Genomic DNA, 576,716 nt, shown 5'->3' with positions numbered 1-576,716 from the left:
TTGAAGATGTTTGAACAAAAGAGTGCTATGAGCCAAGTGATTTTTTTTTTCAAGATTCTTCTGGCTGTTCTACAAAGAGCCATCTCTGAGCAGACCAGTGACAAGGCTATTGCATGTTCTACATGAGACAGTGGTGCTTTAGGCTAGTGTAGTAGCAGTGGAGATGGTGGAAAGTGTTCAAATTAGCATGTACATGTTTAATCAATTCTATGATGCTCATTTTTCATATTTTATATCCATGCAATCAAGATGCATTCTACAGGCAATGGCATACCATAGTTTAATTAGCAGCATTTCCTCTTAGTCGTGCTATAATACAGTCATGCATCACTTAACAATGGGGATACATTCTGAGAAATGCATAGGTAGGTGATTTCGTCGTTGTGCAAACATCATAGCATGCACTTACACAAACCTGGATGGTACCGCTTACTCCACACCTAGGCTATATGGTACTCCTCTTATGGGACCGCCATCATATATGTGGTCCAGCATTGACAAAAATGTCATTATGTGGTGCATGACTGTACTGTACTATATATGTAGTATACATAATATATAACTCTATGCTGATATATAATACAAATACTATAATATCTTGTAATATGATACTTTCTCACAATGTCTTCCTGGATTTAATTAAATAGGCTACTTGGAAATTAGAGCCAAGAGGACTGGCTGATGGGGTGATATCAAGTGTGAGAGAAAGGGAGAAGTCAAGGATGATGTTGGTTATTGGACACACTAGTATCTGATGTAAGTACCTTTCATTACTGCTGCTGCTCACCTGTTATTATGTACATGGTTGGGGGCTAGCAATGGACAATTCATTCATTGATTTGACAAATATTTATTGAACTCCACAAAACGTTAGGCACAGAGATATGAAGGTGAATTAGACATAGTCCCTGATTTCACAGAGCTTACAAAATATGAAAGGAGAGACCATGTAAACAGGTAGTTGAACTCAGTGAGAGGGGAGCCATCATTAAAGTGTGTGTATACAATGGAAATGTACAGGGAAGCATAATTAACTCTGCTCCAGGGAACAGAGAAGACTTCACCAAAGAGTGTGGTTCAAGTTCATCCTTAGAGGATAAGAAAAGTTCAGACAGGCAGAAAAGGCAGGGAAGAGCACTGCAGAAAGAGCCCAAGTGTGCAAGATGCACTAAACAGTAGGGCATATTCAAGGAATATGACGTTGCCTAATTTCTCTTTTGGAAACAAAGCTATTTGCTAAGAGTGAGAAAGTTGAAGACTTGAGGCCTTGAGAAGGATGAAATGGCACTTGAAGTAATGAGAGGGAAGGGATTGAGGGCAAGCAAATGTGAAGAAAGTCCCACAGCTCACCATTCCAATATGGTTACAATTAAATTGCTCTTGTTCCAAAACAAAGCAAAGGGGCAAAATTGGCTACATAATCAGTTCACAATTATGACTACAAGCAACCTCAAGATTCTCCCAGGGTAGACTTTTTGGGGAAAAGCAAGGACTTGGAAACCTAGCTTTCTATTGTAGATCTGCCAGTAGCTAGGACATTGTTTGAGCTGATGATAAAGATTGTGGTGTGTAGTGGGCAGCTGCTGGCGTGGCGCCCAAAGATCCTTACGTCCTAGTATTCACTCTCTTGTGTAATTTCCTCCTCTTGTGTGTGGGCGGGACCTAATGACTCCCTTCTAATGAGTAGAACACAGCAAAAGTAGTGGGATGTCACTTGTGAAATTAGATGATAAAAGACTGTAACTTCTGTCTTATTTACACTCTCTCTCTAGTTATTCTCACATGCTTGCTCTGAGGAAGCAAGCTAAAGAGGCACGCATGACCAGGAACTGAGGGTGACCTCCAGCTGACTGCCCGCAAAGAACTGAGGCCCTCAATCCAACAATCCTCTGGGAACTGACATGTCATTAACCACATAAGTGAGCCTGAAAAAGGCTCCTTCCCAGTCAAGCCTTCAGATTAGAATGCACCCTGGCCAACACCTTGACTGAAGCCTTGTGAGAGATCCTAAAGCAGAGGACCCAGGTAAGCTGTGCTTGGATTCCTGACCCACAGAAACAGTAGGGGGAGTGGGGAATAGATGTGTGTTGTTTTAAGCTGCTAAGTTTGAGAGGAATTTGTATTGCAGCAATAAATAATACTCACATGGTATGAAAACTGGCTGACAATACTGGTAGAAGCTGACTGGTGGTTCTGCGGCGTCAAGAGATGGTTTCTTTAATGGAACGTCATAGTTCTCTGTCCTTGTCCTTTTCTGTTGAAAGAGAAGATGAAGGAAGAGGGACAGAGATAAAAGCAACTAATAGTTACCAAGTGCCTACTATCTGTCAGTCACCGTAATAAGTACATAACTTCAACTATCTCATTTATTCTTCTCCAAAACTCTTTGAGATGAGAATTTTCATTCTCCTTTTACAGAAGAGGAAGTTACGATCATAAACAGTTACTATGAGGATTAAATAACAAAAAGTGTATTAAGCACCTGGCACAGTACCTGGCAAATATAAGTGCTAAATTAATTTTCTTCAGTTTCCCTTCCTTCCTTTTACAGAGAACCACAGTCAGGTTGAGAAACAAAGAAATCAGAGGCTTGCACACTATAGCTGCAATCATTGCAGTACCAGAAGAAAGAGCTAGAAGAATGAAAGAGTCAAAATTCAAATTAATCCTGACAGTCAAGAGTACTGGGCCAAAACTACCAAGATGAAATGAAACAGGGTTAATGTAAAGACCTACATTTAGGTTTGAAAAATTAATCTTACTTGATTAATTTAAGCTTAGGAAAAAACTTGACTAGACAGTAACTCATATAAAACAGATCTTGGGTTAACCACAAGCTTAATATGAGCTGAAAGTGATGGATGGATCCTATAAAAATAATTGTCTTGCTCTTGGTCTTCACTAATTCAAGAATAGTGTATCAACAGTGATCCAAGAAGAGAGGTGTCCCGGTGTACTCTGCTCTGGTCAAAGCGCAGCTGGAGAATCACGCCTAGATCTGGGCTCCATGTTTTAAGAAGAAATTGACAAACTAGAGTTCATCCAGCTCTGAGCGACTAGGATGACGAGGCATCTGGACTATGCTACCCAATGCATGATTGAAAGAATGGAGATATCCCCCCAAACACTGATCCAGCCCATCCCCGCTGCTCACTCCACCACCATCTACTCCATTTGCTGAACTCGGAGTGTTCCCTTAGAGTCCCCCATACCCAATTGGGCAGTAGAGTGGGCTCTGAGAATCAGAGGACGGAGCTTCTAGCATCCGCTCTCCACTAACTAGGGTACCACCTTGAACAAGCTCCTGGGCCTCTCTGGACCTCAGTTCCTTGACCTATAAAATGAGGAGGTTGGTCTAAGATCTCGACAGAGTATCTGGGCTGAAAACAGAAATGATTCTGTGCCCAGCAACTGTCCGGTTTCACCGATTAGATAGTTGATAGCACAGTTGCACACTTGGCCCCTGAATCTCATTACAACACAGCCTGCAACTTCTGCATCACCTAGATCAATGTTACCCAAGGGTTTCCATGGAGCCTAATTTTTGTGATATGCTCACTTAATAACAGGTCCTGGAATCAAAGTTTAGGAAGGCTGCCTATCCCACTCTCCTCTTGGAGACTCACGATGCCACCATATTAAGGACCCTGAAAAGTCCCACAACCAAGAAACCAGCATAACTTTGTTCAGATGAACATTTTTAAACTTGCCATAAACCTTTGTGCTAAATGTCTGTCGACAGCCCCACTTTGTCAAGCGATGACTTGGATTAATGATAATCAGTTATTTTATACCCCTACTGAACCTTCCTTTCTTCTTTATGAGCCCCAAAGCATCATCAGTAAAGAATAGTAGCCACCAGACAGCCATATACTTGGGTTATGCATGTTTGCAAAGAAAGTAAGACTTTCAGAATCATCTCATCCACCACCCACAATTCTGGAGCCACAGGGGCATCTTTCCACTTATAATTTCCGCCATGTGCACAAACTAGCGGAGTCAGGTTTCAGAATTCAGCACTATCTGACATACAGATAGTCTCAGGCTATAGGTTATTCTCCGATTATAGGTCTCTAAAAATTAGTCATTTGAGAAGCTATATCAAGAGAGGAGAAATAGATTTTTTTTAACTCTTTCTAAAAATAATTCCTTACATTTTAAAAATTAGCTAGAAGCTTCAGTTATCAATGTGTGTAGTAGTATTTAAGGCCAAAAACAAGAATGATATGTACAGATGAAATAAGATATGAAAAAAAGATTTTTAAATCAGCAATTCGTATGAGTACTGCTCTGTGCCCATTTCAGCATGAAATTAATTGTAAGGGCAAACTCCAGTACATCCTACAGCAATAATCTACACTGTCTTCATAACCTCTAAAGTGACTTAATGAAGGCAAAGTTAAGTCTTGAAAGGTTTCATTACTATTAAAGGAGTAGCCCATTCACGAATCTCTTTCATAATGTTAATGTGGTCTCCCTAGCACATAAAATTTAATTACTGAGAGACATAATAGATTGCCTAGGGGCCCTCCTTGGATGGAAAATTGATAGTACCTCTATGGCTTTTCTCCTGTTGCCTGCCTCCAATCATCCAAACCCTGTTTATCTTTAAATCCATGCTCTAGATTTAACCCTCTCGTGCTTGAAATATTCCGCAGTCTTTCCATGATTGTTTTATGTTCAAACTCCTAGTGCTCCAGAGTGAGTCTAGAAACATAAATTAGACCAGTATGAATGAGGGGACGCAAGTTGGCCAGCCTAAATGAAGAGTGTATGTTGCAGACTGTGGGGGAAAAGTTGGATAGATGGGTAAAGTGGAGGGAAAATAAACGAACCCTAAAAACCAACCAAGTGATTTGGTTTGGTATATGGAATGCAGGAGTCCCCTTATACCAACTATCATCCACTTATTTGGCCATTATTACTTAAACGCAAAGCTCTAGATTCAAGTCTTAACTCTGGCTCTTACTAGACGTATTACTTTGGGCAAGTTACATAATCTTTCGAAGCCTCAATATGCAGTTAGGATTAGGTTTGATGGCAGATTTCGGGGGAAAATTTTAAAATAAATAGCAACACCTGAGGGTAGAAATTTATTTCTCTCTAATATAGGACCTCAGAGATATGCAGTTCAAGGCTAGTGTGGAGGTCTGGCTGACGAAAGTCCTCAGGGACTTAACTCCTTCCATGCTCGATCTCATCCTAGAGTGTGGCCTCATCATCACGGTTGTAAGCAGTATCCACATTCTAGGCAGCAGGATGGAAAAAGGGAGAAGAAGAAAGAGTAAAATGCATACCCCAGCTGTCTCAGGGAAGTTTGCCGTAAGCCCCCACTGACACTTCCGCTTGAAATCTCACTGGACAGAATTCAGTGATATGGCCACATTTTACTGCAAGAGAGAATAGAAAATGTCATCTTTAGGCTGAGCATTCATGTACCAAGTGAAAAATATCTATTGCTATTGAATAACAGGAAAAAAAATATTAGGAGACAATTAGCTGTTTCAATTACACTACAGTTTACCTTAAAACAGAGATAATATCTACTACATGGAATTTATTTGAGGGAGGGGTCAGAATTAAACCAGATCGTATACACAAAGCATCTTACACAATGCTGCATGAATGAGAGTCCCCAGCCTCCTTCTCCTCCGTATGAACAAAAATCAGCTTATCCACCTGTATCGGCTGTCTATCCTGCATCTTCAGACTCACATACAATCATTAACCTTTCCAAGTAGAAAAATTGTTGCAATTTCTCCCTATTTTGACTTGTAGATATCAGCAACAAAACACAAAATACTGCCTACTACACTTCTCAACCTTGCACAACTGTTTACACATTGCAAAGGTGCCCTTTAGAACAATGGATAGTACTAGTGAGGTCCTGAGCCTACACTCTCTTATGGGATGTGAGCACCACAAGGGTTGTGACCTTGTCTGATGCATTCACACCGAAGCCCTGGAAGAGTGCCTAGCACATGGTTGAGATCAATCAGTACTTATTAAAGGAATTGACATCAGAATTGTCAAATATATACTACAAAATAAGAATGTTCGATATTTAAGAGAGAAGATAGACAGGAGGAGGGAGTGAGCGTAATATATTGTTATTGCGAAAAACCTGGGAGCCTTAAATGGCAATATTGTGGTACAGGAGTTTAGAGAAAACTCTCCCAGTAAAGTGCACTAAAAAATGTTGAATACATTTTAAAAAACAAAAAAGAAAAAGTTTTTAAACATATGAATGAGCTAGCAAAAAAGTAATGAAATTCTCTGAAGGCTAGAAAAGATAAGAAAGCTCAAATCCAGATAAGTAAATAGTTGTGAAGCTGGAGATTGCTTTTGGGATATAAGAAGATAAAGCCTGTGATCTTACAGAGTGGGAGGTTGAATTAAAGATATTCACTTTCCAAAGCAGGAACGCATAAAGGTAAACATCCTTTTTTAAGTGGATGACCTAGAAAAAAAGTACCCCACAAAGGGAGTCAATAGGATATATTATTATCTCAATTTTGGCTCTAAGTGAAGAGAAGGAAAGAAAGAGAAAAAGAGAGACACAGAGAGAGAGAGATGGAGAGAGGGAAGGCAGAAGAAAAAAAGAGAAAGAATTCTCCCCAAGAATTCCTAACCACAAATCTACACTTAAGGGAATTTTGAGTCAGAATTCAAACAACCTGTATGACCCAGAAAACTTTTAAGCCAAAAATGGAATTTAAAGTAGTTTCAGATAGGCAGTGTCCCCAGCCACCTAGAAAAACCAAATGCACATCTCACCTGAAGGAATGAATTTTTAAACCAGGCCTCAAGTCTTACAGGCAAAACTCACAATCAAAAATTACTCAAAACAACAGGAAAGAAACCACCACAAGTGAGAGTTGACAGAAACAACAAACCACAGATCGGAAAGGCAAAGACAGCAGACGTTGGAATTATCAAATATGGACTATAAAATAAAAATGTACAATATTTTAAGGGAAAGAAAGAAACTGAAAGATTGATGGAGAATCAAGGACTATCAAAGCTGGCCTCGCAGATTTTCAAAGGAACCAAATAGAACTTCTAGAAATGAAAATAAAATAACTGAAATTAGAAACTTAATGAAAAGTTAAACAGTAGTTTAGACCCAGATGAAGAGAAAATTAGTGACCTGGAAGACATATATCTCAGTTAGAGTTCCTGTTGAAGCCAACTCTGAGAGACAATGATTTGAGTACAGTAGTTTATGTGGGAGGGGAAAAAAACACCAGTAAAGAAGTGAGTAAATCAAAGAAGAAAGGCAAATCAGCCAATTAAGAATATATTATCAAGCTAGTTACAACTGTGAGCAACTGGAGCTTAATACCACTGGAGGTACTCTAAAAGCCAATCTAGAACACATACCTCAGAGTTATCCCACTGGATGGAAAGGGAGCTGGGGTATTCATTCACCCATCAGTCATTGTTCCCATGAAGACGTTAATTGCCAGACACTTCTGACCTACCACATGAGTGGTCAAGGGGGTTCTGAAAACCAGAGCAAAGAAATTCAGATTCTGGCAATTAGAAGCTAGGCAGATATGCACTGACGTGGTAAGACTAAGGGTATATGCATAGATGGAGCACTTACTAACAGCATCTGCTACAGTTGTTTTGGAGAAATTACCCAGAATGCAACATAGAAAGACAAAGAGTTAGAAAATATGAAAAAAAAAAAAAAAGATAGAGTCATGGAAGAGAGAGAATGTGCATATTCCATGATCCTGTGATTCCATTCCAAGGCATTTTATCTAGAGAAATTCTAGCACGTGAACACCAGGAAATGTGTACAAGACTGCATAGAAGCATAGTTCATAATGGCAAGAAAATGAATACACGAGACAAATATCCATCAAGAGTAGGATAGATAAATAAATTGAAGTATAGTCATACAACAGAATTCTACAAAGCAGCAAAAATGAAGAAGTGTTCACATATATCAGTATGGATAAATCTCTCAAAATAGTATTGAACCAAAAAAGTCACAGGAGAATATGTACAGTATGATTTCATTTACATAAAACTCAAAAACAAATAATATATTTTTAATTAATAATAGCCAATTAATACATAATGCTTACTCTGTGCCAGGCAATAATCTGAACACTTTACATTTACATTAAGTCATTTAATCCTTAATAACAATTCTGTGAAGTAAGTACTCTCATTATTCTTAATTTACAGAGGAGGGAACTAAAGCACAGAGAGGGTAAGTGACTTTCCCACAGTCACAGGGTTAACGTAATATGTGTAGTAAAACAAGAAAGAAAAGCAATAAAAATATTAACCCAAAGTCAGGTTATCTATTAACCCAAAGTCAGGTTATCTCTGGAGAGAAGGATATAGCTACAGGGGCTTCAAGGGTTCTAGAAACATTTTCTTTCTTTATGTGTATGAAAGGTACATAAGTACCTTTGAAAGATTCATTTCATCACTATTCTTTAAACAGATGTGTTACATAGTCTCTTTTTGTGTAGATATTTCATAATAAAAATTATTAACAAAGAAACACATTGGCGTGAGCAAAGATTAACAGATGAAGGGAGCTCATCTCAGCAAAAGGGAGTTTATTAGAAAGAGAGAAGCTAAAAAAGAAAGCCCTAACAAAAAGAAGGAAAGAAACTCTCTGAATTTACAGAAATATTGCTATTTACGTCAAAGAAGAGTCCATTTTAGCTGTCTAGTTCAATCACATATTAAAGGCTTACGACTATAAAAGGACCAGCAACAAAAAGCTATAATTAATTGAGAAGAAAGAGAGAGAGAGAGCTGGAAAGAGATGCACCAGAATACTTGTTCACGCTTAGATGGCAGAGCTGTGCATGATTTCTCTCTTAACTTTTTAAGATCACAGACAGACTCTAGAATTAGACAGACATGAGATTGAATTGAGTATCTATAATTCACTGGTTGCGAGACTTAAAATTTTTTACGTAATCTCTCTGAGACTTGATACCCTTCCATGTAAAACGAAGATTATAACATCTCAGTAGTGTATTGTCAGGTTTTAGTGAAATAATATATAAATAGCAGAACACCTGGCTTACAATAAAACAAAAAATGTTGGTATTGTTATTTGTAGTGAACATTGCTCGCCTTTATTTGCCTGCCCCTCATTTCTTTATTTTGGGGCGCCCTCTATTCCTTAGGAGGAATTGAACCACTGTCCTCTTGATAGGAGCCTCTAACCCGAGCCAGGATGATGAGAATCATCCCCGTGCCTTTGGATGGAGTTACAGGGAAAGAGGCACCATCTTGTCTCTGGCATCGCTAGCTCCAAAGATGTAAACCTCCACCTGGCCGACAGCCTAAGCAGTGGCCATCTTTGCAACCACAAAGGTGGAGCTGCCTGGAAATAAAGCTAACGCAAAGGAAAAGCGTTGAGAGAAAGGGAAAGAGAGCACGATAGAAATTGAATCCTGATGACAGCATTGAAACCCCCTGAACTCAGCCACCTGTAGAACCAGATCCGTACTTTGAAATTCTCTGTTAAGTGAACCAATAAATTCCTTGGCTTAAATTAATCCATGTTTCTGTCACTTATAATCCAAAATTAATGCAATCACTTTTCATAAGTTTTGCTCCATTTTTTTTGGGTTTTGTGGGGTTGTTTTTTAGGAGGATGGAGCTGACGACTGCCACCAATCCTCCTCTTCTTGCTGAGGAAGATTGGCCCTGAGCTAAGATCTGTGCCCATCTTCCTCTACTTTATTCATGGGACGCCTACCACAGCATGGCCTGATAAACAGTGTGTAGGTCCACACCCAGGATCCGAACCAGTAAACCCAGGCCATGGAAGCGGAGCACACAAACCTAACTGCTGCGCCACCGGGCCAGCCCCAAATTTTGCTTCATTTTTAAACAGAATCTTTCATTGAATAAAAACTTTTTTTCTTCATTTCTTTATGTTGTTGTCTTGTTTGTTGTTGTTTTTTGTTTTTTCCTTCAGAAAAAATTATTATTCAAAGAATTTGGATCTCTATGACATGCCATCCAACTTTTAGCTTATCACTTTTAATCTTTTATTCCTTGAAGCTATGCTTTTGAACTAACTCTCAAATTGTCCTTACTTTATGAATTCCATTTTCTGTGGCTTCAAGTGTTCTATCTGCTCCCTCCAACCTGATACCCTTTAGCTGTTATATCTAATTTTATTACAATCTTTTCTTGTCTTGGATTTTTTTTTTCTTAAAGATTGGCCCTGAGCTAACAACTATTTCCAATCTTTTTTTTTTCTTTTTCTCCCCAAAGCCCGCCAGTACATAGTTGTATACTCTAATTGTAGGTTCTTCTGGTTGTGCTATGTGGAACGCTGCCTCAGCATGGCTTGATGAGTGGTGCTAGGTCTGCGCCCAGGATCTGAACCAGTGAAACCCTGGGCCACCGAAGCAGAGTTTGCGCACTTAACCACTCAGCCTCAGGGCCGGGCCCCTTGTCTTGGATTTTTCACATATTTTTCCGTAATGGCCTACTGTTGATTCTCAGAGGAAATGTCCCCTTACATATTGTTGAAGAAATGGAACAGATATTTTCTAAAACTATCCTCTATTTCTTATGGTAAATCCATTTAAGATGCAGGCAATTTTCCTGAATCATCAGGACAGAATAGCGTAGTAGTTAAGAGTGTAGAGCTGGAATCATTCTTCCTGGGTTCAAATCTCAGCCCTGTCACTTATTAGCTCTGTGACCTTAGATAAGTTTCTTAAAATCTCTGTGCTGCAGTTTCCCACCTGAAAATTGGGGCAAAAGTAGTACCTGCCTCATAGAGTCACTACACTAACACATGTGAAGTGCTTGGAACCACCACAATACATGGTACGTGCTCAAAAATATTAGTTATTATTATCAGGACAATGGTTAACTTAACTTGTACAGAAAAATGTTATCATACCACGACACCCACCACCCCCTAGATTTTTCTCTCCGTACTCATCTTCTCATGGTCCTGGTATAGAAGGAAAATCAAGATGCAGAGTTTACCCTGGGCCCGGTAACAGACTGATGAGACCCTCTCCTAATATGTGATGAAAAGCTAAGATTGTGTCTCTCCTTGGTTGATACTGAGGTTTAAAAAAATTAAGTTTAATAATTTTTTTAAAATTAGTAAGTTATCTGTTTGGACATCAGAGAAGTATAGACTATGGATAGTATTATTATTGCTTACAATTCTTCCCCAGCACAGATACCAGGAGGATGGGACTCTAGGCAAAGGAGCCCTTGTGTGTTCGCACAATAGAAAAAAAAATACCCTAAAGCTAGCCCAGTTTCCTGCAGTATTAAATAGTACTTTTTACCCAAATTTCTTTCTCTGATCCCAAGAGCACCAGTCTCATCCCACCATGGCTTCAGGTTTGAAGTCTAAGATCTCATGATCTATATTCGTTTTGGATGTGACTCCTCTTTATTTGGAGACTCGTGGACCAAAAACTTATGCTATCTCACTCAGTGCTCCCAATATACAATGGCAAAACGGGGTAAATGCAATTAACATTTTCTTTTGAAAAAATGAAGTATTGTGGGTACATATCAGTCACTGGTCTGAAAAACTTGAACTCCCCTGGTCAAATATTGCCAGGTCTTCCCTATGCTGGGGGTAGGGGATGTCCCTTAATTAGTCCTACTTCTGCTCCCTGGAGTAACTCCTCAGTCACTGTTCTCCATGCCTCTTGGTTTTGCCCTCGGCAATGTCCTTCTTTTTCCCATCATTTCTGTGGACACTTCTGAGGACATTGGAAAATACGCCCCTTTTGATGACTTAGCAAATTTCTCAGCCTGCTCCCTATCTGAAAAGTTGGGATTAGGGGTGAGCATATTTTGAATGTGGACAGTGGGAATAATTGTGACCAAGAGGACACACTGATAGATTCTAAGATCAGCCTCAATTCCTCATCCATCCCTGGATCCACACCCTTTGCCATGTAGTTTGCTTTGGCCAATGAGGATGTTAGTAGGTGAGTCACAGGCAGGACTTGTGCCCTGTGCAGTGGTGACTCTGCCTTCACCAGGAAAGCAACATGCCTGGGCTAGCATGCGGGCCCCAGGAGGAGGATGACAGACATCTGGAGCAGAGCCGTCCCAGCTGCCTAAGCCTGAAACAGTCACAAGCAGACCAGCCTTCATCAGCTGAACCCCGGCTGACCGACAGGCACTTGAGGGCTGATAAATCATTATTGTTCTAAGCCACTGAGTTTGGGGGCGGTTATTATGCAGCAATGGCAAACCAATACATCTAGTAAAAGAAATCATCAACACCCAAGCCAGTCTAACTTTGGGACGGTTAGGTAATGTTATGAACTAAATTTTGTCCCTCAAAATTCATATGCTGAGGCCCTAACCGCAGATGTGACTGTATTTGGAGATAGGGCCTTTAAGGAGGTAATTAAGGTTGAATGAGGTCATAAGGGTGGGGCCCTAATCTGAAAGGACTAGTGTCCTTATAAGATATGGAAAAGAGGGGCCGGCCCTGTGGCTGAGTGGTTAAGTTCGTGTGCTCCGCTGCAGGTGGCCCAGTGTTTTGTCGGTTCGAATCCTGGGTGCGGACATGGCACCACTCATCAAGCCACGCTAGGACCCACAACTAAAAATATACAACTATGTACCAGGGGACTTTGGGGAGAAAAAGGAAAAGAATAAAATCTTAAAAAAAATAATAATAATAATAAGTGGAAGAGACATCAGAGATTGCTCTCTCCCAGTAAGCACCCAGAAGAAAGGCCACGCCAGAACACAGCAAGAAGACATCTACCTGCAAGCCAGGAAGAGAGCCTTCCCCAGGAACCAGCCCCACCAGCCCCTTGGTCTTGGACGTCCAGCCTCCAGAACTGTGAGAAAGTAAATGTCCATTGTTGAAGCCACCCAGTGTGTGATATTTCGTTATGGCAGCCAGAAAAAACCAACACAGGGAGGTTGACCACAACAAAGGGTATGTCAATTGCTCTCAATCTCCTCCATCTGAGGATAGAGGTTGGCATTTTGCTCCTGAGCGCTTCCAATTCTACTAAATTTCTACTGTGTAGGAACAGGGACCAGCTCAGGTCATGCTGGGAGACTCTGGGTGAAAATAGGGGGAACTGGCAAATAGGAGCAGGTAAGAATGTCTTCCACCAGCAACCGGTGGAAAGGGAAAGTTAACTTATTGACTTTTCCAGGGTGGAGCAGATTTTCCGTGTGCAAACTTGGAAATGGAATCTCTTTGTCAGCAAGTTTAGATGGGGCTCCTAATTTGAGGTTGAACTGTTTGTCTGCATTTCTTTTAGTCTATTACACATTGGGGTCCCTAAGTGAATTAAAGTTCAGCTACTTTAGGTAATTACAGTAACTGTCTTTGCCTTAGCCAGAAAGGTCAGGGAGAAGGAGAGGAGCTCTGCCATGTCCCTGATCGCATCTCCTTTTCTATAAAACCATCTTTCTTCTCTTCAATCTCATTTGTTTGATAAACAGCTGCATCAAATTTAATCGAGGGCTGCTCTGCCACAGCTTCTCTTCTGAAAAAGATCCTCTGGGAATTTTCACTCATTAAGAGAGTAGCCAACAAGATGGAAGGAGGTGACTGCTCCCCACCCGTCAGACTTGTGTCAGCCTAGAGATAAGACCAGTAATCAAACAGCGAGTTTGTTAAGTGCATATCATGGGTCAGGCTCTGGGCTAAGAATTTTATACACATCAATCTCTACTGTCTTAGTGAAAGTCCCTCCCTTTCCTGACATCACAATCTCCCTTCTTATCTTTGGGGGCAGAATGTGTCCCCTTGTTTCCAGGTAGGTGATTCTCAGATGGCCCTGGTGTGAGCAAGAGATAGATGTGGAGTGCAGATTGGGAAGCGTGCTGGAAGCTTTGCCCCCTCGTGATCCAGCAGTGTCATACTAATGCTAAGAGCAGGCTAGAAAAGAGGAGGATGGGAGGTGAAATGCTAAAAAAGAAAGAAAAGTAGTATTTTGTGGGCATGCTAGTGAAAGTGTGGATGGGATGAATGATAATATAGACCTAACATAAGGTCTCTCACTTAGTACATAGCTAATAAACATTTATACCCAGTAAATGTTTGTTACACGCACACATGAAGACATTTTAAATTTGTAAAATAAAAAATTTTTCAACATAAGATATCTCCCACTTGCCAGAGTCAGAGCCACTAGAACCCAAAATTTCAGTACCATAGTCCAGAAATCATTTTCACTGAAGGAATTTTTAGGTTTTTTTCATCCCATTAAGCCTGTTTCAGAGTTGTATATTCCTGCCATTGAATCTGACTTTATCGGTTAGAATTTGAAGAAGTTTACTATAATTACCTATGTCTGTTATATACCTATTAAGAGCATCTATTCCACATAAGTTGAATTTAGCCAATTATTTTCTTTCCCCAGAGGACCCTCTGGGATGATTCAAAGATGCCAAGTACTACAATGACATGGTTGTTCTCTTGACTCTTGACTAAAAGTGGGGCAGTCTTAAAGAAGACCATCAGAAGGTGATCACTGTGTTTCATTGATGGCTCAACAAAATTGAGCATCCAGTGGCATACCTTGAGGGGCTGCCACTTACACAAGCCTTTTCCATGGGCTCGGGTCCTGGGCCAGCATTCAGATAGATGCACGAGCTTCTTGCCGAGCGTAGCTAACAATTGGCCAAATTCATCCTGAGCAGCCAGACATTTCTCTGGGTATAGAAATACCCACATCCAGAACTGCTAAGCAAAAATTTAGTATTTATGGAAAACTGTTTACACAAGGGGCTTAATCCCTCCCAGGGCAGCCCAGAAGATGTAATTTTCACAGAATTCTTCTCCTCTGTGCTAGGAAAGCCCTTAGGAACCAGTTGACTAGACAATGCTGGAAGAGAAAAGGGAGAAGACATAGTATGAGATTAAATCCCCTTGAGGAAGGGGCCCGGGTGGCAATGCCCCACTGCAGCATTCTTTGTAATAAGAAACAAACCAAAAAAGAAACAAGAAAATGACGCTTGAACAAATCATGATGCAGCCGTACAAAATAATTGTAAGCAAACGTTCAAATGAACAAGTTTGGTCTATATGCAGTGACATGGAAATATCTCCAAAACATACAATTAAACAAACAAAGAGAAAAAAACCAGCCGAGATGCAGAGAGGTAAATGTTGATCCCATGAGTACTTTTGCCAAGGATAGACATTTACATTTGTGTACTATTTTACCAGTGATGTGATCTTTGCTCACAGTATTTCCTGTTACTCTCTGACCTCCTACCACTTAGGCAGCAGTTAGAACATTCTATCTGTGCTGCCTCAGAGAAGCACTACACGAGAGCAAAGATGTCAATTCCTGGCTTCTGAGTTTTTAAATAGGCTTTTGATACTCCTGGCAGAAATAATAGCTTTGAGGGGTTCAAAATCCAAGGCTTTTGAGTTTTAAGAAGTTGGGCTTTGGAGATGCACGTCATTTTAAGCCACAAGCCATAGTTTTAGAAGAATGTATGCTCAGTCAGATCCTTTTTCTCACTCTCGGACTAAGTGAAGATTTCTTGGACCAGCTGAGGACATTGTGTTAAATGCTGTCAGGTCCCTAAGAAAGGGCCCCGTGCCCAGCCACCACCCTTCCCCACCATGCACCAGCCAGGGAAGGATATGATAGAAATCCCAGAGAAGTTGGGAGATCCACGAGCAGAGAAGACTCAGGTCTTACTTCAGGGAAAGGGGCCCCAGGGGGGTGGAAAGCATGCCAGAGATTCCCCCCGTGGCAAGGAGGCAGAAGAGCAGAGACAGCCGAGTGGGGTGGCCCTGAGAAATGGCAAATTTCCCCTTGTGTAACACCCACTAAAGAATGGGAAGAATCAGATGTTTCCAGAAGCACCGAGAGGGGCCCGGAAGTAACTGCAAAGCCAGGCCTCAGAGGCCTTGAAGCCAGAATGAGAAAGTCTGCCACAGCCATCTCCACAGACCAGTGACTGGACACTGAGCAGGAACTCCAAGATGCCAGGGTGACAGGTGACACTGAGGAACACGTTTCATCCACCCCACATCTTGGCTCCCCACCACCTTCTGTCCACCAAACCCTCAAAGCTTAGTCACAATTCCAGGAAAGGGAAGGGGTAAACCCTGAAATGTCTATGCTTAACTTCATACCTCCCCATGGCAACTTAAAAATAGAATTAATTTCTGTTATAGAAAAAAAATATTAATTCTATTTCCTCCCACTTGGTATAGCCTGAAGTTTGCCACTGCTTATACTCATCTATATGCAGACATATATGTTAAAAATTTCTGAAATGGCTAACAGTAGTTACCGCTACAGAACGGAATTGGAAAAGAGGGTGGAGATTTGCGTTTTTCATTTTTTCCCTCTGTAGGATTAATCTTTCCACCATGTGCAATAACATAAATGCCCCTTTTCGTTGATGGACGTAGTGGGGGTGGGGAATACATTTCTGGAATTTGGAACATTGACTCCTTCAGAGCTCCCAAAGTTGTTGTGGCATCACCTGGGTTAAGATATGTCCCCAGAACTGTCCACTGGCAGTCACAGATTGTTCCCTTCAGATCCCCTAAAGTCAAAACAGGCCTTTCTCTGACCCAGACAGTTTCTCTTGTCCTCCATTCACTCAATTGCTGACCAGTCATTCCCAGGTTGCCATCATTTTTATGACGTCATTCATAATGTCAAAGGATGTCCACAAATTCATAACTGCTCACTGAACTTTACCCCTGCTTCTGCAGTGATGTGCTTGAATAAACTCCAGACACCATGAAACAAACTTTCACATCCTCCATGATGCTCTCATTTGGTTCATGGTGGACCAGCACCATCACTCTCACACTTTTGACAACTATTATGGGTCAAGACAGTTCACCAGGATACAAAATAATTGACACATAGACCACAGTAAACAACGTGCATTGCAAAATGCACTCAGCTCAGGATAGAGTGACAGAGCAGACAATGGCTGAAAATATTTGCATCATGGAGCATTACCGACCATTGACCTAAAATATGAAAGCCAATGTATACAGAGAAGAAAGGAGTCAGAAGAGTTAGCTCTTAATGGCTGAGAGCATATTGTGGAAGAGTGAAACTCGGCACCATGTTTGGGTCAAAATTTGTAAGAAGCTCCCATTATTTCAAACAAGCCCACAGGGAGAAAGCTAGGTTAGAACTGGTGGCTTTCTGCCGAGCAAGAGAATACAGATACTATCTCTAGTGGAAAGTCAACTAACAGAAAGCTGTGAGTTCATTTATGAGAGTGCTGAGTTAATTAACATAGGACTGGGGAGTTCACGTATAGCTTAAGTAAGCAAATTCAATTTTCTATACAAACGAATTATGGCTTAAGTAAATGACTACAGTTTCCTACAGCAAACACATTTTTCAACATTTTGGTTATCATCAGCTTCCCGGTTAAAACATTACTTTTCCAGGAAGTCAAGTAAAAAGGATATAGTTAAAAAAGAGAATGACTTACAAAGCATTTTGCTTCTTCTCCTTGTATGTCAGCAAACGTGAAGGAAGGAATGGCAATCGTGATGACAAGAAACAAAGCAGATAGAGCTCTCAATTGAAACAGGACCTCTGCCCCACCAGGCTTGTGTCTACCAGGGGTCTCTATCTGCTGTGTTCGGTGGTTAACAAGGTGTAAGACAGCCTAACTTTCTCTAGTTTATCTCACTGAGACGTGCAACAGAGCATCCTGCACTTAAATTTTCAAAGGATTTCCCTCATCAAGTTATATTCTATCAAATTTCCCCCAAAATTAGAATTGGTACTCCTAATTTCCCCTAATTTAGTGTAAATTGATTCAAAGATATATTTTTCTGATTTCTTTTGAAGCTTATAATGTTGCTTCCACAATTCAATAACACCCAGAGAATGGAATTTTTTATACAAAAATATACATGCATATTAAATACTGTTTTCTGTAATTGATTACTTTACATACAAACTTACATCTATTTTAGAAAAACGTTCCAGAGATAAATAGCGCTATAACGAATTAGCACTGCGGGGAGCAGCATTAAACTGTTATCCATATATTACTTTTCTAATAAAAAAGAGCACCCGGTAAATGCAAAATAATTTTTTTTCTAAAACCCTAAGGCCATTTGCAACATCTTTATAGACTCATTGACGTTTTCAATAACATTCATGGTTAGCATCTCTTCAACGGCTGTTCATGATTGGTTTCCCATCTCAACTTTAATTTTTTGCTCTCCTGTGCTTGGTTGATGCTGTACAGCAGGGGAAAAGCCACCTTCCAGATGTGACATGGCAGGTCTTCTCTCACCTGTTCCCTCCTGAGGACACCAGGGTAAGGGGCTGAGTTGAGGGGCAGAGGGAAAATGGCTCCCATGGGCCTACACATTCAGGGATTCCAATTACCCAAGACACTAGAGAAATGGTCCCAGGTACCTGAGGACGCTGGGCCCAGAACAAGACCAGTTTGAGCTGCGAAACCAAGGAATGGAAACAGGTGGTTCAGGGAAGGCCTCAGAGTGAGATTTCCCCACCTGTTACTCCCACACATGCCAATCTCCACCAACCACCCAGAAGCGTAAGCTCACAAGCCTCTGTTGTGTGTCCCACAGGCCACCAGCCCTGCTCTCCACAATGGCCAGTTTAAACTAATGCTATTGTCAATGAAAATGGGCAGCAGTGGGTCTCTTTAAGAAACCCTGTAACGTGATCTCTGAGATAACCTCACCACCAGCCTCTGGCAATGAGGCTAAGCTTCTACCTCAAGTCATGCTTCCCCTTCCAGGGTATGACGGGGAAGTGACTGCTCAGCCAAAACCACACTTCCGGCTTCCTCATATGGAGTGCGGTTGAATGTCCAGTCTCCACAAATGTGGAGCATGAGCAGAATTGGTGTGTGCCACTTAGGGCTGAGGTCATTAAAAAGCTAATGTGTCTTCTCCATCCTTTCATTCCCCTTCCACTGGCTTGAGGCAGCCCAGCACGGGGATCTTGGGAGCTATGTGTTAAAGCTGGCAGGGTTTTGATGGAGGAGCCCATGTCCCTTAGTCACTGCCTGCAAGAAAACTGTCTGCTGGCCAGGAACACGTGTTTGGGACCACAGTGAAGAAGAAATAAACTTCTACTGTGTTGGAGTTACTATCCATTTTAGAGTTTGTAATGGTAGCTCACATATCCAAACATCTAAGCATACACGCAAAACCTGCTCCAACGTTTTGGAAAAGGTCTCTCTCAGGCCCCTAACAACTCCCTTACTTTTCAGACAATCCATGGTCTCTAACCATTTCTCTACTCAGTGCTACAGCATGAGAAGTCCCAATTGATCCCCAGATTCTTTTTTTTCCAGCTATATTGAGGTATAATTGACAAAAAATTGTAATATATTTAAAGTGGACAACATGATGATTTGATATATATATACATTGTGAAAGGATTCCCACCACAGAGTTAATTAACACATCTATCGCCTCACAAATTTACCTTTTTTTCTTTGATGAGAACACTTAAGTTCTACCCCTTAGCAAATTTCCATTACACAATACAGTGTTATCAACTATAGTCATCATGTTATAGATTAGATCCTCAGACCTTATTTATCTTATAACTCAAAGTCTATACCCTTTTACCAACCTCTCCTCATTTCCCCCACTGTCCAGCCCCTGCCAACCACCATTTTACTCTGTTTCTATGAGTTTGACTCCCTTATTTTTTTAGATTCCACATGAAATTGATAGCGTGCAACATTCGTCTCTCTCTGTCTGGCTTGTTTCACTTAGTGTAATGCCCTCCAGGTTCATCTATGTTGTTGCAAACGACTGGATTTCCATCTTTTTATGACCAAATAATATTCCATTGTGTATATATACCATATTTCCTTTATCCATTTATCTGTTGACAGATACTAAGGTTGTTTCCGTATCTTGGCTGTTACAAATAATGCTGCAATGAACATAGATACCTTTTCAAGATAACGATTTTGTTTCTTTCGGATATATACTCAGAAGTGAGATTTTTGGATCATTTGGTAGTTTTATTTTTAATTTTTTGAGAAGCCTGCATACAGTTTTCCATAGTGGCTGCACCATTTACATTTTTTACATTTACATTTACATTTACATTCCCACCAGCAGTGCACAAGAGTTCCCTTTGCTCCACATCTTCACCAACACTTGTTATCTCTTGTCGTTATGCTAGCCATTCTTACAGGTGTGTGGTGATATCTCGTTGTGGTTGTGATTTGCGCTTCCCTGATGATTAGCGATGTTGAGCACTTTTTCGTGTACCATTTTTTGTTGGCCATCTGTATATCTTCTTTGGAAAAATGTCTATTCAGATCCTTTGCCCATTTTTAATTGAGTTATTTAGTTTTTTGTTATTGTAGTTCCCCATATATTTTGGATATTAACCCTTTATCTGACATACGGTTTGCAAATATTTTCTCCCATTCTGTAGATTGCCTTTTCCTTTTGTTAGTTATTTCCTTTGCTGTGCAGGAGCTTTTCGGTTTGATGTAGTCCCACTTATTTATTTTTGCTTTTGTTGCTTGTGCTTTTGGTGTCACATTCAAAAAATCATTGCCAAGACCGATGTCAAGGAGCTTATCCTCTATGTTTTTTTCTAGGAGTTTCACAGTTTCCAGTCTGATGTTCAAGTCTTTAATTCATTTTGAGTTGATTTTTGTGTGTAGTGTAAGACAGAGGTCCAGACTTCAAGGAAGATCTCCAGGCCAGTGAGTCTCCAGAGTAGATCTTTGAGTGGATACTATGCATAGCGTGTTCATAAAAGAATAAATTTAGTTTTGTAATATGATTACTTTTGCTGGTGGAATGAATTAGTCTTATGTATGACATCTCAAACATTGACACAATGTGTACTTTCTCATGAATTTTAGTCAAGGGGTTGGAATTTTTTAATACTATTATTATTATTAGTGAGGGGAGGGGAGTAACATGAGGGGGTTCCTTTGACTTTCGCACTGCACACTGGTGAGTTGAAGACCTACTTTCTCCACAGACCACAGAAGTTCACACCCATTAGGTCTGGAAATGATTTAGTCCAGGTTTCTATGACACTGTTTCTTTTCTGAAAGGTCTGTCCAACAAGTTAATACTACAAATAAGTAAATAAATACTACAAAAGAGGGAGAAGAGAAGAAAAGAGGAGGAGGAAAGGAGAGAAGTTAAAAGAGAGGGATTTACTGCACTGTCTTCAGACAAAGAAGTAGTTTAAGAGGCAATGTTACCTAGAGGTTAAGTCAAACAAACCTAGATCGAAACCTGGGCTGCACTTCTTGCTAGCTTGTGCAGGTCCCTGTCACCTTAGGCAGGTGAAAATTTAAGGTCACTTGTCACCTTGTCTCCTTGGACAGTCAAGTCTAAGAACGGAGACTGGAGGCTCCATCTGGCAGGCCTGCTGGATATCCAGCATGCGTGAGTGGGGTTGACCCTCGTGTCTAGTCTAAGTGGACTCTGAACCTTGACCTGCCCTTTGCCCATGACCTTGGCTTCTCTCTCAAGAAGCACTCAAACTTCCTTCCACCTTGGATTCCTGGTCCTAGCTCTGTGCCAACAGCCGAGTGTTCAGATGGGCGGAGCATCGCTGTCCCGGTCTCTGCTGATGCTGACCTGCTCACTCACCCAATCCCGAGTGAACCTTCCACTTGCTCTGCTGCCATCTATCTCTCTAATGACAGCTGTCAGCTGTCAAGGGCTCCCTCTTAACCTGTTCTCCACCTGATGTCCTCTACCCCATCCTACTACTTCCCAGAGCACACAAATGGCCTCTTGCTGCAGCAGTACCATGAATCATCACTAATGGGTCCGAATCAAGTTGATGAAGAAATGTTGGACTTGTGGAGTGAAAAGAGGTCAAATCTGGGTAGAAACTGCTTCCTTTGCCAGTAAACTGTTGAGCAGATGATTTTATTTCTGAAGCTCACCAACCTTGTTGCCTTTCCTCCCACATGGGGAATACACATTTGATCATGTTGGAATATAAAAGAGATCGGTTTTTAAATTGTGATTTGTGGCAGTAAGATGAGAATATTTAAACTAACACTAACCATGGCTCCCTGATCTGAGAACATCCTTTTTGCTCTTTCACAGAAAGGAGATCCTTGAGATGTTAGGCCCTGAAACCTCTTTCTGAGTTCCAGCAGAGCATCTAAGGACTGTGCTTTGCCATGTCGGTCCCCCAGTGCTCAAAGTTATAGATAACCTGAGCCCTACAGTGCTAGCATGCCACTGCCCGTGCAGTCAGCTCACTAACACAGCCCGGAGAGGGCAGGAGCCAGGTCTGCTGGCTTTCAGCAGGTGAAGTGCTCACACAAAAAATGGCGTCTTTGGGCTCCTTCAAATGTAATGAGTGAGTGAAGAATGCATATCTCACGCCTTTCTTTATCTGTAAAGTGAAGACTCCACTATCTGATAAGGTTCATGTGAGGATTAAATGAGCTAATGCATATAAAGCTCTTAGCGTAGTGCCAAATACATGGGAAATGTTGCCATTTTTTTAGTGCAGAGAATATCAAATGGTCTATTGAGAATGTTCAGGCCACAAACTCAAAGTCTATAGAATAACATCACCACCCAGTCCTCTCCCAATTGATGCCTCTCTAATTTGACAGTAGACTTATTTTCCTTTCTTGGCTGACTTTACCTTTATATATTGGCAGCCATCTCCAAGAAACACCCCTCCAGGGCCCAGACCCTCCAAGCCATAGCTACCATGTAATGAGGCTTCTCTCTTTGGCCACCAGCCTGTCCCCTAAACTAGCTAAAGCTCATAGGCGCTAAAATAAACAACACGGTATGAGTTTATTAGAAAGTGATCATGGAGTTGGAGTACAAGTACCGAGTTGAATTGTAAGAGTCTGGTTGATTGGGTGACTCGTATTGGGAGTACTGGTAAGAGATTGTGCACCTGCACCCTGAAGATCCTGGACACTCCCAAGTTAACACTGTAAAAGAAGGGTCTGCTGTGTCATGAGAGGGTCCCTCTCCATCTGTGTCATTGCTGTTGCCTCTGCTGGACCCCAAGGTCTGAATCCTTCCCTTTCCAGAGGAAGCTGGCCCAGCAGTCAGGACCCAACAAAGGCTGAGGGGCAGCACTCAGCCCCTCCCTCTCTGCCATCTGTCCCCAGTCTGGGTGATAAGAGCTGTGACCCTTACCTTCCTGCGGGCTGGGAAGGAGAGTGACGCAAAGGAGTGAAGTCCTTTGAGTCTACGCTCTCTGTGTCAGAGGAAAGAACCTGCTCTGAGAGCCACCCCTGGACTAGGAAGTCAGCTTCTACCTAGAGGCTGACACAGAAAGACGTTCGCTGCTGTACATCCCCGAGAAAAGATGCCCAGAGACAAAGTAGAGTAGATCCGGGCCTGGATTGGCTCTCACGATGACCCTGGCACCTGGAAAGCAAAATGTGGCCTTCCCTCTCTGAGGGTAGATGACTCCTGACTGTGCAGGTGAACCAGAGGTAAGAGCAACCTATGGCTGGGGTTGGAAAACATCTTTCCCGCAGACGTGCGGTGTTTGCAGCTCTTTCAATAAATAGTTTTAAAGTATGACAACTGACAAATTTAAATAATTTACTTTTCTACAGGCTCTATAAAGAATTGTACAAATGCATTTGGATAGGGCACTTTTTTCCCCTCTGGGCACTCTTTATTCTCCGGCAGCTGTTAAGAACAAAGTCTCTGGTTTCACAAATCAGAGCATTCACTTGCAGAACCTGGCCCTAACGCGGAGGCCTGGCTCTCTGGAGCCATCTAACCCAGGGCAACTGGAAAGAAAAGCAGGTCTTCCTGCTGGGGTCTCCATCTATTTTCAATCCCAGAGAACACACAATAGTGTTCGGAGTCCTAAGGACTTCAGCACCTACGAGTTCAGACGCCAGCAACCGCCTCCGTCAGGAGTGCTCATTCCAAAGCCAGTCACTGAATTTCCTCCAGAATCAGTATCAAACCCACTATTTAATATTAGTTTGCAAGAAAGTGGTCAAACTTATATATGAGTCATTTTCCCAAAATGTGCTGGATCACTGTGGGGACTAAGGCATAAAATAGTCATCAGAGCGAGAGTTAGTTCTCTCAGCTGCTTTTTCTCCCTAGCCACAAATCACAGAAATCCAGTTCTCAAGTGCAAGAATTCTGTGGCCCTGACAGCAGCTTTGAGTCAACTGCGAGTTCCTCTTGGGCCTTTTGTTGATCTGTGAATTTCTGGGGAGCTCCGGGAAGAAACAGTAAGAATCCCTCAGTTGACCATTGTCCCTCCACATCCTCTCCCTTCGCAAATGCAAACCACGCCCTCCTGCCCACAAATACTCTCTTCCCAGCCACTGGGAAGAGCCACAGTTTGCATCTTACACACTTGGCCATTTAAGCAGCTAATTCTGAGTAAAAGGTAAAGCTCAGGACAGGGAAAAATGGAGAGCTACCTCACGTTAAAGAAATTATCAGGGGCTGGCCCTGTGGCCAAGTGGTTAAGTTCACGTGCTCTGCTTCAGTGGCCCAGGGTTTCACCATTTTGAGTCCTGGGTGCGGACACGGCACTGCTCATCAAGCCATGCTGAGGCGGCACCCCACATGCCACAACTAGAAGGACTCACAACTGAAAAAATAAATAAATAAACAACTATGTACCAGGGTGCTTTGGGGAGAAAAAGGAAAAATAAAATCTTTGGGGCTGGCCCCATGGCCAAGTGGTTGAGTTCACGCACTCTGCTTCAGCGGCCCAGGGTTTCGCCAGTTCAGATCCTAGGCAGGGACATAGCACCGCTCATCAAGCCATGCTGAGGAGGTATCCTACATGCCACAACTAGAGGGACCCACAACTGTGTACCGGGGGCCTTTGGGGAGAAAAAGAAAAAATAAAATCTTTTTTAAAAAAAATAGAAAGAAATTATCAGCTCTCAACTCAACAAGTGTCTTTCTCTTTGCTTTCAGAAGGAAAGAATCTTCTTCCTCCCCTTCATTCACACACATTCCTTTGAGGTAAAGTCACGCAACCACAGACTGTTTCCACAACCTGAGAGTCTTCCTTCATCCACACGAGACACCGTATTATTCAAATAACACATACACATTCACACACACACAAACACGTAAGCATAAAGGCTTATAAAAAGTTGGCCACTCCAAGAGCTGTGATTTCTGAGGTCCAAGTCATATCAAGAAAACCTCGCTTTGAAGGCCCTGCATCTAAGCTGTCAAAGGCTAAAAAAAAAATAATAAGTTTTGTCAGTGTTGAAACTCAGAATGACATAACTTGCAGAGAGAAAAAAAATGTATATGTTAAGCTCAATGGCATTAATATACCAAATATAATAAATATTTGGGACCCTAAATAACAAAATAACCATAACACGTTTCCATATCGTGTTTCTAAACACGACTTTCTAAACTCGACCTGCATCAGTTTCTTATGGCTGCTGTTTTAAACCACACACTTGGTTGCTCAAAACAACAGAAATTTATTCTCTCACAGTTCTGAAGGCCTGAAGTCCAAAATAAAGGAGTTTGCATGGCTATGCTCCCTCTCAAGGCTCTAAGGAAGACTCCATTCCTTGTCACTTCCGGCTTCTCGTGGCTGTCAATGTTTCTTGGCTTACAGCTGAGTCACTCTAGTCTCCTCCTCTGTCTTCACATGACCTTTGCTTCTGTTTGTGTCTTAAATTTCCCTCTGCCTGTCTCTGATAAGGATACTTGTCTTTGGGTTTAGGGTCCACCTGGATAATCCAGGATGATCTCCTCATCTCAAGATCCTTAATTACATGTGTAAATTCCTTTTTTCCAAATAAGGTAATATTCACAGGTTCCACAGACTAGGATATGGACATATCTTTGAGGGAGATGCCCACCATTCAACCCACTGAATCATGTCTTATTAACATGATTTGCTGTTGTCTTACAGTAGGTAAAAGCAGAAACTTGGCTTACAGACATTGACATTGCCCACAGTGCCCAGAACAAGACACTGCCCATAAGGCCACTCAACTTGTGTTTAGTAAATTGATCTGAAAGTCTAAGATTGGACCAGCAGGAAAACAAAACCACTTCCCACAATACTGCCTAAGACTGCCTCCTCCTTCCTCCCCTTTCTCCAAAAGTTACCTTCGGAGGAGACTCGAGACCCCTGGGGAATGGAAGAGTGGAAGTCCTACTATTACATAATGATAATGAACTCTGTGACAGAGAAATACTCCCAATTATGTTTGACAAGTAAGAAGAACTACCACAACTTACAGATAAGTGATTTTTGAAAATTTGGTATTTAGAGCAATTCCTCCAAATAGGAAAACATCCCTACACCTTGAGAGACCCCCATCAGGAATTTACAAGTTTACATGTTTATAGTCAGAGATGAACTAGATGCAAAGGAGACAGAGCACATGTCCATAGCGAGAGCAAGGCATTTAATAAGGGCCTGCAAGGCAGGGGGGTCGGGGGAAGCTGTGAGAGGTATAACACCAGGAGTCCCTTCAAAGTCAGTCCCCAAGCTGAAGAGATTTATGATCTTAACAGTATCAACTCCAGAAGTTGAAGCCACACCAGAAGACACTGTCTAAGAAGACAGCGACAAGGCAGCCTGGGGAGCAGGGAGTGGACTGTCCTCCCCTAGCAGTGGGAGGGGTGGAAGAGGCCAGTCAACCACAGGCCCCATGAGGGGAGGTGGGAGAGCATCATTGAACAGCAAGGTCTGCAGGGACAAGGCAGCTACAGGGTGACACAGTGTTAGTAGGGACAGCATCCTCAGCCTGACATTAGGAAAAAATTTCCAGAAGCTGACTCCACCCCTCCTATTCACATCGATTTGCCCCTTGTAGCAATGTCAGAATCTTCTGCTTCAGACCAGCTTGCCTCTCCTCTGAATACAGCATGCTCAGTCAGAACTACAAGCCTTCGCTCATGCTACTCCTTCATGCCAGGAATGACATCGCTTCACTAATCCCAGCCCCTTCTTACTTCAGGACCCCAGAGGCTGCCTTCTCCATGGAGGTTTCCATGAGATACCCACCGACACCCATCTCCCCCTGCTCTGAATTCCTTGAGCATTGCTTGTCTGCACCCCACCTCTCTCTCATTTTCTACTGCAGAGCTGAGACTAAGTCTTACATTCCTCTTGTATTCCTGCTCAACTTCTAACAAGGAGCTTTTCCTGGAGCAGGTGTTCAATAAATACTTGTTGAATTAAAGGCACCGTTCTGAAAGTTAAACTGAATCCAGGACTGCTGGTGACTCAAGAGCCAAAAAAAAAGTATAGAAAGTTGGTCTGGGGGATATTTCTGGCAAACTCATCTTTCAAGACTCAGCTCATAGCCACTTGCTTCTATCTTGACTCAGTATCCCCATTATGTAGAATCAAGTATGCCCTTCTTTGTACCCCAATGATCCCTGTGCGTGCTTCTATCATGAATCCCACCTCCTTCCCATTTGACTATACGATCCTTGAGGGCAGGCACCATGTGATTCATGTCTGCATCTCTAACACTTACAGCAATCATTAGGGGCTCAGAATCCAGGCTCACATAGGGTGATATTCCAGCTCTTCCACTTAAGAGCTGTGCGACCTTGGAAAATTTTCATTACTTAATCTCTCTAAGCTGACTTGGTTGATGGGAGGATGATTGAGAATTATCATTCTCAACAATTATTGAGATAATCATAATTACTTGTGTGTGTGTGTGTGTGTGTGAGGAAGATTGGCCCTGAGCTAACATCTGTTGCCACCCCTCCTCTTTTTGCTTGAAGAAGATCATTACTGAGCTAACATCTGTCCTAATCTTCCTCTATTTTGTATGTAGGACACAGCCACAGCATGGCTGAATGAGCAGTGTATAGGTCTATGCCCAGGATCCAAACCCATGAACCCCAGGCCACGGAAGCAGAGCACGTGAACTTAACCACTATGCCACTGGGCCAGCCCCCATAATTACTATTTATTAACACAAGTAGAGCATTTAACTCAGAGCCTGGCATAATTGACTATAGTTAAATAAATGGCTGAAAGTTCATAAAGGCTCATTTTGCACTCTTTTCCTGCCTGTGCTACTGCCTTTTCCAGAAAACTGTTCCAAGAAATGATAGACAGCTGCTAATTCTAAAATTCTCTTTTCCTGCTTTCAGATTCCCAGATCAGATATTCCAAGTTCTAGTGCTCCAAATAAATGGATCCTTGATTACAGAATTTTTCTGGCCTCTCTTTTCCACTGCAACACCTCTGTGATGGACACTGTTTTGTCAGCATCCTCCATGGCATGGACTGGATCACTGCCACAGTCAATGGCACCAGCAGGATGACACTCATTACTTTGCCTCTTACATTAACGTCATTTACACCCATGTCTTACTTCCTTCTCTGATCAAAAAGAGGAGAAAAAATTGCAGTCCATACTAGAGAATATTAAAAGTATAGAAATAAAACTGGGAAATTTCAAATGAAATTTCAATTTTCCTAAGAAATAAATGACTACTACAGTGTGGACTCTTGAAGAATCACTCAAGTCTCTAGAGAAAAAAGAATAACCCAAACCAAGAATGGAAGATACACAAAGACACGTATGATTGTGTTCTACCAATGTGTACAGTCCAGAGTTCAACATACACACTCACACAGAATAAGTTCAATTTTCCAGAAAAAAAAAACAAACAGAATTTCCTATCAAGACATAAAATCAAGCTAATAAATGAGGAAAGTAGTGAATTAATGAGAAGATTCAAAAATAAGTTTTTTAAATAACCAGAATAACTTCTAAAAAAAGAAATTCAAACCACAAAATTGAAAAATAAAGATGAATAAATTAGCATCTAATGATTCATTCAAGGAAATTACATAACTAATATTCTATAAATCCCTGGGTTGTGTATGTGCTAAAGTGTCAATTTCATCACCGTAGACAGGACAGCCAATAATTCAAACTGGAAAGAATCTGCTTTCCATTTCAAATGACCCAACAGAGCTAACCTTGGGTTAGTGCCCCCTTTCCCAATCTGCTCCCAGAGACAATCCATCACTGGTATGTGCTTGCAGACTTCAGGTATCCAGACCACCAACCCCCGGATCTCAGATCTGGCCACCTCAACACAGCTCTCATCACGCCCTCTGCTCCCTGCTCCCGACCCCAGTCAGCTCCTTGAGTGCCCCACAGGCCGCCACTGTGGGTGAACGGAGCTGATGATTATGGTTAACGGGGATGTTTGCCCCTGCAAATGTTGAAAGTCAAGTTTGAATGGGTCTAGTTTTGACCGGTACAAATGTAGGGTCTGATTCCTGCCTTAAGAGGTCATCCTCTTGTGGTAATGACAAATGTCAACATGCTGCAGATGGCATAAGCACAGAGTCGGGTTCTGACTCATTTAACATTTTTATTAGCAGTCCAGGAGAGTGTAAATGGCATGTTAATAGTATCTGCAAATGGCACCGTATGGGACAATGAGCACATAAGAAGGTGATGCGGCAGACAGTCCCAGGAGCTCGAACAAAGGAAGAAAACTGAAAGTCAACTTGGCAAAAAGAGATGAGCTAATAGGCTCAGGAAGGATGAGACAAAGCACAGATAACGGATGGGCTGACTGGCGGGAGCAGATGATGGAAACTCTTGGAGTGAGTCACCGTCCATCATGCTTCTCACCACTCAGAGCCGAAGCTGTCACTGTCAGGCCACTGTGTCTCTCTGAAGCTCGAACCACCGTCTGGAAGAGTATGTGTGCTCTCATAGTAAAAATATCTAGAACGATGAGTTTGGGTGGGCATGAAGACAAGAAACTCTGCGGAATTTGGGAAAGAAGTCACGGCCTTCTGCAAGGTCATGGATAGAGAGCATACATTCTCTCTGCTTCCTTCTGTTGCTTAGACGCCCTTACTCTGCCTTTTTCTCAGTCACAAGGTGAACAGAATCTTAACTCTCACACACAGGTTGGTACAAGCAAAGCATCATTTGGGGTCCACAAATATTCAACCAATGCATAGCGTTAGCCCAGGTTCTCGTCCACCTGGCTCTCAATTTCTCGATTATATGCTATAACCATGAAGGAAAGCCCTCTGGATGAAGAAATCCCCCTCCAGGATTCCCCAGAAGTCTCTTTGCCCTTTATAATCAACCAGAAAACACAGAACTTTCTTCTCTAGAGGTCTATGAGGAAAATACCAACAGCGGTTGCAAAAACTCAGAGAGAGAATGGGGTGGGATGACGTGGGGGACTTGGTGGGAGCCAGAGGCAAAGCAGCTCCCCCTGAACCTGTTTAATCTGAGGGTCTACAGATTTCATTCATAATTTGCTATGAGCAGTTTTTGAAACTCCCTGTTGTCATTGATTTCCTGCCGTTATTCTTCTTTCTGTGTCGACAAGCCCATCCTTAGGCAATTAACTGTTCATTAACACCTTCAAAGAAAATAAGAGGAACGAAACTGAAGAGGAGTGAGGGTAAAATGCTGAGTCTCAACTTGACCTGAGACAGAGAAATGGTTTAGTTGATGTCTTAGGCATTGCCTAAAATAAGAATGCTATAATTCTAACCATAGAATCATCCTCAGAATCAAAGTAAGAAATAATGTTCCCTACTTTTTGCTTTTCTATTTTCTTTCCTTTGTTTCCTAAACGTTTGTGTTATTATATGACCCTTGATACTCAGAATCTCAGGAGACTATCTGTCTTAGAGATAATCCATCCCCTGATTCATAGAAAGGAATGTGAAGAGGATAAATCTTCTCTTACTGAGACTTTGTCTCTGTTTAGAATCATTTTCTATTGGAAACCTGCAGTGTCCTGATTCTCATGGGCAATGGAAGGGGGTGGAGAGATGAGGGGGACACTTTTCTGAGTCACCACAGGGAAGCTGGGGAAGTGGTTACTTCTGGAAAGATACCCAGGCCCACGGTATCTTAGTCATCTCCACTCTGAAATGAGGTAGCAACAGCAGTAACCCTCTAAGAGGAAAACAGAACTTAGCAGGCAGGCAAAGACTCCAGTTTTGAATTAGGAAAAGCCCAGAAATCTCTTAGGTGTCAGATTCGCCCAGTCTATGCCAGGAATGTCTGTGACAGGGACCAGTTCATGAAAATTACAGCTGAAGAAAGTCAGTCTTGTCCGAAGGGAAAACCAGCCTTTGCAAGAAGTAAATAAGGATATTTATGCAAACAAATGGGACAGACTGAACATGTTGGGCCAAGGACAGGTGTCAGGACCTGGGGATATGGAGACACGTGCGCTTAGTTTTGAAGCACTCCTCTTCAAAATAACAATCCTCCCTGACATAGTCACAGGGTTTCTGTTTTCCAGATCAACCCCTGACTCATTCAGATGTTGAAAAGTCATTTCAAACTTAACATGTCCACAATCAGAGTCATGTTCACCATCCCCAAGGCTCCCCATCTCAACAAATGGCAGCCGTGTCATTCCAGTTGCTCAGTTGAAAAACCTTGGAGTCTCTCTCTTGACTTCTCTCTCTTTCTCTTTCTCTCTCTCTATCTCTCTCTCTCTCTCACACACACACACACACACACACTGTCTCTCTCTCTCTCTCTCTCCATCCTACCCACCGGCACATCCTGCTGGCTGACCGTCTAATTTCCCTGACATTTGAATACTCCAGTTTGAACACTTTCACCCCCTCATCACCCCCATGCTGATCCATCTGGTCTCCCTTCTTCACCACTTGCCCTAGTAGAGTCTATTCACTACATGGCAGCCAGGATGATCCTTAAAAACTGAAGTCAGATCATATTCTTTCCCTACTCAAAGACTCGTCAATGTCCTCTCATTCCCCTCAGACTAAAACCCAAAGTCTACCATGGACTGGAAAGACCCAGAAATCTGGCCCCTCTGCTGCCTCTTCTGTCTCATGTCCCACTAAGTTAATCTTCTGCCTCCCACGGCTCCTTGCTGCTCCGAGACCTCAAAGGCACGCGCGCTCCTCAAGGCCTTTGCTCTCCCCCCAGCACTCCTTCACGTCCTCCACTATCTCTGTTTACATGCCAGTCTATTAGAGAGGCCTTCCTTTAACACCCTACATAAAACAGCAAGCAGCCACCCACCGTCCCTATCCACTTTACCAGACTTGATTTTTCTCTGAAGCATTTTCACCACCTAGAGTACCTGATTGTGTCTTTCTTATCTGTCTCCCTGACTATAGAATGTGAGCTTCATCAAGACAAACACTTTATTTCACTGGTGTATCCCCAAGATCCAGAACAATAATTGACATATCATAGAAACCCAACAAATCCTTGATGAGCGAATAATAGCCCCCAGAATTTCTATAGAATTTCCTTGCTATTTTCTTAGGGTTATTTGCTTTCATCCACTAGAAAAGTCCTTTTGAAAAATTTGTACCTTCTCCAGGCTAGTCTAATGAAATAGGTGATCTGTCTACACTGGACTTGAGAGCAGGGAAATTGCCCTGAGAGGCTAGGCATGGTGATAGCAGGGGCTGTGTCAGGCTGAGGTCCTGGAAGGAATGAATGGACTGGGGGTAGGTCCAGAGAGAAAAAGGCAGAAAGAGTGGACTCAGGTCAGCTCAGAGCACTCACTAACCTCTCTTTCCTGTGGGTTTCCTGATAAAGAAAGTTAGACCCAGCAAGAGTAAGTGACTTGCCCAAGGTCACAGAGACATTTATTGGCACAGCTGGAAATACAAATCCCATCTCCTCACTGCGTCTCAGTGTTATTTCCTCCAAAGCACTTTTACGAAGGAAAAAAACTGCTGTTAAAAAAAGTTTTTTAAGCTTCTTTTATTTCTGGGTGTTAATTGATGACTCCATTTCAGCTCTAACGCTTTTATGTTCGACATGTTTTTCAAAGACTTGCATAAAGAAGAAGAAGTCGAGTTTATCTAATTTGCATGTGACACAAATCTGGGGGAAAATTGCTAATATAGTAAATGACAGAACCATGATCAAAAACATATTGATGAGCAAAAGCAATGAGCCAAAACTGACAAGATAAAATTCAGCAGGAGTCCAAAGACTTAAGGACAAAAACATAGGAAGGATGGAAATATGATGTAGCAGTCATGTTTATGCAAACTATGTAGATGCTTCAGGCCACAGCAGAGGTTTAATCAGAGGAACCCAACGGAATATATAAGCCGGGGCCTCAACCCCTGAGATTCCAACTCAGGAGGCCCAGACATCTGTATGCTTCTTAAATGTCATAAGTAATTCAAAAGTAGACCTCAATCTGAGGACCACTAGTCTACAGCAAAATCAGAGTCAGTCACAAAGGTAACATGGCACTCTGAAACATCATCGTGGTCTTGAGCTGCATTAATAGAAATATAGATTCTAAAATAAAGGTGATCATACTTTCTTTTGTAAGTAGATCCAACTACTCATTCATTCATCAAATTTTGATGACGTGCCTATTAAGAGTCAGGCACTGAAAGGCTGGCCCAGTGGCATAGTGGTTAAGTTCGTGCACTCCGCTTCTGCAGCCTGGGGTTTTCAGGTTCAGATCCCAGGTGCAGACCTACACACCACTCATCAGGCCATGCTATGGCAGTGTCCCACATACGAAATAGAGGAAGATTGGCACAGATGTTAGCTCAGGGCCAATCTTCCTCACCAAAAAAAAAAGAGTCAGGCACTAAGTTTACCACAATTAACAGACAGGCATAGCCCTGTGCTCACGGAGCTGACAACTGCATGGGGGAATGTCGTACTTGTGTAACTGGTATCCAGGCCTCACCAACCTATGAGTGCAAATGAGGACAACTTTACAAATATTACTCCAGTCTGGATGTTCCTCATCTCCATATGTTTGCCTCACAAGAAGTCCAGCCCTATTCCTGGGATTCCTCTCCCTAGATATTTCCAACTGTCTCCAGGCGGGTTTATAATTGTCCACAATTCACTCCGGGTTTCTTCTCAGGTCTTGGCAAGAGAATGGGAACTTATACTTAGCCCAAGAAGTCAGACTCTATAACCAATGGCTTCAGGACTAATTGCAAAGGAAATTTCCACCACAGCCAGACTCTTATCCTTGCGGTGCTGTGACTTGTTTTTGAAGGAAACAGAGAACGCTCCCTCCCCTTGCATGGGGTGTCCCACAGCAAAGCTGCCTGAGCCGCTAATTGTTGCCATTCTTGTAATTCACATCCACATACCCAAGACCACCAGCTCCCACACCACCACCTCTGCCCTGTTAGCCTGGCTAGGTCAGGATGGGCTCCCTACCCAGTATTATCTACCCCTCCAAGCCTCTGGACTCAATGCTGAGCATTGCTTGCAGCTCACTTCTTCTTGTCCTTACAGTGAGTTCCTCTCAAGGGTCCCATTTTCCTTGTCTGAGCCAACCCAGTCTATTAGACATGTTTTTATACCCTTGGACCTCAGTGGGAGTCAGAGTCACACGCCCTCTTCCAGGGGACCTCTTTGGCGCCATATGTAAAGAAGCGGCTGCAAATAGTCAGCCTCACATTCCAGCATCAACTCCTCATCTCCGATCCCCTTCTCAGCCAAAGGCCTGTTGAACTCGGAACACTGAAATCAGTTCTGGGCGCCGAATTTTAAAGGGTCATGAACAAGCTCCTTTTTTTCAAAGGAGATTGAACAAGAAGGAATGACAGAAGGAAGGAATCAGTCATGTTAAGCCTGGTCCCTTCTGAATCTGCGATTCTCTGGATAGTGCAAGAAAGCGAGCTTTTGGTGGAGTAGGTTCCAGTAAAGGTGTATAGTCTGGTTAGGCTGAAGCATAGAATTTGGATCTGCAATAGCCGGAAACAAAGTTGAAAAAGATAGTTAGGCCTAAGAAAGCCTAAGACAATGTGTTTGGGGTTGAAAGACCATGAGGAGCTCACAGAGACTTCTGTGCAGAATAGAGATCTGCTCAGAGCTGGCTGGGGTCCCCTGTCAGTGGACTGATTGACAGGTGCATGGCAGAGACTAGAGCCAAAGCAAACTGTTAGGATGCTATCAAAACGGCCCGGGCATCAGACAGGGAGCACCGGAACTAGACACACAATGAGAAGAATAAAAACAAAGGATTTTATGAAAGAGATGTTACAGAAGCAGAATTCCAAGGACTCAGCAACTGAGTGGACTGGGTAAGGAGTCAGACTGGACCTGCTATTTCAAGTCCAGGTCTGTGGGAGCAAGGTGATGTCCTCATTAGAAATTTAAAAATGAGAAAGAGATTTAGGTTGGGGGAGGAAAGTGGTGAGGGACTGAGACAGGTAAATAAAGAATATTTATTCCACTTCAGACATGTGAGTTTGAGGTCCTAGTGGGCACCAGCTGGAAACGTCTAGAAGATGATCAGGAAGTTAGAAGTAATCTCCATTAGGCTGAAGCTGAGAAAAAAGATACTAAATTAAATAAGTGGGTGGTCTTTGTGACCCTGAAGAGACCAACTTTAGGAGAGAGAAGAGGATGGAAGGTGGATGCAAGGAGGTAGTCAGTTACACAAAGGGGAAAAAAAGAGACAAATAAATAACAATATAGCCCTTTTTCAAATTATAAAAATTAACACCAATTAATTGTAAAAAAGAATTTTAAGGACATATAAAAGAGAAAATTTAAAATTCCCATACTCCCCCCCGAGATAAACACTGTTAACATCTCAGAACAGCTCCCTCTAAACATTTGTCCCTGAATATATCACGGCAGTTTGTATTTTTAAATTGGAATCATGCCTTATATGCAGGTTTATTCCTGATTGTTTCACTTAAATTATATGTGGAGAATTTTCCTATGTATTAAATGATTTTTAAATGCTGTTTTTAATTTTTTGAGTAATAGTATAACTTTTGCTTAAACCAAAATATATATAAACAGCTAGGACGGTCAGGGTTATGCCACATCTCTTGCGCTTATAAATCAAGATCCGTCTTTCTTAATGTTGCGAAGATAAAAACGGGAAGTTTGTTCCAGGGTATGGCAGGTGGAGGGAAGAGTGATCTGAGGGGTTTTGTTTGTTTTTAACGTGGGAGAAACTTGAATTTGCTTGAAGAAAAATCCAAGAGAAATTGAGACAGAACACTGAAAGAGGAAGGCTCTGGAGAAGACGTGAGTTCATAGGCAGGTGGTGCTCCTGAGCCACTACCCAGCCCACAGACCGCCACCCCAGGAAGAGCCACGCCCCCCCCACCCCCCCACCCCCCCACCCCCCCGCCACAGTCTCGGTCATAAGACAGGAAGGTGGCCCCTGCCTCAGTCCAGCCCCGCTCCTCGCTCCTCTCGGGGCCTTGATTTCTTGCTCAGGAAGCCAAGTGGCACTTGGGGAGTGATCCTCTCCTTGCTGCCCTCAGGGCTAATTAAATCACGTCTTCCGAGCTCCTCACAGAAAGAAGCTACCTAGCTTCAGAACAAAATATTGTTCTAATTTTTATAGGAGCAAAATAATGGAGGCCCGCGTTGCTTCCTCTCTTTCTGTAGGACGATCAATCTAGGCTCCAAGGGCTCAAGTATACTTTCTTTTCCCTCGTTTTCCTTCCCTCCAGGAGCCTATGGGTCTATTCCTTCTTTGACTTCTTGGCATTCCTTTGGTCCCCTCCAGGTCCAATCCCATCCTAGTCCAAAGTATCAATTAGGATCTCCGAATGCCAAGGCCTGGGGTCAGCTCCCTTGCACTTGAGCCATCCTTGCAGTTTGGGTTGCAGCTCAGATCCCTCCGCAGAGGCCTTGTTTAAGCAAACCCACACCTGGGGTTTTGTTCCATCTCAGCAGAACCTCCATTGAAAACTCTTTCGATATCTTTGTTCTGGAAAGCACCCAAGTAGTGCATTACCAGAAGAAAAGGAATGGGCACACAAGACTCCAAGGAGTAAACATCCCTTTGCGTTTCTGATCGCCTGAGACTATCATACCAGGGAGTAAATGAAGCCGCGTCTATCAGACTAGTGCACTGGTAGGGCTGCCAGTTTCCCTGAGACAACGCTAGGGAAAAATGAATGGGAAGGAGGGCAGAGCTATTCGGTAGCCACGAGCGCCCTCTAGTGTTCAATCGGAGGCTTTAACTCCGCTCACAACTTGACAAGCTGAATAAAAACAATATGTTCTTTTGATAAATTATTCAGAGTTAATTAAAGATTTTTTTAAGGGAACCTTAGGACATTTAACTCACTATCCAACAGCAGTAGTTTCCATGTTTAAACACTGAGCAGAGTTGTCATTCTACATCTAGTAAGCTAACTCCACAAAGTATTTTGACGATAACATTCAGTACTGTCAAAATTGTAGAAAAACTGATAAACTCATCTTTTCATCAAAAATCGGAAAGCAACATGACAATATGTCTAAGCATCAGGAAGTATATTACCTTTTGATCTTGATTCCAGGAAATAATGGAACTGAATTTTTACAATTATATAGACAGGAATGTAGACCACAACTTTATTTGCAACAGCTTTTCACTATTATATTATTCACTCACTTAAAATAATGACTTTAACACCTTATAAGTGGTTTGATGTGAAATGAAAAGAGCGGATCATAAATTGCACGTACAGCACAATTACAAGTCGTAAAATGTGTATGTTGTATGGATGTGGACTGATACTAGACTGGAATATAAAATCTTGAAAACAGTTGTGTTAAAATAGGGAATGATTAATAATCTGTTCTTTTTTGTTCTGCTGTTTGTTTTTAATTTTTAAACTGCTTATTAACAGATATCCAGCTTCAAATAAAATTTTCAGGTCTACAAGTCTCTTCCCCAGTCAAGACTATGCTGTTAGCTAACTCTCAGCGTGTAGCTTGGGGCCAAATGATTATTTCAAGGCTTTTGTTTCTAAGGGCCATGAACCCTATTAATTGGAAATAAAACACAATAAAAAAGAATTACTAAAAACTACATGACCTATGAGGGGAATCACGTGTTATATGAATTATATCAACATCAAGGATGCTGAGGACAATGTTGATAGAAAGAAACTGGAATAAGAATGTTAAGAAAGGGGCCGGCTCAGTGGCCGAGTGGTTAAGTTCACGCGCTCCGCTGCGGCGGCCCAGGGTTCAGATCCTGGGCGCCGACATGGCACCGCTCATCAGGCCACGTTGAGGTGGCGTCCCACATCCCACAACTAGAAGAACCTGCAACTAAGATATACACCTATGTACGGGGCGGGTTGGGGAGATAAAGCAGAAAAAAAAAAAAAAAGATGGGCAACAGTTGTTAGCCCAGGTGCCAATCGTACATTCTCACCTCTTAACAGCAGTTTAATCACTGGTATATCTAAGTAGATCAGAGGTAAATATGAAGAGCTTAATGTTGATGAAATTGTTGATGTTCGTTCTTATTTTATTATAAAGGTCCTATGGTCCAGAATTTTTTATTGCAACTAGCCTTAGCGATTAATAACACTGGGGCCAAGCTGACTTGTGCTTAGTCCTGGCTCACGGCTCAGGAGAAGTTATTGTGATCTCAGCAATTTCCCAGGTGACCCTGAAGTGTTTTCAAAAGCGGGGAATCAGTATCCAAAACAAGGCGATTGTCTAAAATGCCCTTCTGGAAAGCACTGGTAACGGCCAGTTCAGGATTTGTGACAATGATGAAAACTCTAGCCAGGTTTTGGCCTCTCCCTGAAGGTTTGGTTTAAGCCACTGGAATGGTCATAGGACAGATCTGAAATCGCAAGTCATGCTCATGCCCATACAGTCTAAAACTAATGACACAACTATCCAAATATTTCTAGAGCCACAATACAGGAATAGAGAGCCAGCCCAGGGGATGTTTCAGAAATGGCCAAACCATTCAAAGGCAGAGCAAAGAAATGTAAAGTACATCCCTGAAGCAGTCTAGGCTATGGTTCAGGGACAAATAAACCAATATTGGTAAATAATATTAATGTTCTCATAGATGTTTTCCTGGCAGAAAATCATATGCAAATCAATTTAAGAGTAGAAATATAAGGGGAAAATGGAGACTATTCACAGTCAAAGCAAACAAAACACCTTCACAAAGATGAACATATTATAATAAGAAATAAACCCCTGGGGAAATATGAATAGTTCACCTTGTAAGAATATGCATTCTACTTGCCAACGAACACATCACAGTCATTGCAAATACAACATGCAACTGTCACTGCCGAGTGGGTTGAGTCTCTGAGCTGAAGTTCTCTGTAACTTCATAGTGTAAAATCCCATGTGGCTTATCCTTAGGGGAAAATAGAGCTCTCTTTTCTTTTGCTGGAATAAATTCCTCTATTCTACTTCAGAACCAGAGTTCAGAGTTCTAGGCTGTTTCTCCTACCTTCCAATTCCAGCCTCCTCTCTTTGATCTCTTTCCCTCTTCTGACATCCGAGCCTTTAAAAGCAGGGAATCACAGATGAGAGTGTTTCTGGGCAAACTGCAGTTTTATGCAAGGGCCTGGATCTTTTCAAAGTTGTTTTTATGGCCCTTAAATACAGCACCGAATGCTCACTGGGGTCCTAAAGCTTATTTTAAACGGCTTACCTAGAAGGTGGATGGCAATGGGGAGGAGAGGATGGAGAAGCAGGTGGCCCCAAGCTCAAATGTGAGTGTTAATCACAGAGGGAGTGTAGAAGGGAATTTTCTCTGTAGGAAGAGAAAAAGGCATCAAGGTAGCTGGCAGAAATAAACTGGGTTAAATTAGTAAATTTAGAAGAAACTGAACAGAACAGCTAGACCTTGTAGCAAGAGACAGGAGGTGAGGAAAAGGAAAAGATAGAAAGCAAAACTGTGGAATGCTTTGCATCTGTGAACTCAAAAGTCAGAAGAATATTCAACTAAGGCTGAGCCGCACATGCCCACTGCTAACTGACCTGGTGGCTCACCACACTTCTTTTGGCAGTGTCTTTATGGTAAGAAAAAACACATTCCAAAGAAGAACACAGTAATGTAAGTCTAAGCTACACGCTGACTAACTGACTCCCTCTTGTGGGGGGAGGGGAGGTCAAAAGAGGAGTTTGGCAGAATTTGTGCTTTGGACAAAAATGAACATGAAGACTGATCTGTGTACTAAGAGGAGAAGGCGGACTTCTGGGGGCTGTTGACTTGCTGCTCCTCCCACTGATCAATCAGGCAATGAATCATGGAAGTATGCATCCACATCCTCTCCCTGTTCTACACGTCAGCATCACAGCCTAGAAGGAACCATAGACTGGGAAATAGTGAAAGCTTATTCTTCCAGGGTCCTGTGTAACTGGCCTGGGTTAGAAGCCATCTACACAGCTGCTGTTGGATTGCATTCTATTTGTTAGAAGTTACCATGGAATGATCAACAAAGAAACAAACAAATTTTTTTTTCAAAATGCTAGCAGTGGCTTCAACAAACCAGGCAAGCAACCTAGATTTCATAGGTTGCACCAGAGGGACAGGAACCCAGACTCCTTCTTTCTTGTTCCTCCATCAGGTGGAACCTTGATCTCATGGTCAAATACTGTAGCATCTTCCTTCCAGGGAGCAAGACAAAGAAACTTTCTCAAATCTGTTGCACAACATTTCCACTTATATCCCTTTGGCTAGAATTTAGTCACAAGGCCGTATCTAGCTGTGAAGGAAGATGGGAAAACGCAGTGTTTATTCCAAACAGCTATATGCCGAGCTAAAAATTGGGAGTTCTATAGAAGAGAAGGAGTGAGGAACAAATATTGGGGGAAAATTAACAGTCAGTGCCTGCCTCTCCTTGACCTTACCATTATCCAGATGGAACAGGGAGGGGAGAACAGGCAATAAAAGGAGAGCAGCAGATGTGATAACTGCAGAAACATCAGTGCCCAGATGGATGGTTAGAGGTTTGGTCCAGTGACTATTTTAATTTTAATGGCTAATGTGGCCCAAAAGTTCACCTTTTAGAAGAAAGATGTCTCTCAGATGGCCACTGCCACAGCAGCAGGAGAGGGGTGAGGGGTGGGGTAAACAAAAAGAGGACAGCAGGCGGTGCTGGGAACCTGAGAAGACAAGTTTAGGCTTCCAGGAGATGGAGAAGGGAACGTAAGCAGATATCCAAAGCAAACATCATCTCCACATTTCTGCCACCAGGAAACTTCTCCGGGTGTCTTGGGTTGCTGATACCCAGTTCATTTTAAGCTCCACCTCAGGCATCCTTACTCCCAGAAGCTGCACCCAGTGGCCTCACATGTCAGGCCTCATCTTTGAGGCATGCCAACAAATGACATCAATCTGAGAACTGAAGAGCAAGCCCAGCTTGACTCAGGCTGCCATGGCAGGAGACTGAGGGAGAAGTCCTGTGGCCTCAAACAAATGTGCACCACGCAATGTCTTAGTTCTGTTTCCACCATTAATGTGCTGTAATCTCCGAAAAAGTCTCCTGCATTCTCTAGCCTGCATTTTCCTATTTATTTAAGTAGGAATAATATTCCTGCCCTCTGGCCGTGGCTTAGAGTCACGGAAAGAGTAAAATAGATGGTGGTAAAGAACTTGAAGCTCCTTGGAGATTAGATAGATTGATTGATTGATTTATAGATGGACTGATTTATAGATAGATGTATAGATATGACATATAGATATATTATCTATATATTATATTATTATTATATAATAATATTACATATGATATTGTTATTATAGATATATTTATATATAATATAAAATACTCATATATGTTCATGGTTTCAACTAATCTATAACATAAACTAGAGGTTTAATAGAAGATTTGGAGGTGGAAGGGAAAACCACTGCTACCCTCTCCTTGGGCCTTCACCAGCCAAGTGAGGCCTTTGTCACAAGGCTTCCTTAGCAGCTCAAGTTGCAATGCAGGCTTTCCTTAGCTTATGCCGAGCCACCCAGGAATTACCCTGAAATCTTTCTGAAAGAAGTCACAAGCCACTGAAATAAGTGGTCCTGAAAAGTGTATGGATCCAACAGTGCACTTCGTGGATGAGCACAGCCACGGAAGAATTGCAAGGCACTGATTTGTCTCTGGCTGAAAGGACTCTGACGTCTGCCAACTCTTTCCCGGCAAGGTCCGCTTCCCCAGCAGCAGCCACAGCCCAGCCAATTGGAGGTCCTAGAGCGCCCCACGTGGCTTGTCGCACCCATTGTCGGGGTGTGAGATTGTGCGGAGCAATGCAACCCCCGAAGCCAGCCCGCGCCCCAGAGCCAGCTCTCTTCTCTATCACGGGACTTCTTGGGGACCCCATTCCGCTGGTTCCTTCCTTGCCGCTGCCACCAAAGTGCTCCTGCGCGCCCCCATCCCCACCCCCACCTCCACGCTCTGGCCGCCCTACCCCTACCATCATTGCCCCCGAGTTCTCTCTTAGCTTGTCCTGCTGGACTCGTCTCCTTCATCAAGAAGTTAACACAACCTCTAGTTCTCTGCCGTGTGCAGAGGGGAGAGGGGACCACATAACGCTACAATCTTTCAGCAACGCTCTGCATCCAGCAGCCGCTCAGCGAATTTCCCCAGGGCTGAGGGGCCTCGGTGTCACGGCATTTTCCTGCCTCCCTCGCCTCGGCGCCTCCGGGGAGTCTCCAGCTCACCTTTAACCAGCTCCCTCGTGGTGAGACCAAGTCCAGCACACACTGGTCACCTCGCCAGCCACTTGTTGGAGGAGGTCATGGAGAGGACCAGTTGATCCGAGAGTTGGATGGGATAATCAGAGGCTCCTCACCCCACTCCCTCCACCTCCATCTTTGGAATGTACGTTCTGCCCACCGTTCCCACAGCTGGAGCCGCGTTCAAGGACGCAGCCTTGAGAGAGCAACGTGTTGTTGAGACCACAGGAGGTATGTGACTGAACTCTGTTAAGGCCTCTATAGAAACTCAAGATTCTGGCGGGAGGTGCAGAGATTCACTTGTCTGGGGGCCACCTTATGTAAGTGCCCTCGCTTATTAAACCGACCTCTCTTCTGTCTCTCTTTGTCTTCTGTGCAGGGGGATAGTTTCAGATTTCACCAGGGACGTTCCCGAGGTTTCGAACCAACAGGACTGCAAGGCCCCGTTGCCACCATTTCCACTCCTGCCCTCCTTCACACTCACATTCTCCTAGAACTGGGCCCTGATTCACCCTTTAACTGGTGCCACGGCACCTAGGACCCACACTTCCATGCAGAGGAAGAATCCCATACACAAGATGCTTTCCAGGAAAGGAGGGGAAACGTGCAAACGAGTCCAGAAGAGTCAAGCCGGAGCTCTCCCTCCGCTCACCACATCCCTCCTGGGACCAGCAGCTACTCCTCAAAATCCCTGAGCTGTGTCAAACCTTTGGGTTTCAAATTCCAAAGTTTTATTTAAACCTCATAGGTGAATAGCACAAATACATGCTAAACACCAAATAAAAAGAAGTGGGTGGTGTGTCACCTTCCAAAAGAACACATAGTTAGGGTGGCCCAAAAATAGGGAAAGAATAAGTAACATAATGGCTTATAACGGGGTGGAATATCATGGCGTCAGTTGTAAATCAGTGTTTCTTTGGCATGCATCAGAGAACCTGAAAAACATATTAAAACTTTTATTTTGTAGGTCTGGGGTAGGCTTGTGATCTTTTAAGAAAAACCACAGGTGATTTTGATGCTAGGAGGGCCAAGAATATATCACAGAGTACTGAGGGTTTTCATTGCAACAGCCAAACGACAACGAACGCTATTTAAAACTTTTTTATAGTAGCCAGTTCCATTACGACACCGGTCACCACTCTTAGCAAAACCAATTACTCTATTTCAAAAAGAAGCATTAAAGACTGAGAAGTGCCGCTCTGTCTGGAAAGTCTCAAGCACACTCCTTGACTTTAAAACAAATCAAAAGAAACAAACAAACAAATAACCCATTGTCTGCCTCTGTGAACATCAGACCAAAAATACAGTCACCTTTTGAGGAATTGCTAAATTTTGCTGCTGTGGGTTGAACTGGGTATTCGGGGCAGCTGCTTCAGCTGGTACTGTAAAAACTTGAATATGTTCAACTTATTCAGGCCCCAGAACCTGAAAGCCTCAGTAACATCCTCCCCACACCACACCCCAGCCCCCGCCTCCACGTCTTCCCTATGATTTCAATCCTTTACCAGCAGGATCTAGCTCAGCATCACTAGGGAGAAAAACATTCATATAAAAGAAAACCATCATTTATTTTCTGTCTGTAATTTCAGCTCAAAACAGGTTCTCAATAAATGTTTTTTCCTATAATAATGAAAAAAGAATTACTCTAAGTTGCCCAAATTATTCTACTGTAACTAAAAGACTTCTGAAAAGGGAAGGAAAAAAGAGGTGTCTTAGGGGGGTTTATATGTATTTTTCAGTCCACACAAGAGGTAGAGGATTCTCCTGGTTTCTTGTGATCTTGATCAATCTGCTCAGCCTCCAGGGCTGCCAACCTTAGGGCCAGAAATGCTTATTCCCCAGGCCAAACCCGCTGCCCCACACCCACCGCAGCCTCATGTCCTCAGTCACAGACAGCTACGCAGAGCTCTTGCCAATCCCATCTGCTAGGAAGGAGCCGTGCAAATCAAAGATGAAAGAGATTGTGGCCATCATTTCACCCTTTACAAACCTCTTCAGTTTACAGGTAAGGAAACAGATGCCCTGGGGCCAGCCCAGTGGTGTAGTGGTTAAGTTCCCATGCTACACTTTGGCAGCTCCTGGCTCTCAGGGTCAAATCTCAGGTGCGGACCTATGCACTGCTCATTAAGCCACGCTGTGGCAGCATCCCACATGCAAAATGGAGAAAGATTGGCACAGATGTTAGCTCAGCGACAATCTTCGTCACCAAAAAAAAGAGAAAGAAACAGATGCCCAGAGATTCAAGGTCACAGAGCTAATGCCACCTCTCCTGGAAGTCAGATAGAGTCCTTATGCCCCGTGTGGCCAAAATTCACTCACTCGAATTTTCACTCTTTAGGAAAGAAGGTTACAGAAATGAGAGTGGATTTCTCTTGCCCCCTAGCCTGTGTGTTTTGAAATCATCCATGAATCCACTCTGCAGCCTTGTTGTGACAATATTTTTAGCCCTGCTGGGGGCCCAGTAAAACTTGTTCACTAGTGGGAATGGGGCTAAATGACTTCCAGTGAGTGTGAACGACTTCCCCGGGAGACAGAGGGCGCTCGTGGGGTCACTGTCTCCCTCCACGGAGCCCAGAGCCAAAGGGCAAAGGGAAGGCAACCGCCCAAGCGAGGGAGCACATTAGGCTTTGGTGTAAAGTTTCCTTCACACAGGTTGTAAGGAAGGAGGGGTTCACAAAAGCGGGGGCAGGGGGTAAATGCTCCAGCTACACCTCAGAGGTCTAGCAGGGCTGAGTTCGCCTGAGCAGAAGAGCAGCCCAGCATCCCTGGAGCAGCTCTGCGCAGTGGGCGCCGGCAGGGGCCGGACCGGGAGGCTGGGCCGCCCGGGTCTCCAGTGCCCGGGTGTGGGCAGGCGAGGAAGAGGAGGTGCTTTCCGGCTGACTCACCTCCTCTCCTGCAGCTGTTCTCCCCCTCCCACTCTGCCCTGCTCCACTCCCACCCTTTTCCTGGTCTGGGTTCAAACCTTAGCAACCAGCTCCAACAGCTAACAACACTTGCCCACTCAAAACGCTGGCACGCCGTCAAGGAACCGGCACAGCATCTACTGTTTTGACACAGCACCTTCCGTTGAAGCCAGGATGTTGGAGAGAAGGAAAGAGAACACGGCTCAGTGGACTGGCTCCCGGCAACATGGCCGCCTCGGAAGCTGTATTTGCATTTGCTGCCTCAGGCCCCCAGCCCCTGCCCCAGGCGGCCGAGCGCACAGAAACAGGTGGCAAGCGCGCGCTGTGGCAGATGCACCGGGTGCTCACAGCAGATGCGACGTCACTTTCCTTGCAGGCTTCCTGGCACCTTCAGGCCCTTCCTGAGCCAGCGCCTCACAGGAGCTTGCTTCCTGGAGTGGGATCCAGCCCTTTCAGCATAATGGTCCAGGATCTGTCATTCACCCCACGAGAACTAGGGGCCTGCATTTTCTAGATCACAGATGCCTACAGCTCCTGCCAGGTCACAGGGGCACAAAGTACAGGGAGAGGCCCAGATCATGGAGGCCTGGAGGAGGAAGATCATCACCCGGAGTAATGGCAACAGCCAGAAGGAAGTCTCTGGGCCCTCTGAAAAACAGGTCTCCAGATGCAACCGCTTACTTGTCCCACCCTGGACAGGCCAAATGATGCCCCATTTTCACACAGCTCTCTCCATATCCACGGTGGTCTTTGTGGTTGGGAAAAAAAAGATTTTGTGTTGAAATGGCTACTGAACGGTAGATTTCAAATCACTGGAAATTTCTGTATATGATGTCAAGTGCCTACATTCTAATAGGAAAAATAAGGTGAGCAACTATAGGTAATATATGTGAAGCTGGTTCATGCAGCTCCGTGACACTGGGGATATAACAAATGCCTCGCTTCGGGTTTTTTCTAGTCAGATTAAATCTAATGAGACCCGACTTTCCTGAGGTGTCTGGAAGAGTCTCCTGTCTCATTTCAGAGGGTTCTTTCCCCTTCCTATTAGCATAAGAACTCATGGCGTTTATATGATCCAAAAAAAAAGGAGGAGATCCTAATCATCACCCCGAGATGACGTACATGCTTTGCTCCCAGTTCAGGAGGTACGCCGCACGTCTTCAACAGCAGGCACTTTCATTCCCTCCCGTGTGCCAAGTTCACCCATGAGGAGAGTCCCTTAATAAGCAGGACTCAGGCAGCCCAGTAGCCAGGGCCTGTGGATGTCTTTCCACCTCTGAGATAGTGACTTCAAGTGAGCTCGGCTCGTCACTGTTTATGAACCTCGCAATCCTCTTCCTAGTCCTGGGGGACACAGCCATAGCCTCCTCAACCTTCCAATCCTCAGTTCAAATAGCATCTCTGGGCACTCTATGCCCCACAACCCTGTCAGATCTTCCTTATAGTACTGATCACTATCCAAAACCATTGGATCTACTGACGATGTGTTGGTTTTCTGTGTTATTCAGAAGAACATATATTCCGCAAGAGTAGAATCCTTGCCCATCTTATTTGCTGATATATATCCAATGCCTAGAAAAGTGTCCAGAACACATCTATGGAATGAATAACAATATGCCAGGTCCCCGACCTCCTCCTTTTCTTATACTGTCCACCGTTCTTCTGCCACCAACCCCACCCAGAATGGGCCTAAATCTCAAAAATCAGCATAACTCAGGGATGGAAAATGGCAAAGTCTTTCATTCTTTCAAGCTAAGCCCACAACAGAACAAAACTCAAGTTAATTTTTAAATCACTTATTACATATATTCGTACAGATATGTCTTATAGTGTGAGGATTATTTTAAAGGAAGAAAGTTGATTAGAGACTAAGCTGGACCACATCACAAAACTGATCTGAATTCAGTGATTTTCAGAATGATGACTCAGACTTGGCTTAAGGTTGCTTTTGCTTCTGTTTGTTACACAACTAGGCAACAAGCAGTGAAAAGAATACACACAAGAATAAAGATACAGATGAGTAGAATATTCCTGTTGCCTTCTTAATTCCTCACAGGGAAGCCCCCAGAATTTAGTGATTTCATCAGGTCAAGTAGAGTAAGGAGAGGCCAGCCCAGTGGCGTAGGAATTAAGTGTGCACATTCTGCTTCGGTGGCACGGGGTTCACCAGTTTGTCTCCCGGGTGCGGACATGGCACCGTTTGGCACGTCATGCTGTGGTAGGCATCCCACATATAAAGTAGAGGAAGATGGGCATGGATGTTAGCTCAGGGCCAGTCTTCCTCAGCAAAAAAAGAAGAGGATTGGCAGCAGATGTTAGCTCAGGGCTAATCTGCCTCAAAAAACAGAAACGAGGGGCTGGCCCCATGGCCGAGCGGTTAAGTTCTTGCACTCTGCTGCAGGCGGCCCAGTGTTTCATCAGTTCAAATCCTGGGCGTGGACATGGTCCTGCTCATCAAGCCACACTGAGGCAGCATCCCACATGCCACAACTGGAAAGACCCACAGCTAAGAATGTACAACTATGTACTAGGGGGCTTTGGGGAGAAAAAGGAAAAAAATAAAATCTTAAAAAAACAAAAAACAAAAACAAGTAGAGTAAGGAGTCCACGGAGACAGAAGAGCCCAGAATCTCCGTTCATTGACTTGCATAGGAACCTCCTTAACCCCACAGGGAGATTATTGCACAAGCTACATACATCTGCACTCCATTCTAACAGCACCAATGGGCCAGCTGCCGGTGTGGGGAACTAGGCCTGGCCATGACCCACCATCAGGATTACAGTAGAGAGTAGCTTGGTATCATCAAAAAAAAATGTTATTAGGGGCTGGCCCCATGGCCGAGTGTTTAAGTTCGCGTGCTCCACTGCAGGCGGCCCAGTGTTTTGTCAGTTCAAATCCTGGGCGCGGACATGGCACTGCTCATCAAACCACGCTGAGGTGGCACCCCACATGCCACAACTAGAAGGACCCACAACAAAGAATATACAACTATGTATCAGGGGGCTTTGGGGAGAAAAAGGAAAAAATAAAAATAAAAAATAAATAAAAAGATTGACAAAGCTTTAAAAAAAATGTTATTAGATTGTTTCAATCCTGATCTATTGTTTAAACAAGGAGAGTAATGCCCTGTGGAAGACAGAAAGAAGATGCTTTCAAACGTATGAAGTGGTTTTGTTTAAAGACTTGGAGAAGAGTCGAAGTTGACTGTGCAGAGGGGAGTAACACAAAAGCACGCCTGGCTCAAAAGGAGGCTGTGGGCAGGGGTTTACTTCGAGAGACTAGAGCCATCTGGTGGAGAATATTGAAAGCAACCAAGAGTAATAATAAAGTCAGTGAAAATCTGCTAGTGAAATGAAATCTCAGAAGTGGTGACTGGAAGAGACCCTTTATTTTCACATATGATGAAATTGAGACCCAGCAAATTTCAGTGACTTGCCTAAGCTGAAAGAATTAGATATGCATAATTAAATTGGCCACCTTCAGATATGATTTAAGTCCAATATGAACCAAAAAGTGGAGAAACTGGTTTTAACGAGCCTCAATTATCAGGGGCTTTGTACTCCACCCTAAAAGTTTTCAATCTTGCCTCTCTCTTAACCCAGGAATCTATAAAGGATCAATCGTGATCTCTTAGTCAATCTTGATTCTCCACCGGGTTGATCTCTAAGATCACATGGCCAAATTCCCAGCTATTTGTCACAACTTCCCTGCCCAGCCTGAAGGACTCCCAAGAGGGAGAGAAACAGAGGCGGCAGCACGGCTCCTAGAGTTAGGATTGCGTTCTCAACACTACACCTTATCATTAGCGGCAATAATAAAATTCCAGATAAACTTCTCTTCAGTCAAGGAGTAGATGAGACTGTCCTACCTCACCTGCAGAAGAATTATGAATATTTACCTTGTTCTGATTTAGTTTAAGAAGAGGTGTCTTTGGACCTGAAACTTGTAGAATGGATCTGCTGTAGACATGCTTTTGTACACATGTGGGCATAGGTTTGTTCCTAACACAAGTAGGGCATACAGGCTATTATGCAGAGAAATAAACACCACTACTTGTATCTGTATAGATACTCTCTGAAACCCAGTCTTAAAGGTAAACACAACCAAAAGAAAAAGACGAAAGGAAACCAAAACACTCAGGATTCCCACCTACAACCCATGAAATCCACTCAGGCTAGTCTAAGCAGAAAAGGAACTTGCTCAAGGTTGTTAAACAGCGAACAGAGTTACTGGGAGGGATAGAAGGCCAGACACTGAAGCTACATAGGAGGAATAACACTCAACTACGCTCCGGAAGCTGGTGAACTTCCGTTGCCACACTGCTTAGTCCCTATGCCTCTTGAGACTGAACATTAAAAAGCTCCACATTGCTTTCCCCAAGGAACCAGCCATCTGTCACCATGCTAGCCAAAAGACCAATTCCACCATGGAGCAGAATTACTATGCACTCACCAAAATCCATGACAAGACTATATTTCCCAGCCTCCTTAAGTGCTGGGTGTGTCATGTGACGGAGTTCTGGCCAATAGAATGCAGGTAGGAGAGAAGTACATCACTTCCAGGGAGAATCTGTAGAAACCTCCTACAAGTGGTCCTCTCTTGCCTCTTCCTCTGCTTGAGTCCCTGAGAGACCACGTGAAAGGTTGCTGTACCAGGAATTCCCACCTCGGACTTGGATGTGAGTGAGAAATAAATGTATATTATGTTTCAGTGCTGAGAATGTGGGATTTATCTGCTACAGCAGCTACTGTTACCCTAAGGAAACCACTCATGTTGCTCACTTCTAAATTAAGTCTTATATGGACCCATCCAATTGGAAGGATCAAGGTTATATGCTGCACCCTAGCTTCAAGAGAGCTTGGGAATGCAAGTTTTCTGACGTCGTTCTTGTGAAAGCAGGATTCTGAATGTGAACAGTTACCAAGATGTGGAGAGAATACTTAGAGCATTGATAAATGAAATATGATCCCTACAGAAATGAACAAACAGTTCACAGAAAATGAAGCCCAAATGGCCAGTAAACCTATGAAAGGATTGTCAGTTTCACTAGTATTCATGGAAATGCAAATTTATACCCCCAAAAAATAGACCATTTTATAACCGTTGGATTGCACATCTTTAATTACTTATAAATTAATGATGTGGAGAAATGGGCCCTCTCATATCACCTTGGTCAAAGTGTAAAGTATTGCCAACCATCATGGAGAGCAATATTGGACACTATATAAGTTGAAGATGTGTTACATGACAACACATTCAGCAAGTCTGCTTCCAGACCTGTATCTTAGCAATGGAGTGTTTCACACCAACAGATAAATGCTTCAGCTCAGAAGTGACACATATCGTTTTTACTCACAGCCCATTGGCCAGAACTAGTCACATGGCCCTGCCTTACTGCAAGAGGAAAGGAAGAGTATTCCTCCCACATGTCCAGAAGGGGGAAGAAAACTGGAGATCACTTCGTACTAGAAGTCTCTACCATTGACATTTCAAAGAACACCAATGTTGAAGCCTTTCTTGCAGGAATCAGCAAAGAAAGTCTGACTGTGAGACATTCTCACAATGCAGAGACTTGTTGTCATTGAAGGACTGCAAGAACTTTTTTTTTTGAGGAAGACTAGCCCTGAGCTAACATCTTCCGCCAGTCCTCCTCTTTTTGCTGAGGAAGACTGGCCCTGAGCTAACATCTATGCCCACCTTCCTCTACTTTATATGTAGGACGCCTACCACAGCATGGTATGCCAAGCGGTCCGCACCTGGCATCTAAACCGGCGAACCCTGGACCACCAAAGGAGAATGTGCAAATTTAACCACTGCACCACCAGGCCAGCCCCACAAGAACTTTTTATTGAAACAGAACCCATAGTTGATGAAAAGGAAATTTTTGTAGAACTAAATTTAAGAAAGGTGAAAAGTAAATTCCACTGATGAGATCAGAGTGATTCATCCTTTACCCAACTTATAGACTCAGTCTATGATGACATCTTTCCATCTGCCATATCTGAGGGTCCCAAGATTTACATGTAAAACCACTTCTCAAGAACTCTTGATCAACAATAACAGCATCTTGTTTGTTTACTATGGTCCATCCCGAGAAGGCTTCTTGATATCTACATTTTGGAAAGCAGCCAACAGGTAGCAGTGATGAGGGCTATGATGGGTATAGATACAATCATCCAGATAGTCCAAGTTCAGACAGGTCTGCATCATTGCATCCACACAATCTCCTAGACAATTCCAGTAAACAAACAAACAAAAAATCTGCTTCCACCTCTATTACAGTTCAAAGGAAGGTGATGTTTTCATACCAGTACCTTGCTTAACACCTGGCACAAAGACACTTGATGAATGTGTGTTAAATGAATCAATCAATCCATTAATCAATCTGGATAATCATATGCATATCATTCATATATGGTTTGCAAACTAAATTCCATAAACACGCAGCCAGTAAAATCACTACCAGAGCTAAATAGTTGTATATGTACAAGAAATTTTTGTCCAAATGCCAAGGGGAGATGGAGGAGGAAGATGGGAAATATCCCAGCTGGCATGGCTGTATACATCCCACTGCCAAAGAAAGCACAGAGGCAGAAATGGATCTTTATGCCAACTCAGTGAATTCAGACGCTAGGAGATTTCATCCCAACTCTCCTCCTGAATGACTGAGGTGAATCATTTATTCTCTCTGTGTTTCTGTTTTGCCATCTTTAACAAGCAGGGTGAGACAGAGAGGACTGAAGTTCTGATCAGCTCCTCAGGCATGCAGAAAGGAAGAGCTTATCTTGCTGAATAATGCTAGATCCCAGCTTTAAAGGCTCAGATTTTCCTCCCTGATTTGGGAGTTGAGGTAATGATCCATGCAGAAGAGAAATCACAAACTTACCCATGTAAAACACACATACACTCCAAGGTCTAAGAAGTTTAAGTCAAAATCCATCTTGATCTTTGGAGGAAGCAGTCTGAAAAAAATTTTCAAGATTGTAGAAGGATCATAGCCAAGCAGAATTTTGTTGTTAGTTCCACTGAGTCAATTCCAACTCTTAGAGACCCTGTATACAGCAGAGTGGAAGCCTGCCCGGACTTTTTGCGTCATCCTCTCACCTTCCAGCACCCTGTCAGACAATGCTTCACTGCTGTTCATAGGGTTTTCATGGCCAATCTTTTGGAATTAGGTGGCCATGTCCTTCTTCCTAGTCTGTCTTAATCTGGAAGACTCCACTGAAACCTGTCCACAAGGGGTGACCCTGCTGGTATTTGAAATCCCAGTGGCATAGCTTTCAGCATCATGGCAACATGCAGTTGCCACAGTGTGACAACTGACAGATGGGTGGTGTGGTTCCCTGATGGGGAAACAAACCCCGGGCCCCAGTGGTAAGAGCGCTGAATCTTAACCACTAAACCACCAGGGCTGGCTCCAAGCAGACTCCTATCTATTAATGGATATCTGCCCCAGGAGGATGCAGGCAGGACAATAGATGTGGTTACTATGATAAAACAGCAAAGGGAGGATCCCGGAAACATCCTCGCTCAACTCAGATGGCACCGACACAAAATTTGAAGCAATCCCAGTTTCTTTTCAGATGCCTTCTTCTCACTTGTTCTCTTTCTTAATCTAGTTTGCTACTTTGGGTTCCCCTTCTTCTCCTGGCTTCCTCCTAGATTTTATGTCTATTAGAGTTTTCCTTAGTCAAAGAAAAGTCAGCCAAAACCACCCATATTATTATAGTTACCACCTACTGAGTACTTAGTATGTGTCCAACACAGTGCTAGCACTTTGAGTACATCTTTCTTTACATCCCACTCTAAGAGAAGCATTGTTATTCCCTTTGAATAAATGAAGGAACTGAGGTTCAAAGAGCTGAATTAAGTATTAGAGCTCACAGAGCTGGGATGATGCAAAGCCTTATTCCAGCCTTCTCTTTTCAGCATGTCAGTGGCTCTTCCTTCTCATTCATGAGTTGGGAAATTGACTGTTATCCTCAGGTAGCTTTGCACTTTAAAAGAGCATCGCCCCATGTTGGGGGTTTTGTTTTCTCAACTGAGCCCTCGTCTTTTAGTGACATCTACTGAAATATTTCCAGATGAAATAATATGATGCCCAAATAACCTCGAGGGTGGTAAGAGATGAAGCAACATTAGCCAGAGTAGAAAACTATTGACATTGGGGGATTATATTATTTTTAAATATATTGTTTTATAATATATTGGAATTTTTCCAAAATAAAATGCTAAAAGAACAACAGAAGAAAGAAACTGAGTCGAAACTATCAGCACATGAAATTTAAAACAAAATCAGAAAACATCATATTCTGAAAATTAAGCTAACAAACATTAACATAAAATGGGTGATATTAGTTCTCAATGAAATATCCCAATCTTTTGATTGCAAATATATTTCTCCCCTGGTCTATGCAAAGGCATCATATAGACATAACTGAAGTATTTATCACATGTTAATGATGTGCATCTATCATTGGTTGAGTTGTAGTCTGCAAAACATGTAGAAAAGGAGTGAAACATTAAAAATGTGTCCATCTTATTTTCAAGGAATAAAGGTTCCTTCCTAGACGGAGGATCTGTATGATAAAGGAATGGCCAAGCTCTCACAATCCAGTGACAGAAGCCCCCAAATCATCCAAATCCTCGCTCTGGCTTTGCAGATCAAGTAAACATCTGGTACCAGTTTAGTGTCATGAAAGAGGCAATATACCGTAGGATTCAATTACTGAGTGACGTCAGTGAAAATGGTGGCGTAGGGGAATTAAAAGTCCATCTCTCCAAAGAAGCAGTGAATAAAGCGGCAAAATTTGTTAGAAACAAGTTTTTTAGAATGCTGGAATCTAATCAGCTTATAGTAACCAGGGGTCATTTAATCAAGAAAGAACAGCTGAAACTCAGGAAGAGAGCTTTGTGGCATTTTTAACTCACCCTGGCCCCATCCTTCACTCTCCAGCGTGGCAGTGGCCTTGAAGGCAGCAGCCCACATTCCCAGGACAGGCACCTAGTACTGGGGGGAGCAGAGCAGACCTTGTTCTTAAAGACTGTAGTTGTTTGTCTTGACCTGTCTAGTGGTTCCCTGAAGAACTAGCCCACAGGGCTTGCCTTTATTTCAGAACCTTCCCAGGACTAAAGCAGCGACCTGGAGGGGAGACAGTCCAGCAGGCTGGGGCAGGGGTCATTTGTTTAAAAACATTTAAAGGATAAATGTATTCGCTGATGCCACCTGAGGCAAGAGATAAAAGTTGAAATAAATACACAAACAATAGCTTGGGAGGAAAGGCTGAGGTGTGAACTGCTTTGGAGAATAAGGGCTTTGAACAGCTTCCACATAGTCCCAGGAATCTAGCGGTCCATGCACATGCCCGAGCCTGGACACGTGCTCAGAAAAGACCCGAGAAAGCTCTAAGCTCTCACCAAAGACCCGAGAAAGCTCTAAGGTCTCACCTCTGGCTGACGTTCAGGCTCCACACGGGCAGGAAGTGAGGGCTAAAGCAGAGCTGTGAACTACCTGGCTGAGCACTGAAGGACGCCCCAACACACAGATCCCATCTCCGAAGAAGGGGGGACTTTTGCTCTGGTTCCAGGCGTTTAAAGCCATCTCTGTAGAATCACTATTTGACCACTGAAATAATAGAACAACGCGTGAGGAAGAATACAGGCTTATAAAATTAGTTCATAAAAGTCACTCAGCAAACAACAACTACAACAAGCAGCAGCAAAATACCCTGGGTAGTAGGAGAATCTGATTTGCAGAGTTGCCACATTCTAATATTCCAAATGTTCAGTTTTCAATAAAAAATTACAAGACATGAAAAGAAATAGGAAATAAAGCCAATAAACAGGAAATAAGGAAATTAACAGAAACTGTCCCTCAGGAAGCCCAGGCATCGGACTTACTAGACAAAAACTTTATATTAACTATGTTAAATATGCTCAAACAGGCACAGGAAACAATGTAAAGAGAACTAAAGGAAACTGAGAGACTATCTCACTAGACAGAGAATATCAATGAACATCTAGAAATTATAAAAAGAAACCAAATAGAAATTCTGGAGTTAAAAAATAAAATACAATAATGAAATGAAAAATCACCATCATTAGTCATTAGGGAAATGCAACTGAGAACCACAATGAGATACCACTTCACACCTACTGGGATGGCTATAATAAAAAAAAAAAAGGAGAGAGAAATGACAAGTTTTGGCAAGAATGTGAAGACACTGGAACCTTCATACACTGCTAGTGGAAATGTAAAATGGGGTAGCTGCTGTGTACAACATAGTTTTTCAAAAAGCTACACATAGAATTACCATACAACCCAGCAATTCCACTCGTAGGTATATAGCTTTGAGAACTGAAAATGTATGCTGAAGTAAAAAACTGTACAGAAGTGTTCATAATACCATTATTCATAACAGCCAAGAGGTAGAAACAACTCAAAAATCATTAACGAATGAAGAGATAGACAAAATGTGGTGTATCCATACAATGGAATATTATTCAGCCATTAAAAGGTGTGAAGTACTGATACGTGCTACAATTTGGTGAACCCTGAAAACTAATGAAAGAAGTAAGACACGAAGGCCTCGTATTGTATGATTCCATTTATATGAAATGTCCAGAATAGGAAAATCCACAAACAGAAAGCCAATTAGTGGTTGCTGGAGGCTGAGAGAAAGAGAAAAGGGGGAATGACTCTGTAATGGGTATGGAGTTTCTTTTTGGAGTGATGAAAATATTCAGAATTACATAGTGGTGATGGTTGCACAACCTTGTGAATGTACTAAAAGCCACTAAACGGTACACTTTGAAATGGTTAAAATGGTGAATTTATATTATGTGAATTTTACCTGAATTTTTAAAATGTGTGTGTGTGTGTGCAGTATTTCCCCCTTATCTGTAGGGGATACATTCCAAGCCCCCCAGTGGATGCCTCGAACCACGGATAGTACCAAACCCTATATCTACTATGTTTTTTCCTATACATACATAGCTAAGGTAAAGTGTATTTTATAAATTAGGCAGTATAAGAGATTAACAGCAGTAACTAAAGGCAAGATAGAACAATTATAACAATACACTGTATTAAAAGTTACCGTAGATCTTAGCAACCTCAGCATATGATTTTTTTCTTTCCTTGTTAAGTCAAGAACTTTCCCCTTATCACTTAAAGATAGCACTTTACGGCTTCTCTTTGGCATATCCAAATTGCCACCATCACTCCTCTTGAACTCTGTAGCCGTTATTAAGTAAAATAAGGGTGACTTCAACATATGCACTGCGATACCACAACAGTCGATCTGATAACCCAGATGGCTGCAAAGTGACTCACGGGTGGGTAGCTTACACAGTGTGGATAAACCGGACAAAGATATGATTCACTTCCAGGAGTGGGATGGCCCGAGATTTCATCATGCTGCTCAGACCAGCATACAATTTAAAACTTGTGAATTCTTTATTTCTGGAATTTTCCATTTAATATTTTCAACCTTGGTTGACCACAGGTAACTGAAACTGCAGAAAGTGAAACCATGGATAAGGGGAGACTACCGTATACCATAGGATTAAGTTACACAAACTATGGTCAGTCCATAGACTGGATTTGACATCCAGCTCCACCAGCTAGGTGAATGAGAGAAAAAATTTAACCTCTGACTATGGGGATAATAAGGTCTGCCTCGTAGAGTTGTTGTAAGGATTAAATGAACCAATGAAAGTAAAAAATATATCGTGTGCCCACGAACATAGTAAGCTCTCAATGAATAAGGTGAACCATAAATAAATGCAGAGATAATAGACACCTATGTAGTTAGAGAGAGACAGTGAGAGAGAAGAAAGATAAATAGACTCCTACTGGGAAGAATGTGCTAATCAGCCCACAGGAACTTTCCCATCTTGAAACTAAACTAGTAGGAATTTTGTAATTTATCAATCATTCTTCTTTAGATTTGCCTAGCATGACTCAGTCCCCTAAAGGCAAAACACCTGATAAAATGACATAATAAAGTCATTGAATTAAAATGTTGAGAGCCTGTTCACACACACACACACACCCCTGAGAGCCTGGCTGACATCTACTAGTTCATCTCTAAAGCAGCATCAGCAGTGACTGGGGAAAGCTATTTGTTGCAAGGGAAGACAAATCTTGTGAATTTCCACTTCGTGCAATGCGTTCACCAAAATTACAGTTCCACATAACTTTCAGTCTCTTTGCCCATACAAATCTTTCCAAGGCCAACTCACATCTCACTTCAAGCAGCCTCTCCAATCACTCAATCTGAAGATTCCTCCTCTTGCAATGAGCTTCTAAGAAAAAAGAAAGAAAGGAAGGAGGGAAGGAAGGAAAGAAAGAAAGAGAGAAGAGGCAGTAACTCAAAAATCTCAATGGTCTACCACAACCTCTTTCCTTTCACATCACTTTCTCAAATTCCTCCCATCTCAGTACAAGTGTTCTTTGACCTCATCAACATCCCCAGCACATTGACGCGTCTACGTTCATTTTATCCAGCACGTCCTTCCTCATGCAGCTTCGATTCTGGGGTCTAACACTGAATTTGCTCTCTTGCAAATACCTTCAATTCCTTGACCTCCTCCTTTCAAATCAAAACCCTAACTATGCACAGATCCAATATCACCTGCCCCCCGGGCCTCAACCTGAAACATTAGTTGTTGCTGGAGAAAAACACCCTATTAGACAGAACTACCATCAAATTTATAGTGACAAACCTTAAATTTACACTCGACCATACCCTAAATCTTTCTAATTTTCTCTGCTAAGCCCTTCTCCCATTTTCCATTATTTCATATCTCTCTTCTACACTAACGCTCTGACTTCCTCCTTTCCTTTTCCCCTCAGCTGATGATCATTCCTCCCACTTCCTCACAAATGCAGAGCCCAACATGCAAGACCCTCATCCTTCAGCTACCAATTCTCCATCTGCAACTATGTTCTTCTTTTTCCTTCCATTACACAGAGGAAGTGTCTTTCCCTTAATGAAACTTATATTTCTCCATATCTGCTGTAGACTGAATCTTCTTTCCACTCAAGGCCTTACTGTACCCCCAAGGTGTTAATATGGCTATTTCTGAGTGATTATGGTGATCTGGTTGGTGTTTTTTTTTCTTTTGTTTATCTGTATTACAGAAGTTACCATGGCTTACTTATACAATTTTTTGAAAGAAGAATCTAAGAAAAGGTATGCTCCATTGTCATCTAAAAGTTCAGACACGCTTGGAGATGCATTTGCCATTGGAATCAACATTCAGCCACCATTTGGTAATTTTAGGGTAGGACTAGAAACTAAATTCTGCCCACCAAGAAGCTAGATGAGCCAGAGTCTTGGGGAGATCATATTAAGTGCTACAGAATGTAATAACTATGTCTTGATGGGTCGTGTATCTGAAGCCTCTCCCATAGCCGATTTAATTGTCACTAATTTTCTAATTTACCTTAATCATAAGAACGGAGTTGGAGAGGTTACCTAATCACTGATCTCTAAAAGAGAAGTGAATTCAAAAGGAGTCAGACAGCGCTGGAGAGGAGCAGTGTGGGAGGGTTTACCTCCGCTGAGCCACTTTTCTCGTCAGTGAATGGCACAGTCAAATTACAGGGGAAAGTGACAGGAATTCGGCTAAATTCCAACTCCCAGTGTCAGAAGGTTATTCATCAAGCCTACAGCAGTGGCTCTCCTTTGGCAAGGGATGTTCCTTCTAATTATGTATTGCTCCCTGTGGGCCACCCAGCAGGACCTTTATTTTCTCCACAGTTTTAGTCAGCCATCCACTGTTAACGAGAAGATCAGATCTAGAAGTCTGTAAATGCACTCTCCATTCTTTCTCCTAATCACGCAGCAGGCACCTTAGGAGCTCACTAATGAGGTGCCCGCCCAGCTAACTAGCAAGCTGGCCAGCTCCTGTTCTTAATTTACGATCACTTCCAAAGTGGGATTTTTTACTTCAAAAACATAGGCCGGTTCAATACACTGAAATACATAACTTTTCGGCAACTTCCCAGTAAAACTTTATCTAAATTAGGCAAAGTTAAAATTGAGTAACTTAATTATAATAAAATTGAAGAAATGCCCAGCCAATGAGGAATTCAAATGGGCACAAATTCAGTACCTGGGGACTTTACTCTCTATCTCCGGAGACTGAGCCTTCATGTGTCTTTCTATTATCAAAATGTTATCCTTCTGATGTTTCTTCCTTGAACAACTTCAAAATAGGATTCAGACTCTGAAGCAAGTGTTAGATTGAACCTCATGAAACTGCCGATCTTTGATGATTTTTGACCTACAATCGTGGCACTTCCATACAATTCAACATAATGTAAGAGCCTCAGAGGTTTTTTGAAGGGGGTTGAGTTTTTTCAAACATAAAAATAAATAATTATAATAATAATAATTGCAATGGTTAACATATTATTGAGCTCTTTCTATATGCCAAGCCCTATGCTGATACATATACTTGTTCATTTAACCCTTATAACATTTAACACTCTCATTTCACAGATGTGAAAACTGAAGCATAAACTGGTCAGGTCTCTCAGTGTCACAGACTGGCAAAGGCTAGATGCAAACACAGGCTTGTCTGACTGCATGGTTGGTAACCACTGCACTGTACTTCCTGCAAAGTTTCTATTGATGATAAGTGGGGAAATAAAGTTAAAAACTCCCTCTGATTCCACATGCTTTTCTAGCTATTTGAATTTCTGCTTTTTCACTTAGGCCCTATAAAGGATAAAGTCACACATGGGTACTAATAGTGAGCCTACTGTATGCAACAGACTTCTTAAATTCAGGATTTGCAGCTCTTGATAAGCTCAGTTATGCTGTATTGCTTATAATTAAGAATCTACTAAGCTTTTCACCAGGTTAAGAGACTAGAAAATAGAAGACAGAGAGAGAGAGAGAGAGCACAGGCATGTATACAGGTGTGTTTATGCACTATGTGTCTGTGTAAGTGTGTGCTATGTATGTAAATTATGCTGTGATGCTGTGGTGTAGACAAAGACGCTTGATAGATTAACTAGAATACTGAAGATTTCTAGTTTTGTTATAGGGCAGACTCAATATTCTGAAAACATCTCCTACCATTAACACAGAGGAATGCCACTTGAAACATCCTTTTGAATGCATAGCTAAGCTCATAAGAAAGTAATAGAAATTCCCAAACACCAGAAATGCAAAACAAAGCACCATATGAGTGAGCTATTGTGGCAGCTAACCTGGACTGATAGGGTATATTTGCACTTTGACTAATCTAGGGAATTGGGTTTGGTTTGGTTTTGTTGTTTCAAATTTGCAGGCATATAATTATTCAAAGTATTCCTTTATTATTCTTTTAATTTCCATAGGCTATGTAGTGATATCCCCTCTATTCAACCATTTCTAAGCATCAGAATTCGCATTTATTAAATAGGGACGAATCCAGAGAACTGAGTTTTAGTATGCATGTGGTGATAAAGCAAAAAGCTTGGAGACGGTGGCAAATAGAGAGTTGAAACTGGGCCACCCTCTCTCTGTTGCCCCACATGAAGCACAGTAAAGGAATGGACTAGAAAAATCTCTCTCCTCTGCATAAGGAGACGGTATGGAAGCTTATCTCTTTTGGCCTAGATTCTGAGTAGGAAAAAAAAAATGGAGTTTCCTCATTGGAAATTCAATGATGGATCAATGTCACATGAGAGTCCATGAACTCCCAATCCAAAATATCGACACCTAAATAGCTCATAGGATGGTTATATAATGCAGCACCTGACAGAAGAAAACCACACAGGAGGGCCACACATTTACCCCTATTCTCACAAATAAAATCCTGCTAGAGATGAACTCATAATATAAAATCACAAAACTCATTGCTTAATAATCCATCATAAACAAGAGCCAGCAGAGGTACCAAGCACATAACGATAAGTTCAAGTGGAGGGAGATTAGACCCTCAGAACTTCAGATAAATGAACAATTAATCAAATGAGGGCCATAAAATGACTAAAGACATTTCAAAAAGGAATTAAAACAGAAAAGCAGATAAGACTACAGAAAAAACTTCTAGAAATGAAAATGTAGTCACTGAAACTAAAAACCCACTAGTCAAATTAGGCAGCAGATTAGACGTAGCTGAAGAGGGAAATAGATTATAGAACTAAGGAAATTACTCAGACTGCGATAGAGATAAAAGATGGAAAATAGTAAAGAGAGGTTAAGAGACACAGAGGATAGAATGAAAAGATAAACATACACCTAATAGGAATTCCCAAAGAAACACAGAGATATAAGAAAGGTAATATTTAAAGAGACATGCTGAGAATTTTCTAGAATTAATGAAAGACACGAATTATCAGATTCATGAAGCACAAAAAGGACCAAGCAGAAAATATAGAAATAAATCTACACCTCATCACTTTATAGTAAACTGCAAAATACCAAGTCAAAGAAAATACTTTAAACACCAGGAGAAAGAAGAGATTACCTACCAAGGAATGACAAAGAGCAGACTTCTCAACAACAATAGAAACAAAACTATAGAATATCATCAAAGTGAAAAAGAAAATTATTATCACCAAGAACTCTACACAGATGGAGAACTAAGTTATCACTAAAGAGTGAGGGCAAACCAAAGACATTTTAAGGCAAACAAAGAATGAGAGAGTTGACTTCTGCCAAAATTTGACTGAAAGGAATTGTAAAGAATGTAATTTAGGAAGAAAGAAAAGGAACCAGTGGCAAAAAATGGGCAGTGGGGGGCAGCCTGGTGGCGTAGAAGTTAAGTTCACACACTCTCCTCTAGAGGCCTGGGCTTCCCAGGTTTGGATCCCAGGGACAGACCTACACACTGCTCACCAAGCCATGCTGTGGCAGTGTTCCATAAACCACCTGTGCCACTAGTTCTCAGGCCTTCACACTCGGACTACATTACACCCCTGGCTTTCCTGGTCTCCAGGTGATGGATTGTCTTTTCATTTGGTTCCTGGTTTCCTTTGCCTTGCAGAAGCTCTTTAGTCTGATGAAGTCCCACTTCATTTTTCTTTTGTTTCCCTTGCCCAAGTAGACATGGTATTCGAAGAGATGCTGCTAAGACCAATGTCAAAGAGTGTACTGCCTATATTTTCTTCTAGGAGTTTTATGGTTTCATGTCTTACCTTCAAGACTTTAATCCATTTTGAGTTAATTTTTATGTATGGTGAAAGATAATGGTCTACTTTCATTCTTTTTCATGTGGCATTCCAGTTCTCAACACCATTTATTGAAGAGACTTTCCTTTCTCCATTGTATGTTCTTGGCTCCTTTGTCGAAGATTAGGTGTCCATAGATGTGTGGTTTTGTTTTTGGGATTTCAGTTCTGTTCTATCGATCTGTGTATCTGTTCTTATACTGGTACCATGCTGTTTTGATTACTATAGCTTTGTAGTGTATTTTGAAGTCAGAGATTGTGATGCCTCCAGCTTTGTTCTTTTTTCTCAGTACTGCATTAGCTACTTGGGGTCTTTTCTTCCCCCATATGAATTTTAGGAGTCTTTGTTCTATTTCTGTGAAGAATGCCATTGGCATTCTGATCGGGATTGCATTGAATCTGTAGATTGCTTTAGGTAGTATGGACATTTTAACTCTGTTTATTCTTCCAATCCATGTGCATGGAATATCTCTCCATTTATTTATGCCATCATCGATTTCTTTCAATAATGTCTTATGGTTTTCATTGTATAGGTCTTTTATCTCCTTGGTTAAATTTATTCCTAGATATTTTACTCTTTTTGTTGCAATTGTAAATGGGATTGTATTCTTGAGTTCTCTTTCTGTTAGTTCATTATTAGAGTATAGAAATGCAACTTATTTTTGTAAGTTGATTTTGAACCCTGCAACTTTGCTGTAGCTGTTGATTATTTCTAATAGAGTTCTGAAGGATTCTTTAAGACTTTCTATACATGCAGTCACATCATGTGAAAACAGCAAAAGTTTCACTTCTTCCTTGCCAATTTGGATATCTTTTATTTCTTTTTCTTGCCAAATTGCTCTGGCCAAAACCTCCAGTACTATTTTGAATAAGAGTGGTGAGAGTGGACACCCTTGTCTTGTTCCTGTTCTCTGAGGGATGGCTTTCAGTTTTTGCCCATTGAGTATGATGTTAGCTGTGGGTTTGTTGTATGTGGCCTTTATTATGTTGAGGTACTTTCCTCCTACATCCATTTTATTGAGAGTTTTTATCAAAAATGGATGTTGGATCTTGTCAAATACCTTCTCTGCATCTGTTGAGATGATCATGTTGTTTTTATTCCTCATTTTGTTAATGTAGTGTATCATATTGATTGATTTGCAGATGTTGAACCATCCCTGTGTCACTCCTATAAATCACAGTTGATCATGGTATATAATACCTTTAATGTATTGCTGTATTTGGTTTGCCAATATTTTGTTGAGAATTTTTGCATCTATGTTCATCAGCAATAATGGCCTGTAATTTTTCTTCTTTGTGTTGTCCTTGTCTGGCTTTGATATCAGGGTAATCAGCCTTGTAGAATGTGTTAGGTAGTGTTCTGCCTTCTTCAATTTTTCAGAATAGTTTGAGAAGGATAGGTATTAAATCTTCATGAATGTTTGGTAGAATTCTACAGAGAAACCATCTGGTCCTGAACTTTTATTTTGGCTGGGGTGGGGGGGGCATTTGATCACTGTTCCAATATCTTTACTTGTGTTTGGTCTATTCAGATTCTCTATTTCTTCTTGATTCAGTTTTGGGAGGTTGTATGAGTCTAAGAATTTATCAATTTCTTCTGGATTGTCCAATTTGTTGACATATAGTTTTTTTGTAGTATGCTCTTATAATCCTTTGTATTTCTGTGGTATCCATTGTAATTTCTCTTGTTTCACTTCTAATTTTATTTATTTGAGACTTCTCTCTTTTTTCCTTAGTGAGTCTGGCTAAGGGTTTGGCAGTTTTGTTTATCTTATCAAAGAACCAGCTCTTTTTTCATCAATCCTTTCAACTGTTTTTTGTTTGTTTGTTTCAATTTCATTTATTTCCACTCTAATTTTTATTATTTCTCTCCTTCTGCTGATTTGGGCTTTGTTTGTTCTTCTTTTTCTAGTTCTGTTAGGTGTCATTTAAGATTGCTTAATAGAGATTTTTCTTTTTGTTATGGTGGCTCTGTATTGCTATGAATTTCCCCCTTAGGACTGCTTTTGCTGTGTCCCATATGAGTTGGTATGGTGTATTTTCATTCTCATTTGTCTTCAGCATTTTTCAATTTCTCCTTTAATTTCTTCATTGACCAATTGCTTGTTCAGTAGCATATTGCTTAGTCTCCACATACTTGTCACTTTCCCAGCTTTTTTCTTGTAGTTGATTTCTAGTTTCATAGCATTATGGTCAGAATAGATGCTTGATATGATTTCAACCTTCTTAAATTTATTGAAAGTTGACTTGTTTCCCAACATATGGTCTATCTTTGTGAACATTCCATGTGCATTTGAGAAGAATCCGTATTCTACTGTTTTTGGATGGATATATATTCATATATATATATATATATAATATATGGATTATATATATATCCATATTATATATATATATATACACTATATATTTCTATTAAGTCCATCTGGTCTAGTTTTTTGTTTAGATCCACTGTTTCCTTGTTGACTTTCTGTCTGGATTATCTATCCACTGATGTAAGTGGGGTGTTAAGGTCCTCCACTATTATTGTGTTGCTGTTCATTTCTCCTTTTAGGTCTGTTCATAGTTGCTTTATGAACCTTGGTGCTCCTGTGTTATGTGCATATATATTTATAAGTGTTATGTCCTCTTGGTGGAGCGTCCCTTTTATCCTTATTTACTGCCCCTCCTTGTCACTCATTGCCTTTTTGACCATGAGGTCTACTTTGTCTGATAGAAGTATGGTAACACCAGCTTTCGCTTGCCATTTGCTTGCAATACCATCCTCCATCCCTTCACTCTGAGCCTGTTTGTCTTTAGAGCTGAGATGTATGTCCTGGAGGCAACCTATTGTTGGATCTTGTTTTTTAATCCATCCTGCCACTTTATGTCTTTTGATTGGAGAATTCAATCCATTTACTTTAGAGTGATTATTGATATATAAGGGCTTAATGCTGCCATTTCATCACTTGTTTTCTGGTTGTTCCATATTTCCCCTGTTTCTAGTCTCGTGTATTTCTGACTGCCAATTCAGTTTGGTGGTTCTCTATGATGGTTTTCTCAGTTTTCTATTTATCATTTGTCTCTCTGTTCTGATTTTTTGTTTAGTGGTTACTGTGAGGTTTGTATAAAAGATCTCACAGATGAGATAGTCCATTTTCTGATAGCCCCTTATTTCCTGAGTCGAAGCAGATTCCATCCCTTTCCTCTTTCCCATCTAAGTTATTGTTTTCACAACTTATTTCATTTTTTGTTGTTTGTGATTCAAATGAAGTAATTACAGTTATTTTTGTTTTACTTTCCTTTATCTTTAATGTTATAATTAAATGTTTGCTAAGCTGTTCTGATAGAGAGCTGCAATTTTCTGATTTTGTCTGCCTGTTTATCTCCTTGCTCAAGGCTTTGCAAAGGCTTTTTTTTTTTAAGGTATGAGGGACTTCTTGAGCATTTCTTGTAGGGACATTTTGTGGCAATGAACTCCCTCAGCTTTTATTTATCTGGGAATGTTTTTATTTCTCCATCATATCTGGAGGATATTTTCACTGGATAGACTATCCCTGGCTGAAACTTTTTGTCTCTCAGAATTTTGAATATATCATTCTACTCTCTCCTGGCCTGTAAGGTTTCTGCTGAGAAGTTCACTAAAAGCCTGATAGGTGTTCCTTTGTAAGTTATTTTCTTCTGCCTTGCTGCCCCTAATATTTTTTCTGTGTCATTGACTTTTGCCAGTCTTACTAATATATGCCTTGGAGAAGGTCTTTTTGCATTGATGTAATTAGGAGATCTATTGGCTTCATTTACTTGTAATTCCAGTTTTTCCTCATGTTTTGGAAGTTCTCATCTATTATTTCTTTGAACAAGCTCTCTACTCCTTTCTCCCTTACTTCTCCCTCTCGAACACCTATAATCCTTATGTCACTTTTCCTAATTGAGTCAGATATTTCTTGGAAAATTTCTTCATTTCTTTTTAGTCTTAGTTCTCTCTTCTCCTCCTCCATCTGAACAGTTTCTATATTTCTGTCCTCCAAATTATTCTGTCCTCCATAATATCAGCTCTGTTTTTTAAGGATTCCAGATTTTTCTTTATTTCATCCATTGTGTTTTTCTTCTCCAACATTTCTGATTGGGTTTTTTTATAGTTTCAATTTCTTTCATGAAGAATCCTCTGTGTTCATTAATTTTATTCCTGATTTATTGAACTGTCTTTCTGAGTTTTCTTGTAACTCATTGAATTTCTTTATGATAACTATTTTGAATTCTCTGTCATTTAGATTGTATATTTCTATAACTTCAGGACTGATTTCTGGGTACTTGTCATCTTCCTTCTAGTCTGGAGTGTTAACATACCTCTTCATGCTACTTGATGGGTTGGAGTTGTGTTGTCACATAGTGGTAGTATCTGGTCACAGATTCCACCTGCCTCCACTGGGTGTGGGGCAGGAACTGTGTATTCTGAGCTGGCTGTGATTCCTGGCAGCTGTGCCTGTCCTTTGGAAGCTGTGCCAACTGGGGCCTGTCTGCTTTTGCCCACTGGTCACCACTGCATTACACACATAGGCACACAGGTGCTCTGGCAGGGCTCCCCTACTCTGGCCTACTGGCTGAACTAGTGTGCAAGGTAGGAAGGGGAGAGGAGCTCATTATTTCATGTGCAGGATCTTAGGGGAGCTCTCACTCTGCACTTGTTGTCTGCTCTCCTGGGCTGCTCAGCTTGGTGAAGATGCCACTGCAATTGCTTAGTTTCCTCAGTGTGGAGCGTTCCATGGACTGGGAAGCAGCTCTGAGAGCAATGGCATTCCCACAGAAGGTTGCCCTTTCCCCCTTCTCCTCTCAGAGTGACATGTGCAGTCTTATGCCCTAGATCACTGCTGTTCAGTGAAGGAGAGGCAATCCCCTTACCTCCTTCCACTGCCTCCCAAGGGGTCCAGCACCTCCACCTTCAGAAGTATGGCTGCTTGCATCTCTCAGACATCTATTGTGTTGTGTGAATATCCTCTGTTGTTTTATGAATGTTGCTTTCATTGTATCTTAGTGAGGAGAGACTAAAGGAAGAACTCACTCCACCATGATGCTGACATTACTCTCAGGTTTTGGTTTTGGTATTATTTATGGTGAGAAAGATTAGCCACGACCTAATATCTCTTGCCAATCTTCCTCTTTTTGCTTAAGGAAGATTGTCACTGAGCTAACATCTGTGCCAATCTTCCTCTGTTTTATGTGGGACGCCACCACAGCATGGCGTGATGAGCAGTGCTAGGTTCATGCCCAAGATCCGAACTTGCAAACTCCAGGCCAGTGAAGCAGAGTGCACAAATTTAACCACTATGCCGCAAGGCTGGCGCCCCCAGGTATTTTTTAATAGTTAAGATTGGCTCCAGAGTATGCGCAGCCATCATGATCTGCAGACCTGTCAGTATAAGTCTACCTCTTTCTTTTCCTCATGTCAAGGGAGAAAAAAAAAAAAAACCGTTACCTAAGCTTTGAAAATAACAAAGCATTGACTTTGGACATCTGACTTCCTGATCAGACTAGACCAGGGAATCAGCCCTATTCCTGGCCTGAGTCATGGTTTGTGAGTACTGGTGGTGCCTTCTGGATGGCCTCTGCTGTTTCATCTCTCATTTCCTCCCACATCTTCTGTTTTGAGAGCAAATCCTTACCTCAAAGGGAGGCGTGGGGGTAGAGTAAATTAGGGACTCTGAGAAAAGACTGAGGGATTGAAAGAGGATGCCACTCCCACTGCTGGCATCAGTAGTTAACAGTAGTGGCTGGAAGTGGAAAAGGGAGAGGTGTGGCCAGGAGAGTTCACTACTCCATCTTTCCTCCCCCTCTCACTACCTCCTGTGCTACACTCCCAACCCCAGTCATCTAAACTCCCCAAGGCCTACCCTATAATAGTATGAAATGAGAAGAAAGAGAAAGAGTGGTCCCAGGCAGGAAGAGAGGAGGAGTGAGGGAAACAGGAATGGAAAGTGGTAGAGACAGAAGGTCCCATGACTGTGGACCATTCCCAAGAGGCTGTGCATAGTGAGCTGGTCACTGTAGGTAGAGAACTATCAGACAGCCCAAAATTAGCATAGGATAGGGAATACACATGATAATTTTTTCAAAGTACTAATGAACGCTACTTTTAAAAATGGAGATTGTAATTCATACTTTATACTACGCTCATATACTTTTTAAGTGAAGGCAAAAGAGGTGTCCTATTTTTAAACAGCTTGTCCTATTAGAACTCAAAATTTTAGTCAATAGGTGTTTCTGATGCTTTTGAAAAGGCAGTCATTAATTTGAGGAAATCTGGCCATTTAAGATCCTCACTCTTGTTCCAATGGATGCTGTTCTTAATTTGAACACATACATACCCCATATTTTTTATCCTTAAGAAAAAAGTTTTCAATGACTTGTTCGAAATCAAGGTAATCATCAAACATCTCCATTTCTTGACTATTCTTCCCTCTTATGCCCAAGCTTACAGGGTGAAGCTGGAGAGGAAAGCAAGGAGATAAAATGATTTCTTTTTCAAGTTTCACATTGTTATTTCTGGAAGGTAGTGTTGGCATGGAGGCTGACAAGTCCCAAGATCTGCAGGGTGAGTTGGCAAGCTGGAAACCCATGAGAACCAAGGGATAATTCCAGTCTCAAGACTAGCAAGCTCGAGTCCCAAGAAGAGCTGATGTTTCAGTTCAAAGGCAGTCAGGGAGAAGAAATTCTCTCTTATTTGGGGGAAGGTCAGCCTTTTTGTTCTATTCAGGCCTTCAACTGATTGGATGAGATCCATCCACACTAGGGAGAGCAATCTGCTTTACTGACACTACTGATTTACATGTTAATCTCATCAAAAACACCCTCACAGAATAATGTTTGACCAAATACCTGGGTACGCCATAGCCCAGTTAAGCTCACACATAAAATTAACTGTCACAACACTTAAAGATGGAAGCCATCTAAGAGGTTGGTCTTTGTCTGTTTCCCACCAATGCTGGCATCTTCCCTAAAGAAAGTAACAGTAGATCCTTTCATTTCCAAGCTTCACCCCTCCTTCTTTCTCAGTGCCCCACACCTGGACCAGCTAATGAGAAAGTTTGAGCGCCCCTTCCTCCGGCACTGGCAGGAAATTCACATCATGCCAGCTCCCACCCCTGCATGGGAGCTCTCACCTAATCACGATTAAAACCCATTTCAAACCTGCTTGAGAGGCCTGTCCTGCTCCCCAGGAGACCTTATGTAAGTAATAAATCTTTCTGATACCTTCTTGCATATATGAAGTGTCATCAGTGTCAACATCCAAACCAAACTTTGGGTGGGGGTCCATCTGCCTCTGGAAGGACCATAACAGCATATATTTAAAATAAGTGATATTTGTTTACCACTATATTTGTAAATCCAACTGTAAAGATAATCTGGTAAACAATATTATCAATCTGTTTATTGTAATGATGCTTTAGGAGCTCCCAGTTTCAAAAGAAGAATTCGTCTCCCAGTAAGACATCCTACTTGCAAAGACTTTCCTAATTAATATGGTTTTGAATAACCATAGAAAGTAATTTTTTTAACTCATGCCCCCGTCCCTCTCTTGGTAACCAAAGGATATATGGTGGGCTATTGTATGAGGAGAACAAAGCTGGTGTATGGTCAATTGCTTATTCATTCATTCAGTATGTACTTTTTGAATACCTACTATAAGACAAACATTGTCCTGAGCAATGTGGATATAGTATAGATCAATATAAACAAAAATAAGCCCTGTTCTTGTGGGGCTTATATTCTAATAAGAGGAGGCAGGAAAAAATAGTAATAAAGTAAATTATATAATAAGTTAGAAGACAATAAGTGCTATGGGGAAAATGCAACAGAGTTAGGAAGATGCAACAACCTAGGGCAGAAATGGGGAGTTGGAAATTTTAGATAGAGTAGTTTGGTTTCATTATTGTTGATCACAAAATACATTTGGTTTTCCATTTCCAGACCCGTGCTGGGATTGTACTTACCTACCATATTAATGTTAGGCATAGCCATGTGACTTGCTTTGGCCAATGAAAAGCAGAAATGACCTGCATCATTTCTGGACAGAAGCTTTAAGAATAGTTCATGATTCCCCACATGCCCTTCCCTCTGCTGCAGCAAATGCAGAAGAACATGCCAAAAGGAAGCTTCAATCAGCCAGAAGCCCTGGGCAACTGTGATGAGCATAAGCCCCTGCCAACTTGTGCAAGACATTTGGTGTGAGCTACGTGTTGATTAAGCAAGTGAGACTTGGGGATTGTTTGTTACTGCAAATAAGCTAGCCTATCCTAACTGATGCAAGTAGTCAGAGGAGACCTCATTGAGGTCACAGATGATGGAGGATGGAACCTGAGTGACAGTAGTGGAAAAGATGAGACATCATCAGAATCTGGACATATTTTTATGTATAGAAAAGAATTCAGTCCTATATGACTGAAAATGTGAGACGAGTGACAGCAGACCACCTTGGTTCTAATAGTTTGTCAGAGACATCTTGTGTGAAAAATAACTCTGAGTAACCCTTATATCTGGTAACAGTCTGAGAGAAAATAAATAATCTACCTAGTAGGTCTACAATGGTATAAACAACCCACTATTAAAAGTGAAAAAAGAGGGGCCAGCCCTGTGGCCACGTGGTTAACTTCGTGTGCTCCACTTCAGTGGCCTAGGGTTTCACTGGTTTAGATCCTGGGCATGGACCTAGCTCTGCTCATCAAGCCATGCTGAGGCAGCATCCCACACGGCACAACCAGGGGCACTCACAACTAGAATATACAACTATGTACTTGGGGGCTTTGGGGAGAAGAAGAAAGGGAAAAAAAAGAAGACTGGCAACAGATGTTAGCACAGGTGCCAATCCTTAAAAATTAAATTAAATTAAATTAAATTAAAAAAAGAGAGAATGGGCCAGCCCAAGGGCCTAGTGGTTAAGTTCGGCACACTCTGCTTCAGCAGCCTGGGCTCAGTTCCCAGGCGTGGAACTATACCACTTGTCTGTCAGCAGCCATGCTGCGGCAGAGGTTCACATACAAAAAAAAAAAAAGAGGAAGATTAGCAGCAGATGTTAGCTGAAGGCACATCTTCCTCACCAAAAAAAAAAAAAAGAGAGAGAGGAAGAGAGAGATTTCACTGCCTACTAACTTTGTTTAGTGGAGCATTATCGCCCTCTAGTGATGAAAGAAAAAATGAATTTAGAAGAAGCTAGAAAGTGGCAATAAATGCTGCTGAGAAATATACATTTTGAAATATGAGGTTCTCTTTGTGCCTTGAGAGGTTACTTTATAACAATTTTTGATTAGGAGATACCATGAGCCACTTTCTATCAGAGAGAATAAAATCTGGCATTGCTCTTCAAAGTTATCCATAATTTTCAAGAAAGCAAGAATCCTGAAACCTGCCGGTTAAGGTACCATGACTATTGTAGGGATGAGAATTAGGAGCATTTGTAATAATATCAACAACATAGATCTTTTCTTGTCATCCATAAAAGAAAAATGATGAAGGTTAATGAGTATAACTGGGAATTCCTGAGTTTATGTTTTTGGTTTTGGGTTTTTTAGTCAACTGTACAAATGCAGGATGGTGGCAAACTTCCTGACTATAGTTCATACGAAACAGAGGGGCATTTTTTATCATATTCATAAGCTCAATATGAAGTAGTAGAGAGGGATAGCTGCCAAAAATGCTGCAATAATAAAATGTTTGTCTATGTCAAGGAAGGAATAAATCCACTCAACTTTGTACTGGTATAACCAGTATGGTTTATTTAATCAGCCTGAGGAACAAATACAGTTGCATCTCTTATTTTTCCTAATTAAACTTGGCCAGAAACCCAATATTTTAGATTAGCAAGTAAAATACCTCTTGAAGGACCTCTCTTCTTATACCCACTTATTCAAGAATCCCAGGGACATTGTCCAGAGTAGCTTAACATATTCTTAAATGCCTTCTGGAGAGCAATCTGGAGAATCCGATCCATCCCCAGAAGACCAAATTTTCAGCTACCATTGTTGTTGCCACACTCTGAAAATTGGTCTTGATGTATTCTTTTCCACCGTTCTTTTCAGTCCTTATTCGTGTACAGGCCACAGTGGTGCCCTACTTACTCCTAGACTTCCTAGCTTATAGCTCTCTGGTTAGACCTGTATGTTCAGCCATTCTCTCAAAAGCACACTCATTATGCCCTGTTGTGAGATCTGGGGCAATTCCAGTTCCAGACACAGCCACGAGCTAACTCAGATCCAGATTTCCCCTAAGACCTTCTAGAATCTGGTAATAAGCCAGAATCCCCAGTCTAAACTCATCCTGCTCTCCCTCAATAAGAGCTGTCTCTAACCATCCAGGAGGTACTACTCATGAGGCACTCCCGAAAAAGAGGAGTGAAAGACATTGATACATTCTCTTCCAACAGCCACTTTGGTTTCCAAGAAAATTACTTACTTCTTAAGCTACCTTTGATCTTTACGTATTAAAGGGTATTAAAAGAACTGGCCTTCATCAAGCCACTTTTAAAAGTCTTGTTATACACTTCTGTAAGAACAATAGATGCCTACTTACCCTATATTTATTTAATAAGAGCCACAAAGAGAGCCTTCTCAGAACAAAGAAGATCTGCTTAACACTTACTCACTTTACCCACCCATGTGGAACGACGGAAGGCCATGATTAAATGGCAGCTCCTCGTACATCCACATTCGAATTTCAGTCTGTGTGCCACATTTAAGCATGTACCTTATCACGCTAGAAATATATCCTACAAATCTAAACACACATATTACAGATCTAAACTACAATAAAAAGTGACTCTATTGTTTGGGGTCCATCCTGTCTCTTTGTAGAGTGACATAAACACATGTATTAAAGATATCTCTGGATGTTCATTATTGTGTCGTTAAAAAATAGAAAAATTTTGGTACACGTGGCAAATGTTTATCAATAAAGGAATGGGCAGATTAAATATTAAATTAATATGGTGGAATACTATGCAGCTGTTATGAGAATAAAGTAGATCTATTCTTTGTGAAGAAAATTCTGGATATCCTGTATTACTTCTAGAACGATAACCAAAAAACTGTTAAAAGAGGTTAGTTCTAGGTAGAGGGGCCATGTCAGGGGGAGCAGAGGAATAGCTATAGAGTAGGGCAGATACAGACTTCTTTTGCTTTTCTCTTTATATCCTTCTAAACTATTTGAATGTTTTACAAAGAACTTGCATTGCTTCTATTTTTAATTGTGGAATAAGTATATTATGATTATAACAAAATTATTAAAATATGTATAATTGCAAATTAGTTTAACTATAATTTAATTAAATATAACGATTTAAATAATTTAACAATAAATATTCATAATCTTGAATGTTTTAATGTAAGGAGAAAAAATGCACCTTTTCTCCTCTAGTATTATAAGGAAACTAAAAAAGATTGCACTATGGATAAAAAGATAGATATTGTCAAACCTAGAATTATGACCAGGAGGTGGGGGACCTAAATACTAAATCAAGTGAGAAATGATTGCAGATGTTGTGGATGTTCACCTTGGGCAAAAGATAGAGCTATCTTGAAATATGTAAATTAGGGGAATTGCACTTTCAAGTAATTGAGGAGGACTAGATGATTTGGACCAATCCCATCACACAGGGAACCAGCAATACCAAACAAAATATGAAAGACATCTTCCTGAAGGCATCACAGAGCTAACAAAACCATGAAGACTTACTGCTCCTGAGTCCAGGGGAGGACAGAGGCCCCTACAAAATATGTGGGCATAGCTCATTGTTGCACTTCATTCACTATGAAATGAGTTCCTTCATCAGAAATAATGCAACACGGAATACTGTGATACTGAAGAAGGCATTCTAGACGCCCACATATTGTGGTTTTTACAAGAAGCAGTTCAAGTGGGAAAGGCAAATCTAAACCTAGAGTAAATGTCTATTCTAATGACAACAAACCATGATAGAAATGGTCTGATGTCATCAAGATGCCACCAGATGGCTGGCTGGTCCCCCTGAAGAATGGTACCATATTTTTAATATCCAAAGCTCAGTGAACTCTGCTTTTGGAGATTGGGCACTCAGCACTGGCTGTAGCCAGATCAACTTCAGTGAGTAAGAGCCTCTGTTGCTGAGTCCATGCATAACCTTCACCTCCACTACCACAGCCATTTTATTCATGAACCATTTGAGCAAGAATGGGGCTTGCTGAAGAAAGAGGATGAATAATAGCCATAGAAAAGTCATCCTGTAACAGCTTCCACTGCTCAGGTTGCCCTTTTGTGAATATTTACATTGGACAAAAAATTGCATTTTGTTTTTCTGTTCAAAGAGGTCCATCTACCTACTTCTTCCCCAGATCTCTTTGTCACTAGTTTTTTAATTTTATTTGTCCAAGTCTCTGATCATCCAGCCAAACCATAAGCCACTGTCCATGAAAAAGTGTAGATACATATTCCTTGCCATTTATCATTTCAGATAAATTCTACTCACTCAGAGGATTTCTCACCCTTGTGCTTTAGGGTGGTGTCAGCAAACCATGCAGATCCATTTGTAATCCAGGCCTCCTGCCTTGCTGCCCAATGTGGAATGACATCCACTGTGCCTCTGACAATTAAGAGCTACAACTTGTCATTTTAGAAATCTACCATCCCTATTGATACTGGGAAGTCCATTTCCATGAGTGCATCTCCTACTGTTAACTTTAGCCTACAGAAGGCAACGATCACTGCACTTTTTAAAATGCCAATATCCCTTTCACTAGTACATTCCTTATTACTTAGTGAAAGGAAATGCTCCTGAACAATTTCCACAACCAATTGTCTTAGCACAAGTCCTCTAGAAGGCAGAACCCAAGGCAAAGATTAAACTTCTGGGACTTAGAGACGAGCATGGCCAGAGACACAACGGTGAGAAAAAACGAGAAGTGAGATGAGTAAAGATGTGATATGATGCCATGTAATGCATGATGGCACTACTGCTTCACAATGAGCTAAAGAGACACAGCAGGTGACCTGTATGCAGGCATGTTCACTGTGCACACAGGACTTCTCCAAGAGTTGTGAGATGAAGACACACCTTGTAGTAGTTCCTCATAGGAGGGAGAATTTGTTTCCCACTTGTCATTGCACATTCCACTGAGCTAATTCTCTAAACTTCTGAGTTCCATGATCTGGCAGCCATTTAGGAAGCCATATCCCATGCATAGCGATACAATGTTTCATTCAAATCAAAAAATGGAGGAGTGGCCTGGGGTGATGAGACACCGACCAAGTGAAAGAGGAGGACAGTAGAGAAAATCTGAGAAGGTGCACAAGATAGAAATTAATACCGTGGATTTGGAAGTTCTAGGGCTTACAGAAGGAATGCTCCCATCAGGAAACACTATCATGATGAGTTGGAAACCTGAAACTGTCCTCTGACCAGTTTGGGCTACTGAACAAACAGGCAAAGAAAAGGGTCATTGAACTGACTGGGGTAATTCATCCTAATTACCAAGGAAACATTGGGTTGCTGCTACTCAGTGACAAGGGGTCTACACCTCTTAGTACTCCTTCCCAAACAGTCCCTCAGGCCTACGGGTACAACAGCCCTATTGTTTCTTGACCTGTCCTATTATACCAACTCTTGTGGTTTCCCTACATCTCCCCACACCTTTGTAAATAGTCCCTTTATTAAACCCTCAAATTATTCTAACTTGCGGGTGTCATCTATTTTCTGCTAGGATCTTATCTACTATTCTAGGCACTAGAGATATAGCCATGAACAAAATAGAAAAGAAAAAAAGAAATCCCTGCCCTCATAAAGCCAGCAATCAAATGAAGGAAATCAAAACTAAACAAGAAAAAAATAAGATGGGGGACAGTAACTGCCTGGAAAGGGTGACCAACAGAATGGCAAGAAGCCTTAGTGAGGTGAGGTTTGAGCTTGCATGACAGCCTGGACCTGTTGCAGGGCCTTCTCTCGTTCTGGGCCCCAGTCAAAACCAGCAGCTTTCAGGTCAGTAAATGGGCCAGATTAACACATTCAAATCAGGAATTTGTTGCCTCCAAAATCCAAAGGCCCACTAGGCATTGGGCCTCCTTTTTGGTTGTAGGAGGGGCCAGATGCAACAACTTACCCTTCACCTTAGAAGGGATATCTGGACATGCTCCACACCACTGGACCCCTGGAAATTTCACAGAGACTCCTGAATTTTTATCAGATTTACTTCCCACCCTCTGACATATGTCTAGAGTAGTAATTACTTCCTCCTTACCACGTCCAATCAACATAATATCATCAATATCATGGACTAACAGGATGTCTTGTGGAAGGAAAAGGTGCTGAAGGTCCCTGCAGACAAGTTTGACATGGGGCTGGAGAGTCCGTATATGTCAGAGTAGGACAGCAAAAGGGTTTTGCTGGCCTTGCCAGCGGAAAGGAAATTGCTTCTGGTGGTCATTACTAACAGGTGCCGAGGAAAAGCATTTGGCAGATCAAGTGCTGCGTATCAGGTACCAGGAGATGTGCTAATGTACTCAAGCAATGAAACCACATCTGGAACATCAGTTGCAACTGGAGTCACCGCTTGATTAAATTTATGATAATCCACTATTATCCTCCAAGATTCATGTGTTTTCTGCACAGGCCAAATAGGGAGGGAATGGGAATGGGGAGGTGGTGGGAATCACCGGCCCTGCATCCTTCATGTTCTTGACGGTGACACTAATCTCTGCAACCCCCTCGGAAACGTGGTGTTGCTTTGGTTTACTTTCTTTTTTTAACAACAGGAATTTGTCTCACAGTTCTAGAGGCTACAAGGCTGAGGCCAAGGCATCAACAGAGCCACGCTCCCTCTGAAGGTGCTGGACAAGAATCAGTTCCAGGCCTCTCTCCTGGCTTCTGGTGGTTTGCTGGCAATCTTGGGTGTTCCTCGGCTTATGGCAGCGTAACTGCAATCTTCACATGGTGTTCTCCCTGTCTGTGAATCTCTGTGTCCAAATTTCCCCTTTTTATAATGACATGAGTCATTGTGGATTAGGAGCTCACCCTACTCCAGTATAACCTCACCTTAATCTAATTAATTACATCTGCAATGACCCTATTTCCAACTAAGGTCACATTCTGAGGTACTGGGTGTGAGGACTTCAATATATGAAATTTGGGGGGACATAATTCAACTCATAACATGTGTTAAACACATTTTTCTTGGACCTTTCTACGTCCCTCCATTTCACTTCATTTCCTCACTCCCACTGTATTCCTAGCTACCATCATTGATTACTTACAAGTTTTTCCTTCCAATTAGGGTCCCCACACACCCTCTAGGCCTCTTTAATCCAGTGTCCATATTGCAGCCACTGTTGGTTTACCATTTTTGTAGGCAGAGGCAGTTCTAGTAGCTTCCACTTGGTCTTTCTTACCATAACAGCCCTCATTCCACAGGTCAGGGAACCAATGTGGGGATTCTGTCAGTTACTGAATAGGTCCAATTATGCATTCCAGAACTGGGGAAATAATCTCAGAAGGTATTCAGGGACCCAGCAGACTCACTATAAGATGAATCTGAGCTAAAACTCCATTAATCACCTGACCACCATAAGCACCTACTCTGCCTGGTGGACCACAGTAGCATTTCGGGCCTCCTAGAATGAATATCAGTTCAGAGACAGTGTCCAGTAATCCCCAAAATGTCTAATTATTTCCCTTTCCCCAATGCACAGTCTCCCAAGTAAACAGCCATATGTCCCTTGGTGGAAGGGCTGGAGAAAGAATAACAAAATAAAATTTTGGCAGTGTAGCAGGGTTAGACTTCTGTTCACTCGAACTAGAAGTCTTCTACTTAGATCAAGCAACAATTTAGTAGACTGTCCATTTCTTTTCTTTTCTGGGTACACCATAATCAACTAGCCAACAATGTAGGTCTCTGTGAGTCAGGGCTCTCTCATTGCTGCTTTGACACTATTACAGAAACCACATCACGTTGTCTCTGGCAATTCAGTATCACCATATGGGCCCTGCTACCCTGGGATCATATTAACCTCATTGGATTTAGGGATCCCAGTTTGATGGTAGCAGTTCGCATTGCACTTTCTGACCTACAAAGAGCAACCACAGAGCTCAAGGATGCTGGGGCACCCCTCACAAATTTATTTCTCACAGTCAAGGTGAAAGGTGTGTTCTCCGGACTCTCCTAGGGTGGGTGAGTAGGTCTTACATGATAAATCCACTCTAACATTCCAATCTCTTTAAGCCTTTGGATCCCTTCCTCTACAATTTACCGAGGCAGTTGTGGCATCTTGACTTTACTGTAGGCCATCTTTGAGTCCATGTTCGGCTGACAAACCAAACTGTTAGAGCCCTTTCTAATCCCTCAAACTAAAACACTGAATCCAGAATCTCTTGGTGGGTTCATATCAATAAATTTAGCCCGACTCAACTTTATACTCCTTCCACTACCATCCTACACTCCTAAGATCCATTCCCACACATACTCCCCAGATTTCTGTCTGTTTAGACTGGAAAAATCATGAGCTCTTTTGGTGTACAGTGCATTCCTCATGGATCACACTTTGTACCTCACCTTTTGGTGCCTGATGAGACTTGAGTCTAGTTAGAGGTCTAGAAGCAAAGCGGGGTAGTGAGGACAACTCCCAAGGAGAATCACTAATGCCTTGCAAGGAACACTTCTGGAGACCACTACAAGTCTTTCAGGCAAAGGAGGATTAACCTTCTCAGAGAGGGGTGGAAAAGCTGCTTCTACTGGCAAGGAAGATTCAGCAAAATTTAGGATTCAATGTTCCCAGATTTATTGGGAAGACATAAAAAGTTTTCAGGCCATCTATGCGAAGCTTCAGGTGGGAATTGATAGCTCTGAGCTCATCCTTTTCTCTGTCCGCTTTGTCCAGCCCAATTAGGACCAACCAGCCAATCCCATTACACGACTTGTTTGACTAAAACGTTCTAAGGTATTAAATACAGTCATGTGTCACTTAATAGGGATACGTATGTTCTGAGAAATGCGTTGTTAGAAAATTTCATCACTGTGAGAACATCTTAGACTACGCTTACACAAACCTAGATGGTATAGCCTACTACACACCTAGGCTATGTGGCACTAATTTCATGGGACCACCGTTGTATATGCGGTCCTTGACTGAAATGTCATCATGCGGTGCTGACTGTACATGGTTACCCAGAATCTTGCCTTTTACAGGTATTCGACTAGGAGCGTCCAACTTTGATTATTTTGTGTATCTCCATGGCCACATCACACTATGGACTACCAGCGCCCTCTTTACCACTGGAAATAAAGTCATTAGTGCCTTTCAGTTTAATCAGATTAGAGAATATATTACAGATCCAAGAACCAATTCAAAACACTCATCCTTAAGATTCTGTTTCTCTGGAATCACTCTGGTACCAAAATCTCTATCAGTCAGGGGTCAAGCAGACCCTGAATCAGCAGCAGATATATATGGAGGAGCTGCTTACATGATTTATTGGATGCAATTGGCTTACACAATTGTGCAGGCTAGCTAAGCAAGCCCAACATCCATCAGGAGGGACAGGTGCTGACTCTTGAGCTAAAGCTGCCATCCACAGGCAGAATTTCTCCTCCCAGAAATCTTAGCTCTGTTCCCAAGGCCAGTTCAACTGACTGGATCAGGCCCACCTAGATCAGCAAGGATCACCTCCTTTACTTAAAGACAACTGATTGTACATGTTAATCACATCTACAAAAGATCTTTACAGCAACACCTAGAATAGTGTTTGATTGACTAAGGGGACTATAACCTAGCAAAGTTGACGCATAAAACTGACCATTACACCTACTAAATCAGAAACTCTGGGGTAGCACTAAGCATCTGTATTCAAAGCCCTCCAGGATTCTGCTGCTCCTTCAAGTTTGAGAACCACTGGTTTAGAGACCAAATCAATAGGGAGGAACAGACGTCAGGAGTCAACCACAATGTTTTATTACAATTAGCCAGTATCTGTTGTTTACAATTAAAGAATCTTAGGAGTTTCATCACACATATGAGGTTCTTAGTAGCAAACAACAGAAAATGACTCTACCAAATTGGGCAGAAAAGGAATTTATTAACTTATGTATCAAACAGCTCACAGAATTGATGGGAAGTGTGGAAAACCAGGCTTAGAAAGAGGCAGGTTTTCAGCCATTGGCATCCAGGCAGCACACACCCTAGCCAAGACATGTCACAGCAACTGTACAACTGAAATGTTGCCCTAGAAACTACCACCAGACCCTGGCCAATACCTCTGCTAAATCTTTCCCTACTCTGTCACTGCTGGGAATAACCTCTTAACTGTGCCACTCTCTCCGAAGACCTGGAGGAAGCATTTGATTGACAGAATTTAGACACGTGACCATGCCCTAGCTGCAAAGGGCAGGAAGAAGTAATATTTGACTGTTTTCCTTAAGGAGCTCAGAGTAGAAAGAAATACCTACGTTTGAAAGATAATTACAATGCAATGTACCGTGTACAACAGTAAAAGTGTGTGCAATGCGTTAGGGAAGAACAATAGATAAACTTAAGTCATTCTGGGAGAACAGGGGTCAGAATGGAAGAGATCAAGGAGCTTTGGAGAGAAGCATCCATGAAATTACAGAAACATGCCTAACTGGTTAAAATACCAGCAATCCCATCCTAAGATCCAAAAAGTTCTGCTGAACGCTCATGTGAGTAAAACTGAAGAGCTTGTCTTCAGCTCCCTTTCATCTCTCTTCTTTCTCCTTTTTAAGCCTTCTCAACCAGGCACACCAAGCTCCCAGCTGAAGTACCCCACCTTCCCTGGCAGCAATTCCTATCACGGGCCATCAACTGCCTAATGGGACCCAGTTGTACTGTCTTTCATTCTCTGAGTCTTAGATTTTGGAAGTGACAGCCCATAATCTTTCCCATAAATAACAAGGAAGTATAAACATACAACAGATAAAAGAGGAACAGTCCAGTGGGGGTGGGGGGAGGACCTTGAGCTCCACACGCTCAGCTTCCTTCCCTCCAGGTAGCCTCTGAGAGGCATCCAACAACAGCCCTCGGGCTCCTGGGATTAGTAATCTGAGAGCCACCAACACTAGGTTCACTCATTATCTTATAATCCCAGTGACCTGCAATAACGTGTTCAAGTAGAAATCTGAACACAGTGTTTCAGAACAGCAAATTAAATATGCAGATCACTATCACCGGCCCAATCTATGGCAGTTTTTAATTAACAAATTTTTTTACTTTGCTCTCCAAGTAAAACATACTCAATACAAGATTATCAACTCTTGTAGCAAAAATAAACAAATCAAAACCCTAAACAATAAGCAAATGGGGAAAAAGGCAATAAACTGGATTCTCTCTTATTCCATCTCCTTCTACTCAGGAAAATGGGTAAGGATCTACTGCAACATTCCTGAAGAAAATGGTGTCTCCTCCGTAACATAAATTAAAACTTCTACCAAGTTTTACCGATGGAGAAAGAATAGTTCTATTCACAATACCCTTTCAACTACTCCCTAAATCACATTTTAAAGTCTAAACAAGGGTCTGTTTGTTTTTAAATGGTTCCCAAAAGGTAAAAATGAGACTCTCGGGTCACAGAGTTTAACTCATACAGACTGTGCAATCTTTGAGAGCTAGAGATTTTTTTTTTTTTTTAAAGCAACTTTTTTAGCAGAGGCTTCCTTCTACACCACTTTAAATTACTTTTTTGAAAATATTTACCAAGTGACTGGTAGTTAAGGCAAAACTACCATGGGAAATTATTGTTCAGGGAGACAGAACTTCTGCATGAACCCCTTTTCCACTGGGAAAAAGGGTAAAAAAGTAACACCAATTAGTGTCAAGGCTGTTAGAAAGAATGAGAATAAAACCACTTGTTTTTTTTTATGTTTTCTGTCATTTTAATGTAAGATTGAAACAGATTGCTACAACGATACTTGAGATTCCACAGAGAAGTACATGCTTTTGCTATTAAAAGACCTTTGTCAAAGCATCTGAACTTCACCTCTTTCTTAAGAAATGAATAGGGAGGTTTCAAGCATTTTTGTCAGCACAAAATCATTCCCAACAATCTTCCAGATACTGACTTTCTACCTTTTCCTAAAAAAGGTAATTCTCACTTACCAGAACCCCACCACCCACTGAAGGACTCAAAGCTCCTAAGCTCTAAAGTGATCAAAACCCACACATTAGTATAATCAGTAGTTTAAAGCTTGGTTTAAATGTTTGAAGAACAGCAAACACCAAGTAATAAAGACCAAATAGATTATTATTGTTTCTACGAAGTAATGACTCACCAACTAAAACCATCTAAGATTGAAACTTTTTGTACTGAGAACCTATTCGTATAAAGCCTTCATTCTTAATGCTTCTTACAGCATCACAGGTTTTAGACATTAAACAATACACTTTCAGCATTCCACAGGAATCCTCACTTCCAAAAACTGTAATTCACCTCTGCATGTTACACTCACATACTTCTCATGTACCAATTCTAGCCTCAAATAACAGAATACAAAAAGCTATACAAGACAAAACACCACAGGACTTTTGAATATGCCCTTTCCCCAGTTGTTAGTAGGTAGCACTTTTTTTTAAGAGAAAGTGATGAAAAATCAGAAATTTTGCATCCAGTGTTGGACTTGAACTTTTCACTTTCTTATCGTCTTCTAGTACCACCATATCCTAGAATGAGAAAAGTTAAACTTCTATTAGTTTTTTTAAATGCATTAGAATTGCTTATAAAATTACAACAGTAATACATGTTTATTATGAGCAAATGAGTAAGAGAGATAGGAGGAAAGGAGAAAGTGAGCCGCCGGGTGGACCAGGGCTATGCAGGACACAGCGCAACCTCTGCCCACCACAGCCCTCCCAATCACCTAATCATCATCAAGTCCACTACACGCACACATGCTTGCTGTAAATAACCTTTGCTCAGGAAACCAATGGTTTCTTTCTTTTTTTTTTTTAAAGATTTTATTTTTTCCTTTTTCTCCCCAAAGCCCCCGGGTACATAGTTGTAAACTCTTCGTCGTGGGTCCTTCTCGTTGTGGCATGTGGGACGCTGCCTCAGCGTGGTTTGATGAGCAGTGCCATGTCTGCGCCCAGGATTCGAACCAACGAAACACTGGGCCGCCTGCAGCGGAGCGCGCGAACTTAACCACTCGGCCACGGCGCCAGCACCAAACTAATGGTTTCTATGGTGAGGACAATGTGGTACAGGCAATACTCAAAGTCCCAGACAAAACCGCAGAGACCAATGGAGGCTAAGGTTAGTTTTGCTTGTTTTTAAACATGTATACTTATAAAATATGAATGTTGCAATCATGTGGTATATATTCTTCTGTGTCTGGCTTCTTTCTTTATATTTGGTAGATCTGTCCACATTACAGCATACAACTGTTGGTTCATTCTCACTGTTGCACAGTATTCCACTTTGTGACTATCACTCAAAGTACTCATCCATTTTACTGCTGACAGATATGTGGGTTTCTACAGGTGCAGGCTACTATGAATAAGGATGCTATCAGCACTCTTGTACTTATCTTTCAGGGTGCACATGTATGCATTTCTGGTGCTATATACCTGAGAGTGAAACTGCTGGGTCTGGAGTGTGCTTATGTTCAATTTTAGTAGGTAATGCCAAACAGTTTTTCAAAGTGATTGTATCCATTTATACTCACACCAGCACTATGAGAATTCCACTCTCACATTTCAAAGCATATTTAAATAATTTTTTTATCAATTTCAAGAATTAATCATTATTCTATAACTTCCCGCTACTGAAGAAGACAAATGCAATCCACAGCAATCCAGTGCTGCTCACTACCCACTACATCCCAGTCCCTGCTAATAAGCTCAAGGTTTAACTCCAAATAGTTACTTGTTTTTTATAGCTTTACTTTTCACAAAATTTTCTTGTAACAGCAATAAACATTACAGTCAAATTTTTGAAAAGTATTTAAAGTATAGCTCAATACATTCTTTGAGTTTTACTGAATTTAAAAAGTTCAAACTTCACCTAGAAAATTCCGTTTTAGAGCTTACAGGATCCCTAGATATCACAGAATTAAACACATGTGGAAACATGTCCAGGAAAGCTTAAGTTAAAACCTCAGTTAGTGGTAGAAGTGAGTCTAAAACAAATCCCTGTTTGATTTTTAAAGAACAGAAGTGAGAGGAAAGAATAAATCTGAATTACATTTTAATCTCAGTTACTTGTGCAATTAACATTCCTGGTGGGTATACCAAGTAAAACTGTGATGGTTAAATATATAGTTAGTCATCTTAAGTTCCCAAACCATTTCTGTACTTTTTATTGCTCTGTAACAGGAACATCCATATTTTTTTTTCTTTAAAGATTGGCACCTGAGCTAACATCTGTTGCCAATCTTCTTCTTTTGTTTTTCCCTCTTTCTTTTTCTTCTCCCCAAAGCTCCCCACTCCATAGTTGTGTATTCTAGTTGTAGGTCCTTCTGGCTGTGCTATGTGGGACGCCACCTCAGCATGGCCTGATGAGCAGTGCCATGTCCCCACCCAAGATCCAAACCAGGAAAGCCCAGGGCCGCCAAAGTGGAGGGCGCAAATTTAACCACTCGGCCACAGGGAGGCCCCATGAACGTCAACATTTTTGCTCTTACCTGATGCTGTCCTGGTTCTTGTCTCTGAGTTTGAACTTGCTGAATAACCTGGGCCTCTGCGAAGTGGTGAGTAAGCCCGGCTGTTCCACATGCTGGAGGACGAGGAAGGACAGGATGGGTGATACCAGGAGTCTGAAAAGGGGGTTGCTGCTCTATCGAGACATAACAGTGTGTCAGGCATCTTCTCATCACTATGATTTTTAAATACCTTCCTATTTTTAAACCATCAGAAAAAAAATCTTTTGTCAAGTGTGTTTTCCTCAGTGTGCTGGTAGATTAGAATTAACATGAAATACTGTTTCACGTTTCTGTCATTGTTAATGGCACCACTATGAGGGAAGAAAATGAGGGAATAAAGGCTCTTTCTTTCTGAATTCACACACAAATAAAAATCATTTAGATTTTAAGTTTATTAAACTACCATTGACACTGAAGACAATAGAAAATCTGGTCCCAAGCTCTTTCCACTCTTGCTTCTATCATTCTCCCACCAAACCAGACTGCTAACTGTTCCCCAAATGTCGTGTTCTTTCCTGCCTTCTTGCCTTTGACTTTGATGTCAACAGTATGTTCCCAATCCCATATCTATAAGGATGACATATGAAAGAAAATAACACATATAATACTGATCAAAGCACATATCATGTACCTTGCCCATCCCCAGAGAACCTAGTTTAATACGGTAATGTCATCATAATTTACTTTCCTTAACAAAGCCAAATCCAGTCAAACTGTGAGCAAAACAAAGAAGCCTGGAATGAAAAGCTGAAGTGAACAGCAAGTGAGATAAATGCAAAACCTACCTGTTGCTGCCAAACAAATATCCTAATATTCCTCCAGTTCCCAAGCCAGTCCAGAACCCTGGCCCTGAATTGGCATATCCTTGTTGTCCCGTGAAAGCACTGCCAAAACCCGAAGCTGCACCATGCGGTCCTAGAAATAAAAATGATTTATTATGCATCCTCACTCAAACAAAACATAGTCTACAAAACCAAAGATAACATGACATTTCAGGTATTTCATCTGTACTATTTATTAATAATACTCACGCCTCAACTTATAAACAAGTTGTATTCAAAAACTGTATTCATGAAATATTGGTTTATAGCTAAGGACCACCTTTTCCACAGCCATGGAAAGGGAGGGATATATTGCAGGACAGAGGCCAGGGGTTGCTTCCTATAAGGACACATTTGCCCTGCTCAAGATCGGCTACTAGAAGATGACCCCACTTGTCAGAGTTACTTCCTTTCTGCCTTGTGAACATCTCTAAAAGCTCTAGCTGATAGCTGTCCTTGAGTGTCTAATGGAGGAATCCAAGTGGAGGCAGCCAGGTGTTTGTATCAGCTGAGAAGTCAGGTTTTAAAGGGACCAAAAACTATCTTCTGCTCAGAGGCAGTTTTTCTTAAATATGTAATATACATAACAGAAAGCATGCTAACCTTACGTGTACAGCATAACAAATTTGTACATACGTATGCATGCATGTAACCACTACCCGCATCATTAAGACGTTTCTAGCACCCCAGAAGGCTACCTCATGACAATTCCCAATAGACACTCACTCACCCACATCAGAGATAAGCGTTACTCTGAATTCTCTCCCCATACTATAGTTTTACCCATTCCTGAACTTGCTATAAATAGAATCATATAGTAGGTACTCTTTTATGTCTGGTTTATCATTATGTCTGTGAGAGCCAACTCCCACTACTGCACATATCAGCTTTTGCTTTTTTTAGACTGATGTACAGTATTCCATTGTGTGAAAACAATCACAATTTGTCTCAGTCTAACGTTTATGGACATTCTATTTCCAGTTTTTGGCCGTTGTAAATAAAACTGCTATGAACATTCTTGTGCCTGTCTTTTTGTGCATATATGCATGCATTTCTCTGAGGTATGTATTTAGGAATGGAATTGCTGGGTCATGGGCTAGGTGGATGTCTAGTTTTAGTAGATACTGACAGTCTTCCAAAGTATTTTACCATTTTAACTTCTACCAGCAAGTCCCAGGTGACCACATCCTTGCCATCACTTGGTACTCCATTTTTTTGTTGTTGTTGTTGTTCTTCTCCCCAAAGCCCCCCAGCACATAGTTGTATAATCTAATTGTAGGTCCTTCTGGCTCTGCTATGTGGGACGCTGCCCCAGCTGGCTTGATGAGCGGTGCCATGTCCGTGCCCAGGATCCAAACTGGCACAACTCTGGGGCGCCAAAGCAGAGCACACGAACTTAACCACTCAGCCACGGGGCCAGCTCCTACCCTGTCTTTTTAATGTTAGCCATTATGGTGGTTATACGGTGGTTAATAATGAACTCAGTGTGGTTTTAATATGCCTTTTCCTGAAGACTAATGATGCTGAGCACCTTTTCATATTTTTATTGGATACCTGGATATCTTCTTGTATTATAAAATGCCTGTTCAAGGCCTCCACCCATTTTTAAAATTGGGTTGTCTGTCTTTTCTCAGATTTGTGGGAGTTCTTTATATATTCTAGATACATGTCCCTTGTTGGAAATATGCTTTACAAATATCTTCTCCCAGTTTCTGGTTTGCCTTTTCACTCTCTTAAAGTTTTCTTTTGATGACTAGACATTCTTAATGTAATAAAGTCTAATTTATCTATCTTTTCTTTTATGGCTGGTACTTTTTGTGTTCTAAGAAATTTTTGCCTATCTCATGATCATAACAAATATTTTCCTATGTTTCCTTCTGGAAGCTTAATTGTTTTACCTTTTATGTTAAGATCTTTAATACTTAATTAATAAATTTTTGTTTATGGTGTGAGATAGAGTTCAAGGTAAATACTTATTACCAAATCTGATCAAGTTTTTCTGATTAAGATGACTAACAATTGAATGATGCATCCTTAAAACAGTAATCACAATTATCCTTATAGAGAAACAGAACAGAAGAGGTAAAAAAGTTGAAAGTAAACAAAAAAAATCAGAAGACAAATTTGCTTTGGTTTCCCAATGTAACCATTTTCTATTTCAGAAACCAGCAGAGGATTCCCTACCTCACGTCTACCCTGCTTACTGCCATTGCCTGGGGAAACGTACCTGTGAACTCAGACTTAAAGCCCGCGGGAGGGGGTCCTGATGAGCTAGTGAATCTCTGATAAGGATGGGAATACGGCGGATACTCAGAATACGGTGGAGGAGAATCTTGACCATCACTAAGGAACAACTTATAAACTCCAAAGGCAATAGCAAGGAGCACCACGATGGTAATCAATCCACTCATGCCAGAGGAATCTGGGGAGTACAGCTTATTATAATAATTAGAGAAAGAGTTAAAGCCATGGTTTTTTCCAGACTCTCTCAGTTTCTTCAGGCCAAGTTCCGTGTAATCTAAGTTATACTCCAAGCCACAGGAACCTCTCAGTACATACTGGTCTTCAGAGGATTCATAGCCTTCACAGCTCACCACGGTTTTTCCAAATTTGTATGCAATGTCTAAATCGGTCTTACATTCCCACTGCGAAGAAAAGTACAAATAGGTTATTAGAACCAAAAAGATTTTTTTCAGTTAATATATATTATTTGAGCTATATAGCGGTCATAAAAGTGTAAAATGAAGTAAAGGAATGATAAAATTCAGGACAATGAGTAATTCTGTGTTGAGGGGAGGGCAAATCAGAAGCTTCAAAGACACTGGTGATGCTACTGTCCTACTTCTTAAGCTGGGTGATGGGTACACGACTGTTTATTTTATTACTGTTCCTTATTCCTCATTTATACATGTAAGGAATTCTTTTGTACATATTAAGTATTTCATAATTTCTAAATTTTAAGCAAATTTTTTAAATGTCACCTTTTGCCACTGCTCAAGATGCTTTCTTTAAAAATAGAGGGGTTTTTTTTAATGTTAAGGCTCAAAAATCAGCATCACATATGAAGATCTGTTATCTTCATACAGTATCAAAGATAGTATACAACATTCTGATAAAAACTTTCTACACAAATTTTATAAAACCATGGCCTAACTTTCCAAGGTCCTAACTGGCCAGCTCCTTCTTCTTGTCTTAGTCTGGAAGCTCCACTAAAATTTGTCCACCATGGGTGACCCTGCTGGTATCTGAAATAATGGTGGTACAGCTTTCAACATCACAGCAACACACAGCCACCACAGTATGACAAGTGACAGATGGGTGGTGTGGTTCCCTGACCGGGAAACGAACCCAGGCCTCAGGGGTTAGAGTGACAAATCTTAACCACTAGAAAAATGCAAAAAGAATCTGTACTAGCTTCAAAAATTTTTACCTTAAAAAACCCCCAAATTTAGTTTAAATTCTATAATCATATTTTGAGCTGAATGGTAATATGCTTCTTTAACAACATTTAAAGAGACTCAAGCTAAAATAGATTTGATTGGTTCTACTGCCTTTCTGTAAGTTTTTGGACAAATTATCCTCCTCTCTCAAACTCCAGATACACTATTTTTTTATAACAGCTTTATTGAGATATAATTCACATACCACATTCACCCACTTCAATGGTTTTCAGTATATTCACAGAGTTGTGCAGCCATCATCACAATTTTAGGATATTTTCATCACCCCAAAAAGAAATCTCATATCATGAGCATTCATTCTCTATTTCCCCCTAAATCTGCCATCAGTCTCTATGGATTTCCCTATTCTGGACACGTCATATAAATTGGAATCATACAATCTGTGGTCCTATGTGACTGGCTTCTTTCATTTAGCACAATGTTTTCAAGGTTCACACACGTTGCAGCATGTATTAGTACTTCATTCCTTTTTATGGCTGAATAATATTCCATTTTATGGATATACCACATTTTGCTTATTCATTCATCAATAATGCACATTTGGATTGTTTCTACTTTTTGGCTGTTATGAATAACGCTGCTACAAACGTTTATGCTTTTTGTGTGGACATATGTTTTCATTTCTCTGGGGTATACACCCAGGAGTGGAATGACTGGGGCATATGGCAACTCTGTGTTTAACCCTCTGAGGAACTTCCAGACAGTTTTCCAAAGCAGCTGCACCATTTTACACACCTAACAGAAGGGCATGAGTTTCTCCACAACCTCACCAACATTTGTTATTCTCTTGTCTTTTTGAGTATAGCCATCCTATTGGGTGTGAATTGATAATCTTATTGTGGTTTGACTTGTATTTCCCTGATGGCTAATGATGCTGAACATTTTTTCAAGTGTTTATAGGCCATTTGCATATGTTCTTTGGAGGAACGTCTAGACAGATGTTTTGCCCATTTTTAAATTTGGTTATTTGACCTCTTACTAAGTTGTAACAGTTCTTTATATATTCTAGATTTGAACAAGTCCCCTATCAGATATATGATTTGCTAAACTTTTTTTTCATTGCATGGGCTGTCATTTCACTTTCTTGATGGTGTCCTTTGAAGCTCCAAAATTTTTCATTTGGATAATATACAATTTTTTTCTTTTGTTGTTGTTGCTACTCTATTTTATTTTTAAATAATTTTATTTGAAGGAAGGTTGATAAGCTTGCTGATTTAGGTAAATAAAACAAGCTAAATCTCTACTGGTAGTTCAAGTTAATTGTCATTTCCTTAATAGTGTATACTAAAAGTGGCTTCCAATTATTATATTTAAACTCTGGAAATTGGAAGAGGCTCTCTCCTGGTACTGAACATAAGTCAATGTTGATATCCTCTATACTTCTTTGCTCACGCTGTTCTCTTCGCTATCTCTTCAGCTCTAAAAATCTTATCCGTCCTTCCTAACACAGCACATACCTTCTCCTTTAAGCCTCCCCCAATCTCTCCAACTGCACATGACTTTACAGCACTTTGCTGGCGTCTACATTTAACCCGAGTGCTTGTCTTATCTCTCCAACTAGGAAGAGAGTCTGAGGGTTGGGACTCCATCTTATTTTTGTATACTACAAATTTAATATGAACGAATGACTTCACCATTAGTGTCTTTTCCATCAAGACTGTAAAAGTAACTTAAAAGTAAAATGAGAGTGGGACTTTTGCTTTAACCAGATGAGTCTATGATTCAATGAGCAATACTGGGAAAAAATATTGTGAAATAAGTACCATCCAGTAAATATGAACTCTCTGAATTGCACAGCCCATGCATAAAGGTTCTATCAAACAAGAATATCATTCTGATGGAAGGGGAAATAGTCAACACAACATTCTTGCCTAATAACCAGCCATCTCAAATCCTTTTTGAAAGCAGGCAGAATATAAAGGAGAAACATATTAGTAGTGATTTAAACTGAATTTATTTAATAAACTCTATTCCATTTCTAGAGCATATTAAATTTCAAGGAAATGTTCTGCCCTAAGTATAAAATGCCAGGGTCTCAAAGACAATAAATAAAGCCCACTGAAATGCTTTCACTCAGAAGTAACCACCCTCAGTTCTAGAACAATTTCAAAATCAAGTACGGTATTGAAACACAGTACGGATACGTGTACTCACACTACTTACAATCTCTCATTCCTGATCATCTTAACTTTATTTCTTAAGGGTAGGCTGGTATTCTTTGGGGAATGACAGGAAAATGACAACCAGAAGAGATCCTTTACCCCCACCCCCAAGTACATAAAAAATTTTGGAAATTTACTAATGTCTTAGAAGAAATTCATGGTACAAAAATTAAAAAGACTCTTTCTAGGCTTTTAAATCAGTTCATTTCTTTTGGAGGATGTTCTTCCAGAGAATTTATACCGACATATCTTAGGTTAACCTGAGACTTTCTACATGTGCTTCTCAAAAATACTGATTAATGTGCCAATAAACACTTTATTGAATAAAAATTCCATTTAAAATACCATCAACATAATGAATTTTACCTGTACATCATAACCATCCCAGCCTTTGTTCTGACACTGTATGACTTTTGGGGTGTAAGAATCACATCCAGCTGTGCCTCCAACACATCTCAACTGTGGGATTGGATCCAGTCTACGGGAGGTGGTATAGCGGTCATAGTGGAGGGTAAGAGCTTTTATATCCCGTAACAATATTCTGTCTGAAACAGAAAGAACATAAAGGAACAGATAGTAAATACATTGTCAAACACAGAAAGATTCATCCTAATAAAACTCCTGGCATAGCAAATACTTTCAAAAGTGTCTTTCTCGTCTTTTGAGGAGACGAGTAAGAAAGAAAAGATGAAAGAGTTTCCCAAAGCCATCCCAACACTGCCCAGGGCTTCTGCCCAAAATCCAGATGGTCACACCTTTAAAGCTTCCCTTCATTTCAGGCTGGATGCCTCCCAAATTGCTTCTATATCACAAGTTCTATATAACTTTTACAAAATCAAAACAAAAAGTTCATTAACCTGAAAGGTTGTACTACTATATGGCAACAGTAATGGTTAATTAAAAGGGCAAAAAGTATACCTGAATGTTCCTGAAGCACATTTAATGACAAATGTCTGTCAAGAGGTGAATGGATTAATAAAATTTTGGCCTATTTGCACAGTGGAATATTCTACAGCAGTTAAAATGAGTGAACTAGAACTCATGCTTCAGATTAGAAATAGTAAAAACATATTAAGCAAAATGCAAGCTGCAGAATGTTTAGTATGATAGCTTTATATAAACCTGGAAAACCAGCAAAACAGTAACATATTGTTAATGTCTATACATATATGCATATACATATATATATAAAATGATAGTATGAAAACATGCACAGGAATGATTAAACACCAAATTCAGATAAGCACCTCTGAGAAGAGAGGGAGAGAAGAGACTTTAGCTCTCTCTCTAATGGTTTAATTCTTTGGGGAAGGGGGAGGGTGATTTGCTACAAATAGGGTAAAATGTGAAGGTTTAATAAAATAGGGTGGGGAGTGCATGCGAGTTCACTGTGCACTTCTGTATGTTTAAATATTTAAAATATCTCACAATTTTAAAAATTAAAAATGTTTAAACTATTTCACAAATTGAAAATCACATTGACAAAGAGGCTTAAAAATAAGTCAAAACAATGAAATTACGTCTGGCATTCATGTACCTAAATGAACATTAAAGTATTATTGGAAAATCAATAGTCTTCCTACTTATGACCCTTGGGTTATGACTGGCTCTGGACTGGTTCACTCAACATCCATTTCACCCTCAAACTTGTACGCCTTCTTGCAAAGCTACAAGAACCCCCAAACCTCCTGCGGCTACAGTTGCCAAAAGCGATTTCGGTTCTGCCAACCAGAGGGATTCAAGCAAGGTCTGGAGTGCAGCCCTTAAACTTAGATTTAAGTGCTCTGTCCTTTGGCTGGCAAGCACAGTCATGGGGGCTCTGGGTCTCACTGACAGTGTATAGCATCCAACTCCCTATATTCAACCTGTCAAATTAGCCAAATTTGCTGCCTCCCAAATTCCACTAAAACTACAACAAATGGATGGTCTTGGTGATGTGAACGAACAAGATTAGGTAAAATAGAAAAGGAGATGGCAACAATTTTGGAAGGTGAAAGCAGATGGACCAGTGGTCGATGACCAAACCTAAGAAAAAGTCAAATGCCAGACCAGCAGGGGGAAAAACTGAGAACCAGCCTGACATACATAATAGAATCCCTAAAAGGAACAGGAAATGGAAACTCTTGAACTGGAGATACCTAAAATAAGAGTACAAGGTGAAAGCTACTTACAAAGAAGCTACACTCCCATCTCCTCTCCCCAGCTCTATGCTGCTGCACCTGCCCCTTCTGCACCCAGGAAAATGTCTGGAGACTCAAGGGCTCTGCACTGAGGCATACCTGGCACATTAGAGGCCATGGGTATAAAGACATAACAGGAAGCCCAAGTAACTACAGGAAGTGGTATAGTAGTCATAGTGGAGGGTAAGTGCTTTTACATCCTGCAACAATTCTGTCTGAAACAGTAAGAACACAGATGAACAGATAATAACTATCTTATCAAACACAGAAAGATTCATCCTAATAAAACTTTTGGCACAGGAAATACTTTCAAAAGTGTCTGAACGCTGAAATGCTGAAAGCACAGACCTCTTTCCCAGCATGGCTCACAAAATGCCAGCAACCACTCCTCTGCCCTCTGAATGAGAGACTGGAAGTCTATTCTCTTTACAATCTAACCAATAAGAAAAATACACTGACATCAAGACTTCCCTCCAAAAAAGGACCAGCCAAGTAACCCTACAGGCACAAGGTCACCCCACAGTAAAGCTCAAAATCCAAAAGCACCAACCACACATACTGATGGCTTCTAATTGGCTTTTTGGTTCACACCCTTAATCACGAGCAGACAGGCAAGGATTACTAAAAATACGAGGAAAGCCCCCAACACAGAATACAGCAACCAGGACAAAACAAAACAATTTGGAGGAAAGAGAGATTGTACAGGGAGAAGAAAACTTTTAAAAAAAAAAGTTAAAGTTATGATATTCTCAGAGAGATAAAGGAAAACATTATATTCATGAAACAATCATTTTTTTAAAGGAACACTCAGAGAACAAAATAAGAGCTCTTGGAAATTAAAAACAGGGCAGCTGAGATGAAAAACTCAGTAGAAATGTTCAAAGTTAAAGGTAAGAAAATCTAGCAAGTAGAGCAAAAAGACGGAAAGTAGGAGTGGAAAAAACAGAAAATTGCAGGACCAGTTCAGGAAGTCCAAAAATCCAACAGGGGTTCCAGAAAGAAAGAGCAGAGAAATCAGATAAGATAACTCACCGATACAATTCAAAAGTTCCCACAACTGAAGGACATGAGTTGTCATATCGAAAGACTCAATAAAGACCCAGGCCTCAAAAGAGACCCACAGAAAGGCATATCATAAAATCTTAGAACACTGTAGACAAAAACTGCCAGAGGAAAAGGGGAAAAACAGGTCACATACAAAAGATTAAGAATTAGAAAAGCTTCTGCTCTCTCAACAGGATAGAAGAAGAAAATGGAGAAATGTCTTCAAAAACTCTAATGGAAAAACTTTGGCTGGGTATAGAATCCCAGATTGTCACTCAAGCAGGAGGATAGAATTTTCAGGTATCTAAAGGTTTCAAAAGATTTATCTCCCAGGTATCCATTCTCACTAAGATTCTAGAAGCTTTTCACCACTAAGAGAAAACACAAATAAACAAAGAGAAAGACATGAAAATCAGAGAAGTAAAGAAAAAAATAATGGTATACAGAGGGACAAAGGGAATCCCAAGGAGAATGACGAACGAAGGTACCAGGATGACAGCCGTGGACCAGTCAGGGCAACAAGTCCACACAGGATGAGTACATACTGCTCCAAAGACATGAGGGCTGCCAGCAAAAGATCCCCACTGCTACTGTACCATCTCTTTTACACCTGAGGACAGAGTGCCCAGGTGACCCTAGCTTTGGTTTTTATCTGTATTTGGTTTGTTTTCACCTTTAGCTGAGAAAGTTCCTCTTTTTAACTTCACATCCTGCTCCCTTGGGTCAGCTGGGGACACTCATGTCACCCCACAGAAGCATTCTAGCTTTAACCTATTCCTGAGTGCTCAGATAGACCATGGTAAGCACAGAAGCAAAAGACACAGAGCAACCCACTACCTCTGACCATACTTCTGCTAGATGTTCAGCACCTGGACCACAAGAGCCCTCAACAGATGCCCTAATTATGGTGAGCCCCTGTTTCCCATGACTTTCCCCAGCAACTTCCTCAGATAGGCTCTTAAAATCTTAGGAAGCAAGAGACTCTCTTTACACTGCTAGAAAAACAGCTAGTGAGTTTCTCAAAAACTTTTAGAGTGTTACCGCACACATGGGTAGAAAAACTAAAATAAGAAAATTATTCATTCAGAAGTCAGGAAAGTGATCACCTCTGGGAAAAGGAATGTGCTTAGAAAGGAACATAGAGAATTCTTTCTCTTAACTGGGTGGGAGTACACTGGTGTTCACGTCATTATTCTTCTTTAAACTATACATATATGTTTTACTTATGCTTATACTTTATATATGATATGTTTCATGATTTTTTTTTAATCTAAAAGTAATACCTTTTCCTCTTGAAAAGCAAACCCTACTCTTCCTCCAATTTCACCCTTCTGTGATAAAAATTAACAGCCTGGTAAGTACCTATATCTTGCTCACTCTAACAGAGATATATACAGGGTTGATTTTTATTAGTTTATTTTTGTAAAAATTGAATCATACAGTGCACATTACTGTTCATATGGCTTTTTCACTTAACCATATATCATGGACATTCCTTCATATCAGTAGATACAGATCCTATTTATACTTATTTACCAAAAAAGAACTTAATAAATTTGACTAGGCTGAGAGTTACCAGCCACATTGCCTCATCAAAATGCAATAAAATAAGAAACATAATTACATAAAATAATGTAACAAAATATAAAATAATAAAAAGGTGACTGAAAATAACTTAATTGGAAAATAAGAAACATAACGTTTGCAGCAAAAGGATATCAAAACAAATTTAGGGGCTGCCCCTTGGCTGAGCGGTTAAGTTCGCAGGCTCCACTTCAGCGGTCCAGGGTTTCACTGGTTCAGATCCTGGGCGCAAACATGGCACCACTCGTCAGGCCATGCTGAGGTGGCATCCCACATGCCACAACTAGAAGGACCCACAACTAAGATATACAACTATGTACTGGGGGGACTTGGGGAGAAAAAGCAAGGAAAAAAAAAAAAGAATATTGGCAACAGTTGTTAGCTCAGGTGCCAAACATAGGGGAAAAAAAAATTTAGAATTGGGCTTGCAAACTCAAATGCCTTCAAGTGCCACTCAGATATCTAAAATATATGTACAGTCACTGGATGAAGGTGGCTAAGGGCAGGAAGTGGTAGGGCTTGTGCTAAATGGAGAATTCAAATGCCAACTAAAGCCATTCAGGTTTTAAAATTGCAAAGTGATTCGGTCCAATGAAAACATTTCTGTAAACTTCAGGCTCTGATATAAGTTTTTTTAAAAAGCCAAAATCTATAAGGGATAGAGGAATATTTACAGACTAGACATTTTTATTGTTTTTAAGTTGGACATAAATGAGCTAGGTTTTCATGCTAAGAAATCAGAAAAAATAAATCAAAATAAAATAAGAGGGAATAACTAAAGATAAAAATCTTAGAATTTAAAAAAGTGAAAAAACTAAAAAGAAAGATGGTTCTTTGTAAAATAGAAAAGCAGTACCTAAAACTGCTCTGTAGAAAACTACAAACTTTACTTCAATACATAAAATGTGAAAATCATAAATGGAAACTTGCATGATATACATAGATGGGAATACCACATAGCAAATCGCCAATTCTCTCCAAATTAATCTATAAAGTCAATGAAATCCTGATCAAAATACCAACAGAATACTTCTTTGAATCCTGAAAATTGAGTCCAAAACTTAAGTGTGAAAATGTAGAAAAACTGCTGAGACTATTTGAAGAAACCAACAAAGAAAGAAAATTTGGGCTATAGATATCAGAACAGATCATGAAATCTATAGTAACATAAACAGTATAGTATTGGCACAGGATTAGAAAAATTGATCAATGAAACAAGTACCCAGAAACAGAGACTCATGGGTATAGGAAAATTTAGTATATGACTAAAGTGGCGTTTCAATATAGAGAAAGAAGAACCAATCAGTCAAAAAGTAATACTGGGACAAGAGACTATCCATGGGCAGGCAGGGGTAGTTAGATCTCTATCTTATACCATGTACAAAAATTAATCCCTGATGGTTAAAAACATACAACAAATTAAAAATACTGGAATAAAGCACAACGGAATACGTTATGAGCCTCGGATGGGGAAGGTCTGAAAAGCAAAGACTGACCAGCAAGATAATGACCGTGGTTGATCAAATCATGCTCAATCTATGAAAATCCAAGAATCCATAATAACACTCAGCGAACACCAAAACCTCATTTGTCGCTACTTAAAGTGGCTACCCAATTACCTCCTTACTTTGAAAATCGGTAATTAAGGATTAAAAATTAAATATTTATCCTGACTTTCCAGCAGGAACTACAATCTGAAATAGCCTCAGTTGATAAGGGAAATTTCAACTTTACTAAAGAATGCCAGCTAATAAATTTAGAATAAATGACAATTCGAAAAATGATCATTTTAATTTTACAGCCCCTAAAGAAACTGATTCAGACAAGGATTAATTAGTTTTAAATTCATTAAGTGAACGAATATTGGTGTGCTGCCAAGTAACATTACACAGATTGCTTTCTAGTCACAAACCAGAAAAATGAAACTTCACAAGGGAGAGGGAAGACCATTTTAATCCACCAGCCAATCTTGGCATGGCTAATGGTAGAACAAGTTGATATTATAGGCTCTCCTGTGATGTAGTCCCCAAAAGTATTTAATATGAATCTAATCAATCAGATCTAACATCCAGTTTACTAGAAATACAGGCAAGAAAAAAACAAGCTAGACACCATGAGAAAACAGAATATCTAGAAGGTAGGATGTTAAAAGACAGCTGGCCCAATCCCTTCAGCAAAGCAGCAGCATGAAAAAAAGGGATTGTTCTACATTTAAAAAGACTTACAAGATAACACAATCAGATGTGATGCATGGTCCAGGATTGGGTCCTGGTTTCAACAAACTAGCTTAGACACATTAGGGACAACTTTGATATCCAAATATGGAATGGGTAATTAGCTGATATTATGAAATTAGAATTAATTTTGTTAGGTATAATGTTATTTCTACCATGTAGGGAAAACTTCCTTTTTTTAAAAATAAAGGTGAATATTGAAGGATTTAGCAGTGGCCTGTCATGAAGCCCAAAATTTACATTAAAATGTTTCAACTTTTTTTTTTAAGTGTTGAAAGAAAACAAAGAATATCAAAAGATTGATAATTTTCATCAAAATTTAAAATATCTCTCCCAGAATTCCTCTAGTAGTCTGACTAGAATGACTTAGCATCAAGGGGTTCCAGTAAAATTGTCACTAGCCATGGACCCTAACTCACTTCTCTTGTATTGCCTAAACTCTAACCTTTTTCATGTGTTTGACCTAATTCTCTTGTCTTGTTAAAAGGTGCAAATGTTCCTTTCTTTGGGGTTTTAAGCTTAAGTGATTTCAACTATGTTCCAGGAAGAAGCTCTAGGCGACAACCTCTCTAAACCCATCCACTCTGAACCAGGCCAGACCAGTCCAGACGGCAACCACAAGAATGACACCTGTGCAGACAGGCAGAGAGTTATACTAAAGTAACCTGCCCTCATTAAGGTCCTAAACTATCCTCCTCTGGGAGGGGTGAAGCAGCCATTTTTAGATCATACAATGTATGTAAAAGCATGATTTCAAACCACACATGTGCAAGCTTATGCCCACCTCTACATGTGATGATGAAACTTCCCCTTTGAATATTCATTTCCTACCCCAAATAAAGGTCCCTACATCCCCAAGCTCAGAGAGCCATAGATTTGTGAAACTACTCCCTATCATCTCCACTTTCTTTGCCACATGCCACAAATAAAATTTCTGCTCTGTGAGACAACTACTTCTGGTGCAGTTTGATTTAACTCACCAAGAAGAGGCCTGCATTTGGTCCAGTAACAAAAGGAGTATTTGGCTTTTCCAGTATTTACATGGAAACCAAGAAGGTAGAGAATGGCTTCTGAGTAATCATTCAATAGTGTCTGTCTCTCTTAGTGCAAAGAGTAGAAGAAATAACATTGTATTGAGAGTCTCTGGACCTACGAAATTCAAGACAATTTCTCAAAAGACAACACTGTTAGAATTTGATAAAATAGCTTGATATTTTATCAATTTCCAAAAGTCAACAGCTTTTTCTATACCTATAACATCCAATTAGAAATGAAAATGTAAAGCCTATATCAAATTAGTGACTACATACATAAAATATCTAGAAATAAACTTAAGATCAATATATGATATATGTAAAATATATATATAATTATATAAATATATATATTATATATAAATATAATAAGACCTAAATAAATTTAATGCACTTCCAACCAGGAACTCAATTGAGTTTTTTTTTTTGGAACTGGAAAGAAATTATGTTAAAGGTCCTATGAAAAAATTAATGTCTATAAATAGCCAAAAACTTTTTTAAAAAGAATGCATTGCTTTACCAGATAATAAAGCTTACTATAAAATTACTGTAATCAAAATGTTTGGAATTGGAACAGAAAGAGACAAGAGAAATGTGAAACAAAAGAAAGTCTAGAAATAAATCCTGATATATGTGGGAATTCAATATAAGATAAAGTGGGCTTTTTGACTTAGTGTAAAAAGGATAGCTTCTTTAATAAATGACCCTGGCATCACTGACTATACTGCTGGAAGAAATCCACCAAAAGCTATACAAAAACTTCATTCCACATGGGCTGAAGACCTAAAATTTCAAAGAATTATATTAAAATAAAATATGCTATATTAAACCCAAACTACCTCCTCATACATAAAAAACTATGAACAATGAAAATGTTCAATTGTTTACAAAATCAGACTAAATAACAGGAATCACAATAACTTGGATGTATTGTGGCAGGGTTGAGATAGCGCAAAGAACAGTGAAGCAAATTCCTGTCACCAACTTGCTACATGACTTTGGCCAAGTCACCTAATTTATCTGTGTAGAAGTTTCCTCACCTATAAAATTATGCCAATAATGTCAACCTTAAAACTGGTTGTGAAGTTTAGACATGATTTACTAAAATTATCTAGCCGAGTACTTGACACACAATAAGTGATCAAGCACGATAAATATTACTGAGAATGTTTACAGTGCTATATACACATGGGGTATTTTTACCATAACCCTACAGCATCTTTCCTCCCTAGCAGTCCTAAAGGTTGCTGTGTTTTGTGTCCCTCAAAATTCATACGTTGAAGCCCTAATCCCCGATATGATGGTGTTCAGAGGCAAGGCCTTTGAGAGGTGATTACTTTTAGACAAGGTGGTGAGGATAGAGGCCCCATGATGGAATTAGTGGTCTTGAAAGAAGAGGAAGAGACCAGAAGCCTCTCTCTCTGCCACTGAAGACATAATGAGAAGACAGCCATCTGCAAACCAGGAGGGGCCTCAACAGACACCGAATATGCTGGCAGCTTGATCTTGGACTTCCCAGCTTTCAGAATGAGAAATAAATGCTTGTTTAAGCTAGCTAGTCTATGGTGTTTTGTTACAGCAGCCTGAACTAAATCAAGGTCTAAGAACAAAATGCTCACACCCACTAGTTACATCAATCAAGGGACACACAGAGTTCCCTGGAGTCCAGACTCACAAATCGAAATCCACTTGCAGGTCTCAAACTTAAGATGAACAAAATCAAACTCCCCAAACCTGATTTTCCCCAAATCTTCCACGTCTCAGGAAATAGTAACTCTACCCTTCTCGTCACTCAGGTCAAAAACCTTGGAGTCATCTTTGACTTCTCTCCTCCTCTCATCCCTACATCTAATCCACCAGAATATCCCGTGAGTTCCATCAAAATAGGTGAGAAGAGAATCCAACCACTCTCACCAACTCCACTGCTTCTCCTCTGTCCCAAACCAGCACCACTCTTGGAACCCACTGTACAGGCAGTGGCCTCCCAGCTTCCCCACTACCTCCTATAGTCTCAAAATACAAGTCATAGCAGGTCATTTACTCCTCCTTCTGCTTCAGGTTTCTGAGCAAATGTCACCTTAACAGCAAGTTCTTTCCTAACCAATGTTTTGAAAGGCCCTAGTTCTGCCTGCACACTCTGTCCTGCTCACCCTGTTTTATCATCGTCCATACCACTCTTCACAATATGAAATGCTATCTACATGTTTATTTGTTTACTGTCTATTTCTCCTAAACAGATGTAAACTCCTTGGAGGCAGACACTTGCTATACACCCAATACCCAGAAGAGTGACTTAAATATAAGACTAACTCAATAAATTCTGAAAATTCCTAGGTAATCTCTTTAGAACCGGTACTATTTTTTTCCAGACAAATTATTGCTCCTATGTTAGCTAAAGACAAAGTGCATCCAAAGTCAAAAGAAAAGACAAATTAGGGAGTGACTATTACTTTACCAAAGGACTTGCTAAAAGTTAACCCAATAAAACACCTTTATAAAACAGTTCCTCTAGGTAAACTTAAAGTATAATTTATGAAAATTGATTGTGGTTACCCTGCAAAATATTTTGGTGCTTTCTGTTCCAGAACAACAGTCTTATAGTAGGCAGACTAAGAGCTACCAAGAAGCAGTTCACTATTTATTTAAATTTGGTTCCTCTTTTTTTTTTTTTAATTCCCCTGACTCTGTAAACGTCCTTTTTTATTTAAGACTTGTGAGAGTTCAATTAACTAATGTTTCATTCCAGTTTTTAAATTATAATTCTGACCAAAGTCTCCTATTTACATACAACTTTCTAGGAATACATAAGGAAAATGTACATTTAAATCCAACATGGCTTTTTATTTATTAGTAATAAAACATCCACATCAAATGAGTTACTCAAACTCAAGTACCGGCAAACAGCATCTTCTCTCTCATTTCAGTACTTAGGAATAAAACAGAAAATTATAGAAATAAACCTGTTGCTTAGGTTCAAAAACATGGGCATTTCCTATCACCAAATCACAATGCAATATTGGTACACTTTCCACATCTTAACATCTTTACTCCCCAACCAAAAATGTTTTGTTTCAAAGTCAGTTTTTACATAATTCCAATTTAACAGCATGCCATCGTTTACTAAAATGAAACTGTTTGTAGGTGTGTGTGTATATACATATACACATATATATTAGTTACACAGAAATATTACTGATTCTATAAAAGTTCTTTCGACAATTCCAATAACACAGTGATATAAAAGAAACTTTTTCCTAGAAGTCACTTATCATGTACCATCACACACACAAAAAATAAGATGCAAATATGTTCTAAATTCTAGTGTACGGTGAATAAACAAGGGGAAAGCCGGCGTACTGCAATGTACTTCACCGTAATGGTCAGAATAAGAAGCATGAGTTCTGCTCACATAAATAGCACAGTCTGTGATTCTGCTAACCTACCTACAAGGTTTGCAGCCCTGTCCACTGAGTGTGACTCAGAGCCTGCCGGAGCCACGGCCACTGCCAGCCATACCAACAGGCAGCCATGACAACAGTCCGCGACGATGACATCAGACAGTCATAACAACAAAGCAAGACGCGCAGGTGAGTGTCGAGCTTTCCAGTCAAACTCAGGGATGAAGGCTGTAGCCCAAGAAAGGAGAAAGTGGACAAATTCTGGGAGTCCAGAGAAGGGAGAAAGGGGATGTTACGAATACGGAGTCGTCCAGCCCCGCCCACTCCCCAACAGTTCCCCTCGTCCGGAGGACGTCTGGGAGAGCAAAGGGGCCAGGCAGCGCGCAGATGAAGGGAGAAGATGGAAGTAAGGAATTCCGGTAGAAGGGCTCAAGGGGCGGCGAACGGAACGGGTCGCCCGCGGGGCCTCTCAGCGCCGGCTGAAGGCAGCAGGAAGGGGCGAGTGAGGACACCACTCACCAGGGTCGCTCCAGCCCAGGGCAGGGCCTGCGATCAGCAGAAGCAAAAGGAGGCTGAGGCGAGGGCAGGGCCCGGCTGCTTCCGGCCCGCCGGCCGCGGCCATGGCGCTCGGTGTGGACGGCGCGCGGGGCCAGGACCCGAGCTGCGGAAATCCGCGCGCCACCGCGCAGCGACGGCGAGGGCCACGGCAGCGCAGCAGGGAACAGGCGCCGGCAGCTACGGACCCGCAACCGCAGCAAAGCTCCGTGCGCCAGTGTCACGTCACCGCCGCTGCGGCGCGTGGGGGCACGGGAGTGGACGCTGCGGGCCCCGCCCCTGGGGCTCACCGCGACAGTGGGCGGGGCCTGAGGCGGGGCGCCGCCGTTGAAGGCGGGGCCAAGGGCCGGACGCAGAGGCTGTGGGCGGGGCCGAGGGCAGGGTGTTGGTTTGCGGTGTGTGGTCTCAGACCTGCAGCCCTCGGAGAAATTGAAACCATCGGTCGCAACGCGAAATTTAAGTGTAGTCAACTTATGTGTTTCCAAAACCTCAGTAACCTTCCCGCGGGAAGTTACTGTGCCTTATTCAACTTCATGTCTTCAGCATCTAGCATAGCGCCTGGCACGTGATTCGTGTTCTGTTACCGTTTGCTAAATGCAGAGGTTTGGGCGAAAAATAGCATGGAAATATATTGTCAGATTTCAGGAGCTCAGAACCTTTACATACATACTGTATTTCCTTGTAAGCGGAGGCAGTAAGACTACAAAATATCAGGAAAAACTACTACCTAAAGAACCAGGTCAGAGAAAACAGTTCTAAGAGTGCCCAGGCATTATCCTTGAGGTCTGACAGGCGTGAGTTTCTCTCATTCATTCATTCATTCAACAAATAGAGGTTGAATGCCTAATGTGTGCCAGGCACTGTTTCAGGCCCGGAGGATACAGACAAGGTCCCTGTGCTCATGGGGCTTACACTGAAGCAGGATAGGATAAACCACATTAAATAATAAAGTAATAAACAAAGATAATAGGCAGCGATAAAGGCATTGATTAAAATAAAACAGGGTTAGACAATAGAGACCGAGAGGCAACTTCAGGCAGGGCTTTGCTGAGAAAGTGATTTTGAAGCGTGAGACCTGAATAATGAGAAAGAACCAGCCATAAGAGCCTTCATGGCCTGGGGAACAGTAAATGCAAAAGCCCTAGCTCTGTGTTTTGAGGAACAGTCATTCACCAATTCAACCAATACCTTTATACATCGAGCACCTACCAGTACCTAACAGCACCTGCCAGGCACCGTTCTGGAGATACGGCAGTGAATAAAACAAAATTCCAGGGTTGGGAGAAGAAAACAGGCCAGTATAATTGAAGCAATGTAAATTAGGGGAAAATTGGAACAAGAGGAGGCAGAACAGTGGCAGCTTGGAGTAGAACTGAGCAGGATTGGAATAAAGGTAATAGAGAATTTTGTTCTCAACATGCTATGTTTGAGGTGACCATTACGCATCCAGGTAAACAGGTCAAATAGACACTTGGATATACAAGTCTGAATTTCAAAGCTAAGGTAAACTTGGTAATTATGTTATCAAAATGAAGAAAGTATTTAATGCCACAGGAAGTGATACAATGCATAGGGAGACGATTTGATGTGGCAAAGGAGTCCCAGGACCAAACGAAGAGAACACTGTCATTTGAACCTTGAGCAGAAGAAGATCCTAGAAAGAGTCTGAAAAGTAACCTCTTGTGAGGTACAAAAAAAACCAGGAGAGTAGTGGTGTGGTAGTTGAGAGAAAAAGAGAATGGTCAACAGTGTGCACTGTTGTTGAAAGTTTGAATCAAAAAGTGACCTTTGGACTTTGCAATATAAAGGTCACTAATTACCTTAACAAGAGAATTTCTGGCATTTGACATCCCGTCATTTGCTATGTACAGTTCTAGACTGTGGTGAACAAAACATAAAAGGTTGTACTAACTTACATTCTAGTGGGAGAGAAAGCCAACAAATAATATAGTTAAGATCAATAAGTGCTCTCAAGAAGACAACAAGGTAATATGATTTCAAGTGCTATAATAAACAGGATGTCCAGGAAAGGTTCTGAGAAGCTACCATCTGAGCTGAGATCTAAATGATAAGAGGCAGTTTCTTAAAATGTCTCTGAGACCTACCAATAGCAATGTGTCAATCTGATTTGGATCCTTATTCAAACAAACCATAAAATAAGTGACATTTATGGGACAATTGGAAATTTGAACAATGATTCATATATGATGGTATTAAAGCATTATTTTGGGGGTGTGATAAATGTACTATGGCTATGTTATTTCTAAGAATACTTTTAGAAACATACTGAAATATTAAAGATGAAAAATTGTCTTGAATTTTCTTCAAAATAATATGGGAGGTGGAGGGAAGTGGGTGAGAGTATAGACAAAACAACATTGTGTGTTAATTGTTGAGGGTAGCTGATGGTACATGGAAGTTCATTATACTAATATGACTACTTTTTTATATGTTTAACTTCTTCCATAATAAAAAGTTTTTTAAAAACTAAAATCTTCTCTGAGGTTTCTCTGATCTGATCTATAAGAGTTAGTGATTCCAAGCTAACAAAATTGTGGAGAGGATTAAATTAGAGAAATATTTAAAGCACCAGGCATATAGCAGCTGCTCAATAAACCACAGCTCTCTTCCTCTCACCCCATCCCCATCTTTGCGAATTAACTTTGGAGGATGGGAAGCCATCTGGATAAAAAATTTTGAAACTATGAAAAGTAACACTGATTAACTATTATGTAAGAATACTTAGAGAACATTTAAAAGATATAACATTAATCTCTAGGGTTCACTTGGTAAACTGAAGAAAACTGACATTCTACCTTTTTCAGACAATTATTTTCAAGCTTTGGTTTGCATAGGAAAGCTTTAGGGTGCTTATTAAAGTTTCAGATTCCTGGGCTCTGCCCATGAAAGTTCTGATTCAGAAGGTCTGGAGTTGGGACCCAGGAATTTGCATTTTTAAAAAGCATCCCAAAGAATTCTGTATAGGTGGTCTTTGAATTACAGCATTTGGAAACACTGTTTTTAAGGTCTCAAATGACTCCAGACAGCCTCTGTAGACCAAAAATAGTCCTTAGGGTAATGAGTGTTTTCTTCTTTCTAGAAACACTGTGGATCTCATGGACAAGTCAAAGGAGCACAATCTCTTAGGATTCCATGACACTGGAAGCAAAAGACCATAGATCTCTCTAACCCGAAGAACAATCCCAGTTGCCCCTTAATGTCACGAAGGATGCATGTCTGTAATGCCTAATCCATTTGTATTCACAAGAGGAAATTAGAGGACTAGCACTTAACTCAGCCACTGGGGCTTGTGGAAGCCCCAAAAGGCTCCCTAAAATGTAGTCCTTCCCCCAGAAGTCAAGCTACGAGCCTGAGTTGAGAACCTATCACTTTCCACCACCAATACCAACACCACGGATCAGTTATCTCTACTATGTTCCCTCAGCCCTCCCTGCTTTTGAGGATGGAATACTGTGGAACAAATCAAGAAAAAATGTTAGTGGTGACTACTTGGGATGGAATCATTTACTTCTCCAGGAATTCTACCTACTCTTTTCAAGATGGCTGGGAGGAGGAGGCAGATGCCAGCTTCAGTTTAGAGAATGAAGCTCGTGGTTCGCAGACTGTCTCAACAGCATTTCCATAACATGTTCAAGTGCGCCTAGTGTTTTTGCTACCACAATCCTTAAATGGAAACTCTTTCTTCATGTACAGAAGATGGCAGAACTTTCTGCACTAACTTGAATAGAAAAAAATTCTACTCCACAAGATATCTATAGATTTATTTGAGACATGAAGCCTCAAGTGACCTGTTTTTAAAAAAAATTGTAATTCAACTCCAGAAGTAGTGGAGGGAAGCAGGGTGGACAATAACTTTCCCTTCCCAGTGGTTCTCATCTTAACGTATGTTGGGAACATCTCTTCCAACCATTCACAAAACAGAGTTTTATATGCCAGTTTATCTTATTGTGGTGACTCAAAAGATTGAAAAATTCGAATCTTATGTGACCCATCTCTTCTTGAATCTTTTTAAAACCCTTCAAAAGAGTCTCCTTGCTGAGACAGAAAAAAAAGAAAAAATTCCTTATAGTATAGGACCCTCCTGTCCCCACTCCAACCGGGAGCAATTCCATTGGCCTTCTCTCTCCAACAGACCAAGCTCCTGGCTTCCAGAGTTTGCCCCCTGGCTCACCCCCCCAGTACACTATCCCCTCTGGGCTTCCCTTTTCTCTTGTAGTTACACACACCTCTTCATCCCTCCGTTGCCCCTCCCTCGGGAAAATCTTTTCTGATGATCTAAATCAAAGGCTATCATAAGACTGTCGACCCATTTTCCTAGCAATGATCATAGTTGCAATTTTACACCTTTTTGTCTCTCTCTGTCTCTCACTAAACTGCAAGCTCCAAGCTCCGTGAGGACAGAAACCATGCCTAGTTCTGCTCACCTCAGTGCCTAGCCCTGCTTCCCACACATAGTAAATGTTCAATAAATTTGCAGGCTGACTTAAACGCATTTGTACCTCTGCTTTCTCCAGTTTTTTTTTCTAGCCCTGTTACTACTAAAGAAACCCAGCGATTCTCACAGACTCCCAAGAGCTCGGATTTGTACTGAATCCGCCTTTTCCTGGGTCCCGCTGATCCTGTCTCTGTAGGTGGGTTCTCAGAGGAACCCTGATTCTGTGCAAGACACCGAGGAGCCAAGTGCAGACGACCCACCTAGCCTCACTTCTTTAGTCCAAGGCTGGGGAGGAGACAGAAACGGATGCGCTTTAACGAACGCACAGTTATCCGCCAAAGACATCACACCCCGCCTCCCAAAGGACGGCGGCCGCTCGCTCTCCTTTCTCCAAGGATGTGCGAGGTTGCGGGATGCGCGATGGGGCTTCGACATGAGGCTCCGTCGCCCTGAGCGGACCCTGGAGGCGGCCGCCAGCCTGCACGACCCGGAGCCGGGCCGGGGGCGGAAGGCCTCGCAGGGCGGCGGTCGGCCGGAGATCTGAGCACGGAAGGCAGGGGTCAGCCCCGCGCCCCCAAGCCCGGCGCGCCCCCCGCGCCCCCGCGCGATCGCGAGCCGCCGGCGGAAGTGCTGCGTCGCGCACTTCCGGGTGTTGTCTGCCCGCCGCCGCTGCCGCCGCCGCCGCGCGTCTCCGGTCTCCCGGCCGCAGCCGCCTCGGGTCCTGGAGCCAGGAGCGACGTCAGCGCCATGGCCGGCATCAAAGGTGGGCCGGGGGCGCGGGGCGCCGGAGGCCCGGGGGCCGGAACGAGGGGAGGGGCCCGCGGCTCCCCCACGCCGCCTGCCCCGGCCGGGCGCGCGCCGCGGGGTCCCTGCGCCGGCGGGCGACCCCGGACCCGACCCCCGCCGCCGCCCGCGCAGCCCCGGAGCGGAGGTGGGCGCGGCGCGCTCGGGAAGGACGGCGCCTGGGGGACCCCCGCTTTCTGCTGATCTCAGCAGCCTGTACCCCGCCGTCGCCCCCCGTGCCGGGAATGAAGTGGTCCGCGGGCTCTGAGGAGTCCCGCAGCGACTCGGGCCATCGAACTCGTTTTGCAGGAGTTTGCATCCGACAGAGAGTCGGGCGCAGTGTGGTTTGGAGGGGGTGGAGGCCGCCAGGGATGCCAGTTACGGAAAATCAGTGTCATCTCCCACTTGAAGGCACGAGTGCGATCTTCGGGTGCCGAGCCGAGCCGAGTCCCCCAGGAACGCCCTAGAAGGGCTTAGGGACCGTTCTTTCCGAAACCTTGGCCATCACATCCGCTCTCAGGACCGGTGCTCGAAGCTTGACCCGCTCCTAAAACGGATGCATTTTGATTTGTCGTGTTTGTCGCATGGGGGAGATCCTATAAGCGACCCCAAAGTTCTCCTTTTCTCTTCCCTCTCCTCAGTTGCACGTTGAGGCTTTTTCACATTTCAAAGTTTTTATTTAGTTGGGTTTTTTTTAAAAGATAAAATAGCGTTAAAACTTCATGAGAAATTACTCGTTTATTCGTGCATTTTCTTGAGAAAAAAGAATGTTGCATTCTTTCCAATGTTTTGTTAGTTCGATTAGGAGCAAATAAAGCGTTTTCAACTTAAACATCTTGACAACGAATTACATTGATTTCCTGACCTGCGGCTTTGTAGAAGGGGCGAACAGGAAGTGAGAACTTTGATAGCAGTGTTTTTCTGCGTATTTTATTTCCCTCAAGGACAGCTTTTGTTGAGCTGCTTTCCCAGAGTCACATTTTGACTTTAATGTCTGAAAGCGTTTCATTTCCCATGTAAAACGTTGTCATTTGAGCAACTGGCATACTTTCCGATCTTTTTTTGGACTATAGTAGATCTTTTCAAATCCTCGTATGAAAAAACAGTTATGGTAGACTGCTGTGGTTTTTAGGATGTTGCCAGTTTCCCTGTTCTTCCCCGTTTCTTCGGTGTCATTAATGCAGGAGTCACTGTCTTAAACAACTTTGTGATTCTCTTCTCCAAATAGAGGTAAATATTAATCAGGTGAAAGTGTCTCAGATGGACTTGTGCTTCCACTTTTGGTTTCAGGAATTATGATTGTTTACCAGGATATTTTCTTCCTGTTGGCCTGCCTTTATATTAAGGAGAAGTGTTGCTGTAATTGGAGTCCATTACTTATTTCTTGAGCTGTTTGCCTATTACTTTGTTATAGATCGGATTTTTCTGGTAACTCCCAGGTTGGGGAACCGGTCCCTTCTCCTACTCTTAATTTCTTTGTAATCACAGAACCAGCACCCTGTCTCTAGAGAGTTTAGATAATTGGGCTGGTCCATCCCTAGCCGAGAGGCTTTGGGAGTAGAAACCAGACTCATCTAAGTTTTGTCTTCCAAGTGTTGCATCACTCAATTACGGTATAAATTCTGGCCTTTTTGATGTGTCATCCAGGACAACCATTTGTATACAAATGATGAAATTTGTATGTAAATCAGCCTAGTTACTGACTTCATAAGATTGGAGAAACTTTCAAAGAGTACTTTTTGAGCACTGTGTTAACCCCATTGGCTTTTGTCTTAGTATGATTGGGAAGTGAAATGTCACATAAAATTATTTTTTGATACCTGAATTTTAGTTCCTTGATTTTTTTTAACAAATCATCTTTCCTTAACTTTGAAAAGTATACTCAAAGAATTTAGACTTGTTTTTTGATGACAGAAACATAAGTAATTGTTCTCTGTCATGGAACATAGTTACCCTCAGAGAGCATCCAGTCCTAAGTCTGCTTGCCTCTTAGCCAAGATTACTGCAAACTGGCATGCTTTTTGAGATTTTTCGGCCTGATTTGAATTTTTTCCAGTCTCCTCCCTCCTGTCAGAGGGCAGATCTTGCTTATATGCAGTTCTACCTCCTATTTCTCATTTGTTTCAAAATGCGAAACAAGATCCTCAAACTTACAAAACTTTTTGTTACAAGATACAGGCAACAGTGATCATTTCTAGGAAGGGGAAGTTACTTTTCACTTAATTTTGTTCTGGATATATGCATTGCTGTTGAAAATATATATATATATAAATGAGCATAGATGCTTCTTTAAAATAAAAGAGTTTTTTTCCTGCTTTTTCCCCCCCAAATCCCCCCAGTACATAGTTGTATATTTTAATTGTGGGCCCTTCTAGTTGTGGCATGTGGGACACCGCCTCAACATGGCCTAATGAGTGGTGCCATGTCCGCGCCCAGGATCCGAAACAGCAAAACCCTGGGCCACTGAAGCAGAGCATGAGAACTTAACCACTTGGCCACGGGGCTGGCCTCACAAAATAAAAATTTTTTATTCTGCTGAAATTCACACACAATTTTGTCACCAAAATAATGGATAAATAACCTCTGAATAAGAGCCTAAGGGTCTGCTTATAAAGAATGTTAGCTTTAATGTATAGGCTTCATGACATCTATTGTGTCTCTTTAGTGACCTTTGTTTCCTCCAGGATTCTAAGCTATATTCTGGCTTCTGAATAAATAAGGTGTTAACATAGACTATTTATAGTGATGAACTTGGCTGTTTGACAGCTACATTCAAAAAGTGGAGATGGCTTTTACTTCTTCACCACGTCTTAAGACAAGTGTCTTTGGTGTTCAGAGAATGATTTGCATTTTAGATCTAGTCCAGCTCTCATTTTATAGAAGAAAGAACTGCCACTCCGATAACTCATGCAGACAGCTAGGAAGTGGCTGGTAGGTGGTAGGACCCAGTGTCGCCTGACTTTCAGTTCTATGCTGTTTCTTCTCTGCTGCATTAGACACATCTTTATCTTGCTTCCGCTTATCTCCCCTTCTCTTTTGTTTTCCTTTTTGGTTCCTTTCATTCATTCCGCAAATATTTATCACTGAGTGTTAAGAGCTGGGGCATGAGCATCAGCAACAACAAAAAAACTTTTTCCCCCGCTCTGGCGGAGAGAACAATTTAGAAGGAAAGACAAATAGAAATCAATACAAAATTACACCTGTGATAACTGAGCAAAGAGGAGTAGAGTGCAAAGAGGGCTTTTGCCCATGCGTGTCCCTCTGCCTGGCATGCCCCCCCCGTTGGTGGGCCTGTGATTTACTCCCTCATTTCATATGGATCTCTGCTCCTGCGTCACCTCATCAGAGACGCCTTTCCAGGCCACTGGGTCTAGAACAGCACTCCTATCTCCTTACACTGCCTGATTTTTTTCATAGCACTTGACATTTATTTGCTTGCTTTTTTTTTTAAATCATTTTATTCACCTGCTAAAATGTAAGCTTCATGAAAGCAAGAGCTTTTTCATTGTTCTGTCTCCAGCATCAAGAAGAGTGTGTGAGGAGCCAGCCTGGTGGCGTAGTGGTTAAGTTCAGGTGCTTCCAGGGTTTTGCCGATTTGGATCCTGGGCACAGACCTAGCACTGCTCATCAAGCTGTGCTGAGGCGGCGTCCTACATAGCAGAGCTAGAAGGACCTATAACTAGAATATACAACTATGGATGGGGAAGCTTTGGGGAGAAGAAGAAGAAGAAAAAAGGTTGGCAGCAGATGTTAGCTCAGAGCCATTCTTTAAAAAAAAAAGTGTGTGGCACACTTTAGGTGCTCAGTAGATATTTGTTGAGTGAAGAATGAATGAATATAATAGGGAGATTTGGTCTAGTCAGGAGGTTTGGAAAAACTTCACTGAGGAAGAGATGATTGAGCTGGATCTGAGGAAGAGTCGGAGTTAACTTGGAGGGAAGAGGAGAGGAGTGGGACTAGAATGCAAGCTCTCTGAGTTTGCAAGGGCCTTGTCTCATGTACTAACAGACCTCTAGCACCTGTTATGTATTTGGCTCTCAGTAAATATTTCTTGAATGGAATGAATAAATGAAAAGGTGTCTGAGGTAGACGGGACAGCATGTGCAAAGGCCCTGTGGGTGAGGGAGCCTGCTGATTTCCAGGAAAGGATAGGCCAGTGTAACAGGAGTGCAGAAAGCTGGAGGGAGCAGCCTGGTGGGATATGTGTCGGGAGAAGTAAGCAGGGCAGATGATGACACCTGTTATGAACTGAAAAAGCGAATGGTAAACTCAGCATTTTTCCTCACAATTTCCATTGCATTCCATTGTAAACGTAAAATTTCTCGTTTGCTGTAAAAAAAAATTTTTTTTCTTTTTCTCTTTTTTTTTGTAACTGAAAATATAGTGGCATTAAGGACGAAGTAAATGTGTTCAGGCTTGTCATGACCTACGTCAGTGATCTAATGAAAACAAAATCTGCCAGGCTACCATGTCAGTGGTGTCCTTGATTATGACCATTTTAATTCAGAGAAGTGTATCAGTAGTGCTTGGCAGCATTTAACCCCTTTACTGTTAGTTTTGGTTTGTGTATCATAGCTTTTGTCTTGGTAACTTTTAGACCTTCTGCAGCTCTTTTGAATTTTAACATTTCTGTTAAGGTTAGTAGACTGCATCGTTTAGAGAAAAAGGGCAGTTATTCTCTTAGCCACTGCAATTGCAGAAATACAGGTTATATAGAACTCAAAATAAATTGATCATTTAGTTCTTTGCTTAATTCTAGGCCACTGATGAACAATGTGTCTATTCAAGAAAGTTGTTTCTACTCTCTGATATATGTGGAAACACTTTATAAAATATAATGCTTTGTGTAAGTATGTGTGTGTGTAACTTTAGATACTGTATTTCACCTGTAGAAACTTTATTCCACGTATAGAATGTATCTGTTGCTTGTGATAATGCCTTAAAATAGCGCGACGGCAGAAGGGTTTGTACCCATTACCCTGCGCGCTACCTAATGTGTGGGAGGTTAGGGAAGGAAGCCCAGCAGTAGTTTTGCACACTATTTAAACATCTGTAACAAAATAAGTCAATTAAAATGATTATCTGCAGATATCCGGGGACCTTTTTTTCTTAGCAGTTGTGTGCCCCTTGCGAGTGTACGTACAAGAAGCGGGAGCTGATCAGGAGAGGTTTTCGCTAGGATGCAGCTTCTAAAGTCCAGTAAAGCTGACAGTGTGGAGCCCCTCCTCATCCTGCTTTTTCCAAACTGTAATGATCTGTGGAGTAAACAATACGAACGCCTGGAGGAGCATTGATCTTGCAGGCTGGAATGCTCGCTAGAAATGGGACCAGTAACTGGGGAACATGTGGGTGCTAGCAATAGCTCAGGGCTTTGAAAACCAGTACTGCTTTCTTTTACCTTGAGGATGCCACAAAAGACTTATTCTGAGACTAGATAACTTACACTTTTGAAAATAACTCGCTTTGACTACATTGATTTTTTGCATGTTTTCTTTTGTTTTTTGCTTCTAGGATGACAGGTAATGTTCAGACTGCTAATATTAATATTAATTTAAAAATATTAATTTCATCTAATTGGTATTTCTATTTGACTTTTTATTTACTTTGCAGCTCTGATTAGTTTGTCCTTTGGAGGAGCCATTGGGCTGATGTTTTTGATGCTTGGCTGTGCCCTTCCAATATACAAGTATGTAAATTTTTTGTCTTTTTGAGTATTTATGGGTAAAATGTTTCTACTTTTAGATTAAAGCTTTAAAAACGTTAAAAAAATTTTTAATTTTTAAAACTTAATTGTTAAAAAAATTAAAAATTAAAGCTTTTCTGCAGAAGTAATCCTGCAAAAAGTTCTTTTACCAAGGACAAATCTTTTTAAAAGTCTTCACTTAAAATTTGTTTGTAAAGTTTTTAGGACACCAGGTGCGAAAAAGACTTTGGGCTGTTGCTCCTTGCCTACTCCTCAGTCTGTAACGGCAAGATAACACAACAGGAGCCCCGCGCTACTACCCAATTTTGAGCACCTACTGATACAGTTAAATACAAGAAAATTAAAAATATCTTTTCAGCAAAAAATGCCATAAGCAGAGTCAAGAGACAATTGCCTAAGAAAAAAAGTCACGTAAGCAATTCATTTCCTTAGGATAGAAAGAGCTTTTAAAAATTACTAAGATAGGTTAGTAAGAAAAATGTAGACAACTAAATAGAAAAATGAACAACAAATATGAAAAAAGAACTGAAAATTGTTAATAAGCACATGAAAATATACTCATCCTCTCTCAAAATTAAGTGAAATCCATTGATAAAAATGATACGTACAGACAGGCGCTGTGGTGTCTGGGAGGGAGAGTAAGTAGATGTGGTCTTCTTGGAGCCAGTGGGTTTGTAGCTCTCAAAATGTTTATTTCCTTTGAATTAGCCCTTCCACTTCTTAGAATTTCTCATACAAATTTCCTTGTAGTTGTTTGCACAGATATGTGTAGTGGAGGGAGAATATGGATGTTCATGGCAGCCTTGATAAGAATAACCAAAAAAAACTGGAAGCATCCTAAAGTTCTATCATAAGAAAAATGGTTAAGTTATGATACCTCCATCAATGGAAATACTAGGCAGTCTTGAAAAGGATGAGGGAGCTGTAAGTGCTAATATATAAAGATGTTTAAGATACGTTGTTAAACGAAAAAGTGCAGGATTCATTCACATTTTTAAAGTTTGTCTGTATGAAAATATGGAAGGATCCAGAAGAAGCTCAATAGGAGAGTGGGAAAGAGAAGGCAGAGGAGACGTGGGCAGCTCTGTTTTCACTTTCTCTGCTTTTGTATTTTTTGAATTTTTTTCTTAAGCATGTATCCATTTACAATTTTTTTTATTCTCAAAATATTTAGGAAAAGATTTTTAGGAAAAACATAAAGATAAATCTTTGCTTATTATAAGCCTCTAAGTACAAACAAACCTCCAGTATGATGTGTATTTTATTTTATAGCAGTTTTAAAGACCATCTACTTCTTTTTAACTTTTTATCTTGAAATGATTACAGACTCTCAAGAAGTTGCACATGTGGTACAGAGGTCCCCTGGACCCTTCACACAGCTTCCCCCAGTGGTAATATCTTACATAACTGTAGTTCTCAAAACCAGGAAATGACGTTGGCACAATACAATAGCTTGACTATAGGCTAAACGCCATCTATTTTTATTGTGACAAATTCTGTATTCTGACTGAAAATCTTCACTGTTACTTTCAGTTCATTTTCTGCATTTTGGTTTCAGTATTTTGGGAGTTCCTAGTGACTTAAAGAAAGTTTTGGGGTGTTCCAGCTTTATGCTAAAATAGGATATCATACATTAGAAGTAGGAAAGGCATGAATCTTAAATTTTAAAAATTGCCATGTTAATATTCCCATTTTCCATGTGTCTATTTATAACATAAATTGAAAAATATTTTTAATTTTGGGTCTTAATTCCAACTGTTGTAATTTATAGAACATTTTCTTTTAATATGAGAAATATTTAACCATTGTGTCCTAGTTGATTTTAGGAATACTGTGACTCTAAATGTTTCTCTTTTCAGTGTTCAGGTTGTAGCTTACTTTAAAACTGTGCCATGTTTTGTAACTTGCAATATTCCTTTGGTCCGTATTTTATAAAAGCCTACTTTATGTGTAAGAAAATGACAGAGAGAGCAAAAACTACATTATCTTATTTTTCTTTTTCTAGCCAATACTGGCCCCTCTTTGTTCTGTTTTTTTACATCCTTTCACCTATTCCATACTGCATAGCAAGAAGGCTGGTGGATGACACCGACGCTATGAGCAATGCTTGTAAGGAACTTGCCATATTTCTTACCACAGGCATTGTTGTCTCCGCTTTTGGACTCCCTATTGTATTTGCCAGAGCACATCTGGTAAGTGAATACATTCTTCTGACTGTGTGAAACTTTTCTCAGGAAGAATTTTTTGTTAAATGACATGAAGAGATGAGAGACATAGGAACCTAGAGGATAGAGGAGGATAGAGATAAAAATCTTACTTTTGTTGGTGTTGACTGATAAAATTGATATTGGAGAGCATGGCTGGGGTCTGCAGCAGCTGTTGGCTTGCCAACACTTGACTCTCAGAGTGGGGCACATCAGCTCGCCCAGTGCTGAGCAACCACAGGACACAGAAGACCCGAGGAGATCTCGTGTTCTTTTCAGGTGGGGAAGTACGAAGAGGGGAAGGGGCTGGGCTATATATATGCACTCCCCACCCCCCCCACCCCCCCCCACAACTCACTAGTCAGATTCTCTCCTCCATCCCCACGGTGGCAGAGAAGGCAGAGAGGACAGGCTGGCCACCCTTCCACATGGAGCAGGCGATTACTCCCGCTGCCCCTTTAAAAGAATGTACGCAAGTGTGTTTTCATCTCTGATTCTTTAAATTTGATCTGCTCTCTAAATAAAATTTTAGTTTCGCTAAGGAAGAGTCAGAGCAAATTTCTTTATAAACAGAAAATTGCAGAATTTTGTGCTACCGCCTCATAGCCCAGAACTCAGGCTTGCTTTTGAATGATCATCATCATCTATGACTCTGTCTTTCTAAAGGAACCAGAGATAAATAGAAACAGCAAAACAGACATGCCATTGAGTGTTCGGTAGTGCAAAAGTCATTACTACAAGTCTCTTATTTGTTTTAAATCATGGTTGCCATACAGCTAGAACCTTGATTTGCTTTTTGTTTTCTTGTTTTCACATGTGTATTAACTGAGTGTTTATATCTTATTTCCATAGATTGAGTGGGGAGCTTGTGCACTTGTTCTCACAGGAAACACAGTCATCTTTGCAACTATACTGGGCTTTTTCTTGGTCTTTGGAAGCAATGACGACTTCAGCTGGCAGCAGTGGTGAAAGGAGTTACTGAACTGTCGCCAAGTGGACTTGTTGTCATTTGTTGGCCATCCATGCACACCGGAGATGGGCGGTCATGCTGAGTGGTATAGCAAGCCTCCTGGGGGTATTCGAGGTGCTCCCTTCTCACTTTTATTGTAAGCATACTATTTTCACAGAGACTTGCTGAAGGATTAAAAGGATTTTCTCTTTTGAAAAAGCTTGACTGATTTCACACTTATCTATAGTATGCTTTTTGTGGTGTCCTGCTGAATTTAAATATTTATGTGTTTTCCCTGTTCATTTTCTTTTTTTAATCAATATGCAATGTCAAACATTTTTTCAATGTAATAACCATTTGCATTGGTTAGGAATTGGATTTCTGCTGGCTATTACTGGGCTAAAAGACATCTTTTCTCTTAAAATTATTTAACCTCCATTATTACAAAAAGTTATGAAAATAAGTTTTCAGTCAGTCAGGATGACATCACTCTCAATTATATGCAGACTTGCAGGCTGTTGGCACACCTTATAGACTATGTACTCTTTGCAAATCTAGCTGTATCTATACCTCAGAAGGGCCAAGTTCATGCCCACGCCCTCCATAAGGATTGCTGGTTTTGCCTGTAAGCAGGTGTTTTGTGAATTGAAAATTATTTTATGGAATTGCTACAAAGAAGTGCTTTTCTTCTCAGTTGTTAGAAGAATTTATTGTTAAAGGTAAGGATGTAAAAAGATTTTTGAGATACGGTTTTTATTTATGTTTATTATAGTTAAAGTGAGTGAGTTGCATTATGGGGAGAAATGACGTTGAAATTCCATTTTTTTGACGCCTGTTCTATTTATAAGTGAAATTTTGATTCTTCTATCAGCCTTTCATGTTTTACCGTGGGTAAAATGGACATACATGGAACTACTGATAAAGGAAGTTATATGTTTGCATCATATATACCATAAAACCTTTCCCCACTTCCTCCTTTTAACTTATTTTATATGTTGTATATATTAAGTAAAAAAACTTTTCAAATATAGTTTAATAACATTTTAAATTAGAGGTGTTTAACTCACCCGGAAAGTCATTGCTATGGCATACATGCGGAGCGCCCCCTGCCCCACAAGGCCTTGCCATGATTAACAAGCAACTTGTTAGTCTTGCAGATAATTCATGCATTAACAATTTAGGATTTAGACCATGCTAATTGTAGTTTTTATTCTCTAGGGTTATATCATATGTAATTTAAAAATATTTAAGACAAGTTTCCTGTATACCTCTCAACTATTTTGATTTTTTATTTCCTCATGATAGATCTGCTGTCTCTTTTCAAATGGCATTTATTGTGTGTTTAATGCAAAGTAGCCAAATCCAGCTGTATAGCAGCTTCAGACACAAACCTGACCAAAAAATTCCCAGTGACCAGGCATGACCAAAGTGTAGTGGTCATTTGCATCTCACAATTATCAGTACCTTTTTCAGGAGCTAGTTATGAAAATGTTCAAGTTGGTCTGACAGTATTTTGTTAAGGATATTAGGATGTTTGTTCAGTATACTTACGTAAAAATTGTTTTGCCTTCAGACAAAACTGAGTAATCGTGACAACTGTCTTGTTGTTTTATAAAGTTTATTTCTCAAGAACATGGGAACAAAATTTGGGTTTGTTCAGCTTTTTACTAACGATGCCTAAAGGCCACAGGTTTTATTGCTAAACCCAAGTTGTTACTTTTAGCTGTGAGATGGGAGGCAGAGTGAAGTATCTGTCTGTGGCTGTCCCATTTACACGTTAGGCTGAAGTTGGCTTGCAGTGTTACAATGCTGTAGACCTAGAGAGGAAGGGACAGGCACACATGAATTAGCTGGCGATACAGTTGGGAACTCAGTGCCTGTGATCTACTCGATTTTTTTTGCAGGAAGTGCATTCTCTGGTCCTCCCCCATTTTCTGTTCTAGAACATCAGTGCAGTGCACTGCTACTGTTTTATTCACTTGGCCATAGACTCTTTTTCTAACAGCTGCATATTCTTTCTGTATACTAACTGCATTGGCAGCATTGTGTCTTTGACCTTGCACACTAGCTTGACATAGTGCTGTCTCTGATTTCTAGGCTAGTTACTTGAAGTATGAATTTTCCATAGAATATGCACTGATATTGCATTGCCATTCTTCTATGGAAAGAAGACTTTTGATGATGAAACAATAAAGATTTTAAATATCTATTTTAGTTTCTGGGTGTTTTTGAAATGAAAGTGTACTACACACTTAAGTTCCTGAAGTGCACTATCCATTTTAATAATGTGATATAAAGCAAGTATGACATTAGTTATAATGTTAGACTCGCAGAAGTTTCACTTCTAAAATAAAATTGAAACCATAGTAATAAATATTACAGTGAAGCCCTATGATTTTGAGCTATAGTTAAAGGATTATTAATCTGGAGAAGTAGGTTTTACCTAAACTTTTGCGAAAACAGCCATAGACGGTTTTGTTGACATAAAAAGACTACTAATGGTCTAAAGTCAAGGTTGTATTTGTTCTTAAATTTTCAGAACTTTTTTGTGACTGCATCTTTTATTATGTACGTATTACCATTCATTATTAGAACATTTTGCTTTTTGCAAACATTTCAAACATAAAGGTAAACACATTCATCCATGTGGTGCAATGTGAACAGAGAAACGTACTGTTCTCTTTTATCAAACATGAATCTTGTCACAAATTGTCTTAATTATTATCTCATTATATACTTTAAAGATTTCAGGGGGCCGGCCCAGTGGCATGTCGGTTAAGTTTGCACGTTCTGCTTCGGCGGCCCAGGGTTCACCGGTTCGGATCCTGGGTGCGGACATGGCACCGCTCATCAAGTCATGCTGTGGCAGGCGCCCCACATAGAAAAAGTAGAGAAAGATGGGCAGGGATGTTAGCTCAGGGCTAATCTTCCTCCAAAAATGAAAAATAAAAAATTCAGATCATGAGTTCTTCGTGTCTGTGGTAATATGATTTTTTGGACATTGTGAAAATAATCCAGATTTCTACAGTAAACGCTAGAATACTTACATTGAATGTGACTAGATTCTTAAGTCTCAGATAACTTTAAACCAGTTCATCAAATTTAACAAGCAGTCACACAACATTACTATTAAGTGATATGTATGTTTTAGATCTCAGGTTTGCTTTATGGTACATAAAATTGGTAAGAAATTCAAATTCATATTTCTTCCATATAAGCCTGTATTGTCCTTTCTCTCAGTGGAGATTGGGGAGTTCTTATTTTATTGCAGGCCTCCTAATTTTCTGGAATTCCCAGGGACGAGAACATATCTTATAAAATAAGTATACCAGATAACAAGCTTAACTCAAAAAGAGGTAACATTTGTTTTATTTTAACAAAAGTATTAAATGGATCATATATGTTTGTACTTTCTTAGAATATATGAAAACATTATTTTGATTTTTCCATGGTAATTTAGGCTTATCATAAATTGTTCTTCCCCTATTTTAAATGGCCCCAGACCTGTATTTTTCTGGGATTGTGTTTTTGCTGGCTTTTCTTACAACTGTTTGTTCCTACTACTTCTTAACTTCTTTTGTTTCTAATTGTCTAATCTATAGTATATTAGTAAGAATGGAAAGTTGTGAGGGCAAAAATGAGGTAACCAAGCTGGCTGAATCGACTATTAGATAGTTCTGTACACAGTACGTCAGCGGCCTTCATTAGGATGTCTCCCACCTGTTAGACAAATGAAACGCTTTGTGATGAGTAATCTTCCTGCTGAAAGGCTTTTTTAAAAAACTCTTGTTCTTAACTGTGTACCAGATAGTGGGAGGTTGTGAGGGGGAGCACCAGGCAGCAAGTTGTTACTGTGCAGGGCAGCCGCAGAAGCTGTAGAGTTTCGTTTTCTCCACTTTCATGTAGGAGTTATTCTGAGCTTAAGATACTCATCTTAATCTTAATCACACTTTTTCTGATTGCTAAGATCTTCTCTCTCTCTTCACCATTTGTTTTTAACTAAAACAGTCTGAAGATGAAGACAATTTTACAGTTTATTTTTACAAGAAACTTTGCACCATGTATTTTGCTTCCAGTCTCTTAAAGGTTATTTGAATTCATCCCTGGATTTAGGACTATTTACTGTAGTCACAACAATTCAAATATTAATTGTTAAAACTTGTAAATTCCCGTTGGGAAGAATAAAACAGAGAAAATCAAACAGTGTTTCCACAAATGAGAAATTATGACCATAAAACGTTCCTTTTTCAATGATTGTTCTGTTTCTCGTTTGTATTTAGGGGCCGTACTAATAGGGGGAAATCAAGAATGTTTTATTTCAGGAGCCAGTAGAAGGGCTAATACTACGAAAGAGAAACTTTGTTGCAGTTTACAACCACAGAAAACATCAAATAGAATAAAATATTAAAGAATAAACATGAGTATTTCCATATGTGTTTGTAAGAGCATTACTACTTTAATTATCTTGATTTATAGTTTGGCATTTAGTATCAGAAATAATCTTTTTCTCTTGGCAGATCAATTTATTGTTTAATATTATGTAAATAGAACTATGACATAAAAGCCAATGAACTGGCATAGATCTGTGAACCTCCCCAAATTAAGACAGATGTTTTCCTGAAAGCTAGGTACACTTACACAGAACATTTGAGAATTGTTTCTAAAGTGTTCACAATTGAACAACTTCCTAGGATTAAACTAAGATGGATGGATTTTAGTTTATTTTTGTCATAATCTAAATCACCAACTCCCAAAACATAGGTTAGAATCAGCTCTAAAACCTAGTTATGAGTATAGCAGTGAAGAAGAGGATATTAGGCTTGTAGAGGAGGAAGAAATATTCCTCTACTTGCTAGGTTCTCCTGGCTGGTCTAAGAATTAAATTGACATGAGACAGAATAACAGGAGAACATCAAATTTAATAACAAGTTTACATAGGGGAAACCCAGGAAAACTGAGTAACTCACCAAAATGGCTGAAGCCACCACCTTAAATACCATCTTCAGCTAAAGACAAAGGAGGATGTTGGGGGTAGTAGTTTTGGTCTTCAGAGGGGGGAAGGCAATTCACATGGAGATGGAAAAGCAAATTTTTGGTAAATAAATGTTTGCCATACTTTTCAAAGACAATGGGACGTGGGGAGGATTTTGATCAAATGGGCCTTGCTAGGTTCCTCCTTGCCTACCATGCTTAGTTTATATTATACTATAGTTATTTATGATATTAGCTCCTTCCTAGAATAGGCCTTCTATCTTAAATTCTTTTAGGCAATTAGTGGGGGAGGTCAATGTTTCTTTCTGAGTCTTCAAAATAAGCCAAAGAGACACATTTTCAGGTGACAAATTCCAATTCCCCCACATCTCCTAAGGATTAAAGAAAGATGGTTTTAAGCCATACTCCATACTAGAAATGACTTTAAAAATGGCCTAGTGATATTTTCACAGTCCAATTCTTAAAACAGTGTCTTCAAAAAATAAATTATTTAGAAGAAAAAAAAAACTTTCTACACACTGAGGAGTGTCCAACTAATTAGGTAGAAATGGTCTGGTGTTCACACCTCTGTCCTTCACCTTGGCTATGTCACTGAGATGCTTATGCTGAAACTCTTATGTTTGGTTCCAGCTTTTCATCTAGAAAAGTTCTTTGTTCCCATTTGCAGTTATATGCTACACGACAGCATTCTAGATACTTTGGGGAATAGAAAAAACAATGGGAACATGTAGTCCCTCTCTGAACTAGCAATCTAGTAAGATAAGACAGAGACACAAAAATGAATCGAAGCTGATTCCTATACATGCCAAAAGAGAAGTATGGGGGTTCATAGGAGGAGAAGATTTGGGGAGCAGAAGTGAGGTGGAGGGATATACCTCGTTCTGCTCCAGCTGGCGGTCCGCTAGCAGGCAGGGGTGAGTGAGTGTCGGGAGCAGGGCTCTGGTGTTGGTCCTTCAGCTTCCTGACCTTCAGGGAGCAGTTGGGGCAGCAAAAGTGGTAACAGGAGCTTCTTGCTTCTGACACCGTGATCTCTGGATCCCAGAGACAATGGAGATGTGAGAGATGCTGAGATGTAGGGTATATTTTAAAGGAATGACCAAGCAGATTTGCTGATGAACTGTGTGGGAGAAAGAAGAGTTGAGGATGACGACCAAGTTTTTGATTATCCATGTCAGAGGATGGGGGGTGAAGAAGTAGTGAGGGAGAATTGGGAAAAAATAACCAAGGTCTGGACCACATATCCCAACTACTGGTTCTTCATATGTTTGTTACCATCATTTGCCTTGTTTAAAACCGTTACCAGGCAAAACAATACTATTGAGACTTGTGACACTTTATAACCTTGTAACTACTTTATAGATTCCTTGAGGGTTGACATTGTGGCACGCATCTTGGCATAGTGGTTACTCTGTGGCCTCTGGGCTCAGACTGCTGGACTTCTAGCTCTTAGACTAGATGTGTAACCTCAACTGAGTTATTTAACCTCTGTTTCATTTCCACATCTGTCAAATGAGGATAATAGTACCTACTTCACAAGGTAGTTGTAAGGTTTAAATGTGACACGCAGAGGGCTCACAGTGATAGTGTTAAGTGTTAGCTGTTATTACCATGTTTCCTACCAGTTCTCTGTACTGCTAAGCAGTTCTCTTCTCATACAAGTAGATAAATTCTTCAAAACAAGACAAAAAAACATTTTAACAATCAAGTCTCATAAAATATATTGCAGACACGAGTCACTCTGTCAGCCTCAGTGTCTCTTGGAAATGCCATAGCCACCTTGCTCCTGGTCATTCATTGCAGCACTTCAACTTAACCAAGAAGGCCTGCTGATTATCTCATAAACGCTGCCAGAGTGCCATGACTCGCGCTTCCAGAGGACTAAGTATACATGATCCTCCCCACCCGCACTCCTGCAACAAACAAGCTTTTCAGTTATCATGGCTTATCCCATTTTTCAGGATTTCTTAATCACCGGAATCGCACATAATACTTTCAAACAACTGGATGAGACCTCCTGGTCTGTAAGGGCTCCTACCAAACCCTTCAGAGTAATTTGGCTGATAAAAGGTTGGGAGGCCAGGGGTCAGGAGGTGTATGCCCACTGGGGCTGATGCCATGCGTAACTTAGCTCTAGTACTTGGCCCACAGAATCGAGTTCACTTGTCCAGGGCTGCTGCCTACGGGACAGACGTTGCTGGCCCCTTCCTTGCATTTGTAGGGGATAAGCATGATTTAACAAAATGCTATCCTGCTTGGGCCAACAAACAGGCCAGAACAAGGCAGAAAGCAGGGGCGGCCTGGGGGCCACTTCTCAAACAAGAGAAGGAAAACATCAAATCCAGTTCTGGAAACAAAGTCAGAGCCATGAGATTAATCATGAGAGAGGTTAACAAGCAGGTGCCACCAGTCACGTGTCAAACTGAATTTGGGAGGCAAGGGGCAGGGTCTTGGGAGTGACAGAATCAGTAACTGAAGGAAAAGGAAACTAAAGTTGCCAGTTGCTCACCTTGCAGCTGGGGCAAGAGCCAGAAACTGAAAGTTAAGTCCTAACGAAGGAAATGAGGACTAGAAGAAGACACGGTCTCCCTGTGCTCTGCCCTCTGTGGACCCCAGGATCTCCTCTGGGCAGACAGATGGCTCCCTGGTCTACATCTCGGGCTCTGACTTTTTTTCTTAGATTAACTCCCTCAAATCACTTTGTTCTTTATAATGTCCAGCTGAAAGAAACCCTTCCTATAGGATGCAAATAGAAAGGGAAGGAAGTAGACGTCTGGTTTAACCAATGAGAGGAGCAGGAATGGCCCCTGGCCATCAATAGGGAGATCGATCTAAAGACTGAATTGCACTTTAAAAGACTTTATTAACCAACTTCTTTTTTAAATTGAATATCCTATCATAAGAGTTTCCCTAATCGTTAAAAGCACTCACTTAAAAATTATTGAAATGCAACATGTATACAGAAACTTGTGCATGTCTTAAGTGTACAGTTTGAGGGACTTTCATAAACTGAACACATGCATCCACGTAGCCAGCTCCCCAAAAACACCTCTCTAAAAAGCATTCATCTTTAATAGCTCTGTAATAGTCCATCATCATTTGTTTAATTGCTTAATTTGCTTAATAATTCTCCTAATTGAACACTTTTTTCTATAATAATGCAGTGATTATTTAAATTTTCTCCCAACTTAGAACACCACCACCACCCCACTTGCCTCTCTGGGCTGGATTCTAAGGAGCATCATTTCAGAGACATGTTTGTAATGGTTTTAGAGTCATTTAATACCCCCTTGGCTGTGTAGTGTTTCCCCCTTGACTGTCCCCAATCCTGGGAAACCGCATTTGTCCACGCTGTCTCTTCTGGGCTATTGAGAGCACTAAGTGGAAGTACAGAACCGTGCTGGTTAAGGCCATTGCAAATTCATGCCGTCTGCTCATCGAGGCCCTTGCTGCTGGCTATGTTACATTCTGTGTGCTACGATTGGGCTGTTTGTCTTAATGAGCGATATTGGCCTATAACTTTCAAAGTGATCTGTAACTTCTAACTTAGTAGTATCTTTGTCAGGGTTCAAAGGTTAAAAGCTTATTTGCAATTTTATATTTTGAGAAGGATACAAATGATGGGTTTTGGAAGCTTAGTTACTTGTACAACGCTTCCTACGGTGGGATGGTTGTAACCCCAGGGTAAGCAGATAATTTTAAGCAGGACACAAATAAACATTTTTCATATAAACAAGTATATGTTTCTTTTAGTGACTACCAGAATAAAACATAATTAGTACGCCAAAGCAAATTTTCACCAATGCCATTGCTTAGAAAGAGGGTAAGTTTTTAAAAGTAAGTTGAGTTAAAGTTGATTTAAAGAAAAATAGTAATTACATAATAGTCCAGATGGCCCGCAGATGTGGTAGCACTGTGACAGTGCTACTTAATTGACACTGCTTCCCTATAACTTGGAGGTCCCAACATCTTTCTCTTGGTGTATTTTAAATCCTAACAGACAAAGAAACAAAGGGAGTTATTTAGGATATGCCAAGAAAAAGGAAGCAGACCCTTAAAGTTGTACTAAAGCAGTGTTTACTTCTTGTTATTGGTGTTTTCATGTGACATAGTTCATGAGTCAGTTTTTTATTCAACAGTTATATAAGTGGTTATCAAGTCTTAGCCGGATTTTCAGTTTATTAACATATCTCGGAGATAATATGAGCCTTTCCATTTTTAGAGCAAATTTTTCAAATTGTGGATAGGGATGGGCCTCTAGTTCATGTAACAAACCAACATGATAATATGATTTAGGTTTTGTTTTGTTGTCGTTTTTGTCTTGCTAAACTCCCATCCAGGATCAAGGGGACCAAAGGGACACTCAATTTTTGGATGTCCACGTATAAACCATTTGCCATTTGGTTCATAGTATGCTATGTTTTTATGTATCACTGTACTTAAAGTTTGCTTCCACACCTAAATGTAAACCCCAAGGGCAGAAACCAGGTCTTTGTGTTTTTTGGATTCTCAGTACCAGAATAAAGGCTTGTTAAAGTAGATATACAAACTTCTATGGCAAGTCATCAGGTATATACATCCTGGACTTTGAAAACGCTTTTATTATGGAAAAGTTGAAACATACGCATCATCAATGCACTGTCTGGCATTTTCTAAACTCTGTTTCATGGATATATAAGTTGAAGGCCAGGGAAAGATGTCAGTTAAATGTGTGCTTTCTCTTTGCTAATAGCAAAAGCAAAATACAATACACCATGGGAAAGACACTGTTGTAAGAATTACACAGCAGCCAGAGAGAGGAGAGGCTCCTGACCTCCACGGCCAGCATTATGTAGGCAATGATGAGCTGGGTGTGGGCCCAGGTCAGAGTTCTATAGAGCAGCTTCATCGGCCAGGATCTGATAAACAATTTGGCAAAGGTGTGAATCAGGTAGTCAGCTTCCACCATCACAGCCCAGCAGAGGAAACCAAACACCTGTCCTGGATGGAGCCCATGCCACCAGGCAGAGAATGCAAATGTCTGCAACAACGGCCAGACCCTGCTGTGCTGAAATACGAGGCGTCTGAGCCACCGAGCTGTGCTTTGGTTCCACTTTCTCGCAAACAGGGATATCCTGTGGGTTGTTTCCAGTGTCCAAATGTCTGCATCAGGGATGTATCCGTCCTCACCAGGGCTCTGCCCAAACTCAGATCCAAAGCCCGCTGCACACAGGAGGGAGTCATCCAGGATCCAGTGGGAGTAGTAGGTGAGTTTGAAGAGCCCGGCTGTGGACCACATGACATAGATGCACTGGAGTTGCCGGCAGTCGGTCAGTCCTGCTCCTGCTCTCACCACTGCCCTCATGACGACCTTTAGGCACTCTAGTCCCAGAATCTGCAGACCCCTCCAGGTCAGAGCCCTGAAAGGGTGCCTGGGACACAAGTTGCTGGGCCCTTGAACACGGGCCTGAAATCTCTGGAAGGAACACAGAGGGCCTCCTAGGAGAGCAGGAAAAAAAAGCAAGTAGCTGAAATAGGGCAGTGCCTTACACAGATGCTCAGACAAAGAGCTTCTGCTCCTGGTGCCTCCTGATGCTGCTGCCAGTTTCCCTTCACAAATGTCCAGAGAGAGGGATGTGACCCTCTGGGTCAAGAGCATGAGGGAAGAAAGAGCGAGGCAGAACCTGAAAGAGATTTTTTTTTTAAGGTAAAAACATTCCATATTTATTTTATCCCATTCCAGTCCCTCACACATGACCCCACAACAAATGGGTGGCTCTGAACAACTAAGACCAATCTCATGGCCTGCAGCACCCTACAAAGACTCTTGGATTAATTCAGAACCAGAAGCCACTCTGGGCAGGATCAAAAGGCAAATGGGGAAATTAATCATTAGTCAGAGAGGCAAATGAAAGAATGAGGAGGAGTATTGTGGGGAAATACTGATGACGACATTTCTAAGAATGGCTTATAAAGATTAGGATCAAGGACCTTGGAGAAATTTGCCATAGAAGAAACAAAAACTTAGTCATGAAGAGATTATGGGAAGTTGGAGAATGTAAGCATGAACCAGTCCCGGACGAAGATTCTGCAGGCTTTGGGATTTGGCTGAGGAATGGTCAAACTACAGGTTCAAGGTGTGAGCTGAGTCATTAGGATTTTGGGGTGTGTTCTTAACCAATTGCCCGAGCTATTCCTGCTTCACCATCACAGAGGAGAGAAGATCCTGCTGGCAAGATTATTGCGGAGAAAATCAATGAAAATTACAGGGACGCACTCTACAATCAGGAATGCTGTCCTGCGGAGAGAAAACAGCACTGTCCCCAACCGCTGCCGTTCTATCAGTGTATCTGAGGATTTAAGGACGACTGACCTCCTCACTTGACTTAAATCCTAACAGTAAGCAAAGCAGCCTCCGAATGCCACCAACCCCTGTTCACTTACCTTCTGTTATGGGCCGAATGTGTCGTCCCCCGACCCCATTCATATGTCGAAGTCCTAACCTACAGTACCTCAGAAGGTGACTGTATTTGGAGACAGAGTCCAAGGTAATTAAGTTAAAGTGAGGTCTTTAGGCTGGGCCCTCATCAAATATGGCTGGTGTCCTTAGAAGGAGAGGAGATTAAGACTCAGACACATACACAGAGGGAAGACCATTTGAAAGCACAGGGAGAAGATGGTCATCTACAAGCCCAGGGGAGAGGACTCAGAAGAAACAGAACCACCAACGCCTCCATCTTGGACTTCCAGCCTCCAGAGGAAGTGAATTTCTGTTGTTTAAGCCACCAGGTCCACGGTACTTTGTTATGGGACAGCCAGAGCAAACTAATACATCTTCCCGTTTCAGCTCTGGCTCAGCCTTCCTCCCATCGGGCCAGATCCTGTTCAACCTACTCCTCCAGCCCCTATCAGGTCTCGGCTTCCCACTGAAACCCTAATTCACCCAGTCAGTTCTCCCTACCCACCTGCCATCTTGCCTTCTCTTCAGACAAGCAAGCCCTGAAGCCTTTAGGGAAACAGTTAGAATAAAGAACAGGATTCCGGGTGTGGTAGGGATGGCAGAGTGAGTGAACCAATGGCAGGCTAGAATCAGGTGACCCACCTCGACAGGCCACAGCCCCAGTTCTCTGAGGGGCCATGGACCCATGCCAACTGATGACAGAGGGAGCCAGGAACAAGAGGCCTCAAGGCCACAGAGATACCTGTTTCCCCCTAATCTTGGTGATCTCACTGACTATGAAAACACTTCTCTAGACTCTAACTAGCACCTGATTTTTTTTTTCTCCTAGTTTGGGTGACTACCCTTCTTCCGAGGGAACAGCTGAGTCTCAGTGAAAGTAAAACTCTTGCACAGCAGGTGCCATGGGAAGGCAGCAAAGGTTTACAGTAGATTTATACTTTCCCTGTCCCGCTGAAGGCGAGGGAAGGCTGCTGGCTCTGTGTCTGAACCACCCACACTGAGGTGAGCAAACTGCACTGAGTCACATCCAGGCAGGCCTCAGCTGCAGCCCTGGGACTCCTGGTTCACCCCCCTTCTCAGGGACAACACTAATTACAGCCAAGAGCCAGACACTGTGCTACCGTACAGGCAACATATAGTGGTTATTAGTAGTCATATAATTACATTTATAGTCATTATTTCTAACCTAAGAGTCTTGCCAGATAAGTATTGTTATACACACACACACACTTTTTTTCAGAAAAAGAAACTGAGGCTGAGAGAGGTTAAGTGACTTGCTCAAGGGCACACTGCTCACAGGTGGGAGAATTCTGATTCAAACTCAACAGCCAGGTTCCCTCCACGATCACCAAGCAAACCCTGGGTCAACTCAGTCCAACCAAATGAGCTGGCTGCTTTACCTCGTGGAAGGAAGTTCTTGCAGATAATACTCAGTATAGTGCAGACCCAGGTGACACAGCGTCTGCCAGCTCATCTGAAAGCAGAAAGTCTGCCTGTGGACTTCCTGTGGGCTGAGCAAGCAGATCAGAAACACAGCACATATCGCAGGGATGAAGACAAGCACAGCAAAGGGACCCATAGCGGCCAAGGCCAGGGCGCCTCCTCCTGCCAGCAGAAAGAGGTACCTGGAAGAAAAAGACAGCCCGTGAGACTGACTTAGAACAGTGTGACAAATGAGTCACTTCAGATGTCATTATTCTGGATAACCCAACAGAGGTAGTCCCCACGTAACTTAGACTAAAGAAATCATCCCGTTATCACTGCAAAGTCTTCCTTTTGTTGTTCTGAAGGATAGAACCATGGGACAAAGAGCCGGAGTCCATTGTAAATGACGTCCACAGGAGACAAATCTCGATTCCCGCCTTAGTGACCCTGGAAACCGCTCTTTAATGTTGGCCATTCAAATGGGAACAATACGTGCCCCTGCCAATCCTGTGGGTGACAGGTCCAGAAGGCTTCCTAGTAGGGACATCTTAAAAAGCTAGTGGTATGCTGCCTGACTGAAAAGTCACGTGGATCCAGTATTGAGGACCTAGGAGAGCTCTCTAGACATCATTTCATTGAGATGGGTCTCTTTTCCTTTTCACGGGGTTGTACTGCCCTGAACCACTGAAGAGAGTAAGAGAGGGAGAAAGGGGACCCAATGCCTCCTTTTGGTAAGTGTTGGAAAACTCAATTAGAAAATCTTTACATCTGCCCTTAATCTTCTCTATTGCACTCTAGGATTTTATGAGTCAGTGGGGTTTTTTAAGGTTGTAAAATACCCACATCAGTGAACTGGTTTGTGGAGCCCTCCTCCCTCGGAAGCCAGAAGATGCCCTGGGGATCTGCAGAGACCTGGGCAAGTTCACATTATGAGGACTTGGGTCTTCTTTCCACAGCATGTGGAGGTCCGTTTGTTTTTTTAATTGGTGCCAAATTAATAAATCTGAACGAAGAGGTCAGGAAAGATATGAAACAAGGACTCAAGGACAGGAAAATTGAGTCAAAGAGGCCTACGTCCTCTCGACCGTCACAAGGCAGGCATATATCATGGCTCTGTGGCATAGTGACATGAATGTGTTGGCAAGAACTACTTTCTTGGGGAGACTGGTAGGCGCCTCAGTGTGACAATCTATTCCACAGGCTCTGGGACATCCCTGTGCTTCTCTTTGAGCCAGCCACCCCAGTTAACTCTGTGGTCCGAGCCTTCACTTCCCTGCCATGGGAAAATAAGGGGGAACACTTACCCTTAAACAGCAGAAGTGGAAGCCTGAAGTAACCCTCCAGCCAGAGGCAAATGCCCTGGGGATTTGCAAACATTAAAATGTGTATACATGCACAATGTAGGATGCATGATTTATGGATGCTTACAATAGGCATTGTGCTAATAAGCCTTTTCTAAGAAATATCTTTATTTAATTCTTAAAATAGCCCCATGAAATAGGCATTATTATTTCCATTTTACAGATAAACTTGGAGAGTGTTTATTCACATACACAAGGATGCTCAAGACATGAGAGACTCAGGACTCGCCAGGCTGTCTCCAAAGCCAGCAATCTTTTTTTTTTTTTTTAAAGCTCCAGTGCATGGTTGTGTATCCTAGTTGTTAGTTTAGTTCTCTATGTGAACCGTTGCCACAGTATGACAGCTGACAGATGGGTGGTGTGGCGCCAAGACTGGGAAACAAACTCGGGCCGCAGCAGTGAGAGCGCCGAATCTTCACCACTAGACCACCGGGGCTGGCTCCAAAGTCAGCAACCTTAATCCATGGGAATTAACCCTGATTTTTGCACGTTTTGCTTTACTGTTTGTGATTCTTTCTCATTAGGAAACTTTTTTTACAACTGCTTAAACGAAGCTAAAGGCCATCAACCAGTTGTGAACATACAGCAACACACCACAGTTTAACCAAACTCAGCAATCCTAATGGAACATTAGACACAGCTAGATTTTACATAAGAATCCCCAATATATAAAAATCCTAATTTCCAAGATAAGGGAATTATTAGGAAGTAGCCCTTTGGCAATGCATTTTCACATTATGAAAGGATATTCCACAAAACTTTTTTAAAACTAGGGACTGTCCCTAATGTATTGAGTTTATTAGCTATAAAAAAAAAAATCAGTTCAATCAAGTTATCAAATCTGTAGCAACAATAATTTTTGAACCCCAGGCTGAGATATAACTAATCTAACAAAATTTGTTTTGACCTATTTCATTTCTCTGAGAAGTCATACAAAGGCATTTTTAAAAATCCCATTTAGTTATAGATTTAATAGAATTTAATTTTATTGGAAATGATAAAATTCCATGAAATCAGGACTGTTCAAGAACATCCAGGACATATGGTGGTGTATAGATGGATCCATTTGGGGTATTCCTGTACCACCTCAACATTAATTTCTCCCGAGTTTATTTTTATCCTTTTTTCACTTAATGGAAACCTACCAAACTCTGAGTAAGTACAGACGTGATGTCAATTTCCAGTTCCGTTTCACTCTATTAGAGATATTCATGATCCAGCAATCAATAGTCAGCGGCAGTGACAATAACTTAAAAACAACCAGTGTGATTAATATTTAATATTCACATCTGCACTCCAGTCTATGTTTTTCGACTTACAATGGTAGTCATAGATGCAAGAGCAAAATTAGCCATCAAACCTACCTGGCATGAGTGGAAAATGAATCCATAGTGCAAAGGTAATTAAATAGAAGTGCAAAAGGAAAAGCGGCCCCTTGATAAAGTGATACAGGATGGAGAAGGAACAGCTGAAGCCAACCCATCATGAACTGGAACAGAAGACACTGTCCTCTCCAGGGTCTGTAACCAGTGTCTTCCTGCAAGAGAAACCTCAACCAGGCTCCCCTTGATTGTTTTATACGGTTTAGGAAGGTCTGGGTGAGCAAAAGGCAAACACAGCACGGGAGATAAGCAGCATACAAGTTGGCTTTCTGATAAAGGGAACTGCACTATGGAAACCAAAACGCATTTTGGGGTTATATCACTTAACAATGTAGGAAAAACATCGCTTTCAGAAGTTCTGGTTTTGTTTACTTTACCCACCACGTTATTTGCCTCTCCAGTCATCGGACTGTCATATTTTCTTCACTAAGTTAATGAAAAATCTCATTTTCCAGTTGTGGACAGACAAGTCACTGGACTGGGGAGGTGGGACAAGAATGTGGGCATGAGGAAAGGAGGCAGGTTCTCAAAGAGGAAGAAGATTCCCCTCCCAACCACCACTGCCCTCCTTGTGCTATTTCTTTTTCTTTTTTCCATAGTATCTGTCACCACTCCTTGTATGTCTATTCCTCAATTTGTGTATTGCCCATCCCCTGCTATAGTGGGAGCTCTCCAAGAGAGGGAATTTCTGTTTATTGGTGTATCCTCAGCACTTAGAACGGCACTGGGCACATACTATGTACTCATAAACACTTGTTAAAGTTAAAAAGGTTTTGTGGAAGCAAAAGTGTAGAGAGGAAATTGCTTAAAGAGAAATTTTCTTTGGGATGTGGGCAAGAAATACAGGAGACACTGCCCAGAGGCAAGGCAAGATCAACAGGCCATCTCTTGGATAGTAGAGTCCAGCTACTGAGCCCCGCGCATCACGGCGCTGTCCCCGACCAGCTGTTTGTCATCTCCAAAGACACATGCAAGAGCAAGCAGCCTTAACCAAAGAACGGGGAGAGTATAGCTTGATACAAAAGCATCTTAAGGGCAAGGACTACCTCTTAGTGAGAGACAGCTCTGCACAGAAGAGAAAACCTGAAAGAAAGCTTCCTGTTAACTGGGGAACTCAGAGCACATATTGCTTCACCTCTCCGAGACTGAGCTCCTTCATCTTAAACTTAGATACAATAATGCCTGTCTCAACAGAATTGTTACAAAGATTCGATAAAGGATGTAAAAGCATGCAGTATAAAGCTGGTTGGCTGAATGTAGTTGAAGGCAAAACAATTGAATAATAAAAATTATGAGTGTTATTGGGCTACAAGTTTATGATAGATCTGTGCCAAGGACTAGGAATATAAGGATATATAAAGATATATAAGGATATATAAGACATGGCCCGTGCCCTCAAGTAACTCTCAACCTACTAGGGAGATGGAAATGGCAACAAATACTTTCATTAAAGAACTATAAGTGCAGTATATCACGTGTGTACTGTAGCAGATAAGTAAAGAAGTAATCATCCACAGAGATAGGGGATTTTCAAAAAGCAAGAGAAGTGGAGAAGTAGAAATGCTTAAATTGGCTTCAGAAGGATGTTTCCAAACAGATGGATAGCTTATTCTGGGCCACAAATGGCCCAAAGACGTAGACAAACAGTACAACAGTTAACGGGGAGGAGAGGGCTCCCTAAGAAATGAATAAGCTCACGTCATATTACACATATTAAAATACAGCCACATCCCCCATTAACTATAATTGCTAGGTGCAGAAGAATTAAGTTGCAGTTAATTTGTTATGAAAAAAATTTATGCTTTGTGTCATTGAATTAAATATTTATTAATTCCTACTTGTACTTTTCTTTTTGCCTTTTGGAATCAGTTCATTTTATTTTCAGGTCTCAAACATTCTATAGGTCCCTGAAAAGCTTTTGGGCCTTGGCACTATACTCAATATTGATAAAATAGTCCTTCTTATAAGCATGCAGTGATGGTTCATTTTGTGTCAACTCAGGCTAGGCTGCCCAAATGTTTGGTCAAACGTGAGTCTAGATGTTGCTGTGAAGGTTTTCTTTTTTTTTTAGATGAGATTAACATTTAAATCCGTAGACTTTGAGTAAAACAGATTACTATCCAAAATGTAAGTGGGCCTCACCCAATCAGTTGAAGGCCTAAAGAGCAAAGACTGAGGTTTCTCAAAGAGGAAGAAATTCCACCTCAAGACTGTAACACAGAAACCCTGGCTGAGTTTCCAGCCTGCAGACTGTGAACTAGAGACCACAAGACCAACTCTTCCCTGAATTTTAAGCCTGTGGGTCTATTTCTACAAATTTCAGACTTGCCGCCCCCATAACCACATGAACCAACCCCTTAAAATAAATGTGTGTGTATATGCCTATATCAATATCTCCCATAGGTCCTGTTTCTTCGGAGAACCCTAATCCACATGCCATGGAAGTCTTTCGAATTAATTTAGACAGAAAAATTGCTTGAGAATAGATAGGTGTTTACATGCTTGGGGATAGCAGAATGTTCTCAATTCATCCATACATTAATTCAACAACTTTTTTTTTTTTTTAGTATCGACTCCGTGTCAGGTACTGATGTGAGTGCTGAGTAAAGAGTAGGGACAAACTCACCTGGCCTTGCTTTCATGGTACAGTCTTTGGGGAAGATAGTAAAATAATTAAGCACAGCTGGTGCTGGTCGCCACCCTTATCCCAGGAAGGAAACCAGGCAGGAGTATAGCAGGAGGGACCTATTTCTGATGGGTGGTCAGAGAGGGTTTCTCTGAGTGATGGTCAGTTCTTTGTATCAACTTAGCTAGGCCGCAGTCCCCAGTTATTCAATCAAACACCAATCTAGGTGCCGTTGTGAAGGTATTTTGTAGATGTGATTAAAGTCCATAACCAGTTGATTTTAAGGAAAGGAGCTTACCCCAGATAATCTGGGTGGGCCTGATTCAATCAGTTAAAAGGCCTTAAGAGTAGAACAGGAGCTTCCCTGGAGAAAAAATTCTATAAAACAGCAGCTTCATTCCTGCATGAGAGTTCCAGTCTGCCCTACAGGTGTCTTGCCTAGCCAGCCCCCACAATCACGTAAGCCAATTCCTTGCAATAAACCTCACAATATACATCTCTTGGTGGTTCTGTTTCTCTGGTTGAACCCTGACTGAATGATACACTGAGTATGTGAATTTGAGACTTAGAGAGTCAGAAGCGGGGGGGCGGGGCGGACGGCAGGTGGAAGCAGTTTGGGGCGTAGAGTCAGCTTGGCTTCTTGGAGAATGGAAGTGTGATTAGAGAAAGAGGAACAGGAAATTAAAGAAGAGACAAGTAGGCAGGGGCTGGATCTAGCCCAGAGATAGGTTATGAAAAGGAGTTTGGGTTTTAAAAGGAATAGGAAGCAGGGGCTGGCCCCGTGGCTGAGTGGTTAAGTTCGCGCGCTCCACTGCAGGCGGCCCAGTGTTTCGTGGGTTCGAATCCTGGGCGCGGACGTGGCACTGCTCATCAGGCCACGCTGAGGTGGCGTCCCACGTGCCACAACTAGAGTGACCCACAACTAAGAATACACAACTATGTACTGGGGGCTTTGGGGAGATAAGCAAAAAATAAAATCTTAAAAAAAAAAAGGAATAGGAAGTAAAATAACTGGATTTGGTTTTTAAAGGACGATTTTTGCTAGAGGAGAACGGCTTGGATGGGGGGTGAGGGGCAGGGATGGGAGCGTGAATTTAGAGGTCAAGGGTGGAAGGAGCAGACAACAGAGGAGAGATGGCGGCTGGGATTAGATTAGAGAGATGATAGAGTAAATGATGCAAAGTGGAAGAATGAGACTCCAGATGTAGGACCAGCAGAACTTGCCGGTGAACTATGCCTAGGATGACTCGAGTTTCTGGCTTGAGCAACTGGGTGAATGGTGGATTCCTTTACTGAAATGCAGAGAGGGCGAGGGTGTAAATCGAAACCTCTGTTCTGGACTTTGAAGGTTTGATAAGACTTTGAGGCGCCTAAGGGGAGATGTCAAGCAGGCAATCGAATAACCAGGTGTGAAGCTCGGCAAAGAGGACAGAACTACAGATATTAACCTGAGAAAGCCAGCAGATAGAGGGTACTTAATTTATGGGAATGACGCGCTCACCCAAGACGAGATGAGCTCACACTGAATGGGGAAAAGGGCCCAAGGCAAGCAGGAGGAATCCTAGAGACCGAAGAGGCTAAAAACGAACGGTAGGGTATAGTGAGGTCATAATGATGTGCATTGGATTGGACTAAACAGCTGCTTTAAATACGAGTTTCTCGGTCCCTGGACTGCACTAACATGAGCGGGTGGCCATGCACCGCTACCTTGCACAATGCGGCCCACCCGAGTAGAGGACCCCCCGCGAAGCCGCGCCGACCCCCCCCCCCGCCCGCCCTCCAGCCCCGCCCACCCCGGCTCCGCCTGCTGCCAATCCGGCCAGGCTCTCCAATCGCTTGCAGAGATCATCGCTTTACCCAGGCGGTTGTGTCGATCTCCGCTCCAATTGGAGACAGGGGCCAAACCATGGCGGAGAAGACTCAAAAGAGGTGAGTGTGTGGATTGAGAAAAGCCTAGTCTCCACTCTTCGCAGGAGTTGAACGTGTGCCTGGTCGCCAGTGGTGGGGACTGAGATGGTGTCTTATCCTGGGCGTTCGGCCTAGATGGTTCCTAAAGCCCTGACCTGGCGGCCGCTGAGGGAGGAGGCGACGGAGTCGGGGTAGGAAGGCCTGGGAAGGGATGCGGAATCGGTGCCGGGAAGGTTTTTGTTCTTCCAACCCTACGCCGCCTTGCCATCCCTCCCCCGCAACGCGCCTGCGCGGAAGGGGTCTCCGGGCGGGGCTGCGAGGGGAGGCTGGCGTGGCCTCCTTCGCGGTACCCAGAAGGTCCCCTCATCCTTCCGTTCTCCTGCACTTGGTGCGGCGTCCACGGGTGGCCTGTAGCTGCATTCTCTGCCCTGTGCTCCGGGACACCCACTTTAGTACTGGCCACACCCCAGTCCCTTCCTGCCTGTCACGGGCGCCGTGTGTGTAAAGTGATGCACGGTCGCTTGTCAAAAAGGAGTTCGCACCCGGACTAGGACTGTTGGAGCCGTTCTCCCCGGCGTGGACAATCTCTTTAGCAAACGTGTGAGGACAGGGATTGTGGCTTCTTCTCCAGCAGTCTTCATTGCTAGGCACTGTTGGTGGAGAGGAACGGCTTGGATGCGAAAAATGAAGTTAAACTGTTTCCCAAAGCACCCGTGTCGAGCGCCCTCTACTGACTCTTTTTGAAAAAGAAAACCGACAAACATTGTTTCTCGTGCCGTAAGTTAAAATTTAGGGGTTTTCTTCTGTTTAGGCAGGTAACTGTAATCTTTTTTCATAAGCTAAAGAGGAACAGATCTATCATAAATATTACGCACAGTATACAGTAGCGTACAGTAGAGGTGAACGTATGAGTTGTTATTTTAAAATGTCTTCTCCCTGCTGCCTGCGCCCCCTCCACCCCCCCACTCTGAAGTGACGGAGATGTTTGGACCACGTTATAGTTGGTCTAGTGGTGAATTTAATTATTTCTTGCCTCCCGGAGAAGTATGCTGATTGTGACACAGACTGCGTGGGGCCTCTCCCTTAGGCATAAAACTGAAGACAGAGGGGCACTTGTGAATCGCTCCTATCCTCACTTGTCCTTGACAAATTAAATGTTGGATAATGCTCTTTTCATTAAAAAATCATAGAGGGAGGCTGAGGGAGTGGAAAGTTGGAATGGGAAATAAGGTCTAAAACAAAAGGCATTTTATAAAGCCTAATTTATTTGACCGGGGTTTAATAAAATTGCATATTTTAGCGCCATAAATAATATAATTACTACTAAGAAAAATTTTTTACTTAATGAGAACAAGTTCCCTAATGATTATCAGTTTAATGGGGAAGTCATTTGGTGCAGCTCTTCATGTGAGCTCATGGCTAGGGCAGCATTTAGCTAGATTCAGCTGTGTCAAAAGATCAGAGCAGAATATCAAAAAGCATCAATAAATTATTTGGAAATTATTAATTTTTTGAACAATTTGCAGTACAATTCATATCACTTGGGATAAGCAGTTTTATAATATATATAGTTAGAGAATAAGTAGGAATATTTGTGAATTTTAAGTGTCTGCATTGATTTCTATGTTAATATTACCTTGCTGGTTATTAAATATTTTGAATGTACATTCTTTTTCCTCTTTACAAAAATAGTGGCATATTATATACTGTCCATATCTGGCTTTGATTTTTTGACTTAACAATATAGCTTGGAAATCCAAATCTTTTACATAAAGGATTATTCATTCTCTTTTATGACTGTGTATTAGTCCATAGTGTACCATAATTTATTAACCACATCCTACTAATGGATATCTAGCTTGTTTTCAGCTTTTTTGCTATTTAAAAACAGTGCTGGCGTTAAAAGAATCCAGAGCCTCTTTTCTTCTCAAGCATTTTAATAAAGCATCACATAAGATTTTAGCCTAGTAGAAAGTATGCTACCGCAGAAGTTTATAACATATTAAACCTTTCCCTCTTAAAATTTACTTTTCATTTTTCATCAGATTTATTTTAACCTTGTTCTCACTGCAATGTCAGTATAGCTTCTATAATAATATTTTTAAACCTTACCCATGATGTGCTACCTCTTTCTTTCTGTACAGTGTGAAGATTGCTCCTGGAGCAGTTGTTTGTGTAGAAAGTGAAATCAGGGGGGATGTAACTATAGGTAAGAAAATCGTTTGTTAGTGTTGTTTCTCAAGAATTGATGTGATTTAATTTATTTCAGTGCTTTACAATTAACTAGGTATTATCTTTTATGTTTGTATCACTGATGTCCTAATGTTGTTGACAAAACAATATTTCTTTCATGAGTGTTTAATGTTTCTAAAAGAATTTAGTGTGATGGAGTCTATTTTTAAACACTTATATAATGAACTAATGAGGCCATATAATAAAGTCATTCATTTATTTGAGAGACATCTATTGTAGACCTACCATATGCCAGGCACTGTGCATAGCACTCAGCAGTGAACACAGCAGACGTGGAGCTTACATTCTACCAGATAGTTATTAAGAGTGTGGACCATTGAGTCAGACAGACCTGGGTTAGCCTCCTTGCCCTCTACCTGCTGGGTTACCTTGGACATATTGCTTAACCTTACTAACCTCCATTGTCTGCATCTGTGTAATTGTGTGTATCAGGATTAGGTTCAGCTGCATGTGTGGGTGGCTTCAACATGCCACCTGTTTATTCTCTTGTATACAAAAATCTAGGCAGTGCAGGGCTGGTGAGTGGATCGTCCAGGAGCTCCAGCCTTGCAGGCCAGCATGTGATGGCTAGAGCACTAAGAGTGGTCTTAGATAAGAAAGGGGAGCAGTGGAGACAAAAGGGTGCACCTTCCAGTTGAGTCAGCTCCCTTTAAATAGTCTTCCTGAATGTTCCACACAATCCTTTGTGTGTCTGATGCCTTGGGCTTAGTCTCAGGGGCACATCCAGCTGTCAGGAAGGCTGGGAGATATAGTCTGAACTGGGTACCTTGCTGCCCCCAGTAAAATGCAATTCTGTTACAAGGGAAAAAGGAAGAATGGATGTCCGGTGGCAATGAGCAGTTTCTGTCACATGCAAAATAGGAGTGCTTACCTCATAGGTTTTTGAAGGATCAAATAAGAATAGTTGTGAAAGTTATTGCCCAACACCTAAAACATAGTGGGCACTCAATAAACGTTAGCTGATTGCACTGTTAGATCTTATCAGTGTAGCATTGCTAGAGGTGAGGTCCAACATTTAAATCAAATGAACAGCTGAACATGTAGCAACTTGCTTATATGAACGTGATGAAATTCCCCCAAACTCACATTTTCGCCACTAGTTCTTTTACATATGTTTTCCCTGGATATGCTTCCCTTGCAGCTTTATTAACATGAGCCCATCCTTACTAATAGCTGCGTGTTACCAGAGTAGAGCTCTCAGTGAATAAAGCACACTTTCAGAGGGAAAATATGCCTTGTTCCTTTATACTAACAGAATCTTTAATAGAAAAGAAAATTGTACATTTTAGTCAGCCTAAGCCTCCAACCAATTTAGGCAGCATGTCTTGTAAAACCAATGAAGATTGTGCCAGTATTATGGAACATCATTAGGAATTTGCCAGGTTAGATTTATCTAATTATTTTAAATTGGCAGAATTTCAAAGTTTAGAAGGTGACTGTTTCTTTTCAATGCTATCTTAACTCTCTGTAACTCTTAAACCACTTGCAAACTTTTTATGAGGAGAAATTATCATGGTCACATGTTTACCAAAATGCTCTTCTGCATTATTTTTATTCTGGTGTTTTTACGGTTTTCATCATGATTCAAGGAAGAGCATCTAATATTAGCTCACAAGGCATTCTATAATTAGGAGAAAAGTAAGACTAAAATAATGTAGCTAATTATATAAACTTTCCCTTTCATTTCTACTTCCTCCCCATTTTAAACAAAAGTGTACAAGATCTACTATAATAACAGATATATAGATAGTATAGATATCTCTACAGGCATAAGTGTACATACAGGTATATGTTGTGTGTGTATTTCATATTTGAAATAACACCTGTTACTTGCTGAAGCTTTCCTAGAATAGCAGTAAAGGCTTTATCCTATGAAAAGGAAAGGTCAGCCACTGCGTAGGACTGGGGCATGGGGGTATCAGGAGTCAGCACTCACTTTCCTGTTTCTCCCTCTGCCTTTACTCTGTGCTCCTCCCCTTTCTTTACCCTTTTATCCTCCAACCCTCCCTAAATGTTGAAATTATGTAAAGATATACAGTACTTAATTCACTTGCCATATGGTTTTTGACCACTAGCTGATAGTGCACAGCTCTGATAGTTTTTAAAACTAGCCATTTGGGGCTGGCCCAGTGGCACAGTGGTTAAGTGCACACGTTCCACTTCACTGGCTCCAGGGTTCGCCGGTTCAGATCCCAGGTGCAGACCTATGCACCGCTTGTCCAAGCTATGCTGTGGCAGGCATCCCACATATAAAGTAGAGGAAGATGGGCACGGATGTTAGCTCAGGGCCAGTCTTCCTCAGCAAAAAGAGGAAGATTGGCAGCAAATGTTAGCTCAGGGCTAATCTTCCTCAAAAAAATATAAAATAAAATAAAAACTAGCAATTTGAGGGCACCAGCCCTGTGGCCTAGTGGTTAAGTTTGGCACGCTCTGCTTTTGGCAGCCTGAGTTCAGAGCCCTGGCGTGGACCTATACCACTCATCAGTGGCCATGCTGTGGTGGCAACCCACATTCCAAATAGAGGAATACTGGCACAGATGTTAGGTCAGGACTAATCTTCCTCAAGCAAAAAGAGGGAGATTGGCAACAGATGTTAGCTCGGGGCGAATCTTCCTCAGCAAAACAACAAAACAACAAAACTAGCATTTGAAGTTTATCATGGAATGCATCTAAGTTAATGTTTGTTATGTTTATTTTTGACCCAGTTTTTTAAAACAAGAACATTTGCTTGGATACTTTACAGAAACATCTCAATTTTTAAAATTAAGGAAAAGATTCAGAAGTGATATAGTTACCGGTGTTCTGTCTTCCACAATTATTATCTCATTTTCATTTGTGTGTTTCTTATCTTTAATTGTATGTAGAGAAAAGGAAATTTACCAGAATTGGTATTTAGATAGTCCTTTCTATCAAGGTTATATTTGGTATAAAATCTCTCTAATCTTTTTGCTACTATTAATTCACTTTTCTGATGTAATACATCAGATTAGAAAGCTCCGGGGAGATATAATTATAAAGTTAAGTCAAAGCAGAAAGTAGAAATAAGTTATCTGATTAAAATTCACTCTCCTCACCATGGTTTATTTTTCAAATTATGGTTTTTATTGTTTTTGTTTTTGCTCAATTTACCAGAATAGTTAAAGTCTTTTCCTGTTACACTGTGGCTATAGAGACTTGAGCACTTAGTAAGCCCTGTTTTATGGGTTAACTAACTGAAGTGTGGTTTAATTAATGGATTTTTAGGCTGTTATGCCTAACTTTCCATCCCCTACTTGGTTATAATCTTACCAGATTCTTCCATTCTGAAATATTTCAGGAAGAAAGTAATTTTTCCTTTGCTTTGTTTCAGTATAGTAGAAGTTTAAACCCAATCTTGTATTTTCCCTGAAAATTAAGTATTTGGTTTATCAAAGAAACTAGTCCGAAGCTTTGAAGTATTGTCCTTAACCAGAAAACCTATGACTTGAGGCTCTGCTGAAGCCTGACCCCTTTGATTAGAGGCTGCTAGGGAACAGACCTTGGCAAAAATAACAGCTGTCTTCTTAACTATAATTTGGGTAAATAAGGTTTCATAGTATCAAGCCTGTTTTTAATTAGGCTGCCTTGATTCATGGGGGCCGTATGTTATTTCCTGTAAATTTTGTTTTGAAAGCTGAAAAACGTTTCAGAAAGGTCGCTCTAAGCACAGTTCTGTAGTCCTATTCTAGGGTGACAGGTCGGACAGGGCTTGGTGGGGACATCAGAATGTGAAGGCAGAACTCGGCACAATGGATGAGCTTTGTGATGGAAGCACTTTGTCCCACGTACTCTGTCTTTCTCTCCATTAGAGTGTTTAATGTAAATCACAAGCTTCCCTTTTATTGTGGAAATCTTCAATAAGGCAGAACAGTGACTTTGACTTGAGAAATTCATCGAATATAAAGCAGTTCTTACAGGTACTTGAGCTTACAGGTCAAAGGAATTGTTTTAATTTTCAAAAGAGAGCCTGTGGCTTTTTGAACTATTTATTGACATGAAAATGTACACAAAGATTGCTTTCTGTGGCAAAGACAGACAGGAAAAATGTCCTTTACCAAATGAAGGGAATGGAAATTTGATGCAAGGAATGTCTTTCTGGCTATGTTGCGTCAAGGCCAGCCAACCATTTAGAAAAATTAGTCATCAGCCAGCAAGGCAGCTCCAACTCTAGACACATTTATCCAAACAAGGAGATAAGCCAAATAGGGTTTCAGCACATTTGGTAAGAAAATATACAAACTATCCTGCCAGAATGAGCTCCAAGAAGTTCACAGCAGCCTTTTTTAAAAAACTTTCCATGGTGACAGATTTTTATTTTTAAAGCATTTTAACCTCAGGACCCTTAAACTTGGCTTGAACTCAGGCCCATTCTAGGTAAAAGTGCTTCTTGCATGCAGAAAAGCGTGGAACATACTGTGCCCACGTTTCGGTGTGCTGTCGCCACCCGGGCCCTGGAACAGTGCTCGTTGCTGGGCGCTGTGCACTGTGCAGTTCACTCACCTGAGGCAGGACGTTCCTTCAAGTGCACAAACCAGTGTCTTAGCAGTCACATATCCTGAAGCAGGTGTACGCTGACCTCTCTAGTCTTTGCCCAAAAAAGACCTTCCAGAGGTTTGTGGGCACTATTCAGTTTTGTTGCCCACGACGTTTGCTGTCACTTCACCACTCAAAGTTGGTAGTTTCACTTTTGATGTTATTTCAGCCCTGGGACTTGTAGTTTTGCAATGCTGCCACCAGGTGGAGGTGGCGTCTCAAACCCAGGTCTCATATGCCAGTGATAATGCTTTGTATCTCAGGGCAAGGCCCTCAGATTTATCACCAGCTTTCCAGTTATTTGCTAACTAACTTATTAGTAATGATAAATATAGTAATAACAGTAATAAAACACCTGGTTGAAATAGCTCAGGCATTATTTTTAAATATTGTGTAAGAAGACATGGGACTTGGGATTAGTTTAATTTTTTAAAATTTGTGTTTGTGTTTTTTGTATAATTGACATGTCATTTTTGAAAGGGAAAAATGAAAATATGAATTCTTTTCAAAGCTACACTTTAGAGAAACTTGTAAAGAAACACAGGTCCCAGTGGTAGCTTTGTCTCATTAGTCTGTTCCCAGGCAGCTCCTTGCAGGTCTGCGTGTCATCAAACACTACAGCTCGAGGAACAGCAGACGACCCTGTGCCTCTGGCTGCTTATCTAGGGGCGGCAGAGGCTCCATTTCTACCCCAGCTGTGAGCTCTTCCTCCTGTCTAGGATTTTTGATGCTAATATGGAAAATACATTTATTAATCTTTTTTACTATCTTATAATAAGGTGCAGAGTTTTCCCCCTGATTAGAAGGGGATACTACCCTGATACCTGAGTATTACCCTTTTCTTCTGTTTCTCAGACCAGGAGTTACTTTGCTTACCATGGTAAAGTTGGTTGTTAGCTCTTCATGTCAGATTATGATGAACCTCCCATTTTTAAGAAGTGTGGGCCAGACCCTATGATCTCCCTTTCAAACATCATTTCATATAATCCACACTTTTTATAGATGAGAAACCTGAGGCATTTGAGAGAATGAACACAGAGCCTTTAATTGATAGAGGCCAGAGTCTACACTTTCTAGGCAAGGGGTGGGGTGCTAGCTGGGGTTTCAATTACAAAGAACCTAAAATAGATTGTGTCTCTTTATCAGAATATTTTGAAGTAAAATTTAAATATGGTATTGTGCAAACTACAGATGTAAATTGTTCACACAGCTTGATGACCTGTAAGAAATTTCTCATTTCAAGGGAATCCAGTGTTTGTTTCAGCATTGTTTAGCTGTTTTCTCCCTCAAAAGTGGTAACATCTAAATGCCCATTATTAAGGGATTGGTTAAATAAATTATCGTATATTAAGATGATGTGAAATACTGTTCAGCCATTAAAAAGAATAGCTAGCTAGGTCTACTTATGTGGAAAAATCACTGTGATTTACTAGCTAATGTGAAAAAGAAAATTATGGAATAATAAGTACTATTCTTTGGTTTAAAAAAAAAAGTACGTGCTTGTAATCTGTATTTTTTTCTCCTTCAAGTTGAATTTATTTTTTAACTGTCTAATGAAATATATTTTATGTACAGTGATATTTACAGATCTTAAGTGTACAGTATACTTAAGTCTGAAATAATATACCCCGAACTTCTAGGAATAGTTACCTCTGGGGAGTGGGATTAGCATGAGGAGAGAATCTTTCATGTTTTGCTTTGTTTGAATTTTTTATAATGAGCATGTGTTCCTTTTGTAAATGTGTGGGTATGTATTTTTTAACAAAGAAAAAAGGCACAGGTATTCACAATCGTGGTCAACTTGTGAAGCTTCCCGTGGATCCAAGAGTTCCTATCTTCTATCCCGGAGTCTCTTGTCCTAAACAGGAGAATTTGCCTGGGAAATTTTACTTTAGCAGCTGAGGATTTGGGGAGCCAGGAGTGACAGAAATAACAAAGCCATTCTAGTGTTATTTTTTTGCCGGTTTTCTGTACTGTGTGTCCTTTGACGGTGCATCCTGTCTTGGGCCCCGCCCTCTTTATCAGTCCCCAGCTCTTCATTGTTAGGGAAAAAAATCAGCTGAAGTAAGGTTCCTTTCAATTCTCTGGGCACCGGGAGCATCTCCTTATTGAATACATTTGTGAGCGAGTGTGTTAAGTATTCCCAGCTTTCAAGATAAACAAGTGCAAAAAAGCAAAAATAGCATATATTTCTTTTTGTTTCCCTGTAAGATACAGCACTGCATCTTGCCTGTCACAAGCAGATAATGATTATTGAATAAATTAACAATCTGTGCAATTGAATACTGAATTTCATACACAATGCCATCTTCTTGACTTCCTCCCCACCTTCTGTCAACACTTCTGCCCGCCCTCTCTTACTTCAGAGTCAGTTACTTTCCCGTCCCCTTGTTTACCAATAAAAATAGCCTCGGATTGGGGCTGGGTGGGTGGTGTTGGAGAGAGAGGGCAAAATGAGGTTGTTTTCTCATCAGTAGTTTCATTATCACCAAAGTACTAGGCCTTTGGGTAGATAAAAGCCGGGGGGGGCTGTGTTGGCATTCCAGAATCCCCCGTTTGGGCAATGCAGCGCCTCCAGCACCTGATCATGAAGTGGGCAGGGGAGACCCCTTCCTGCTCCCTTCCGTTTGAGATTCGAGCCATTGCCTCCGGTCTCCCTATATCAGAGTCTTAGGACTCCAGTGATCACGCTTAACTCCTTCCACTGCCTCCCTTTAACCTTTTTCTGGTTGAAATCATATCCTAGAGCAGTCAACAGAAGCTCTGCCTCCTCCTGATGGTTAGGCTTGGTGACCAAGTAACAAAGCTAAGGTTAGTTTCCATGTTTTCTGACTCCCATCCCGCCTGTATTTCCTCTTCCTCACTTAATAAAGACTGATCCTGCAGTGCACCTGCATAAGGAGGTGTTATGGGTTCACCAACATAAGAAAGTGCCCACATTTTAAGCAAAGAGAGCCTTACCTTTCTGAGGGAAAGGAAGGAAGGGAATTAATGTTTATTGCCAACTATGTGCCGGAGTACTGTGTCTGCAAACTTATTTCGTAATCCTTACAACCCTGGGAGACTGATATTATCACCACCTCCATTTCACAGCTGAGATAGCAGAGGCTTCAAAATAGAGGCTGAGCCAGGGCTGTCTGGCTCTAGAGCTGTACCGTCTGCTCTCACCTTAGCTTCAAATCTGGCACTAACTGCTGATGATAACAGCCGAGGAGATAAGTTTGTAAAGCACCTAGTGTGGTGCCTGGCGCGTACTTCAGAGAGTGTTCCTCCCAATAGCCCGGCCCCCTCGGTCACCTCCTACCCTCCTCTGGGAAGCATAGCTTCCACCAATAATTTCTTTTCACCATACTTTTAACAGGACCTAGGACAGTGATCCACCCTAAGGCACGAATTATTGCGGAAGCTGGGCCAATAGTGATTGGCGAAGGCAACCTGATAGAAGAACAGGCGCTCATCATAAATGCGTGAGTAAGACTCGTACGGATGCTCTGAACTAAGTACCACAGGCAGTGCTTTTGTTAATTTCAGCTATTTATAGGAACCTTTTACAACTGACATCTGGAAAGCCCACTATTTTAGAACTAGAGATCTTTTTCATTAAGTCACATTAAGGATTAATTACATTAAGGATCTTTTTCAACACAAGTGATTAGGAAATGAGGAAACCAAAGACCAGAGGGGTGACGAGCCTGGTCCAAGGTGGGATAGCTTGTTGGTGGCGGACTCGAATCTCCGACTCTCGGTCCGATAATCGTCCCTTTACGCATCACTACCTCTTCTCTTCCTTGAGCAGACGTTTCCTGAGTCCCTCCGACGTTCAAGGGCCGTGCTGACCACCCTGAAGAGAAGCTTTGGTTGGATTTTTGGTTCTGGCTGAAATGTTATTATTACTCATGCCCCAACACATGTACTTAACTCTGATATATATTTTCATGTGCTTTGTAGGGGTAACACCCAGAATTATATTTGAAAAATTGGGAGCCCTAGGGGCAATTTTTAAACTTTAAAGTTTAAAAAGATAATAAAATATTAGAACATGTACATGATCTTAGTGAACTGGACTGTAATACCTGTGAAATTTTCATAAGCATTTGTAAAGCTTTCTAGATAAGATTTTGGCAGGAAATTCACGTTTATACCTAATTTACAGCAACAATGTATGGAATTTGTAAGAAAGACCTTGGGAAAATATTTACTGTGATAAAGAGATTTGTCTTAATGCTTACTTAGAATTTGGGAGTTTCTTACTATATTAAGCAGTTTCTTTTTAAAATATATTTTGGCACGTTTAGTGTAAGTCAGTTAACAATAGCTGTATTCTGCAGTAACTCAACTGTCAGAGATAAAATACCATTTTAAAATGGTTTCCTCCTCTTAGACCACAAACATTTTATGTTCCAAATGTTTCAACTAACTACCTGACAGCGTAAAATAATTATTTTATGTGAATGTCTGTTTATGTTTCACAGTCTCAATGACTGATTATTAAGAATGGAAAATTTTCAAGTCAAGCATGATTTTGATTCCAATTTAACAAGGTAAAAGTCATAACCGGCATCTTTTTTACTTTGTCCTGCAAAAGGCCCTCTGGGCTTTGGGTTTAAAAAATAAACAAAGGAAGGCTGACTTCTGTACACACCTATGACTTCTTTACATCTCAGTAGTCCTTTTTCAATTCAGAATCAAGGCTTCTCCAGCATAGAGGATAAATAAGTCACTTGGATTAAGAAATTACTTCCATAGTTATATATATATATTTTTTTATTGAGTTATTGATAGGTTACAATCTTGTGAAATTTCAGTTGTACATTAATGTTTGTCAGTCATGTTGTAGGTGCACCACTTCACCCTTTGTGCCCACCCCCCACCCCACCTTTCCCCTGGTATCCACTAAACTGTTCTTAGTCCATAATTTTAAATTCCTCATATGAGTGGAGTCATACACAGATTATCCTTCTATCGTTGGCTTATTTCACTTAACATAATTCTCTCAAGGTCCATCCATGTTATTGCAAATGGAATGATTTTGTTCTGTTTTGCAGCTGAGTAGTATCCCATTGTATATATGTACCACATCTTCTTTATCCATTCGTCTGTTGCTGGACACTTAGGTTGCTTCCACGTCTTGGCTATTGTAAACAGTGCTGCAATAAACATTGGGGTGCATAGGACTTTTGGGATTGCTGACTTCAAGCTCTTTGAATAAATACCCAGTAGTGGGATGGCTGGATCGTATGGTACTTCTATTTTTAATTTTTTGAGGAATCTCCATACTGTTTTCCATAGTGGCTGCACCAGTTTGCATTCCCACCAGCAGTGTATGAGGGTTCCTTTTTCTCCACAACCTCTCCAACATTTGTTGCTATTAGTTTTAGATATTTTTGTCATTCTAACAGGTGTAAGGTGATATCTTAGTGTAGTTTTGATTTGCATTTCCCTGATGATCAGCGATGATGAGCATCTTTTCATGTGCCTATTGGCCATCAGTATATCTTCTTTGGAGAAATGTCTGTTCATGTCTCCAGCCCATTTTTGATCGGGTTGTTTGATGTTTTGTTGTTGAGTTGCGAGAGTTCTTTATATATTAAGGATATTAAGCCTTTGTCAGATATATGACTTGCAAATATTTTTTCCCAGTTAGTGGTTTGTTTTTTTGTTTCAATCCTGTTTTCATTTGCCTTGAAGAAGCTCTTTAATCTGATGAAGTCCCATTTGTTTATTCTGTCTATTGTTTCCCTTCTCTGAGAAGGCATGGTATCCAAAAAGATCCTTTTAATACTGATATCAAGAGTGTACTGCCTACGTTTTCTTCCAGAAGCCTTATAGTTTCAGGTCTCACCTTTAGGTCTTTGATCCATTTTGAGTTTATTTTGGTGAATGGTGAAAAAGAATGGTCTATTTTCATTCTTTTACATGTGGCTTTCCAGTTTTCCCAGCACCATTTGTTGAAAAGACTTTCTTTTCTCCATTGTATGCCCTCAGCTCCTTTGTCAAAGATAAGCTGTCCATAGATGTGTGGTTTTATTTCTGGGCTTTCAATTCTGTTCCATTGATCTGTGCACCTGTTTTTGTACCAGTATCATGCTGTTTTGATTACTGTAGCTTTGTAGTATGTTTTGAAGTCAGGGATTGTGATGCCTCCCGTTTTGTTCTTTTTTCTCGGGATTGCTTTAGAAATTTGGGGTCTTTTGTTGCCCCATATGAATTTTAGGATTCTTTGTTCTAATTCTGTAAAGAATGTCATTGGGATTCTGATTGGGATGGCGTTGAATCTGTAGATTGCTTTAGGTAGAACGGACATTTTAACCATGTTTATTCTTCCAATCCATGTACATGGAATGTCTTTCCATCTCCTTATGTCGTCATCCAATTCTCTCAGAAAGGCCTTGTAATTTTCATTATATAGGTCCTTCACTTCCTTAGTTAAATTTACCCCAAGGTATTTTATTCTTTTTGTTGCGATTGTGAATGGTATTGTATTCTTGAGTTCTTTTTCTGTTGGTTCATTACTGGAGTATAGAAATGCTACTGATTTATGCAAATTGATTTTATACCCTGCAACTTTGCTGTAGTTGTTGATTACTTCTAACAGTTTTCCAATGGATTCTTTGGGGTTTTCTATATTTAAGATCATGTCGTCTGCAAACAGTGAGAGTTTCACTTCTTCCCTCCCTGTTTGGATTCCTTTTATTCCTTTTTCTTGCCTGATTGCTCTGGCCAGGACCTCCAGTACTATGTTAAATAAGAGTGGTGATAGAGGACATCCTTGTCTCGTTCCTGTTTTCAGGGGGATGGCGTTCAGTTTTTGCCCATTGAGTATGATGTTGGCTATGGGTTTGTCATATATGGCCTTTATTATGTTGAGGTAGTTTCCTTCTATGCCCATTTTGTTCAGAGTTTTTATCATAAATGGCTGTTGGATCTTGTCAAATGCCTTCTCTGCATCTATTGAGATGATCATGTGGTTTTTATTCCTCAGTTTGTTGATGTGGTGTATCACGTTGATTGATTTGAAGATGTTGAACCATCCCTGTGTCCCTGGTATGAATCCCACCTGATCATGATGTATGATTCTTTTGATGAATTGCTGAATTCTGGTTGCCAAAATTTTGTTTAGAATTTTTGCATCTATGTTCATCAGTGATATTGGCCTGTAGTTCTCTTTTTTCATGGTGTCCTTGTCAGGTTTTGGTATCAGCGTGATGTTGGCCTCACAGAATGTGTTAGGAAGTGTTCCATCTTCCCTAATTTTTTGGAATAGCTTGAAAAGGATAGGTATTAAATCCTCTCTGAAAGTTTGGTAGAATTCCCCAGGAAAGCCATCTGGTCCTGGGGTTTTATTCTTGGGGATGTTTTTGATTGCTGTTTCAATCTCTTTCCTTGTGATTGGTCTGTTCAAATTGTCTGCCTCTTCTTGAGTGAGCTTTGGGAGATTGTAGGAGTCCAAGAATTTATCCATTTCCTCTAGGTCATCCATTCTGTTGGCATATAGTTTTTTGTAGTATTCTCTTATAATCTGTTGTATTTCTGCAGAGTCTGTTGTTATTTCTCCTCACTCATTTCTGATTATGTTTATTTGAGCTTTCTCCCTTTTTTTCTTTGTAAGTCTGGCTAGTGGTTTGTCAATTTTATTTATCTTCTCAAACCAGCTCTTTGTCTCATTGATCCTTTCTACTGCCTTTTTCATTTCAATAGTATTTATTTCTGCTCTGATTTTTATTATTTCTCTCCTTCTGCTGACTTTGGGCTTCATTTCTTCTTTTTTCTCTAGTTCAGTTAGGTGTGCTTTAAGGTTGCTTATTTGGGATTTTTCTTGTTTGTTAAGATGTGCCTGTATTGCGATGAATTTTCCTCTTAATACAGCTTTTGCTGTATCCCATATGAGTTGGTATGGCATGCTGTCATTTTCATTTGTTTCCAGGTATTTTTTTATTTCTTCTTTAATTTCTTCAATGATCCATTGCTTGTTCAGTAGTGTGTTGTTTAGTCTCCACATCTTTGTGCCTTTCTCAGCTTTTTTCTTGTAATTAATTTCTAGCCTTATAGCACTATGATCTGAGAAGATGCTTGTTATTGTTTCAATTTTTTTAAATTTGTAGAGGCTTGCCTTGTTTCCCAACATATGGTCTATCCTAGAGAATGTTCCATGTGCACTTGAGAAGAATGTGTATTCAGCTCTTTCAGGGTGAAGTGATCTATATATGTCTATTAAGTCCAACTGTTTTAGTTTTTCATTTAGCTCCACTATTTCCTTGTTGATTTTCTGTCTGGATGATCTGTCCATTGATGTGAGTGGGGTGTTGAGGTCCCCTACTATTATTGTGTTGTTTTTAACATCTTCCTTTAGGTCTGTTAATAGTTGCTTTATGAATCTTGGTGCTCCTGTGTTGGGTGCATAGATATTTATAAGCGTTATTTCTTCTTGATGAAGTGTCCCTTTGATCATTATATATTGTCCCTCTGTGTCTCTCTTTACCTGTCTTATTTTGAAATCCACTTGGTCTGATATGAGAATTGCAACACCTGCCTTTTTTTCCTTGCTATTTGCTTGAAGTATTGTCCTCCACCCCTTCACCCTGAGTCTGTGTTTGTCCTTGGGGCTGAGGTGTGTTTCCTGGAGGCAACAAATTGTTGGATCGTGTTCTTTAATCCATTTTGCCACTCTGTGTCTTTTTATTGGAGAGTTCAATCCGTTCACATTGAGAGTGATTATTGATGCATGTGGACTTAGTGCTGTTAATCTGTCGCTCATTATCTTGTTTTCCTGCGTTTCTTTTCCTGTTTGCTTTAGACTACCCATTTAATACTGCATTTTCTTATGCTGGGTTTCTTAGATTTTTCCTTATTTATGATTTGTGACTCTGTTCTGTACTTTATTTTAGTGTCTACCTTGAAGTTTGTATTTAGAATCTTGTGTGTAATATAGTCTATTCTCTGGTGGTCTCTTACTTACTTGACTAATACTGATTTAGACCCTTTGCTCTTCCCCTCCTAAATAATTATTTTCATTTTTTATTCCAACTCGTCTTATTAATTGGTAGTTAGAGTGCTAAGATCGTCCTTGTTTTGGTAGTTTCCTTACCTTTACCCTAATGCTATAATTGAATATTTGCTATCCTGTTCTGGTTCTATCCATCGGTCTCCCTAGTCTGTGGATTGTGTCCCCTTTCTCCCCTTTTTTCTTTTTTCAGGTATGAGAGCCTTCTTGAGGATTTCTTGTAATGGAGGGCTTTTAGTTACAAATTCCCTTAACTTTTGTTTGTCTGGAAAAGATTTAATTTCTCCCTCATATCTGAAGGAAATTCTTGCTGGATAGAGTATTCTAGGCTGAAGATTTTTATCCTTTAAAGCTTTGAATATGTCACTCCATTCTCTCCTAGCTTGTAGGGTTTCTGTAGAGAAATCCGGACAGTCTGATAGAGGCTCCTTTATAGGTTATTCTCTTTTTTTTTCTTACTTCCCTGAGTATTCTTTCCTTATCTTTCCTTTTTGCCAACTTTACTCCTATGTGCCGTGGGGTAGCTCTTTTTACATTGACAAATCTAGGAGATCTAAAACCCTCCTCTACACACATTTCTCCGTTGATCCCTAGATTTGGGACATTCTCTTCAATAATTTCGTTAAGCACACTTTCTGCTCCATTTTCCTTTTCCATATTCTCGGGAATTCCTGTGATCCTTATGTTCTTACTCCTCATTGAATCCATTATCTCTTGGAGATTTTCCTCATTTTTTTAAATTCTTAGTTCTCTTTCTTCCTCTGGCGCCATTCAGCCTGTCTATCTTCGATTATGCTAATTTGCTCCTCTATGTTGTCTACACGGGCATTCAGGGAATCCATATTCTGTTTTATCTGGTCCATTGTGTTTTTCATCTCAAGTAATTCTGTTTGATTCTTCTTTATGATTTCAATCTCTTTTGTGAAGTAACTCCAGAACTCGGCTTGTTTCTCTGTCTTTCTTTCTACCTCATTGAGTTTTTTGATTATAGCTGCTCTGAATTCATTATCACTTAGTTTACCTAATTCCAAGTCCTCAGGACTTAATTCTGTGTTTTTATTGTTTTCCTTCTGGTCTGGGGCTTTTATAAATTGCTGGATGGTAGAGGAGCGGTTTTTTCTCATGGTGGTAGAATTCAGTTGCAGTTACAGCCTGTCGCCACTAGATGGGGGTCGAGAGCGGCGTGTTAGCTCTCTGCCTTGGGGCAAGATGGCTGCGCCCACTGGCTTTGCTGGGCGGAGGGGCTGTTACTCACACGTGCCGGTCTGGGTTCAGATCAGTTCTGTTCTCTGGTCTCCCAAGGCCCTTGATTTATAGGGTCCCCACCGACAGAAGCTTTGCCCCCCCCCCCCCCCCCGTCAGCGGGTCTCCACTGAATCAGCGGCAGGAGTCCTGGATGATCCCCCAGTCGCGCGGCCCCTCCCCCGCTCCTTCCCGACGCGCAGCAGCAATCGCAGACTCTAGGGGACGGAGCGATGTTCTCTCCTACCGTTCCAGCACCTCCAAAGGTGTAAAGCTAGGTTTATGATCTCCGCCTTCTTGGTATTGTAGGTCTCTAAGGAGCTGGCATTATGTTTATTCTCTGAAATTCAGTTCTTCCAATCTTTTGTTGTATTTTGGAGGGGAGAGAATCCCGGGTCAGCTCACCCTGCCATTTTGCTCCACTCTGTTCTCCTCCTCCAGTTTTCTCATAGTTATATATTTTAAGCTTGATGGAAGTAAAATTGAAAGAATGAGCTCAGATTTTAAAACAGGAGGATTGTTTATTGCATTATTGACTTTTTGATGATTTATCTCTTCCTTTTATAGTCATCCTGATAACATCACCCCTGACACTGAAGATCCAGACCCCAAACCTATGATCATTGGCACCAATAATGTGTTTGAAGTTGGCTGTTGTATCCTTTTCAATAATTTACGATAATCATTCCCAGCTATCTTTTACTATCCAGGTCTCCTCCATAGAAGTTGTCATGATTTACCTATCAATTATATTATATAAAATATAAGTATATAAATTACATTTTAGGAGTAGGCCATCCCCAGTTCTTTGAAAAGACTTATTTGCAGTCCATCAAAAAAATTATACTTCTCTTCCGTTGGATAACCGAGTAAGGGAAGTGTGCGTTTCTCAGGTGCCCCTGTGCATGCGTGTGCACACATGTGTACACACACACATATCTTTAGGTACCATCTTGCTCCTGTTGCTACAACTCATTGACAGGTAGCAATGACTGAGTGGCAGTAGACCCAGAAACAGTAATCCTGGCTTCTATCCTGACTTAAGAACCACAGTTCTGTCCATTTGATTCCTGTATAGTTCTAAGTTGACAGTATATTGTCTGATGCAATGAATGGTGGATGGGAGTGAAAATATCTCATTCTTTGTTTTTTTTCCCATAGAGTGCCACCAGTTCTTTTGCTTGGTTTTATACTCTAAAAAGACAGTAAAAGCTTTTCATGGTGTCAGCAAAACATTATTTTATAACAGAAAATACTTGAAAGAAAAAATGTAAATGTCTAATGATAGCAAAATATTTAAATAAATTAAACTACAAGCATAAAAAAGACCATTAGGACCATTAAGCAGTCAATTAAAATTATGTTTTTAAAGGGGACCAACCCGGTGGTGTAGGGGTTAAGTTTGCACACTCCACTTTGGTAGCCTGGGGTTTGCGTGTTTGGATCCTGGGCATGGACCTACACACCACTCATCAAGCCATGCTATGGCAGCATCCCACATACAAAAAATGGAGGAAGATTGGCACAGGTGTTAGCTCAGGGCAAATCTTCCTCACCAAAAAAAAAATATATATATATATATGTTTTTAAAGATTTTAATGGTATGGAATAATGTTTGCCAACTTAAGTGAACCAAATAAAGTGAGCTGCAAAAGTTCATACAGTCTGATTCCCAGTTATGTAAAGGGAATTATATGTATTTATATAAAGAGATCGCAAACCATTAATAAATAGTGTTATCTTTAAATGATTGGGTGATAGGTAGTTTTAATTTTCTTAAAACAGTTGTGAAAATATATTACTGTAGAACTGGGGTATCAGATATTCATTTCTTTAAAAAAACGTAGAAGCCATTTATTTATACTTGGAGATATTTATATGTAAAGATTCAAACTTTACTTTCCGACTGCCATGAGCAAGGGGTTCTGGCCACGCCAAGCTTGCGTGGCCTTTCCCATGCCCCATCCACCGCCCCAGTGCAGGATAAGGACAGAGTAAGTTAGTAGACAAAAAAAAAAAGGTGAACATATTTACAATGTTTACTTAACTCCGGCTTACAGATTCCCAAGCCATGAAAATGGGAGATAATAATGTTATTGAATCAAAAGGTAAGCTATGTTGGGAATTTTATTGTGAAAAGTGATTGCCTCCTTTCTCTTTGTGGTGTCCTGGAAAACAACCTAAGGACAAGCTACGGCAGAGTGGGCTGCTGGGAAGAAAGGTGTGGTTGGAAGGGGACTAAAATAGCTGTGGGACTAATTCTTTGCTTTTAAGGAACCTAACTTAGTAAGGTGTTTTAATACATTAAATTAAAATTTCAGCTGTGTGCATTTAAATCAGAATTGAATTAAACCTAAAGTTCAGGTGAAAGATTTGAAAAATATTTCTACGTACTAGTGTCAATGATAATTTAGTTGATTAATGTTCTTGTAGAATTAAAGAAAATGGATCAGTCTCCCTAGCAGTTTGCTTTCCTTAATTTCAGGACTACTTACGCTAGCTAATCAGAAACAAATGGCGGCTAGTGATGATAAGTGGGGCTAGGCAGAGGGCCATGTAAAGTCACCTCCATGGCCGGGAGGCAGCTCCAAGAGCTCGTCCCACTAAGGTCCAGAAAGAACCTGAGCCATGAGGCTTCTTTAGAATAATGGTTTATCTTTTTGTAAAAAATTATTTTATTGAGGTCATATTAGCTTATAACATTATGTAAATTTAAGGTGTGTGGTTTATCTTTCTTGATTGACATGAAAGAAAATGCTTCTTTTTTTAAATAATAAAATCAAACTTTTTGTTAATCTACTTAATGGCTTTTATTTTCATTGGGATTACCAATTATTATTATTATCATCACTGTCCTCATCATTTTCTATTCATTATATATTTACTATGCATCAAACCTGTGCCCAGCACTTCACATTTACTGTCTCATTTCTTCCTGACAGCAAACTGTGAAGTAGGACAGTCTCTCCATGTTAGAGAGAAACTTTCTTGGGGAATTTACAGTGACTTGCCCAAGGCCACACCACCGGCCAGCAGCAGAGCTCTGTTTTGAATCCATCTGATACTAGTCTGGTGCCTGCCTCTGTGTTGTACTCTTGTGTCACTTAATGACTAATGATAGGGATGCGTTCAGAGAAATTCATTGTTAGGAGATTTCATTGTTGTGCAAACATCAGAGTGTACTTACACAAACCTAGATGGTGTAGCCTACTACACACCTAGGCTACAGCTATTAATCTTATGGGACCACCCTTACATATGTGGTCTGTCATTGACCAGAACATGGTTATGTGGCGCATGACTGCAGAAACTCTGAAGTACTTTCTTTAATTTTTTTCTTAAGGCTAGTTTGCATTTTTATACTTATATCATCTTAGGAAAAAAGTGTTCTAATCATTTGATGTCTTAAATTGCAGTTCTTTCTATGTTTTTACTGCAGCATATGTAGGCAGAAATGTGATATTGACAAGCGGCTGCATCATCGGGGCTTGTTGCAACCTGAATACGTTTGAAGTCATCCCTGAGAACACAGTGATCTATGGTGCAGACTGCCTTCGTCGGGTGCAGACTGAGCGACCACAGGTACGTGCTTAGAACCTCTCTTTAAAAAAATTCTTTCTAGGGCTGCTTATATTCCCAAAATACCACATAATTGTTTTAATGGGGCAGCAAGTTTGCTATTTAAAAAGCAAATGATTAAAATAAAACATCAGAGAAACATCCCTAAAACTAGAATTTATTTGCAGTGGAATTATTTAGTCTTTAAGTTAATATCAAAGATATGTACAAACAGGACAATGACAGATTGATTCTGGGAAAAGAAAATCCGGAGCTGTTATTCCTGGTCTTAGGCGTTTTCGCTGAAGATGCATCACCAATCTTACAAACTGTATTGTCACTCCTAAAGTATCATTTGGCTTGAAAATAAACACAACTTGTGAATATGCAAGTGTGTTTGGATATTTTCCTGACTTAGGAGAAATTATCCCCTCCTGATAACCAAGAATAAGGAAGAGTACATGTTTGGAGTTTCATGTTGGAGTAGGAGATGAATAAGGTAGGGCATTTGGGGCTTCCTTTGGACAGAAGACGTTCTGATGGAAGGTTCCAGCTTCATTGCTTGGCACACTAGCTATATTTCTCTAATTCCCCAGCCTCCTTCCCCTCCCCCAAAGAAAATATTTTTCAAGACATTTATCACTTTGCCTCTGATTCTTAGCCATATTTTATCAGAAATTAAAACTCCAGTTCTTTCTGGGTTATTCTATTTCTGTAATGTTTGGCTTTTGCTATTATTATTATTATAGGCAAGTATTACTTCTATAGACTAAAAAGGAAATAAGAACAAATCCAGTATTTTTTCACTAACTTTCTGCAAACAGCAAAAGTGATTGAAGAGGGAGAAATGAAGCTGGAGTTGGGGCAGGGAGATTAGAATTGAGTGAGCAAGAATATCCGAAGTTTCATACACAATGGTATGCAACACTGTTTTCCAAATTTCACTGGTCATAAGGATCACATAGAGGTCCTTATTAAAAAAAGGATTCCCAAGACTTACTGAATCAGAGTGTCTAGGACAAGGGCCTCAAAATCCATATTCTTCACGAGCACCCCAAGGGAATTTCACAACGAGGGAAGTATGGGCCCAGCCGAACGAAGATGGGATGAGAATCGCAGCTGTGCTGTGAGGCCGTGGAAAGCCGTGCGCTCCGGGTGTCTTACTTCTGTTGTCTGCTGTAATTGGAACTGTGTAACTTTTCAGAAGCCAGGGTGAAATCTACAAAAACAAGGTTGAAAACTGAATCATATATAATTTTCTATATAAAATATATATATATATAATTTAGCTTTTTCTTATTACCAAACTTCATATATGTTCATTGTAAAATTTTTTTTTAAAAAAGGTTAGCTAAAATAAGTCAGTGAAAATCACCTGTAATTCCACAACCTCCTGCTAATCATTTCTACCTGGTACTCTTAACTTTGCTTTCTGCTAGTCATTTCTTAATTGTCTTACTCTTTAGCCCCAGACACTCCAGCTGGACTTCCTGATGAAAATCTTGCCAAACTACCACCACTTAAAGAAGACTATGAAGGGAGGCTCCACTCCAGCTAAGAACTAAGACCAACATGTGATGCCGAGATGACACTGGTCTTTGACCACTGTCTTTTGAAAGGGCCACAGTGTTTCGGCACTCCTAGCAGTTGACAGAATAATGCATGTTGACTTGATTTTGTAAAATTGAGTTCCAGAGGAAAGTAATGGATTTTCATTGTAACTGTCCTCCATAATTTATATAAAATGTATTATTTTCCTATATCCTCTCCCCTTTCCTGATAATTTTCTGATTTCTTTTATTTTCCTTTTGTTATTTAAAATGTTAGCCACAAATTTTAGTTAGAAAAAAGACTCCCTATGATAAGAAAGGGCAAATTGTTGTGTATTTATATTCTAGCATATACTAAACTAAATAAAAATGTTGATGACACTACTTTTAGTGAACATACTTTATCAGTTTTTCTACTTGTATTAACTTCCCCAAAATAGCTCTTTTAATTTTTATTGTGTACTAGCTATATTAAAGCTAATGTGTTTATCTTTTCCTTTTGTGGATTTGTAGCTGTTTAAAATTTCAGGAGAAATTTCAACAGCTATTGAATTAATTTAGGCTTCATTTTGTTTCCAAGAAAAAAAAATTTTTTTCTTTTTCGTAAAACAAAAATAATCAGAGAAAGACGTGTTCAGGAAACTACAAAGTCAAAAAGAGTGATGTCTGATGAAAATGACAAGTAAATGACCATTGAGTGGTATTTCTGGGTTTCTGAGGACAATGAAACTAAAAGAGATTTTGATGTATTTATAAATTTATGAAGTTATTTTGGTATATTACTAATCACTAATTATTGTTATAATTCTATTTAATTATATAATGGGCAAAATATTGAGGATTTTATTGTAATTCCAAGTTTTTTAAGTAATTCAAGTGCATACATTTAATGGAGCATACTTTTCAACTTGTGAATTAATCAATGTTGATTAATACTAAGACATTAAATACTAAAATACTTTCTCTTGAAATTTAATTTTTTTTTTTAAAGATTTTATTTTTTTCCTTTTTCTCCCCAAAGCCCCCCAGTACATAGTTGTATATTCTTCATTGTGGGTCCTTCTAGTTGTGGCATGTGGGACACTGCCTCAGTGTGGTTTGATGAGCAGTGCACTGTCCTGGCCCAGGATTCGAACCAACGAAACACTGGGCTGCCTGCAGTGGAGCGCGCCAACTTAACCACTCGGCCACGGGGCCAGCCCCTTGAAATTTAATTTTTAACTGTGAATAGTAAAAACTACTTTTGAATTTCCGAAACACATCGGTCTTTGTTCCAAATTTGAGTGACTTGATTGTGGTAAGAATACTCATGACTCAAGTTGGCAAGCTGAACTACTACATATAGTGGGTTGAGAAAGGAGAACATCACATAAACGCCCTATTTTTTTTTTTCTTCTTTCTCTCCCCAAAGCCCTCCAGTACATAGTTGTATATTCTAGTTGTAGGTCCTTCTGGTTGTGCTATGCGAGATGCCCCCTCAGCATGGCTTGATAAGCAGTGCCATGTCCACTCCTGGGGTCTGAACCGGTGAAACCCTGGGCCATGGAAGCAGAGCGCATGAACTTAACCACTCGGCCATGGGGCTGGCCCCAAATGCCCTATTTTTGATAACTGCTATTTATTCATTTTTCAACCCCTAATGATCAACTTAGGCTTTTGTTGATCTTGGAAATTTTCTAGATAAGACATCAGAAATTACAAAACTGCCTTTGAAATGCTATGCTAGTTCTAAAATATTATCTCTTGACAAGCTCTGATATGCTAATAAATGTCCCCTGATGGGACCTGTACAGGTGGTGTGAAGACAACAGTGAGATTCCTCCCAAGGACATGGTAATAAGACACCCCCAGGGGTAAAACTAATTCGATCAACATGTGGTGAGGTGAGCCTGAGTGTTTCCCAGATAGGTGATCTCAACTCATTTGAGGAAAGAAAATATGAACAGAAATTTACCAAGGGTTTGGAGAAACAAGCTGTGACCGTGTATATACAGTGTTAGCCACAGAGGGGGGCTGCTGAATCCGAGAGATGTGAGCACTTCAGTGACCAGAAGCGTCCTCTACTTCAAGTAATATCAGTTTATCAAGACTTGCTGTGGCTCAGGAAGAACAGACCTCGAGACTTGCCACTTTGGGCTCTAATTGCAAGCTTCACTGAACCACCTTCTGATTGCTACTATGGCCTCCAAGCTGTCCTTCAGGAAGCGGAACTCTGGAGGAAAGCACCAGAACTCCATTCCACACATGGTATGTTTAGAGAAGCTTTCTGATTTATGCATCAGTCTCATGGAAATTTAGTTTGTGTACTTCTGCCCCCACGTCTGTCAATTTAGTCTATGAATTCTGAAACTTCTGATAAAATGCAGTTTCTGACCCTTCAGGACAAAGAACCAAAGGCCAGACAATTTATTGGAAACTTCACTCTTCTGGGCTTCTCCAGAGCCAGGCTACCAGTGTTCTCCTGGTCATAGTCTCTATCTCACTGAAACGGCTCTCAGGTTTCCTCACAGATATTCTAGGCAGTTGTGCTAAATGGTAGGACAGACCGTGACATGCTTGTGACATAAAATGTAGCAGTTGGGCAGGGAGAAGAAAGAAACCACTTTATCACAGTGGCTTACTGCAGTTTGGCGCTAGCTCTTGGGTCAACAGGATGAATTTTCACCAGGTGAATAGCTCAGGTCTAGAAAGGGTATTTCACACTGTTCTCTTCTTCACTTCATCCATAAACACACACTGTAGTAGCCATCTGTGCTGTGTAGGAAATTACCCCAAAATACAGCAGCTCACAACAGCACACATTTAGTCTCTCAGCGTCGTTTCTGCAGGTCAAACCTAGGAGTGGCTCAGCTTGGGGTTCTGGCCCAGCGCCCCTCGTGAGGTTTCACTCCAGCAGCAGCAAACCTGCAGTCCTCTGGAGCTGAGCGGACGCAGAGGACCCCCTTCCAAGATGGCCGCCCCCACGGCTGTTGGCGGGAGGCCTCGGCTCTGTAGCGCGTGAGCCTCTCCACAGGGCTGCTGAGCATCCTTGGGCCATGGCAGCTGGCTGCCTTCAGCTTCCTTCCAAGTGAGGAAAGACCCAGTCTGTAAAGTTGCACACCGTCACTTCCACTTCATTTTATTTGTTAGAAGCGAGGCACTAAGTCCACTGCACACTCCAGGGCAGGGGATTAGGCTCCACCTTTTGAAGGGAGGAGCATCCGGGAATCCATATTCATATTGTAAAGCCGCCAGCATATACACACACGTCCATTTACACCTGGGTTCTCCCCGGTGCACTGTCAGCTTCTCCTGGGGTCTCCACGCTGTGGGGAAAACGGCTTTAGGAACGATTGCTGTTTATTGATGGGCACGCACGTGACATCACCAACGGCCTTCATCCGAGAACCTCCTGTAAACCCTATCTTCTTATTAACTTACTATTAGTTCTTAGTAAATTGTGAATTACTAATAAGTTACCAGTAAATTACTAATTTACTAATTCTTTACTAATTAACTGTGGTGGTGTTTTTGATGTTTTTACTTTTAAAAGTAGTATCATTTTATTTTAGACAATTTAGGGGGTGGGGAGGAAATACTTCTAATTCCACAGCCCACCTTCAAGTACCACCACTTATTACTTTGGTGGTTAATTCCTAGTGTGCAATCGGACCAATAATGAAGGTGGATGAAGATCTCTTTCAGATACTTTCATCTTAAAGCTTTATAACGCACTGTAGACCTGCTGCTTTATCACAAGAGGGCACCAGGAAACAGATAGTTTCCCCCTGTTGGTTAGCAAATGGGTTGTCTTGGAGAGTTTTATTATCCTTAGTAACCTGACCTCTAGTAAGACTACTTTAGACCTCAGTACTTTATTAAACATAAACTAGGAACAGTTCTTTTCCTGCCTCCTTCAAAGGGAGACGCATTTTAATATTTTAGAGCATTCACCAGGGGTAGACTCAGTGACACTAAACAGCTGAAAGGGGACTCAGGCGCTGCACCCTCCCAAGGGAAGCACCGTGGGTCCCACTAGAGGCCTAGCACAGAAAGCTTTGGTCAGATGTTTCTCAGCATTCCTCTCAAGAGGATTCGGCGCTAACTCCCTGTGAGTTCGAGTGCTAAGTCTCTGAATTTAGATTTTTCGTTTCTTAAACCAATTCAGCTCTCCTATGCTTCAGACCTTTGAACCAGTCTCTGTTCTGTGGAAAATATGCCTGATGCTCAAGGCCAACCCAGTTTTTACAACTACTCAATAGGCTAGTCCCTGCTGGGCTGTTCACTTCTCTAACGGAGCTGTACGCTTTCCAAACGTCAGTAATTTGTTCCCAAACTTGTTTATGCAAATTGTGTTTCATAATTACATAATTTAATTCAGTATTGCCAAAATCAAACAAATATGAGTGTGGAGAGAGTTGTAATCCCTATGAAAATAAGTTGAATGCTTGGGAAAGACCTGATAAAGACAGGTCTTTATCAAGGAAAAAAAATGCTGTGGAATTAGGTGTAGGCAAAACAAATGTGAAAGTTTGGGCGGAGGACAGGGTTGTCAAAATCTAGAAGAATTCTGCCCTCAGTTTGCTCCACAAGTGTCTTGAGTCCTCACTGCACTGAAAATAACTGACAATGCTACTTGCTGTGTTAATGGGTGTCTTATGTGGAGCCAGTAACGTCAGCAGACCCCACTCAAAGAAAAGGCCTTAGACTGATAATCGAAGAAATGATGGATGGATGGACTTGTATATGTTTTAAATTAAAAATAAAGTTTTGAGGATATTTATTATAGTTTTGTGATGCCCTATGTTAACTGGCTTTTCTCTTTAACTAACTAACCACAGATACTGACTACATAGGGGAAGAGAGCTTCCACGGTATAATGCCAGGAGCTGCCAACCGTACACAGATACAGGGAAATGCATTACCCGGCCCTCAGTGCTTGCTAGTGACTTACATACACTTTCAAATAAATAACCTCATTTTTAGAAAGATTACACAGAGTCCCTTATCTCTGAGTTAGATGTGCTTGATTTTTAATATAGCAGATTTTTGTAACTTAATTACCTATAATGTCTCTAAGCCGACCAGCTGAAAGAATGGTTTCAGGTCTTTCAACTTATCCTGTAACTACGCCTAAAATATGTTTCCTTTTTACTTAAGGCTGGCTGGCACAATTGTAGATGTGTGATATATATGGCTTAAATGCTTAGAGCCCAAAAAGGAAGGCTGTGACTTTGTGTTTACCCCCGTAGCTAGGGAACCTCTGCCATCATGCTCAATATATTTTTTAACTGGAAAAAGAATGGCCCGCACCTGATCCCATACATTAGTCTTTACATTTTAACATTGTCATAATGCAATCAGAAAAATTAGAAAGCTCTTTACCGAGTTATAGATAAATTATTAAATTTTGCTTGTGTCAGGTGACAGAAAACCAAGTGCAGCTGAGTTTTGAGTATTGAAATATGGAGGGGGAAGACTCGAGTAAATGACATTTTGCTGAAGTTACCCTCCTCTTTCTGCAGTATGTGAGGCCCCTTCCCTATATGTCAAGCTTTGCGTAAAAGAAGAGTCATGTTAGATCAGGGGCAGGCATGCACCACCTCTTCCTCTGTCTCAGCACATCCTCAAATTTTGTTCAGCTGTCCACTCAGTCCACAGGTGAACTTTGATCAGTCCATGCCAGCGAGTGTTCTCCCTTTCCCTGGTCCACAGGTGTGCCTATAACTTAAATTTGCCTAATACAAGCTACAGGAAGAACTTATCGTTGGGGGAGGAGGTTGTCCTTCTCCCACTGGATGAGAATAGAGGAACATACTGCCTATTTGCTGCTGGCAGCCACCTTACCACCATGAGGGGATGCAGCAGAATGGAAAGATAGAAAAAAATAGGTGCTTTAAGACGTGGTTGAGCTTAACCTTGGAGCCTATCTAACGCTGGACTTGTTAGGTGAGATAATACATTTTCTAATTATCTCAGCAGGTGTGAGCTGGGTTTTCTGTTACTTACAGAAATTTTGTATCCTAACTGGTACAAAATACCTAAATTCCCAAAAAAATTTGCCTCAATTTTTTGGTGCCCTGCTTTGCTGATGTAGTTAGGTTGTGCCTGGTCTGTGGATTGAGCCATCCAGCACTGCCAGCTGCTCATGGACGGCAAGTTGAAGAGGGGCAAGAGTGTAAAGATAAGGAGGCCAGATAAGAAGCTTTGTTAACAGGAGATGATGGTGGCTTTGGGATGTACCAAAAAAGATAATGGACAAGTGGAAAAATTAAGGAGATATTTGGGGGACCGGCCGGGTGGCGCGGCGGTTGGATGCGCACATTCCGCTTCAGCAGCCCAGGGTTCGCCAGTTCAGATCCCAGGTGTGGACATGGCACCACTTGGCAGGTCGTGCTGTGGTAGGCGTCCCACATGTGAGGTGGAGGGAGATGGGCACAGATGTTGGCTCAGGGCTGGTCTTCCTCGGCAAAAGGAGAGGAGGATTGGCGGTGGGCCTTCCTCCAAAAAAAAAAAAAAAAAGCGACATTTGGGAAGTAAAATTGATAAGATTCAGGGATGGACTAAATATTGTGGGGAGGGAGAGACAAGGTGCCAAGCAGGACCCAGGAGTTTCTATTTTATGTAAGTAGATGGATTGTGGTCTACTCACGAAGCTCTAGAGAGCACAGGAAGAGGTCAAGGTTTGATACTGAAGAAAAAGAATCTGGTGTTGAACACATTGAGTTTGAGATGACTTTAGATATCCAATTTAGATGTTTCTATAGCAGCTTGAGACAGAATTTATGCTTTTACAGTGTATAATTCTGTGGTTTTTAATGCAGTCAGAGTTATGCAATCATCACTACTAGTTTTTTTGTTTTTGTTTTTTTACATTTTCATCACTCCAAAAAGAAAACCCATAGCCATTAACAGTAATTCCTCCTTCCTCCTACCCCTGGTAATCACTAATCTACTTTCAGTCTGTATGGATATGCCTATGCTGGACATTTCATATAAATGGAATCACTTAATATGTCTTTTGTGACGCTGTCTTCTTCCAGTTAGCATGATGTTTTCAAGGTTTATTTATGTTGTAGCATGTATCAGTGCTTCCTTCCTTTTTATGGCTGAATAATATTCCATTACATGGATATACTTCATTTTGTTTATCCATTCATCTGTTGGTGAACATTTGGGTTGTTTCCACTTTTTTGCTATTATGAATAATGCCGGTATGAGCATTCATGTACAAGTTTTTTGTGTGAACAAATTTTTATTCTTCTTGGTATATATCTAGGAGTGAAATTGCTGGGTCATATGGTAACTCTATGTTTAACTTTTTGAGGAATTGCCAAACTGTTTTCCAAAATGGTTGCACCATTTTACCTTCCCACCAGCAGTGAATGATGATTCCAATTTTTCCACGTCCTCACTAACACTTGTTAATGTCTGTCTCTTTTACTTAAGCCAATCTAGTGGATGAGAAGGGGCATCTTGTGGTTTTGATTTGCATTTTTCTGATGACTAATGATGTTGAGCATCTTATCACATGCTTATTAGTCATCTGTATATCTTCTTTGGAGAAATGTCTATTTAAATCCTTTACCCATGTTTTATTGGGTTATTTGTCTTTTTATTATTGAGTTATGAGAGTTATTTATATATTTTGGATACAAGACCCTTATCAGAAATGTGATTTGCAATGAATTTCTCCATTTTGGGGGTTGCTTTTTCATTTCATGATGATGTGTGTTATGCGTTGAATTGTGTCCCCTGATATATTGGAGTCCTAACTCCCAGTATCTCAGAATGTGATCTTATTTGTAGATAGGGTCTTTACAGAAGTAATAAAGTTAAAATGAGGTCATTAGTGTGGGCTCTCCTCCAATATGTCTTGTGTCCCTATAAAATGGGGAAATTTGAGCACAGACAGACGTGCATAGAGGGAAGATGATGTAAAGACACATAGGGAGAAGACTTCCTTCCACAAGCTAAGGAAGGAAGCCTGGAACAGGGTCTTTCCTCATGGACTTCAGATGGAATCAACTCAGCTGACACCTTGATTTCAGACGTCTACCCTTCAGAACTGTGAGACAATAATTTTCTGTTGTTTGAGCCACACAGTTTGTGGTACTTTGTTACTTACGGCTGCCCTCGCAAGCTAATACAATATCCTTTGAAACAGAAGTTTTTCATTTTGATGAAGACCAAGGTGTGTACTTTTTTCTTTTGTTGTTTGTTTTTGACGTCATATCTAAGAAACCATTACCTAATCCAAGGTCACAAAGATTTACATTTTCTTTCAAGGATTTTCTTGTTTTAGCCCTTACATTTAGGTCTATGATCCTTTTTGAATTAATTTTTGTATATGGTGTCATGTAGGAGTTCAACTTCGTTCTTTCACATAGAGACACCTAATTGTCCCAGAACCTTTGTTGAAAATATTATTCTCTCCCCCATTGAGTTGTCTTGGCACCCTTGTCAAAATTCAGTTGATCATAGATGTATGAGTTTATTTCTGGACTTTCAATTTTATGTACAATTCAGTCTTCTTTATCCTTAGGCCAGTACCATACTGTCCTAGGTTACTGTAGCTTGTGGTAAATTTTGAAATTGAGAAATATGATTCCTCTAAATTCGTTCCTAACTAGATGTTGATGCAGGCAATAAAATATGTGAGTCTAGAACTCAGGGGGAAAATTTCCTATCCCCAAGCTTGGTTTCTGAGACTTGTCTATTAGCACTAACACCATCTCTGATCCGTGTGTTATAGTGCATTAGTATTCTGGCTTTTTGCTCAATTATAAACTCAATTTCTGTCTCTACCCTGCTATATTAATATAGTTCTACAGCTTGAGAATTCCTATGCTGGTTATAAAGGAACAGGAAAACTTGCTGGAAGAATCTTTACTCAAATCATCTTGGATTTATAAAATACAAGCATGTGAACTATATACAAAAATTAACTCAAAATAGATGAAAGAGAAATAATGTCATGCAAAATGGCAGACTAGGAAGCTGTAGAGGTCAGTCCTTCCACCAAAACAACCATTAAATTGGAAAAATTTATCAGAATCAACTATTTCAGAACTCTGGAATCTGGATGGACATGTATAACGACCAGGGCAGTGCTTGATGAAGGGAGAGCTGCCAGTCTTTGGTGAGAGAGCATATGTGCACATCAGCTACCATGTCCGATTTCTTAGCACTGCTATGCCTATTGGGATAGTAGTCCACATTCTTGGAGCAGGTGACTGGTACCAGGGCAGGCATTAAGGACCTTGGGCTTCAAAACTTTTTGGATTGCACCTTTTGGCTGTGTTGGCAGTTACCTGAGGGACCATGGCAATTGTTTGCCTTGGATCCAGTCTTCTTGGGCTGCAGTGGCTTCACCTGGTGACTTCTATTAGATTTAAAGTGACAAGCCACCTTTTTTCCCCCCCATTTTGGAGCCAAATACTTAAGAAATCTTTGCCAGGTCACTAGCTGACTGCGTAGATTATGGAACAGAGACTTCCATGACCACACACAACTAACTGGAAATACACACTTTGCAAAAATAGTTTGGAACAGTCACTAAATAAGCAGGTGGTTGCAGCCCTCAACAAGCAAAAATCAGCACTCACTGAAGAGGAGAGACTGATTTCCAGAGTTACCACATCATAATACTCAAAACGTCCAGTTCTCAACAAAAAGTTGTAAAGTATACAAAGAAACAGGAAAGTATAGCTCATTCACAGGACAAAAAGATTTGACAGAAACTGTTCCTGAGGAATCCCAGACACTGGACTTACCAGTCAAAGGCATTAACTCTACTGTCTTAAATATCCTCAATGAGCTAAAGGAAACCATAAAAAGAATGAAGGGAATCAGGAGAACAATATATAAACAGATAGTGATAAATAGCAAATAAATAAACAAATAAAAATATAGAAATTATAAAAAGGAACCAAACAGAAGTTCTGAAGCTTTGTTGGTACTGTTTTGGGTTTGTTTTGGTTTTTTTTTTTTTTTTTTTTGCTTTTTGGTGGGGAAGATTGACCCTGAGCTAACATCTGTTGCCAATCTTCCTCTTTTTTATTTTTCTTCCCAAAGTCCCAGTACATAGTTGTATGTCCTAGTTGTGCATCCTTTTAGTTCTGCTATGTGGGATGCCGCCACAGCATGGCTTGATGAGCGGTGTATAGGTCTGCACCAAGGACCCAAACCTGCAAACCCTGGACCACCAAAGTGATGTCCATAAACTTTACCACTATGCAACCATGGCAGTCCCTGAAGGTTTAAATTACAATAACTGGAATGAAAAATTCATTAGAGGGGTTCAATGACAGATTTGAGCAGGCAGAAGAAAGAACTAGCAAACTTGAAGTTAAGGCAATTAAAATTAACCAATCTGAGGAGCAAAAATAAATTAAAAATAAATAAAGAAGAAAGAACCAGGCCTGAGGGACATGAAGCTTTATCAAGCATACCAACAGGGGCCGGCCCTGTGGCTGAGTGGTTAAGTTCACGCGCTCCACTTTCGCGGCCCAGGGTTCACTGGTTCAGATCCTGGGTGCAAACTTAACACACCACTCATCAAGTCATGCTGTGGAGGCACCCCACATGGAAGAAGTAGGAGGACCTACATCTAGGATATACAACTATGTACTAGGGCTTTGGGGAGAAAAAAAAGAGGAAGATTGGCAACAGATGTTAGCTACAAGAGACAAAGAAGGGGACTATATATATATATTTTTTTTTTTTTAAAGATTTTATTTTTCCTTTTCTCCCCAAATACCCCAGTACATAGTTGTATATTTTAGTGTGGGTCCTTCTAGTTGTGGCATGTGGGACACCACCTCAACATGGCCTGATGAGTGGTGCCATGTCCGTGCCCAGGATCAGAACTGGCAAAACCCTGGGCCACCAAAGTGGAGCACGCGAATTTAACCACTCGGCCATGGGGCTGGCCCCAGAAGGGCACTATATATTGATAAAAGGTTCAAGCCACCAAAAAGGACATAACAATTATAGACATATGCATACCTAACAAGAGAGCCCCAAAATATATGAAGCAAAATGACAGTATTGCAGGGAGAAATAGAAAATTCTACAGTACTAGTTGGAGACTTCAATACTCCACTTTCAATAATAGATTAAACAACCAGACAGAAGATCAATAAGGAAACAGGGGAATTGAACAACACTATAAACCAACTAGAACTAACAGACATATACAGAACACTCCACTCAACAACAGCAGTTTCACCTTCCTTCCAAGTGCACATGAAACATTCTCCAGGATAGACCATATGTTAGACCACAAAAAAGTTGTACTACATTTTAGAAGATTGAAATCACAAAGTATCTTTTTTAATCATAAGGGAATAAAACTAGAAATTGATAACAGACGGGAAATTGAACAATTTGCAAATAGATGGAAATTAAACACAATACACTCTTAAACCACCAATGAGTCAAAGAAGAAATCACACAAGGGAAATTAGAAAATACATTGAGACAAATGAAAACAAAAACACAACATACCAAAATGTATGGGATGGATCCAGCAAAAGCAGTGCTAAGAGTAAAATTTATAGCTATAAATGCCTACATTATTAAGAAGGAAAGATGTCAAACTAATAACATAACCTTCTACTTTAAGTAACTAGAAAAAGAAGAACAAAGTAAACCCAAAGCCAGCAAAAGGAAGGAAATTAAAAAGATTAAAGATAAGCCAAGTAGAGAATAGTTAAAATAGTAAAAAGAATCCACAAAACCAAAAGGTGGTTCTTTTCAAAGATTAACAAAATTGACAAATCTTTCACTAGATTGACTGAAAAAAAAAGAGAGCGAGAAGGCGCTGTCCTGGTGGAATTATATGGTGAATAGTAGAGACCGGATTAAAATATGAACAGTCTGACCTTGACAGCTGCTTGGGCCCTTCTATGAGAAATTACAAGGTCAATAGTGGTAAGAGAAGAGTAGCCTACGGAAGACAGTATTCAATTTCAGTGTGAGGTATCCTCAATCCGCCTTAACAGGACATTTATAAAGCTTACAGCACAGGTCATGATTTGCATTCAAAAAGTATCTTAATAATGAAAAAAAGCATTTTAATAAATGATAAAAAAGCATTTTGATAAAATACATATCCCATATTTTAACAGATAATAAAAATTTAATTCATTTAATAATACTAATTGAGCCCTCAGGTAAAGGAACTAAAGTAAATTTACAGAGACACAATGATCTTATCCTTTAGAAAGAAGCTTATGATCTATATGGGAGACATAATCAGAATAACAGGCATATATGTACATATATTAAGACTTAAATCAAAGCATTAATTACCTAAGTACTTATCCTGTGGTCCATGGATTATATGCAAAATGTGTTTTTTTCTGAAGAGTGGGTCCATAAATTCCACAGCTTCTTAAAGAATTCTAACCACTGTCACCCCCAAAAAGCTAAGAGTGACTGCTCTAAAACTTTAAACAGGGAAAAATGACTAATACATTCTTAATGTTTGCTTCCATTTACATTTCTTTCTCAATGTTAATTACTGGTTAAACTATGCATTTTGCTTAGTTACCACTTTTTCTAGTCAAGGCTTTTTGGGTCACAGGATAAAGACACTACTTCAAGCTAGGTTAAGCAAAAAGGCCTTTGTGAAAGGCTCTTGAGGTGGCCAATGGAATCCAAGGGCATCAGGTGTAGGTGGGGCCACAGAAGCCAGCAGCCCACTTCCGTCACTCCACTTCTCTCCTGAATTGTCCACTCCACTGGTCTCTCAGCAAACCAGCAGTCACTGCTCATGCATGCAGGTGACCCAGCACAGTCCCTCACTCCCCAGTTTACACGTCCTCTGTTCACTGACCTGCAGGAATGCTAAATAGCATCTCACCGTCCAATTCAGAACTCTCAGGACTGAGACTCTGCTCATCCCACTGCTAATCCCATCAACTGTAGCCAGGAAGGCAAGGTCCTGTACAGCAAGCATGCTGCCATGGGGTCTGAACAGGGCAAGTCTCAGGAAAGAGGAGCAGAGGCTGAGAGACACTCCATCTGTGTCTCCTGCTCCACTCAACTGAAAATGAATTTGCTTGTCTGTACACCTGAATGTCAGGAAATTTTCATTTATATGACTCTCTAGAATCTGAAAATATTCTCATTGCCTATAGAGATGATAATTAAGACAAAAGATTTTACTTAAACAATGATCTTACTTTTATTTATTTATTTATTTTATTTATTTTATTTATTTATTTTGAGGAAGATTAGCCCTGAGCTAACATCTGCTGCCAATCCTCCTGGGGTTTTTTTTGCTGAGGAAGACTGGCCCTGAGCTGACATCCATGCCCATCTTCCTCTGCTTTATATGTGGGATGCCTACCACACCATGGCTTGCCAAGAAGTGCCATGTTTGCACGTGGGATCCAAACCGGCAAACCCCAGGCCACCAAAGCAGAATGTGCAAACTTAACTGCTGTACCACCGGGCCAGCCCCTGATCTTACTTTTAGATAAAAATCTCCATTAGGTTCATCTAGGTCTTTTATCTTTATTGCAAACCAAGACTTGAGGGATTTGTGTCACTTCCCATATTACAGTTTCAGATCCTGTCTACCATCACCACTACCACCACCACTACTACCACCACCCGCTCACACACATTAGCTAAAAAGACAGATGTGTTCTTGAATATTTAGCTTAAAAGTCACAGCTGATCTATTGATTGACAGCAATCCTCTGAAGAGGTGAATCCCAACCTGTAGTATCCCATACGTATCTTATTCACAAACCCTCTCCCGTTTTCCAAGAGTGCTGTGAGATCTATGCTTTTTTTTTAAAAAATGACTTTAAATGAATATTGCTTTGAGAATTAACTTCGAGTATTTTTCAGTGCCCAGGAAGCTAATAAGTGACCTGGAAACCTCAGTGGAGAATCCTGCTCAAAGGGACACACCCAGGAGACTCACACTTCATCGTCCACTACTCAGAGTGGTGGCTGCAGACACTCCCTTCAGCTTCGATGATTCTATATTAGAGTCCTGTTTGCCATGGACCTCACAAGAGGGTTATACCCAGGTTAATGAGAAATTCTGTGGAAACCGTCCTCAACCTTGGCTGTGCATAGGCACCCGTGCCAGACCTCACAGACCCTGAAAAATTAAAAGCTTCCCAGGTGACACATAATCCCAAGGCTGAAGACTATTGTTACTGCACAAAATTGGGTTCTCTTGCCCAATATGCATAAACCAATTAACTATGGCATCAGCTTTTGGGGGAGAAGTCAGGTTTATTATGAGAGATGAATCTGCAGGGAGACAGGGGGCGTGTGCCATCAGATCTGTCTCCCCAATTCACGATTTGGGGCAAAATCTAAGAGGTTAGGGAGAAGAGGCTGGCACACAGAAACACTGGCAGGACAGGTTTTGAGTGGTAGGCTTCAGGCATTTGTGGTAAGGTTCTAAACATTTATGATGAGGTTCTAAACATTTATGATGAGGTTCTAAACATTTATGGTAAGGTGGGTAAGGAATTCTAACACCAGATCTTCCAGAATGATGGACCTCTCACTTCTGGTAAGAGTCTGACTTTCAAGTTCGGGGTTGTGTCCTGCTCCTTGGATCTGTGGGGAGGAGAATCTTTGGTTCCATGGTCATTTCAGGTCAAAATTTCTTCTGTGCATGCTCTGGCTACGTGACTTCGCAAATTTTCTGAAAGACAATCCTTAATCACTTTGTTGATAAGAGTTGGGGTCTGTTGGAACTGGCTCTAAATGGGCCCATGGGGACACTATTACATTTGATGGAATTTTCAAACAAAATGTGTGGTATAAATTGCAAAATAAGGCTAGTTTTATTGCCAGATTTCAGTTTCATTATAAATATCTCATTCAGTACACAAAATTTGGAAAAAAGAAAAGAAAAAGGATACACATTCACAACCCACCATAAAGAAATAGCCATTCATACCATTTTGTTATATTTTCTACTAATGTTTTTCCTATCCATATTTTTGCATAACTAAAGCCCCAGTGTAAATACACAAAGACGTAACACAGAAGTAAAAATCCTTCCATTGCCTTAAGGCCCATCCCTCCCACCCACTCTTACCCCCGCTAGGTCAAAATAAGAACTCGCCAAAGCACAACATTAAAACACAAAAACAGCAAGTCAGGACTTAACTGGTTTTACCTCAGAGCCTCACCAGATAAGAGCTCTTTTAATAACAAAGCTTCCATTTAGCGACAGTGAACTGCCTTGTCCTTCAGATTCTAAGGACCACTTGCTTTGTTGTGTAGTTTCCTTTAAACCTTGCTTAGAAGGCACCTGGAAATTCGTGAGAGGATCTTTGAGTCAACAACCCTGATTCTTGAGCAATGACCTCACCTGATGTCCCCTCCCCGCCCTCCCAAAGCCTCTCCCAATGGCAGTGTGACTGGGATAGATAAAGGGATCCCAGCCCCAGAAGGAACGTCCACCCAAGTGATAGAGTGAGCTGCCAGCTGGAGGGCGCTTCTCCTGCCCTTGAGTGGAGGTGTTAGTTGTCCCTCTCAGATTTCTGACAGCTCCCTCAAAAACAGCTTGCCAAGGGCAAGAGTCCTCATCTGTGAGCAGCTGTCCTCCTCTCTGGAAGTCTGAATTGTCTGAACAGTTTGTATTTCAATAGGTTATTGTGCATAAGTAGTTTGCACAATTAATGGAGGGCTAATTAGGGAGAAATAGCTTAAAGAAATGATCGCATACATAGTATATTTATATGCACACACATATATAAATTGTTCATAAAGTACAACAATTACATGTATATGAATACACATTATTTATATTGAAAAAGAGTGAGTCAGACTTCATTCTAGAACCCACCCCACATGCCCCGTGTGATCCACGGGCAGGTGTGGAATTGACGAAGCCTTCCTCCAGAAGCCCCACCAGACAATCCTTAGTCACAGGAAAGGCCTTTGTCCCTGCAGAGCCCAAATGGAGGCTTTCCAATTTTGTTTGCATAAAATACCACCGTTTTCCAAAGTAAACATTAGCAGAATAATTTAACAGGAACGGCTGTTGTCTTCCTTCTGGGTAAACCATCCATTCTCTAGAATTTAAGATAAACTAAAGCCTTTACGATCACTCTTTAGAAAATCACTCCAAAATATTTTCATTGATCAGAATGCTGCCTCGTTTCAAAAGAAATTTGAAGTGTGTTAAGATAAAGAGTGTGTATGCATTAAGATTAACAAAGTAGAAATGAAGACAGCAAGCAGAAAATGAGAAGCACTGTGCTAACCCTGAGAACTATTTGGGTTGAAGAGCAGGTATACAGAGCAGTTAGTAGAAAACCTGGAACACAGTAAGGGCTAGTACGTGGTGGCCGATATTATTATCATTATAAACAATATCACATTTCTCTTCTCAAATACCCATGTTATTTCACCACATGAAGTTGCAACTACTTCCATTTTTAAGGCTTTAAAATGATTTTGAATAATTTAAAATAAACAAGCCACCATTGGATTGGAATTTTTCACAGCGGTCCAGCACTGAGCTCTACTAGGCTGTGTGCGAGCCAGTCTTCTTCTCAGGATCATTTGAGCCTTGTGTTTCAGGCAATTAAACAGAATGATCGATACTGAACCTCTTAATCTCAAGCTTGTGTGCCCGATGCACAGCAAGCCAAACACTGAGACACCGGTGCTTGGAGATGGAGAAAGATTTAATTAAATTGGCCAAAATGAGTGGATGGGAGCCTGGGTTTGCTGGAGTCTGTCTCCCCAAGAACAGAAAGCAGCGGGCTTTTATAGAGCTAAGGGGATTAGGAGGAGACGGCTTCAGAGAAACAAAGGGGTCACTCCCCATAAGCCGCTGGGCAATCCGACTTCTGGGCTTCAGTGTTGCTGAGGGCCAGCCGTCTGGTGATCGCAACCTCCCCAAAGGCATTCTCTTTCTTCTGCAAAATAAACTCACATGAGACCCAAGTCACCCCTCAAGTTAAACAAGTAAACAGCAAATTGACAAGATTCATCCATGTCTGTGCCGGGAACAGGGTCAAAAGGCCATCATGTTCTTATGGAATATTCACAGTAACCCTCAGGCACCCGGCTTTGTGATTAAATTAGCAATGTGCTTTTGCCGTTTACTTAGCTCTTTCATCTCTGACTGGAAAATTTGGAGGCAATAAGGTCCCCAATATTTTGGTCTGGAAATCATCTCTCTGATTCCTGGTAGCCATGACAAATAAGAAAAAAGGAGTAAGTTACACTGTTCCCATCACATATAATGGAAAGTTTCAACTGGAAGACTCAGCAAATATTTCTAGTGCAGGTCGGAGAGACTGGAGAATCTAACCAAACAGGATTTTCCTCTTATCCCTCATCTGGATCTGAGATTACGGCTCTCGAGAGCCAACTTTATGGCCATAGGCCCCATTGCAGCCCTTGGGAGTCTCCCAGAAAGGCCACAGGTGGGGGGCCTGGAGGAGTCCCACTGTGTGCAGCAGACAGTGGTTGGCACCAATGGCACAATTGCAGACCTTGGAAAAAACGAACAAGATTACCTCTGGACACAAAGGCCAAGTGTCTCCTTCTATGCTCCTCTTTAGCTCTTCTTTTTCACCTTCTGCCAAATCCTTAGGCAATTCCATTTCTAGATTCACCTGAGATGATACCAGAAGGAAGCTTACAAAATATTACCTCCACTCAGGTCTGCTGGTGCAGTGCATGGTAGGCACTCAATAAATAAGTGACTGAGAACCAGAAAGCATCCAGAACAAAAATGACCTTGATGGTTCAAGTTCAGTTCAGAAAATATTTTTTTAAAGAGGGGAATGAGTTGTCAAAATTGTCATAATGCGACCTCATGGATTTCCCCATTTACGCAGCCTCCTCTTTCGATCTGTTGGATGTTCCCTCAATCTCTATGATTATTCAGTTCTCCTCATTTTATCAGAAACCATCATCAACTATTATTATTTAGCAATTCTGCCTTAATGAGATTGAGAAGACTTGGGGTGAGAGGAGAAACAGCAGATGGAATATATTCTATTTTCTGAATTGATAAGAAGGGGAAGGAGGGAATGTGGACATGATCAATTTCCATCACTAATCAAATAGAAAATGCTAATTTTCTAAAAAGAAAATTTGTAGGTTAAATGCTGGTTTACTTTTCAAAAAAAAATTTTCGTTTAGTCCCAAACCACCAAAATGAATGTAATTTTCTTGGATTTATCTCAAGGCTAATAACTACCTTATCTTGCTTCATTAATGGTTAAGAACCTCTAAAATCTACCTCCCATTCAGTGGAATTTTTATTTAACCAAAGAAATAAGCATTAATCGTTATACTAATTATATTATATACATGTTATATATACTGTAAACATATTAGTTATATTAATTATCTATGTATAGTTACACTGATTATGAAAAGTAGAAAAAGTGAGAGAACAATTTGACTTGTAGAGACTTTATATCATTGTTAAATTCTCCAACCCAGTCCCGTCACATTCCCACATTAAAATCTTCAGAGACAAAACTATATATGTATATTAAAATGTCTATTTGTTTACACAAAGGTAGAATTCTAATAGACATGATTCCACCTGTGATGTGAACATAGGTACATAGACTCTTTGTGGCACTGTTATTACATATCGTTGTTTATTTCTTTGGTTAAGTAGAATTTCCAGCTGACACATGGTAGTTGTTAGAGGTGCTTACCCACGAAGATAGCAGCTGGCTTGCCAGGATTAGAACATGCCATGTGGTTCCTCTGATGGCAAGGAGAGCGCTTTTTTCCTCTAACCACTTAGCATCATGACCTTCATCAATCAGCCCAACACCCAATCTTTCAGCCAAGGAGCAGCGGATTCTTAAGAAGCTTTTTTCTTGTTTTTCTCCTGGAATGTTCCTACCACAAGATCAAAGCCACACTCAGAAATATCTCTGCATGGTATCTATGCTGATATTTTTTTCTCAGCACAAAACAAGAAAGAGTGGCATTGGCCCAGTGGTCCAGAAGCTGTTATCCCAGAGATGAGTGAAGGGAGGTAATAAGATCTTTCTGGCTTTATCTCTGATCCCAGAAGCCTGAGTTCCAAAAGGTCAAGACGGCGGCATCTCTTAGAGCTGTGAATTATGGGCCAGGAGCGAACTAAGCTGGGCCTGGATTGAGAGGAGTTAGTGCACGGGGCACAGCAGTCCAGATGCGACTGCCTCCCTTGCAGTGTGCCCCAGCATGGCTTAGGCCAACACTCCACCTCCTGCCCTCCTGCCTGTCCAGCCCTTTCTCTTTGCTCCCACTGTGCCTGTCTTCCTCTCAGGGGCTTCACCTGGCTTTCCCTACGCCTTAGCCAGCCTGGCCAATCAGCCTCTGCTCTCTCCTTGTCCTCTTCATGCCTCAGTTTCCACTGCTGCCCTCCCCAGCTGCTCTCTAAATGCTGATGTTCCTGGGTTTCTCTCTTGGGCCCTCCTTGGGTGATTTCACCCACGCCCCTGGCTTCAGCTGCCTCCAGGATGCTAAACTATGTACTGGCAGCCCAGATTTCCAACTCGGCTATCTCCTTATATCCAAGCTCCAGCTGCCTTCTAGAGAGCTCCACCTTGATGTCCTTCTAGCACTGCAGTCAATGTGTGCTTTCATTCAACGAGTCTCCCAGAAGTGCCTCGTGTGGGCATCTGGAGTGACAGTCCCACTTTATACAGCAGACAATGGTTGGCACCAATGGCACAATTGCAGACTTTAGAAAAACTAGCAGATTCCCTTTGGGCACAAAGAAAGAATGTCTTTTCGTATGCCTTCCTTCAGCTCTTCTTTTTTGCCTTCTGCCAAATCCTTAAGCAGTTCCATTCTTTGATTCGCCTGAGATAATAGAATGCAGTTTATAAAAGCATTTATACCCTCCTCAGGTATCATGGCACAGGGCATGGTGGGCTCCTATTTTCCAAACTAGCAAATTTCTGTCATACCTTCCTCCTTCCCGCACCGTCAGTACCCAGCTCAGCTCAATGCTACATCCTAAATCTCTCTTGATGTTGTCCCTTTCTCTCCATCCCACTGCCTAGGGCAGGCTTCATCACCTTTATCCTCTAACAACTTCCAGTCTGATTTTCATCACTCCCGTCTCTCTAGGCTGTCTAGTTACCTCCTAAAACACAAATGCATCATGCCAACACACATTTGATGACTTCAGTCGCTTTTAAGTAAAGCCCAACTCCGGCGTCTGGTACACCAGGCCCTTCGAAGTCAGCCTCAGATGACCTTACCAACTGCCTCTCCAGTCACTCCCCGGGAACCCAGGTCTCTATTCCCTCTCAGGTCACCATGCATTGGTCACACGGTCTCCTCAGAATGCCTTTGTCTTTGCCTGTCAAACACCCACTTACCATTTAAAAACCCAGTTCAGACACAAGCCTCCCACCCACCCACCCAGCTCCCTTGGGCAGAGTCCCGCTCTCCCCTGTGCTCCCATGGGCCTGTGGACTTACCTCCTGGAGGACAGGACTGTGCTGTTACTCATCTTACTCAACCACATACCAACCCCACTCCCTAGTGCAATGCATTGACAGGGCAGGTGCTCAAAAATGCCTGTTGGATTTGATTTCACCAGAATAAGAAAGCAGGAATGCCACAGATTCATTTCCTAACAGTCTCATTACATTTTAAGTATCTCCTCTCCCTACAACAGATACTATTGAAATGAGAATCTAATCTGAGGGATGGATATTTATTGAAAGGGCTTCTGGAAGCAAAGAATAAGCTCTTAAGAGAAACTCTCCCGGTGGAAGCCTGTTCCGAAGGTAACAGAAACCTCCCCTTGAGTGGTCAGTCTTCACTTGAACAACCTGGAGTGTGGCGGGGAGGTGGGCGGGGGAGGAGGGAGTAGGAAAATTTGTTCCCATCAAAAGGAAAAAAGAAATGGTGCTGTAAACCCCCCCAGAGTTAGAACCCCTATCCCATAACTTAACCCTCTCATACGTGTCTACGTGCACAATTCGCTTAGGCTGATAGAGAAGTAACTGGACTTAGTAAACTGCAAAGAGCAAATGAAACTGCACGGTGAGCAGACAAGGACGCGAGGAATGGGGAGCAGGGAGTGGGGAGGCCACGCAGGTGCTGTCTCTGCCAACTCTGATGGAGTCTCTTCCCCTCCCCCTGACTTCTTCTTCCCAGTTGTTTAAGGAGAGCCTTTCAGAAGGCTGGGTCATCTGGAAGGCTGGGGAGTTGTTAAAGGAAAAGCTGGCAAGGGGTGGAGAGGAGAGAAGGCTGTGAGGAGGAGATGGAAATGTCATTTGGGTTTGGGGACAGCAGGATGGTGTGGAAGCTTCTCTCTCTCGCTTTCTCCCCTGCTGGAATTCAGGCCCTGATTGACTCTCTCCTGGATTGTTTTCCCTGGTGACTACCTCAGTGACCCATCATCACCTCTGCCTATGATTACTCTGGTCTCCAGGCTGCCACAAGAGTGGTGTCTCGAATGGGCTAATCTAACCATGTCTTTTCCCTGCTTCCCAGGGCCCCGTTCTATTATGGGATTAACTCAAGTGCTTCAGCCAAACAGCATCCACGGGCCTCCCAGTCCTAACCCCTGCCTGCTTCTTCAGACTTCTCTCCTGACCTCCCCACCTCACATCCCAGCTTATGGGTCTCTGCCTGTCATCTGTTGCCTCCGTGCACTTGTTCATGCCCTTCTCTTTGCTTGGAATCTCCTTTCAAGATTTAGGTCAGGCGTCTTGTCTTCAACAAAGATACACACACACACAGATACTCAGACACACTCAGAGACACAGATACACATTGAGACAGACACATGTATAGATACATACATAGACATACACAAAGATAGTCGGACACACGTGTACACACATGCACACACCGTATGACACCACACACCAAGACTGGGCTAAAGCTCCTTCTCTGAGCTCTCATAGCACCTTATCCAGACCTCTGTCACTGAACTGATCAGTTTTTACTGACAAATCTGTCCTTCTATCTCGATAATAAATTGTTCCAGGTCAAAGGCCATGCCCTTTGTCACTTTAAACACCCCACCCTTCCTCACACACTGTCTAATTCATAGTGGGCCATCAATAAAGCTTTGCTAAACTGAACCCAACAATAATTCCAAGGCAGGCCAGAGGGACTGGGAAATGGAATGGCTTCCCCAGTGACCAAATCTAAAATTTATTCTCCCGTCCAAATCTCTGGGCAAGGGCAGATTGCGACCTTCCATGGCAATGACAGTGACAGCATCACCCCGCCATCAAGTCTTATCCTTGCCCCTTAAAACACACAAAAACATCATACTCCTAAAACTTGGTCCTTAGCCATTGAGTTCAAGGCCTTTCTCCGATTTGAGATATTCAGCAGAATAAACTAAGTTGATGCCACTTCTAGGCAGCCAGAAGGAAACAGCAAAGAAATGCTTCGAGCTTCATTCAGCACCTTTTCATCTCCCATTTGTCTCCTAAATTAAAACCCTTCAGAGGCAGAAGCTACGTCTGATTATTCTTTGTGTTTCTCACGGTTCCTAGAAGAACACTGGCAGTAGGAATGGCGAAGTGTTGGAGAAGAAGGTGGGATAGAATGGGACATGGGCCCTTCGAATTTTCCACAGGAAAAAAAACATGTAACCTGGAGATTTAATAAAACCTTCAAAAATATAGACACTACCTATGTAAATTGCAGGAACTCAGCTGGGTTTCTATTTGTTCCAGGCAGTCTACACGCTGGTATAGTCCACTCTCCTGCATCACATCACAGTCACAAGCACAGGCTCTGGGACCAGACAGCTCTGGTCAGAATCCCGATTCTGTCGTGCACCAGCGGTCCACACTGGGGTGGCCTCTTGAGTCTCAGTATCCGCGTCTGGAAAGAGGAGAATAACTCAGACTGCACCGGCAGGGTGTGGAGCTCTCAGCTTGGTGTTGGGCACACAGGTGTGGTCTACCAGCAGTTGCTCTTTATTGTTGTTGTTGTTATGAGGGTCCTCAGTAAATTTGAAGTGAGAGCAGAAGTTCTAAATCAGAGCAGAACACTATTAAAATATTGGTGGATTTTAATGGTCACTATTAAAATATTGACCATTTGGAGAGGTATAATGAGAGAGATTGCATCTGAATGTAAGTGTAGACGAAAAGAAAATTAGTAAAGCAACTTGTTACAACCCAAGACTGGCACATAGGCAGCACCTCTCCTTGGCAAAATAGGGCAGGTGGGGAGGAGGGAAGATGTGTCTGGCCACCAACAGAGGGTCAGCACTCAAACCCCATTTAGGTTCCAGACGGCAGCAAGTTCCCACCTGGAGAGGGGGAAGCAGCCCCAGAAACTCAGGCATCAGGTGATCTCGTCCAGAATTCCAGCTCCTAGGAAGAGAGACAGTGAGAACCACGCAGAAGCCATGTCCTCTGGTGATGAAGCCCTGGGCTTCTCCTGAGGTTCTGGACACCCCTACTCTGCCCACGGGATTGGTAGCCAAGCGCAGCTGGGACCAAGATGGGAAACTGGGGGCCAGCTAGGGGCCCCATTGTGCAACCTAAATGTATACAATTTTTATTTGTCAATCATACATCAACAAAGCTGGGGGGGAAATAAGTAACCAGAGAAAAGAGAACATTGAAAATAAAGGGAACCAGCCCTGATGGCCTAGAGGTTAAAGTTCGGAGTTCTCACTGCTTCAGCGGCCTGGGTTCCTTTCCGGGTTGCAGAACCACAACACCTGTCTATCAGTTGCCACACTGTGGTGGCAACTCATATAGAAGAACTAGAAGGACTTACAAATAGGATATACAACCATGCACTGGGGCTTTGGGGAGGAAAAAAAAGGAATTGTGATTCCTGTATAGTGTCCTTCCCACTACTGCAGCCAAGCATTATCTATTCAGAGGATATCTGCAGCTATTTTTACATCCCGGCCTGCGCTCTGGTGAGCTCCATCCAGGCAACCCTGAGACCACCTCACTCCCCTCTGCCTCCCTCTACCTCTCCCTACCCCAGCCTTTCCATGGTTTGTTTATAGTGTGAGCCACCACGTGCTCCCTTTCCTTAAGCTACTTTGAGTTGAGTTTCCGTCACTTGAAAATAAAGAATACAGACTAACTGTAAATAGAGCTGAGCACTAAGTACAGGGAGCAGAAGCCAAAAGACACAAAGAGAGGCAGCAACCAATCGAGTTGTGGGAATGCTGCGTCTCCAGCACACACACTGTATCTGGCACATAGTAGGTACTCAAGAGGGATTTGGTGATGAAATGGCAGAGAGGCAACCAACGAACCTCTCCCGAGAGCAGAGAGGTGCGTCTGCCGCCAGAGCTGCTCTGGACCCCAGGCTTCCTCCCAGGGCTCTCTGAGTGAGTCCCGGCTGTGTCTGCCCTCAACACCATGAGGCTGGGAGGGGCCGCCCTGACATCCCGTCCTCCTATCTGCCACATGAGTGTTTACAATGAACTTGGCCACGACCTTCTGAGTACTAGAGGTGATCTCAGTGCGTCTGTATTTCTTGCAACCAGAAGTGCCAAATATGATTTGTGTCCTAACAGCTGCAAGATACAGATGGGCATCTGGGTCTTATAAATGAGGTTAAGGCTCAGAGACATCAGGCAACTTGCCCACGGGCACAATGCACCCAGAAGCAGGTAGCACCATCACAGTTTTCATCAAAGCCTTTTCCAAGTGCCACGCTCCTTCCTTGATCTCCTCCACTGAGAATTATTTCTCCTTTCTAGGTTTCCCCTAATCCACCCTTCCTTTCCTGCTGCCCCTTCTTGTCCTCAGGAATGGCTTTGGGCCTGTGAGTGCTTTAGGGAGCAGAAATCTCTCTTGGAGAGAGGAGAAGGCATACAGGTCAGGGACAGGGGACACATCAACCCACAGCATTCCGTGGCTCCCTGGGGCTCTGGTGCTTGCACTGTCAGACCCCCACTTCCCGTGGCCCCTGGATCCATCCGCTTGCTTATCCAGATGCTGTCTCCAAGCCTCCCCCAGCTTGCACACAGATGCTACGTCTCTCACCCCAGTTTGACTTGGTTCATTCCCAGCTTGCGGTTTCAGCACTTGGCCTCTCAGTCAGTCAGGAGTGGCCTATGACATCACCCCAGGCCTTCACCGCGAGGATTCCAAAATCTGTGGGAAGTTCCGGGCTGGTTTCCTCACTGCCTGCTCCCCCTGGTGCTCAGTCCCACCTTGGCAGCTGTTCTGTAGGTCTGAGGCCTGGTCCCCCATTTCTTCTATCTGGTTTAACTGTCTCTGTCTTCCATGCCTCAGTCCAAGTCCCTCCCCAATGACACCAGCCCCATGGTTCCTTCTCCTCCCCAACACCATACCAGGAGTTACCTTTAACCACGCATTGGGCCACTTGACTTAGAATTACTTTTCTATAGTTACATACTCTCCTATTGTTCTCTGATTGTACAATATCTTCCTCTATTGAATCCCTTTAAAGATTAGGGTCTACAAGACTGCAAGATTACATCTTAGAGTTCCTTTATAACCCTTATATATCCTACGACAGAACTTCCTAAGTCTATAGGAAATGCTCAACAACTATCCCTCATAAACATAGTAAATCAAGAATTGGCTGAATGCACATATGAAGGTGGATCTCAACAAACCAGATCTACGGAGGTATAGCTAGTCTATTACCCGGGAAAAACATGTATTTGAGTGCCTGCTATAGTTTAGGAACTGAGCTACTTTGGAAGAGAAAAGAAAACAAAATGAGAATAAGTTACAAGCTCTGCTCCCTAAGCCTCACAGTCTGCTGGGGGAGCAGAACCGCAAATTCACGATTTAGAACAACGCGATAAATGCAACGATTAAAATATCTACAGCATTCTGTAGTGGAAGCAGGGGACAAAGTCACTGTGATGCCTGAGAGAACGTAAGAAGACTCACAGAACGCTTGATTTGGGTCTTGAAGCATGAGTAGAAGTTTGCCCATCAGAACTGAAAGAATGCTTTCCTGGGAGTTGTGGTCATTTACCCTGTTATATGGACACTAACCCATCTGCTCAGCCATTTTAACGCTGGATCAAGAGCTGGGGTGACATACTGGTTCTAGCAGAATACCCTTGTGGGACCAGGGCCCTGAGACTCGCATGTGACCTATAATCTTAGTTTCAATGTAACATCTTCCAAGGCAATTAAAAATAGTTTACCCATAGATTGACATTGAATTCCCTTGTCTGCACCCAATTAAAAAAATAATAATAGCAACTTTATTAGATCTAAAATAAGCCCTGATTAGAAACAGCCTGTTTAAAAATCAATAAACTTTTCTTAATCCCCGCAGTGGAAAAAGAGAGAGGCTCCTCTCTGTCTTCCCTAAAAAGTCAGTATTTATACAAAGCATTACGTCGCAGGCTTCAGAGACGCAGAGGTGCCCTGGCTTCCACCCGGCCGCCCGCGCCCTCTGAATCCCGCATGACTTATTTGGCTATAACTAATCTCAGCTCCAGGCTTGCTTACATTTTTGGGTTACCCTTTCGCCTGGAATGCATCTCAGTGTTCTCATTAGCGCTGTCTTCCCAGCTCCGGCCCGGCCCTGGATCTCCTTTTGTTGCTGTTACTTTCTGTCCTGCCATTAGTAATCTTGACTGCTCTCAGCGCGCAGCCAGGCCTGGTGTGTTCCCCATCAGGCTGACACTTTCTGTTCCCGCGCCAGAGCAAGGCCCAGACTCCTCCCTCCCTCGCCTCTCCCCACAGTCAAGCACCCCTGTGCCCTTCCTGGGTATTTACAGTAGGAGTTTTTTGTTAATTCTTTTTCTAATTATAAAATATGTTTTATGCTTTTTATAGAAGACTACAAAGAAAAATATTGAGAAAATCCTTATAATCCACACTTAGAGTCAAACTATTTTTCTAGCATAATCCTTATTTAAAATATATTTTGCTGTATGTTTCATTAAAAAAGTACTATATCTCTTGATGTGATATGATGAGAATGGCACTTAACTTCTGTGGTCTTTTCCCCAAAAATTCATAACCCTAGTCTAATCATAAGGAAAACATCAGATAAACCCAAATTGAGCGACATTCTACAAAATTTCTGAGCAGAACTCCTCAAAACTATCAAAGTCATCAAGAACAAGGAAAGTCTGAGAAAACATCAGTCTACAGGAACCTAAAGAGATATGATCACTAACGTAATGGGGTATCCTGGATGGGGTCCCGGAACAGGAAGAGGACATTACACGAAAACTAAAAAGCCCATGAGAGGGTATACATTAGTTAAGAATAATGTATTGATATTGATTCATTAGTTGTGACAAATGTAAGACGTTAACAACAGGGGAAACTGGATACCTGAAATATGGGAATTCTCTACATTATCTTTGCAACTTTTCTGTAAATCTAAAACTATGCTCAAATTTAAAGTTTATTTTTAAAAAGTGCTACATGACCATTGGGGAACAAATTCAGACAATATGGAAGTGTGTAAAATAAAAGGCAATAGCCCCCTCCTTCCATCTCCCCATCTCACAGTTGGCACCAGCCTTATTTTTTGGAAATGTTTCCTCTTTATTGCATAGTTTAGCTCATGCTGCAAACGCAATTTCCAGTCGTGGCTTTTTTGTTTAGCGTTGCAACATAAGCTTTTTCCCACGTCCTTAAGAACTTCGTAAAGACAATTTCGTTCATTGCACGGTTTTCTTGCCTAAATTAGTTGTGATCCAGCCCTTATGTTTGTAGAACGTTTGCTTTCACTATCCACGTCTTAGAATGTTTCCTCCTGCAAAGAACTGCTCGTCTGCTTTCTCCAAGCAATAAGGAAGACAGCAAAATCTTCATCTGTGCTCTTCTGGGCCCTCCAGAAAACTTGCTTAGTCAAATGTGTTTCAGCAGAGTTCATAAGTTGAAAGTCGTTCTTTTCCTGATCTCTCCCCCACCTTTATTTCTCATGATGTAGGGATTTATAATCTGTTGGGGATAACCCAGGTGTTGTCATTTTGATAGCTAAAATGTGGAATCTTTGAACCTTGATGTAGTGGATTGAACAGTGTCTCCCCAAAATTCATATCCACCTGGAACCTCAGAATGGGACCTTATTTCAAAACAGGGTCTTTGCAGATGTAATTTGGTAAAATGAGGTCGTACTAGATTAGGGTGGCCCCTAAATCCAATGACCGGGGTCCATGGGAAGACACAGAGACACACAGAGAGAAGAACGCCATGTGAAGACTGAGACAGAGGCTGGAGAGATGTGTCTACAAGCCAAGGAATGCCGAGGGTTGCTGGCAACCACCAGAAGCCAAGAGAGAGGCACAGAACAGATTCTCCTTCAGAGCCCCTAAGACGGAACCAATGCTGCCTACATCTTGATTTTGGACTTGTAGTCTTCAGAATGGTGACGGAATAAATTTCTGTTGTTTCAAGCCACCCAGTTGGTGGTGTCTTGTTCTGGCAGCCCTTGCAAACTAGGCAGAGTAGGCTGTGGCCTCAGGGGGCCTGGGTCTGAACAAAGCTCTGGCGCTTGTGTTGAGAAAGGGGCAATGGCTGCCACTCTGAGGGGCAAAGAGGTATCTAGGGGGTGACCACAGAGATCACAGGTACCAGGCATTGAGCAAAGGTCCCGTCAGAGGGCAAGTGTTTTGTGTCATTTCCCTTCTCTTCAATCCTCCCCACCGGTGGCCATTTCTTTCTGGTCAGAGGGAAAGAAGACCACAAAAATCAGTTCCCCGCCCCCCCCTTTTATCTGCATCCACATTATTTCTAGGAGATTTAAGTTGAGGTTTTCCAGAATATGCCTTTGATATGCAAGGCCTCCAGATTGAAATATGTTGATTTCAGAGCCTTGGCTATGACAAAATAAATTACTTCAGCACTTCATTTCTTTTAAATTATTTATAGTGAATTTCCTTTGAGAACACACGCACGCGCACACAAAAAAACCCTTACCAGTGATTGCTGAATGTGATTTCCAATTTTTCTAAAATGAGCTTATATTAGTTACATAAAGAAAACATTTTTTATAAAATTTCCTTTAAAAGAGTGGTGTTGCATCTGCCCACACAAACTGATTGCAGATGGGGAGATTCTCCTCAGATGAAGGGCTCAAGGTTAGACAGGAAGATGTACGACGTTGGCAATCACTTTCCGATGTGTGAGACCTGGGGACCGCTCAGGTCCAAGGGGTAATTGTCTTTAGGATCTGTGAGGTACCACGAGGGCCTGAGGTGAGTGTGTGGTGAGGGGTGAATTCCTCTTGTGGGGCTGAGGTGGGGGTAGAGTGGGGATGGTGCTAGAGAGCAGAGTCTTGAGGAAGTTTAATGACTTATAGTACAACTATGGGGTCAGAATGGCAAGAGAAAATACTTCTCAGTCTTTCCCTGGGCTGCTGTGGATGATTGAAAACTGAGGCAGGAGGGTGAGGTTTGCGGGCAGAAGGGAGCGCTCCTGTGGTTCACCACAGGAAGGCAGGCCACACCTGCCGACAGGCGCCTTCTTGTCCTCTGAAGTTCTCAGCGTCTTTTTCTGTGTTAGTTATCTATTGCTGCGTAACCTCAAAACCCGGTGGCTTAACACAATGATAAACATTTATTACCTCAGAGTTTCTGTGGATAAGGAATTCGGGAGTGAATTAGCAGGATAATTCTGGCTTGGGATCTCTCCTGAGGTTGCAGTCAAGATGTCAGCCAAGGCTGCAGTCACGTGAGAGATTGACTGAGACTGGAGGATCGGCTCCCAGAAAGGCTCACTCACACATCAGACAACCCGGTGCAGGCTGTTGGCAAGAGGTCTCAGTTCCTTGCCAAGTGGACTCCTCCGCAGGGTTGGCTTCCCCCAAAGCAAGTGATCCAAGAGAGAGCAGGGCAGATACTGTGCTGTTTTTTACGACATAGTCTCAGAAGTCACACATTGCTTCATTTCCACAACATCGTATTGGTTACACAGGTTGGCCCTATTCAGTATGGGAGGAGCTAGAAAACCAGGAGGTAAGGGTCATTGGGCGCCATCTTGGAGGCTGGCTGCCACACTCTACACAGAGCTAAGCCTCCAGTGTAGCTGCATCACTGATTCCATGGCTGACTGAGTGCTCGGAGACAAACTCTGGCGCTAGGGACTTGCAAAACTTGGGCAACAATGTATTCTTTCTGAACCCTCAGAGTGAAGCGTTCAAAATATGCCTGGCCATATTGGGAACCTGGGAAAGATCCTGAGCGTTATCCCCAAGAGGTCAGAAATTCAAGACAAACCTCACTCTACCCTTACTTAACAATTTCCCTCAACACTATTTTAACCATCTTTTCATTTTGACATGAATTTCACGAATCATTAAATGCACAAATCTCTGGTGTACGTTTTCCCAGTTTTGAATAATGCCTCATACCTGCATAACCCAAACCCCTATAGAAATAGAAAAATGTCCCTTCATGATACTTCCCAGTCAATCCACCCACCCAGCACACACACACACACACACACACACACACTCAGACAACCACTCTTCTGATATCTTTCCACCATATCTTTCCACTGGAAAGATATCTTTTACAGTGTAAAACACTGCATCTTTTGTATGTTCTAGAATTTCAAATAAATGCAGTCATACAGCTGTACTCTTTTGTGCCTGGTTTCTTTTTTAGCCAGCATGTTGACTCATTCATGCTGTCATGCGCCAGTCATTTGTTTCCCCTAACGTTATTTTTTACATGAAGAACTACAGATGAACAGAAGGATAGTACAGTGAACCCCCATGGACCCTTGACCTAGATCCACCAGTTGTTAACGTTTTGCCACATTTGCTTTAACTCTCTCAGTTTCTTTTTCTTTCTTTTTACTGAACCCCTTGAAAGTTGCAGATATCAGGACTCTTCATCCCTAAATACTTCAGCATGTGCTCCTAAGAACAAAGACAACCTCCTATATAACCACTTGCCATTATCCCGCCCAAGACATTTGACATTGATACAATATTATCCAATATATAGTCCATATTCAATTTCTCCAATAACGTTCCTTAGCGAAGGGCAGATACACATCTTAGGAAGTGTGGTGGGGTTCGGGAATACAAGGTTAGCTGTCCTGACCTTGGCCCCTTCCGTGCCTCTCTCTCCCCATCACTTCAACATGGCCATCCAGTGTGCCCTCTGCCCTGACTTGGGTAGTCACCCAGCTTTCCTAAACCTGCCCAACTGCTCCTGGGGAGTTTATTTCAGCTCTATTTATAGGAACTTTCCTTTCTTTCCTTTAGTGGCCAATTCCTCCATGTTACACCCCACATGCTCACATGCACTCCTCCCCAGGGGTCATTTGGATGAGCCTCTGTGATGAATAGCAAACAGTTCTTGTCCCTTCCTCGAGGAAATAATATCCCCTCCTCATTTTTTTGTGTTCAGATCTAACTGCTTAAATAAACCTTCCTCTTCTCAGTCCTTCCCCCCAACAAACAGGAGGGAGGTGAGGGATGGGCCCAGGTATGGAGTTCACAGACCAACACTGGGGAGGAAGGCCTGGCCCGTCTGGAGGAGCAGCGTCAGACCCCAGTGAGTCCTGCACACCTGCCTGCCCAGGAACCATCTGGGACTGTGCAAAAGGAGCTAGACATTTACTCTGAAGACTTCATTCCAGCCTTAGTGACTGCCCATGACTGAGAGCCTGGCCTCATGAACAAGTGGCGGTGGCTCCTTCTGCTTCTTGTCTAGTGGTTGGAAGCAAAGAATCAGAAAAGTACCTTTTCAGTGCCCAGAGATGCATGGCTATCAAAACCGATTTCAGCACTTCGGCAGAAAACGCCAGCCTTTCCTGCTGCACCTGCCTGCTACTTGTAACTTAATTCACTGCAGGAAACCGCCCCCCCCCCCCCAAAAAGCTCTGCACAATCCATGTAGTGAAGGCCACCCTCTTGCTTCTGGCAGTCTGAGTGCCTCTACTTTATTTTATTTTTGATCCACATTCATTTATTACCACTTTGTTTACTTTTTATTAAAGTACAATTGACGTACAACATCCTATTAGTTTCAGGTGTACATCAGAAGGATTTGATATTTCTATACATTACGAAATAATCACCATGATAAGTCTATTACCATTTGTCACCACACAAAGTTATTACAATATTATTGACTCTATCCCCATGCTCTACATTACATCCCTGTGACTTATTTATTTTATAGCTGGAAGTTTGTACCTCTTAATCCGCTTCACCTATTTCGCCCACCTCCAGCCCCTCCCCCCTCTGGTAACCACCAGTTTGTTCTCTGTATTTGTGAGTCTGTTTCCGTTTTGTTTGTTGTTTTGTTTCTTAGGTGCCACATATAAGTGAAATCATATGGTATTTGTCTTCCTCTGTCTGACATTTCAATTAGCATAAAACCGTCTAGGTCCATCCGTGTTGTCACAAATGGCAAGATTTCATTTTTTTATGGCTGAGTAATATTTGTATGTGTGTGTGTATGTGTGTGTGTGTATACACACCACATGTTTAACTATTCATCCACCGATAGACACATAAGTTGCTTCCATATCTTGGCTACTGTGAATAAGGCTGCAATGAACATGGGTTGCATGTATCTTTACTTCAGATATTCACATGACTGGGCCTCCAGAAGGCATGATGCCTGGAAGAGGAATGCTGGCGCCTGTGAGACCAACTGTGGGGATGGGGGAGGTCATTAGTTACCAGGAAAGTTCACCAGGTATTTTGAAAGCCAACTCAAAAAATAGTGCTTTTGTCACTTCCAAAGGCTAGGAGAAGAGTTACATGGGAAGGATGACAGAATAGATAGGAATGGGAAGGAGCCCGCCTTGCACTGTTCACCCTCTAAGGCTTAATCAAGCCCCCACCTCCTCCACACACACACCCTTTCCCAAGGGCCCTCGCTCACTTAGTGCTCCCCTTTCTGTCATCCTGGGCACTTCTTATCTGGGTCATTCATCTCATGTTTAGCCATATGTTGTATTAGAGACTTGAGGTGGCTTACAAAAACATAAAATAAAGATAAAAAACTCAGGTATAATATCGGCACAGAGAAAAGCACAATCTTACACAGTTACTAAAAGGGGGCCAGAAATTTTCTCTAAGTCTCCTGGAGGCCAAAGCTAAAGGGCAGAGCCTCCTTGCAGGGGCTGCACAGGGTCCTGAGCTATGATCACACTGGCTTTTAGGAATAGAACCTCTTCTCTCAAAACTGAGAACTGAGAAAAATCTCCCTGGTGGGCCCAGCCAGAGGGCTCCGCTAACCCATCTCATCCGAGAAGACTGCTAATTTTTCATGATAGTGTGGGGTTTTTGTTTTGTTTTGCTTTTTGGTTGTGGTTCCCTTTTTTTTTTTAATCAAAGCCACAAGTTGGCTCAAATAACTTAACATTGCCATGGCAACGAACTCCTTTGGGAGAAACAAGAAAACCATAAGTTGATGCAAATGGACAAGAAAGAATGACAGGGAGAGGGAGAGGATGGGAGAGGCATTTTACAGCTTATCAAGATCAAAGGACAGAAACTTACCTGTAAAAAAAAATAAAAGCTCAAATTCCCACACCAGGAACCATGTCTAAAGTTTGCTGCACCCCCACTACACCACCCATCACAGTGATTGACCCGGAGTAGTTCCTAATTGTTGTTATTTATCAGTGTCGTTAGCACCGCCTACCTGTAACTTACAATAGGTAACAACTGCTTCCTTCATCTCTTGTCCGAGGAGCAATAGCCGGAGAGAGGCTGCAGTGTGTCGATTGGCCGGTAGGTGCCGCCAGCGAACACGATGCCGAGAAGCCTGAGAACGCAAAGTTCTTCCCTACTTTAAAACTTTCCACGGAACCTCAATGTGGGCAGCGGAAAGTCCGAATTCTTAACTACGACATCTCAGGCTCTTCAGAATTGACCCAACTCACTTTTTATGGGCTTCGTTCTTACCAGCTCAGGCACCCGTTCAATCAGCAGCGGTGTATTGAACATTTATTTTTTGTAAGATGCTCCGCAGGGCGCTGGAGATAAAAAGATGACGGAGATGTTGAGATTTCATCCCCCGCTCTGGAGAGCACACTGCCTACTCCGCCTAGGAAAAGGCTAAGCTGCTATTTTAAAGAGACATCTACATACACACACACACGGTGGCTTAAAGAAGATTCAATTTATTTATTTCTCAAGCAAGAAACCAGAGGTGAGTGGTCCAGATTGATGGGGCTGCTCAGCTTCATCGGGTCAGCTGGGGATCTGGCTGCTTCCCATCTTGTCGTGCGTCATCATCCGTTGGATATTGTCCTTGGTTGCATGGTCAAAGCTGGGTCATGATCTCATCCATGCTTCAGGCTGGTAAAGGGAAAGAGAAAGAGAAAAAGTGGAGGGCAAGCAATTTCCCTGTACGCCAGAAACACAGATGGTGCACCTGGCCTTCTGCCTACATTCTAGGGCGTGGACCTAGGTGTGTGGCTGCATCTGTCTGCAAAGAGGCTGGGAAATGCAGTCTTCAGCTGCGTGCCTAGCTAGTAGTCAAAAGTTGCAACTACCAGTCTGGTCAGAAAGCATCTCTTTTTTTCACACAACTTTACTTTTAATTGGTTCATGAAACAATTTTGTGTCTTCTACCACTGCTGTCAATTGTAATCGCACTGGCAGGGTTTAGAAATGCCCGTTCAGAGAAATTTGGGGTGAACAGAATATCCTGTAGTGGTTTACTGTGCACACATCATATTCATGAGATATATTCCTGCCCATTGGAGATGACAAGTGATATCACAATGACAACTGAACTGATAAAATTCCAGTGAAATGAAACTTAGGATCAAGTTTATTTTCTACTTGTGGGGATATGACATTTGAGTTGGCATCTTGAGGCATGAGTATAAACTGGCCAGGTGGGAAAGGAGGAAGAACATTCCAGAATGTGAACAGCATGTGTAGAGGCCTGCAGTCATGGAGGGGGCAGGTTTATTCATACATTCGTTACGGGGAGCAGTTATGTGTATGGGCAGGGAAGGCAGGAGAGTAACTGGAGAAACAGAATGGAATCAGACTGTGCTAAGCTTTATACTCCAAACTAAGGATCTCGGATTTACCCTGCAGAGCCTTGGGTCACCCTCCCACTCCAAGAGCCACACCTGGGTCCCCAAACTTTCTGTCCCTCCATGTGGGTGGGCTCCAGGCAGCCAAGGTGTAGTATTCACCCCACTGTCTCACTCACAGTGAGCTGGCGGCTCCGGAGATAAACACCTGACCAGGACAAGCCAATCAGATCCTCCATCCTAGGAATTTGGAAGTGGGACAGACACCGCCAGTCCCTCCCTAACTGTGGCTGGAACTATGACAAATACACGTGGAAGCTGTGGGGCAGCCCTAAGAGCAGAGTGAATGCAGCATCGGACAAAGCGGGTCCGCAGAGGCTGCAAGGCTGACGCAGGTGTGCAGAGCTGAGCAGGGACAAGGGTCAGTAAGGGCGTTTCTCGGATTTCCGCCCAATGTCCAGCTCCTAGTTCCAGTTCTTTCCTGAGGCTGGCTGCATTCTCCATGACTTGGGTTCTACAATGCCCTCCTTGCAACAACACTTCTCTTTTTTTTCTTAAAATAGCTTGAGTAATAAATCACTTAAGGTATAGGCTAAGCTGCTGTTGCTGCTGCTACAAGAGAGATCCCCAAAAGTAGCTCAAACAAGAAATTTTATTTCTTGGAGGGCAGGCTGCCCAGGGAGGTTGGGGGCTCCGTGGCACTAGACATCCGGGGAACCAGGCTCCTGTCTCGTTCCTCAGCCATCTCCTAGAGTGTTGCCCTTCTCTGCAAGAACAAAGCTGGCTCCCAGCACTAAATCTGCATTCCAGCCACCAGGAGGGAAGAAGATACCAGCAAGGCATGTGCCCAGGATTTTTAAGGGCGAGACTTAGAACTGGCACACTGTGCTTGCATCCACGGGCCTTAGCTGGATAGCCACATGTCCGGCAGAAACTATTCTGTGAAAGGAGGAGAAAACGGACATGGGGGAATAATTGGCTGTCTGCCCCAAGGTAGTTTCTGTAGATTGCACCCAAAGAGCCCCCACCTGAACTCCTCCACGAGGCTCCTCTTGACCGCTTCAGGCCAACCCACGTCTCCCTTTTCTGTACTTGGTTCTCAGGCTGTATCACTGCATGGCATTCACCTGTTTACCTATGCAGAAGAGACTGCTAGTTATCGCCAAATTCTGTTCTTTTTCTTTTCCTTAGTTGTTAAATCCACCTCCCCCAAGTTTTGTGTTTGGCACATGGCTGAATGGAATAAAACTATTATTTGCCAGGCTCCCTTATGGCTGGGTGTGGCCATGTGATTAAGTTCTGGCCAATGAGATGCAAACGATGTGTGACAGCTTCTGAGAAACCTTCATAAAAGACAGCTGGCATGCATCCTTTGTCATTTCTTCCTCTCTCCCACATTCCTGCTGGTTGGAATAACAACATAATGGCTGGAGCTATGGCAGCCATATGAAACCACGAGATGATCTTGGGAATGACAGTGATGCACATAAGAGCAACAAGAAGTCCTGGTTCACAACACTGTGGTGTGCCACACTAGCTCTGGGTTACTACAGATAGGATTTTTGAGATGAAAATAACCATCTACTTTGTTTGAGGCTTCTCTATTACTCCCAGCCAAACCTAATTCTTATCCTGCAACTCTCATCCTGGAAACTTTCCAGTAGGCTGTGAGCCCTGGAGAGCAAGGACTGATGCTTCCTCATCTTTACGCTTCTAGTGGCTTTTCTTCAGACTGTTTTCATGTCTACGAGACAGATTTGACTTTGACCCGAACTGGATCAGTTCCCTTCTACAAATGGTTCCCTAGACCTACCGAGTAACACTGCTAGGCTTTGCTGGACCGCTGACTCGCTCACGCTCACAAGCACAATTTCAAACCCACTCTGCTCTCCTCAGATCCCCTCACTCTCGGCAGGTGAGCTGGCTCTACCCTGCAGAGAAACAGAAGTGGCTGAGACGGCCATCGCCACCTCTTCTTCCCAACACCAAACAAAAGCCTGCCTTCTCCTGTCCTTGTCCTCTTGTTAGGGCAGGGGCACTGTCCCTGCTACCAAGAGCTCTGCCCTCTATTCCTGCCTGAATCTTAGCCAAGAGCCCTCAGTAGGAACATAGAACTGTCCACTTTCCCTTCTTTCTCCTCTTCTCAGCCTTGGCTCCTGGATCCTTCCTATGGATTCCATAACATACATGGGTCATTTCCAATAAGAACAAAACAGAACACACCCTCACCCTTGACGTGTCATCTCCACTCAAATCCCCTTTGCAACCAAACTTCTCCAAAGAGTGGTCTACACCCACTGTCTCCACGGTCTCACCTCCTACTCATTCTTCAACCTGTTCAGCATCATCACCAGAGATGCTCCTGTTGCTAAAGCCAACAGAAGTTTCTCCATCCTCTTCATTCCCGCGGTGGTGAGCCATGTTGACCATTCACTCTGGAGATGCCTACTCCCTTAGCTGCCGTGCACCCTCCTGTCACCCAGCCTCTTCCCCACCCCTCGGCAGACCCTTCCTCTTCCACCCAGCATTTAAAATAATGATTTACCTGAAACTGAAGAAAACCGGAAAACAAGACACAAAATGGTAGTGGTAGGCCCCCACATCTCAATAATCACTCTAAATGTAAATGGATTGAACTCCCCAATCAAAAGACACAGAGTGGCAGGATGGATCAAAGAACAAGATCCAACAATATGCTGCCTCCAGGAAACACACCTCAGCCCCAAAGACAAACACAGACTCAGAGTGAAGAGATGGAGAACAATACTCCAAGCTAATAATGAACAAAAGAAAGCAGGTGTCGCTATACTAATATCAGACAAGGTAGATTTCAAAGCAAAACAGATTAAAAAAAAAAAAATGATTGACCTGAAGGTACCTGAAGGTACGAGATGCACTCTTTCTCACTCTATCCTCTCTCCTACATTATCTTCTTTACAGCCAAGGCTTCTGGCACTCCCTAGAGGTGGACAGCACACACATTTATCTCTTCAGCTCAGATTTTACAGCCAGTTGCCAATCTGACGTGTCCTCCTCTGGCTGCCTGCAAGCCATCACAAACTGAGCCTTCTGAAACACCAAACTCTAGAACTTCCCTCCAAAACCTAGCACCCTAGCCACCAAGTTGCACAGGCCAGAAATGTAGATGTCATTCTTAACACTTCCCTCATCCTCACATCTGGTCTATTCCTAAGGATGATCAATTTTATCTCCAAAATACCTCTTGAATCTGTTTACTTCTCTGCATTTCTAGCACCATGACCCCAATTCAAGCTCTCATCGTCTCTCTCCTGGGCTAGTGTAATGACTTCTTAATGTGTCTGTGTATATCCACTTGGACTCCCCTCTATTTGGTTCTGAACTGTTAAAAGATAAACTGAGTCATACTAAAAATTTTAAGAATTTATTTGAGCAAAAATCAATTCGAATTGGGCAGCACCCAATAATCTAGCAGATAGAAAGGCACTGCGAGGAGCCGTACAAAATGAAAGTCCTTTATAGGCAGAAGGGGGCGGGAACAAGGAGGTCATACTAGGCAAAAAAGCCAGTGGGTTATTGCAAAGTTACTTTCCTTTAGGTGAGGACAGGGGTCTGTCAGCCACTCGATTAGCTAACTAGTGCTGATCGGGTGTTCCTGATTCACTGGTTTAGGATTCCATTTCTGGGAGAGCCAAAACTCTAATTAAGCTAAGTCTCCATTTGATGACATGGGAGTTCGCATAAGCAACTCCATTTGGGGCCTGTTATCTTGTCTTTAACACCACACAGCAGTAAACGTGAGCGTTTTGAACACAGATCAGAGCATAGCACCCTCCAGCTTAAAACCCTTTCATAGCTTCCCACTGCTCCTAGGGCAGAGAAAAGGCAACTTGCAGAAAGGCCCACAGGGGTCTTCACAGTCAGTCCCTCCCTTCTTCTCCAGCATCCTTGCATGCCACGCTCTGTCCCTACACGCCAACCTCCTACTTGCCAAGATTCCCTCCAGGACAGGACACTGGCATGAGTCACACCTCCGGCCTGGAAAGTGCTTCCCACCCCACTCCACCTGGTGAACGTTGACTTGGCTGTTCATGAGTCACTTCCTCAGGAAGGCCTGCCCTGAACCCTTTGGCCAGGTCTGTGCCCATTATTACTCACGTGTGGAGCTCTCCTTCATGTCCCACTTATCACAGGTGCAATCTTCCATTAGTTTGTGTGATTAGTTAATTAATGTCCTGAATTGACAGTTACGTCCCCTATGTGGTTCTTTTCCTCACCAACTAGACTGACCACCAGTGCCCTGAAGACAGGGGGCACAGCTTACACTCAATAAGCTCCTTCAAAGGGTCTAGCCTGTTGCTGGTGTCCAGTTATGATTGGAATCATTAGTAAGTTCTAAGCACCTTCTCACAAAAGTAGTTTACATATGAACAGCACAAATCCTTCATTAATGATACTACACATCCTTAATTTCCCCTGGCTCATACTAAATTTAGGTCGTTTAGGCAGCTGCCTATTAGCCTGTAAGTCACTGGAGTTGCAAACAAGATGCGATTCATCCATCCATCTATGCAATGTATACATGTATTCAATCAACAAATTTTCATTGGTATCAGGCAGAGTGATAGGCAGTGGAGGACGCAGAGATGAATAAAACACAGCAGCTGATGACGTGGCTTCCCTGTACAGTAGTGCAAGTTGTGCACTGCACAAAGGTGCCAGTGAGGAAAGGAGCATATGCTGAAATCCAGTTCATATTTCACTAAGTAAGCCCTATAGAGAATGGCCTACATGTGCCCAGAGGGAGTGCCTTTATCAGTGAACTCAAAGGGGCATTATGAAAGTCTGAGGCCCTGGTTAAGGGCTAGTTGCTTAAGGCTGTGGGAGAAAAGAATGCACTGTGAAATAAGTGCTGTAATTAAGAAAGGCTCTAAGGGCACAGACGAAAGAGTGACACAAACCAATGGAGAGCTGAGCAGGCGCTTGAGGGAATGAGTTCTAAACTGAAATCCTCTGGAATCAAGTGAGTAGGCACTTTCTTCTCTGACTCAGGTGCTCTGTCACAGAGGAAGCCCCAGGGCCACCAGGGAGCACACAAGGAGAGTAGGTAGAGAGGAGGGGGAAGGGGGAGTCATGAACAGAGAAATGGAGGCCCCGAAGCGCATGTCACCATTTTGCTCTGGTTGGGCTCTGCAAATATTTATCCTGCAGACGTGCTGTCTCCCCATCAGAGACACCTAATCGGAGCTGGACAAGTGAACCCACTCGGGCAGGGAGCACCCGGGCCCCAAGTGTAGCGGTGATATGCTGATAAGCCTGGACTGGTAGGATGCCAATCAGCAGCAGCCCCCTTCCAACCTTTCCCACCACCCAACTACAATGGGCCCCCAAGGCAGGGTGTGGGTGAGGCAGTTCCTTTGCAAATTATTGGTAATATTACATATATTCATTCATTGAATAAAATGCCCTCACATACGTTATCCAATGGAGCCGGGAAACAACTCAGTGAGATGTGAACAGACCTCTCTTGACTGAGGTCACGTGCAGGTCGGTTAACTGGCAGAGCTAGGCTGCAAACCCGTCTGCCCGACTTCAAATAACTGCTCTACTTTTTTACCCAGAGAAAGGAAGTAGCAACATCTGCCTTATGAGGGTGGTTGTGAGAGTTAAATGAGGAAATCGACACAAGGTGCCCAGCAGAGCCCACGTGCGTGATACTATGATTACACGCTCAGAGCCCCTTAGTCCCATTCTTCTCCCTGCCACCAAGAGTCACCAAGCCCTAAAAAGTCACAGCACAGAGAATGTCGCCTGATCCTGGGCTGCCGTCAGCCTGTACGTCACTGTCTCTGTGGTCTCATGGCGTCCGCCTGCTGCTTGGGCCTCGAAGATGGCATCCTCTGCCGCCCATATCCTTCTCTTGCTCTTTTCCCAGTGAAAACACAGAGTCAGAATAAGAAACGTGAATGGATAAGAAACGGCATGGAGTAGGGGGAGCTCCAAGAGCATCATCAATGATTACCAAAAAATACTTAACCTTTCCATTTTGATTTGGTGCCTTTCTGGGCACAGGGCCAGAGCGACAGTACCTGAATAAGCAAAGGGTGGGAGACAGAAATGGGAATAAGCAAAGGGTGGGAGGGCATCTCCTGGTACCTCTGACCCACCAGCTATAGGAAGTCCTACTAGACACCACGGTTCTCAGCCTCACCAGATCCAACTCCCCCTTTTTATAATAAATACACTGTTTATTATTATCCTGAAATAAAATTTTAAATCAATATAATTTGCCTTTGACGGGGTACTGACTGGAAAGGGACACAAGGGAGCCCTCTCGGGTATTGGAAATGTTCTGTATATTGATGTGGGTGATGCTTACATGGCTATATTCATATATGAAAATTCATTGAACAGGGGACGTCTCTGTCTTATTTTTTACAACTTTATGTAAATCTACAATTATCTCCAAAACAATTTCAATGAAAAATAAGATCCAGGTAAATTTTATTTTATGTATATTTTACCACAATTAAAAGAAAATGAGGGCCATCGGGGGCTGGCCCCGTGGCCGAGTGGTTAAGTTTGCGCGCTCCGCTGCAGGCGGCCCAGTGTTTCGTTAGTTCGAATCCTGGGCGCGGACATGGCACTGCTCATCAGACCACGCTGAGGCAGCGTCCCACATGCCACAACTAGAAGAACCCACAACGAAGAATACACAACTATGTACCGGGGGGCTTTGGGGATAAAAAGGAAAAAATAAAAAAAAAATCTTAAAAAAAAAAAAAAAAAAAAAAAAAAAAGAAAATGAGGGCCAGCCCCATGGCCAAGTGGTTAAGTTCACACTCTGTTCGGCGGCCCAGGGTTTTGCTGGATTGAATTGTGGGCACAGACATGGCACCACTCATGAGGCCATGCAGAGGCAGCGTCCCACATGCCACAACTAGAAGGACCCACAACTGAAATATATGCAACTATGTACTGGGGGGCTTTGGGGAAAAAGAAGAAAAGTAAAATCTTTGGGGAAAAAAAAGAAAATGAGATGTGTTTCATACCCATCTGATTTGCAGAAATTGAGAAGTTTAATAATGTTCAATTTGGCAAGGATGTGAAGAAAAGAGAAATTCTTTTTTGTTGTTATTTTACTGAGGTCATAATGGTTTATAACACTGTATAATTTCAGGTGTACCTTATTATTTATCAGTTTCTGTATAGCCTGCATTGTGCTCACCACCAATAATCTAATTTTTATCCATCACCATATATATATGCCCTTTTAACCCTTTTGCCCACCCCCAACCCCCTGGTCCCCTCTGGTAACCGCTAATCTGTTCTAAAAGAGAAATTCTTAAACATTGGTAGGAGCACAAATTAGTACCAGGACTGGAGAACAATTCAGCATTACCCAGTAAGATTGCCCTATGAGCCAGCAATTCCAATGCTAATAAGCTATTGAGAAACACTCACACGTGAACAAGAGTATGTGTATGAGACATCCTTTGGAATATTGTTACTAATGGTAGAAAATTGAAAACAAATAAAGTGCTCATGAGTTTTTAATTTTATTTAGAAATTAAAAGCAAGTACCTTGCAAAAGTTGACATGGAATAGGAAGTGTGGATGGAAATGTCGAATTTGATTCCATGGTTTGAGGAACTGTGCAGTGCCCAACAGACACATTCATACCATTAATAAGTAATTTTGGTTAGTTAAGAATAAAATTAAAATATTATTTTTTCTTTAAAAAAGTCGCATTTCCATATTCCTTGCCAAAACTGTAGCAGACAGACAATGTACTGTGTCTTTACACCTTCCTGTCTATTTAGAAACCTCCAGAGAAGCAAGTACATGAGCCTTGGAGTTACCTCTGTGGTGGGATCACTGCTTGGCTAATTATTAACAGTTTTCTCAGAACTCTTGAAGACACTAAGGAAGACACAGCCCTGAGGAGCCAGGAGTGGCTGCTGAAAAATACCAATGCAACACTCAAGACACAGGAAGTTAAGAGGTGATGTGATGGCACAGTGGTGGAACCAGGAAGAGAGTCCATCCATGGGGCAAAGTGGTAGCCATCCCCCAGTAATTCTAGTCTCCTGGTATTCATGCCCTTGTGTGGTCTCCTCCCACAGTGAATCAGAGCTGTCTTTTGTGGCCAGTAGAATATGGTGGAAATGATGGCACGTGGCTTTCAAGGCTAGATCATAAATGGTCTTGCAGGTTCCGCCTTGGTCTCTTGGATCATTTCCTCTGGGGAGATCAATCCACCACGTTGTCAGGACACTCAAGCAGCCTTGTGGAAAGGTCCATACAGAGAGGAACTGGGCGCCCAACCACCAGTCAGCACCCACTTGCTAGCCACATGGACCACATTGAAAGTGAACCTCCTCACCAAATTGTATACATTAATTATGTTCAGTGTTTTGTATACCTATTATGTATACCTATTGTATACCTATTATTCCTAAATAAAGCTGAGAAAAAAGAGAGTGACTCCTCTAGCCCCAGTCAAGCTTGCAAATGACTGCAGTCCCAGTTGTCATCTGACTGCAACCTCATGAGAAACCCTGAGCCAGAACCACCCAGCCAAGCTGCTTCTGAATTTTTGACTAACAGAAACTGAGAAATATTAAATGAGTACCATTGCTTAGAAAAATTCATTGAGCTGTACACTGAAGATTTGTGTACTTTGCCATATGTAAGTAATACCTCAACTAAAAAATTATAAATGTAACAATCAACTTAATACAGAGCAATAATGTAATGCCTTAATTATATTATAAAAGGGAAATAAAAGGAAAAACAATTTATCAAAAGTAGCTTAATATAAAAATTCTTGGCCACTACAACTCCAGAATACCTAACGTAGTTGCAAACTTTCACTTAGAAAAATCATCTCCAGCAACATGATAGTACAAGTGTAGACTGATTCAAGTGTGTTGAACTGGTGACTTGAATACTACAAGCAGAACTGCTTCAGTGACTTGATTCTCCAAAATAGTAAATGTAGCAGACTATGTTCGCCAAAAATGGCCCATTTCTAGTCCCACATGCTTTTCCAGAGCCTAGATACTGTCCTATCAAGTGACAGAATTGATTGCCTCTTTCTTGAAACTGGGTAGGACTCTGTGACTGCCTCAACAAACTGATGCTCCTTGATTTATGACACTAGTTCATAAAAAGTGATATGATGGCAGTCAGCTTTTGGAATGGTGGAGCAAGGACCTCTGAAAATCCACTTCTCTGTAAAAGCAATAAGAACACTGGAAAAAAAATTGTCAAAATCAACTTTGTCACAAGTTTGGAAATTAAACAAAATCTTGCAACAATCCTAGGAGCACTTATTCAAGAAAAACAGCTGAATCTTGATAAGAACAGTGAGCTTTCTGGCATTTTAACTTGCCCTAGTCCCATCCCTTCTTTCCAACTCTGCAAGAGTCTTGAAAACCAAGAGCTTTGTAACTTCTGTAGTTGTGAAAAACAGAAGCCTAACAGCAAGTGGAGGAGGCAGAATGGGTCTGGAGACCTCCTAAAAGCCCCACTCCCAGAGAATTGCCTTTATTTGACTTGTCTGGCAGCTCCCTGGAAATCACCAAGTGCAGGGCTGGTCTTTATCTCCCCAGTGCAGAGCTCACTCAATGTAAACAGCTTTTTTCCAGGGGCATTTGACAAAAACAATCAGCAGCAACTGTTTAATACCACAGCTGCCTAAGATAGTGATAACAGTTGGGGCAAACAAGAGGCTGACCAAAACCTTAAAGGAAAAGCTGTAGAATGAGATGTCCATAGGGAGATTTTAAAAACTCTGACATATTCAAAGGAATCTAGAGGGGCACAGGCATGTGTAGGGCTGTGCACATGCCCAGAAGATATTGGAGGAGGACCTAATCTCTCACTCGGGCTGACCTGAGACACTGTGCAAGCAGGAAATGAAAGCTAAGGCACAGTTGTAAACTGCTGGAGATTGATGGTGAGCCCCAAGATGCACATAGAACCTCTCAGCAAAGGCTGGGAAACATATTGGTTCAGGGGACTTAAGGAAATAACTGTCCAGTAACTACCTGACCACTAAGCTAAGTGGCCACACACAACAAAAAATACAGACTTTACAGAATTAGTCCAGGAAAGTCACTAAACAAACAAATAGCAAAGCAGAAAGAACAACAAAACCAAACCCTGGGGAGGTGGGAATCTGATGTCCAGAGTTGCTGATTGTATTGTTTAAAATGTCCAGCTTTCAGTAAAAAATGATGAGACATGAAAGAAACAGAAACGTATGGCCTATATATAGAGGAAAAAGCAGTAAGTAAAAACTGCCCCTTAGGGGCTGGCCCCGTGGCCGAGTGGTTAAGTTTGCGTGCTCCACTGTAGGCGGCCCAATGTTTCGTTGGTTCGAATCCTGGGCGCGGACATGGCACTGCTCGTCAAACCATGCTGAGGCAGTGTCCCACATGCCACAACTAGAAGGACCCACAACGAAGAATATACAACTATGTACTGGGCAGCTTTCGGGAGAAAAAGGAAAAAATAAAATCTTTAAAAAAAAAACTGCCCCTTAGGATGTCCAGACATTGGACTTACTAGACAAAGATTTTAAATCAGCTATTATCAATACGTTCAAAGAACTAAAGGAGGGGCCTGTCCTCGTGGCTGAGTGGTTAAGTCTGTGTGCTCCACTTCAGCTCCCTGGGGTTTGCTGATTCAGATCCTGGGTGTGGACCTACACACTGCTCATCAAGCCATGCTAGCAGCATCCCACATAGAGTAACTAGGATGACTTACAACTAGGATATACAACCATGCACTGCGGCTTTGAGAAAAAAAAAAAAATGAGGAAGATTGGCAACAGATGTTAGCTCAGGGCCAATCTTCCTCACACACACACACACAAAAGAGCTAAAGGAAACCGTGTCTAAACAACTAATAGGAAGTATGAGAACAATGTCTCACCAAATGGGCAATATCAATTTGAGATATAGAATGTACAAAAAAGAACCAAATAGAAATTCTGAAGTTGAAAGGTATAATAAGTGAAAGAGAAAATTCACTAGGGGCACAACAGCAGATGTGAGCAGGCAGAAGGATCAGCAATTTTGAAGGTTGGTGAACTGAGATAATCCAATCTGAGGAACAGAAAGGAAAAAAATGAAAATGAATGGAAACTCAGAGATCTGTGGGCCACTGTCAAGTATACCAACATACACATAATAAGAGTTCAAAAAAGAAGAAAGGGAGAAAGGGGCTTAAAGAATATTTGAAGACATAATGACCACAAATGTCCCAAATTTGATGAAAAATGTTAATCTATATATCTAAGAACCTCACAAAATTCCAAGTGGGATAAACTCAAAGAGATCAACACCTAGACACATCATAATCCAACTACTGAAAGCTAAAGCCAAAGAGAGAATCTTGAAAGTAGCAAGAGAGAAGCGGCTCGTCACAAGGAATTCTCAATAAGATTAACGGATAATTTCTCATCAGAAACTATGGAGCCCAGAGGACAGTGGAGTGATGTATTCAAAGTGCTGTCATCCAAGGAAAAAAAGACTGTCATCCAAGAATTCTATACTCAGCAAAGCCATCCTTTAAAAGTGAAGGAGAAATGAAGACATTCACAGACTTGAAAATACGTATATTAAAATAAAAGAATCCTTTGTTAGCAAACCTGGCTTACAAGAAATCCTCAAAGACGTTCTTCAAGTTGAAATGAAAGGACACTAAACAGTAACTCCAATCCACACAAAGAAATAAGAACACCAGTAAAGGTACCTATATACCTTTGTGTCCTCTGACCACAATGGAATGAAATTATAAATCAATAGCAGAAGGAAATTTGGAACATTCACAAATCCGTAAAAAAATTAACCAACACACTCCTAAATAACCAATGGATCAAAGAAGGAATCAAAAGAAAAGTAAGAAAATACTTTGAAATGAATGAAAACAAAGACACAATACACCAAAACTTATGTGATGAAGCTAAAGCAGTGTTTAGAGGGAAATATGTAGCTGTAACTGCCTATATTAAAAAAGAGAAAGATCTCTTGTCTGGTTTTGGTATTGGGGTAATGGTAGCCCCATAAAATATTTTTGAAAGAGTTTCTCCTTCTATTTTTTTGGAAGAGTTTGAGATGAATTGGTATTAATTCTTCTTTGAACGTTTGGTAGAATTCACCAGTGAGGTGATCTGATCCTGGACTTCTGTTTCCCTTACTTGAACATTTTACAGAATTACATTTTCTACTTACTATCGTGTTTTTCAGTATATCTCTTTGATTAGCTTTTTTAGTGATTGCTCTATGTATTAGAAATACATATCTGATCACAGTTTTATTATAATGGTATACATAAAAAACAGCTTCAGAAACTATTTTCAAAAACAAAAATTCTGTCTTAAAATATAATAGATATTTAGGACAAATGCAATACTGGATCACATGCTAGAAAGAAACAAGTGTTAATTAGGGCTTATTTGGACAATCTTAGTCCTTTGCCTGTTGTTTCTCTGCTCCGAATCCAGCTGTGAATGCTCTTCTCTATTATGCTGGGTCTGGGGCTCTGCGATGTACCTTTCACAATCTTCTTTGCCTGCTGGCTCTCTGCGAGGCTCTGCCAATAGTGGGCACTATAGGGAGATTGAAAGGTGGTAGGAGAGGAAAAAGAGACTGGCTTCTTTCTGATAATTTGTTGTTCACGTCTACATTGCCCCAACATCACCACTTTGCTTCAGGAACAGCAGTGAGTTACAGCTTTTATCTACTTTGGGTGCTCTTTGAGGACCAGCCTCATCAAACCCCCTCAGAAATATTAATAATATCTGAGTGATGGTTTCCCTCCATGAGCCCCTCCTCCGTTTTTCTAGGTTCTGATAATGCCTAACCCCTTTCCTTTAGATATTCTAGCACTGGAAGCGTTAGTTGCTCCCCACAGCCCTCTAGGTTACTTCTCTTTTAGCCTTCAAACACCTATAACAAATTCTCTATATTAAATCCCCACTGTTGATATACCTCCTGTGATTTCTGTTTTCCTGACTGATAATAATGATGACACGGGAAGGGGAAGGCAGAGAACTAATATACATTGAGCTGCTACTATGTTCCAAGTACATAAATAATTAATAAATATCAATCAATATTTTTATATGTCTATTAATAATAACTATCACTTATCAAAGACCTATTATATAACTTTTTGTGTGGCTACTTCCTTCTCATTTTTTAAGTTTCTGCTTGAATTTCATCTCAGAGAGGTTTTCACTGGTCACCTTATCGAAAGCAGATATTATTCCCTGTTATTCTCTGCCTCACCTCCTAAATTTTGTTCTTAATAGTACACAGAACATTGTGCAATGATTTAACTGATTTTTTTGAACTGTCTTCCCCACTAGAATGTGAGCTCCATGACAGGAAGGCCTATATTGGTCTTGTTCACCACTGTATCCTTAAAGGAAAGGATAGTCCTTGGCTCATAGTAGGCACACATATGTATTTTTAAAATATAAGTATGATATTGTATATAACAAGAAATATATATTTGGTCTTTATCCCTGGTTCCTGGCACAAGAGCTTCTAAAACCCTTGGAATTTGATACGTGTGAGAGGAGTGTCTTTTGTTGTTCATAATAAGCCCCTTTCAACCATGCCTGAGTGAATTTAATGAGGTAACTCTTGATGGGTCCCTAGGTAGCCGCAGGATAGGGGCTGACTGCTGGAGGAACCAATCATGTGATTAGGGAGTTGGGACTTTCAGTTCCAAATCCCAACCTCTGGGAAGATTGAGTTAGTCACCAGTGGCCAAGGGTTTAATCAATTGTGCCTACGTAATGGAGCCTCCATAACATCCCTAAACTACAGGGTTTGGGGAGCTTCTGGGTTGGTGAGCACATCAAGGTGCTGGGAATGTGGCATGTCCAGAGATAGCGTGGAAGCTTTGCCCCCCACCCCACAACCCCTCTGCAATACTTTGCCCTTTGCATCTCCTCTATTTGGCTATTCCTGAGTTGTATCAATAATAAACTGTAAGTCAAACATTTTTCCTGAGTTCTGTGAACAATTCTAGCAAATTATCAAGCCTGAGGAAGGGTTGTGCAACCTCCCCCTGTTACCACACAAAATTGACGTTCCCTTGCCCAATGCACACAAACAATCAATTAATTATGGCACCAGCTTTTTGGGGAGAAGTCAGCTTTATTACGGGAGATCGATCTGCAGGGAGACAAAGGGCGTGTGCCCTCAGATCTGTCTCCCTGATTCAGGATTTGGGGTGAAATTTAAGAGGTTATGAAGAACCAACTGGAACACAGAAACCCTGGTGGGACAAGTTTTGATTGGTGGGCTTCAAGCATGTATGGTAAAGTTTTCAGCATTTATGATAGGGTTCTAAACATTTATGATAAGATGGAGAAAGCATTTTAACACTGGATCTTCCTGAATAAGGGACCGCTCACTTCTCTTCTGACGAGTCCAACTCTCAGGTTCCAGCTGTGTCCCAGTCTTTTCATTCCAGGGGGAGGAGGATCTTTAGTTTCATAGTCACTTCAGGTCAAGATTTCTTCTTCTGCTCATGCTCTGGCTTTGTGACTTTGTGGATTTTCTGAAAAACAATCATTAATCACTTTGTTAATAAGAGATGGGGTCTGTTCAAACTGGCTCTAAATGGGCCTGTGGTTACACCCCTACCCCAACTTTATAGCTGGTTGGTCAGAAGTACAGGAGGCCTGGACTTGTAATTGGCCTCTGAAGTGGGAGCAGTCTTTGGGACTGAGCCCTTAGCCTGTAGGATATGTGTTAACTCCGGGCAGTTAGTGTCAGAATTGAATTAAATTGTAGGACACCCAGTTGGTGTCCAGAGTTTTGGAGAATTGGTTGGTATGAGAAAAAAACTCCCACACATTTTGTATCAGAAGTATTCTCAGTAAAAACAGAATATAGTAGTAGGAATTAATTTATCCATTATGTATTACTGCTCAACAAGCCATCCCAAAACTTAATGGCTTAAAACAAAACCAATTATTATTTCTCATGATTTTGTGGTTTGGCTGGGTGGTTCTTTTGCTGGTCTTGCCTGGGCTCACTCAAGAAGCTGCTTCAGTTGGAGAACTGGCTGGAGCTGGAAGGTCTAAGATGGCCTCACTTGGCGGGGATAGCGAGGAAACTGGAACCTCTCTTTTTACACATGGTAAACTTCTTTACACGGCATCTTGATTCCAACAGGGTAAGTCCCAAGGTGCAAATGCTTATCAAGCCTCTGCTTGTGTCACAGTTATGTCCCCTTAGCCAAGCAAATCACAAGGCCAAGCCTAGAGTCAGTATGGGAGGAGACTATCCAAGGACGTAAATACCATGAATACCAGTGGGCCTGATTCACTGGGAGCCATCAGTGTAACAGTCTGTAATTTTATATACATTATCACTAATCCTGAGAGCAGCCTGCCACATAGTTGTTATTGTCAACCCTTATTGCACATCAGGAATCTAAGGTCTAGAGGGGTCAAGTAACATAGTTTGCCCAAGGTCCACAGCAATTAAGTGATGGGAAATTCTAACTTTTGATTCCAAAGTCTGTGACCTTCCACCATATCACAGGGTCTTCCTGGGATGATGTTGGGTATGAAAAAGGATGCAACTCATGAGAGAACTCCCACCTTTATTTGTCTTCATTTTAATGGGAAGCGCGATAGGCTTTATTTTTGTTTGCGTGTAATGGAGAAAATGAATGAGTCAGAAGACATGGATGGAGGAGATTTGAGAACAGTTCAATCGATGGCCCAAGCATCCCATGCTCCCCATTTTGTTTTATTGATTTTTTTCCCCATAGTTTTAAATGAACAATCTCAAAAGTCCACAGGGAAGAGTCCTACCCCACAGCACAGCCTGCTATCTGCTTGCTTGTTCTACTCTTTTCAGCATTGCTTTCAAGAATTTAATTTTTCTGGGGCCAGCCTGGTAGTGTAGTGGTTAAGTTCGCGTGCTCCACTTCAGTGGTCTGGGGTTCACAAGTTTGGATCCCTGACACTGACCTAGTACTGCTCGTCAAGCCATGCTGTGGCTGCATCCCCCTCCCCCATAAAGTAGAGGCAGATCTTCCCAAAGCAAAAAGAGGAAGATTGGCAACAGTTGTTAGCTCAGGGAGAATCTTCCTCAGCAAAAAAAAATAATGAACTGAGGCTGGCCTGATGGCCCAGTGGTTAAGTTTGCACACTCCACTTCGGCATCCCACATATAAAGTAGAGGAAAATGGACAGAGATGTTAGCTCAGGGCCAATCTTCCTCAAAAAAAAAAAAAACCAACTTACAAAAATTAAATGTAAGTCCGCACACTCAGTGAGGCACCCCCAGCCATTTTTGAACGGTATATTTAAGCAGTGTTGATGGGCTTTTCCACAAAAACAAAAATGACTCTCCAACAGAAAGGAAGGAAGGGCAGATTTTTTATCGACTACTTCTGAAAAGAACACTAAAATTTAAAGTGTAATTTAACATCCATATGAAATATAGAGAGGTAAGAAGGGTATTTAGAACCATTTCTCATTAATTCAATGTTACAGAAATCACAGACAATAGTATAAAATTCATGCCACATGTGCTCATTTAAAAATGGGCAAAAGAGCCAAATAGCCAAAGCAATCCTGAGAAACAAGAACAAAGCTGGTGGCATCGCAATCCCTCACTTCAAAACATATTACAACAAAACAGCATATTACTGGTACAAAGCAGGCACATAGACCAATGGAACAGGATTGAAAGCCCAGAAATAAAACCGCACATATACAGACAGCTAAGCTTCGACAAAGGAGCCAAGAAAATACAACGGAGAAAGGAAATCCTCTTCAATAAATGGTGCTGGGAAAACCGGACGGCCACAAGCGAAAGAATGAAAGTAGATCATTATCTTTCTCCATACACAAAAATAGACTCAAAACGGATCAAAGACTTGAAGGTAAGACCGGCAACCATTAAACTTCTAGAAGAAAATATAGGCATTACACTCTTTGACATCAGCCTTAAAAGGATCTTTACAAACACGATGTCCACTCAGACAAGGGAAACAAAAGAAAAAATAAGCAAGTGAGTCTTCATCAGACTAAAGAGCTTCTTGAAGGCAAAGGAAGCCAAGATCAAAATGAAAAAACAATCCACTAACTGGGAGAAAATACTTGCAAATCATATATAGGATAAGAGGTTAATCTCCATAACATATAAAGAGCTCATACAACTGAACTACAAAAAAATAAACAACCCCATCAAAAAATGAGCACAGGATATGAATAGACATTTTTTCCGAAGAAGATATACAGACGGCCAACGGGCACATGAAAAGATGCTCAATATCACTAATCATCAGGGAGATGCAAATTGAGGCTACACTTAGATATCATCTTACTCTTGTTAGAATGGCTATGATCACCAAGACAAAAAATAATAAACGTTGGAGAGGTTGTGGAGAAAAGGGACCCCTCATACACTGCTGGTGGGAATGTAAACTGGTGCAGCCACTGTGGAAAACAGTATGGAGATTTCTCAAAAAACTTAAAATAGAATTACCATATGACCCAGCTATCCCACCACTGGGTATTTATCCAAAGAACTTAAAATCCACAATACAAAGAGACTTATACACCCCTATGTTCATTGCAGCATTATTCACAATAGCAAAGACGTGGAAGCAACCCAAGTGCCCAACGACTGATGAATAGATAAAGAAGATGTGGTATATCTACACAATGGAATACTACTCAGCCATAAAAAGAGACACAATCATCCCATTCACAATCACATGGATGGTCCTTGAGCGCATCATGTTAAGTGAGATAAGCCAGACAGAGAAAGACAAATACTCTATGACTCCACTCATATGTGGCATATAAACAAACTTATGGACAGAACAATTTAGTGGTTACCAGGGGGAAGCAGGGGGCGGGGGAGGTGGGCACAAGGGGTGCAGGGGCACATTTATATGGTGTTTGACAAATATTAATGTACAACCGAAATTTCACAATGTTATAAACTATTTAAACCATAATAAAAAAATTTTTTTTAAAAAGAGAAGAAAATTCATCTGGTGGTTCTTTTCCTAAAAGAATCAAAATGGTCACAGTGATGCAAACAGTCACAGGTAATTGGAGAGTGCTCTCAAAAACAAAATGGACAGTGCTTTTTCCTTAGTTTCCCCAGTCCTTCAAAGTGGAGCCAATAAGGGCTGCCCACGGCCTGCTGATCACCTGGGCAGGCTGTGGCTGGCAGGAGGCTGCCGGAGCCACACCTAGTTCCAGATTTTCCTGGCCTTCTTCTGGAAAGGTTTGCAGCTTGTGTGGATTTTGTTCCCAGAAAATGCCTGGGCAGGTAGACCAGCAAGCTGGTAAAGGCAGGGCCAAACGGTAATGAATTCTGGAGGTTGGCACAGAGCTCCAGGAAGCTGGCACCACTTTCACATTAGTTCCGGACTGTTTCTTAACCAAAAGGAATGTGTCTATGGCACGATTTATGTCAACAATCAGGAAACTGTGGGACAAGGGCAGATCCTTTTCTTACTGAGACCTGACATACAACGCATTTATTTTATTTTTTTTTATTTTTCCTTCTTCTCCCCAAATCCCCCCAGTACTCAGTTGTATGTTTTAGTTGTGGGTCCTTCTAGTTGTGGCACGTGAGATGCCGCCTCAGTATGGCTTGACAAGTGGTGCTAGGTCCGTGCCCAGGATCCAACCTGGTGAAACCCTGGGCCACTGAAGCGGAGTGTGCAAACCCAACCACTCGGCCACAGGACCAGCCCCCCACATTTAGCTTAAAAGACCCTCTACATGCTTCATATCTACTGAGCAAATGGACAGGTATAATTGACCCTAAGTTACAGAGAGGCAAACCAGGACTTTATGAAGGCAGATGGCAAGACCGGAACTGGAAGTCAGGTCTTCAAATTAACTATCCAGAGAGGCACACAGGGCTCACTGGGGCCCATTACCAGCCTCAGAGGCCAGGTGGGCCTGGAACCACAAGACTGACCAGGGCTTCAGCCCATCACTGGCTCTGTGAACTCCAAGCCTGGGTCCATCCCTCACCTCCCTCCCAGCTGCAGTGAGAGGCTCATCACTGTGTGTTGGCAGTGCCCTTGATACAGGGGTCTGTGGCAGACACGGTATAAATATTTATAATGCCTCATGTTAATAAGACATACACTGAGCATAAGGTGTGGATTTCTGCTCTGAAGATCAAGGAGGCCTTTGATGGGCTGCAGGGCCGCAAGGATCTAGGGGTCCATCTCTACGTGCGGCCACGTCCCTGGGGATGTGCTTCCATGACTCCTGGCTCTTCCTGGCTGCCTCTAAGGTGATTCCCAACCAGGGGTGATTTTATCTCCAGGGCATAGTTGGCAATACCTGGAGATATTTTATTACAGTCACAACTGAGGGGAGGAGGGTGCTCTTGGCATCTAGTGGGTGGAGACTAGGGACGCTGCCACACATCCTACAGCACACAGGACAGCCCCCACAAGTGTCGGTAGTGCTGAGGCTGAGGAGTCGTGCTGTGTGATATCAAGTCTGGGCTTAGGAAGCACTCCCCTGACAGAGCAATTTGCTCAAGACTTCACAGCTGGTAAAATCGAAGCCTGAGATCAGGGATCCAAGGAGGCCAACCGCAGGCCTCACTCATTCTAAGAAAAACCATTGCCTGCTGGCATTGGTATCCTCTCTTTCTTACTCTCAATTTCTTCTCACATAAAATGGGGTCACATGACCCACCAACTAGTATTCTTATAAAGATTAAGTGAACTAAGGCATGTGAAAAAGAAAGATGTGGTCTTCATCTGTAAGGTGAAGGGGATGGAGCGGTTCTCGGACCTTCCAGAGCACAATGGTTAAGAGCATGGCTCCAGGAGCAGACTGACTGCCTGGGTTTGAATCCTATCTCTGCCATGTACCAGTTGTGTGAACTTGGAAAGGTGTTTACAGTAGTTCCCCCGGATCCAAGGTTTTGCTTTCTGTGGTTTCAGTTACCATGGCCCAAAAATATTAAATGGAAAATTCCAGAAATAAGCTATTCATAAGTTTTAAATTTCATGCTGTTCTGAGTAGTGTGATGAAATCTCGGGCTGTCTTGCTCCATCCCACCCGGGACATGAATCATCCCTTTGTCCAGCATATCCACACTGTATACCTACCCGCCTGTTAGTCACTTAGTGGCCATCTCGGTTATCAGATCAACTGTCATGGTGTTGCAGTGCTTGTGTTCAAATAAACCTTATTTTACTCAGTAGAAGCTGTAAAGCACATCCTTTAAGTGAAAATATGAAAGTTCTTGACTTGAAAGAAAAAAATCGTATGCTGACGTTGCTAAGATCTACAGTGAAAACAAATTTACTATCTGTGAAATTGTGAAGAAGGAAAAAGAAATTTGTGCTAGTTTTGCTGTCACCCCTCAAATATGTATGGATAGGAAAAAACACAGTATACACAGAGTTCAGTACTACCCGCGGTTTTAGGCATCCACTGCGTCTTGGAACATATTCCCCGCGGATAAGGGGGGAAGAGCTCTGTCGTCTCTGCCTCAGCTGTAGAGTGAGAATAATAGCTTCTACCTCACACTGTTGTTTAGAACGGTGCTTGGCCCATACGAAGTGCAAAATAAATGTTAGCTACTATCATTGTCGCTGTTGATGCTATCTCTTGCTTCCTACAGTGCTTTCTGACTCTATCTTCAGCAACCCCACCTACGAAGATTTTTGTCAAATTTTACTGTTTGTAATATATGCCGCAGATTCCCTGTGGGTGGGGGTCAGGACTGTTTTGGTCGTCATTGCACATCCACTGCCTAACATGGTGTGATGGACGGAATTGTCCCCCTAAAATTTGTATGTGAAAGCCCTAACCCCGATGTTACTGTGTTTGGACATAGGGCCTTTAGGGAGGTGATTAAGGTTGAAGTCATAAATGAAATCATAAGGGTGGGACCCTGCTCCAATGGGATTGGTACCCTTCTAAGAAGAGGAAGAGACAGTGGGAGACAGAGACAGAGGAAAGGCCACGTGAGGACACAGTGAGAAAGCCAGAAAGAGAGCTCTCACCAGAAACTGACCCTGACGGCTGCTTGATCTTGGACTTCTAGCGTCTGGAACTGTGAGAAAATAAATTTCTGTCATTTGAGCCACCTAGTCTGTGGTGTTTTGTTATAGCAGCCCGAGCAGACTGAGATACATGGAATGCTCAGAAACTTTTGTTGAATAAACCAATGGAAGGATGAATAGCCCCCTGCTCTCGAGAACCATACCACCTAGTAGAGACCTGTCAATGAATACTGGCAACACAGGACTTGTAATTGTGAAAATATTTACTGCTTCATTGAGTATTTACTGATCATTTACTGTGTGCCAGGCACTGTGATGGGGACCGTGGATGAAGCAGTGAACTAAACAGAGTCTCTGCTCTCACATTCTAGAGGGGATCCAGCCAGCAAACAAGCAGATATCGTATCCGATGCTGATACGTGCTAGGGAAAGGAATCAAGCAAAGCAAGAGGGATGGAAAATGGCGGAGGTTATTTTTCATAAAGAATGTCTGCAAAGGACTCCCTGACACAGTGACATGTAAGCAGAGATGTGAAGGAAACCATTCTGATATCTGAGGGAAGAAAATTCCAGGCTCAGGGAACGGCAAAGGCAAAGCCTTGAGAAGGAAACCGACTTGATGTCTTCATACAAAGGAGGCCAATATGGCTAGAGTGGAGATAAGGGGCCTGGGCAGAGGTGGGCTCACCATGAAGCTTCAGGGCCCCTCACTTGCACAGGGCCCCTCCCAGCCCTGAGAGAAGCCTAGCAGTGTACTGACATGGTTGTGTAAAATTTACCCAAATAAGGTATTTCAACTGAAATTGATAAGGACTGCTGTCTCCTTCCACCTCACCATCCCCTCCATGATGCTTCCTCCCGAGTTGGATGATGTTGGACATTTGACATTTGGCATTTTCGGGATCCAGCGAAGGGGAATTGAGTTGAGAGATTTTTAATCTGTTATGATCTGTTTTCTCATTGTAAATAAATATTCATGTTCATACACAATTTTTTGTGCTATTTCTTTAAAAGCCTTCCAAATTATATAAGTTTCAGGCCCCACAAAGCCTGGATCCCCTCCTGGAGGTAAGAGAAGAACGAGGTGAGGACAGGAAGCTAGCCGGCACTCTCCTCTGAGTGAGTTGGAAGCCATTAGAGTGTTTTGAGCAGAGAAGTGACATGACTTATGCATTAAAGGATGGCTCTATCTGCCCTTAAGACTACATCACAGTTGTGAGGGTGTCATGGGACCCCAGGATGCTGTGGCACAGTGAATGCAAACTCTGCATTTGAGTTGAGTCACATGGGGTTTTTTAGAGGATACAAGCAGCCTCACCATTGGATGGGGAGGAAGTTGCCATGGGCACAGGCCAGATAAACAGAGCGAGGAGAAATGAGGGGGGAAGTGAGTTGGGGACAGATCACAACGGGCAGGTGCTGCCCGTGATCCTTTTTGTCATTGACCTTATTGGCTTTTAATAATCAGGCACCATACTGAAGTGGGGAGGAAATGATTTCCACCAGTATTTTCTTACACCCTTCCTTGGCCCACATAGTCTTTAGGAATATAACCATCTTTTTAGTTCTTAGTCACGAGAGAGGAATACTGACGACATCTGGGGGACACCAAGGCAGCACGTTGGCGCTGTAGGGCATTAGCGCTCCCTTGTACTCTAAACTACAATTCCAGTTCCAATGGGCTTGTATGTATAGCCCCTTCTCCCTCGCAGGCGCACTTGTGTGGGGCAAGGAGGGCTTAAGAGATCTCTGTTTCCCCAAAGGCAGGTGAGCTTATTCGGGTGGTGGGGGGGGGGGGGTGTCGGCTCTCTTTCCCAGCATATCCTATCATTGTCCCTTGAATACAGCATCTCAGGCTCTCATGTAAATAGATCCTGGGTGGTCTCACATCCTGGCCCTTCAGACATGCCTGAACATGTCTGCATTCCCAGTGGATACCTCAGTCCGGCTCTCACTCTGGAATCCTCACTATCTGTGTAAATACGTGTACATCATATATAGGGTGTTATGTCCATCCATACAAGTGTTTGTATATATAGATGACGTGCCACAACTCATTAAGCTAAATCTATGGGAACGTGTTTTTGAGTCTATATGCTGGAATTTCTGTCCAAGCCCATGTTCACATGATTGTACTGTGAAAAAGAACGTTACTTCTCTACCTTAGTGTAAACATGAAGAAGGAGCTCATTTCTATGTGATTATAGTCACTCTCATTTTAGATTAATTGGGGAGAAAGGGAATTTCCATTGAGGTTTTGGCCCTCTACTTGAAAACCCATTGTCTGACAGTATTTCCTTTTTTTCCATTGTCTACTTGTGCTTTCTGTTATATTTCAACACAGACATTCAAATATTCATTATTTGGGATTCACATTTGTGAAGAGCTTGATGGTTTATAAAGTGCTTTGGCATATAGCAGTTCACGTAAACATCGCAACAACTTTGGTAAAAGGAATTGTTTCTGTTTAATAGATGGAGTATTTGAAGGTCAGAGCGTTCACACTCTTACCCAAGGGCACACAAACAGTAAACGGCGGCACTGGGACTTGAACCCCACCTTTATGTGCCAAGCCCAACACTCCAGCATGAGACTATTGGTGACTCACTGGGTTTTTGTATGAGAATGTCCACCTCGAGGGTTAATGCTTGTTAACATTAAAAAGTATCTCTCTCATAGAAAGACAGACTGATGTTGTCAGTTGTTTTCACTCTTGCCATCAGACAAATATAATATTATTAGCAGTTCAAGATGTCCATTTTCTAACAGGGCTAGGCAATTTTTCAAAACTGAAATTCCTGTTTTGGATGAGGAAGCATAATAATAAGGAATCAATAAGCAATCAGTTTTTAACCAGTTTTTATCAAGAAAAATAAATCTTCCTATTGGCTTGAGTTAGAGTTCTTTGGGGACAGGTAATAAAGATGAGCCTGGGCCAGCATAAACAGAGTGGAAAACTAAATAGAAACATAGGCTGTCTCAAGGAAGCAAGGGGCAGGAATGCAGCCAGGCTAGCACTAGAAACCAACAGGACTTTTTCCTCTAGCTCTCGTCTTTGCCGCTTTGTGAGCATGTGCTTCATTCTTCTCTTTCTTTCTCAATTCAGGCACGTTTTTCCTGCCTCATGTGACCCTCACAGAGGAATATGGGAATATGGACATCCCAGTGTTTCTAGAGGTTGAGGCACCAGCAGAGGCTGACAAGCAGTTTCCTGGTCCCAGTTCTCAATTTCTAGAAGAGAGAATCTTGGGTCCTCCTTGGGCCAGGTATCTGGTCTAATTAGCAATAGCCAAGGAGAGAGGGTGGTCATATAATATTAACATGGCGCACCTGGGGCAGTTCCCAAAGAATCAGGAATTGTGGGTTTTGCATGTGCCCCCAAAAGTGTTTACCATCACTGAGTAGCAAGAGAATTGTTATAAAGTTCAGACACTCTTAAAAATAAACTTTAATATCATGTGTTTGCTTGTATGTTTAAACTTGGAAACATCTTTAGAGATCACCTAAACCAAACTCCCTTTATTTAAGCCAATGATGGAACTGAGATTTGGAGGGTTAATTGACATAACCAAAGTCACACAGCAAGTTGGTTGAAAAGATGAAATTGGAACACATCACAGATAAGTGTTCCAATTTCCATGGTCTTTGTACTGTACCAAGTTACTCCATGCAATCTAGAAGTATCGTGACTGACTTGGGGTCAAACCAGGTGTCAGGCAATGCTAACTGGAGAAGCAGAACCACAAGGAATGATACAGAATAAGGGATTTACTGTAGAGATTTAACTCAACTGAGAGAGCTGGTAGAATGGTCTCAGTCCAGCTGTTCCTCCTGTGTCTGGTACCTGAAGTCACAGGACTGGTGATACGGAAGGTGAGATGAACCCAAAATGGGAGAGAGGGGGCCAGCTGGACCTGTGTCTGCCTCACACTGGAATCCACATCAGCCCCCTCCCATGTCCAAGTCTCTGACTCTGTCGCCGTGGATGACCTGCTGGAGAAGCTGCTGCTCTGGCTACAGAGCCACACTCGCCCCTGGCCTAGGATTCAGAAGAGCTGAAGAAGAGATCCCACGGGAGCTGGGGCTTTAGCAAGTTTGCTTCCCCACCAATAATGGAGCCATTGGATGCACAAAAACCAATGTGAGCTGGGACAGGGCCTGACCTACTTGGACCTTCCGAGAGTAGAGATGGCTACTGTTCCATTTCCGTATTCCAAATCTTTTGCAAATTCTTCTTGTGGCCAACCCTAACCAGAAACATATAAGAAAGGGAGTGTGGGAAACCTAGTTCACCTCAGGCAAGTTGACATTGCAAAGCTGCCACACCACAATACCGACATCTCTGTGGATGGCTGTGGTGCTCTCTTCCCAGCGTGGGATTGCAGCTACTCCCCCTTCCCTGAGTCCAGCCATCTCTTTCCAACTCACTTATCCCTGCTCATACCAGCACAGTTGCGGCCAGTAGGTTGGCTGTCTAAGCCGATGTCCAACAGGGAAATGAGACGCCCAAAGGAGGGCATCTCACAGGTACGTTCATTGCCTGTGAGTAATGCTGTTGGAGGTAGCCTCTCTTCAGTTGGGTTAACAGAACAGGAGCACCTCCTTCCTTTGGAGGATGGGGAGAGAATCACCACTCGTTATGAACCCTGAACCCCTCCCCAGTCTGCTCTGATAGAATCCATGTTGGGACGGTGATGGAAGCAGAGCCAGTTTTACTACTTCTTGGTACATTCTAGGAGAACGTGTCTGGTTCCAGTTATTGGCAAATTATCTCAGTATTAGCTCATCTTTCCTCAGCTTTTAGCCTTAGCCACAGTTCCAGTCTGGCTGAGAAAGTCCTGCTTAACATCCCATTTCATATTTCTCCCTTGGAGCTTCCCAGACCCCAGAACTCTTACTGTTGGGAACACAAATTATAGATCTTCTGGAGATACATGCTTTTAAGCTGGGAAGGAGATACACAGGAAAATAGATGAGTTCACTGCCCAGAAATGCCCCCGTCTTCTGTCATCACAAAAGCAGTGGACAAACAAGAAGAAATGGGTGTCCAAGGCAGGTACGTGTAAAGAGAAGTAAAGACAGCAATGGAGCAGTTTGAGGCTTTAACTGAAATAACTAGAACCATTTGGTCATCCTGGCTGGTAGAAGCAGAAACAGGACCATAAACAGGCAAAAGGAACAACCATCATTGAGCCCCTACTGTGGGCCATTCATTATCTGCCTTGATCCTCACAGCTACCCCATGATGGAGAAAGTCTTAGTCCCAGTTAAAGGTGAAGAACCTGAAACTCAGAAAGTTTAAGTAGTGTGATGGTTAATTTTGTGTGTCAAGCTCACTGGCGGGTAAAACCGTCTTTCTGGGTGTGTCTGTCAGGGTGTTTTCCCATTAGCCGATAGGGATGAAAGGAATCAGGCTGAGGATGGGCTAAGTACAAAGAAAGGCGCCAGCAGAGCATCTTACAAGGGAAACTTGTGCTATATGCAGAGAAATCAGTCCAGTAAGAAGCCAATGAGTCCTCTATATGTGTTTGGAGCGGGGTGGAATGAACTGAATTAAAAACATCTGCTCCTTTCTTCTGACGAGATTATGGAGGAAGAAAATAGAAAACTTTCTAATTAGATGTTTATAGGAACAACTCATGATTACTCATGGCAGGGGAATGGCTAGCCAAGTGTTATGGAGATATTATGCCTACAGTGGGGATGTCCATGCTCTATTGGACTGGAATCCCAAGTAGGAGAGCAAGTTAGTTTGACACCTCAACCTATTGCAAATCAAAACCAAATGCCCAAAACCAAGAAAATTCTGGAAAAGAAAACATGGCCTAGAGACACCATGAAGGAAATTACTTATACTTTTTAGCAAGACAAAACCTGATTATAATTTTGAATTATAAAAATTAAATCATTGCAGAATGTTTGTAAAATAGAGAAGAAAAAAAATACCTACCATCTTAACACTACCGTATCATTATTTTTGAGCATTATTTTCCCAAGATTTAGTTTTAACCCTACTTTGATCTGGTCGTTACTCTGATTAGAAGTCTTAAGTGGCTTCCTCTTGCCTATAAAGTTCAAATTCCTTAGCCTGGCATTAAAACTCCTTCAAAATCTGATGCCAACATAACCTGTCAATCATACCTTGCACAATTTCCCTAATGAACGCTATGGTCAAGCCATTTTCTTCACTGTCTCTGAAATCCACTTTGATCTGTTCTATATTTGCCTACACCTTCTTGGAACATTCTCCTTCCTAAATTACAACAGTCTTGTAAGGTCCAGTTGGAATCTTGCTTCCTCTGGTCTTTTCCTGGCCAGCCCAGCTCACAATAGTCCATCCTTTTTTGAAAAGCCTTTAGTAAGTATTGTCCTTATAACTGACTGAACAGTAAACCATTGACTACTTTACATCTTTTATTATTGTCCTCAACACTTAGGTAAATCTCTATGGATACAATTTTTTGTGTTTATGTATTGTCTCAATTAGATTACAAGCTCTTCAAAAGGAAGAACTAGATATTACAGCTTAAAAATTGCAACACTCAATAAAGAATTACATGAAGGTAAAACTTGGTAACCCCATCATAAATAAGAATAAAATATTTATGCCATCACAACAGTCAAACAAGTAGCAAACCCCTGCCAGTTTACTGCTAAGTGTGAGATTCTAGACTAGGTGTTGCCTTCCAGAAGGAAACTCCCCCAAACTCGTATTTCTGCCTCTCTAGGATTCTTCCCCACCTCTGCTTTACACACCAGGAGGGGAAATTTCTGATTCATTATGAAACATCGTAGAAGTTGTCATCTCCTCCTTAAAGATCAGCAGCTTCATGGCGCTCCCATTCATCGTTTCTGCTCCCCTGTGGTGAGCACCCCCTGCAGGGGCTTCAGCCTCTAGGCAGCTTCATGCCCTTTCTGCCTTCTGCATCCTGAGATAATAAGCAGAAAGGGTCAAGGTCGCTGGGCACCCAGGCCTGGCCAGGTCTCTCTGTTCTACTATAGGATGGGCCATAAGCTTAAGGCTGTCTGCAGGCAACCTTCTCTGATTCAAGACAGCAGAGTCCCACTGTGTATTCCTGGCCTAAGCCACATTCTCCAATCCATTTCCGTGACGGTGACCCACATTTTGGTGTATGGAGGTCTTGGCCAACCCTGAGTAAGTGATGCTTTGCTTCCCATTGGGCCATTCTTCCCTGCATATAAGGCCCATGGAGGTGGGGGCCACCAGATGGAGGTAGTCCTATGCCATGGCCATAATACAATTAAACTCTGGCAAAATCTCACTTCTAACTCCGAATACTGCCTTTGCTTAACTAATATAGAGTCTTTATAAAGTCTTTGAATAACTTTAATCTTAAATTTATTTATGAGTGAAATAACCTCTGAGTTGTTAAACAGTAATTTAAAATTTTTAGGAAAAATAGCATGGAATTGAATAGAAAACATCTTAGAATATCCTTATTTCATATTTGTGATTCTTCCCTACCCCCAACCCCCATAGGAAAAAAAGGTAAACTGGGTCAATGTTGGTCTAGTGCACAATACAACTTTAGAGACACTGAAAATTTTGCATTATGTTTGGGGACACAAGGCTTTCTGGGCTTGGACAACTTCTTATAAGCAAGAGCACACGGCAGGAGATGGCTCCCCTGGGCCTTTTGCTTTCAGTCTCATGCTGTTTTTGTTATTGTGAGATTCTTGCCCTATGCCTATGGGATTTCTGTATTATTATTGACAAGGCTTAATTCCAATTTTGAAAAATCATCTACAGTTTTCTAAGGCACCCTAAACTTTGCTTAAGTGCAAGCAGACACAGCTTTATGGCCATCGGAACCGAGGAAGTCACCAACAACAGGAGGCTCACAGACAGCTTGAGCTGCTGATGCTGCTGATGAACTTGCCAAGTCCTGCAGCAACGAACAGAATCCTACAGGGGAGAGGTCGCAGAACAGACTGAGGCTGAAGGGGCCGAGGGCCAGGGAAAAGCAGAAGGACGAGCGAAGCCACCAAGCTCGGTCTTCAAAGAGCTGGCAGTCGTATGCTGTGAGCATGAGCTGCCAATGGCAGAGTTTGAGGAAAGAGACCTCAAGCCCTCAAAACTCTTGGAGGTGAACAGAGGGACTGTGAAATTGAGAAGGTGCCAGAAGAAGGAAGGGGGAAGTCACTCCTTTCAGACGCTCTGTCTTGCAAGCAAACACATTCTGGATGCTGTTCACTGGATGATGTAATGATTGTTGTACTTTTTGACTTAAACACATTTTGAGTTATAAACTCCCAGATAGAATGTTTGCTTCACTTAGGAAGAATAACCATTGGCAGAGGCAATCTCTGAGTGGTGGGTTATGGATGTTGTCTTACTTTACCATATTGACCAAACTCTCTACAATGAACTCATGCTACTTTATCATTCTAAAAACTACTAGTTTTTTTAAAAAAAAAGGCTTGTAATTGCTCAAAGGTTTATTTCGACATTATATTTGAGACTAAGTGGAGGGGATGCACAGCCTGGCGAAATGTTGACTTGTAGGACCGAAGAGGAGGAGATACAAAGTCTGTGAAGATGTTAGACTAGAAAGATTATGGTTGGTTGAACCATTGGCCTAATGATGTCATCAAGGAGCCAATTTCTTTCCCTCTCTGTTTTGCCTTCTTCACCTTCAGCTTTATCCAAAGCTGACGTCCCACATTCTGGCAAAAATTGCTGGATTAGTTCCAGGCTTCGTGTCTATTCACTACACCACCTAGAACAGCACTGTCCAGTAGAAATATAATGCAAACCCTATGTGAGGTTTAACATTTTCTTCTAGTCATATTTTTTTTTTTTTTTTTTTTTTTTTTTTTAAAGATTTTATTTTTTCCTTTTTCTCCCCAAAGCCCCCCAGTACATAGTTGTGTATTCTTCATTGTGGGTTCCTCTAGTTGTGGCATGTGGGACGCTGCCTCAGCGTGGTCTGACGAGCAGTGCCATGTCCGCGCCCAGGATTCGAACCAACGAAACACTGGGCCGCCTGCAGCGGAGCGCGCGAACTTAACCACTCGGCCACGGGGCCAGCCCCTCTAGTCATATTTTTAAAAAACAAGAAGAAAAGGGTGAAATTAATTCTAATGATATATTCTATCTAGCCCAATATATGCAAAATATTATCTCAACGTGTAATCATTTAAAAATTAACATATTTTGCATTAATTTTATTTTATGTGGTCTTCAAAATTCAGTGTGTATTTTATACTTACAGAACATCTCAAGCCACAGTACCCACATTGCAAGTGCTCAATAGCCTAATGTGGCTAGTGGCTACTGTATGGGACAGGACACGCCTATAAAAAGAGGGAGAGTCCTATTCTAGCGTTAGCTAGAGTTGATATTCACTCTGATTGGACTGGATTAGGTTATATGCCTATCACTATATCAGTGCTGTATGCCAGGATTAGACTATATGCCTATAACCATATCCCAATGACTATAGCCAGGAGAATGGATTGTGCTAATTGGTTAAAGTTAGGCATGACTGTGGTAGGCAGAATAATGCCCCCCCAAAGATGCCCAGGTCTTAATTCCTGGAATCCATGAACATGTAAGATTACATGGCAAGTGTAAGTAACACGGAATTTTACGTGGAAGTAAAATTACAGATGGAGTTAAGCTTGCTAATGAGTTGATCTTGACATGAGGAGACTATCCTGGTGGGCCCAGTGTAATCACAAGGATCCTTATAAGTGGAAGAGGGAGGCAGAAGGGAGAACCTGAGAGATGGCAGCATGAGCAGATCTCGGCTCTATGCTGCTGGCTTCAGAGATGGAGGAAGAGGGCCGCAGGCCAATGAATGTGGCCTGCCTCCAAAAGCTGCAAAAGGCAAGAAATGGACGCTCCCTTAGAGGCTCGAGAAGAAACACAGCCCTGCCAACACCTTGACTTTAGCCCAGCGAGACCTGTGTTGGACTTCTGATCTCCAGAAACATAAGACAATAACTGTGTATTGTTTTAAGCCACTAAGTTTGTGATAATTTGTTACAGTAGCCATAGGAAACTAAATCAATGACCCACTCCTGAAACGCACGGGCTCCAGGAATAAAGAATGAAAATCCAAATTTTAAGTGACAGATATTTTGAGAGACAGAGTTTTTAGTCCCAAAAGTTTAATTCATAAAATTTGTGTCATAAACAATAGACTGAAAAGAGAATAGATGAAGAATTGGAGCACCTTGCCCCCTTGGAGGCCAGATAAGGATTTCTCAGGCTAGGGAGAGAGAGTTAGAAAGGCAACAAGAGAGTAAGACACCGCTTGTCTCTTAAGGGATCCTTGCATTCGGTTGCCTCTTTCATGCTCAAGCAACAATAGAATTCTATGTATATTTAGGGGAATCTAAGAGTAGATGAGTCTTTTGCTCCACTTTTTACTGGAACCCTGGGAGCCACTGGGGTAGGCTTAGGCAGAGACAGCCTGAGGTAACCCTTCAATTTTTCTCCAGCACCGATGGCCTATGGTCGTGATGATGAGGATGGCGAGTGTGTGGACCAGCACCAGAGACCACAGATATGGACATCTTAGTCCATGCTAGGAAGATAAATGCTGATAAACAAAACCAGAAGGGAAATAGTACTCCTCAGCCGTGACCTGGGTGGACCCATAATGAAGGACTAGATGCCACTACCACATCAACCTTATGGCAATATCATAAGCCCCCCAGAACTTAGAATCATCTCTGTAGAAGTGGAGAGTGAAGAAAAATTGTAAAATGGCTGAGTTGAAACCTGAAATGACTGAAAACATCTAGACTTGAGTACACTGTCTCTTGACATCAGGGAGAACGGGGACTCAAGAGACACAAAATTCACTTATAGAATAATAAAGTTGCCTTTTATTACACATGTGAATTTTGTCATCTACAAAATTCTGTACCCTACATATTCATAATATGAGAATATGGGAACAACTGAAATATCCATAGTTGCATAGATGATTAGCATTGTTATGTGCTCTTGTTGAATAGACTCCTTTATCATTATAAAAAGATACTCTATTTCTGGTAATATTCTTTGCTCTGAAATCTACTTTGTAGGATATTAATGTAGACACTCCAGCTTTCTTTTGATGAATGTTAGCATGATATACCATTCAACATTCCTTTACTTAATAAAATACTATCTAGGGGGCCGGCCCCGTGGCCGAGTGGTTAAGTTTGCACACTCCACTTTGGCAGCCCAGGGTTTCTCCGGTTCGGATCCTGGGCACGGACATGGCACTTCTCACCAAGCCATGCTGAGGCGGCATCCCACATGCCACAACTAGAAGGACCCACAACTAAAAGAAATATGCAACTATGTACCAGGGGACTTTGGGAAGAAAAAGGAAAAAGAAAATCTTTAAAAAAAAAACTATCTAGAGGCCAGCCTGGTGGCACAGTGGTTAAGTTCACACGTTCTGCTTCAGTGGCCTGGGGTTCACCGGCTCAGATCCTGGGTGTGGACCTACACACCACTTGTCAAGCCAAGCTGTGGCAGGCATCCCACATGTCAAGTAGAGTAAGATGGGCATGGATGTCAGTTCTGGGCCAGTCTTCCTCAGGAAAAAAAAAAAAAGAGAGAGGAGGATTAGCAGCAGATGTTAGCTCAGGGCTAGTCTTCCTAAAACAAACCAAAAAAAAAACTATTTTAAAATAATTTAAAATTTGTGGAGGAGTTGCAAGAATAATAAAAAGAACTCGCCCATATCCTGCCCCCAGCCTCAGGTGGCGTCCTCCCATGACTAGCATGCAGCAGAACTCTCAAGGGCCCTCCAAATCTCTAGAGCCCTCTCACTAGGCAGCTCTATCTTCTACGCTACTCTACCCTGCACATCCTTGCTACCTGGGCCTCCCCAAAGGCTTGATTCTGTCTCCTCAACTCAGGCTGTGTCCAACTCTATGCTATGGCCTGGAAATTCTCTCCAGGTACTAAGGTGGGCAATTTCAGGGCTCATCATTTTCATTTGCTTTCTCCCAGAGATCACTGCCATGCGCTGGCACTTGTCCAATGTCTGAAAACTCGTGTGTTTGGTTTTTTCCATATATTTTCTCCCTACGTTTTTAATTGTTTAAGGTAGAATGTTAGCTCTGAACTCTGGTTCCTGTTCCTCCATCACAGCCATAAGCAAAAGTCTGGTGATGTTTTTGAGTTAATCGTTACATCTCACATGTATATAATGTATTCTTTTCTATAAATGAACTATTTCATAATATGAAAAGCTGTGGCCACCAATCCATAAGGGTTCATTGAAGTCAAGTAGGAAAATAACGAAAAGGACAAAATGAAAATCAGTCTGGTCTACCTTCAGAGAAAATTATTATTAATATTTTGATGCACCAAATTGTTCCAATCTTTTCTCCAAGCTTATTTATTTTTTTAACTTAGAATTATTTTGCACAATGCTGTTTTATAACCATTTTTCATTGTGGTAAAATATACGTAACATAAAATGTACTATTTTAATAATTTTTAAGTATAAAATTAAGCAGCATTAGTTCCATTCACAATGTTGCGCAACTATCGCTATTTCCAGAACTTTTTCATCGTCTCAAACAGAAAATGTGTAACCACAAAACACTATCTCCCCATCACCCCATTACCCCAGACCCGGTTAACATCTGGTCCACTTTCTGTCTCTGTGAATTTGCCATTTTAGTTACCTCATATAAGTGGAATATTACAATATTTGTCTTCTGTATGACTTTTCACTAAGCATAATGTTTTGAAGTTTAATCGTGTTGCAGCATGTGTCAGAATTCAGTTCCTCTTTAAGGAGGAAAACTACTCTCCGTTGTACGGATATACCCAATTTTGTTTCTGTATTCATCAGTTCACGGACACTTGGGTTGCTTCCACCTTTTGGCTATTGTGAATAATGCTGGTTTACAGCTATCTGTTTGAGTACCTGCTTTCAATTATTTTGGGTATATACTTAGGAATAGATTTGATGGATCAAATGGTAATTCTATGTTTAACTTTTTTTTTTTAAAGATTTTATTTTTTCCTTTTTCTCCCCAAAGCCCTCCCTGGTACATAGTTGTATATTCTTTGTTGTGGGTCCTTCTAGTTGTGGTATGTGGGACGCTGCCTCAGCGTGGTTTGATGAGCAGTGCCATGTCCGCGCCCAGGATTCGAACCAACGAAACACTGGGCCGCCTGCTGCGGAGCGCGTGAACTTAACCACTCAGCCACGGGGCCAGCCCCTCTATGTTTAACTTTTTGAGGAAACTATTTTCCACAGTGGCTGCACCATTTTACATTCCCACCAGCAATGTATAAGAGTTCCAATTTCTCCACATCCTCACTTATTTTCCATATTTTGGATAATAGCCATCCTAATGGTTATGAAGTGGTATCTCATTGTGGTTTTGATAGGCATTTCCCTAATGGCTAACAATGTTTAGCATCTTTTTATGTACTAATTGACCATTTGTATATTTCTTCAGAGAAATATCTATTCAAGACTTTTGCCCATTTTTGAGCTATTTGTTTATTTGCTTGTTGTTGAGTTGTAGGAGTTCTTTATATAGTCTGGATATTAATCCCTTATCAGGTATATGATTTGCAAGTATTTTCTCCCATTCTTTTGATTGTCTTTTCACTCTCTTGATACCGTCCCTTAATGCACAAAAGTTTTTAATTTTGATGAACTCCAATTTATCTATTTTGTTATTGTTGTTGCCTGTGCCTTTGGTGTAGTATCCAAGAAATCATTGCCAAATCCAATGTCATGAAGATTTTCCCCTACGTTTTCTTCTTAGTTTATAGTTTTAGCTCTTACACTTCAGTCTTTGATTCATTTTGAGTTAATTTTTACATATGGTATAAGGTAGAGTACAACTTCATTATTTTGTATGTGGATAGCCAGCTTCCCAGCACTATTTATTGAAAAGACTCTCCTTTCCCCATTTAATGGTCTTGGTACTTCTGTTGAAAATCAATTAACCAAAGATGTGAGAGCTTATTTCTGGACTCTCTATTCCACTTATCTATATATCTGTCTTATGCCAGTACCACATTGTTTTGATTACTGTAGCTTTGGAGTAAGTTTTGAAATCAGGAAGTGCAAGTCCTCCAACTTTGTTCTTCTTTTTCAAGATTGTTTTGGCTACTTGGAGTCCTCTGAGATTTCAAATGAATATTAAGATGGACTTTTCTATTTCTGCAAAAAACATCATTGTTTGATAGGGATTGTACTGAATGCGTAGATTGCTTTGGGTGGTATCATCACCTTAACAATATTGTCTTCCAATCCATGAAAGCTGGATGTCTTTCTATTTATTTGTGTCTATTAAATTTCTTTCAGCAATGTTTTGTAGTTTTCAGTGTACAAATCTTTCATTGCCTTGGTTAAATTTATTCCTAAGTATTTTATTCTTTTTGATACTATTGTAAATGGAATTGTTTCCTTAACTTCCTTTTCAGATTGTTCATTGCTAGTATATAGAAATGCAACTGCTTTTATGTTGAATTAGTATCTTGCAACTTTGCTGAATTTGTTATCAGCTCTAATAGAGGTTTTTGGGTGGAATCTTTAGGGCTTCCTACACATAAGATCATGTCATCTGCAATCAAAAATAATTTTACTTATTGCTTTCCAATTTGAATACTTTTTTCTTTTTTTTTTTTGCCTAATTGCTCTGGCTGTAACTTCCAGTACCACGTTAAATAAAAGCGGTGAAAGCGGGCACCCTTGTCTTGTTCCCTATGTTAAGGGAAAAGCTTTCAGTCTTTCACCATTAAGTATGATGTTAACTTTGGATTTTTCATATATAGCCTTTATTAGGTTGAGGAAATTCCCCTTTATTCCTAGTTGACTGAGTGTTTTTATCATGAAAAGGTGTTGAATTTTGTCAAATACTGTTTATCCATCAATAGAGATGATTGTGTGGGCATTTTCCCTTCATTCTGTTACGTGTTGTATAACATTGACTTTCATATGTTGAACCATCCTTGAATTCTAGGGCTAAATTGCATTTGGTCATGGTGTATAATTCTTTAAATATGCTGCTGAATTCAGTTTGCTAGAATTTCACAATGCTGTTTTAAAACTTGCCTTTTTATTTATCAGTATATCATTTTCCCACATCATTAAATACTCTATTACTTTGTCTTTTTCAAATCATTTTTAGCTACAAAATCCTGTCTTTTTTCCTAATAAAATCTTATGCAGACTCACAATATTTAAAGCACAGAACTATGGAGCTCATCTGAGTAAAGTAGGTTTATGGGGCCCAGAGCCCTGTGTATGTGTTCTCCAGTTCTTCTACCTCTGTCCCCTCTCCCATCAGTTACCATCTAAAGGGACCCCAAAGAAAGCAATTTGAAAGCCTTCATTATGACTTTTCATCACTGCATAGTATTCTGTCATATGAAGATTCCATAATTTCATGAACCAATCTATTATTTTTACACATATGTATTTCTGCCAATTTGTCAAGATTGTAAAAAAAAAGTAAAACTATTTGTAGCTAAGTCATTGGCCACATCCATAATTATTTATCTTTAAGGTAAATTCCACCGGAAAAGAAATATTGGGACAAATGTCAAAAGTTTTCAAGATTTTTAAGGATGTTGATATTTATTCTCATATTGCCCAGGAACAACGTGACAATTTATCCTCCACATAGCAGTGTTAAATTTGCGTATATAAAATAATATCTCTAAAGGTTCATCTGACAATATGTGTCTTGAAACTTAGTATTGTTTTCTGGCCTTTAATTGATACACAGAGCAGGAATTGAGGTAACTAGGACCTGAAATTAATAAGTTCCAACATCCATCACCAGGTCAAAGTGTTTCTTAATCTAGGGATCAATGAACGGCTGAAATTTTATGCAAAGTTTGGAATATGTGAATGCTTGCTTTTGTTTATGGAGAGGGTCTGCAGTTTTCCTCCAATCCAAGGACTGCAGTCTCCCTTCCAGCTTTTCTTTTTAAATAGCAACAACAACAAGTTAAACTAGAGACCACCAGAAAAATGTCTCACTGTCAGCCAGGATTGCTTTGTCTCTGCCTTCTCCATAGAGGACTTTTAGAACAACTTGGATTATATGTTATAAAACACACTGCGGGCCCCGGGACCAAAACATCAGTAGCCATCAAATCTTAGTGTTTGTATACTCTCCAGGAATGTGTTGCATAAAATCATATAATGGGAAGAGATGGAGAAAATCTGAGAGATTGTCTAGTCCAAACCCCTCATTTTACACAGGAAGGTAAGAAGGCCCAGGTGTGAAGCAGCTGCTCAGGATTATGCAACTGACAGCTGAGGGAACATAGACACAGATCTTGGAGATCCAAATGCTTATGGAAGACTGCCTTCTGGCCATCTGGCTACTGAACTCTCAGGTTTACCTTGATTTCATTATTTATCAGTGAAAACCCTTAAAGTATTTAAATTACTTTTCCTGCCTAAATCCAGGGAAAATGAATCTTTTCTGCTAATAGAGGATCTTGCAGGGTCGAGGGGGTCATTACGCTAAACACTCATTCTGATGTCCTATAGGAGTGTCCGCATCTTGCCTGCTTCCTCTCAGGAGGGGTCCTTGGAGACCAACCTGAGATCTTGCATAGACACCCCAGTCTCTGACAGTCAGCACAGCCAGCTTCCCAAGTCCCATCCCAGCCTTCCCCAGTCTGTTCTGACATTTGCTTCAGAACTTGCTCCACATTGTCTGTGGTCTGCGAGCACTGGAATACTGTAGACCTCAGAGTATTTCCTGGTTCACAGCCTGATGAAAATTTAACTTTTTTCCCTTTTGTGTTACAACAGTCTTTTTTTTTTTAATTTGCCATTTAACCTTTTTTTTTAAAGGTTGTCACCTTAGCTGACATTTGTTGCCAATCATCTTCTTTTTTTCCTTCTTCTTCTTCTCTCCGAAGCCCCCCAGTCCATAGTTGTATACTATAGTTGTAGGTCCTTCTGGTTGTGCTATGTGGGAAGCCACCTCAGCATGGCTTGATGAGCAGTGCTATGTCCTCGCCCAGGATCCGAACCTGTGAACCCTCGGCCGTCGAAGGGGAGGGTGCCCGAACTTAACCACTCGGCTGCAGGGCCGGTGCCTACAGCAGACTTTTGTTGCTCTTAGTTTCTCACACAGGGGAAAAAACCCAAGAGGCTGTCTGCTGCCTCTTCCTCAAACTCTGCAGCGGAACTGCCAACCTCCTGGGCTTTGAGGGATCCTTAGAGTTTTGACCCTAGGATGCTTCACGGAAGTTGTAAAAGCAAATTTATCGGGGGGAAAAGTGCATGCATATATGTACGTACGTATGTATAGAGAGAGAAAAAAGAGACAGAGGGAGGGAATATTTTCAGCCTCCCAGAACGCTTCCTCTTGCCGCTTCCCAAAGTTCTTGTCCAGGAGTTACTACTCGGAGCTCTGTCCCCAGAGATTAGTTCTGCCTGTTCTAAGCGTATTTGAATGGAACCACACAGTGTGTGCTCTTCCGCGTCTGGCTTCTTTTGTTTCAGTATTACGTCTATCAGCTTCATCCATGGAGTCTACAATCTACCACTTTCCCCCAGGAGTCAAAATTGCAAAAACTCCAAGTAATTAAAAGTGCGATGTTTGGAGATCTAGATAATCGATATTTATATTTATGTCATTTGGTCCTAAATAGGCACCATTGCTTTAAGGATGTGAGCAGAAAACTCGCAAACATAGAAATACAACTAATTAGCAGGCATATAAGAAAATGTTCAATCTCACTCATCTGGAAATACAAGTTAAAAGAAAATACCATGTTTATCTTTCAGATAATTAAAATTATTTTTTAAGTGATAGTATTCGATGCTAGCAAGAGTTCAATAAAATGGCAATACTCCCTCTGAGACTATAAATTAGTACCACTCATAGGGAATAAAATTCAAGAGCCTCTTAAAATCCTCGTTTCTCTTTAATGTTTCCCTATAGCAACTCTAACATAAGGAAATAATCTTAAATGTGAAAAAGGGCTTTTGAACGAAAATGCTCATCCAGCATCATAAATAATACGAAAAGGAAGAAACAATCAAATACGCAGCACTTGAGGAAAGGTTATCAAAATTGTGACAGCTTCGCTTCATAGAATATGGTATTGTCTTAAAGGACTGGCAGTCAGCACATCCAGTTAGCTGCAGGACAAAGATAGAGAAGGTGGGAGGTTAGTGACTCTCCTTTATAGCTTGCTTGGACAGGTTTAGCTGTTTTGTTTTACATACAACACTACAAAGCTGAAAGCTCTTAAATCCAGGGACTTATCAAACAATGGATTGATTAAATTATTTTTAATTAATTAAGAAATGAAAGGCATGGGGCTGGCCCGGTGGCACAGCAGCTGAGTGCGCACGTTCCGCTTCGGTGGCCTAGGGTTTGCTGGTTCGAATCCCGGTGTGGACATGGCACTGCTTGGCACGCAGTGCTGTGGTAGGCATCCCACATATAAAGTATAGGAAGATGGGCATGGATGTTAGCTCAGGGCCAGTCTTCCTCAGCAAAAAGAGGATTGGCAGCAGTTAGCTCAGGGCTAATCTTCCTCAAAAAAAAGAAAAAGAAATGAAAGGCATGTGTTGTGGTCAGAGAATACACTGTAAATTTATCACAGTTTCTAGCACATTTCCTGGCGAATCAGTAGGTGATCATGATTATTATCATAGCAATGACTGAAATTTTTTGAGTGTTGCCTATACGCCAGGGGCTTTACTAAGTGCTTTATACCATCTCATTTTATTCTCATTTTACACATTTTGCAAGGCCTGCGCATACACGGTGTTGCAATTTGTTTTTCTCCTGCGCATTATGTGTGCCCGGCGGGTTCGATGCCCTGCGGGATGGTGGCTTCTGAATTACAGTCCGAGGATCCCAGCAGCCAGGTCCCGGTTTTTAACGTGCTTCTGCGAATTAGAGTGAAGGACTGCGCGGGTGAAAAGGGGGAGCTGGGTTTGCAGAGTCAACGCCCGGCTCACCCACCCTGGGCAGGATCCCAGGCCCCGAGGAAAGAGGCGTGTGAGGCCCTCACCGAGGCTCAGGGCGTCGGTGCTGCTCTCTCAGCCTCCCCCTGGAGGCGGCCGGGCGCCCGCACAGCGCCCACTGCAGGTGCAGGCGGAGTCCCCAAGCTCAGGGGCCGGGGAGGCGCCACCGGGAGGCAGGTCTACCTGCTGGCTGCAGTCAGCTCAGGAAAAGAGCGATCCCTGGGAAGCCAAGGCTTCCACTGGATTGGCCTTTTACAAGGGCTTTTTCCCCGCCCGGAACTGCGGCTTAGAGACCTATAGATGCGCCCCAGGTCTGCACCCTTCCGAGCCAAACCGGGACAAAGGAGAATTCTGTCTTCTCAGTTATCCTTCTTCGGAAAAACCCTGGCCGGGCTTTCTGCTCTGCTCTCCAGGGTGTGGTGTGGGAGATCGCTCAACCGAGTCCGCCGCTGCACGGCCCGGCTCAGCAACCCTGGGGAGAAACCGGGAATCGGAGCCCTTTCTCTTTCATTCCTTCTCGTTTCTTTCACTTTTTTAAATTTGAATTTTATTTTTATTAAAAAAATGACATAGTTTAAAAACTGAAGACGGCTGGCATTTGAAAGAAAAGCCAGAGTCGGGCTGCGTTCCTCTGCACTGCTAATTCCCCTTCTTTGAAGTCGTTTTTTCTGCTGTTTACTCTGTATTTCTAAAATACAAGCCTACCTGGCTGTTTCTTGATTTTTCCGTTTTAGACATTGACTTTCCCCTCCCTAGTACGGAGGATGAAGGTCTCCAGGTCTTACTCTGCTCTCCCTTCCACACACTTCCCCCCCTCCCGCTCACAATTTATTAAATCAACGTTTAGGGTTTCATTATTAGGACCTTCAATTTTATTCACAGCTGAGGCAAAGCCGTGCTCTCTTCGTTCACTTTGTTCTTGTGGGTTTCTGCCCTTTTTCACTTGTTGGCTCCATTTTAGCAGATTGGGGGGAGTAGCCGATCTTCTGGGGTTCCCCAGAAGTCGCCTCTTCAGTCTCCAGTCGGCCCTCTCTCCTCCAGAGCCAGGAATTGTGCCCATTCTTCAGAGTTTGCGAGCTGATAAAAGAAAAACTTAAGTCATTTCCTTTCCCAAGGGTACTTGCATAATTTTATTAGGAAATGCTGGATGACAAAAAACATTCAGGCTCCAAGAGAGAAGTTTGTAAAGCAGAATTTCGGGCTGCCAAGAGAGAAGTCTGGGGACCTGGACACTGGGGTGGCGTCCCTCACGTTCTATCTGTTCTGCGGATGTTTGAGGCCAGCAGGGGAATCCTCAAGCCACGAAGGGGTTAAGAGGCGGCCAGCAGAAGGCACCGGAGGGGGGTCAGGGGAGAAGACGAATGATCCCAGGCCTCTGAAGGAGGGCTAGTTCCTTCCATGACTTGCTAAATATAACTGTTAAGTAATCTGCAGTCCCGTGGGGTCATTCTCCTAGGAGGAGCTAGGCAGGGCAATAAGTGCTTGTTTGCAGTTCCAGGTCAAAGGTATCCTGGAGAAAGCACCACTGGCACATTCTTTTCCTGCAAGTCAGTTCCATGAGTTCAGTGTCATCATTGTTTTCGGGTTTCACACTGAGCAGTCTGAGTCGCAGGCCTGCCCTTGCCCGCCGGAGGATAAAGATCCGGCTGTCCTTGGGTAACATCGAAGGAGGGCCTGCATTCCGCTCAGTTCTTTATCTGAGGAACATTCCTGACTAAAGCAGGATAGATCCCAGAGGAGCGCTGATGGACAGGGGTCTTTGCTGACAGCACGCAGGGCTGGCCCCAGGCTCACGGCCCCACCAGGACTCGCTTCCCGGGGTGGGACTCCAGGACAAGGCTGTGCCCCTTGAAGGGGCATTCTGAGGACCCGGGCTGGGGTTGCGCTGCTGCTGGAACCCTCTGGTGTCCCGTGTCCTGTTTGTTTACAGGGCAGCCAGAGGCCTGGGTCGCTTGTGCAATTCAGTGAAGGAGCGGAACATGGACTCTGTCAACTGGAAACTTGTGTTCGCTGCTGAAAAATAACAACAGAAAGAAAATCCCTTGTGGACAGGGCAAAGAGAAAGGGAGAGCTGGGTCCAGGGACCGGTTATATTTCACAGGAAAGAAAAATCCCTTACCTACCTTTGGAGGGAGAGGTTTTTGTACCCTCAGGAGAGGTCTTAATAAAATCATATTCCCTTTGATGCAGGCACACTGGATCCGTTTATGAGAAAAGCAGACGTTTTTCCTGACCACGTGTGCTGTGGGAGAGGATTGCTTACACACACACCCACACACACACACACACTTGCGAGGAGGGCACTGGGCACCTTGCAAACACAGCGTGTGTGGCACTGACCTGGGCTATGATGCTTTACTCTTGGCACTGCGTTCATTTGCTTCCCCAAAGTTTTTTAGGCGCTTTCCTGAGGCCTCAAATCACCAGACACTGCTGAGTGTTCGGAAAGACCTGTCGCACTCTGTTTCCACATGAGTGGCCTTCCCAGAGAGGGGCCAGTGAATGTCCTTGAGGAGGGGGCGGCCACCCTAGAGGTTTCTTCTTTGACCGTCGCCTCCTCTCAGTCCCCCCCTCCCGCCCCAGGAGCGACATGAGGGCAGTGAGCTTTGCAGGAAGGTTGTGCTGATGAAGCAAATGGAGTCACAGAGCTCCTCAGCTCCCAACAGCAGAGCTTCTCAGACTCCAGCGTGCACACGAATTGCCTGAACATCTTGTTAAAAATGCAGACGCTGATACCAGTGGCCTGGGGTGGGGCCTGAAGCCGGTATTTCTAACCAGCTTCCAGGGTATGCCAGCACTCTGGTCCAGACAACACTCTTGAGTAGCAAGGCCCTGGGGGACCTTGTCATAGAAACACAGAGCCACCCAGGGCACACCTGAAGACTTTGTCCTCACCGCCCTAGGTTTCTAAGGCTCCTCGTGCTCTCCACAGACTTGGCTCTCCCAGCTGCCCAGGTCCTCCTGGTCTACGTCTCTGTCCTCATACTGCTCAAGGGCTGGGTGACACCATGCACACTGCCTTCCTCTAGCTTCCCACTGAAAGCTTATTGAATCTGTAATAATAATATTAGCCACCTGCTCAACTCTGCAGCAGGCGCTATGCTAATTAGGTACTCCATGTCCATTAATCATTGCAAATGAGATGTATGACCCTGATACCCCTGTTCTAGGAGAGGACACCCAGCCTCTGAGAAGTCAAATGACTTGCCAAAGGTCGCACAGCCAAAGGATAATGGAACTGGAGATCCTCATTACTGCACTGTGCTGCTGCCCCATTAGTGACACGATAGCAAATGCCAGGAGGGATCCGAAGAGTGGGACATCTTTGTGGACTCAGGGAGCAGCTCTGGGACCTGTACCTAGTTCCCCTGTAGGTAGGACTCCACTCTCACCAAATTGGAACCCCTGCATCTGGGTCACTGGAGCTGGGGCCACCCCAAAGCGCTGCCGTGTGGGTTGGAAAATGAGCAGAGCAGGGTTATCGCACATCCATGCTGCAGGGAGAAGACAAAGGGGTGATAATCTTTAGAGTGTGAGGCTCTGGGAAAGAAGCCATAAATGGAAAGGGGGCTTATCTCAGAACATGGCCAGTTAAACTTTGTGTCCACTTTCAGCTCTTAGACCTGCTCAGACCTGGCATTCCTTTTTCCTTTTTTTTTGGCCAGAAGACTAAATAAGAGAATCAGGGAAACATCTATTTGCTCTGGAATCCTTTACACTCATCTGTCTACTGCAGTGATCGAAAAGGGGTACATAGGTCCCCTATCTCCAAACACAGCAAAGGTCTGGTGGGCCCTTGTTATCTTGCATGCACACACACACACGTACACACTCACATATGCACACACATGCATATGTACACACACGCATGATTTGTGAAGCAAATAAAAGGGTCAAGGGTGGGAGGGGGGATAAGTACACATTTGTAAAAACAATCTTTTAAAAAGAATTTTAGGGGGCCGGCCCTGTGGCCTAGTGGTTAAGTTTAGCACACTATGCTTCAGCAACCCAGGTTTGCGGGTTTGGATCCCACGCGTGGACCTACACCACTCATCAGCCATGCTGTGGCAGCAACCCACATACAAAACAGAGATGATTGGCACAGATGTTAGCTCACCAAAAAAAAAAGAAAGAAAGAAAAAGAACTTTAGGAGAATCTATCTTCCTATGTCTGCTTCCTTATCATTAATGTGACTCTGGAGCTGCCTCTGACTTTATTAAACTTACCATGGAAAATTATCAAGTGTGCTCATCTTTTTTCTGCATTCTTGTTTCTGTAGAGCTCAGTCTGGGTGCTCCTCAGGGCACCCGGGGAAACCAGTCACCTCCTGGAAATAAACCATCCCATATCCTTAATCTTCAAATGCTTCTTTCATCACCTCCCTGTAATCAAAATCCGACTTTATCTGCAGGACGACACTTTCCTCCTCTCCTTGCACAGCATTCCACACACATACCTCCCACCCCACCTTCCCCATTCCAAATTGACACACTGTTAGGGGCCTCTCTTTATTCCTTGTTTCCCAGTTCCTTTTCCTGACGATTTTTTCCAACATCAGCTCTCAGTAACCTCTCTGGAAGTCTGCACCATTCTGTTTACACACATTTCCCAGTCCTTCTTCCTGCCTACCACTCTCCAGAATATTCTTCACATGTCCTGGTCTCTTGCTCCTCCTCATTCTAGAAACATTCATAGATGTTATTTTCTTAATTGTAAGTTCCTCAGCTTCTATAGGTCTCGAGACCTTTATCTCCACTGATTTTATGTCATCAAGACACAAGCAGTGGGTCCAGCCCTGTGGCCGAGTGGTTAAGTTTGCACGCTCCACTTTGGCAGCCCAGGGTTTCACTGGTTCAGATCCTGGGCACGGACACGGCACCACTCATCAAGCCATGCCAAGGCAGCATCCCACATGCCACAACTAGAAGGACCCACAATTGAAAAAATATATATATACAACTATGCACCGGGAGGCTTTGGGGAGAAAAAGGCAAAATAAAATCTTAAAAAAAAAAAAAAGGACACAAGCAGAGCCCCATAAAGAACCGCTCTAGACCCACGCTATAGAGCCCTGAAATTCTGCTTTCAGCTCTGCTCAATCTCATCTTCCCTGGGTCCTACCGAACCAATGATCCGTTACTTCCCTTCTCACTGTTTTCTGAGTGTCTCCCTGGATTTACTTGCATCCTTACCCAGGCTAGAGACTTCCCACTTTCCAGCCATGCCATCCTGTGGGTGGGCCGATCGTGCCCTTGACTGTTTCTATGGGGTTCTCCCTCTAGCATTCTTGTTCTTTCATCCTTTTGTGTTCCTCTTTCACAAACTTCATGAGGTCCCTACTCTGGGTAACCTGCACCTGCCACCTTCTCTCCTTGGCTGGGAGGCCACCAACCAAGGATCCTGGTTGCTGGTTTTACATCTAGTTCTTATTATTCAACCTCAAAGAAGACTTCAGTGGACCTTGGCAGTTCTTTAGTCCCTTCTGACCCTTCTCACATCCCCCACAGAGACTGTCATAGCCTTTACTTCACTCCTTCAGTTCCCAGTCCATGTCTGTCCCCTGCTCCTCAGATATCCTTCTTGACTGAAAATACTATGGTTGTCTGAAGTAAGGAATTTCCTCATTTTATTTCCATTCCCTGTCAGCTTTCTCCTAATTATTTATTACTTCAGCTTGGCACACTGTAACAACCTCCTAACTGCACGACCCCATTCTCTCCTCCATTCCACTCCACTGTTGGATTTATTTTTCCAGAGACCACATTCCTCTCTTATTTAAAAATCTTCAGGTCTCCCCATTGCTGCTGAATGATTTGACCTGCCAGGCATGGCTGCCTTCCACACATACCCCATTTTGTCTGCTGCTAAACCTTTGCTCATGTTATTTTCTCTGTCTTGAGGGCCTTCTCTCCCTCGTTGCCACATGATCAAATCTTATCTTAGCTTCGAGGCAAGCTCAAAAGCTGTCCTTAAACCCTCCTACTGTAAGTGACTTCGTCCACCTTTGCTTTCTTACAGCTCTTGGATCCTCTGGCAGCATTCGCAGTTTTCCACCCTGCGTTATAGGTGACACACAAAACTGTAAGTTCTTTAAGGGAGAGGGCCCTGTTCCATACATCTCTATATGCCCCCTAGCAACAGCACAACAGATGACATACCATGCTGGACCATTCAGGATGGTTTTATCACAAATGACAGGAACATAGCTAACATAGGCAAAAAAGAGAATTTATTAGATAAACACACAGCAGTGGGAAGTACGGTAGAACAGCTGGGTCTCAGGGACAAATGGAACTAGCGAGTGGAATTCAACAGGACACGTGCTCTCTGTCTCTGCTTCTCTCTACGTGTTGGATTCATTCTCCTGCTGCGGTCAAGATTCCTCCACATGGCACTGAGAACTCCCAAGACATACATACCAGGTTTCCACCTCCAAAGAGGGCTTGGATTCAAGTTTGGGTGTGAAAAAAAATCTTAGGGAAGTACACTGATTGGTCCAGGCTGGATCAGGTGTCTGCCCCTGGACTGATCAGCTGTGGCCAGGGGACTGATGACTTCATCTATTAGGAGCTCACTCCTGAGTTCTGAAGCCGCTTTTAGGAAAGAGTAATCTTCATGAACCAAGCAGGCACCCCAAGCATTATGACACATCTATATCCAATAAGTTTATAACAAATATGTGTTTGTTTGTTTCTGCCTTTATTATTTATTTATTTTTATTGTGGTAACATTGGTTTATAATATTATACAAGTTTCAGTTGTACATCATTATATTTCAGTTCCTATGTAGATTAAATCATGTTCACCGCCCAGAGACTAACTACAAGCCATCACCTCACACGTGTGTCTAACCACCCCTTTCACCTACCTCTCTCCTCCCTACCCCTCTGGTAACCACCAATCTAATCTCTGTCTCTATCTGATTGTTTGTTGTTGTTTTTATCTTCTACTTATGAGTGAGATCATACGGTATTTGACTTTCTCCCTTTGACCTATTTCACTTAGCATAATACTCTCAAGGTCCATCCATGTTGTCGCAAGTGGCCGGATTTCGTTGTTTTTTATGGCTGAGTAGTATCCCATTATGTATATATACCATATCTTCTTTATCTATTCGTCCCTTGATGGGCACCTAGGTTGCTTCCAGGTCTTGGCTATTGTGAATAATGCTGCAATGAACATATGGGTTGCATATATCTTTATGCATTCATGTTTTTGTGTTCTTTGGGTAAGTACCCAGCAGTGGAATAGCTGGACCATATGTAGTTCTATTCTTAATTTTTTGAGGAATCTCCATACTGTTTTCCATTGTGGCTGCACCAGTTTGCACTCCCACCAGCAGTGTATGAGAGCTCCCTTTTCTCCACATCCTCTCCAACACTTGTCTCCTGTCTTGTTAATTATAGCCATTCTGACGGGAATGAGGTGATATCTCATTGTAGTTTTGATTTGCATTTCCTTGATAGTTAATGATGTTGAACATCCTTTCATGTGTCTATTGCCCATCTGTATATCTTCTTCGGGAAATGTCTGTTCAGATCTTTTGCTCATTTTTTAATTGGGTTGTTAGTTTTTCTGTCATTGAGATGTATGTTGTTAATATTTATATCAACTCATATGAATTATGTAGTATTGCCATAAGAAGTCACTCACTGCTTAGGGTGGTTCTTTGTCATTTTAATCACATAACATACTCTTACCTATTCATTAAAGTAGCACTTTTAATAGCTACACTTGGTCAATCTAATTCCAATTAGAATACATACTTGAAGGTAATAAAATTGATTTTTTCTTAAAGGATCTTTAAAATAAAACTTTCTTCTAATCTAGATAGGCCTTACCTCCAACTAAAATGGGGTTGATGAAGTTTCCATGTACATATATCTGGCCTCCAACAAAAAAATGGCATCAAGCCCAATTATAGCTTTTTGTTGTTATACAAATTTCTCTGTATTTTGACCAATTTTCTGTCTTCCACTTCCACCAACATTCTATACCTTGAATGCCAGAATTTGTGGATTTGCTATATTTGCCATCTTTGTTTCTTTTGCCCACATTGGTCATTATTTGTTATAAAAAATTATGAACATATTCCTTAAGACTGGCTTTTCTAGCATGGTCCCCTACGGCCAGGGCTGTGTGACTCAGATTGGAAAGTATGTCAAGGATGAGTTAGTTTCGCTACTTTGAGCTTTTTCACACTTTGAGATTTTTAATATCCAGAGTAGTCATTTGACCCCTTTTATCAATGTCACCTCCACTGAAAGTCAATAATAACAGAATTCCAAGAACCTCTCATCCTTGAGTCTTTGAGAGTTGAGGGGATGGCAAGAAAAATCTTTTGTTTCAACTGAACACTTATGGTTAAGGGAAGAAAAGAGCAAAGATGTAAGGATAGGAGAAAGTGAACTTTAGCACTTGACATACTCGCCAAACATCTATATGAAAAGGAGATTAATTTATCCAGATGACACATAGGTCAAACATCTAGACAAGGCACTGAATATTTTTTCCATAGATTTAGGTTGCCAGATTTAGCAAACAAAAATATAAGATTCCTGGTTAAATTTGAATCTGAGATAAACAGTGAAGATTTTTTTTAGTATAAGTATGTCCCATGCAATACTTATGACATAGTTATACTAAAAAGCTATTTCTAGTTTACCTGAAATTCAAATTTAACCAGGCATCCTGTGTTTTATATGGTAATTCTATTTAGATTAGATATTTTGGCCTTGCATAAAAACAGTCCGAATTTTACTTTTAAGCCAATAAAGACTTTCTTAAAGATATATATCCATAGAAATGAAGCCCTTCCCATGGTTTATCTACCTTTCCACCATCTTTGAAATGGAAATTTAGACTGCTTGTCTCGATTCCAAACTTTCTTCCCTACGTCCCACACCCTTAGCATGCAGCACTAAAGCATGTAGTTTAATCAGTAGATAAATTGAGTTAATGCTCCATTCTGTTAGTATGCCTAGTATTAATTTGATTGCCTCTAACTTTGAATACATTGTAGTTCTTAGTCCAGTATCACAACCTTTAGTCCTCTTACATGCTCCTAAATAGTGGTGAGGCATCATCTATTCGAGGAACATTTGTCAAGTACGTATTTCATGTGATGCACATTTCTAGAGTCTCAGAGGTGTACAAAGACGTATGAAATTCATTCAACAACTCTTTATGAAAAGCCTATTGTGCCAGGCACTATTCAAGGTGCTAGGATTGCAATAGAGTTCCCACCCTTGAGGTACTCACAGTTTATTGGGGAAGAACACATCAGATAGGGTGTAAAAGGAAGCGACATCCCCAACCCCAAGGGATATGCTGCTCCCCTAACTACTAGGGTTTTTGTTTTGCTGAATGGAGCATACAAACTGAGGGCAAAGGCTGACTTTCTCAAGGTAACAAAAAGAAGTTTTAAAGTTGGGTGGGAGAAAAGAACGAAGAGAGAAAAGGCAACTGGTAGAGGTGGACTCTTCAGTGGGAAGAGAAAAGATGTCAGATGGAAAATGGATTAAGTTTTCTCCTTGGTGGTATGTATGGGATGTAACACCTCTTTCACAGACTCCAAAGAGTCCTCAATGAGATGTCAATTTTCTCATTAATGTATTGTGGTATTGGATGTGTTTTGGATGACATGACAAAGTGGTGAGAATGGCCTCAAAGTGAGTGTAAAGAAAGAGCCAAGGTCCACTATGGGAGGCCCACCCATCTGGGTTACATCTTGGGGATCCTCATCTTGCGTATTTGATATAAGTTAAAGAATCCAGCTGCATTTCAGGTTAAGTTATTGCTAAGAGGACAACCTCACCATCAATGCCAAACATTTGGATTTTTGTATAAGACAGTGAAGATACTCCTGGCATGAGCCAGAATGGTTGTCGGCATCAGTTAAGTTTCTTTTGTTTCAAGCAAATCAAGGCTGATTAAGCAAGAAAAAAAAAAGGAGGCTGTGGGGTAAGGAATTGGTGATAGAATGTATCGGAAGCACGTGAGAGAGCTCACAGACTCAAAGGAAGAACTGAGCAGCTAGGCTTTGGAAAGGACAGGGGACAGGGACCAGGGCTCCTCCAGGGACCTCAGGGATGGGAGCTCATGGACCTTTTGCTGGGGGGCTGCTGCTATCATGTGTTTCAGCTCTACTTACTTATCATCTCTGTTCACGCTTTCAAGTTCCTGTGAGAGAATCTGATTAGTACAGCTGGAGTCAGAGGTCTCTACACTTTGCGGACGGTCAGATAGTACAATATGGCCTATGGCAGAATCATTTGAGCTGGGCAGTTTCCTCTTCATATCTCCAACATATCTCAAAACTAAACGGAAATGGTGTCATCTGGGATGTTTATACTGTTGTGTCCTTCTTTTTGTTTAACTGAGAGTTTTAAATTATTTCATCCCACATAAGCACGCTAATTTGGAAGTTAAACATTCTGTTTCTATTCTAGATTATCCTAGTAATTCCAAGTTGCATACTTAACCCACCAAAGTCTAAGTTAATCAGTATCTTTACTCTCCTCCCAGACAACACAAAGACTTTAGAACATTTAAATTCCATTCCCCCTTACCTACTTATAAATAAATTTTTCTCATATTTTAATTCAACTTTTAAAACACAACCCAAAATTATTAATTATAACTTTATATTGTCAATGTTCATTTGCATTTTCCACTTTATTTGCTCTTCACCCTTTTTGTATCTCAAACATTCCATGTAAGATCACTATTTCACTGCTTCAAGCGTACGCTTTAGCATTTCCTGTAGGAGCTTTTGTTAGTGATGAACTAACAATTTTTATTTCTCTGGAATATTTACTTATTTTGTCCTTATCTTGAAAGATTTTTTTCTGCTGGATATAAAATTCTAGGTTGTTGGCAAATTATGTTTTCAGTACACTGAAAATATATCCCTGTTTTTCTGGCTTCCATTGCTTGTGGTTGAAAAATCTGCTGTCACTCTAATTATGGCTCCTTTAAAAGGCCATCTTTTCTCTCTCTTTTATTCTGGCTGCTTTTAAGATTTTTCTCTTTATCTTTAGTTTTCTACAATTTCACTATGATGTGTCTAAGTATGTTTTACTTATCTTGCTTAAGATTTGATGGATTTCTCAAATCTCTGGATAAGTATCTGAAGCAGTTCTTTTTTTTTTTTTCTTTTTAAAGATTGGCACCTGAGCTAACAACTGTTGCCAATCTTCTTTTTTTTCTTTTCTGCTTTATCTCCCCAAAGGCCCCCCATACATAGTTGTATATCTTACCTGCAGGTCCTTCTAGTTGTGGCATGTGGGATGCTGCCTCAGCATGGCTTGATGAGCAGTACCATGTCTGCACCCAGGATCCGAACCTGCAAGACCCTGGGCTGCTGCAGCAGAGTGCTCGAACTTAGCCACTCGGCCACGGAGCCAGCCCCTGAAGCAGTTCTGAAAACATCCAATTATGTCTTCAAAGAGTGCCTTTGCCCAGTTCTTTCTCCTCCTCCTTCTGGAATTGCTGTTTAACATTAGCTTGCACGTCTCTCAACCCCTCTTTCATATTTTCCATCTTTTTTGCTTCTGTGGGGCACTTAGAGAAATTTATTTTGCTCTTTCACCAATTGTTTCTTTACCTGTGTCTAATTTATCCCTTGAGTTTTTAATTTTGGTTAAAACTTCAACTTAGTTATTTTTTAAATCCGCTGACACTTTTTATAGTTTACCATTCCCTGCAGATATTTTTAAATTTATATTTTAAATGCTAAGCATGAATATTTTATAATTTATAACCTCTAATTCAATAATCTAAAGTTTACAGGGGTCTTTTTGTGCTTCTCTGTTGTTTCTATTGGTTTCCTTGTGTGCGTGGATAATTTTAATTATGTGCTGCTCACTGCCCTTAGGAAACTATTTGTGGAGATACTCTGTGGCCTAAGATGAAGGTGGCCCTTCTTCAAAGAGAATTGATATTTGCTTCTTTTAGGTACATAGATACCCTTCTGTCTGGTACCACTTTAACTTCTCATAGATTTTGATTTTCTCCCTTGCTCCTCCTGGCCAGTTCAAGCTTCTCAAACTCCCTGAGGGTGGAAGCAGGAAGGTGGCTTCAGCTTTGAGAATCCCACTTAACATGCAGGCCTCCATTAAATCTTCACCTTTAGAGAGTCCTGGACTTTAGAGTCTGTCCCTCTCACCCTGAGAGACTGTGAAAACCACTGCTCAGTTTCTCAGCCCAATTTAGCAAACACTGTGTGGACAAAAAGCAGTTCAGGGTGCTCTGCTAAACTCTGGATTTTTGCTTTCTCTTAGGTTTTGGCCTGACACTTCTTTTCTATTTGATCAGTAGTTGATGCTTTTATGAAGATTTGCAAACATTTTTTTGATCATCATTTTTAGATGCTCTTAGCCAAAGGGTGTCTCTGCATAACCTGACTTCCATGAAGGACAATGTCTGGCCACATAGAATGAACGCTCCTCACGCCTTCAGCCAGGTTAACTTCTCTCAGGGAAGCTAACACTGCATCCTCTCTGTGTCAGTCAAAGGTTTAATGGTCTTTGGAGGACTAGAGATTTATAACTATCTTGAGGCAAATAATTCTAAAAGGACTTGGAGGTGGGCAGAATTTCCATTCTGGAGTCTCTGAAATAATTCTTCCATCCTGTACTCAAAGGGCTCACTCTACATCTAAACTCACACTTGGAAAGACGAAATATCTGACGGGTCACCCGCGCATTGCAGCCCTCCTGTCCCCACCGACCTGGTCTCCACTTCCATAATAGTAGATATGGAGTGGAATCTGCCTGCAGAGAGATGGACACTTGCACCTCACAAAGTCAAGTTCCGTCCTTGTTTTATTTCAGAATCTTCTACATCTACATAAAGGCTATGTGGGAAAGAGAAGGCAGAGAGTTAAGGTAAGTAGCAGGGAAGAAGATCTTCTGGGGGAAGATGGAGAGCTTGATCATTTTTGCTTTTGGTATTCAAATGCTCTGCCCTGTCTCTCCATAAAATTTTCTATAAATTAATGATTTTTCATTATAGTGTTGAATTGTCTTTTTTGAGGGGATAAGAAATAATTAGTGAATATGATGTTAAGATTGGTATTAGACTACCCATGGAAAGCCGACCATGCTTTACTATTTTGTTTACCTGCTTGGCCCCTGTCACTATTTGAGCTTGCAACCCTTGAGGAGGATGATAATATTAGGTACCCAAGAGAATGAGCCCAATGATGAGATGATGACTTTCATTTAAAAAGCATAAAGGGATGAAACCTTTAGCCAGGAAGTCTTCGAAATCACACGTTGCTTAAGCAGAATATCTTAAAGAGAATACAGACATGTTAATCATTTGTAGCTATAGACTCAGGTTCAACCAGCCTTTACTGAGGACCTATTATGCACAGGGCACTAGGCTAGGCATTTTTTAAAACATAATCCATTAAATTCAGAACAAAAGAATTATGCCCCTTCTTTGGTGTTGAGCAGAGAAATGTGAAAAAAGAAAACTATTTTAGAACTAAGGAAGGAAGAAAGGTTCTCACTAGACATTATCCCATGTAGGGAAAAATATTTCAGGAATATTTCCTGGAGGCTCAAGGGCACATTTTAGTGCTTAAATCTGAATAATACACCACTTGGTTAAGACTTTAGTTCCTCTAAAGAAGGTGGGAAGAGTCCTGGATATAACAGATTTGCATTTTTTCCGTATTAGTTCATCTTACATGTTAAATTTAAGGAAATAGTATGTAATGTGCTGTTTCTATGAAATCCACTGTCCGTGGAGGAAGGATTCTCAGCAGACAGCGCAAAGTGGCATGCAACTCTGCTCAGGAAGAAAGCACCATGCATCTATATGGGGAGGGTTTTCTACAGGGAAAGCACCTGACTTACTTCTCTTTGATGGCATCTATTATACACTACCCTCCAGTCCAGCTATTTGTGAATGCCTTCTATCTCATACTAAACCTCTGGTTTCTTGGACATTCTGGGGCATTATTTTACCATAGCATTTAGCACAGTGAGTTGCCCATTATAAACAATAAATAATAACAGGGAGTAAGGAGTGTAGACATATAAGTGCTAGACCTGGCTTTGCCACTAGAGACGAGATAAATTCAAGTATAGCAGACAGTTGTTCTTTTTCTCTTGCCAGTTTTTGTTCTTCCTTCTTTCTTTTTTTTTTTTTTTTTTTTGGTGAGGAAGATCAACCCTGAGCTAGCATCTGTGCCAATCTTCCTCTATTTTTTGTATGTGGGGTGCCCCACATCATGGCCAGTGAGTGGAATAGGTCTGCACCTGGGATCCAAACCTGCAAACCCGGGCCACCAAAGCGGAGCACGCAGAACTTTAACCATGGCCCCCCATTATTCCTTTCTCTTAATGAAAGAGTCCCAGTTTTCATCAGTTATGCATTCCTTGCTTATGCGTTCTCTGCCCTTTGGGAAAAATCTGACCCTACTCCTGGCTCTGGGGGTGTATTAGTCACGGTTCTCCAGAGGAACAGGACAAATACATATTTAAAGAGATTTATTATAAAGAACTAGCTCATGTGATTATGGAGGCTGAGAAGTCCCACAGTCTGCTGTCTGCAAACTGGAGAACCAGCAGAGCTGATGGTTTAAGTTCCAATCTGAGTACAGGACGAAACCAACGTCCCAGCTCAAAAACAGGCAGAGAGAGTGAATTCTTCCTTACCCCAACTTTTGTTCTAGCCAGGCCTGCAAAAGATTGGATGAGGCCCACCCACCTTGGGGAGGGTAATCTGTGTTATTCAGTCTACTATTTCAAATGTTTATCTCGTCCAGAAACATCCTCACAGGCACACCCCAAATCATGTTTAACCAAATGCCTGGGATCCCCCTGTCCCAGCCTCAGTGACATATCAAATTAACCATCACAAGGGACAAACCCTGTTTGACACAAACTAATCATCACACCCTGTCACCCTGTTGGCCACAGTGACTGGTCAAAGGTGAGCAAGTTCCCCCTCCAGGCAAATGGAATGCAAGACAAGAAGGCATTTGCTGGAGATTTCGGGGAGAGAAACTTTCTCGCTCTGCTATGGAAGCGACCTACAGAGATGCTCTTTTCCACCTGGATGGGAATGAAAAAGCATTAAGTCCACGAAAGTTGCTGGTAACCACCTTGTGACAACAGAGAAGCTGGCCTTCAGATACAACAGGCAGTGTGGAAGGCAGAGAAAGACATGATAATAAACCAAACCATTGTTGAGATGACTGAGCCTGGGATCAAGGTTTGCCTGGAAACCACCATATATCTGGACTTTTAAGTTACATGAGCCAGTAAATTCCCTTTATTCTGTAAACCAGTTGGGGTTAGATTTTCTGTTACTTGCAACAAAGAGTCCTGACTAATATAATTGGGGTTTAGACATGATAATCAATGAGGACCTCTTTCAACTTTTCACATCAAGGATTCTATTAAGAACTCTACCAGAAAAGTAAACTATTTCTATTATGAAATGTGAGCAGTCAGTAAGTGTTGACCAAATTGGACTACGTACATCAAGAAAGCACATCCGCTTGACTGCACAGACTCCTCACCGGGTGGGGCGGGGCAGGGCTGGAGGAGGGCCAGAGAGGGCCTCCCACAGCATGACGGGCGTAAAGACAGGACTGATTCTGGGTGCTAGGAATCCATGAAGAAAATCTACAAAAGTCTTCTCTTCCGTGATGCTTACATTCCAGCGGAGGGAGACCAACTATAAAGAAATACTTGAGCAAGTATCCAAATAGCCACATCTATGCTGTTTGACAGTACTCGAGAAAAGAAGGGGTACAGAGAGTGCACTTTTAAATAGTATGGGTCTAGGAAGGCGTCTTAGCTCACTGGGGCTGCTATAATAAAGTACGACAAACTCGGTGGCTTACACAAAGGAAGTGTGCTGTCTCGCAGAAGCCTGAAGTCAAGGTGCCGGCAGGGTTTGTTCCCTCTGAGGGCAGTAAGGGGGAATTGGGTCCATGTCTGTCTCCCAGCTTCTGGTAACCTCAGGTGTCCCCTGGCTGGTAGATGGCTGTCTCCTTTCTGTGTCTTCACATTATCTTCCTTTGTGTGTGTCTGTCTCTGTGCTTAAATTTTCCCTTTCTCTTTTCCTAATTTATATACTTTTTTATTTTCAAATTTCCCCTCTCTATAAGAACATCAGGCATATTGGATTAGGGGCCCATCCTAATGAATGACTTCATCTTACCTTGATCATCTGCAAACACCTTATTCAAATAAGGTCATATTCACAGGTACTGGAGGTTAGGACTTCAGCATCTTTTGTGGGGACACAATTCAGCCTATAACAGAAGGTTTTACTGTGAAGGTGGCATTTGAACAAAAGGCTGATGATGAGAGGTAATGGGGCGGGCCATGCTGAGATCTGGCGAAGAGCATTCCGTCAGAGGGAACAGTAAGTACAAAGGCCCTGCTTGCGCCTTCAGAACAACATTTTGGTGAGTTAAGATAGCAAGCCTGGAAGGTCAAGGAGAGTCTGCAACAGAATGATCCAATAGGCTCAGAAATGACTCACCCACCTCTCAGGCATTTCAAAGTGAGTTTACTCTTGGCGTCCTCCATAACCTCCATGGTCCATCCATTTAAAATGTCAAAGATTCTACATTTCTAAAGAGCACAATATAAGGTCATTGAAAGCAAGGAATGAGTTCTCTATCTCTTTGTGCCTTCATGATGGTCAGTGAATGTTTGTGGGTGATGCTGATGGTGGCATTTGCCACCAAGCTCCTTCATCTCCACTCCAAAATGGCTTGTACCCAAAGAACACAGGAAGAGCCCATGGGACAAAAGGGAATTTGGCTGGAGGCACGTAAGGTGACAAAGACAAAGGAGCCAAGTTTATCACTAAAAGGTACCTATGGAATTTTGTTGTCATCTATTTCTACATTCCTGTCATGATCAGCCCCAGGAATATGACCATCAGCTAATCAGAGAGGGTTATTGGTAGTTTTAATGCAAATTGTTTTAGCTTTTAAAATCCCATTTTGAAAATGAAAATTAGAGAAAAAAAGAATAGGGAAATTTTCTGAAATTAAAATTTAGAATTAAGAGGACCTGCCTTTAATGGAAATCTGGCACAATTGATCGATTCCAGCATTAGGAAAGGGCCACTGTGCCATCAAAAGTTCTCTCTGATTTATCTCATTTCGACTCACATCAGGAGTGAAACCAGCAGTTCTGTAGCCTTCCCTTGACTCATCCCTGACCTTCTGCCTTCACTTATCTCCAAGCTGGAATGCTCTCTTGAGCCGTCAGCCATCACCCCCACCGTGAGCGCCTCCCCCTCCTTCCATCCTGCCCTGGCCTCAGATAACAATCCATTCCGAGCAAGCTCTGTTCCCGCCATGTTTGGAATGCTTCAGAGTAACACTGAATGTGAAAAAGAACTGAAGTCCCTTCGTTACATTCCGTTCACCTTCCTTTCACATTCCACACCCCACTCTTGGCTGGAGGGGGCCAGCTTGCCTTCCGCTCATGACACCCCAATTCTGCCTGCTTTGGCCCAGGCTTGTTGGGAGACTAAGTCCTTTGTTCCTGTCCTCCTTGTGGCTCTGGGCACCCTTCCTGGCTGCCCCATGCCGGCAACAGTCTCCTCCTTGTCTGTCAAAAGCCCGTTCCGTTCTGTATCCAAATCCTCCTGCAAGACTGGCCCTGCAGCTATTTTCTGGCGACGTGTACCCTTGGCCTCTCCCTCAGGCTGGGACAGGAAGCACAGAAACATGTTTAAAGGATGGCAGACGGAGTAAAGGACAAAAATCAGCTGGTTCCGGAGCCTTGCACTTTCTGGGGTTTTCAAAGTAGAAAAGTACTACAGCTTCCTTGCTCCGGCTCCCTTCTCTCCTCCAAGATGGAGGAGCTTGGCAGATGTGGGCGTGGGCTGCCCTGGGCCTGGTCGTTTGTTTCAGCAGGAATCTCAGGATGGGAAAGGGAGACAGATAAACAAAAGGCTTTGTGTATGCTCAGCAAAGTGTTCTTGAAACCCATAGACATCCAGGTATCTTTAAAGGGCTCAGATATTAATCCATATTGAGCATCCTTTAGGTGCCTTGCACATTCAAATGCCTTATATAGTTTTATACTCGCACATACACACACGCACACAAACCATTGTGGGGCGGGTTTTATGGTCCTCATTTTACAGGTGCAGAAATAGTTTGCAATGCTAAATGCCTTGCCAGGTCACAAAGCTGGTAAGGGGTAGAGCCTTGACTGAATTCAGTCCTGAGTTCAATTCTGTGCTCTTTCATTTCCTCTTGCTGAAAAATAAATATTGTTGCTGTTGATTATCTAAGGAATAAATATTCTTTATAGAAAATTTGGAAAGACAAAATAAAACACAAAATTAGTCAATAATTTCACCATCCAGAGATAGTGACTATTAACATTGTAGTGTCCTTTTCTCTGGTCTAAGTTCATGTTATGCTATACTATTTTATGTCCTGCTTCGTCTGATGTTTTGGTTTCTCGTTTGTTGTCAAATAGACTATTTTTTAAGAGCAGTTTTAGGCTCACAGCAAAATTGAGAGGAGAGTACAAAGTGTTCCCATATTTCCCCCACCCCCGTATATGCACAGCCTCCCCTGCTACTCACACCCCATACCACAGTGGTATATTTGATACAATCGATGAACCTACACTGACACATCATTATCACCTGAAGTCCACAGTTTACATTAGGGTTCACTCTTGATATTGTAGATTCCATGGGTTTTGACAAATGTATAATGACATGTATCCACTATGATAGTATCATAAAGAATAGTTTCACTGCCCTAAAAATCCTCTGTGCTCCACCTAGTCATCCCTCCGTCCCCGAACCCCTGAACTTTTTGCTGTTCTCCATAGTTTTGCCTTTCCAGAGTGTCATATAGTTGGAATCATACGGTAAGTAGCCTTTTCAGATTGGCTTCTTTCATTTAGTAATATGCATTTAAGTTTCCTCCATGTCTTTTCATGGCTTGGTAGCTCACTTCTTTTTAGCACTGAATAATATTCCACAGTCTGGATGGACCACAGTTTATCTGTCCCTTTACCTACTGAAGAACATTTTGGTTGCTTCTAGTTTTGGCAATTATGAGTAAAGCTGCTATAAACACCTGTGTGCGAGTTTTCATGCAGACAGAAGTTTTCAACTCATTTGGGTAAACACCAAGGAGCGTGATTGCTGGACTTAATGGTAAGAGTATATTTAGTTTTGTAAGAAACTGCCAAACTGTCTTCCAAAGTGTCTGTACCATTTTGCATTCCCTCCAGCAATGCATGGGAGCTCCTGTTGCTCCACATCCTCACCAGCATTTGGTGTAGTTTTGGATTTTTGCCACTCTAATAAGTGTAATAATATCTCATTGTTGTTTTAATTTGCAATCCCTTAATGACATATGATATTGAGCATCTTTTCATATGCTCATTTTCCATCTGTGTAGCTTTTTTGGTGAGGTATCTGTTCTGATTTTTGCTCATTTTCTAATTGGGTTATTTTCTTATTGCTGAGTTTTAAGAGTTCTTTGTCTATTCTGGATAACAATTCTTTTATCAGCTGTCTTTTGCAAATATTTTATAACATTCCAAGTTTGTCTTCTCATTCTCTTGACAGAGTCTTTTTCAGAGCACACGTTTTTAATTTTGATGAAGTTCAGGTTACCAATTATTTCTTTCACGGATTATACCTTTGGTATTGTATTTAAAAAGTCATTGCCTGGGGCCAGCCCTGTGGCCAAGTGGTTAAGTTTGCATGCATCGTTTTGGCGGCCTGGGGTTTGCCAGTTCAGATCCTGGGCGCAGACCTATACACCACTCATCAAGCCATGCTGTGGCAGCATCCCACATAGAAGAATTAGAATGACTTACAACTAGGATATACAACTAGGTACTGGGGCTTTGGGGAGAAAAAAAAGAGGAGGAAGATTGACAACAAATGTTAACTCAGGGCCAATCTTCCTTAGGAAAAAAAAAAAGCAGATGAATTGCATTAAAAAAGAAGTCATTGCCATAACCATGGTCATCCAGATTTTCTCCTCTGTTACCTCCTAAGAGTTTTATAATTTTACATTTACATTTAGATTTATGATCTATTTTGAGTTAAGTTTTGTGAAAGGTGTAAGGTCTGTGTCCAGATTCATTTTTTTTTCCATGTGGATGTCCAGTTGTTGCAGAACCATTTGTTGAAAAGACTATCCATTGTATTGCCTTTGATCCTTTCTCAAAGATCAGTTGACTATATTTATGTGGATCTGTTTCTGGGTTCTCTGTTTTGTTATATTGATCTATTAGTTTATTCATTTGCCAATAAAACACTGTCTTGATGACTATCTTAAAGTCAGGCAGTGTCAGTCCTCCAACTTTGTTCTTTTCCTTCAATATTGTGTTGGCTATTCTGAGTCTTTTGTCTCTCCATATAAACTTTAGAATCAGTTTGTTGATATCCACAAAATAGCTTTGCTGGGATTTTGATTGGGATTGCACTGAATCTATAGATCAAGTTGGGAAGAACTGACATCTTGACAGTATCGAGTCTTCCTATCCATGAACATAGAATATCTCTCCATTTATTCAGTTCTTCTTTGATTTCTTTCATCAGAATTCTGTAGTTTTCCTCACATAGACCTTGTTCATGTTTTGTTAGATTTATACCTAAGTATTTCATAATTGGGGGATGCTAATTTAAATAGTATTGTGTTTTTTATTTCAAATTCCACTTGTTCATTACTAGTATATAAGAAAGTGATTGACTTTTGTATATTAACCATATATCCTGCAGCCTTGCTATGATCACCCAATTTTAGTTCCAGGAGTTTTCTTGTTGATTCTTTTAGATTTTCTACATAGACAATCATGTCATCTGCAAATAAAGACAGTTTTATTTATTTATTTATTTATTTATTTATTCATTTATTCATTTATTTTTTAAAGATTGGCACCTGAGCTAACAACTGTTGCCAATCTTTTTTTTTTTTTTTTTTTCTGCTTTATCTTCCCAAACCCCCTGTACATGGTTGTATATCTTAGTTGCAGGTCCTTCTAGTTGTGGGATGTGGCATGCCGCCTCAATGTGGCCTGACAAGCGGTGCCATGTCCGCACCCAGGATCCGAACCCTGGGCCGCCGCAGCAGAGCACGCAAACTTAACCTCTTGGCCACAGAGCCAGCCCCTAAAGACAGTTTTATATTTCTTCCCAATCTGTATACCTTTTATATCCCTTTGTCTCATTGCATTAGCTAGGACTTGCAATACAATTTCAAAAGGAGTAGTGGGAGTGAATATCCTTGCCTCATTTCTGATCTTAGCAGGAAAGCATGTAGTTTCTTAACATTAACTATGATATTAGTTATAGTTTTCTTTAGGTATTCTTTATCAAGTTGAGGAAGTTCCCCATCTATTCCTAGTTTGCTAATGTTTTTATCATGAATGAGTGCTGGATTTTGTCAAATGATTTTTATGCATCTGTTGATATGATCATGTGGTTTTTCTTCTTTGGCCTGGTGATGTGATGCATTATATTAATTGAATGAGCCTTGCATAGTTGGGATAAATCCCCATTGGTTGTAGTGTATAATAATAATAATTATATTATTATTATTTTTTTTGGTGAGGAAGATTGGCCCTGAGCTAATATCTGTTCCCAATCTTCTTCTTTTTGCTTGAGAAAGATTGGCCCTGAGCTAACATCCATGCCAACCTTCCTCTATTTTCTATGTGGGACATCGCCACAGCATGGCTTGATGAGTGGTATGCAGGTCCATGCCTAGGATCCAAACCCATGAACTCCCGGCCACTGAAGCAGAGTGCAGAAATTAACCTCTACGCAACCGAGCCGGCCCCTGTCTAATTCTTTTTATACAATGTTGACTTTAATTTGTTAATATTTTGTTGAGGATTTTTCCATCTATGTTCATGAGAGATATTGGTCTGTAGTTTTCTTGTAATGGCTTTGTCTGGTTTGGTATTAGGGTAATGCTGGGCTTATAGAATGAGTTAGGAAGTATTCCCTCTGCTTCTATCCGGAAGAGATTGCAGACAATTGGTATAATTTCTTTCTTAAAGGTTTGGTAGAATTCCCCAGTGAATCCATAGGGGCCTGGTGCTTTCTGTTTTGGAAGGTTATTATTTGTTGATTCAATTTCTAAACAGACATAGGTCTATTCTAATTTATTTCTTCTTGTGTAAGTTTTGGCAGATTGTATCTTTCAAGGAATTGGTCCGTTTCATCTAGGTTATCAAGTTTGTGGGCATAGAGTTGTTCACAGCATTCCTTTATTGGCCTTTTTATGCCCATGGTATGTGTAGTGATGTGCCCTCTTTCATTTCTGATATTGGCCATTTGTGTCTTCTCTTTTTCTTAGTTCGCCTGGTCAGAGACTTACCAATTTTATTGATCCTTTCAAAGAACAAGCTTTTGGTTCTGTTGATTTTCGATTGTTTTCTTGTTTTCAATATCATTGATTTCTGCTCTAATTTTTATTTTTCTTCTGCTTACTTTGGATTTAATTTGCTCTTCTTTCTCTAATTTCCTAAGGTGGAAGCTTAGAATATTCATTTTAGATCTTTCTTCTTTTACAATGTATGCATTCAATGCTATAAATTTCCCTCTAAACACTGCTTTTGCTGCATTCCATATATTTTAACAAGTTATATTTTCATTTTCATTCAGTTCAAAATATCTTTAAATTTCCCCTGAGATTTTTTTCTTTGAACCACAGGCTATTTACATGTATACCACTTAATAGTCAAGTATTTGGGGATTTTCCAGATATCTTTCTGTTCTTGATTTCTAGTTTAGTTCCATGGTGGTCTGAGAGTGGACGTTGTATGATTTCTATTCTTTGACAATTGTTAAAGTGTGTTTTATGACCCAGAATGTGGTCAATCTTGGTAAATGTTCCACATGAGCTTGAGAAGAATGAGTGTTCCACTGTCAGTGGATGAAACGGTCTACAGATGTCAATTATACCCAGTTGATTAATGGTGCTGTTGAGTTCAAGTGTCCTTGCTGATTTTCTGCTTGCTGGATCTGTCCATTTCTGATGAAGGGTGTTAAAGTCTCCAACTAAAATAGTGGACTCATCTTCTTGCAGTTTTATCAGTTTTGCCTCACTTATTTTGGTGCTCTGTTGTTAGGAAGATACAAATTAAGGATTGTTATTGCTTCCATGTAACTTCTTAAGTGTTAGTACACACTATGTTGTACAATTTTATGTCCTGCTTTTTTTCCCCCACTAAATACATGATTTTTTTCCTAGGCACAAGTTCTTTTCATTCCATGAGGCCAGTATTTCCCAATCAACCTGGTTCAGACCAATTTGTGATGATTCACCGTATTGCTATAGCAAGATGCCATTTGTGTGCTCTGGGGAGTGGTAGGATGGGATACGAGACATCAGGTGGAGAACAGGTTGAGAGGGAGCCCTTGACAGCTTGCAGCTGTCCTCAGCAAGAGAGATGGAAGAAGAACAAGCAGAAGCTTCAGTTGTCGGGTGAGCAAGCAGGTCAGCATCAGCAGAGGCTGGGCCAGCTGTGCTCCTTCCATCCTAACACCCAGCTGTTAGTACAGAGTTAGGACCAGGAATCCAAGGTGGAAGGCAGTTTGAGTGCTTCTTGAGAGAGAAGCCAAAGACGCGGGCAAAGGACAAGGCAAGGTTCAGAGTCCATGTGACTAGACATCAGGGTCAGCCCCACTCACCCAGGCTGTGTGTCCAGCAGGTCTGCTAGACAGAGCTTCCAGTCTCTATCCTGAAACTCAGAGAAATTTCTTATCTACCACCTTGGAGTTGTGGATAACTCCCTGCCTCCTGGGTAGCCGAACCACAGCTTGAAAGTGAGTCATGATAAATGCTTGACATGTAAACCCTCTTTAATAATTCCCTCTGGGAATTGCTTCAATTACTGCCCCATTCTATTTGTCTGGATGTGGGCGAAGCATTCCCCTGTCTTCTGGAACCCTGGCCTTGATTGGTCATGTCTTTGCACAGAATGGAAATAGGAAAAAGAATTCTAAAGAAAGGATTGGGCAATGTTAAAATAGGAGGTTGGGTGAGGGGTGGAATTAACAGCAATGCCCTTAATGCTGCTGCATCAGCTGGCTTTCAGACTGTTCTTCCGTTCCGAGCCTCCAAAGTGTGCTCACAGTGCAGTCACGCCCTAGGCCTCAGGACTTCCAGGCTCCTTACACAACAGCACCCCTGAGAAAGCTTTCAGTGCTAACCAACTCACTAGCTCCAAAGGTAAGGGTTGGCCTTACCTTGCCCTCTCAGAGGGGCTTTGGCATCTTTTGTGGACTGAAATTTCTCCTGAGGCATCTTTTGTTTTCAGTGGAACACAGTTGTTACTTTTCCATAACAGATTAACAGAGAATGCTCTGTAATTGGCCGTAGGACGCTGATTGGCCGTAGGACGCTGTAATTAGCATTGTCTTGAAACAAGGAGACACAGTATAGAATCCACACGAGAGGATTTTTTCACTACAAACACTTGAAGCCTCAAACTTTGAATCAATGTATGACTAAGTGCGGAGGAAGGACCAGTAAGAGCAGAGCAGGCGAGAAAAGGATACAGTGATGTAGTCAGGATGCAGAGTCAGACACTCCTTGGTTCCTTCCTGCTTTGTTATTGTCCAGCTTTGTGCTCCCTAGTCACTCCGAGCTTCAGTTTCCCCAACAAGAATTCCCAGCATGGCCTCTCAGAACGGGGTTACTTATTCAGCATCTGTTTACAGAGCACCTACTAAGTACAGTGAGCCCCGTAAAGCAGAGCCATGAGTTCATCTTCCATCCCAGATGCTTAGCACAGTATCTGGCACATTTTAAGCATTAAACCAAAGCTGATTGAATAAGTACATAAATGCATACGTGGGAAAAAAAAATGAATGAAGAAGAAATGAATCAATATAGAAGTACTGACCTTTGAGAATCTGCTTGGAAGAACTGAAGTTCAAGGTGAAGTACTAGTTTGATGTCTCTAGCAATCACCAGCACAGCTGTGGACGTAAATGGAGGCAAAAGAGTTGACTCGCTTAAAAATATGCAGCACGGAGAAGCAAGGTTGCTAGGAAGGTGATGGAAGGCCCGAAGTTAACTGGCTCCATTGTGTAAGGAGCAATGTGGCCCAACAAGACGGTTGGGTCAATTTCATTAACGCCTTAGTGATTAATTTCTTAGTTAATAATTGACGCATCATGGCAGTAAATCCTGAAAACTGAAATGTCAATCGTTTCATTATTTTGGATTCTCGTATCTGGATCCTACTTATAGTCACCATGTAACACATGGAAACACCAGCAAGGGAAGGTACATTTGTAACATTCTGGAATATTTAAATGAATTCAAATACAATAAATTTAAATAAAATCTCCTAGGTTAACTGAAGAGGGATGAGAGTAGTCAAGAAGGGACTGACCGCCCTAAGTACCTGGGTGCTCTAAACAGGCCCTCATTTAGGATTTGAGACTCTCAGAGCAGGGCCGCCATAGAACAAGGTCACCCCACATATAACTGGGGGGACTAGTTTAACAGGAAGAGCTCTACAGATTTTTGCCTTGTCATTTCCTCTTTAACTACAACAGAAAAGTCCATTTAGCTGGGATTCTGGAACACTGCCAACTCTTCCTGTCGTATCCGATTGTAAAATTCAACAAGGGATCATAAATAATAGACTGCAGTCCAAAAATACATTTGGGGAATCCTGTCAAATAGAACGACTGACGTCAATGACTTCTGCACAGCCTCTGATGTTTAGTCCCAACAGTGAGAAGCGAGATCACTGGTTCTCTGAGTGGAGCTGAGCGAAGGGAATGAAGCAGAGCAGAGGCTCGGCACAGCCCAGGCAGCCCTGGTGCTCACTTACCTATCACTGCATAATAAATTTCCCCAGAACTCAGTGGGTTAAAACCACATTCTGTTCCATGACTTTGTGGGCCAGGAATTCAGGAGAGTTCAACTGGACAATTTTTATGCTCCACGTGGCATCAACTGAGGTCAGTCCAGTGGTGGTCAGCTGGCAGAGGCCTTATCTGGAGAGTCCAACATGGCTCCACTCACACGTCTAGAGCCTTCGTGGGCTTGGCCGGAACACTGACCACAGCGTGTTCTTGTGGCTCTATGGCATGGCAGTCTCAGGGCAGTCAAGTTCTCACATTTTGGCTCAGGGCTCCTAGAAAAAGAGTTCCAAGAGACCTTGGTGGAAGCTGCAAAGCTTCTTATGTCCTCACCTCAAAGGTTCCAGAATGTCACTTCTGTAGCATTCTACTGATGGGGCAAGTCACTAAAGCCAGCCCAGCTCTAAGGAGAAGGGCATTAGATTCTACCTCTCAACGGGAGAAGTAGCAAGAATTTGTGGCTATGATTAACTTAGAACGTGAGAGAATGGAAGAAATTTCTACCCAGTGGCAGTGGGCCACCTCCACAAACGTCCTTTCACTTCTCCGCTCCTTCTCCAGTAGCAGGAAGGAGACTGGAGAGCTTCAAGGCAGGTCTTGGACACATCCTCCCAACCCCCTCAGAGACAGAGGGGCGCTGCGTCTATCCGTGGAGACCTGGGGACCCAGGGCCTTCCCTGTGAGTACCTTCCTCTGAAACGAAGAGCTTTCTCTGACCTCTCTCGCTAAGCTTCCAGCCCATCTCATCTACAAACTCTTATGCCTTTGGAGCTCTTCAAAAACTGGAAGTGCTCTTCCTACAGCAACGTATTAGACTTGGTGAGTAAACCAAAGCAGAGGTCCCAAACCTAGGGCATCCCATAAACATTCCAGTGCAGGCCTTCCTCATGTGTTAAAGATGTTATATCACAAACTTTTCTATTATGCTCTTTCAGTGCCTAAACACTGTGAAGCAAGATCATGGGTGAAGGCTCGGCCCAGTGGCACAGCGGTTAAGTGCGCACATTCCGCTTCGGCGGCCAGGAGTTCTCTGGTTCAGATCCCAGGTGCCGACATGGCACTGCTTGGCAAGCCATGCTGTGGTAGGCGTCCTACATATAAAGTAGAGGAAGATGGGCACAGATGTTAGCTCAAGGCCAGCCTTCGTCAGCAAAAAGAGGAGGATCGGCAGCAGATGTTAGCTCAGGGCTAATCTTCCTCAAAAAAAAAAAAAAAAGATCATGGGTGAAGACAATGTATGCATTCCACAACAGACATTTATTGCCTTCAACCATGGAGCAAGCACAGAGCTGGACTCTAGCAGTAAAAAGGAGAAGGAGGAGACACATGGTCTCCTCACACTAAGTGGGTCATCGGTAATAACAATAGCCCAGCACTTTATAAATATCTTTTCAAAACCCTCTGAATAAGGACTATCATTTAACCTCAGGTACAGATGAGGAAGGAATCAGGCTCAGAAAGGTTAGGTGACTTGTCTAAGGACACAGAGTGAGGAGGTGACAAAACTGGGATTAGAACCTAGGTCAGGCCATGGAACCTCCTCTTAAGAGATAAAAACCCTCTCATAGGTAAGAAGCAAGATGCACTTCTCGGTGAACCAGAGAGGTTTACTGAAGGTGCTGGTCTCCCGAACACTCTCTGCCTCACGTGTCGATCACTGCAGCTAAGACTGGAAGACTCGGAAAGGGACCTGATGCGACATGCAGGCCCAGCTTTTCCAGTGAAGTTGCAATTTCTCCAGCTCCCATTGTCTTATTTGGCACTTTTGAAAAGTATCCATCCCCTCTGGAGATCAGTCTGGCAATATATAAAAGAGCTATAAAACTGTTCATACACTTTGACCCAATCATCCCACTTTGGAACGTACCCCAAGGAAATATGCAAAAGAGAAAAGAAAACAAATAGCACAAAGATGTTTACGGTAACACCATTCATAACAGTGGAAAAATGGGACGTGACCCGATGCCCAAAATTGGGAAAAGATTATCCAAACTATGGTACATTAAGACAATGGAATGTTATGTTGCTATTAAAGGGAATTAAGTTTACAGATGTTGTTGATACTTCAAATGCACATGTAAGATAATGTTAAGAGAAAAGAGAAGAATGCAAAAGAAAATGTATGCTCTGGCTACACACATAAATCAGTCCGCATGCTCATTGATAAGGATCAGAAGCGAACAGAGGGCTGCAAATAGTTGGTGCTCTGAATTTATAGCATTTTTTCCCTTTAAAGTCCACAGTACAGGAAAATTCTAAATTTTGGTTAGGGGAAAGAAAATGGAAAAAAGATCCATCATTTTCTTTTGCTCGTGGTGAGGAGAGAGGGGATTTCCTAACCCAAAGGCTCAATGTGCATCTGCAATTTAATGTGTCTGCAAGAAGAGCCAACTCTGTCATCCACTTACTAGAAACGCAGTGCTCAGAGCAAGGGGGCAGACACCTGGCCTACGCTCACTAGGCCATGTCTCGATTATTACATATAGTTCTGGGCACCGCACTCCAGGAGAGACTGACAAACCGGAGCTCACTTCAAGGAGGACAACTAGGACGTGTGGTAATTAAAGACCACGGAATATGGAAAAAGTTTGCCAAGGCTAAAGATGTCTAGCCCACAGGAGAAAAATCTATCAGAGACCCAAGGAGCTCTCCTCTAGCCCTTGGGAAGCATTCATGTGAAAAAGGGCTGGGCTCTTTTGGGGGGCTGGGAAGCACCAAGACCTGTGGACAGAAATTATGGAAGAGCAGAGTTCAAGTCAATGTGAGGAGTAAAGTCATCCAAAAGAGGCAGTGAGTTCCATACTACCAGAAGCAAGTAAGCAAAGCATGTAAAGTTCCATCATATAAATGACTATGCTTTTATGACTCTCTAATTTTACTTTCGCCAACTTAAGCAGGTTGTGCTTCAACTGGGGACAGACACAGTTTCTCTCATTTGTGAAGCCCTGATGGGAAAGCATATGGGAAAAAGGGAATATTCTGCCCTTGCTATACCAAGATAATTCTACTGACCCACTGTCAGTGGGGCTTCCATTTTGAGTTGTTTCTTAGGACTGATCAGAAGTGTTTACAAAGTAATCTGGTGATGAACCACAGACAGGACAGAAGTATAATCTGTTGAATTCATTTTTTCCAATGAAAAGTTAATTATCCTAAATTGAGCAGCACCTATGACCTTTGACCTCATTAATCAAGCAAATGACTTCCAATCTTCCAATCACTATGCTAGGCCCACTGCAGGAAGCAAAGAAGTATTAGCCATGATCCCCGCCTTCAAGAAACTTACGTTAACATGATGTTCTAGTCTAGAGGCTTCCACACTTTCTAAATTGAGAACCCCATCAATAAAAAACTTTGAGCATGTACCCCAGATGTAAATATGTTAACGTACAAATTTATACGTGAACTACTGGTAAAACATAAATATTGATAAAGTTTAATTTCTTTCTTATCTGTAGATAAAAGTATACAAACAGAAGTTCTGATATTTTCTTCCCAAACTCCTTGGATCATTTTTCTCCTCCCTCCGCCACTGCCCTCAGTATTACCAGTCACTCCAGAGACCATAGCTCTTGCCAGCCGAGAGGTAAGTCTGATAACACTGGACAAGATGCAATAGGAGCAAACATGTCAGCATTTAAGGGAATAAGGATGTCTAATAAACACCACTATCTCTGAAAAATTTTTAAGTCTATTGGTAAATATTGGAGTTGAGGTTTGAGCAAGTTTTTCCAAACCAGTTTAAAAGTATGACCAATAAAATCTTAATATATATGCAACTTTATCACAAATAGGAAGGTTTAAAAAAATAAGAGCTCTCCTCACTGGATTTCACTAGTGCTAGCACTTAATGACTGATTCATTTGTTCAATACTTATTAAGAAGCTACTAAGTACCGATTAGGCACTGTGTACTGGGCATTGGGGATACAGTAGAAAGAAAAACAAACAGATAGAGGGTTCCTGAGCATGTGTGATAAAAAAAACAAGTATATGAAACAGAAAAGACACATGCAAACAAATATCTAACTGCAAATTGTGATCCCTGCCATGAAGTAAATAAGCGAGGTGCTGTGATAGAGGGGGTGGAAGGAGGAAGGCGACCACTTCAGACAGGATGCTCCGGGCAGGCCTCTCAGGGAAATGGTATCTGTCCCGAGAGCTGAGGATTGAAGAGAGGCTGCTGCCACACAGAAGAGGGGAAGGATGTAAACGGCACGTTGCCAAGCACAAAGCATGACACCGAAAATCCCCTATACCAAAGGGCAAACTTAAACTCGTCTTTTAGACGCCCTTGGAGCCCCTGATGTGTGTTTAAAATGTCCTCTACAGGGGCTAGAGCAGAACTCTGATCATTTAAGGTGCTCAATGCACAGAGTGAACAGACATCTGACTCCAAGAAGAACTTTCCTACTACTGGGCAATTGATATCCCCACTCAGTGCAGCACATTGCTCTCCTCTCCTTGGTCAAGGCTTCTTGGCAACTGTTCCGAGTTGTTCCAAACTGTTCCAACTTTGTTCCAATGACACAAAGGCAAGAAGACTTCACAGCTATAGACAAGCTACCCACTTGTCCTGCCAATGGTGAGCCCTCTTAGCCGAGCAGAGTTACTACAACCCTAGAAATAAAGAAAACTGTGAATTTGTTCTAAAGTTGTTCAAATTCCCAGCAAGGGCACCTGCTTTATCTCAAAATGTTAAGACTCTGGAAGGAGCACACCGTAGGTGCCATGCCCACTGAAGACATTAACGTTCAGTAGGTGGATTGGATTTATGACGCCGTATCATCTGGGAATCACATTCTGTCCATTAGGTCGGGCTAAGTGCTGTCAGGAATGCGGGGAAGAGCGGTGCTGAAATGAGGGAGCAGATAAGTGGTTACAGCGCCTTAAGTGAATCCAGCTGGGCCCGCAGGTCCCTGGGTGGCAGCTCCACACCAGCAGCCCCGCTGAGCAGTCTGCAGACTCACTTAACCTTCAGAAACTTGGAATTCAAAACACCAGCCCTTTGCTGTTGGGTTTTGCTTGCTTTTTATATGCACTTACATAACAGGAAAGCTTGACGAGAAATCACCCATACACAAGTTAGATGGAAAATAAGAACTGTACATCTGCCCTTGAACTCCAGCTTGTCTCACATTCTAGGGTCTTGTGGAAGACTGAGCGCAAGCACCACAGCTCTCAGAGGTACACTTAACACTCATTTCAGTTCTGAGTATCTTCAGTGAAAAAGAGTGGGGAGGAAAGTCCCTTGATTCTGTTTATAGACAACTTTGAAGCCAGTAAAAATTGGGCATTGAAATAGTCTCACAAGAGAAAGATGTCCTTCGAGTGGAACCAGGAACAGCAGACACACTTCTAATATAAAAACCTTGTCACTTTAACTTCAGAGCAACATGAAATACATCCCACGGTACTATAAGAATGTAATTTGAGCCATTCTCGGTAATCGCTTACAAACTTAAAACAGGTAGCAACCAAATGTGCCAGAATTCAACAAGGGAAGAAGAACGTATTCCAGAGAACGTAGACCGGAATTTGATTTTGATCCTCAGCAAAACCCAAAAACTGACGAATAACAGATGGTAAGAAGGCACTGAGAATAGGGACAAGTGAAAGATACAACTCACCTAACTTCAGTTATTTTTAAAGATTTTTTTAAAATATTAATTTTTAAAAAGAAATTAACAGGGGGAGGACGTGTACTGTGGAGCACGATTTGTGATAGACATCTAACAAAATCTCTCATGGTCTCCTCTTGGTCAGCAGGAGATATGCAGGCCCCGTGGTTGACAGGACAACCTGACTGGGTGTTGGCCCCAAATGAGCCTCTAAAGCGATCCCCAGGGGCCTATGAATGTCTGTCCTTAGTCCTGCCCATTTAATAGTTTTGTCAGCCTTCAAATGGGAATACGGAAGCCCAGTTGGTCAGGTTTATAATTGACCCCACGTTTTAAGGGACTGCTGACATATGGAGGGTGCCACAGGCGTCCACTCACCCACTCACCAGTTGCAGGAGCTTCTGGGAGCTTCAGTTTCCTTCTCTGAATCTCAGTAAAATGAGAATACCTCACAGAGGGCTTGTGAGAATTAAACTACACAACAGAAGTAAGATATCCAGGAGACAGCTTCAACTGAGGTGAATTTCCTTCTAGTCTTAGAAAGTGCTAGGATTCAATATTACCTCGATAGCTGACATTGATGGATTAAAAATCCAAAACACAAAATAGAATAGAATGAATACACACCTTATCTTAAAGTACACAAAGATAGGCTAGGGGAGAATTAACCTAACATCAACTGTGATTAGAAAAATGAAAACTCTGGGGGCTGGCCCAGTGGTGTAGTGGTTAATTTCTCATGCTCTGCTTTGGTGTCCTGGGGTTCACAGGTTCGGATCCCAGGCACAGACCTACATACTGCTCATCAAGCCATGCTGTGGTGGCATCCACGTACAAAATCGAGGAAGACTGGCAGAGATGTTAGCTCGGGGACAATCTTCCTCAAGCAAAAAGAGGAAAATTGGCAACAGATGTTAGCTCAGGACCCATCTTCCTCACCAAAAAATAAAATAAAATAAAATAAAAATAAAAACTCTGGGAATCTGTTAACAGGCTACACGTTCATGGTAAAGAGGTTCTTTTAAAAAGACATACACAATCTGAAGATACAATACTAGTGGTGTGGTGTGGAATAAGGCTAACGGCTGGATGTAGCAACCAGGCAGAATTTGCTCAATAAAATGACATAGTTTCTAAAAGTAAAAGTTGTTTGTGAATGAAATTTGTTTCCTAATGAAGTAGTGACACCTCCATCAGGCTCTCCGGGAGCAGGGGGAGTACTCTTTTTTTTTTTATTGAGGTAACATTGGTTTACAAAATTATATAAATTTTAGGTGTACATCATATTTCAACTTCTGTATAGGCTGCACTGTGTTCACCACTAAAAGTCTAGTTTCCTTCCATTACCATATATATATATATATATATATGCCCCTTTCCATCTTTCACTTTCCCCTCTTATAACCACCAATTTGTTCTCCGTATCTATGTGTTTGTTTATCTTCCACATATGAGTGTAGTCATACAGTAATTGTCTTTCTTCATCTGACTTATTTTGCTCAGCATAATACCCTTAAGGTCCATCCACGTTGTCGCAAATGGTGGGATTTCATCTTTTTTATGGCTGAAGAGTATTCCATTCTATGCATATACCACATCTTCTTTATCCAGTCATCTGTTGATGGGTATTTGGGTTGCTTCCAAGTCTTGGCTATTGTGAATAACGCTGCAATGAACACAGGGAAGAATACATATTTTCTAGTTAGTGTTTTCATGTTCTTTGGCTACATACCCAGAATAAGAATAGCTGGATCATATGTTATTTCTATTTTTAATTTTTTGAGGAATCTCTATACTGGTTTCCACAGCGGCTTTACCAGTTTGCATTCCCACCAACAGTATATGAGGATTCCCTTTTCTCCACATCTTCTCCAACACTTTTTATTTCTTGTCTTTTTAATAATAGCCATTCTGATGGATGTAAGTGATATCTCATTGTAGTTTTGATTTGCATTTCCCTGATGATCAGTGATGTTGAACATCTTTTCATATGCTTGTTGGTCATCCGTATATCTTCTTTGGAAAGATGTCTGTTTGTATCCTCTGCCCATTTTTTGATCGGATTGGTTGTTTTCTTGTTGTTGAATTGTGTGAGTTCTTTATATATTTTAGAGATTAACCCCTTGTCAGATACATGATTTGCAAATGTTTTCTCCTAGTTGGTACATTGTCTTTTTGTTTTGTTCTTGCTTTTCTTTGCCTTCCAGAAGCTCTTTAGTCTGATGAAGTACCACGTGTTTATTTTTTCTTCTGTTTCTCTTATCCAAGTAGACATGGTATTCAAAAAGATCCTTCTAAGATCAATGTCAAAGAGTGTACTGCCTATATTTTCTTCTAGGAGTTTTATGGTTTCAGGTCTTACCTTCAAGTCTTTGATCCATTTTGAGTTAATTTTTGTGTATGGTGTAAGAGAGTAGTCTACTTTCCTTCTTGAGGAGAGAGTACTCTTGTGTTCAAGATCTCTCAAGGTCTCTCCTGACACCTGGGGGCCCCACTCCTGGGATTCTCTCCTATGGGTTCTTGTCCTCCAGGAAGGAGGTGTGCCTGTGAGCAGCCTAACAGCCTGGGCTCCTGCAGAAGGAAGCACTCCCCACATTTGGAAATCTGATCTGGCATCATCACAACGTAACTGTATGACTCTGTTTCCCATCAGGGTCAGGCAGTAATAAAGCAAACAGGCTCAGAGAGCAAGTTCCCGTTCAGAAACAGCATCCATGCCTCAACTTCCACTCACCGTTAAGCCATGCTGGGGTGACATGAAGTACTCAGTTAACGTCCTCAGTGCTTGTCAAATAGTACTCCTATATTTGACAACACTGCGATAGTCATCAGTTCAAGCTACAGTATAGTCATTAAGGGATAAAATTCATTATCTCTTAATAACGAAGAATTCTGTAACTCAAATTTCATAACTGAGGTGGCCCTTTCCTTTCTTCTCCATTAGCCAAAAGTATTGTGAAGATTTATAACCCCGTTTCACAAATTCCTATCGGGGAGGACCATCTAGTCCTTCTTGGAGTATAATTATTTTTAAAAATTCATACAGACTCAGATAACATACTTTTCAAATTTTGTTGTTTACAGCAGCGAGTCATCACTGGGTCATGTTTACGATGAACACAGGCAAAAGGATGGTAACATATTTAAAGAAAAGTAGCAGGCTGCATTGGGTCTGTGCAGATAGAAATTTTTAAAAACATTTACAAATATAGATACTCAAAATCTGCTTCTTTAAATAGGTCTCATTTCTCCTCCATGACCAAATTTAGTACATGCCAAAGTTATTAAAAACAAAGCCATTTTTTAGTTATGAGTGTAAAAATGCATCTACTTTTTTTTCTGGCAAAAAAAAAAGAAAAGAAAACATTTTCACCGTTTTTAAAGTGATCAAAAACAGCCAAATGGACTTTTAGGGAGTTTTCCAAAAGCAGAAGAAAGGAGGAAGTAAGCTGATGTTAAATATGAGAGAATCTGGTACCTGAATGAATTTTGTCCAAATATATAAAAGATTCGCTTAGCAAAAATCAAAGCACAGCGCGTCTCACAGGCTCAGAATTGCTGCTGAAATACATGGATAAATATATCATTTGTTATACAATTTATATTGTTATAAATGCGATAGTCATGTGAATCTGGTATTAAGGCATATTAACTGTACAAGCTTTCTAAACCAAGTATATTGCAATTTTCTGTTGTTAGAAGTTGTTATCGGTAATTTTGTGTCTCAGTCCTTCTCTTGTCAGGCTTTACACTAAGCAGAGCTTCCAAGTTAAGAAAATATTTGAAACACTTTCTTTCGTTGTCTTTAACGTGAGACTCCTTGAATGAATTAAACCTGGTTAGTGCTGCCGACACTCATGTTCCCGCTGGCTGGTGGTGCTGACTCTCGGGCTCAGGAAGGTAGAGAGACACCCAAATATCCTCCAAAAATAACTGACATGTTTGTGGAGGCAGCTGCTGTCTTCACTGTACTCACTACACTGGGCTTTTTCAGTTCTAGTCATCTCCCTGCGTGGGAAACTGTCTATGAACTAATCTATCTTCTAGGCCACTGGGTTGACTTTTTCTCAAAATTTTGTTTAGCTGGGGTTCTTCCCTCCTCTCCCCAAAAATCTATTGCCTTTGGTCCTTCTCCTCATCTAGTTAGTGTTCTGATTTAAAATATAAACATTGAATTTAAGAGGACTTCCTGGTGCTGTTTGGTAGGTTTCTATCAGCAAAATACTCCCCAACCAAAAATAAAAGTGAGGGAGGGGAGTATGCAGGGAACTAATCCAGAGTGGATGTACCCATTGCTATCAGGGCAAATATCTGAGAGGTGTAATTTAACTTGTGAAAGAGTCTGCTAAAACGCTATTTTTTATTTAAAAAATAACATGGTATTTTATTGTGTGGGTGTTGTATATACATCAAATTAATAAATGAGAACAGCTTTAAACAACGCATTTACGTTCCATTAATGTTAGGAAGGCTTGCATGTTACCGGGGCTCAGTTTCAAATTTGCAGCATTGTTTGGCTCAGGGGCAGATAGCTCAGTTTCCGAAAACCCTTTGGCTCTCTCTATATAAATAAATAAAATTATTCCTTTTTCTCAAGGGAAAAAAAGAGTAATGACAATCATGCTATTTGTTGATCAAACCAAGGATGCAGGTAGAAAATTTGATGTGAGGGGTGGGAGAGAAAAAATGTTCGTGCTCCAGGCTCCAAGCCCAGGCAACTGGGAAAATTAACGAGCTCAAGTGTAAGGGCAGGTTTCATAATCTGTAAAGTGCTGAAATGATTTCCATGGTTGGTACAGGTGCAGAGAAACAAATGAGAAGGGAAAAACTGGGAAAGGTGGGAGGTGTAGGACAAAGGCTGATGGGTTCAGTTTGGGAAATTCCCAATTTTGTTTCATATATGTGATAGTGCTAATGCTGTGGTTGAGGAATTCTACATGAATAATATGAATGTGGTCTTGAAAAGTGAGATATTTAAGCAGAAGTGTAGCAGACACAATTACAGATTTCCAGTTGGAAGCTGAGTAAGGTAGCAAGTCTGGAGACAGAGATTCAGGGGTCATCCACACGGGGTGGTGCTTGAGGCTTCAAGTGGATAAGCGAGAACGTGTAGAGGAAGCGACAGCAATGACGACAACCCTTGATTTCATAATAAATGTCTTTTCCTTGCCTTTTCCTCTGGTATGTAGTCAGTTGTTATGTCTGTCTTTCTTGTTTAACTTATGCACTCCCAAGGGTAAGAGTGTGTCTAACTCACTTTGAACAGTATGCAGTTCAATATTATTGGCAAGTAGGCTCTTAACGTGCATGCACACTCCTTATCCAGGGGTGAGTTGGTTTAGCCTGAGGTTGGGGAGGGGAGGGTCCAGCTCCAGGACACAGAGCATGGAGCTAAGGGTGAGTAGAGAGATGGGGCCTAGAGTAAAAAACCACCTAAAAGCCAGCACCATTGTGAAGGTTCTAGGAGGAAGTGGAATCCAGTTAGAAGACCTCCAGAGGGCAAACAGAGCAAATTAGAAAGGGAGGGCACGAGGTTTAATGAGTAAGGAAGAAATGGATAACGTGTGAAGGTTTGCCCTAACCTCCATCTCCACTTATACACTGCTGTTCCGGCAGAAGCTCTGACGCACTGTGTTCACATCTTACCCAGTATCACAGTCTTTGGGGTATGCATCAAGACAGGTACCTTCCCATGCGCACTTTAATGTCTTTCCTTAATCAGTTGTGGTTTTCACCATCCGTGAAGAACCAAACTGCAAACATTTCAAAGGCAGAGAGGTGTGAGAAGCCAGCCCATCACGGTCTATCCTGGAACCCTTTAGGAATTGCCCCAGCCCTCCTGCAACCTGGCTCTGAATTACAGAGGCATCCACTGGATGCCCCAAATTCAAGGACTTGGTTTACTAAACCAAGGGCCTCACTGTACCTTGTTCCTCACCCCATTCTCTTCATTCCACCAGGCAACCTCCTCACCCCCAGCTACAGTTATGTGCCTTCTTCACAGTCCAACATCTTCTGCCTTGGTCTCTTCAGGCTCTGTTTGCATCTTTCTTCTTTGACGCAGCACTTTCTCGGAAACCCATGCCTCAGGATAAATGTTTGACCTGGCCTGGGAATCACGGCGCTTCCCTGCAAGCAGGCCCTGCCCAGCGTGTCCCAGAAAGAGACCTGGTCCTTCTAGTGTTTGCATCCACACCCTTGGTTCTGGCCTATTAATTCCATGTGTCTGACAGTCTTGCTTCTTTATCTTCCACTATGAAGATGAGTGAACAATTGAAGGTTGAAACAGTTACAGTTGTCATTAGAATGTATACGATCATTAGCAAATATATAATAAAATATAACTCAAATGAATAAATAAAAACAGTTCATTTTTGTGTGAATATACAGCTTTTGGGTTGTATTTTCCTTTTTTGCATAAAATTAGAACCAGTTGCTGTGTTTACAGAAAAGACTTTGCTTTGCCAAGCAAATTGGCAGAGATGATGCTCTTGCAATAAAAGGACAGCATCCTGATATCTTTTCCCAGTTCTAATCTATAAAATGCAGTCTCTATTGCATGTCCAAATTTCAGGGAATTATAACTTCCTCCCATCACCACCAATACAGCTATTGACCAAAAAAAGAAAAGAAAAGAAAAACCAACATCTTTATTAATTCTTTGAATAAATTGTTACGGTGCACACGTCAAGTGCTGGAAATGGGGCTAGGCACTGTGACAGGCACAGTTGCATGGAAGCTGTGATCCCTGGCCCACAGGCACTCTCAGTCTAGCAGGGGAGATAAGACATGTACAATTAGCCACACTACTAGGCAGTGTGCCATAAACGCCATGTGAGTGAGTGGTGGAGATCTCAAGTGCCACAGGATTTCAGAGGAGGGAGAGAAAATTTCCGGCTTCACAGAGGAAGTTCAAGTTGAGCTGGGCTTTTGTTTATTCAATAACTATTTATTGGGTATCTCTGAGGACGGGGTACTGTGCCAATTGCTGGGGAACACAAGAGTGTGCAAAACAGACATGTTCCTCGGGAGCTATGAGAGCCTATAAGGGAAGTGGACGTTAATCAAATGATCACACAATTCTATAATAATAGCTTGTGGTAAGTTGTATGAAGGAGTAAAGGGAGCTATGAGGGCATAAAAGATGAGGTCAGGGAAGACTTCTCTCTGGAAGGGATGTGGCAGCTGAGATCTATAAATGAGTAGGAGTTAACTAGGAGAAAAGTAAAAAGAAAGGAGAAAGGAGTGAGCATTACTGTCAAAGGGAATAGCACATGCAAAGTTCTTGAGGTAGGAGTAAGTATACCAACCAAAAAAATTTAAAATGCCCATGTAGCAAAAATAATAGGGAGATAGAAAAAACAAGAAAAGACTGGAGCCAGACCATTCAGGGCCTAGTCGGGGGAGGGCTTTGGTCTTGATCCCAAGAGCAATGAGAATCTACTGAAGGGATTTAAGAGGAGGAGAAATGATAAGATTTGTCTATTAACAACTCTACTCTGGCTGCACTGTGGGGAATGATTGCTCGAAGGGCTCCAAAGCAGGTGCAGAAGACCAACTACGGGCAGTCACACTGGGCAGGCAACAGATGATGGTGGCCTTGGAGAAGAGAAATGGATGGATGTGGGAGATGTTTGGGAATAAAAAGTATCAGTTCTTGGTGATAGATTGTGAGAATGTGGAAGCCTTTTTCCTCAATCCCAATGTTCCCTTCCTGGGAAAAGAGACTGTCTCAGCCCTTCTCCCTCCTGGCAGTGAGCTGCCACAGAGAACTCCTCCTGGGAGAGATTGAGCTCCGGACTAAGTGAATGAGTAGGTCTGCTTTCTACTGTGGCTTAGAGGCCAGGCCCATTTGACCCTTGACCCTTCTCTATCAGTAAAGCCACTGTAAAATTTTCAACATCTTGGCCTCCATATTTACTCTTTGTTTTATTTCTCAAATTTACATAAACTGGGCAGAAAAGAGAGATGCTATTCATTAGGGAATCATTTGAGACTCCCAGCAGACTGGATGTGGGGATTCCTTGATGGACGAATAACATCTTGATAGAAATGGAAGGCAAGGCATTACAGGTGTGGGGACAGCATAAGAAAAGGAGCAAAATGGTAGAAGATCCTACAAGGTATGGGTATGGGAAACCGAATGAACCAATCTGGCTGGAGCTGAAGATCTATGTGGGGATGTTGCTAAAATCAGGCTGGAAAGATAGGTTGGATTAAGATTATGGAAGGTCCAGGGGGCTACAGCCACGCTAAAGATTTTGTATTTTATCCTATAAGCAAAGGACAGTCACTGTCAGATTTTCAAGCAGGTGGCTTGAACTGAACAACTTGTGGTATGTAGGGTAGATCAGAGCATGGAAACTAGTTAGGAAGGTCCTGCCCTAGTGTGGGAATGATAAATAAGGAATAAATATAGACGCGTGAAAGAAGAATTAACAGGTCTTTCTTGGAAGATCAGATGTGACAGGTGAAGGACAAGAAGAACTCAAGATGGCTCCAGGGTTTAGTGTCTTGATGTCTGGAGAACAGGAGCACCATATGGATATTGGGAAGAAAATGATGAATTCAGTTTTAGACACACTGAGTTTGGAAGAGGGATATCCAGGTGGAAATGTCCACTAAGCTTTTGGACATGCAGAAAATGTGGATTTACAATTGTGGGGAAATGCCCCCTCACCCTTTAGGGAATAAGAGGTGAATCCCTCAGCAATGTCTCCTTTTCTGTCTGAATTCCCAGTGCCTCATTTGTGTCAGGAACCTCTCATGTTTTTAATGATCGAGTTGAAGGCTGAAGATTCTATTCTTCACCATGGCTTGGCTAGTAAAACACTTGGAACCCAGTCTACCCAGGGCAGTGGGCATCTGAGATTCCTAGAGAAACCACTGAAGTCAGTAAAGGGGACAGTGGTGAGGGGCAAAAGACCAAGTGACGGATGGACAAGTGGATGCCTCAGTACGTGCAGTTGACGCTGAACCTCCATCTGCTACGGCATTTCTTTCTCCTATTGCTACAATACACATTTCACTGGCTGGGGGCTCCTAACAGGACTGCTGGTCTAGATGGCTTTAGGGATACATAAGCTGAGTTTCCCTTCCAAGAATGGGAGACAGAAGACCAAAAAAGAAGGTTGTCTCATCCAGACACAGGAATACACTTTACTCAATGGGTTAACACTTCGAAGTCAAGGAATTGATTTCCAACAAAGATGCCAAGACCAGTCAATGGGGAAAGGACAGTCTTTTAAACAAATGGGGTAGGGGTGGGAGGGAAGAGATGGGACTGGATATTCATACACAAAAGAACGAAACTGTACCTTTACCTTACACCATATACAAAAATTAACTCAAAATGAATCAAAGACCTAAATTTAAGAGCTAAAACTGTTAAACTCTTAGAAAAAAACCTAGAGGCAAATCTTCACTACCTTGGATTTGGCAGTGGTTTCTGCCACTGACACCAAAAGCACAGGCAACCAAATAAAAATAAATAAATTGAACTTCATTAAAATTAAAAATGTTGTGAACCAAAAGACGTTATGAAGAGAGTGAAAAGATAACCCACAGAATGAGAGAAAATATTTGCAAATCATATATCTGATAAGAGTTTAATATGCAGATTATATTTTTAAAAATGTCAACACGACAACAAAAAGATAACCCAATTTAAGAGTGGGCAAAGGACTTGAACAGACATTTCTCCAAAGAAGATATACAGATGGCCAATAAGCACATCAAAGGATGCTCAGCATCATCAGTCATTAGGGAAATGCAAATCAAAAGCAGGAGACACCACATAACACCTACTAGGATGGCTATAATAAAAAATGGAAAGAAATAAATGTTGGAGAATATGCGGAGAAATGGAACCCTTGTGTATTGCTGGTGGAATATAAAATGGCACAGCCACTGTGGAAAACAGTCTGGCGGTTCCTCAGAAAGTTAAACATAGAATCACCATATGATCTAGCAATTCTACTTCTAGGTACATACCCAAAATAATTGAAAGCAGTGCCTCAGATACTTGTACACGAATGTTCATAGCAGCATAATTCCCAATAGCCCAAAGATGGGAGCAATCCAAGTGTCCCTTAATAGATGAATGGATAAACAAAATGTGATGTATCCACACAACGGAGAATAGTAGTCAGCCTTAAAAAGGAATGAAATTCTGATGCATGTTACAACATGGATGAACCTTGAAGACATTACACATAATGAAATAAGCCAGACACAGAAGGATAAATCTTGTATGATTCCATTTATAGGAGATACCTAGAAAAGGTAAATTCATATACAGAGAGTAGAATAGAGGTTGCCAGGGGATGTGGTGGGGCGAATGGGAAGTCACTGCTTAACGGTTACAGAATTTTGTTTGGGGCGATAAAAGAATTTTGGAACTAGTGGTGAGGGTTGCACAACATGGCATTGAATTGTACACTTAAAAATGGTTAAAATAGCAAATATTTTTATCACTAAAAAGTCAGTAAAATTAATTAACTTGGCAAACATAATGCTAATCATAGCTATCATTTATTGAGTGCTTTCTGCATGTTAGGAGATTTACAACTTTTATCTTATTTCATCCTCATAATAACCCTATAAGAAAGATGTTATTATTAGCCCCATGTTATACATAGGAAACTGAGGTTTACAGAAGTTAAATAATTTTCCCACGGTCACAAAGCTGGTAAATAACTAGTTCAAAAGCAAAACGATTTCAAGTCACTTACTTGGAAGTTAAAGGAATTCATTTTATTTTTTTGGTTGAAAATTTTTGTATCTGAAAATATTTTTAAAGAAAATAATAATATTAATAAGACTATCATTACTTCTAAAAATAATATGGTTTTAAAATGTCAATGAAATACCAGTTTCTGCTTATTTGTTTGCAAAGATTTACAAATGTGTAATAGCCAATGTTTCTGAGGATGTCATGAATTGGAAACCTTTGAACAGCAATTTGGCAATGTAAATGGGTACAATCCTTTTAGAAAGCCACTTGGAAATATATACCAGAATATTAAACACTCATTTTGAAAGTAGTTCTACTTCTGGAAATGGATCCTAAGCTAGATTCTACGTAGAGAAAGAAAGTTTTCCATGAAAAAGTGTTAACTGAAGTATTATTTGTAAATGGTAAAAAATAATAAAAGTAAAAACAGTCTAAACTATCCAACAATTTCTGAATGCTTATGCAAATTATTATATATTATATAAATATATCACTTTTCTTTAAAATATTACTAATCACTAATTACTAATTACTAATTACTAAAATATTACTAATTACTAATAGAATATGGGAAAATACTTTGTACAATGTTAAGTTTAAAAATCTAGATACTAAATTGGATGTCCATTATGAGAATAGTTTAGTAAAAATAGTATGCAGAAGTACATTTGTACAGTGATGGATGGAAACTAGACTTTTGGTGAGAGCACAAAAAAGTCTATACAGAAGTTGAAATACAATGATGTACACTTGAAATTTATATAATGTTATAAATCTATATTACCTCAATAAAAAATATATATAATTTTAAAAATTGTATGCAGAAGAAAAAAATCACTTTAAATAAATAAATATACAAATTTAAATTGAGATTATTTTGGGGCAGTGGAATTCTACGTAGTTCTTTCCTTTTTCACCTGTTTCTCAACTGAGCATATATTTGAGAAATATATATACAAATATATATATTCTCTAAAACGAGCATACATTACTCCATAATTGTAAAATAAAATAAACCTTTTTTTAGAGGAAAAGTATAATTTTAAAAGACCAAATCCACAGTCCTCTTTTGGATTAGTGAGTAAAATAAAAGATTTTCTTTTTCCACTTTCAAAGATGGTGTGTTCTTTTCATGATGTCTTGAGAGCACTAGTGTGATTAAAAAGACTGATAAATGACCAAGAATTCATGAATCATCAGATATAACTCCCTGAAGACTGGGGAGAAAACCCTAAACCTTGGAGTTAGTATTAAACTATTATAAGAAAATTTGTCATGTCAATCTACTTGAATATTCAGTACTTCATTATGTAAAGACACATTCAGTTCGCCAATGCAGTGAAATTGAAACACATTTTAATAACAAACAGCAACAGAGGCTCCACTAAGTTACGCAGGGACCCAACCAGAAAGATTTTGAAGTGATTAAAATATCACAAAGAGCAGAAACCAAGTCAGCGCAGGAAGCCCGCGGCCGGTTTATCAGTGGGGATCTCTCCCTCCCCGGATTAGAGCATGGGCCTCAGGTGACTGGGAGAGAGCTGGCTGAGAGCTGGGGAGGAGCTGATGACTCAGTCAGCCTGACACTCGGGTACAATTAGGTGAAGCCTTATACTGAATGGACATCAGAAATCTGCGAGTTGGTCTGTATGAGATTTTATTTTTACCTCAGGCTCTGTCCTGTGTCAAAATTTGCCAATTATTTTCATGAATCCCATGACGGTTTCCCACAGATCCAAATAATGCCTCTTACTTTTTAACATCCCCATTTAGCCGTTAGATTTTGATGGATTGATTTTAATTTTTAATATTGAGCATATTCTATATTTTAGACCAGGGAGCATGAAACCATTATGTTCTTAATGAGTTTCATCATTAGATACAATACAATGAACAGCGTTTTATTTAAATTGGGCAAACATTAACAATGGTACCCAGAACATTTTTTAAAAACCTCCACACTCTATGACACGTGGCAAAGTTTCACGGTGGATGGGAAGAAGGGAAAGGTAGAGTGAGGAATGACTCTGGGGAAGCCAGGAAGACCAAGGTCCAACCCACTGTCACCGTTTCAGGAGAGGGTAGTTTTGTGGGTGCACTTCCACAGAGGCGCTGGAATCCGAGAAGGTGCTGAGCAGACCTTGTAGCCCCCACATATCTTTCCTATAGATTTATCACAGTGCCTGAGGTTTTTATTGTTACAATTTTCCCTGGAGTCTTGAAAGCTAATTGTGCTTATGGTTCTGCTTTGAAGATTGCAAAGTGCTCTAACCAGGTGATCGAGATTGAGTGGTAGACCTTTAACAGAAGAGGGGGTATTCCTGGTAAGAGCTTGGGCTTCAGAGTTTAAGTCCTGCCTTTGCCATTTACCAGCTGAGAGTGACCCGGGGCAGGTTATCTTCTCCAAGCCTCAGTTTCTTCATCTACAAAATAAGGATAACAATATTTACCTTGAAGGGCAGTTGTAAAGAGAAAACATATGTAAAACCTTCACCACAACAGATGGTCCCTATTTCGGGACAGCCAGGTCGGTCAGCAGGAAGCTGTTAGCTCCTGGCTGAGCACAAGCACCTCCCTCAACTCGTGAACATATCCGGCAGAATAGTTTTTAACCTAGAGGTCCCCAAACCTGGCACTGTAGAGATTTGTTTGTTTTATAAAATAGATACTCAGACACCAACGCTTTAGAGACTCTGACTCAGAAAATATAAAAGGCTCAAAGTATAAATTGGAGTCAAATTGCGTGGGTTCAAATTCCAGCTCCCTGGCTTACTATGTGTTTCTGGGAGTAAGTCCACTTATCTTTGCTGTACCTCAGTCTCTTCATCTACAAAATTAGGATAGTAACAGTAACCTACCTCACAGAGTTGCTAATGGGGTGAAATTAGTTATTATTAAGCATGGGGTAAGACTAGCCTCTGGTATTTTAAAAGAGGCTGTAGATATGAGATGCCGCTGAGCCGGGGAATCACTTTGCTACAAAGCTATTTCTGATGAGTTTTCAACTGCTGGTCTTTAATGTAATTTTGGAAGTAGAAACAGGAAATTCGAGGACATCAAAGAATAATTTTTGGCAAGTGAACGCTGACAAAGAAGATGAAAATTAGAAAGCATCGCTTTTTGATCATGCTTTTTATGGATACATTTACGAAACACTGGACAATTTTCAAGGTAAACCATTTACGTCAAGAAACACTAAGTTAAAAGATCGGGAGGAAAAACCTAAAATTAGACAATTGCACACGACAAATCAAAAGTAATTAATCATTGCCGGAAATGTTTAAAACTGCTTGAGTTGTACACTGAAAGTCAGGAGAATAAGAGATGCCCATCTTAAAATGAAGAGAGTTCCATCAACTTAGATCCAGATGCATTCGGAGCCCCATACCTGTATGCCACAAATGGACCGGCTGCCCTAAGAATCAGAAATCAAATGCAGACAATACATGAAAAGGGAATTTCAGGAATTTTAGCAACTTGGTATGTTGGCCATATTTCCAAACTTCAGAAGTGCTATCAGGCACTTCTTATAGCTTCTCTCTTGTTTTTCTTAATTGTCTTCTCCAAATTCCTTTCTCTTCCTTTTGTATACTGTCATTTACCCTTCTAAGCAATTGCAAGATCAACCCTGTTGCTATTGACCGTGGCATCTAGGTGTTTACACATTTCTTAATTGAAATTTTTGTTGAGATAATTGTAGGTTTACATGCAGTTGTAGGAAATCATACAGAGAGACTCCTTGTACTTTATCCAGTTTCCCCTAATGGTAATATTTTGCAAAACTAGCATAATATCACAACCAGTTTATTGACATTGCTACATTCCACTGATCCTAGTCAGATTTTCCTGATTTTACTGATATTCATGTATGTGTATATGTGTGTGAGTGTTTATTAAGGTCTATACAATTTGTCATCTGTGTAAGCTCATGTGTCCACTACCAGAGCCAAGATACTGAATATTCTAGGACCAGTAGGATCCTCTCATGTTGCCCTTTTATGACCACATCCACCCCCCACCCCCAACTCCAAGTCCTTTACCCTGGAATCCATTTGTCCTCCATTTCTAAAATTTATTCACTTAAAAAATGTTACATAAATGGAATCATAAAGTATGCAACCATTTAGGACTGGCTTTTTTCACTCAGTCGAATTCCCTGGAGATTCATCCAAGTTGTCATGGGTATCGATAGTTCATTCTTTTTCATTGCTGAGTAGTACTCCATAGTATGGATGTTCCACAGTTTATCTGACCATTAACCTGTTGGACAACACATAGGCTGATTCCAATTTTTGCCTGTTACACATAAGTCTTCTATAAACATTCATGTACAAGTTTTTGTGTGAATATAAGTTTTCATTTCTCTGGGATAAATGCCCAAGAGTATAATTGCTGGGTCACGTGGTAAACTGCCAAATTGTTTCCCAGAGTGGCTGTACTATTTTACATTCCCGCCCGCAGTGTACGTGTGATCCAGTTTCTCTATATCCTCACAAGCATTTAGTGTTGAGACTTTTAAATTTTAGCCATTCTGATAGGTGTGTAATGATATCCCATTGTGGTTTTAACCTGCATTTCCCTGAGGGGTAATGATGTTAAAAACCTTTTCATGTGTTCATTTGCCATCTGTATATCCTCATCATTGAAATGCCTGTTCATGTCTTTTGCCCATTTTCGAATTGACTCGTTTGTTTTTTTAATGTTGAACTTTGTGAGTTCCTTTCTTTTTTTCAGTGAGTCCATTCTTTACGTATTCCGGATTCTAGTCCTTCGTCAGGTAGATGGTTTGCAAATATTAAGGCCCAGTTTGTAGCTTGTCTTTTCATCCTCTCAACAGGGTCTTTTGCAGAGGAAATGTTTTCAGTTTTATGAAGTCCAATTTATCAATTTTTCCTTATATTGGATGGTGCTTTTGCATCGTCTAAGAACTCTTTCCCTAGCCCTAGACCATGAAGATTTTCCCCTATGTTTTATATCCAAAAATTCTATAGTTTTACATTTTAAATCAAATCAGTGATCCACTTTGAGTTAATTTTTGTATAGGTGCAAGGTTTAGGTCAAGATTTATTTTTTTGCCTATGGATGGCCAATTGCTCCAGTGTCATTTGTTGACAAGGCTATCCTTCCTGCATTGAATTGCTTTTGCACTTTTATAAAAAAAAATCAGTTGAGCATATTTCTGTGGGTCTGTTTCTGGAATCTTCATTCTGTTCCACTGCTGTATGTATCTCTCTCTCCCCGATACCACACTGCAGAATTGTCCCTCAGTATTCACAGGGGATTGGTTCCAGCACCCCCACAGATACCAAAAGCCACTAATGCTGAAGTCCTTTAGTCAGCCTCTTACCTAGGGGCTCTGCATCTGCAGATTCAACACACCATGGCTCGTAACAATGCAGAAGCCTGGATTCAGAGGGAGGGTCAACTACAGCAAGTCTTAATCTCGGGTGGAGTGATTCCTCTCACTTTATTCTTTGTCAAGATTGCCTTAGCTATTCCAGGCCCATACCTTTCTATAGAAATTTTAGAATAAGCTTGTCTATGTGTACAAAAAAACTTTACTGGAATTTTTATAGGGCTTGTGTTAAATCTATAGGTCAATTTGGGTATAATTGATACTGTTATTATGTTGAATATTCTAATCCATAACCACAGTATGTGTCTCCATTTATTTAGGTCGTCTTTGATTTCTTTCATCGAGGTTTTGTAATATTCAGCCTACAGATCACGTTTTATGTATATCTAAATATTTTACTTTATTTGAGTGGGTGTAAGCAGCATTATGGGCTTTTTTTGTTCTTTTTGTCTTGTTTTGTTTTGTTGGTGAGGAAAATTGGCCCTGAGCTAACATCAGTTGCCGATCTTCCTCTTTTTGCTTGAGGAACATTATCCCTGAGTTAACATCCATGCCATTTTGTAGATGTTATGTATCAAGTTTAGGTATTTCCCCTCTACTTCTAACTTGCTGAGTTTTATCATGAATGATGTCAGATTTTACCAAACGCTTTTTCTACATTAAATTGATATGATTATATGATTTTTCTTCTTTAGCTCATTGATATGGTGGATTACATTGATTGATTTTTGAATGTTGAACCAGCCTTGTGTACACAGAATAAATTCCATGTGGTCATGGTTCATAATTCTTTTTATGAGAGCTGTTGGTCTGTTGTATTCTTTTTTTTGTACTGTCTTTGTCTGATTTTGTTATCAGGGTAATATTAGCTTCACGAAATTAGTTGGGAAGTGTTCTCTTCTATTTTTGGAAGAGATTGCATAAAATTGGTGTTAATTCTTTTTTACGTGTTTGGTAGAATTCTCCAGCGAAACTATCTGACCCTGAAGAGTTTTTTGGGAAGGAGCCGTTTTTAAAAAGTAGACTATTTTTTTAGAACAGTTTAGATTTGCAGAAAAATGAGAAGATGGTGTGGAGATTTCCCATATATCTCGTATCCAGTTTCCTCTATTATTATCATCTTAAATTAGAATGGTACATTCGTTATAATTAATGAACGCTATTGATACATTATTATTAACTAAAGTCCATACTTCATTCAAATTTCCTTAGTTTTTACCTAATGTCCCTTTTCTGTTCCTGGATACCACATTACATTTAGTTGTCATGTCTCCTTAGGCTTGTCTTAACTATGACAGTTTCTCAGACTTTATTTTGATGAGTTTAACAGTTTTGAGGAGTACTGATTAGGCATTTTGTAGGCTTTCTCTCCTCTGGAATTTGATGTTTTTCTCATGATTAGACGGAGGGTTTTGGGGAGGAAGACTACAGAGGTAAAGTGCCATTTTCATCACATCAGATCAAAGATACATGTTATCAATATGATTTATCACTCTAGATGTTGACTTGGACCACCTGGCTACTGTATTGTTTGTCAGATTTCTCCGCTGTCCCTATTCCCCGTCTTTCCATACTGTACTCTTTGGAAAGAAGTCACTATGTGCAACCCACACTTGAAAAGTGGGGAGTCATGCTCCCTCCCGCCTCCTTGAGGGCAGAGTATCTATATACATTATTTGGAATTATTCTGCATGGGAGATTTGTCTCTCCTTTTTATTTATTTATTCAATCATTTATTTATATGGACTCATAGGAATTCACTTTAAGCTTTAGGTTATAATCCAAAACCATTTCATTTTATTGCTTAAGTGTTCCAGCTTTGGCTATTGGGAGCTCTTTCAGCTGACTCTTGTGTCCCTTTGACACATTCCCATCATATGGAGTTTTTTTGGTTTTTGGAAGGTGATACGGGGAAGCTTTTAAATTATTATTTCAATTTCTGTCATGGTTATATAGTTATTCAGATCATCTGTTTCACCTTGGTTAAGTTTTGGTAGTTTGTGGTTTTCAAGGAATTGGTCCATATTGTCTAAGTCATGACATTTATGAGAGTAAAGTTGTCCACAGTATTCCCTTATTAACTTTTTAGTGTCTGTAGGATCTGTAGTGAAATCTCCCACTTCATTCTTGATATTGGTGATTTGTGTCTTCTCTCTTTTTATTTATTTTTTTCAGTCTTGCTAGAAGTTTATCAATCTTATTATTGTGGAGAACAAGCTTTCTGTTTCATTGATTTTTCTCTATTGCTTTCTTATTTTCAGTTTCATTGATTTCCGCTCCTTTCTTTATTATTTTCTTCTTTTGCTTGCTTTGGGTTTATTTTTGCTCTTCTTTACGAGTTTCTTGAGGCAGGAACTTAGGTTATTTATTTGAGACATTTCCTCCTTTCTAATATGAGTATTTCGTGCTCTAAAGTTCCCTCTAAGCACTGCATCAGCTACATCCCCATATTTTGATGTTATATGTTCACTTTCATTCTGGTCTATGTATTTTTTTTAGTTCCTTTGAGTCTTCTTCTTTGACTCATAGAATATTTAGGAGTGTGTTGTTTAATTTCCATGTGTTTAGAGATTTTCGTATCATCATTCTATCATTGACTTATAGTTTGATTCCATTATCACCAGAGAATACACTGTATGTGATTTCAATTCTTTTAAATTTTTTGAAGTTTGTTTATGGCCCAGGATATGATCTATCTTAGTGAATGTTCCATAGGTGTTTGGGGGAAAAAATGTGTATTCTGTTGTTGGGTGGAGTTTTCTGTAGATGTCAATTAAATCCTGTTGGTTGATTGTGTTGTTCAGATCCTCTATTCCATGGCTGATTTTCTATCAGTCTAATAATTCTATCAGTTGCGGAGAGGGGAATATTCAAGTTCCTAATTATATATAATTGTGGATTTGTCTGTTTCTCCTTTCAGCTCTAACAATTTTTGCTTCACGTATTTTAAGGCTCTCTTACTTGGTCCATAGACATTTAGAACAGAATGTCTTCTTGGAAGAAGTGATCCTTTTATCATTATGTAATGTCCCCCTTTGTTTCTGGTAATTTTCTTTTGTCTGAAGTGTTCATTATCAAATAATATAATTACTACTGCTTTTTTTGACTGTTTGTATAATATATCTTTTTCCATCTTTTTATTTTCAACCTACCTGTGTTGTTGAATTTGGAGTGAGGTTTTTTAAAGCAGCCTATAGTTGTGTCATGTTTTTTAATCCATTCTACCAATATCTGTCTTTTGAATGGTGTAGTTAGACCATTACATTTAGGTAATTTTTGATGTCACTGCTTAAGTTTGTTTTCCATTTGTTTTCTCTAGTTCTCTTCCTCTGTTTCTATTTTCTTGACTTCCTGCAAATTACTTGAATATTTTTTAGGATTCCCTCTTGATTTATTTGTAGTGTTTTTGAGTATAGTCTTTGTAGTGGTGGCTCTAAGTGTTACAATATATGTATATTACTTTAACAGTCTACTAGTATCAACACTTTATCACTTTGAGTGAAGTATGGAAACCTCACTTCCACTTATATCACTTGATTTTCCCCTTTGTTAAATATCATTGCCTTGAGTGTCTGATGGTGATATAGCTTTTGTTTCAATTATCAAATATGATTTATAAAACTCATGAGGAAAAGGATTGTCTGTTGTACGTGCCCATATTTCTGTTCTTTTCATTGTTCCTTCTTCCTTCCTGATGCCCCAAGATTGCTTCTTTCATCATTTCCTTTCTGTCTGAAGAACTACCCTTAGCCCATTTTTAAGGGTAGTTCTGCCAGTGACAAATTCTTTCAGTGTTCCCTTGTCTTAGGATGTTTTTATTTTTCCTTTGTTCCTAAAGGAGAGTTTCACCAGATGTAGAATTCTCAGTTGACAGATTTTTTTTTCAGCACTTGAAAATTATTGTGCCACTTCCTTCTGACCTCCATGGTTTCAGATGAGAAATTGCTGTCATTTGAGTTGGTGTTCCCCTATAGATAAGGCATTGTTTCTCTCTGCAGGCTTTCAAGATTTTTTCTTTGTTTTTAGTTTTCAGAAGTCTCAATATGATGTGTCTTGGCATGGATTTCTTTGGATTCATCTTGTTTGGAATTTTCTTAGCTTCTTAAATCTGTAGGCTTGTGTCTTTTGTCAAATTTGGGAAGTTTCAGCCACTATTTCTTCAATACTCTTTTAGCTTGCTCTCTTTTTCCTCTCATTTGGGACTCCAACAATATGAATGTTGGCTCTTTTGTTATTATCCCACAAGTCCTTGAGTTCAGAGGACACAGGTCCTCTGTTCATTTTTTTCCAGTATATTTTGTTTCTGTTGTTTAGATTGAATGAATTCTATTGTTTTGTTCTCAAGTTCACTGATTCTATCCTCCGCTATTGAGAGTCTATGTATCCACTATTAAGCCCATCTAGCAAGTATTTTTTTTCATTACTATATTTTTCAGTTCCATGATTTCCATTTGTTTCTTTTTTTTATGACTTCTGCTTCTTTGCAGAGATATTCTATTTTTTCCATTTATTTCAAGAGAATTTGTAATTGATTGTTGCAGCATTTTTATGGTGGCTGCTTTAAAATCTTTGTTAGATGTTTCTAACATTTGATTAAACTTGGTGTTGGCATCAGTTGGTTGTCTTTTCTCATTCAACTTGGGTTTCATTGTTCTTGTTCTTGATATGATGGGTGATTTTCAATTGTATTCTGGACATTTTATTATGTAACATTTGTTATTATGTAAGGGATTTGGGTCCTATTTAAATAATTTATTTTAACAAACAGTTACCCTGTTTAGGTTTAGCACGTGGGTGTTGGCCTACATTTCTGGAATGGGGTTCCAATGGCAATTTAATTTTCAGAGCCGTTGCAGTGTTATTTTGGTTTATCCAGTGTGGCTGGGGCTCCCACTGGTTCCTGCTGGTGCTTCCTGAGAAGGCAGAAGTAGTTTCCCCAGGGCCTGCCACTGAGTACCTCCCAGTGAGGGACTGGTATGACAGGACACTCCTATCAGTGTCCTTGTGACTGCCCCAGTCTCTTTGGACAGAGGCAGGGAGACTTGGCCTGTGGGAAAAAGGAGGCTTCCCAGACCAGACCACTTTCTGTAGCTGGATTCTTCTTTCCTGTTCTGTCCTGACTGTATATATTAGTCCGCTTGTGCTGCCATAACAAAATACCACACATTGGGTAGCTCAAACAACAGAAATTGATTTTCTCAGTTCTGGAGGTGCTATTGTCTGAAGGTGTGTGTCCCTTCCAAGTTCGTATGTTGAAATCCTAACCCCTACAGATGATAGTATTAGGAAGTAAGGACTTTGGGAGGTGCTTAGGTCTTGAGGGTAGAGCCCTCATGAGGGGGATGAGTGTTCTTATAAAAGAGGCCCCACAGAGGTCCCTTGCCCCTTCCACCATGTGAGGACACAGGGAGAAGGTGCTGGCTGTGAACCAGGAAGAGGGTCCTCACCAGAATGCAACCGTGCTGCCACCTTAATCTTGGACTTCCAGCCTCCAGAACTGTGAGAAATAAATCCCCTTTGTTTACAAGCTCCCCAGTCTGTGGTGTTTTGTTATAGCAGCCCAAACAGACTAAACAGGAGGCTAGAAGTCCACAATCAAGTGCTGGAAAGTTGTTTCTAGTAAGGCCTCTCTTCCTGGCTGGTAGCCAGCTGCCTTTTTTCCATGTCCTCACATGGCCTTTCCTCTGACTGTATGGAGGGAGGGAGCTGGGGAAGGGGGGAGAGAGAGAAAGTCAGCTTTCCGGGGTCTCTGTCTTATAAGGACACTGATCCTATTGGATCCCAGCCCCACCCTCATGACCTCATTTAACTGTAATCACTTCCTTAGAGGCCCCCTCTCTAAATACGGCCACACTGGGAGTTAGGGCTTCAATATGTGAATTTTGGGAGGGACACAAACGTTGAGTCTATAACACCTGGTGACTCAGGGTGGAGGAGGGTCTGAGGACCACAGGGACAGAAGCTTCCTGGACCAATCTGCCTGCTGTAGCTGGATCTCTCTTGCCAGTTCCATCTGCCCACCTTGGTATGGTTTGGCAGAAAGGGGAGTCTCAGGCCCATTAGGGCATAAAAATGCTTTCCCTGGCCACTTATTTATGGCGAGGCTCCAAATCAAGCTCCCTTGCTGGTTGTGTCAGGATCACCTAATGTCAGGAGGATTCCAGTTTTATCTGGAGGTGGAATGAGCTTAACTGGGCTGCTTCTGTTTCTAGCTCAGGGGTGAGAGAATGCCAGGTCAGGGTTGCCTTCTGTAGGGTGGGCGGATGCAAGATGCCCTGCTGCTGTCCTGTTCCTTCAGCTCTAGGGTCCCAAACCAGCCCACTTTCTCCTTACCACCTTTTTTTTTTTTTTTTTTTTTTTTGAGGAAGATTAGCCCTGAGCTAACATTTGCTGCCAATCCTCCTCTTTTTCTGAGGAAGACTGGCCCTGAGCTAACATCTGTGCCCATCTTCCTCTACTTTATATGTGGGACGCCTACCACAGCATGCCTTTTGCCAAGCGGTGCCATGTCCGCACCCAGGATCCAAACCGGCGAACCCGGGGCCGCCGAAGCGGAACCTGCGAACTTAACCGCTGCGCCACCGGGCCGGCCCCTCCTTACCACAATTTAGAGATCTCTTTTGGTTGTCCCTTGTGTTATTTCCAGGGTTTAATAGTTGTGCTGAATGGGGAGGAGTAGGGAAAAACGGTTCTATGCCATCTGGTTCAGACAGAAAGTTTTATACCACATTTAAAAAATTCTTGCTATCTTGGTACTATTATTGATGAATGGGCTAGGATAGGAAGATTACAGCATGGCATTCAGCCTGATGAAATACACTAAGCACTCCAGTTAATCTGGTTCACTGAAATGAAAGTCAAGGATTGCCCAATAATGCAGCTAAACAATAGGTATCCTATATGGTACCTTCTTGAATGTCTCTGTATTTCCAAGTCCCACAGTTTTATCCATTTACCACTGATGATAATCAGGGGTTCTGAAACCTATGGATCTCAGCCACTTGAAACCTATTACTATTTACAGAACATATGCCCATTTGAAATTTTTGATTAGCCATTATTTTGATTCAAGATGGTAGCCTAACCAACACATTGAAACTCAAGTGTGATTTCATGGAAAGAGTCGTGGAATAAAAAATAAAGAAACCTGGATTCAGGTTTTGTTTCTATCACTAATCAGCTATTTGCTATTGGAAAAATACATTTCTTATTTAAAATAAAAATAATAATTTCCTCCCAGGGTTGTGAGAATCAAATGAAATAAAATATGTGAGTGCATTTTGGAAGACACAAAATATTCCTTACAGCTGTGACATCACTGCTACGCTTCTGTAGGAGCAGAGTTGTGGCAGGTTTTCCTTAATGCCTCCACATCCTCCAGTGTCACTAATGGCAGATGTGAGAAGTCCCACTAGGATGAAAGCAGCCTTCTTCCTCTCTTGGTTCTGAGACCCTTGAATTCATAACACCCACCTCACGTTATAGATGCTGTATGGCACAAGATCGTCATTGAAAGTGAAGGGAACAAAAACTAGGTTGAGTCCTTGGTGAGGCACACTCTGCCCATATTCAGATGTCAGGGTGTCGTGGTGCAGTGGCTGTTCTGGAAATCAGGAGGCCTGAGCTCTTCTGCTCTTGACTCTAATGAGCTATATGACCTTGGGGAAGTCGCTTAAACTCCAGAACATAATATGCTTGCACGCAAATGCTGGCATCGGACCCACTGAGCTCTAAGAGCCCTTCCTATTCTAAAAGTATTCCACATGTTGCAAAGCTACAGTAGGTTCAGGGTGGTTAACTGATCACTGGAGCAGCAACCAAGCACTGTGGTTTTGCTTGACTGGCATCAGAGTGTAGAGTTTGACCAGGTAAGTGGTGTTCTTGTGCTTAGCCCTGCTTCATGGTTCATCAGTGTTTCTGAAATCCTGTTCCTCCAGCTCTAGGGTGTCAAACCAGCTTTTCTCCTTACCACTAATGATATTTCCTGACTATGCCTCCCCTTTGCTATCCTCGTTTCTCCACCATTTTAAGGTCATCAAACTCCCATGCCTAGACCATCGCAATAATCTCCTCATGGGTATCCCAGCTCCCGTCTCTCTCCTGACACTTCACCACATATCCTGCAGTAAGGGTTATCTGAGAATTGTAGATTTATTGAAGGTTAGGGTGAAGGTGACCTTAGAAAGCAGCTATTCCAGGATTTCCTAAACTATGCTATTTTAAGAGCTATTATATACATACAGAGACACACATGATTCTTTGGTAAACTACTTTTGAAAATTCTATATTCCTCTCCTGGAGATTTACAACTCACATTTTTTGTGTGTGTTTTAAAAAAAAACATTGAATGGTATATTTAATTTTTTTTTAATTTTATTTATTTATTTATTTATCTTGAGGAAGATTAGCCCTGAGCTAACTCCTGCCAATCCTCTTCTTTTTGCTGAGGAAGACTGGCCCTGAGCTAACATCCATGCCCATCTTCCTCTACTTTATACATGTGATGCCTACTACAGCATGGCTTTTGCCAAGTAGTGCAACGTCTGCACCAGGGATCCAAACCGGCAAACCTCGGGCCACTGAGAAGCAGAACATGCAAACTTAACCGCTGCGCCACCAGGCTGGCCTCTATTATTTTTTTTTTTAAGGTATCCTTTTTGGTGAGGAAAATTGGCCCTGAGCTAACATCTGTTGCCAATCTTCCTCTCTCTTTTTTTTTCTCCCCAAAGCTCCAGTACATAGTTGTATATCCTGGTTGTAAGTCCTTCCAGTTCTTCTAGGTGGGATGCCTCCACAGCATGGCTTGATGAGCAGTGTGTAGGTCCACGCCCAGGATGCGAGCTGGTGAACCCTGGGCCACTGAAGCAGAGTATGCCAACTTAACCACTACACCACTGGGGCAGTCCCTACAACTCACATTTGTATATTCAGGGCTCTGAAAAGTCTTGCTATAGGGAAACCCTCTTACTGTAGTTTAATCAAGAGTTCCTCAAACTAATGTGACCATGAAGCTTTTTTTGGTTGCCATGAAATATCTATAATGTATCTTAGAACCTGTGTTCTGAAGAACATAGTTGGGAAATGCTGATCAGCTCATTTTCTAGATGAGGGAACTTGGGTTAACAGAAGTTAAGCAATTTGTGCAAAGTCTCAGGACTACTTATTGGTACAGCTGGGTCTAAAACCCAGGTTTCCCAAATTCCGGATGACCCAGTATTCTTTGCATCATACCACACTACTACCTATGAGCCAGGTCTTAAGGCTACTGAAAAACAATAGGAAGTGGCTTTTAAAATATTATAAAATATTTCTACACATATACATTTTTTATAACATATATACAGGGGAAAAATGATATTAAAATAAATGCCCATCACCCAGCTTAAGAAGTAGAAAATGTCAGAACATTTGAAGCCCTTATTGGCCTCTATCCAATTGTACAACCCTGTGTTTATCATTCACTTGCTTTTCTCTATAGTTTTACTACATATATATGTACCCCTACAATACATTATTCCATTTTACATATTTTGAAATTTTAATTAATGGTATTACTGTAGTTGGTGGTCTAGTGGTTAAGATCTGGTGCTCTCACCACTGCGGTCCCAGTCTGTTTCCCAATCAGAGAACCATACTACCCGTCTGTCAGTTGTTGTACTGTGGTGGCTGCGTGTTGCTGTGATGCTGAAGGCTATGCCACTGGGATTTCAAATACCAGCAGGGTCACCTATGGTGGACAGGTTTTAGCAAACCTCCAGACTAGACAGACTAGGAAGAAGGGTCTGGCCACCCACTTCTGAAAACATTGGCCATGAAAACTCCATGAATGGTAGTGGAGCATTGTCTGATACAACGCTGGAAGGAGAGAGCACGGTGGAAAAAGACCAGGCAGGGTTCCGCTCTGCTATACACAGGGTCTCTGGAGTCAGAATCCACTGGACAGCACTAACAACAAATTTCTGTAGTATTCTTCTGCAACTTGCAAAGTTTTTGTTCATTAATTTTGTGAGATTCATCCATGTTGGCAAGTATAGCTATAACTCAGTCATTGTTGTATAGATTTCCATTGTGTGAATCCATCACACTTGATTTATTCATTCTCCTGTCAGTTGATGTTTGTGTTGTTTCCTTCTCTTTTTGTTTTGGTTTGTCATAAGCAGTGTTGTGTGAATTGTCTTACATGCACACACATGTATGAGCACACGTGCTAGTGTTTCTCTTGGTTATAACCTCAGAGAGAAATTGCTGAGTTACACGATATACCCATCTTCACTTTTACTAGATAATATGAAATAGTTGTTCAATTTACAATTTACATTCTCACCAGAAGTGTATGAGGGTTTCCAATGTTCCACATCCTTGCCAGACATTTTTTTTAAACTTTATATTATGGGAAATTTCAAACATGTACAAGAATTCTATTATGAGACATCCATCAGGTTCAACACTTGCCAACTTATGGTCAATTTTCCATGGGCCATCTTAGAGTATTTTAAAGCTAATCTCAGACATGTTATCATTCATCTGTAAAAATTTTAGAATTTATCCTTAAAAAATAAGGGCCCTACCTTTTAAAAATTGAGGTAAAACTTACATACAGTAAAGTGCCCAAATCCCAAGAGCACAGCTCAGTGAATAGAGAATCTTTACACATGCCCACAGCTGTGAAACCACCACCCAGATCAAGATCTGGAATATTCCCAGCTCTTCCAGAAGGTTCCTTTGTAGGATCTTATAAAAACATAAGAACAATGCCACTATCACACCTAAAATTTAGTAACGACTCCTTAATATCATGAAATATTCAGCCAATCTTCCAATGTCTTCAACTGTAACATACTTTTGTTTTTGGCTTGCTGGTTTTATTGTCTGCTCAAATCAGGCTCCAAATAAAAACCATCCTTTTCCCATCCTTGCAGTTTATTTGATGAACAAACCAGGTGGTCTGTTCTTCAGCTTCCCACGGTCTGGGTTGTCTTGAAAGCATTCTCATGGTGCTGTTTTACATCTTCCTCTCTTCCCTGTTTCCAGGAATGTGTCTGTTAAATCCAGAGCTTGGCCAGATTCTGGATCAGATTTCTGACAAGAACATTGGATAAATGGTGGTGTGTTCTTCCACCAAGAGGCAGATAACATTCGGTTGTGTCTGCTTGTGCGGAAAGGAAGCAATCACTGATAATAGCTGCTTAGTTCATTGATTCACTGGAAGTTGCAAAACTGTGAGATGTTATCACTCCTTTTACATATATTGGCTAGCATATTTCTCTAAAGAGAAATTTCCCCTCATCAATTATTTGGTTACCCTGAGATGCAGTTTGTACGTGAAATTGTCAGACTTTAAATTTTCTACCAATATAAAATATAAAAATGACATTGTGGTTTTCTCTTCTCCTGATTGCTGATGAGATTTTCATATGTTTCGTGTTTTTTCTTCTGTGAATTTCCTGTTCTTGTCTTTTGTCCATTTCCCCTTTGGATGGTATGTCTTTTTCTTACTGATTTTTAAGAGTTGCTCACATATTTCAGATACTAATTCTTTGTTGGTTGCAAATATCTTCTCCCAGTTTGGGGCATTCAACTTTTAGCCTGTGAGGATTCCCTTACTTTGTTATCAGCTTGGATATGCATTTAAAAGGATGGTCATTTCACCACGTAAAGGGCACAGATATATCCCCCACTAGAAACATGTGGTGTAAATAAAATGTGAGGTTTTCTGGGAAACCTACAGGCAGAGAATCAGCAGAGTGCTTGGGTCCTCATTCTCTCACTAGCCTGTGGATGGGTGTGCTTGGACAAGGTATAGCTAATTTATGGGGAAATCAGACTATGACAATAGGAGCTTCCCAGTCAAGGAAACTAGTTTAAGCTCTGGAACTCAGTTACTGGCAAAGCTGTCCTTCTCCTGAGCTAATATAGACCTGCTGAGGCAGCTTCTTGTTAAGCTACAGAAATGGGAGAGGAAATGAGCCTCCAGTGCCATCCGCATTTGTCTTTCCTGGTATCCGAGGTGTTTTTTAGTGGGTTGTTTTTTCAAGCTATCTAGTCTGCCATTTTACCGGAAATGGAAGTCCTCCAATAAACTATGTTTTTAGGAAGATTTGCCCTGAGCTAACATCTGTTGCCAATCTTCCTTTTTTTCCCACCTCCCTAAAGCCCCAGTACATAGTTGTGTATCCTAGTTGTAGGTCATTCTAGTTCTTCTATGTGGGATGCCGCCACAGCATGGCTTGATGAGTGGTGCATAGGTCTGCAGCCAGGATCCCAACCAGCAAACCCTGGGCCACTGAAGTGGAGCTCACAAATTTAACCACTTGGCCACAGGGCTGGCCCCCAACAAGGTCAACAGAACACTTGCAATTAGACTGTACATAGAATAATTAAGCTAAGCTATATATTGCTGCCGGATTAATCTTACTTAAAATTTCATCTTGATCATGTTAATCTCTGGCTCAGAAGTTTTCAGTAGTACTCCAACTCCTTCATATTAATATCCATATTCCCTGGCTAGACATCGAAGGGACCTTCTGCAACCTTGTCCCAGTCCAGTTCTCCAAATTCACCTTTACACAAATTTCCACCCCACTAAATTGGACTCATTATTGTCCTTTAACAGCACCATGAAATTCTACTGCCTTCCCATTTCTCTCCGATTATCCAAGCTAGAAGTCTCCTCTAAGATACAAAACAAATTCTCCCTTCTCTGTGAAGTGTCCCCTGACCATTCCTGCACCTTGTGAATTATTTGGTTGTTGAGTAGAAACAATGACTTTTGACAGTTAGTGCTCACCAAATATCCACATGCTCCCATATTCCCAGCCCCCTTTGCAGTTGGGTTGGGGCTATGAGACATTTTGGCCAGAGGACTATGAGGAAGTGACACATGTCAATGCACACAAGACAGTGTTTTCCCTCCACCTTGTTCTAGATGGTGTTGCTACAATGTTGAGGAGAACCATCTTACCCACACTGAACTTCATGTAAATTAGAAATAAACCATGGAACTTTGAGAGCTGGTTTGTTATTGCAGCATTGATGAGCTTATCCTTTTAAATGCAGACCGCATTTCATTTGGATGTGAAAGTCTACTATTTCGTGACTCTGACATTGCTTTTCTCTCTCTTACTCCCTATTTTTGGCTGCCAAGCAGCACCAACCCATCCTATGAAAAATACCCCCTATTCCAGAGGCACGATCCCCATGGGAGTGGCTTGTTCTTACAGCCCACAGTTGACCTGTCCAGGGCACCTGACTTTAGCTGGGCCACTGAGCTCCTCCTCACTATTCTTGACTTGGAACAAAAAGAGTCAGCTCAGACTTCTCTAGTGACTGGAGTTCTAGATATAAAATGAGGAGCTGTCAGCAGCCGTGTCCTGACATGTGGAAAAAGCTGATCTGCAAGAGGATTGAGCTGACACACGGAAGCGGAGACATTCAAGTTCTGAAATTTACGTGTTTCTTAATGCTTCCTCATCTTGATGGAGTAAACCTTTCCTGGATTCCAAGAGGCAATAAATCCCATCTTGAGTCAGATTCTCTCGACTGTGTGTCACCCAGGGTCTGTCACCTGCAACCTAGTGAGTCCAAATGACATCTATCTCTACTCTTTCCCCTGCAGAAGCATCGCCAAACCAGCATGACAGGAATCTGGAGAGATGTTTGCCTCTGAGTTTGCCCCCAAGTGGTAACGTTCCTTCAGGGCGCGGGATGCCCTGAGCCACAAGCAGTATATTCCCATCAGACACCCTCTACCTTCATGGCAAAAAGAGATACAGAGAGTTTGGCTCCACAGGACCATGGAGAATGGGCTGGAAAATGAAAGGAGTAGGAATCCCCAAGGCACAAAACTAGCCACGCGGGAGGAAACAGAACAGCAGGCTGGTTTTGTGGTGTTAACAGGCTTAATGAGACTGTCTTCAGGGCTAATCAGGAGGAGTAAGAATTATACCTTCTCAAGTCTTGCTTCAACAGGAAAGAGAGAGTTTTCTTTAAAATGTTTTAACTACTTAAAATGTTCTGGCAGATGTTATCGGTGCCCACCAATATCCCCAAACTCCCTTCCTGAGGTCAGCAGCAGCCTGAGTCTCTCTCCTGAGTGCTTTCTCTGGCTGCAGAAGAGCGCTCAGCCCATGTGCCAGGCAGGCTGGAAGCACCAGGGAGGGCAAACCCCAAGGGCAATTTTAATCAATGAGGGATGAGATTGGTGATAAATACCCCCGTGTTCTCACCCCTTGGTAGGACAATTCCGAGGTGCATTCTCTAGTCTCAAAGGGACCCCAGTGGGAATGAGCAATAGCCGTCTCAATAGCACGCTCTTTCCTCTCTTCCCTGCGTGTCCCCATTCTCTCACCACACTTCCTTGTTAACAAACTACTTGCCCTCAAATCTTATCTCTGAGGACCTGTTTCAGGGAAACCCAAACAAAGACAGTTTCGTTATTATTGTTGAGGTGTAATTTACATGCCCCAAAAGTCACCTTATTTAGGGTTCTATGAGTTTTAAAAGACACAATTGATCAATATGTTGTACACCTCACACTTATACAATGTTCTATGTCAATGATATTTCAAAAAAAATAATAAATTTAAAAAACAATAATTCAAAAACAAGAAAGAAAGACACACTTGTATAAATACCACCACGTTTCACTCTCCTCCTTCCCATAATTCCAGGGCTCCCCTTTGTAGTCAACTCCTCCTTCTACCCCCAGGCCCTGGAAATCACTGATCAGTTTTCTGTCCATATTCCAGGATGTCATATAAATGGAGTCGCACACTAGGTAGCCTCTTTGAGTCTGGCTTCTTTCACTTAGAAAATGCTTTTGAGATTCATTTATGTCATTGGGCATATCAGTCGTTTGTTCCTTTTTTGGTTCCTTTTTATTGCTGAGTAGTATTTCCTTGTGTGAATATATCCTAGTGTGTTTATCCATTCACCAGCTGGAGGACATTTGGGTTGTCTCCAGTCTTTGGAGGTTATACATAAAGCCATTACCAACATTCACATATAGTCTTTCATGTGAATATAAGTTATTATTTCACTTGGGCAAATACCTAGAGTGGGGTTGCTGAGTTGCATGGTACATTTATAAGAAGCTGTTGAATTTTTTTCCAAACAACAATGCATGAGGGTTCCAGTTACTTTACATTCTCATGAGTATTTGATATTATCCCAAGACATTCTTTTCTTTAATTTCAAAAAGAAAATATTATTTTTTTCTGATTATAAATGTAGTATATACTCATTTTTAAAAAATCAGGCAGCACATAAAAGTTTAAAGAAAGTAAAAACAAAATTAGAGAACCTCACCCTGATTCTTTTAATCACAATGAGATGAAAGCTTCAGGACACCAAGAGACAGGGACTCATCAAAGGCCAGCTGATTTACTGACAATGCTAACCAGCATTGGGAGGTTACCCACACTGCTTCCAGCTCTCTGCTTTAGGTGGAATGTCTTCCTATATCTGGGACCTCCAAGATGGTGTGGACCATTTAATCAAAGGGGTGGACACAGACCCAATGCCAAGCCCCACCAGCATGCCCAAGCTTCTGCTCCAAGATGGAGATGTAGTGTATGCACGTTTAATACTTTCTCTTGGGTAGAAACTATAGCAACACAACTCTTACCTCATATAAGGCTGTGAAATGGCAAACTCCAGTTACAGCTCTGTTACCTCGTCCAGGTGCTGAGGGGAGAGTCTGTCTCTGTTCTCCAACAAAACTACTTAACACCAGGCAAGCATTCTTTCTTCACAAAGGACTTCTCACAGAATTCTACAATTGTCATGCATTCTCTTTCCTTGATTTTATATATACAGTTTTATGTTCTTTTTTTTTTTTTTTTTTGAGGAAGATTAGCCCTGAGCTGACATCTGCCGCCAATCCCCCTCTTTTTGCTGAGGAAGACTGGTCCTGAGCTAACATCCGTGCCCATCTTCCTCTACTCTATATGTGCGATGCCTGCCACAGCATGGCTTGACAAGCGGTGCCATGTCTGCACCTGGGATCTGAACTGGCGAACCCCAGGCAGCTGAAGCAGAACGTGTGCACTTAACAACTGTGCCACCAGGCTGGCCCCAGTTTTATGTTCTTGAAAAGGACACATAGGCCTAGCTAAATAGTCAAAGTTTATTAACCCACGTGTTTTGCAAAGGGATGGAAAAAAAATCATTAAATGGTGGTTTCAGAGGATCTCCTTAGAATCTCTCATAATAGTTATTATTGTAAGACTCAGGAATGGTATCAATATTTTCCTTTTTAACCTCTCATGCTTTTTTCTATGCACACACATACACACAAAAAATAGGATATAAAATAGATAACATTTTATAACATAATTTTTTCATGTAATATATCATGGAAGTCTTTTCAAATCAACAAATAAGGATCTATATTAATACTATTTAATGGTTGCCTGGCATACATTGTGTTAATATAATTTATTTATTCAATCCCCTACTTATGAACATTTAGCTTGTGTGCAACATCTAGATATTACATTTCTTTAAGTGAATTGTCTCTCTGTGTCCTTGGATCACTTTTATATTGGGCTATGGAAAAGCACTTTAAATATTAGTGATGTTAAATATATTTAATTATTTAAAAATTTTTAGGGGCCAGCCTCGTGGCCAAGTGGCTAAGTTCACGTGCTCTGCTTTGGTGGCCCAGGGTTTCGCCAGTTTGGATCCTGGGCGCAAGCATGGCATCGCTCATCAAGCCATGCTGAGCTGGCATCCCACATGCCACAACTAGAAGGCCCCACAACTAAAAATATACAACTATGTGCCGGGGGACTTTGGGGAGAAAAAGGAAAAATAAAATCTTTAAAAAATTTTTTTTTTTAATAATCATGAACAAACTTCTTCCTTTATTCCTCCCTTTCTTCCTTCATAATTTAATTAAAAAAAATTATGCGGGTCCGAGCATGGAAACTGGTTGGAGTTTACACAAGGAAGGCAGCCAAGCAGGGTAACATCCTGGCAGGCATTAGAAGGGAACATACAGGGGAATTGAGCAGTAAGTAAATATATTGAGGATAATGAGAGCCAGGTTTCTCACTGTTGGAGAAGAGAATTACAAATATGGAAAAGGAAAAAACTAGAATGAGCTTTGTGTGTTAGACTGGAATTACAGAGATTGATGTGAACTCATGGTTTGGAATATGGAGATGTAGAAACAAATATATATGCTTATATATATCACGTGTGTGTGTGTGTGTGTGTATATGCAAAAAGCGTGTGCGTGTATGTACACATTTATGTATTCCCTAGCTCTGTCCACTAAGAGGACCTGTAGCAATGAGCACACCTAATGCCCAGATCTTGGTATCTAAATACCGTTCTCCACTAAAAACATTCCTTGTAGAAATGGCTGATTTCAGGTCTGAGGCATGGAAAGTATACAATGAGTCCACAACATCTTCTTGTACCAGAGAGTAAGAAAGTGCTCATAGACTGATGGGACATATCAAAAGGACACAGGAGTCAGCTTGAATGGGGGTCCAAATCTGGGACAATATGAGCACCAAAATAAATAATGATAGTAACAGATTACAGCCCATTGAATAGAATAGGAATCCATGAGTCCGCAGTGATATAAGAAGACAAATGAATAAATACACGGGGAGAAGATAAAACTCTTCCTTATAGTAGAAGACCAACCAGGAAGTTTAAAAGGAGTGATGGCCTTAGAATATTACCACTTGTCAATCATTATAGTAATAATTAATTCAGGCAGGAACCATCAACCAATGCTAAAACTGGAAGGTGAAAGTTGGATGACAGCAGGATATTTACACAGCCTCAAAGTTCCTCCCCACAAAATAGTGATTAATTACAAGAGGAAAAAGAGTAATTTCATCATCAGAAACTACGAACATTATTTTGGGACAAAGGGACATCACATGCTACCCTGTGGGAATGCAGTAAGAAAAGCACAGTTATCACTTCTGTGACAGCCCTGCCAAAAAATTCATCCCCTTAATCTAATCATGAGAAAGAAACATCAGACAAACCCAACTGAGGGATATTCTACAAAGCAACTGAGGAAGTATTCTAGATTTAGGAAACTAAAGAGACATAACAGTACACGTACACATATAACAACGTGTGATCCTGGATTGGATCCTTTTGTTTTAAAGGACATTATTGAGACAGTTGGTGAAACCTGATAGTGTCTCTGGGTGAACAGTCTATGGGAATTCCCTGTACTATTCTTGCAATTTTTCTGTAAGTTTGGATTATTTCAAAATAAAAAGTAAAAAGAAAAAAAAACATAGGCAGAAGAAAGCCGGAAGAGTGACAAATTTATAGTCAGATGAGGGAACAAGACAGAATGTTCAAATAACCTCTTCTTTGTGGTAAATGGATGAAGGAAGAGTCTTTTAATGAAAGAAGAAAAGAGGGCTCTTATGACTGTAAAATATAATATTTCTTGCACAGGATTTTAGTGGGAATATTTCAGCAAATAAAATTTGTATTAATTAGCAAACATAACAGAAATAGATCAAACAGAAAAGGAAGCAGACCTAAGGTCAATGAGATTATTGCATTATCTCACAAACAACTACATAGCGAAAAGCAAGAGTCTAAAGTGAAGAAATTGCATGCAGTTCAAAATCCAATAAAAAATATGGTACAAAAAAAATATATATATATATATAGTACTGTGGGTCTAGAGCCAGAGGATATTCTCAGAATGGGCTGCAGATCTAAATTTAACCATCTGGAAATCTTTTTTTTTTTTTTTTCAGAGTGGTCCTACTCAACCTTTTCAAATAAAGGATACATCTTTTAATAGGAAGTCTGTATTTCATCATAAAAATGGAAGAAGCACACCATGCCCTTAGTTGAGTTAATCTGCAGAGAAGCAGGCTCCATTTTAGCATCGCACAACATATTGTAGAGACAGCACTTATGGCAAGTTTATTTCATGTGGTCGTGTGCAAGCGTATCAGTCAAGGAGCTTACAGACTGGCAACTTATGTCCTAGCTTATGTTTGCCCTTCTGTTAAAAGAAATATGTGTACTGTCTCATATATGTTTTGACAACATCTCTGAGCAAGAGGTAAGCTATTGTCACTAGTCCAATTTTACAAATAAGGAAACCACATCTAAGCAAGATGAAATGCCTTCCCCAAAGTTGAGACTTACAAGTGTACAGCTTGGATTCAACGTGGATGCCCTATCTCTAAATTTGCTGCAATTTCCGTGACATCAGGCTCATTTGAAAGAATCACAAATCAACATAAAGCAGTAACTCCATGATCTGAAACCACTGTTCATACCTTATCATATATAGTTCAAGAAGCCCATTCATTCAATAATAGCTAATATAAAGTACTCATATGTAACTCATTTCTAAAACATTTAACTTTTATTGGAAGTATCAACAGGTGCTTAAAATGTTTGTTAGTGATTACGTTACAGAAGCTGAAGTATAAACTTTCTTTCATGGCCTCCACATATACATTCCTCCATATTTCTTGACTGGCTCTTGTTCAGTTCAGACTGACATTCAAGATGCAGACAAAATTGATTGAATCAGACCAGGTTATAGTCCAGAACCTATGACAGCAAGTCTGATTATCTCTGGTCAGCAAAAAGTCAAGATCAGCACTCATGAAATAAATTCCAGACAGCTTCAGAACAAATAGTGCTTTTCAAAAAACATTTTCTAGAATGCTTAACTGATGTGGCATCAAACTTGAAAGACAATTCAGTGGGATTTGCATCATGGTTAAAAAAAGAATCATCTAGCCAAGTCTGCCTGTAATGGTTTTCACATGCTTTAAATATGGCATAGTAGATATAACGGGAGTGTCAGATGAGGCAATGCCACTATTTAGTCTTTAAAAGTCAATGAATATTCCAGCAAAATTCATATGCTTACTCTCATTTTTTTTAAAGATGGTGAAGTAAAGACATGGATTAGAGACTATTGCTTAAAAGCTATTCATTCTACAAATATTTATTGACTATGTGCCAGGCACACAATCTAAGAAAATGTCTTATTTTCTCATGTTAATAATGGAAAGCAAGAAAGTTTTGGTTAACATACCAGTGGCAATACCAGGCGTACCTGAGCACACGTGAAATCCAAAATATTAGTTGTTTTAAAACATTTTTTAGATCAACTAAGGCACTATCTGAAGTATTCATGTCAAATGCTACAGTTAGAATTGTCTTCGGTGATTATATCAGAATTAAATCAGAGTAATGAATGTTCAGAGTTGTTGTAGAAAAATGAGCTTATTATGCTTGAAAAAATATTGGGAGAACTAGATGGAGAAGTGGTGGCTGAGAGTAGAGGATGGTGGGTAATTCAGAGTGAAGTGAAAGGGTCAAGAAGACCTGGAGGAATACAGAACTAAACGTAAATCTGATCACTTCACTTGTTTGCTCAAAACTCTTCAAATGCTGAGAACAACACTGCTGCTTTCCTACCCAATAGCTATGACTCTTCCCTTTCTTCTTTGCAGGAAGCCACATCCCATCACAGAGGGTGAAATGCCAGATGCTCACTTTCCCAGCATTCAGTGCAGCTAGGGGTTCCCATGTGATCTGGTTTTGGCCAATGAGAGATGGGGAATTCTGCTAGAGGCTTCTGGAAAAGACCTTCCTTCCTGTTAACACGGACTCTGCCTACATTTTCCAGGCCATTCAACACAATTGTGTAAGGATGTGATGCTTGGAATTGCTACAGCTATTTTGGGACTATACGGGGAGATATGAGACCATAAGAAGAGGTATCACACACATTGAGAATGGCAGAGTGGAAACACGAACCAACCCAGGGACCACACTTCTCACTGTGACATTTTAAAAAAATTGTCCTTGTTTAAATAACTTTTAGTCAAAATTTTTGTTGTTGTTGTTACTTGCAGCTGAAAGCCTTCTAATGACTACATTTTATTACTGCCTTAGGATAAAATCTGCTACTTCTTATAACTCGTACAGGTCTTAAACTCTTAATAACCTGGCCCCTCTTTACCTCTCTAAGCTCATCTCTCACTTTTTGCACTCTTCAGTTTTTTCAACTCTCTAGACAAAAAATTCTCTCTCTTCCCTTAAGGCTAGTTTATGACTGGAACCCTCTCCACTCCTACTTTAACTGGCACTACTGCTCATCCTTTAGGACTCAGTGAATTGTCACTTCCTTCTAGAAGCCTCTACTGACCACCCAGAGTATGTATTTGCCACATTTATGAAGTCCCTAGAAAATGAACTTTGTTATAGCACATATTCCACTTCATTGTAACTACTTAACAAATTGTCTAATCTATGTAAGCTGGATTTGTGTCTCTTTTGTTCATTCTTGTATCTGAAGAACCTATTAGTCCTGAAGAACCTAGCAGTCCTATCTTTGGAACACGTGAATGAGCAGTAGGATATGGAAAGCAAAATAATTTCAAAGATCTATTAGAAAAAGGCAAACATCCCACTAGAAAAGAGCCAAAGACATGACAGGCGGCTCCAAATGCTCATAAACAAATGAAAAGATGGTCAGCCCCTCGAAGGAACCATCAAGAAATGCAAATGAAAAGAATAATATTTTATCATTTTTCACCAACAGATTGGCAAATCTGATTTCTCCGATGTTGGGAATATTGTAATGAAATGGGCACTGTCATATACTATAGGAGTGAAGTAAATTATCTAAACTTTCTAACCATAAATATTAACATTTAAAATGTGCCTACCATCTAACCTAGTAATTCTTTAGAATATATTCTAAGAAAATAATTAGGCAATGTACAAAAATGGATGTTCACCACAGCATTGTTTAATATTAAAAACTGAAACAACTTAAATGTCCACCCATATAGAACTTGTGCACACACAGTGGAATTCTACAAAACTTCAGAAATTATGAGATAGGAAAAACCTAGAAATCTTGATATGGATAAATATTCATAATATGTGTTTGATTGAAAAAGCAGGTATAGAGTATTAGTGTAAAATGATGCCATTTAAAATATATGTTAAAAATTGATAAAAACCAAACTTAAAACAATTAAACCAACTAATAGATTAGTTGAAACAAACTGTTCAAAGAACATACTGGACCAAGACGAATATATCCAGCCACTAGTTTTGAACCTTTTCAGTTGGAGAATATCCAGTTTACTTTTACAGAAATTAGTCATACTCAAGAAAGGCACACATTTTAAAGTGGGTCACTTAGGGTGAAAATGACAGTAATGCTTAAGATTACTGGAAGCCTAAAGTTACACACACACACACACACACAAAGATCTAGTTTTGCAACTTTTCAGCCACTGATGCTTATCTTCCCTAATTACTCATGTTTTTTGCCTCTTAAAATTTTATATATTTATTTTATACGTAAGCTGATTTCATAACTCTTTTTCATACGAAGAGAAATAAACTTCCAATGAAAATAAAGCAATGCCTGTTTTTCTTTTTCCTGTTGCTTAGTCCTAAAATGAGGGGAGAAATTTAAAATCTTAACAATAAAATGTGAAAAAAAGAGAGAGAGAGAGAGAGAGAGAGGAATCTAGGTACTAAGTACAAACCACTTTCTTTTCGAGCAGTCTTCCAGGTTACAGCCCCATTTTCACTCTCACTTCCGAGGTGCCGGTTGCTGTCAAGGCTTGAGCCTTTTGGGGATTCTTCAGCATAAGGTTGCTTCTCAATTTTCTCCCATTAGGCTTAGGATTTACTTTTCTCAGTATCTATCTATATGCTTTGCAGCTTCCCAAATTTTATTGCTATTTTCTTTCATTCTCTTTATCTTTGTTAATTTACGTCTTAAAATAATGACAACAACAACAAATCCTTTCTGTGTTTTTATGAGAGGTTTTGGAACAGAGTGGATAGTAATGTGTATGTTTAACCTGCCATCTTCAAACAATAAAATGTGACAATCCATGTGAAGCTGGTAGCAGGGTCCCCTGTTCCATGCTGTTGGCTCCTATCATTTTGATTAGTGTGCTTGGTCTCCTCTTAGATCTGTCTGCTTGGTCTGTCTCTTTTCTGGCTAGTCTTTCTCCTTGTCCTAAGCATAGATATTTCCTAAGATTCTAGTCTCCAACCTGTCATTGTTTCAGCTCCGATGGCCCCCAGGGTACGTATTATCTCTTATTTCTTCTGGGCTACAGACTCATTTTCCAACACTCAGCATGATCCTGACACTAACAAACCACATGCCTGATGCTGAACTCATCTATCCATACAACCAGGTCTTCTCCGGACATCTGTTTTTCTTTTTGGAAGTTGGCATCACCAAATCCTTGAAGCCTTGAAACCTGGCCATTAGGTCAGATGACTTATTCTCCCTTAGCTCCTACAGTCAATCATTTGTCAAATGATGTAGCTTCCTCCTTGGAAATGGCTTTCATTTCCATCATTTTTTCACTGCTTGTCATTGGCCATTCAATGTCACTGTTTCCTATCTCCTGTCTTCTCTTACACAATCTACCTCATTAGTCACCGAACATTTCTTTCTTAAGAGTGGAAGAAAAACCCCTAAATAATGACTAAATGAACCAAATCTTCACCCTTATCTCCTAACACTCACTATAGGTTCTGTACATTTTAGGTAAGTGAGGCAAGGTAGACATTTAAAAACTTTAAATTTAGCATTTGAGTTTTGATGGTTTATAAGTGACTCTCCAAAAGGCCGGAGACATTTACTAATTTATTATTTTCCTGAAGCACAAATTCAAATCACATACACTATAAACTTGGCGAAAGGAAAAGTCACTTGATCATAAGCACGGTTTGTCAACTGCCCCACAGCCATACCTCAATCTGGCTTTGTTGTTTTCTACTCATCATCATGTATTCAGCAAATTTTATTAAGGTTCTGAAGGGACCACGTATATTTTGCAATTCTACTTAATGTCTTTTAGAAGGAAAAGTATATGTTGGAAATGGCATTTGTGATCTTTGTTGTTTTATAGATATTGTGTCAATGGTTACTGTACTTGCTAAATCTTGAAAATGCCCAGTGCTCTCTGGTTTCCAGAGTCTGGCTTACATTGTTCCCTCCTCCAGTGTTTTCATTATCTATTGCTACATAAGTAACCACCCTAAAACCTAGTGGCTTAAAACAATGATCATTTATTTGCTTACAAGTATATTTACAATTTGGGCAGTGTTCTGAGAAGACAGCTTGTCTCTGCTCCATGTGGGGTCAGCTGGGGTGTCTCAATGCAGAGGATTTACCTCTATGATAGCTCATTCACAAGGCTGGTGGCTGGCCACTGCTGGCCATTTCAGGGAGCTCAGATAAAGCTGTGGGGGTGGTGTGGCCAGGGCTTGAATTTCCTTCATGTGGGCCCCTCCAGGTGACTATGCTTTCTTATTACATGAAAACTGGGTTTTAAGAGGGAGAAAATAGAAACTGCCAGAAATTTTTAATGCCTGGGCTCAGAATTCCTAGAATGTCATTTTCTCCATGTTCTATTCATCAAAGCAGAAACAGGCCTAGCTCAGATTCAAGAGGAGGGCACATAAGCTCTAACTCTTGAGGTCAGGAGTGGCATGCATTTACAAAAAGATGAAGTTATTTGCCGCTATGTTTAAAGACTAGCTACCACCATCCACCCTATGGCCACAACAGTACATCTCCCTGTCATATGTAAAACACACTTATCTCCTCCCCTAAGATATCAAAATATCTCATCCCATTATACATCAGTTCATAGTCTAGAATAGGAGTGAGCAAACCACAGCGTGGGGGCCACATCTGACCTGCGGACTATTTTTGTACAGCCCCTGAGATAAGAATGGTTTTTATATCTTCACAGGGTTATAAAAAGTGAAAATAAAGAAGAATATGTGATAGAGATCACACATGTGACCTGCAAAGCCTAGAATATTTACTGTCTGGCCCAATACAGAAAAAGTTTGCCAACTCCTGGTCTAGGACATTGACAATCTAACAGGTCCCATGTGCAGATGTGGCTCCTTGACTACAGCTCCTCAGACATGGTTTCTCTTGATCTGAAGAGCAGTGAACTAAAGAGACAAAGTATCAGTCTCTCACACATCCAACATCTAACAATAAGGTAGGGACAGAGAACCTATAATCGACACTCCCATTCAAAAAGGGGAGAAAGTGAGAGGGACCGGGAAGTGGTCCATAGCAATTCTGAAATCCAACCAGTCAAAGGACGCCAATTCCTTAATTCAGCCCACTCCTGCTCTTTGGCAATGATTCTCAGTGGCTCTTTGCTCCATCTTGAGTCATCTTCCCTTTTGGAGACAGCCTATAATTACAGATAAGTAGCTTCTTCAGCCTGCTTCCTGCCTGTAAAGTTGAAGGTCCAGAGGCCTCTATTCATTATGAACAGCATCTGCCTATTTCAGTGCAAGCTAGTAGAGATCCTTAAAAAGCCGTAGGTTTCTTATACTTCAAGTTATAATCATCTCCCTTAGGCAAAAGCCATACTCCTATTTCTTGCCAAGGCAGGCCCCTTCTCCACCTTGGGCCAGTGTGAGGCTATTGTGGGGCAACTCCATTTAGATTCTTAGAAGACTTACTGTCCAGTTGAAAGGCTCTGTGAGGTAATAACTTAAATCTTTCTGGGGTGTCAACTTATCTATTGCTGCATAATAAGTTACCCTAAAACTTAATGGCTTAAAACAAGAGTCTGTTATTATCTCATAGTTTCTGTTGGTAAGGAATCCGAGGTTCTGCTTAGCTGGGTCCCTCTGCATCAAGGTCTCCCCAAGGCTGAAAGCAAGGTGTCAATTCAATTTTAGTCAATTCAGCCTACCATAACAAAATATCATAGACTGGTTGGCTTAAACAACAGACATTTATTTCTTACGGTTCTTGAGGTTGGGAAGTCCAAGATCAAGGTGCCAGCCAGTTTGATTCTTGGTGAGGGCCATCTTCCTGGCTTGTAGATGGCTACCTTCTCACCATATCCTCACACGTGGTAGAGAGCGGAAGCTCTGTTCTCTCTTTATCTTCTTATAAGGGCACTAATCGCATCATGGGGACTCTACTCTCAGCCCTCATCCAAACTTAATTACCTCCCAAAGGCCCTAACACCATCACACTGGGGGGTAGGACTTCATAATATGAATTTTGAGGGGGATACAAACATCCAGTCCGTAACACGTCTCCTTGAGGGCTGCCCTTAGGAAGGATCCACTTCCAAGCTTACATGGTTGTTGGTGGGATTCAGTTCTTTCTAGGTTGTGGGACTGAAAGCCCCACTTCCTTGCTGCTCTTGGATGGGGGCCTCCACCTTTCCTTGCCACATGGGCCTCTCCACAGGGCAGCTCACATCATAGCAGCTGGCTTCCATCAAGGGCAGCAAGTGAGAGAGCAAGAGAGGGTGTAAAATGGGAGCCCGGGTTGCTCTGTAATCTAATCTCAGAAGTGATATCCATCACTTTTGCCATGCTCTATTCATGAAAAGCAAGTCACTAGGTCCAGCCCACACTCAAGGGGAGGGGATTATCCAAGGGCTTGAACACTAGGAGGTAGGGATCCTGGGGGCCATGGTAGAGGCTGCATACCACAGGGTCTTCTAGCCACATCCTTGCCTTGAACTTTCTCCTAAGGCCATATTTTCCTGATAGCATCCTGGATTTGACCTTTGCCCCTAAGCCATTTCATATTCTGAGAGTTTGTCCTCTGGAGAAGCTAGGAATGAGAAATAGTTTTATTTCATATCCAACGAGTCCTGGCTTCTTTATGTTTCTTCTAAACTCTGATTGAAAACAGAAGAGTTCTTTTTTTTTTCTTAGCTCATCTCACTTGTCTGGTACTATATCATAAGCATCTAAAAGAAACCATTCAGGGGCTGGTCTGGTGGCATAGTGGTTAAGCTCACGTGCTCCACTTCGGTGGCCTGGAGCTCATGGGTTTGGATCCCGGGCACGGACAGACCTAGCACCATCATCAAGCCATGCTGTGGAGACATTCCACTAAAATAGAGGAAGATTGGCAGAGATGTTAGCTCAGCAACAATCTTCCTCAAGCAAAAAGGAAGATTGGCACAGATGTTAGCTCAGTGACAATCTTCCTCACAAAAAAAATAAAGTAAAATAAAATTTTAAAAAAAGAAACCACTCAACCCTTTCAACATTCTATCCAAAAATCGCCTTAGCCAGATGCACATGTTCATTAGGTATCTTTTCTGTCTTTCATGGAATAGCAAGCCAGTTTAGCTAATTGTTCTTCCGCTACATAAATGAAGTCCCCTTTTCTCCAGCCTGCAATAACAATACTCTGATTGTCCTTTAATGCTCTTACTCACAGACTCCTCAGAGTTCTTCCAGTTTCCGTCTTCTACTTGATCCCAAAGCCACTGCCACGTGTTTTCGATTTCTGTGACAGCAGGACCCGACTTCTCGGTAAGCAGTTATGTTTCGGTTATCTATTGCTATATAACATACCACCCTAAAACCTAGTGGCTTAAAACAGCAGCATTCACCTTTTGGCTAACAATTTTGCCATTTGGGCACCACTCAGTGAAGACAGCTCATCTCTCTTCCATGTGGTATCAGCTGAGGCAGCTCACCTAGAGCTGGGGTATTCACTTCCAAGGTACGTCACTTCCAAGGTACGTCACTCACAAGGCTGGCCACTGGTACTGGCTGTCGGCTGAGAGCTCAGCAAGGGCTGTAAGCCGGGGACTTAATTCTCCTCACATGGCTATGTGGGCTTCCAGAAATGATTGGAGGGAAGTGATTGAACTCAGAATTATTTAGGGGGTTAAAATCTGGAGGCTATTGCACAACAGCATGAATATACGCCACACTACTGCATTGTACACTTAAAAGTGGTTAAGATGGTAAGTACTACATTGTTTGTTTTTTAGGCATAAAAATAAATAAACAAAATCAGGCAAAGATGATGATAGCCTGGAGGTGGGTGGGGGTGGGGTGAGGGAGCAAGAAGTGTTAAGGATGACGAAAACCAATATAACACAGCCACCGGCCTGAAGAACTTTTTCAGTCCAGCAGAGGATGCAGAAGAGTCAACAGACCATCACAACACTGGTGGTAGATACTGCAGCTTTCTGCCGCAGTGCTAACATGAGTACAGAGCCCAAGCCATGCCCATTGCCTCAGAATAGACCTTTACTGTCTGCACATCCCAGAGACAAACATGTAACACATAATTATAGTTTTGGATTTCTTAAGTTAAGCCTCAAAATTAACAGAGCCAGAGAAACAGAGATGAGCAATGAAAACTACAGGTGCAGACAATATTTCCCTTTCCACCTAGGATGTCACCTGATAGGCCAGGAGAAATGTGGCAAAGTGGTAGGCAGGGGGGGAGCAGATTTTTTGGTCCTTAGCCCTTTTTTTTCTAGGATAGAAAATCCCTTTGTAGTCTTATATCTCCTAGCATGCCTGGAAACTATTGTCACGGAGGAGCTCTGACTTTTGAAACTTTCTTTCTTTGAAGCAGTAAACTGGTCATAAAGATCATTATATCCTGAATGAAGGGACATTCCCCTCACCCCCAACACAGTCAAACTCTTTCCGCTCACTCACAAAATTTTATAAATAAAGTCTATTTACAGATTTTCACTGAGTTTTGTTGGCAACATGACTTTATTGTTCTTCCAAATAAGGCTAAACCATTTTTCATGGAAAGGACAAAATAGGACTTCTTCTTTTCCTGGTGTATTTCCCCAGCCCCATACACTTTTCTGAAAACGCCCTGAATTTCATGCTCACCACAGACTACATGTTCTAGATCTCTCTGCTTTATTACCAGCTGCTTGATGTTGTCCCATCTGTGCAAGCTCTCTATCTAGGGTTTCCCCCCTGCAAAACAACCACTAAAGACCACCACCGTAAATCTGCCTGGTGCCCCTGTGGTGGCTCTTCATCCCAAGATGCCTCTACTAATTCAGTCCCTCCTGCAGGGTCTTGGGAGGAGCTGATAATGTCATTCAAGCCCAGGAATCAATAACTGATAAGACTCAATGTGTTCATTCATTCAAACATAATTACCGAGTGCCTGCTGTGTATTAGGCACTGTCCGGATGTTGGGAAACACAATGAACACACCAGACAAGGATCCTCTCATGGAACTTATTCTCATTTTTCATTCCAGAGGTATTTGACTTTTAACAAGGACACAGTGCCAGCTTGGCTTAAAGACAAAGGAATCGTGTTCTATGTTTGGGATTAAGGCACACTTCTGCGGGTAGAGGTGGGGGAGGTTCTCTCAGTACCCTGGAATCACACATCTTCCACCTACTCATGAGGGGAGTCTGACTGGAACCATCAATGACTAGATCAATTGTCATCTTTCTTGGGCTTTTGCCAAGCTCCAGGAGGACAATGCCTTTCTGTGGAGTGTATTCAGGAACTGGCAAGAATGGCCAAGGAGGGCCAAGTGCTGGTGTCACTGGTCAGCACAGGGGCCCAAGACCACCACTCAGCCATTGCCTAAGAAGACATCGCCCCCTCCTGGTTCCTCACATAACTGATGGAGGACCTGAAGTGGAAAGGGTTGTCCAAGTTTCCAGATTAATTGCAGTCCTTGCCTCTTCTGAGCTCCAGTTGCAATTTCAGTAGACTCTTGGTTTATTCTCATCCAGGATACACCTTATTTTTTTTCCCCATACAGAGAAATGACATCATGGCAGCAATTAAATCTTTATCAAAATCTTCAGACCTCCCCCATAAGAAAAACCCAACATGTAAATCCACGTATCACTAACTGTTTTTCTCTTCACAATGCTCTTAAAGCAAATATTCTCTTTGCTTTCCAAAATTTGAGCCAGGATCTGCGACTATGTTGCCCCGGAGTTGTTTTGGGTATCTCGTCTCCACAACACCACTTGAAACTCCTTAAAAGCAGGGGCCTTATCTTCAATTCCCACCCCCACCCCATTCCCAGCAGCACTTAAACCAGTATAGGGTAAAGAATGTCTAGTGGGGGGAAAAGAGACTAACAGTGAAGCAGGCAAGTAAATAATTAGAAATTGTGGCTGGTGCTGTGTGGGAAAGGAACGGCATGCTGTGAGAGAGAATTCCTGGGAGTCAGAAGTGAGGGAGAACCTACTGATATATGGAGCCTTAAATTTATGTGTTCATAGCAGTCACGTTGAAAAGCTGAAATGATACAGTATTGGGAAAGCTCCCTGTGGCTCAGGAAAAATGCAAACTTTCTTAACAAAAATGTTAGCCTCCATGTATTGTAAACTTAAACTGGGCAAGAATGGGCGCTAGGTGCTATAGTGCTATCAACTTATAATAATCCTCTAATAGCAAACTCCTGGAGATAAATATAACTACTCCCATTCCACAGCCGAGGACACGGAAACCGTGCAGTCCTTCAGAGGTTGGTGCATCAAAGAGCGTTGTACGCTGACCTCCCAGAGGTCACCTGAGACCCCTTTCTTCTCTAAGCTGCTTTGACCCTCTCAAGATCGTCTGTATTGGCCTCCAGTTGGACTTGCAGTGAGAAATATTCCCTTAGCCAACAGGTATTTATTGAGTGCCTACTATATACCAGGTAGCGTTTTTAAAAAGCCGTGGGATTAAAAGATAAAAACAGGGCACGGTCTTGTCTTCCAGGAAGGATCTCCCAGAAGAGTGAGGAAGACAGCCAGGTAAACAAATAATTCCAGAACAGTGTGATAAGGGCAGAGAGAAGAGTCTGAACAGGGGCCACGGGAAGCCCAGCGGAGAGAGCGCCACAGCCGGCGGTGGGGAGGCTGCAGAGGTCTCGGAGGACCCGGCGTTCGAGAGGGCTTTGATGCTGTGCCCTGAAAAAGCCGGCCCGGAGCGGGCTGCCCCTCGATGTCACTCGAGTTCTGGCCATCCTGTCATTTAAAGTTGCCGACTAGGAAGGGAAGAAATGGGTCGAAAGCGGTACTGAAGAGGAGAGGTAGGCTTAGGGACAGGGGTGCAAATCCCTCGTGAAAAGGAAGCCAACCAAAGTAGCGCATCACCCCTCCCGGGGGTCGCGCTGGCGGGGCCTGGCTCCCCGAAGCCCCTCTCCAGGCTCGTGCGCACCGCCACGCGAGTTGGCCAACTCGGGCCCCGCTGGTCCGCCAGGGCCCCCAGGGGCCGAGCGAGCCGGTGGAGCCGACCTCCTTCCCTCCCCCCCTGGGCCCCAGCCCTCCGACCTACCGCCGAGTCGGGGCTGGGGTCGGCCGCTTCCGCCCGCGGCCCGCCGCCCCTCCCCGGCGCGCGCCATCCGGCCCGGGGCGGCCGCCCTCGGCGCAGCCCCTCCTCCCGCGGGGGGCTTCGCCGGCCCGCGTCCAGTCCCTCCGGGCGCAAGCCTGCAGCCCACGTCCAGGGAGGGCGGAGGGAGGAGGAGGAGGCGAGGGAGGGGAGAAGGGAGGGAGGAAGGCGAGAGAAAGGGAGCTGCTTGGATCCCGTACTTCCCAGAGCCTGCCAGGAGCGCGCACTCAGCGGCTCTCCGGTCCCAGCGTCCCAGCCGCGGCCCGCGCCCCGCACCTCCTCTTCTTCCTCTTCCTCTCGGGGCACCCCTCGCCCCCTCCCTCCAGCAGCTCCTACGCTAGGGCAGCGGCCGCCCCCGGCCCCTACTCGGCCACATCCCCAACTCTCCGGGCTCCGTCCTGGGACGCGCGCCCTCGCCCCATCCTTCCTTGCTTCCTTCCTTCCCTCGCGCCCGCCCTCCCGCTCCAGGTCTCCCTCCCGGGTCCCGATTGTCTCCGTCCCCGTCTCCGTCCGCCGCGCCCGCCTCGCCCTGCCCCGTCTCTCTCCCTCGCACTTCCTGAGTCGCCCGCCGCCGCCGTCTCGCCGCGGGAGCCCGCGCCCCAGCCGCCGCTGCCCCGGCTCCAGCCCCCGTAGCCCGCGGCGCCCGCCCGAGGGACCCGGCGCCCGGGGAGGGAACAGCGGGCGAGCGCGCCTCGCCCAGCCCCGCGCCCCAGCCCTGCCCGGCGAGGAAGGACCGGGAAGATGAACAACGGCGGCAAAGCCGAGAAGGAGAACACCCCGAACGAGGCCAACCTTCAGGAGGAAGAGGTACGGAGTGGCTTGGTGCGGTGGTGGGGACGGAAGCCGCCGGCTTTCTCCAAAGTGCGGGGCCGGCGGGGCGCGGGGCTGCGCGCCGGGGAGGGGGCGCCGCAGTCGAGGGGCTGGGATCGTCCTTGCCCCGAGACACAGCCCCGGACTGTGGCCCCGGGAGGGTGTATCTTCGGATGAGGCTGTTTTTGTGGGTCCACGCGCGTCTGCGTGCCTAAAATTGCGTAACTTGCAGGACTTTTCGGAGAGTTTTGTAAGTAGAACGCGCAGCTTTGTTTGTCCGGGATTTTAAAAGCGGAATCGAGAGCTGACTCCTGGATGACCTCAGATGATTGGGACCTGGAGGGTCAGGATTTAGTTCTGCGTCTGAGGCTGGGAGTCGTGGGGTGCGTTTGTGTGTGTGGTTTAAGGAAGAAACTAGAGGAAAGTTCTCGTTAAAAGACACCTTCTGTTTCCTGCCCCCTCCCTTTCAGCGTTAAAAGTTCTTGGTGAAATCTCTTTCCAGCCGAGGCATTTTGGATTAATAGATAACTAATCAGCCGCATTCTTCCCTGATGAGTCAAAGACCCCGAACCTGGGTGATTAAGTTTTGCAGATTTAGGGGCGTAGCGGTTATAGGGAACAGAATAAAAGAGTTTAAAACTAAAAATTCTCCAAATGAGCATCGAGACTGTTTTAATAGGACTTTGACTTCTGAGCGTAAATTTTATGTGGTGCGTCCGTAATTGCGATTAAAATGTTGCGGCTGCGGAGCGTTCCTTCGGTGGAAACAAAATTCAGCAAATGTAGGAGGGAACTCCCGAACAAACGTTTCAGGATTTCGTAGTTAGGATATTTTGTGGTATCCTATTAAATGGCTCTGTTCCTGCAGGTACCTTATCTGGAGTCCAAGAAGCACTATTTTTTTGCCTACTTTTTAAGATCCCACACAACTGAGTTCTTAAACATTCTAAAAGAAACTTTTAGAGTGTGTGGATGCTAGAAAGTATCATCCAGATGTGACCTATAAAGGTATTGTATCCTAATATATAGGTATTGCATCCTAATATATAGGGTCAACAGACGATCAACTGACTCTAAAGCTGTTAGGATGTTGGAATTATTATTGAGACATTGTGTGCAAACTAAAATTCCTATAGTGAAACCAAACGTTGCAGAAGATTTAATTAATACCTCTAACCTCTCAACACATTGTCCACTTGTAAAATGGGAACTATTTAAATGGGGAAGATAGAGGAGCGAGCCAAGACCATGCAAAACAATGCAAAATAAATAAGATTTTTCTCTTAACACAGTTGTGTGGTAGTGCAACCTAGGTGAATTGCAGTAAACAGAAGATTGCCTTTTCACCTGAGGAAATTGCCCATTTTATTGTAAACTATTATTTTGAAAAGTGTTGTTTACATGCTAGTTGTTCTTTAACTACGAGTGAAGGAATACCACTGACGTTTTTTCTTTTTCAAAGCGATGGACGTTTGAATTGCAAGTTCCACTTTTTTCTTGAACCTTACTAGCTGCTTTGCTATTTATTTTCCCTACCACTGAAATAAAACTTAAAAAAGGATGACAAGTTTGCTTTTTTAAGGAGTTGTTCTATTTAACTAATTCACCTAACATACAAAGATAATTGCTTCAGAAACCTTTCTGTGTCACTTCGAGCGACAGTCTGTTTATTTCTAAGGGCAAGAATATGTTGCTTGAAACCATCATTCTCTGTTCACCCAATTGAGAAAACTTGTAAGTGGAAAAGGTTAATCAGGCAAACCAAAGGCTTTTTCTTTTTTGCTTTTAGTAGGTAGTAAAAGAGGTTTGAATAGCCCAAAACCATAACTTAATTAACTTCATAAAAGTGAGTAGAGAAAAGTCTTGTTTTCCTGCTTGACCCATCTCAGCCTAGCTGCCACCAGGTTGGAAGTGTTGTCTGCCCTGTTCCTGGGCACCTTGACTTAAAGTGTGAGGTTGTGTACAAGGCGATCCCAGGACAGTCACTGCCTCTGACCTGCCCTGTTGCACTGATAGTGTCCCTTTTCAGTTGGGAATGGCATGTGGCTCTAGGAAGTGTCAGTAATTTTAGCGAGACACTTGTTATTTTAGAAATAAGAGGACAGGAAGATTTCAGAACCCGAGTTCTACAAGAGGTGGTGTGTACAAAACAGACCATAAAGAGAGAGGGTTTATGACGTTAAAAATTCAGGAAAAGAAGGTAAGTTGGCCTGAACAATCCAGGTAGTTTTGTCCTAATTCCCTGTTTGGGGTTTAGGTTTTGTTTTTGCAAAACCCCTAACCTCTTTTTTCTAACCCTGAAAGCCACAAGTAAAATAAATATGGTATTTGGTGAGTCCCATTAATGTGCTCAGCAGTATACAAAACCACCACACTGGACCTTTTCCCTGCCCACCCAGCGAACAGCAATTTTTCCTCAAACACATTTAAAAGCCTTGGCTGAGGAATCCGGTAAACAGAACACACACGTATAAAACGTATATACACATAATGACAAGAGAGGAAAAATGTGTTCTGTTGTAGTTTCTGGTGGAGTTGACGAGGAAGAGTGAGTCCAATCATCGTTAAGGGAAAATAGTTTATTTCGTAGATCATCAGGGTAATTTAGGCTTTTTCTACCCCTTTACAAAATCCAAGAGTTGTTTCTTTTTCTTCAGTGAGTTCCTTTTATCTTCCAGTACATTTTAGCCCTGTTTGAGAGTTTCTGAAGCTTAACTCTGAAACAGTGATGCTGAAACACTTATTTGGTTCCAGTTGTATAGAATGAACAGTCTAGGAGAATTTTTGCTGCTTTTTAGGGGTAGAATATTTTGAGAAGTAGGACAGGACAGAGACTTCTGCTTTGGGTAGTGTCTAAAACTTTGAGGAAAAATAATTTTAAGATTTGGCTAGCCAACTGTAAGAGAGATAATACATCTGGCTTTCTGGCTTCTAGTGTGCTATACATATGTATTCCTTTGCAAGTTGTCCTATAAGAAGAAGCAGTTGTCAAAATCTTATTGGGATCTGAGATTTATAAGTCTTATATATATGTATGTATAGGGCATTAGATCATTTCTTACATCATTTTACAATTAATAAAATAATTAGTAGTAATAAAATAATTCCTAGAATTTGCCTCTAATTTTGAATTAGACCATGTTCTCTTAAAACACCTTTGGCATTTTGCACTGGATCAGACTTTATTAAAATTAACTAATATATAAATAATAGACTTATAATTATTCGTCTTAGTTAAGGTTTATGTGGTGACACTTTTTCTGTCTTCTAGTAGATAGAAATTATTTTTGGTCACTGAATTTTCAAAATAGAAATTTCCTTTTTGGAAATCGGAATATGTAATTTGGTCTTATTTTTACTTTTATCCATTTCACTGGGTGCTTCTCAGGCTGATTGCAAATCAGTTCTAAAAGGCATGCATTTTATTAAGTTGAAGCAGTGGTGTTAAACAGTAATTTTTCCCTAAATTGCTTTGAGTGAATTTTCTTGTACTTAAAATAAAGCTAAAAAAGCAAAAAACTTGGCATTGTTGGAATATCGGTCGAAAAGATGTTTGGCAGATGTTGGACAGAAATCACATAAAGACAGTTCTTCAAAAGTTAATACAAATCTTTACTGACATTCCTTCTTTTAAAATATTTAGTAATTTTGCCCAAATATTGGGGTCATGAAGAAAATTGTTTCTTATAATTGGCACAGAGAAAGGGTACCATTGTCAGTTGATGTGGCAACCTCAGGTTTTTGTTGAGCATTAATCTACATTATGACTTGGGGAAAGTACAGAAAATTTTATACAGTTTAACCAAGTTTGGAGCCTCTGTTATTTCAAATCAAATCTAATGCAATAAATTTGTATTTCAAAGTCAGAGAATAGGATTTGGTGACAGTGTTTTGGATGAAAGTATGGTGACTTCATAGTAAAATGATGCTGCAAGACCATTGCCAGTATGGCATGTGCTTTTGAGTTATTTTTTCAGTAGTGTTTTAAAAATTTCCCTGATACACCCTTATGCTCACATGCAGTCTTGTTTATTTGGCATTTGTTGGGATAGTTTGAATGTGGTTAGAGCTTCTTCTTGGATATGCTTTCATATAGTTTTTGTAGGTTCATATTTTTGCTTTGAGGACAGATGCGTTCAGTGTTGGTGGGGCAATAAAGTGGGAACTCTTGTGCGTTATGACAGTAATAATAAATTAGTGCAACTTTTGGGAGGACTTTGGCACTGGGTATCAAAATGTGTTCAAGCCCTTTGATTCAGTACTTTTATTTTTAGAAATTTACCCTAAGGAAATAATAAGCATGCACAAAGATTTATTTATTATGGGAATTAGAGTTATTTACGATAGTGAAAATTCACAAAGACTGTATGTCTGACATAGGGAAATTGCTAGCTAAATCATTGTATATATTTTGGAAGAGAATATTATGTAGCCATTAAAAGCCACATTTTTAAAGAATGTATATACGTGTATATATATATAAATTTTTTTTTGGAAGCTTAAAATAACAGAAATTTATTCTTTCGTGGTTCTGGAAGCCAGAAATCTGGAATCAAGGTGTTGGCATTGCCTCGCTGCCTCTGAAGGCCGTGGGGGAGAATCTGACTTTGTCTCTTCCAGCTTCTGAATGCATTTTAATTGAGGAGGTAATTCTCGTGTTATAACACTAGTGAAAAGAGCTGATTTAAAAGTTTTATACTATGCAATGCCAATTCTTCAAAATGAATAAATAACCAAATATTAATAAAAACTATCAGATGGATTACAGGCAATTTTTACTTACTTTCTGGTGAGTTTTTTGGGTTTTCTAAATTTTCTGAAATGCACATGTGAACGAAAACAATTACATGTCCTTTTGCTTTGACTATTTCATTAAATTGCCTCGCGATATCTGGGTGTCACAAAACCATCAGGTTGATCACATTTCGTTTTGGTCACGGGCCTTGCTGCAGGAATCGGGCCTCTTCCGTTCTCCTGTCTGCCCTTTATCGTGTTTATCTCACTCATTCCTTTATCCTGCCTCCTTTTAGTGATCTTGAGCGCTCACCTTGTTCTAATGTGCTTTCTCAAGCCATCCTTACACCATACTGCTGGGTCCTCTGATGCTCTGAATCCTTCAGCACTACTCTGTTCTCCACACAATCAAGTCCAAACTTGACATTCGGGATTGCCCGAATGTACCTCAATACCCTGCAAACCATTTGCTTCAACTGCCGCTTCCTCTTCATCTGGCTTGAGCTGCTTTCAAGGCATGATTCAGGTTTCAGCCTCCGTTTCTCTGGATCCTACCACCGGAATGTACCATGCCAAGGAGATGATTCTCCCCAGAATTCCAGTAGAAATTGCTTTCTGTTATCTCCACTTAACTACTGGATCATTACCTTCTCTCACTATTTTTTTTTTTTAAAAAAAGAATAATATCACCTTATCACAGTATTCCTGGTGCTTAGCACCCACTCAGACAGTACCCCAGCTCTAGGTAAGTACCACACACACAGTTACACACGTATATACCTGTAATTCTTAATGAATAACTTATAAACATAGGAAATATACTTATTGGTGAGGTTAGTGAAGATGATTTTGTATAGGTAAGCTGTTAAAAAGCCACCACTTCTTTAGTATTGAGGTCCCTTGCCCACTGGGAATTTAGATGAGGCATGGATGGGAAATGATCTCCTTGCACTGGTCATTAGTAGCTTCCATTTGGGTACACAGGCTATTGTGCCTGGTCCATGTGACAGCCACTGCCAGGGTGAGCCCGCTCCTTCCGAGATGCAGTTGGGTTTTCACCGTTAGAATTTGGTCTTTGCTGTGGGGTTTAATTTGACCTTTTGGACAAGGGCTTCGGGAAGCCTTGCTTGGGTGGAAGAGCATGGCGCTCCCTGTGTTCCCAAACAAGCCTGCTCTGTGTGACAGCCACTTTGGAATGTTTGTGCTCAGTTTCGTTTGGCACCTTAGTGTCTGCCCGGGGGTAGGGGAAAGGGAATGCGAATGTTCCTCTTGAACAGTGCTTGCTTTGGTCAAAGAAAAAACTTAGGAAGGAATGAGGGGAATGAACCTTAATAATAGCTGTAGCAAAAGTGGCCCCATGGCTCAGTGGAGTTGAGGCCCACTGGGACCAGGTATTTAAATCGATGCTGTGTTGATATGAGGATGTTGTCTGCTGGTGTGGATCAGCTCCTTTGATGTATGGGGGTAACTTGAGTAGGTCTCCTCGAACTCACATCCCCATCTTTAAAGTATACTACAGGAGAATATTTTAAACAAGTTCAGTGCACTGTGTGTGAGGTGGGACAGGAGAGAGAGTGCTTGACCTCATACTCAGGAAGCATACTTGCTAGAGCTTATCAGAATAAAGTTGCCCAGTTTGTCGTTTTTTGCTGATAGCAAAAAAAAGAAAATACTGAAACACTTGATTCTATGAAATTTTCAGAAATCTTTTTATCCATTCACTCAAGAAATAATAATTGCTAACTTTGAGTATTTAGTACATGCCAAGTACTGGCCAAGCACTTTATTTGTGTTGCATGATTTCATTCTCGGAAGAAGCTGATAGAGGTATGATGAGGATGAGCCTGGGGAGGTGACTGGAGGATGGAGAGGTGGAGTGACTGGGGCCTGCATGTGCAGATTGTGGGGGTGCCAAGATCTCGGAGAGGTAATTCCTACTCCTGTTTCTCCCAGTTTAGTGGTGATGGCCTTGTATAAACAAACAGGTGTAATAAAGCACTGTGTCAAAGTGAGGTAGTTGTTTAAGCTGGGAACACAGTCAGCATTGCGAGAAGGAGCGAAGGTGATGGAGCGGTGTCAAAGAAAGCTTTAAAAAGGAGGTGACATTTGAGCTAAGTCTCAATTAAGATGGGGAAAAGATGGTCCAGTCAAAGGGTTTGGCTCTATATGAAGATACAGAGGTTTAAAAGGACCCTTTTGGGGAGAGCAAGCAAGACATGGCAGGAGAGGAAGGGAAGGAAGGATGAACCCGAGGACAGAGGCATTGGTGGGGGCCGCCATGGAGGAGCTTGCCTTCCGTGTCAGGGAATCAGACTCTCGTTTGATGGGAGCTGGGCTGCTGTGCAGCAGGGAGCTGGCATTCTGGGATGTTCCAGTGGGCAAGGGGGGTGCAGCAGCAGGTTTTGGGAGAGTTGTTGAGAGAGATTATGAGGCTAGTAGTGCAAGAGTTCTGGTTTCAAAGTAAGGCAGTGGCTGGCGGTGGCAACTGAGGCAGAGACGCCGGAGGTGTTCAGGAGGCTTAGTAACTGTTAGCTGTGTGGAAGAGAAGACTAGGAGTTTCGTCTCTGAAGCCTCTTCGGTTTCTCCTTTGGGTAACTAGCTAGAGGATGGTTGTATTTGAAGACGTAGGAAATAGAGAGTCTGAAAGAGAAAGAAAAGAAGGCAACTGGGAGGTCACGATGTTGGGTTTGAAATGCAGAGGAGAGATCTGATCTTGAAAAGTGATTTTCAGAACAAGTCAAGAACATATAGCTGGTAATTGAAAAGGTGGGTAATGTGCATGAGCGTGCCCAGAAAATCAAAGAGGCGTGGGACCCTGGTTCCTAGGAAACCTTGTGAGGGTTGGCAAACAAAAGAGGTAAAGTTTACTTAAAATTTGAAGCTGTGTATAAAAATGTTGGGTTGGGGGAGAACTGAAAATTCTCAGGAAAAATTGAAGCGAATTTTTCAAAGCACTCTTTAATTTAGGAACGTATTGCATATAATCTGCCTAGTTATAACATAATAGTGTTCCGTATACTTATCCATTTGAAAGCCTGAGTGGGGGAGCTTAGAAAAATCTGGGTATATATAATGTTTCTCATACACTTTTTTTGCTTTCATCAACAGTCTCTGGAAATTGTTCTTCTCTAAAATTTACAGTTAATTCCAAGGCCTTCACTTTAAGAAAAAATTCCCCCAAGTTACTTTGTTCTTTTTCAACCTTATTGGGGGGAAAAAAGATTAGAGTGAGCCTTTGGCCAGAGCCCAGAGTCATCTATTCGGAGGGTCATATTTTCAGTGTATTCATTTAGTGCTTTCCTAAAAGTTGGCTGCCTTTTCTGCACACAGCTAGGTGTCAGCTGGTGAAGACAGAAAAAAGTAGTCCAGGAATTTACGAAAACAACAACTTGTGTTTGTATTTCTCGTAGGTTTAACCTTGCTGCAACCATTGTGATGCATATTATGTAGACTACTGGAGGAAAAAGGGAAATGGCAGTCATAAATGCTAGTCACACTGGGAAGATAGTTCCAAATTACAGGCTGTAATACAGTATTGTTACACAAATTTCAAATGCAAAGGGAATGCCGAAGCAGCCCAGCTCAATCCATCCTGTTAGCTCCCAGGATTTTGCAAAGGTAGGAGAAATCTGGGAGTTTCAGCATTGAGGTGCATCTCACCAGCCTATGAAAATAAGTCAGAGGCCAGTTTCCACTTTTAATTAATCTTTATTTCTCATGAGTTGATTTTTTTCATGATGCTGCTCTGCTCTTCCTGAATTCTTATGTCATCAGGTAGATATGCTGGCAGGTGGCCAACATTATCCTAAAAGAAATCCTCAAGATTAAAAAAATGTTTTGCTTTGAATCCCCAGAATCCTGTTTTGTGAAAATTTCTCTTATGCCCACCTATAAGATGGAGAGTTGATGCCCCATGGGAGAAGGTACAGCACAGAAAGTGCTATCTTATTACCAAAGTACCAGAATTGCCTTTGTGCTCTGAGGGGAAGTGCTGCGAAAGTGTAATTACTTTACTCAGCATGTGTGATTTACAGGACTTAAAATGTGTGAGTTTCCAAAGAGGCATCTGTTTTTAAATACAGTATCCCTCTAAGCCAGCAGGATGTGTTTTGGGGTGGGGGAGGGAGACACACACACACACACACACACACACACACACACACACACGTGTGCACACGCATGCACGCACTTCCACTTTGTGCCTGCCCAGAGATGCTGGGGGTGGGGGACTGAAGATGTTGGTCATTGCTTCTCTGTGGGACGTTGCTTATCAGTAGAAGGAACATGAGGAAGTGCTGCAAGTCTGGTCAGCTGCTACTAGGCCAAATCACTGTGTTCTCCGTCTGCCTTGTCCCCTCTCCACTCTTCCAAGGCCAATTCCTTCTTTTCCAGGACCTCCCAACATTTTCCAGTAATGAGCAAAAGAATTGTTAGAGCGAACACTGAGGCCATGGTTGTTGCAAAAATTTCCTTGTCAATCTTACTTTTCTTAATATATGTAAGAAAATTAGAGAATCGAAGATCACGTGCATATCCACATATGCAAAATTTGGATCGAAATACGCATCAGACTTGTAAAAGCATTTATGGATTTTGTGCACGTTAATTAAATTAATTCACTAAGCATTTACTGAGTGGTGTCAACTCTGTTTTAAACGTTGCACGTGAACGAACCAAATGAAGTGTTATCCTCCCAGGTTTAGGGATAAGAAAACTGAGGCTCTGGAGATTAAGTAATTTGTCTGAAGTTTACAGCTGGTGAGTAGGAGCTTAAAATTTTTCCAGTGGTGCACGAGGTTCCTGTGATCTGGGCCCTGCTGGTCTCTGACCTCATCTCCCAGGAATCACAGCCTCATTCGTTATGCTTTAGCTGCTTGGGCCTTATTTAGATATCTCCAACTTGCCAAACTTGTTCCTGCCTCAGGGCCTTTGTGTGTGCTATTCTGTCTGCCTGGAATATTGCACTCAGATATTTACATAGCAACCTCATCCTTGTCATTTATTCAGATCTCAGTTCGGATGTTACCCAGAGAGACCTTTGACCTCCAAGTTTAAAGGAGCCCTACATTCCCAAATACTGTCACATCTCTCTTATTTTGTTTTCTGGGTAGTACTTCTTACCCACGGCCATTACCTTAATTGTCTTGCCCTCCTGGAATGTGGCTCCCTGGCAGCAGGGACCTGTCTTGTTTAAGGCTGTAGCCCGCAGTGCCTAGAACAGTGCCTGAAACTGCCCAGTAAATTTGTTTTTTGTGAATTGACTGGAGTACAAACCAACCTGTCAAACTCTGAGGCCTGTACAATGTACCACATCGTCATAGACCTTTTCCAGCAGTTTTTAGATTAAATTTTAATTATTGCTGCCTTCAAGATGATCATTTCTGGAACCCCATCCCCACTTAATTTTAATTACATCAGAAAGTACAATTATCACATGCTTTTAAGCCAGAAATTTTGGATGGTAAGTGATAGATCCCTTGTCGAGGTTTGCAGCAGTTTTCACACGTGAAGGAATGCTGCTCTCTGGTTAGAATGAAACCTAGCACATAATTCCGCAGAACCACGAGTGAAATGTGGGCTGGCATGGAGTGATAAGTAAAGCTAGGGCAAGATGAATTTGGTTCCTGTTTTGCAGACGTGTTGGATTGCCAAGGGTTAATGTTAATAACCCAGGTGGAATTGATGTGGAGATAGACTTAGCACCCTCAGTCCTTTCACTTAGTCTAACCTCAAGCTCAATATGTTTTTGTCCCTTTGCCTACAAAGTACAGAAGCATGTAGCTTGGGATAATGCAGGCTTTAGCTGGACGAATCCAGCCTGTAAGCACCTGTATGGGCAGCCATGAGGGAGCCTCTGATCTGGGCTCTGGGAACGCTATTGGAGGCACCCCACGGCCACCATTTATTGCCATTTGTCTGCCTCACAGACTCAGAAGCTGTCCTGATTCATTGTAAAAGCAGAAAGATGACATTTCAGGGTGAAAGAAGTATAAGTCATCGTTAGTTTGGTCATCAGACTGCCTGTTAATTGAGCACACCAGTGCACTCATGAAAATGCAGGCCATTGGATTATCCTCATTTGTGGCATTTATGTCATCATACTTGACCTTGAGCAAACTTTTTAAACTTTACCATCATCCATTGTCTCATGGTCTCAGAACCAGTGGTATGTAAATCCTTACATTAGTTCTTGACCAAATCATTGGGACTCTTCATTTTTTGTCTTTATCCCTTCTTTTCTTTTCTGAGGACCTAGGACTAGTCATTTAAACTGCTTGTCTTTGACAAGTCACTTAAGCCTCTGTTTCCTTACTTCAAATGTAGGGATTGGACAGACAATGCCTGCTGTGCATTAAAGAACCGTAACTCCACTCCCATTTTCCCACTTCATCCCACATTTCATTTCCCCACTGTGATACAGGAGGCTATGGTGGCACGCCCACCAAGAGACATCTGGAGTGGAGGGGTAGGCTGTTTAGGGGGGATGGCTTTAAGCCTGAAATTCTGTTTTGTTTTTGTTTTTTTACTTAGAAAATCGGTGCCTCTCCTTGAGAAATGGGTGGGAGTTTCTGGGTGTGAGCTAACGGCAGGAAATGACCCTCTCTAAACAAAAGGACTCTTTACGGCCCATCCTGAGTCTTTGTGTTCTGAGGAGGGGTTATGCAGAAAACCAGAGCTAGGAAATTAATCTCTGCTTTAGCCATTCTAATGGGGGAGGGGAGAAAGGAGAAGATTCCTTCCCTGCTCGCCCTCCCAAGTGTCCAAGTGCCAGTCTGAGTGCCAGAGAGGTTTAAGAGGAGGGTCAGTGATGGTGCTTCGGGAGAGTGTGGCTTTATACCCCCAAGAGGCAGGAAGGAACTGGGTTGGGCAGAATTCTACACAGTGTGACATTCATCTTTAACCTGGACTTTAAGCGACTTTAAGCTTTTGCTTGAAAAACCCATCACCAGCAAAATGCAGAAATACAGAATGGGGAAAAGGGGAAAAAGGCATTTTGTATGATCTGTTTCTCCATAAGTAAAAGTTGGACTGCTGTAATTTGCTAATACATATCCTATAAATAAATCGAAGGTTTGAGTTACTGCGTTAACTGCTGTCTTCATTTTTCTAAATCTTAAACCGACGACCCGACAATAGCTAGTCACTTCTGCTTCTTGACTAACAGGGGATTTGTAATCATTGCTGTGTTAGATAGCGGGCCCATATGAAGAAATGTCGGGCCTTGCGCCTGCTCTGGAATGCTCCCTCTCTTCATTTTAAAGTGACCATTCATTATATCGGTATTTGTGCAGCAGGATCCTGAATTTGTATTGGTAGGAATGTGGTTGTGTCTTATCAAAATTATTTTGCCTTACGAATTCTTGCTGACTTGCAGCAATGAACTTCTCTTCCAGGCACACCATTTTTTTCTTTTCAGGAATATAAATCTTCCTACTAATAATTAGAAACACACACTTTGTTGAAAATGGTTTTGTGGTTTACTTTGTTTTCAGAGCACTTGAAAACGACAAACATCTTTTCAAACAAAAAACGTGATTTGATATACTACTGTTTTTAGGCTCTACATTGTAACTGTTTTTAGAAAGGCCTGCTGATGTCTTGGGTGAGTACTGTGTGTTAGGGAACCACCTCACGCACCGATACTTAATAAAATTGCAGAGATGAGACAAGCTGATACTTAGATCCCAGGATGAAAGGGTTTTGTTCGTATATTAAATGTGTTGGAAGACTTTGTATCTTAAATATGAATAGAGAGGTGTAGTATTGTTTAAAAGAATGTGATCGTTGTAAATTCCAAGATTTACAGGGAAAAATTATTCTCATTGAAAATTTCAATGTCTGATGTGTTGGTAGGTTTTCTCATTTTTTTTAATACGTAATCTTTTGAGAAAGGTTACTTACTGTTGTGGTGCTATTAATTTGCAGATATGGAAATAGATACTGACTTTGATTCATTTGGAGTCTCATATACAGTATATACATTTGGCATTTGTTCTTCATTTTTAGAGTATCAGCTCTTTCCCAATTATTAGCTATGTAATATCACTTCTATTTCTTTTTTTTTTTTTTTTTAAGATTTTTTTAATTTTTTCCTTTTTCTCCCCAAAGCCCCCCGGTACATAGTTGTGTATTCTTCGTTGTGGGTTCTTCTAGTTGTGGCGTATGGGACGCTGCCTCAGCGTGGTCTGATGAGCGGTGCCATGTCCGCGCCCAGGATTCGAACCAACGAAACACTGGGCCGCCTGCAGCGGAGCGCGCGAACTTAACCACTCGGCCACGGGGCCAGCCCCTCACTTCTATTTCTAAAAGAAAAAATAAAAACACCACTGATAATCCGTTCTCTACATTTAAGCTGCTTATAACTATGCGATATATAGCACTAAAATTCTTTGCATGGAGAACTGTTTCTTCATCAGCCTTGCAGACATTCCCAACTGGCGTATTTTATTTAGGTTCGTTTATGGTTTAAGATGGATTCAGGAATGGAGTGTGTCTGATTTTATTGGGTCGAGGAGCAGCTTTTTCTGTAGCTCTTCACGTTCATGCAACTACTGGTAAACCTTGAATCAAAGTGGAAGTGTCCTGATCAGGAATGTTTGCCCCTTCTCTCCATGTTCTTGGATGATCAAAGAGAAGTGTCTTGCCCTTTGCAAGACCAGCATCTGTTGCCATTTGGTCATAGTGCACCCAGCCTGCTGACTCTGTGTCTTAAAAACAAAAACAAAAGTCATTGGGGAGGGAGCAATGACTCAAAAATGCTTATGGGGCTTTGCAATATTGTGAGTCTCTGATTTTGGCAAATATTCATTTGAAACATTTTTGGCATTAATTGTCCCTTCCGCTCCCTTTCATAAAACCTCACAGGCATTTAATTAACATGAAAATTGTTCTTATTTCTCTTGTTATAAATCATGGGTCATAGTTACACAGGGAAATTTTATTGGTGTGAGCTCATACAACCGAAGTCAAAGTGTTGTTTTTCCTTATTCACTAGTGAAGTCAGCCCAGGCAAAGCTGGGGTGCTTCTCAATGCAGGAGATCCGGGCATAGGAATCCAGCAGTTTGACCCGATCCTCCCACTCATTCCAGTGCTGTCTGAGATCTCTCCATGAAACTAATAAGCATTTTATTTTCCAAATTGAAATTGCAGTCATATTCCTTGGAAAGCCTGCCATAAATACCTCACCTCCTTCCCCACTCCTAATGGGTTAATTGGCAGTCAGGCGAATTAGGAAATTTCTCATATAGGGATGGGACAAAGAGTAAGCATATTGTTCATTGTAAAGTCCGGAGGTGGTTTTCCCTTTATCAAAAGCTCTAGGATATTAATGCAATTTTTTGTTGTTGCGTTGGACATGTGTAGTGCCCACTCTTACGACAGCAGGCCACAGCAACGCTTCAGTGGACAACAGATTGTCTCCTGGGATATTTTTGCATATTTTAAATCCTGTTATGCGCTTAATTCTGTCAGTCGTTTCTCCCAGCATTTCTCAAAGGAAAGGGTAGTAATGTATTGCTTATATTTTAGAGATTAAAATAATAATAACTCCACTGGATTTTTAATTTATTTGAATTTTAGGATTGAGACTACCAAGATTCATAAACATTTGTTCACCTAATTGGATTACTTTGTTCCCATTTCTTTTCACTATTTTTTTTTCCAAAATGAAATCTTTTGTTTCTTAGTGGCAAATAAATTCACCTGTTATCCCCTCTTCCCCTCTGAACATAGAGGTAAGCAAAGAAGAAATAAGCAATTCTACAGTTCTTTTGTCCACAACCAGTGTTAACACTTCAGTATGTATCTTTTTTGTATCCTTTTCTCTGTGTACACACACATGTACACACACTCCCCTCTATTTTAACAAAAATGAGATCATAATATAATAGTGTTTACATTTAATTTTTTTCCAGTGGACACTATGTTATAAACATCTTTGCATGCTATTATGAACATCTTTGCATGCCAGTGGATACCTTCTGCAGCCCATTTTTAATTCTTCATACTATGCCATAGTGAGGATGAGCTTTCATATATTTAACCCATTCCTTTTTATTGAGCGTGGAGGTTGTTTCCAGCTTTGTGATATGAACTGTGCTGTACATCCTCCCAGCTAAATCTTTGTGTATACCCTTCATGATTTCCTTAGCTTAAACTCTTAGAAGTGGAATTTCTGGGTCAAAGGGCATACATTCTTCTTAAGATATGATGTTTATTGCCAAATCTTCTCCAGAAACACTGTACTAACTTATACTCCCACCAAGAGAATCAGCAGGCCCATTTTCTTGCATTCCTTGCCACTGCAGTTTTAAAATGTTTCAAAGGTTGCTTGTTCACTGTGGAGCTTTTCACATGTGTGTTCTGTCTGTGATTCATAATTAATATCCCCGTCTGATCTGCACAATGCCTGGATGCTACGTATTGACTTATTTTTAACCCCCTTCCAAGGCATCTCCCAATTGTTTCAGGCATTGCTACAGGCACTAAAATGCTTAGCAGATAATTTCTGGAGATGTCATTCTTGAGTTCATTGAACACAATGAAAGTGTTGATTTTGTGATTTTCTGCATTAGGTCCTTGATATATATTGCTGGCTATAAACTTAACTAGTGATGAAGCCAATATTGTGGGTGTTCTGTGTGCATGTACAGAATTTCATTGAGTCAGTTCCGGCATTTGTCAGGTGAATCAATAACTCTGCCAATTAAACTGTATTGTGGGATGCGTCCCAATTTCAGAGATGTTACATTGTGGAAACGTGTGTCAGAACCGGTGGATATGTCCTCACGTCTCTGCTTTTCTAGCTACATGGTTGGCTTGCTCTTGAGGTGAGGATAGTGACACTCTTAGACACGATGGTCAGTTTGACATAAGTTTTGGTGAACACCAGCCCCGTACATACCTGGAAGGAATTTTTGTAGATTCAGTTAAAACAATAATGCCTTTTATTAGGTGTGGACCATGCACTGCATCTACTAGTGAAAATGTTCCTTTCCTCCCTTCTGTATTGAGGAGGAAAGCCTGGAGCTCTAATGTAGAAGCTGCCAAGTGTTTCTCAGTGTGAGTGACAGACCCTCAGGGCATTCTCATCCTCCTCAGAGGGGCTGTTTTCTCTGTGGATGCCCACAACATACCAAGAGCCAAATACAGTCCGAGGCGTGGAGCTCAGGTCTCCCGATGTGGGCAGGGCAGTCGCCATTTACCCCAGCCCACAAGGCCTCCTTAATTGTTAGCAGAACATTCCTGCAGAGCACACACCCTCCACAAAGCCTACACACATGTTCTTAGAGTGTGACACTGGGAAATGAGCAGATGTAATGGAAACCTCAGTCTTGACTCATCCTGACTGTTACATATGAATGGAATTTGCATCTCATTTAGCGTTTAATACTTTTTCAGGGTAAATTGCCATTGAGGTCATGAAATACTGAATTTATATGCACGTGGCATCTTTCTAAAAGGAACTGAAATCTCTTTTGCAAATAGAAATATACCTTCTTTTCCTTGAGTCCTTGATTCCGGTTGACAGATGGGGAAGGAGTTGATGAAGAGAATGTTGATTAGTGATGAAGAGGTACAACTCCCCTGGGGTATAGTCATTGGTCCTTGTTGAAGACAGGCTGTGAGCCCAGTGTTGTCTTGGCCATTCAGGGGGGCAAGTAGAAGTGCTTACAGAAAAGCAGTTTTCCTGCCTACTTGGAAAGACCCAGAACACAGAAACACAATGGGTAACGCAGAAAACAATGGGGAAATAATGAGTTCTTATATAAATTAACAACATTGTGTAATATAAACAGGGCTTAGAAATTTGAAGAGAGAGATCAATGTGGGTGAGAATAAAACAGGCTTTGTGGAAGAAAGAGATGGCCCTTGATGAACCGGTGAGATTTAAATAGGTAGAGAGAAGTGGGCACTGGAGTGTGGGAGAGTTTCACCATCATACAGGTTTGGAAGTAGGAATGAATGTGACATGTATATATGGTGGGGAGAAGACTCATCTGGCTGTGAATTTTTAATGAATGAATGAGTAAATTAATGATAAAGATTTGAGGATATTTTAAAGAATTATTTGCCAGTCGTCGCTGTTTCCTCAACCAGGCCTGTTCCGTAGATGAGATGTACACCTGCAGAACCCAATGCCAACATGCTAAGCCTCCTCTTTTTTTTTTTTTTTTTAAACTAGGCTTGCAAGACCATGCAAGCTATTCAGATTAGCATCGTGGAAAAGTAACGCATTTTCTTCTTTGACTGTTCCCCCTTCACTTTCTCGATGAAGCCATTTACTCCATGACTGCACTTGTTTCCCTGTCTTCATTCTGCCTGTTTAGAAGAGCACAGCTCTTATCAGTCATGGTAGCTCTTAGCTTTAGAAATTGAATGTAGAATTCCTAGGTGATATAGTCATTCCAAAGATATTAAACTCCTACTGTATTAGACCCTGGTGATACAATGGGCAGCAAACAGACGTTGTCCTTGACCTTGCTGGAACTTACAGTGAAGCGGGGAAGTGTATAGTAAATCAAAGCACAAGTAAATATGAATTACAGACTGTGATAAGTACTATGAAGGAAAAGCATAGTTGATGTGAGAATTGTGGTTGATGGGTAACAAGAGGACCTTGTTCACTTTGTTCCAGGCACTGTTTACATCACTGCGTGTAGGTTAACTCTTAGTCTTCATTGGGCTATCAGATGGGTACTAACTATCGTTATTCAGAATGTACAGGTGCAGAACTGAGGCTCAGACAGTTGAATAACGTGCTCTAGGTTACCACTAATAAATAGCAAAGTCCGGATTTGAACCTGTGCAATTAGTTCAAAATCTGTCATTTTATACGAAACCTCACTGCCAGTCTGGAGTGCTTTTTCTGCAGAGAAGTTTATTCCAAGGAGATCAAGAGGTCTCTTGAGACTAGTACCTCTTAGAATCCTGCCTCCTTAGAGGAATTTGAGATATGGAACCTGCCTAAGCCCTCAGTGGTCAGTAATGTGGCAACTTCTTTTCAAGGAGGTGAGTCACCTGGTTATATATAGCATCTCTGGTTTCAGAAAATCTGGGTGGCCTTTGACTTCTGGCCGGTCTGATCTTTCCCACCTTTTCCATCCTCCCTTTCTGGGCTCTAGATTAGACCCTTAGAGCCTCGATTGACTTTCTTTCCTCCTCAGTGTGTTCAGCACTAAAGGCAGTCCTCTTCCGAAGGTGTTACTTGCCATAAATCAGCTAGCACCTGAAAACATTTGGAAGCTCCTTAATCAAAGGATCTGATGTACACGAAAGTGCTCTGAAGACTGGACAGCACTGTCCACCATTTTTGTTATAGCTGGTGGGTAAGATCCAGATTTCTTAAGCTGACGTTTCAAGCTCCCCACGATCAGGGTCTTCCCTGTGTTTCCAAACTTGGCGTCTGCAGTATCTGCACACATGCACAGTCTCTCCTCGACCTCCATCCCAGCAACTGGTCTAGTGATGGAGCCCTGTTCCTTTTTTTCTTTTTTTAATAACAACTTTGTTGAGGTATAATTCACATATCTTAAAATTCACCCTTCTATAGTGTACTATTCAGTAGTTTTTGGTATGTTCACAGTTGTGCAACCATCATGACTCTCTAATTTTAGAAGATTTTTTGCCGCCTCCCCCACCCCTAAATCTGTACTCATTAACCCCTCCTCCCAGTCCCTGGCAACTACTAATCTACTCTGTCTCCATGGATTTGCCTATTATGGAAATGTCACACAAATGGAAAAAAAAAATGTGGCCTTTTGTGTCTGGCTTATTTCACTTAGCATGTTTTTAAGGTTTCGCCATCTTGTAGGATGATTTGGTACTTTGTTCCTTTTTATGGCTGAATAATACTTCCACTGTATGGATGTGCCATGTTTTGTTTATTCAGTTGATGAACATTTGAGTTGTTGCCACTTTTTGGGTGCCCTGTTCTTGCAAAGGCATCAGCCACCCAGGTGTCTGACCTTGTAGTGCCTACAGTGCTTTCTTCCATCCTCTCCGTGCATTTAGGTTTTCTTCTTCCAGGCTTACCCTGTGTTCTTTCCCCCCGTACGACTATTACGTCAGGCTCTGACTTAGCACACTGAATATGCTATCTAGTATTTTTACTTCTGTTCTTTTATGTACAGATCTTCCTTGACTTACAATGGAGGTACATCCCCATAAACCCATTGTAAGTTGAAAATATCGTATGTTGAAAATGCATTTAATACACCTAACCTACCCAACATCACAGCTTAGCTTAGCCTACCTTAAGCATGCTCAGCACACTTAGATTAGCCTGCAGTTGGGCAGAATCATCTAACATAAATCCTATTTTATAGTGAAGTGTTGAATGTCCCATGTAATTTATCGACTACTGTACTGACAATGGAAAACACAGTGGTTGTCTGGGTACAGAATGCTTGTAAGTGTATTGGTTGTTCACGCTCGTGATCTCAGGGCCGACTGTAGCTGCTGCCACTACCCAGCCTCACGAGGGCGGATCCACTGCATATTCCTAGACCAAGAAAAGAGCATGATTCAAAGTATGATTTCTACTGAATGCATATCATCTTCACACCATTGTATAGTCAAAAAATCGTAAGTCAGGGAATGTCTGTTTATCCTCATATGTTTGTTTTTTTGGACCTGGAGCCCTTTTTTTTTTTTTGCTGAGGAAGATTTGCCCTGAGCTAACATCTGTGCCAGTCTTCCTCTATTTTGTTTGTGGGTCACCGCCACTGCATGGCCACCAGTGAGTGGTGTAGGTCTGCGCATGGGGAACTGAACCTGGGCTACCAAAGCAGAGCATGCTGAACTTAACCACTAGGCCACGGGGCTGGCCCCAAGCTCTTTTTTTTAGGTAATTCAACAAACATATATTGAACACTTGCTGAGTGCTGGGCACATAGTAGACAGTTTGGGAAAGATCAGTGAACAAAGCTAAGAGCCTTTGTGGAGACTTTAGATTCTAGCAGAACGTACATTCCAGGTGACTTTAAAATGTCTGTATATATAATTAACTGCTACTTTTTTATATTTCCAGCACCTGGCCACAAGATGTCATACAGTGTAGATTCTCAGTAAACATTAATAACTATTACATTGAAATTTTCTTAATAATTTTTTTAAAATTTAGTGAGGCCATTTGATTCTCTCCAAACTGAATATGTTGCTGTCTTACTTCTTACTGGCATTATAATCACAGTTGCTGGGTTTTTTTTCTTTGGTGAGGAAGATAGGCCCTGAGCTAACATCTGTTGCCAATCTTCCTTTTTTTTTTTTTCCTCCCCAAAGCCACAGTACATAGTTGTATATTCCAGTTGTAAGTCCTTCTAGTTATTCTGAGTGGGATGCTACCACAGCATGGCTTGATGAGCAGTGCTAGATCTCCACCCAGGATCTGAACCAGCGAACCCTGGGCCACCAAAGCAGAGGTGCGAACTTGACCACTCGGCCTCGGGGCTGGCCCCACAGTTGCTGAATTTATTCATGAAGGTGAAAGGATGGATATTAAGTGTCCCCTTGGAGAATAGAAACCAGCTTGGGGATAGCAAGTCTCAACGTCCTCCTCTATCCCATGTCTTTAATGCAGATGCTTGCCTGAGACTTGCTCTTTTCCCATGCTGTTCAAGTCTTAATTATTCTGAGGGTTGGAATCTTGTGGAGACCCCGTGGGAGATAGAGGATGGAGGGTGGAGTCTGTTCCTTACTTACAGTCACACTCGAGAAATTTTCCTCCTTCCTGTTCATTAGTAGGAAGGCGTTTACTCAGTTCCTGGCAAAACTGAGATGTGTCTGGCCCTGAACCAGGCACCCAAGGAGAGCTAGCAGCTCCTTACCCACCTTGCCATGACTAACCGTAATTAATCAGGTATCTTTCTTCCTCAGTCTCCTTTGGAAATGATAGTAGTGTGGCTCTCCCACAATAGCGTGAGAATTAATGAGTTAATATTTGTAGAGGCCTCTGGAAATGTTAAGTGCCTAGTGTTGTTATCTTCTCTCTGAGCATAGTTGCCTTATAAGGCTGTCCACTGGGGCCGAGGGACTTCTCTTGGGGAGCTGGGCCAGCTTGTGAGTCTAGATGACTGTGGCAGTCCATGACAGTGTTCCCAGAATGGGCTCAGGTTTCCTATTTTAATACTGGTGATACCACTTTTTTTTTGCTAATTGTTAGTGCCGGTTTCACAAGTACTCTCCCGGCAGCTTTATTGCATCTATTTTTAGCACCCCATCTCTGTGATTCTTTCCCTCTGAAAACCAAGTATAGTAAAATCCATTTGCAAAATATTGCAGTCAAGGTTAAGGTCTTAAATTTTGTTTTCCTGGAAAGGTAGGCTACTTATCCCAAGAATTGTTTTGAAGTAAATACTTTCTTTTTTCAATGCTGTGTTTAAAAAAGAAATAGGAGATAACAGCATTCCAGTAGTGCTCCATATTTTTAAACCAATGAAAGAAAATGCGCAAATATTCAATATACATTACTACAAAAGTCTGTTCACTTTCTTTCATGAAACGGACATTGCTTTGTAAACAGTAGTATGTAAACATAGAAATTTACATATTTGAGAGCTAATTTTAAAGATTTTCCCTCCTACTCTGCTTGTCAGTATAATGACATACAGATTTATGCTAGCGTCGGTTTTTTTGAGCTGAAAGGGACCTATAAAGTGCTTTGGTTCAACACCCTCGCTTGAGCACCGAGGGAGCTGAAGCCGGACACTGGATCTAGAAGCCTATTCCTTTTGTCAAGTAGGCGACATTGTTCTACTGGATCCCTGTCTGGAAGAGCTGTCATCTCTTTCTGGATCCCTTGATGTCAAGTAAAATAGCTGCTCTATTTTGAGTTTGTTAATTTATAAAGTGGGGGGAATGATAGATACTTTCAAACCACTCCAAGAAGGGTGCTATTAAGGTGAATGCTGTAAAATATGCCAAAACGGTTTTTTGGGTCAAGAGAGAGGGGGAGAAGGTTAGAATATTATTTCTTAAATCCTTTTGGTGTCATCAGAACAACAGGTATTTGGTCATTGGTCACTACCTCTGCTGGCTCACTGGGCTACCATCGTTTTCATTAATGATACATTTCTACTTGCCAGGGCAATGCCTTGTAAGTAAACATAAATCCTATTTAGAGGCAATGAATAAATATTTTTGGTGAGCCTTGGACCTCCTGTATCTGTGTGAATGTTTATAGGCAATCTCTTGTTTATAGGAAATGGTGCAGAGTTGGGGAACTTTGGCCTTAGTAGTGGTGGGAAGTGGGACAAAGTAGGCAGGGTCTGTTGCTGGTTAGCTCATTTGATTAGAACAGTAAGCTAATGAACCCAAGGTCACTGGATCATCTGTGTGTAGGCCAGCCAGCTCTGCTCTGCTGGGATTCCAGACCTTGGCCAGGAGGCTGGGCAATGTGTGTCACTGGTCGCAAAGCTGGAGCAGATAGATCACCAGACCCAGAAAATGAACTCAAAACACATGCCCCATGCATAGTCTTATTTGTGGCTCTTTAATTTATAGGGATATCATAACAGTTAGAGGTTTTACAGTTTTCTTTTAAAGAAAAAAAAGATTTCTTTGTGATTAATAACCAAATACATCTCTATTGAGGATCCTAGGAAAATACAGAAAAGTATAAAGAAGGAAACAAAAATTACTTGCTATCCCACTACTGACAGCTTTTACATTTTGGATTTTCCCATTTTTGACATTCTCTTTCCTTGGCTTTCCTGATACCACGGACTCCCCCCTGACCCAGCTCCTACATTCTCATTTCATCTTTTTTCCTTGATTTGGTCCTTAAATTATAGTTTTCCTTAGCCTTCTGTCTTGTGTCTTCATTTCTTATTATTCTGCACTCCCATATATGATGTCCTTTGTCCCAGACTTCTGTCCAGATTCATACCCAAGAGTCCACACCACCTCCAGTTGGATGTCTCCCATATACCTTAAACTGAACATGTCCAGTGACTGATTTCATCATTCTCAGCCCCAAACCTGCTCCCTTGTGTTCCCCATCTCTGTGAGTCATCCTTCGCTCCGGTGCCCAATTCTTCCCTCCCCTTCCATAACCAGTCCATTACTAAGTCCAACAATTCATCCTCCCATGTCTCTCTCAAATTTGTTGACGTCTCTCCATCTTCCCTGCTGTCGTCCTAGTTCAGGCCACCATCAAAGCTTCCCGCACTGCTGTACAGCTTTGAAGCACCTTTCTGTCTCCAGCCTTGCCTCCCTACAGTCCTTGCTCTTCAGGACAGCCAGGGTAACCTTTCAAAAAAATGGAAATAGGCTCTGTCATTCTTTGCTTAAAACCTTTGACTGTGTCCCCTTGCCAGGTAGCCTCGTCTGTGACACTTTCTCCTGCAGACTCTCTGCTTTTGTCCTATGAGCTTCCTACACTTCTCTGACGATGCACCATCTTGTTCATTTATTCTGTAAGCATTTTTTATTGATTATCTACCATGTCAGACACTAGGTTCTGGGAACATGCTTCAAGACGATGAAGGAGGAGTCACGACAGACATGGGAGTGAGCTTGGCTGGAAGCCTGTAATGGCTCTGTCTTTGGGAAAAGCTGGGCCAGGACCATGCAGTTACGTGCTTGGTGTATTAGATGGCTAGATGGCGGTGCAGGTACAAACCGTCCCCAGCACAGTGCTTGGCATGGGAAAGTCATGCAGTAAGTATTTCAGCTTGCTTTTCTGCTGGGCTCCAAAGGGGGTGACTCCTTGGAAGAAGTATGTGGGAAGCACATTGTGCAGAGAGAAGGACATCTGATTTCTTCGTCTAAAATAAGTGCTTCTGAGGTTTGTCAGTTTGGTTTTGTGTGAGCTTTATACTTACAATTATTGTGTATAGGGCTAAATTTTAGTGTAAGACAATGAATCCCTTTTGTAACATTCCTGGTCATTTTACATTGCAATGTGGGATTTTCTGAGTTGGGAAATCCCTGTGAGCCAGGATATAGAGTGGTGTTCCTGGATATGCTAGTGACTTAGGAGTTGGAAGAGCTGCAAATGTAGTAGCCATGTCCCCTGCTTTGTTTTGGGTTTGTTTTGCATCATCCTGGCCAGATAAACTAAACAAAATGATAAAGCGTGGAAAAGGCCCTCCGTTAGTGGAGTCAATGTTTGTGTAAATGTTAATCCCTAGAAAATAGAATGTTCTTCCCTCTCCATTCTTACAGATCCACTCTTTTATCCTCATTCTGCCCTCTTGATGTTTTTCATTTATTGTTTTTCTTTTGGTCGGGGAAGCTTGTTCTCCAAAGGGACAGATACAGCTTTTTACCTAATCTAAGAATGCAGTAGAATGTTTTGGTTATATTTGTGATCACTGAAGAGTTTGTTAAAATGGTCAGATGTTTTACGTTAATATAGAAACCAATCAAAATAGATCCCATTGACTGGGTATTTAAGCATTTACCAGAATGTTTGGAATTGTTGCATGCCATCTCTTGTTTTCTTTCTCACTGTCTGTATCTCACAGTCAATCTTCACTACTCAGTACCAGATAACTGATATTATCAGTAGCTGAACTCAACCTGGAGACTTCTCAGAAAACCTGTTTTTCATAAACTTTTAGAAAGTTGAAAAAAAAAGAAAATTGCAAAGAACTTTAAACACCATGGCCCCTCATTTTTCTGTTGTTAAAATTACAAAGTAATAAGTACTTGTGATTTTTAAAAATGTGAAAGTTGTAAAAATGTAAAAATATGGAAGCGCATGCAGCAAACAATGTAGTTTTCCCCTCAAGCTCCCACCCCCATCCTGTTCCAGAAGCGTACACCAGGCCCTCTGTATCCACGGGTTCCAAGTTGGCGAATTCAACCAACCGCGGATGAAACACTACAATGATTGTGTCTGTACTGAACATGCTCAGACTTTTTTTCTTGTCACTGTTCCCTCAATAATACAGTATAACAAGTATTTACATAGCATTTACATTGTATTAGGTATTATAAGTAATCTAGAGATGATTTAAAGTATACGAGAGGATGTGCATAGCTCTGTGCAAATACTGTGCCATTTTATATAAGGGACTTGAGCATCTGTGGATTTTGGTATGGGGGGGACATCTTGGAATCAATCCCTGAGGATACCCAGGACCACTGTAATCACAGTTAATGCTTTAATATGCGTCTTTCTCTGCACCTAGATGCAGGTAAAAATGTTTTGTTACATTCAATACTTATGACTTGCTCCCTCTTTTTATTTTAATTTGACAATAAATCTTAGATCTTCCTTGTCAGAATGTATAGCTAGAGCTCATTCTTTTTAATAGTTACATAGTATTTCATTGTATGGATGTAGCATGATACATTTTGCCATTTCCTGCTGACTGACGTGTGAGTTATTTTCATTGTTTGCTGTTACTAATGCGATTGCAGGAAACGTCTTTGCATATACACCTTTGGGCACAAGTGTACTGGTATTTCTAGTAGTGTAGTAGAGTTACATTTTATTTATTTAACTTAGTAGAATTCAACCATATGTATTCTTATGGAATTAAAAATGTAAGATTTTATTTGTGTGTTCTTTATGATATATGTACATCTGTAAATATAATTTATATTTACATATATTATCATACATATTTGAATAAATGAACTACATATACTTGGACAGTTTAAGAGATCTTTAAAGATTTTTTTTAACCGTATCCCATTTTATAATTTACTCTTTAACTCTAGAACTTGAGTGTAATGTAAAGATTCCTAGAAATGGAATTTCTGTATGAAAGAGTTATGTGCAATTTTTTGATAGATAATGTTGAATCATCCAATTGCCCTTTAGAAAGACATTAATTTACAATCCTATCTAAAGTGTTCATTTCTTCATACCCTCTCTAATATTAGATATTATCTTTCTTACTGTGCAATCATTGGCTGGAAGAAGGCATTTCATTATTGTTTTAATTTGTATTTTTGTTATTAATGAAGTTTAACATTTTCATGTGTTCACTAGTTTTTAAGCAACTTGATATTTATATTCTTTATTTTTCTATCAGGTTGTCATTTTATTGATTTCTAGGCACTCTATATATTATAAACGTTGTTTGTCTAATGTAAGTACTTTATAATAATGTGTTTTGGAAATATTTCTCCTAGTCTTTTGCTTGTCTTTTAAAGATAGACCCAAACTGTCATTATTTGCTGTCACTGTGACCCTTTGCCTAGAAAATCCAAAATTATCAATTGACAAAAAATTAGAATTAATAACAAACTTAAGTAAGATGACTAGACAGGGTAAACACAAAATCACAGGACTTTTTTAACATACCAGCATAGGACAGCAGTACTAATCAGTTAGAAAACATAGTGAAAAAGATACCATTTTTGGCAACAGTAAAAACCAATCTGCAAGAACTGCCTGAAGAATACTATATTCTGAAGGATGTAAAAGACCTGAATAAATGGAGATAAAGACTGTATTCCTGGATGTGTCTTATAAAGTTGTCCATTTCCTCCAAATTAATTTATAAATTAAATACAATTTCAATAAAAATTTCAAAGTAATTTTAAAAGAACTTGACAAACCTAGTTCTAAAGTTCAACTGGATTTTTAAATGTATAAAATGCCAAGAAAATTAAGAAAAAAACTGTGAAGGGGGGCTTTCCTCACCAGATATCAAAACTCATTTCTAAATGTTAAAAAGAAAAAGTTTTAAGATAGTATAATATTGTAGTTGAAAGAGACAAATCACTAATTGAGGAGACTGAAGGGTGGGAAGGTGAAATGACTGCCTTAGGGTTGTTGAGCTGATTAGGGACGTTTTTCAAGAAGCATAAAAGTACTTCTCAGTTTCTGAACTGATTAAATGTGATTCTAACTTTTAGCACAACTCCATTTAGGGATTTCTTGTTTTGTCAACTAAAAAGATAGTGTATTTGGTGAAAATTATGCACTGAAGGAATCAACTCACTGGACATTCACAAAGCTTGAAGAGAAGTTAGAAAGGGAACATGCTTATGCAAATCTGGCAAGTCTGTGTGTGTTTCACGTTCTGGTGTTTTACCTATGAACGTAGCCAAATAGTTAAGAGAGTACGGGCTGTATCTAGGAACAGAGGGTAGGAATGGTTTAGAAACTTGGAATCAGTTGACAGGGCATTAGTATTTTAGTGACATTTTGAGTTAAAAGTATAAAATATTTATCTTTTTGAAGCCATGAAACTGACCAATTTTATTTTCCTCTTATGCTTTAAATTTGTGTTGTGTTGTGAAGGAGATGTGTAAAAAGTGTGTGGATGCGGGGGAGGGATTTAGAATTTGTAGTTACCCATGTGAAAATTTGGCACAGTTTGTTTTGTTTTTCTGAGGGTTTTTGGAGTGTGGTGTGAGCTGGTCAGCTGCAGAACCTTCTGTTCAGCGAACTGATAGCATCTAAGGTGGAGCTAAGGGCGGAAACATGTGTAATCACATACTCGCCAGCTTCCTGGCACTAAGAAAATTATCACCAGACAGCAGCTGCCAGGCTAATTTAACTTTAGTTCTGGACAGGCACATCTGCAGCAATCATATTTTAAGTAAATTTCTTAAAGAAAATGTAAGCATTATTTGGCTTCCTCTTTCTGGTGATGTTTTCACGAATCCTCTACAGTGTTTTTGTCGTTTGCATGTGCATATATGTGTTTCCCATTAAAAATTCCTTAAACTACAAATGTTGTTTCCAAATACTATGTTTAGTGTTCTTAAATTTGAAAGCACAACATCACATAGATGATCTTTTTAGAAATTTTCTAGGTACCTACTATGGGCCAAGTATTGTAATGCCCTCAAGACGGCCCATGGGCCAGATGGAAAGTATCAACACAAGGTTAGAAAAGGCTAATTGCTATAACAGAGAAGAATAAAGTAATCACTGGGTAGGAAATTGAGGAAAGGTTCTTAGAAGCAGTAGCATTTGGGCGGGGATGTAGGATTATCTCCTGTTATTTTATACACAAATCTAGGCTTTGTTTAGGCATGAGTGTTCCATGGCATTTCCTTTTGTAGGAACTTTACAACGTACAAGAGAAAACCAAATGTATGTTTCTGAACAAATGTAGACATATCTGAGGGTAGATTTTGGAAATCCTTCCACTTGGGCTCATTGTCTGTATCTTTTTCTTATGTAAACTAACACCCAAGAAGTGTAGGAAAAATACATAACAAATACACCATCTTAAAAAATGGAAAGATAATTTCTTAATGAGTGGTATTGAATGGATGTGTTTTACTGAAACAAAGTTGCCTTTTCAATAAATACTTTGTTTATGTCTGCTCTTTGTGTGAGGGGAGCTCAGTAAAGCAGAGAATCCGATTTACTGCAGTAAGTCCCTTTCTAAGTCACAGTTCATTTTGTAGAACTGTCATTTATCTGTTAATTTCAACCATCCGAAGTACAGTTGAGAACCAGGACACCTGGCTCCAGGCCTCCAAGCAGTTGAAATGTGTATTACAAAGTCCGTGCCCTGGACCTCCGGTGCTGTGTTAATAGGAGAGCTGTTCAGCCTCACTTCTGACCTCTTTACTCAGGGTACTGAATTGTCATGGGCTTTGTTATCTGGTTTCCCAGCCCAGCCTTCCACTTCTCTGTCCACCAGTGTCGGGCCAAGGCTCTTTTTATCCTTACTCTGACTGGAGATCCAGACTCTCAAACATCTGTAATATTTGTCCCTTATCTCTTTGTTCATGTGTTCCGTCACCTTGCGGATATTTATAGGTCACCAGTTCTGCTTTCCTTTGAAGACCTGTGTGGCAGAGCTTGGCACCTCTTTCCTCTTTGTGTATGTCAGGTCTGGTTGCCTAGCTACTGTGAAGGGACAGTGTGAGGACTGGTCTGGCAGGGGAAGCCTGGGAGAAGTCTGAGTTAGGCCTATGCTTATTCTCTGGTGTGGGCGGCCCTTCAAGGGGTGGAGGGAAAATCTGTTGGTGAAGAAATGGTCATTTCCATTTCTTCTTTATACTCTCCCCCTTTTTTTCCCTCTCTCTATTAGTTCTTCATTTCTGCTTTTATCTCAGGCCCACCTGTGCTGGTCAGTACCAATTAATCTTTAGAGTAAATTGGTCAAGGGGTGGGAGGACTTCTTGGGAAGGGAATATCTTAATTTAGATTTTCAGAGACAAGTCACCTGGGTCCGCTGAGAAGAAAGGCGTGATGGTGAAGAATTTGACACTGGACCTGCATTGATAAAATTTAGATGAGCTTTTGATTTCGTCACAGTGCATTGAGCTTTGGAGTCAGCCAGTGTAGGTTTTGAATCCTGGTTCCTCTCCTGGCTCTGTCACTTATTAGCTGTGTTATCTTGGGCAAGTTACTTAATTTCTTTGAGGCTAGTTCTTCCAGTGTAAATTGGGAATAACAAAATCTACAACCTAGGGTTGATAAGGATTGTAGCAGTCATTATAGAGAGCATGCCTCATTAGAATTTAAATAATGTGCTCAAGAATTGCAAAGCTGCTATTATTATTATTATTTGGAAGGGGGTTAGCATTAAGAAGTGGAGAAATCAGTCAATAAGCCCAGTTTTTGTGACATTGGAAATTTAACTATAAATCAGTTACTTAAGGTGCATGGTTATGTTGGATTCATAACTATATTCATTGTCTGTTCCACTTGCTGGCTGGGTGATCTTTAACCTCTCTAAACCTTAATTCTTCATCGATTTTTAAGAAGAGACTGATGATGATAATGCCTACTTTATGGAATTGTAAGGTGCTGTTGTAAGTAAAACATGTGGCACAGTGTGTGGCACAGAATTTGATGTAGAAAGGAAGCTCTTTGTTTGTTTGTTTGTTTTCTGGGAAAGATTTGCCGTAAGCTAACATCTGTTGCCGATCTTCCTCTGTCTTTTATTTTCTCCCCAAAGCTCTAGTACGTAGTTGTATCTTCTAGTTGTAAGTCTTTCTAGTTCTTCTATGTGGGACACTGCCACAGCATGGCTACCGACAGACAAGTGGTGTGGTTCTGTGCCTGGGAGCTGGTCCTGGGCCGCTGAAGTGGACCACCTGGCCATCAGGGCTGGCTCAGGAAACTCTTATTTTTACTTTATACTAAACTTTGAGGCACAGTGAAAGAGCAGTTCATGCTACAGTAAGAATTACATCATTGTGCTCTCTGTCCTTGGAAACATGGTGGTTCTGTGTTCAAAATTTTTGATGCTCATGCCTTATTTTATTTTCCCAGAGAAATATGCACACACGGCAATAGCATTAGCCTATTATTAATAGTGACTCTACTCCATTATTATGTCTACAGAAATTTCTATCTTCCTTCAAAAGTCAGGGCTAGGTTACTCAATATATTGCAGTATATGTAAGCATGAGTCCTACTTTGTCCATGTTCTCTGCTCCCGTGATTTAAAGATGTGTTGTGTATGTAGAGTAGTTTAAATTTCTTTATCTTCAACATCTAGCACAGTGATTAACATGTAGTAGGAGCTCACTAAATATCTCTTTAACTTAATTTGATTTCTTGATTTTTAATTATTTTTTTGTTCCATTGACAGTTCAAGTATTCACACTGTAGTGATTATTTTTGGTGTTTTATTTCACATTGAACATTAGACAGATTAACTCTGGATATTGGCATGTTATGAACATGGCTTTTTGTCTTTAATAGCTACTTTCCTTAACCAAGGAATTTTGGTAAGATTTAGTGTATTTGTCAAACACTTAGTAGGTTCCAGACACTATTCTAAACATTTTAAAGACATTTACTTATTGAGTTCTCATAACATTTCTAAGAGAAGGTACAACTGGGATCCTCAATTTATAGGTGAAGAAACCACAAAGAAGGTAAGTAACTTGCTGGAGCTCACATAGCTCCTTGATAAGGCTGGCATTTGAACCCAGGCAGCTGTTGACTCCAGCACTGGTATTCTTCACCACCACTCTGCACCTTGCTGCCTAGGCATACCAAGTGCTGGAAAGCTTCTCTCTTTCTGTCCCTTTCGTGACAAATTGCTTATATTCCCTTGACCTGTGCACTGCTTGAAAGATGGCAGCATGGACTTGAACAGCAATAGAGGGAATTCTGACAACAGAAGAATTATATGTTGAAATGCTGGTGACATAATGAGTGATGATGGTGACAGAAGTTGGGTCGACGTTCATGTTCCACCAGGGGGCCAAATTGCCATCCTATAAATAAGGTGTCTTGTGTTCAGACTCCTTGGTGATTATTATCCCACAGGGGGCAGTCATCCTTTTAATCTTTTGGTAGAAAATTAAAGTAAGTTTAACTGAAGTGTGGTTTATTTTAAGTTTTCTTTTAAATATTAGTTTAGAGAAGTTAATTAAGTACCTGGCCTGTGGATCTGGCTTCTTGCATATTTCCTCACTTTTTTTTTTTGCCATTTTGAGGGAAGGTTTTCCTTAGGAGAATTAGATTACAAATGGAAGGTTTTATACCTTATCTTATCGGTAAATCATGAACATTTGGGGTCCTGAATAGGTGGCAGGCTTGCGTAATAGGACCTGAATAACGTTAGGCAAACAGAGCTATCTCAGATCTTCAAGGCCTTTTGAACAGAGTCTGAAGCTAAAGTGTTTGTCAGAGTTTCAAATAAGGCTCAAGAGGGAGGGAGGGTGGGTGGGCTTTCTCATTTTGCTTGTAGTGACTTTTTGCTTATTGTGTCTTAAGGTTGCCCCAGATCTTATAAATTGCGTGGAGGTCTGGCTCTAAGCCCATTTGAAAGCAGTGATTGTTATTTTGGGGGGGGGGTCATTGATCCCTTTGAGAATCTGGTGAAACCTATGGGCACTTTCTACAGAAAACACATACACAATGTGTTTTGATCATAAACCCTTAAGGGCCACAAACCTAGGCTTTAGAGTACATGGCAGTTCACCGTGGGAGGCAATTTACTACCTTTCCCCTTGTGTGTGCCGTCTTCTGCCTGGCTAGCCTGGCTCTAAAATTCAGCCAACTGATTAGCTACTTAGATTTTGTGTGTGTGTGTGAGGAAGATTGGCCCTGAACTAACATCTGTGCCATTCTTCCTCCATTTTGTATGTGGGACACCGCCACAATGTGGCTTGATGAGCATTGTGTAGATCTGTGCCCGGGATCTGAACTCGCGAAGCCTGGACCGCTGAAGTGGAGCATGTGAACTTAACCGCTGTGCCCAGTTTATTTCACTTTAATTCTTGCCGGCACCCCAGGACTATTTGCATTTTAAAGTCTTCCTGACTCTGGGGAAGTGAATCTTAGAAGAAAGAACATTCCTTGAAACTCCACTAGATATGATCACTGTAGGAGACAACCGCCAAGTGGACCCTGCTGTTTTTGTGTTTTTTTAAAATTATTTTATTGAGGTCACATTGATTTATAATGTTGTATAAATTTCAGGTGGTACGTCTTTATATTTTAGCTACTGTATAGATTGTGGACTCTGCTTTCTTGCCACCATTGGCCAGATAGGAACTGATGCAGAAGGGGGTCCAGTTAGCCAGCCTGTAAAATCTCCGCATTCCTGCCCTGCCTTCTTCTCTCCCTTCCTGCCGCACTCACTCACCTTTACATACCTTGGCACATGCTGTTCTCTACCCGGAATGCCCTTCCATTCTTCCTGCACCCCAGGAATGCCTGCTCATCTTTCAGTACCCAGCTCACATAGAAGTCTTGCTGAACTCCCCTGGCAGCCTCTCTCTCCTCTGTGTTGCCCCAGCAATTTTTAAAGGCCTGGGTTACAGCACACATATTATGTTGTAATTATTTTTTATATGTTTGGCAGACTCCACTGCTTGTAAACCAAGTGCTTGTCTTAATCATTGTTGATCACCCAGCATGGTGTCACGTGCCAGATGTGTTTGCCATCCAGCATTTAAGCAGGTGTGCTGTGGGGTTAGAATGCCAGGATTCAGATGCAGACTTTGTGACCTTATGATGACATTACTTTGTCTCTTTGTGCCTCTGTTTCCTCATGTGTAGGCTTGTGTTGGGGGCAGAGGGGGTTGGAGTCAATGCGTGTAGTGTCTGGCACGTGGTAAAATATTTACCAAGTGCTGGCATTGTGATAATCATAATGTTAAGCAGTATTATTATCAAGTGAATGAAAAACTTTTAAAAATAATCCATCCATAATTGGAGATAGCATTATTTAGACTTACAGAAACTTAGTCGATTCTGTATTCTCCAAGTTTAAATCTCAGCATAGATCAAATAAATCAACCTCACGTTTGTAGGGCACCCCAAGTGGTAGGATACTCTCCCTACAGTCTGTCTTCCATCTTTTAGTATTAATGTTAACTGTCATCTGTGTGACAGCTTTAAGCCATTTAGAAGTAGGTACTGTGGGAATATAAGACTTTTTTTTAAAGGATATACAGTGCATACTATTTTAATGTTATAGTTTAAATGTGTTCAAAACCTTGTGTTTTTCAAATCACTTTCAGAGAAGCCCCAGCAAGCTTTGGGCTATGTACGGGGTCACCACCATGTGTAGTCCCACTAGTAACTTTCAGCCCTGTGGGAATCCATAAAAAATGCTTAAGCACAAAAGCATTTGCTTCTGCTTCTCAGACAAGTCAAAGGTGGTGAGAAAAAAATGTCATGAAGGAGTTCTTTCCTTAGTATGTTTTATTTGTGGGCAGGATAGAGACATCCTGCTAAAGTCATATCAAATGTAATAATCCTATTTTAGAAATGGAAGGAAAGGAACCTCACTAGTCCAGCCTCTTCTTTTACAAATGAGGAAACTGAGGTCTAAAAGGTGGAGTGACTTGTCCTATAACATCGTGTCATGGATGTGGATGTGGGATGGGTCTCTGCCACCAGTCTTCACATGGATTCACATGGATGGTCATGTGACTGGCTGTGCAGGAGCGCCTGTCTGTCTTCAAGCACACAGCTTGCTTCTAGAAAACCTTCCTGGACTCCCCAGGCAGTATCTCCTTTCTGCTTTCAAAACTATATTTTGCCTAAATTAAAAGCTGTGAAATCCAGGCCTCCTGGAAGGGTGTTTAGTTTTCCCTTTTAAAAAAGCAAAACAATTAAGCTAATGACAGTGTTGGAAGCCTTAACCACCCCATCCAGTGATTGATATACATGTCCCCGAGTTTTTGTAGTGAAATATAAAAACAGTCTGTAATCTTATTTTGTAATCAAGGTTTAACCAATTATACTTAGGCCTCAATACATCCTTAGCAATTTGGTCCTGAAGTTACCCAGCAAGATCCCTTTCATCAACTTCTTGCAGCTTTTTCCTTTCATGTTTTGGTTTCTTGGTGTCTACATAGTTTGTAAGCTCAGCAGCCCAATAAATTGTACTATTATCTTCAGATTTCCATGTTTTAAAAAATGGTATACATTTTGCTATTGTCTCCTTTTTCAAAATATTGGGCAGTTTATGATTTTTTCAATTATTTTTAAATTGAAAGAGGGAGGGTGCTTTAGAAGAAATTACGTAATAGTATCTTATAAATTAAATGCCCTCATCCTGGGAACTTTCATTTATAGAACAATACTTTAGTTTGTAATTGTATGGTTATAGAATCTATGCATAAACTTGGCAAATTTAAAAAATGTGAAATCACGTTAAGTCCCTTTGCTGTGTTGACATTATAGGAGAGAATCATATTTATTGCCAAATACCTATAGTATCTATAGGGGAAGAAACAAACTGCATGTCTCTGCTGTCATATGGAGTAAGATTTCAGAGCTAAAAGCAAAGAAGCAGCTTCGTTGGGTGTATCCCTGAAATGCATTTTTTTTTTTTTTTGGCACATTTTCCAGATCTTGTAAAGGCAACTAATCTTTTAGTGAGTTATTTAATAATTTTTGATCCATTCCCCCAAAGTATGTTACAAAATATATCAAAGAACAGAAATGCAATATTGACTGTATTTTAAAGATTACTGGTATTTAAATGCATGAAGAGACTAGTGTCTGAGTTCCTAGTAGTGATCTCAGTTATTAATTGGATAGAGTGGAGTAATCAATCATGCCACATTCCTTTCATACGTGTTTGAGAATATGAGGGACACATCCTAATGCCCTATTTAGTAGTTTCTCCTAAAGGCCAAAATTATAGCCTCTGCCTCATCTTCATTTACTTTACTTAGATATGGATGAAAATGCTATGAATTTTTAAAATACCTATCTCTTATAGTTTATTTCTTGCAAAAAGATATACCAAGTGCTTACCATGTGCTAGGCATTGTGTGCAAGCTGCAGAAATGTAAAGACAGATAAAACAAGGCCCTTTCTTACTCAGTGAGAGTGACGAAAAGTGAATCAGATGATTAGAATGCAGTAGGATAAGTATTTGTGGGTATGATTTGCTTTTTTTTTTTTTTTTTCCACTGAGGAAGATTGTCCTGAGCTAATATCTGTCACCAATCTTCCTCTTTTTTTGCTTGCGGAAGATTAGCCCTGAACTAACATCTATGCCAGTCTTCCTCCACTTTGTATGTGGGTTGCCGCCACCACATGGCTGATGAGTGGTGTAGGTCCGTGCCCAGGATCTGAACCCACAAACCTGGGCCGCCGAAGTGGAGCGTGCTGAACTTGACCATTACACCATGGGGCTGGCCCCTGATTTAATATGTAAGTTCAGGTGGTTTTAAAATGAACCAAGGCCTATTCCCATTCACTTCTATCTCTTCTCTCTTTTAGAAAGCCTGCTTATCAGTATACAGTTCTGTTGTGCCAAGAGTTTTAAAAATATTTTAACTTTCCAAAGACCACTTTTGTTTTGAACCAGACTCTTACTTGTTAACATAATTTAACAGGTAATCCTATTATTAGTCGTTAAACTGACTCTCCAGTCAAAAAGTAATTGTTTTTCACCCCATTGTCTGATGAGATGCTCTGTCTTTGGTTAGATGGAAAACTGCAGACAAGTTAGCCCTGCATCTTATTCGCATTGTATTTTTTACTCTTAAGCGAGAAATCTTCATCAGGACCTCTGGTGACCTGGTACTGACGCAGCACTGACTACAGACGTGCTCAGGATTTCTTTTGCCTTCCCTTGACCGATGGTGCCAAGGGCTACTTAAATCCTTCCTGGAGTGAAATGTTTTTATCCCTGGGGAATTATTGCCTTAACTTGTGTCATTTACCTGTTTTGCCTTCCTTTCAACCAAACCATTTCCTTAGTTCCTGTGACTGTGCAGTGACTTCTTCCATGAAGGTAAGTTAGAGTCAAGAAAGATGGTAATAGTAAACTCAGATGGGCTTCATTAATAGTGTGAGCATGTGGTGTGCAGGTTTCTATGACTAATAGTTTAAGATCAGGATAATAGCTATTATAGTAAAACCAAGTACAGCTTCTGGCTCATTCATAACTTAACAGTAGTTAAATTTATTGTTTGTTATTATTCGCCACTTTATTCTTGTTGGAACAAAGCAAGGAATAAATACATAAATGGAAAAAAATCATTACACAATTGTTTTCTATCTGGCTAATAGGAAAACAAAAGAAAAACCCTTTAGCTTAGACATTCCATTGACCCAAGAAAATCATACAAGATTTTCTGAAAACAGCTTTTATTTGGAGAGCTAGACTTTTCTTGAGTCTTCCCATGTGGAACATTCAGTAGAAATCCAATGCAAGCTTCTGCTCCTCCAAAGTGATGATGTCTTTTTCCTAAGAATAGACCCTTCTTTCAGTATAGAAACCAGATAAGCTGTCCTACAGTGATCCAAATAGTTAGCGGCCTCTCCCCCACCCCACCCCCAAACTTGACTAACAACACAGCAATATAATTTTACCGTTTAAAACTTGGCTGACCCAAACATGAACTTTCAAAGAAAACAAGAGTCATTACTAAAAGAGATTCCATTTCTTTCCGGGGCCTAATTTAAGATGACTTTCCAGAACTCTGAAAAAACTTATTCTTCCAATGGCCACTTAATTGTGAAACAAAATAAACACCCACAAGGGAGGTAAAATATAGAGTTCCCTGTGTTTGAATTTTAAAATACCTTTTTTGGAGGGTGAGTTTTCTCTTTCTAGGGCTGTCATACATAGTTTGGAATAACTTACCAGGTTCCATCCGAAGATTATACTGTACTGTGAATTTTAAGGGCGATGATTTATGACTAACTCTAATTCAGTAAGACTTCATTTCTTAAAATTTGCCCTGTTAAGCTTCTCATAATACCTCTCTATTCTGTGTGCCCTGGTTATTCAGAACCAGTGAGTGATGGTGCCAGACTCTAACTTTGGTGGGCCCAGCTTCTAAGCCCTTGCTTGTTGCAATGAATCATACCACCTCTCTTAGTGTGAATGCCTTTTCAAACCTTTGGAAGTGTGGTCCTAGAGAACTGGAACAGTTTTGAAGAACCAGAAGACATTACTTAAAGTGGCCGGCAGAGATGCACAGGCTTTGAAGTCAGACCTGGCTTTAAATCCAGACTCTCTACTTTGAGGCAAAATGAACCTCATCTGTCTCCTCTGTGAACTAGGGATAATTATACTTGTCATGGCAGGATCACTGGATGATTACATGAGATACTATATACACACGACTGCATCAACTGTCTGGTGCATAGTAGGAGTTCATGAAATGGTAGCTGTTCTTATAATTACTGACTCATTCTTATAATTGTTGACTTGACCTAGGACTCCCAGGTCCTGATTTTTGTCACTGTGTGCGTATGACTCTTGTCATTGTATACAAATGTTAGCTAAATGACTTCCAAGTATGAGTTACTTAAAGAATAAAATGACTGAAGAATCATGAATTTCAGGTAGTCCTAAACCAATGCAGTGACTTCTGTGAGGTGATTGAGCCTATATTTTGTTTGTAGTATAAAAAGAAAAAGTGAAACTGTTGAGAGTCCTGGGTCAACAAGTCACTTTACCTTTCTAAGTAATAAAATGACAGAGCTACTTTAGATGGTCTCTAATTTACTTTGTAACCCTGAAATTCTGTGATTGGTATTAAGCCCAGTAATAGAATTGGGATCCTTCAATTTCCACAACTCTTAGGAAATTAGATGTATCATGGACTATTACATCAAAGTGGGAGTAAGGGAATTACTATCAGTAGTCTTTTGTGTCCACTAAGAACAGAAAAAGAAGTCGATGTTTGATTCTACCAGATTTGCAAAAGTAATAATTATTCCCTTATCTCTTTCTCTCTCTCTCTCTCACACACACACACACACAATTTAGTTCTCCAAGTATAATTTTTTTCTTTTAGCGAGCAGTTTATGGAATTTCATTTAACCAGCTACTAAGGGCTCTCATGGGAAGGGGAAAGGAAGACATCTCCATCCTCAAGGAATTTATAATCTAAGCTGGGCTGAATGACATAAAATAAAAAAGGTCCTAAAACATGGTTCTTAGGGACAAACTTCCAAAGAAGACGTGTATCCATATGGTCCAAGTGGTTGCTAACTCCTTGTGAAGGTGCTAAGTTAGAATACATGCTCTTTGGAGGCCATTTTAGGTGCATTGCTCTTTGATTTGGTTAATTCTCTTTCATAAATTTCATAGATCTTTGTAATCCAGTGGTACTAGTATTTTATGGTGCATGACCTTTATAAGTTTGAAGGCTTTTGCTCTAATTTAGAATTCCATTCATGTCAATAATCCTTATGGGGCAATGGGTTCTGTGTTGGTGATATACACAGATAACTGGGGACTTAGAGGAGAGACAGCAGCTACTGGGGACACAGGCACAGTGTGTGTGACGGGGAGCAGGGGCAGTGATGAGTTAGGGAGGACGCCATATCAAGAATAATCTTGGAGAGGCTTCAAAGGTAAGTCAGTGACTGGGAGAAAAAGAAACAACCTTTGGTTAGATTATTTAGGTCAGCAATATATTGATCTAAGATAGAAAAATTTTTTTGGAATATGGGTCAATACGGGGAGGGAACAACAATTTTTCTGACATTTCTGTAATTCCTTATTGGAATTTAGTTATTGCCAATAATTATCCCCATTTTTCTTTTGAAGAAAATAATTATCCATAGTAAAGTGTGGGCTACCTCAGAAGATAGAAAGTTCTTGGTGCACCAGGAAATGTTTAGAGGTTCGGAAAACTACTTCAGCCTTTCTCTCAAGTCAGGCTTTCTTTTTACTTTTCTGAACTTCTAAAGATTTCCTGGTGCCAGGAGCTTTCCATTCTCCAAGGTAGACCGTTTTCCTATGGACAGTTCCAATGGTTATATATTTCTAGGGCCTGCCTACGACTTCCATGCTTGATACTTTGATAAGATCAATTTTAATGTTTGACCTATAATCCTGACAACTCTAGGTCAAATTACTACACATATCATGACAAGTACTAGTTGGATAACTACATAACTTACCTACTCTTTATACAGGGCAGCTCTAAAAATAATTTAAATATGCTGTCAAATTTCTCCTGAGCTTTACTTTTTTCCCTTCAGGCAAAACATCTCATTTTCTTTTATATGCCATGGTTTCCAGTTCCTTTACTGACGTGATTGTTCTTCTCTGGGTCTCCAGCTTGTCCCTGCCAATCTTCAGGTGGGATTTTGTGCTCTGAGCACAGCCCTTCTATGCAGAAAAGGTTGGCATTATTACATTTCTTTAACATTACTGTCACTTAGGACTGCATATGTTTTTCTCAGCACATGTCAGTCACCCTGTTTCCCTGTTTCTCCAAAGCTGGGGTATGTGGTTTGCCACAACTTCCTGGTGCCCTTACATTCTTTCACGCAGTTATAGTTTGCTCGTGTTTTTGTTTTAAAAAGAAAAATAGGCATTCATGTGTTGAATTCATAGGACTGTATTTTGTACTACCAGAGATCCTTGCTCATGAGTACTTAATAAATATTTCCTGAATGCAATGAAATAAGTTATGAACCTTTAAATGTTTACACTCCTTGTCATGATATGTGTAGCAGTTTGACCTAGAGTTGTCAGGATTATGGGTCAAGCATTAAAATTGATCTTATCAAAGCCTACATTTGGATAAACAAGTTCACTTCAGAAGCATTTTGTATTGGACTCTTTGAATGCTTTTTTTTTAAGAAAGACTGTTGTTTTTACTCAGGAAATGATTTATCTATTATGCAAGTTTGTCTCATAGCACAAATTTAGATATTTATTATTTATAATTTATTCCCATCTTCATCTTCTCTTGCTGATAAATACTTTCAGTAAAATACTGGTTAATCAACAGGGTTCCATAAAATTTCTGAGCCAACTGCTTGTCTTACCCTTTCTCTTTCTGAGTTTTAGGATGGTCATTAAAACCTTTATCAGATATAGAGTATAATGAAGTAGATTTGTTCCTTCTGGCCTACCTGTGCAGTGAAGTAGACTGACAGTACACAGAACCAGAAGTTGATGGTGGTCCTTATTGGAAGGGGTAAGGAAAACAATAGCAGCCAAGAATGTCATTTTACCTGCATCTTTTAAGTAAGTGACTTGGTTGAGGAAACACTTGTTTAAGCAAAAGTGTAATTGATTACCTTTCACAGGGGAATAGGAGAATTACCATTTACTTCTGCAATTGAATTTATTTAGTTCTTTATCCTAACACACCTGGGAGGGTGAAGGGAGAGGCATTTCAAGTACAGACACTATACTATTCTACCTTTTTAGGTTTTTCTTTCCCTTTGCATTAATGATATTATTAGATAGCCTGGATGTGCCATAATTTACGTCGTTTGTATTATTTATATCCAGAACTAGAAATAGGAAGATGTAGTCTTATTTTAAATGTTTGTTTGCAGAAGGGAAATATCAGAATTTACTTGGAAGTGTCAAAAATACTCTCATACTGTAGTACTAGTAGTTTATTTTGTCCTTCCTTATTTTTAGACGAAGTTAACATGAGCTGTAATCAGTTATAGCTCAAGTTACTATGCTCAAGAAATAAAGTTTGGAGGATACATTTCATGTATGCATCAGAAAAGCAAATCTCTTTAATCAGAAAGTCAAAAGAAAAGGATGTGTTCTCTTTCTTCTGTGTTTCCTGTCAGATGTTACAGCTGAGTTGGAGGAGTCATGAATCGGCAGTTTCAAGAAGTTAAAAAGGAATTTTATAGTTCATAAAGCAAAACCTTTTCCTTTGAGAGTCCTTCCTCAGGGTCGCATGATGATGTGGAGGCACTGACTCATGCTTTACAAGGACCCTTATGGTACCTAAGAGAACCTTAAATAGGATAACTTGGCAGTGAACATCTCAAAAAAGGAATGTTGTGGTGAGAAAATCTTTTGACATCCTGAACATCAGTTTTTCTAGAAGTTAGGAGAAAGTAGTTCTTCTGTAGAGTTAATCTCCCATTTGTTTTTCTTGCTAATTGTCAGGGGTTTTATTTAATAAATTAAAAAAAAAATTATGGTAAAAAACACAAAATTTGCCACCTTAACCATTTTTAAGTGTATAGTTCAGTAGTTTTAAGTGCATTCACATTGTTGTGCAACAGATCTCCAGAACTTTTTCATCTCACAAAACTGAAACTCTGTATCCATTATACAACAGTTAGCCATTTCCCCTTCCCTCCAGCCCCTGGAAGCCACCATTCTTCTGTCTGTTTCTAGGAATTTGTCTACTTTAGCTATCTTATAGGTGGAGTCGTATAGTATACGTCTTTTTGTGACTGGCTTATTTCACTTGGCATATTGTCCTCAGGTTCATCCATGTTGTAGCATGCGTCACAGTTTCCTTCCTTTTTAGGGCTGAATAATACTCCATTGTATGTATATACCACATTTTGTTTGTACATTCATTTGTTGATGGGTATTTGGGTTGCTTCCATCTCCTGGCTATTGTGAATTATGCTGCTATGCACATAGCTGTGCAAATATCTCTTCGAGATCCTGCTTTCAGTTCCTTTGGCTCTATACCTGGAAGTGAGATTCCTCAATCATATGGTAATTGTATGTTTAATATTTTGAGGAACTGCCATATTGTTTTCTACAGCGGCTGCACCATCTTACATTCCCACTCATGATGCAAAAGTTCATTTCTGCACATCCTCAGCAACACTTGTTTTCTGGGTTTTTTTGATAGTGATAGTTTAATACTAACCAGATTAAATAATTTTTGAGTGCCTGCAGGACGGGAGTGAGATGCACAAATAGGTGATTTGTGTGCACTCTAAAAAGCTGGAACGTTAAATTGTTGTCTTTCACTTGCTTTTAATAGTTCTGAGGCAGAGTATTATCTTTTTCTTCTTGATTTTCAGCAAAGCCTGTATGGGAATTTTTAACTGAGGTAGAAAAAACAGTGGAACATTATGGTAGCTAAAATTGCAGATCTCAAACTTGGCTCAACCATTATGCTGATAGAAAAAAAGTGAAGTTCAGTAGAAGAGATTGTGGGGAAAGCATTCATGTCATAAGAATTTACAAATAACAGGTGTACATAGACAATGCACTGGGATGTTTCTTGCCCATTAATGGAAGTGCTCCAGAGACTGTACAGTCAGGGAAGATGGATAAGGTGGTGGATCTCTTCAACTCTTTTCACTGTTGCACTTTTTGCGTCATAATGCCTAATTTCCGTCCTTCCTCTGTTACAGAGGCTAGGTAGTATCAAAATGTTTCCTTTGCTGTTAAATCTGAAAAATGAACCCTCTAAAAATTAAGGAGAAAAAGTCTAATGTTTTGTGTTTATCTGTCATCAATAGTGCTTATTTATTCTTGTATCCTCTTCAGAAATAACTTTATAATCTGCCTCCTGCAGACTACATATATTAGAGAATCAAGTAAAGTTGGATAGAAGAACATGAGACATTTCTGACCTGAGAGCATGTAGTGACTGAGCAGCAATTTTAACAATAGTTTTTTGGACCTTTTAGTATGCGAAATGTCCCCTCTGGTGATACAGGCATAATTAAGCCAAAAGATGAAATAGAACGTTTGAGTCTTTACATTCCATTTTCTCGTTCTCCGCCTCTCCAGGTCTTAGTCGCTTTGGCACCTTTGCCCTTTGTTTTCTAACACTCCCATGTCCCTCGTAGGTTTTCTTCCCTCACCCCTTCTCTGACTCGGGCAGCTCCAGAATGCGGGTTTGGGGGCGCTTCATCTTGTCTCTGTAACCCTTTGCAGAACAGTCACAGCCTTCTCCCTTTTACTTATATTCCCCCCACCCCCCGGGGTCTTCGGGAATGCTTCGTGTTTTGCTAAAGGTGGGGCCTGTCCTCCTTAGCGCCGCATCTCTCTGTCCGCTTTTTCCCTCCTTCCACCTTGCGCTGATGCCCGCTGCCGCGCGGAGCCGCGCACGGCGGAAGTGGGGCGGGTGCGCAGCCGCACTTCCGGTCGCGGAGCCGGAACAGCCGCCATCTTGGTAGAGGGACGGAGCGAGGTGGCTGGGTCCGATCCGCTTCCCAGTCGTGGGAGGGCACCGAGAGCCCGAAGACCTGTAAGGGGTCTGTTAAACTACCTCCGACGGGAGGAGAGAAAGGTCAGAGGATGGTTTTTTGGGTGATATTAGCCATTGAACTGGGCATTTTGGGGAAGGCTATAGAAAGGCTTGGCGATTATCTCTATTGGTGAGATGACTCTTAATCATTAATTTTGTCTCTCACACACACAGATTTTTTTTTTTTTACCATAGTATTAATTATATGTTCCCTGAAATGTCCACTTGTGACAACAGGAGCTTTGAAAAAAGCATTGTCCTTAAGTACCCTTGTCCGCAGCGCTGGCGATGGCGCCTGATTACGGACTGAGAACAGCGGTGACAGAGCCGTTTAAAGCTTTGCGGTTTGTCCGCAACCCTAATCGCCAGCAGTGTGCTGCGTGGATGTTGCCTGTTCGTAAAGTATTGGACTGAGTTGGCCTAAAGTCTATTTATCCTTAAAATGCAGACTCTCTTTCTGAAGCCTAACTATGGTTTTTAAAAGATTTGTTTTGAAGTGTCCAGCATTAATAATTTTGGTAATTATGGCTAGAAAATCAAAAACGCTCTTTCATCTGCATGATGTGAAAGGAAAAGGCTGCGTGGCATGATGGCTGAGAGTCCAGGCTCTGAACTGCTTGAGTTTAAATCTCAGCTTTAACGCTCACTAGCTCTTTGACCTTGGACAGGTTTGTTAACACTCAGTTTCCTTCTTTGCGAAAAAAAACTCCTATATCACAGGGTTGTGGTAAGGGTAATTGAGTTGATACAGGTCCACACTTCCTTTATTGGAAATCCTTGGGACCAGATGGGCCTCAAAGTCTTTCTGATTTTAAAAGGTTAGTTGGTACCTAACGCATAGATAACGTAATATCCCCAGTGAGGTCTAAAGGTAGCACCTAGTAATTAAGCACATTAATATTTAGTGAAACAAATAGTTACACTAAGGGGGATAAATTAAAACTATAGTTAGTTATACATTTCAGGTCATGTTTTGCCACCCGGTGAGTTTGTACACACGACCCCTTTCCCACAGTACGTACAACTTTAGTCTTTCAGAGCTTTTAGATTTTGGAATTGTGGATTAGGGTTTGTGGATCCATATACAAAATGTTATGTGCAGAACTGAATTCTTTCTGTGCTTTATTACTTTTGGCTTGTCGTTATTTATAAGAATAGTAAATTGTGGTTGAAGGTGGATATGGTGGGGGCCACACATAATTATATGTATTTTTCACACATTACTGTTTCATTTGGGTTTCAGGTTTACCCTTTTCCCAATTGTAAAAGAACAAGAAAGGTGGAGAACAAGGTGGAGCAGAGATGTTAGATGTTTCTCTTAACTGCCATATTGCCTCGCCTGCCAGCTGGCTCCTCAGAACAATTTTCTAAGAACATCTATTTCAAAGATTTCAAATAGTTTCTGAAACGTTTTCTTTTATTGTGACTTGTGACTTCTGCCTTGACTTGCCTCTACTCTTAAGCACACACGAATAACAGAAAGCCACACTGTACATCTTAATCTTTTGATCTGCTTTGCTGCCATTGGATCATTTCTGGAACATCTGATGGTATGGAAAAATCTTTAATTTTAAGTATTTAAATTTAATTTTAAGTGCTCGTAGGACTTTAGCTTTCCTTTCCAAAGAGAGGAGCCTCCTGAGTTTAGGACTGTGGGATTAAATGTTTTGTATGAACTCCTCGTTATATTATGATTGGCCTGAAAGTCTAGCAGTCCAGTACATTTTATCCTATTAAAATCCACTGAAAATCTATTGTAGCTCTTACAATAGAAAATAATTAGAGCTCTAGATTTTCATCCTCTTTCCATCTAATACATATATGTTTACCCAGCCAAAGCCTGACCAAAAAGAGGATGTGGGAATGTTTGAAAGCATATTGTATGCTTTTGAAAAAATAAATCAGATACTGGAAGCAGAAACTATATACTCTATGAAGGGCAAATTTAAAATTTTAAGGGAAATGTTAACTGTCCTTAATGTCTGCAAAAGTAACTAAATACGTAGGTATTTAGACACTTCAGAACAGTGTATCTTTTAGATTACCCTGTTGGCTTATATCTATTCTATGAGGAACTATGAATTCCACTTTTACCCATAAATCAGTAATCCATTAGTTCCTAAAAATAATTGATTCTCTGTAGAAGGAAAGCTGTTATTGGAGCTTTTAGTCTGTCTGTGTTCGTGTCAGGACTTTGTTAAGAAGGAGGCAGTGAAGGCCCTTTCTTGGGGCTGACTGGTTGAAGGTCCACACGCGCAGCTTCAGTGGCCCAGGTTCACAGATGTGGGTCCTGGGCACGGACCTCCTCCACTCACCAGCCACCTGTGGCAATGTCCCACATACGAAAAAATAATAGAGGAAGATTGGCATGGATGTTAGCTCAGGGTGAATTTCCTCAGCAACAGAAAGGAGGCAGTGAAATCAGTTAAGGTATATCAATGTGGTATACTAAAAATAACTTGCAAAGTTAGATCAGAATTGCCAAAGATCACTTTCTTGAAGTAAGCCTTGTTTCTTTGTATAAATTTATCTCTGTTGCTGCTTCACATTATAGTGATGTGGGATATTAATTTCAAAGATGATTTTATAGTTTATTGTGTTTAGTGATTCCTTCTGGTTCCCATTCTCCTTTATTGTGATTAATTTGTGAGGTATATTAGGTCATTTAGTACATTTTATTTTTAGCAGTCTCACAGTATTTTAAATCTTGTATTTTATTCCTTTAACAAGTAAGAATCAAGGCCAGCAATCAATAAGGGTAGGCTGTTCTGTTTCAAACTTGCTACTCAAAAACCAAGAGGATTAAGGAAGAAACCAAGATATCTTAGATTCTTCTGTTTCTCTGTTTTCTATTCTGAGACTTAATACAGGTAGGTTAATTTTTCAGTCAACAGTCTAATAAACTTAGCTTTAAAATGAGGTGATATTTAATTATAGTATTAGAATAACTTCCTGGTGTTTTTGTGTGTGTATGTATATGTGCATGCAGTATAGTATTGACTGTAGCAACAGGACAGAATGTGGCTTAAACATAATAGACATTTATTTTTCTCTCACATGAAAGCCTGAAAAGTGCTCCATGGTCAGTATGGTGGGTCCATATTCATCAGGGACTCTATATTTTGTTGCTTTTCCATCTTCAACAGGTAGCTTTCATCTGATGGTCTAAGATGGCTGCTCCAGTTCCCACCATCTTATCTTCTAGACAACAGGAAAGAGAGAAGAAATCTTCCATTTGGGGGGACAGCTTAGAACGTGCAGTATCGCTTCTGCCCACACTAAGGTCTTAGGCCAAACCTTAGTAATTTAGTCCTAACTAGCAAGGGAGTTTGGGAACTCATGTGCTCAGCTAAAATGTATTACGATATAAATGGGAAGAATAGATTTTGGAGAAAACTGTACAGTTGCTGCTAAAGTATGTAATATTAAGTGCAGTGTTTTGTTAACTGGACCATTATCGATATTTACCGAAAGAAAAAAAGACCCACTTCTGTTATACAGCCATTGGGATCTATAAATCACCAGTGTGGGATATCTTCAAAAAATACTTTGTTTGCAGTCTGTCACATGTGGAGAGAGATCTCCTAATTCTTAATTTAGGAAAGACTTTGTAAGAAGAAATTATTACTAAAAAAGTGAGACATTTGGTTAAAAAAATTAATTCAGTAAAGAAGGTTAGAAAGTAAAAGTCCAACTTTCATTGAGATAAATACTTTTAGAATTTTGTCAGTACACAAAATTGCATACGCATCTTTTTTTGTTTGTTTCTTTTTGCTTAGCAATGTGTCTTAGATATCTTTCTATACCAGCAATGTAGATCTACCTCGTTTAAGAATGTTATATAGCATTTATTTGGGGAATTTTTAAACAATGCTGTTAATATAACCGTCACATACTTCATTTGTGATTACATTTTTTGCTAGATGTTGAATTATAGATAGCTCCCTGATATAAACAGGAGATTTCTAAAGTCTGTTAGTTCATTTTGTCCTCTTGCCTCAGAAATCTATAGTCGGGTCTTTCATTGTTCCTAAATTTTCTCTGTGAGAATGCAGATGCTTTAGAAGTGACAGGACTCTGGCGTGAAAAGCATACAAACAAAAATTGAGATGATTTACAACTAGTGCCCACTGTTAAATTCAGAATGAACATTAAAAAATAAACTAGATCTGTTTTCTACTTCTAGATAATTTTTGTATAATTCTTTTCTGTTCACTAGAATATTAGGATTTAACTAATTAGCTTCTGTAGGAAAGCATTAGAAGAGTTAACCTGTACTTGGTACTTTTCATATGTTAATATCCTAACATTAAGCACATGTGAAGTCCTCCTTTGCATTATTTTTTTAATGTACAAAATAACTTTCTTGGTAGGGTAACCCAAGATGCCTGCAAGGTGATGCATTCCCAGTGTTTGGCCTCTATGCTCTTCCTCCCATTGTCTGGGGATCAGCTCTCCTGCCATTTTCAGTACTAGTCTTAAAACCAGCTCCCTTTCCATTTGTTCCCCTCTTTACTATGTTGCCTTTCAAATTCAAGTCAAGACACCACCTATCAAGTATAGAATTTTTTGAGACGGAAGCAGCAGTGCATGAAGAAGAGAAGAGTGCCTGGTAGGAATTGGTAGGAATTTGGAAAGGTATGGAGAGAGAGCAGTGGGTAGAAATGGGTGTAATGGTTTAGAGCTCTTGGACTCAGGAGTCAGGTCTTGTTTAAGATTCAGGTCTTGACTGTCACTTTCTAGTTTTCTGACAAGTTACTTAAGCTTTCTGAGCCTCAGTTTCCTCATCTATAAAATGGGGACAGAAGCAGGACCAAGTTTATCTGGTTGGAGTTAGGATTGAATACACAGTGTGTGTAGTAAAATGCCTGGTAGTATGTTTGGCAAGTATTACCACAACTCTGTATATACCCTTCATTTCTTCTCCATATCTAATTTGTGAAAATTTTGTGAGAACATTACTCATAGGAGGAACTTTTTTGTCCATTGTTTCTCTTATCCGTCATCCTTTCTGCCTCAGCCCTGGAGTAGGTCAGGATTAGAAATTTGGGAATTTGGCACATTATATTTTATATTATTTGTTCACTTGCTAGGAATGCTAGAGAAGAATGATAGGTAACTTTTTCAAAGGAAAACAGCGATTAGAGCAGGGCTGATTACACATTCTCAGGCTTTTGAACAGTTTACCATTCTGGCATGTGTTCCTTAAATGCTTTGAGCCTAATTGAGAATGAAAGAAAAGAAGAAATAAAGTGACAGAAGGTAAAATGTGAAAGATAACAGACTTCATAGTGTTTTTAAACTTGGGTTTTTGGTTAAAATACTATGACTGTCTAACATGATCTTTCTTTTCTGACTTAGTGTCGTATTATGTCCTGAAGCACTTTGAATAACGCCCCTTTTCTCCCTCCATCTGTTAGTTCTTGGTCAGTCATGAAGTCTGTCCCCTTCACGTACTCCCTCCTCTCAGGAGGAGGCAGAAGCAAGCACTGTCACCTCTGCCTCACACAGGGAGAAACGGGGCCTCAGGGAGATTCACTGGAGCAGCATCACTGCTCTTAGGAGACTGGAGGCCGCATTCTAGGACGTTTCTGCCCTCTCATAGTCTCTTAGGCGTTTTGTCTTTCAGAGTACTTTTCCATTGTTTTAGAAAGAACTCCTGTAGGACCAGGGTCTACAGTTTTATGGGCAGAATTTAGTTTCAACAGAAAATCATGACAAATTACAATTTACGTTTAGTTACACTCCAAGTCAACTAGGATGTCCTGTTTAGAAGCAGGGCTCCAAGCCTGTTTAAAGAACAGTTTATCTTTCTTTTAAACAAATGGAGGTATTACAAGGGACACAGATGGAAGGCAGGTTGTCACATCAAAATAAATTAATGCATGGTTTCCTTCTCCCAAATAACTTTCCTCTTAAAAAGGGGGATGGGAGAATGGATTAAAATTACAGAATTTCAGATTGCTACATCTAGTCACTTTACAATCAAGAAGCGTGATTACTAGCCAGAACTTTAACATTTGTTTAAAAGTAGACTGCTTTAAAAGCCCTGGAGGTAGAATATTTAATCACTTGCAGGCTTGTTCCTAAGAATTAATAATTAAACAGTTCAGCATGAAATGAACTTATGGATAAACTACTTTGGGTTTGATATTCTCTACCAAGTAGACTTAGTTTCAGTCTGGTGGAAACTCTGAGTGGTTACAGCCTGATCTGTTTGCTTTTATTCCTTTTACCCAGAACTAGTCTTTGAAGAGGAGGGTGGGTCAGACACCATCAGAGGTCACTTTAGGTAGGGACTGGAGGGTGCAAGCAGAAAACCATGCCCATACCTGGGATATTGGCTGGAAGCTCCAGGTGGTGAGCAAATGGCAACTTTTGGTAGTTTCCCTGCAACCCTCAGGTCTTCAGTCTGTATTCCTGCCTTGGAGTTCATGACGCTTGAATGGGCAGAAGTCATCACATAAAATGCTACATAATATTTCCAGAGCTGCATGACTTGAAAAAAATAACTGGAGTTCCAAAAGCTGGCACAGTCTTCTGTAACAACATGAGTAAATGTAGCTATTAATTTATCTGTAACTTTTGGTTTCATTTGGTTTCCCATTGCCTGAAAGCAATAAAAATTTGTTTTCTTACACTGAGGGAAAACCTTCCATTTAAAACTAAACTCCGGAGTAAAATTATTTTTCCTTAGCCTTTATGATACTCACTGATGAAAGGCAGATGCATTTTTTAGTAAAAATCCTACTACATATATTAAAACGAGTGAAAACATCAATAAGCATGGCGACTAGCCAGTATTTTAATATTTGTTTAAAAGTAGACTGCCTTAAAAGCCCTGGAGGTGGAATATTTAATCACTTGCTTGCTAAGAGAAATGTTCCAAATCCTGGCATCTTGAACAGGTCCTGGGTGCTACAGTTTTTTCTTTTTCATAACCTGCTCTGTAGCAGAAGTAGGCAGACCACAACACATTTCACTGGCCTGAGCTGCTGAGGTCTTTAGATTCACACCTGCCATCGCAGTGCCCTAAGCTTCAGAAGAGTTCTTTTTCATACTTCCTTAAGCTAAAATCTAATAAACTTCATGTATAAAATGATGTATATCGGGTATTACTTCAGCCGTTGACACAGGGTCTCTACTCGTGGGGCTTTGTTGATTAGGTTAGACTGAGTTATCTTTCATTATTTAGTGGGTCTTTTGATATAGGTCATGTGAAGGTTGTCTGTCAAGCAAAGCAAGAATGCTTTGTGCAGGAAGTAAGTTGAGATTTTGATATGTACGGATGATTATCTCCCCAAACAGTTTTCTCTTTGGAAATAGCTCCCATTATTTCAGACCCTCTAGAAGTGTGAATGGGGCTAGTGTATTGTCTCAGGGAAAACTGCTGTATTACTGATGTTTCTCAGCAGAAAACAGTCTGTTGGTGATGGAAGTACTGGTAAGAATGGAGAACAAGTGATAAACTGGAATTTTTTGCACAGAGTTTGGGGCAAATTTTATTTTTGGAGACATTGGTCCATTTGTTTTTAAAAATCAAATTGTTAATTGTGCAAATCTCTCCCATCTTCTAAGGAATGCAGAATGAGGCAGCAGCTAGGTGCAGTGTTGATTCAGGAATTGTCATTAGCCTAGACCCATAAAAAGCAGTTGGTTCTATGTTTATGTTCCATCATTATTTTAGTTACAGTATTATTTCAAACATGCTCAGAAAGATGTTACATCCATAGACAGTTTTTAGGGATGAAGCACTGATCAAAGGTCATTAGTACTACAATACAAGACTCAATTCCCTGTCAAATGCTTTTCCGTCCATATCATTCTACCTTCCTCCTTTGTGAGCTGCCTCAGCAAGGCTGCATTCCTGTTTCTAAGAGATCAATAGATTGTATTGTACTAAGTTCAAAATAGGTTGAACTTAAGAGAAAGGCAATGATCAGAATGTATTTCAGTCATCAGTGCTTAGTTAGGAAAAAACTGTGTGTTCCAGAGGCCTGTTATCTCTATTCAGAGATGACCAAGAAACCAAGGTCCATCAAGTCCAGCCTATGGGAAAGCAGGAAGGAATGAGTAATTCATGTGTGATGTGCAGAGATGATTGTACCAGGTAGTACCGTTTATAGAGAAGGCATCCAAACCATAATACAAAATCCCACGTGTTACACGGAGGAGAGGTAGAGAATCACTAGGTTGGAGTTAGGTATTCGTCAGTGGCATTTTGTTGTTTTTTTTTGTTTGTTTGTTTTTGTTTTTTTTTTTTTTTTTTGGAGGAAGATTAGCCCTCAGCTAACTACTGCCAGTCCTCCTCTTTTTGCTGAGGAAGCCTGGCTCTGAGCTAACATCCGTGCCCATCTTCCTCTAGTTTATACGTGGGACGCCTACCACAGCATGGCTGCCAAGCAGTGCCATGTCCGCACCCGGGATCCGAACCAGCGAACCCCGGGCCGCCGAGAAGCGGAACGTGCGAACTTAACCGCTGCGCCACCGGGCCGGCCCCTCGTCAGTGGCATTTTGTCCAGATACTACATGCACATGATCATTGCAGCTAGATTTATTAGCTTTCCCCACCTGCACGCACCCCCACAAGAGTGTTTTGTTTCCTATTAGTGCATAGGAATGATCTTCCTTCTTTTCCTTCGGTATAGTTCCTGTAATTCTGTCATCTTTGACCTCTGTGGTGATGCCTGGGTGGGGAAGAGTGCCAAATGGTTCTTAAGCCTCAAATTCCTGCCAATCAATGGGATGTTTTGTAGTGTTCTCTGTGGGACATATATCAGGACAGCTAGCTTTAGCATCAAACCATTTGTTATATCAGAGTGTGGGAGGCTGACTCCTGGCATTTGTTTATATCATATGAGGGCTACTTATGCTATTTGTCCAAAAACAATCCTTTTCATACTTAATGGTTACTGTTTGCTAATCAAAACTTGAAAATCTTTTCTTTTCTAAAATGTCAGTATCTCCTAACTTTTAGAGCAAATTGTGAGTACTCTTCTTAACAAGTATCTCATACTGCCTTGAAATGTGGCTGTTTGGTACAGATATCTTCTTTCCCCTACCCTGTAAATTCCTCAGAAAGAGATACCAAACTTTACTAATCTTCATGACCTCCAGAGCAGTATTTCTTAGTTGTGTTCTCTGGGCTGCCTATGTCAGTATCATTTAGGGCCTTTGTTAAAAATCTAGATTCTAGGGGCCCAGCCTTACTTAATCAGAATATCCAGGAATGGTGACCAAGAATCTTCATTTTTAAACACACTGTCATATCCTCCCTGTGGTCCTTATGCACATTAAAGTTGGGCCAGTCATTTCTGTAGAATCTTTCTAGTATGGTCTGTGGACGTGGCAGCTAGTTAGAAATGCAGACTCTCAGGCCCCACACTAGATCTACTGAATCAGAATCTACATTTTAATAAATTCCTATGTGATAATATGCACACTCAAGTTTGAGCACAGTGCTTTACAACTTCTAACAAGTAGTAAGCTCTCATTAATTGATCGTTTCCTATTGGTTTGTTGATCTGCTTCTCAGATGTTCTGCTTTTCTAAAACAAAACAAAACACCCACAAACTTTTAGCTTCTCAGAAATTTAGGGAAGTCTCAGGAGAATTATTCTCTTGCTACATTATTTTCAATAAAGAATCAGTGAAAGTTCATTTGTCACTAATATAAGCAGGATTTAGTGATTTCCTCCTAAATAAGTGCAGAAGTACCTCATAAAATATAATTGCAAATCTGTCTCACATACTTAAGAGTCTGATTCTTCTCTAGCTGTGTGAGATTCACTCTGAGCCTGGCTCAAAGACCTCTGCTCCAGGATGAAGCAAAGTCTTCCCTATAGGCCCAATGGCATTTGGCAGTGAGGAGCTTTCAGGGGCCACAACCTCATCTCAGGGGGAGTATGTATAACTGAATGTTGTTTGTATGTTCTTTTAAAACTAGAAAACCTTCCTGTGGATTTGGTAATGTGCTATAGCAATATTTCCCAAATATGTCTGATCAGGAAAATCATCTGTTTTGCTTGTTAAAAATTCAGATTAAGCCTGTCTCCAAATCAATTGAATCAGAATTTCTGGAGGAGAATCCCAGCAAACTTTCTTGTGATCAGGCATATTCAAGAAATGTTGAATTATGTGATCTTTCTCCCAGATTATCTTTCTGAGTATATTTTTTGAAGCTTATAGTGTCATCCTTTTTGTTTTCTTGGACAAAGAGTGCCCTAAGAACAGTAGAGAGGCAGCTCAGGATTGCCAGTAATATTGAAAATTGGAAATGTGGATAGCTAAATACCACATAATATATTTTGTCAAGGATTTAGAAATACTTCAAAAAAGTTATTTCATACTTTTTATATTCCTTTGAAAATATCATGAAGATGGAAAGTGTTATGTTTATTCCACATGCGGAGGACACAATATCTAAGATGGTGAAATGATGAAGCATCAAGGAATACTTGAGGGGGCAGTGCACGAACGTGTGTGTGTGTGTGTGTGTAGGGGCGGTGAAAAGGAGGAGTTTGCCATCTCTTATGCCAGAACTCCTTTTCTTCACATTTAGCTCTTGAATGTGCTTTAACCTCAGAGGTAGACTTTTATTACTTTTACAATTATTATTATTGGGAGAAATGAATTATGCTTTCTTTTCCTTGTAATTAAATAGTTCATGTGCCATCCTTTCTGAACTTTGCAGAAAAAGTTGATTTTTGGAACGTTGTGTTGACCTGCGATTTTGGATTACGGTAATCCTTGTATCATGAGCGTTAAGACAAAAAAGATAAATTATCAAATATTTAAGGGTACTGTCTTAGAAATAGCTGAGTCTCTTATTGTTTGTGTAAATCCATGATTAAATTAAGTAATGTTACCTAATTTGGGATCTCAAATTCTTATACTTTATAAATTATTTCATGGGTTTAAATTCTTAATTGTTGATAGAAAAGGAACCTTTTCTTCTTACAGTTAAAACCTGACCATTTCTGTGAAATAATTTAAATATTATCCAGTTATGGCTTTCTCCAAGTTAGTATGTCATCCTTAAATGTGAGATGCAGAAGAAAACTCTACATCCCTGATCAGAGGAAATTTAGATCCCTAATTCAAGATTATAGTGATAGGTGAATAAAATACAGTGCCTGATCTCAAGGAATTTATAGTTTGATTGGAAAGGACTTCACTAAAGCCTGTGAAACAATTAGAGAACAGAATAAGACATATGAGCATGGTACAGACGGTACAACAGGAGTTCAGCAAAGAAGGAAGCAAAGAATTGGAGCAGTCATGGAAAGCTTCTTCCTTGGACAAGGGGGAAACTTAATTTGGGCTTCTAAGTGAAGAAGTGAGCCTTCTGTGCAAAAAAAATAACTATTTTTTGAAAAAAGGCTTTTATCCAGAAATAAGCAAAATATGGTGTTAAGACTGCCTCAATAGAGCTCAGGGAAGAAAAGTTGCAGAAGAGAGGGGAATCGTAATTGTGGAACGTTTGAAGGCCAGGGGCTCTGGAATTTTGTTTTGGTGTAGTGGGAAGAAATTGATGCATGGTAGCAGTGCTGAGATTGTGAGGTTAGAAAAGCAATAATTTTATTGTGTGTGTTTATTAAGCATTTCAAAAGTCAGGTGTGTGTGTGTTTGTCTGTATATGTGTATGTGTGTGTGTATCCTGTTTTTCAACATCTTTGAGTCATGAGATGACTTCGCAAATAAAATTTAAAATTTCTGATGAATGATGTACTCCAGTACAGATTAAGACATTTGGAGAAAAAAATGGTGCTTGTGCTACCTTTAAAGGGTCATCTGAGGGTCATAGCCCAGTTGTGCAAGCAACTGCTTACACTTGGATAGTGTTGAAGGGATGAGGTGTGAGGGTAAGAATCCCTTTTCATCTTCCTTGGGTTCATAATACTTGTGACATGATTTTGGTTAGCAAAAAAAAGCATATTGCATGTGGTGTTTGGTGTTAACCACACTAAAAAGGTTTTTGGAGAGTCGTGGGTATATTGTAGTCCAATATATACATATACTGTCTTTTAGATTTCTGGTGAGGTTTTATATTCTGTTACGTTTAAAACATTTGGGAATTGTTCCACTAGGCTCTGAATAAAGTACACGTTAATTAATAGCTTAGACATGGCCATTTGGAAGAATGATTGAGAAGTTTTGGCACCAAAGAATAGCATAGCTAGGTGTTGGTTGTATCTTTATTTGGCCATATTAGAACACAAATTCTGGCACTGTGAGAACTAGCCTGGCTGTGCATATCTTAACCTGTGTTGTGGCCGGAGCTAGGCTGGCACACCAGGTTCCAGGGAGATCACTAACAGGCCGAGTCATGTCTGCTCTGGCAGAGCCTTCACATGCCCCAGGTTCTGACAATTTTGAGAATTCTTCCTCAATTGGAGAAGGACATTTTTGGAAACTGAGCTGTTTGATATTACCAAGTGGAAAATATTGAGCTGGTTTCTATAAAATGTACTGTTTTGTTTGTGCTCTTTACACATATGTTATCCCATGTTAAACCTTGAAAAGGAATTCCAAGTTCCTGAAAGGGAGTGGAGGTAGTGGACATAGTGTGAATAATAGCATTTCAAATACTTTGGAAACTCAGTATTAATAATGAAATATTTGTGTCTTCTTAAGTGGTGTGCAATTTGTTCAGTGATCATGTTTTTTTCAACTTAATCGCTATTTTTGAAAAACTATTTTATTATGGGTAGCTTTCTAAATTATTTTTAGTTGGCTAAATGAAGTCCTAAGTTTTAGGATTTGAATAATTTCATTCTTTAGTATTCATTCTGCCCCTTCCAGCAAAAAGTGTTACCAGATAGCAATTGAGGGGTTATATTTATTTTACTGATTTAACAAAAGCCTGTATAGTGTTTACTGTGTGCCAGGGATGTTTCTAAATGCTTTACAAATATTCATTTATTTAATCCTCTTCACAACCTAATCGAGGTAGGTTTTATTATGTTTACCTTCCATTTTATAGATGAGGAAACCGAGGCTTCAGTTATTAATGGGTTGTCCAGGATCACTCAGCTAATAGATGTTGAAGCTGGGATTCAAATATAGGAAGTCTGGCTCAAGAGTTTGTGTACTTAAACACTATGCTTTACTAAGTAATTCATTCTCACAAGGAGAAGAAAACCCAATGCAAATAGATTTAATTATGATGGTTAGGTCAGAGTGTCTGTGATGAACTGATTGCACATCAGTAACTCTGGAGCTCAGTTACCTTGTTTAGTACGGACGACTCTGCTGAATTCTTTAAATTTGTGGCTCAGGATGTCATTCTGTTTTATTTATTATATGAACCATAAATAAAAATATACAATTTTTGTGTGTGTGTGAGGGAGATTGGCCCTGAGCTAACATCTGTGCCAGTCTCTCTCTAATTTGTACGTGGGATGCTGCCACAGCATGGCTTGAGAGCGGTGCTAGGTCCCTGCCTGGGATCTGAACCTGCAAACCCTGGGCTGCTGAAGCAGAGTGCATGAACTTAACCACTATGCCCCCCAGCCAGCCCCCAAAATATACAATTTAAAAATACTTAAATAAATATATGTATTTCAGTGGCTTGATTGAGAAATGCTCAGTGGCAGTAACTAGGTCTTCTTGACTGAGGTCCTTTGACCCCAGTATGCCTTACCAAAAACTTTTCCCTTCTCTATACCTCTGAAGTTGGAATGGCACCTGGAGATCAACTATTCCATACATTCATTTTATAAACAAGGAAACCGAGGTTCAGAGAGGTCAGTGCCCAAGCCCTCAATGGCTAGTTTTGGAGCAGAAATGTGACTTAAACCACTAATTTAGTGATCTTTTCCTTGCATTATAGAAATCAAAAAGTTATGGTGCTATGGGAACCTAGATTAAATATCTAGCAAGTTTTTAAATATTTTAGATCCATTTGAAAAGCATTTATTACTTTTGTTAATCTAGGTTATTTCTCAACCTCAAACCTTACCATTTCTTTTTTTCTGACGTTCATTATATGTCTTTCATTGCTCCCAGCCAACACAGACAGTCCTACTTATAAATCATGCCAAGTCTTCTGAGACCTGCATCCCTTTACATAATTACGCATACACATAAGTAATACATAAACTTAATATTGGCTTGATTTAAATGACCATGTAAATGGTTAACAGACATAATTATAGGCAGTTATCAAATTGAACAAATATGTCTCAGTGGAGAGGTAGTTCCTGTGGTACGCTGAGGGGTTATTTGTTGTTGCCTACATGTGTTGAATGTATTCTGGAATTGGAAATTTCCTGCGATTGGAAGAACTTTTACTGGAAGATGATCATTTACTGGAAGAACACATTATAAGCACTGGGCTTTGCAGTGTTTAAAGTAAACTAACTAGTTTATAAATTAGAGGAAGTAGCTGACTTAAAGTAGGTTGTATTTCAAAAATTTGTGTTTCAGTCATGTGGTATTTTAAATGCAAACAAATATTACCTGAATGAATTTTCATGTAGAAACAGGTTTAGAAAAGTGGGTGGTTCTTAGTAATAAGTTCACCAAATTCCTCTTAATATAAAATGTAGCCTTCCCTCATGTGTATATGTTGTTCTGTACAATTTTATCACGTGTGAGTTTGTTTACTCACCACTACAATTAAGATACAGAACAGTCCCATCACCACAAGGATCCCTGTCATTGCCTTTGTATAACATGCACCTTCCTCCCCACTCCTCACTCCTCCTTTGTCCTTAACTCCTATAAACTGCTCATCTGCTTTCCATCTCTATAATTTTGTCATTTCAACAATGTTGTGTAAATGGAATCATGCAGTATGTAATTGTTAGGAATTGCTATTCATCCAAGTTGTTTGTTTTAATCTTTCTTTATTGCTGAGTGATATTCCATGGTATGGGGTAGTTTGTTTAACCATTCACCCATTGAAGGACATCTGGCTTATTTCCAGTTCTTGGCTATTATGAATAGAGCATCTATCAATGTTGTGTACAGGTTTTTGTGTGAACATAAGTTTTCATTTCTCTGAGATAACCCCCAAACTATTTTCTAGAGTTGGTTATACTTTTTTACATTCCCACCAGCAGTGTATATCAGAGATTCAGTTTCTCCCCATTCTCGCCAGCATTGATATTGTCATTATTTTAGTATCATATGAGATGATAGAATCTAGTATGGATATTAATCAAATGGATGATTTAATGAGTATGGATAGTAATCAATGTATAATGTAGCTAAAATATATACAATAAAAGGTAGTGATTAAACAAATTAGGAATATTATAAAATTGAGTAAAATATACTTTTAGTATACCTTGAATACTGATACTTAATCAAGAAGTTAATTCATACTTTTAATTTTCCCTTCAAAGTAGGCAGGATGAGGGCAGATGTTATTGTCATGTCCAAGTTTAATTAAAGATTTTAGAGATTGATGATTTATCTGACTTCACTTCAAAATTTATTACTTTCTTTTTCCTTTTCCTTGATAGGAATGCTTAAACCTATCAGCCTTGATATTTTTTCAGATTTCAGAAATAGAATGAAAAGAGGGATTTTCCAGATGTGACAAAAGTTGAACAAGAAAGGAAGGAAAGAGAAACGGAGTTTAGGAGGATGCATGAGCAGCAGGAGGGTGGGGTGCTGGCCAGAATGGGATTTGCTTATGGCCTTCTGAAGGGGTGGAAAGAGATGGTGGTGAAGGGACTTTGAGTCACATTGTTAGGGTTCATAATGTGGAAAATACTTCTGTAACTTATACATGTTAGTTCCTTTTAGTGTACAAACTTATTTTTATTTTCTCTCTTGCCCATTTTAAGCCTGTATGTAACAGTTGCATGATAACATTGTCACTTGCAGCCTCTCTTAGAGTTGCCTTTGGAACATGAAAATGCATCTTCTTTTTGAGTGTTGTAAGCCACTTTAATATAGGTAACATTTTCTAAACCGTTACTGTGAACCAGGCACTGAACTCCAGGCACTTTATGTCTGTTAACTTATTTAATCCTTGTGGGAATTCTGTGTAAGAAATTAGACCCAAATTTAGCAGCTCAGACACAAACATTTATTATTTCAGGGTTCCTAAGGGTCAGGAATTTAGGAGTGGCTTGGCTAGAGTGGATCTAGCTCAGAATCTCTCAGGAGGATGCAGTCAAGACGTTTTCAGGTGGGGCTGCAGTCATCTGAAGACTTGACTGGGACTGGAAGATTTGCTTCTAAGACGTCTCACTCACCTGCCTTTGGGCCTGAGGGCGCAGTCCCTTATCAGGTGGACCTCCCCATAGGGCTTCTTGAGTATCATCAGGACATGGCAACTGGCTTCCCCCAGAGCAGGTGATCCAATAGAGGCCCCTTCTACTGAGTGCCTTTTTTGACCTACTGTTACAGGCATACATTGTCACTTCTGCCATATTTTGTTCATTAGAAGTGAGTTACTAAGTGAAGTGCGCACTGAAAGGGAAGGGAATTAAGTCCCACTTCTGAAGGGAGGAATATCAAAGAATTCATGGTCCTATTTTAAAACTTCCACGAGTGGGTACCATTATGGTTTCCATTTTCCTGATGAAGAAACTGCTGAACAGAGAGATTAAGTGACTTTTCCAAAGTGCATAGCTAGTGAGTTGCAGAACTAGGATTTAAACACTGGGCTGCCAAAGCAGAGCACGCGAACTTAACCACTCAGCCATAGGGCCAGCCCCTGGCTGTCTCTTTTATGCTTTGTTCTTAGTACTGTAGCTTATTTTTACATTCACCCATTTATTTCTTTCTACAAATATTTTGCACCTACTGCTAAGTACTGGGATGCTCACCACTGTCGTATGGGGAAGAACTTTCATTTTGGAGGTAAGCTGACCTGGCACCGAAGAATTTTAAGGTGTATATTGGGTCGTTTCCCATGACTAAATATTGGGAAGCAAACCTTTTTTCCATAGCTTTCTAGTTTTGCAATTCTCACATCTTTTATAGTTGTTAGAACCGTGGTGCATTGTAGATGGTCATTAAGAATGCATTGCAAACTGAAGTTGGCACTGGGATCCAGTTCCTCAGGCGGAGTTTATCCACTGCTAATACCTAAAGCAATAAATGCTTAAGAGCCCTGGGCTGTGTTGGGACCATAATCTACCACTGTCTTGATTTTTTTCGGGGGGGGGGGGGGCGCTTTAAGTGACCATGAAGAATTCTCTGTACCATTTGGGATAGTTTTTTACGTATAGTTTCGGAGAGGTAGAATGGCTTTTTTCTTTAAACAAATCTGCTTTGTCAAATAACAGTCACCCAAACTATGTAGAAGGAGAAAGAAAGAGAGGCCTTAGAATTTTGATAAGATCTTTTTCATATTTTCTGCTCATATTTCATTGTGTTAGGCCTTGGAAAAGTCTATTTTGGGTAGCTCAGGTGATTTCTTGATATTCAGCTTCCTGATACTCTATAGGATTAAAACCTTAAGGGCAAGTGGCATGTAAGGGCATTAGAATGCAAACTTATGTTTACAATACACTGAATTAACGTATACATTTAAAAATCTTAATGTTTAGCAATGTAAACAGTGTATTTGAATGAAGAATAGGATTCTATGGGCTAACCAGAATAAGCCATCAGAAAGTTGACTAAAAGAACTGGGGGAAGACAGGGTAGGGTAAGAACAGGACCAGAGTTAAGGGGTAAAGCTTCTTGTCTTTTTGAGGAACTTCTTGTTGAACTGTAAGGACTTGACAACTGTATATTGTGTTTGACAGCACTCAGTAAATTTCCTAATAATGAGCTTAATTTCTCACATGCACACATATGTCTAGTTTCCTATCTAGCCTAATTCAGACCCTAAATTCCTGATTTGCCTCTGGTACCCACCTTCCTTTGTGTCTGACAGCACTAAGGAAATTTCTTAATAATGAGGTTAAATGGTTACATGTACAGACACATGTCCTGTTTATACTTGGGCAGTTTCAAACCCTAGAAATTCTCCATTTCTTTTATCCTTTTAGATGTATAACAGATGCGAGGGATGGCCTAGATTGGACTTTGGTCCTAAGAAGTCATATCAAAGTTAGAGATTATGAGACCATCTGATTACAAATCAACATTGGGTTGGGCTGGGTTAGGCTCCTCAAAGAAAGAACACAGTGGCACCGTGTACCTAGAACTAACTTGCTGTCCCAATTCCCTGTGCATGTTCTGAGCCTGCATATATGAGTTTATGGAATGTGGTGTTCCTCTTCCACATGTACTCCCATGAGTCTGCCTTCATTCCCTGATACTACTGGAAACTTTCTGTTCACTTTGGGAAAGGGACCCCTAGTTTACATGAGCCCTAAATAAGGGTTTAAATTTGGTTATTCTGTAGATAGAGTCAACCAACTGAATATCACAGTCCACTAGGATATCGCTAGTGGATTCCTCAAAAATAGAGAGATGTGCACTGTAGATAATTATGTGGCTTTTTCCTTTAGAAAGGAAAGAACATTCTCAATTGAAAACTGAAACAAACCTGGGAGTCCATAACAACTGCATAGTGAGCCTTTTATCCTATGGCTAGTCAGTCCTTGGTATCTGTGGTAACCTGGCTTCCTGAACCAAAACATACCTCCCAAGGTTAAAAAAGGAGCAAGTCTTTAAGTCCAGTAGGTGGCCATTGTTAGGAAAAAGGAACTTGACCACCTGCTCCATATTGAAGCCAGTGCCAACAAGAAACTGGAGCTTGACCAAAGGCCTGTCAGTTTCTACTGAGCTGCAACCAGAATTAAACGCCTAGCAGACCATTTTAATGATTGTGGTAATCCATTTTCATGGTGGCAAGACATGAATGGGAAACCATAGCAGGTCAACAAAGCTTTCTTTGGAAATGAGATGACCAGCAGTCCTCAGCAGGGTTCAGTCTTGCAATTTGGTGTTTCAGTTGGTACTTAAGAATAAGCAAAGAACTAAATCCGTTTATAACTTTTTTTTAAAAGAGTAAAATAGTTTAACCATTGTGTAAAACTTAGGAATAGGGCTCTGAAACTCCCGCCTTGTATAGTAACACAACCCGGCTTTGTGGGATTTATGCTGCCCAGATATGTGAAGTTCTTTTTAACTTGTCTTTCCCTGAAAACAAGTTTATATTACGTGGTCTCTCAGAAGAGAGATGACACTTCCTTAGATGTTAGAGAGTGAGTGATCCCTCTCTTGTCTTAGTGGGAATTAGGGTGGTCACAAAGCAAGAACACCCGTTTAACTGAAACCAGGATGGTCCTGCTCCTAAAGGCCTTACCTTAGAGTCATTGGTGCCCTGTTTTGGTTAGATTTTATTTTTAAAGTGTGAAGAAGCACTGACTCATGGTCAGAATTGAAATGTGAAGCAAGTTTCATGGAAGTGTATTTCTGCTAGATCAAGCTTGTCCCTATGGAGCAAGGATAGGCAGGAAAATGAGAATTTCTAAGGACAAAATGGGTATGCAGACCCAAGGTGTATATTTTCAAAGAAGGTACATCTCAGCTTGTGTTTATTCTCTTTAAAAAGAAAAAGTCTTATGCTTATAAATATTTAAATGCTAAAATATACCAGTCTAAAAATGAAAGTTCTCTGTAATCCCACCTTCCCTCCCCGCTATTAATATATAGGTAATTTGGTATACATTCTTTCAATACTTTTTTTTGCTTGAGCATGTTCTAATTTACAAAAACACTAAAAGAATTAAACTTCGTTATTGGCAGTTTCTAGTGTTTGCTTTTTTACTTAATAATTAGGAACTTTGTTCTATGTCAATAGATATAGGTATCTACTCACCATTTTAAATGTGGAGGTTAGTGAGTTTGAGCATCTTTTCAAAAATTTCTCGTTTGCCTTTGTTGAAATTGGACTGACTTATACATAAATATGTTTCAGTTGTCATCAGTTGAAATGTGAGCGATCTTACTAGCATCCATATGTTGATCACTCTGTCCTTGTTAAAGGTTGTATAGTCCTGAATTTTTTTTTTTGGAGGAAGACTGGCCCTGAGTTAACATCCATACCCATCTTCCTCTACTTTATATGTGGGATGCCCACCACAGCATGGCCTGATAAGAGGTGCGTAGGTCTGCGCCAGTGGATCCGGCCTGGTGAACTGCACTGCCGAAGCGGAGTGTGGGAACTTAACTATTATGCCGCCTGGCAAGCCCTGTCCTGAATTTTTTTGTCGTCTGTTTCTGAGTTTTTGGGTCTTTGAGATTTCAGTTGGGGTTTTTCTTTTTCATTTTTCTCTCTTGATTCTGATTGGTTTTTGTTTCATCTTTCTTTTTACTCTTTCAAATTTCTTTTCTCTTATAATGTTAATCTCTTCTGTCTTTTTGTCAGAGTGTTTTATAATTTGGTATTATGGTAACTGTACTGATAGGATCGTGACTGGAAAATGTGGTTGCCTCATTTTGTTTACCGTGTCCTCACCAAAGGTGTTGACAAGGAAACGCTTACTGTCTGTTATGAATACATAATGTTATTCTGTAGATTGCTAAAATAATTCAAGAGATACTTATAGAGTATATACTCTGTGCCTAGGGCTGTGCTACACACTACAAAAAAAAGAGCCTTCAAACTCTAAAACACCCTTTGAAAGATCCTATCTGTGAATCGACTTGTGTGTTTCAAAGAACAGTTACTCTAAAAGAATGCTTTAAACATAGAGCACATTTGAAAGCTTCTCTTGGAGTCTACATTTGTACGTTTAGGAATGTGGGTAGATGAAGTGAAATCTTGCAGAGGATAGTTGATCTTAGAAGCACACCCATGGGTTTTACTCATTACAGTGTTTCACATGAGTGACTATACACAGTTGTTCATGAGTCGTTAGAAAATGAGAAAATGCCTTTCCCAATCCTGTGAATTTAACAGGAACCTCAAGAAGTTAGCTCAGAGCAGCTAGAGGTGATCCCGAAGACCTTTTTATAAACAACTAAAACGTACACAGAAAATGCCCATAGTCTTTGCACACTACAGGATTTACCAGATGTGGCCGCTAGCTGAAAAGTGTGTGTGATTATTCTCTGCTCTGTATTGAAATTAATAAGCATTTGTCTATGATTTTTTATTTTAATGTGTAGATTTCCTACAAGATAATGTGTGTTCTTCATTAAAGGCAGGGCCTTTCCATTTCAAGGCTGGTTTTGGCCTTTCTCTTCAGGAGAGCTCAAGAATGACACAATGAGTTTACTTAATGAATTCCAGTTTATTAAATTAGAAGTCAGTCACTGACATGTGGCTTATCTTTCCCATTGGGAGCTGGCAATGCCATTTAAGAACACATGGCTAGTTTTATCTAAAATGTAGCTGTGGCCTCTGCAGGACAATTTCTCCTAGCCTTCTTTTTCAGTCCTGTTGGGGTAAAAATGAAGTTGGAGGTACATCCATAGAATCCATTAGAGTCCCTTTGGGATGGAGCTGTCAGCAGCTTCATGTCTTGAATCTCTTTGAGGCCTGTTGTGTTCTTGACTAAGAAATGTGTTGCCCCATGTGTCTGATAGAGTAAACATCTGCGATGCTAAAGGCGTAGTGCCAGGCACATCTCTGTCTACTGCTGGTGAATTAAGGGCTGCCCTGAATAATGACTGACCTGCCACAAAGTTTATTTGGCATCATTCATTTGTTATTTTGGGGGGACTTTTTTTCTGAGTATCTGATCATGCATGTACGTATCTCTTCATTTTACCTCACCGTTGGGATTCTAATTGGTTACCTTGTGAGTGAGCTAAGCTTTCTGTTATCACGGTTGTTTACACCTTGTTTCCTTCACTGACTGTAAGCTCCCTGCAAGCAAGAATCATCTATCTTACCTTTGTGATTTCTATAGACATAGCAAAGACAAAACCCAGAAGTGCTTTGCTATTTAATGGCTCTTATAAAAAGTCTGGTGGTGAGAAGAGTAGGAAAACTAAAATGTTTTCAAAGATCCGCATGATCCTAGGTCCCCATCACAATAGAACAGGCTCGAGTTAGATATCCAGGGAGAGGTTTTTCTTTTCATTATCCTTGGATTTTTTTTAACTTAATCAAGTTTTGTAGTCTGAGGAGATCTAGAAAGAATTCAAAGCACATGGATTCCAAGCACTTGGATTTAAGTGACCTTTAGTTGTACTCATAAATTCATAATGTGTTTAAGAATCATCTCTTCTAGTCAGTCTGTGTGTTCTGTCGGAGGAGAGAATCTCTCTTCAATGGGAGATGAGATGTCCTGGCAGGTTTCTGAGACAGTGATGGGCTTCACTAGATTCTAGGCAATGTAAGTTGTGTCCACGTGTAAATAAAGTGCCAGACATCTTAGTTGCCTCTAATTTGATGAACAAAACAGAGTTGCTTTGAATCTCTTGTCATTAATGGGTGAGTGGCAAACTTAGGCCTAAGAGGAGTTCATTTTTTTTTCATGTGCAACAGTTTCCTGTTGACACTAAGATAAGAATCGCTCACTTCTAATTTTGAAATATTTACATAAAAAAAGAATTTTCTCCATAAACTTGACAATTTTTATTGATATAAATATTGACATTACTTATAGTTTCCTAAAGAAAACAAAGTAATAAAAAAATCTAGGCAATTCTCAACCTAATAAAATAAACTTATAGTATCTAATACATACTTATTATAGAAAGATAGAAAATACGAATAAGCTAATAAAAAAACATTGAGACTGCTTATCTTTCCACCACTCAGGCAAAACCATTTAAGTATAAGCATTTTGGTATATATATCCTACGAGACATTTTTTCCCCTTTCCAAACACATATGTGTGTTGGCTTTTTGTTTTACAGGGTAAAACCAAACCGTGCATACTTTTCCCTTGAACGTCCTTTTTATTGGCTGCGTAATAGTATGTTTTACAGCTGTATTTGAACCTTAATTTATATATCAAGTAATATTTTGTTGATAACCCTCAGACTTCTAGTGAGTTTTGTTGGTAAATAGTTTGACTTGCAAGTTTGTAAAGCCTTTTTCTTTAGAACAGTCCTTAAATGGGAGTTTATAGTCTTAGATAACTCCCGAAATCCTAATTGATATCTGTCACATAGCTAAGCTTCCCTCCTGGACAAGAGGTACTCTAGTGTTTAAAACATAGGATCTGCTTATTATTTCCATGGATATCTCTGTAATTCAGTCAGCGCCTGGCATTGTGTCAGACGTATAATGGACGCTCAAAATCTGAATGAATGGAAGCTGGGATTACCTCTTTGCCCAAGTTGTCCTGGCTAGGGCAGCCAAGTAGAACAGATGGCATTCAGCTTCTGGACTGTGGGATGGCAGGGAGGGCACACTGAATTCCTTCATTGTGTGCCTTTTACAGTTGTTAGTAATCTCAGTCTTGGCAGCTTTGATAAAGAAAGTTCCCCGGAAAGAGTATCACTGGCAAAGTTGGGGGAGAACAGAGGAGGCAAAAGATATGTTGAACAACAGACTTGACCTGACTGACATTTTTTTGGTGTATGAGTGAGGAAGATTGTCACTGAGCTAAGATGTATGCCAATCTTTCTCTATTTTTGTATGTGGGATGCTTCCTTAGCACAACTTGACAAGCAGTGCGTAGGTCCGCTCCCGGGATCAGAATCCATAAACCCTGGGCCACCAAAGTGGAATGCCCAAACTTAACTGCTATACAACTGGCCAGCCCCCTGATTGACGTTTATAAACACTCCACCCAACAACAGAATGCACATTTGTTTTAAGTACACACAGAACACTTATGTTCTAGACCATAAAAAAGGAATTGAAGGGTAGTTTTTCATTTTAAAATTAAGCATATACCTAACGTATCATCCAGCTATTTCACTCCTAGATATTTATCCATGAAAGGAAACGTATGTCAATACAAAGACTTGTGCAAATTGATACATGAATGTTCCTAGCCATTTTATTTGTAAAAGCCAAAAACTAGAAATAATCCCAATGTCCCATCAGTAAGTGAATGGATAAATGAACTGTGATGTATCCATACAACAGAATACTACTCTGTAATAAAAAGGAATAGACTACTGATACATGCAGCAATGTGGATGAATCTCAAAATAATTATGCTAAAATGAAAGAAGCCTGACAAAAAGAGTACATGTTTTATGGCTCCATTTGTATGAAACTTTAGGACATACATACTGATCTATAATGACAAAAGGCATATCAGTGATTGCCCGGGGATGAGAGTGGTAGGACGGGATGGGTGGAAGATAAAAGGGGCATGAGGACACTTTTGGAGGTGATGCATGTATTCATTATGTTGATTGTTGTGATGGTTCACAGGTTATACTTATGTCAAAACTGACCAAATTGTAGCCGAGATACACAGTTTATTATATATCAGTTATACCTCAGTAAAGTTGTCTAAAATATGAATGACTAAGCAATAATAAGGCATTCATGATTCTGATGCTGTTTACATCATCATAGTGTTTATTAAACACCTGCATGCAAATGGCATGACATTTTACTGTATACTGTGCTGGATCAATTAAAACGTCTTGCTTGCTGATTTGTGCTTCTTCACAACCAGAATCAATGGAAAATGTTAGGATTCTAGAAAACGTTCTCCCTATTTTTCACTGAGGAAAAATCTTCCACATTTATACATGGTTAACAAGTGAGCATCAAATATTTCTTTAAGAAGCAACATGTTGCCACAACTAGAAGGACCTGCAACTAAGATATACAACTATGTACCAGGGGGGATTTGGGGAGATAAAGCAGGAAAAAAAAAAAAGATTGGCCACAGTTGTTAGCTCAGATGCCAATCTTTAAAAAAAAAAAAGAAGCAACATGATTTCTAATGAGGAACTCAATCACATTGTATCGGCCTGAGCAGAGAAGGAGAATAGAAAATGTGGGGGTGAAAAGCCGAACTCATGGAGTAGAATGGTGGTTACCAGGGTCTGGAGGTGGGGGTGGGGGAAATGGGGAGATGTTGGTCAAAGGGTAAAAACTTCCAGATCGAAGTTGAATAAGTTCTGGGGATCTAGTGCACAGCATTGTAATTACAGTTAACAATACTGTATTACATAGTTGAAAGTTGCTGAGTAGATCCATAAATGTTCTTACCACAAAAAAAGAAATGGTAATTATGTGACATGATGGGGGTGTTAGCTTAAGCTAAGGTGGTAATCATTTTGCAATATATAACTGTATCAAGTCAGTATGTTGTACACCCTAAACTTACATACGTTTTATGTCAATTATATCTCAATAAACCTGTGCAAGGGGAACTGACTAAAGGTACACATAACACACCAAAATAAGTAGAAACAAAATGTGGTGATGATAATTCAGTGGTTACTCTTTGCTTGTTGAATCAAGGCTAAATTCCTTAGCCGGTGACTTTTGATGTCTCCTGTGGTTTGATGTTCAGCTACCTGTTCAGGTTTGGCTCACCCTTTTCCCAGAATACACTGTGCTGACCCCCTCTTCGTTGCCTTGGTTATTGCTTTTCTCAGCCTGTGGCTCTTCTCCACCTCACCTGTTCTGTCTGTGTGGTAGAATCCTACCTATCCTTTAAGTTCGCATGCGGATGCCAACAGGTTTCCTTTGATCCTCCCAGCTGGGAGTCTGTCATCTGTGTTCTGTGTTTTAGTAGACACTAAGCGCGTAGTTTGTACCCTGAGCCTTATATGTATAGATCAGTGAGGTCTGCCCTGCTGTTTTGGAACTGAGCAGATGCAGTTGTGCATTTTGGCTACTATTTAGGTTTATTTGAATTGTTTAATAAACTTATTAAAATTGCTGTAATTATTAATGCTGATGAGGGAAACAATGATAAGACAAGCAGGAGAAAACAAAAGTTGTTTCGATTTTATTTTTGAACCACATTGTACATTCATTTGATTATCGCAGAAGAGTGGTAGAGTTACTGTCCTCATGACGTTTTTTTCTTAAGCTAATATTTTAATTATATGGACCCTCTCTTCCCCTGACATTTTTAGAATCAGGCAATGACTGGTTGGGAAAGGAGAAGTGAATTTGTAAATTTAAATCAGCTAGAGGTAATTCACTCTGAATAATCCACCTAGAAATATTCAAGAGTTGTCTTGATGGCATGTTAACATTAAAGTAGTCATTGTGTCATGGGAAGAGTACAAATTAGGTAGGCGTCATGGAATATTTGAAGAAATGTATTTTTGAGATATCAGGTGAGAGCTATTCTCTGCATTGTTCACTCCCTTGATCACTTCTCATGTTTATTTTCCAGGTCCGGACCCTATTTGTCAGTGGTCTCCCTCTGGATATCAAACCTCGTGAGCTCTATCTGCTTTTCAGACCGTTTAAGGTAACTTTCCTTTCAGAAATTGTAAAAGGGGACAAAAAGTGTGTACATAAGCTTCATGGGGCTTTTTGGAGGAAGAAATGAAATGTTTGAGAAAGTACCCTGTAAAGTGATACTTTCAAAAGGTTAGTGAATAAAGGAAATGGAACAACTCAGTTCTAATGTACAGTCTCACTTAGGAAACACTGAAACTGCCTTTCATCCCTTCAACAGTTAATCTAGAGAAAACTTTTCTCTTAACTGATATGGACATGTATCTGTCTCTGTTCCATATAGAACAGCCTTAGCAAGCTCCTCATTTATCCTCTGCCAATTGGGAGTGTTCTTATGAGTACAGATCACCAAAAATATCATCAGTTACTGATTATGTATTTATGTTTCAAATGTAATAAGTAAAGCCTTAGTCCTAGGAGGTTCCTTAGTAATTGAAATAGTCCTGGTAATACTGTTCTTTGGAGACATAATAGGTTAAATAGGCTTTTATGAACTAGAGTAGAAACCGTATTTTTTCCAGGTGAAAAATGTCTTAAGTTTCAAACAGAATTTTAAAGAACAGCTCAGTATGAGTTGAGGGGAATCTTTCCTGGTACTTAGTGAAACATTTAATGCAGTTGCCTGTCCGTTGTGACTATTGAGATAAAACTACTTTAGAGACACTTAATGTTGCTGGGATTGGAAATGAAACAGGAAATTAGACTAAAGCTGAAATAACCATGCTGCCAAGGAAAAACCTTGAAGGTTAGTTAGCCTGTGGAGGATAGGAGAAAGCTGGGACTCGGCAAAATGTGGGCTGGAGGACTTGGCCCTCAAGGAGTGAACCAGGAAGTCATGATAAACTGGGGGCCTGTGTCTGAGCTGGTCTATGAGAACATGTTAGCAGTAATGCCTGGCCTGGGGCACACTTATGATTAGGTGATAGACCATCTTGATTTCTGGTTGAAGATCCATCTTGGTTGAAGCAAGACCCCCATCAAAGAGGAAAGACAGGTTGAGGGACAGGATCTAGCTTCTTATGGAAAGGGAGTAGGTTGTGACAGCTGAAAACAGCTGGGTAGAAAAGGGAGAGGGAGGGTTGAGGGGGCAGCCAGTTAAAACCAACAAAGATAGACTCTAGCGTATGTGCCAAGAAGGCACCGTGTAGTAATGAACATAACTCCATTCTGACAGCCATCCTCTTAATGCAACAATAATGATGACAGTACAGAGGAAAGCAGAAAGGTTAGACATGAGGTTAGCTGAGAGGAAGTGGCAAAGAAAGAGAAGGTGTTGTGGGGAGAGTGCCAACTTTATAGAATTTCCTGAGTTTCTTCTGCAGGGTTGAAGTTTTTATTGACCTGTCCCTTGTAGGAAGAGGACTTTTTAAGCTAAATTGATCTTCTTAATGGACAAAATACTGTTTCATTTTTGCATGTCCAGTGAGAAAGAGATTCATCCAGCAAGCCCCTTATATGAATTACTCATTTAATTCCTATCACACTCCTTTACAGTGAGTTGGCCTCATTTTTCCAAATGAGGAAAATGAAACTTCAAGCAGTTGTATAAATTTTGTTCAAGTTCACACACATAGTAAGTGGCAGGGCCAGGATTCAAACCCAAGCAATCTGACTTTGCCATCCATGTTCTGAACTATTATGTGATGCTGCTTCTCTTTTTGTGACTTGAGAGCACAATATATCCCTACCAGTGATGTTTTACTTGAGTGAAATATCTATTTGTCCTTTGCCTCTGAGGCCTTCAGAGTATTTAAACCTCCAGGTTTTTCAGAGAGAACACCTTGAAAAAGGAAGAGGCAGGGCTGTGATTCATGACCTCTCTGGCCAGAAGAGCTCAAGGCCTTTGAGGTGAAATGTTTACAGTAGCTAATTGGTAACATAGTTCTCTGCTGGGAAGATATGAGGATGAATCAATCCCAACATCCTGCCCAGAACCCCAATGCTAAAGTCAGGACCCTGGTACATTCCGAACAACCCTCTTTTAATTAAAGTCCCTGGAGGCTGACCCTAGTCTGCAAATCTGTCTCTGCACTGATCTGTGCAGTGGTCAATCATGTCAGGTGGTGTTTTTTCCCCTCTTGTGTCATCCATCAGTGCAAGCCACCAACCATTGATTATTTTCAGAAATAAACACACTTTGTTATCCTTATCCTGAGGAGCCAGGAGGGGTGAAGGGGAGGGAGTGAAAGGGAATGTGCCTGTCTTCCTTGAGGATGAGCTAGAGTAAAAACCCAACAGGGAATTTTTGCATCTCCCAATCAGAATACCAGTATGCAGCCTGGCTGCTTTAGTAAATAAGCAGAACAACTCAAGAAAATTTAGCATCACTGCCTGCTTAACCTTCTCTGGCAGCTTTGAAATTTTGATTAATAAGTTCTACCTAATACATTCTTAATGTTTCGTTGTTATTTTATAGCAAATACATGACCAAGGCATGACATACTCTGACTTTCCTGTCTTATTAAATTTACCCCCTTCCCTCTCCTAGTTCTATAAAATGAAAAAGATCTGTGGTTGACGGAGACACCCATTTTCCTACCATTGCTTAATTTCATGAAAAGAAGAAAAAAAAGGAAGAGAAACACAGATAAATATGAATTTCAGGGCTTGATTTGTTGTAGGCCCGACGTATGCAAACAAAGGCATGTATACATGTGCATGTTTGTGTGTGTATATGTGAGTGTGTTTGTGTATATGTTTATATAATTTGCTTTCCTAGTTAAGAGGCATTTATGAGGAGAGTTGATAGTCGCTAGTGATAAAGGACTCATTTTTACTTGAGCAAGATACTATTACAGTTGCTTTTTTTCCCTACTATTCTTTTTTTGGTCTAAATTTAGTTCTTTATTTTCAGGGCTATGAGGGTTCTCTTATAAAGCTCACATCTAAGCAGGTAAGAATTTCAGACTTGCATATAAATGATCACTTCTATGATAAATTTGAATTGACTTGCTTCAAGAATGTTACTGGAGCTTGACGTTCTTTTTTTATTCCCAGTAGGATTTGTTTTTTTGTTGTTGTTTCTTTAAAATTAAGGGTGAAATCGGTTAGGAATTAGTGCAGGAAAATGATTTGTAATTCCATAATCTCCAGTGTCTGGGATTGTCCCTGAGAAGGCAAATGTAATATGCATCCAACATAGTTACATTGGAATTGATCTGTATGTTCAAAAGAAATGATTAATTATCATCCAAATTCACCATTATTCCCAATTCTTTCCTGTTTTTTTGTTTTGTTTTTTTATTAACAAGGTTGGATAGGCAAACTTTCACAATTGGTGTGACTGTCTGATGGTGAAGAAACAGGTTGGCTCTCAAACCCCTAATAACCACAGGCAAAGTCCCAAGTCTAGAATAGAGCACAGAGAGTGGAGAATGGAAGTGGTAGTCAGTGACCCTGAGAGTTCTGCAAGCTTCTCAAACATTTTTAGCTATATGCTTTTTGTTTTTCTTTTTTTTTTTTAATGCTGAACATTCCACATGCTCACCTCTCAATCACTTTTCGTCTCTCAATAAGGTAATCTCTGGTTCATCAGAAATAAGCTATATTGGAAGCATCCTTCTGGACTGAAAGATACTGAGTCCAAAGGGATTATGACCCCTCTCTATTTACTTAGAACAATGTGTTAACACACCTAATTAAACAGAGGACTTTTTAAAGGCATCCCTTGGGACTTGCAATGGAAATGTTCATTTTATAATTTTGATCATGCACTGAGAGTACAGGGCTTTTATTACTGTGTCATTGTATCCCTTGCACTTACAGTGTACCAAAAGGTGATACAGTTCTCTTTCCATCATAAAAGATGATGAAACTGAGGTACAGTGAATTTGACTTAGGAAAGTAGAGCCTCTCGACCCAAGTTTCTTTCTATTCCCTTGTTCACTGCTGCTCACCTTCCAACTCCTAGATTTTTTTTATGATTCTACAAATCCACAGCTATGCCCTTGAAGAACCACCCTCACAATCCCTTTGATTCATGTCAGAAATTTGGCTAAGCCAAAGTCATGATTCTTCTGGACTGGCTTTCTTATTTCTGCCCATTGCCTGTGGTCATTTCTTTATTTTAGCTATTCCATTTGACATCAACTTTGAGCCAGAAAAATAGATATCTCTGATTTTTTTTCTTTCATATTTCTTTTTCTTTCCTCAGCCCGTAGGTTTTGTCAGTTTTGACAGTCGCTCAGAAGCAGAAGCTGCAAAGAATGCTTTGAATGTAAGTACTAATGATGTGATCATTGGTAGTTTCCTATGAGGTAGTGGAAAGTAATAGAACCTCTTTGGACAGGAAATCAAATGAAGGAAATGTGACTGCTCAATCTAACAGAGAGGGATTCATCAATTTGATTAGCCCTTTAAAGAAGTTTTTCCTAGAATTGTGGTCAGATGTGCAAACTATTAAATAATACTTTGCTGTTCTCTAGCTTTTACTGTAATGCTCAAAATACCTGATGATGTGGCTCTTATTTTAATTCAGCCCAATCCCATCCCGTGGTGATGCACAGCTTAGTTTGGCTATCCGTGTACTCTCACTATCTAAGCCTAAGCCAAGAGTAGATGAAAATCTTGGCTTTCCTTATCTCATGAGGTTTTTGCTTTAGGTATGTGACTTTTTTTTTAAACAGGTCGTAATCTATTCTGATTGATTAAAAACTTGCATATATGGCTTTCCCTGAAGACATTCTGCATTGTGACATCATAAATGATCGTTAACTGTAATTGAGTAGCCATACCTGTATTTGGTTTGTAGGTATCTTGTTGCCATCTGTTTTAAGACTTTTACCAGCTTTATTTTAGTAACTAATTTTCCCCTTTGGTATGTTGAAAAACAAAACAACTTAAGAGAACCGCGCTGAGAGAAGGTAGAAGGAAGTAGACTTTAGTTCCAGATGCTGAAGACTGATCCTCAGGTGAGGAGTCTCAGTGAAGGGTCTGGCTCTATCCTGCTCTGGCAGTTGGCCTAAGTGGTTGTGAATGAGGGTTGATTAAAGTGGCCAAAAGTGTTTAGGGTGCTTCTTGAAAGGCCAAGTGGCTGCTTGACTGGTTAAAATCTGAGTATCTTTGTGTAGGCTTCTGTGAACTTGTTGTCGGCCTTTGTGTTGCTGTGGAACCTACAGGTGCCCCTGCCAGCTGCTTCTCTGAGCACCTGGTTGCTAAGGCAGATCGTGCTGAGGAGGGCTAGGAGAGACCTGGTATCCTGATGACTTGGAGGCCCAAGTTTCGGAAAGGGCCTCCAAAGATTCTGTTTATTTAGCGTAATGATGTCATCGTGACATAATCTAGAAAGGTTTTTAGGCTTTGAAAAAAGATGTGTACACACTCTCAGAAGAAATGGTTTGCTTGTTATTGTTGTTGGTTTTTCATGAAAACATACAGGATTGTCTTAGGAATCCAGGAGCTCCAAAGAGCTTAGACTTTTTCTGGGTTTGGGTAAATGACCTTGTGGTAAGAATAACTGCTTACTCACTCTCTTCCTCTTCCATAGAACAAACTGTAAACATGTTATTGAGCACAAATGGTGCACACTGAAGCACAGTGTGTAATCAAATGTTTTGATACAAAAATTGTTTTATAATTTTTGCATTACAAAGATGCATATATGGATACTTCTCCATATAACCAAGTTTTAAACTTAAAAATAAAACCATGATTTCTATTTAGGCAGTGTTTTCTTTCATTCTCACCAGGTGGCATCTTTCTAAATGCAGACATAAATATTTTGAGTTTTTCAAAGTTATGTTATATGTTTTTCTAAGTTATAGATGAAGTTTTCACCATGTTGTTTTCGTCATTCTTGTAAAGGAAGTAATAGCAGTTGAAGCTTGTTCACAGAATGGGCTCTCCATTACCTTTATCTCTGCTCCCTGTGTAAAGATGTCACTGACCTGCTGCTAAAGAACAATAGGCGTTTATAGTAACTTCTCTCACCTGACGAAGGCAATGTTCACTTTTGGGCTAGATTGATATATTTTTTTTAACAGAACTTTATTTTTAAAATTTTTCAGTGGTCATAGTTATAAACTGTTTCCTTACCTACTAAGCAGAGTATGGCAAACATAATTTCAATTTTTCTTGGTGCTTGAGTGTTATATTATTACAAATATCAGATATTGAGCTATGCTATAACAGTGATAGAGGTGTTTAAGCCCTTCCCTGTGACACCTGGCCCCAGATCACTGTGCATTCATGTCTTGAGGTTTAGTTTTAGGTTTTTCTTGTGCTCAGCTCTTCCTTCTTTTTCACTGGCGGCAAGCCTTCCTTTTAACGGCATCCTCTCCCTTAATCATTATGCTGTTTGCTGCTCATGTATTAACTAAGGAAGAACACCAAGCAAAGCAGTTCTGTTTCTCTTCTGTTTTGTGGACCTACAGCTAACTCTTAATATTTACCTGTGGAGTATTGAACCTGAGCTTTCTTCTGCTCAGAGGCTGACTTGTGAGTGTAGGACATTTATTGGGCTCCTGGGTGATTTCTTTGTTGATATTTTTAACTTTTATATATATAAAGTATTAGAGGTCTTTGTACCTTAGAAACTGTCCTATTGGTATAGTTAGGTAAACAGACCAAGAGAGGATAAATGGCTCAGTCAAGAAGTGTAGGTTTAGAGCTACAACTAGAAGTAAGCTTCCTGCATCTTAGCCCTGTCTACTTTTACAACATCTTGCTGCTCGCTTGGTCCATGGGATTTTGCTTCATTTTTTTCTGGTGGCAATGACAGACTATTTAATTCACACTGTCCAGGACAAATGGCCACAGTAAAGTTTGGATCTGACTGTGGAGCACGGTTTCTTCTCTCTGCGGAGAAAATGGGCCCATTCAGGATAATGTTCGTAATCATGAAGCTGACACATCTTCTCTGTGACCCAATATATTATGCTCTTTTCAGGGTCATCTTTTCTAATTGGTGAATTAAAAACATACGATGCTCATAGCTATTACAAAATTTTCTCGTCTCATGTCATTCGTCCAGGCTGCTTCTAACAGCTTTTCTTCACATTACTTTGGGGGAAAATTCCATGTTGTAATGTTTTGTTTTATTCCACTATTGAGAAACTTAAGCCTCAATCCAGTAAGTCCCTCTGTATAGAATAGTTCATAGTGTAATGAATCACTTCTCCATGTTTGGAGCTTTCTTCTTGTTATTATTTCTCTGTCTTGGTTACTCTCTGGTTCACTTGTTAGTGTTAATAATTAGTCCTTTCCCAAAATAATTGATTTTTAAATCCATTTGTTTTCTTCCATTTTTGTGTTAATGCTTCAGTCAATTTGATAATTTTATGAAAAAACATGCTCAGATTGAATTAAGTGGTAACACTGAATTTTTTTCAGGGAGTTACTCAAATCTTCTAAAGTAAATACAGTATACTTGGTTTTTATAGCAGAAACTCTCAAATTAAGCTAAAAATAACCCAAACTGAGACTTCCCTTCAGGTTATCTATGGTCCCATTAATCCTCATGATTAGAAACCTCATCCATTCTTTAACCTGACAGCAAAATATCTGACCTATCCTTCACCCTTCACACACGTTTCTAATTTCTCTACCAGCAGTTTTCCATTGTCCATGCTAATAGAAAGGGGAGATGATAATCCAAAGTATCAAATTATTTTTAGGATTTGTTTATAATTTTGGAATGTAAACCAAATACAGTGATGCTGAGAGCCTGGTTTAGTAAAAATTTGATTTGTGGAAATTTTAAGAAGAAACAGAGGAAGTTGGGCAGGTCTAAGGGTAAAGACCCTGAGCAGAGGTGAGAATAAACCATCTCTGGCTATTCCTACCAACTGTAAAGACCCCAATATTGCCATTGTTGCCTAGCTGAAATCGTGTTTTAATAAATGATTTGTAGTTAACACTTCAGATCAGCAGGCTTGTTGTAGTCCTTGCTTGTTCCATAACGGGCATTGTCTTACACTGGTATTTTGGAATTGTTCATCTGAAGTACTTGAAAAAGTCGTGTGTGAACTCTTGAGTATATGTGCCTTTTGTTTTGATAACCTTCTTCCCCCAATTTTAAATAGTAGTTATTGGGCTAGGTTTTATCATAGGCTCTGTTACAAATTATTATATCAGAACTAGAAAAGTCTGGTGTAATCGTACTATGTACATCACTACAGATTGCCTTCACAACTAAACATTGCTTAGGCTGGCACAGTAATTTGCTTTGTTCTCAAACTAGACTCATTGATCTAAGTGATGTCTAATTATCGTTGCACCCCCAAGTCCTTTGGGGTTTTTTTGTTTTTTTTTTTTTAATGTTATGATAGATTACAACCTTGTGAGATTTCAGTTGTACATTATTGTTAGTCATGTTGTTGGTACACCTCTTCCCCCTTTGTGCCCTCCCCCCACCTCCACCTTTTCCCTGGTAACCACAGATCAGATGTCCCTGTCAATATGTTAACTTCCACCTATGAGTGGAGTCATATAGAGTTCATCTTTCTCTGACTGGCTTATTTCGCTTAACATAATACCCTCGAGGTCCATCCATGTTGCTGCGAATGGGCCAATTTTGTCTTTTTTTATGGCTGAGTAGTATTCCATTGTGTATATATACCATATCTTCTTTATCCAGTCATCAGTTTCTGGGCATGTAGGTTGGTTCCACGTCTTGGCTATTGTAAATAATGCTGCGATGAACATAGGGGTGCAAGGGACTCTTGGGATTTCTGATTTCAGCTTCTTAGGATGGATACCCAGTAATGGGATGGCTGGGTCATAGGGTATTTCTATTTTTAACTTTTTGGGAAATCTCCATACTGTTTTCCATAGTGGCTGTACCACTTTGCAGTCCCACCAACAGTGTATGAGGGTTCCTGTTTCTCCACAACCTCTCCAACATTTGTCGCTCTTGGTTTTGGATGTTTTTGCCAATCTAACGGGTGTAAGGTGATATCTTAGTGTAGTTTTGATTTGCATTTCCCTGATGATTAGCAATGCTGAACATCTTTTCATGTGTCTATTGGCCATATTTATATCTTCTTTTGAGAAATGTCTGTTCATGTCCTCTGCCCGTTTTTTGATCGGGTTGTTTGTTTTTTCGTTGTTAAGCCGTTTGAGTTCTTTGTATATTATGGAGATTAACTCTTTGTCGGATAAGTGGCTTGTAAATATTTTTTCCCAATTAGGGAGCTGTTTTTTTGTTTCAATCCTGTTTGCCCTTGCCTTGAAGAAGCTGTTTAGTCTGATGAAGTCCCTTTGGGGTTTTTTTTTGAATAGCTTTATTGAGCTATAACTCACATACCATGTAATTCACCCTTTTAAAATGTACTTAAAGGTTTTTAGTATGTTACATAATTTTTTTTAATGTGATAAAATATATGTAACAGAATTTGCCATTTTAATGATTGTGTGCAATTCAGTGGTGTTAATTACATTCACCATGTTGTGTAACCATCACCACTATGTATTTCCAAAACTTTTTTCTCACCCCAAACAGAAACTTTGTAACCATTAAGCATACCTCCCCATTTCTCCTTACCTCTAGCCTCTAGTAACCTCTAATCTACTTTCTGTCTATTAATTTCCCCATTTTAGATATTTAAATATTTGTCCTTTTGGGTCTGGCTCTTTTCACTTAGCATAATGTTTTCATCCATGTTGTAGCAGGTATCAGAACCTCATTCCTTTTTATGGCTGAATAATATTCCATTGCATGGCTGTACCACATTTTGTTTACCTTTTCATCTGTTAACGGACACTTGGCTTGTTTCTACTTTTTGGCTGTTGTGGATAATACTTTAGTGAACATTGGTGTACAAGTATCTGTTTGAGTCCCTGTTTTTCACTTAGGTATATACTTAAGGAGTGGAGTTGCTGGGTCATATAGTAATTGTATTTTTAGCTTTCTGAGGAACCTCCAAACTTTTCCTTAAAGGCTGCACCATTTTACATTCCCACCAGCAATGTATGAGGGTTGCAAGTTTTCCATTTCCTCACCAATACTTATTTTCTGTTTTTTAAATTAAAATCATCCTAATAGGTGTGAAGTGATCATTGGGTTCTTAATAAATACGTTTTGACTGATTTCAATGGTAGATTTGGTTCTTTTGGAATCCCATGTGACTTAAAATGTTTCTTTTAACAGGGATTAGTAACATTTCTTTTTCTGCCATGGCAGTTCTAATTAATGGAACTACTTTACTCTCTTTTTTTTTTTTTTTTTTTAAAGATTGGCACCTGAGCTAACAACTGTTACCAATCTTCTTTTTTTTCTTCTCCCCGAAGCCCCCCAGTACATAGTTGTATATTCTAGTTATGGGTCCTTCAGGTTGTGCCATGTGGGAAGCCACCTCAGCATGGCTTGATGAGTGGTGCTAGGTCCGCACCCAGGATCCGAACCAGTGAAACCCTGGGCGGCCAAAGTGGAGTGAACTTAACCACTCGGCCATGGGGCCAGCCTCTATATTACTCTTAAATAGTTTACCTTTTAATAAAAGAAAGGAGGGGAAAAACCCAACCCTTGGGTGATTCATTTAAAAAAGGTAAGACGTATGTTTGTTTCTTTTATATACAACATCCAAGATATGAAGGAAAGGTATTTTCTCAAGGTCTAAATAGACTTTGGAATAAAGAGATGAAAAGCAGTTTGGTTTTGAAGAGGAAAAAGGTAGCAGTGAGTCATACTTCCAATGCAAAGGAACCTCGTAAGTGGACAACAAAGAGGAATTAAGGAGATATAGTATTAAATTATTTATTGATTATTGAAGAAATTTATTGATTGAATTGTGTGTGGTAAAAAGAGAATTTTTAGAAAAATCTTTAGTAGTTTGTAAGGAAGCATGTTGAAAAGGTACTTGATAGTGTCACATGTTGAATAAACAACTGATATAATCAGGAAAACAGCTTTTTCCGTCTCCATAAATTCCTGGCATTGAAGTAAACACTACAGTTATTTATATCCAATGAGTCCAGCCTTGAACGTAATTTCAGTTTTGTTGAATAACTTGAGCTCTCCAACTACCGAGTTTCTAAACAGTTGGGTATAATTAATTCGTTATTCCCAGGTTTCTCTTCTGTGAAAAGGGGGTATTATTCACTTCCAAAAGTGTAAAGGAAACAACCAAGCAGAAATGCTTGCAGTGCTGTAAATGTGAACTTATACTGTGAATATACTTTCTTAGTCAAAAGATGTACATAAAGTGCTGGTACAAACTCTTGAATACAGAGGGATGCCAGGGCAGTCGAGACAGGCACTGGCCACTCAAAGACGTTTTGGCTTCAGTTTCACAGAAGTCTGTGACAGTTTCTGTTTCCTGTATCACAGGTTTTCCTGACAGGTTGTGCAAGTTAGGACTTTTGATCTTAATATTTATACAGCTTGTGAGTTAGGTGAATTATTTCCACTAAACAGAACTTTTCACAAACATAAGCATCCAGATGGCCTGTCTCAGCTTCCCCCTCACCAGGCGTCATGTCAATATGTTTCTTATCAGTTTTAAAAATTTCTCCCTAAGTTTCTCTTAGATTATTGCTCAGAGTGGTTGAAGAGGCCCAATTAGTGTGATCCCAGCTGGGACTTTTGGATGAAAATATGCAGGGCTGCCAGATGAGATCATGAGTCCAGTCTAGTGTGTTTATCTATTAAATCTGTTTATAACTGCTTGTTCTTGCGGAGTTTTAAGGCAGCCATTTGACATCTCTGGGTTGGGGACCATGCCTGTGCCAGTCTGCCGTGATGCAGGGTTGCTGGATTCTTCTCTTTTTCTCAATGACTGCATGTACTTTGGGGCTTGACAAACAGCTCAATCCAGCTAGCCCCCTCAAAGAAATTTGAAATAGCAGCTTCCCCCCCCCCCTTTTTTTTGCTGTGCTTTGCTCTCTTTATGATGGTCCTGCATTTTTGGGTTGTTATAAAACCTCCCTAGGATGGTGCAGCACATAATTTAAAACTTGTTCTGAAAAAACAAATGAAGATGAGTGTGAGGAATTTGCTAAATTCCCAATTAGTCTTTGCCTGAAGAAAAGTTATGTTATTTAAATCTATTAAGCATTCACATAGGAAACTGGAAAATGCAATGCTAGTAAAAGAAATCCTAAAGAAGTTTGAAAAAGGAAAAGTAGCCAGAAATGTTAGCATCATCCTGTTCCAAGAAACGTAGGTGGGAAGAAGCACAGATTGTCACATACAAATGGGTGTGTACTCCAATAAGAGACATGTGGAGATCTCAAGGTCACCCAGCTCTTCTCTAGGTAAAATGCTTCATCTGATATTACGTGGCTACGTGAAACTGCCCTCAGACTTTGCATTGTGGACTTTTTGAGTATCTACTTTCTTAAACTTATCTAGACTCCCTTTTAAAAATGCTATCTCATACTGACCTTGCCCTTTCTCCATGGTTCTTCAGGTATGTCAGAAATGCTGAGAATCTGTTTGCCTCTATTTTAATTGAAAGTAGAGAATATAGTTAGTGTTTGTGGAACATGAAGTGCAAAGAATGAGTGATTTGCTAGGATTCTTTTTGCTGAGAAGCCAAGCCAATTTTAGTACCAAAGATCCCAGCATTCTAGGCCATCCACATTACTGATTGTTCTGCAGTGCAGCACATTTTGGTGCCTTAAATCACTGTCTTTGTTGTAAAATCACTCTTTTACTTCTTAGTGAATGATCATACCATTGTAATGACTAGGGGCTACGGTGCTCCCTCCCACACTGGCTTAATGTTTCTGATAATCTACACGGATTTGAACTTTTGGTGCACAAAGCTGAAACCCTTTGTCCCACTCTGTAATTGAAATGCATTAGGACATTTTAAAGCTTTCGTGAGTGGGGGTGGGACTTAACCCCTTCACAGTAGAATAGGGTATTTTGACAGGACATTTATCAATTATTATACTCTTATTTCCTTACAAGTATATACAATATGAAGTATTTTCTTTCTTTATAATTAAATGCAAACTTTTATTGCTGTTTTAATAGACATTTAATAATTATTCCATGGAAACATTTTTAAAAAATTAAATAAGAAATACAACTAGCAATTTTTTAATATGTAAAAATAAGTATGGGAGAAGAAATAGAGTAAATGCTTCTAGAATATGAAAAAATGTATATCTGATGCATTGTAAATATGAGAATAGGAATAAGAGATAAAACAAAATTTTAGTGAACATGATTAGACTGACTAGAATCTTAAAAATAATAAAAATTTGTCTAAAAAGGCTAATATTTATAGAACATAAGTCATGGAATATATTTTTAAGACTAAAATTTCTCTTCTAAAAATGTAGTGATAAGTTTCAATAGAGAAAATTTGAAAAATTAAGGGATACCTTGAGTACCACTGGGCATTGCATAAAAGTATATCAATTTTTGTTTTCTAGCCATTGTGCAAGTTTATTTTAAAGATTGTTTTAAAATTAAAAGATCCTAATAATTTCCCCCAGAAAATGCAGTTATTTAGAAAATTGCTACTGTAAACTGGTAACCAGTGATTCTCTTATATTTTGAATAGTTTTAATCCATTTTGTTCTTTATTTGCCTTAGACTAGATATCACTCAAAAGTAAATGGATGAATAAATACCCAGAACTTAAAGAGTAAATTTGGAAATGTATTATGGGAAATGAAAATAAGTTTAGATGGAAAGGAATTCACATCTCATTCTCAATCAGAAAGTTAGTTTATGACAAAGGAGCAAAAACAGGCAAAGTATAAAAGTCTTGTTTCTACACTTTCAAAAATAGGAATGAAAATCAGAATTCACACATTACAGAATAATTTTTCGTAGAATTTTGATATTAATTTAGAAGGTCAATGTAATGTGCAAATAAAGGAACAGTAAATAGAAGTTAGAGAAGACTATTCAAGGTTACAGGTCATGGATATGCCTCAATGAAAAAAGCAAACAACCAGCTTATAAAAGAGAATCTGGCTAACTGTTTACACATCTTAGATTGCTAAATAAGTGAGTGACAAAACTGATGGAAGAAAGGCTTTTAGGCTTAGGGACGTCCTGAGTAACTATAGTAGGAAGATGTTGATTTTTCCAACACTTTACTATGTCTTGGTTTTATCTGAAGGGGTGTTCGCCAAATTCTAAAAACATACTTAAATCAATCCTAAAAATGAATTTTAATTCACTGATATTAAAAATGTACTGTGTATTTGCTGTATTAGGGTAGTTTTATTTGTGCATAATATTGTGGTGTTAGTATGTTTGTAGCCAGCCCTGGTGGTCTAGTGGTGAAGAATTAGAGCTCTCACTGCCTGTGCCCATGGTTGTTTCCCAGTCAGGGAACCACACTACCTATTTGTCAGTTGTCATACTGTGGTAGCTACTTGTTCCTGTGATGCTGAAAGCTCTGCCACTGGGATTTCAAATGCCAGCAAGTTCACCCGTGGTAGCAGGTTACAGTGGAGCTTCCAGACTGAGACAGACTAGAATGAAGGACCTGGCCACCCACTTCTGAATAATGGGCCATGAAAACCCTGTGAATAGCAGTGGAGCGTTGTCTGATAGAGCACTGAAAGGTGAGAGGATGGCACAAAAAGACTGGATAGAGTTCCACTTTGCCATACACGAGGTTATTAGGAGTCAGAATTGACTCGATGGCACTAACAACAAATTATGTTTGTACCTGTGAAAAGGAGCTAAATCTCTAAATTGAGCCCAAGAGGAGAGCAAGGAAAGCATGTCGTCTTGATAACCAATTATAATATTCTGTTGACAATGCCCATCTCAAAGGATAAGAGGATCAAATTAGAGCAGCTAGCACTGAATAAATGGTAAAAAATTCTGATAATTGATGGTGATGATGACCCTTTATATTCCTTAAGTCCCCTTTTCTACACACTCATTTTGAAATAATTTCATTGCAGTACCAAATTCCAGTGGGTTCAGAGTACTTCTGAACATTGATTTGTATTATAATGCAATTAACAGTAAGTTGATTCGTTGGTCCATCCTTGGAGCTTTTTGGGGGAAACAAAGTTACAGTGTTGTCCTTAATATTCTAAAGCCTTCAAAATATTGTAAGCCCAACAAAGACACCCTCATCTCCCTTTTATTCTGTCAAGCTAATCATGCACATCTTTCTTCATTTCACGTTCTGGTTGAATCTATTTAAAACCAAAGACCCCCACAGCCATTCCACATAAACTATTTTATTTAGCAGCCAGTGAGATAGATGCCTTAGAGTTTATTGTCTAGACGAGACTTTTTGTGGAGAGGGAGAAACTGAGTCTCACTTGTAAGTGTCCTTGAGGTGTGATGCGTTAGACTGGAGGAAGAGTGCTGATTGAAGTTGCTCAGAGGTGAGATCCGCTTTGACTCATTTTATTTTGGCTCCCTGTGCAGCACAGGAAGTACTTTGCAGTGAACTTCCGAAGTTTGGATTTCACTGTTTACATTCTTTTCAACTAACTCGTGCCTAAGCCCCAAATTCTTAGTTGGAAAAGCTTGCAAGGCATCTGATGGTCTGTGCTAGTTTTTTTTAAAAACAGGTTTAAGGAGCAAATGCTACCTTCTTTCCTTATTTTTGTATTTTTATTGCATTAGAGAACAGATTTCCTGCCTCTGGATTGACTTATCTGTAGCGGTGTTTATTAGTGACTTTGAGGACCAGTTAAATAATTTATTGGTGTAGATGGCACTCATTTTTATCCTCAGTAAAGTTGAGGATATAAAGTCATTAACTTTTAAGAACATTTTTAATTTTAAAATGTAATGCGATCTTTTCTTTCTGAAGAATTGCGCTTGTCCTGTTGTACAGCTTAAAAATCAATAACTAGAATGTACATGTTTTCTACTTCCTCTTGGTATTTAACTTTGTTAGGATTACCTGAACTTGGTTATCCCCTGGATCCTGTTGGGAGAAGGGGTGTTCATTGCTAAAAAACTAGAAAGCAGAAAGAGAGCTGTAAAAAATGTACTTGGAGGCCGGTTGTGGGCTGTGTCTGATCTTTAAATGGAAGCTTTTTCAAAATGGTTTTGGAAAGTTTAGGCAACTGTCTTTTTTCACTCGTAGAGTTTGTTTATATCAGCACTGTCCTGTCGTTGTTCCCCTCAGTCTCTTTTTTTCTTCTACACCAGCCACTAATAAAGACTCAAAGTAAAGTTTGCAGAATGATCCTTAAAGCATATACAGAAAGTTAAGATGGGTCCTCAAATTACTTAACAAGTGTTTCAGGTAAACCTAAAAGAAGTGTGTTAAATGCATTCTCTTAGACTGCCTCCCTCACAGGTATTATTCTTCATATGCTTTTCTACATAGACACAGAAATACTTGGTTTTTATAATTCTGAGACTCTATATTGCACAATGTTAATCATTCAACATATCTCAGAGTTCATAGAGTATTTTCATACACATAGACACGCACACATCTGTCTTATTTTGCCTGGCATGCACCTAATATGTGTTAGGTGCAGAAGCGGGTCTGTTTCCTTCTTTTCAATAGTTAGAAGATTAGTGCATAGTTAGTATGATTAGTCTTTTCCTTGAAGAGGTGACACCATCCTTGAAACTCTAGTCTTAACACCAGTAACCCTTTTATCTTTACAGGACCTGTATAGTCATCTATTAATGACATATTGGATATGTAATTAGTAAGTATTTAGAAACTCATCCCTTCCCAGTTTAGTCCTAGGTTTCGTACTTTGTATAAGCTGTATGGGCACATGTGTGGCCTTTATGAATGACAGTGGTGCTCTCAGTTTGCCATCACTAGGAAAAGATTTAAACTGTTTTTGTAGTTGATAATGAATCTGCATATAAACACCCTTGCTTGCTTCTTCGATACACTGTGTGACCAAAGGCATATATTTTCTAGACTGGCCTGGTTTAGTAATACAGACTACAGCTAAGAATGGAGTTTCTTCTTTTGTTAGTTGTCCTGTTTACTTTTCTTTTTTTCCTCAGTGTCAAACTCATTGATTTAAGCCCGTGATCTGGGCTTTGTTGAGATGAACTGCATGGTCTAGAAGTCATTTACATCGACACAGCATGGATTGTACCCTACATTTCTTAGACTATCACTTTAATCCCTGAAATTTTTGCTGTGACAGCCATAAGATTGTAGACAAGTACAGGGAAGTTCTTGGTAGAGGCAGAACCTCTTTCTCTTTGTTGGTTTCCAAATCAGTGAAGTTAGCCATCAAATTCTCAGGTTTTTCTGGTATCCAGTGGAATTGACAGACATCAGACTAGAATGTCATGGGCCAAAATTGAGCAGATGTGGACCATCAAAAGTGTGCTTGTAGGTTTGCCCCATATCACCTCAAGATCTTCTCAGGGTCAAAAACTGTTGCCTAAGATCTACTTCCTTTTAAGCTTTCGTTTTAGTGCCATTTGTTTAAGTGTCTGCATTCAGAAAGCAGCAGGGGTGAAAAGCAGTCATGCAGCTACTACCATTTTCCCCAGGGGAAAGAGAGGATGCTTATGGGTACAGTCATTGTACCAGTAATGAGACATGAGAGGAGGAGGCATGAGGAATATACAATGAAAGGGACTGCTGGCAGCACCAGCCGCATTAGGTATTTGTGTGTTAAGGATTCCAAGACGTGTTTTTATCCCTACCAGAACAGTTGACTGTTTACCTTCAAAAGCCTTGGAGTAAAAATGTTAACGTCAGGACTCCTGAATGAAAGAATACCATCTGCACTCTGGCCTATGTTTCTTTCCGTGTAATATAATCTATTTATCTATTTCAAAGCGTTACTGTAAAATACTGCTTTAATTGCTAACTGACCATGCTTGAAGTAGAGGCATCCTGTTCCTAACACTGTCAGGGCCAGGTCTTTCAATCATCCTTCTCAGGACAGTTTGAGAACATAGTGGCAGAAGTTCAAACAATCATGCCCTCTCAACCCTTTGGAAAATAAACTCTGTTTGACTCTGATTCTGTTGACATGTTAAAGATTGAGTTTATAGCTTCTTCAAAGGCTCTGTCATGACTTTATAGTTATCCTATACAAAGCAGATTCTCCTAGGGCATGGTTATATACACGGGGGTGGCTGGCTAACAAAAAGTGTGCTTTAGTGGAAAAGAAAGAAATTTAGCTGGGGTGGATGGTCAAGTCAAATAGAGACCAGATACCTCTGAAGTACTTCTCCTTTCTCCTACAAAGTGGGTACAGTCTTTGCAGTTACCAGCCAGTACCCCCCGAGCTACTCAGACTGTGTGAACCAACAGAAATGAGCAAGAGAAGCAGGACACGCCTGAGCTCCCTGTGGGAGAAATGAAACCAGGTGGAATAAAAGATTTCTCTCAAACTACACAGCACCAGCTCAGACAGCGGCTCAGGTATCCTGCTGCTTCCTCCAGTTGAGGGAATCTCCAAGCTGAGTATGGATCTCATCCTTCTCTTTTAGCAGTGGTAGAAGCACCTTTCCGGAAAGTCCAAACAGGAAGAAACCCCTATCAGTCCATGTTTCAAAGGAGCAGCTCCTTAGCTGATGAGCACTGGGCCACAGGAGTGTTTATCATATGTCGGGCATTGATGTAATCATTGGCAGGAAGAATTCATTTTTTCTTTCGATCAACCCTATGAGGTATGGACTGTTATTCTCAGTTTATAACTGAGGAACCTGAGGCACAGAAAGGTTAAACAACTCACCCAAGACCAACAGTGGCAGTAGATTTATATGCAGGCTATCAGACTTAAAAACCCACACAATTACCACAATTTAAGCCTCTTATTTGGGGAGACGTTCTGCCTAAAATTGGTTGTAACCTTGAGTTGGGGTGTCTCCTTTATAATTGTCACTGTCGCTAACTATAGCTGATGGTACTTCTGGAGAACCAGTTTTCTTGCTGCCTTCACCATTAAGTGGAAGGGGATCTACCAAGACCATCTTCTAGTTACATTTCTAGTCCTTCTGAGTTTGGGGGGCAGAAACAAGATTTTCCTCATTTTGTCGTTGGGACAGGTACATCCTTAACTACATTGAAGTTTTCACCATAACAGTCTGGCTTATTGGTGAGAGGGTGTGAATTTGAGTGCTACAGTTTGTTCACACAAATAAAAGTGAAGCCAAGGATAAACTGTATTTTAGGAAGTGGCCTAGTCACTAGGAAACTTTATTAAAATATTTTTATTTTAGACCCAGAATGGCTAGTGAGGGATGATAATGGGTTTCTCTACCATGGCCAAGCTTATTCTGTTATAACACTCAGAGACGTGAGCTTGTTACGAAATATTATCAGAGGAGAAATTACATAGGCTTGGAATCAAAGAAATCTCGGGAGACATTCTAGGCTAGACGCGGACGCGTATTCCTTTCTGTTGCTAAAACATTCAAAGCAGGATAAAATTTAATTGTGTTTTATAGAACATCTGGTTTAAAAACAAAATTATACAGATTTTTTCTTTCTTTTTTTTTGATTCAAGGGGTTAAAAACAAGAAGGGGATACAAGACATCTAGAAACCTAACACTTATTGGAAGACTTAAATTGGGCAATGGAGCAAGGAATTGTATCTGGACTCATAACACAGCTTCAACCCAAATGGCCACGTCTACCTACAGAGAGCCCCTGGAAAGGGTCTCTTTCTTAAAGTAGAATCTGGATATATTACCAATAGAGAGGGACACATTCTTTTGAAATGACTCTGCTTAGACAAGGAGGACAATGAGTAGTAAATCAGATTATTCTAAAGTAAATCCAGGACAAGCACTTTGAGGTAGCTGGATTAAGAAGAACAGGGCGTAATTGGTCTGCTAGTTTCTTAGTGGGCAGTGACCCAGCAGCACAGGCTGTTGTATTAACAGTCCTGATGATTCTGCAAGCAATGCCCTTATTTAGGAAAAGTATGAAATATGGTTTACATCTGACGGATTCTTCTCCTCACTTCTTCCTTCCCTGTTGGAACCCACGTCTACCTAAATTTCAGCACAGTGGAAACTGAACAACTTCATTATTATCTGAAAATAATGTAGTCTTTGTAAAATAAGGAATTTCACAGGACTGTAATGTTACACATGCACACAATCACAGGAGTCAGAAAATTGAATTCTCATCTAGATTCTCCCAATAGTTGACTGGAAATTTAAGCAGATTACCTTACTTTTCTGAATCTTAATTTCTTCATCTGTGTTAGAGGTTATTGGCATTTTGGATGAGACAGTTCTTATACTGTATGGAACTGTCCTGCTCTTTGTAGGACTTAAACATCCTTGCCTCCTGCCCACTGAATGCTAGAATTGTCTTCAGTCATGTAAAATCTCAAAAACACTCTTACACATTTCCAAATATCCCTAAGGAGTGTGTGGGGTAGGGGGCAGGGGATATGGAGTAGAGGTAGTGAGCAGCGCTACCTGTGGTTGAAAACTGCTAGGTTAGGAGGTCCCCAAAAATTCAGTACTAAAATTCTGTGATTTTCAGGCTTTATGTAGATAACCCTCTACTATTCAGCATCAGAGAACCTGACCCAGTTCTTTACCAGCTCCCCACTTCTGTGATCTTTACTTAGTTTTGTTTTTTAAAAAGTGTTTGGGCATCACAAGTTTTCACTTGGGATACAATGACATTTTATAAATGGTAGAAAATTTCTACTCATTCATTTTCAGAAATGGTATTGAGTTGGGAGAAATATTTTGAAGTTGTGACATTCACTTTTCCCCCCCATTTCCTTTTGTGCAGTCATCTTTTCTATTTATATGTATAACATGCAGCACTTCCTTTAGCTTCCCTTCACACTGTTGTCTCTGCATGAACCCTGTCCACTCCACTGTAACAGTTAGATTACCCACATGTGTGCTTCTGTTTGGCCTTCACTGAGTCATTTTAAGGCTCCAACTGAATGTAACAATTGTTTTCAGACTCCTGGGGAAACTTCTGCATATATCTTGCCTAGAGTCTGTTTCTAATCTGATTGAATATTTTATGCTTCCTGTAGAAGAGAAAGCTGACAATATTCAGAAAACCATAAAAATATTTTGGTCCCCGGAGACCTCAGAATATCTCCAAAGTGTATATATACATACTAGTTTCTGATGGGAATGACATATCTAGCAATAATTTCAGAAAATGGTTTATGTTTCTAACTTGTGCTTTTAACTTCTGAAAGGTAAAAGTTAAATTATTTCAACTTCATTCCTTTTTTTTTCCCCCTGAGGAAGATTAGCCCTAAGCTAACATCTGTGCCACTCTTCCTCTATTTTATATGTGGGTCACTGCCACAGCATGGCTGATGAGTGGTGTAGGTCTGTGCCCAGGATCCAAACCTGTGAACCCAGGCCACTGAAGTGGAGTGTGCCGAACTTAACCATTATCCCACTGGGCCAGCCCCATTCATTCCTTTTTATATGTTGAAAGATTTGTGGTCCCCAGGCCCTTCCCTTTCCTTGTAACCAAAATGCTCTTTGAAAATAGAAGGCTTTTATTCTTAGCCTTCTTTACAGAATGTTTTAAAATATAACAGCATAGAGAAATGCAAATCAAAACCACAGTGATACACCACTTCACACTACTAGGATGGCTAAAGTGAAAAAGACAGGCAATGACAAGTGTTGGTAAGGATGTGAAAGAATTGGGATCCTCATACATTGGTGATGGGATTGAAATGGTATAGCCACTTTGGAAAACAGTGTCACTGTTCTTCAAAAAAGGTAATGTAGAGTTACCATATGATCCAGCAATTCCACTCCTAGACAATTGAAAACATACGTCCACACAAAAACTTGTACATGAGTATTCATAGCAGCCAAAAAAGTGGAAACAACTCAATGTCCATCAACTGATGAAAGGATAAACAAAATGTGATATATTTGTACAATGGAATATTATTCACCAGTAAAAAACAATGAAGTCCTGCTACCCGGTACAACATGGATGAACCTTGAAAACATGATTCTGAGTAAAAGAAGCCAGTCACAAAAGACCAAGTATTGTGCAATTCTATTTATATGAAGTATCCAGAATAAATAAGCACATTCACCGAGACTCAAAATAGATTAGTGGTTGAAGGGATGAGTGAAGAGGAGAGAGAGGGAGGAATAAGGGTTACTACTAATGGGTACAGAGTTTCTTTTTGGCTGATACAAATGTTCTAAAGCTACATAGTGATGATGGTTGCAGAGCTCTAACTATACTAAAAATTGTTGAATTGTACACAAAAGAGTGAATTTTATGGTATGTGAATTATATTATGTAAAGCTGTTATTAAAAATGTCCATAATAACGTATGCTATCTCAACAACTTTTAAAATAAGAACATTGAATTTTCAGTTAAATCAACATTAAGTAAATTAAATAGAAATTTAAGTAAAAAATAAAATAGACTTCAATGTTTGGTCACTTAGCAGGAAGACTCAAATACATTTTTGTTGAATGAAAAATCTTTTGAATGTAGTATAGTATAATTAAGCCATCTCCAACCTCTGAATCCCTTTCCCATATCTTCTCCCACATAGTATTATGACTGGATAGCTCTTAAGTACAACGTGTACAAGAATAATAGATAAGGGGCTGGCCCAGTGGCGCAGCGATATCTTCTCCCACATAGTATTATGACTGGATAGCTCTTAAGTACAACGTGTACAAGAATAATAGATAAGGGGCCGGCCCAGTGGCGCAGCGGTTAAGTTCGCATGTTCCACTTCTCGGTGGCCCAGTGTTCACCGGTTTGGATCCCAGGTGCGGACATGGCACTGCTTGGCACGCCATGCTGTGGTAGGCGTCCTGCATATAAAGTAGAGGAAGATGGGCACAGATGTTAGCTCAGGGCCAGGCTTCCTCAGCAAAAACCGGAGGACTGGCAGTAGTTAGCTCAGGGCTAATCTTCCTCAAAAAAAAAAAAACACAGAAGAATAGGTAATAAGAATCATTTTCTTATTAATTAATTTATTAGCTTGTTCTATTTATTAGCTTGTTCTAGTCAGCTGTAGTGGAGGGAACTGGTGTTAGAACACTGAGTTTCTTATGAAAGAAGCCTTCTTGGTTGCAGAGAAATCAGATAGTTGTTTAGTAAAGCTGAGTCAGATCATGATCTCAATGAGTTAGAATGTAAATGCTTTACAAAACCCCCAAGCCAGCAGCAGAGTATGCCATTCTCTTTAGTTACTCCTGAGAATTGATTTAGTTCTTCCTTCCCCATAGATGTTGTTTTATTTACCACTGTTTACAGAAGGTAGCACTGTTGGTTCAGCTTTTCTGTTTAATGCTTGATAATATGGATAATTTAGAAAGAAGTCACTTTACCACCCCACCCCCCAATCCCACTATACTGTCTGGTTTTTTCCTGCTTTGTAGGATAATAATCATACCTTCAAAAAGAGAACTAAAAACATAAAAAGTTATAACTCAGGCTCAGTCAGTGTTAAGAAAGGCCAGCAGTGCACCAGGTAGATCAGCTACCCCCGGTGGACCCCCAATCTTGGAGATTCTGACAGCAGGTTATGAAGCAGCCCTTGAAATTTACTGAGGGCTCTGCTTGGGTGAACCTGAAGAGACATAGCAGAACCGTGGCCCTCAGAGGATCTGGGGTTTAGTACCAGAAACCAAGGTGAGGGTGGTGTGCAGCAGGGAGATATAAAACAAGATCTGGGTACTGAGATTACATCACAGGGTCAAGGAGGGATCAGTACTAACTTTGACCTTGACTTGAGCTCCTTTCCTCAGATTCCTTATTATTTCCTGGACACAAAATGGGGATTTTTTTTTTTTTTTTGAGGGAGATTAGCCCTGAGCTAACATCTGCCGTCATCCTCCTCTTTGTGCTGGGGAAGATTGGCCTTGAGCTAACATCTGTGCCTATCTTCCTCTACTTTATATGTGGGATGCCTGCCACAGCATGGCTTGATGAACAGTGCGTAGGTCCCTGCCCAGGATCTGAACCAGCAAGCCCCAGGCTGCCTGCCGAAGTGGAGTGCATGCCAGCACCAAAATGGGATTTTATTGACCTCCTGTAAAGGTTAGAAGTTTCTCAAGGCTAGGAAAGAATTGAGCAGATTATTACAAAATGGATTTTCGTATACTGAGATTTTATTGTACTGTATACGTGGTTTCTCATTCTATATTAAAAGTCAGAAAGAATTGGTTAAAACCTATAACTTAAACAGCATTTATTTCTCTTTTTCACTGTAGACAGCCGGCTAGCCAGAGTTTTCTGGATGCCCATATTCTTTAAAGCAGAAGTGGGTTTTCATTTGGAATGTGGGAAGTGGAATTTCGTTTGGGTATGGAGAAAGGGGAAGAAAGAAGTTTATTAAAATCAGTCAGGAAACTCTTTCAGCATATTAAGTTGAATCTTATAAAATTGCTGCTACTTTATTATTTTTATTCTGCAAAAAGAAGTTTCATCTGGTTAAATACATATGCCTCAGATCCACTGGATTACTGGATCAGAATGGCGTGTGTGTGAAACGCCAGGAGATTCTGAGAGCAAATGACCTTTGCTCTAAAAGAAATGGGTGACCTGTGCCTGTCTCTCAGAGGAGAGCTGAGTCTCCTGACACTGGAATTAGTGGTAGGGGCCGTCTGTTACTTTCCAGTAGAGGTTCATATGGTTCACCTGAATGGAATAATATTCATAAACATTTGAATTTGTCCATATTGGGACTTTGTAAAGTCTTTCAGCCCAGGACTCACCAGGGGAAGCCAGGCATCAAGCACAACTCAGCCTTGAGAATGCTCCCCTCCCCCAGGTTCAGGCCACAAATTTAACTGATCTGTATATAGCAGTGTTTATTACAGCAGTTTTGGCTCCAGTTATCTTTACCCCCACTTCTTTTTTTAAACATTTCTGAGTATTTCAATTAGAAATAGAAAACTAAAAAGTTAACTATAATAAACAGCATTAAAAACCTTTGGTTACTTCCAAGCTTCCTTCAGAAGGTTCAGTATCAGGAAGTCACAGCAGGTGGGGTGGAGTGTGTTAAAATTCTGGGTCCTCAGCTTTTTAGTCAACATACATAAAATTATCATAAATGAGTAAATAGACGAGTGGGTTGGTGAATCAACTTTAACTTTTTAAATGCTGAAACAATTTTACCTCCTATGAATGCATAGATATACAGATAAAGTGAAGACAACAAGGATGAGAAGAGACCCTAAACTGAATATAAATAGAAATAAATGAGTCTCACTATGTTTCAAATGAATAATACAACTACACTGAAGGTAGGGGGAATGGGGAGAACTAACCCAAATAATTCTTGAATATATATATATTCAATCAGTATATTCTATGTATATATAGGCTATATACTTTTAGGCTAAAGACAAAAAGAACTGTAAATAAATACTGAACAGTAGTTAATATATTTGTTTTTTATGTTGATACTGTTTAGCAGTTCTGAAACTACTTGGTGTGTATTCCTGTATTGAGCAAATATATAAATGTGTAGTGGATAGTGAGAGCTAGGATTCAGAGGAGGAGTTACAAATATGGAAAGGGAAGGCTAGAATTAACCCAATGGTGTTGGATTGGAATTTGAGCTATCAGTACAAATTTGTGGGTTTTTTTTTTAAAGATTGGCACCTGTGCTAACATCTGTTGCCAATCTTTTTTTTTTCCTTCTTCTTCATCCCAAAGACCCCCCAGTATATATAGTTGAATATTCTGGTTGTGAGTGCCTCTAGTTGTGCCAGGTGGGTCGCCGCCTCAGCATGGCCTGATGAGTGGGGCTGTGTCCATGCCCAGGATCTGAACTGGTGAAATCCTGGGCCTCGGAAGTGAAGCATGCGAACTTAACCACTCGGCCACGGGGCCGGCCCCCCGTGTTTTTAATATATCTAAATAAATATAGAGAAGTAGATATGGATGTGAAAGTGTGTGTGTACGTACAATTTGAGCACCAAAACAAATGATAGTAATAAATTATAAATCATAGAATAAAATAAGCTATGAATCACTACTCACTACTGGTGTGTGAGTGAATGAATTAATGAATAAATAAAAAACAGGGCAGCAGGGTAGGCTTTTCCTTAGAGTAGAAAACTAACAAAGACAGAAGGAATGATGGGAATTACAAATCACTGTTTGGTAACCACAGTAAATGATTACTTCAGGTAAGAATCATCAATAGATGTTAACACTAGTGGGTGAAAGTTTGATAAAAAACAAAATATTTATGTAGTCTCAAAGTATCTCCTTATGAGATGCTTATTAATTAAAAAGGGGAAAAAATAGTAACCTTTCAGTAGACAAACTTGGCAAGTGATCAGAGGTATTATCACTAGTAATGGAACAAAAATGATATCATATGCCTCCTGATCGGATACACTGAGAGTGACACATATCTCTTCTGTGATAATGCCTGCCAAAACTGCATAACCTGAATCTAATCAAGAAGCAAATCAGATAAACCCAAATTGAGGGACATTCTACGAAATAAATAGCCTGTACTCTTTAAAAATGTCAAGGTCATGAAAGACAAGAACTGAGGAAAATATTCTAGAAGGCTAAAGAGATGACACCTAAATGCTATGTGTGATTCTGGATTAGATCCTGAATGAGAAAAACAAAGAGATGTCCTTGTTTTTAGGGAATCAAATTGTAAAGGGTAAAGGGGCCTCATGCTTTCCACTGATTCTTAAACAATTCAGGGAGGCAAAAAAGTGTGTAGGGGAGTTCTGGGCATGTAGTGTATACAGGAATTCTTTCTACTTATGCCTGCAACTTTTTTATAAATCTGAAATTATTTCACAATAAAGTATTTTTTAAAAACTAAACAGAAAACACCAACATAGCTGATTGAGTGCTGTATGCCAGGATGTCTACTGCTGTTGGTTCTGCTCTGGCTCTGCTAGCACTCCATAGGAAATCCCTTATTCCACCTCTCTCCCTCCTCTTCTCATTTTTTTAATCTGTATCAGATTTTTATAAATTATAACTTTGTAAGTTATACATATTTGTAATTAATTCAAACAATACAAAATTATACAGAAGAGAAATCTTTCTCGCCCACCACCATCACCACCAAAGTTACCACTATTAGCAGATTGTTTGGTGCATTATAAACATGCCTGGGCTTACATAGGTAGATTGTGTCCACACACACGTACATATACAAAGTCTCCTCCCTTCAGACTACTAAACGTTGTTGAGTATCCTTTTTTATAACCTAATATTGCCATGGACATCTTTCTCAGTAAATATACATAGCTTTGCCTTATTCTTTACTGGTTTTTTTCTGTAAATGAATGCTTCCATTGTCCTAAAACTAGTTGTCAAGGACTGATAAACTGACTTTAATGGTAGAACCATTTGTAAGGATACTGGATAGCTGGTAGCTCACAGATTTGAAGGATATACCAAACAAACAAGACTCCATCACGCATCAAGACAGCTCTGAAGACCTCAGTGACAGGAGTTTGGAGACCTTATCTCTAGTGGGAGACTGTTAAGGCGACTCAGCTCCAACCACCTCTGTTTTCTGTATCTCTGTACTCAAGGTTGAAATCCTCAGAAGAAAAAACACGTTGGTCACTTTGGGCAGCGTCTGTCCCTTAGATAGTCAACTGTTGTTAGGGGAGTGAGGGCACAGAACCCAGACATTGGCCTCTGGGTGCCCTTCCCAGAGAAGCCATGTCAAGTGACTTCTCTTTCCAAGACTGCTCTAATTGCTTCATGTCTGGTCTGTCTGGTCTCTCCTTTAAGTCCAGCTGCCCTTACGCCACTAGAATTGTCTACCACTACCGTGATTCTCAGATGTGGTACCCTACACAAGCAGTATCAGCATCAGCTTGGGAACTTGTTAGAAATGTAACTTCTCAGATCCCGTCCCAGACCTACTGAATCAGAAACTGTGGAGGTAGAATTCAGTACACTAACATTTGACAATCACAGTTCTAAATAAATCTGATCGTATTATTTCCCCAGGTTAAAAATTTTAAGAGCTCTGCTATGCACATACTCCAGAGTCCTCACTCATGGCTTAAAAGGTCCTGTGATCCCACCTCAGCCTGCTTCTGCAGTCATTTACTCACCTCCCCCACGTACACATTCTCTCCCCCTCCATCCTGTCGTACACAACTTTGCCAAGCCCTTTCCTGGACTACCATCTGGTAAATTTCTGCTCTTCCATCACTTCCTCTCTGATGCCTTCCCCCTTCCCCAGTCACTTTCTGCCTTGGCTGTGTTTCTCATGGTGTTTATCTCTTCATCTAGCCATTAGTTTACCTGTACAGCTCTCCCAGCAGAGTGTAAGCTCTGAGCTCCTCAAGGCAGGGACTTCCTTTCATTGATTCTTGGGTCTCTGACGCATAAAGAGTATATGCTTGGTTAAATTTTGGGTTTTATTTTTAGTTTTTGTTGTGAAACTTCAAGCATATCAAAAAGTAGTGAGTGTAGAAATGAACATCTGTTAACCTCTCATCAGAATTTACCAACTTAACATTTGGTTCATCTTTTTTTCTAAGTATTTTAAAGTAAATACATGATATTATATCATGACATTTTGTCATTATATATTCTTTGTGTTTCAGTACTAAAAACTAAAGACAGGGGCTGGCCCCGTGGCCCAGTGGTTAAGTTCACATGCTCCGCTGCAGGCGGCCCAGTGTTTCGTTGGTTCGAATCCTGGGTGCAGACATGGCACTGCTCATCAAACCACTGCTGAGGCAGCGTCCCACATGCCACAACTAGAAGGACCCACAACGAAGAAGATACAACTATGCACTGGGGGGCTTTGGGGAGAAAAAGGAAAAAATAAAATCTTTTAAAAAATTTTTTAAAATAAAAACTAAAGACATATGACTAAAGTCATATGGTATCATAATATCATTCTCACACCTAATAAGTAATAAAATTGAGATTTTTCAAGTATCACCTAAAATCCATTCTACATTCAGCTTTCTCTGTTTTCCCACAAAAGGTCTTTTAAGTCTGGTTTGTTCAGTCAAGGACTACACATTGCATAAGCCTCTAGGGATATTTTAATCATTCTAGAATATCCTTCTTCTCTTTCTTTTTCCCCATTATTCAGCGAATAAACTCCTAACTAATACTTATCCTCACTTAGGTGGGCTAATGTTAATCCAATACCAGTACACTTCTGAGGAGCTAGAGTGATGTTGTACCTTTATGTTCAGAATAATCCAGTATCCTTGTATGAGCCCAAATCTGTGATTTGCAGGTGATAAATCCTTCCTACCCCAGCCAGTCTACCCAAGAAGCCAGAGTCACAACAGCTAGAGAAATAGGAGAGCTACTTAGGATCTGGGCTTTGTAGCATATTCAATTACTGGCATCTCCATTTTGTCTTCCAGAAAATCACTGAAAGAGCTACAGTTCATTTATAGTGACTCTCTGGATCCCTGGAGGCTTGGGCCTTCACGGTTTGGTAATTTCCTTTCACCTTGCCCGTTTCCTTATGTTTTATTATATTCCAGTTCTGCTCTTATCCTTTTAGGTCTCCAGGCTTTGATATAGTTTGTAGAACAATAAAATGGCATTTTTAAGCTCTCTAGCTTGCTTAGAATCTTAATGCATTTTAAATAGGAAACATAAATTTGCTTTGGGAAATTTAAGCCCACAATTCAGAAGATTCTTTTTAACCTTTAGTTACAAGTAGTTCTTAAGCTTTGTTTATATTTAAGAGAAAGTGGGGAAAAAAATTTTAAACTTTAGAAGATTTAAAAACTTCCCTCAAGAGAGTCCTGAATGCAGTAACTGTCTGAGTTTAGAGCATTACAGGATGTGAATGCAGAGTTTGAATTGTCCTTCGGAGTCTCTAAGTGCTCTCTGTAGCTTTTATGATCCAATTATTAGGACTTGTAGTGATCACAATACCAGGCACATATACCACTTGAATAAAACTGTTCCTGTGGATTGAGTCACCTTCAGTGAGGGGAAAGGTGGGGTTGGGAGTGGGGCTGGTGGAGAAGGGGAGATATACTTGTGTGAGGCCACACAAGGTTCAGAAAGAATGCTTTGAGTTATTTTAGGAACTATGGCCCAGGAAAGAAAACTGTGTTAGCATAGTGTCTTAGTCAGCTTGGACTGCCATAACAAAATACCATAGACTGGATTGCGTAAACTACATACATTTAATTCTCTCAGTTCTGGAGGCTAGAAAGTCCAAGATGAAGTTGCCAACAGATTTAGTATCTGACAGGAAACCTCTTCTTGGCTTTCAGGCTACCACCTTGTCCCTGTGTGCATAGGTGACCTTTCCTTCCTGTGTGCTGTTGGAGAGAGAGATCTCTGGTGTCTCTTCCTCTTTTTTTCTAAGGGCACTAATCCCATTATAAGGGCCCCACCCTCATAATCTCATCTAAACCTAATTACCTCCCAAAGGACCACCTCCAGATACCATCACAACGTGGGGTAAGGCTTCAACATAGTAATTTGAGGAGGACACAAACATGCAGTCTATGACACATTGGCATATGGATTTGAAACTGCCCTGGTATACTCTTAAGTATACTAGACTACTAAGGAACATTATTTGCCAACAATATCTTGTCCTGGATAGGGAATCCAGTCTTTGTAGAGCATAGTGAACCTGTGTTGGTTTGGTCAGGATGTTTTAGGTCATCTTGAGGAAACTTTTGACTGTCCCTTTAGCCAGTCAGATTGAGTTGCCTGATAAGTAACTATTCTCAGATTGATACCATACTTAGGCCCAGAAACGTCTTTTCTGGTCACCACGTAAATAAGATACCATTTACAACTGTGAGAGAAAGGTTTCTCTTCATTATAAGAAGAGTTTTGGTGGATTATAGACGAGAGGAAAAAGTTGATTTTGAAAGGCACAGATCCCCCCTTCGACTTGGCAGTGATCTTACCCTGACAGCATTTAATGTGAAGTCACTCTGGCCAGAGAATAATCTTGTTAGGCTTTAATTAAAAGCACAAGGTATTTTTTTTTTCGTGTCGTCTTCTCCTTATCTGTCTTCCTCTTTTTTATCTTTCTCCTCTTTCTCTTTTCTTCCTCTTCACTTCCATGTTCTCCCTACCCTTGCCTCCTCTTCATCATCCTTTAACATTTAAAATGTTTTTGACTTGGCTAATCCCTCTGGATAGAAACTGAGCTGAGCAGGATATTGATTACCAAATATGGTATTGCTGCTAAAGATGTTAGAAGAATGTGGCTTGTATTCTAAGCCTCCGGCCTCTGAATAAGCTGCCAAACAAATTAGGTCATTTTAACTTCTGAGCTTTTTTTTTTTTTTTTTTTTAATAAGGAGCTGGAACTTTGATTTGGAACATAACAAGATGGTGGTGTTATTTTAGCTCAAATGGGAAGGGAAGGGTATGAAGAGGCGGGTGAGGAGGAGTCGGGGAGACTCAGTTCAGCATGTTTAGGACATGAGCCATCAGTAAGAGGAAAGTGAGTTGTGTGGAGCCTTGCTTGACTCTAGAACACCAGTGAAAGAGCTGAGGTATGGAATTCAGATGCATAGCCTCATTATCTGAGGCTGGAAGCTCCAGGGACTACTGACAGGTCCCAGGATGCTCTTCTCATGTTATGAAAGCCTACGCCACAGTGCTCGGGTTGATGTGGGCTCAGGTTTATGAACGTTGCTTCTTCACAGGAAGGTTGGTGGAGTTTAGTGCCAGGGAGGACACCTTGAAATTGAAGGCAAGTTGTTACTATGTGTAGCTGACGGGGTATAGTATGAATAGCAAGTCCCTCCACAGCATACCTTTAGCTGTTCAGTCGGGGACTGTGCTTGTCTCCCAGCAAAGACTGCAACTCTTTGCATCCATATTTGGAAATACTTGTTCTGTTGCGATAGTAGCTTTGATAGAATGAAATGCTCTTAAGAGGAAGCTCATGGAAGCAAACACTGCTCAGAATGCTGCTTTGTTCTTTTTCCTTATATACGTTTTTGGCAAGATAATACTGAGGCTTCCCAAATTAAAGCAAAATAAAACAAAAACTGAGACCAGTTAAAGAATTTCTTTTTATGTTTCATATAACTGACACCCCCTTTTTACTTTTTTTGGCTAGGGCTGCACAAGTGGATTCCTTTTCTTCCCACCCACCCCCATTTGCCACCTTCAATTGGTTTCTTCTCAGAGAACAGATGAATCAGGCTCATGAAGAAATTGTACCCACTCCAGCACATCTGTAGATCAGGGCTCTGTGGCTGTTGTTGTACCTCTCTGAGGACGTCTCTTTCTTCCCCTTTCCCCTTCCTTATTTCTTTTATTGCCATTACCATCCAGAGTCACAGGCTTTTCCTCCTGTCCTTGGCGCTTAGCTTGTGAAATTCAGAGTTCCTCATCCTGGTCTACAGAGTCAGAGATTCTTACTAATTTCATGTGGAAATTGTTCTTAATTTTCTTCAAGCTAATTAAGAAAAAGAAAAGGGACTTTGGGCCCACAGGCCGAGATGTGCACTAAATGGAAAACCTGTGTTCTTAGGATACTTGTTTTCAGAACTCCAACTTCCTTTCCAGAACATACCATACAGACAAAAATGGGACCTGAGTCTGTTTTGGATGCATATTTATGTACTACACTGGGATAGCTTTTTGATACTATTGTTGGGGTCCAGAATCCATGGCATTGGACATAGATGTGAGACTATTCATCATGCTTAGTAATGAAGGCATTCTTCAATGGTGGGAGGGTTTCAAAATAGACTTTAGATATTGCCCTAAATCTTGTATTTTATATTGATTGTGATTTATTTATGGAATATGTGTTAGGTGAACTGCAATAATAGGGTCAAGGGCAATTGAAATTACTATCCTCTCTTTGGCCCATGTAATCTCTTGTCTCTCTATCCATGTAGCTAATAAACCAGTTATAATTAAAATCAGGACTTTACCACATCAAGACATTCGTATTTTATATAAATTTATAAGCTAACGAATTAAGTGATACTAGTTATGTTGAAACCTTAAAAGTGTTTATTTCCTGTCTTCTTATTAATTCAGAGTACATATATCACCGTTATGAAATCTCTCCAGTTAGAAAGGGATGAGATTTTTCCCCCTCTATTTATAGGTGATAGAACTAAAGCATTGAAGAATTACATTGTTTTTAAGTCGATGTCAGAACACTGTTCAGAGGCCTAGGCCTCTTAGGATTTCCAGTATTGCTCAGGGCTTTATATTAATTCTTTCCTTCTTATTGGTAGCCATCAATTGAAGTTTTTGACTATGCTAGGAATTTGCCATTTCATATTTTCAAACTTGAAAGTTTTTGTCCAAGAAGAAAAGGAATAGTTGAAAAACTATGTAACTAAATTATTTAATTAAGTAAACAAAATCTGCCAGACTTTCTGGACATGTTGCGTTAATGGTTTTTCGTGTATTCTGTGTAAGTAGTGGGAATGAGAGCTCTAGCTGACCTTTTTTTCTGATAGGCCAGGGTTACTGGTGTGTTTATTTTGTCGCCATTCCTGTTTAACTCTAAGGAAATGAAAACATCTTCCATTTGTTCTGTATTTCCAAAGGGCATCCGCTTCGATCCTGAAATTCCGCAAACACTACGACTAGAGTTTGCTAAGGCAAACACGAAGATGGCCAAGAACAAACTAGTAGGGACTCCAAACCCCAGTACTCCTCTGCCCAACACTGTACCTCAGTTCATTGCCAGAGAGCCATGTAAGTTGATCTACTTTTCATTATGAAAAAAAAATGAATAGGAATTGTTCATGTGCTGCATGTGAGATACACCACGGGACAGAGAGCTGGCTGAGTGTCATTTTCCATTTCTGTGAAGAGACTCTATTCATGGTGTCTGGCTTCCAAATACAGCAGTCTTGTTCATGATTGGCTGTCCCAAAAGATAGTTCAGCTTGATCAGAACCGTAAGTACAAAATTTTGTTTGATATGCTGTAGATTTCCTTAATGTGATCTTGACCTTATTTTGAGTATGCCCTATTTGTGTTTGGGTATAAACCCTTCCTTATTCCCCCATCCTTGGACTCGAGAGGTGGTTCTCAGCATTCACTTTACTTCATTTGTTGAAAAACGTAAGTTCTGTGGCTTAGGGAAAATCGAATATTAAAAGTGAAAGAAGCAGATATTAAGAAGTTGGTTCTATTTTTGAGAACAATTTAGCCATAAATCTAGGGTGGAAAGTAAACACATACAAAGAATTTATGTATTGGAACAGTCATTTCTAGCAAACTAATACCAGTAAAGTTTTAAGAAAATTTGGGGCTTCCTGTTTTAAATTAATTGGATAAGGACAGTGACTAATTGCTAAACAAGTGCTTTACCCCACTTAATGAGCTTATCCCCTTAAATGTCCAGTCTACAATTTCTGCCTTTGACTGAATAACTTTAAAAGGTTGTCTTAATTTTCTTTCTCAAGCTCAATCAGTAGCAGAAGTGAGGCGTGAGATAGGCCTTAACTTTTTCTTTCGTTGCATAGCCATATGTGATTTAATATGGCAGGGCGTTCAAGGAATCCCAAGTGACTTGCTGTTATTGGAATATTTCTGTCCTTTCTTGATCTTCTTTCCAAACCACATGATCTTGATCTTCTTCCTGCTTTCCCTGACAATACGTTTCAACTTCTCTTATTGAAATTGAAGGGCACATGGGTTCCTTTCTCCTCCCCACCCCCATCATGTGCGTGTCAGATTTAATCAAGTTATTGTGAAAGTTACAGCCATTGTGTAGCTCAGTCACTCATGAGAAAGCTGCTGCTTGTCAGTGGAAACTAATAGGTAAAAGACGAGTTTCTCCCCCAGTGTGTTCTAAAATTTTTCTGTGAAGCCAGAAAGTCATAACAGAGAAAAAAATTATTTTGTTCTTCCATGTCCTAGGGAAACTTGAATCCTTTATTTGGGAAGGAAATCTGAACAAAAGTTTCATCTTATGGTGTAGTTGCACTACAGGAAGATATATGGGCATTTCTTACGTAATTCCATATTCTTACGGCATCTAGTTTGGTGCCTTATTTATTGCATATATTATATATTTAATAAATATTGATTACAGTGGTGATGAGTGGGTAAATTAATGTTTTAATTTCACTATTTGCAGAATTATTCCATTTGTATGCCTCTGCATTTCTCTCTGAAACTTTTTGTCATTTGATTAAGGAATCAGAAGAGAGTATTTGTAGGTTACCTTGATTTAGAAAGGATCACCTAGAGTAACTCTTTACTTTTCTAGTGAATTTGCATGCCTCAGATCTCAGAGTACTTTGAAAAGATTAATTCAGACAGGAAGTATAATGCTGGCAATACTTTATCCTTTCAATACTTTACTGAATGCTTTTCTTTCTGGGAGCTTAAATTTTTCTTTTAAATCTGCTACAAAAGCTCTGTGAAATAGGTAGCGAGGGAGATGATAGCCAGTTCACAGGATACACAAAAGCAGCAGAGATGAACAGACTGGACATCCACAAGTCGCTGAAGTTAAGGGAGAGTTTAGAGCAGTGTTTAGAACACTGCTCTGATCAGCTCTGCCCCCTCCCTTCCCTGTGTACAGAACAGCTCACAAATGGTCAGATAGTTTTCCATGGCTGGGTTAAAATTTACCTGACTGCTCATGACAAAACAAACTTGAAGTTAAAAGAAAAAATCCAGAGAGCATTGTATTCTTGAGAAAATAAAAGTTAACATGATTTCTCTTAATACAGCTCCTTTTTGCAGTGCAAGGGCCCTGACAAATAGCAATTCCACTGTGTCTCAGATCGACCTTATCATCCATTACAGTTTCCTCTGGGAACTGTGAAACTTCCCTGTCATATATGCAGTTGTTAGTTTCCTGGAAGCACACTGCAGACTAAGAACACTGTGCTGGTTCTGTACTGGAAAATCCACTTGCATTGTGCCCGTAATTGATATCTAAGGCAATCAGTTTAACTACTTGTCAGGAGTAGACTACTATGAAATCATAGAATTTGGGGATTGGAAAAGCCCTGTAGGCTTCTCTGTTGTAGGCTGTGAGAGAGGGTTTCTATAAATGCTTCTTTTTATTGATGTTTTTATATGGTGGTGGCTGAAATGTACCCATTGCCATCACTAAAGGAAGAATGTGCTATGATTCCATTATACAATAAATTTTTACTTGAACTCTCATTTCTCAAATATCTGTTGAACTTAATGAGCACCTGGTGTGCTAGACACTGGGGAAGAAGGAGACTGTAGTTGCTGTCTTAAAAGAGCTCTCAGTCCAAGGCCTTGATGGTGGTCAAAGTTGTCAGGCAACTTGGCTCATATAAAGGATGTAAAAGAGATTTCCTTGCACCTTAGTCTAGATTGCCCCAAATCAGACTGCCTTATTCACTGAGCACCTGCTGTGTTTGTGCCAAGCATGAAGAATGAGAAAACCAGGTATTGCAACTTGCCAAGGTAGATGGTGGCCTGCACTGGTGAACCTTGGCCTTAGATTTGAAGATGTCAGTGAGAGTTCTTGTTCTGCCAGTTATTGTCAAGGTTTGTGATCTTAAAGAAAAACATTTAACCTTGCTGTGCTCCTGTTCCCTTAGCTGTAAAATGGAGACAATACCTTCTTCAGAGGATTGTTAGAAGGACTAAATAAAATGATATCGTAAGATTGTATTAAAGGTTAAATGGATGTAATATATGTAGAGTACTAGGCAAATGTAAAGTACAATCTTAATTTTTTTAAAAAAAATCATTGAGCTGCTTTTCTTTCCTAATAGTTGAAAGTAGGTATTGATCTTCTGAGGTGTCATCACTGTGTGATTATAGCCAATTGTCTTTGCAAATTAGGAGAAAGGATGAATGAAATTCACATACAATCTCAGAAAAGTAGTATACTTCCCTAACTAAATTTTTATTAATTTGAACTTCTCCTTCTCTCACTCTCTTGTATGTAATAAAGTAAGAAAAATACTATGAGAAAGCAGGAAGTGAGAAAGAGAAAATTTATAAATTATATAAAATTCTCCTAGATTATGCATTTGGGGTTGTAGAGGAAAGCTGTGTTCTGTAGTATAAGAACTCCATTTCAGAGATGAAAACAGGGCAAGTCACCATCTTTCTGAGTTTTGATTTCCTCATCTGTAAAATGATGATATAATGTGCCAGACACTCTGATAAGCATTTTAAATGATTTGTCTTGGGGCCAGCCTGGTGGCGCAGCGGTTAAGTTCGCATGTTCCGCTTCTCGGCGGACGCGGGTTGGCCGGTTCGACTCCCGGGTGCGGACATGGCACTGCTTGGCACACCATGCTGTGGCAGGTGTCCCACATATAAAGTAGAGGAAGATGGGCATGGATGTTAGCTCAGGGCCAGTCTTCCTCAGCAAAAACCGGAGGACTGGCAGTAGTTAGCTCATGGCTAATCTTCCTCAAAAAAAATTTAAAAATAAATGAATGATCTCATTTAATTCAAATAACACTGTCCTACAGTTGAAGATTCTGAGGCCTAGAAAGGTCTAGTAACTTTCTTGAGGTTACACAGTCATCAGGTGTTATGAGTTGAATTGTGTCCTCCCCAAAATTCATATGTTGAAGTCCCAACCCCCAGTTCCTCCAAATGTAAGCATATTTGGAGATAAGGTCATTAAAGAGGTAATTAAATTAAAATGAGGCCATTAGGGTGCGCCCTAATCCAATATGATTGGTGTCCTTATAAGAAAAGGAAGATACCAGGCATATGCTCACACAGAGGAGAGGCCATGTGAGGACACAGCGAGAAGGCACTGAAAGCCAAGGACAGAGGTCTCAAGGAGAAGTCAAACCTGCCAACACCTTGATCTTGGACTTCTAGCTTCCAGAACTGTGAGAAAATTAGTTTCCATTGTTTGAGCCACCCTGTCTGTGGTATTTTGCTATGGCAGCCCGAGCAGACTAAACACATCAGTGATAGAGCCTGGCTTTAGATTCTGGCCTGTCACTAGTTTTGTAACTTTGGTCCAGTTACTTAACCTCTCTGTGTCTCAGTTTTCTCATCTATAAAATGGCAATAATAATTGTATCTACCGATAGGGTTGTGAGGATTAAATTAATTGACAATTTGTAGAAGTTGGAAGAGGGCCACATAGTGAGTCCTCAGTGAATGTTAATATACCCATGTAAGAATGTGTATGTTTATGTGCTTTTGTCCCTCACGGTTGTGAGACCTGTAGTTTTCCTTTTGTTTACTCAGCATCTAGCACCTAGAAATACATGGAGAATTTTTTTTAAGATGCCAAAGATTTTATTTTATGCTTTTTCATTTGGAACTTTTAAAATTTACAGTGTTATATGGGTATGATTGGAATACGATAAAATGTGTATATTTAAAGTGTCTAATCTGGTAAGTTTTGTCGTAATTCATATGGAATTTAGTTGAATAAACGTTCTTGATCTGCTTACACTGTTTGCAGCATCCCATATTATAATAGTGCTGTTAAAGGTGGTGGTCGCTGACACTTAATAGAGACTTTACTCAGATTAGACAGACCCTCTAACTTCAGATTTTATGGAGCAAATATCAAAATTCTCTAGAACTTGGCAGTAATTCAGATTCCTGTAGTCCATCGTCAGGGATTCTGATTCTGTGAGTCTGGTCTAAGACTTAATGCTCTGTATTTTTAAAGCTCTTTGGGTGATTCTGATGCACAGTGGGATCTGAAAATCACCAGCAGAGTAAGGAATTGCAAAGTTCTTCTTCCTACTCACACACTTCTCCCCTGCCCTCTCTTCCTCCCATCTCCCCCCCCCCCCCCCCCAAAAACAAAAGCATGCTTTATTAAATGGATACTCTTAAGTAACTGGTAAGCCCATAACCTGTTGCTGAATACTCAGATACCCAACTATCTAGAAGTGTGTTTTCTGTCTCATGTCTGAAGAGATCCTATGGAAGTTCAGGAAAACCTTTAAAGTGCCTAGCAAGTACCCTCCCGGGGACAACACTCAGCAATTACAAAATCTCTTAACCTTCACCTCTGTGGGATAGGGGCCATCCAGGGCCTGGTCTGAAGCTCCCTGTGCCCGTGGAACAGAGCCAAGGTGCCTGCGTTTTCCAGGGCAGCATGCACAGCTTCTACCATTTGAAAGAATGAGGGTATCTGGTTAGTCCTCACCCCTGCTATGAAATGTGCTGAGTGCCACCAGTACCAGTTACTGTGTATCCCACACCTGCTCTCCTCAAGTGGGGTCATTTAGAAAGACAGCAACTGAGTCTGAGGAAGACCTAATCAAGCTGGGAACATGGAGGCAAGGGAAAGACAAAGTTGAGTGAGACAAGGCTTTTTTACTCTGCAAAGGAGCTTCTTGGATTTTTGTGTTTTATATTTTGTAATGCAGATAGCTTCAGTTTTTTCTGATGACAAGAATTTTACATGCTTCTCAGAGGGAAAAAAAAATTTCAGGCAGTCCAAGAAAATATAAAGAAGAAAATAAAAGTCATCGAATTCTACCACCCAGAGACAACCACCATTAACATTTTGGTGTATTTCTTTCCACACCTTTTAGTATGCATATAATAAAAGTGAATCTGTATCTGATTTCTGAATTTCAAAATCATTTAACTTACCCTTTATCTTGAAGACAAAGCTCTGATGCCCAGTGAGATTAAATGGCCTAGTAGGGCCAAAAATAATATCTGGGCTGTCACAACCCTTCACCAGTATCTTTAGGGCACTATATATTCAGGTGGCACAGATAGCTTGCTAGAATTAGATCAAGAGGAGTGGTGGTAGACAGTCTGTTGGGCTGTCTCTCTCAACTATCTGATGTCTCAAGTGAGCCCAGCCAGCTCCTGAGCTGCTGGAATTCAGGTGGTTGATTGGATGATCTATAGGCTTTTATTAAATGAATGAGAAGAAAGGAAATAAACATTTATTGAGCAACTGCTCTATAGCCTTAAGAACTGTGTGTAAAACACCTCTTTTCCAGCTAAGGAGACTGAAACACCCAGAGTCTAAGTAACTTCCCCAAACTCACACAGCTCTTTTTAGGCCTTTTGGGCTCCAAAACCCAATGCTGATCTCACTGCACCACACTGCCTAACTTACAGTCCATAGGTACTTTTGGCTATAGGTGTTTTTAAAGGCTTCCTTAGGTGGTGCTTTAAACTCACTCGAGTCTTTGAAGATGATCTTCTTAAAGACCCCAGAGTCCTGCATCAGATTATTAGGACAAGATTTCAGGGCAGGGCATTAATTAGTGAAAATTAGGCTTCAGTACAACACTTTAAAGCATCAGATTTTGCTGGCCAGGATGCATCAACTGTAAAATGTATTCTTAAATAGTTGACCAAATTGAACTACTGGATGGTTTTTATTTAGTGGTGTGCTTCATTCTGAGTCATTATTTCTGAAAATGAGTGACCACTTTCTACAGTTTGAGTATTTTAGTTTGATAAATAATGGCACCTTCAGCAAAGGTGAGGTTACATGACTTCTTTGCTTTATGCTTGGAGGACATGCAAGGGCTTCGCTCAGGAGGTGTTTCAAGTCATTCAAATGGAAATGGAAACAAGCATGGGTGGAAAGGCGCAATAATACAGCCCTATTTTACATTGGTTGGGATCCTAAGACCTCACCTGCATACTCCTTAAAACAGTGATAGTATGAAACCAGCATAAATACTTAGAATTTATGGTGAAGCAGGTAGTGTGCTCTATAGATGGCCCCTCTTTGTAAAGTCCCAAAAGGCTCTTGAGCAATCTGCAGGAAATTTTTCACTTTAATTTTCAAAGAGAGTGAACAGATCAGCAAAAAACCTTGCCTGCTCCTTATATAAAGGATGGGGCTGAGACACCTAGTCCTGCAATTTTTTGAAAGTAAAACTAACACAGAAATGTGAGAGATTTTCCAGCTGTATATTGCGTCTGTTATTTGGGGATATAAAAGGTATAAAAGGTTTCGGTCCATTTTAAGGAACATCCCTGGAGACAGAGGTATGTTGATCATGTGATCACAATTTGGGCCCATCTGCATTTTGAGTAATACCACTGTTAATGTTCTTTTGTATATCTTTGTACATACATTTCTATACATTTATACATATATATATATAAAATACAGTGTGTGTCAAGTTGTTTTTGTTTGGTTTACTTTGGTTACAACATACGATCATACTGTCCTTATCATTTCTCACTTACTCCTTGAACCTCTTTCCATTCGGGACTGTATAGCCAGAGCATTATTTTTAAAGGTTCTTTACGTGAAAAGTATGGAGGTGCTGGTGAGGGCCTTCAATACCAAGCTGAGGATTTTTTCTAAATTAACTGGTGGGGGGAGAATGGAGACTGTTGAGTAGGGCAGTCTCACACTGTAAGGAAAACTCTCTCCTTCCTTATGCTCTAGGAAGCTGTGTTGGAGACACAGGAAAAGGAACAGAAAACCATAAAATCTCTTTTATGTAGAGGAGGAAATTGGGTGGTGGTAAAGAAGGCAGTTGCCCGAATTTTCTTCGTAATATGACTCGGAATGTCCCTGGGAAGTACCTTGGAAAGGTGGTGCATTTAGGAAAGAAGGCCACTGTCGCTCCATCGCCTTCCACCAAGTTTGGGGAATAGGAATTGGTGGTGGTGGAGGGCACAAATGATTATTTCACCTGTTTGGTTTTTTTTACCCCAGTCCTTGCTGGTAAGGGTTTCAATGGGAAGGGAGCCCAGGTATGAAAAGGAAGTTCTGTAGGAAGATGGTAATGGGGAGTCTTTGGGCAGTCAGAGGCATTGGGAAGTAGCAAAGGAAGGAGTCCAGGAAATGAACACAGGCAGGAGACAGGAGGCAGCTGGCTGCTGAGAGGAAAGGAGATGAGGATATCAAAGTATGGAAGCTGAGCTCACAGGATTGTGCTCACTCGACTCATGTGCCTCTTCTCTCTGCGGCAGCTCTGCAGTGGGAACTGTCTAGGGATTCTGTCCTTGCTGTGGAACAGTTTGAAGCTACCAGAAGAGATGTTCACAGAAACATGCCAGCAATTTCCATTCTGTGTATTGAGACTTCATAATGATTGAGTAACCCACTGAGCATTCTCTGAACACCCTCACCCCCAACACTGCCAGGCGTTTGTGGGCCCAATTGTCACATCACAGAGAAAGACCCATTGTCAAGTTGGGACACGTAGTTGGCACTCCAGATATGTATAAAGGGCACCAGGTGCCTAGGCCCCTGGATATTCTGAGACATAAAAACATGAAACAAAATGACAGTCAATAAGGACAGCAAAATACTCTTAGAAACCAGAGACCTAAACTAATGCTTATTTCCACATATGTTTAACAAAGCAAAAACTATTTTCGTTTAAAGAGAAGAATGTAACATTTATTGAGCCACACGAATATTTACAGTCCACCTCTGCCTCTATTTTCTCTTGAAACCTGCACACATTCCTAATTTTTGCTTAATGTGTATAATTTTAATGATTTTTAATAATTAAATTTAACAGTAACATTAATATAAGGCAATGGATTTGGTAAGAATGGTTTCCATATTGGATGTATCTTGTTTTGTCTGGGAGGTAAGTTATTGCAGCACCATGTAGATCAGCCAGTCTGATCCAGTTTATTTACATTATAATTTAATGAATAGCCTATGTTTGATTAGCGATGGCTATTAACACTTTGCTCTGAATTTCTATTTCTTGTTTATCTAATCATTGATCAGCTATAAACAAATGCCTTAAGAACTCAGGAAGTCAGATCTCCTTGGAAATCAGAATTCTTTTGTAATGCAAATAACTGCCCCAACTTTTAGTGTTTTGTAAACTCAAATTATTCATTACCTCTGCAAAGAAATGCAAAAATAAAACAGTTAATTTACTGGGACAATCCAGAAGAAACAGCTACCCTAGATTTAATTCTTTTAAGGCCCTGTACTCCTCATCTGCTCATTAAAAGGAAGGCATTTCCTGCTTTGTTAAAGTTTGATGCAGGCTGCCTGTTTCTTCCCTTCTGCTTTTTCACGCACACTTGTAATCCTCAAATAAAGAGGTGCTTTTTCTTGTACGGCAATTCTTGAAGTATTTGTCCACCAACCCCAGGTTGGTCTCCAAGACATTTTCAGGGAGTTCACAAGGTCTACACTATTTACATGAGAATAGTTTCTTTATCTCACTGTGCTGTGATAGGCACAACTACTGGCACTGTAGTACATGTCAAGCCAATGGCACTGAACTGTACTAGTAGCCATTGTATTCTCCACTGCCTTATACTTTGTGTTTTTAAAAAAAGGTGGTTTCTCCTAAGAATGTCTTTGACGAAGAAGTAAAAATTAATAATTTTATTCAATCTCTACTCTTGAATACAAGTCATTTTCTGTGTTTGTATTTGTTTTTTGACAAAATGGGGAGTACACATGAAGCTATTCTGCAGTTAAGTTGTGAGCTGATCTAGCTGCTTTCTTTGTGAATGCCATTTTTACTTGAAAGCATAACTGACAAACTAGTTTTTCAGACTTCGATATTTGGCAGACTTTTTCTCAAAAATTAATGAAATGAGCTTGTTGTTTCAAGAAAAACAACACAGTATTTGTTGCAATAATAAAATTTGAGCTCTAAAGCAAAAATTAGGGTTTTTGAAAAACTCATATCCACCACGAGTTTGACAGCTTCCCAACAATTAAGGACTTTTCTAATGAGGGTTGGTGGTGATATTAATGAATTTTTTAATCAAATAATGAAATGAATCAACATTTGGAAGATCAGCATAATTCAATGAACCATTATTTTCCAAATGACCAATGCATCATGTGATAAAATTATGCATGGGTAACGGATCTGTCTAAAATATACAATGGAATTTAATGTAAATTAAATTCTCATTAATAAAGTTTCAGATTCCACAATGCAACAAATCTTTTGATGAAATATTAAAAAAGAATATCCACAATTACCAGAAAAAATATTAAAATACTCCTTCCTTCACAAGCTACATATCTGTGAGGCCATATTTGTTTTCATATCCTACAACCAGTAGAATACATTGCACTAGATTGAATTAGAAGCAGATATAAGAATCCAGTTGTATTCTCTTGAACCAGATACTAAAGGGGTTTGCAAAACTGTCAAACAAAGTTTTTCCTTGTTTTGGAATATGTAGTTGCTTTTCACAAAACATGTCCTATTTATTTTAATATGTAGTGGGTTTGGTTTTTGAAATGAATTAATAAATATTTTTAAAACTTTGTTTTAATTTTAATATAGTAAATCTCAATTGATATAACCCACATAAACAAAAGTTCTTTTGGGTCTTCAGTAATTTTTGCTAGTGTAAAAGGATGTTGAATCCAAAGTTTAAAAACCGCTGGTCTTAAACATTTAAAGGTAACGTTTTGTTCCCAGTTGAACAGAGTGAGCATGGAGATCTGCAGTTATTAGATGGCTGCTATAGATTTGGGGCAGGTGATTACATTTGACTGCATTAGCTAAAGCCATTCAGAGCTTGACAGGAGGGAAGCAGTGCTCCTCCAGTGCCTGAGACCCTGCAGGCTTGTGTGCCAACCTCAGCTTTGAGGAGGGGCTTCTATTTCTGCCCCTTATTCTCTAGAGACCAGCCCAAGAATAACTGCACAAGTGGTGGTTTGAAGAGCTAGATAGCTACCCTTTCATTCTCAGAGATGGAATGAATGGATCTGGACTGAGTACCTTTCAGAAATGCTTATTTCTCCCCCACCATACCGAATGTATTACCGAATGTAATACAAGCTTATTTCAAGAGACTTGGAGAAGATAGAAAAGGGGATGGAAGTTTCATGTTTTTAAGTTCCTAAACCTAAAGACATATGCTATTAAATTCTATTCTGTTTTCTTTGTTTTTTAACATAAATTTTACAAATAAATTAGTTTTTAAAATGGAAAGGTTTAAGGCATTTTAACATAGTTTTTAAAATGTACATGTATAGTTTTCCTTGTGTTCTTTGGTTTTTATAATATAACTATTGTTTTTATTTAACATTATATGAATATTTTAAAAATTGAATGCAGAAAATTATCTCACCCACCCAGAGATAAGCATTTTAACATTTGTGGTGAATATCTATACACATATTGATATTTATGTGAATGGGATTATACATTACATACTGCTGTGATACCTGCTTTCATTTTCAGCTGTAGGCCTCATTTTTGCCTATCAGTAAATACTTAGCTGATCTATAACAATGGAATACCATGTAACCTAGGTTCTTTTCCTTGGGGGGAAAAGACTAGCAGAAGTGGTAGCTGCTTGCAGAGTAAAAGAAGTGAAAAATCTCAGACTTGAGGTGTAATGTAGTCAAATGCAAATGTGTAGTAGCAAATACAAGTCCTTTATCATCTTCCTTTTCATTTCACAATGTGTGTAGCTAGTAGGATCTTGCTTTCTTGAGAAATGATGGCACTGGAACCAGAAGAAGCATCTCTACTTGAACAAAATAGTCTAATTAGTGGCTGAGGGTGGAGGAGTGTCTTGCTGTCTTTTAATTAAATATCTGTCAGGAGGTCAAAGAGATCAAGCTGGTCAAACACTGACAGCTTTGTAAAGCTGTTTTGGTAAGTTCCTGTTCCAATTTTCTCACTTGAGTTTAGCAAATATTTGAGGGAAGGTGAGAGCTAAAAAGCTGAATAAGATACAGTTCTGCTCTTAAGGTGTTTACAGTTTAGCAGGAGGAAGAGGCTTATAAATGACCACAATGGAAGGCAGAGAAACTGCTAAATCGGAGATATAGATAATGCTGTTTGCAAATGATGAAGCTGGTAATTAGGGAGGGAATGGGAGAAGACCTCCTGGAGGTCTGTTGACCTAGTAGCTGAAAATGAGAAAGATTTCAGTAAGCAGAGAATATGTGCAAAAAGATCTACAGACTGAAGGGGTGGCTGACATGAAGATGAAAACTGCGAAGGTGTGGGAAGGAAGGGATCACAGAAGAGCTCGTGATCTGGTGATCTCATGATCTTCTTATCTGATGAGGCTGAAGAGGTGCACAGAAGGAAATAGAGGGCAACAGCACTGGACAGGGATATTGTGCCAAATGTAGGAAATCCATAGATACCAAATGAAAGGTTTCGTTCCGTGACCAGGAGGAAACAGGTTTTTTACTTCATCACAGAACACATCTCACCAGCCACTGCTTTCATCATCTCAGATAAGCAAACTGATAAAGAAGTATGGATTTGGGGCAGAGGTGGGGAGTTTAAAATGACATACATTTATTATTTCACAGATTCTGTAGGTCAGAAGTCCAGGCACTTGTGAACTGAGTCCTCTACTCATGGTCTCACATGCTGAAATAAGTGTGTTGGCTGGGCTGCAATTTCATCTGATCTTCCATGTCCACATGGTTCTGGTAATTTCAGGATCTTAAGGTTGTAGGCAATTGGCTAGGGGTATGAATTTTTTTTTAATTCGTCATTTAGTTGCACCATTACCACGGCCACATATAGGCACATATATAGGTTATCGCTAACCTTTCATAACAACTATGTAAGGCAGTATTATCTCCATTTGAGAGATGGAGAAAATGATGCAGAGAGTAAGTGGAATGCTGTTTTGTTTTGTTTTTTCCTCTTCCTGATGAGCAGAGAAAGATTCTCTGGTGATTTTGCCTAACTTCTCCCTCTCCTAGAAGCCTGAATTCAGTTGGAAAGAAAAAACCTTTATTAAAAAGTCTCATTACCCTGTGACTTTAAGGATGGGGGTGGGGCATGTTTGCATAACAGAACGCTGTGATGAAAACATTCCCTGGATAACTTAAATCACCTGCTGCTAAGGACCCCATCTCATGGCATCACTGTCTCCTTGGCAGCTTTACAAAAGAAATTTGTTTTTTGGCCACAATACAGAAGAGATTGGTGTCTCAAGATTTCTTTTATTTCTGCTTAGCAGGGAGTGTATGTCTGTCTCTCTCTTGTTTTCAAACATAACCAAAATATGTAGAGAATAATATAATCAACCCCAGAAATCCATCATTCATATTTGACAGTTATCAAGATTTTAGCACACCTTGCTTTTTAAATCCCTTCTTTCTTTCTTCTCCTCTTTCTTCTTTTACAGTTGAATTGTTCATATCAGGTTGATATATTGCCTTGTTATGTCTCTTAAGTGTCTTTTAATCTAGAGCGGTCTCCCTTCCCCTGCTCTCCCTTTTTGATGACGTTGATGTGTTGACAAAAGTGTCAGCCTTCCTAAGGAAAAACCCTGCTAGTATTTGTTTGCTTCCTTTAGGTGTCCTTTTACTTGCTCCTGTGTCCCCTCTATTTAGTGCAAATTGAAAGGCTTGATTAGATTTGAAAGGTTGGGTTAAATTCAGGTTCACCTTTTTTTGTCAAGAATACATCGTAGGTGGTGCTGTGTGCCTTGTGTGGTGCTGCATTATGCAGTAACTAATGTTTGGCTTATTCTACATTTGGTGATGTTAAGATGAACCTGTGGATTCAGGTAGTATTGGCGTAATGCTTCCATAAAGGTCCCTATCAACTTCATTTTCATGTTTTATCCATTGATCTTGACCTCATTGCTTGATTAGGAGTTGAAAAACGGTTATTTTCCTAACTGTTGGTTTACCCTAAAATATAGTTAGTTCATAAAAAAAAAAAAAGCAAGATACATGCTTCTTTCTTTTCGTTGCCAGTTTTGAACATAAGGAATTGGGACCTGGTTATCTGCATTAGTGATCACTATTTTGATGGATTTTGTTTGTTGCTTTTTTTTCCCTTAGCTTTCCCTATTTTTGAGCATCATAATGAACTTGTGTTTTATATTTTCAAGACTTCTCAGTATATTGTAGTCATTATTCTTTCTGATGCCTGGGGGTGGGGAAGGGGTGGTATCTTTTTGATGGAGGGAAATTCCAGGACTGCCTCAGTGGGCAGAGTTTTGCAATGTCCATCATTCTTGGGAATGATGGGTTCTCCCTGCCTGGTGGTTCAGGACTAGTGCAGTACGCCTTTGTCCCTGTGCTTCCCCGAGTGCTCTGTAGGACCTGTCATTGTTGGAGTATAATGAGTTTCTTTGGCTATTTCTCTGATCAAAGCAACTTTTTTATCCACAGAAAAGACCACTTGTACAACCTTGCTGAGGATACAATTTTTAGAAAGAAAATAGATTGGTTTTTTTTTTAATTATTCAGATTCCTTAATTAGGAACTCCAGTAGAACAGTGGATTATTAGTGGTTATATAGGGTTGGGTATTTTCTTCTTAATTTTAACAATATGTGAGCAGAAGAACAATGAAAAATAGTTTTACGTGTCCAGTAAATTCCCCCACTGAAATTAAACTACAAATGGATAAGTGGGACATGTAACAGCCAGAATCTTTTTTCATCAAAAAGAAATGAAATTTATCTCATATAAAGAGTGTCTTTGGGGGCCGGCCTGGTGGTGTAGTGGTTGAGTTTGTGCACACCACTTCTGTGGCCCAGGGTTTGTGGGTTCAGATCTGGACATGGACCTACACACCGCTCAGAAAGCCATGCTGTCGCAGTATCCCATGTACAAAATAGAGGAAGATTGGCACAGATGTTAGCTCAGCAACAGTCTTCCTCAAGCAAAAAAAGGAAGATTGGCAACAGATGTTCGTTAAGGGCCAATCTTCCTCACCAAAAAAAAAGAGTGTGTCTTTGAATTACACACGTAAAATAAACGTAAAACAGACTGAGCAATGATATTGACTGGATGCTTTAAAATAAGCTTAGGGGGCAGAAAGTTAAATATTTAGATTAGTGTGAAATGTTAGCTTTGTAGCAGTGTGCCATTGATGAGAGTATTCCTGGAACATGTCTCCTCTGCTTGTTTTAACACCTGACCTTGGTCCCTGAAATGGAATGTATAGACTGGAAGACACTCAGTGATACGAGTGGTTTGTTTGACATTTTCTTTTTGTTTGTATAAGCCTTTTAGTTGTTTCTTTGCACTCTTTAATACCATTGAAAATTTGGTGGCTTTCTGGAATCAAAACAGCATGGATCTGTCATTCCATTGTGATCTGTTTGGGTTCACTAACTTTTCCCCCAGAAAGACTATAGACGTTTGAATCTGAGGCTGAACTTACTTGATCTTTTCATCTTGTGTTTATGAGGAGTAGATTGATTCTATCAACAAGTATGGTGCCTGTCACAAAGATGGAAACTTAGGAAACAATTGGTGTGAGAATGGCTATTTCCCTGTCTCTTTCCTTCAACTGGTGATATTACCAAATATAAACTGATTCATTCTGTCTGATAGGCAAAAATGACATGGCTTTTTAATGGTTTATTAATAAAGTTAATTTCTTGTCATATACTCATTGGCCATTTAGTTTGAGAGTGGTATTTTTCCATTTGCCATTTCTTATTTTCCTTACTGATATGTCTATGTAAGATGAACAGTCCTTTCTTGACTAGTGTGTTTTATTTTCAGTGGCTAATTTCTTTATCGTTTGGCTGAAGGAAAAGGCTGTAATTCTGTGTTTTCTTTTTTCCTCCCCCTCAAAATTGATGATATGAACATCCCTCACAGCTGATGGTGTCTCTTTAAAATAATGATGAACTCCCTGTTCCGCTTGACCTCACTGAGCTGTAGTGGGAATAAAATGAGATAATATTCTTTGAAATATGTTAAGTACTACATAATGGCACATTGCAAATGGTATTGCTGCACCGGAAGGACTTGAAGCTCAAGGCTTAAACACAGCTTCACTTGGCGTGTCATTTGGAATGCAATTCCTCCAAAAGTACCTTTTCCTTTTCTTGACTCCTGGGCTCTTACAAAGTCCATAAATTGCATTACACTTAATATAGACACAAATTGTGATATAACTGTCTCTTGGTGTGTTACTTTCTGGTGAAGGGGGGAGTAATCAATAAGCACGAAGACAGACAAGAAAAGAACTTACATTTATAAGTTGTTATCATGCTTTCAGTGTTACCATTTTTAATGATGATCCCCTAATTTTTTATTTTTAACTTTTTATTATGGAAAATTTCAAACATACATAAAAGTAGAGAGATTCTTAGTACAGTGTTATTTTTAGCAGTGTATTTGAATCAAGATCCATATATACCATCTATATATTTGGTCGGTCTCTTATAATCTCTGTGCTCCTTCTCATTCCTTCTTTTTTTCCCTGTGGTCTGTTTGTTGAGGAACCCAGATCATTTGTCCTGTAATTTCCTATTGTGTGGATGTTGCTGATTGCGTCTCTATGCTGGTGTTTAGTATGTTCCTGTTTCTGAATTTTTTTAAATTAGTAGTTAGTTATAAAGGCTTGATTAGATTCAGGTTAGAATTGTGGGTGGATGGCAAGAGTACTTTATATTGGCAATATGTACTTCCATCAGGAGGCACAGAATAATTAGTTGTCTCTCTTTTTGTAATGTTAAAAGCCATTGATGATCTTTACCTAGATGTACTAGTTAATTGCCCATTCCTTTTTATATTTAGTTATTTAGCATCTTGGTTATTTTAATGTATTTCATGAAATTTAAAAAATATTTTATGTATTTGCCAAATAACCCTGAATGAAGATTATACCAATTTACATAGCCAGCAGCCATGTACCAGAGCACCCACATTTTAATTTCTTATTTTATACATGAGTTATCTAAGGCTTAAGGACTTTCCCCAAGGCCACATAGTATGATATCTAGAGGTCAATATAATGCCTAGAGGTCAGTAGTCTTGCCTCAATCTCATACAAAACAGTAGCTTTCCTTTTTCTGTTCTTTTACCACAGCCCCAGGTGGTGGTTCATTTCATTTAGGGGAAATTGTTCATTTTCATTTAGGAGAAATGACAGAAAGGAAGAAGTAAAGGAGGTAAATAAAGTGAGAGATTAAAAGAAAGGAACTGAACAGTTAACATAGGAAACTTAAAGAGATAAAAGTGATTTCCAGAACATTCCCCAGTTTCTCCTCTCATTTTGATTTTCTCTGGTGGTTATAATGATCCAGCCATTGATTATCGTTAATTAGGTCTACTAATTCATTGCCTACTCCTGTGTATTTGACCAAATACACATTTGACAAATATACGTTTGACCAAATGTCACTGGCTTTAGAGTCTTAATTTCAGACTTTGCCAGAGAGACTGCTTTTTTGTAGTATCTTCTCCCACATCCTTTAAAGACTATTTATTAACACTGTAAAAAGTACCAAAGTTGGGATCCTGTGGGAACATTACAAATTTAGTCCATCATTTCCACCCAAATATACCATTTTTCCTAGCACTTCTCTCTGAATTTATCAGTGGATCTATTTATGAAGAAATTTAATGTAGATGTGTTTGATAAACTTTGTTATTAAGAGGTATTTCAAAGCCATTTTATTATATGGTAAACGTTTCACAAATTTGCTTCAAGTTCTCTTCCTAAAATAGCAATTTAATTTGACTTCTGGCAAATAGTTACTCCTCAAAGATTGAGCCTAAGTTTTGAATGTAGTAATTTTGCATAGAAGCTAAATTTAGCAATTAGCAGTCTCCCACTTCTAGTTTAAATCCAAGTGAACTTTTAAAAGTCTAAAATGTATTGGCCTCTCCCAAGACCTCGACTCTGGTATTAACAAATGCCAAAGAGACGCACAAACAGGAAACTATGTGAATCTTTAAATACTTTAAATCATATAATCATTTTTCCGCTTGATTGTCCACTTGACCCTCCCCCCCAAATAAAAAGAATCTTCAGTAATCCCGTGGAAACCTTAGAAATCTTGCTGTTTTTCTTCCTCACATCTCTCTATTTATGTATTTTAAGTGCTACCTGATATGGCAAATAAATGTAAATGATGTTTTTTCAAAGTTCACTGGCTTCCTCTCTAAAGTCATCTAAAATTCTGGAACCATAATACAAACCATACAAGTGTGAGACTTTATACTTGAGAAACATAAAGTGCCTTAAAATGATTAAATGAAACCACAAGAGCGGTTTTTCCAATTTCTAGACGTTATTGTGTTACTCCTTTAAGTGAATCAGTAATAAGATGTTGGTTCAGGAGAATAGAAACTCCTTGAGGGGGCTCTAAGTAGGGAAATCCTGGTGTAAAGGTACAGAGACTCCCCCAATAGTCTCTAAGCTTCTTGAGTAATAAGGTTGGGCTTTGTGTAGTGTTAAACACATAGAAGGTGTTTAATAAATATTTGCAAAATTATTTAGTTTTTGCTTCAATTCTGCTAACTGGCCAAAATCTGTATACTCTGAAACTTCCACTCACTGACCTGTTTTTACTCCCTGGGCCTCATGGAACAAGTCTAATCCTATTTTTATATGATAGTCCTCCAGAATTTAGATTTCTGGAAGATGCTTCCCCAGAAGGAATGAGATATTCCAGAAAGAATGATTTCTTGCACCTGAGCGGAGCATACTTATTTGCTTATAGAACAGCTATCAGGAGGAAAGGACTAAAGGATAGCTTCCGTACTGAAGAATGGTAGGCAGAGATCTTACAGTTTTTGTTCTAATGAAGGAGAGAAGACAATAAAGGTTGTAGCCTAGATACTGACTACATTTAAGTAGGATAGAAATAACAAGTTCTTCAAAGTGAAGACATTCCACTGAGATCAAATATTTGAGCTCAGGGCTGGCCCCATGGCTGACTGGTTAAGTTCATGCACTCCACTTCAGCGGCCCAGGGTTTCGCCAGTTTGGATCCTGGGCGTGGACATGGCACTGCTCATTAGGCCACTTTGAGGCAGCATCCCGTATGCCACAACTAGGACCCACAACTAAAATATACAACTGTATACTTGGGGCATTTGGGGAGAAAAAGCAGAAAACAAAAAAAAAGGATTGGCAACAGTTGTTAGCTCAGGTGCCAATCTTTAAAAAAAAAAAAAACTTTTTTAGCTCAATTTTATTTTAATGACTTTGAAGGCTGGGAACCTTGAAGTTGGCTCTTGAAGCTCACACAGCCTTGGGAAAACCATTCTAAGCTATATGGATACCCCTTGATTTAGATGAATTACATTCCGCTCAAGAGGAAGAACAGATTTGAAAGTTCAGTGGCAAGAATAACTTTACTCAAGAAACCGTAACTAATTTTACCCAGCTAGAGGTGAGTTGATGGTGTATAGTAGCTAACGGAAGAAGGAAGGGAAGGAATAAGTGGAAATCTTGCTACAGTTAGGAGTTGTCCTTGATTCAGAAGGAATTAGGAGCTATTGGAGATCTGTAAGAAGGGAATTAGATTATCAGAAAAAACTCAGTGGTGGGTTTTGAAAGAGATATGGGTTTGTTTTAAGTATGTTCTCACTCAGAAAAATTAAACGAATGATTAAAAATGCATCACTAAAAGTGCCAGGGTGGTGAATCAGATAGTGCTCTGCGGCTCCGTCCTAAAAAGGGCACGTTAGCTTGTTTTTCTGACACGTACTCTCAAGAAACTTTCCCAGTACTAACCCCATCTCTATTTATTTCCAGCACCGTTTGCCCCTTTGGACCTGATTCTCATCTAAAGATATTCGAGTGTGGGAAAAATAACTTTTCAGACAAAACCTTGAGTTAAGTTACTGTAAACCCTCAGGCAGGCTTCTCATTCTATATTTGCAGCAGGGACAGAGGAATTAACAGATGAAACGGCCCTGGGAGCTTATGTGGAGTCTCTACACCAGGGAAGCCTTTTCCCAGCCACGATCTCACAGCTGCCCTGGGAGGCCTTTTCTGGGGCTCTCACCCTCACTTGGGATGAGGTTTGTTCTTCCCCCCAACTACCGAGTCTCCAGGTCTCTGAACTAAACCTCCCCTTCTCATCTCTTTCATCAGTTCTCATGAAAGGAGACAACTCTCCAAACAGTTTCTCTTCCCTCTGTGAGACATTTGTAAACTACTGTCACATCACCCACTAGCTGGCCCATAGCCATTTGCTATATACACAGCCTAATCTTTTCATAATTTACCATCCAAGCCCCACACTCTATGTGCTGTGGGCTTTATGATCCATTTACCAGACTGTTCCCAGACTGGGCCTCAGCACTGTGTGAGAAAAGAAAAACTTGGAGGGGATCCAGCATGAAGAAAATGATTGAAAGATTGGAAGGAGGAGTTACTATGAGAAAAAGATGAAGGAACTGGGTAGTTTCAGCTGTGAGGAGAGATGGACAGTGAGAGGGAGGTTGAGAGAGAACAGTCCCTTTGCTTCATTTTTGTCATAGTTACCGTATTACCCATAAAGATACTTTAAAAATTGTAACCCTTGTGTGGTGATGGACTCGCTTTTTGCAGGATGTTACATTGCTTAGGACGGGTAGTCTGAGGTGCTCAAAAGGTCTCTGCAATATGATTTTGCTCCCTATGTTTCCTGTCCCTTCTCTGATTTGCCATGAGATTTTGACGGCAAAGAGGGGTGAGCTGATGTTGCATGGGACATGAAGGATGGGGGAGGGTGCAGTTCCTGCAAGTACGTTTGCCTAATGGACTCTGCTTGGGGAACCAGGACATGTACTGAATCTTTCTTGCTACCATGGTGGATCATTAGGTTTTTCATAGTTCTGAGAGCTGGTAAAACCTGGTGTCAATAGGTAGAGCATGTTTGACCTTTGGGAGTCTTCAAGTATGAGAAGTTTAAAAAAATAATGATGATGATTGGGGCCAGCCCAGTGGTGTAGTGGTTAAGTGCGTGTGCTCTGCTTGGACAGCCTGGGGTTCTTAGCTTTGGATCCCAGGCGCAGACCTACACACCACTCATCAAACCATGCTCTGGTGGCATCCCACATACAAAATGGAGGAAGATTGGCACATATTTTAGCTCAGTGACAATCTTCCTCAACCAAAAAAAATGTTGATGATGATGATGACAGCAGCAGCTGTTCTTCGTTCAAGGCATTCTGTTAAGCTCTTTATGTTCATTACCTCATTTACTCTTCACAGCAACCTATTATGTAAGTATAATTATTACCCTCATTTTAACAAATGAAGAAGTAGGCTCACAGTTTTAAAAATGTGTTGAAGGTCTCAATTGGTAAGCTGCCCATCTAGGGTTCAAAGCCAGGTCTGTCTGGCCACAGAGCCCAAGGTATTTTTGTTTTTGTCTAGCAACTTTATTGAGATATAATTCACATACCATACAATTCACCCATGTAAAGTGTACAATTCAATTTTTTTATATTACGTTAATTTTTTTAATTGTGGAAAGTATATATGACATAACATTTGTCATTTTAAGTGTGCAGTTTAGTGGCGTTAATTATATTCACAATGTTTTGCAACCATTACCACTGTTTGTTTATGAAACTTTTACATTGCCCCCCCACAAACTAACCATTAAGCAGTAACTCCCATTTCCTCCCCGCCACGGCCCCCAGTAGTCTCTAATCTGCTTTCTGTCTCTATGAATTTGCTTATTCCAGATATTTCATTTAAGTGGAATCATACAATATTTGTCCTTCAATGTCTGGCTTCTTTCTCTTAGCATAATGTTTTCAGGGTTCATCCATGTTGTAATGTGTTAAAATTTCATCCCTTTTTATGGCTGAATAATATTCCATTGTACTGCTATACCACATTTTGCTTGGCCATTCATCTCTTGATGGACACTTGAGTTGTTGCCGCCTTTTGGCTGTTGTGCAGAGCCCAAGTTTTAACTGGCATGTCCATTACAACGTAAGCTGAGGACTGCCTCAGGATGGAATCTCCTGGCTTTAGTCCTGGGTGTCACACCATGTTGCAGAGAACTCCATGTTGCACTGGCATTTTTGTGGTATTTACAAGAGTCAGGCAGACGTCAGTTTTGAAATACAGTCATGTGCGACATAACAACGTTTTGTTCAACAATGGACAGTATATATGACAGTGGTCTCGTAAGATGAGTACCATATACTCTAGGTGTGTAGTAGCTGTACCATATAGGTCTGTGTGAGTACACTCTATGGTGTTTGCACAGTGACAAAATTGCCCCATGACACGTTTCTCAGAATGTATCCCTGTCATTAAATGACACATGGCTGTATAGCTCTATCACATGTTAGTTGAGGGAGCCAGGACAAGTTACTTGTCTCTAACGTGGAAGCAATAATACCTACCCTTCAGGTGATGAATATTACTCAGTAATTACCTTTTTTTTGGAAGATTAGCCCTGAGCTAACATCTGCCAATCCTCCTCTTTTTGCTCAGCAAGACTGGTCCTGAGCTAACATCCATGCCCATCTTCCTCCACTTTATATGTGGGATGCCTGCCACAGCCTGGCTTGCCAAGTGCTGTCATGTCCGCACCCATGTCCGTTCACCCAAACAGGCGAACCCTGGGCCGCCGAAGTGGAATGTGCACACTTAACCAATGCGCCACCAGACCAGCCCCAGTAGTTACTTTTTAAATGGCTCATTTGCTGAGGTTTAGATATTTTTCTTCTGTATATTTTTACTAACGTGAAATTTAAGTATGAAATGAAGAAAATCTTCAGTCTTCCTATTGACTTTTCTTATGTTTAGTTTTGTAACATTGAAAGAATAAATGTTCTTTTTCCATCCCCCAAATGGCCTGTATGTCTCTTTATGTTTGTACCCCTTAAAAAAAAACTACGGGAATAATACACGGTCATGGCAGAAAATCAGAAAGTGTAATGAGCAAAAAAAGAATATGTAAAATCCACTATCCAGAGATAATCACAATAGTATTATTGAATGTGTGTTATATCACAAGGAGTTTTCTAAATCCTTTATGTATCTCATTTGATTCTCACGACAGCCTGTGAAAACAGGTACTCCCCTCCTCCACCTCTTCCCCTTCTTCCTCTTTAATAGTTTTCAGATGAGGATGTTTGGCCTTAAAGAAGTTACTAACTTGCCCTGGGTTATAGAGCTTAGTGGCTCACACCCTGGGCTTTTTACCAAAGCATTATGCTGATTCCTCATGCAGAGCATGTCCGTATATGTGTATTAATGGGATTGTACTATCCATGTTGTTCTGTAACTGAGTGTTTTGTTTATATCTCCATATTTGTGCATACATATCTCTCACTTCATCATTTTCAGAAAGTAGCTATAATAATATGCCATTTTATAGTTCTTTAACCAGCCTGTGCATTTGAACATTAAGGTCCTCTTCCTTAATTTTTTTTAAAAAAACATAATATGACTATCTTCATAATGCTTAACCAGATGCCAGTTCTAGGTTTGTGAGGGATCTTGGTGACACTGGGGTGGCTTGGGAATGCCTTTTTTACTCTAAAACGTTCTGGTATCTGGCTCCAGGGAGGTGAAGCAACCCCACAGATAACCTTGGTTCCTGTGTGGATTGCCCAGCAAGGCTCACAAGTCATGCCAGAACCAGCCAGCATTCCTGCTGGCCCTCTCATGCAGGTTTCCTTAGTGTTGCATATCAGAGTAGAACTGGAGACAGGCTTACACTGACAGGCAGCGTTTTAGAGTTTGAAGGTGATCTGTTCTTCACAGACCTGAAAGCCTCATGAGATAGAATGCCCCAAACTGAAGAAGCTCAGTTTTCCTAAACACCTCCAGTTTTCTTCTGGGTTTCAGGGCTCCTAACCAGGTTAGGATGCCCTGTTCTCTCAAATGAACTCTTCCTGTCATTCACAGCCCGAGAATGAGTACAATCTTTAGGAATGAGGTGCCCTCCCCCACCTCTGGGGGTTGTATACGTTAGTACTTGCCAAGTTTTCACTGTTTATCTTACTGGAAAGTCAACAGTGTGACTACTGACCTCCTGCACAGTTGAGATCTAGGCTTTTTGTTATGGTTGTTTTTAAACATCGTGGTTAAATCTTTCTGATTTTTATGAGGCAAAGAGATGGAAAGAAAAAGGGAAATAAAGTATGGCTAGTCAGGGGGCTGAGAGGCATTGACACCTGGAGCTGCTGTTGTCACTTGGGAGTCTTACAGTTGGTGGAATGGGTGATCAGAGTCTCCATAGGGACTTGGCCAGTTTTGTTTATGAAGTTAAATGGACCTTTTGAGCAGATCAGATTCCCTTAGAGAAGCTGAAGGGCAGTGAGACATCTTTTACAGGAAGCCTTCTGCTCTTAAGAGGAGCCCTGTTGGTTATTTTAAAAATAAAAAAGTAAACACCATGTAGTTAACAAAGCTTTATCTTCTAGTGGACGTCAGCTTATTCCTAGCGAAAAGAGCTGAGCAATAAATATGAGGCAAAGAAGAATGAGGAAGAAACAAAGTTAAACATGAGAAGTGGCTGAGGGCACACATTCCAAAGCACCACTCCCTGCCTGCCTCCTCCAAGCGGGGACGGCCCCAGACAGTTTGATTAACCAAGGAATTTTCTTGTAATAAGGTTAGATTTCCTATAACATAGACAACATTATTTACATCCCCAGATTGTGCCCTCATCTCCTTGTTTATATTGGTATCAATCATTGTTGTTGGCTAACACTGTATGATACCATGCACTTACTATATGCATCTCAAATTCTCATTTACTTTTTATAATGAACCTGTATGATAGTCTGTATTTTTATCTGAGGAAATGAAGGCCTAGAGAAATCAGGTAAATTGTCCAAGGTTATGCAGTGAGCTAGCAACATTGACAACTAAAAGACAAAGAAGAAAAACATTGGTTTGATTTTCAGGTGAAATTTACAGAGTCACTTTTAACCACCTTTCTGGAATTATCTCATGTATAATACTGATACGAGAAGGTCATTTGTTCTTCTCTTGTCCATATCCTTTTCACTTACCATTTGCTGACTCTCTAAAGAGTTCTCTTCTGGCACTTTCCAGATGACAAATCACATCTTCCTAATAGCCTGTCACCATGACATTAATAAGTTCCATTTCCAAATAGTTTTTTTTAAGCACATTTTTCTACCCACCCCACTCCGAGATCACTGACGTACATTCAATTAAATAAAAATTACCTTTCAGTGAAGTTTGTAGATAATGAGGTTCTTCTGGGGCTCAGCATCACTGCCCCAAATTGGGGCTGGAGAAATAAAAGATGATGGTATCCACTCAGCTTCTGGCCCACGGTAGGTTCTTAGTAGATATTTGTTGAAGACATTGACAGAAGTGATAAAATTTGAAAGAAAGTAGCTCTGACTAAATTGACATTTTTGGATACTGTGGGCTTTATCTATTCATGCTGGCCCTGAGCTACATTTAATTTTAACTAAGAACTAGCTTAGTCTCTTTTTGTTATCCTTAATTGGAGACTGCCCAATCACTTCATCCATCTTGTGTCCTTTTGGTTCAACACTCTCAGAAAAAATTTTATTCAATGCCATCATAGAATGTGCAGATGAAATTGTCTTTCAGCGGTAATGTGAAACCTCTGTCGCCTCTGAGAGTATCGGAGGACGAAGGAAAGCAATTCTTAGACAGCAGCAAATGTTTCTGCAAGTGGAGTTTTGCTTTGCATTTAAAATTTAATGAGGTCCCCAGATATAAAAGTGAATTAATCCAGGAATGAGAGTTTGGAGGAGATGGAAAAGGAGGGCGAGTTTCTAAGTTTTCTGTATGTTGGCAACTTTGTTACCTGTGGACAGAAAGTTCTGGGTCTACTTATGGCTTTGTTTTGTAGGTTTTTCACAGTCATTGGCAGCATGAGACTTTTCATGTTCAAGTGATAGATTTCTAGCCTCCCTAAAAGAGATGCTAAAACACCTTAGCACAGAGAAATGTTTAGCAGCCTTCCCTGTATTTATCAGCATTGTGGTGCTGATATGTCTGATACTGAGTAAAGAAGACTGTCGTTTGGATGGTGATGATGATTGGGCATTCAGGTCACCTTTGTTTATGTTATTTCAAATGACATTCACCACAACACCTTCAGGTATAAATGGCATTATTTTGCATCTTCCTCTCATTCCCCAAGTGCCATTCAGAGGCTGGGGCAGGAATAGTTCAGGAAACCATGTCATGCATGGGACTTTGTGACATTTGCCACATATGCAGTTCAGCTTTGATGGACCCTTGTTCTGACCACAGTGCATTCGTTCTCTGGCTGTATTGGATGGATGTACATTGCAGTGCACTGGACCTCTAGGAGGGTGGGGAAGGATATTCTGCCAGAGTGGGGGTGGGGTTGTTGTTAAGAACCCAAACCACCTCAGTCAGGAAGATGATAAATGATGTCCACAACTCCCTCTGTGTTAATTGTTCAATTTTATAATTGCAATCTTAATTTGTATTTCCAGGAGTCCCATTTATAGTATTACCTGAGATAATAGACAACACGTTAAAACTTTTCAGCTGTTCATCTCCAGCGATGATGGCGTTTTACTTCAGTAGGTCTTTATCATCTATGTAAAACCAACACCTTTTAGTCTATGGGCTGTTTCTTTTCAGTGATTGGAAAGGCCCCTTGGGAAACAGAATGTTCGCGTTAACTGGGGCCTATTTTTTGTTATTTCCATAAAGATAAAATTTTTTTAATTTTAGGATATGTGCTTTGAACTTTTTGACATAGCCACTCATATTTAACTCAATTATTTCCAAAATAGCAGACTCTAGACCAGAGTTGATGTGACATGAGAGAAAACCCAGAGAAGGTGGGAAGCAGGGGTAACAGAGGTTTTGCCAGTGTGGCCCACCCACCTCTCATCTTTGCTGTTTGTGCAGCCAGGATATTATGTTCTGCCAATGGCTTGTGAATATTCTTGACATTCCCTGTGGATAAATCAAGGGCAGATAGCCCCAGGGCCAGTCAGTGAACATAGTTGGGGAACCAAAAGAGGGTAGAGTTGCTGAGCTCTTAGAGCAGGAGGAGAGAAGAGATGAAAGGAGGAGCTCAGTTCAGATGCACAATTCCGTTCAGGAATTCCTCACAAGGCCCACAGGCCACTATGCCTATGTGTTTGTCTCAATGTGTGTTATTTGTACTCTCAGGTATATTTTGAGATTCTGATTCATTAGTTCTATAAGTCAGTTTCAGTCTCTTTAAAACTGATAGCTGTGCCAAGTTATTAAGGTTTCTGCCTTTTTATGCAGGACTGGAACCTTTGCAGATTTAGACTGACATTTTCTTTTTTGTTTTTGTTTCATGCTTTTTTTTTTTTTTAAAAGATTTTATTTTTCCTTTTTCTCCCCAAAGCCCCGCGGTACATAATTGTGTATTTTTAGTGGTGGATCCTTCTGGTTGTGGCATGTGGGACGCCACCCCAGCGTGGCCTGATGAGTGGTGTCATGTCCATGTCCAGAATCTGAACCAGTGAAACCCTGGGCCGCCTAAGCTGAGCGCGCAAACTTAACCACTCAGCCACGGGGCCAGCCCCTAGACTGACATTTTCTTAAAAGTCAAGGAAATGTGCTAAACTGTAAATCATTGGGTTGAGATTATGTTTCTCAATTTTACATGCTCTTGATAGTGTAAGTTGCAGGCACTGGTGATGTCAGTTAAATTTAACAAACTTTCATTGAATATCCCAGATATAGATACTGGGAATAGCAGATTACAGTTTAGGCAAGGAGAAAGATAAGGAAAGAAATCATTTTCAGTGTAAGTGGATAGACGCAATGATCAGGGTATACATATGCTGTTGTGGGAACTGTGGGGAAGGATATTTGGCCCATCCTGGATTTTCAAGAGGGCATCGTGACTTAAGACTTTTCTAGGCAGCATATGTTCTAACTAAGAATCTAGAAGTACGTTAGTTCAGCTTCATTAACTATCAAAGAAATGTACATTAAAAGAATAGAGAGACATTTTGCTTATAAAATTGTTTTTGTTTAGTTTTGTTTTTAATGATGACTCCCAATATTGTCATATTAAAGGTTGGCACAAATATATCTATTTCTATTGAGAATTTATCTCAAAGGGAAGAAAAAGATGTATCCAAAGATTTACGCCTCACACAGCACTTATAAAGCGTTATGAATGTCTGCTGTGTAACATGTACTATGCTAGGCACTTTGGGATACAGTGAGGGGCAAAACAGACACAGGCCCTGCGCTCAAGGAGCTTATATAGTTTAATAAGATAGTTTTATAGATGATCTATTTTTATAGACTAGATAGATAATCCAAGCAGCAGTTTCCTTAAAAAGATACGTGGGCCTCCCAATGTTCTTGTAAACATACCTCTCCCTTCCTAACTTTCCTCCCTTACAAATATATATACATGTATGCCCAAAAAGGTGAGTGAGTGGCAAGTGGAAGTTTTACTAAAACACTAAATGTTTTTAAAATGGAGGAAGAAATTTCTTTTTTTTCCTTTCTCCTCCCTCCAGTATTCTCAGTAAAGCACAAGTTGTTGACATTTCTCGCATATCATCTCTGTGATCCAAACCTGCAATTTCTCATGCTTTCTCTTTTACTCAGTGCCCACGTACACATAGTATGTCTCCTAACTAAAACGAAAACTCATGACAGAATTACCTTATGGATATGCTTTTCTTTTCATTATAAATTTTAAAGAATAAATATATGTGTTAATTAGATGTCATCATGGCCCAGAAAAGCAGATCAGAAGTGTCATGTTTTCAAAATAACCTCTTGTGTTATTCATCCAACCTGAAATAGTATTTTGTTTCTTTTTTGTTTTTGAAGGTAGTGACCTGTCTTTTCTAACTTGGTTAGGAAGTTAAGCTTTATGGTTCAGGGGGAAAGTGTTTGGCTGGACAAAACCACCACCTTAACTCAAGGATTAAGAGTCTGAGTTCTGGAGCCATGTGGCTTATATTTGAATCAGGGCTTCACTCCTCCTAGCTGCCTGGCCTTGGGTCTGTCACTTAATCTCTCTAAGCCCTTAGTTAGCATCCTCCATTTGTGACACAGAGATGATAATAGCAGCACCTACCTCATAAGAATGTTCTGGAGAATAACTAGGTTAAAGTTTGTGAAGTATTTTACACAAAGTATGCTCTGTATAAATATTCTTATTATTACCATTTGGTATCTGTCACATAGATGAGCCACACAGCCACTCTTATGTTCAATACTGAAATCCTTTTATAATCTAAATTATCTGCTGTTTGGGCAACAGAAGAAGCAGAAGAAACACTTTAAAGATTGTGTTTTTCCTTTTTCTCCCCAAACCCCCCCAGTACATAGTTGTGTATTTTTAGTTGTAGGTCCTTCTAGTTGTGGCATGTGGGACGCTGCCTCAACCTGGCCTGATGAGCAGTGCCAGGTCCCCGCCCAGGATCCGAACCAGCGAAACACTGGGCCACTGAAGCAGAGCGCACAAACTTAACCACTCAGCCACAGGGCCCCCAGCAAAAGAAACACTTTAACTCATAGTATAGTTCTGGGCTAGAAAAAGAGGAGGGAGGTTATGTTTTATGCAAAAGATGGGTATACTCATTCAGGAAGTATTTATTGGGTGTCTACGTTGTGCCACAGCCTGTGAGATGCATATTAGTGAATACAGCAGAACAGTATTCTGCCCTCAGGAAGCTTACCAAGGTCTTTAGCAGAGTGGAGCTGGGTGAATGTTTTTATTGTTGTTTATATGATATAAAACCAGTGCTTTCTGGGAAGATAGCTCCTGGTAAACATCCAAATTTGACTGCAGTTAAGAAATCTAGGCTCTCGGAGAGGCTGGCAGTACCCTCAATCTTCCATTTCTATTGTCTGGGGAAGCTCTGGGTACCCTTCAATCCTGCAGTTGCAGGAAGAGGAATGAAAATGTCCCATTGTGATGAGCAAGAGTAGATAGCAGTAGTGACTTAAGTCCCCAAAGAAACACTTTTCTTCCTGCTTATGCCCTGGGTTCCCTTTAACTCTCAGATCAGGGATCAGATCCTTTTAAAGCCGTTGATTGTATTGGATGGTTTCTTGGCATGGAACAGTTGGGCTGTGAGGAAAGAACAGGACCATGAGAGCAGTGACTGCTCAGAGGCATGGCAGAAAATCATTCACTGGAGGGGAGGAGACTCTGCACCAATTGAATCAAGACCAGCTTGCTTTCAGAATTTCCTTGGCAAACTTATTTTGTGGGTCTGGGTTAGCCTTCTGGCCCATTTAAAGACTTACTCCAGGAATGTGTATTATGAGAGAAAAATTGGAGTGGAGAGACCGTGAAAGTTATTAAAAAGCCAGTGTAAAAGTCCAGAAGCTGTTAAAGCATTCCAGGTGAGAACCTGCATTTGGATGGTAGAAGTAGGGATAGAAAGGAAAAGATAGTGAGAAGGACATAGAGGAAATATAATCAATATGGAGAGGCAGAGCAGCGAAGGTCTGGATTCTGGACTCAGATGATTGATTCACGTCCTGGTTCTGTCACTTGCTGTGAGTCATGGGGCTAGTTATTTAACTTCTCTATGCCTCTGCTTCATCATAACGTAAAAGGGGCTAAGGTTAATACTTCCCACAAGGAGCACTAGCACAGTGCATGGCACATAAAATGTGCTCAGTAAATATTGGCTACTATTATTACTACTATGGCTATCACTTATCAGTATCTTTGTAATCTTTATTGTTATTAGGATTTACTTAGCATTTGTTTGGATATGGAAAATGAAGGAAGCTTTGAACCTGAATAAATGAGATAAAGGGAAATGTTAGGAGGTAAGGAGAGGAACTGGTTTTTAAGTGACAGTGAGTTCACTCTTGGAGGAGTTGAGTTTGATGAGTTTTAGGATGTCTGCATTGGAGTAGAAATCAAGTGTGTAGATGTATGAGTTATCTTAAATAGAATTAATAATTGAACCAATGGAAGTGGCCAAGGACTGTGATAAAGAGCAGGTAAAAGTGGAGGAGGGCTGAGCACAGACTTGATTTCCTCTGGTGTCTCCAGCACGTAGTACAGTTGGTTTCCTGTGCAGAACACAAAAATTATAGTCCTGATTTTTGCTGGGTGATACTGAACACATCCCTTGAGCTTTTCACCAAATCTTTTGGTTCTTCCCCTGCACCTGTCTTCTTGGCGAGCCAAGAAGGTGTGTGATCTTCTATGGGAACTGTAGTTTCCTGGGCTGCCGCAACAAATACCACCAATTGGTGGCTGAAAACAACAGAAATCTATTCTCTCACAGTTTAGGAGGTCAGAAGTCTGAAATCAAGGTGTCAGCAGTGTTGGTTCCTTCAGGGAGCTCTGAGGGAGAAACTGTCGTCCCATGCCTGTCCTAACTGCTGGTGGCTACTGGCAGTCTTTGGCGTTTTATCCCATCTCTGTCTCCATCTTCACATCACCCTCTTCTCTGTGTCCTCTCTTCTTAGAAGGACATTTGTCAATGGATTTAGAGCCCACCCTAAAACCAGGATGATTTCATCTCAAGATCCTTAAATAATTATGTTGCAAAATTCCTGTTTTCAAAATGGTTGCATTCTGAAGTTCCAGGTAGATGTGAATTTGGGAGAACACTGTTCAACCCACTGCAGGAGCTAGTGTGCACTGTGCTGGGCCTTGGAAGCTGGGCATGGGCTGCGTTCTTAGACATAACACCAGAAGAGTGTGTCCTAATGGGATAGTCCTAAAAAGAATGGGCCTTATAAGGCTGATTTTTGAAGGGTTTACTTAACAGACATGGATCAACTACTTGCTGAGGTATGTGACTAGGAGTTGATTGCTTAACAAGATCCTTGATTTATTTTTCTTGTTTGAAAATTGATTTTTTTTTCCATTAAAAATGGAATTTTTCATCATATTTGAGCCTTCTGTGTCATGACGGCTGTTTTTTCTGGCCGAATTCTTCATTTATCAGGCAAGCTCTCCTAGGGGACTCTGTCCCTGTGTTTATTCTAGTAAATTGAGTATGGTGAAAGCTAGAGATGAAGACCACCTACACTTCAGTAGCCCATCACCACCACCAGCAGTGGGGGCATCCCTACTCCAGGGAGGGCAGGATGGTGTGTGGAAGGGACCCTGAGCGCTGAGACAAGAAACCAGCATTCTAGTCCCAGTTCAGACACCGTGAGTTAGCTTTGAGACCTTGGATAGATCTTTTCTCATTGTTAAAATGAGACACCTATTCTTGCCCTTTTCCCCAGGGCTTTAAATGAGGATCCAGAGTGATAATGGATGTATAAGCTCTTAGCTGTATATAAAAATGTATGCAAATATAAGCTATTAAAACTGAGTTGAAATGTAATTTATTTAAGAAGTAGCGTTTATATGCTCTCACATCCATCTTCTTTCTGTGCATATTTATTGCCCACACAGAATTGAATTATCCTAAAATCTGATCATTTCCTTTTCTGAAGGGCAAGATAGAAGTATTGTTTTTTCCTCCATTCGTTTTACCAAGTATAGAGCAAATAATTGACTTCTTGATACTTTCCAATATACTGTGCTAGGCACTGGGGTAAGCAAAGAATAAGAATTTATAATCCTGGAGGTAGCTGCTATGATTGGGAGGTATAGGACACAGCAGAACACAGAGAAGGCGCTTCTTCCCCTTCAGGAAGGCAAAGCTCCCTCCCATCCCTAAAGAAGTGACATCTAAGTTGAGTCCTTTGAAGAATGACTAAGAGTTTAGCCAGGTGAAAGGAGAGAATACCCCTGGCAAAGTGAACAACTATGTACAAGGCCTAGAAGTGGGAGATAACCAGGTATGGTCAAGCCATGAAAATGACTGATTGTGAACTATGAGGGAGAACCAGGAGAGAGCCGGAGCTGGAGAGGAAGAGAAGGGCAATATCACATGGGGTCTTCTGGCCATGATATCTGGAGTTTAGACAGTATCCAGAGAGCAGGGGGAAGACATAGAAAGGTTTTAAGCAGGAGAGTGACGTTGTTGATTGTATATTTTAAAAGTTGACCTGGCTGTGGTATGGTGGCCAGTAGGGCTCTCAGGAGGCCTTTTCGGTACTCCATTAATGATAGTTAAGATCAAAGTGGATCATGGGATAGATTCAATAGGACCCTGGTGAAAGATTGAATCTGAGGGAGAATGGGGTGACTACCAGGTCACCCTGGTTTGGGCAACTGAGTGGCATCTTTTTTCTTTTTTGGGGGAAGATCAGCCCTGAGCTAACATCTGCTGCCAGTCTTCCTCTTTTTTTTGCTGAGGAAGACCTGCCCTGAGCTAACATCCTTGCCCATCTTCCTCTACTTTATATGTGGGACGCCTACCACACCATGGCTTGCCAAGTGGTGCCATGTCCGCACCCAGGATCTGAACCGGCGAACCCAGGGCCCCCGAAGTGGAACGTGTGTACTTAACCACTGCACCACCGGGCCAGCCCCATGAGTGGCATCTTTTGTTGAAATCTGGAACCAAGGAAGACAAGCCATTGGAGGGAGTGTGTTTAGTTTTGGACACGTGGAGCATGAGATTGCTGTGGAATATTTCCAAATAGAAATATCCAAGAGGAAAAGTAAATACTGATTTAAAGTTCTTGGGCCTTGTGTTCTCAACTATACTCAGATTAAGTCCATTCAAGATTCTCCTTGTTCTTCTTGCTCTTAGTTGTTTCTGAGAGCCATTTGTCTTTCTCCCTGTTTCTGTGTGACCTTAGACTGGAAGCTTCCCCTTTCTGCCTCCTTGTTTCCTCACCTAAATGAAAAGGCAGACTAGATGATCTTTATGAGCTCTGGGTTAAACCTGCATCAGAGACTCCACAGTTCTTTCTTTTCAAAGGGACTGGAGGGTGGAGTTGGGGAAGTTTCTAGTCCTTGTTTGTCAGAATCCAATTTGAGCTCTTCTGGTTACATATTCTTATGCTAAGAAAAAGGCCTATTCGAATGTATATTGTGAGCCTTCAACAACGTTATCCTCAGAGGTGCAAAAGGAGAAAGGATGTAGCAAGACCTGGTGCAATGGGAAAGGATTGACCCAGCCTTTCAGGAAGGGCAGACTAGGCCCAGACAAAAGGCCCAGGCCTCCTCATCTCTTTCTGCTCACTAGGGCCTGGCTCACTCTGGGTGGTCGAGAGCCTCTTTTGTTGGGGGGAATCTCACCCCTTCCCTGAACTCCATTTCATCCCAGTGGGCCTGGGGCAGCAGACTTTCTCCTCTTTTTTCAGCCTTCTCATCCTATTACGCTTCAGCAGGACGGGCAGTGACTCGCGCAGGTGAAACCCACCTGAACGTGCTGCTCTGCTGCTGCTGCCTGCCCCTTCAGTAGGGTCGTCTGCCTGAAGGGCTTATGTCGTGAACGCTGTCTCTTGAGCTTCTGTAATTTTCTCAAGACCACATTAGCAACCAAAAAGACCATATGAATGCAGACAGTTCCTTCTGTCTACTACCCTCTTCCATGGAAGGGGGTGGGCCTGTTTCGGAGTCCTCAGCCTCATACTGAAATGTAGGTGTCCCTGAGGGCTGCTTTACCACAGGTATGATCCTGACTTCATGGGGCTGCCCCCATTGTGCCTATATCATATTGCTCTGTCACTAGAAGGGCACGTAAATGTGGCTCTGAGCCAAGCAAGAGATGCCAGGCTGGGTCTGCTTTGACACTCCGCTTTCTCTCACAACATAGGTCCAGGATTATTGCTTTTATTCACATTTTCTCTGCTCAAGTGTTTCATTCATTCAAGAAACTACTTGAAACATAGTATCTGTGAGAGATACTATACTAAGCTCTTTGAAAACAAAATGCATATAATACTTGCTCAAGCAGCTAATAATACAATAAGAGAGAAAGACAAGAAGATAAATAACTTAACAACAGTGGTTCTCAAACTTAAGTATGCGTCAGAATCTCCTAGAGGTCAGAATGTCTGATTTAGTAGATCTGAGGTGGAGCCAATAATTTGCGTTTCTACCAGACTCCTAGGTGATGCTGATGGTGTTGGTCAGGGAACCACATTTTGAGAAACACTGACTCACGAGGACAGTGCACTGTGGGTGCTGTAGAGCAGATATGAGGACAGAGTTTGGGAGCATGGAGGAGGGAGTAAATAGCTCCCTCTGATTTGTTTACCTTTCTTCCTGTTATTTTACCTGTTACATTTCCTCGGTCTGAATTTTCTGCACTTTATTTGTGAGGCCATAAAAGTACACTCAAGGACTCCTTTGGCACTCCACAGTGCTTTGGGCACTGAAGTCCATGTCAGTCAAGAGAGCCTGTTTTGTTCCATCCCAGTTGTTTCATTGTTTCTTGTTTCTTTCCCCTGCTCCAGCTACTCATTGACCTCCCTCCCTCTCTCGCAGACGGGTTTCCAGGAGCTGCAGGAATGAGTTCAGGCTTCAGAGAGTTCGAAGAGGAGGTTACTTTAAAAACTGGTCCTTGGGTGACAGCAGCTGTAAGAGTGGTTTTCAAACTGTTTTCCCTGGGGTACCCTGGGGACTATCACAGTGGTTGAGGTCTTCCAGCCATCCCCCCACCCACCCTGCCCCAAGTCAACCAAAGTAGCTATGCTTTTATTAAAAAGAGTTTCCGGGAAAAAGTAGTTTGAAGAAAGGGGTTCTACTGTTTTTATTTTTAACTTTGAAAATTACTGCTCTGTAACGTCTGCTCTGGTTTGAGCCTCCTTTTGCTCAGTGACAAATACTGCAAAGATTGGGAAATTTTAGATCTAGCTCCTGTGGATATTTCCTAAGTTCCTTTAACAAAGAAAACTGGCATATCTTTAAATAACTTGTAGAATTTTCCATCAGATACTATTCAGTACAAGAACTGTTACATTCTAAATACCAGTCTCAGAGCTAGCCCAGGGGTACAGACTTGAGTAAGACCCAGATCTTGCCTTCCTGGGTTATCACTGGCCCACTCTTGAAAATGTGTTAGAAATTATCCCAGGGCCAGCCCCTGTAGCCTCGTGGTTAAGTTTGGCACGCTTCACTCCAGCAGCCTGGGTTTGGTTCCCAGGTGCAGACCTACACCACTCGTCTGTCAGTGGCCATGCTGTTGGAGGTGGCTCACATACAAAAAGAGGAAGATTGTCAGTGGGTGTTAGCTCAGGGTGAATCTTCCTCAGCAATAAAAAAAAAAAAAGAGAAGAAGGAAATCATCCTCACTGCCCTCCTCTCCCAGTACACACCAGCGTGGCACATCTCCATTGACACATTTTGAGTTCATCCTCCTCCTGACCAAGCCCCTGCATGCTGCTTGTCTCCTGACATTTACAGTATCTCCAGGCTCCTTCACAAGAGGAGAAGGAAGAGATGATAAGATGTAGCAAGGGATTTGTCAAGTGTTAGGGTCATCCTAGTCTCTTGTAGGCCTCTGTTTCACTACCTGACTGCACTATTCTCAGCAGCTTGGGGTTTAGGGGATTTGGAAGCAAATCCCCCATTCTGCTGGGCTAGGCGTTGTGCAGATGTTAGTCAGTGAATTGTCTCTGAGAATCCGTGTAGACCCAATGGAAGGTAAAGCTCTCAGATAAAAATGTGGAAATGTCTGGAAATCATAAATTCCATCAGTCAGGCTAAGATTGAAACCCTGACTCCACCTTATCTCCATTATCTCTTTAGGATTGGATATCTTAAAAGACATACTCATTTCATTTTTAAAACTTTCTAATGGAAGTACCCAGTGATCAGGTAAAGCCCCTCCACTTCTCCGGTTCCTGTCGGCAGCAGGATGAAGAAGGACTGCTGTCAGGCTGCAGGCCACGCACATCGCCAGTGAGGGGCTTCTAGTCTCCTACTGTCACAGTGGGGCTGGGCAAGCACGGGCCAGGAAGTCAGTGTGCTTCATCTTGAGACTCTCTTGACTTTTAAAAAGACTCCAAATGTCTTAAAATAGCATGGTAGCTGAAATAACAATAACAACAACAACAATAATAGCTTGCCATTCCTGAGAATGGTTGGTTGTTTAAAATCCGAGGCATTGGTTCTGGCAGCAGTTAGTTTCCACAAGCTGGCCTCACACAAGAGTTGCTCTAATGGAAATCATATGGTCTCATCATGACAGGAAACATGGGGATCTGTTAAGTGTTCTCTCAGTCCCTCTGTAAGGAATTTCCCTACAGAAACTACAAATACCTACACCCCCTGAAACTGAAAGTAGGTGGTGTAGACCTGATTTTTTTTTTTCGTTTTTTTCTTTTTTTTTTTGGTGAGGAAGATTGGCCCTGAGCTTACATCTTGCCAATCTTCCTCTTTTTGCTTGAGGTAGCTTGTTGCTGAGCTAATGTCTGTGTGCCAGTCTTCCTCTACTCTGCATGTGGGACACCACCACAGCATGCCTTGATGAGCAGTGTATAGGTGTGCCCGGGATCTGAACCCGTGAACCCTAGGCCACCAAAGCAGAGCTTGCCAGCTTAACCACTATGCCACTGGGCTCGCCCCCTGATCATTTTAAAGAGGCTTATGATGCTACTGTTTCCCTATCCCAATAATCACTTTCAGTCCACTCTTTTGGCATAGGCTCTCCAGCCTAGACGTACAAGCAGTCTGTATCCCCATCAGCACGTCCTGAGGAGGTCATTTGAACTGCCTTGTTGAGAGAGGGCGTTGGGGAGGTTGGCCAGCCAGGATATCACACCACATTGTTGGAGTCCCAGAGCTGCCCTCTGAATGGATAGTCATCAGTCAGCTCTGAACTCTCATCCCGTCAGAAGCTCTTGCCATGCGGGCTAGCTATGGAAAGCCTCAGACCCACATGCACCCAGAGGCTCAGCTGCTTTTTGGTTGCTCCTTAGAGCAGTCCCCACATCCCACTCAGCAAAGCAGGCTTCTGTTTCTGGCCCCTCCAATATTGGAAACCCTGGGCAGAACCAGAGTTGGGGGAGCTGAGAGGATGAGGGAGACGAGGAGTGAACTGGCCTGGAGTGGCTTCTTAGATGGCGGGAAGCAGTGAAGTGACTCTGTTGACCTTGGGTCACATGCGCTATAGACTTCTGGAAAGTCCTGAATGGCAGAGTCACTAATGGCTTTATCGAGTCACCTTTTGCTGACACCCTCAGCAGTCCTGGGTAGCATCCTTGGCCTACTTGATTTCAGGTTTTGACAGGTGATAAAAACGCATATTGAGATCGCTGCTTCACAGGGTCCAGATTCCTAACTATTGACTGATGTTATTTTTGCCTTTGCTGAGAAGCTCTCTCATGTGTTTGCTGTTACTTTAATGGATTGCTTCCTCATACATTCTGAGGCCTGGGCACTTGCCCTTCAGTCTGGCAAACTGCAGCTTACCCTGAATGGAATTGAAGCTGCACGAGGAACATTTAGACCAGTCAGCTGGCAACGTGACTCACTTTTTTTCCCTAGAAAATATAATCAGTGTAAAAAGCAACCATGTTCATTCTTCTTTGCTTCTTTGAAGAGCCTAACTTTTTAATCAAGATACTTAAGCCTTTTCCCTTCTATTCTCTGAATTTTTAACATCTTCAGTGCCCTGTAGGCACAGTGTCTGGTCCTGTGCTTCTGAGGGCTAAAGGGAAAATGATTGACAGTCATGATTTATTTGTCAATAGTAATTAATACTAATAAGTGGAAAATGCTACAGTTCTTGTCTGTCGGGGTCCTGCAGGGAAGCCATTGTTCTCCCAAAGGCTCTGCAGTGGGTTTTCATGGGATATCTGCTACAGTTCTTTTTCTTCTTTTCCTCAAAGGGCCGCATTTGCTGTTTTTGCAGGAAATCCTCACTGTTTTGGGGTTCCCCCGGCTACAGTTGGAAAGACATCAGAGTATCCAAAGAGGAGTCCAGGCCTGAGATCTCAGCAGGACAGACAGGCGGCAGATGCTTTTTGCTCTGTTTCATTTTGTATTTACCATTCCCTCGCTTAGAGTTTGGGGGACCAAAGCCAACAGGTTATTAAAAGAATGAGAGTAATTTGACTTCTGACATTGATTGGGGCTTGGGGTTATTGAGTGTTTTGTTTCTGATTTGTAAACCAGCTGTTTGGTAACCACTAACTCTTCCCTTATTCTTTTCTTGCAGATGAGCTCACAGTGCCTGCACTTTACCCCAGTAGCCCTGAAGTGTGGGCCCCGTACCCTCTGTACCCAGCGGAGTTAGCGCCTGCTCTACCTCCTCCTGCTTTCACCTATCCCGCTTCACTGCATGCCCAGGTAATTTATACCCATCGGCCACAACTTCACTCACTCCACCACCAGTCCTTTCAAACCCGGTTACCCAGAGCACACCATACAACTAACACCTATCCAGCTAACAGATCCACCTTCAAGAGATTAATGATCCTCTCTAAATCAAGCTGACACTCCTCCAGAACTTATGAGGACCGTCTGACGGCAATGATATCACCCACTGCCTGATGTTTGCCCCAAACGACACCTCTCTCTTCCTTCATGACCTCACCCTCATGTCACACACGAGAAACTGGACCTAGGTTACCTCCCCAGTGCCTAGCCAGCTAGAGGGTGTCGCCGGAGCATAGACTTGTGTGCCTTGTCTGTCGTGTGGAAGGGCTGTAGAGGGAGGCGTGTACTCACAGGAGTTATGTGTCTGTGTTGTTTTTCTGTGTATTGAGAGAGTTCTGCTCTTATGTTCTGTGAGATCCAGTGACCAAAGAGGGAAGTTGGGAGCTTCCAGGAGGAACCCTGTGTGCTATCTTACATATGTTACAGAAAAGATAAGGGTTCCTTTTGTCCATTTTTAGGAAACCCTATGCAAAAGGAGGTACACTGTAGTATCTAGTCTTTAATTACAGGTCAAGGTAGAGGTCTGTTCTGACCAGCTTTCTTGCTTAGTCAAGAATAGCCTGAGTTTTATAAACAAACTCCTATGTTTCTTTACAAAAATTACTTTCCACGTACCAACCCTTCCTCTCCCCTTAGAAAAAAATGTTTCTCTTAGCTTTGCTTTTAGTGCGAGTAGTAGTACTGAATGTTAGGATTTAGAATGATGACCAAGAGCAAATGAGACAGAGTATAGATTCCATTTGTCTTACTGCATGTGTAACTCCTCTAAAAGCAGGAAAGCATGGTTTTTAAAAAATTGTTGGCCTGGACAGGTGGGGCTTTTGTTTGTTTTGCTTAGTGTTTATTTATAAGGCTGGATGAAATAAATAGCTTCCCAGAAAACTCTTCCTTCTGACTTAAAAGTCTTTTATGTTGTACAGAACTTACTGTGTTATATAAGACTTCTACAAGCAGCCCCCCCGTGAGGGCTCCTTGCAGGGCGTGGGCTCAGGAGTATTGTTGCCTGAACTGCCTTCTGTTCTCTTTCAGCCGAGTTCTCAGTGCGTCATGCATGCCTTGAGAACCCAGCATCCCAGACACCATGCAGGCAAACTACAACAAGAAAGCCTCGGTGCCTGGGCCCCCAGAGTGATTACCTTGAGTTGGGAGAAGGAGGTAGAAAGGAGTAAAAGTAGTGAAGAAAAATATAGATGGTGGTGGTGGGAGTATTTGTCACAGAAAATAAAGTAGCAGGATTGTTCTGAGACTGATTGCCTAATTTCTAGATTAGCTGGCTTTTTACTGTTCCTTCCTCTGCTGCTTTTTCCACTTTGTCCACCTCACTGTTTAGTCACCCTCACAACGGCAGGTAGCAGGGAAGAGAGGAGGATAAAATGTAAACCGTCTTCTGCTGAGTTGTCAGAATGTTCGTAGTGGCCTCAAAGATAAATTGTAGATGATGTAGAGCAAATCAAAGAGCCCCTTCTGTTTGTGGGCCCACCCCTGCTATCTGTGTAGATCTCCTATCCTCTTCTTCCTCTTCCTAGACTGGCTAGATACAGATCAACTGACATTTGAGGCAAATGTTAGTAAGACCATGAAATGGTGCCAAGTTTGCATAGTCTTCCTAATACCCATGGCTTTGTTTAATCAGCAAGAAAGCTTTTCGTCTTTACCCTGGAAAAGCAAGAATTGACAGTGGCCAGAAAGGACTGGAATAGTGGCTTTTGGCCCTGACATCTGGGTAATTTGCCCTTGCTTTGTTCATATAACAGATGAAATCAAAAGTAATTCTGAGGCTACGGTGGGAAAAGGAGCTAAAGAGTCTTAAGAGATTAGAAAGCAAGCGCATGCCATTGTGAGAAAGACTGGGGAGAGACAGTGCCAAGATTAGATGGACTCAACCACATGACTTAATGGGATGTATTGCTCATAGTAGCCCACTCCCCATGAGTTCTTCCTTGGTCTTGAGACTTTCCCAACCTGGAATCCACTTGACTCCGCCACATTGGTCCTAGAGTTGGTGGAACTCTCTTCTGATATCCGTGAGATCCTTGTGCTCAACTTCACTTCTTGTTTGGAGTCATTCCCGGTGCAAGCTTGGGTTCTGTATCCTAAAGACTCATGAACAAATATGGTTATTTAAATTTCATTGTCCGATATGAGAATCATAGAATGAACTGGTAGAGACTTTACAGATCAACTGGTCTGACCCATTTTACAGATGAGGAAACAGACCGGAGAAGATGGAGAGAGTTACCCAAAGTCGCAAGTGGTTCTGCCATGACTAGAGCCAGGTCACCTGACTCCCAGGCCTTGCTCTTTCCACGCCTCAGTGCTGGCTCACCAAAGACTTATTCTTTGATGGAATTTTGGAAAGGCCTCACTCCAGTGATTCCTTGGATCTTCTTTAAGTAGATGGGAAGCCTGTAAGAAGAGACTTGGAGGCAAAGACAAGGGAATCAGAACTTAACCTTCACCCAAAGGGCCTAAGAATTTTTATTAACTGGAGGTAGAGCAGAGGGGAAGACCAAAATGGAGCATCCTCTTAGTGGATAATTTGGTTTTTGTTTTGGAAGTCTTACTATATGTCTTTGGAGAGGCTTTTAAATAATTTTGCTTTTCTTAGCTCTGTTGTGCTCTGTTTTGAGACATGGATTTTTTTTTTCTTCTAGTGTTTCTCTCCTGAGGCAAAGCCCAACACACCTGTCTTTTGTCCACTTCTCCAGCAAATTAGATTTGTCTCTGGGAATGTGTTTGTAACATATCAACCTACTGCAGACCAGCAAAGGGAGCTCCCATGTTGAATTTGCTTGTTAGCTATTTCCACTCCCCCCCCCCCTTTTGCGAAAACTATTTCTTGGCAACATTTGAGAGATTTCAATAAAAATTTGAATCAGAGAAAAAATGATCTCAAGTAGACTGCGGCGTCTTGTTTTCATGGTGATGCGATTTTGGAGCTAAGATGTTATCTCTGACTGAGATTTTGGGAGAATTGGGCCCATGACACTTAAGTGTACATTATATGAGAGAAGGACTCAGAGTATCCTGGGAGACTCAGCCCAGAGCCGGGCCTAACTGCCAACGCTTGTATCTTCGTGGGCTCCCGGACCAGCAAGAGCTGCCTACTGGAAGATTCTCATTCTAGCATCCATGGGTCGCATAGACCAGAGATTGCGCTTCTGCAGGGATGGTGTGTCTAGCTAGTGGAAGCCTATTTGACCAAATGGAAGCATTTTCCAGTCTGTCCACCCTGATCCAGAGGAAAGAGGACCCTGGAGACTGAAATTGTCATTGAAAAGGCATTGAATCACATCAGGTTCTGCCCTAGCTTCAGAGTGTGGTCTGGTGCCTCCATCTCTAAATTGAAGATGCGTATTTGACATCAGATCCCACTTGTTAAGAAGTACTGGATAAGGTAATAGAACTACCAGCCTCAGTACTGCATGATTGTGTTTAGAGATGAAAGGACGACTTGGTGCAGCGAACATCTGATTCTAAGAAGATCATTAACATTTTTAGAAGTGATCATCCTGTTTACTTTCAAGGTCATTGCTAATTGAAATTTATTAAATATATTATGCAAGTCACTCTGAACAACAGAGGAAGGTTTCCTCCATGGCTCTAAGAAAAGTTATACTCTGAAGAAATCATGCAGCTGTTCTTGTCACCTCGTATTCACACCTCAGCTTTTTGAGTCTGGGTTCATTTTTGTTTTTAGTCTTGTTGCTGATGGGGCAGAGAGAAAGTCATTAAAGCATGCTGTCCTCACTACATTCTAGAAACAGAACACCATTTCCCCTTGACCAGAGTCACATTGTTGGGCCAGAAACTTTTGCAGGTAAGTGGGACTAAGAGAGCAAGTCCTGGCACCTGTTTCTTCCTCAGAGGCCTCATTTGCCCTGAGTAGCAGCACATCTTCCTACAGGGCTGCTCTCCAGCTGATGACTGAAACACGTCACCTGCACATAAACAAAAGGTTTTCAAATACTAACACTGACTTCCCCGGGGCAGCACATGCCCCTCAGGAGGTCCCTTGTGACACATTGGAAAAATTTTTAAAGTTAAACCCAAAATAAATATAAGAATGGACCATGGGAAAAGAGACCTAGGCAAAGAGGGAAGGGCTATCACCTGGGGAGAGATGGGCCTAGGAATGGTGTGTGGGTGGCCTGACTGCAGGACCTGCCACCACCCCCCCCACACACACACACACTGTACCCAGGTGTTTACTCAGTAGCACTGTGCAGTTTCTGTGAACTGCATTTTAAAACTTTTTAAAGAACAAATTTCATTATGCATCTCCTGTGTTGCTAACTATGCCTTAAAGAGAATACCAAGATAAGACACAAGAAGATCTGGCTTGTCATGGGATATGATTTAAGTACATAGACTGTGAGAGGGAGTGTCCTGAGGGAGGCAGGGAGCAAGGCAGGTGTGATTGTGGACTCAGGTGAGCACACAGCCCCTGTGGCATGGCAGCACAGCATCCTACCCAGGCACATGTTGGGACTCACACAGGAAGGACTGTTTTTCGACTTCTACCTCCTTCCTGTTCAGAAGGCAGTAGCCGCTGCTGTAATGGTGATCAGTCCTATAGTGGACCTGTGAACAAAATCCATGGGAGATGGCCTCGGCACCTCACCAACCGGCCAACCTCCCAGAGCTAAGGGAGGAGTTGGGACTTTCAGGGCATTTGCTTCTGTGCCTCCCAGATGGCATCAGCCCTTTACCCCTGACGTCCTCGTCCTTGAGGACTGGTTTTCCCAAAGGTGTATTGTCTTCCTGAAACCCAGGGCTCAGGGCTGTTCGGAAGACCACAGCTTTGAGAACTGCAGAAATTGCCTTTGGGCTGATCAGCCTAAGGCTTTAAATCTTTTTCTGACATAAGTGAAAGCATTAATCCTCTGACATTTACCTTTTCCTCTAAACCTGCAGCTTTGTGAAGGTCAGGCTGTAAGGAGAAACCACCCCTGGATGCTCCATCTCCTGAACGTGCCAGCCTTGTCTGCTTCCCGATTTTGTTTGGCTTTCTGGTCATCTGGGAGCCTGTGGGTGGCCTGACTCTCATAGGAGACCTGGGGCAGGTAGACCAGGCATTGTTCTCACAGTGCCAGCCCCCTCTGAGCCTGGGGTGGTGCGTCTCCCAATTCTTAAGGGCGCAAAGGCCCCTTTCCTTTCCCAAACCCCTGCTCTGGGCTGTTTCCCTGCCTGCCTCGTGAGGCTGGCCTGTGCTGGGACTTGAGCCCTTCAGGAGAGCTCTGAGTCTGTGGCAGGAACATAAGGCTGAAAGTGCAGGCTGTGCAGCTGCCTGGTCACACACAGGCTCTGCCATTTACAAGCTGTGTGACCTTGACTTGAACAAGTTCCTTAACCTCTCTGGGCTTCAGTAAAGTGGGGCTAATAATCCCTCATGTATAACACTTAAAAGAGTGCCTGGCATGCAGTAAGGGGTTTGGTAAATGTTAGCCTTTTCAGGAGGGTTTGAATTTTCAACAAGGAGAAGGAAGCCCAGGACTTGGCCTACCCACAAGGCTGTGATGGCTCAAACGTTAAGAACAGCCAGCATGTCTTCACAACACTCACGGGGCTGCAGGGTCCTCAGGGCTGCAGCCAAATGAAGGCCAGAGGCTGGAAAGAATGAATGAGGGACAGGTGAGCAAGGTCAAGTGACAGAGCCACCAACATCACCGAGTGACAGCGTCTGCCCTACGTCCAGCGGTGTGGTCTCACAGCTTGTGCCGGCACAGAGAAGACTTGTCCCCTCGTAGGAAGTCTCCCCCACAGCCAGGCCCCAACACGCCTGCTAGAAGAAAGCCTCTCCCTGACAGGAACTAGATGGAGTAGGAAACAGCTGAATTCCCAGAGAGACCAAATGGTTTGTGTGGGTTGCTTTACTCAAACCTCTTGTCCCTGAACTTTCCAGCTGCTGCCTTATCTTGCTTTCATATCAGAGAAACTGGAGAAGAGAAAGACCCACAGGTCACCCGGCTCAGTCCTCCCTGGACTTTCTGGCTGGTTATTCCCACAGTCCTTGTGCTAGGTTTCTCCTCAGCCTCATTTCCAGGCGGTGGAGTTATATCTTGTGCCTGGGGAGATTATCCGCTTCATAGCTAAGCCCCAGGGGATCTCAGTCCACTCCTGGCCAAGAAATACCCTTTCCCTCGTTACCCTCTCTGTCCCTCCCGAGTCTTTCCCCTCCTCTGCTGTTTGGTATTTGGAGACCTGAGGAGCCCCTTAGTGAGGTGTGAGAGATATACACATGTGTCCTGTCCTCACTGGCCTCTTCAGATAGTCCAGAGTCATTCAGCCAGAGTTGTTGAGGAGAGTTGTTCTTTTGGCCAGAGCTGCTGCTGCTGCTGGGGCCCAACTTCCCCACACTGGGCAGCTTTCGGCAGCAGCTGTTCAGAAACCAGTCAGGCCCTAGTACTGTGGCCCTGGTTGCTGATCCCAGTAAGACCTCCTAGAACTCACCATTGCTGTGATTGAGAGAACATCTCAAAGTGGGCCTCCTCCTGATGGAGCCTGCTCCTGATGAAGCAGGATTACCTTCATTTGGTGCGCTGTGTTTTCTAGGTTTCTTATGCACGGTTCACTTTGTCCTTTGTAAGGCTCAACACCCAGGAGCCGATATCTGTTTTCCCTGAGCTCGTTAGCAGTGAGAGCCTGGCCCTGCATCTCAGTAAGTCACACCTGTAAGCACTGTTGATGAACCCGCCTTTTCCTGGGGATTCTTCACAGACGTGTGGTCTGACCATCACGGTAGGATGGTGTGGAAGGCCTGACACATAATCGAGGCTCAGTGTTTTAGAGTCAAAGAGGCCGGATGTTAATGAGAATTCCCACGCACTCTGCTACCTTTGGAATTTTCGGCAAGTTTATTTTAACGTCACTGACCCTTAGTTTCCTCAACCATAAGTAGGAAGAATGAGCACCTACTTCGTGAGGTTATTTTGAGGGGAAGAAAATGCTTGGCATAGAGTAGTAATTATTAAAATAGTTCTTTTCCTTTTTGTCAGAACTTGATCTGGCATGGCCCAGAGGCTCCGGAGCCCTCCCTTTGTAGCTTAAGAAGCAGCTGAGGTGCAGGGACTCACGATCCGCACTCCAACAAAAGAAGCCTAAGGACCCAGGCTGTATGCTTTGGTAAAGAAGAGAAGCAGCTGGCCCCAGGGCAAGAATGGTGGCCTGTGGCTGTGCTGTGGGCTGAGGTGAGGCTCTGGTTGGGTCGGCTGGCCGTCCACCCAGGGTTTTTGGCCTCCTTTCTAGGAATAGGCACCCAGATATGATCAAGTATGTGAATTCTAACTGCTTTGGAAACAAAACCAAGGCCACAAAGAAACTTTGGAATTAGAAAATGTAGCCTTCATAAAAAGAAAGTGAACTTCTCCTTGAAGAAAACCATTTGTGACAGGAAAACCATTTGAGAAAAAAAGGAAAATCAACTCCAAATGGGATCATGTTTTATTCAGGATTTGTGCTGCTGGTAGGGAAGGCCAGAACTTGGTGACAGGATGGGAAAGTGGGACACCCCACTTCAAGCCTCATCCGCTCTGCCACGAAGTACTTCTCGCTTCACCGAGCTCAGCTCCTGGGGACCTCTAATGGCCCTTGATAGCAAACATAGTTAAAAATTAACAGACTGACAAAATTAAATATGGATGACCAGCAACCACTGTGGACTTAATCTGACACAGGGTATTACACACTTGGGTGCCCTCGACCTGAGTGGCGTCTTGAGTGAACTTCTGGGATGTCTGAGCACATTTCACATGCCTGTTTGGAAACAAGAGCCTGGCTTGTGCTTAGGACAGACAAGGAAAGAGTCTGAAAGCCTAGAAGAGAAAATTATCCCTGAAGGCTTATGTTTAATTAAGTCCAGCCTTGATTGTTGTGAGCAGGAGGTATTCACAGGCCTAGGACCTTGCTCATGGGGTCTAGGCCTTGTCGCTTCCTGGGCTCAGGCTTCAGCAGTGTCCCACTGTCCAGACTGGGAGGTGTTGCAGGAGCACAGGGCTGGCCCCAGAGCATGGCCTTCTCCAGCCAGGCCTTTCCTACTCTCCTCCTTTCCAGCTGTTGGTGTGGGTCAAATGGCAGACTTAACTTTTGGACCAGTTCATATAAATCTTGACATTTGCCTAGATAATGGCAGCTTGTCTGTTTGCTTTAGGCAAGGAATATTAGATGCCAGACAAGTAGGAAAGAATGCTGATTGCATTTCTTGCCCTCTGTGTCTGCTGAGAAGGAGTATGGGCTGACAGACTGGGGTTCGGGGGTCAATGGGGATGGATGTTCCTTGCAGAGTGATCCTCAGTGGGCCTCGTTTCGTGAAACAGAAATTCCTGAAAAGTGTTCTTCCAGTTTGGGTGAATGCTTTATTAGGAATCTGGGGTGCTATTTAAAAGAACCCTGTAATTAGTCCCATAAAGATCATTTTGCATTGCAAATCAGTCCAGTTTAATTTGGTGAGTTTGGAGTTTCTTGAACCAGAGGCTTGGCAGCCTCTCCTCAGCCTGGCAGCCTTCAACTAAGTTTGCTGTAGGATCTGACATGCTTTATTTGGTGATTCTGCTCAAGAGCAGATCCTTAAGGCCTGGAGCGAGTGGGCCAGAAGTGATTGTAATTAAAGAATGTGTGAGTGGCCAGCTGCAGTTGGCTCAAGGTTGGGAAAGCGCCAGCAGGGTGTTCTGGGCTCCATCTTGGGAATAGAGGTAGAAACCGATCTTAGAATATCCATGCCTTAAAAAGGGAAGGGCTTGGTTCTGAATCTGTGGTGCTGGAGAAATCTGCATTCAGATACAGCACCTGCATGAGGAAAGGTAAGAAGATCCTTACTGCTCCTTATAAAGGAACCTCCAGGGCCCCATTTAGTCTGGCGATCTTCCAGCTCTAACTAGTTTTGTTAAGAGCTAGAAACTTGGATGCCATATTGGCACGCCTCTGCCTCTTAGATCCAGTGAATGTCACCACTGAAAGAGGCCTTCCAGACCAGCGTTTCTCAACACCCCACAGGTATTAGTAGCTGTTACATAATAAAAAGATTCCGTGGTCAGATAAACTTGGGAAACCCAGGGTTAAATCACGTCAAACAGGTTTCTTTGTTGTGGAACTTCTCAGAGACTTTAATGTGCTAATGTGTATCTGGAATCTGCTGAAAGGGCATAGACTGCATTTATCTCTAGCTTACTTGACCTTAGAGCATCTAGTCTAGACTTCTTCCAGCCACACTGTTAGAAGCCCTATTCAAGAGCAGTGTCTCAAACTTGAGCGCATTTGTCATCATCACCTGGAAGCCTTGTTAAATGGAGGTGCTTGGCTCCTCCTCTAGAGTTTTTGCATTTCTGACAAGTTCCCAGTTGATGCTGATGGTCCAGAGACCACACTCTGAGAACCACTGGTCTAGACTTATCCTTTTATTCCACAGAGAAGACAACAGCTAAACCAAGGGGTATTTACGAGTAATGGCTACCATTAATTGAGCTAGGCACCTTGTAAGCACTTCTTGTGACTGTTTAAAGGCAAGTGTGATGATGGGCATCAGTCAATCACTAGACAGGGTATAGTACAATGCAAATAATTACTCTTCTAGTGCTTTACGCCGTGCTCTGTAGCACAGACCACTGCAAACCATTGTGGAATGGCTGGTGGGTCAGGCTGAGGGCCCACCCTGGAGACCAGTCAAGGTCTTCCTGTCCTTGGCAACATTATTGGGAATGTATTTTAATCCTGTGGGCCTTGGTTTCCTCATCTGTAAATGGAAGAGGATGGAAATTATTTCTATGGGTATTTACTACTTTCTCTAGCATTCCATTTTATTTTGGCTCTGAGTTCTTTCTTTTTGTGGGTGCTCTCCTCCTGTTCAATGTGTTACCAGTCACAGGAGCTGGTACCATGCTAAGGTCTTAGGGACTTCAGTATTATCCTTTCAGGGGCACTGCATTTTAGAAGACAATTCCTGAAGAAGTGAGACAGTAGAATCTCAGTGTGGCCCCTGGATAGTGGGTTGTAATAGTAACAACTATCATCGTCACTAAGTTCCAGTGGAGAAGTGTCCCAGAGTCTTCCATGTTGCTTATTCACTTACATGTCACAATCCGTGTCTGTGCTTAGCAGCTCTGGCATAGAGTAAGTATCAGTGTTAGTCTGGATCATATATGTTATGTTAGAGGTTCTTACAGGGACTTCAGAAGCCCCTGGAATTGTGTGCAAGATCGTGAGTGTGCAGTTTGAGTATGGATTTGTGTGTGAGCACACGTGCATTTTTCTGCAGACAGGATCATTGCCTTTACATGGAAGGTCAACTGTGCAGACGTCATCTCTGCTGAACTGTCCCTGGAGAGGGTGTCAGGGGACCCAGGGGTTTCCCATGTTTATGGTGCACCTGAAGCAGCCCCTAGGCAATGGGCAGGAGTGGCCACAAGTGACCTGGGGCCAAAAACCACAGCAGAACAAGCAGTCCCAGTGGGTATAAGGGTGAACCTTTTCTTTTTCTTTTCCAGAGTACAGCAGTGATTTTTTTTTTTCCTTGTTGGAGGACAGCAGTGATTAGCACAAAACAGCTTGTTCACCGGGCCTGCTGCCTGGCTGAGCAGTTTTGCCCTATGAGCGCTGCTGCTCTGCCCCACTGAGCAGGAACATTGGTGAGCTCAGGCTTGGCCTGGGGAGCACTGCCCTCTGCTGGAAGGTGGGTGCAGCTGCGCCTCTTGGCGAGTGCACTAGTGTTCAAGCCATGGGGCACAAGAGTGATGAAGTTGGGGCCTGCCTTGATTCCATCACAACTACAACCCCCCTGAGAATCGGCCAGCAGGCTGACTACAGCTCAGAATCAGCCTGCTTGTCACCCTGGAGTGCTCGGGTGTTCTAAACCAAACTAACTGTAGCACTCTGGTCCCACACACCACAGCCAAGGGTGCAACAGGGAGAATGCAAGGGCTGTGTGGGTGGAAGAGGCCAGCGTGTGAGACAGGTGGTCAGAGAGGCAGGAGTGGATGCACGGGAGATGAGGGCCTTCCTTCTTGCAGTCACCTTCACCGAAACAAGAATCATGCCATCCACTCTGTGGCTGCCCCCTTCCCCAGCCCCCGGTCAGCCCTCCCTCTTCCTGTGTCTCTTCTGTGAAACACCATCATGTCTTGGCCTCGTGGGCTCAGTACCCCAGCCCCACACCCAGGCAGCACCCAGTTGTCACCACTGCGCTCCTTCCATCCCGGTGCACACAGCCCCATCCTTCCACTGTGTGTTTAGGTTCCCAGCCCCCCACCTGCCACAGGGCTGTGCCCCCGTCCCATCCTTTACCTTTACCACCTGTCTCAGGAAGGCAGCTCCAACTCTGCCCTTTGCTTAGTGAGCAAGTGGATTCAGATGCACAAAGCCATAAGCCATGGGTAGGTATGAAATTTTTCTTTGTGTCTTTCTCTTTTGTCTTCTCCTCCCTTCTGCCCTCTCTCCCTCCTCCCCTGTACTCTACCCTTCCCCTCCCTTCTGGCCCTACCACCTCCCACATTTCCCCCCCGTTATTTCTCTTTCCTTTATCCTGCATATACTCCTAAATTCCCAAAGTAACTTGTTTTTTTAGCCTACCTGCATGTGAAGAGTTCTGGACCCTCTTGTCCCTTGTCCCTTTAATTGCTATGAGTATTGAAAACGACTGGCTCTGCCTTAAATGAGTGTCAGTATCTGCTGGTGGCTCCCGAGGTATACAGCTTTGCCGTCACAGTACAGGGACCCCATTCGAGCTGGTAATCTGATTTTCTAGTAATATCTGATGTCGTCCCCCAGGAGGTCTCTAATGCACAGCTGGCCCAATGGGTCCCCTGAGATGGATTCTTGGTGTAGGCAGAAGCTCAAAAATGCATCACTGGTCCTTTTTGAGCCCCCATTTCCCAAGGAAGTGAGGCCAGACGCCTCTCCCCCAGGTTGGGAAGGAGTCCCCCAGTATGACCCTCACTCTGCCAGAGAAGAAATGACCGCTCTGTGAGGAGGCCCGTGGGGTAGAAGGAAACTCCAAGGACTTCTGCATGTGGCCCAGGGCAGCAGGGCAGGGATTCTGTGTGGGCTTTCTCCAGGACGGCCCGGCTCTTAGGACCAAGGTGGGAGAGCTAGTGGAGCCTGAGACCTGGGCTCTGTGACCATGGGGACGTGATTCAGAGACCCAGACCTCAATTGAGTTCCCCACCAGTAAAATCAGGTAAGATGAGGCGGGGTGGCTTCATAATCCCCGGAGCCCCTGGTTCTGCTGAGCTGCCTCTCAGGCCTCAGGCCCCTGTTCCTCCACCCCAATCGGAATGCCCCATCATCTGTCTGCTCGGACTTTGGAGACCTGAATAAGGTGCCGTAGGAAAAGGGGTTCTGCAGCAAGAAATGTTTTATTAAACTACTGAAGTACATTTGTCACGGTAAAATTCCTTCCAGCATTGCATGCTATTCTAGAAACTTTCAGGTGAATGGGTGTGGGCCAGACCTGGTAAAAGCAGTCCTTCTCCTGCCACACTGGGGAGGATGCCGCTTCCCCGTGGGCCGTCCAGCCCTCTCCTGTGCAGCTTCCCCCTTTGTTGTAATTTACTCTCCCTGCCCCATCCCAGCTTCCTGTGTTGCTCATGGTGTGATGGGGCGGCCATCTCTCCCCAGTGTACACAGAGGAGCAGTATGCAAGCATCTCTTGCCTCCATCCAGGGCTTGGGGCAAAACTGACCTTTGTTAAAGCCAAAGTGCAGTTGCCCTTTTGTTTTTTTCACATTGTCCTCAAGTACAAGACCAGAACCTTCTGCCAAGTGGACAAAGTATCAGTCAATCCATTTGTGTTTGGGGCCAGCCTTCCACTTTGGAAACCTAATGGAAGAGATGGGGCTATGGGTCCTTCTCAGCAGAGTGGGCAGAGGGCACAGGGTTTCAAACACCACACAGTGCCAAGAAGCCAGAACCCCTTTTCTAAAAGAATAAGAGCAGAAGCTGAAGTCCGGCGACCACAGGCATGAATGGGTCATGAACCATCCCTTCCTTATCAAAGCAGATACATGTTTCCACATCCTGCTCAGAAAACCGTTAGCCAGCCTGCCCCCCAGCTTAGGTGTTGCTGAGTGAGTATGGAAGAAGGGGCTCACTGGGCCAGATTTTAGCCCAGCAGTAGCTCTTAACTGTGAAAAGGGAGATGGGAGCAGGGGAGCTGCTGGACCTCAGGTGCTCCTTGAGGTGGGCGCTTTCCTGAGAGGTTGGCCCCTGTACTCAGCAGCAGGTGTGGAAAATTTCTTTGGAGCTGCTCTGGCTCTTCTCAGCCCCTGGGGGGAGGATTGCCCACAGGCAGTCTCAGAACAGTTAAGGGGATGGCAGCCCAGCAGGATGCTCTGTGAGGAATGGGAGTGTCCAGTGGGAGCCCTGGTTCACAGCCTTATCCCTACATGTCTTTCCAGATGCGCTGGCTCCCTCCCTCCGAGGCTACTTCTCAGGGCTGGAAGTCCCGTCAGTTCTGCTGAATACTATGTAAGTACTTGGTTTCAGTAACATCTGTGTCAAGTGCTTAGATGAGCCTGGTCAAAGTGGACAGTCAGTGCCTGGGCAGCGCCATCCTGTCTCAGCACCCACACCTTCTGCACTTCCTGTGATTGGCCATCGTTGTTAAACTCACGCGAAGAACTCTGGCAGTGCCTTTCTTCGAGATTTTCACCTGGGATTGAGGGACAAGTGAGAGATGCTACTCTGCGTGAGTCCTAAGGAACCAAATCCTGGCCTTCCACTCCATAAACCAGCAGTTAGTGCTAGTTTGTGTAGGGCAGGTGTTGGGATATTTCATTACGTGATTGGAGTTCACCTGCTGCCAGCATTAAACAAAACCTTCCTCAAGCAACAGGCGTTAGTCATCTACTCATGTACAGAGGGCTTAATTATCGAGTCAGAGATTTTTCAGAATTAACTTCCCTGCACGCATGCATGCATATTGGAACTTTGGATAAGTTCTAATCTTCTTATTATACCTAATGTTTGTACGAAGGCAAACAGTCTACTGTTTTCAATAGACTTTCCTTAAAGTTTCTTATTGTGAAGGAAACAATATCCTGAATTGGCATCTTTAGGCCATTTTATCTTAGGCGTAGCCTTGCTTCAGAGAACCACCAAATGAATTTTTTCCCTGTAAATGTAGAATTTCTATAAATTCCAAATGCCTTCTTTACTTCAATATCTTGACTAAATTTCTGTTAAACACAAATCACTGTTACTCTGAACTCCAGTGTGGTGTGTGGATGTGGGGAGTCTCCCCTAGAGTAAAGTCTTTTAAATGTTGTCACCTTTCTCTTGGTTTATATCATTCCTTCACAAAGCAGGAAGAAACATGAGAATAGGGAGGGGCCAGACCGTCGTCCAGTTAGAAATGCTAGAGAGGCCAGGGAAAGTTGTGATGCCCCTGTCCCTCATGCTGACTCGAGAGTCACGGTCCTTTTCTTGCAGAGCTTCTATTCTAAGATGAAAATACTTACAAAAAACTAATGTTCTTTTTCTTCTTCCGCCATTAATACTGAGTCCTGTGTGCCTTTGTTAGATCATTTTAGGCCATTGAGACTCTTCTGAGGAGGTATTATGTGGGAAAAAACTGGCCTCTGCTCGACTTAGGTTCAACTTAAATGCAGAACTGTGTCAGACCACTCACAGGGAGAATACTGGAGAAATGGGAGGTGCTGGAGCTGGCCTTGCACAAGTGCCCTCTTCAGTGAGAAGGAAGGGGAGCACTGAATAGGATTTTCAAAGAATTCTGGGATTTACTTTCCACAGGCAAGTTACCCTATTAACCTGAAGTTGGGTCATGTCATCGTCATTTCAATTTCCAGGGTGACTGCTGAGTGTAGACTTCATTTGCTAAAGTTGTCACTACTGTAAGAGGTCAGCGCTTCCAGAGAGCTCTGGTCCAAAGTTAGAAGGAAGACTTTTTTATTGTGAAAGAAAGCCTCAACAAACAGGAGCATTAGTGATGAGTATCAGAGCATCAGAAATCCCACCAAAGATGATCAGACTGGCCCCATCAGTGCACTCATACTCTGACTAGTAAGGATTCTTTCTCTGGTGGTGGTAGTATTAAATAAGTCAAGGGATCACATTTCTCTGCTTTAAGACGTCAACTTCAGTAAGTTAGAATTGTACCTGTTCTTCCCCTAACCCAGCGTATTTCTGAGTGTGACCAAAGAACACTCATCCTAGGGGATTATCGTAGGCAGAGTATATAAATGCTGCCAAGGTCAGAGTTAAACAGATTTGTTTTCTGAAAAGATTCTCAGAACCTTTATAACAATATGAGCATCACGAATCCCTAAGATTAGGAAACTCTAGGATGCAATATTTCTCAAACTTATTTGAGACCAGGGAACCCTTTTTTCATGGAATCTTAGGAGACTAATGTTTTACATGGAGTATACTTTGAGAAACTGTGTCCTAAACTCTGAGCCAGAACCTAAACCAGTGGCATCCATATATATAGATCCTTGGACCAGTGGTTGTCTGTTACACTTTTCACTAATCTGTGATGATGGGGGGGAAAAAATCAAGACAATTAGTAGATTCTTTGCTTAAAGCAACTTGTATATGTCCCTTATTATGAAATTACGTTCTTCTGTTCTAGTACCCTTTTAAAATGAATGGTAGTGTTAATGAGTGGCAATTGTATTTTAAATGTACTTTATTACAAAAATTAAGTCCGCAGTCCATGGAAGATACCCAAAGTGTTTATTTTACTATTTTGTGAAGCCTAAGAGTTTGTTATTTAGGCGAGACTTCCCCCCCACCCAGAAAATACCATTTTTAAACTTTGAAGCATATGCTACGGTCTGTTAAGTCCAGGATTTCCTAAGTCCATGCTCCATATCCATATGCCCATAATTAATTTTTAGACTTAAGTTATGTATCCTCAACCCTTGTTTCTTCATTCAGAAAAGGTTTAATCATTTCATCATGTGGGAACCTCCCTCTACTATCAGGGTGATGTTGGGCCAGCTCTATCATGTTGCACAGCTCCAGAAGGCACAGTTCACATGCACCTCTCTCTTCCATGACGGGGTGTTTATCTATCAAGTTTGGGAGGTGGGTAGGTATTCATCTGGAGGTGTCTAGGACTAGACAACTGGAAATGCTGAAGCTCATGAAAGAGTTGATGGGTTGAAAGTAGAACTGGCATTCAGCATAAGCTCATAGTTGAGGAAGTTAATGAACTTGGAAGAGAGGTCAATGGGACAAAACCTTAAGGCTCACCTGCATCTAAGGAGTCAGCAGAGGAGGAGCCGCCTGCCAAGAATGAAGAGTGACGGGAGGGGTAGGTGGGGCATGGAGCCCAGGCAGGGCAGTGTTGAGCTGCTTGAGTCAGTGTCAAATACTGTAGGATAGTTAAGACGAGGAGACCTCCAAATTTGGCAGTTTAAGTTGGCATAGGATGATGGTGGCCTGGGGCCTATGGAAGGATTTTTTTAAGCATTTATGTAGGCCAAAAGGAAGACATGATCGTTAAGAAGTTGCATGGGTTCCAGCCAGAAGGATCCTGTGCTTTGTTTGTATCAGCTCACGTAGGTTTTTCCAAATCGTCCTTCCCCAAAGACCCGTCCCCCAGATACCTAGAGGTGGCAGTGGCTGCCAGAGAAGGACTAGCAGTTGCCCCTCTTTGGAAGTACGGCTTGTGGACCGCTGCAGGACCTGCATGAAGATGTAATGTCTCCTGGGGATGCATTGTTTGTTCTGAGATCAACTTTGGCCCTGGGCCAGACTCCTTCCTAGGGGTCTGGAGGGAGTGGAGGAGGGGAGGTGGTTAGGAAGGAGGATGGATAATTGTACCCATTACCACTGCACCTGGGGCTAGGACTCTGGTCTCCTATCCTGCCTGAAGTTAGACCAGCTCAGTGTGGATCCATTACTGAGGCTCCTTCTAGTCTCTTGGATCAAGTCCCTTCCAAGACAGTCTATGTAATCTTAGGGAAATGTAAATCAGTATTGAAAACAGTGGTGCTGATGAAAGAAAAGAAGCATCTTAGAGCAAAATGAGTCTCTCAAAAAGGCCAAATGAAGGGTAGTTGCCACCAGTGGCACCGCCACATGAACCTTCCTCCATTCTTCCAAGGGGGCTTCTCCCCGACATGGAAAGATGGCAACGGAATGAAAGACAAGAGAAGAAGTGACAGCTGTTCTTAGACATAACAATCTATGTGCAGATTGGTCATCATTTCTTCTGATGTGCGGAGTGTTGGGACGCTGCCCTTCCCAATCCTGAGTAGTCCAGGGCCTGCTCTTCTCAGGTCCTTCAAGGATTTTTAATTTACCCACTTTGATTTCCTATTTCTAATGGGAAATCAGTGACTAGACTAGAAAAGAAAAGAAAAGCTCTTTATTCTTTAAAGAAATATATAGTGCGTGTCTGCTATGTGCTAGATATAAAATTGTTCAAAACCAGGCTTGTGCCCCTAAGGAGCTGAAGTTCTAATGGTCGAGAGTTGTGGACACACATCTTAAAGAGAGAAGAAAGAGATTGCTCAGGATGCTCCAGGATGAGCCACTGTGAGGAAAGTTCCCAAGCCAGGGGTGCATGTGTGTGTGCGTGCGCGCACGCATACATGTGTGTACCTTCATCAGTGGCATAAGTGAGACTGTCAGGGCTGGATGTTATTGGTGTGTTCATTTGTTCAGCATCTTGCTAGATGGATGGTGTTTAGTCGGGCTACAAGCTGTGTCTGCGCATCACCAGAGTTTTGCTAATGGTCCAGTCATGTGGCAGAGAACCGCAGAATACATGATAATAATGGAAATGATCAATTGCCCAGATATGCCGAGAAGAGGAAAGCATGAGCAAGTGAATACCTCCTCACAGGGAAAGTCACACAGCTTTCCTTGTGGGATATCCAAATGTAGCTATACCAAAAAGAAAAACAATGAAAAGGGGAAGAGAGAGTTAGGAGTTGGGGTGGATGGGGAGGGTGTTCTTTAAGAACTCATCAATTCCTTGGTCATGGACCAAGACCACAGCCTAGAAATTATAAGCACACATTACAGCCACACCAAATTGGAGAAGGACATGGCAAGAGATAAGGGTGGAATTTGAAGCTGTTCCTCCCTTATGTTTAGTTTTGAGAGGAATGGCCTAGTCTCTGGCTGTGAGCATGAGGACCTTGGGGATGGAGCTGTCATCAGCAGAGCCCCAGGTGCTGGATGTCAAGACAGAGCCTGGAGCTCAGCAGTGAACAGAAGCAGATGAGAGCCTTGCCCTCATGCAGCTGCCATTCCGTAGCAGGGAGAGGATGGCTAATAAAATAATAAGATAAATGCACTAGGTCAGATGGTGAGACGTGCTAAGGAAAAAGCAAGGCGAGGTGACGGGGAGAATATGGTCTGGAGGGTAACGGCCTTGGCGGGGGCTTCATTTCCCCGGGGAGCAGAGGAGTCCCGGCCAGCCTGTACTTCCCGTCGAGCGGAGACCCCGAGCTTTCCCAGATTTATATAGGCCTCCTTTCTCAGAATAGACCTCACTGTACTCAAGTTTGGAGAATAATTTAACTTCTCCAGTCTGCTCCTTCTTGCCTCCTGTTTGCTAAATCAGAGTAAATGGGTTGAAATGCAGCAGGCTTGAGCTGGGGGAGGCTTCCCGAGGCCTTGGTGGAGAATGCCCAGGCAGCCCGTGCACTTCGCCTCCATGTGCTCATGAATTAGCCCTTCCCAGAGAGGCTTCTCTGTGTTCCCAGTGAGGACACGCGCCCTGGTTCTGATCCCCCTGAGCCTGGAGTCTGTTCTACTTCCTATGTGAGTTTTAAGTAGGAAGAGGTCTGAAAACCTGCCCCCTGCCAGGTACTATGGCGGGCGTCCCTTCCAGCCCCTGCCGCATCCTCCAGGCTTTGTAAGTTAAAGCACAACAGACATCTGCTGACCACACAAGCCCTCAGTGAGCTCATCTCCAACCAAGACCGTTAGGATAACCCAAGGCAGTCAAAGCTGTGTCTCCTCCTTCTCCCCATTATCTGTTTTCTTTGAGTCTTGCTGAGAGATCTTCGAGACTCCTGAGCATATGCACCAGGAGAGTGGCCTGACTGGTCCCCGGAAGAAGTTCAAGGAGGGTGGCCACGTGTTAAGACCAGGACACTGAGTCTCGGCGGCTCCACAACTCCCGAGAGCGATTGCAGGTCAGGTCCACCTACGGGAGCCTCTGCCCCGACCTCCCACATCCATCATCTTTCCTACCTGGCTAAAATGGAAGTTCACAGGGCCTATGTACTCCCCATGAAGTTAGAAATGAACGCATTTGGACTTGCCTCTGGTGTCTTATGGTCTTGGAGGAGTCATCTCTCAAGGTCTCTGTAGAGCAGACTCTGGTACCTGCATTCTCTCTGCCCACCAGGTGAGCCCCGGTGTGCAGACAGGTTGAGTTGGTGTAATAACTGTGCAAAGAGCAGCTCGGTGATAAAACCCCGTGTTCGCAGAGCCCGGGGCAAGAGCTAGGGTCCTAGTACTTTTAATTCATCAGTCCTGAGTCATACTGATTAGCTTAAGCCCAGGGGCCTAGAGGAATCTGGTCAGCAGTGGGATTTCTTAAACAACAGGCATCCTAAAATGCAGCCCCGGTCGGGCAGTCCCAGGAGGTGCCTCGGTCTGCTGCTGCAGGCGCTCCCTTCCTCCATGTGTGCTCTTGGCAAGTGTGGACAGGGCTGGGAGAAGCTGTGTGAGCTGATAGGTTTTGTTTACAAAGACGAATATTTATTTTCCTCTCCTCAAATAACCCAACATTTACTGGGAAACTAGAATCACATCAACTCATCTTTTAATGTTTTTATAATAAAATTCTGGGGAAAGCTTTTTCCTTCTTAATTCTGAGAAGAGAGATGTCCTAGGAAGGCAGCCTTTCCTTTGGCCCTCACCTCTAATCCTGGAGGTGGATGTCAGCACAGGCACAGTCCCTGCTGAACCCCAGAGGGGCACGGGGTCTCCCTCTGGAGGGGCAGCTTCCTGCCAGCAAACCAGAGAGACCCTTAGGGGGAGCTCAGCGTTGCAGCAGTACGTGTGCACTCCTGTTCACGAAGCCTGCGTGCCGGAAACAGCCTCTCCATCTGCAGAAAGGAGAGCAGCGCTGGCCAGGCTGAAAATTCGAGAAATGTTAGTAGGGAGTAGAGCCACTGGCATCCACGTGCAGGGAGTTAGGCTTCCTTCCTCGGCACCAGGAATTCTTGTGAAAACTAGCTGCCTCAGAAACAGCCATGCCTGCAAAAAGAATATTAAAAATTTATTATTTGCTGGGTCCCTGCACCTTCATATTTCAAAATTCTCAGACCCTAGGGAAAAGCAGGATATATTCGCAAATGTTTCCTTTTGCTTTTTGTTTTCCAGTGGGTGCTTGGAGCAAAGTTTAGCTCATCGGTGCACAGGATTCTCCTGGAGAATTGCTTCGGTGGCCGTGGGCTGACCAAAGTTGTTACTGTGCTCTGGGGCAGCCCCTGGAGGTGGTTAGGTTTCAGGCTCTTCCTCTTCTGGGAGGCCTCAGGTCCTGTGCCTTTTCTTGACAGAGCTTTTGGACAGTCCGGGGGCCAGCCCAGAGGCCGTGTGGGCAGAGGCTGTGCCTCCCTGGCCAGGCAGCCTCCTGCTGCTGCTGCCCCTGAGGCATTTACACCCTCACGCTCTTTAGGAAGGTGTGAGGCAGATGTCACCCCCCCCCCACACACACACACACACACACACGCTTGTCCCCAGGCCTTGCTGCCAGGGAGTTCCTGGGAGCCACACCCCTGCTTGGGTACTTGCCCCGGCCCCTGAGAGCCTCCTCTCACTTGCTCCCCCATATCCCAAGCTCATCCTAAGCTCGCTGTCCTGGCCCAGGGCTTTTCATGCCACTGATGTAAGGTTGTTCTCAAGTGGTGCTTGTCCTTAGCTCTGCAGCAGAGGCCATTGGTCCCTTGGCCTTTGACTGACTCACTCTTTGCCCTCGGGACAGGCTGGTCTTCAAGGCCCAGGGAACCCCAGCAGCAGGCCAGGCTGCGCATGGAGATGACTGTGCACTGTTGATGGTGATCTCTTTCTCCATCCCAGGTTCCAGGTGTGTGATGGTGGCTGCAGTCTGTCTTGTGGGTATTAACGCAATCTCCAACAGTGGCTACTGTTCTCGAGCTGTTCTGCGAAACTGGAGCGTGCTGGTGAGTTCCAAAGTCAGGGGCTGAACAGGCCCTCTGGAGAAGCAGCATGTCCTGGGCAGGGCACAGCGGTGTAGACCAGTGTGGTTGGGACCGTCACACCAGCATCACCTGGAAGGGAACCCCAGACCTCTTGGGGAGGGGCCCCCTCACCCCGGGTGGTACCACCTCTCCAGGTGAACGTGATCTAGGTTGAGACGTGCTGGTGTGGAGTGCTCGGGTCAGAGGTGCTTTTCGTTACCTCCCCCAGCCATGGCCTGCTCAGGGAAGATCGTCCCAGGATAGCAGGTGAGAGTTTTACAAGCTCTCAAACCACATCACTCCAGTACTTGGTCCTCACCACAGCCTTCCTAGGCTGGGCTGATGCCGAGGTCAGGCTGTCAACACCTGCTCATCCAGCAGCATCGTGGAATGAGATGCCCCCCCTTTAGGGAAAAGCTTCATTTATCTGTAAATGCCCTTAAGCCTCTTTTTGGAAATTAACCATTTTGGTGGAAATCTTTTTCAGATGTAGTACATGTATATTCCTCCTGACTTATTAATCCAATTATTCTGACTATATTGCAGCCCTTTCTTGGTGACTCGGGGACAGGTTCATGAGCCTCTTCAGAAATAGAGTGATGATTGATTGCCCTTGGGCAGTAACTGAATTGTGTCGGATCCTCACTGAATTCCTCCAGACTGCTGGGCTCTTCTAGTGGGTGATGATTTTGGTGATTTGTCCATCTTTTCAGTTGACACCAGCTGTTACTTCTTAGTTCATCCGCTTCTAGCAGTAAGTGTAGTCTTAAAACTAACATAGCATTCCCAGAGGTGACCTGCCTGCCAGGCACCACATGCAGGGGCTTCTGGTCTCTTTGAAAAGCTTGGCCTAGAACAGCTGGAATGCCAGGGGCAGGCCAACAGTGGGTATGTCTCAGCCCAAATAAGGTGGCAAATTTCATCCCTACGAGGGGCCTATAAAGAAGAGATGAGTCAGAAAGAGGGCAAGATTCCTGCTGAGGACAGAGAACCAGGCAGTTCTGGCCAAGGAGATCATTACTACATATTTGGGGCTTAAGTAATTTCCTGCTCAGAATAATACCTTTCGGGGCCTGTCCAGAGGGACACACGGCCAGGGTGTATGGGTTTGCAGCCCGCCTCCCCGCTGCCTGCACGGGAAGCCAGCAGCCTGCACTTGGGGTCTATTTTCTCCCGCCATCTGTATCACACTAACCAGACTTATCGACAGGTAAACGTTTTCCACATCACATAGGGCAGCTGATATTCATCCCACTAATTCCATAGCCTTTGAATTTTTTAGATTTTCCTTTTGTCATGCTTCCGAATAGCAATGCCCATGATATTACCAATATTACCACTCAGTAAAATTTTTTTAAAAGACAAGATTTTGTTGGGTTTTTTTCCCCCTTCTCTGGAGAAATTTAAAGACCAATTAAAAGCCCCCCATACAATTTTTTGGAAGCAGGTTAGAATAATGATTTTTTAAAATGCAGTAAATTGACCCAAACATCAGTCGTTCATGGCACCTGCAGATGAGCCCAGACTGGCGGCAGCAGCAGCTGTCTTCATGCAGACAACGGGAGGGCCTACTGGGGAGGAGACCCGCGCCACTGTCCTGGGCAGCCAGACACCCCAGACAGGCCTGAGGAGGTGGGGCGGCTGCCCAGCACGGGCCAGGTGGGGAGAAGGGTGTCTTTGGCACTAGCCACATTCATGCTGGGGCTCACCAGTTCTGGGCATCCAGGGCCGACAAGAATGAGTCTGGAGGCAGCTTTCCTTTTCCCAAATCTGAAGTCGATGACAGTCCTTACGGCCTGCCCTGGGGGGAGCAGAGAGAGGCCTGGCCTAGGAGGAGCCTGCCGGCTTGTTGGTAGAGGGGTGGGCGGGATGCGTCTGTAGCACAGGGAGGGGTTGCTCACTACTGAAGACTGAGCCATTCTTGTTCATTAAAAGCCCTAAGTCATATGATATGTCCCATGTTTGCTGGGAGTTAGACGGAGGGGAATATTCCTTATCTGGCTTTTGATAAAAATGACTAAATCTTAGAGAATTTCTTGGGGAAGAAGTCATTAGTAAAGAGGTTAAGTATTTGTAGATGGATTAGGGGAAAATAGAGAAAGAATATTCTTGTTGCTGAGAGGAAAGGCTCACGGGGATTCAGACAGACAGACTCTGACTTAGCAACGAGGAAAGCAGAGTCTGGGAAGAGCAGCCTGGGCCTGGATTGCTCCCCTGGCGGCCGCAGGCACCCGGCCCCACAGCCGTCAGCAGCTGTCCCCAAGTGCTGAGGGCCACATGCTGATCTTTGTGATCAAGGACAACTGAAATGGAATGTTTTAGAATTGTATAATATTCCTTAAGACATCAGGAGCCATTCTCTATTGTCTTCAATTGGGACAGTTGCGACCTACCTCAGACAAGATTTCTTGCATGTATTTCCCTCCCTTGTTTATCCTGTCACATGCATGTCATGTTGACCCCCTTTCAGGAAAGGCTCTGTGAGGAGAATCTGCTCTCTAAACAGCCTGACACTCCCACCCCACCCCCACCCCTCCACGGTGCCGTGTTCCCGGATGTCTTCGCATTCTGTTTAACATGTCCTTGTTAATACATTCCAAGGTCTGAACTCCGTTCCTTGCTAAACCCCTTCCTTGTTTACAGGGACTGAAATAGCCACATTTTGACCTTCTGTTCAGTCTGGGAACATCTATGGCAATGTGGACGCATTCTTTTCCCATGTGAGAATTACATTTACACAGCACAGTTATGGAAAAGCTCAGGAAACCATAGACTCTCAACCCCCTTCTTCTCTCTTCCCTCCTCCCTTCCATGTTCTTTTTCACTTCGAAAGATCAGCCTTTCTAATCAGCCCAACTTAACCAGACCTGTACACCTTGCTTCTTCCTGCTCAGGGGTCCAGGAAGAAGGGGACAGACTACTGTGAGGTCGCGGTGGGTTGCTTATTGCCTGGGAAAGCTGGAGGCGCCCCCCCCATCTCCCCAGGATCAGCTTCCCGTAGAAGGCCCCCATCGACGCCAAAGCTGCCCAGCAGAGGTGCTCAGGGCGCCACGGGACCAGTGTGCAGAGCCCAGCGTGGGTCCTTGGGCACAGTGTCCTGGCTCTCATTCCAGGGCATTATCAAGACTAGGGCCGGGGTCTCAGTGCCACATACCATTAAGGGCGTATTGTTCCCATTTCATTTGCCCAAGAGTCCAAGTATCTGAATTTTTGCTACATGCAAGGTGTCTGGGGTGGAGGAGGGAAGAGATAGTCTTAGGGAGGAAAATAATCCAGGATAATACTTGTGAAAGCCAAACAAGTGGCCTGGACAGTGAGAGCTCCTGGTAAGAGTTCAGAGGAGAAAGACCTGCAGGCCGAAGGGATAAGGAGAGGCTGGAGGAAGCGGGGCTTAAACTGAGTTTTGAAAGATAGTAGGGTTTGTGTATGCTGAGGAGGATTAGAACAGAAAGGAGGAAGCGAGAACATACAAGCATGTTCTTGTTGAAAGTGGATTGTGACCAGGCTTCTGAGGGCCTTGAGGGGCGTATTAGGGATTTGGGTTTTGGGAGGCATTGGAGAGATCTGAGCAAGGGGGAGGTGTTTTAGGAATCTTTGTCATCTTGCTGCCCAGGGCAAAATGAATGAAAAGTCAAGTGAGAAACACAAACCAGGAGAGGCAAACCCAGGATGGTGGCGGTGGCGTCGGGAAGTAAGAGTGATCTAAAAGAGGAGGCTGAGTCGGGGTAGAGCGGCACCAGGTGCTAGACGGAGGGACAAAGAACAGGCAGAGGGGTCAGGTGCCAGGGCCATGTTAAGGCAGATGGTGAATCTGGGTTTAGACATGTTGCCTTTGAGGTTCTGGCAGAAATGTCTGGGCCAAATCTGATAGGAATGTCCAGGACCTGGTAGTGGAACCAGAAAGGAGCCAGGGCTAGCAACGTGCATTTGCCCAAAGACGGTTGCTGAGCTCTACAGAGAAGAAAGCAGAAGTAGACCAGCCAGGCCCCCTGCCACTCAGCCGAGGGCTGGCAGAAACCACAGGGCCTTGGTCCATCCTAAACCAGTGGGCCCAGCCCACGGGAAGAAGCGATCACCTGTGGCAGAGGCTCCTTTGCCCACTCACTCAGCCCCCTCTCCCTCAGTCCCTGAAGGCAGTGTGGCAGCTTTGGTTTCAGGCCGTTGGTCTTGATGCTGCCTGACCACTTCCAGTTTCAGCTGCTTTCCCAAGATGGCCCTCTCCAAGCCTGTGCTCTGTAAGAGGCCCTTGGCAGTGTACAGGCCCCTTAGGATCCCAGAGTCCAAGGGCTGCTGAGTACTGTCCCCTGTGAATTGTTCCAAAGTAAAAACAGCCGTAGAGTGACTGCTGTTCCTCAGAAACGGTTTCTTGGAATCAACACACACAGCTTGGGCTGCTGGCGCGAGGTCAAGTTTGGGATGACGTGGAACTTGTCATTTTAGGCCTGACAAGCTGAGAATGTGGGGGAAGGAAACTGGGCCTTGTCTCCACTTCCTCTAAGCTGGTTTCTCTCCTCTGTTGATGTAAAGTGACTGGGGAATTGCGGGAGAGGGGGGCGTCGCCTCTTCATGCTCTCAAGGGGAGGCTCCTTTGACAGTTCAAGGGCAGCAGATCCGGCATTCATGGGGATGTGAGACAGGCCAGGGCTCGTGGGCCCATAGTTCCCTGCATCCTGACCCCGTGGAAAAATGCCCCAAGTCTGGGCACTCTCTTAGTCCTGCCACCCCTGGGGCTGCGCCATGCTGCATGCACCAGGATCGTGGGATCCCGGCACCCCGCCCCCTGCCGGGTAGAAATCAGAGTGTAGCAGAAGAGATACAGCTTTCGAGAGGGTTCGTCTGCTGGCCCCACTCACTAAGCATCACAGGACATGTGACCTGTACCAAAGATGGCATGTCCCAGCCCACTTAGATTTCTCCATCCTGGAACATCTGGCAAGGGGGGTGGGGGCGGTGTTGATCCCTCTGCTGTGCTGGGCATCAGGGGAGGCAAGGAGTCAGAAAGTGAGATTCCTGAAGGAATTTACCTCTTCCTTCACTCCTGCTAGACAAATCCTCCTGTTTCAGAGGATTCTGCTGAGAAAGTAAAGGGGGGAGGTGGGGCTGTGTGCCACGCCTCCCAGAGCTTGAGCTGAGAGCATTTCCAAACTCTAATTTGGCCTTTCTCTATAATAAGCATCATTAAATTGATGTGCTGCCAGGACTAATGAAATGGTTGCAACAAGCCAGAGAGACAGGTAGGTGTTATGCTGACATTACAGATGAGCTTCTGGATGTCCAGACCCCTTCTCTTGAAAGCTACACCCTGATTTCTGCCCAGGGGTTTTTCGTGACCCATAAGTCTGTGATAATTATATTGGGTCTTCTGACTTTTGGCCCATTATTATTTGCACCCATCTGTACTGTCATCTACAAACTAGGCTATGACAAGATAGACTGGCTCACAGTCCAGATGCAGATGCAGCCGGCACTGTGTACAATCCTCAGATGGAACTTAGCAAGATCGTCCAAGTAGCTGCGTTTGAGAGTGCTCATCTAGATCTGTTTCCGATTTCAGGAATTACTGCTAAATCCACCTTTTCCCACATAGCTAACTAGGACGTTTATATGGGTTGTTATCAGTAATGATGCTTTTTTCTTTATAGCTTCCTCCCACACACAAATAAGCATTTCCCCGCACAGAGTTCTAGTGTGTGCTGATATACTTCAGCATAGACCTCTTCTACAACCACAGATTCACGTGAGTCTGACGTACTGATAAGATGGCGAGAAAACAAGGGACTTGAGAGTTAGAGACAAGTGCAGGTGCACCTCAGAGATAGTGTGGGTTTGGTTCCAAACCACTGCAATAAAGCGAGTCACAGGAACTTGGTGGTTCCCCAGCGCATGTAAAAGTTATGTTTACACTATTCTGTAGTCTATTAAGTGTGCAATAGCATATGTCTAAAAAAGCAATGTACACAGCTTAAAAAATGCTAACCATTATCTGAGCCTTCAAGTCGTAATCTTTTTGCTGGTGGAGAGTCTTGTAAAAAACGCATTATCTGTGAAGCACAATAAAGCGGAGCACAATAAAATGAGGTCTGCGTGTAAAATGAATGACAGACTGATGGTAGAGGTTTTACAATGCAGCCTTTACAGAAGCGAAGCCAGACACAAACGAGCTGAGATGTATTTAAGAAACTCCTGGGACCAGGGTGGGACTCTGCCAAAGTCCCCTTTTTCTGTCACAAAGCAAAACAAATATGAGCATTTCCTTGCAACTGCAGGAAAAGGAAGTCTTGAAAAGTTCCCAGTCAGAGATAAGTGGAAATTAAATCTATATTCCGCACATATCTAGGGTGAGACCACTGATACTCTTGTGAGTGGGCGTTACTGGAGGGTCAGTGCGTATATTCTAAGCTGTTATATACAGACACCCATGGTCTTTTGTAGGGATTCACCCGTGCACGAATTCTCCCAGCCGCAGGCCCCTCCCAACACAGCCCTGCAGTGAGGAGCAGGCACTGCGCACACCTGTGAGCCCTGCTCCCCTTATCCATTTTCTTTCTGTTTCAGGCTTGAAAAACCTTGCCCAGTTTTGATCCCTTCAAGACTTTGCCACAGCCTCTATCACACATCTGTTTTTCTTGAAGAAAAAAAATATAATAAAAATGTTTTACTCTTTTACACTGTATAATTGTAAGAAATAGTGTGTTATTTGTGAATGCATGGCCTGACGTACATTTCTGTACAGTTGAGATATTTTCAAATGAAACATAAAAGATGTCAACAATAAAACCGAGAGAGTGAGTATTTTTATATCAAACATTTTAAGTATGACAGGATGGAGGATCTTACACTGGGTTGGATCACAATTTTTGTGCTTGACTTTGAATGCTTGTAATTAAAAATATCTATTTTTTCCCTCTAAAATAAGCTGCATGTTTGGGGCATGTTTTTAAATGTTATCAAAATTGCCGGAATCGTATGGTGAATGTATAGGAAGTCTGTTTGCCTGGCCTGATCCAGGGTAAGTCAGTGCCGTGGCGTGAGATGTGAGGACAGACCCGTGCTGTCTGCAGGACTAGGCGCACACTCCAGTCCCAGTAGGATGTCCCTGCACGACAATCAAAAGCCTCCAGGGCTTTCTGCCAGGGCGGCGTGTTCACAGCTGGGCACAGAAGCCTTTCTTTGGTACAAATTCCTGAGGAGGACGTGCCCTTAGAAAGCCCTGGCCGCTCCAGAGTGACTAGAGAAACTGTGCCGAGCGGTGGGTTTTGCCATTTTCTTACGTTGCTCTTTGACAGCACGCATACCCCGCAGTGGACGTCAGACTGTCTCACTGAGAAGGGGAAACTGGCTTGAGAGGCTGGCTGGCTTTACCCAACCTGCGTGGCTGCAATGGGCAGCTCACATCGCCCAAGGGATTTTGCAGAACACTGGGTGAACTGAGCTGGTGCTCTGGGTCTTGGCAGCACCGCGCCCGTTTAAAACAGTATCCTGATTCACATGTGCTCACTGTGGTGTTACCTACACCCCAGCGCACGGACAGGGTGCGGCCGGAAGGAATACTGTTGAGCTGGCTCAAGACTTCTTCAGACCCAAAGTCAGTCTTGTGTCATAAACTGACACATTTCCAAAGTCTGCGACTGTCTCTCCTTGTTATAGAAGAGCCATGTATAAAAATGTATCGATCTAAGAATTTCCAACTGCCAACAGCTAAGCATGATCGCAGCTCTCTTACTGACCTGCTCACACTGTGCTGAAGATTTCCGTGTTCTAATGATTACATCATTGGTTTGGGGGTATTTTTGTTTCATTATTTTCCATTAGAAATAAAGATGTCAAGAAGCTTTTAAAGGTCATCATAAAAAACAAAAAACTGACAAGAAACACCAGGGGTGAGGGCACTTCCCTTCGCCGGACACGAAGGGACGGGCAGTCACAGCAGCGTGCCCCACTGGGTTGCAGCCCTGCATACGTGCCAGCACCGCCTGGCTCTCGCTGAGACTTCTGTACTCGTTTCTAAGCAAAACAGAGCAACTTCCACACAGTCTATTATGCTTTTATAAACTGTTTAAAGGTACTTTTCTATTGTCATTTATAAAAATAAAGTGCTTATTCCAGCCGTCACACCATTGCTTGGCAAATTCCTTTGTGGAAGATCAACCCAGTGCGTTCCCCACTGCAGCCCAGGGCCAGTGGATTTCTTGCCCATTTTCAGGCACTGACAGAGCTGAGCATTGGCCCTTGAGCTAAGGACAGAGAGACGAAAGGAGGAAACAGATCGGGCTGGGAGAGCAGAGAAGAACCTCTGCAGATGCTCTCCTGTGGGCACATGGTGACTGACACCTGCGGCCCCGGCAGGAGGCTCTCAAGGCCAAGTCACACTCCTGATGCCTTTCACCGCCCCTGCTGACTCCCATCCACCTCAGCCTGCAAAGCCTTAGCTCAAGATTATCAGAAATCTGGAAGGGCTCATTTATGGTTTTCTGCCGACATAAATATTAAGTGATAAGCCAGGCACTGATGGCTAAGACAATGAAGTGTTTTATGTACACTCTCACCAACCCCTCTTCCCCCAAAAGAGGGAGGGGGGAAACACTGCAGTGCTCAATTCCAGGTAGTGGCAACAAGCACTAGTAACTCTCAGTCTTCTTGGGCACTGACGTTGGTCCTGTCGTTTGACCTCACATCCCTTTTGCAAAGGAGGCCATCCACCAAAAGCAGGTCCCGGTCACAGCCTTCTATTACCCTGGAGCCTGCGTACGACAGTAGAAAACCAATACGCGGCTTTCTGTAGCGCTGCCAGGCTTCGAAGGCCACACCCTAGGATGGCTCCAGGACAGGCGGCTTTGCCTTCAGCCTGTCTGTGACCCTCCAACTCAGAAGCACATGAGATTGGCCAGACAGCCTAGGAACTGAGGGCAGCTCCCCCTGCAGGAGATTTCCTGCCTCTCCAGCCTGCCTTGGGCCATTTCCATCCCAGTCAGTGGCTGAACAGTGACTTCCATGTGTTTTGTCACAAGGGGCCTTGGGATGGATGGATGGATGGATGGATGAATGAGCACACCAGTCATCACTGTACTGATGGTCCTTAGTGATGTGCATGTGACAAGTCTGGATGGTACCAATTTAGTGTGAACTCCAGATATATTCCCACTGACCCAACAGTTAAACACCAGCTTCATTCCAATCTGAAAAACTGCCTTTTCTGCCACTCTAGTGAAGCAGTGGGTCTTCTGGAACTGGGAACTTGGAGTAAGAAAAAGGTAGGTCGGTCTGTTCCCTCTTGCTTACGTGCATCATGTCCCAGTTTGTAGGGTCCAGAAGATGGTAACTAAGCCATCATTTTGTTTCATTATCAAGTGAACCCTGGGGATGGAAGATGTGCCACTTGTGAACACAAGACTAATATGGCTATAAAACTGGCATCTACAATTAAATACTATGCTCTACACCTCTGTAAAAACTACAAATTAAAGGAATTTGGAAAAGAATCTTAAAACTTGCAAAATAAAGTCATACTTCCGGTTAATCACATCTAGGATACAAATTCACCGGACCCAGTGCTTACATGTTGGTCGGACCTACTTTCATGGGACCAATTTGCAATTATTACTGCCCTCATCTCTGAGGTTCCCCCAACCCCTGGTACCCATGGCGTCTTTGGGTCCTGAGCTGTGCGGCATAAGGAACTCTCTTGAGAATGAAGGAGGCATGGCTTGGCTGACATCTCTGAATTCTGTATCTCAGTACACAAGAATTCCGCGTGTCTGTGTCAGGGTGACATACAGGAATCAGCTAGTTATTTCTGAGTGCTTTGGGCAAGGCGTGCCAAGTGCTAGGAATCTGTACAGAGTTCCAACTGTATTTCACATCACTGGGACACAACTGATGGGTAAAAAGAGCACTGTTGTCCAGTTTGAAGAGTATCGGCCCGTGGTTGCTTTTACTCTTCGACTCATAATCCATTCTATCACACCTTCTCATGACATCGCTTTTACAGCATCCTTAGAAGGAAGAAGAATACTTGTTACTAGTGAGGTGTTAATCGGAAATACTGGTCCTCCAAACATCTGGAGTAAAACTCTAATAATTGATTGATACTGCAAAACCAAATGCAGTCAGCTAATTGATGAAGACCCCCAAATTAGGAAACTTTAAAAACTGCCATGGTGAAGTTGTGCTACTGCTGCAGAACATCCCAGATGGCACTAAAATAGTATTACCTCTCCCCTAAACTGGCCTAGCTCTGTCACTACTCAAGTCCCCAAAGATGCTAGTACGTCCTGAAAATTCTTCCTCTTGTTTTATCCTCTTTTCACAGCTCTCCAGTGGCACCCACAGGCTCTACGTCACCAGTGCTTCCAGAGTTTAACCACACTGATTCCTGCTTCCTAAGGGAGGGGAAAAGGCCCTGTTCCTACAAACCGTAACATAATATGCCCACAAACGAACAGCAGTGAAGCCTCCATTCTCCACTGCCCACACACATCGCGCTTAAAATTCAAGTGAAACTCTTTGACCATGCTAATTAACACTAAATTAGAAACTTTGTTAGGCCAGATGCTTAAATTCAACCCAAATTTGGAATGAGAAATTACGCTCAAGTTAAAATATTTACCTGAACAAGAACACTTTTTCCCTAAAACTAGAATGTAGGCCTTGGGTGTGAAGGGGTCAGCAAGAAAGTTCAAAATCTTAACAGTCAAATGCAAGATAAACCTGCTCCTGGTATTTCTGGAGCTGGTCCTGCCAAATTCAAGCTGCCATTTACTCAAGTTCTCTCCTGTTAGTATCCTTCTGAGTTTTTAATCATTTAAAAAAAATTTTTCAAGCCTTTGCACTGAAGTCCTTTGAAGTATGAGCTCTGCAAAATTCTGGCTGGTTGAAAAGTCACTGGGTTTTCATGGGGTCTTGAAATCACATGGTTTGGTTTAAGTCACAGGAATGGGCTGGCCCACCTCCAAACCAGGGTCCAAAGGGGCCTATGACAGCAGACTTGTCACTCTGCTGAGAGCACAAGCCACATTTATTTCTAATGGAAATCCTCTTATGAAGGAAAAGTGTTCTTCTTCTTGTAACTACGGCCAGAAGGAGGATCAACATCACAATGCCAGGACCTGTTCTAGCTCTCTGTTTCCAAAGTGTGCTCACTCAACACAACACTCACGCGACAGACAGGGGCAGGTGTTCCAAGGGCCAGTTAGTCTGAAAAGTGGTTTCCTAGAGGTCCTTGGACCTGCCCCACCCCTCCTCTCACAGAACACCATTACTCTCCCAAGACAAGCGCACAAAATACACAGTGGAAAGGATAGGCTGTCCGACGTGAAACCCCGATGACAGCACTGCACTGCCGACGGGCCATCACTGCGGTCTCCATGCACAGCACTCCAGCTCTGCCACAGAGCAACAATGCTGATCTCAGCTTCTTAAGAACAGTCAAAACAATCCTAGAAAATCCAAATCATCTTCCCCACCCCAAAATGAGACATCTGAAAGTAAGAACAGTGGCTAGAGGGGAGAGGGGACAATGAGTCTCATCTGTGCCTCAGAAAATTGCCCTAAGCTGATAAGAACTGGGGAGTTTATAAAGCCAAATGCCCTATTCCCACATTCAGAACAGGTTTTTTCTGCTAGTGATTTCAAACAGCTCACAAAAGAAATCAAGGGCCGTATACTCAGTGCCCGCCCCGTGAACACTGGGACTGGAAATAACGGATGTCTCGGCACTGCCTTTTGCCAGTACGCTGCTCCACAGGTACGAAGTGGTCCTCTCTCCCCTGAGTCCCATCATCATCTGGCCACACTCACAGGATGTGACAGCAGCAGCCAAGTGTTCATTCTTACACTTTGTCTAGGCCCAACTGTGTTTCTCTTAGCTATCCCCTAAAAGCCTCGGATGGTTGTGATGAATTATAGATCAAAATGCACTAGATTGTCTTAACCTTTTAACTCACCCAGCCATGCTCATTCCCACTTGCTTCTCAATGGCCAGGAGATCCAGCAGAAATGGGCAGAGGTGAGAACATGACTTCAACGTGACTTTAACTTGAATTTCTGGTGGATATGTTTTCAGATGTCCAGAAGAACGGGTAAAAGACTCTTCTTTCTACTACACCCTTCAAACGCAGCTGAGGTCCTATCACAATTTCCCACAAAGACTATATACTATTTCCCTCCCCACACATCACCAAATGCCCCAATCCCAAAACCTCAACATGGGGTGTATGGAAGAATTTCTCTTCCGTGTAGCAGGCAAAAGGGATTGAGGCTTAACTCGAGAAGATGCAAGTCAATGAGGTAAAGCTATGGAATATGCAAGTGTGACAATTTAGCAAGACACTTCATTTTAGATCCCAATTTCCTCCTTTCTGAAATGAGTTTACACAAGATAACCGAAATCAACTATTAGGCAAGATCACAAAGTACTGATGAGCACAGGCTTTGCTAGAAACTACTAATAATACACAACTGGCAGTAAAGCATCTTACCTTAGAACCTGCGACAGAGGCCTTGATGTCTGTCTCCTTGCAAAACAAGAAGAAGTGTTTGAGATGTCTAAAATGCATTTCCAGACCTGACCAATAAAACAGGATGGTGACAGGTGACATCACCAAGATGGCGACATATGTCATTCCTGACCTCACTCCTCATAAGAAGAACTAACAACTATTCATGGACAAGACACCACAGAGAGAATTCTAGAACATGAGGTTGAGGCTAAAGCAACCCCCTGCAGCACAGAAATCAAGGCAGGCCACATTAGAAGGATAAAAGGAGCAGCTGCCCACTGACCACACTGCACCTCCTCCAGGCCAGCGCAGCCCCACACCCAGAGGTCTCCCCTGAGCCTACGGTCCCCCCAGCATTGTGGGTCACTTTTGGGATCCCCCACTCCAATCTCGTCCCATGGGGATTTACAGGGGAATCGCAGGGCTTGACTGCTGGGAATCTGAATGTGATGGATAGGGGGAGGGGCTTGCAACAACCAGCACTCAGATTTTCAGAGACCAAGTTCATACCTGCAGCGCCCAAGTAATAGTCCCAACCAGCAGCTTTGCTCATCTGCACAACCAAGTCAGTTGTGCAGACTGGCCAGAGAATTCAGCAGGCTTCAGGTCTGCATGATTTGGGCCCTCAAATGAAGAGATTTTTCTGTCCCTGGAGCCTGGTCTGCCCCCAGCAGGCAGGTGAGCTGAGTCATAGCCCCACCCACTGCTGAGTGAAGCTCCCAGCCCCGCCTGACCAGAAAGCTTGGCTAGAACACCTGCAAAGCTGCACAGCCCACAACACTCTAGCAGAGTCCAGCAGGCAGAGCTGACAATCTGCAGAGGAAAGCCAGTGGCCCTGTTCAGCCAGAGAAGTCAGGGCATGGGTTGGCTTGAGTCAAGACCAGAAAGAGCCTTACTGGCCTTCGAGCTGATTCTCCCACTGTACCAGGGCAGGGAAACTAATTCACAGCCCCATCTATTACTGAATACAGCTGCCAGCCCACTCAACCAGGGAAACCTCACCAGAACACATGGGGAGCTAAGTAGACCATCCAACAGCCCTGCTTACAGTGGCACTTGAAAAGAGCACAGCCCGTGGCTCTCTCCATCTGCAGAGCAAAACTTGTGGCCCCATCTGGCCAGGAAATTCAATGCACAGTCTTGCCTGATATGGGTCCCCTGGGACCCGTCTTGCTGCCCCACCAGGGCAGAGAAGCTCTTTCACAGTCCAACCTACTGCTGAGTACAGAACCCAGCCCTGACCATACAGTAAGCCTAGATGCTAAACCAGAGAATCCAGGCAATCGTGGAGGCCATCCTATAGCCTCACTCAGGCAGGGAACCACCCTAGCAATGCTAGCCAACTGTTCCCAGCCAGCAACGCCACCTCCCTACCTGGACCTCCGAGCTTGGGCAGTGGCCTCACCAAAAGTAGACCCTGATAGCAAGCCCTACCTGCCCAATAATCTTATCAGCAGACCTGTCCAGAAACCCAAACTAAGCTGGTGAAGAATTGTGTCTGCCAAAGTGAACCTGTACAATCTGAAAGAGGAGATGGCTTACTCAAATACACAGATACCAATGTAAGGAATCAAGTATGAAAATTCTGGTGAACAAGACACCCTCAAAGGAAACAAATAAGGTTCCAATAACTGAACCTAAGAAAAGGAAGATCTATGAACTGTTAGACAAAGAATTCAGAATAATCCTCTTAAAGATGTTTAGTGAATTACAAGAACACACAGACAACTTGAATGAAGTTAGAAAAACAATGCATGAACAAAACGAGAAGCTCAACAAAGAAATAGAAACCAAAAAAACCCCAGAAATCCTAGAGCTGAAAAATACAATGACTACATTGAAGAATTCAATAGAGAGCTTCATAAGCAGACTCAACCATGCAAAAGACAGAACCAGTGACCTAGAAGACAGGACATTTGAAATTATCCAGTCAGAGGAACAAAAAGAAAAAAGAATTAAAAAGAGTGAAGAAAGCCTACGGGACTTAAGCAACACAACTAAAAGAAACTATATCTGCATTATGGGAATTCCAAAAGAAGAAGAGAAAGAAACAAAGTATATTTAAAGCAATGCAGAAAACTTCCCAAACTTGGGGAGAGAAATGGACATAACCGATCCATGAGGCCTAAAAGACCCCAAATAGTTTGAACTCAAACAGGGCTACACCAAGACACATTATAATTAAATTGTCAAAAGTCAAAATCAAAGAAAGAATTCTGAAAGCAGAAAGAGAAAAGAGATTACATACAAGGGAAACCCCATAAGATTATAGGCAGATTTCTCAACAAAAACATTTCAGGCCAGGAGAAAATAGAATGATAAATTCAAAATATTGAAAGAAAAAAATTATCAACCAAGAATTCTATACCCAGCAAAGGTGGCCTTCAGAAATGGAGGAGAAATAAAAACTTTCCCAAACAAACAGACGCCGAGCTGGGAGCTCATCACCACTAAACCTGCCTTACAAGAAATGCTAAAGGGGGTTCTCTGAGTGGAAATAAAAGGACACTGATTAACACTGCAAAAACGTAAGAGCACTGTAAAACTCACTGGTAGTGGTAAATATATAGTCAAAGTTGGATTCTGTAATATGGTATGGGGATGCAAAATTCACTACAATTTTAGTTTAAAAGGTAAAAAAACAAACATTAAAAATAACCATAACTAATCTGTTATTGGTTACGTAATATTAAAAATATGCAAACCATAACACCAATAACCTAAAATGTGAGGGGGAGGAGATGTAAAAGTGTAAAGTTTAGGAATTCTATTGAAGTTAAGTTGTTATCAGTTTAAAATAGGGTGTTATAATTTTAAGATACTTTGTGTAAGCTTCATGGAAACCACAAGAGAAAAACCTGTAGTAGTTACACAAAAGAAGATGATAAAGAAGTGAAAGCATACTGATATCAAAACATAAGACAGCAGGATATGAAACGAGGAACAACGGATCTATAAAACAGCCAGAAAACAATTCACAAAATGGCAACAGTGAGTCTTTACCTATCGATAACTAGTTTAAACATAAATGGATTAAATTTTACAATCACAACAAATAGAAGGACTGAATGGATTAAAAAACAAGATGATATGCTGCCTAAGAGAGACTCATTTTAGCCTTAAAAATACACATAGATTGAGAGTGAAGAGATGGGAAAAAATATTTCAAGCAAATGGTATCAAAAAAAATGAAGGAGTAGCTATACATATATCAGACAAAACAGACTTTAAAAAGAGACAAGGATGGTCGTTATATAATGAAAGGGGTTAATCCATCTGGAAGATTTAACAATTATAAATATTTATGCACCCAACATCAGAGCACCCAAATATATAAAGCAAAAACAATACAGCTTAATGGAAAAATAATGGCAATACAGTAATAATTGAGGACTTTAATACCCTGTTCTCAACAATGGATAGACCATCCAGACAGAGAATCACTAAGGAAACAGGAGATCTGAATAACACTATAAATGCAATGAACCTAACAGACATAATGCAGAACATTCTATCTGACAACCACAGACTACACATTCTTCACAAGCCCACTTGGAACATTTTCCAGGGTTAGGCCACAAAACAAGTCTTAGCAAATTCAAGAAGACTAAAATCATGTCAAGTATATTCTCTGACCACAATGGTATGAAACTAGAAATCAGTAACAGGAGGAAAACTAGAAAATTCACAAATACACGGAAATTAAACAATACTCTCCGGAACAACGAATGGACCAAAGAAGAAATTAAGGCAGAAATAAAAAAGTATCTTGAGACAAACAAAAATGGAAACACAACATACCAGAACTTATGGGATGCAGCAAAAGCAGTTCTAACAGGGAAGTTCACAGCAACAAACACACACATCAAAAAACAAGAAAGGTCTCAAATAAACCACCTAACTCTACACATTAAGGAACTAGAAAAAGAACAAACTGAGTGAAAAGTTAGCAGAAGGAAACAAATAATAAAGATCAGAGCAGAAATAAATGAAATAGACAAGAAAATAGAAAAGATGAACAAAACTAAGAGTTGGTTCTTTGAAAAGATAAACAATATTGACAAACCTTTAGCTAACCAAGGAAAACAGAGGACCCAAATCAATAAAATTATAAATGAAAAAGGAAACATTACAACTGATACCACAGAAGTACGAAGCAGAGACTATGGACAACTATACCCCAACAAACTAGACAATCTAGAAGAAATGGGAAAGTTCTTAGGAACATCTAACCTATGAAGTCTGAATCAGGAAGAAACAGAAAATCTGAACAGATCAATTACTAGTAGGAAATTGAGTCAGTAATCAAAAATCTCCCAATGGAGAAAAGCCCAGGAACAGATGTCTTTACAGGAGAATTTAACCAAACATTTAGAGAATTAACACCAATCCTTCTCAAACTCTTTCAAAAAATCGAAGAGCAGGGACACTCCCATACTTATCTTATGGGGCCAGCATTACCCTGATACCAAAACCAAAAGAGGACACTAGCAGAAAAGAAAACCACAGGCCAATATCTCTGTATCTCTGACAAATACAGATGCAAAAATTCTCAATAAAACACCAGCAAGCCAAATTCAGCAGCACATTAAAAAGATCATTCACCATGATCATGTGAGATTTATCCCTGAGATGCAAGGATGGTTCTACATATGCAATTTAAGTAATGTGATACACCACATTGATAGAATGAAAGAAAAAAATCATACGATCATCTTAACAGAGACAGAAAAAGCATCTGACAAAATTCAACATCCATTCATGATAAAAATTCTTAACAAATTAGGTATAGAAGGAGTACACCTCAACATAATAAAAAGGCCATCTATGACAAGCCTGCAGTTAACATCATACTTAATAGTGAAAGGCTGAAAGCTTTTCCTCTAAAATCAGGAACAAGACGAGGGTCCCCACTGTTACCACTCTTATTCAATATAGTACTGGAGTGCTTAGCCAGAGCAATCAGGCAAGAAAAAGAAATAGAAAGCATTAGAACTGGAAAGGAAGAAGTAAAACTGTATTTGCAGATGATGTGATTTTATATATAGAAAATCTTAAAGACGTCACAAAAAAACTGTTACATCTAATAAACAAATTCAGTAAAGCTGCAAGATATAAAATTAACATATAAAATCAGTAGTGTTCCTAAACACTAACAACAAATTATCTGAAAAAGAAATAAAGAAAACAATCCCATTTACAATAGCATCAAAAACAATAAAACACTCCGGAATAAATGGAATGAAGGAGGCGAAAGATCACTACACTGAAAACTACAAGACATTGATGAAAGAAATTGAAGACAGAAATAAATGGAAAAGTATCCTCTGTTCATGGATTGAAAGAATTAATCTCATTAAAATGTCTATACTACTCAAAGCAATCTACAGATTCAATGCAATCCCTATCAAGATTCCAATGGCATTTTCTACAGAAGTGAAAAAACAATCCTAAATTCATATGGAACCTCAAAAGACCCTGAATATCCAAAGAAATCTCGAGAAAGAAGAAGAAAGCTAGAGGCATCACACTACAAAGCTAAAATAATTAAAACAGTATGATACTGGCATAAAAACAGACACATAGACCATGAAACAGAGCAGAGAGCCCAGAAATAAACCCAAGCATACATGGTCAACAAATATTTGACAAGAGAGCCAACAATATTCAATGGAGAAAAAACAGTCTATTCGATAAATGGTGCTGGGAAAATTGGATACTCATATGTAAAAGAATGAATCTAGACTCTTATCTTACAACACTCACAAAAATTGACTCAAAATGGATTAAAGGCTTAAATGTAAGACCAGAAACTATAAAACTCCTAGAAGAAAACATAGGGAAGAAGCTTCTTTTTTCTTTTTTGCTGAGAAAGATTCACCATGAGCTAACATCTGTTGCCAGTCTTCCTCTCTGGTTTTTTTCCCCCTTCCCAAAGCCCCAGTACATAGTTGTATATTCTAGTTGTACATCCTTTTAGTTCTTCTATGTGAGCTGCTGCCACCGCATGGCTAATGACAGATGAGCGGTGTGGTTCCATGCCTGGGAACCAAACCCAGGCCACCAAAGTGGAGTGTGCCAAACTTTAACCACTAGATCATCAGAGCTGGCTCAGAAAAAAGCTTTTTGACCCAGGTCTTGCAGTGATTTTTTGGATACGACGCCTAAAGCAACAAATCAAACCACAAGCAATAAATCATAAATAGACAAGTGGGACTACATCTAACTAAAAAGCTTCTGCACAGCACAAGAATCAAAATGAAAAGACAACTTGCAGAATAGGAAAAAATATTTGCAAGTCATACATATCTGATAAAGGATTAATATCCAAAATATAAAAAGAATTCATACAACTCAATTGCAAAAAACCCCAAATAATCCAATTAAAAATGAGCAAAGGATCTGAACATTTTTCCAAAGAAGATATACAAATAGCCAACAGGTACATGAAAAGATGCTCAATATCACTAATCATTAGGGAAATGCAAATCAAAATCACAATGAGATATCACTCACCACAATGAGAGAGTTTGATGCTAGCCTGTTAGAATGGCTAGCATCAGAAAGACAAGAGAGGAACGCTAGAGAGGATGTGGAGAAAGGGGAACCCTTGTGCACCGTTGGTGGGATTGCAAACTGGTATAGCCACTATGGAAAACAATATGCAGGTTCCTCGAAAACTTAAAAGTAGAACTACCATATGATCCACAATTCCACTTCTGGGAATATATCCAAAGGAAGTGAAAACACTATGTCAAAGAGATATCTGCACTCCCGTGTTCATAGCAGCATTATATACAATAGTCAAGACATGGGAACAACCTAAGTGTCCACCAACAGATGACTGAATAAAGATGATGTGGTATGTATGTGTGTAAACAACAGGGATGGACCTTGAGGGCATTATGCTAAGTGAAGTAAGTCAGACAGAGAAAGACACATACCATGAGAGCTCACTTATATGTGAATTCTTTAAAAAACAACAAAAAAAACTCATAGAAATAGAAATCAGATTTTGTGGTTACCAGAGGCAGGGGGTGGGAGAAGGGGAAACTGGATGAAGGTGGTGAAAAGGTACAACTTCCAGTTATAAGATAAATGTACTAAAGGATATAATGTACAACTTGAGGACTACAGTTAATACTGTTGTATGATATATATGAAAGTTGAGAGTAAATCCTAAGAGTAAATCCTTGCTCATCACAAGGAAAAAAATATATATCCATTGAGATATATATGAGATGATAGATGTTAACTAAAATTACTGTGGTAATTATTTCACAGTATCTGTAAGTCAGATCATTATGCTGTACAGCCTAAATTTATACATTGCTGTTATGTCAATTATCTCTCAATAAAACTTGAGGGGAACAAAACACAGGACAGTGTGTAAAGACCACAAAAAGTACTTGGAGATAAGCTTGCTCCAGATTTTTTACAGCAAAATTAGTTTTACAACATGAGACATTAAAGTTCCTCCTTACTAGCACAAAAACTCTTAAGAAGCAAGACATGTTGAGTTTCCTGTGTTCTAAATTACCATGGGGAGCCTCAGTTTTACATCTTCTCATGCCATGTTCTGGCGCTTGGATGTAAGAAAGAGGTAAGCAATAAGATAACACTAGAAATGGATGAGAAGTAAATAGGATAAAAAGAACTAAAACAGCAAAAAGGTTCCTTGTCATCTGCACAAAGTACTCACTCCTTTGGGTTATCGTTACACCTTTTCTGAGAACGCTATACCTTGTTTTTTTAATCCACTACAATTTCAATTTTATGATATGAGCACTGTAAGGATCAACCCAAAGGACCATCACAGACCACATCACAAGCACAGATAAGGAAAATGGGTAGTTTGCCATAGAAGGCTGGAATGACGACAGATTTCCTTCCTGTAAGTCACTATGACTCTTAAGAACCCTCACATGTGATAATGGCTCTCATGAGCTCAGCCAGTGATGAGGAGACAGAGGAAGTCTCTAAGAAGAACCTCAGGGTTAAGTCCCGTGAGGGCTGCGACATGGTAAAGGTGATGTTCAGGTTGGCAAGAAGACTTTATGTATCTTTGTTGGGGACGGCATGAGACCATGACTTGTGAAATACAAGAGGATAAATATTGATGTATCCTTTTAAAAGTAAACACTAAAAGTCAGACATAGTCTATCTTTATTGCCTCACTTGCCAACAAGAGGCACACTTCATGTTCCAGTTGTAAAATCCATATGCTCAGCAACACAGCACAGATCACAGTTTTCAATGATGTCCCAAATATGCACCCTGTGGGAGTTAAAGGCTGGAGCTTCCAAATGTCATTGCCAAGAATGGAAAGAAACAAACTGAATTCAGGAACATCTTACAGCTCCTTCTACAATGATTTTATTATAAATATGTCCTTCTGGAATAAACAAATATTGCATTCAAGACTATCTGCAAACTTGTTCTAAAGTAATAAAAGAGGAAAAATGGAACCAGGAACCACTTAGAAGTAGAGATAAATAGCAAAGACACGTGCATGCCATGCTATGTGCCTTTCCCCTAAGAAGTAACAGAAGGTTAACAGGGACTATCACATTTCTCATTAGCCTATTCAATTAAAATAAGCTTTGAGTTTGGTAATTTGCACTTGTCCTGTAAACTGAATGCTCCTCTCCTCAGTCCTAAGAAGTAGAATGGGAAGACAGTCGTCAGAGCCCAGCATCAACAAGAAAGATCTTGACTTTGTAACTCTTTGCTCATGGACACAACTGTTCACTATTTGCTGGGGGCAATGTCCGAGTAGTCCTTGAGCACTCCAGCCAAGTGTTCATTGTGAGTCTTGAACCGTCGCTTTTTCTGAGAAGCAGGCTTTTTCCTTCTCTGAATAGGGGCCTATAGGGAAAAGTAAAAACAGTTAGAAACAATAACTCCTTAGAGGGGCAGGACGGTGAGGAGTCCTAAAGATGCCCAGAAGCCAGCAGCAAGAATATGCAGGCTTTTTGACCTTTTTTTCAGCTTCACAAACAAATCCCAACACAATCCCCAACCACAAACGAGAACCAGTGCTTTCTGTCATGATGAATGGTATACCTCCACCTGGAATAAATGGGCTGGCACATTTATAGATGGATTTTCACCTCTATTACCAAGTTTAAAAATATATCCACAATTACCATTTAAAAAAGATCTGAAGTGAATATGGCAAAATAGAGTTGGCAAAATTAGGAAGTGGATGATTAAACAAAGATTTGTTAAAATAATTCTCTATTCTTTTCTGTATACTTGAAATATTAACCTCACAAGACAAAAAAAATTAACAAAACTAAGCAATGATAGGAAACCATAAAATGCTGCCATTACATTAATTCATGGAGATCGCTGGCAATAAATCTTCCCTTTTAAGGAGTCCTAAAAATTCACTGAACACACACACACACACACAAAATCAAAAAGAAGACAAGCAGCTACAAAGCCTGGTGGTGGAGGAGGGAAAGAGGGAGGGAGGCCGAGCAGCTACAGGCCAGGGTTCTGGCGAATTATCCACATCCTAGCTCTGTAGCTGTTAAAAGGCAATTCACAAATCTTCATTCAATTACAAATCCCTCCTCTGAGCAGGATTTGGGGCTATAAAGACAGTAATATCTGGTATCTAAGGGATCTGAAAGTCAACAAGGACAATTCAATGTGATCAGGTCGAACGCAGAGCCAGGCTCCAAGACCACACGGCTCATGGAAAAGGGGGAGGGGAGCACAACTAAGGCCTTCAAGGCCAAGATGATTGAAGCAGGCTCCTGCTAGAAACTGAGAAGGCAACAAGTGGGCACCCAAAAAAGTTTGTTATGGCTGGAGCTTAAGAGTAGGCACCACTACAACAGAGGCTGGAGGGCTGATGGGGAAAGCGTTCACATGCTTGGGGAGGAGCACCTGAGGGCAAAGAGATCAGCTGGCCCTCAATAAACCAGACATGATCTGGTTTGCATCTGACCAAGATCACTGGATTAGGACACTGAGAAAAAACTGGAAAGGAGTAAATTCAGCTTTTCAGAGAGGTGAAGAGGAAGCAGGCTAACAGTTTGAAAAGAGGATTTCATTTTTTTCTAGAGATTACATACCACTTTCTTTGGTCCAGATTCCTGCATGGAAGAAATACCCTGTCGTTTCAGATATTCTTCAATTTTCTCCTCATCCATTGAATCCACAGTGACACTCCTCCACAGTTTCTGAAACTCTGTGCCAACAAGATAGTGCTTATTTTACAATAGGTGTTGACAAGCTATATAGTATTTCAGTGATGGAAATCCAGGCTTCAATATTATCTCCTCTGGCCTAAATAAGCACATCTGAGATTTCATTATAAAAACAAAGGAAGCAAGACAAGAACATGCAAATGCTGGACACTGAGTAGCAGAGGGGCCTGGGACGCGAACTGCATCATTACAGATCAGACAGCAGTCGTCTATGTTTAGAGTCTGGTACATGAAGGGATGTAGTTGAGGTCTCCCTGAAAAGCAGCTGACACTCTCCTTTAACAATCAGTTCTCTCCACTGCAATAGTTCAAAATTCCTGCTCATTCCGATGCCAGTGTACTCCATTTCCTCTCCTATCAGTAAAAAGAAACACATAGGGAGATAGGGAACCAAAGTTTTATACGGAAGTAAGGAGCTATAACAGTTTATTTTGAAATCAAATAACTTGGGGATGGGTGACTAAGAAGTTATAAGGGGGGAGGGAGCAGGACACTGAGATAGAAACACTGTCTTTTGGCCGCTATGAAACAAAGGAGAAAGGCCTTTCGTCCAGCCTACATCTTGTCTTCAGAGACCCATGGCCCCTCTGCCACATCACTAGTTTTGCATCCAAAAGAGATCACAATTGGGAGATGTCTGAAATTAAACTTGTTTGCATCTTCAGTTCTGTCCCTAAACACAGGCTCAACTAACTGCTTATCAACATCTACTTTCCAACACAAGAAAATTTCTTGTAATGGCAAATCATAAGCTACATGCACTCTGGAATGCAAAAAAAGGGGAAGCTCCCTGAGCACCCAGGGCTATTCACCCAGGGCTATTCACCCAGGGCCGGGTGTTCACCGGGGCCTCCTATTCACAACAGGCCTCACGCACAAAAATGTGAACAGGATCTCTGGAAGCCTCATCAAGGCAGTGACAGCACCACCTCCTCCTTTCACCCCCTCCTTTCATTCCAGGGCCGTTACCTTCCCGTAGGCTATCAGCATGGGCCATTCACAAGCTATGAATAAAGCAGGCAGGCAATACTGTGCTGGACTGGATTTTTCTCCTTCTCCCTCCTTTCCTCCTTCCTCCTTTCTTTCTTATTTCAATACATGCTACATGAAGCAAATGACGCCTAAATAGTGCGGACTCTGGTGAAACTTAGGAAATGTTTTCTGCCACACACTGAAAGGCTTTTTGTTGACGGTGACCAAATACAAAAATGACAATCTCCTACAAAGAATTCAACCTGGGCACAAAGTTATTTAAATCCTAAAACAGCTCTAAATAAAAATTTTTGTATTTTCAAGATATATTAGGGGCTCTTTCTCCTTTATGCTCACTTTTCATCTGCATACATTATAGAAATCAGTTAACAGATAACACTGTTTGCTTGCATGACTTTTTCAGCCTCTTGAACAGCTATAAGCTGCTGGATAGCAAGGAATTCTATTTTCCTAAGTTTCCCACTAATAGTAGCAGTGACCCTAGCAAGTCCTTATCAATTTGACTATTGAATGTATGAAATGCTATTGTCTACTATTGTCGAGGCGCCACAGAGTATCTGTCTTCCTTTTACACTTTTAAACTTTATTTTAAATAATTTTACATGAACAGAAAAGCTGCAAAGATAACAAAGTTCCTGTACACCCTTTACCCAGGATCCCCTAATGTTAACACTTTATATAATCTTAGTAAAACTACTGAAACTAATAAACAGTGATACAAGCCTATTAACCAATCCACACACCTTATTCAAATTTCTTTAGTTTTACTGCCAGTGTCCTCTTCCTGGTCCAGGATCCAGCTGAGGATCCCACACTGTGTTTAGCTGTCATGTCTCCTTGGTTTCTTCCCATCTCTAAGTGTGCCCAGTCTTTCTTTGTCTCTCATGACTATAACACTTCTGAAGAGTTCTGGTCACTTATTTTATAGAATGGCCTTCAATTCGGGGTTGTCTGATATTTCCTCATGATTAAACCAAAATTATGCATTTTGGGCAAGAATATCACAGAAATGATGGTGTGCCCTTCTCTGTGCATAATATGAAGCATACATGATGTTAATATGTCTTATTACTAGGGCTGTTAAACTCATCATTGGTTAAGCTGGTATCTGTCAGATTTCTCCACCACGAAGCTATTATTTTTCCCCTTGTAATTAGTAAGTATCTCATGGGGAGATTACTGAGGCTAAGCAAATACCTTGTTTCTCATACTTTTGCTCACTAATTTTAGTATCCATTAACAGTTTCTGCCCACAAGAATTATTACTTGTGGGTTTGCCTAATGACAAATTATTTCCATCATTCTTTCCATATGTGTGAATCAGAATTCTACTGTAAGGAAGAGCTGTTCTTTCTCCAATTTATTTATTCAACTGTTTATTTAATTTAGTATGGACTCATGGATACTTATTTTTTTCATGAATTATAATCCATTACTATCATTATTTATTTTTTTATCCAAACATCTTGGCGCTGTCATTGAATGCCCCTGCAGATTATTCCTCCCTTTTTGACTTGCTTCCCTTTTTATTTTTTACTTTTTGTTTTTTTGTTTGTTTGAGGACTCTCTTACTTTCTGTTGCCAAACGATGTTCCAAGTTCATCTTGTATTTCCCCAAACTTGGAAGCAACTATTTTACTAAGGAGTCTTGACTCCTTTTAGTAGAGAATGGTATTTAGAAACCAAAATCTAGGCATTCTCTTTTCTTTTTCTACCAATAGCTTTTCTTTTTTTGAAACCAGCAAATGATTAGGGGACAACAAATTTAAAGGCAGATGATTCGTTTTAGCAGAAGATCTCCAAGTATCATGAAAGCCAGGCATGCTCTAAACTGTAAGGGTAAATAAAATAGGAACTGATCTAGAAGTCTACTGTCTTTTAACAGAAAAGAAAAACAAAGCAGGCTAGAATTTATAAACTCAGATTTGACCCTTTCAATTGAAGAGACTCCTGTCCCACTTGAGCTAAGAATAAAAATTGTGCAACAGAAAGTATGGCAGAGAAGGAAAGAAAATAAGCACACTCATTAATGAGGTTCTGCATACCTCATTCACATTTTGGCTCTCCCCAGAACTTCCCTGTGAAATGCACAATCAGCAGACAGTATAGTACAGACTGTAGAGCCAGACTACCTGGGTGTGAACCCAGTTACCCCACATCCTAACTACGTAAAGGGAGGCAAGTTACTTAACCTGCCTCCGTTTCCTGATCTGTAAAATGGGGATAACAATAACACCTGTCTCACAGAGTCACAGGGACTAAATGAGCTAACATTCGTAAAGCACTGAGAATAATAAGCAGTGCAAAGAGAAAAGCACTGTCTGTCTGTTATAGTTATAGTCACCATCATCTAACACCTCTCATCTCGCATTTCTGGGTGCTGACGCCTTTAATGAAGGCAGTATTAAACACCTAAGAAGAGGACTGGCTAACAGATAAAGAGTGACCTCATTTACACAAAAAACTAAAATTCTAAAAATTTCTCTAAAAGCAAAAAGTATATACATATTAAATACATCATAAAAGTCTAGAAAAATACACACCAATACATATGCCCAAAGAGAAAGGAGTAAGAATTTTCATTTTTGCTCTATACAATTATTGACAAATATTTTAATATGCAGAGGTATTTATATATTAATAGTATAATTTTTAAATACACAAATGACAGCCTAAGAATAAGAAAGATCATACTTACTAATAATTAATGCACTTATTGCTTTTTCTTGCATCCACATTAGGCCATAGTGTTCTAAGAGTGTTCAAGTTAAGGCACATCTTTGCCATCAACAAAAAGAAGAAAAAGCAGACTCTCAAACAGCAACACACCACATCTTCCTGCATTTTCCTTTACTTAAGATGCATCCCTTTTCCTTCACAAGTGTTGTTATTTATTTTGCACTTGCAGAAATTAGGACATTTCTCAATTTACCTCATCCCCTGAAGTAATAATCCTAAATTTCAGACAATACCAAAATAATTTCCCTTGTGTGACAGAAGAAAAACGTCCCCCTCAAAGATGTCTACATCTTAAACCCCAGAATCTGTGAATATATTACCTTGTATGGTAAAAGGGACTTTGAAGATGTGATTAAAAATCCTGAGACAGGGTGATTATCCTGGATTATCTGGGTGACCCCAATGAAACCACCAGGGTCCTTATCAGGAAAGGGGAGAGGCAGAGATGATGTGACAAGAGAAGCAGACATCAGAGTGACGCAGGGCCAGGAGCCAAGGAATCTGGGCGCCTCTAGAAGCTGGAAAAGGCGAAAAAACGGATTCTCCCCAAGAGCGTCCAGAAGGACTGCAGCCCTCTGAGCCATTTTAGACTTCTGACCGCCAGAGCAGAAAGTAAATTAGGAACTTCGTGTTGTTTTAAGCCACTTGGTTTGTGGTAATTTGTTATAGCAACAATAGAAAACTAATACACAGGGCTTTAGATTTCTCTTCCTTAAAAAGTGTAACTTAACATACGATTATACAGACAACTGACATTTCATTCTCGGCATTCCAACAAATACTTGTTGCGGATTCTGTCACTAGCGTGGTGTTACATGCTGGACATCTGTAAAGAACAGGCATGCTGGGCCTGGCCTGGTGGCCGAGTAGCTAAAGTTCCATGCACTCTCCTTCAGTCCGGGTTTGCGGGTTTGGATCCTAGGTGCGGACCTACTCCGCTCACCAGCCATGCTGTGGAGATGTCCAAAAAAATAAAGGAAAACTGGCACAGATGTTAGCTCAGGGCTAATTTCCTCAAGCAAAAAAAGAAGAGGATGGGCAATGGATGTTAGCTCAAGGCAATCTTCCTCAGCAAAAAAAAAAAAAGCAAAAGAACAGGCATGGTTTGCCCAAATCTGTGTGATGGCGCAACTGGGCAGATTCATGCCCAGAGCTGACTATGGCTGGGAAGGATGAAAGGAATTTGACAGCATCGGCTGTGCTTAGTGATCCTGTTGAAATGCAACTGAGCAATGGCACTTTTTAGTGAGGATAAAATGACACCAGTACAAACGGTAAATAAAAGAAACCTTGAGATAAGTCTTTGAAAATTGCTTTACAATGGGAGAGACACCATCCTCAACAGAAAAATATACTTTTGAACAACTACTTTTTAATTTTCCTTTTTTTAAATAAGGTATAATTTACCTTAATATAGAGTAAAATTCACACAATTTGGTGTACAGTTCCTAAAGTTTGAACGAGGGTATAATCATGTGAACACCCGCACTGTGGCAATATAGAACAATTCCACGACCGCAAAAAACATCCTTGCGCTCCTTCGTGGTCAACCGGCTCTCTCCATCCCAGCCCCTAGCAACCACTCATCTATTATCTGTTCCTACAGTTCTGTTTCCCAAAAATATTGTAAACATATCATATAAATATAGGAATACAACACGCAGCCTTTTGAATCTGGTTACTTTCACTAAGCATGACATACCTGATATTTATCTATGTTGTTAAGCATGTCAGTACTTTGCTCCTTTTTATTACTGGCCTGTATTCCACTGTAATGATGTAGCACACTTGAGGGCAATTAAGGCATAGTTAAAGGACACTGAGTTGTCTCCAGTTTTTGGCAGTTATGAGTAAAGTTGATATAAATACACAGGGATTTTGAGTGAATGTGGGTAAAAACCTAAGCGTGGAAGAATGGCTGGGTCACACAATAATACATATTACAATGTAGTAATAAATATTTAACCTTCCAAAGAATGACACAGGACCCACACATTACACCATATGCAAAAATTCATTCAAAATGATCTAAGATCTAAATGAAAGAGCTAAAACTATAATTCTTAGAAGAAAAGACAGGAGTAAATCTTCCTGATGCTGGAATAGACAATGTTTTCTTAGACATACCACCAAGAGCACAAGCAAGAAGACAAATAAACTGACTTCACCAAAATTAAAAACTTTTGTACCTCAAAGGACACTATCAAGAAAGTGAAAAGACAACCTTGTAGAATGGAAGAAAATATTTGCAAAGCATGTATGTGGTAAGAGACTTGTATCCAGAATAAAGACTCTTAAAAACTCTATAACAAAAAAAACCCCTAATTTTTAAAATTGGCAAAGAATTTGAATAAACATTTCTCAAAAGAAAATATACAAATGGCCATTAAGCACATGAAAAAATGCTCAACATCATTAGTCATTAGCAAAATGCAAACCACAATAAGGGGGCTGGCCCCATGGCCAAGTGGTTAAGTTCACGCACTCCGCTTCGGCGGCCCAGGGTTCCGCCGGTTCAGATCCTGGGCGCCAACTTGGCACCACTCGTCAGGCCATGCTGACATCCCACATGCCACAACTAGAGGGACTCACAACTAAAAATATACAACTATGTACTGGGGGGCTTTGGGGAGAAAAAGGAAAAATAAAATCTTTAAAAACAAAAACAAAAACACAATAAGATACCATTTCACATCCAATAGGGTGTCTCAAATCAAAGTGTTGGCAAAAATGTGGAGAAATTGGAACTCTCACATGTTACTGGTGGGAATGTAAAATGATGCACCACTTTGCAAAACATTATGGCAATTCCTCAAAAAGTTAGCCATTGAATTACCACATGATCCAGCAATTCCACTCCTAGGTACATATCTAAGAGAAATGAAAACATATGTCAACACAAAAACTTGTACACAAATGTTCATAGTAGCATTATTCATAATTGCCCAAAAGTGGAAACAACTCAACGTCCATCAGCTGAGGAATGCATAAATAAAATGTGATATGTCCATGCAATGTAACATTCTTTTTTAATGTAAGCATTTAATGGTCTATATTTCCCTTTAAGCACTGCTGTAACTACACATCTCATGAATTTTGATACGTTGTGCTTTCACTTTCATTTAATTCAATATACTTTTTTGCTTCCCTTGTGATTTTCTCCATGAACCATGAGTTATTTAAAAGTGTTATTTGGGGCCAGCCTGGTGGCATAGTGGTTAAGTTCAAGGACTCCGTGGGTTCAGATCCTGTGCACAGACCTACATACCACTCACCAAGCCAGGCTCTGGAGGCATCCTACATACAAAATAGAAGAAGATTGGCACAGATGTTAGCTCAGCAACAATCTTCCTCAAGCAAAAAGAGGAAGACTGGCAACAGATGTTAGCTCAGGCTGAATCTGCCTCACCAAAAAAAAGAAAAAAAAAGATGTTATTTAATTTTCAAATATCTTGGAGAGTTTCCAAAAGTATTTCTGATTTCTACTCTAATTCCATTATGGTCCAAGTACATCCTTCGTATGCTTTCAATTCTTTTAAATTCATTAAGGTTTTGTGGCCTAGAAAACCATCTGTCTTGGTGAATATCTCACATGCACTGGAAAATAAATGTATTCTGTTGTTGGGAGCCTGGTCTGTTCTATAAATGTCAGTTTGGTCAAATTGGTTGATAGTGTTAAAACTTTCATATCCTTACTAATTTTCAATCTAGTTGTTCAATTACTGAGAGGAATGTTGTAGACTTCAATCGTAACTGTGGATTTGTCTATTTCTCCTTTCAGTTACAATTATTTTTAACTCGTGTTTTGAAGCTGTTGTTAGATATGTACATATTGAGGACTGTTATGTATTCTTAGAGAATTGAACCCTTTATCATTATGTAATGTTCCTCTTAATCCTTAATAATTTTCTTTGCTCCAGAGTCTACTTTCTCTGATATTAATACAACCACTTTCCTTTATTAGTGTTTGCATAGTATGTCATTTTACACCCTTTTACTTGTAACACGTCTCTGTATTTAAAGTGAATTTCTTAGAGAAAGCATATACCAAGGTCTTGCTTTTGTATCCAATCTGAAAATCTGTCTTAATTATGTTTAGACAATTTACATCTGTCTCAGTTAGTATTGTTAGAAAATTTTAAAATGAAAAGAACGTTAGATGATACATTCAGACAGATGATAATTTGCCTTAATTAGTATGTTTAGATGATTTACATTTAACATCATTATTAATACGGCTGGAATAAAATCCATGATCTTGCTCACTGTTTCTTTTTGTTCCATCTACTCCTTGGTTTTTTTCCTTCTGCTTCTGTGTTCATTTGGATTAAGTGAATATATTTTTATGACTCTATTTTACCTCTAATATTGGCTTATTATTTATACTTTTTTAAACTGAGATATAACTGACATATAATAGTGTATTAAGATATACAACATAATAATTTGATATATGCATATACTGCAAAATGATTACCAAAGTAAATTCAGTTACCATCGATCACCAGTTATAATTTTTTGCCTTGTGATGAGAACTTTTAAATCTACTCTGCCAGCAACTTTCAAAGGTACGTAGAGTATTGTTAACTATAATTACCTTTTTTAAAAAAAACTGCTTTAGTGGTTGTTCTAAGATTTACAATACATATCTTCAATTAATCAGAGCCTAGCTTCAAGTAAATTATACTAGTTCACATGTAGTATGTAAAGATGTTATAATAGTAGGCTGCCTCCTGACCTTTGAGGTATTATTGTCATAAATTTTACTTTTATGTATGCTCTTAACACAAAATACATTTCCAATATTTCTGCTTTACAGTCAGCTATCTTTCTGAGCAATTAAAAATAAGAGAAAGAAATTTAATTAAAAATTTAGGAGTTTTTCGGTTTTTTTTTTTTGAGAAAGATTAGCCCTGAGCCAACACCTGCTGCCAATCCTCTTCTCTTTGCTGAGGAAGACTAGCCCTGAGCTAACATCTGTGGCCATCTTCCTCCAACTTATATGTGGGATGCCTACCACAGCATGGCTTGCCAAGAGGTGCCATGCCTGCACCCAGGATCCGAACCAGCAAACCCCAGGCCGCCGAAGTGCAACATGCAAAACTAACCACTACACCGCCAGGCCGGCCCTAGAACATTTGTTTAAATTAGAAAAACATGAGTTTTTTATTTTCCTTCATTTATTTCATTTATAGCACACTCGCTCATTTATATGGATCCAAGTTAGTATCTAGTATCACATCTCTTCTGCCTAAGGGATGCGGTAAGAACTTCCTAAGTATTTATGCTAAGTATATCAAATTCAAATTTTTCAATTCTGGGTACAGAATTCTAGGTTGAAAAGTTTTTCCCTTTTGGCCCTTTGAAGATGTCACTGCATTGTCTTTTGGGTTGCACAGGTTCAAATGAGAAGTCTGCGGTAGTTATTTTTTCCTCTGTAGTGAGCTTTTTCCTCTGACTACCTTCAATATTTTCTCTTCATCCTCAATTTTCAGCAGTTTGAATATGATATGCCTACATGTTTTTCTGTCATTTGTTTTTTAGGATTATCTTGCCTTGTGTTCTCTGAGCTTCTTGGATCTTCAGTTTGGTGTCTATCATTAGTTTTGGAAAATTCCTGGCCATTATTTCTTCCATCCCATTCTCTCTCTCTTCTTCTTCTGAGATTTTAATTACACATTCAAATCATCTGATTATATCTCACAGTTAATGGATGCTCTGTTACATTTTTCTCTTTGCATTTCAGCTTAGATAATTTGTATTTGCCATATGTTCAACTTTACAAATTCTTTCCTTGGTTATGCAAAGTTTACTGATGACCTTATTGAAGGCCGCCTTTGTCTCTGTTACCATGCTTTTCATTTCTAGAATTTTCATTTGATTTTCATATAATGTCTCTCTCTCTCTGCTGAAATATCCTACCTGATCATGCATGTTGTCTGCCTTTTCTACTAGAGGCCTTAACATATTAATGTGAGGAGTTATAAATTCCACATCTGATAGTTCCAGTATCTGTGCCCCAGGAATTTGGTTAATTCCCTTGTCTCAAAACTGTATTACTTTTCCTTGCTTCTTTTTAATGCCTAATAAGTTTTTTTGTTTGTTTGTTTGCTTGCTGAGGAATAGTGACCCTGAGCTAACATCTGTGACAATCTTCCTCTATTCTGTATGTGGGATGCCGCCACAGCATGGCTGACAAGTGGTGTAGGTCCACACCTAGCATCCGAACTTGTGAACCTGGGCCGCTGAAGCAGACCATGCAGAACTTAACCACCACACCATAGGGCCAGTCCCTTTAACATTTTTGAAAGCAGGATATCCTTTGTAGGACAGCTGAGACTGAGGTAAATAGTTTTTGTGCCTAGATATGGACATGCCTTTCCTTCTGCTAGGCTACTACTGTGCGGAGGTAAAGTCATTTTGTTGTCAAAACGTAAGTTTGGTTTGGAATTTGTTGCTGCTATGGTTACCCATAATGGACCACAGGCTTAAATTCCTCTAGCTATAGCCTGTGTTTAGGGTAAAGGCTCACCTGCCAGAGGGTTTTTCTCAGTGGCTGCTCAACCTGCAGTTTTAGGTCTTTCCTTCATGCTGCAACTCAGATGGTCTGACTGCCTCCATACTCTTGCAATTCTCACAGAATTCCATTGCTACCTGTTACTCCACACCTGTTAGCCTGGTATGGGGGTAGGAGTTCTCTGATACTAATTTATGCTAAGTCTTAGGCAAGCACTGTGTTACTTGGTGTCTGGGGTGTGGCCTTCTCAGTGTTCCTGCTCATCCCCTCTGCTAAAGTTCTCGGCAGAGTACATATTCCTGCCCCCTTCTCCAGGGGTAGAGGGTTTTCTTTCTGTTCCCTTCCCACAGCAGTTTAAGACTTTTGTCTCATAATAGAGAGGGAGGGAGAATGATTCAGACAGGGCTCCACATCTTTCCTGAAGTGTCTACTGTTCCCCTCCTCCAGGCCTGCCCAATGAGGGCAGTACCCCTGCCCCAGCCTCTTTTTTCTAAGCATCCAGGGAAGTCTGTGGAGAAGAGCCTGCGAGTAGGTGTGAATTCCCACGCGTCTGTAGCACCCAGGGGTTCTATATTCTCTTACTAGTCCACACTGAGCCTTTAGCAGTTCATTAAAAATTTTAACTTAATTCTGAGCAGTGTTCCCTTTGTCTCAGGTAAATGAGTGCTTGCATCCCATATTTTCTTGGAGGCACCTATCTTTCCTTAGATTTCAGTTTAGGTGGTTGCCCTGCAACCTCAGCTAATGGATCCAAGAAAACTGTAAATTTGCAACTGTCTAGGGTTTATTGTTGTGGTTGTGAGGCTAGGAACAATGTTTTGTCCAGTTTTCTCCATTCTAAGTGGAAGCTACAAGTCCTCAACTATCTAGTTTTTAGCCAAACTTTAAGAACAATGTGATTAATGGGACTACCTCTGCTCATGACAGGTATACATGAGAGAAAACTGCTTCAGGTCAAACTTCCAAGTCAGCAACAAAAACAACTCTCTAACTGCAATTTGCAATACTGTTGTTCTAAACTGTATATCATAACTAGAACTCTATGTGTCAAATTTACCATAGCTGTTCACCGAAGTATATCACACACAAATTAACAGCCCTGGCATTTTAAATATGACTTGTTAAATTCTAACTATCAACATGTAAAAACTGTATTCATTTATTTAGAATAAGTATTACATGATATAACTAACAAACTGTGTACTTCTCTCTGTACAACAAAAAAGGTAAAGAGAATAAAAGTACGTATGATAAAAACATGTTTTATTCAGCAGCAAATTTCATTCCATATACTTTCTACCAAGCCTCTATGTTATCAGAATTATAAAACTGCAGTTCCTTGAAGATTGAAACTACTTTGACTTTCTCCCTGAAATGCACAGAGCTTATATACTTCATGCCTCTTATGACACAATCACAGAGATGATAACACCTACCACAATAGTGATAGCAATGGTCTGGAAAGTTAATCTGTATATTAATGTAGCACTAAAAAGAATATACAAGACTACATTTTCATGGCACAATGGAATTGAAAGTACATTAAAACAAAATTTATTTCCTTTTGCTTAAGTCACTTGAGCTATTTTCAGAAAAAAATTCTTGAATAAAAACTGTTCAGTGTCGGGACTGGCCCCGTGGCCGAGTGGTTAAGTTCGCGCGCTCCGCTGCAGGCAGCCCAGTGTTTCGTTCGTTCGAATCCTGGGCGCGGACATGGCACTGCTCATCAGACCATGTTGAGGCAGCATCCCACATGCCACAACTAGAAGGACCCATAATGAAGAATATACAACTATGTACTGGGGGTCTTTGGGGAGAAAAAGGAAAAACATAAAATCTTTAAAAAAAAAAAAAAACTGCTCAGTGTCTTTTTTTTCAATAAAACCTTTCTACTTTAATCCCTGACTTTCCTTAGCTCAATGCTGTTGTAGTAAATATGACATCTACTATGTAAGAAGCATTACAGCTGCATAAATACTTAAGACGAACACTGGAAAGCAGGGCCTAATTTTAGAGGCAGGATTTCACAAGATCCCAAATTTAATTATTTTTTAATGTATGTGGGAACAGAAAACACACAGTTGTCAGAGATACAAAGAGAAATAACCGGTTTTTCTTTAATTTTATACGTCATTGCAAGAAAATACGAAATAAAATCAAGATAATCTGTAATTTATATGAGGCTAGCAAAGTCAACTAAAAATATCCAGTACTGGTGAGGGTAAAGAAATGGATCCTTTCTTATATACTGCTGTGAAGGGGTAAAGTGGTCCAAAACAACTGGTGCAAACTTTCTGATGAGCATTAGGCAAAACGTTGAAGATTTTTAAAATACATCTTATCTTCTGACCCAGCAATTCTACTTAAAGAAAACTACAATATGGAAATAATCAGGCAAGTACACATATATTTATGAGCAAAGATTGGGGATAATTTCTTTTCCTAATTTTTTTTCTTCTTTTTGTTGAGGAAGATTGGCCCTGAGCTAACATCTGTTGTCAGTCTTCTTCTTTTTACGTGAGAAAGATTGCCACTGAGCTAACATCTGTGCCAATCCGCCTCTATTTTATGGGGGACACACCTCCATGGTGTGGCTTGATGAGTGGTGCTAGGTCCATGCCAGGAATCTGAACCCGCGAACCCCAGGCTGCTCTTTTTTCTAATTTTTTATTGAGGTAACAGTGGTATATAACATGACATAAATTTCAGGTGTACATCATTATATTTCAACTTCTGTATAGAGTACATCATGTTCACCACTTCAAGTCTAGTTGCTATCCATCACCGTACACATTTGCCCTTTTTACCCTACCCACTCCTTCCCTTCTGTTCACCACCAATCTATCCTCTGTTTTTATGTGTTTGTTGTGTTTTTATCTTCCACATATATGAGTGAAATCATATGGTAATTGGCTTTCTCCATCTGACTTACTTCACTTAGCAAAATATCCTCAAGATCCATTTACGTTGTACCAAATGCCAAGATTTCATCTTTTTATGGCTGAGTAGTATGCCATTGTATACCACATCTTCTTTATCCATTCATTCCTTGATAGGCACTTAGGTTGTTTCCAAGTCTTGACTATTGTGAATGATGCTGCAATGAGCACAAGGGTGCACATATCTTTTCAAATTAGCGTTTTCATATTCTTTGAATAAATACTCAGCAGTGAAATAGGTGGATCATATGATAATTCTATTTTTAAAGTTTTGAGGAATCTCCATACTTTTTCCATAGAGGCTGCCCCAGTTTGCATTCCCACCAGCAGCGTATGAGGGTTCCCTTTTCTCCGCAACCTCTCCAACACTTGTTATTTCTGGGCTTTTTAATAAAAGCCATTCTGATGGGCGTGAGGTTCTGATTTGCATTTCCCTAATAATTAGTGATGTTGAACATCTTTTCATGTGCCTGTTAGCCATGTGGATATATCTTCTTTGGAAAAATGTCTGTTCAAATCCTCTGCACATTTTTTAATTGGGTGGTTATTGTTTGTTATTGAGGTGAATGAGTTCTTTATATATTTTGGATATTAACCCCTTATCAGATATGATTTGAAAATATCTTCTCCTAATTGTTAGGTTGTCTTTCCATGCTGTTGATGGTTTCTCGCTGTGCAGAACATTTTAAGTTTGATGTAGTCTCATTTGCTTATTTTTTCTTTTGTTTCCCTGTCCTGAGGAGACATGATATTCAAAAAGATACTGCTAAGACTGATGTCAAAGCGCATACTGCCTACATTTGCTTCTAGGAGTTTTGTGGTTTCAGGTCTTAAAGTCTTTAATCCATTTTGAGTTAATTTTTGTGCACAGTGTAAGATAGTGGTCTACTTTCATTTTTTTGCATATGGCTGTCCAGTTTTTCCAATACTATTTATTGAAGAGACTTTCCATTCTCCATTGTATGTTCTTGGCTCCTTTGTCAAAAATTAGCTGTCTAAAGATGTGTGGGTTCATTTCTGGGCTCTCAATTCTGTTCTGTTGATGTGTGTGTGAGTACCATGCTGTTTCAATTACTATAGCTCTGTAGTGTATTATGAAATCAGGGAGTGTGATACCTACAGGTTTGTTGTTCCTTCTTGGGACTGCTTTGGCTATTCAGGGTCTTTTGTTGTTCCATATAAATTTTAGGATTCTTTGTTGTACTTCTATGAAAAATGTCGTTGGGACTTTGGTATGGATTGCACTGAATCTGTAGATTGCTTTAGGAACAAAAGACATTTTAACTATCTTACTTCTTCCAGTCATTGAGCATGGAATATCTTTCCATTTCTTTGCGTCGTCTTCGATCTCTTTCAACAATGTTTTATAGTTCTCAGTGTACAAGTCTTTTAGCTCTGGTTAAATTTATTCCTAAATAAAAAAAATTTATTATTTTCGTTGCAATTGTAAATGGGATTGTTTTCTACTTTACATTTCTGCTATTTTGTTGTTAGTGCATAGAAATGCAACTGATTGTCCTATGTTGATTTTGACCACTGCAACCATTTTTTATTTTTTATTCTAATTTTTAATTTCTTTTTTATTCATTTTTTATTTCTAATTGTTTCAGGTAGATTTTTTAGGGTATTCTATATACAAAATCATGTCATCTGCAGATAGTGACAGTTTTACTTCTTCCTTTCCAATTTGGATCCCCTTTATTCTTTTTCTTGCCTGACTGCTCTGGCTAGGAGTTCCAATACTATGTTGAATAAAAGTAATGCAAGTGAGTATTCTTGTTCCTGATCTTAGAGAAAAAGCTTTATAGTTTTTCACCGCTGAGTATGATGTTAGCTGTGAGCTTGTCATATATGGCCTTTACTATGTTGAGGCACTTTCCTTCTATACCATTTTATTCAGAGAATGCTTTCTCTGCGTCTATTCAGATGATCACATGATTTTTATTTTTCACTTTGTTAATGTGGGGTATCACACTGACAATTTACAGATGCTGAACCATCTTTGCATCCCTGGAATTAATCCCACTTGATCATGGTGTATGATCTTTTTAATGTATTGTTGTATTTGATTTGTTAATATTTTCTTGAGGATTTTTGCATGTATGTTCATCAGTGATATTGGCCTGTAATTCTGTTTTTTTGTGTTGTCCTTGTCTGGTTTCAGGATCAGGGTAATGTTAGCCTGGTAGAATGTACTAGGAAGCATCCCCTCTTTTTCAACTTTTTGGAAGAGCTTGAGAAGGATAGGTATTAAATCTTCTTTAAATGTTTGGTAGAATTCCCCAGGGAAGCCTGAACTTTTGATTTGGGGAAGTTTTTGATTACTGCTTCCATCTCCTTACCAGTAATCGCTCTATTCAGATTCTCTATTTCTTATTGATACCATTTTGGAAGGTTGTATAGTTCTAAGAATTTATTCTATCCTTCTAGATTATCCAATTTGTTGGCATATAGCTTTTCATAGTGTTCTCCTGTAATTCTTTGTATTTCTGTGGTATCATTTGCAATTTCTCCCCTTTTGTTTCTGATTTTATTTGAGCTGCTTCTTTTTCTTGGTGACTCTAGCTAAAAGTTTCTCAATTTTATCTTTTCAAAGAATCAGCTCTCAGTTTCACTGATCTTTTCTATTGTCTTTTTAGTCTCTATTTCATTTATTTCTGCCGATTTTTATTATTTCCTTTCTTCTACTGATTTTGGGCTTTATTTGTTTTTTTTTTTCTAGTTCCTTTAGGTGTAATGTTAAAGATTGTTTATGAGATTTTTCTTGATTCTTAAGGTAGGTCTATATTGCCATAAACTTCCCTGTTAGTACTGCTTTTGCTCTATCCCCTAGATTTTTGGTATGTTGCATTTTTACTTTCATTTGTCTGCAGGTTTGGGTTTTTTTTTTTTTCCAGTGAGCAAGATTGGCCCTGAGCTAACATCCATTGCCAATCTTCTTCTTTTTGCACGTGGGATGCCACCACAGCATGACTTGATGAGCTGTGTATAGGTCCACGCCTGGGATCCGAACCCACAAACCCCTGGCTGCCAAAGCAGAGTATGCAAACTTAACCACCGATGTCATCAGGCCAGCCTCAGTCTCCAGGTATTTTTTTATTCCTCATTTGATTTCTTCATTGACTCAATAGTTGTTCAGTAGCATTTTATTTAATCTCCACATATTTGTAACTTTCCCAGTTTTCTTCTTATAGTTGATTTCTAGTTTCATACCATCATGATCAAAAAAGATATTTGATATTACTTCAATCTTCTCAAGTTTACTGAGACTTGTTTTGTGGCCTAATATGTGATCTATCCTGGAAAATGTTCCATGTGCATTCAAGAAGAATGTGCATTCTGCAGTTTTTGGATGGAATGTTCCGTATATACTTATTAAGTCCATCTGGTCTAATGTGTCATTTAAGGCCAATGTTTCCTCACTGATCATCTGATCTACTGATGTAAGTATTAAAATCCCCTACTATTATTGTGTTACTGTCATTTTCTCCTTTTATGTCTGTAATATTTGCTTTATGTATTTAGGTGCTCTTATGTTGGGCATGTATGTATACAGAAGTGTTATATCCTCTTGATGGACTGCTCCCCTTACCACTATGTAATGCTCTTCTCTGTGTCCTTATAAGTTTTGTTTTAAAGTCTATTTTGCCTGATATAATGAGCATTATTTATAATAGCATATACCAAAAAATAAAAGAAAACGAAAAATGAACTAAGTTTCTATCTGTGGAGCACTGAGAAGATTGTTATAAGTACAATCATAAAATGAAATACCAGGGGCTGGCCCCATGGTGTAGTGGTTAAGTTTGGCAGCCCAGGATTGCAGGTTCGGATCCTAGGCACAGACCTACACCATTAGTCAGCCATGCTGGTGGTGACCCGCATGTAAAGTGGAGGAAGCCTGGCACAGATGTTAGCTCAGGGCTAATCTTTCTCAGCAGGAAAAAAAAAAAAAAAAAGGAATACCATGTAGCCATTAAAAACTAATGACTTAAAACAGCATCAGAGTCCCAGGGAAATAGCTACTGGGAAGAGCCCTGAATTCTAAGCATAAAATTCAAATTGTTTAAGTTTCCAGGCAGAAAAGAAGTAGTTACCAGTAATGGAGGAAAAATCAGATTGTCACCAGATTTCTCACCAGGAACACCAACAAATATTATATAACTGCAAAAGATCAGTGCAAATGTGGCCTCAGACTGCTAAATGGGATGTTTCTTTGCTATCCATCTACCCAATCACAAAACTACAGATCTACTGAGTCAATAATCAGATAGAACTAACTAAATGTGAAGAAGTAACCAGATAAGTAAAATTAAAACACCCAGTATTTTGGTACTATTTTATATTTTCAATGATGCTAATAATGGCTAACATTATTGTTACTATTATTCTTACTATGTGCCAGGTCCTGTTCCAAGCTCTGAACACTTATTTATATTAACTCATTTAATCCTCATTAAGGACCATGAGGTACAGATACCATTATTCCCATTTTATAGATAAGGAATCTCAGAGTGGTTAAATATCTTCCTAAACTAGTAAGGAGTAGAGCTAATATTTAAACCTACAGTTTGAATACTTAAATCATCCTCTTGACCACTGCATTTATACTGCCTCTAAAGGAATAAGATCCTGATTTAAGGAAATGTATGCTTTTGTGAAATAAGATCCATACCTAAGTCCAACTACTCTGTGTTCACTTACCTGATTTTTAAAATTACTACAAAAATAAACTCTCTCCTAACTTGTTCCATGTCTCATTTTAGGACATCTGCCTCTATTACAGATAGAATGAAGGGCAACTCTTCAGTCTAACTGAAAGCTTGCTCACTCAAGATTTCCTCTCTGTGGCTAAGACTGCCACCTACTGGGCTAAAACAAAATTTTCATCAAGACAAAGCATTTTGAGGAATGAAATATGAAACAAGAGACAGACAGGAAGACAAACGGTAAGATCACCAATTTTCAATGTGTCTTCTGTGCAGACACATATAATTTATATCAACAAAAACTCAGTTTTTTTCTAAACTAGTGATTTATGCAATATCCACACCCTCAACCAAAAGAACACTGTCCTACCCTGAGGTTCCTGTGGGTGACTGTTCCCCCAGCTGAAGAACAGAAGCTTATTCACTTGCTATCCCCCGTGTCACTGAATGTGCCAAATGAAAAAGTGCATGACAAGAAGCTTGAAGACAATTAATTTTTTTCCATGTTATAAACATAAACCATATCTTTAACATAATTCTCAACTTGGACAGTTTTGCTTCCTGGGGAACATATGGTAATGTCTGCATACATTTTTGTTTGTCATGTTGTGGGGGAAAACATGCTACGCCAGGGAAGCTGCTTAATAATCCTACAATGCACACTGACAACCCCAATACCAAAAAAATATTTCAGCTCCAAAATGTCAATACTGCCATGGTTGAAAAACCCTTCCTCCTCCCAACCGTCTTTCCAAAAAAGTATACAGATTAATGAAAAATACCAGTTTATAATAATAAACTAAGCCTAAACCCAATTCTCTTTTACATATATAAACAAAGTATTTTTTGTTCTGGTTGATTTTACACACACTTGATTTTCTAGGAACATACAATGTATAATGTATACAGAACATAGTACGATTAACCTTTGTAAATCACAGAAAATCTGCACTTTGTATTTTTCAGAACTTTACCAAGAATTCTTTACCACTGAAGGAAAACACCAATTATGGTAAACAGGTTGACAATGCATCACATCTGTATTAGTCCATTTATGGCTATCACATTTAATGGTGTCTCTACATATAAATGTAAACAGCTATTTTATATTCCATTTATATTCTACCACAAATGTGCTTAACAATTACAAATATTAAAGTAAATTTTAAAAATATAAATCAATCTTTTTTTATTTCTCCTTTATGTTACAGTTAAGGTATTACACTGACTTTTTAAAAAATTATGTGTAAAGTTAGGTTATATTATCTACACATTTTCTTTTACAAGAGCACAAAAGATGTTACAAAATATTTGTTATAAAAAAAAGGCCACTGAATCTGATTAAATGATTACAAACCACTAGCCTCTGAAAAGAAATCAGTCTTTCCCATGGCTCTTGCCTTTGCTATTCTCTGCCTGAACCCTGTCCTCCATAATCACACACACATGTGCACCATTCTGATCCTGTGCAAGGCTAGCACCATCTCATTCTTCATCTTTTTTCACAGAGGTCTTCTCAGAGCTCCACCTCTCCCATTACTTTACTAGCTTAGCACATACCTCATTTATTTCTTCCCTCACATTTGATACAATCTGTAATCATTTTTTATTTTGTATATTGTCTATGTTATCCTTTAAAATGTAAGCTCAATGAAGGTAGAGACTAGTCTACCGTGTTCATTACTATATACCCTAGATTTAGCAAAATGACTGGGGCATAGAACAGGAGATCAATTAATACTTGTTGAATAAATGGATTCATGTATAAATACTAAGACTGTAACAAAAATTCCAGAAAGTGTCAACTAGGAAGTACAAAGAAGAGAAAGAAGTTGATAAATGGAAACCCGTAAGTTTAAGCAAATTACTTAAAGATATAAAGAGAACTACTTTACATATACAGGAGAACCCCCCCAAAACTATACAATTTCCAAATAAAAAAGGGGGTAAATACATCACATGATAAATACAATAAAGATAAAATGACACTCAGAACCGATTCAAAAAGTTAAAGACAACCATATGCCAGGTACAAAGGAAATACCTAAAACAAAAGGAGACAGGTATAAAGTAAAAGAATGGACAAAAATATATCAAATTAAACAAAGCCAAGGAGTTAAGATAGTAGTATGAAAGTTAGACTTCAAGTAAAATAACACAAAATATGACAAAAGAGGGATATTTTATAATGATTACAGATACAATCCTTAAACTATGACTTCAAGGGCCAGCCCAGTGGTGTAGTGGCTAAGTTTGTGTGCTCAGCTTTGGCCACCCAGGGTTAGCAGGTTCAGATCCTGGGCGCAGACCTACGCACTGAGCATCAAGCCATACTGTGGTGGCATCCCACTACAAAGTAGAGGAAGACTGTCACAGATGTTAGCTCAGGGCCAACCTTCCTCACCGAAAAAAACAAAAACAAAAAACAAAACCGCCTTTAAATTCAAGCACATTTATAAACCAAAACTCTGCAGGAAAATATATAAAGCAGTAACTCCAGGAAGTACTGGCAAAATTAACAAAAATATAAATGTAACAGGAGATTTTAATGTTTGCTGACTCACTGCTCATATCAAGTGATTCAAAAACTAGTATGTAAAGGGTGTTCTGACAGATTATATTTTCTTTTAAAACAAAAACACAACAACAAAAGTAAAGTAGATAAACCAATAGCTAGCATAATAAAGAAAAGCCCAAATACAAAAATTTAGAAATAAAAAAGAAAAATGACACAGAAAAAATTAAATAAATTCTAGGGTCATACTCTAGAAAATTATACACTTAAACTTGAAAATTAAAAATGAACGATTTTATTGGAAAATACAAATTACCAAAATTGTTTCACAAGATAGAAAACTTAAAGGAGGACATATCAAAGAAGATAGTGAGAATGTTGTCAAAAAAAGAAACAAGCCAGATACACTCTGGGTCATGTATGCTTTCACATCCTCAAGGAATCTAATATTCTCACGAGAAAAGGGAAAGAAAAGGTGGAAAGGAAGGACAGAAAGAAGGAAAGACTGTGCTTTCCTTTATATCAATCCAACATTACAACCATACCAAACCCTGAGAAACCACACACAAAAAAGAAAACTGACCATACTAAAGCAAAAATCCTTAAATATACATAAAGCCAGAGATGGATTATTATAAGAGTATAAGGATGGTTCAATATTAGGAAATCTAGTAATACATTTCATCACATATTAAATAAGTCAGCAAAACAGAGATCTTAAAAAATGTAAAGATAATTTGCCAATTTACCCTCTCAATATCTTTTTGACTTATATGGCTACTTAATTAATATAAAAAATACATACACACATATCCAATGTGTAAGATGTGCACAAATATTTGCTGCATTTTCAAATATTTAAAAATCCATTTATCAAGTACACATACAAAATGGAATACTAAACAGACACACAGTATTACAGACTATCTGTAATAAAGAGAAAGTAAACTAGAAAAATAAACTTCAAACTATTTACAGAACTTATTTCTAGATGTGTGGGATTTTACTAACAAATATTTATTATTACTGTTGTAATTTTGGGGGAAAAAGAGAAAATCCACATTTTGGTCTTATCAGACAAATAATAAAGAGATGGGAAGAATTTAAACTAACAAAGGCCATATAAAATGGCAAATAAAAATAGAGGTAATATTAAGGAATATAAATATAGGTAAAAGATACAGAAATAGGAAAAGGCTGAGCAAAATTAAAACAACGGTCTCCACAGAAAGAGCACACAAGGCACAGAAAATTATAGCTTGGTATAACGATTAGTGTGAGGATTACTGCTGAATGCAAAGTGTACTCCTAAAATTTCTCCATGAAATACTATCCAGAAATCGTAGAGTTTCATGCTACTCTTATGGAGCTACTGCAATCTCAACATTTGCCTCAATTTAAACAGCTACTTACAGAGCAGATAATAACACTACACTATGCTGCCATGAGCAAAGCAGACTTCATAGTACAAATTCCCACTAAGAAAGGTTAAGTATGTTGTATGCTGAAGGTACCAAGAAAAATGGTAGAGAAACTAAAACTAGTGGAACACTATATTGGGATGTAGAGAAGGGAGACAGGTGTTGGAATCAGAAAAATTAATAGAATAAGTCATTACAATGCTTCAAGTTGAAAAATAAAAAAATAACAGTAATATAAGCATATTACTTAGCAATATGGGAAAAACCACCAGAAGAATTTAAAACAAAACCATTTAAGTGGTTGCCACAAAAGAAAGGGACTGGAACTACAAAAAGGAAAAGCACATCTGCTTTTTATTGTAAGATCTTCCTTACTATTTGAATATGTAACAGTTGTGATGTTTTTTAATACTGCAAATTTTTTTAAACAGATTAACCATGTCAAGAATAAAGGAATTACTTGTTTGTTTTTTTAAACTTGGAAGGATCTTACAGATGAAGTCTATCCCTATGTTTTTTAAAAGTAAGAAATCAATTTGACAATTATAAAAGTTTACATAAAAGCAAAATTCCAAGTAAAGGAGATTCAAGCAATACAAAAGTTGCTAAGCCAGACTTTTCTTAAATGAGCATCTATCACTACAATGTACAGAAGAAGTTCACTGTTACTTTGTTTACATACAGAAGGTTTATCATATTTGAGAAACGGCAGTACAGAAGAACAGGAAAGTGCTGTAAACTTTTATTTAATTAACAAACATTATTGAGAAGCAACTACATATGAGGTCCTCTCAGTCACGATTTTTACAAAAACACAACACTCTATTTCCTAAAACAAATCATGGTCATCTAAGTACTGTACCTTCAGGTTGACTAAAGTCCTATCTACAAGCACCAAAAACTTAAATATCTACAGCCAGATAACATATAAAAGAAAAACTTCTGGGTATTGTAAAAATTACAAAATCATAATTAAGACATGTATGAGATACCAAAGGGACAAGACATATAAAAGCATTTCTTATACAAAATGATTATTCAATAGAATCTCTTTTATTTAATGCTGTCAAGAATAGTCAGTACGACCACCAGACAGGCATAGCAACAGTTTCACTAATGTAATCTAATATTACTATTTTACTCTCTGTACTTCTATATTCTTAGACTATTTTGCTGTGAGTTTGTATCACTTTTGAAATTTTATAATTAAAATGATGCTCAATTCTTCTTTTGCCTTCTTATAAAACTTCAAAATTAATATAAATTTAAAGTAAAATATATTTGCTTAAATGAGAATTTCTATTTATATAACAAATTTCTCATGACTAGATCCTTGTTTAATTACTATTTTACATGACAAATACTGATGAAATATTTTTAAACTAACATCCAAAATACAATTTTCACACATTTAGTAGAAGACTCAACATATACCTTAGCATCCAACACCACAGTTGCAAGAAAAAAGTAATCTCCCTCCTTATCCAATTTGATACTCAAAAGATTCATAAGTTAAGAGAATATCAATCACCAACAAAAGTTTATTCTTTTTCCCACCTACATCAAGCTTTCATACCAAGATATTAAGTAATATTTGTAAAATAATAGAAATAAAGAAATAAAACTCATGCTTGCTATAGTTGAGCTATAAGCATAAAACATCATGAACTGCTATACCAAAAATACAAGTACACTTAACCTAAAATCTTTCAAATTACACATTTCAAAAAAAATTGCATTCTGAGAAAGATCTTAGATGGAGGAGTTATTAACACTACAACATAAAGCTAAAAAAGTAATATTATAAAATTTAAATTACAATTTTGTCACTCTAAATTTGCAACATACTTGCAAACTAAAGGAAAGTACCTATAGAGAAAGGCTTACCTTCATCCACAGAAAATTGACAGCTCTTATCGTTGAAGAAAAGAATTTTCTTCTTATCAGGACGATTTACAAACAGTATCTGGTCCCCTAAAGCCTTAAAGAAAAAGAAAGTTTTCAGTTAACTCCAAATTACTCACCCTCTGAAAAGTGTTTTTACAACAAAAAACTCCTATTTCTCTTAACCCTCAGTATACCATTAAGGTCCACTACACCCAATTTTAGCTCTTGAGCTTCATTCCTGAGCAGTTCCATTTTTAAAGATTGGTACTTCAAGATTTCTATTCTTAGAGGTCTTACAAAGTATAAAAAGAAAATTATTTTTAAAAATAAAATAAAATTCAACCTATGTTGCAATTATGGTCTGGGCCCAATGGACCTTTTTATTAATCTAAGAAAAAGTGTGGGATCTTAGTGTTCTTACTTTTCCTCTACCTTGAAATATATTGCCTGCACATTGCTTACTGAGCCATGCTGTGGCAGGCCTCTCACATATACAGTGGAGGAAGATGGGCAAAGATGTTAGTTCAAGATGAATCTTCCTCAGGAAAAGGAGGAGAATTAGTGGCAGATGTTAGCTCAGGGCTAATTTTCTTCAAAAAATAAGAAAAGACAAGAAAAACAAAAAAGAAAAAAAATAAAAGCCATGTACGAAAAACCTACAGCAAACATCATATTCAAAGGTAAAATACTGAAAGCTTTTCCTCTAAGATCAGGAACAAAACAAGGATGCCCATTTTTGCCACTTCTATTCAACAGAGTACTGGAAATTCTAGCCAGAGCAATTAGGAAAGAAAAAGAAATAAAAGGCATCCAAATTGAAAAAAATAAAATTATCTCTGTTCACAGATGATATGATCTTCTAAGTAGAAAACCCTAAAGAATGCACCAAAAAACTTATTACAGGCCAGAATGGAGTGGCACAATATATTCAAAGTGATGGAAACAAAGAAAAAGAAAATTCCCAACAAAGAATACTCTACCTGGCAAAGCTGTCATTTAAAATTGAAGGAGAGATAAAGAGTTTTCCAGACAAGCAAAAGCTAAAGGAGTTCATCACCACTAAACTGGCCTTACAAAAACTGTTAAAGAGACTTTTTTAAGCTGAAACAAAAGGGTGCTAATTAGAACAAGAAAACATAAAAGTATAAATCTCATTAGGAAAAGTAAACACACAGTAAAGGTAGTGCGTTAATTAGTTTTAAAGCTAGTATAAAGGTTAAAAGACAAAAGTAGTAAAAATAACTATAACTACAAAAATTAGTTAAGAGATACAACACAAGATAAAAAACGTAAAGTGTAACATTAAAACATATAACATGAGAGGAAGGAAGAAAAATATACAGGTTTAGAATGCATTCAAACTTAAGTCACCAACTTAAAATAGACTGTTAGAAAAAGCTGTTATATATAAACATCATGGTAACCACAAAGCAAAAACCTACAGTAAATACACAAAAGATAAAGAGAAAGGCATCTACACATACCACTAAAGAAAGTCATCAAACCACAAAAGAAGAGAGTAAGAGAAAAAGATGTGAACAGAGGAACTACAAACAGCCAGAAAACATTAAACAAAATGGCAATAAGTACATATCTATCAATAATTACTTCAAATATAAATAAACTAAATTCTCTAATTGAAAGACACAGAGGACTGAATGGATTTAAAAGCAAAATCCATCTATGCTGCCTAGAAAAGACTCACTTTATATGTAAGGACACAGACTGAAAGTAAAGGGGTGAAAAAAGATAATCCATACGAACGCAAGCCTAAAGAGAGCTGGAGTAGCTATACTTAGACAACAAAGACTGTAATGTGAGACAAAGAAAGGCATTACATACTGATAGAGGGGTCAATCCAACAAGAGAATATAGATTTATAATATTTGTGCACTCAACAAAGGAGCAAATAAATATATAAAGCAAATATTAACAGACCTAAAGGGAGAAATAGACAGCAATACAATAATACCAAAGAGCTTTAATACCCCACTTTCACCAATGGACATATCATCCAGACAGAAAATAAGGAAACATCAGCCTTAAATGACAAATTAGACCAGATGGACTTAACAGATATATACAGAACATTCCATCCAAAAGCAATAGAATACACATTCATCTCAAGCACATATGCAACATTCTCCAGGATAGATCACATATTAGATCATAAAACAAGTCTTAACAAATTTAAGAAGAGTGAAATCATATCAAGCATCTTTTCTGATCACAATGGTATGAAACCACAAATCAACTATAAAAAGAAAATGGGAAATTCACAAATATGTGGAGATGAAACAACACCCTACTGAACAACCAACAGGTCAAAGAATAAATCAAAACATGCCTTGAGACAAATGAAAATGGACATACAACATACCAAAATTTACGGCATGCAGCAAAAGCAGTTCTAAGAGGGAAGTTGATAGCTGTAAGTGCCTATATCATAAAACAAGAAAATCTCAAACAACCTAACTTTACACCTAAAGGAATTAGAAAAAGAACAAACAAAGCCCAAAGTTAGGAGAAGGAAGGCAATAACAAAGATCAGAGCAAAAATAAATGAGATATAGAGTAAAAATACAAGAGAAAAGATGAATGAGACTAAGAGCTGATTCTCTGAAAAGACAAACAAAACTGAAAAACCTTCAGCTAGATTCACCAAGAAAAAAAGAGAAAACTCAAATAAAATCAGAAATAAAAGAGGAGACTTTACAACTGATACCAGAGAAATACAAAGAATCATAGGAGAATACTATGAACAATTATACACCAAAAATTGGACAATCTAGAAGAAATCGATAAATTCCTAGAAACATAATACCTCCCAAGAATGAATCATAAAGAAATAGAAAACCTGAACAGACTATTTACTAATAAGAAGACTGAATCAGTAACCAAAAACTTCCCAAGAAAAGCGTTCAAGACTAGATGACTTCACTGGTAAATGCTACCAAATATTCAAAGAATTAATACCAATTCTTCTCCAAGTCTTCCCAAAAAAGAGGATACACTTCCAGACTCATTTTACAAGTCCAGCGTTACCCTGACATCAAAACCAGACAAAGATGCCACAAGAAAAGAAAATGACAGGCCAACATCCCTGATAAACATAGGTACAAAAATCCTAACAAAATATTAGCAAACCAAATTCAATAACATATTAAAAGGATCCTACACCATGATCAAGTGGAATTTATTCCAGGGATGCAAGGATAGTTCAACATCCACAAATCAATGTGATATACCACATTAACAAAATCAAAGATAAAAGTCATGTGATCATCTCAATAGATGCAAAAAAAGCTTTTGACAAAAATTCAACATCCACTTATGATAAAAACTCTCAACCAAGTGGATACAGAGGGAATGTACCTCAACATAATAAAGGCCATATATGACAAACCCACAGCTAACATCATATTCATTGGTGAGAAACTGAAAGTTTCTCCTCTAAAATCACTAATAAGGATGCTTGGTCTTGTCACTTTTATTGAACATAGTACTGGAAGTCCTAACCACAGAAATTAGGCAGAAAAAAGAAATAAAAAGCATCCAAAGTGGAAAGTAAGAAGCAAAACTGTCTTTATTTGCAGATGACATATTATATGTAGAAAACCCTAAAGACTTCAGTAAAAAACTGTTAGAACTAATCAATGAATTCAGTAATGTTGCAGGATACAAAATCAATATAAAAAAATCTGTTGTGCTTCTATACACTAATAATGGTCAGAAAAAGATATTAAGAAAACAATCCCATTTACAATTACATTAAAAATAAAACACTTAGGAATAAATTTAACCAAGGAAGTGAAAGACCTACACACAAAAATTTTAAGACAGTGATGAAAGACTGTGGAGATACAAATAAATGGTAAGATTTTCTGTGCTCACAGACTGAAAGATGAGTACTGTTAAAATGTTCATACTACCCAAATCAATCTGGAGATTCAATGCAATCCTTATCAAAATCCCAATGGCATTTTTCAATAGAAATAGAAAAAAAAATCCCAAAATTTGTATGGAACCACAAAAGACCCTGAATAGCCAAAGCAATCTTGAAAAAGAACAAGGATGAAGGTATCATGCTCCCTGATTTCAAACTCTATTACAAAGCTACAGTAATCAAAACAGTAAGGTACTGGCATAAAAACAGACACATAGATCAATGGAACAGAACAGAGAGCCCAGAAATAAACCCATGCACATATAGTCAACTAACTCATGAAAAGAGAGCCAAGAATATACAATGGGGAAAGAATAGTCTCCTGAGTAAATGGTGCTCGGAAAACTGGACAGCCAAAAGCAATGGAATGAAACTGGACAACTATCTTACACTATACACAAAAATTAATCCAAAATGGATTAAAGACTTGAATGGAAGACCTGAAAACATAAAACTCCTGGAAGAAAACATAGGCATAAGCTCCTTGACATCTGTCTTGTCAATGATTTGTTGGATTGGACATCAAAAGCAAAAGCAAAAATAAACAAGTGGGACTACATCAAACTAAAAAGCTTCTGCACAGCAAAGTAAACCATCAACAAAATGAAAAGATAACCTACTGAATGGGAGAAAATATTTGCAAATCATTTATCTGATAAGGGATTTATACTCAAAATATATAAAGAACTCATGGAACTCAATAGCAAAAAAACCAACAATCCAATTAAAAAATGGGGACAGAATCTGAATAGATATTTCTTCAAAGAAGACATGTAGATGGCCAACGTGTACATGAAAAGATGCTTAACATCATTACCGTTCAGGGAAATGCAAATCAAAATCACAATGAGATACCACCTCACACCTGTTAGAATGGCTATTATCAAAAAGACAAGAAGTAAACAAGTGTTGGTGAGGATGTGGTGAAAAGGGAATCCTTGTGCACTGTTGGTGGAAATGTAAATTGGTAGAGACACTATGGAGGTTCCGTAAAAAAATTAAAAATAGAACTACCATAAAATCCAGCAATCCAACTTCTTTTTTTTTAAAGATTTTATTTATTTTTTCCTTTTTTTCCTTTTTCTCCCCAAAGCCCCCCGGTACATAGTTGTGTATTCTTCGTTGTGAGTCCTTCTAGTTGTGGTATGTGGGACGCTGCCTCAGCGTGGTTTGACGAGCAGTGCCATGTCTGCGCCCAGGATTCGAACCAACGAAACACTGGGCCGCCTGCAGCGGAGCGCGCGAACTTAACCACTCGGCCACGGGGCCAGCCCCTCAGCAATCCAACTTCTGATTACAGTAGTCCCCCTTGTCCACGGGGGATTCAGGACCCCCCAGTGGATGCCCGAAACCATGGATAGTACCAAACCATATATATATACTATGTTTTTCCCTATACAAACATGTCTATGATACAGTTTAATTTATAAATTAGGCACAATAAGAAATTAACAATAACTAGTAACAAAACAAAATAATTATAACAATATACTGTAATAAAAATTATGTGAATGTGGTCTCTCTCAAAATATTGTACTGTACACACTCTTCTTGTGATGATGTGCAATAATAAAATGCCTACATGATAGGATAAAGTGAGGTCAATGACACAGGCGTTGTGACATAGCCTTAGGTTACTACTGACCCTCTAACAATCTGTCAGAAGAAGCATGGCCAAGACACTGTCAATGGCTGGATGTCAGGAACAGACAATGTCAATGGATGGGAATCCAACAAAGGGATGAATCACACCCAGGCACGATGGGGAAAGATTTCATCATACTACTCAGAATGACATATAGTTAAAATCTACAAATTGCTTATTTCTGGAATTTTCCATTTAATATTTTCAGATCATGGTTGACCACAGGTAACTGAAACCACGGAAAGTGAAACCACAGATTGGGGGAGGGTACTACTGCATTTATCCAAAGAAAATGAAAACACTAACTCAAAAAGATATATACACCCCCATGTTCACTGCCACATTATTTACAACAGCCAAGATATGGTAGTAACTTAAGTGTCCAGTGATGGATGCATGGATAAAGAAAATGTGACATGACCAATAAGTATATGAAAAGATGCTCAACATCACTAATCATTAGGGAAATGCAAATCAAAATTACAATTAGATACCACCTCATACCCATTAGGATGGCAACTATGAAAAAAACAGATAAGTACTGGAAAGCACCTGGAGAAATCTGAACTATTCTGCACTATTAGTGGGAATGTAAAATGGTAAAGCTGCTGTGGAAAACAGTATGATGGTTCCTCAAAAAATTTAAAATAGAATTACCATATGACCCAGCAATTCTACTTCCAGGTATATATCCTACAGAACTGAGATCAGAGATTCAAAGAGATATTTGGTACACTTATATTCATAACAGCATTACTCACAATAGCTAAATCACAGAAGCAACTGAATGGATAAGCAAAATGTGGTATATAAACACAATGGAACATTATTCAACCTTAAAAGGAAGGAAGCATTCTGATAGATGCTGCAACATGGATGAACCCTGAGGACATTCAGCTAAGTGCAATAAGCCAATCACAAAAAGACAACAGTGCATTATTCTACGTCTATGAGGTACTCAGAATAGTCAAAATTACAGAAAGCAGAATGGTGGATGCCAGGGACTGGGGCAGTGGGGAAAGGCGAGTTGTTGTTTAATGGATGTAGTTTCAGTTTTGCAAAATGTAAAAGTTCTAGAGATCTTTTGCACAATAATGTGGATATACTCCACTACTGAACTGTACACTCAAAAATGGTTAAGATGTTAAATTCATGTGTTTTTTACTATAAATTTTTTAAAAAATTAATTAACAAAAACAACCCTAGAGGGGCTGGCCCCGTGGCCGAGTGGTTAAGTTCGCAAGCTCCGCTGCAGGCGGCCCACTGTTTCGTCGGTTCGAATCCTGGGTGCGGACATGGCATTGCTCGTCAGACCACGCTGAGGCAGCGTCCCACATGCCACAACTAGAGGAACCCACAACGAAGAATACACAACTATGTACCGGGGGGCTTTGGGGAGAAAAAGGAAAAAATAAAATCTTTAAAAAAAAAAAAAAAAAAACCCTAGAAGTAGCAGATTCAATACACCACCTTAAAATTAAACCATATTACAAATGCAGACTGGCCTAATAAGACTATATTGGCAGTCAATTATTAGAAAACCCCAAATAACAATTACTGAGGGATGAGTAATCTGGAACAGGCACTGGTTTTTCTCATTTTTTTTCTTTTCTTGCTTTTGCACGGTCCTTTTTTCCCCCTTGCCAGCACTATACTGTACATTTCTTCAAAGTACTATTGGGTCAACAAAATGAACACATGAAGTAATAGTTATCTTCCATCTCCACCAAGAACTGAAGAAAGGAAGCAACACAGAAGGGATTTAACTGAATTATGCCAAAGACCTTGAGAAATTACTTAGGATAGAACACACTTCAAATTTTTAAGGACAGAATAAAAAATCTGGGTTTCAAACAATTTAGAAATGATCCTGCCTAAAAATGAAACAGATTGTGTGCTTTTCATGACCTCTTCAGCTCTAACCCTTAGGGAACAGAGCATCACTGAAAGTAGGGTTCCAAAGTGACTTTACATCCAAAACTATTTAAAATAGAATAAGCAATTATCAATTTACGTCACTGTTCTACTTTAGAATGTAGCGAAAAACCTACTACACAGTAACAATACCTACCCCTATCAAAATGGAAAAAAAGAATGGAGCAGGAAACATAACTAGCACTCTGAACTGTTAAGCTAGGCTTCAGTGTTCTACCTTTCGACATGCTATAAAATGCATAATTTATCAACTTTGGTCACACAATATTTGCAACATTTGTGGAGGTTAAGTTTAGACACTTTTAAGTTAAAAATCTTCCTGCTTCTGATAATGGCCAAGTAGCTCTTAAGGGACCAACCCTCCCACCAAAAACTACTATAAAGTTTGGACAAGACATTTTAAAAAGAGCAAAACAGCTAAAAGGATAAAAAAGATGTGTCATATGCCACCCACTACAGAAAAGACAAAGTTTGGAGTTTGAGTCTAGCCAAGGTAACTGCCCAGTTAAAACAAACTTTTTAAAAAGAAACAATCTTCGGAGGAATATAAGAGTCCTGAGTCTTTACACATATAATTCACAATGTTCAAGACTCAACAGAAGTTTATTTTATAGATGAAGAAACATGAAAACATGATCCATACTCAAGAGACGAGGAGAGTCAGTGCAAACCAGCCCCAAGATGACCTAGCTGTTGAAACTAGAAGAGGAGGATTTTAAAGCAGCTACGAGAAATTACACTCAAGGGTGTAATGGAAAATATGCTTGTAATGAATGAAAACAAAAAAAATCTCAGTAAAGAAACAGAAACCATAAGAAAGCATAAAAAGTCTAGTACTGAAAAAGAATCTCTAAGACAAAAAATTCAATTGGGCTTAACAACAAATTGGAGGTAAAGAAGAAAAGTCAGTGGACTTGACAACAGATGCAAGAAAAAAACAAGTCTGGGAGCTAGCCCGATGGCACAGCGGTTAAGTTCACATGTTCCGCTTCTCGGCAGCCCAGGGTTCACCAGTTTGGATCCCAGATGCAGACATGGTACCACTTGGCAAAAGCCATGCTGTGGTAGGCATCCCACATATAAAGTAGAGGAAGATGGGCACGGATGTTAGCTCAGGGCCAGTCTTCCTCAGCAAAAAGAGAAAGATTGGGAGCAGTTAGCTCAGGGCTAATCTTCCTCAAAAAAAAAAAAAAAGGTGAAAAAAATAAACAGGGCCTCAGTGACCTATGGGACAATACCAAAATGTCTAACGTGTAATTGGATTACCAATAAGTAGGGGAAAGAAGGGAACAAGTCTTCCACAGGTAGCAAAAAGAATTAACCTGCTTACAGGTTAGCATCAATTATTAGCAATTGTGAAGAGAGACTAGCAGCCTTTCCAAGTGAGTTCCAAATTTAAACTGAAAATGAAATCTTTATGACTTTTATTGATAGCCCCTTTAGGAATTCAAAACAGCCAGGCTATTAGTCAATGCTTTTCTGTTTTAATGCCTCTGGTTCCTCAGATTAGCAATGTCTACTAGCATTGTTGAAATAGCTCTTATACACAAACATAACAACTTACGAGAAAAACACTAATATGACAAAAACTTTCCAGAAATATTCTGAAGAATCAAACAATCATACACACCACCACCACAAAAGGGAGCTGTCAAGGGGCTGGCCCAGTGGCATAGTAGTTAAGTCTGCGCACTCCACTTTGGTGGAGTGGGGTTCACTGGTGTGGATTCTGGGCGCAGACCTATGCACCACTCAACAAGCTATGTTGTGGCAGGGTCCCACATACAAATTAGAGGAACAGTGCCACACATGTTAGCTCAGTGACAATCTTCCTCAAATGAAAAGAGGAAGATTGGCAATAGATGTTAGCTCAGGGTCAATTTTCCTCAACAAAAAAAAAAGGCGGGGGGGCTGTCACAGTTACACAAAAATGGCTACACTCTGTAGCACAAGACACAAATTTCAAATCTTCAACTGGCTCACCACTACCCCAAATATGTATGATAGAAGCTTTAAAAATAAAAAATTTAAAAGGTCTTGCTATGTTTTAAAACCAAGAAGACATTATTAACTCAAATTATATTAAGGCATAGAAAGAAAAGAAAGGTTACCTTGACGGCTTTCTGGGAATTGGGCAGTCCTTCCTCTATGTCTTCTAACAGAATTCCTCCTAAGCCTCGCTGGTCATGCTTATCTAAGAGCCTAAGTAGGGCCTTCTTATCTTTCAAGTTGTACTTGGGCTTGAAGGCATACTTCCCATCTATTACTTCAATTTTGGGATTATTGACTAATGCCTGTAACAGTGACACAATTTGAATATATTAACAAAAGGAAACCTCATATGTACATTCTTAAATTCCACTAATTATTTAAAAAATAACAATACCCAATACAGTGGTAAAAGTATCTTGTGAATATCAACCAGCAGATCCTGGACATCCAGGATAGACATCAGCATGATGCTCACTTTTTATAAAAGAAACTGCTTATTATTTACAGAAATTCTTTGGATGAGAAGGAAACTATTTTATCACAATTGCTTTGAAGAAAGCTGTATCCATATTCTTTTTAAAGACAAAAAAGGTAAGAATCAATAAAACACCTATTAAAATTAATAGACAAAGTAAACTAGGTATTGCTTATCCCACCCTCAAAGTATAGTTTACTGCATAGCGGCATTATAATGTGAGAAACATTACCCCAGGATGAAACATATCAATAGTCAGTCTGCCCCATCTGCTATCAAATGGTACTAGCAGCTGTGGAAAGAACTGAAAAGGATGAGACTAGTGCATATGAGAAATTTACCTATAACGTCAGCTTGAGAATGAAAGTGACTAGGAATGCAGGAATTACTGAATGTAATTATGCTCCTAGTCAGTTCTGTTGTAAAGCTAATATCAGAAGGAAAGCTCTTCAAGAAAGAGCAACCCTATTTATTTTCTTCTGCTGCTGCCAGCCTGACTCTGAAGGGAGAAAGAAAAGACACACGGAAAGAAGAAAGGAGGAGGAAGAGTCTAGTATTAAAAATAATCCTTAACTAATGTCTGTAGTCTATGAAATTCCAAGATTAGGTAAAGCAACAAAATTTAAATGTGGATTACCACTATCTATAAAATAATCAGCTACAATGATAATGACTAACAACTGGTTTGTTTTATATTATGAAAATCACGAACAGTATTTTGCTTGGTAAAATAAATGAACTGAATTCTATTTTAGAAATTTTACATTTGGTCTTTAGAACAGCACTGGTCCTAGAAAGTAGTCTTCTTAATTGTCATTTGATACTTAGAAAAGCTGCAAATAGCTGCATTTGTAAAATGCTATTTGTTTCCAAATTAGTATGGTCACTGATTGTTTTGGGATTTCTTTTCTTCCAGTGTTGTGTGTACATACATGATGTTAATGATTATTTTTCCAAGTAACCTGCTAAAGGCAGTAACATCACCATCAAATCATAACAGTAATAATAGTGTAACAAATATCTTGCTTAACAAATATCTTGCTTGCCATCCCTACAATACCTCATGCTTTAAATGTCCTAAAACATATATAAAAACAATAACATGGGCCAACCCAGTGGCACAGTGGTTAAGTTCACACGTTCCACCTTGGTGGCCTGGGGCTCACTGATTCAGATCCTGGGTGCGGACATGGCACCACTTGCCAAGCCATGCTGTGGTAGGCATCCCACATATAAAGTAGAGGAAGATGGGCAAGGATGTTAGATCAGGGCCAGTCTTCCTCAGCAAAAAAAAAGGGGAGGATTGGCAGCAGATGTTAACTCAGGGCTAATCTTCCTCAAAAAAAAAAACAAAGAAAGAAAAACAATACAACACGCCAACACACATATTCTAAATTTAGCAATTCAAAAAAAGCATCAATTATTCTGTAAAATCTTAAAAGGAACTGGTACAATGACTGAATTCTTTACTTTTTTTTTAAGATTTTATTTTTCCTTTTTCTCGCCAAAGCTCCATGGTATATAATTGTATATTTTTAGTTGTGGGTCCTTCTAGTTGTGGTATGTGGGATGTGGGATGCCGCCTCAGCATGGCTTGATGAGCAGTGCCATGTCCATGCCTAGGATTCGAACTGGTGAAACCCTGGGCCGCCGAAGCAGAGCGCGCGAACTTAACCACTTGGCCACAGGGCCGGCCCCTTCTTTACAATTTTTATGCTAAAGTCTTCGACATTTTTAAATGGATACATAAGATTATAGAAAAACCAACAAATCAAACAACCTTAAAATGTGTATGTTTAAAAAACAAACAAAGACCCTATACTAATTCTTTTAAAAAAAAGTAAAAATTAGATTTCAATATATTAAATACCCTAGTTATGGCAAAATATTTCATGGTAATCAACTTTTTTTTTTTAACAATATTTTAAGCCTACTCTTACCTCAGTCATTAGCCATTGTTTCTGCTTGAGTCCAATATCTAAATGTTGTGTTTCATCCAAAATTTCTTCTAAAGTTAGAGGATGCGTATCTCCTCGCTGATGCCGTGTCTATTGAGGGAAGGAATTGTTATTAGAGACAGTTACAAAATGCCAGATGCATTAAATAATAGTTACAGGTAGATGAATCTTTTCAGGAATGTAGAACATGTATTATTTGAGGGAGTACAATTACAGTGATGAAGAGAATGGACTATAAATCAGACACAAGAACAGCATTAAAACTCAGCTCTATAAAATTACATGACAAACTGAGAAAAACTATTTGAACTCACATCACAAAAAGCTAATCTTCCTAATATTTTAACAGCTCCAAAAACCTAACAGGGAAATGACCCAGAGGCAGAAACAGACAAATCACAGAAAAAGAAATGCAAATGACCTTAAACACATGAAAAGATACTGAACTCCCACACCAAGATATTTACCTATTACACTGGCAAAAATTCATTATGTTTAATGACTCTCTTGGTAAAACTGTAAGGAAACAGGCCCTCTCACACATTGTTGGTAAAAACGCAAATTAATACAACTTGTAGAGACAGCAATTTGGCAATATATATGCATTTGAACCCCTTGACCCAATAATCCCACTTCTAGGAATTTACCTACAGATATACCAGCACAACAGAGAAAAGTGACAAGGTCACTGCGGCATTGTTTGTAAACGGAAAATATTGGAAACAACCCAAGTGGCCATCAATAGAGGACTGAGTGAATAAAGTGCAGCACATCTACACTACCATCAGATATTAAAGAAGAAAATGCAGATGCTCTCTATGTGCTGATTTGGAAACATGTCCAGGACAAATTAAGTTAAAAAACCTCTCTAGACACCAAATGCTGATGAGGATGTGGAACAACAGCAACTCTCATTCACTGCTGGTGAGAATGCAAAATGGTACAGCTGCTTTGGAAGACAGTTTGGCAGTTTCTTGTAAAATTAAACATATTCTTACCATAGGATCCAGCAACTGTGCTCCTTAGTATCTATCCAAAGGAACTGAAAACTTATGTTCACACAAAAACCTGCACATCTTATAGTAGCTTCATTCCTAACTGCCAAAACTTGGAAGCAAACAAGATATCCTTTAGTAGGTGAATGGATAAATGGTGGTACATTCAGACAATGGAATATTATTCAGTGCTAAAAAGAAGTGAACTATCAAGTCATAAAAAGACATGGAGGAACCTTCAATGCCTATTACTATATGAAAGAAGCCAATCTGAGAAGGCTACATACCAACCATATGACATTGCGGAAAAGGCAAAACAATGGCAACAGTAAACAATTCGGCGGTTTCCACGGGTTAAGTGGGAGAGAGGGACGAAGAGGCAGAGCATAAAGGATTTTAGGGCAGTGAAACTATTCTGCATGATACTACAATGATGGACACATTCATTATACATTTGCCAAAACCTACAGAATGGACAACACCCAGAGTGAATCCTAATGTAAGCTATGGACTTTGGGTGATAATGTCAAGGTAGACTCAAAGATTTTAACAAATGTACCACTATGGTACAGGATGTCCATAGCATAGGAGGTCGAGGAAGGGATACATGGGAACTCTGTCCTTTCCCCTCAGTTATGCTGTGAACCTAAAACTGTTCTAAAAAATAAAATCAAGTAAAAAATAACTTAAATATGTATACAATGGAATACTATTTAGCCATATAAAAGAAGGAAATCCTGCCATATGCAACAACATGGATAGACCTTCACGGCATTATTCTAAGTGAAATAGACAGAGAAAGACAAACACTGAATGAACTCACTTATATGTGGAATTCAAAAAAAAAACCCTGAATTTTCAGATACAGAGAACAGATTGGTGGTTGCCAGAGGTGAGGGGTAACGGATGGGTAAAATGGGTAAAGGTGGTCAAAAGGTGGACAAACTTCTAATTATAAGATAAATGAGTCCTGGCGATGTAATGTACAGCACGGTAACTAAGCTTAGCAATGCTGTATTGTATTATATATATATATATATATAAATCAAATCATGCTGTACACCTAAAACAAACAAAATGCTATATGTTATTTATATCACAATTTAAAAAAAAACAAAAGTAAATGTAAAAAAAAGCGTATGTTAAAAAACATGAGATGATGATGTTAACTAAATCTACTATGGTAATCACTTCACAATATATGTAAATCAAACCATCATGCTGTATACCTTAAACTTACATAGCAATGCATGTGAAGTATTTCTCAATAAAAATGCAAAAAAAAAGACAATGCTGAATAATGGTGAAAATACTGCAATACATTTACTTTTGAAATGAGAGAGTATGTAAACATGCCTAAATTCATACCTAGTCTATTGTAGGTTCATGTTGTTTTAAATAACATATGTCTCTTTAAAATTCATCTGCATGCTTGTTTCATTAAATAAAAGAGTTACTCATATTCAATTCTTTCTTCATGTACTTTCTCCATTACATCTGTAAGTTATGCTCAATAAAAAGGAAATAAGTGCAATAAAATATTCTCTTAAAAAAACATATGTAGCGTGAAACGTTTTATATAGAAAGGGACAGAAATAAGAAGATACATTTGTACCTTGTTTCTTTATAAAGAAGCACTAGAAACAGTCACAAAAAACTAATAGAAGAGATTACCTATAGAAGCAAGGCAGGGAAGAAAATAAGTAAAATTAGAGGTGAGAACAAAACTTGCTCATTTACACCTTTGGATACTGTTTTTTATATGAAGAGATGTATTATTTATTCTAAACCAGACAAAATTAAATTTATAACAAAAAATATTCCAGGCTCTAAGCTCCATCACAGTTGGGCAGGTTACTGAACCTCACTGGGCTTCCACCAGGCCACTGCCAAACTACAACGATTTTTCAAAAGGTATGTTTGGAAAGCAGATAAAAACATAAAGCCTAACGCATACCACATAAGAACCACCTATTGAGCATTTGCTATTTGCTGTTAATTCATTCAAATATTTAGTGATAACTCCTATGTGCCAAAAGAACTGCCATGAGACAGACAATGAAATGCAAACTACTGCCTCTCAAGGGCTCCCAATACAGGGCTGGAACCCTAGGGTTCCATAAGATGTCACTAGGGATATCATAAGACATTGTGTTTTTGAAAAAAAAAATCATCGTTTTTTCAAATGCATGCGCCATGCAATGTGAGTGCTCATAGTGACAGGCAACTACTGAGCAGCCATGCTAACGACTTCATTAGAAGTCTTTTAGAACCATGTGGCAAGTAGGGCTATGTTCATTTGGCTGAGCCCACCACCAGTTTTTGGTGAAATAGGGAGATGCCAATGACAATTGGTAAGCTTTCTGTTGCACAAACGGGAGTACAGTAGGCTGACAAGGTCAGCAACTCTCTTCCAAATTACCTCCCCCAACCTCCCCTTGGACAGTGCCATCTGACTTACAAGAGCAATAAGCTCTGCTGGTGTAATAGGAAATCAGAGGGAAATGTTCATTCTAAACAAGGGATTTTTACACACCAGGACTCAACTGCCCCCTGCTGCTTTGCTGTTGTAAATGTTTCAAAACATGGATCATGTAGAAATAAAAGTAAAATATTTTGGGGAAGTGTTTGTATTTTTTGTGACGTTCTCAGTAATTATTCCCTGTGGTTTTCTAATTTACTAGCATTGTTTTATAAACATGTCTGATAGTCCAGTGTGATGATTTTGGAAGATGAGATTTATAATAGAGGATTCTAAGCCCAGGCCCATGAACAATTCTAATAAGGTGAGTAATAAAGAACTATAATCTTCTGAGCCATTTCACTGCACCAGAGAAACAAGAATATATATTTTTAAAAAAAGCCTACCTTTACAATGAAGGCTACAAATCAATCAACGGGTTTTACATGAGCTAGTAATCCAAGTATCCTATTCCACTGTGCATCGACTATGGCAACCAACTTACAAGGGCTCCAGCAAAACTGGAAGACACTTAAATATAAATGACAAGCATTGGACAAGTCAAAGTACTTACTATTTTAAACAGCTACTGGAATCTCGAATCAAACAGAGTAACGCTTTTGTTTATTAAAAAAAAAAAAGTCACATTCAGTGAAAAGGCTCAGAAACCAAGTTACTAGTAGAACTTATTCTCCTGAAAAGGGAGTGTGGGGGCAAATTGCACAGATAGTGGGAACCAAATAATGTCAACATGTCAAATGGTAGTGAGTAAAATGCACAGTATGAGAAATTGAAAAGTATCAAACAATACAAGTAGACAAATTGATGACATGTCACATGATGCTGGAAAAGGTTTGTTTAATAAACTGAGAAACAACAGCTTGTCTATCCAGGTTGACAAATCAACAGACTTCACCAATAAATGCCATGCAGTTAACATTTGTAAAATTTTCAAACAATGGTGAATTTCAAGAAAAACTTCTGCTGCAAAGAACTGCCACAAACAAGCAAAGAACAAGACATATTTAATGTGGTGTCTTCCTATCTGGAAGCAACGGTCTGTCTTGAAGGAACCGCACTGGTATCTTCACTAATGTGCCTCATCAATGGTTGGCTCAGCACAAGGTTTTACCTCTCTTGTTAAAAAAGAATATATAGGTACACACACATATATATATGTATATATACTGATGTTGTCACAAGACACTGCTTTCTTCAGAGAGCTACTAGTATTAAAAACCCTTGGAAATGAAAAATGTCTTGAATGATACAACAAAAATGATTTGCTTTATTAAACAAAGACCAGTACTTTTGAGCACATAAATCTCCTGCTACATACAGCACTCCAGTGGCTTAGCAGAGGAGTTCTTGAAAGAATACTTAAGCTGAAAGGAGAATTACAGAAGTGCTTTCAGGAAAATAGCAGGCCATACTTTACTGAGCGCTTTGAAGACGAAGAACAACTGGAGAAGCTAGCTTTCTTAACAGACATTTTTTTAATCACATGGACTGGATGAACAAGTTTCATCAAGCCTCTAGAAAAAATGCTTTGAATTAAGTGACAAGACTTTTGGATTTCAAAAGAAAACAGTTCTTTGGAAAAATCATGTGGCAAAAGGAAATCTTGTAATGCTGTTTGGGCTTGAGAGTGAGGAAGGTATCAAAAAGTCTCCAGCATTACTAAAAACCATCTGGAAGAACTAAAAAGCAAAACTGAATGATATTTTCCCCCCCTTTCAACAAATGTACACCTGGATGAAGGACCCTTTCTCTGGACTCTTCTCACTTGAGAACAAGTTGCCTCCTTGGATAAGGTTAAAAAAAAAAAAAAAAAATCAAACAAAAAAACTGAAGTTTACGTATACTTACTGACTTCCATTAGAGTTGATACTCTGAGGAGGAGGAACCACATACATACACAGAATAAGCTAATAAATTAGGCAAAATACATACAAAGACATAAAAATAGCATTCTCTACTCAACACTGACAATTATTATTGGCTTATTATGTCCACAACATAACGATTAGGTAACATACAGGAGCTGTAGGTATAACAATTTTTTGCAAAGGTTCCCTGAGGCCTAAAAATTATTTCAAAGGTTCCTTCAGGGTACAAAGATTGGGAAAGGCTGTTCTACTGGCTTAAGGAAGTTTGCTTCTACTATTAATTTGCTACAAGCTTTTATCATGAATGGGTGTTAAATTTTATCAAAAGCTTTTTATGTGTCTGAGATGATCCTATGATTTTTCTTCTTTATTCTGTTAATGACTTATACTGATTTTTCACATATTAACAACTCTTACATTCCTAGAATAAACTCTACTTCATCACAACGTATTATCCTTCTTATATATGAGTGGATTCGATCTGTTCATCTCTTTAAGGATTTTTACACCTGTATTTATGAGAGATGCTGATGTATAATTTAAATATTTCATTTAAAACTGTAAATAAATCCAGGTTCTTGACCCAGCCCTGCTGTCAACCAGAGCTGTGCCTATGAGCCAGTCATTTAATTTCTCTGGACTTCAGAGTTTCTAAATTCAAATATAATTGTCCAAATTAATTCAGACAGAAGGTAGGCCAGTAGTTCTCTAACTTCAGTGTGCATCCAAATCACCCAAAGGGCTTGTGAAAACAGACTACTGAGCTGCACTCTCAGAGTTTCAGATTCAACAGATCCAGGAAGAGGCCCAAGAATTTGCACTTCTAGCAAATTCCCAGGTGATGCTGACATCATTGGTTGGAGAATGACACTTTAAGAGCCACTGAACTAAACCAAATTAACCAAATTTTTCAACAGGAAGTTTTACATAACTCAGATACATCCACATAAAGGGAATTATAACAGTGAGATCAAGAGAAAAATCATTCTATCAAAAACAAAGTGCACTAAAGTAGTATCTTACTGGAGAAAGACATATTCCTCATAAGGGAATTTTCAAGATAATTTAAAGTACTTTGTTTTTTAGACTTACACTTTTAAGCAGTAAAATTCATTTTACATTAACTGTTTCTACAAAAATCCTTCTAAAATGGACCATAAAATTCCCCTATCTTCTCAAACAGGTCCACTGAACATAATTTAGTCTTTTTTGATGTCTCAGCCACTGTCATAATATCAACTTCTAGGCTGTGGTATAACAATAATCATCTCAGTAGCAAGGGAGATGTGTTGGGCACTTTGTCCCAAATGTTCTCAGTGTTATGATTTTGAAGTTCTTGTATCTGTCTTTAATTTTCTTTCCTGTTTACTATAGTCATGTGCTGCATAATGACATTTCCGTCAACAAAGGACCGCATATATGACAGTGGTCCCATAAGATTAGTACCTTATATGTTAAGTGTGTAGTAGGCTATACCATCTAGGTTTGTGTAAGTTCACTCTATGATGTTTGCACAATGACAACATCGCCTGACATATTTCTCAGAACATATCCCTGTTGTTAAGCAACACACGACTGTACTTCTTGCTGTAAATCTCACAGTGCCTATCTCAAACAGTTCCCTAATGAAGCCCCTTGAATTTGATCCATACAATTTCTAAACAATTCTCATTGACCAATTATAGAGTTCTTCTATTAGTAAATGAATAAACCATAAGGAGCTTTTTTGTTGTTGCCTTTTTTGCTTTCTAAGTTCCTGGTTTTATCAGCTCTTCAAAAAGGGTACATAAGGGACAGTTGAAGACTTTCTGAGAATCAGTTTACAAATCACCTTCCATGTGTACGCCCTTCCTTTCAAAATAAGTCCACCCTTTTTTACAAAAAAAAAAAAGGTACAACTCTCACCTTCACTCAGAATTTATGATGCACTGCCTGGAGGTGTAATAAACTCCAAGGACCCAAAGAAAAGGACAACTCAAAAAAGTACTGTTTTGGGGAAGCCTTCACAAATGATAACTGAGGTGTCATAAACTATCGACTATTGGGCTTCGTGTCTTTTCCAGTCTTATATATTTCTCAGAGCTAAAAATAGGATAATTTGGCCCCTGCTAGGACATTCTAAATTCTTACATATTACAGTTTGTGTGAAAGTGAGAGCAGTTTCTTTTAAACAATTTTGGCTCTTCCATCCCCACATCCCCCACCTCCATGCCATATTGTCCAAAAATGAATCACTAAGAGTGATTAAGGGAGAGTCTGATAAGAGCAAAGCAAAGGGAACACTGGTTAGAAATATCTAATGATAAAAATAAGGTGGTTTTTTTCAAGTATTCAAATCTAAGTAATTCTCTTCAGTGATTCTCAAAATTCACTCCTTGAATATTTATTAGCTTACAGAAAAATCATATTTAAAGAACTACAGCAATATCAATTACAGAGGCTGAGTCTTTCAAATATAACAGAAATATTTTCCAGGACTACCAAATTGTTCAAATTACCCTACATAAAACCCACAAACAAAAACCACACACGAACTATTTTAGATTCAGTGTGTATTACTCAATTGGTAGTTAAAACCTATTTTGTCAAATCATATCATGAAATTTTTATTCTAATTGGTCAATTCTCATTACAGCTTTTAGTTTAATAATCCTACCTCCTATTAAAAAAAAATAAGTCATAGCTAGCTGTAAGAACAATCCATTTTTAGCAATAACTATCCTCCTCCCTAATTAATCACTCCAAAATAAAATTTACAGTTATTTCTGGATCATTCCCTTTTATTCATACCTAAAAGCTGAATATCAGATATCGGAAGATACAAGCATACACATTTAAAAAAGGAATAACACACCTTTTATCATACACTTTACTTTATAAATTTTGATTATTTAATTTATAATAATGCAATGTAACATGATAAACAACATATTTGTTTTTAAAGTTATTATAAAAATGGATAAGTTAATTCTATTTGATCCATATAATTTTAATGTCAGCTACCTTAGTAGTATATTTTGGTGTGCATTCTATAATTTTTTTCCTCAGTGGTTTTTGTTTTCTGGGGTTTTTTTTGAAGACTGGCCCTGAGCTAACATCTGCCAATCTTTTTTCTTGTTCTTCGTCTACCCAAAGCCCCTCAGTACATAGTTGTATATTCTAGTTGTAGGTCCTTCTAGTTCTGCTATGCAGCACACCGCCTCAGCATGGCTTGATGAGTGGTGCCATGTCCACACTCAGGATCTGAACCAGCAAAACCCTGGGCCACCAAAGCAGAGCGCGCGAACTTAATCACTTGGCCACAGGGCTGGCCCCCTCAGTGGTTTTTATATTACTTAAACTATGTATTAATCTATTTATTTGAACTTCAAAAATATTTTCTTAAAAGATATTTCCAACACCACCTTGGCCAGTCAGCCAGACCAAGGGACTCCCGCCAAAGCACCTGCACATACAAAGTTTGAAATAGCTGTTTGGTTAGGCAATGGAGACTAGTTTTGTTAACCAGGAGATACTTTCCATAAACTGAATAAGCTCAACTTTCAACCTGAAGGTTTTGACAAAAATATATTTATACACACATAATAAAAGGATTTTAACAAAAAACTGCATTAGCAAAGGCATACTGAAATACTTTCATTTTTTCAACTGCTTCTGAGTACATCAGATTAAGGAAAGTGCCTATATGGGGAAAAGAGGAGAACTGATATAATTAAACATTCGCTAAATGCTGGTAAAGTCTTTTAGATATACTTCCTAGGAACTACGAAAGCAAATGGTCAAGGACCAGGTAACACTTCCTTTGGCAAGTTTGGTGGTTCCTGTTCTTTTGCTTTCAACAAAACTGAAGGAGGACCAAACGGAATTGTCATCTAATGGCCGCTTGACAATAAATTACTAAGTGATTTCTGGCATATAACTTGGAAGGTTATGCTGTCACAAAACTTCCATTAGAATGAACTTCTTTATACAAACATTTATTTTTCAGCACTTAAATCTACAGAATCTAAAAATAAGATCAGAAATTGGTGCCAAATCCTGTATCATTCTATCAATAAGTAATAAATGTCTCCAGATACAAGAACTACTGGAGGAAGAGAATTCTATCTATTTCATTAAAAAACAGATTTCTGGCAGAGTGGCTTCAGCCTGACGGTAGAGTGAGCTCTTCCCTTAGACTCTCTCCTCTAAGATACAAAGAAAAGGACATTCACAAACCAACAGAGAACATTCATACAACACAAAAGACGTGTGAGAGACCCAAGTAGCCATACATCTGCAGGTAGAGGTGCTGGACCTCCCAGGAGGAAAAGGCAGAAGGTAAGGGGATCTCCTCTCCCTCTCCGGCAGTGACCTAGTGCACAGGACTGTGCACAGCTCTGAAAGCAGAGGGGGAGGGATGGTTCTCCATGGGAACACCTTCGCTCTCTGAATTACCTCTCAGCCATGGAAAGCTCCACACAAAGGAGGCTAAGCTGTTGCAGGGCTATCTTCATCAAGCTAGCACCTCAGAAGGGCAGATAGCAAGGACAGAGTGAGATTGCCCCTAGGATTGTGCACATGAAAGAAACTGGCCCTTCTGCCGCCCGGCAGACCACCTTGGCCAGTCAGTCAGAAGAAGGGACACCCGCCAGAGCACCTGTGCATACATTAGTAAAGCAGCAGCTGCGAGCAAGCAATCACAGACAGACCCTGTCAGCATAGATTCCAAAGGACAGGCACAGATGCCAGGGATCATGTTGGGATCAGAATACACAGCTCCTGTCCACCCCACCAGTGGCAACAGGTGGAATTTGCGACCAGACAGCACCAATATGCGATGGCACAAATCCACTCCATCAAATAATATGAGGAGGTATGTTAATACTCCAGACCAGAAGGAAAACTACAAGCACCCAGAAATCAATCCTGAAGGCACAGAAATTTACAATCTAAATGACAGAGAATTCAGAATAGCTATCATTTAAAAACTCAATGAGTTACAAGAAAATTCAGATAGACAGTTCACTGAAACCACGAATACAATTAATGAACAGAGGGCATCCTTCACAAAAAAGACTGAAACTATAAAGAAAAACCAATAAGAAAAGTTAGAGATGAAAAACACAATGAATGAGATAACAAAAAATATGCCAGCCTTGAATAACAGAGCTGATACTGTGGAGGACAAAATTAGTAACTTGGAGGACAGAAATAAAGAAATGATTCAGATAGAGAAGGAGAGAGAAATAAGATTAAAAAGAAATGAAGAAATTCTCCAAGAAATATCCAACTCAATTAGGAAATGCAATATAAGGATTATAGGTATTCCAGAAGGAAAAGAAAGGGAGAAAAGAGCAGAAAGCTTGTTCAAAGAAATAATAGCTGAGAACTTCCCAAACTTGGGGAAGGAGCTGAATCTACAAGTAAATAAAGCTAACAAAACTACTACTTACATCAAGATAAAAAGACCTGCTCCAAGGCATACAGCAGTAAAACTGGCAAAAGTCAATGACAAAGATAAAATATTAGAGGCAGCAAGGCAGAAGAAAATAACTTATAAAGGAATCCCTATCAGGCTTTCAGCGGACTTCTCAGCAGAAATCTTACAAGCTAGGAGAGAGTGGAATGATACATTCAAAATTCTGAAAGACAAGAACTTTCAACAAAGAATACTCTATCTGGCGAAAATATCCTTCAGATATGATGGAGAAATAAAAACTTTCCCAGATAAACAGAAGCTGAGGGAGTTCATCACCACAAGACCCCCCTACAAGAAGGGATTAAGAAGGACCCCAGTACCTGAAAAAAAAGAAAGGGTTTACAACGCCTTGAGCAAAGAGATACATAAGCAGACAAATCAGAAAACGGCAGCTCTCTACCGTAACACAGTAGTAAACACTTAAAAGGAAGGAAAACATCAAAAATAACTATAATCTCATCATTTTAACCACAAACTCACAACACAAAACAGTAGGCTGTGACAACAATAACTTAGAAGGGAAGGAGGAAACAGATGGAACCTACGTAGACTAAGGAAATAAGAGGCTATCAGAAAATGGACTATCTCATCTACAAGATTGTTTTATACAACCTCATGGTAACCACTAAATAAATAATCATAACAGAGACACAAATGATAAAGAGAAAACTGAACAAACCATCATAGAGAATTACCAAACTGAATGGGCAGTCTGAAATACAACAGATGAGAAACAAGGGAAATACAGAACAACCAGAAAACAACTTATAAAATGGCAACATTAACCGCTCAGATATCAATAATCACTCTAAAAGTAAATGGATTGAATTCTCCAATCCAAAGACAGAGAGTGGCAGGATGGATTAAAAACAAGACCCAACAATATGCTGCCTCCAGGAAACACATCTCACCACTAAAGACAAAGACAAGCTCAGAGTGAAGAGATGGAAGATGATACTCCAAGAAAAAGGCAAACAAAAGAAAGCAACTGTTGCCATACTTATATCAAAGTAGACTTCAAGATAAAAAAGGCAATGAGACAAAGAGGGGCAGTATATACTGATAAAAGGGACACTCCACCAAGAAGATGTAACACTTATAAATATATATACACCAAACACAGGGGTGCCAAAGTACATAAAGCAATTATTAACAAACCTAAAAGGAGATGAGATGCTAACAACACAATAATAGTAGGGGACTTCAGCACCCCACTTACATCAATGGATAGATCATCCAGATAGAAAGTCAACAGGGAAATACTGGAAATAAGCGAAAAACTAGACCAGATGAACTTAATAGATTTATAAAGAACACTCCATCCAAAAACAGCAAATACACATTCTTCTCAAGTGCACATGGAACATTCTCAAAGACAGACTATACGCTGGGAAACAAGGCAAGCCTCAATAAATTTAAGAAGACTGAAATAATATCAAGCATCTTTTCCAACCATAATGCTATGAAACTAGAAATCAACTACAAGAAAAAAAGCCAGGAAAGTGGCAAATATGTGGAGACTAAACAACATGCTACTGAACAATCAATGGATTACTGAAGAAATGAAAGGAGAAATCAAAAAATACCTGGAGACAAATGAAAATGAAAATACACCATACCAAGTCATATGGGATGCAGCAAAAGTGGTCATAAGCGGGAAATTCAGGAGAAGGGGCGGAGCAAAATGGCGGGGTGAGCTAAGCGGGAAATTCAAAGCAATATGGCCCACCTTCACAAACAAGAAAAATCTAAAGTGAGCAATCTTAAACTACACCTAACAGATTTAGAAAAAGAACAAAGCCCCAAGTCAGGAGGAGGGAAATAATAAAAATTAGAGCAGAAATAAAGGAAATTGAAACCAAAAAATAAAAAAGTGAAAGGATCAATGACGTTAAGAGCTGTTTTCTTTGAGATGATAAACAAAACTGACAAACCCTTAGCCAGACTCACTAATCAAAAAAGAGAGAAGGCTCAAATAAATAAAATTAAAAATGAAAGAGGAGAAATTACAAGAGACATGATAGAAAAACAAAGTTTAATAAGAGAATACTAAGGAAAAACTATATGCCAACAAACTGGACAATTTAGAAGAAACGGATAAATTCTTAGACTCATACAGCCTCCCAAAACTGCATCAAGAATAGAGAATCTGAATAGACCATTCATAAGTAAAGAGATTGGAACAGGAAGCAAAAACCTCCCAAAAAATAAAAGTCCAGGACCAGATGGCTTCTCTAGAGAATTCTACCAAACATTCAAAGATTTAATACCTATCCTTCTCAAACTATTCCAAAAAATTAAAGACAATGGAATTTTCCTAACACACTTCATGAGGCCAACATCACCCTGATCCCAAAGCAAGATAAGGACAATACAAAGAAGGAAAATTACAGGCCAATATCACTGATGAACATGGATGCAAAAATCCTCAACAAAATATCGGCAAACCGAATCCAGCAATACATTAAAAGGAACATACACTATGATCAAGTAGGATTTATACCAGGGACGCAAACATGGTTCAACATCCATAAATCAATGTGTGATACACCACATTAACAAATGAGGAATAAAAACCACATAATCATCTCAATAGGCTCAGAGAAAGAATTTGACAGAATCCAACATTCATTTATGATAAAAACTCTCAATAACATGGATATAGAAGGAAAGTATCTCAACATAATAAAGGCCACATTTGAGAAACCCACAGCCAACATCATACTCAACAGGGAAAAACTAAAAGCCATTCCTCTGAGAACAGGAACAAGACAAGGGTGCCCACTCTTGCCACTCTTATTCAACACAGTACTGGAGGTTTTGGCCAGAGCATTTAGGCAAGAAAAAGAAATAAAGGGTATCCAAATTGGCAAAGAAGAAGTGAAATTCTCACTGCAGACAACATGATTTTATACATAGAAAACCCAACAGAATCCAAACAGAAAGAGAACTCAGGAATATAACCCCATTTACAATTGCAAGAAAAAGAATAACATATCTAGGAATAAATCTAACCAAAGAGATGACAGACCTATACAAGGAAAACCATAAGACATTATTGAAAGAAACTGATGATGACATAAAGAAACGGAGTGATATTCCATGCATATTGATTGGAAGAATAAACATAGTTATGTCCATACTACCGAAAGCAGTCTACAGATTCGGTGCAATTCCAATCAGAATCCCAATGACATTCTTCACAGAAACAGAACAAAGAATGCTAAAATTCATATGGGGCAACAAAAGACCCCGAATAGCTAAAGCAATCCTGAGAACAAAGAACAAAGCTGGAGGCATCACATCCCCTGACTTCAAAATATACTACAAAGCTACAGTAATCAAAACAGCACGGTAATGGTACAACAACAGACACACAGATCAATGGAACAGAATTGAAAGCCCAGGAATAAAACCGCACATCTATGGACAGCTAATCTTCAACAAAGGAGCTAAGAACATACAATGGAGAAAGGAAAGTCTCTTCCACAAATGGTGTTGGGAAAACTGAACAGCCACATGCAAAAGAATGAAAGCAGACCATTACCTTTCGCCGTACACAAAAATTAACTCAAAATGGATCAAAGACTTGAAGGTAAGACGTGAAACCATAAAACTCCTAGAAGAAAATATAGGCAGTACACTCTTTGACATTGGTCTTAGCAGCATCTCTTCGAATACTATGTCCACTTGGGCAAGGGAAACAAAAGAAAAAATAAATGGGACTTCATCAGACTAAAGAGCTTCTGCAAGGCAAACGAACCAGGAACCAAACAAAAAGACAACCCACCAACTGGAAGAAAATATTTGCAAATCGTCTATCTGACAAGGGCTTAATCTCCAAAATATATAAAGAACTCACACAATTCAACAACAAAAAAACAAACAACCCAATCGAAAAATGGGCAGAGGGTATGAACAGACATTTTTCCAAAGAAGATACACAGATGGCCAATAGGCACATGAAAACATGTTCAACATCACTAATCATCAGGGAAATGCAAATCAAAACTACAATGAGATATCACCTTACACCCGTTAGAACGGCTATAATTACCAAGACAAAAAACAACAAATGTTGGAGAGGATGTGGAGAAAAGGGACCCCTCATACACTGCTGGTGGAAATGCAAACTAGTGCAGCCACTATGGAAAACAGTATGGAGATTTCTCAAAAAAGTAAACACAGAAATACCACACAACCCAGCTGTCCCACTACTGGGTATTTATTCAAAGACCTTGAAATCAACACTCCAAAGAGATTTACGCACGCCTATGTTCACTGCAGCATTATTCACTATAGCCAACAAGTGGAAGCAACCCAAGTGCCCATCAACTGATGAATGGATAAAGAAGATGTGGTATACATATATATACAACGCAATACTACTCAGCCATAAAAAAGGACAAAATCATCCCATTTGCAACAACATGGATGGCCCTTGAAGGTATTAATGTTAAGTAAAATAAGCCAGACAAAGACACACACCATATGATTTCATTCACATTTGGAAGATAAACTAACACATGGACAAAGAGAACAGATTAGTGGTTACCAGAGGGGAAGGGTGTTGACGATGAGCATAAGGGATAAAGGGGCACATATATATGGTGACTGACAAATAATAACGTACAACTGAAATTTCTCAATGTTATAAACTACTGTGACCTCAATAAAAAAAAAACGGATTTCTGTTGAATAATTATTACATATAAATTTTGGTGTTTGTGTGTGAGGAAGATTCACCCTGAGCTAACATCCATGCCAATCTTCCTCAATTTTGTATGTGGGACGCCTCCACAGCATGGCTGATGAGTGGACTAGATCCATGCCCGGGATCTCAACCCATGAACCTGGGCCACCAAAGTGGAGCATGGAGAACTTTAACCACTCAGCCACAGGTCCACCCCAATACAAAGTAAATTTTAATCAAAATTTTACTATATGTATGTTACTCTGATGAACTGTGTGCTAATAATAATTCTAACAAAAACTCTAACCAGAAGATACTTTTAATATTTAGAGCCTTAAGGTGACAGGGAAAACAATTCTAATTTCAAATTGTATACATATTACTGTGACAAAGAGGTTTGAGAGATAATCAATAAAAATTTTTCAAGCATAAAAATATGTAACATTAGGAAAAAATTCAGTGGGAACAACAGAACTGACATACAAATTCAAAGGGAAAATGAGATTTCCAACCACTTAAGTTTGTTTTCATATTTTTGAAGTATTTCATTATAATAATGGCATTTAGATTCCCTTAGATAAACTTAAAAGTGATGTATTTTATTGAGACACTACAAGCCAGAAATTCCATCCTGTGTCATTATTTACACTTACACTGAAAAAATTATAGTTTTTACTTCTCATTTCAATAGAAGCAACATCTTGTAAATCGTCCACATCTTCCTATTGGTTTTCCCAGCAGTAACTGACTGATTAAAAGGTAACTTTATCTACTACCTAAGTACAATTTTATTAAGTTAAATGGTGGGCTTAAATTGCATACCTGAATTAACGTAAATTAAATATATTTAGGTGACTCACTGCAATGCTAATTTGATATCATGTAAAAGACTTGAAGCATTACATATTTTTTATAGTTTTATTGAGGTATAATAGGCATACAATAAACTACACAGATTGAAACACATAAATTGATAAATTTTGACATGTATATACAAATTTACTTCTGAAAATGTCAGTCTCCTTCTTCTGCCAAAAAGTTAAACACAATTTTTGTTATATGAGAAAAGTACTTACTTTCATGTAATTCACAATCTTAGCAAGAACGCCAAACTTATATCCAGAGCTTCCTGATAGAGCTTTCAAGTTAAATGATCCATTGCTGTGATCTGGAAATGAAGTTCAAAAAACAATTATAACATTTTCATCTTAGATGTGATTATGACTTGTAAGCAGCTAAAATGATTTTAACTCTGGTAAAATATTTGTTTAAATTTTTCTATATAGTAAATTCTATCCTGTAAAATTTTGATGAAAAATTAAAAACCTTTAATTGTATAATAAACTATCCATTTTCTCACTAAGGATGGAAACAAAGTATAAGTAACTCAAATGCATTAAAATACATTTCTTTTATAAGTATCTTTATCTCACTGTTTCCTTAATTCTGATTAGCTTTCCCCGATAATTAGAAGTAGGGCTTTTTAAACAAGAGGACAATATAAATCTCAATCTGATCCTTAGTGCTCTTCCAACAGACTTAAAATCTTGAGAAGTGAGTGGATTACTTCTGAGGGAAAGTTCAATTTATCACCTATTACATCAATTTCTGCTTATCAACTAAAAACAAATAAATGGCTATTAATGAGAATTAGTAAAAAGAAGGACAGCATAACTGTTTTAAAGTAAACTTTGAAGATAAATTAGAAATTAAAAAAAAGAGGCACTGCCACTGCATAAACATGGATAAAACGATGAGAGCCTGAAATAAGGAGCAATCTGCACAGAAGATAATCTGTTTCAGAACATCTATCATTTTGTTGCATTCTTGCAGGCAGAAATCCTAATGCTACTATTGCATCACAAATGCATTCCATTAGTCATAGGAAGGAAGAGTTAAAAAAAATTCATCATAAATACTAGCAAAACATTTCAGAAGTACACTCTATTAGCAAGTCATCAGATCAGATATTATAAAGTTCCCATGTGGCTGACGCACAAAGGAAAAGGTTAAATAAAAGGGGCGGGGGGAGTCAATGTCTAGCACTAGCTTGGTAATAATAATTTAAGCAAAAGAATGCATTAGAACAACCACAAGTCAAATGTAACAACTGTCAGAGGTCCAAAGAAGAGCTTCTAGATGGCAACATAATACTCCTTTGAGATTAGTCAGTGAAAAGGCTTTAGTGAACATGCTTTTTTGAGACTAAAATGAGACTTCAAATGCAATTTTCCTCTAAAAACAACTTTGTTAAAATTTTGATAATAACTTAATGGGCACACTAACATCTACTGTTTCCAAAAATAACAATAATATTAAGAATGCCTTATAGGTGTGGTTTCATAGTCACTATTTCAATTACAAAATGCTAGCTACATGGTTCATTTTCCCAAGGTGTTCAGGACATTCTGAAAATAATAGTAACTAACCTTTACTGAACACTTACTACTTGCTAAGAGCCATGCTAAATGATTTTCTCATTTAATTCCTCCCCAAATTCCTATTTAGGAGGTATAATAAATATAAGAAAAATGAGAAAAAGAAAAACCCTTTTGAACATAGGAAAACTGAGAGCAGTAAGTGGCAGAGTATAGATTAGATTCAAATCCAGTTGTAAACCCTGTGATAATGCTTTGTATGAGAATCATTAACTAGCCTTTAACACAGATTATTCCAACTGAAACTGGCTATTTTGCCAGAGTACAGAAATTCATAAATGCACATTTAATGTTTTCTTGGTTAACTTTAGTAAAATACAATTAAGTCTATCCTACACTACTATATAAACGACTAACTGGGACAAGACTATGAAAAACAGACAACAATACATTAAGAATAAGCACCATACAAATGGTCAATCATGAACCACATACAGTTTTGTTTACCATGGCATCTCCAGCACTTAATTCCATGCCAGGCATAGTAAACACTCAATAAATGTTAGTTGAATGCATAATATTATTTTCCATAATAAGGATATTTCCATGAATCCCTTTATGGCCCCAGAAACTAATGTACTGATCAATCTATAATTTTAAAAAATAAGTCTGCATAGAGAACATTTACCCAGCCTGCTGTTGTTATAATAGCCACTCACACAATTTAAAATCTTGATTCTGTTATACTTAGACTACAATTCTAAATAATACACCATAAATAAGAACATTCTATCTCTAAACATCCAATTGAGGATTCTTTTGCTATGTAAATTTCACAGACGGCTTTTTCAATGTAGGTGGTGCACCTATCAAAACCAACAGAGGCCTCTCCCAACTAGCAGAGCTGAAAACCTTACTTTTTTTCCCTCAGAATTTCTCCTAAATCAAACCACGACATGAAATAATCACTTCCAAAGGGCAAGATTTATATAAAACACAAGTATTGAACAAAAAGAAGAGAAAAATATCATTTATGAGATTTTATGCGCACTTCCTGGATCAAATACCAAGCTGGTAAGCCTGGACTGTTTGTTTCCTAGGTTACCACCTCTCTCGACATTACCTTCTAGCCTTAGCACTGAAACATTCACTGAAGGATATGAAATTTTACAGTTAAACACTAAGGAATCATCAATTTGTTAGTAACTCCTATGCAGGAATTTAGCTTAAAGACAAAAAAATAAGGCAAGAAAAAGGGTGACAGCTGATATCCCAGACAGCTCTATTCAAGTTTATGAATGATTTACTCTTAAGGGTGGCAGGACTTAATGCAAATGAACGTAGAGGAAACTGTCAGCTGCACTGTGGTTCAACCAATAGAAGCAGCGCTCCATCTTGGCTGTGCACTAGACTGCACTACAAACAGACGAGACCATCGCTTCAACAGCAGCCTTTCAGACAAGAGGTAGGTTTATATGATCTTTTTCATTTAGTAATACACGTCTTTATGATGCAATATAAAAATATTTCACCATCAAAACCAAGCAGAAAGCTTTGTTCCTAAGAAAGACCAAAAAAAAGCAATGTATTTATTTCATTGCTTGGTAGAATTTTATTATGAAAATATGAAGACTGCCTTGTGCTATTTGATAAGCACCCTTACCATCTGTGCCTTAATGGAAAATTCATGACATTGTCTATGAACCTGATCTATAGCCAGACCTTAGAGAAAACCGTAAGTATTTGATGTTAAGTGGTTACTTGCTAATTTCATTTTCTCTGAGCTATTTCATTTCAGCAGTTTGGTCTGTCTTAACAAAGGATTTTTCTTAAAGAAAAATCTAGACTAAAAGCAAACCCTGGACTAAAGCTTTCTGATTACATGTGCAAATTATATTGGCTAATAAAGAGCAGATACAGGAAAGTCTGTTATATTTTAACAAATATGAGAAAATAGTTCAAAAGTGTTTATTTGACTTTGAGTGTACATGCAGAGGATGTTGAGAAATTATCACAATTGTGATTTTTATATTAAAAAAGGCCATAAGGCTATCATGTAGACTGCACTATACTGTAACCAAAGAGATCATTTATAGAGCTTTAGAGTTTCCTAATAATTAAAATAATTCCTTACAGTGAAGTTTTAAAGTCTATTATCACTGTAATATACAAGTCATACTACTATTAAATGAAAACCTTCTTAAACAGCTTTTCATTATTTATATGCCACAAAAATACGTCTTTATCACAATATTTCAACATAGTATTAAAGCTATTCTTAAACTGATGCTCAAAATAAATACCTAGCAAGTCTTTTTGATAAATTACACTTTAAAATAAAAACATACCCTAAGAAGAACTAGTTAAGGGAGGAGGGCATGGTACCTTTCAAGGTAATAAGATTGTTCTCATGGCTCAGAGTAACCGTTCATGTCTACTAAAAATTAGTATAAATGGGTGATGAAATTTATAATTTTATAAGATTCAAGCATGAAAACATCATTATTTAGTAGATGCTAGATAAGATTCAAGCATGAAAACATCATTATTTAGTAGATGCTAGAGTTCCAGAATATTAGCTGTACATACTGACCTAGAGGTCAACTTTTGCCCTTTTCTTTGAGGGTTAATCCATTTAAATTTTAAAGGATTTTTTTCATAATTTTTATTCCCTCTATTTCTTGGTCAGTATTCAGCTAACACGAACAAAGTATCCCTTACAAAGCCCAAAGGTTGCTGAAGATGATATGAGATCTCTCCAGTTTTAGCACAACGGGGTTAATTACCTAGAAAACATTCCTTCTTGCTATACAAAACATGGGAGCCCCCAAAAAGTCTCAGATAAAATAAAAACCACTTTGTCAAATAAAACAGTTAACTTGTAACTCAAATTCCAGGTAAATTGTAATAGAAACCCCTACCACGCACATTGTTTTAACAGTATAATCAGCCCACATTTACTGGTAATATATCTATAGTTAGCACAGATGGAGGCTAATGCTTTTTACCCAAACTGACTAGAGGCATGGCCTATCTCAGAGTTCCAGAGCTGAGGAAGTTGCTCCATATTTAAAGGCCATTATGATTAACTGACCATATTTCAGAGTGATATGCTTAAAGGCACTAGAGAATTCAATTCAAGGGTTTTTACCACAAATAAAGCAAAAGCATAATTTTATTCTAATCTGGAAATTTAAGGTTCCAGAACAATTCCAAGTCCTATGCCCATAAATATTACACTAGGGCCTTTGAAGTGAGAGGAAAAATAGGTGAAGGGAATATATAAAAAACAAACTAAAAATAAATTTGGTATTAACACTTCCCATTCCTATAATGAAATTTTAAAGGAGCTGGGGGGGGATCCAAAAAAGTACGCACTGTTCCTTTTTTTTTTCTTTTACCATTTTCTTTTACTTTTCATACGGCATGTTCACATCATTTGCTTAAATCTACATTTTAATTTTAAAAATATAGTCTGAGAATTTGAGAAAATTCTAATGGTAAACATCTTCCTGCATGTCTAATTACATCTAATCCAAAATAAGATTTAGGCTTTACCCTAAATTTTACACAAAAAATTACTAGCAATCTACCAGTATAGCGTTCCATATACTTTGAAAGAAAAAACCACATTAAATTTAAGGTGGAAAATGACTCCATATTACATGCTTCACTTGTTTCAGATATGCCCAGAAGCTAATTAAAGAGCAAATGTCTTGAATTGTTCACCAGTTATCAATACTCTCACAAGAGGCACACTGTCATCATTTACAACATAAACCTGACATGTAGTATATAAGTATTTTATAATTTTTAAGAATAAGCTTAAAAAGATATTTTTCAAAAATCAAGATAATAAAAATTCATTATTGTTTTTAATACTATCAAATCTTTAATCCTCATGGTCTCATTTAGAGCCTAACAAGTAAACAAGAGCAAAACAATGCATGAATACTGAAAGTTTAACTCGCTGGCTAATTTTGTGAAATGGAATAATAATTTAAAAATTGATATCTTTGGGGCGCTGAATTTGTCTGTTTTTTAAAATATATGTGTCCATAGGTCATTCAGGTATATGAAATATCTAAGATTGTCATATACACAACAAAAAAAAATCCTGAGATTAAAGTCTTTTCATAGGCAACTTTAACTGAAAACTTTATCTTTATTCTGAAAATTGTCATTATTTGGCTTTTCTTTCTCTACTCTTTTTCACTCAGTCACTATTTCCTGATTCAGGTCACCTGTCCCCAAAGTTTAAAGAAGTGGAAACAGGAGACAGAAATACACTGAACCAACAAGGTGAGGAGGCCCCACAAAGGTAATGAGAAAAGCTTTTCCAGGGGCAGTTTGAAGAACATGACCTTAAAGCACTAAGATTTTTTGTGTAGATAATACCTCACTGACCACTGCTTTAGTCAAATTTTAAACCAATTCAGCTGCCTTTTTTTCCCTTCCACTAGCAGTCAATTTCTGTATATGAATCTTAAACACACATATTTGTCTAACAAATGATACACATAAAAAATACATATAGCATGGTTTACAGAGAACATTGGCACAGATAGAGAAAAATTCAAAAATATCATTTAGGCATTAATTCTGGCAGAAAATACGGAAGATTCATGTTGCCTATATAAATTTACTAACAAATCTTAGTATTGGGACTTGAATTGACCAATCTGTAGAGTTTGGTTACCCATATTCAATTTTCTTCCTTTTTATAGATTCAAAAGAGCAATACAGAAAGTGGAATCTCTAAGAATGGCCTCCCTGAGCTCCAGCCTCTGGAATGAAACCACTACCTCTGTTTATCAGTACCTTGGCTTTAAAGTTCAAAAAATTTACCCTTTCCATGATAACTGGAACACTGCCTGCTTTGTCATTCTGCTTTTATTTATATTTACAGTGGTATCTTTAGCGGTGTTGGCTTTCCTTTATGAAGTGTTTGACTGCTGCTGCTGTGTAAAAAACAAAACTGTGAAGGACTTGAAAAGTGAACCAAACCCTCTTAGGAGTATGATGGACAACATCAGAAAACGTGAAATTGAAGTGGTCTAGCTAGCACTCTACAAAAGGTGAACAAAATCTTTGAAAATGGCCTTCAACTACTGAGAAAAAAAGAAAACTTTCTGAGGCCAACTGTTATTACAACATTGACTCTGACCTTGATTGATTAAAAGATTTCTACTAGAAGGGAAAAACAAGTTAAATATGCATTTTTTGTCTGTGAATCCCTCTCATTAAATATACAGTAAAACTTCACAAATGTGAGTAATTTACCAATCTATTTAAAATGACACTTCAAAAACTGGATAAAAGACTCCTAAAATTCAGTATTAGGCAGCAAAAGATAAAGTGGAAAACACAAACAAGGCTAATGATGCCAAAATAACTTATACCTAAACAAGTTACGTGGACTAAAAAACAGTACTATGCTCCACGTGTTACGGTAATAAAAATGCTATTTAAAATGCTTACCTGAATCCAAAGTAAAATACTTCCACTTATACATAAAATCCCTACTTATTAAGAAGAAATATTTTCTAGTTTATTGAAGACAACATATATTTTTAAAGACTTGAGTTTTCTGTAGGATTAGCATTTAAAAAAAGTCTCAAAATACTCAAAAACGTCACAAGTATATGTGCATAAAATTTTCATAAAATTGACTTACTGTTTGGTAAGAAATATACAGTCAAAGAAGTGCCAGGCTATTCTCAAACTAAAACTTACTAGTACGCCCCCTAAACTGCATTTCTTGAGCTTATTCTCTCATTTTGCTTCTCACATTCACACTCTCAAGTGCTAAGATACCTAATGCAGAAAAGACTGCAAAAAAAAAAAATCACAGGGGGCAGGCCCAGTGGCACAGCGGTTAACTTCCCACATTCCGCTTCAGCGGCCCAGGGTTCACTGGTACAGATCCCAGGTGCGGACATACGCACTGCTTGTTAAGCCATGCTGTGGCAGGCGTCCCACATAAAATAGATGGGCACGGATGTTAGCTAAGGGCCAGTCTTCCTCAGCAAAAAGAAGAGGATTGGCAGCAGATGTTAGCTCAGAGCTAATCTTCCTCAAAAAAAAATAATAGGACCATTCGGGGGCCGGCCCTTTGGCCGAGTGGTTAAAGATCTGCACACTCCACTTTGGCGGCCCAGATTCACAGGTTCGGATCCTGGATGCGGACCTACTCCACTCATCAGCTATGCTGTGGAGGCATCCTGCATAAAAAAATAGAGGAAGATGGGCACAGATGTTAGCTCAGGGCTAATCTTCCCCAGGTTTTAAAAAAAAAAAAAGAGGAAGACTGGCAATGGATGTTAGCTCAGGGTGAGCCTTCCTCTCCAAAAAAATAAATAAAAATAAATTTTAAAAAGGATACATATATGGGGGTCAGCCCAGTGGTATAGTGGTTAAGTCTACACACTCCACTTTAGCAGCACAGGGTTCAGTGGTTCAGATCCTGGGTGCAGACCTACATACTGCTCATCAAGCCTTGCTGTGGCAGGCATGCCATATATAAAATAGAAGAAGATGGGCACAGTTGTTAACTCAGGGCCAATCTTCCTCAGGTAAAAGAGGAGGACTGGCAATGGATGTTAGCTCAGGACTAATCTTTCTCACCAAAAAAAAAAAAAAAAATAGGACCATTCAATACCTGGTAAGAAATATGGCAGTTTCATTTCTTGGAATTCCAAGGGTTATGCAGATTTTACATTCTATAACCCTAATACTATTTTGCTACCAGCCATGAGCAAACCAAAGCATACCCTTAAGCATCACACTACAAATGCCCTTACACCAGAAATGCCACTCCTGGAAATTTATCCTCAGAAATTAGTTCAAAAGAAAAAAGCTCAAGATACAAAGATATTTACAACAGCATTACTCAAAATAAGAAAAAATATAACAAGCTTTAACTAAATGCGGCAGACCAACTTGACAGATTATTAAGAAGCTACTGAAAATTATGGAAAAATAGAATTTATTTGATACGTGAAGTGAAAAATAAATATTCGTTACTTTCAACTTAGAGTACCCTAATTCCCAATCTGAAATCACTTTTCCAGAAAACATTTTTTATATTTTATCTAACATTAGACACAAACAAAATAATGTAACCAACTTTCAAAGGACTTGTGAAACCAAGGTATATAAGATACTTTAGTAACCAGGAGTTATTCTCAGCACTGATAAAACCACATTTTCATAAACAGTAAACTTCAAGGTCTTTACCATAGATAGGAAGCATACAAGTCTTTTCATAACTAGATTTTTTGATAATGTAACACCATCAACTTTTCCCCACCTTACCCTGTAATTTATTTAGCCATTCAACAAAAACGTATTGAATGCTTCTGTGGGTGAAGGATTAGATTACAACAGCAAACAAGTAACTATGCAATTACAATGGCACACAATGGCTTTGTCAGAAATAGTAAGTGCTATGGGAATTCAAAGGCTAAGCACTGAATTCAAATTGGAAAGTGAGAATAAATGACTTTTAAGCTGAAACCTAAAAGAGGAATAGGAGTTAGCCAAAGGAAAGAGGGAAAGACATAAAAAGAATGTTCCAGGAAGAAGAAGTAATATGAGCAAAGGTCAAGAGGCAAAAGAGAGTAAAGCATGTTAGAGAAGCTACAAGTCAATATCACTATAACAAACTACAAGGAAAACGATGAGATATGGGCATAAAGGATAAGTAGAGCCTACATCAGGAAGGGCATGTAGGCTGCAGGAAAAGATGGACTTTATCTGAAAAGCAATGATGATCAGCTATAAGCAGAGTGACATCGTCAGATTTATGATTAGAAAAATCATTGACTGCTATACAGAGAACGGACAGTAGAGAAGCTAAACCAGGAGACCTGGTAAGCAGCTAATCAGGCAATCCAGTGACAGTGATCTGAACTAGGATGCTTTGGTAATCTTTACTGTTTACATCTAACACTTCTAGCTCTACTCTTTTTGAGTCCATGGAACCCCCTGTGGCTGGGTATAGCCCTGTGACTAGCTCTGGCCAATCAGCTGTGAGGGAAAGTGATGTGTGTCACCTCCAGGCCAGAGCATTTAACTGCCAGGCAAGATCTTCCACAGCTCTTTTTCCCTCTGGCACTGAAACCTACAACATTTGAAATATCAGGTATGCTATCAGCCTGGGTCCTTGAGCGACTCTAACAAGCTAAGACCCTGTCGACACACAGTGGTAAGAAAGAGAAACAAACCTTTGTTCTTTTAAGCCACTGAGATTTTGGAGCAAAGATATTCTTAAGCAGATCAAAAAGACTAGGTCTATGCTAATATTTAAAACGGTTTTTAGCGGCCAGCCCCATGGCCTAGTGGTTAAGTTTAGCATGCTCCGCTTCAGCGGCCCAGGTTCCATTCCTAGGCATGTACCTACACACCACTTGTCCACAGCCATGCTGAGACAGTGACCCACATACAAAATAGAGGAAAACTGGCAAAGATGTTAACTCAGGGCCAATCTTCTTCAGCAAAAACAAAAAAATAAATAAAAGTTTTTAAAATTTTGTTTATGAAATAATTCAACGTAAATTTCACTCGAATGAGATAATCAAAACTAACGTATATGCTAATAAGAATGATAGGCCTACTTTGATAAAAAGATTAGCTCTGCTTTAACGTCAGTCAGTAAAAAAGTTTGAAGAACACCTAACAAGATGACATCAGTAAATATTATTATTGCTACATTTTGAAGTAGGTAAAGAATTTTTTGCGAATTAAGTTGCACTGACTTTGTTGTTTAAAAGGTAACAGTCTAAGAGTAAAGCAAACAAAATAAGCAGAAGAAACAAAAGAATAAGTGCTGAAGTGGAAATAGGTGAAACTTTAGAAAAAAATGAAAAACAGAAAAATCAATGAAACCAAAAGTTGCTTTTTTTGAAAAGATCAACAAAATCGACAAAACTTTAGCTAGACTTACCAAGAAAAAAGAGAGAAAAACACAAATTCCTAAAATTAGAAATTAAAGAGGAGCACTATCACTAATGACCTTACAGAAATCAAAAGGACTGCAAGCGAATACTTCGAAAAACTTTATACAACATAGATGATGAAATAGACAAACTCCTAAAAATACACAAAGTACCAAAGTTAACTCAAGAAAAAGAGAAAATTTGAGCAGATCTCTAAGAAGCAATTTCTACAAAGAGCTTCCCACAAAGGAAAGCTCAGGGCCAATGGCTTCACTAGTGAATTCTATACAACATTTAAAGAGAAAACTATATCAAACCTTCACAACTCTTTCAGAAAACAGCGGAAAAGAACACTTCACAAATCTTTCATGAGGCCAAAATTACCCTGATAAGAATCACAAAGAAACTACACACCATATCCCTCATGAATAGACACAAAAATCGTATACAAAATATCAGCAAACTGAATCCCACAACAAGTAAAAAAGGATTATCCACTATGAGCAAGTAGGATTTACTGCAAGAATGCAAGGTTGCTTTAACATCTAAAAATCAATTAATGTAATATATCATATTACCAAAGAACAAGAGCAACATGATCATCTCAATAGATGCAGAAAAAGCATTTGACAACATCCAATACCCATTCATGATTAAAAATTCTTAGGCGGCCCCATGGCCGAGTGGCTTAAGTTCGCGTGCTGCGCTTTGGCAGCCCAGGGTTTTGCCAGTTCGAATCCTGGGCACAGACATGGCACTGCTCATCAAGCCATGCTGAGGCGGCACCCCACATGCCACAACTAGAAGGACTCACAACTAAAAAAATAAATAAATAAACAACTATGTACCAGGGTGCTGTGGGGAGAAAAAGGAAAAATAAAATCTTTGGGGCCAGCCCCATGGCCAAGTGGTTGATTTCATGCACTTGGCTTCAGCAGCCCAGGGTTTCGCCAGTTCAGATCCTAGGCACGGACAGAGCACCGCTCATCAAGCCATGCTGAGGCGGCATCCCACATGCCACAACTAGAAGGACCCACAACTAAAAATACACAACCATGTACCAGTGGGCTTTGGGAGAAAAAGGAAAAATGAAATCTTTAAAAAAAAAAAAAATTCTCAATAAACTAGAAATGGAGGGGAAATTCTTCAATCTGACAAAGGGCATCTACAAAAACCTTTCAGCTAACATCACACATAATGGTGAAAGAATGAACACTTTCCCCCCTAAGTTCAGGAACGAGACAAGATGTCCATTCTCACTACTTCTACTCAACATCAGATCGGCCAGTCCAGACAGACAAGAAATAAAAGGCATTCATATTGGAAAAGATGAAATAAAACTGTTCTTACTCTCAGACAACATATTCTTGTATGTAAAAGATACTAAGAAATCCACACAAAAAAACAGAAATAAGGACTTCAGCAAGGTGGCAAAAATAAGTCAATGTACAAAAACCTACTATATTTCTATATGCTAGCAATGAACAATCCAAAAATCAAATCAAGACAGCAATTTCATTCACAGTAACATCAAAAATAAAATACTTAGGAATTAATTTAATAAGTGTAAGATACACATTAAAAACTATAAAACATTGTTCAAAGAAGTTAAAAACCTAAACGGAAAGATATCCATTCACTTGGGGCTGGCTCCGTGGCCGAGTGGTTAAGTTCATGCACTCTGCTGCGGCGGCCCAGGGTTCGGATCCTGGGCGCAGACATGGCACCGCTCATCAGGCCACGCTGAGGCGGCATCCCACGTCCCACAACTAGAAGGACCTGCAACTAACATATACAACTATGTACAAGGGGGGTTTGGGGAGATAAAGCAGGAAAAAAAACAAAAAAAGATCGGCAACAGTTGTTAGCCCAGGTGCCAATCTTTAAAAAAAAAAAAAAAGAGGGACTTTATTATTAAAAAAAAAAAGATATCCATTCACTGACAGTAAGACGTAATATTTTTAAGACAGCAATTTACCCAAAATTGATTTATAGACTCAATGTAATCCCTGTCAAAATCGCAGCTGGGAGTGATGACAGCATCACGGCAGAGTGAGTTCTTCCCTTAGTCTCTCCCCTCTAAAATACAATGAAAAGGATATTCCTAAACCAAGAGAGGAAATTCACACAACAGACCTCTGAGAGATCCATGCAGCCATATGTCTGAAGGTGGAGGTGCTGGACTCCCTAGGAGGCAGTGGAAGGAGGTAAGGGGATCTCCTCTCCCTCCCCAAATGGCAATGTCCTAGGGAGTGGGACCACGCATGGCAGTCAGCACACAACTTTGAGAGAAGAGAGACAGGCCAGCCCTCTGCAGGAACACCTTCACTCTCGGAGTTGCCTCCCAACCAGTGGGAATGCTCCACAACAAGGAGGCCAAGCAATCACGAGGGAGTCTTCACCTAGCCAAGTAGCCCAGGAGGACAGACAACAAATGCAGAGCAGGAGTGCCCAGGATCGCACGTGTGAAAGAAACTGCCCCCTCCACTCCCACCAGGTGCACCAACTCAGCTGGTCAACAAGAACAGAGGACTCCCAGCAGAGGGCTACCCACCTATGTGTGTAAAGCAGTGGCAGCTAACAAGCAAACACAGACAGGCCCTCTCAGCACAGCTTTCAAAGGAGAGTCACAGCTGCCAGGGATCGCAGCAGGCTCAGAATGCATAGCTCCTGCCCCCACAGTGGTGGCAGGTGGAATCTGTGACCAGATACTACCACTATGCAATGGCACAAGTCAACGCCAGCAAATAGCATGAAGAGGTGTATTAACACTCCAGACCAGAAGGAAAATGACCAGTACCCATAAATCAACCCTGAAGTCACAGAAATTTAATAACTGAATGCCAGAGAATTCAAAATAGCTATCAAAAAAAATCTCAATGAGTTACAAGAAGAGCCATAAAGACAGTTTAATGAAATCAGGAATGAAATCAATGAACAGAGGGAATTCTTCACAAAAGAGATTGAAACTATTAAAAAAAAGCCAATCAGAAATGTTGAGATGAAAAACATAATAACATAAAGAAAAATATGGAGTCCTTAAATAACAAAGCTGATATTATGAAGAACAGAATTAGTAATTTAAAGGACAGAAACATAGAAATGCTGCAGATGCAGGAGGAGAGAGAACAATAAACTAAAAAGAAATGAAAAAATTCTCCAAGAAATATCTGACTCAATTAGGAAATGCAACATAAGAATTATGTTCTTCTCCACAGGTAGAAGAGAGGGAGAAAGGGGCAGAAAGCTTGTTCAAAGAAATTAGCTGAGAACTTCCCAAACCTGAGGAAGGAGCTGGAATTACAAGGAAATGAAACCAATAGACTCCTAAAAACATCAATGTCAAAAGACCTTCTCCAAGGCATATAGTAGTAAAACTGGCAAAAGTGAATGACAAAGATAAAGGGCAGCAAGGCAGAAGAAAATAACCTACAAAGGCATCCCTATCAGGCTTTCAGCCGAGTTCTCAGCAGAAACGTTACAGGCTAGAACAGAGTGGAACAATACATTCAAAATTCTGAAAGACAAAAACTTTCCACAAAGAATACTCTATCCAGTGAAAATATCCTTCAGATATGATGGAGAAATAAAAACTTTCCTAGATAAACAGAAGCTGAGGGAGTTCACAGCCACAAGAATCACCTACAAGAAATGATCAAGAAAGCTCTCGTACTGGAAAACAAAGGGATTTACAAAGCCTTGATCAAGGAGATAAACGGACAGACAAAATCAGAAAATTGCAGCTGTCTATCAGAACCGGTTAGCAAACACTTAATTGTAACATTAAAGACAAAGAGAAGGAAAACATCCAAAATAACTGTAATCTCTTCATTTTAATCAAAAAGGCAAAGCACAAAACGGAATAAGCTGTGACAACAATAACTTAAAAGGAGAAGATGAAAGGGACGGAACCTACTTAGACTAAGGAAATAAGAGGCTATCAGAGAATGTAGCACCTCATCTATGAGATTTTTTATACAAACCTCATGGTAACCACTAAACAATAAATCAGAACAGAAAGACAAATGATAAATAAAGAGAAAACTGAGCAAACCATCACAGATAACCATCAAACTGAACTGGCAGTGAGAAATACATGAGATGAGAAACAAGGGAAATACAGAAGAATTGGAAAACAACTTATAAAATGGCAGCATTAAGCCCTCATATATCAATAATCACTCCAAATGTAAATGGATTAAATTCTCAAAACCAAAGATGGAGAGTGGCAAGCTGGATTAAAAAACAAGACACAGGGCCAGCCTAGTGGCATAGTAAAGCTTGTGCACTCCGCGTTGGCAGCCCAGGGTTCTCAGGTTCGGAGCCTGGGCACAGACCTACACACGACTCATCAAGTCATGCTGTGGCGGTGTCCCACACACAATATAGAGGAAGACCAGCACAGATGTTAGTTCAGTGACAATCTTCCTCAAGTAAAAAGAAGACTGGCAACAGATATTAGCTCAGAGCCAATCTCCTTTACCCAAAAAAAAGAAAAAAAGTAATCAAGACCCAAAAATTTGCTGCCTCCAGGAAACGAATCTCAGCTCTAAAGACAAACGCAGAGTGAAGGAATGGAAAGACAATATTTAAAGCTAATGACCAACAAAAGAAAGTAGGTGTTGCGGTACTTCTATCAGACAAAGTAGACTCCAAGGCAATGAGAGACAAAGAGGAGCAGTATATAATAATAAAAGGGACACTCCACCAAGAGGACATAACACTTATAAATATATATGCACCTAACACAGGAGCACCAAAGTACATTAAGTAACTATTAACAAACCTAAAAGGAGAAATTAACAGCAACACAATAACAGTAGGGAAACTCAACAGCCCACTTACACCAATGGATACATCATCCAGACAAAGTCAAAAAGGAAATAGTGGAATTAAACAAAAAACTAGACCAGATGGACTTCATAGCTATATGTAGACTACTCCATCCAAAAACAGCAGAATACACATTCTTCTCAATTGCACATGGAATATTCTCAAAAACAGACCATATGTTGGGAAACAAGGCAAGCTTCAATACATTTAAGAAGACTGAAATCATATCAAGCATCTTTTCTGAGCATGATGCTATGAAACTAGAAATCAACTACAAGAAAAAAGCAGAGAAAGTGACAAATATGTGGAAACAACATGCTACTGAACAACCAATGGATCACTGAAGAAATGAAAGGAGAAATCAAAAAATACCTGGAGACAAATGAAAATGCACCATACCAATGCACAGGGGATACAGCAAAAGTGGTCCTAAGAAGGAAATTCATAGCACTACAGGCTCATCCTCACAAACAAGAAAACCTCAAATAAGCAATCTCAAACTATACCTGACAGATTTAGAAAAAGAACAAAGCCCAAAGTCAGCAGAAAGAGGGAAATAATAAAAAATTAGAGTAGAAATAAATGAAATTGACCAAAAAAGTAGAAAGGATCGATGAAAGCAAGAGCTGGTTCTTTGAGATGACAGACAAGACTTGACAAACACTTAGCCAGACTCACTAGGAAAAAAAAGAGAGAAGGTTGAAATAAACAAGTTTAGAAATCAAAGAGGAGAAATTACAACAGATACCACAGAAACACAACAGATTATAAGAGAATACTATGGAAAAACTATATGCCAACAAACTGGACAATCTAGAAGAAGTCGATAAATTCTTAGACTCATACAACCTCCCAAAACTGCATCAAGAATAGAGAATCTGAATAGACAAATCACAAGAAAAGAGATTGAAACAGGAACCAAAAACCTCCCAAAAAATAAAAGTCCGGGACCAGATGGCTTCTCTAGAGAATTCTACCAAACATTCAAAGATTTAATACCTATCCTTCTCAAACCATTCCACAAAATTAAAGACAATGGAATGCTTCCTAACACATTTTATGAGGCCAACATCACCCAGATCCCAAAGCAAGACAAGGACAACACAAAGAAGGAAAATTACAGGCCAATACCACTGATGAACGTAGATGCAAAAATCCTCAACAAAATATCCACAAACCAAATACAGCAATACATTAACCGGATTATACACCATGGTCAAGTGGGATTTATACCAGGGATGCAAAGATGGTTTAACATCTGCAAATCAAACAATGTGATACATCATATTAACAAAAGGAAGAATAAAAACCACATGATCATCTCAATAGATGCAGCGAAAGCATTTGACAAGATCCTACCTTCATTTTTTTTTAGGAAGACCAGCCCTGAGCTAACATCCACCACCAACCCTCCTCCTTTTGCTAAGGAAGATTGGCCCTGAGCCAACATCTGTGCCCATCCTCCTACATTTATATGTGGGACGGCTGCCACAGCATGGCTTGACAAGCAGTGCGCAGGTCCGTGCCTGGGATCTGAACCTGAGAACCCCAGGCCGCCACAGCAGGGCATGCAAACTCAACCACTACGCCACTGGGCCAGCCCTCAACATTCATTTATGATAAAAACTCTCAATAAAATGGGTATAGAAGGAAAGTACCTCAACATAATTAAAGCCATATAATGATAGACCCACAGCCAACATCATACTCAACAGGGAAAAACTAAAAATAATCCCTCTGAGAACAGGCACAAGACAAGGGTGCCCAACCTCACCACTCTTATTCAACATAGTACTGCAGGTTTTGGCCAGAGTAATTAGGCAAGAAAAAGAAATAAAGGGTATCCAAATTAGCAAGGAAGAGAAACTCTTGCTTTATGCAGATAACATGATTTTATATTACAGAAAATCCTAAAGAATCCATCAGAAAACTGTTAGAAGTAATCAACAACTACAGCAAAGCTGCGGGGTACAAAATCAACTTGGAAACATCAGTCGCATTTCTATACTCTAATAATGAACTAACAGCAAGAGAACTGAAGAACACAATCCCATTTACAATCTGAAAAAAAGAAATAAAATATCTAAGAATAACTTTAACCAAGGGGGTGAAAGACCTATACAATGAAAACTATAAGACATTATTGAAAGAAACTGATGATGACATAGAAATGAAATGATATTCCATGCATATTGATTGGAAGAATAAACAGAGTTATGTCCATACTACCGAAAGCAGTCTACAGATTCGGTGCAATTCCAATCAGAATCCCAATGACATTCTTCACAGAAACAGAACAAAGAATGCTAAAATTCATACGGGGCAACAAAAGACCCCGAATAGCTAAAGCAATCCTGAGAACAAAGAACAAAGCTGGAGGCATCACATCCCCTGACTTCAAAATATACTACAAAGCTACAGTAATCAAAACAGCACGGTAATGGTACAACAACAGACACACAGATCAATGGAACAGAATTGAAAGCCCAGGAATAAAACCACACATCTATGGACAGCTAATCTTCAACAAAGGAGCTAAGAACATACAATGGAGAAAGGAAAGTCTCTTCCACAAATGGTGTTGGGAAAACTGAACAGCCACATGCAAAAGAATGAAAGCAGACCATTACCTTTCGCCGTACACAAAAATTAACTCAAAATGGATCAAAGACTTGAAGGTAAGACGTGAAACCATAAAACTCCTAGAAGAAAATATAGGCAGTACACTCTTTGACATTGGTCTTAGCAGCATCTCTTCGAATACTATGTCCACTTGGGCAAGGGAAACAAAAGAAAAAATAAATGGGACTTCATCAGACTAAAGAGCTTCTGCAAGGCAAACGAACCAGGAACCAAACAAAAAGACAACCCACCAACTGGAAGAAAATATTTGCAAATCGTCTATCTGACAAGGGCTTAATCTCCAAAATATATAAAGAACTCACACAATTCAACAACAAAAAAACAAACAACCCAATCGAAAAATGGGCAGAGGATATGAACAGACATTTTTCCAAAGAAGATACACAGATGGCCAACAGGCACATGAAAACATGTTCAACATCACTAATCATCAGGGAAATGCAAATCAAAACTACAATGAGATATCACCTTACACCTGTTAGAAGGGCTATAATTAGCAAGACAAAAAACAACAAACGTTGGAGAGGATGTGGAGAAAAGGGACCCCTCATACACTGCTGGTGGAAATGCAAACTAGTGCAGCCACTATGGAAAACAGTATGGAGATTTCTCAAAAAAGTAAACACAGAAATACCACACAACCCAGCTGTCCCACTACTGGGTATTTATTCAAAGACCTTGAAATCAACACTCCAAAGAGATTTACGCACGCCTATGTTCACTGCAGCATTATTCACTATAGCCAACAAGTGGAAGCAACCCAAGCGCTCACAGACTGATGAATGGATAAAGATGTGGTAAATACACACAATGGTATACTACTCAGCCATAAAAAAAGGACAAAATCATCCCATTTGCAACAACATGGATGGACTTTGAGGGTATTATGCTAAGCAAAATAAGCCAGACAGAGAAAGACAAACACCATATGATTTCACTCACATGTGGATGATAAACTAACACATGGACAAAGAAAACAGATTAGTGGTTACTAAAGGGGAAGGCAGTTGTGGGGGTGGGCATAAGGGATAAAGGGGCACATATATATGGTGACTGACAAATAATAATGTACAACTGAAATTTCACAATGTTATTAACTATTATGACCTCAAGAGCAACAAAAAAATCGCTGCTGGTTCTTTTACAGCTGTGACTTCATCAGCTCATCCTAAAATTTATACGGAAATCCAAAGGATTCAGGAAAAACCAAAATAATCTTGAAAGAGAAGAACAAAACTGAAGGACTTACACTTCTCAATTTCAAAACTTAAGTACAATGCTACAGCAATCAAGAGAGTATAGTACTGGCATAAGGATAGTCTGAGTCAATGGAATCAAACTGAGATTCTGGAAATAGACTTTTTCATTTATAGTTAATTGATATTCCACAAGGGTGCCAATCAAGTCAATGGTGAAACCATAGTCTTTTTAAGAAATGGTGCAAGAACAAATGAATAACCATATACAAAAAGATAATTTAGACCTTTATATTAAACCTTACACCAAAAATCAACTCAAATACATTAACAGACCTAAATGTAAGAGCTAAAACTATAAAACTCTCAGAAGAAAACACAGGAGCAAATTTTCATGATCTTGGGTTAGGCACAGATTTCTTAGATATAACACCAAGAATACAAATGATATTGGATCAAGAAACTGTATCCAAAATATATAAAGAACTCTTACAAATCAATAGGCAGAAGATAATCCAATTTTTTTAAATGGGCAAAAAATTTGAATAGAAATTTCACCAAAGAAGACACATGAATGGTCAACAAGTACATGAAATAATGCTCAAAATCTCGAGTCATTAGGGAATTGCATATTAAAACCACAATGATATCACTTCACCTCCACTAGAATGACTATGAGCAAAAAGACAAGGAATAACAAGTCTTGGCAAGACTGAGAAAAAAACGGAACCCTCATGCATTGATGGTGAGATGGTAAAATGGTACAGCCATTTTGGTAGTTTCTTAAAAAGTTAAACATCAATTTACGACTCAGAAATTCCACTGTTAGATCTCTATCCAAGAGAAAAAAAAACATGTCCACACAAAGACTTGTACATGAACGTCCACAGGAGGACTATTCATAATAGCCAAAAAGTAGAAATAATCCAAATGTCCATTAACTGGTGAATGTATAAACAAACTGTGGTATATCCATACAATCAAGTAGTCTTCAGTAATAAAATGGAAGGAAGTACTGACACATGCTACAACATGGATGAACCCTAGACAAGATATCAGCAAACTGGATCCCACAACAAATAAAAAGCATTATAACCCATGACTAAATAAGATTTATTCCAAGAATGCAAGCTTGGTTTAACATAGAAAAATCAATTAACTTAAGTTATCACGTTAATACAATAAAAAACAAGAACAATATGGTCATCTCAATAAATGCTAAGTAAAAGAAGTCATACACTAAAGACTACATATTGTGCAATTCCATTTATATGAAATGGACAGAAAAGGCAAATACATAATAGAAAAGAAAGTAGATTATTGGTTATCTGGGGCCAGGGTGGGAACAAGGAGTGACTGCAAACAAGATACAAGGGATCTTCTGAGGGTGATGGAAATGTTCTAAAATTGGACTGTAGTAACAGTTGCACAAGTCTGTAAATTTACTAAATATCTTTGAGCTGTATGCTTAAAATGAGTGAACTCTACAGTACATAAATCAAACCTCAATGAAGTTATTTTTTTAAATAATAACCTAAATTCTAACTAGTACACAAGACTGCTAATATCTTAAGAGCAAAAAGTTCTCTTATCGTTTCACCCCTCATACTTAAAATGCCTAACAATCAATATGAATGTTGAACTGAAAAATGAATTTGCCATGACTAAATGGTTTCCTGAAAAATAAAAACTAAACAGTCAGTTTTACTAACCAGAATTTTGTTTAGAGCCTGATGACCCTCCATGTTCTAGCTTTGCTTTCTTCTTCTTTGATGACGATGATGATTCAGAAGATACTGAACGTTTTTCTACTACAGGAGTGGAAAGAGCTCGTTTCTTGAAGAGCTCTCGTTCTCTCAACAGGCTTGGATCCATAATGCTGCAAAGATAAAAATAACTATCTTTAATACAGATTCCACTCACTCAAACATATATACCAAATCCATTGGTCTCATCAACAGTTACATCCCAAACAAAATTACCTTTTATTACTAGTTATCTAGCACTTGTTTTTATTCACTTACTCATTCACTCAAAACATCTTTAACGAGTGCCTATTATGTGCCAAGTGCCATGCTAGGCACTACTAAAGAGAAACAGAATTACTTCCTAAAGCTCTAGAACTGTGCTGTCCAATATGGTAGTCACTGGCCACAAGTGCCTACTGAGCATCTGAAACAGGGCTGGAACTGAGATGTACACTTAAGTGTAAAATACATCAGATTTAAAACACTTAGGACAAAGGAAAGAACTTTTAAAATTACTAATGAGATATTTTAGATTGATTACACATTGATGTGATAATATTCTGAATATAGTGGGTTATATAAAATTAAAATTAATTTCCCCTAATTGTTTTATACTTTTAAAAAATACATAGCTACTAGAAAATTTTAAATTACACATGTGACTCACACTTGCAGCTCATATTGTATTTCTATTGGACAACGCTGCTCTAGAAATAACATCAGGACTGCTGCACAGAAATTAGGAGGCAGATTCAGACTCAGTGCAAAGAAAAAAGAGAACCATCATAATTGCTTACAAATGAAAAGGTATGTTTTAAAATTAGTGAACTCTCTATTAAGTGATGAAGAGGTTAGATTACTATCTGTCAGCAGTATCTACCGAAAATTCCTGATTTGGAGAGAGATGGGGCCAGACCTCTTCGGGGTTTTTTTTCCCAGTTCTAAAACTACAATTCTAAGCAACTTCAGTACAACCAGGGAAGCCACAGGTCATTCAACAAATATTGTTAAATGTTCCTCTCTTGTCTGAACTCTCCCTGAAACCCCGTGGAGAATCTAGGAGGTGCGAGGGCTGACTATGTAAATTATTTTGCACTGTTAAAACTAGTGTTCATAAATTGGGAAGGAAGGCCCTGGAGGAAAAAGATTCTATCTCATATTTTGAAAGCCTTCAAGCACAGGGTTGCTCAATGTTTGTTAAATGAATAATGAACAGAAAAAACTCTTTAAATTGCTCTAGCCTCACTGTTATTGGTTTCACAAGCCTTTCTGAAATGTCTTCTGTTTGTGAGGCACTGTACTCCAAGCTTTGAAAGGTTCTGGAAAATAAATCCTTGCCTTCAGGCAGCTTACAATTGAGAACATGAACACGTTGAGCACCTCGCTTAAAAAGCAATGAATAAATAATAAGTGACTTAGAGTGCCAAAAGTTAAAAATATAAGCATTGATAAGAAATAATCAGAGTAAACTTCAGTTAAGGAAGGAACGAACAGTCACTGGCACTGGACCTCGAATCAAAGACCTGCGTTCTCCCCTCAGTTCTAACAGCACAGACCCTAGGCCTCTCTAAACCCAATTCCAAGTAAAACAGGGTACTACTAACGCTGTCTACATTTAGCCCAATTGTAAGAATAAAAGGAGAAAATGTTTGTGAAGCCGACTTTTTAAATAGTAAAGCTACGTTATTTCAGTATTACTGTTTTGGTTGGCTCTGAAAAATAGCACGCTACACTGGGGTGAGGAAGGTGAGTGACAGTCTTGGGGGAGGGAAAGTGTGGGAATAAGAAAGGAGAATTCACGAGTGATAAGGTGGGGGCAACAAGCTTAAAACAGGAAACACTTGTCACTTGATTTCACCTTGTAAAGAGACGTACTCAATCCAGACTTTTAACCATGATTTTAACACAGATTTAAATAAAAGCCTTACGATTTATAAAGACCTCAACGCTTACAGCATTTGATCCTCACAACTCTATGAGATGATAGGTATTAGTTTCACTCCTATTTTAATAAAATGTGAAATCTGAAGTGAAGAGGTAGGATTATGGTCACACAGCAGAAAGCACCTGGGCCAGGACCCGAATGTCCTGACTCGTAACTCAAGCGCTCCTTACTCCAGACCTGAGATGCTGGTAAAGGTAAAGGCCTCTACCACAAAGGCGACCTGTGCGGCACAGCTAACGTTCAGTGGCACCTAGAGCAGAATGCTAATGTCTGTCTGTCACCATCGCACGCCCCGCCGAACTTTTCCTCCTTTTTCTCAAAGACTACTCAGTATTAGTAAAGTTTTACATGTAGTGACCTGTGTAGCAGACAGGACACATCACTATGCCCATTTTACACTAAAAAAAAAAAAACACCACCGCTCAACTCAATGAGTTCACGTGTTCCTCCACGGAAGGACATCGGTTAAAGCAACACCGGGCTGCAAAGCCCACGTTCTCCACTATCTCTTTCGACTTCTTTCCACCCTTCTACTTTCCCTGTCTTTTGCTTCTTTCCCTGTCTAAGCCTCAGGGGCGCCCCTGGCATCGAAGACCCCCCGCTACGACCAGCCGGCCAGCTGAGAACAGCGACTGCTCACCTCTGAAACGACAGAAATGTGGAGGTGGACGCAACCTTTTTGTTTTGGAAAATGTCTTCAGACTGTGAAGAAAACAACGATTCTAACTGAAGTTTAGGAATCATTACAAGGCAGCTTAAAAGTCCGTGAAGGAGCATCTAAATCACAGCCTTCAGGTGGTGGGGACGCCGTGGTTCCCCAAACGCCACACACATGGTTCGCTCGGCGAATGGAAACTTGGGGGCTAGGAGAGGCACAGTGAGCCCGCGGACTGCCGACTTACCCTCTTTCCGGCCCAAAAGTTTGCTCCACGTACCTCCGGCCTAAAAGACAATGCTCCCCAGAAGTTGTCCCCGTGTTTAGGTGTTTCGCGTAGCGCCCGGCGGCCCCAGCCTCCCGAGGGGTGGAAGCCACGCTCGCCCCGCGGCAGGCGGCGGCGCCGAGGAACAACAGGCCGGGGCCCCCCGCCCCTCACCCGCCCGCCGCAGCCCCTACCTGAGCGAGAAGGGCCGCCCCACGCGCCCCGCCGCCGCCTCCCCGCGCCTTCGCCGTGACCAGCCGCCCACGCCGGCGTGGCCACCGCTTCCTGCTCCTCCGCAGCGCCCCCGCCTGCCCGCGCGCGCGCCCAGCGCTGCCCCGCCAGGTCGGGGTCTCCGCACTGGCGGCGGCGGCGGCGGCGGCGGCGGCAGCTGAGGCGGTGACTCGACCCCGGGCTCCGCCCGCCACTTCCTGATCGAGCTGCGAGGAGCTCAGTCCCGGCAGCCACCGCGGCGCCTCCGCCGTCGAGAGCGCGCGTGCGTCACCACGTGCCCCGCTCGGAGTGCGGCGGGAGAGGAATCCGCCAGCTGAGGCGTCCCGGGTCTCCTTGACAACGCGAGGGGGCGGGGCGGAGAACAGGGCGTGTAGGTAGGAGGCCAGCAGCGGCCGCTGAGAAATTACAGAAATTTAAAGCTGCTAGATCCTCCTCCAGCGTGCTCTGGAATCTGTTTAACGCAGGTGGCGACGCGATTTTTCAAGTTGTCTACCAGGTGTTTTGTGACTTTACATCAAAAGCCACTCCTCAACACCTAAACTTGAAAGCACATTGTTCCAGCGCTCTGTTTTATAAGTGAGGAAACAAGAGGCCCCGTGAAGCTGAAAGACTTGCTCAAGACAGCACAGCCAGCAAAGGCAAATCCTGTTGTGAAGCCCGGTTTCTGAACTCCCAACCACCACATCTGTGAACTCTCTTAGAAAAGGATTTCGAGGTCAGAAGCAACATAAAGGGGTAGAAATAAAGCGACGAAAAAGATCACTGGCCTTGCCCACAGCCTGAATGTATTGGAGTGGGTCAGACTTCCTGAGGCTGACCTCTCC

At 40.7% G+C, this 576,716-nt stretch overlaps 7 protein-coding genes and 3 long non-coding RNA genes across 40 annotated transcripts; 5 read left to right on the top strand and 5 right to left on the bottom strand.

Moving 5' to 3' along the window:
• Positions 1-82,293: 82,293 nt before the first annotated feature.
• SARAF (store-operated calcium entry associated regulatory factor) lies at positions 82,294-103,913 on the bottom strand. 3 transcript variants are annotated; one of them, XM_023630551.2, is made up of 6 exons: positions 103,515-103,913; positions 91,888-92,066; positions 88,126-88,543; positions 85,863-85,992; positions 85,060-85,211; positions 82,294-83,101 (listed from the first exon to the last, which is right to left on the bottom strand). In XM_023630551.2, exons 1-6 carry the CDS (start codon positions 103,615-103,617, stop codon positions 83,076-83,078), a joined length of 1,008 nt encoding a protein of 335 aa, XP_023486319.1. In that variant the 5' UTR covers positions 103,618-103,913; the 3' UTR covers positions 82,294-83,075. The 3 variants fall into 3 exon arrangements, with proteins under 3 accessions (XP_023486319.1, XP_023486321.1, XP_023486320.1); XM_023630553.2 differs by having other exon boundaries at positions 85,060-85,151; positions 103,515-103,904; XM_023630552.2 differs by having other exon boundaries at positions 85,060-85,206; positions 103,515-103,865.
• Positions 103,914-108,176: 4,263 nt separating this feature from the next.
• LEPROTL1 (leptin receptor overlapping transcript like 1) lies at positions 108,177-121,897 on the top strand. Its single transcript, XM_023630554.2, has 4 exons — positions 108,177-108,769; positions 114,400-114,475; positions 116,499-116,685; positions 117,550-121,897. The coding sequence occupies exons 1-4, from the start codon at positions 108,754-108,756 to the stop codon at positions 117,664-117,666; spliced, it is 396 nt and encodes a 131-aa protein (XP_023486322.1). The 5' UTR covers positions 108,177-108,753; the 3' UTR covers positions 117,667-121,897.
• Positions 121,898-126,355: 4,458 nt separating this feature from the next.
• MBOAT4 (membrane bound O-acyltransferase domain containing 4) lies at positions 126,356-144,753 on the bottom strand. 3 transcript variants are annotated; one of them, XM_070252743.1, is made up of 3 exons: positions 137,726-138,721; positions 130,475-130,699; positions 126,356-128,298 (listed from the first exon to the last, which is right to left on the bottom strand). In XM_070252743.1, the coding sequence occupies exons 2-3, from the start codon at positions 130,651-130,653 to the stop codon at positions 127,335-127,337; spliced, it is 1,143 nt and encodes a 380-aa protein (XP_070108844.1). In that variant the 5' UTR covers positions 130,654-130,699; positions 137,726-138,721; the 3' UTR covers positions 126,356-127,334. The 3 variants fall into 3 exon arrangements, with proteins under 3 accessions (XP_070108844.1, XP_070108845.1, XP_001494222.5); XM_070252744.1 differs by lacking the exon at positions 137,726-138,721 and adding an exon at positions 144,548-144,753 and having other exon boundaries at positions 127,219-128,298; XM_001494172.6 differs by lacking the exon at positions 137,726-138,721 and adding an exon at positions 133,225-133,483 and having other exon boundaries at positions 127,219-128,298.
• DCTN6 (dynactin subunit 6) lies at positions 137,547-160,425 on the top strand. 2 transcript variants are annotated; one of them, NM_001309312.1, is made up of 7 exons: positions 137,768-137,797; positions 139,921-139,985; positions 147,942-148,047; positions 155,391-155,479; positions 156,884-156,931; positions 158,263-158,405; positions 159,848-160,313. In NM_001309312.1, exons 1-7 carry the CDS (start codon positions 137,775-137,777, stop codon positions 159,944-159,946), a joined length of 573 nt encoding a protein of 190 aa, NP_001296241.1. In that variant the 5' UTR covers positions 137,768-137,774; the 3' UTR covers positions 159,947-160,313. The 2 variants fall into 2 exon arrangements, with proteins under 2 accessions (XP_070108818.1, NP_001296241.1); XM_070252717.1 differs by lacking the exon at positions 139,921-139,985 and having other exon boundaries at positions 137,547-137,797; positions 159,848-160,425.
• On the bottom strand, positions 158,544-163,838 carry LOC138920966 (uncharacterized). Its single transcript, XR_011433091.1, has 2 exons — positions 161,886-163,838; positions 158,544-159,600 (listed from the first exon to the last, which is right to left on the bottom strand). It is a non-coding gene; the product is annotated as an uncharacterized lncRNA (long non-coding RNA).
• A 71,810-nt stretch (positions 163,839-235,648) lies between these two features.
• Positions 235,649-314,539, bottom strand: LOC138920964 (uncharacterized). Its single transcript, XR_011433088.1, has 5 exons — positions 314,317-314,539; positions 260,643-260,948; positions 259,701-259,776; positions 239,034-239,134; positions 235,649-235,883 (listed from the first exon to the last, which is right to left on the bottom strand). It is a non-coding gene; the product is annotated as an uncharacterized lncRNA (long non-coding RNA).
• RBPMS (RNA binding protein, mRNA processing factor) lies at positions 313,034-485,281 on the top strand. 20 transcript variants are annotated; one of them, XM_014736590.3, is made up of 11 exons: positions 357,221-357,373; positions 358,575-358,881; positions 383,482-383,559; positions 386,404-386,442; positions 387,703-387,765; positions 416,850-417,000; positions 455,824-455,954; positions 467,337-467,407; positions 469,430-469,499; positions 477,048-477,151; positions 483,725-485,281. In XM_014736590.3, the coding sequence occupies exons 2-10, from the start codon at positions 358,879-358,881 to the stop codon at positions 477,060-477,062; spliced, it is 621 nt and encodes a 206-aa protein (XP_014592076.1). In that variant the 5' UTR covers positions 357,221-357,373; positions 358,575-358,878; the 3' UTR covers positions 477,063-477,151; positions 483,725-485,281. The 20 variants fall into 20 exon arrangements, with proteins under 20 accessions (XP_070108832.1, XP_014592073.1, XP_070108827.1 ...); XM_070252729.1 differs by having other exon boundaries at positions 467,268-467,407; XM_014736587.3 differs by lacking the exons at positions 357,221-357,373; positions 358,575-358,881 and adding an exon at positions 313,654-314,331.
• Positions 485,282-498,019: 12,738 nt separating this feature from the next.
• On the bottom strand, positions 498,020-576,117 carry GTF2E2 (general transcription factor IIE subunit 2). Of its 4 annotated transcripts, none has more exons than XM_023630731.2 (8): positions 575,856-576,117; positions 572,761-572,927; positions 552,136-552,227; positions 535,543-535,650; positions 533,247-533,429; positions 523,610-523,703; positions 499,755-499,870; positions 498,020-498,534 (listed from the first exon to the last, which is right to left on the bottom strand). In XM_023630731.2, the coding sequence occupies exons 2-8, from the start codon at positions 572,921-572,923 to the stop codon at positions 498,418-498,420; spliced, it is 873 nt and encodes a 290-aa protein (XP_023486499.1). In that variant the 5' UTR covers positions 572,924-572,927; positions 575,856-576,117; the 3' UTR covers positions 498,020-498,417. The 4 variants fall into 4 exon arrangements, with proteins under 4 accessions (XP_023486499.1, XP_001495603.1, XP_014592072.1 ...); XM_001495553.7 differs by having other exon boundaries at positions 575,644-575,875; XM_014736586.3 differs by having other exon boundaries at positions 575,677-575,871.
• LOC138920965 (uncharacterized) lies at positions 515,975-518,964 on the top strand. Its single transcript, XR_011433089.1, has 4 exons — positions 515,975-516,165; positions 516,272-516,520; positions 517,844-518,026; positions 518,753-518,964. It is a non-coding gene; the product is annotated as an uncharacterized lncRNA (long non-coding RNA).
• SMIM18 (small integral membrane protein 18) lies at positions 554,641-558,650 on the top strand. 4 transcript variants are annotated; one of them, XM_070252718.1, is made up of 3 exons: positions 554,641-554,902; positions 557,658-557,758; positions 558,165-558,650. In XM_070252718.1, the coding sequence occupies exons 1-3, from the start codon at positions 554,732-554,734 to the stop codon at positions 558,496-558,498; spliced, it is 606 nt and encodes a 201-aa protein (XP_070108819.1). In that variant the 5' UTR covers positions 554,641-554,731; the 3' UTR covers positions 558,499-558,650. The 4 variants fall into 4 exon arrangements, with proteins under 4 accessions (XP_070108819.1, XP_023486178.1, NP_001292381.1 ...); XM_023630410.2 differs by having other exon boundaries at positions 554,777-554,902; positions 557,677-557,758; NM_001305452.1 differs by having other exon boundaries at positions 554,819-554,902; positions 557,677-557,739; positions 558,165-558,548.
• Positions 576,118-576,716: the final 599 nt, after the last annotated feature.

The sequence above is a fragment of the Equus caballus genome, chromosome 27 (genome assembly GCF_041296265.1).
Source record: "Equus caballus isolate H_3958 breed thoroughbred chromosome 27, TB-T2T, whole genome shotgun sequence".
Classification (NCBI taxonomy): Eukaryota; Metazoa; Chordata; class Mammalia; order Perissodactyla; family Equidae; genus Equus; species Equus caballus.
Note: the sequence above shows the minus strand (reverse complement) of the source record. Positions and strands in the feature narration are given on the sequence as shown.

Coding starts and splice junctions, on each gene's coding strand:
- SARAF (XM_023630551.2), bottom strand. CDS start 103,617: ATGGCCGCGGCCGGCGGGCCGGAAGCAGCCGGGCCCTGCCCTCGCCTC. Junction 92,067..103,514: donor CCTGGGCTGGAGCGACCCTG/GTGAGTGGTGTC, acceptor TTTCTGTTTCAG/ACAGAATATTGTTACGGGAT. Junction 85,993..88,125: donor CTTTAAGTCTGAGTTCACAG/GTACGTTTCCCC, acceptor TTTTATTTCTAG/GACCGCATGGTGCAGCTTCG.
- LEPROTL1 (XM_023630554.2), top strand. Junction 114,476..116,498: donor TGTGCCCTTCCAATATACAA/GTATGTAAATTT, acceptor TTCTTTTTCTAG/CCAATACTGGCCCCTCTTTG. Junction 116,686..117,549: donor TATTTGCCAGAGCACATCTG/GTAAGTGAATAC, acceptor TTATTTCCATAG/ATTGAGTGGGGAGCTTGTGC.
- SMIM18 (XM_070252718.1), top strand. CDS start 554,732: ATGAATGATTTACTCTTAAGGGTGGCAGGACTTAATGCAAATGAACGT. Junction 554,903..557,657: donor AGCAGCCTTTCAGACAAGAG/GTAGGTTTATAT, acceptor TTTTTCACTCAG/TCACTATTTCCTGATTCAGG. Junction 557,759..558,164: donor GGTGAGGAGGCCCCACAAAG/GTAATGAGAAAA, acceptor TCCTTTTTATAG/ATTCAAAAGAGCAATACAGA.
- RBPMS (XM_070252726.1), top strand. CDS start 314,266: ATGAACAACGGCGGCAAAGCCGAGAAGGAGAACACCCCGAACGAGGCC. Junction 314,332..383,481: donor CCAACCTTCAGGAGGAAGAG/GTACGGAGTGGC, acceptor TTTATTTTCCAG/GTCCGGACCCTATTTGTCAG. Junction 387,766..416,849: donor CTGCAAAGAATGCTTTGAAT/GTAAGTACTAAT, acceptor GTATTTCCAAAG/GGCATCCGCTTCGATCCTGA.
- GTF2E2 (XM_023630731.2), bottom strand. CDS start 572,923: ATGGATCCAAGCCTGTTGAGAGAACGAGAGCTCTTCAAGAAACGAGCT. Junction 535,651..552,135: donor AGATTGTGAATTACATGAAA/GTAAGTACTTTT, acceptor TTCCCTCAATAG/ACACGGCATCAGCGAGGAGA. Junction 523,704..533,246: donor ATTCCCAGAAAGCCGTCAAG/GTAACCTTTCTT, acceptor TTTTTCTTTAAG/GCTTTAGGGGACCAGATACT.
- DCTN6 (XM_070252717.1), top strand. CDS start 137,584: ATGCGGCCCACCCGAGTAGAGGACCCCCCGCGAAGCCGCGCCGACCCC. Junction 155,480..156,883: donor TGTGTTTGAAGTTGGCTGTT/GTATCCTTTTCA, acceptor TCCGGCTTACAG/ATTCCCAAGCCATGAAAATG. Junction 156,932..158,262: donor TAATGTTATTGAATCAAAAG/GTAAGCTATGTT, acceptor TTTTTACTGCAG/CATATGTAGGCAGAAATGTG.
- MBOAT4 (XM_001494172.6), bottom strand. CDS start 133,346: ATGATGGGTTGGCTTCAGCTGTTCCTTCTCCATCCTGTATCACTTTAT. Junction 130,700..133,224: donor TCATTTTCCACTCATGCCAG/GTAGGTTTGATG, acceptor TTTTTCTTCCAG/GTACCTCTTTCTGCTGGCAG. Junction 128,299..130,474: donor CAAGAACTTCCTTCCACGAG/GTAAAGCAGCCA, acceptor AATCTCTTTCAG/GTTCTGCCTCGCTCTTTCTT.